Source organism: Mesoplodon bidens (genome assembly GCF_964165515.1).
Source record: "Mesoplodon bidens genome assembly, chromosome: 17".
Classification (NCBI taxonomy): domain Eukaryota; kingdom Metazoa; phylum Chordata; class Mammalia; order Artiodactyla; family Ziphiidae; genus Mesoplodon; species Mesoplodon bidens.
This window is the reverse complement of record NC_138174.1, coordinates 67,255,936-67,832,651: the sequence shown is the minus strand read 5'-3', so window position 1 is coordinate 67,832,651 and position 576,716 is coordinate 67,255,936. Positions and strand designations below refer to the sequence as shown.

The 576,716-nt window shown below is 41.3% G+C and overlaps 4 protein-coding genes across 15 annotated transcripts; 2 read left to right on the top strand and 2 right to left on the bottom strand.

Moving 5' to 3' along the window:
- The first annotated feature begins 41,030 nt into the window (after positions 1 to 41,030).
- Positions 41,031 to 104,777, top strand: TMTC4 (transmembrane O-mannosyltransferase targeting cadherins 4). 2 transcript variants are annotated; one of them, XM_081214747.1, is made up of 18 exons: positions 41,031 to 41,113; positions 46,714 to 46,929; positions 50,882 to 50,997; positions 52,497 to 52,713; positions 57,597 to 57,684; positions 76,650 to 76,747; positions 79,629 to 79,721; positions 79,940 to 80,104; positions 81,012 to 81,214; positions 82,683 to 82,854; positions 82,943 to 83,074; positions 89,767 to 89,846; positions 90,022 to 90,129; positions 90,219 to 90,360; positions 95,214 to 95,328; positions 96,372 to 96,484; positions 101,827 to 101,896; positions 103,533 to 104,777. In XM_081214747.1, the coding sequence occupies exons 2-18, from the start codon at positions 46,768 to 46,770 to the stop codon at positions 103,679 to 103,681; spliced, it is 2,223 nt and encodes a 740-aa protein (XP_081070873.1). In that variant the 5' UTR covers positions 41,031 to 41,113; positions 46,714 to 46,767; the 3' UTR covers positions 103,682 to 104,777. The 2 variants fall into 2 exon arrangements, with proteins under 2 accessions (XP_081070873.1, XP_081070874.1); XM_081214748.1 differs by lacking the exon at positions 79,940 to 80,104.
- Positions 104,778 to 116,932: 12,155 nt separating this feature from the next.
- On the top strand, positions 116,933 to 164,426 carry GGACT (gamma-glutamylamine cyclotransferase). Of its 10 annotated transcripts, none has more exons than XM_081214660.1 (6): positions 116,933 to 117,018; positions 121,704 to 121,868; positions 154,417 to 154,471; positions 155,477 to 155,554; positions 163,020 to 163,135; positions 163,285 to 164,426. In XM_081214660.1, exon 6 carries the CDS (start codon positions 163,438 to 163,440, stop codon positions 163,867 to 163,869), a length of 432 nt encoding a protein of 143 aa, XP_081070786.1. In that variant the 5' UTR covers positions 116,933 to 117,018; positions 121,704 to 121,868; positions 154,417 to 154,471; positions 155,477 to 155,554; positions 163,020 to 163,135; positions 163,285 to 163,437; the 3' UTR covers positions 163,870 to 164,426. The 10 variants fall into 10 exon arrangements, with proteins under 10 accessions (XP_081070786.1, XP_081070781.1, XP_081070785.1 ...); XM_081214655.1 differs by lacking the exon at positions 163,020 to 163,135 and adding an exon at positions 162,355 to 162,695; XM_081214657.1 differs by lacking the exons at positions 116,933 to 117,018; positions 163,020 to 163,135 and adding exons at positions 117,062 to 117,146; positions 162,355 to 162,695.
- A 575-nt stretch (positions 164,427 to 165,001) lies between these two features.
- PCCA (propionyl-CoA carboxylase subunit alpha) lies at positions 165,002 to 524,512 on the bottom strand. 2 transcript variants are annotated; one of them, XM_081214648.1, is made up of 25 exons: positions 524,382 to 524,512; positions 511,032 to 511,109; positions 505,077 to 505,124; positions 504,898 to 504,966; positions 479,610 to 479,723; positions 477,678 to 477,731; positions 436,257 to 436,388; positions 424,394 to 424,430; positions 406,767 to 406,845; positions 399,497 to 399,599; positions 393,573 to 393,667; positions 387,533 to 387,683; positions 366,032 to 366,175; positions 364,630 to 364,704; positions 360,368 to 360,436; positions 358,322 to 358,397; positions 342,694 to 342,804; positions 332,257 to 332,365; positions 305,583 to 305,685; positions 254,654 to 254,752; positions 230,245 to 230,298; positions 180,151 to 180,291; positions 168,618 to 168,695; positions 165,282 to 165,912; positions 165,002 to 165,076 (listed from the first exon to the last, which is right to left on the bottom strand). In XM_081214648.1, the coding sequence occupies exons 1-24, from the start codon at positions 524,484 to 524,486 to the stop codon at positions 165,844 to 165,846; spliced, it is 2,193 nt and encodes a 730-aa protein (XP_081070774.1). In that variant the 5' UTR covers positions 524,487 to 524,512; the 3' UTR covers positions 165,002 to 165,076; positions 165,282 to 165,843. The 2 variants fall into 2 exon arrangements, with proteins under 2 accessions (XP_081070774.1, XP_081070775.1); XM_081214649.1 differs by lacking the exons at positions 165,002 to 165,076; positions 477,678 to 477,731; positions 479,610 to 479,723; ... (2 more) ...; positions 511,032 to 511,109; positions 524,382 to 524,512 and adding an exon at positions 442,480 to 442,604 and having other exon boundaries at positions 165,548 to 165,912.
- Positions 524,513 to 572,595: 48,083 nt separating this feature from the next.
- On the bottom strand, positions 572,596 to 576,126 carry ZIC2 (Zic family member 2; the record flags this gene model as incomplete). The annotated part of the gene is made up of 3 exons (XM_081214740.1): positions 572,596 to 572,946; positions 573,119 to 573,282; positions 575,055 to 576,126. 3 exons carry the CDS (start codon positions 576,124 to 576,126, stop codon positions 572,599 to 572,601), a joined length of 1,584 nt encoding a protein of 527 aa, XP_081070866.1. The 3' UTR covers positions 572,596 to 572,598.
- Positions 576,127 to 576,716: the final 590 nt, after the last annotated feature.

The following is a 576,716-nucleotide window of genomic DNA, read 5'->3' as shown; positions in this document are numbered from 1 at the left end:
GCCAGGTGAGGTTATAGCAAAAGACTGCCATCTAGGAAGCAGGCTCTCTTGCCAGACACCAAATAGGCTGGCGCTTTGATCTCAGACTTCTGAGCCTCCAGAACTGTGAGAAATATTGGGTTTTTGTTGTTCTTGTTGTTTGTTGGTTTATAGGCCACCAGTCTATGGGATTCCGTTAGAGCAGCCCAAACGGACAAAGGCACCCACTAAAGACCATGCCTCCACCCAGACATCAAAGGCCAGTGAGGCTTTACAAATACACCTTCACAACTCTCACCAAAGACAATCAAATGTGAAGCACAACTTAATTTTTGGTAGAACACAAATGCCTTGCATGCATACGTACTTCTAACACACGATATATTGGAAACTCAGAGTGTAAAAGAACTGGAGGGAGTTGGTGATAAGCTAAAGGCACACCTTCTAGGGGAAATGCTTCTGGAAGCAGTTTTGTTCCGGAAATATGGGCCCTCTCTCCAAATGCCAAATAAACTGAGGAGATGAACCATATAATTCAAAGTTCCCAATTACTTTCACTAGAAGGAAATATCCTGCTGATTGGGCAAAAGTGTTTTCTGTGAGTTGAATAATGTGGGTAATTTCCTTAACTCTATTCCATTTTGCCCATTTCCATGCCATCCAATCAGCAACATGTGATCTCACTAAAGCTTCAAGTCCATTGCAGTGCAAAGGTTGTCTTCTCTCCACACAAATCAGCTCCGAATGACCATGAACGGCTCGTCGCTGCTGCGGGGAGCCTGCGGTACTGGAAAGCAGCCAGCAGCTGTCACAGATGCCACAACAGCTCGTGGTCCTCGGTCAATGCCTGTTCCACAGACCCTTAACTTCGGGGACGCGCCATTCGTCCCGGCACCAGCTGGCACAGTGACAGGTCTGTCTGTGGAGGGGTCTTCGCTAGTGCCGTCCTCTCGGCAGGGTTTTGGAGGATGAGGTGCTGCAGACACTCATCTTTCAGTTCAGGACGTGTCATCCTGCTAAATGAAGAAGCCCAACCCCCTTTGGGGTTCCCTGGATCTCCAGCACAGAGGGACACATGTACCATCACCTTCAGCGGCTCCACCTGGCCTTGTGAACAGCTGCTGTCCAGCAGCAGAAGCAGCCTGACTGCCTGGCAACCCCCTCACGGTGGACGTAGGGGTCACGGCCCCCATGCCGCTAGGTGAAAGGTTTTGTGACCCCCTACAGCTTGAGACCATCAGCAAAGGCAGCCAGGAGACGGACGCCCGGTGAGGAAGCAAAGGGCGCAGCGCTGACATGAAGCACCGCTGAGGAAAATGAAAAACGATGTTTCGCTGACCTCAGCCCAACCCTCTGTCCATGGTCTTGGAAGCATTCCAAGCTTGCAGGCTTCGGAGGAAGCTCTGGCAGACGCCAAATGTGCTCTGTGTGCTCAGAAGTTCATCAAGGTCTCTCCTTGCTGTCCCAGGCCCCCGGAAGGAGCGGTGGGGCTACAAGCAGGTTCCAGGGTGAGGGATGCAGGGGCCAGGGAGTGAGTGAGGGGAGAATGGAGATGTTGCAGGAAGGGGACCCCTTCCAGGGCCCGAGAGTGGGCGCTTGTCTAACACTCGGAAATGAACTGTCCGAGGAGACACACGTGCTGACAAAGCAAGAGACTTTATGGGGAAGGGGTGCCTGGGGGCGGAGAGCAGGAGGGTGAGGGGACCCAGGAGAACTGCTCTACCATGTGGCTCGCGGTCTCGGGTTTTATGGTCACGGGGTTAGCTTCCGGTTGTCTCTGGCCAGTCACTCTGACTCAGGGTTCTTCCTTGGGGCCCGAGCATCACTCAGCCAAGATGGATTCCAGCGAGGAGGATTCTGGGATGTTGGTAAGACATATGGACTGGAGTCTCCTCTCTCCTTTTGACCTTTCCCGAATTCTTCTGGTTGGTGGTAGCTTGTTAGTTCCACATCCCTTACCAGGACCTCCTGTTTAAGATAACTCATGCAAGTGGTTACTATGGTACCTGGCTAGGGTGGGCGGTTTTGGTCAGTGGTTCCCTAACAGAGTGGGGTGTAGGCTGAGAAGAGGCAGCGCTGTACCTTTTTAGACCTCCAGGCAGGCTGTAGATGGGGAGAGGGGAGCGGGTGACGTGCAGGACGACAGAAGCCAACGGAGAGTAAGAAAATAGGCTATGTGTCATTTATTTTTGCCCAAGTCCCAGCTGGGTAGCAGCCTAGAAGCTCACAGAGGGCTGCAGACTTGCTCCTTTGCATCAAAACCCAGTAGGGATGGCTTGATTTACAGTTGAAAAGGTAGCTGAAGAAAGGATTTGTCTTTTTTTTTTTTAACAACAACAACAAAAAGAGGTTTTCTAAATCACTATTCAAAGCTAAGAGCCTGAGTCAGGGAATGAGAAACACATTGATCTGAAATCAAACCACCATAATGGCTATCTTTGGGCAGCAGTGTGTGAGTGTGTGTATATTTGTGTGTGTGTGTGTGTGTGTGTGTGTGAGTCTGTGTGTGTGTAGCCTGGAGGTAAGTAAGGACAGGATGTTATCTGTGTTGGATAAGATAATTTTCAGATATTCTTTGCAGGGGTAAGAGGGAATCTTTGTTTCACATGTGGGTGAATTTCTTGCTTTCATAACATGAAATGCCAGAACCTTGCTACCCAGATCCTGTAAACTTGAGCAAGATTCACTGACATGACCTATGAGGGCCACTCATAGGTAGCCTCCCCTCCGCTCTCACCCCAGGCCACCCAGTCCCTAGCAGCACTGTGTTAAGAAAAACAAGCATAGAACTAAGAAGGTACACAGGCCAGTTCATAACCACTGCAAAAGTTGGGTGATTAACCCAAACTCCTGGTCCTCACCTAGAGTCTATTCACTGAAGTTTAGAAATGGGTCTAAAAATTGTACTGTGCACCGTGCTAGGCTCTAGATATAAAATAGTAAACACGAGTGACAAGATGCTTCCCCTCATGCAGCCTGTGGTCTAGCTGGGGAGAAAGACTTTATACAAATGAATATGGAATTTAAAATGTGGATAGCCAAACAGAGAAAGATAAAGACCATATGATATTGCATATATGTGGAATCTAAAAAAAAAAAAAAAAGATATAAATGAACTTATTTACAAAACAGAAACAAACTTATGGTTACCAAAGGGGAAAGGGTTGGGGGAAGGATAAATTAGGAGGTCGGGATTAACAGATACACACTACTATATATAAAATAGGTAAACAACAAGGACCTACTGTATAGCACAGGGAACTAGACTCAATATTTTGTAATAGTGTATAAGGGAAAAGAATCTGAACAAGAATATAAATATATATAACTGAATCACTGTGCTGTACACCAGAAACTAACACAACATTGTATTTCAACTATACATCAATAAAATAAAATTTTTAAATGTAATTTAAAAAAATTTTTTAATGTGGATAAATGTGATGAAGAAAAAGTGCAGGACACTTTGAGAAAGATTTGTATGAGAACTTTGTTTAGGTTGTGAGGCCCACAAAGCCTGAGGCCTAAATAATAAAGAGCCAGCCAGGCAAAGGGGGTGGGAAGGGTGGTCTTGGCAGAGGGCACAGCATGAGCAAAGGCCCTGAGGTAGGAAGGAGGTTGGAGAATTTGAGGAACGGTAAGAAAGGAAGAGTAGAAGGAGATAGAGACGTAGAGGGAAAGAGAGGCCAGATCACATAGGGCCCTTTAGTCATGATACCATTTTTGTATTTTGAAAATAATAGCTTCACAGTGCAAAAAACCTGACAGACATGGGTTCGAGCCCTGGTCCAGGAAGATCCCACATGCCACGGAGCAACTAAGCCTGTGCACCACAATTACTGAGCATGGGCTCTAGAGCCCACAAGCCACAACTACTGAGACCACATGCCACAGCTACTGAAGCCCGTGTACCTGGAGCCCGTGCTCTGCAACAAGAGAAGCTGCCACACTGAGAGGCCCGCACACTGCAGCAAAGAGTAGCTCCCGCTCGCCACAACTACAGAAAAGCCCGCGTGCAGCAACGAAGACCCAACACAGCCAAAAATAATTAATTAATTAATTAATTAATTAATTTAAAATTGGGGGAAGCTGGGAGAAGAGCCTATAGGAATTATTTGTACTATTTTTGCAAGTATTCTTTAAGTCTGAAATTATTTCAAAGTGAAAAGTTAAAAAATAAATTGAAAGAAATGTTTAATTAAAAAAATTTTTTTAAAGTTTTAGATTTCAAGGGAATGTTTAGGTTTTTAAAATCTGTCTGACCAGTGCATGGGAAATGGATTGGGGGCAGGTGCCAGGAGTTTTGAGTAAATGGCATCAATTTCCTCAGCTGTCAAATGAGAGGGTCCAGCTATCTGTATTTACAAGGCAGGTTCACGACTTACCTGCATTGGAATCACCTGGGGAACTTCAGACCTTCAGATCCCTGGGGCCCACCCCTTCATGCTGATCAGCAAGAGAATAGTGGTGTCTTAGTCAATTCCAGCTGCTGCAACAAACTACCACAGATGCAGGGGCTTAAACAACAGACATTTACTTCTCATAGTTCTGAGGCTGAGAAGTCCAAGATCAAGGGTCCTGGTGAGAGCCCTCCTCCGGCTTGTAGACGGCCACCTTCTCACTGTGTCCTCACTTGGCAGAGAGAGAGTTCTGGAGCCCCTCCTCTTCTTATAAGGACACCAGACCTATCAGGTTAGGGCCCCACCCTTATGTCCTCATTTAACCTTATCTCCTTATAGGCCCTATTGTTACCCAAGAACTGGGTGCCCCTCTTGGTGGGTGTCAAGCCAAAAGATACAACCAAGCCAAAGATTGGGAGAAGGATTTATTCCTTGCAGCAAGTAAGGAGAACACCGGGGATCTTTCCCAAAGCAGTCTCCCTGAACAGCGAAATTGGGGAAGTTTTAAGCTAAGGGTCCATGCATATTCATGAAAGGGCTTGAGCAGAGGAAAATTCAGCACAGCATTGGGGCAAAGGTCGACAGAGTCCAAGTCTTGGTTGATTGAAGTCAGGAGGGTCAACATCATCATTCCATCATCCACGTGGATGGGGGCCTGAGTTCTGCAGAACTCAAAGATATATTAGTATGTCTAACCCTTGAGGAGGCACTAGACTCTGCTTTATCCCTGCACTGTTGTTTGACTGCCTTCTCTCCACTCCTGCATTCCTTCGTTCCCTCAAGTTTGTTGATTACTGAGATCTGTTCAAGGCCAAGCATTGTGGCCAGGCTTAGATCACAGAATGGCTTAGGACAAAATGGCTTCTCTTATGTCAAAGAAAGCCATTCCTGGTTCTCTTTCTCTGGGGACCCCCTGACCTATCTGCTTACTCTATCTTCAAATACAGTCACATCGTAGGGGTTAGAGCTTCAACATATGAATTTGGGTGTAGGAGGGATACACTTCAGTCAATAGCACACGGAGCCTCGGAACCTGTCATCTTGTATTAGAAACTCCCCCGGGCAATTCTGATGTTCCTCTGAGATTGGCACCTGGTGGCTCCGGGTTGGGGAATTCTGTAATTCCCCACCTTCATCCCCACTGTGAGCGCTGCAGGCCCTTGAGGGCTGCTTGCTGTGCCTCATAACCCATCTTGCTCAGTCTGCTGCATTTCGTCAGAGCGCACAGTGTGGCTTCAGGCTCTGCCACCACCCTCCTGCTCACCAGCCATGTGAACCCGGGAAGGTCACTTCCTTCTCGTGGCCTCAGTTTCCTCATCTGAATAGTGAGGGGATTGCACAGATGATCTCTGCAAGATCCCTATGTGCTATAAAACTCTGATCCCTGGGACTAATGTTCCAGAGGCTTCCATTAGGCCCAATTCAGGGGTTAGCAGAGAATTTTAAAAAGCACTCAGGATCCCTCACCCCATGGCAACTAAGAATATTCTATCTCCCATGCAAAATCCACCCCCTCAAAGAAAAAAAAGAGCCTCTGGCATATTACCACCTTGTAAAATCTAGGTATCAGGGAAACCTCAAAACAGGAGTTCTCCCCTTGTTTTGAAGCACTACATGTCAGCTGTCCTTACCCAGAGTCAGAAATCCTCCTCTGCCTTGAGCTCAGGTCTTACGTTTCTCTGGCCTCCCAGGGCTCATGGATTTGCTGCCCTAAACAAAGAACGGTGCTTCTCCACAACACCCCACAGCCTACTGTGACGGACAGGGAACATGGGGAAGGATACTTAAGCATTTTAACAGCATGGATAAGCGATACCTAAGACATACAGTACCCACGTCAGAATGCCAAGAGGGGCTGAGCCAGGAGAGGAGCTAGTCTCTGCTTTTGCCGCCTCTGTCCAGCTTAAGCATCGCCCCATCCAGGAAAGCCTTCTCTGAACCACTCCTGTTTACACGATCTTCCCCTTCTATCAATTACTGTGGCATTTATGATCCCTGATGATCATCCCTCCCATCTTTGAAGCCCAGAGAAGCTAAGACCTTGTGGGTTTTGCACAGCACTGAATCCCTGGTGTCCTACAAATTGCCTGGCCCAGAGCGAGTGCACAATAAATATTTGTGAGATAAGTGGATGAGCCATTTTTAGCTGATGGACCTGCCTCCTGTTTCAGTCTGTTTCAGGGACCATGTTTTCATGTCTCCTTCCTAAGACAGGCATAGTCCCTTCCTTTTTTTTCTTTTTATCCCCAACACCTGCAAAGAGCCTGGTCCATTGGTAGCACTTCACAAACGCTCCCGTGAAGGAATGGAGACTTATGAGCGAACTAGGGGTTAGCACTGAAGGGGGACACCTCCGCGGAGGTCTCCGGCGGAAATGAGAAGAGGCGCTGGCATGCGGAGAGCAGACACCCACCAACACACAGCACCCAGACGGCCTGGGCTGTTGAGGGCTCAACGGCATGGCCAAGCTAGAGCTTCTAACAGGAGAATTTATTGGACAGATTAAACAGGTGCCTCTTGGGCCCGCGTCACCTTGGATTCCTGCTGCAGCTGCGGACAGCCGTTCTGAGTCCCTTCCACTCCATTTACTGTTTTCCCAGAGTCTTCAGTCTCACCCTACACCTCTCTGAGATCTGGAAAGGGGCCCACTTTGTCCACCTCCATGCAGAGCATATGGCAGTTCTGGGGAAAGTTCTATGCCTCCGGGGCAGCCCAGGATGGGAGCCGCAGAGATGCTTCTCCAAGACCATCCTCGGGTGGACAGTTTGCTCCAGGTCCTCGGAAGGGCCAGTAGGACTGTGTCCAGTTGCCCACAGCAGCGACCAGCCCAGTAATCTTCCCTTCCAGTGACTTCTCCTCCTCTTTCACTCTCCCAGGCCCCTCACCTCTACTCTTTGACTTTGGAAAATGAGTAGGTTTAGACAGAGAGAAGAGAGCACATCTTAAGCAGAAAGAAAAGCAGAGCGGAGGCAAAAAGGGAGGGAGGCTAGAAAGACAAAGGACGAGAGACATCATCGTTTGCTGTAGTTACGTGCGAGATTCAGGGTGGAGCCTGTAACCCAGATCGTGGGACAAATGAATGCAGGTACCAGACCCATACTGGTTATCAAACGCTGTCAACGTGGCAGGAGAGGCGGGGAAGAGGAAGATCACAAAACAGCCTAGACACGTGTGTGTGAGGCCGCAACCCTGGCAGAGAAAGTCACCAACCTGGGTCCTCTCCTGTTTCAGAACGTGAAGCTGCATCGCCAGAGCTGTTCATTGCACAGCTTGCAGCTTTCCAATCAGCTCCACATGGGCTCCATCAGTCCCCAACAAGAAGACCACTGTGCCACTCTCATGTACCAGGACATAAATATGTAAGCAGCTCGATATTAGCATTAATTAGCAGGGAGAGCCTGGAAATGCTTCACCTAATGCCAGGAAGTGCTGATGGAACTGTGCATCTTTCTCCTGTCGCAGGAGTCGTCAAGAATCATGCATAATGTAAAAGCACAGAGTGCAGCTGTAGCAGCAGGCTGCATCACAGGAGATTATTTCAACGTGTTTTTATGATCATGAAGAACTACCTTTCAATCAGGTGTCCCGAAGCGTATACTATCCTACAGCCCTGGGGTGGTACTGGGTGGTGCGGAATCGTAATACACAACAGTAAACACCCATCCCGCTCAGAGGCCCCAAAGCTGGCTCTTTATTGATGTTCAGTTCATATTTATAGAGTCTAGGAGTGCAGTGGCAGCAACGTAAAGCAGGTGCCACCTGACCAGCTGTGAGGCTGATTCGGACGCATGGACGAGCCATCCTCTGGCAGAGAGCTGCTCAGCCCAGGAAAGCCGAAATTGTTCAGACTCGGAAAAGATGAGCCACAGCTGAGGAAACCCTGTTTCATGGTGTCAGCTCACCTCCTGGTCCTAGAGCTTCTGTGGGTTAGAGCATCTCTGAGGAAAAGTGAGAAAAATCCCAAGGTGCTGCTCAGTGTAGCCTGTTGTTTATTGCCCTCCTTTTCTCAACCACTATGGGTTTGGGTTTTTTTTCCCCCAACAGCTTTATTGGGATATAAATCACATCCCATACAACTCACACATTTAAAGTGTATAATTGAATGTGTTTTGGTATATTATTCATTTTTTAACTTGTGGTAAAATTTATATATAACAAAATCTGTCATTTTAATCATTTGGGGTAGAATAATTTTTATTGTGGTAAAATATACATAAAATTTGCTATTTTAACCATTTTCAGGCATACAGTTCCCTGCCATTAAGTACAATTCAAATCTTTTAACCATCACCACCATCCATCTCCAGAACTTTTCATCACCCCAGACATAAACTCTCTACTCATTAAACAATAACTCTGCATTCTCTCCTCTTCCCCCCAGCCCCTGGTAACCTTGAATCTACTTTCTGTCTCTATGAATTTGGTTATTCTAGATATATCATGTGAGTGGAATCATGCAATATTTGTCTTTTCGTGCCTGGCTTATTTGACATAGCATAATACCTTCAAGGTTCAGCCATGTTGTAGCATGAATTAAAATTTCATTCCTAATAATGCCATTTGCAGCACATGGATAGACCTAGAGATTATCATACTAAGTGAAGTAAATCAAACACAAATATCATATGACATCACTTATATGTGGAATCTAAAAAAATGATACAAATGAACTTATTTACAAAGCAGAAACAGACTCACAGACATAGAAAACAAACTTACGGTTACCAAAGGGGAAAGAGGGGAGGGATAAATTAGGAATGTGGAATTAACAGGTACACACTACTATATATAAAATAGATAAACAACAAGGACCTACTCTGTAGCACAGGTAACTATATTCAATATCTTGTAGTAACCTATAAAGGAAAAGAATCTGAAAAAGAATATATATATGTATGTGTGTGTGTATCTGAAACACTTTGCTGTACACTAACACGACATTGTAAATCAACTATACTTCAATTTTTAAAAATGCATTCCTCTTTATAGCTGAATAGCACTCCATAATATGTATGTACCACATTTTGTTTATCCATTTATTTGTTGGTGGATACTTCAGTTATTTCCACCTTTTACCTGCTGTGAATATTGCTGCTATGAATACTGGCCTGCAAGAATCTGTGTGAGTCCCTTACCAATTATTTTGGGTATGTACCTAAAAGTGGAATTGCTGGATTATATGTTAATTTAGCTTTTTGAGAAACCACCAATCTGTTTTCATCCATAGCATCCATTTTACATTCCCACCAGCAATATATGAGGGTTCCAATAGACTTCTTATTCTCCGTTTTTTTTTTTTTAATTATAGCCATCCTAGTAGTTGTAAAGTGGTTTCTTGTGGTTTTGATTTTCATTTTTCTGATGACTGGTGATATTGACCATCTTTTCATGTACTTATTGGCCATTTGTATAGCTTTCTTTGGAGAAATGTGGTATTAGTTTGCTAGGACAGCCATAACCAAATGCCAAAGACAGGGTGGCTTAAACAACAGAAATTTATTCTCTCACAGTTCTGGTGGCTGGAGGTTCAAGATCAGAGTGTCAGCAGGTTTCATTTTTCTGAGGCCTCTCACTAAGGCTTGTAGACAGCCACCTTCTCCCTGTGTCTTCATATGGACTTTCTTATGTGCCTGTCTGTGGCCTAATCCTCTTGTAAGGACACCAGTCCTATTGCATTAGGGCTCACCCCAATGACCTCATTTAACCTTAATCACCTCTTTATAGACCCCTATCCCCAAATACTGTCACATTATGAGGAACTGGGAGTTATGCCAACATATTAATGCGGGAGAAGGGGGGACACAACTCAGCCCATAGCAGGTAACAAATGTCTACTTAAATCCTTTGCCCATTTTTAAAAATTGGGTTGTAGGGCTTCCCTGGTGGCACAGTGGTTGGGAGTCCGCCTGCCGATGCAGGGGACACGGGTTCGTGCCCCGGTCCGGGAAGATCCCACATGCCGTGGAGCGGCTGGGCCCGTGAGCCATGGCCGCTGAGCCTGCGCGTCCAGAGCCTGTGCTCCGCAGTGGGAGAGGCCACAACAGTGAGAGGCCCGTGTACTGTAAAAAAAAAAAAAAAAAAAAAAAAATTGGGTTGTAACCACTGAGTTTCGATATTGAATGAGTGGTTTAATTTTTATCTTAGAGGGGTGAAGTTCAGGTTAGGAAAAGAGAGAGAAAGGTGATTACTAGGTTTTAATCTCAAAATTTTTTTCATTTGATCAGACCTAAGCACACTCACACTGTCCCAAAGGACATATGTCTCTTTCTCTCCATAGAGCTTCAACCATACTAGCACTAAAATAATACAATACTATCCATCAGCGGTAAGCAAAAAATCACTATATTATGCCTCAGTCATATAGTAAATCAGTTTTCAAATGCCTGCTAGACTGTAAGTTACTTGAAGGCAAGCATTATTTTGTACTTAACTTTGATTCTGGCTCCATGTTTGTTGAGTAAGTCATAGTCCCAGGCCATAACAACATTTTTTTCATGTAGTAAACACAATAACCCATGTGGTAGGTATTGTTATCCCCATTCCACAGATGATGAAATAGGGGCTCAGAGAAATCAAGAGGCTTGCCAAAGGACACACAGTAAGCAGCAGAAGGAAAATGTGTGCCTGGATCTAGCCAACTCTTCTTTCCACTCTACTATGATTCCTTTCTCCATAAAGGTGGAAATAAAATATAAGTGAACTGTAAGTGAGAAGCATTTATTCCAATGAGATTTCTGACTGAGCTGAGCCCATCTCCAAAAGGTAAATGTTTGCCTTTTAGAAGGTATCATTGTCTGTCTTCACAAAGGTTTTTCTTCCTTTCCTTACTTCCTAAATTTTTATTTTAGGCCTTGCTAAAATCCAGGAGAATCACATCTTTGGGCTAGATTTGCCTACCAAAGGGGCTTAACAAAATAATAGGTCCTAAATAGTTGTGCAGTGTGTTAAAAAACAGTCTCCTGTCTTCGGTGGTAGAAAAAAACAACTGTCTAATCAGGCCAATTTCTCCATATTGCTTCAATTTCATACATTCACTGACAAGAATCCTCTTAGTATTGATACCATAAGCCAAAATTATTTTTTGAACCAAAGTTTTCTAATGTCAATCATAAAGGAGTATGTTTTAATTTCTTATGTACATATGAATTAAATAAATATTATATTAATAAACAAGAACTCAGTTTCAATCAATATGCTTTATTCATGGTAATTGTAATAAAGACAGAGGATTTTTTTTAAATCAAAATTGATAGGATGGAGGGCAAAAGGTTATGAGATGAAAGTTTTAATACACCAAGAAATTGAAAATAGTCAACGATTATTGTACTTTTTAAGAAGTCTCAATCTAAGACAATGATAACATTCACAAATTATCCACACTGGTTTCAGCCCTCTGCTGGTGAGATGAATTTCTGTTTTTGCAAACATCCAAGTAGGCCTGGGCTTTTCTTGGTCATGGAATAAGAAGCTTTTGCAGACAAGTCACAGCCCTCTCCCAGGGTGCTATGGAGCTGCTTCACACAGGGAAGTGCCTGACCTCTTTATGTCCCCCATGGTGGTAACTGGAGCCATGGTGAATCCAATCAACACTCTCACCTCATCTGATGAGGTCTAATGGACAACCCTTCTCCAATGGCTCCATTAACCATCAGTCACCAAAACTGTTAGGCAAAGGAGAAATCCATCTAAGGAATTTTGCAAATGTTACGTGTTCTTCCCTTTCTGAGACAGTTATCTTGTGAGGAAGGGCATACAGAACCTTGTGGTCACTTGTTTAATAGAGTTTGTTCATTCTATCTTTTTTTCCCTTAAGGGGAAGAAAATAATCGCATGTATAGAACATGTCAATGAAGTCCTTGGTTCCTAAAGAAGAATCTGACCAAGGAAATCCCAGAGCATCTTTTTATGTCTATATGGGTTTTTATTTTGTGCTTTGCTTTACTTTATGTTGCCAACATGCTTAGCTGCTCCATGAGGCATAATCCACTATAGCACACAGTGGGGAATGTCAGGAAGACACATTACACTCTCAGTGCCAGAAAGATCTCTTGGTAGCATGTAGCCAGCGCTGATTGGTTGGGGTCATATACTCTGGTCATATACAGTTTTATAGACCAAATCACACATGCTCTATCAAAATCATCTGGTTCTTAGTTTTCTATAGTTCTTCTGGTGAGGGACAATTTGGGGGGGGTTCAGTAACCAGCGGGGTAAGATTAACTTCTCTGATCCAGTTGGACAATTGCTCACAGTGCTAGATTCAAAGTCTGGCTTCACGTGTGGGCTTCTGAGAACAGGGATTCTAGAGCAATCCTAAAAGCCGGTTTGGGCTGGGCAGTCAAGCAGTCCCCGTGGTTCTTATTTTCTTACCCTAGTTCCCCCTTGACCCCACTCAACCAGTGGTGTGCTGATAAATGTTCAACAGCTCTCAAAAAAACATGCAGATATATGTACAAAATCTACTGCCTTTTAAAAATGTATCTGTTTTAAAAGATGTGTAACACACAATGTTCAAATGATAAAGTATACAGTATTCTTCATTGTAAATTCCATTTAGTCGACTGATTCTCAGAACGCTTTCCTTGATCTTTTTCCAAACTCTCGTATCTCTAGTCAACCCACGCTTGCAGCTGATAAATGATGTAATTTTGACAAGAATGTTGGTTGATATTTTTGTTTACATTAACGAGTAAGGTGAAACAATGAAGATGTCGAAGGTTCACCTGATCATCAACAACACGATCAACTTCTTTGATGAATCAGATAATTTTCTAACGCTGGAAGAATAATAGTTCCTCAAATTTTTGAGCTATTCACAATGTAACAGTCATGGATGTGACAATCTTAAAGTTTACTCTGCATTATTAATATTTTCCCCATCTCATCCTAAGTCTAGACCGTCATTAAACTAACAAATCAAGCCCTACCTTGTAGCAGTTGTCAACTTCCACCGCAGATTTCAAGCTATGAAAGTGACATTGAACGTGGATTTGGGAAGAGAAGCACAGTATCACACGATCATATGCTATTTGTATCACATAAACACAATAGATGTCAATAACCTCAAACGTAAGGTAGTAAAATAAGTTGGAAGTGATGAGTTTTTCTTAATACAATTGATTTAATGATAAATATATATAATTTAATTTTTAATAATGGCTCTGTTTAACAACTGATTCTTGGGAATTCCCTGGTGGTGCCGTAGTTAGAGCTCTGCACTCCCACTGCAGGGGCACGGGTTCAATCCCTGGTTGGGGAAATAAGATCCCACACGCCACACAGCCCAGTCGAAAAAAAAAAATAGTTCTCAAAATTTCTGAATTTAACAATCAGCTCCTGCAAACTGGTAGCAGCCAGATCCCTCACACCACTGCATCCAGCCCTCAAAAGATTAGGTTATAATACCAACACTGAGAATGCTTTAAACTACAGGTAACAGTATCTGGCTAATTGTGGCTAGCATGTAGCTCCATGAGGGTAAGGATCTTTGTTCACTGATGTCTTTAAAGTACTTTAAAGTGCTGAGCATATTATAGATGCTCAATAAACATTACTGAGTTAAATTTATTGAAATAACAGAAGCATTTAGTTATCACACATAGTGAGAAGTCTAGATACAGGTGGTTCCAGAGCTGATCCATCCAGGGCACTGGGTCAACCACTCTGTGAGGTTCTGGTCTTTTCCTTATGGCTGGCAAGGTGGCTGCTACAGCCCATCAGACCCTCACAGCACAATGTTGAAGGAAGGAAGCAGCCCCAATCAGGCCATGAGAGACATCTCCTCCAGTGCTTTCCTGTTTTCTCAAGTAGGTAGAACACAATCTGCAGCAAGGAGGCTGGGAATGCCAACAACCCTTTTTTTAGACTCTGTGATGGGAGGTGGATAAAGAAAATTAAGGTCAGGTATCGTTATGACAGCCAAATAATTTCCTTGGTTTCCTGCCAGACCAATTCAATGCAAGGAATCAAGTAGTACAAAATCTACTTTGGTTCAGGTGTCTTGTGAATAAGGTATAATCATTACTCTGGAACTTTCTGGAGTTTTTTGTTTGTTTGTTTGTTTGCAGTACGTGGGCCACTCACTGTTGTGGCCTCTCCCGTTGCGGAGCACAGGGTCCGGACGCGCAGGCTCAGCGGCCATGGCTCACGGGCCCAGCCGCTCCGCGGCACGTGGGATCCTCCCGGACCGGGGCACGAACCCACGTCCCCTGCATTGGCAGGCGGACTCTCAACCACTGAGCCACCGGGGAAGCCCTGGAACTTTCTGTTTTAATTGAGTTCCTTGAAGTATTGTTTTAAAGTAAAATCTATGATGATTCTTCCTTTTGAAGGACATTTAGGAAGACTAAGTTTTATGTCCAATTTGACTAAACAAGGTCTGTATCAGATTATCGCAAGTCAGATTCCTGGTATAATAAACACAACTACAAAGAAAAAAAAAAACCTCCCTTGTGAAAATTCACTAGTCCATAGAACATTCCAACAAAATACAATAAAGTTCTGCAGGGAATTTGGACAGTTCTTTGGAGCATATTTCCCTGGGTTTTGATCCACATTAGTATTACTAACAAAGAGAACAGCTGAAAACCATTCACGCACAAAATGCTTGTATTCAAGCAATGCTCAAATATTTTGAGGAGCCTCCTTCCACCTAATGTTCAGAGTCCAAGGAAACAGAAGCAGCTGACTTGGGGCTCCCAAGGCTGTCGGGACAGATTCTGGTCACCGAAGAAGATTCTTTCCCATCTGTCACTGTCCAGACACATCTGTGGCAGGGAGAGTCCCTGAGTTCAGGGAAAGGCAGCAAATAAATGTCAGAAATAATAGTGTCTGGGGTTGACTCTTTTCAGACTCAGGAAAGAATCACAGGACTTAGAACTGCAGCAGACTCTAGGGAGTATGTTTTTCGCTGACACCTAAAACTGCGTTCTCCACGGTCATTCATTCTGGGAAATGGTTTTATACAGAAGAAATGGGTTTTTTTTAATTGAGACCTTTCAGGGGACTTGTGTGCTGTAAATCTCAAAACAAAACAACCATAATGCCTAGATTTTCCAAACATGATGTAAGCATGGAACAATCTCCTTTTGTTTCGAAATGAGCATGTTTTTTAAAATTTTTAAAATTTAATTATGGTAAAATATATATAACAACATTTACCGTTTTAACCATTTCAAGTGTACAGTTCAGTATATTCACATTTTATGCAACTGACTTCCAGAACTTTTCCATCTCGCAAAACTGAAAGTTTATATCCATTAAACAGCAACTCCCTGCTTTCCCTCAACACCTGATAACCATCATTCTGCTTGGTTTCTATGAATTTGATTTTTCTAGGTACCTCATGTAAGTGAAATAGTACAGTATTTGTCCTTTTGTGTCTGGCTTACTTCACGTAACATAATGTCCTCAAGGTTCATCCATGTTGTAGCATGTGTCAGAATTTACTTCCTTTTTCTTCTCTTTTCTTTTTTTTTTTTTCTGTACGCGGGCCTCTCACTGTTGTGGCCTCTCCCGTTGCAGAGAACAGGCTCCGGACGCGCAGGCTCAGCGGCCATGGCTCACGGGCCCAGTCGCTCCGCGGCATGTGGGATCCTCCCGGACCGGGGCACGAACCCACGTCCCCTGCATCGGCAGGCGGACTCTCAACCACTGCGCCACCAGGGAAGCCCAGAATTTACTTCCTTTTTCAGCCTGAATAATATTCTATTCTATGCATAGACCACATTTTGTTTATCCATTCAGCCATTGATGGACGTCTGGTTTGTTGCCACCTCTTGCCTATTATGAATCATGCTACTAAGAACCAAGGTGTGCAAATACCCAAGAACCTGCTTTAAATTCTTTTGGATATATATCCAGAAGTGGAAATTCTGGATGTCGAAGTTCTATTTTTAATTTTCTAAGGAGTTGTCATACTGTTTTCCATAGCAGCTTCACCATTTGACTTCCCATCAGCAATGCTCAAGGGTGGAACCCCTTTTTCAAAGAACTCTTAAGGTGGAACAAAGTTGGGAAACACCTGTCTCATCCAAAGCCATCATTTTGCAAATGAAGAAATGGAAACCCAAGAGGTAAAGGCTTTATGCAATAGGACACAATTCTGATAGTGAGTCAGCCAGAGGCTCAGCCAGAAACATGGAGCACTCAGATGAAATTATGGAGAGAGTTTAACGTAGGAATTATTCACAGAGTTATGGGCATACTTGAGGGACCAGCAATGAATAGGAAGACACACAGGAGGAACAGTGAGAAGCAGTTCCCACCCCTCACCCACAGAGGAAGAGGGAGGAAATGATGTAACTGAGCCCAGGGAGACTTACCATCATGAGGTACGGCAGTCACCTCCAGAGTCACGGCACCGACAGACAGGGAGAGAAATACCCCACCCACCCTCTCCTCCAGCCCATCATCTCCAGCCAGTTCCTGCACTGGCCAAACCCAAGCAGAAGCCAGATGGCAGGAGGACTGAATAGGTAGGGTCAGTCCTCAGGGCCAGGAGGGGAGCAGAGAAGAACAAGGAAGAAAAAGGGTAAAAGAAGGGAGGATGGGTATTGGGTAGAAAATCCATGGTGTCTGACACAGAGGGCATCACAGGTGATTTTTTTATTGTAGAAAATTGAAAGATTGGAATGTTCAGGCCATTATAAAAAATGAAAAAAAAAACCCAACAACCAATAATCTCTTTCCCCACAGATACCTAGGTTAATATTTTTGTCTCTAGTGTCTAGTGTACGGCAAGGTACTTGAGGTTTTAGGTTGGGTTTGTTTCCAGGGCTGTGCAGTGGCAGCTCCAGAGCCTCTCCCCAGGAGGGGCCACGTGGCTAAAGGGGGGCTAGGACTGAGCCTCGATGCCATGCTTGCACCAAGCACGCTGGTTTTAATCAGATTGTATGCTTATTTGGGGGCCTTTCTGGGGCAGCTGATAGCTCTGTCTTTTTTCTACTACTCTGAAGACATTTCTAATACTTCTAGCATCTGCAGAGATGCTGATTTTACTTAGATGGCATGTTTATTTGGGGTAGGTCTCAGGAGGAAGATTATGACATATGTGGTAGGCAAAACTCTCCTACTCAAGCCTCCTCTTGACAAGGCTGTCGAAGAGCTAATATGGGGGCTCCTGGGGAAGAGAGGGAATATATTTACATGTGGAAGGAAGATGAATTGTTGTGGCCAAAGGGCAGCCTCTGCCAGATGGTGTTGTCCAAACATTGCCACCACAAAGTGTCTTATCCCACGTGTTCTTCGTACAATGTTTCCTCTCATGGTGGGTCGGCCCCCTCCCCTTTGACCACCTTTACCAACATAGTAAGTGCACCTTGTGACTTCCAAGGCTTGACAACGCCATACATTCCTGCCTTGAGAGGCTGGTACTTGGAACCCAGGCACCATGCTCTGAGGAAGCCCAAACTAGCCCATGCGGAGAGATGCTATGAAAAGGACAAGTATAGGTGTCTGTCCTAATAACTTAGCTGAGATCCTAAGCTAAGTTGATGGCCAGCACCAGCAACCAAACATATCACTGAAGATGCTGCCACATGATCCTAGCCCCTGGCCTTGGATTACCTTATCGATAGCCTCCAATCTTCCCAGCTGAGCATCTAGGCGTCATGGAGCAAAGACAAGCCACCCCTGCTTTTCCTGTCCAAATTCCTGATCCACAGAATCTGTGAACACCACTGAGTTTTGTGGTTCGTTACAAGGCCATAGTAACTGGAACAAATAAGGTTGAAAACTATGTATTTTATTCTCTGGATTTTTCCTTGTCCACTCCAGGGAAGCCTTCGTGTTCCCTTTCCACAGAAGTAGACTTTTCTGGAACCCTATCACTCTTCTGCAGATTAGATCCTGAGTATGGAAAGGAAGGAAAATGAGTGTCTGGAGTGGGGGGGAGGGGTGGTTTTGTAGAAGGAATGAAAAAAAAATAAGGGTGAGTCCCCTAAACTAGAAAACTAGAGCAGGGACAAAGGCTGGAGCTTACAGCCCAGCACCACCAAGTCCCCCATAATGACCACGGAAGGTGGCCAGACCTCGGGGGGAAGTCTGATGTCGTGCACGAAGAGACCGGGCCCCAGGCACAGGGCACAGCATTGGCAAGACCTCTGTCCACGGCGGCACAGAAGTAGCAGAAGGTGCAGTGGGCTTCTCAGGCGTAACCAGGGCAGGCCGAAGATCAGCTCCCAGAGTAACTATCTCTGCATATGACACCCCCAGAACTTTGCTATATAATGAAGTTACCCCAAAATGACTGAACGAGTTTTTTGACTACCAGATAAGATGGTGGCTTGAAGTTCAATTTGATATAAAGAAAATGTTTTATGACAGACTGTCAATCCCTCCTATATGAAATTCATAGAAATTAGACATTAAAAAGTAAACAATACATAGTCATGATGGAAAAGAAAGGAAACTCCAGATCAACCAGAAACTGCGAAGAAAGTAGGCAAGAATAGATTAAAGAGGAAAAAGTACAGCCCAGGATGAAGGTGGAAGAGTTCTGCTAAAAGCCTGAAGGGTCCCCCAGACCGAGAGGGTGTGGAATCTAGCAGAAGGAAGAAGCAGCTCAGAGCCACCAAGATTTGCAGAGCAGGCAGGTCAGCCCTGAGCATCGTACCTCTTCCCTGGGCGGGGCAGCAGGCAGCAGTGTAGGGGGGTCCTCACCCCACAAGGCAGTGGGCACAGGAACTCTGGGAGCGAGAGAGGCATAGTGTCCGGTGTGTCTTAAAGACCATCTTATCCTGACGTATCACAGAAGCGTCTGCCCCACTCACTAAAAACAGTGCCTACAAGCCCAGTGGCAGTCCCCGCACCCCTTCAGCCAATCTCCATGAATTGTTACAGATTTTGTAACAGGGAATCTTAACATTAAGGCACATAATCAAGAATCAACTATCTGGGGAGAACCAACATCATAGGATAGAGGCAGGGAAAATGAATAGAAAAAGGAAAACTAAAGAAGCAGACTGAATAGTGCCATCACAGAAGTTTGTTTGTTTGTTTTAGACAACTATATCAAGGTTGAAGGAAATAGTGCAGGTGAAAGAATACAGAAAGAACCAATAAAAGCTACTAGGCATTAAAATTATAGTTATTGGAGTTGAAAACTTAACATGATGGGTAACAAAACAGAATGGGCAACAGCTGAGAGCAAATCAATCGGAAAATGGAGCCACAGAATTTGCTGAAAAGACAAGATTAAGGGGGTTGTTGAATAAATCTAGCTCCAACATACATATAATAGGAATTACAAGAGCCTAGAGAAAATAAAATTTAAAGAAATAATTGATTAGAAATTTACAGAACTGAAGCAAGACATGAGGTCTCTGAAAAAAGCTCATTACCCAGCAGGATAATTTTTTAATTAATCCGACACAGCTGAGAATAGAGAACAGTTCATCGTATCACATAGCTTAACTATTGGGACCAAGAACTAAGACCACCTGTTCCAGCATGACTTATTTGTTCCAGGAAATCCTTGCCCAGAAAGATAAGGCTGTAAATCAACAAATAATTGCTGTTTACGTCAGGAAGTTCCTGAAAACCAAATTGTCTGGGCAAATGGCTTGTACATCTGGGCAGATGCTTTTTCCTCTCTGGATAATATGTGTCTACACCTGAGCAAACAGCTCATTTATCAAACAGTTTACATGTCAATTCTTGCTTTGAGCTTCACTGTGTCCACCAAGCCTAAACTAATAGTTAGGAGCTTTGCCCAGTCCCAATCAGTTCCCCGCCTTGAAAGTCCTGCCCTAAATCCTTAAATCACATGAACTCTGACCCCCAAATGCTGTAAATAAACTCCCCCTGACTGTCTCCTTCCAAGACATTGCTCAGATCCTCTCAAGGTCATGGTCTCTTACTGCAGTAGGTTTAATAACCATCTTGGCTTTATCAAAAAGTTACTTTCAATAGACAATTTGTGGGAGTTGGCAGTCGAAAATCCATGGAGAAACTTCATTAAAATAAAAGAGAACCCTAAAAACCTTCTAGAGAGGAATAAACTAGTTATCTGTAAGGAAAAAGAATCTGGTTTTTCTGGCAACAACAGTAGATACAGGGAGACATTGGAAGAATTCTCTTCAATTTCTAAAGGAAAATAACTTGGAACCTAAAATTCTGTATCCAGATTCTATATCCTTTAAGACTGAAGTCAGCAAACTATGGCCAGTGGACCAGACACCTGTTTTGTTTTTTGTTTTTTTGTTTTTTTTGCGGTACGCGGGCCTCTCACTGTTGTGGCCTCTCCCGTTGCGGAGCACAGGCTCCGGACGCGCAGGCTCAGCAGACATGGCTCACGGGCCCAGCCGCTCCGCGGCATGTGGGATCCTCCCGGACCGGGGCACGAACCCGCATCCCCTGCATCGGCAGGTGGACTCTCAACCACTGCGCCACCAGGGAAGCCCCAGACACCTGCTTCTATAAATAAACTTTTACTGGAACATGGCCATACCTATTCATTAATGTGTTGTCTTTATATATATAGTCTAGGGCTGCTTTTGCACTAAATGGCAGAGTTGAGTAGTTGTAACAGGCCTTATGGCCTGCAAACCTAAATTACTTATTTGGACCATTAGAAAAAGGTTCCTGACAAATTCTTTAACATAAAGACATTTACAGATATAAGGTCTCAAAGTTTGCTACCCAATGACCTTCCTTGGAAGAATTACTATGAAAATTATGGGGGTGGGGAGAAGGGAGGAAGAGGTGAGATTTATAAAGGAACAAGTCACAAACACAGAAGTAAAATGTACTGTTACATTTTTAAAAGTATTAAAGAACTGGGAATTCCTTGGTGGTCCAGTGGTTAGGACTCTGAGCTTCCACTGCAGGGGGCACGGGTTCGATCCCTGGTCGGGGAACTAAGAACCCGCATGCTGTGCAGCACGGCCAAAAAAAAAAAAAAAAAAAGAGTATTAAATAATTAAGTTTTAAATAAAATGTCCCATACAGCGTGAAATTCCATGGAGGCAGGGGACATTGCAAGTAGGGAAACTAAAAAGGACAACAAAGTTCTTATCCTTTTGGTGGGAGGGAGGAGGGCAGAGGATAAGTATAATTCCAAAGTTTATTAATTCTTGATTATTTCTAGATAATTATTCATTCTAGACAATGTTAAATACTTATGGATAAGTAGTAGAAGATTGGATGTGAGATGTATACATTTCCAAAAGGAAAAATGAAAAAAAAAATGCTGATTAGCTCAGTTAAAGGCAACTAGACAGGGCTTCCCTGGTGGCGCAGTGGTTGAGAGTCCGCCTGCCGATGCAGGTTCGTGCCCCAGTCCGGGAAGATCCCACATGCCACGGAGCAGCTGGGCCCGTGAGCCATGGCCGCTGGGCCTGCGTGTATGGAGCCTGTGCTCCGCAACGGGAGAGGCCACAGCAGTGAGAGGCCCGCGTACCACAAAAAAAAAAAAAAAAAAAAAAAAGGCAACTAGACAGCATAGTAAGAGAAACACAAGTTCAGACAGCAGGAATAAACCCAAACATATCAGTGTAATCAGTAAGTATTGATTACACTGGTGCTTTTAGTTCAACTTCCTATTTACTACATGCATAATTTGTGGCTGGTATTATTATAGACACTAGATAGTCAAATAACAGCTCTCATGAAGCTTATGTTTCACTAAAGAAACAGACGGTAAACCACTACGTATGTAATATAATCTCAGATATAAGTGCTATTTTCAAAAGGAAATAAATCACAGTAAAGGGCTGGAGAGTGATTTAAGTTGGTCACCTTGGAGGCTACTGCATCAGTCCAGGCAATATGTGATGGGGGCTCAATTAGGGTGGTATTTGTAGAAGCAACAGCAAGTGATAGAATGGGGGCAGGGGTGGTTAAAGAGAAAGATGAGAGGATTTGCTGATGGAATCCACACGATGTGGGGGAGGAGTCAGGGTATATTACAAGGAACATTCAGTTTTGTGTTAAAACACATTCAGACAAGCATATAATCAACTATGTTTAGTTTACAATAGAAATGCTGCAAACGCCAAGGGGATCTCACCCACGCCCCTTTTCAGCTGGTGCGTCCACCCCGCTGCTGTGAGTGTCGGTCCTCAGGCCGCCTCCCTTCCCTGGGGAACTGCTGATGGAAGCTGCCTCACCTGGGTGGTTATCCAACCAAAAAACCCTCCAGGTGCCAAACAGAAGAGACTTCTCCAAAGATCAGATGCCACACATACATGCATACGTACACACACACACACACACACACACGCACACCATAGGGCCCCCTGGCTTTCCTGCATTGTATACATTTCTGTTAACTGTTCTCTTGTAAGAAAGTAAGAATTTTGAGCCTTGTTGGGGCATCCTGAATTTAGATAGGGAGTGGAAATTCACAGTGAGAATAAAACATTTCCTATCTATGTTACCTCTAATATCCCAGACCATTGTCAAAGGATGTATTGGGCTTGAAGGAGAGTTCTCAGGAAAGCAAAGCAGAGAGCTTTGTGAGAAATATTGCGTGCAAAAAATGGCTTTTTCCCTTATTTTTAAATGTAAGCAATTCCTTTCAGCTGCTCTCAATACCCGTGCCTAGGATATTTTAGTAGCTAGAAAAACATCCAAATAGTGAAAGCTGCAAGTGCTGTGATTTTTTTTTAATGTAACTGGATTTTTTCTGGAAATACTACATTTTTCAACATGTTTCTGACAAAATTCACAAGTGAAGTTTTACGTGATTTCTTGCAGATCGAGGCAGTTACAAAATTTCATGAAATCACACTATGAAATTTTTATTCCAACTATAGTCACTCATGCTAGTTTATATTTAAAGTTTTCTTTAAAATTCTCTAGTTCCTATTAAAAGAAATAAAAATGAAATTGATGCCGCACCCTCTCTCATTTTAGCAATAGATTATATTCATCTATCAGATTCGCTTCCTATTGCTGCTGTAACAAATTTCCACAAATTTAGTGGCTTAAAACAAGGGCTCATGTCCCCTCCTTACAATGTGAACACCCATCTGAGAAGCTGGTTCTTCTCCCTCCTCCCAAGGAGCTTGCCTATAGGCTAGTGTTGTGCTACAGCTGAACAGCACTCCAGGAACTGACTGCCACCCCCTAAAATCTTCCATCCAGGTCAACTGGCCTCTGCCATGCCCTGCCCCCAGGATCCGGTACCAACAATTGCCAGAATCATACCTCAGCCTCCATTCCCTCCCCACTACAGCCACAGCTGGTGGCAGAAGAACAGGAACAATTATGGGTAACAAAGTTTCGGGTCACCTATGTAAGGCATAAATCAGGACCAGTTAGTTTTCCTGTTGGAAATCCAATCCAATACTTTTCATGAAATCACATTTTGTAATTTGTAGATGTAGGTGATATGTTCCCCTAAATCTTGCCTGTTTTGCAACATCTGTCCCCCAAAAGAAATATGTTCTAGCTCTCTTTTCTCTAAGCCTAGGTAACATAAACACACCAAGAATTCCTGTAATAAAGATTTAATGTTTCCCCACCTCCTCATCATTTCTGCTTTGCTTCCTACTGCTACTCAATGCATTTCCTTGAGGAAACTTCTTACTTCTTATTTTTAACTTCTTACCCAATTCACAAACAGAATCTTGACACCAAGAACAGGTGCAAAATCTGTCATAAGAAAAAGAGAGAGAAAGAGCAAAGAAATCTGCCCACAACGGGAAACTGGTGTGCTTCTTGACACCACCTAGCACCTGGTGCCTAGATAATAGAACTATCTCCCCTACTTGGTCTCCATCTGCCCAAGACATGAGTGTTTCCATACACACAGTCCACCCTGAACTTGTACACACACACAATGTGAGGTGATGTGTAAGTATTGATTCTATGGTTGTTTTGGTTTTGTTTACTTCATGTTAAGTATCACGTTCATACATGAATCACAGTCCACAAACTCAGGTGCAAGAAACACCCCATCTAGATATAAATCAGCCTGATTTCTGATTCCAATGCCAACAATGCAAGGCTGGTAGAAAATGTAACATCAACCACTTTCAGAGTTTCCAAACGGTTCCCTGGAGCTATCAAAATGTTATAGAGGTTTGTCATGGTTCCGTGACCAGCCCTCTGGGCTAGCTTCGGGTGGTTCACACAGGTTATGGCTGAGACATCCTCTTCTCCCTGCAATGCCGGGCAGGTCCATGGGGCTCCGCTGCTGCTGTCCGCATGTGGGATTCCACCTGCCCTCGTGAGCTGTGTAGCCACTGTCAATTCCCCCTTGGGTCCTCCAGTGCCTCCAGGTACTTCCAGGGAAGCTATACCCAGGACCCCCTCCTCAAAGCCCCCCAGGCTCCCCGCTCTTCTTACCAAACTCTTTCTAATCCATGGTGTGAAGTGTCTCAGGTGGACCGGGGGACCCTCCACCATACCTCTCCCTCCTGATTCTCCATAACATCAGATCTCCGAGCGGACCTCTCTTATTGGAGGTTCCCCCCAGGGATGGACAGCCTTATCTCCTCTATGAGTTTATGTTTTGGAAACAAATCAATCAGTCACAAGCCTGCTCTGGACAGGGAACATCAGCATCTACTGTCTGTTTGAATAAGGGGGATAAAGGGAAAAAATTGGTCTGAAAAACCATAATTATCTCAAAATGCCGTTTAGCCAATAGTAATGAAAACACTGTCCTTTTCACCCAAACAGAGTGACTCACCTCCAACAGAGAGTTTCTGAAGTCTATTGAGCCCCCGCCAGTTGCGTGATTCAAGTTTGTCATCGAGTCCTGAGCCAGGAGGGTGGATCAAAGCCGTAGCCACCAGGATTACTCTTTTCCTTTGGAGGTCAAACAGCATCTCTTCCCTTCGTGAAAAGTCTACAAGTTACTTTAGCATTAATGTCCAAGAATTTAAAGGAGAAATGATTTAGGAGTGTATGGGTGTTTTTCAGTTGGTTGCGCAACTTTGCTTTCCCAACTTTCTCCACCAGGATGAATTACTCTTTCCTTTATTCCCACACAGTGTGAAATTTGTAGGTATTTTTGGCACTTACTTTATTCTGCCTTCTCTCTGTGGAAATAAATGAAGACCACCCAAATGGGAACAGGCAAAGACTGTTTATTCAGCACTTGCTGTAGCAGGAAGTCAGCCACCATCCCTTGTCTTTGGCAGAGACTCAAGGGCAGGCAGGGCAGGGGGAGAGCTTCATAGAGGAGAAAACGGAAGGCTCCACCTGGGCCCTGGTTGGAGGCTATTGGCCTGAGGAAGCTGGGGGCGGGACAACTAGGAACAGGGCTTCTATGTGATTGGTTAGGTGATTATTTGGCTTTCTCTGATTGGTGGGGAGGTGGAAGCAGAGACAAAAAATAATTAGGGAAACTGTCAGATATTAATCAAGCCCTGGCCATTTGGGGCTGATCACTATAAGGGTTACTGTTTGGCTTCCTGGACTGGTTGCTAGGGATAGTGGTCTTACTTCCTACAAGTCTAACTTACAGATAGCAGCTGGCTTTCTGAGCCAGTTACTGTAGATAGTGGACTGGTTTCCTGGGCTGATTGCTACAGATTTGGGGTCAGAATGTTATCTTTATAAATTTTACACCATAGGTCTGGCCATTGTCCATTTGTATATTGTGTCTCATCTATTAGAGCTGGCTATTTCTATTCATGATGACAAGCTCCTTGAGGATAGAGATGAACTCTTTGTATTTCAATACACAGGGTCTATGACACACATATTTTGAAAATAAAATTGGATCCATACCTCTTTGTGGAAGTAAACTGAATACATTTCATTTTCCCAAGTACAGTCATTGGGTTTATTTTTCCCTTTAGCATGAAATTCTAAATAGACAGTATTGCACTAAATTCCATTTAAAGCAAGGATCCCCCCACAGGCTAAGTCTCCAAACTCCACTTATGACCAATCTGCCCTCAATTACATCTCTATCCTTTCATCATCTTCCCATGTCTTCCCTGGCCTGGATTCTGTCTAAATTAAGGCAACAGGCCATGAGATGTTGGGTGTGTCCATCAGCATTTTATTGTTGTTAGGAAATTGAAGTGTGTCTACCTTTCCCACATTGGCTTAAAAACGAGATGCATTTGTATTGAACCAACACTTTCCAGGTATAATTTTTTTCTGGAACATATTTTCATTAAACTACACATTTTCATGTTTCAGTTTTGACTGCCTATGTTGGACTTACGTACCCTCTCTGAGCAAAATAAGATAGGATGGTTTCAGGGACAGAAGAGGTGTTTCAGAGATTTTTAACATTTTTTCTCTCTATTTTTCCACATAGATATCCACGCCAGAAACCTGGGAGGAATCCTAGTCTCTCTCCCCTCCCTCATTACCCACATCCAGGCATCAAATTCTGCCATTTTCACCTAAATATTTCAGACAGTTCCCTTCTCTTTCTTCCCACTGCCACGGCCTTAGCATGGCAGGCAGCCCTCAGCCTCATCCTAGACGGCTGTAAATGCATCCTGGCTGGCCCCCTGACTCCAATCTACTTGCCACACTGGCAAAGAGGATTTTTCTACAATGAAAATCTAGGCACATCACTACTCTGCCTATAGCCTATAGTGGTTCCCCACCACCTGCCAAATAAACCAAAATTTTGGCCATGGTCTTGGTGATTGGCACCCACTGACCCTTCTTTGGTCTCTTCACATCCCCAGAAGCACCCAACTTCAGCCACATGGGACTGAGTGCTGTTCTCTGAAAAGACACAGATTCTCTTGCTCACTTGCCTTTGTACATCACTTCTATTCTATTTCATAATTCAGATTAATGACTAGTCTTCCTGACCCCCCTTTCCCCAAGACTGAGTTCTATGTGTTTTTTAGTTCCTAGTGCTTTGCAAAGTCCCTAAGGCAGAAGAGGCAATCACTATATGTATTTCTTTGATATATAAATAATAAATGAATCCATAATTCACTATCATCTTATCACCTAAAGCAGGAACTCATTAGACATCTTTCCTCCGACTCCCCTAACTTTCTGATCCCCATCCAATCAAACCTCGAAAATTACGCCTGTTCTCGAAAAATCTGCCCTGATTTGCAGCATTTTCCAATTACTATAGTGTAAATTCTCTCACCCAGGACCAGCTACATAATTTCTAGGGCCCAGTACAAAATTAAAATGTAGGGTCACTTGTTTAAAAATGATTCAGAATTTCAAGACAGCAGCAAGAGAGCATTAAGCCAAGCACAGGGCTCTGTGCAAATACACAGGCTGTACGTCCATGAAGCCCCTGCTGTGGCCAGTTTCAAGGGACCAATGTGACATCACCGAACTCAGAGTTGGGAGATATGTACAATCAGCTTGTGCACAGGTGAGCTCTTTCTTGAACACCACTGCCTTCAGGATACCTTAGCATCACATAAAAAGCCTTCTGTCCCTATCCCTACAGCCCCATCTTCCGGTCCCTGTCTCACCTTCTCATTCAGTCACAATCACCTGCTTGTGGCTCCTCCAATCCACCATGTTTCTGAGGAATCTTCTCTTTCAAAAGGAGTGCCCAATCCAGTTGAAACATGCAGGTAAGGAGGGAGACCTGGAATGGGCTTTCCAGTGACCTCCGAGCGCTCCCTCCTCTCTGCAGCCGGGTGAGACCTCCGGGTACCCATTTCACACTGTAACCTCGACCAGCCTACAAGTCCCTCTCGGGCAGGGGACACACTTCATCATCTGTGTAACCCGAGTGTTTAGTGTTTAGCGCTACGTCTAGCACATAAGGGTTGATGAGTCTAAATCAGTTCACGAATAATTAAACTAATTAAGGCATCATTCGATCCGAGGCTTGGTCCTCGTTTTCGAACACAAGATTGTTCCTCAGGTTTCCCACGGAGAGCTGCTGCTAGGGCACAGCACCATCATCCAACAGGAGGATCAAGTAAATCTGGTTAGAAATAAACCCCGGATGCCCTGACAATGATGGTGACGTCTCCACTCTGTACCTTTAACTTGGGTTTAAATGAAAAGTGAACGTCTTTGAGAATTTCCCATTTCTTAGTACCAGAGCTCATCATCTTAAGCAAAATACAGCCTCAGATAACACAGACACTACAGTGCAGTATTGTGTCTGTAAGAAAAATGATTCCAGTGATACACTGGTTATATTGTGTCTTTATTGCTCAGAATTTCTGGGTCTGCAAATTCACCCATCCTGCTTCTGTAGAATGGTGAGTGTATCATAGGAGTGTGAAGGCCACAGTTAACTTTTTAAATATGCAGGAAACTCAGCTCTACTGTTAACTGTAACCATTTAACAGCTCAGTTCTCACCGCTGACTGCTGGGCTGGCATTAGGTGTTATCTGAATGCCGTGCCTGCCACTCAAGAACCTAGAATAGAAGCCAACACACAGCTCTGTGTAACTTGCTGTCATTGCAGTGAGATCTCTTTTTTCCCCCCTGTAAACTCTCCCTTGATGTTGAAGAGCTGAGGCTAAAAATGATCGAACACCAATTAAACCATAGCGATCTAAGAATTAGGCAAGATGATGACTTGGAAAGGACTGTCTGCTCCTGAAAGATAAATCGAGAAGCACGCAAGGGAAAGAAATCGTAATTCCAGATTAAAACGTGTGACTTCAGTGTGGCAGACCATACTCAGAGACCAAATTCACCATTTCTTTCTAAGTCAGCCCTCCTTTCTGTGTTTCCCATCTCTGTACCTGGCACCCCGTCTCCCCACACACCGAGACTCGGGACTTGGCATCAGTTTTGATGCCTTCGCCCCTCTTGTCCTCAGAGTCAGTTTCCGTATCGTGCCGATACAGCCTCCCAAATCCCGCCCGTGGGTCCCTATCCCTCACCTCCTGCTGCTGCATCCTACAAACCTATTTGAAGCCTTCGGTAACTCAGGATTATTAAAACAGCCTTCGAGCTGGCTTATTGCCTCCAAATTCCCTCCACTCTGACTTCTTTATTAATCCCCTTCACACACAGGCTGATTCAGAGCTGAGAAACTGCTAATGACCTACCGTCTCCTGGGGGATAAACCACTCCTGCCTGGCCTGGCGTTCAAGGCTCTGTGCCCTGACTTACCTTTCTTCTCTGAAGTTAAAGCGAGCTATTTCTCTTCCCCACACGCATTCCTACCATCTTAGGTGGGATTCCCCAGGGCCCTTGAGTTGAGAATTCATGTGCAGACGACTTATTGAGGAAGCTAGACAGGGGAGGGGACAAAGTCAAGAACGGGGGTGATTTCTGACACAGGGGAGAAGAGGGAGCCCAGGCCTGACCTGGGCAGGGAAGTCTGGACTTTACACTAAGCCTCAGAGGCTAAGTTTGCTGGAGCCTCCGGCTCTCGTAGTAGCCAGCTGCTGGCGAAGGGCTGGGTGGGTGGGGAGGGAAGCTGAGTGCTGACCCCCACCCCCCCGCACCTGGCGCCTCGGGGAACTCTGTGTGAGGAAGCAACTCTGGCTCCAGCAGTCCGAAGGCAGCCCTCTCAGGGTCACAGGGGCAGAGCCGCTGGAAGCAAAGCACACCAAAGTGTGTATAGAGGGCGGGAGCGGGGTGGAAGAAGAGGAAAGGTAAAGGGACCGAGAGGACTTGGGTGAATGGTGACAGTCTGCCTCACCCACTTCCCTGCCTGGAGTCTCACTCAGGTCACCAGGAAAGACCTTCTCAACTCCACTTGCCCCAATCCTGACCAGTTTCACAGCCCAGCTCAAAAACATCAACAAGCCTTCCCCAGCTAACACACACACACACACACACACACACACACACACACACACACACACAGAAGGAGGTGGGCCCAGCCAACCCTGGTGCGTCAGCCAAGTAAACAAGACACAGAGCATTCCCAGTCCCAGCCCAGAGATGGTGGGCGTCTGAGACATAAGGGGGAGCAGGCAGCCCAGCAGGTGTCCTTATAAGAAAAGGACACTTGGACACAAAAAGAGACACCACAGGGCAGAAATAAAGTCACGGATGTAGAGAATGGACTTGAGGACACGGGGTGGATGGGGAAGCTGGGACGAAGGAGAGAGTGGCATTGACACATATACACTACCAAATGTAAAACAGATGACTAGTGGAAAGCAGCCACATAGCACAGGGAGATCAGCTCGGTGCTTTGTGACCACCTAGAGGGGTGGGGTAAGGAGGATGGGAGGGAGACGCAAGAAGGAGGGGATGTGGGGATATATGTGTATGTATAGCTGATTCACTTTGTTCTAAAGCAGCAACTAACACAACAATGTAAAGCAACTATACTCCAATAAAGATACATTAAAGAAAAAAAAAAAAAAAAACAAGAGAGAGACACCAGAGCTGTGCACAAAGATCACAGGAGGACACAGCAATCTGCAGCCACACAGAGTGGTCTCAGAAGAAACCAAACAGGCGACACGGTAATCTCAGACTTCCAGCCTCCAGAGCTGTGAGAAAATAAATGTCTGTTGCTTAAGTCACCCAGCCTGTTGTATTTTGCTATGGCAGCGCCAGCAAACTAACGGACCAGCCTTTCTTACCCGCCTCAGAGTTGGCTCACAGCCTGCAGGAGTTGGTTTGAAATATGGGTCCACAATATGACTGTCTTCATTTTCCCACCTAGGATGCCAGAAATCACGGTGGTAAAGTCCACTAATATCCCTGTACGTGGGAGAGGCACACGGGAGAACAGACCATCCGTGAACCACAGAGATAATACACTGGCATCCATTAAGATCTGAGCCCAAGCCCCCACTCTTGTGTGATTGAGGGAAGACAGCAGATACCAGAGACATTGGCTCTTCCAGATGAGAAGCTGGCTCTCCTTGATAAAGTATATACGTCGGCACTTAAACGCATCAGCCCTGATGGTTGATCTAATTGGAATCACACAAGTATTAGGCACCAGTGATGTACTGTCAGTTGCAAACCCCACCGTCGATAAAGGCAGGACCCACTGGAGGAAATATAAAATGGGTGAGATAGAGTTGGCAGGTACGCGGGCTTCTCACTGCTGTGGCCTCTCCCGTTGCGGAGCACAGTCTCCGGATGTGCAGGCTCAGCGACCATGGCTCACGGGCCCAGCCGCTCCGCGGCATGTGGGATCTTCCCGGACCGGGGCACGAACCCGTGTCCCCTGCATCGGCAGGCGGACTCGCAACCACTGCGCCACCAGGGAAGCCCTTATGTGAGTTTTGTTGCCAAAGTTAAGAGCTACAATCCTTTTCTACTTATTTGGAAATATACTGCTGCACGTTATGGAAACCTGATAACATTCTGGCAGGTCTTATGAAAGTGACTGAATAGTATTTGCTTCATTAGATTAATTGCCGGTTATAATTATCTGGAGAAAGTCTTCATCCTTATCTCCCTTCTTTCTTCTCATCTCTTTCCTTCCAGAGTGTTTACCAGTGGGTGGTATGTTCGAGATTACAGGATACTTGGAGACTGGGAGAGGGAAACAATTACTGAGACACTCGTCACTCTGAAGACATTTGCCTAAGCTCCTTCCCTTCCTCTGTACACCTCTGGGTCCCAGGGCTCCACCTCCAAGGAAGCCAGCATCACCTCTGGGAGAGACATAGGGTTTGATTTACAGCTGGAAATGAAGGGGAGGCCAGTCTGGGGTAGAGGTGCCTGAGGATGGATGATACAGATGTGCGGACAAAAGGGGAAAGTTATGAATGGGGAGGAGAAGCTTAATCAGAGGGCAGGAGAAAGGAGAGTTGTGGGTTGAATTGTGACCACCCCCAAAAAACCCATGTTGAGGTCCTAACCCCCGTTCCTGTGAAGGTGACCTTATTTGGAAATAGGGTCTTTGCTGACATCATCAGGTAAAGACGAGGTTATACTGGAGTAGGGTGGGTCCTAATCCAACGTGACTGGTGTCCTTCTAAGAAGAGGAACATTTGGGTACAGATAGACACAGAGCGAAGACAGCCGTGAGGAGGTGGAGGCAGAGACTGGAGTGACGCTGCCACAAGCCGAGGACAGCCTGGAGCCGCCAGAAGCTGGAAGAGGCAAGGATGGATTCTCCCCTAGAGGCTTCAGAAGGAGCACCATCTGCCAGGACCTTGATTTTGGACTTCTGGCCTCCAAAACTACAAGAGAATAAATTTCTGTTGTTTTTAGCCCCCAGTTTGTGGTACTTTGTTACCATGGCCCTAGGAAACAGATACAAGGAAAGAGTGTAAAGAAAGGAGTTTCCTAAAGGCACCTACTTCTATAGTGCCTGGTACACTGGGAAGGCTCAGGAAATGTGTTTGAATTAACAAAGTAGAACAAGAGTTACTGGGATTGTACACAGGGTGTTGAGAACAAACATGGGAGAGGAAATAAAGTGAGAACCAATTTCATATATACATGTGTATATATATATATATATATATATATATATATATATTTTTTTTTTTTTTTTTTTTGCAGTTACGCGGGCCTCTCACTGTTGTGGCCTCTCCCGTTGCGGAGCACAGGCTCTGGACGCGCAGGCTCAGCGGCCATGGCTCACGGGCCCAGCCGCTCCGCGGCATGTGGGATCTTCCCAGACCGGGGCACAAACCCGTGTCCCCTGCATCGGCAGGTGGACTCTCAACCACTGCACCACCAGGGAAGCCCCAATTTCATATATCTTTTATTTCTTCCCCGTTGGCTAGCTCAGTGCCTTGCAGAAAATAGGTGTTTAACAAATGTGTTAATCAACTGATGAATTCATTTCCATCATCATCTAAAACTTATTCATAGACTCTGTGTGCACAGTTCTGCAGTGAGGTCATTTGTTTTTTGGAATTAGAACAGTGATTGATCTGAAAAAAATGACTGGACATCTCATCATTGATAATTTTATCTCCTCAAGCTGTACAAAGGGATGAAAGAAAGGAGAACCAGGAGTCAGGAACAGAAGAAGAAGAAGAGGAGGAAAGAGGCGGGAGAGGATGGAAAAGGAGAAGGAAGAGAAGAAGTTGTTTCAGCCTTGAATGTAGGAGAAGTGGTGAGCGTAGCTTACGCATGGTTCATTGGTAGAGAACATTTCACTCGCCACAATCTTCCTTCAAGTGAGAACTGAGTTTATTTGGAAGAATGCCTCAGTAGGTTCCTGCCCACTGAGAACCTGGCTCAGCAGACATCAAGTTTTCAGAGCAGGGAAAGATATTTTAAATGAGACCAGGGGAGGAATTGTGCCAGTTTGCCTCTTGAAAGGAAGAGAAGTGATGGTGGTGGTGGGGAGGAGGACTAGAGATGGGGAGAGGATGGGTGAGGGCCATGAGGGATGAGGGATAAACTCAGGGATTGGACGGCTGCTTCCAGTATGTATTGCTCTCTAACACTCCCCCCAAGTCTGGACTCACCTGAGAGTTTCTTTTGCCCCACATGATGTGATCTGGGTCTGAAGGCATCTAGGAGTTCAACTGACATCTTAGCCAAATTCATAAGTTCATTAGATTTTTTTTTCCATTTTCACATCATCACAGGCAGCTGGGGCTGCAAACATGTGGGTCCTCAACTAGACTGGAATGTCCAAGATGGCGCACTCACATGGCTGGCAGTGGATGCTGGTAGTTTGATTGGGGGTTCAAATGGGCACATGTTGCCTGGAGCTTCTCACATCATGGTGGCTGGGTTTCAAGAGGGGGCATCCCAAGGACAAGCATTCTAAGAGAGAGGAAGCAGAAGCTGCCAGTCCTCAGAGAAACCGACACTGCTTAATTTCTACTGCATTCTCTTGGTTAAACCATCACCAGGCCAGCCCAGATTCAAGGGGAGGAGAAATAAACCCCACCTTCTAACAGGATGGGAAATGACAAAGAATTTGTTGCCACCTTTAATTTTAACTGCAAGCAGCTGATGAGGCTTTTAAAAACAGGAACGCATTCTATGCCCATTAAACTTGTTTGCTTTGCTTCAATATGTATTTATCTCCAGTCTTCTTCAGGAATATACATTGTTTATAAAAAACTGTGTGAGTGGATTTTTTAAAAATCTAAACATATATTGACTTCTACCTCTATATTAATGTGGGATAAAATAGATACAGCCAGAGTTAATGCAGAAAAACAGAGGCAGAAAAGACTATAAGAACATATGTCCCTCATAATTCAATGGAAGTTAATACGTTCTCTACCACTTAATAAATAAATATAGATATAACAGTATTATCTTAAGTCACAGAAGTAGTCACTATGAATAATAACAATAGAAATACTTGAAATAAGGGATCTTAGGGAGTAGAACTGGATCTCAAGATAAGACAGAAGACATATGAATTTAAAATTCTTAAATATTTAATGACAATATGACTGGAGTCCTAATAAGAGAGGACACCAGGGAAGACACACAGGGAAGAACACCGCATTATGACAGAGGCAGAGAGGTGATGTGCCTACAAGCCAAGCAACACCAAGCATTGCCGGCCATCACCAGCAGCTAGAGGAGAAGTGTGGATTCTCCCTCACAGCCTCCAGAAAGAACCAACGCTGGTGACACTTTGATTTCAGACTTCTATTCTCTTGAACTGTGAGAGAATAAATTTTATGTGGTTTTAAGCCACCCAGTTTGTGGTAATTTGTTATAGCAGCTCTAAGAAGCTAATACACTGGGGCATTGTTTAACAGGCTTGTCCACATATTAACTTTTTTAGAGGACTGTCACTGTATTTGCTTCTTCTACTTACTATTAGGTAAGGGCTCTAATCTCTGTGAAGTTACATGTTAACCTGTAGACCTTGTCCAGTGGAGATGCAAATCATTTCTGTCTGGTAAAAAAGATAACCCTAAAGGTTACAATTTTATTGCCTTGAGGGACATTAACTAGTTTCATCTCAAACTCAGCAAAGTTATATCAGAATGTTTTATATATATGTGTGTTGTATCTGGTGGAGATAATTCTTATTCCTCTAATTCTTACTGAACTGGTTTTACCATGTCTCTAGTTGCCTCATCAAAGGGTTGAATAAACGCTTTAACACTTCTTCATTCTTTACATGTATGGGAGTCATGTTTTCAACTTTTGGGAAATTATTCTTTAACAGCACCAGAACTATTAAAATCAAAACACCCTTCTGAGGTCATCTGATTCAATATACTTCTGAATGCAGGAAAGAATTCCTTCCTCAGTACATTTGTCACAGACTTGTTCAGCCTATGCTTGAAAACTCTACTTGATGAGGAACTCATGACTGTTTTTAAGGTAACCTGTTCTATTATTAGATACTCACTATTAGAAAGTTAATTCTTAAACTGAGACAAAATGTCCTTCCAACTTTTACCCACTAGTTTACATTGTGCTTAACTGAGCACAGAATCTGACAGGCCTTGGGATATTTAAGCTCCTACCCTCCTTGGTATTTTCTTCCCCAGGCTAAACATACTTAGATCCCTATGTGCACTAGAGTATTCCTCACAGGTAATTCTACTGAATTTGGAAGTTAAGTTCAACAAACATTTCTGAGTTTCTACTGTGTTAGGCCTTGAGAACATAGAAAGGGAATCAGATACCATCCAACTCCTAGAGAAAACTCTACATTTATGAAGAACAAATAAAGAATTTGTAAGAACAATTAATAGGTTGGAAAGATTCTCACAACTTTGTGGAGGACATGATTCATTCTTCCTGGGGGTTTGAGAAAGGCAGGCTTCACAAAGAAAGTACTGCTTGAACTAGGTCCTGAAGGTTACGTGGGAAGTCTCCAGGAGGTCAAGATATGATGGACATCCCAGACGAAGGTACAAAGTAGTATGAACAGAAAAGCCAGGAGAAAATCTTCAAATAATCACAAGGTATTAGAGTGCCCTCCAAATTCCATGAGAGCTGCAAAAATATAAATGTAATTCATAAAAAATAAACAATAATCACAGAAACGTAGCCCATTACTAAAAATGTAGGCAGGAGGGTGGTGGTCTGCACAAGGACCATAAAACTTGAGCTAAAGAGCAAGAATTTGACAACCCAAAGAAAGGGGAGCAGATTGGGAAGATTCTAGTATTTTGGAGGGGAAAAGCAAAATATGAAGAAACAGTAACCAAATGGGAGGCAGTCCTGTGTAATGATTCAAAACATGGGATCTGGTGTCATGCTGTCCAGTGCAAATCTCAGCTCGACTCTTAATTTCCACGTGACTTTGAGTAAACTACTTAACATCTCTAAGATTCAACTTCCCCATCCATAAAATCGGTAATAATAGAACACTCGAAGGGGATACTAGGTTCATATAAAATAATCCATGAAAGCATGTATCATGGTCCTGACACATACTAGGCTGTCAGTGAGGATTAACTGTTATTATTATTAATTATTACTTTATCATAATATTTATTTTTTGTTGAATGAATAAAGAGGTGAATAAAGAGGTAAATAAATAATTAGCCCACTATTTAAGAAAATCTGATTTCACACATACAAGAGTACTACACTCTTGGAATCTGCAAGGTAAAAAAAAAGAAAATTTATTTAAGCTTAAGAGTGAAATAAAGTCAAATAAAGGTGATTCATTAAAGAACACACCTGTTTTAAATATTGAAGCAATGCAATTTGCCACGACTTGAGCTGAAAGAAATTGCAGAGTTTATTCGTAGGAAAAGATGGTTGTGTTCATTACATTTTACTGAAGAACATGGAAATGTCAATGTAAAAAAATATGGTGTGGTTTCAAGTGACGAGGAGAGAGTTAGTGGGCAAAACATCCTAATATCTGGAAGTTCCAGGCTGCGGACGCACCACAAGTGAAGTACAGGATTACCTGTAGGATGCGATACAATGTGGTACAAGGCTTATTATAGGCGCCTGCCTGCCCGCACGTACTTTCTCCACCCACTCGCCAGGTGGCTCCACTCTCCTACTTGCCTTGAAATGCCCCCATTGGCCATCCTCTGCTTTCGCTGTGGTCATCACTGTCAAGTGCATGTATGTTACCCAGGGATGGTGGGAACAGGCTGAGTTGGCTAAGAATGAAATGCCTTTGTCCCTTCTCAGTGCAAATGTCAAAAGGTGTTGGAGGGAGATGGGCCATTTGAGCCTTTTGGGAGGTAACTACTCTCAGCTGGTTTGGTTACGGATTGTGACACGTGGGGCTGAGATGTTTTGGCTTCTGGGAAGTCTTGGGGCTCTGAAGTGTGTACACATGGGGTGCCTTGCCATTTGTGTCCACGGAGCCCTCTGGAGCTGTGCAGGGCACAGCTCTCACAGGTGTACACAGCCTCGTTTGATTTGGAGGACTCTTTTTTTTTTTTTTTTTGCGGTATGTGGGCCTCTCACTGTTGTGGCCTCTCCCGTTGCGGAGCACAGGCTCCGGACGCGCAGGCTCAGCGCCCATGGCTCATGGGCCCAGCCGCTCTGCGGCACGTGGGATCTTCCCGGACCGGGGCACGAACCCGTGTCCCCTGCATCGGCAGGCGGACTCTCAACCACTGCGCCACCAGGGAAGCCCTGATTTGGGGGACCCTTGATGAGCTCCCCTTGACCCCGGGAAGAGCGTGTATGTCTATATATACACACGTGTGTATTATAAATATTACAAATGTTTATAAATGTTATAAACGACATACAGGATTTTAGTACACAGTTTACAAGTAACGATAAAATATGCAAATACTTTCCTGCAAATTCCACATGGTAGATGGATTCTCACAGAATGCTTTTGTTGATTTTTGTTAAAGGCTCATATCTGTATCCAACCGATGCTTGTAATGCAACCACGATTTCACAAATGGAATTGCATCTCAATCTGCCCTTTTCCCAATACATTTATTGTCATTAAATCTGATGTGTGAGGGACCTCCCTAGAAGTCCAGTGGTTAAGACTGCATGCTCCCAATGCAGGGGGCTTGGGTGTGATCCCTGGTCCAGGAACTAAGATCCCACGTGCCACGTGGCACAGCCAGGAAAAAAAAAATGTGATGTGTGATGAGCTCGACTATTTTCCCCTCAGTCGTCAGATGATGAACTGGCACCTGACGCTGCAGCCTCGGCTTCCCCAGCGTGGTGCAGTCACAGGGATGGCAGGAGCGGACACCTGCGTCTGAAAGAGACGTGTCCAGGGGAGCCATTTCCAGGCCTGCTGGTCAGGAGCCCTCCCTGAGGATGTTGTCAGAGTGAACTCTGACTCCACAGCATAACAAACACCACAGATGTGGGAGGGGGAGGGGGAGGCTTAAAACTACAGAAATGTATTTCTCCCAGCTCTGGAGCTTCGAAATCCCAGTGTTGGCAGGCCTGAGCTCCCCCTTCCCAGCGTCTGGTTGTGGCTGGTGTTCCTTGGCTTGTAGCTGCACCACTGCTGCCCCTGCCTCCGTCACACGGCTGCCTTCTCCTGTGACTTCATGTTGTCTTCCCTCTGTATGTTTGTGTCCAAATTCCCCCTTTTGATAAGGACACCAGCCGTGTTAGATGGGGCCCACCAATTGACCTTATCTAAGCTTGATTATCCCTCTAAAGACCCTATTTCCAAATGAGGTCACCTTCTGATGTGCTGGGGGTTTGGACTTCAATATATCGTATCTGATATGTGATCAGCTCAACTATGTCTCACCCTTGTACAAATTAAACCCATTAAACTAAAATCTTTTCATGTCAGCACTAAGCGCAGTAGTGTGTTAGTAAATTAAGTTTAAGTTTAATCTGCATTATTATTTCCTCCATCACTTTCTTTAGTCTAGCAAAAAAGACAGTCAGCAAAACACCAAATCAAGCTCCGATTTGCATTTGCCAATTTCCACAGTGTAAATACTCCCACAGTGGCCAACTGCAATCTACCAATGTGACATCACTGAATGTGGGTTACGAAGACACACACAGCAGCACAGCACTGAATGCAGCAGCGGAAATGGAAAGAAGTGTTCATGTTTGACAGACATGTAGCAAGTAGAACCTTGATGACTTGTTAACATGCCAAGGGTGAATGCAGAATTGGGGAACTACTGGACCCATCACTATGACAGGGAGACCTGAAGAGGAGCAAGCGGTGAAAGCACACGTCCCATTTTGCATGTGCTCCATGCGAGGTTCTTGTGACAACCAAGTGGAGAAGCTGAACAGGAAGCTAGATACTTGGGTTGGGTTTGGAGCTCAAAGAAGTCAGGATCCGAATTGCAAATTTGGAAGATATTCATTGAAATGTCGGTGGTGTGTTAAATCATGCAGGGAAAAGACGTGGCTTGTGAGGAAAGGGCCAAGACCTTTAAAATATGTCATTTGGAGGTTATCAAGAAGCAGATAAGCAAGACAAGGAGACTGGGGAAAAACAGGATGCAGAGTACCTCTGTCACCAAAAGTGTTCTAAGGAGGAAGAATGAACTTTGCTAAGAGATCAGGTAAAATGAAGTAGGAGAGTGTCCTTTGTACTTAGTGATTGGGGGTGTTTTTGGAGATGATAGCCAAGGCAGTTTCAGTGGAATGTGGAAAGCCAGTGAATAGGAGTTGGGAAGCTAGAAAAGTGTGGGCAACCTTTCAACAACTTCAGCTATGGAGAGTAGAAGCAAGGCAGGGGGGCAGCTGGAAGGGTACGTGGAGGAGAGAGGAAGGCTTGGGGCTGATAAATGCTGATGACACAGATCCAGTCCAGAGGGAGATACTGATCTTAGATCGGACTCTGTGATACTGGGGGAAAAGGCGGGATGGGGGGAGGGTTCAGAATCCGTGTTTTTAGGAGTAGCTTTGAAGGTTTGGTGGTGGAAAGTGGGGAAAGTTTCTCTTATTCTTAAAGCAGGAGACAGTAATCTACTAAGAATGGGGGTTATGAAATGCGCGGAGTGGCAATGCAGTTGGGAGTGGAAGTTTAGGTCACAATGACTTGGTGAATGGCCGATGGATGGATGGCGGATCTGGCCAGGTGAAGGGCCACAGCAGGGTTCGTGGGTCAGCAGGAGAATAAAGACCAGGGCCGTGGAACAGGATCTGCTAAAAACAAAAGCCCGGGGGCTTCCCTGATGGCGCAGTGGTTGAGAGTCCGCCTGCCGATGCAAGGGACATGGGTTCGTGCCCCGGTCCGGGAAGATCCCACATGCCGCGGAGCGGCTAGGCCAGTGAGCCATGGCCACTGAGCCTGCGCGTCCAGAGCCTGTGCTCCGCAACGGAGAGGCCAGAACAGTGAGAGGCCCGCGTATCGCAAAAAAAAAACAAAAACAAAAAAAACCCAAAAGCCCGGGCAGCAGGACCTTGGATGGAAGACGAAGTTTCAGTTCTTTCCTGAGAGGCAGAAAGTGGAGACACACACTTGAAACAACTCCTCCCAGACAGGAAGAAGTCTAGAGTTCTGGTCGCTCCGACCCAGCTCCTTTTCCTGCAGGGACCCTGCAGTACCTCCGCCGAGCGCCACCGACAGCGAGAGGACCGCGAGACAGGCCAGGAATAGCCTCCTGCAAGGCGGACAACAGAAAGGAGGGAGATATGCCTGCGGCGGCCGGCTCGGGCCAGCTCCCGCAGTCCGCCTCCCCGGGCCAGGCTGGGGCCGCCCCTTCCCGCCCCGGCCCCGCCCCGGCCCCGCCCAGAACTCCGCTTCCTCCTTGGCCACCTAGTCAGTCTGCCCCTGCGACTCCTTCGCCGCGACTAGGGCCCTCTGGCCTGACGTCACTGGCGCGTCCACCAATGAGCTGAAGAGGGACCGGCGGCAGCGTGAAAGTGACGGCAGAAGCAGCCAGTGGCCGCGAGGAGGGGGCGGGCCGAGGCGGGAGTGAGAGAGTGATCGCCAGTACGCGTGGGGAGTTGAGGACTGTGCGGGAGGCGCGGGGCGCCGAGGGGGGGCGGGGGGCGGAGAGCGGGGAGCGGCGCGGGAGGTCCCTCCCCCTGCCCGGCTCCGGGCTGGTACCGAGAGCCGCCGGACTTTCAGCGCCCAGGAGGGAGATGTGGCCGCCGCTCGGGCTCCTTGCAGGTAACGGGCGGGGCGGCCCCTGCAGGGCCGAGCGCGGCCGAGCGCCGTGGCGCGAGCGGAGTTGGGTGCGGAGCGGACGCGGGGTCCTTCCTCACAGCCGTCGCGCCCCGAGCCCCGCGGAACGGCCCGGGCCGGGCGGCGGCGCTGCTGGAGGAGTTGGCTCCGGGACCCGGGCTGTGGCTGGGACAGGGGTCACCGGGGATGTGGGCCCCGTCGCCATGCGCCCGGGTGTAAGCAGCACGCGGGACAAAGGGCGCGGTGTGGAGGGTGCACGCTCTGCCTGCCCGCGCCCCTGCGCTCTCGTCGCCGCCCCTGCTCGCTCCAGCAGCGTGGCGCTCCGACGACCCCGGGTGCACGGGCGCCTTTGGCGTGTCCCCGGAGCGGCCACCGGGCCGCGGGGCCCGCGCCACCCCGCGCCTGGCCGCCAGCTGGCCGCACTGCGGGCGGTGGCTGGGCGCAGGCGGGCCGCTCGGCCTCCTGCTCTGGGTTAAAGGCGGCTCCCCTGCAGCGCCGCGAGTGCCAGCCACTCGGCGCTGGCTGCCGGGCAGAGCGGCGTGCCCTGGGTCGGGGCGCCCGGGACCACCGAGCTGCCACTTCTCTGCCCGGGCTTGGAGTTTGGGGAAGCAGAGCAGGTGGCGCAACCGCCGTCTCACCTCCAGCGAACTCCGCGGGGCTTCTGGTCTTGTTGATGTTGTGACTGGAGGCTGTGTGTGTTTTCTTTTTTTTTTCACCACACACAAAAGAAGGGAGGAGTTAGAGGAAAGATCTAGCCAGAGCGCTGTGAATCGTCCCACACTGCTCTTTCTCTCGGAGAGAGATGGATGGGGAGAATTTCTTGAGAAACAATTAACAGTGAGGACTGACTGGATCCCCTCCCTGTCCCGTCTTCCCGCAGTCCCGACCGTGCCTGGCGCGCCCCAGATGGAGGTGGGGTAAAGTGACACCGGCCGACTTAGATGGGAAAATGGCTACAAGCTAGCAAGCTGGAAACTTTCTGGGACAGTGGAACTGTGAATGTCGAACCTCCGCAGTCATTTTTAGCTATTGGCAGGCATGGCCCTCATGTGTTACTGAATTAAGAAACTGGGAAGGCAAGCCCAAGAGGAAGATACCTCGAGTAGCATTGTGTTCAGCGCTGCGTGGTGGAGAGGTGGAGAGCGGTAGAGGTGATTGTCTCCCGTGCCTTGGGGGCCCCAAGAGAGGAGCAGCCAACTCAGGTCTCCACATGCTGGGTCAGAAACGACTGTGTTCTTTATTCTGATTTCCAGAGGCACTGTCTCATCTCAGCCTGGCAGAGGGCAACTGGTGTGTGGATGGATTGTTACTGATGAGGTAGAAAGGCTAGCCTGATGCGAGAAGGCCCTTCAATGTAGGGGGAAGAATATTCTTTAGTAGGTGGTTGCTGCTGATTTTTCCATGGATCACTTAGGTTTGATCTGCCATCCTCTTTACTGCAGTCCAGGCTGCTGTGTCAGCTGTCACCAGGTCCCCAGGGTTCGCAGCTCAGTGACTGATGTTTGTTTGCTTTTGAGGGGTGGCTTGGGATCCCTGTTCGAGGTCTTTTTGACCTTTTCATTGATGATCGGTTAATTTGTTTTAACCCCCTGAAAATAGAGGCTTGATATAAGGAGTCTGAGAAATTGAGACTAAAGAGACTTCTGCTTCGTTCCAAATCCAACTACTCATAGGCGCCAGTCAATTCTCAACACAGTGGGAGATCGGCACAGGAGTCAGATAGGAATGGGAACACCAGCATTGTCACTGGTAAAACTGGCTGGAGCTCTGCTTGGGCTGAGCCTGAGGCCACTGTGTTGCTCCATTATTCTCAGTCCGTAAGGCAAACTTACTATCCAGCCATGGCCCAGGAGCCGGGGCTCCCAGGCAGGACATCCCCTGGAGAAGAGGAATGGCGCCATGCCTCCCAGGGCCGGCCCATCAAGAGAGAAACAGATCGTGTGTCTTCCTGATTCATGGCCTGGATACAAAAAAGGTGGAGGGGACCCGTCTCCCTCCATGTACCACCTCATGCCGGCAGGGCTTCTTTTACCTGAGCACCAAGCCTGGCTGGGAACATTGCAGAAAAAAGGCCATCTACTGTTGGAGGAAGAGGATCAGAGTGTACAGCCTTGCACTTTATGCAGGACATACAGATGCCTGGCCAGGGAAGCAGTGCACCGGGTCTGCCCAAAAGAAGGGTGCCCTTTTCTCAATTGCATCAGGTCACCTGATGGGCTACTGCTGGCCTTGGTTGGTTAGCGCAGCTTCAGGAATGGCAACACTGGTGATCCCAGGACAGGAGGTCAGGGGCTGGTCACTTGGTACTAATCTCTCCAAAATGATTACAGTCATGGGAGCTAACTGTTCCCATATATGCTCTTATGTAATCCTTAGCTGGAGTCAGTAGTGATACCCTATTGTGCTGATGAGGAATGGATCCTTAGAAAGACTAGGTAGCTCAAGGTCATGCCGGTAGCCAGTCCAAATCTGTGTGCCTCCAGAGCCTGTGCTCTTAACCACTGGGCTGGACCGAGGTTCCTAACGCACTCTGCCTGTATCGCATTTGCTAATGCACAATATTTTCCGAACTATCCTCCGATACCCATTAACAATCACGCCTGAAGTGGAAAGGGCATTTGTGAGTGTTCTCTGGGGCAGCAGAGATGTGAGAATCTTGGCAACCAGGGGAGGGACGCAGCAATGAGGAGGGAAGAGCCAGCCGGGGTGGGGACGGGACCGATGCTAGGCTTCCTGATGTCCCTGCCAGAGAAGAGGGGGAGCTCATTCTGAGATTGCCTCACCCTCACCCATCCTGCTGACTCCCCCAGGAGTCCAGTCCTGGCCCCCCGGGCACCCCAGATGTTTGGGTCTGTAGTCTGCCTTCCGTCTGCCTCGGCTGTTGCCTGAGTACCAAAGTGATTGGTGTGTGTTACGAACAATCTGAGATGAAAAGGGAGGCTCAGCAACTCATTTAGGAGCACAGATTATTTCCTGACCCAGTATTCTTCCTGGAGGGCCATTTGAACCTCACAGACCGCTTGTGAAACACTATTCAAATATTTGGGCCTGAAGCAGATAACATCAAGACCAGTTATGGGGCCGTTTGTCAGCTCACAGCTCTATTTTGCATTTAAAATTGATAAAGAGTATTTGCTTTCCTTCACATTCACTTTGTAAATCAAAGAACGCTTTTATTCCCTCCATGTTAAGTCAGGGTAACTTCCTAACCCTTCAGTCCTTTTCACTTATTTATTTCATTTTTAGTAGCAGGGGTAATTTCTTTAGCTGAAATGTACACACAGTGGTTGGGGCCTGCGTGGTGACCTCTGTCGTGTTTGCAACTGTGATTTGGATTTGACCAGTGGTTTATCCTTTCAGTGAAAACAAACAACAAAAAAGCAGCAGATAGTGGCTGGAATATTCCCTCCCCCACCCCCCGCACTTGCTGAGAGCATGAGTTACATCAGGTGGTCTGCTCTAGAGCCCAGTGCTGAGAGAATTGCAGAGCCTTTCATTTCCGGATTGTAAACTTGAACCGCTTTCCAGCACCTGTGACCTTGGATGGCCTCTTGGGCTGACTTCTTACTGATTCCATAACCTGGGGTATTTCCTTGGAGACCTGGAAACAAATACAGTTGACCCTTGAACAACACGGTGTGGGTGCACTTATATGCAGATTATTTTCTGTAGCAAAGACTACAGTACTAAAACAAAACAGAACTGCAGGGGGCGTGGGTTTGATCCCTGGTCTGGGAACTAAGATCCTGCATGCCCCATTTTTTAGCGAGGCTAAAAAATTAAAAAAAGACTACATTACTACAAGATCTGTGGTTAGTTGAGTCCCTGGATGGGGAGGCACCACAGATACGAACTTATAATAAGTTATACATAGATTTTCAACTGCGAGGAAGGTCAGTGCCCCTAACGCCTGTGTTGTTCAAGGGTCAGCTGTACATCTAAACTGCCTCTCCAGTCAAGGGGCCTGGGGTTTTCTTCCATCTCAGCATGAAGGAGTGGGGCCCTGCTCCCTTACTGGGGAGGACGAGAGCCTCAGTACCAGTACACCAAATCCTCCGGGGGATTCTCCAAAGAGAATAGTTCTGTGCCTGTGCTTTCTCCCTCTTTGAAGAACGTACTAGTAATAACAGGTAACCTTCCCTCGGCGTTCATTAAACCCAGGCAGTGTTTCTAAGCACTTTAGGTGGGTGTGTTGCTTAACCTTCATGATGACCATGTAAGGTGGGCCCCGTTATCATCCCCATTTTAGAGGTGAGGAAACTGAGGCCCAGAGAGGTGAAGTAACTTGCCCAAAGTTACACAGGATTGGAACCTCTAAGCAGTTTGACCCAGACGTGATCCTGGTAGAACCAAAGGAAGTGCCTATTGAGGGTGTGGGGAATGGGGACAGATGCAGAGTGATTGGAGAGGAGGGGGAGTTTGATATTTGTTTGGGCAAATTCCAAGTCAGGAAGCTCTTAGGCACCTCTCGCTGCTGGAAAGTTCTTTTGGTTTGCAGAGTACACAAGAAGTGGACTCTTAAGGATAGGTGGCACACACAGGACCACAGAACTAAGAAATGGCAAGGCTGAGAAACGAAATTTCTGGCTTTAACGTTTGCCCCTTTGAAAGAAAAGTTAAAAGACGTGTCTTTTTTTTTTTTTTTTTTTGCGGTACGTGGGCCTCTCACTGCTGTGGCCTCTCCCGTTGCGGAGCACAGGCTCCGGACGCCCAGGCTCAGCGGCCATGGCTCACGGGCCCAGCCGCTCCTCGGCATGTGGGATCTTCCCGGACCGGGGCACAAACCCGCGTCCCCTGCATCGGCAGGCGGACTCTCAACCACTGTGCCCCCAGGGAAGCCCTACGTGTCTGTTTTTAACTTGACTCCTTCACCACTATTGGAGGTCGTGTCCTCACCTGGAATAGCTCCCACTGTTCTCCTTTAGGGTACAGTTCCTCCTTCTGGAATGATGCTGTCCTCAGCCAGTCTGCAGTGTGCCCTCCTTCCCCTGTCTGTCCCCTGTGTGGGAACCACGGTCGTGTGCCCTGCGACCTTACCTCTATTAAACTCTCTCCCAGATTTTCATTTAACTGGCAGGAGTGTCTGTTCTGCAGATAGACTGTAAGCTCCTTCAGAATCAGGACCACGCTTCACGCACACGAACACACACAAGGTGCTAAGACCCAACAATGAATATTTATTGATTTTTCTTGGTTGGAAGAAGCAAGATGGTACCTGGTTTTTTTTTTAACTTTGTAAACTGGTTCAAGGACTATAAAAATGATTTGCCTTATGGGGCTGATAAACATAGGATTCCCTTAAATCAATGTTTCTCAAGGATAATCCAGCATCAGAAGCCCAAGGACTTCTGACTTGGTAGGTTGCATTTGGGCCCAGGAGAATCGACATGTGTCCCACGTGATTTTTCTGTCCACTCGAGTTTTGAAACCACGATGTAAAGCTGTTAATGATCACATCCTATAAACTCACAGCATAAATGAATAAGACTATCTAGCTCTTTTTCACTTGAGGTAAACATGTCTACTGTATAAACATTCCTAACAAGGCATTGGTGAATATTTATGTCGTGTCACTTTTCTTTCAGGTTTCTAGCCAGCATAATGCTGGAGCAAGAGGCCGGCGGCCCGCAGTTTTCAGGATGGCCGAGTGGGATGCCGATCTGGATCACATCATCCCGTCTTCTGTTCTTCCTCCTCTCTGGGCTAAGTTACTTGTGGGATTTGCTTCCCTCGTGTGTTTCGCACGTAGCTACGATGGAGACTTTGTCTTTGACGACTCTGAAGCGATTGTTAACAATAAGGTTCGTATCTTAATGTCTCTCTGGTAAACTGACATTAACCACTTGCCTACGTCCCAGTGATGCTCTGCATCGGTGTTGAATTATTCTCTACTGAACTTCGGCTGAGCCTTTGCCTGGGCCCCCATCGTGCTCTGGATTTCCCATCTCTTTTAGAGAGTGTCTCCTTGATTTAGGGCCCCTTTTATCACTGGCAGCAGGGTCTCCAAGCCCTGCCTAACCTCAAGCTTTACCCTGGCTGTGTGCCCTACATGAGGCCCCAGTCCACGCACGTATCAGAGAGACCGTTATTCTAAGATGACAAGGCCAGGGTTTTGCAGGGCATTGCAGACTATTTCAGGTTTTGTGACAGATTTCCAGAACTCTAGGCCAGAACAGTCGCCCCTCACACACACACACACACAGATCATGCGTTTTTCCCCTGCCGAAGGGGCATCCTCAGCAGCAGGCAGCGAGCTGGCTTCTTTGTCCGTCGCTGAGAGCATCAGGACAGCCTGCTGACAGCTGCGGAGGACCAGGATTTTGCTGCCCGCAGAAGCTGCAGTTCCTGCTCATTTCATGTTTGGAGACTCAGGTTTGCTGAATTTGCAGAATCCCAGCCAGTTTTTGCTCACCAGTAGGCGCGGGGAAAATGATATTCTCCTTCACTCGCTGACTAGAGGTAGGGAAGAAGAAATACGTTTGTGGGCAGGGGAGAAAAAAGGTCTCAGCGAGCTAAAGGAAAATCAGAACAAGAACCTTGGAGGCAGGGAGAGCCCAGGGGAGAAAGAACGTGGAAGCAGCACAGGTTAGAGCCTTTGTGTGTCTCACCACTCAGCAGATACTCTGTGTGCGCCTTAAGGGGCGAAGAGAACCTGAAGGAATTTACTAATCTCTTTCTCTAGTAGATGAAATTGTAGCATCTTTTTGTAACACTGTCCTCAAATCCTCCTAAAAGTTTGAAGTCATGGATTTCCCAAATTCGGAAAGAGTCGTTTTCATATTGAAAGTGTTGAGAAAAATTCTCTATGTAACAAACAGGTATTCTGTGGGCCGGGGAAGAGAGGGTGAGGAGTAAGGAGATGACTGTTTTGCAGATATTTTATTTTTAACATACTCTAAATGATTTTCTGATTTTTCTGGATTTCGACGGCAGACTCCAGCCTTGTTGATGTTTATTTTGAATCCAGGTTCTTCACCTGTAATTTCCCTCAAGTTCACCCAGCTGTTTACTGCAGATGTTTCTGTTTCAGTTCTTTTTGAAACAGTGCTTAAAACAAAAAGAAGTGTGTAGCTCTAAGCAACTATGTCACATGGGTGGCTTAATAGCTACAGAATTGCTTTTCTAACAGGCATATGAGGCTATGCCTTTATTTTTAAAATTCCATTTGTTGAGAGTTTCTTGACTCTTCCGCTCTTATAAAGTAGAGGATATATATAAAGTCTTAACTCAGGACCCATGTCAAAGAACTTTGGTGAGCGAGGCAGGGGAGACAGGAGCCGTGTTGTACATCAGATGCCCGGGTATGAGGTTGTAATTCTCTTTCCTTCCTGTGAGGAAAGGCAGATGAAGCCATTTTGTGGCCCTACATTGTCTTGGCAGTGTTTTCTAGAGCATCACACTGTGCCCCTTTGTTAACTTGCTAGCCCCCTTTCTTGCCTTTCCTGTTTAATGAAAGGCCCTCCTCTGTTCATTGGCACCATGCCTACAGTAATGTGAAACAGGCTGTTACTGGATTTTATTGGTGTTGAAGACTGTTTTCCAGATGCTTCCTTGTAGTGTTGAGTTGCCTTTTTTCATTGAGATGATGATTTTCTTTGAGACCGTGGAGTTAGCAAGAATTTCAGACACGACACATCTTTTCCATAAATCATTAGGAGGAAGAATTAACCTTTCTTGCTGTGGCGCGCCCTGCTGTGTGTAGGCTACACCTAATCAAATATTTAGAGCTTTGCTGGTGTTCATTTTCTGCTCAAATGGAGGGAAAGATCTTCCGCTGAATTCCTTCACAACTGAGCAGGTACTTCTGGGACAATGCAAAAGTACATGGACTTCCAACATGGTAATGGAGTAAACTAAGTTAGTGGGTAGATCCCACGACCTTCATGAAATATCAAATCAACTCTTAGAGGGAGGTCCGGACACTCAAGCCCTCTGAAGCTGATACCCAATGGAAGTGAAATTCACCCTCAAAGTGGGTGTCAGGTGACCAGCTCACCTCTGCTGCCTGTCCCCAAGCTTTTCCCTTTGAGTCATTAAGCTCCTCAGTAACAAATACTCACTGAATGCCAGTGTGTGTTGGACACTGGTTCCTCTCTTGGGCTGCCCATGATAATGTGACACACTGCTTCCATTTGGGGCCTTCTCCATCTTCAAATACTTGTGAGCTGCAGAGACTGTCCAGTTTGGATGCAGACCCAGGTAAAGGCGCTCCTATCAGATACGCCCACCTGTTGGAGCCAGGAGCTAGTCATACAGAGAAGAGGGGTCTGCGGGCAGCCAGGCAGCCTCAGCAAGATGTTCGGCGGTCTGATTTGTTGGTGCTCTTCTGGCTGCACAGCCCCAAACTAGGTTTTCCAGCCCACCTGGGAGTCGTTGGGCCTTGTGATCTTTTTTAAGGCATTCCTTTTTTCACTTAAGGTAATCAGAGTTGTTTTGGTTACTGTACTGAAGAATCTTGACTGCTACACCATGCAGTGCTTATTACATCATAATTTCTAGATCCTAAAATATTCCTGTTTAACTGTGCTGTGAAGAGAAAATTAACATTCAGTTTTGATACCTACTGCAAGTGCCTTTCTTCTTGTTAAACACAGTTTAAGTAATCTAGTTTCATATTTAAATGTAAAAAAAAAAAAGATTCATTTTAAAGTATCTGTAGTTCAGTACCAAGTTAAACTACCCTATACGGTAGGTATCATTTTAACATATTTAGGAATTTTTATCCTTAAAAATTAGATGGAGGGCTTCCCTGGTGGCGCAGTGGTTGGGAGTCCGCCTGCCAATGCAGGGGACATGGGTTCGTGCCCCGGTCCGGGAGGATCCCACATGCCGCGGAGTGGCTGGGCACGTGAGCCATGGCCGCTGAGCCTGCGCGTCCGGAGCCTGTGCTCCGCAGCGGGAGAGGCCACAGCAGTGAGAGGCCCGCGTACCATAAAAAAAAAAATTAGATGGAAATTGTTTTTTCTGTAATTTTACTATCTGCTTAGCTCATGATCAAAAATGGGAAACTTTAAAATCTATATGCTTACTCTTATGTTTGAACTGGGATGTTTTTGGTAAATTACCTTGTGTATTGGATATGAGAGAGGGTAATAGTGATCTCACTTAGCTATATGGTCCATTCATGCATTCCGCATGGATTGAGCACCTTCTGTGTACTCCCACCAAACGCAGGGAAGCCCAGGCCTCGAGGAGCCCCAGTCCAGTGGGGCAGACAGATAGGGGTCACATGATTATAAACTGCCCTGCAGCAGGTGCTGTGAGGACAGGCGCGAGATGCCCCAAAGGGAAGGGAATCGCATCAGCTCGAGAAGGTCGTAGCCCAGGGGCCGAGATCCGAAGAGCAGAAGCAGCTGAGGGGTGGCGGTCTGGGCAGAGACCTGCGCGCTCACAGCCTTGAGGTGGGCAGCAGCAGGAGTCGTGTGGGGACCCGACGAAGGCCAGGAGCACAGCACAGTCTGCGAGATGAGCCTGCAGAATTCAGCAGGAGCCAGGGCCCCGCACACTGGAGTCCGTGTCAGGACGTCAGCTTTGTCCTGGAAGGGGAGGGTGGGTGGGGTGACACGATTTGCATCTTGGAGGGATTACTGGAGAACAGGCAGAGGGCGCAGTGCACCCGCGAGGAGGCCTGTCTGGGTCCTGGGTGAGGGTGACGGTGGCTTGACCCAGGACTGGTGGGAGAGATGGAGAAGAGAGGACTTCTGCCCAGGGTGAGGGAGGAGCCCCGATCCCTCTTCTGGTGTGTTCCCGCAGGACCTCCGAGCAGAAACACCCCTCGGGGACCTGTGGCATCATGACTTCTGGGGCAATCGGCTGAGCAGCAACACCAGTCACAAGTCCTACCGACCCCTAACGGTGCTGATTTTCAGGTGAGGTGCGACAGGACGGTGGTATGGGAGGGGCACCCAAGGCTTGTGCGTGACGTTGTACCAGGTGGTATGTGACAAGGTTCCTGGGTCAGTGGTCCAGAGGGACGTATAAGCCACTCACTCCGTGGGTCTCCAAGAAATACCTGCTAATTGCAGCCCTTAGGAGTTAGGTTGCAGGAGCATGGAGAGAACGTGCCTGAGGAAGCATCGCTTTAGGGTGATGCTGCTCTGGCGGTGCAGACACTGACAGTGGAACCACACCCAGATTAGCCTGGGTCTGGGCAAAGATAACTTGGTGAAGTGGTCCGTGTTTGTGCACAGTTCTTGGAGGTGGGACCCTTTGTGAGTGAATACTGAGGAAACAATATGTCAAGGCAACATGTAGCATCTAATGAAATTGAGATTTTTTTTTCATTATAAAAAACGAAGGTATAAATCCTCCTCCTGTGGCCACATCAATATGCAAAATCAAAGTGAAGCTTAAAACAGTCTCCCCACCCCCCATTAATCAGGGAGCTATTTGCGTTAAATATATTTGTTCGTCTCACAAAAGTTCCCACGCGTAGCTCTTTCTTGGATACGTTAGGTACCTGTGTGTAGATCTCTCAAAGAAGCATGGAAATGATGAATTGGAACCACTGGTGATTGACAAGCAACAGAAATAAGAATCCGTGACTGGGCTTCCCTGGTGGCACAGTGGTTGGGAGTCCGCCTGCCGATGCAGGGGACCTGGGTTTGAGCCCTGGTCCGGGAGGATCCCACGTGCCGCGGAGCGACTGGGCCCGTGAGCCACAACTACTGAGCCTGTGCGTCTGGAGCCTGTGCTCCGCAACAAGACAGGCCGTGATAGTGAGAAGCCCGCTCACCGCAATGAAGAGTGGCCCCCACTTGCCACAACTGGAGAAAGCCCTCACACAGAAACGAAGACCCAACACAGCCAAAAATAAATATACATAAAAAAAAGTCGTCCCCGACATTAAAAAAAAAAAAAAAAAGTGTTTAAAAAAAAAAAAAGAATCCCTGACTATAAGGAAGTAGCTCCGTTGTCTGGAAGGCTGGTGGACAAACTGTCAAGGAGTATTTGTGGGGGGTGGGGACCGGGTGGGGTGGGGGGAAATCAGCAAGTCACGTGACTATCTTAAATCCGGGTCCCTGTGGGGTAGCCTGAGTAATGTGTGGTCTGTTACATCTTCCTGGGAGACAGTCTTGCCTTTATCACACCTAAAAAACTGTCTAGCTTTCCTTTCGTATTTTCTGTCCCACTCCTCTGAGATGCCCTTATCTTACATTTTCCGCTCTGCAGTTAATTATGTTCTTACCTCTTCTCCAGCCTTCTTAGCTCGACAGGCATTATTTATCTTGACGCCACTTTTGTCAAGCTTGCACACTTTCTCTTCTCCCTTTAGTATTTTTACACACCAGGGTTTTCCTTCAGCTGGCTCTCATTTTGTCGCGCGTGCTGCTGGACCTCTGGTGTGAACACCCTTCTTTCACTGCAGGATGAACTGCTATTTGTCGGGAGGCTTCCACCCCGTGAGTTTCCACGTGGTCAACATCCTCCTGCACGGCGGCATCTCCATCCTCTTGGTGGACGTCTTCTCCGTGCTGTTTGGGGGCCTGCAGTACACGAGTAAGGGCCGGAGGCTAAACCTGGCCCCCAGGTCGTCCCTGCTGGCTGCCCTGCTGTTTGCTGTGCACCCGGTGCACACCGAGTGTGTAAGTATCATCCGCCCACCGCCTCTGCACTGGTGTAAGGAGGACAGGCCGTCCACGTATCGGCTCGTTCCCTAAAACAGGCTTCCCTCGGATACTCGTATGGCTGTAGAAAGCCCAAGCTTTCAGACATTTGGAACGATGATTTGTAGGGCTAACAGGTCTCTCTTAGGGCAAACACAGGGTCCCCTATGGGCGAAGACTGTATAATGACCATGTGGTATGATCTCTGGTGATACTTTCTGTTTCCTTATATGACCACATTGTGAAGGTATGAATGTTGAGTCTTGCCCAGCTTTGGGGTCTAAAAACCAGAGTCTGATATTACTTTTCTTCCAGGTTGGGTCTGATTCAACTTTCAGATGTTAGCTGAGAGCTTTATAACTTCCTAAATACTTTCTTATACTTAATATGATTGTCACCAAAACTCCACGGAATCAGCTGGGGCGGCATAACAATTTCCACTTTACAGAAGAGGAAGCAGCCTGGGAGGACAAATTAAGGACTTACCCAGGTCAGTCACGTAGCTGGGTGATGCAGGGATAGAACTTAAGATCCGGTCATCCGAGCCCGAGCCCAGGAGAGACCAGCATGCTTTGAGTTGACCTGGAAAGCAGGTCCCCGCGTCCTGCTGGGACTTGCTCCTGGATTCTCCCCACCTGGCTTCTCAGCCCATGTAGTCAGGCAGCTCCTGCTTTTAATCCGTTGAGCTGCTGCTGAATGTGTTCGGTGCAAACTCCATTGGGATTTAACCAAACACTTGTGAGGTTTTCAGGAACCACCCTACCCCACCGCCATGGAACCCTTTGAAAATGTAAGTCCGCATGTTTGACTTTAGTGATTCGTTCTGTAAGTGTGAAGTACCTAGTATAAAGTAGCACATGGACCTTCTTGCTTCTCCACAATAGATTTCTGCATTCGGTATGTATTTAAGTACCTGCATTTTGACCAGTTGCATTGAGCATCTTGAAGTCAGTTTCAAAATATTGGGCGGAATTCCTGCCTTTAGCATCTGATTTTGTTAATATTATGAAACTCTGTGTTCTTTGGTATTAAAAAGATTGCAGGATTGTTCTCACAACCTCCTTCTAATATCTTACTACTTGAAAGCTTTTTTAAAAGTCTCATAATTTTTTTACTTCGGCAAATTCAGAGGACTTAAGGGATTGGGAACTATCGTAAGATAAATACCGATAGATAGATAGATAGATAGATTTGTGATCAAATTAGAATTTGTTTCCATGCAAGTTCTCTTTATGGTCTAAATAATAGTGTTGTGCACATTGATCAGAAATAAGGGAATTTCTGGCAAAAATACTGATTTACTGTTTCGGTCCTTGTCTAATTTTGTGTAATCTTAAAAAGCAAAATGAAATACTTGAATTGTTAACCAAAGAAATGTTTCTAAAATTCTGCTTTTAAATATGAGAAGTTAGTTGACAGAAAAACTTGAAGTGCCGACAAGTATAACTGGATGTGTGCAAACACACACACACACACACACACACACACACACACACACACCAGCTAAATGCAATGTGGGAACATGTTAACCCAAGGGAGGTCCAGCTGTAGGAGAAAAGAGAATATCTGAAAAATGTCTTCATCTCTCCTCTCCCTCCTTTACATGAAAGCCATGCAAACTCAAATTGTAAGAAAAAGTTACAGGTCCTGGAACAATAGCATTTCTAAAACAGATCATTTGTATGTTCACCTTCCCTCATTTTGGCAAATAGTTGGTATTCTGTTTTCACCCTCTCTATACCCTGCTGTTATTTCCCGCTCTACATTTAACCCACTTTAACAGTGAGCAAAAACCAGGCCCACCCAAGGAAACCCCAGAAGGAGAGTTCCTCAGAGCTTTCTGGGCCAGTACTGAGGAAGCGCCCTGTGCTCTGGGCTGTGGGTTGGATCACCAAGTGAGGGAGAAGAACTAAGAGGGGGTTTCCTTCCCTCTTGTCTGTTTAGAGACCAGGATGGAGGCCCCAGGGAGTTCACACCAGTGTTATTGTAGGTTTTCCTTTTCCACCAAGCATTGGTGAAAATTTCCAATTACTTGAATTCGGGTATCAAAGAGGGAAGCTTGGGTCTCCTTAATAACCCTGCCCATCCAATAAACCCAGAGTTTAACACTGAAGGAATTAGATGGTGGAACATTCCCCCTTTCCCCTTCCCCTCATTCCTTCCATGGCCCCAGTGCAAATTGTTCCCTGTGGGGAAACTCCACCACCTCCTGCTGTATGGATTCGGGGAGTTGCAGTGACTTCTCTAGAAAACTCTGATGTGAGTGCTTCAGGTGATTTGTAAGAAAAAAAATTAGCCTTTGTAAATAACTTTGCCTGAAAAGACATACGCAAATATCTGAAAAGAAAAATAAAATCTCTCCGTACCCATGCCCATTCCCCAAACAGTTAAACTCAGTGCCTCCTTGGGTAGCCTTTAAAATTTTTTTTCTATGAAATCTCTCTTTAATTACCATGCCAAAAATTCACTGAAGGACTAAATACTCTTTACTCTGAAACACTTGCCATACTTTTTTTTTTTTTTTTTTTTTTTTTTGTGGTACGCGGGCCTCTCACTGTTGTGGCCTCTCCCATTGCGGAGCACAGGCTCCGGACGCGCAGGCTCAGCAGCCATGGCTCACGGGCCCAGCCGCTCTGCGGCATGTGGGATCTTCCTGGACCGGGGCACGAACCTGTGTCCCCTGCATCAGCAGGCGGACTCTCAACCACTGTGCCACCAGGGAAGCCCATTGCCATACTTTTTAAAACTTGTTTTTCTTCTTGTCAGACAATGTGACGTACATTGCTTAAGACTTGGGAGTATCTTCAGTGAGCCAAAGGCAGACTGTTTGCTTTAAAATGAGTTTATGAAGTTTAAAGTTCATTTTAGTGGGAGTCTTATTTTTTTTTCAGGTTTAGTTGATTTACAATATTATATACGTTAGTGGGAGTCTTTAATGTACCTCAGCCACTCAGATAACAAGTGGTTTAGGCTGGCCTTTTGGGCCCCTTTTCCTGGTGTTTATCCAAACCACTTCCCTCCCCCTCACTCAGTTCAAGAAACCTTGTTCCCTGACCCTCCATATCCCCCAGCCCCTGCTTCCTTGACCCCCTTGCTCTAAGGACCTTTTTGGATACACTTCTCTGGGTTAGCTTTGCTCACTTTATCCTCTGAAAGGCTTTGGGGTTCCCCGCCATCCTCAGGCCCTGTAGACAGCCACAGCTCCCACCCGTCTCTGGTCCTGATGGGGGGCCCAGAGCACCAACCACTCTCTCCATCACTCACCCCGGAGCTGCAGAGCCCGTACCTGCTTCACCCTGAGCTGCTGTGTTCTCTGTCCGCTGCTTTCTGCCCCACCTCTGCCACCCCCCCCCACCTCCCAGTGTTTACAGAAGCATCTTTGGGATTCACGCAGCAACGGACAGTGACCCAGCACCCACTGTGTGCCCGGCTCTGTGTTGGGTCTCGCTGCATCCCCGATTTCACAGTGTCTCTGAGTGAGTGAGTTACAGGCCAGAGGATTCCAGAAATCTTATTACATAGTCACTGCCTTCATGAAGTAACGTAACCCTCTGGCATGCTGGCATACTTGGCATGAAGTAACCCTCTGGCATGCTGGCATACTTGGCCCAGATCTGTTGAACCTTTGTTTGCCCTTAGCTTCCTTCCCGGGATGTTGTTTCACGTGCGTGGCATTCACAGGTTGGACTCATCTGTCAGTCTTCTTAGCGATCACGTGACCCCCTGGGCTGCCACGTGCCCCTCCATCAGCAGTTCACCATCGGAATGGATGATTGCCTCAGAACATCATATCTAACCAGCGTAGCAGGAAACTGCTCCTAAAAGGCATTCCTTTTAGCTATTGCTTGTAGATGCACCTGGGAATCGTATGTAAATATAGTACTTTTCATATTCATTGTATACTCCCTCATCTCCATCTGTAGGATAGTCTTTACTCTGTGTCTGACTTATCATATATCTCACTTTAAGAAAAGATGAACTTCTCAGCCCTTAAAGTGATACCTAGAGAATCACAGTGAAAGGTTTGACGTATGTCCCATCCAGGTGCTAGTTAGTCAAGAACGCCATGTAAAGTAGACCAATACTCATGAGCGGAATTCTGGGTCTTTCGTTGCCATGAAAATCTTTAAAGCAATTATTGGAATAATCAGCTTCAAAGAGATGAAGCACAGATTTTATATTGCTTCATTGTCACTAAGGTGGAGAAGGGAAGGACAGTCGTCAGATGTAGAAGATGCGGGGTGGGGAAGAAATGGTAGAAATTGCATTCTTTTTTTTCATCTGACTCATCAGCCACTTTTGAAGCGTTCTGCTTTCCAGGTTAACCCACTTCATTGGTTTTGGTCTGAAGGGAGGAAAACATGGCAGAGGCAGCTTTGAACGTTATCCCTGTGTCTTATTCTCTCTGCCTGATGACTTGTAACATGGACTTCCCACCTTTCCTTCATGTTTCCAATCAAGGTTTCTTTTTTAAATATCGTGCCCTTTGAGCTGATACCATTTTCCAGTTGAAAATTCGCCACGGGGACCCGATCAGAGCAGAGGCCTCTGGAGCTGTGGGCGCAGCGTGCTGAGTCCCGTGGGCATCGCTGGCTGTGTGTGGCCCACAAAAGAACCTTCCCTGGGTTCGAGCCAACCCAGCCTTCCTGTGGAAGCGGCTGACCCAAGTCCTAGACCAAAAGTGAAAAGAAAATCAGTTGTCAGATCAGACCCCAGGGAAGCGTCACAGTTGCGGGGATTGTTTCAATAGATGGCCGGGTCTGATAAGGTTTTTGTGTTCTGTTTCTAAGGGGTTGTTTGTGTGTTTCCAAAGTTCTGTTTAAATGTTTTTTACAGACATCTTTTCTTCTGCCCTTTTTAAGGTTGCTGCTGTTGTCGGCTGTGCAGACCTCCTGGCTGCCCTGTTTTTTCTGTTATCTTTCCTTGGCTACTGTAAAGCACTTAGAGAAAGTAAGCATGACATTTTGCCTTCTTAATTTTGCATCTTCTTCGTGTTTCTGTCCTGCTGAGCGGTGTTCTAACAGATGGGGAAATGTCGGTTTATGTAAGTTTATTGCTTTGAAGGAATGTGGGTCAAAGATGTCAGCTCTTTTTAGTGATGTCTGTAACTCCATTGCTTTTTTAATAATACGAAGGCTTGGGCTTCCCTGGTGGCGCAGTGGTTGAGAGTCCGCCTGCTGATGCAGGGGACACGGGTTCGTGCCCCGGTCCGGGAAGATTCCACATGCTGTAGAGCGGCTGGGCCTGTGAGCCATGGCCACTGAGCCTGCGCGTCCAGAGCCTGTGCTCCGCAACGGGAGAGGCCACAGCAGTGAGAGGCCTGCATGCCGCAAAAAAACCCACAAAAAAACAAACAAAAAAAATAATACGAAGGCTTGTGCTTCCATGTTCACAGTATTCAGGGAGCACCTTGTTGGGTCCTGAAACCCAGAGCTTCTGCTCTTGGTGCTGAAGCGGTTGTGATTGATTTTTGTGGGTTTTATTTCCAGCAAAATTGAAGGGGGAGGGAAAAAACTTAAGATTTTTTTTTAAATTAAAACCTGTTGGCGAAAAACCTTGAAAACTGGTAAAATGTGTAGCTATGAATATGCACCTGGACTGTGAGGTTCTTATTTTTTCATTGTTGCGTCATTGATACTTAAAGAGAAAGTCGCTGTTGGAAACAACAGAGTTGAAATGACCAGTTTGTATGTGTGTGGAGGGGAGAGGGGGAATTGCTTGGTTATTAGTAGCAGTGCAGCCGTGCACTGATAGAGTTCTAGGAGAATCCCTGTACAGCTCCACTCATCCGGGTTCTGATTCCCTCCAAGTCAGACCATACCTTCCAGATTGCTTTGTAGTGGCAATTGGATACAGTACATTCAGCTTACATAGCATTTATACATGCCGGCCCCAGCAATGGTGTTATGCATTCAACTTCTGTTATAAAGTCAGTTCCTGACTGTAGAACTCTCCTTATATATCACAGTCAATTTATATTTGGGGGGAAGAGGGGAAGAAAAGGGAAGGTGAGAGGGATAATCCCTATGGAATGCTCAAGCAGGGCCGTTTCAGCTGACACTGATGTACCTGGGTTTCCTTGAGTCTCTTCTACAGTATTTCTCAAAGCTTAGGTTCAGTCTCCTGCCAGGCCTTAATGTTATCGTTCATGTACTAATGCTTGTACTTGGATTCCTCCGGTAAATTGACGTCTTATTCATGAGGAAGGGCAGACCACTCCTTCAGGATTTTGTGTCCGCTGGGGCTGGTGAAGTGGGCTCACTCGGGGTTGGTAAACAGGGGCCCCTGAGCCAAATCCAGCCCCCAAGCTGACAATGATTTTTTCCGGTTTTAAATGATTGGGGGTAAAAATCCCACGAGAATAGTGTTTGGTGATATATTAGAAGTTACATGAGGGCTTCCCTGGTGGCGCAGTGGTTAAGAGTCTGCCTGCCAATGCAGGGGACACCGGTTCGTGCCCCGGTCCGGGAGGATCCCACATGCCGCAGAGCGGCTGGGCCCGTGAGCCATGGCCGCTGAGCCTGCGCATCCGGAGCCTGTGCTCCGCAATGGGAGAGGTCACAGCAGTGAGAGGCCCGTGTAGCGCAAAAAAAAAAAAAAAAAAAAGTTACATGAAATTCACATTTCAGTGACTATATATGAAGTTTTATGGGAACATAGGCACATCCATTTGTTTTTGCAGAGTTAGCAGTTTCAGCAGAGGCCTCCTGGCCTGTAGAGCCTAACTGTCCTTTGCAAAGTTTGCCAACCCCTGGGACATGACAGACAGGTAACTGTCACCATCCTAGTGGTTCCAAAAGGTTTTTTAGTAAAGAGTAATAGGGAGTTCCCAGCAGGAAGTATTTTTACTTATGAAGGTAGATGTTTGCTGTTAATATAATAGTTGCCATTTATTGACTATCTACTGGCACATGTGTGCGTGTGCGTGTGTGTATATTTTTCTCATTTAATTATGTTACAGTCTTTAAGATAGGTTGACTTGCTTTCCCTGTTTTTCAGATGTAAGACTCAGAGTTTATGTAACTTACCCAGTATCACACAGCTATTTATGGCAGAACTGGGTTCACCTTTGAGTCTTAACTCACTTCAAAGCCAGCGCCAACTACATTGTGTTCTGCTTCCCTGTACTCAAGGGACCAGCGAGGCAAGCCTGTCAAAACAATCTTTAAAAATAAATAGGAGGTCCATTCAGTTCTATTAACGAATTGTTAAAATGTTAGGTGTAATAGTGCATCGAAGGTATGTGTTAAAAACAATCCCTTTCTTGTAGAGACACATGCTGAAATATTTATGGATGAAATGGTATAAAGTCTGGGATTTGTCTCAAAATAATCTGAGAGGAAGCAGGAAGCATGTTGGCATTTAGTTGAAGCCAGACTGGTCAGGAGTCAATGTTGAAGCCGAGTGATGGAGACATGAGTTCCTGTATCAGCATCTCTACTTATATATGTTTTTCGCTCTTTACAAAAGGTGTTTTTTAAAAAGAGCAATAGATAACTTTTAACCCTTTATGTTTTTTTTACAAAAAGACTTAGGCAGGACTGCAAACTCTTCCAGGACAGGCTATACTGTTTTGATGTTCTAGGTATTCATAGTTATATACCTAGAACATCTGTATGAAACTATCCATAGTTTCCAAGGGTCGATTGGGAAGGGCCCCTCCTCCATCCTGTCCTGGACAGCTGAACACAGGGCTCAGGTTGTATATCTCAAAGTACCTGTTCCCTCAAACCTGCAGCTCTACTAAGACACAGTGCAAGGGTGACTCCAATGGGCCCACACCTCCATGCTCACTCAGGACTGGGTCATACCCACCCACTCCCCATCCTCTCTTATTATTATTATTATTATTATTTTTTTTTTTTGCGGTACGCGGGCCTCTCACTGTTGTGCCCTCTCCCGTTGCGGAGCACAGGCTCCGGACGCACAGGCTCAGCGGCCATGGCTCACGGGCCCAGCCGCTCGGCGGCACATGGGATCTTCCCAGACCGGGGCATGAACCCGTGTCCCCTGCATCGGCAGGTGGACTCTCAACCACTGCGCCACCAGGGAAGCCCATCTCTTATTATTATTATTTTATCATACCACCACTTTTTCCTGTGACTCATCATTTTTCTGATATGGCGGAGAGTTTGGGGACAGCTAAATAGAACAGCTTCAAGAACAGAAAATTGTGGGGGTAACTTTTCTTCCTGAGACTGAAAGTTAACTTAGCAATAAGGCATGTCCAGCTCTTCTGGGCTTGAAGCGCTTCTGGATCTCCCCACCTGTGATGATTGTAAAACTCCCAAGAGACACACAGCCCCCAGGGGTCTGGGGGTGGGAGATGGGGAATTGCACCAGCCCCAGCCGTTTCCATAGGTAATGGGAGAGGGAGCGGGTTCATTTACTTCTCACCATGGTATTCATTACAAACAGTGGTATTGTTTGCATTGTTACGGGGTGTTTTTTTTTTGCATTTTATGTATTTGTATTGTTATATTGTGTTCTTAAGATGGCAATTAAATCTGAATTTGCAGTTAGGTAGGATAACAGCTTATCAGTAGTTGTATTTTTCTTGAAGAAAATTAAAAATTAAGTCTGTTGGCTTTTCTCCTAGACATCTCAAAAGTTTGGTGCAGTATCATTTTATTAATTTTAACATATCTTCCCTTAAAGTAACTACTCCCTTATTCTGAATGGATTTCAAAGAAACCAAAAGAGCTTTTTGAAGAACGTACTAAATGTTGATAGATTCAGCGTTCAAACACACATCATTTAGGAGATGTAATAAAATTTCTCACTACTTCTAAAGGTTGCTCTTATTGAAATGATGGAAAAATTATCAGAAGACTAAAAATTCTTCTAGCAAGTGAACTGATGCATTTATTAGCCTCCTTTAATGGAGTGTCCTCACAGGATGGTGAAACACTACAGACATGTTATATTCTTTCCCTGGATCCTTTTGCTAACCTTTTCTGTGTTCCAATTCACAAATGTACATATTCTGAACTATATGTCTCTTTTTCATTTGTTTGTAAATTATAAAATTATTTCCAAGAGGCATCCACACAAAAGATAGATTTTTAAAATAAGGCCTTTGGAAACTGATACCAAAGGAAAAAGTGCTTAATATATGATGTTTTTTCAGTTAATACTTTGATTCATGAGAAATTGGTGAAGTATATTTTAGTACTAATGGAACTCTAGTATATTAACTCTTAGTAGTGATATAACTTTTTGTTTTTGGTGTGGTAGCATTCTTTTAACATTTATAGCATGTTTACTTTTAAATTGGAAAGAGATTTTGTAAAGAGATTGTTATAGGCCTTTAATGTTAAGTACGTAAATGTTTTCGAGAAAGCTCACCTGGAAATACTTAATGTTTGCACACCTGTGGCCGTGGTAGGCATGGCTTCTGTGGAAAGCTTTTAAGAATATGAACAGATTTTCATTTGGTTGAGTTACTTGGAATGGTAAGAAGATGAATAGATCGATTAGGAAGCCTTTGAAGAAGACTCTCCGTTGACCTCTTGTTTACAGGCTGTCCCACCTTCCCATGCACCTGAACCCCCTTTAGGAAAAGGAAGGAGTCAATTAAAGTGGGACCAAGGGACCCATCTCCAGACTGGTACCACCCTATGCCGTCTCCCGCAGCTTGTTTAGTCTTTGGAAAATGCAGAGCTACAGGAGGTTACCTGTCTGCACACAGCCAGACCTCAGTGTCTTGCCCCAGAAAGATATTATTGGCCGTGGACTTTTGTGTCTTCTCTGTTCTCTGACTGTGCCCACCTGCCCACGCAGGCTTTGAGTTGCAGATCATAATCCTTCTTTCTTGGGAATTTAAAGTTGATGGAGGAGAACAGCCATCCCTCAACTGCACTCTCTAGCGTTTGAGTTGGTTTTCACTGTTATTTCCAGTGCCCACTCACTGTTTCCACATCACAGACTCTCAAGGGAATGGTTGAATTCTATCTCCCAAGTTCGTTGCTGGTCTTGAGGCACAGAGTGACCTGATTCTTTTTTTTTTTTTTTTTTTTTAATTAGGGTATAATCAATTTACAATGTTGTGTTAGTTTCAGGCATACAACAAAGTGAATCCGTTATGCATATACATCTATCCACTCTTTTTTTGATTCTTTTCCCACATAGGCCATTACAGAGTACTGAGTAGAGTTTCCTGTGCTATACAGTAGGTCCTTATTAGTTACCTATTTTATATATAGTAGTCTTTATATGTTGATCCCAGTTCTTCCAATTTATCCCTCCCCCCTTACCCCCTGGTAATCATAAGTTTATTTTCTACATCTGTAACTCTATTTCTGTTTTGTAGATAAGTTCATCTGCACCCTTTTTTTAGACTCCACATATAAGTGATATCATATGGTATTTGTCTTTCTCTGTCTGACTTACTTCACTCAGTATGACAATCTCCAGGTCCATCCATGTTGCTGCAAATGACATTAGTTCCTTCTTTTTCATGGCTGAGTAATATTCCGTTGTATATATGTACCACATCTTTATCCATTCCTCTATTAATGGACATTTAAGTTGCTTCCATGTCCTGCCTATTGTAAATAGTGCTGCAGTGAACATTGGAGTGCATGTATCTTTTCGAATTATGGTTTTCTCTGGATATATGCCCAGGAGTGGGATTGCTGGGTCATATGCCTGATTCTTGAGAGAGAGAGACTTACATTCAGTTACTAGCCAGCTTGGGGGAAGCCCTGTGTCCCACACCTCAAGCACTTCTCTGACCCCTCCCGACAAGGTCCTGTGCCCTGAGCCCCACCTGCTGTAACCTCAGGACAGCAGAGCAGGGCAGGACACTGGGACCTGATGCCCAGCCCTGTCCGCCTTGCTCCGCTTGGCCGGGCAGCACCGAACAGCCCCTCCACTCTGCCAGCCTCCTCCCTCCGCTCCCCAACTCCGAAATCCCCCTTTGTCTCAATACCCTGGAACCACTGCTAAAGTCCAGTAGCACCTTTCCTGGTCTCTGTGGATAATCACTGTGTTTTCAGCAACTCTTCTGTGTTTTAGATTTTCCATCCTTTTTCAACAGGCTTAGAACAGAGACTACTTGTTTTATAAAGAACAACTCTCTGGAATAATTCTTAAACATCATGTTAATGTTCAACTTCATAAATATGGGGGCTGAGAGTCCTTTTTTAAGCTGAGCAAGGGCTTCAAAACTAATAATACCTTTACAGAGAAGAAGCAGTAATATCCCTACCCATTCATGATAAGACACTGTTTCTGATTCTGTTCTAGAATCACATAGAGGCTTATCAGTTTGGGTCATGCATTCGTTTACCAATGATTAATCAAACTTTAAGGGCATCCTGTACCAGGCCCTGTGTCAGAGACATAGTTTTTGCCCTCGAAGGGCTCAGAGCTCAGTGTATTTTGATTGAAAGGAAGTATCCGTTATTCAGAGTGCTCAAGAAGAGGGCTCTGGTTCTCCTTTCTTCCCTGTTCTCTTTTCCTCCCTGTGACCACCTCAGAGCAAGCACTCCATAAGTATCCCCTTCTTTTCTTAGTGCATTTATGCAGAATTGATGACTGTAACCTTGGGACTGCCGATTTCTTTTTTTGTTTGTTTGCCGTGGAATATACATTTTATTATTTTTCTTTTTTATGAAGATATAATTGACATATAATATTGTATTAGTTTTAGGTGTAAAACCTAATGGTTTGATATATGTACATATTGTGAAATGGTCACCACAATAAGTCTAGCTAAGATCCATCACCACACAGAGTTACAGAATTTTTTGTCTTCTGATGAGAACTTTTAAGGTCTACTCTCTTAGCGTCTTTCATAGGTACAATACAGTATTGTTAACTATATAGTCACCATGCTGTACATTACATCCCCAGGACTCATTATTTATCATGTAACTGGAAGTTTATACCTTTTGACCATTTTCACCCATTTCATACTGCTCCCCCATCTGTTCTCTGTATCTAGAGTTCAGTTTTGTGTTTTTTTTTTTTAAGATTCCACATATATGTTAGATCATACAGTATTTGTCTTTCTCTGTTTAACTTATCTCACGTAGCATAATGCCCTCAAGGTCTACCCATGTTGTCGCAAATGGCAAGGTTTCCTTCTTTTTATGGCTGAGTAATATTCCATTGTGTGGTGTTGTGTGTGTACATATTTTCTTTATTTATTCATCTGTCTATAGAGACATTGTTTTTGTATCTTGCCTGTTGTAAATAATGCTGCAACGAACATGGGGATCCAGATATCTTTTTTTTTTTTTTTAATTTATTTGGTTTTGGCTGCGTTGGGTCTTCGTTGCTGCACACGGGCTTTCTCTAGTTGTGGCGAGCGGGGGCTACTCTTCGTTGTGGTGCGCGGTCTTCTCATTGTGGTGGCTTATCTTGTTGTGGAGCACGGGCTCTAGGTGCACGGGCTTCAGTAGTTGTATCATGTGGGCTCACTAGTTGGGGCTCGCGTGCTCTAGAGCACAGGCTCAGTAGTTGTGGCGCATGGGCTTAGTTGCTCCATGGCATGTGGGATCTTCCCAGACCAGGGCTCGAACCCGTGTCCCCTGCATTGGCAGGCAGATTCTTAACCACTGCGCCACCAGGGAAGCCCCAGATATCTTTTTGAAGTAGTGATTTCATTTCCTTAGGGTAAATACCCAGAAGTGGAATTGCTGGACCATATGGTAGTTCTGTATTAAAATGCTAATTTCTCTTATGCATTCTCTATTAAATTTCCTTCAGTGCAGTAAAGCAGGACCCTTGATACCAATGAACATTCAGGTGTGTATATTTTCATTTGGACTTTGCGATACCCTAAGAAATAGTCACACGTCTTTATTTTCTGCTGTCTTGTCAGCGTGGATTGTACAAAAAGCCAAGGGGAAACACGTGTCATGGTAGCAATGAGTCCTCGCCCCAGCGACTCAGGTCGCCCACATGTTTGTAAGTGTGCAGCTGAGAATCAAAACTTTTTTGTGGTAGAAGTTCAGTCCGGTACTTATTAGATACAAATAATAATAAACACTGTTTATTGTTTAAACTTAGTTTAAAGTGACCTGGTCTTTGTTCTATTTGGACCTGAACATAAATTCAAAGAAAGGTCTAGCATTCATTACTCATAAAATTGAAGTTTAAGAAAAGGGTTTTTACAGAAGAACAGATTTAATATTTTTTATAAGGGAACAAAAAATTGAGTGCTCTGAAATTAATGATTTAACTAGTTAGAAAACTCTTCCAGAGGATACATTTCTTTTTGATAACCCCATTAGCTTTCTTTATAGATGCAGTATCTTTATTATAAAGCTCTGGACAATTTTTAATTGCCTGAGTTTATTAACAAGCAATTCTGTGCTAACCTCTGGAATCCTAGCATTTTTAGAGAGTGAAAAAAAAAAATCTCGTGTAACATTTCTGTCAGCCTCTTTTTTTTTTCTTTTTTTTTTGATGCTTACATAGAATATCTCCAAGCAACATCTTTTAGAACAGAATCTTTTTTTAAATAAGAAAATATCCTTATAAAGAAAGGATAATTATTCTTTAAAAAAAATAAAGAAAGAAAAACGCTAAGTCAGATGAAGTTGATGGTGCACTGGTTATTTTTTCTGAATGCCCGAAACAAAAAGTATTATTCTAATGATAAGACATCCTATCAACATTTCTCTCTGTTAAAGCCTAGTACATATTTTGGATTGGAAACAGGTAATCTCTTTGCACGATAAACTTGATAGAATAGCCAGAAACAATTTCTTTTATAAATGAATACCTTAAAATATTGTTTCATGGGAGTTCAGACAAAGAAGAGAAATTTCATTAGTCTCATTTATAGTGGGAAGGAGAGAATCTTTTCAAGAGGTGAAGGAATTTGCCACAAACCTAGAATAACCATCTTAAATTCTAAACTATTATGAAACACAAGATCTCAGATCACTGTTCTAAGTTCTTAAACTTTATTTGTTGTGTTGCTCTCCTTACCATAGTTCAGGCAGCTAAAACAGGATAACTCTTGATTCTTGGGGTCTCATTTCCTCCTGCTTTCCACTGTGATTCAAGACATGTTTTTCTTTGACTTAGAATTACACTGCTTAAAAGAAATTCGGGCAATCGTGTAACTCACATAGTCTAGGACACTTGTTTTTAGATTTGGGGTCGTTGCCATCTGAGTTGTGACATCAGTATTCATGTGTGTTCTCTTTTCTCTCTTTCATGTTTCGTGGTTCGTACATTGCTCGATTCTCCCAAAACGGTCTTGTATTTTAGGACGGCAGCGTCTGACTTCTCTCATTCTGCGGGTGGAAGCACTGCTTGGTTGGCTCCCACTTCTGGAACGAGAATCTGATGCTCATTGTGTCGCTCTGGCAGAGGGAGTTGGGACCACCTGTCAGGGTGGAGTGATTCCCACACACACACACCACGCCGTGCCAGTTTTAAGGCAGCAGAGATGCCAGGCGTCGAGTGGTGAAGTGTAGCTCCTACAATGTGATGCTTTTTTCTGAAAGAAGAGCCTCCCACTTGAAAGCAGTGCCAAATCCGAGGCGCAGCGCTTCATTAAATTGATCACATCTGTTGGCACTTGTGGGTGTTGGCACTGACAAGTGTCTTTCTGTTAGTGCGTGTGGGTGTTTTATTCCTGCCCCACCCCCCGCCCCGTGCTCCTTCCCCCACCCCCATCCCCACTGCCTATTAGCCTTTGCCTCCCTTTACCTAAGTGATTGGATTATCTCAGGTAACAGAGACATATACTGAAACAAAGAAAACACTTTCTAAACCAGTCTTTATTAAGTTCTGGATTTTAAAGTGTTGATGTTTGCGAATGCTGCACAATTGTCCTAGTTGTGTTCTTAAGTGATGAGAGATGTTGCGTGGTGTAAGAATAGCTTTTTAGGGTTTTTTTAAAAATTTCCTCTCCTGGGTCATTGGTGCTTAAAATTTAGCAGACTGGATGGAGATGAGATGGAGAACTCTGTCTGAGCCTGAGATGCTTACACAGAGCTATGCACCAGTTAGAATTCCCTATTTGGGGAAGATATTTTTGAATAAAAATAATTCATAAATGCAACTGCACTGGAGGCGATATCTGCCTCTCAGGATATTTATTTTTACTGTTTTTAACAGTTAATTCTAAATGTAAAACTAAAATAATCAGTTTTTCTTATGCCTTTTTAATATTACTTATTTAATTTTTAAAAAATAATTTATTTTAGGGAATGCCCTGGCGGTCCAGTGGTTAGGACTCCGCACACTCACTGCCGAGGGCCCGGGTTCAATCCCTGGTCGGGGAACTAAGTTCCCACAAGCTGTGCAGTGCGGCCAAAAAAATTAAAGTAAAATAAATAAATTTTTTTTTTTTTTTTTTTTTTTTTTTTGCGGTAGGCGGGCCTCTCACTGCTGTGGCCTCTCCCCCTGCAGAGCACAGGCTCCGGACGCGCAGGCTCAGCAGCCATGGCCCACGGGCCCAGCCGCTCCGCGGCACGTGGGATCCTCCCAGACCGGGGCACGAACCCGTGTCCCCTGCATCGGCAGGCGGACTCTCAACCACTGCGCCACCAGGGAAGCCCAATAAATTTTTAAAATAATAATTTATTTTGAAAAAGAGTCTCTTACATGATGGAGATTCTTTCCTTATGAGGGGGTTCAAAGACTAAATTAAAAGTGAAAAGACTTGGGCTTCCCTGGTGGCGCAGTGGTTGACAGTCCGCCTGCCGATGCAGGGGATGCGGGTTCTTGCCCCGGTCCGGGAAGATCCCACATGCCGCGGAGCGGCTGGGCCCGTGAGCCATGGCCGCTGAGCCTGCGCATCCGGAGCCTGTGCTCCGCAGTGGGAGAGGCCACAACAGAGAGAGGCCCGTGTACCGCAAAAAAAAAAAAAAAAAAAAGTGAAAAGACTTGACTTCTGGCTGTATTTGTTCACATTAACAAATTAATAACTTTTTAGTATTAAATACCATCTCATAATTGCCTTCAAAATATAGTAATATAGTAAGGCTTCTAATAGATATGGAAATAAATGAAACCATTGACTCAACAAATATTTACTGAGTACCAGCTGTATGCAAGGTGGCCTCCTGTTATCTGTTTCAGTTGCCTTATTAAAATGCTCAAAGTTGGAAATAAAAGAGTAGCTTGCATTAGTTATTAAGTAAAAACATATAAAAACACAAGTCCAAGTTTATCTAGATTAGCTGTATATATTGGCAATTATTAGCGTTAGTCACCTTGACAAATTAATACTCAAAGAAAATCTTAAATTGGGGAATTACATGGGTAAAACTGTGCTAGAGGAGGTCTTATTACCAGAAGTCTGCTAGGCTGGGCTGTCCCCAAACTCAGGACCACTTTCCCAGTTGATTAATTTTTATGAGGCCTTTCTTGATTGCCCCCAGTACTAGAAACACTTTATCAATGCTGTGTAGGCTGGCCTTGGTTTATCATGCACCCATATACAACACATTCGTAAAGAGGACCCCTTTGATTTATATGAAATAGTTTAAAACTACAGTTAGCTCTTGAACAGCATGGGTGTGAACTGCACGGGTGCACTTGTAGTCAGAGTTTTTTCAATACGCACTTCAGTACTACAGGACTGGAAGTTGGTTGAATCCGCGGATGTGGAACCTCGGATACCGAGGAACATGGGGCGCTGACTGTGAAGTTATACCGAGGTGTCGGGCCCTGAATCTCCAGTGCAAGAGTCAACTGTATTAGTTTCACCCAGCTTTCTAGTTTGGATTGTGGGAAAACTGAAGTGTATGTGCATGCTTAGTCTTATGACTCCTGATAACATATCAAGTGCTAATCTGGTGGGGATTGGGGAGAAATAATTGGATTTAAATAGGCAACGAGTTTCGTATTTTCCGAGTTTTTCAAAGGCAGACTTGGAATACAAACACAGCTGTGCAGATCATTTCTTAAATGAGCTGGGTCTCAGCGCATGGTGTAAATAGTGCTGTGCAATAGGAAATACAGTGTGAGCCATTCAGGTCATAACAAAATTTCTACTGGCCACATGATAAAAAGAAACAGGTTAGATGAATTTTAACTATACATTTTTAGCCCGATATATCAAAAATATTATAATTTCAGCATGTAATCAGTGTACAAATGATGAAGTGTTTAGCATTCTTTTTTTCATACGGAGTCTTCAAAATCAGGTGTGTGTTTGACCCTTCCAGCACATCTCAATAGGTTAAGAGGTAAATTTCAGGTGTTCAGTAACTGCCACACCTCCTCTTGGACAGTGGAGGTCTAGAATTTGGTTTTCTGAATGTGAAGCCATCACTGGGTTTATAACTGGTCCCTGAAATTGCCACTGTTGAGAAGTGACACTCATATTTAATAAACACTGAAACTGAAGAAACTTCTTCAGCAAAGACTCATCTTCATCTTTCGCACGTTTCCACACTGGACATGTTTGAACAAAATCAGAAGTATAAGAGAAAAGTAAAGAGTAGGGCTGTCCCAGAGGAACTGTGAGAAAGATTGGAGAGTTGGAGGGAGTCTGAGTCCCTTGTGGTGAAATTATGGGGTGAGATTAGGGAGAAGGCTATCAGTGAACCTGAAGGTTGTGTTTTTTATATGTTATTTTTCTATATTCAGTGAAATCTCTGATTTAGCCAACTAAGGAAAAAATCCATTTTAAATTCCAGACAAGTGGAACGTGAGCCCATCACTTCCACAGCCCTGTAGTAATTTAACTTTGTGTTAAGGCAGTACTTTCAAGAGCAGTCCTTTGGGTGTTTTAATGGAGGAACTGGGAATTTTTTTCCTATCCAAAACCACTGGTCCGTGGGGGGGGAATTAATCCCTGTTACAGTCAAGTAAAACACAAGCTAATTCAGTTTTTCTAGGAAGAAATATAAAATAATCAAGGGACTTGCTTTTAATGTTAAGAACAGGGAACATTACATTGGGAAATCATATTATGTTTCCTTAAGAGGTATGAACACAGATTGTGGGGGTAGAAGCTTAAAAAATCAAATCCAGGTAAAGGGGCGAGGAAGGGAGAAGTCCATTTGGTTTTTTTTTTTGGTCGCACTGCACAGCTTGCAGGCTCTTAGTTCCCCGACCAGGGATCGAACCCATGCCCCCTGCAGTGGAAGCGCAGAGTCCCAACCACTGGACCACCAGGGAAGTCCCTCCATTTGGTATCTAGTGAACTACTGAACCTGATGCTTGGTGGACATGAAAACAAATGGCTGAGGTCAGCCTACACTGCCATCTCCCATGCAGGGAGGTGTGGAGCCGGTAGGGGCATAGGAGCTAGGGTTGGGGTGTCTTTTACCCTGTGGAGGAGACTCCATGGTAATTAATGGGTTCGTTTAAGGGTTCTATTTGCATATAAACTGCTGATACGAGAAAATCCTGGAAGTGGTTGGACGCAGACTCAGGACGACGTGTTACCAGAGGAAGGGCTAAGTGAACACACATATGCCAGGATGGAGAGGACAAGCCTTACACTGTCACCCTCCATCCATCACTGTCGTATGTCAGAAGGCATGGGCGTACCCATGCTCTGGCATGGAGCATTGTGAGTGTGATCACCTCTGCTTTGCCAGCTGGACCCTTGTGCTCACCTGCTAAAACATGTGAGGCCTTTCTTTAAATCATATCCTAAAAGGAATTAACTAATACGTTAGCTTTAGGGTTATTTTGGCTTTTTTTTTTTTTTTTAAAGCCTTGGTGTCTGTGAACACTTGTCTGCTAATGATTGCTACCAAATGCCCAAAGAAAATAATAAATTCCTGGGGCTTCCCTGGCGGTCCAGGGGTTAAAACTCCACACTTCCAATGCGGGGAGTGCGGGTTCGATCCCTGGTTGGGGAACTAAGATCCCACATGCCAAGCGGCAGGGCCAAAAAATAATAATAAATTCCAATAAATATGTAAACACCCCAGTGCAGTCATGTCTAATGTAACAAGGCTCTGTCGTTGTGGCTCGTAACTGTGATCTCTTGGTATTACATATAAAACGTAATTAATTTCTACAAGTGAAATTATCCATAGTTTGCTTGATGGAACTAAATATTCCGATATACAGTGGTTTGCGATAAAGAGAACTTGGCTCCCAGGCACTGTGCCACCTGGGCTACTGGAGAGGCACTGCTCTAGGGCAGCAGGAAGTGGGGGGAGGCTGGCGTGGGCTCGCTCTAAGAAAGCGTGTTACACGACCCAAAGTTAAAAGCGACATGGGCTGTCATGGAAAAAGTGACACCCATCACTGACGTTCCTGACATCAAGGCCCCGTGGCCCCCTGCTGGAAACATCTTGGAAGGGATTCCGGCCTTCCCATCACTGCAAGGGAGATTATAGGCACAGCCTCCAAAAGCGCTCCAGATACTCCTACACTGTTGTTCTGTGATTCTTCAGCCCCTCGCCCCTTCCGGTAGATAATCAGGTGCTGCGGCTTCTGGAGCTTGGAGGAGTTGCTCCAAAGAGCCAGGCCTGGTGCCCGGGATGCAGCAGTGAGCAAGCTTCCCACCTAGGGTGATGCTCCTTGACCTTTAGCATCAGAATCACCTCGGGGGCTGGTTCAAAGGCTTACAGCTGGGCTCCACCCTCGAGTTCCTGAGTCCGAGGTTCTGAGTGGGGCCTGAGAGTCTGCCTTCCTTACATGATTCAGGGTGGGTCCATGGACCACACGCTGTGAGTGGCACTGGTTTAGTGCAATGGTCTCAACTGGGCGTGACCCCCTCCCACCCCCCAGGACATCTGGCAAAGTCTGACATTCTTGCTCGCCACCGCTGAGGGCTGGAAGTGCTTCCGGCATCTCATGGGTAGAAACAAGGGAGGCTCTAAACATCCTACAATGCAGAGAACTGACCCACCCAAACGTCAGCAGTGCCAAGGGTGCGAAACCCCATCTGGGGAAAAGACAGAAAACATCAAGCATTTGCAATAAAATGTGAGGCGAACGTAGTGATTGATTGTGCTGAGGGCAGTGTAGGTGCTACGCTGGGCCTAACTTAATCTAGGGGGTCAGTTAGGGGCACTGGGGTGTGTGAGACAGACCCTGCCCTTGGGCAGTCAGGCGTGCACACAGTAGGACCATTTGCTGTTCTAACTGTGAATAAAGCCCAGTGAATTGGGAAGGGAGGCTGCCCAAGAGAGAGGGAGTGGGTCCACAGCTTGAGTGACCTTTGGCAGCTGAATAAGACGGCAGGATTCTGCCGGGAACGTTCTAGCCTAAGAGAGTGGAATGTGCAAAGCCCAGTGAGCAGGTTGACCCGTGTGCCTGGAATATAGACCGAGGGAACCCGGAGAGAGGCTGTGTCGCCCAGCAGCAAGGCCTTAAATGCCATTCTCAGCATTGGGACCCTTTTATCATGTCAGCAGCAGGAAGGATTGGAAAGGCTTACAGCAAGAGTGTTCGTTGTGTTTTATGGGACAGTGGATTCCAAATCGGTGAGGCTTTCTTGTTTGTTGATCATTTGGCCTGGTGAAAAGCGTTCTGATGCCTCAACTATACAGCCAAATAAAACTTTTCTGTATTCTATTAATTCTGCCTGTTTGTACATTAAATTAGGAAATTTGACATACGGAGAGTCCTAAGAAAAGCTGAAAGGCTCAGAAAATGTTGGCCTTTGTGTCCTTTTGCTTGACTTCCGAATCTCTTCAGCCATCATAGCCTGTTTGTGACTAGGACACTTTCCCCGCCAGCCTACTGGGCCCTTGGCAGCATGGGGATCAGTCCTGTTCATGGTTTGTTGAGAGACCAGGGGGCTTGGCTGGATGCAGACCCTCGATATGTTGAGAGGAGTCTCCACCCACACGTAGAAAGTTCAAGGCTCGCAGCACTTCCCAACCCAGACCCCACAGCTGTTTCAGGACAGGGAGCCCAGGACTTTCATCCTGGGGTTTTGCTGATGATTCTTACATATTCACTTCACTCAGGATCTGCATCTCACACACACACACACACACACCCCTTAATTGTTGGTTTCTTGCTCAAGCAGTTTAATGAGAACCAAGGTGCATCTTTTCACTGAACAACAAGCTTGGCACATTTTGGTGACAAGGTGAGAGATCAGCCACCCCCTTGCATCAAAGCCCCATTGGAAGACCCTCTCCCTCAAACCTGGGGTGGTTTTGCTGATTCATGTGCAACAAACACTGAATGCTTTCTGGGGTCCCGGCACTATACCAAGTGATTTCTTTTTTTTTTTTTTTTTTTTTTGCGGTACGCGGACCTCTCACCACTGTGGCCTCTCCCGTTGTGGAACACAGGCTCCGGACGCGCAGGCCCAGCGGCCATGGCTCACGGGCCCAGCCGCTCCGCGGCATGTGGAATCTTCCCAAACCGGGGCACGAACCCGCGTCCCCTGCATCGGCAGGTGGACTCTCAACCACTGCGCCACCAGGGAAGCCCCCAAGTGATTTCTTTTAATGTGTAGTTTTTAGTATGGTTTTTAATACATGCACATAGTTAAGAAAATTTAGACAGTATAAAACATTACCCGGTGAAAAGTAAGACTTCCTCCCTTTAATTTTTCTTCTTAAAACTGTTCAGAGGGCCTCCCTGGTGGCGCAGTGGTTGAGAGTCCGCCTGCCGATGCAGGGGATACGGGTTCGTGCCCCGGTCCGGGAGGATCCCATATGCCGCGGAGCGGCTGGGCCTGTGAGCCGTGGCCGCTGAGCCTGCGCGTCCGGAGCCTGTGCTCCGCAACGGGAGAGGCCACAACAGTGAGAGGCCCGCATACCGCAAAAAAAAAAAAAAAAAAAAAAAAAAAAAAAAAAAAAAAAAACTGTTCAGAAACTACTGTAGTTAGTTTCTTGTGTGTTCTCCAGAGATATGTTTTGCATTTACAAGCATAGTTATGTAACTTTTAACACAAGTGGCCAGGTATTTCTATATATTTTTTCTCTCTCAAGTAGGGGATATATAGGTAATGTTGCCCCCATTTTATTGATGAAGTCACTGAGACGGTTAGTAAAAGTAACTTGTCCAAGGTTACTTGGTAAATGGCAGAGCTGGAATTTAGACGAGGAGTTCCGGTTTTAAGCAGAGGTGACCCAAGATTGATGGGCACCTCCTCCAAGCAGGTTCACTTTGCCCGACCTCAAACTTAAGGGTGTTTTTAATTTTAATTTTATTTTTTTAATTAATTTTTTATATTGACGTATAGTTGATTTACAATGTTGTGTTGATTTCTGCTGTACAGCAAAGTGATTCAGTTATATATACATTCTTTTTTTAATATTTTCCATTATGGTTTATCACAGGATATTGAATATAGTTCCCTGTGCTATAGAGTAGGACCTTGTTGTTTATCCATCCTATATATAAAAGCTCACATCTGCTCACCCCAACCTCCCCCTCCATCCCTCCCCCAACCTCCTCTCCCTTGGCAACCACCAGTCTGTCCTCTATGTCCATGATTCTGTTTCTGTTTCATAGGTAGGCTCATTTGTGTCATATTTTAAATTCCATATATAGGTGATAACATATGGTGTTTGTCTTTCTTTTTTTTTGTAAATTTATTTATTTATTTATTTCTGGCTATGTTGGGTCTTCGTTGCTGCACGTGGGCTTTTCTCTAGTTGCGGCGAGTGGGGGCTACTCTTTGTAGCGGTGCGCGAGCTTCTCACTGCGGCAGCTTCTCTTGTTGCGGAGCACGGGCTCTAGGCATGCGGGCTTCAGTAGTTGTGGCACACGGGCTTAGTTGCTCCGCGGCATGTGGGATCTTCCTGGACCAGGGCTTGAACACGTGTCCCCTACATTGGCAGGCAGATCCTTAACCACTGCGCCACCAGGGAAGTCCCATGTCTTTCTCTTTCTGACTTACTTCACTTAGTATGATAATCTCTAGGTCCATCCATGTTGCTGCAAATGGCATTATTTCATTCTTTTTTATGGCTGAGTAATATTGTGTATATTACTCAAATACTGTATATATTGTGTATACACATCGTGTATATATACCACATCTTCTTTATCCATTCATCTGTCAGTAGACATTTAGCTTGTTTCCATGTCTTGGCTGTTGTGAACAGTGCTGCTATGAACATAGGGGTGCTAAACTTAGGTCTTTTTTAAATGTTTGTTCACCATCTACCTCAATGAGGAGGTGAGGGTGTCACAGAGGAACAGAGAGGAGCATCACTGTGCCCTTTCTTCTCCGCCTGAGCAGTTCAGCTCTGGCCCCCAACTTGCATCCACCAGCCACCCGCCAGTGGATAGCAGACCCTCCCTCCTCAGAAGCCCATTTAGGGACCATCACTTATCACTGGAGCTCATCCCCACCCAAGCTGCTTACTACAGCAGTCACATTTCTGGTGATGCTTTGGCTTCCCGTTGATGCTTGAGTGTCCATGCATGTGGGCTCACTGGTCCTGCATCCTGCATCCTTCAGAGCTATTCCACGATGGTAGCAGAGCAGAGGTTCCTAAGCCACCAGGTGTTCAGAGAGCCCAGACTCCACCTGGAAGGGGTGGACACTCTCAGAGCAGTGCTGGACTCCAACCCTGGGAGTGGTCGAGATTCTCAGAGCAGATTGGGGATTCCCGTCGCCCCCTGTTGGGACAGCAGCAGCGACTGCTGGGTCCTGTGCAACCAGATGCAGTGCATACACCCCCAGTGGGAGTTCTCGGCACGCCCTGTCAGAATGGCCTGTTAGGTGACTGGCCAGGTGGGAAGAAGGAACTTACCCCGTTGGGACTCTGCCTTGAGATGTCTTTGTGGCCAGGGCTGCATTACAGTGCCTCCCAAAGGCTCTGGGCACCTGCTGGGGTCCCCTTGAGAAGGGGATGTGTGTGCCATGTAGAGGGTGCTGTCTAACCAGAAATGGGGGTCTAACACACTCACCCACAGAGAAATGCTGTCCGAAGACCAAACTGTTTTTAAATTGTGGCTATTGAAGGTGCATGCTTAGAATTTTAGTTCCAGGTGTTAACAAGACTGAGCTATGTCGCATGACTTTTGTATTTGTCATTTCTCCTGACTGGCAGCTAACAAGGAGGGGACGCGTTCCACGTTCTGGGTGTTGCTAAGTATCCTTCTGGGAGCAGTGGCTATGCTGTGCAAAGAGCAAGGGATCACTGTGCTGGTAAGACCCGAGGTGCCGTCGGGGCCTGTCTCCCTACACCCCCTTTCCCTCCCGTAAGGACATTTGGGGCTGCCCTGCCCCTGTGACCTCCTCTACTGCACCCCGTTACCGGCCTTCAGTCCTACACCGTTCTGGACCAACTAATTACCTGTGCTGTCCTGCCCCTGGCGGTTTGCGTGGGAATTGACTGTCTCAGTTGCCTCTCATCAGAACTGGTGGACACGGAGTGGGGACAGTTCCTGAAAAGCGGTGATTAGCCCTCTTGGAGAGGTCCTAGGGAAAAGAGAAACAAGACTGCTGTGGCTTTTCTGGGGTGCTCTCGTGTTTCGGCAGTCCTAAATAAAGCAGTGTTCTAAATACAGCAGTGTTCTGAACCCACCTCTGCTCCTGGTCCCGATTAAACACGCATTGATGTGCGTTATGTTACACCCACCTTCCCCCAGAAACATGAGGAGAGGGCTCTGAAGAGTCCAGGCATGCGCCTCCTATGTCCGATCTAAGTTGAAGCCCGAAAAAGAGAGAGGTGTTGAAATGCACTCTCCTTTTTCTCCATTCCAGCCAGTTTCCCACCTTACATTATTACAGGGAAACTGAGACATTAGGGCTGTGCACGGATGTAGAGAAATGGAAAACAGAGATGGGGGGGCGTGGCTCGTATCAGAAGCTGTGGGAAAGAAAGAGCGGTCCGAGCTCTTTGGGGTCTGACACTAGCCGAGGCAAAGATCAGTGGTTTTATTGGGCTTGGTCTGTAAATTAAGGTTAGCCAGCTAGGAAATGGCATAGAATTACTGTGCAAAGATACCTGAATTTCATGAGTTATTTTTTTAAAGTTTGCTCTAAACCAGTGTCTCTCAACCTTGGCAGCACTGGTATTTGGGGATGAATCATTCTTTCTTTGGGGCGTGTCCTGTGTATCATAGGATATGTTCCTGGTCTCTACCCACTAGATGCCAGAAGGACACCCACCCTCAGTTGTGACAACCTAGAATGTCTCCAGACATTGCCAGCCACCCCCTGGTGGGAGGGGGAGGACGAAGTCAACCTGCGGGAAACACCGCCGTAAACCCATGCTTGTCTCAAAGTGTGGGTTTTGAGGACCAGTAGCAGCTGCACCACCTGGGAGGGTATTAGAAATTCATGATCTCAGACCCCACCCCAGGCCTGCTGAATCAGAATCTCCCCTTAACAAGGCCCCCAGGTGACTCCTACATCCATCAATGTTTGAGAAGCACTACAAAATTAGGTTGAATTTACATGAATCAAGATACGGTGAAATTGAGCAGCTTTCAAAAAAATCTGACTAGAATGTGGACATTTCAATGATGAATTTCCGCGGGAAGGAGGAGGGAGTGCCGGACTCGTGTTTGGCTCAGTCCTCGTGACGACATGACCCCGTCATCCCTGGGTGACTGTCCTATAGCTCCCAGGCAGAAAAACAAACAGTATAAGAAGACAGCGCAGCTCAACAGGGAGCGTCTGCCTTCTAGAAAATGGTTCAGACCCAGGCAGAAATGGCCCTCTGTGACCCACTAAAATCATTCATCCAATGGGTGGATAAAATCAGGATTCTGTGAAGTGATTAACCCAGCACTGGCCTGTGTATTGGATAATTAATGGCTCCCAGCATTTGTGGGAGGGGGTTAAGTAGGGAAGCCACCCTTGCTCTGAAAACCACAAATTACCACTGGCTTCTGATGATTTATGATCTTCTTTGCCACGAAGCCCCATACTAAAAAGAGCCCCGTCATTGAGGGACAGCTTGAACTGTCTACGCAGTGTATGTTCTGACCACTTTACCTGCTTCCGGCAGGGAGTTCGGCCACATGACGTTGCTTGCAGTGGCCACATTTGTAGGAAGTCCACTGCAGTGTAGAGAGTAGAGTCCAAGGCCAGATGAGCCTTCAGCCTGTGACCATAGGTGTCGTAGCTTCAAGAGCAGCCATCACCTGCTAGAAAGGAACTATCGTGATGCTACTGGAAGCTATTGGCATCAGCAGAGCTGCAGTATCACACTCCCAAGGGCCAGTGGCTCCACGTAATTGGAGTTATTTGTCATCCCCCTAAAAGTTGTGGGCAGAGGTGGCTGTCCTCCACGCAGTGGGGTCAGGCTGGCCGAGGCTCTGCTGTCTTCAGGGTGTGGTTTCCAGTGTCACTCTGAATATCTCCATCACCTCTGCCACAGCAGGACAGGAAACTGAGGGGGTCGGGTGCCCCAGTCTATGCCCAAACCTCCAAGATGGCACGTTATCACTTCTGCCCGCATCCCATAGGCTGGAACTCAGTCACGTGACTGTGCCTTCCTGCAGGGCTGGCTGTGTGCCTGGCAGGAAGGGAGATCTAGCGGACAACCAGGAGTGTGAACCTGAGAGGTCTCTGGAGCCCCACCGGAGACTCTGCGTTCTGCTCCCTCTCTTCCGTGGCATTTGCCCAAATCAGGCAGCACCTGGGGTTCCTGAAGTGTAATTACTTACTTGGCTGGATTTTCAAGGTTGATGACTGCCTTTATCTTCTTAGGCGTGACCACTACACAGGTGTTGGCTCTTACAACTAAGGGACTTTTATAGTAAAGAAAAAAATGGAAGAGGGACCTCTGCAGAACTTTTCCTGGGAACCCCAAAGGTCTAGCTCTCCTGCATCTTATAGTACTCTTATATGCAGACTAACAGGGATTTACTGGATAATGAATTTGATATAATACATGAGCTCATTTCATAGGAGCGATAGGATTTTTTGGTTTTGTTTTTAGAGCTAAAGAGGTCATCTGTGATGATCTAATCCAGGACATTTCTTGTCTAGATTCAGCAATAAAATTGTGACAGATAATTGTTACCTAATCAGAGTTAGGCTGTCCCATCGCTGGTTCCTTGCTTTGCTCTCTTAGGGTTTGAATGCCGTCTTTGACGTCTTGGTGATAGGCAAATTAAATGTTCTGGAAATGGTCCGGAAGGTACTACATAAGGACAGATCATTAGAGGTGAGTATCTGCTTTTGTCTCCAGCCCAGATGTGGAAAATGTCAAGTACCAGCGGATTTAAAATGCCATTTTCAAAGTATTTCTTGCGACTTTGAATTCTAAAATAGCCAGCCCTTTAAAGCACGGTGTCGGTGCGGTTCAGCCAGAACTGCTGCACCTTTGTACCTGGCGTGGCCTGAAAACTCTGAGACGTCAGGGGCCTTGCGGTGTCCTTCCAGAACACTGGCGTGCTCAGGACTGAGGGCCTCCTCTTCAGAATGAGTCTCCTGGCCTTGGGGGCAACCGGGGTGCTCTATGTGCGCTGGAAGATCATGGGCACCGGCCCTCCGGCCTTCACCGAAGTCGACAACCCTGCCTCCTTCGCCAGTAGCATGCTGGTCAGGGTGAGTCCTGAGTCTGCCCTCCGATGGGTCCTCTTCTTTGCCCACCGGATTCCCAGCTCTCCCCTCCCTCCCTCCCCAGCACCCACAAAAGCTCCCATAAGCAGAACACCTCCACGTGTGTTTCCTCTCCCCAAGGATGTTCTAGGATGAAACCAGGTTTTTATTAGGGCGTTGAGAAGGTATAAACCCTTTGTATTTCCTTTCTAAGTGAAATTAAGGAGGAGCGGTTTAGAAAATGTCAGGTTTCTTGCCAGCCTCCTTAAAGTGTCCCCTAACCCCATCACTCTGGTTATCAAGGAAATTGACATGGTGGGGTTAAGATAAAATATAACCAGATCGGCAGTATCTTTTTATTTTTATTTTTTTTGGCCACACCTCGCAGCATGTGGGATCTTAGTTCCCGACCAGGGATCAAACCCGTGCCCCCTGCAATGGAAGCATGGAGTCCTGACCACCCCCTGTGGTCTCTTTAAAAGTCTATGGTGTCCAGACTTTCTTGTAAAGGTTTGCTTTTTCTGAAGGCCAAGCTGTGCCTTCAGAGACAGAAATCAAGGACCGTAGGACCCTATACTTATGTTGTCAGACACGTGGGTGACCCCTCGGCCTCAGATTTCCTGGGTCACAGACTTTGGGCATCAGTGAGTAATCAGGGCATAGTGTCACCAGAAATATAACAAATGTATAGCAGAGTCTGGTGGCTTTGCTGTATTTTTATCTATTAAAAATCTCAATGCATTGAGTAAGCTGCACACTACAGCCCGTGCCCAGGTAGAACGTGGCAATATCTTATTTGATACAACGGCTCTCCTTGAGCAGAAACATATGGATGCCTCCACAGTGAAGCTAGGATATATTTTTTTTCCAAGTTCAGTATCAAATAAATGTTTGTTTTTCTTTTGACTGACAGGCTGTAAACTATAATTACTACTATTCCTTGAATGCCTGGTTGCTGCTGTGCCCCTGGTGGCTGTGTTTTGATTGGTCAATGGGCTGCATCCCCCTCATTAAGTCAGTCGGGGACTGGAGGGTAATTGCTCTAGCAGCGCTCTGGTTCTGCCTAATTGGCCTGATATGCCAAGCCCTGTGCTCTGAAGACAGCCACAAGAGACGGTAAGAGGCCGAGCTGAATTTTAACTTCCACCCTGGGTGGAGTCGGAGCATTTTGCTAAATCCAGCACTGATCATTTTAACGATTTTGTGGAAGTAATATCTAAGGACCTTTATTTCAAATACATGTTTATGGCCAGGATGAGTTCTATCCATTTGGAATCCATGGCTGGCTTCAACTAGTGGGGAGTGAACTTGGAGCGGGGGGTTGCAGATGACTGCTTTATCTCTCCCTCCCTCTTTCCCCGTGAAGCAGCATTTTGAGATCCTTTTCGCTGTAGGTGGTAAAGAGTAATTTATGGTCAGAACTGAGAGTGTAATTGATGTGTGTTGTGCCCATTATTTCACAATTCTGCTTCAGAAAACCCTAGTGGATGCTACAGTGATTCCTTTTCTTGTTATTTGGTACAAAATAAATTGCCACCCCAAAGAGCCTATTCTTTCTCACACCCAGAAAAGGGAAAAAAAGGTTATTGAGAAAATAATTGGGAGAAAAACAAATGTGTTTTATGAGAAAGAAAACTATTTAAGATGATTTCCTTTAAGCATAAGTGTTGATGGAATTAGATTAGTAATTTCTCAAAATAAATTCAGTTTTAAGTTTACCTGTGGCTTAAATTGGTACATAATTCTAAAGGGCAACAAACCATAGTCCCAATCCACTATACACGTGCAATAGGATTTTTCTAGTACTACAGGCACAGGGTCTGGGAAGGAGCCACCAAATTTGACCTGCCTTCTTTTTTTTGTTTGTTTCTTAATTTTATTGAAGTATAGTTGAGTTACAATGTTATGTTAATTTCTGCTGTACAGCAGAGTGATTGAGTTATATTCATATTCTTTGCCATTATGGGTTATCACAGGATATTGAATATAGTTCCCTGTGCTGTACAGTAGGACCTTGTTGTTTGACCTTGCTTCTTAATTCATCCTCTTACATCTGTGGGAGATTGGGAATGATTGCCTACTTCCAGAAGTGTTCCATTGCTCTTGGCTTTCTTTTTACTTGACTGAAATTTATGCCATAGCACCCAAAAATGATATTAGTTTATTTCAGATTTCGTGAAGTTTAAACCAGTTAAGTAGCATTACTTCTGTTAAGTTTGGTGGGGAGCGGGGACTGAATTGGTCTAATTGGGACCAATATCCGTTGAGCTATTCAACGCCTACACAGTTTAAGGTATAGTTAGGGGCAGGTGCATTCATAGACCTCACAAAGTAATCATTCTAACTTTATTCATATGAATTTTGTGACTTGTAAGTTTAATCCTTATGCTTGACGCTAAGTGCCTTAGTAAGATTTTTATATCTTATCCTAATGCTGCCTGGTTAGACTCTCTCTACTGATGCCATTTCTCAGTTGCTGGCATGAAAAAAAAAGGGGAGGGGGACCTTTATTGTGAATTTAATGTTAAGGAGGACCTCTTTCTTGAACAGTCTAAAAGTAACCATTTTAATTCTCACCTTCCAGGATCCTCACACTGGGCCTGGGATTTCTCATCATCCCATTTCTTCCTGCGAGTAACCTGTTTTTCCGAGTGGGCTTCGTTGTGGCAGAGAGGGTCCTGTACCTCCCCAGTGCTGGGTACTGCATGCTGCTGACTTTCGGATTTGGAGTTCTCAGTAAACATACTAAGAAAAAGGTATTGGCCCAGAGCAGTGGTGCCATTCCTGACCAAGACGATGGGTGGATTTTACTAATGACATTTCCCATGTCCCTCTCTTCTTAAGAAACTGATTGCTGCTTTCGTCCTGGGAATTTTATTCATAAACACGCTGAGATGCGTGATCCGCAGCGGCGAGTGGCGGAATGAGGAACAGCTTTTCAGAAGCGCCCTGTCTGTGTGTCCTCTCAATGCCAAGGTACGTTGGCTGCCATGTTTTAAGTTCGACAGCTGAGTGAGGAGAATGGTTACCTTCACACGGAATCCGGCACATGACCTTGATCATATACTTGGGGTTTTTCTTTTTTTTTTTTTTAATGATTTTGACAAAATTTATTAAAATTGCACTTAGCCAAAATAATACAAAAGAAATCATTAAAACCAGACAATGTCAGTGAAAGAGCAGATTACCTAAACAAGTTTTTACTCATCTTCCAGTTGGTCCAAATCATGGATTAAAGTGGTGGCAGGGAAGGTAACTCCACATATCTAGTCTGGGGTCCGGGGAGGCCCACAGTCGAACCATTTAGAGCACACTTTTCAAAACACGTGCTCCGGCGTCCTGAAATCTATAACTGGAAGATGATGATCCCTGTGAGTGGAGGGCAGTTCAGTTCAGGGAGTTTAAAGGACCCTGTGGGGTGTTCAGGAGCACACATTTCTGTCACCTGTGGCTTCTCTACTTGGGATTCTTTTTGCCAGATTAGGTAAAAATAAATGTACAGACTTTAAAATTGGCAGTGTTTTTGTTGACACAGTCTGGTACGAGTTTGTTTCACTTGTATCCTTGATGAATTCAGTCTCTTCACTTACCCAGCTGTGCCTCTTTGGGCAAAGGGGCGGGGGGATTGGTGGGGGAGGGACACGGGACGACAGTGCCTATCTCCTGGGTTTGTTGTGAGGCTTTAATGAAATGTGGCCTCTGAAGTGCCCTGACATGGTACTTAGAACATGGTAGGTGGTCCAGAAATGTTTGCTTTCATAGGCTCCTTTTAGTTTTGGTTTTGGTTGTCCCATTAAATGAAAAGAAGGGAATGATACTTGCTCAAAATGGGAGGCCAAGGAGTTAGGTTAGAAGAATTATCTGTTAGTATAGATCATTATTATTATTAAATAACAGTCCCGTTCTCCTTTGGTGTCATCAGAGTTGGAGCTTCCTAGGATGCTTAATTGTGATGGGGGAGTGGGGGGGTGGATAAAAACTCTATGGAGTTCTGTCTCATTTCCACATTCTATATTTAAGAGAAAATGGTGATTTCAGGCAAAATTATATGAAGAAATCTAATGAATAGTTGATGTCTTATTGTGACCGTGGAGTGAGGGATAGTATAAAAGGTGCTGACTCCTTGTTTGTCTTTTCCTTGGATTAAAAAAAACCTTGTTCGTGTTTTATAGTTAGAGGCTGAGATTGAGTGAATTATTTCAAGCTTTTCTTGTTAATTTGATTTGCTGACCTAGCCATTTATTTTATGCTATTAAAAATAGATTGCCTGTGATTTAATGTCATAATGTTAATCAATTTGCTTTATTTTTACTTTTCTGTTTGAATGGCAGTAATTACCCCTTCTATTTATATAGTTCTTCCCCAGAAGGAACTCAAGATTTCTTCGTAGAGGCTCTATCACTAATCTCCATTATCCTCCCTCGAAGGTTGTCAGAGAGAGGTTATTTTCTTTAATTTTCCAAATGAAAGAAACTGAGGCATGGAAATATGGAGCTGACTTTATCTAAGTTAGTAACTTTGGTGGTAGATAAGAGGCCTGGTATAGTGCTGTGCCCAGGTTACCCTAGTAAATGAGGGGGTATGGGACATATGTGATGTTTGAGCCCATACGTCTGCCTTATGATTTCATATGTTATAGGCTAGAAAACACAGGGGCTGTGCAGATGGTCATGCACATAATCATATGTCTGTGTGTGTGGTTTTCTCTTTTAAATTTACGACATACACACAAGACCTCATCTTCAGAATGGACCCAGTAGTGATAAGCCTTTCCAAGAACATTTTTCAGTGCTGCTGTTCAGTATGAGCAAGATAGGTTTTTTTTCTTTCTTTTTTTTTTTTTTTTTTACTTCCCACTATAAACGGAAGTATAATAAAGTTCTCTTTACTTCCTTTTTTGGGAGGGGGGGAGCTAGGTTGATTTCAGGGAAGAGATCTCATTTAGAAAGACACTGGTTTCATTCAACTCTATTGCGGGAGATACATTTGATGCACTCATTTTCACTTTACATTCACTGACTATTAAGTAAGCTATTGGCACCTGGCTGTCAATTAGGCCCAGGTTTACAAATGAGACTCAGTGCTGTGCCTGGTCTGCATTTGAATTACCCACAGTCCCCTTGCATATGGTAGGAACTCGGTCTTAGTGACTGAATGGAGACAATAGAAATTACATTCCTACTATGGATGAGACACCAAGTATCTGATTGTATTTGCAGCCATTCTTAGTTTCCGAGGCTTGAAAGTGTGTGACACTTTGTATCAACCCTGGGATACAATTCTAAATTCTTTTAACAGCGAAAGGGATCATATACCACAATGAGGTATTTCCTTAAGGATGAGCCAGGATGGGTTATAGGATTTTTATGTGTTTAAAACATTTTAAGTTTCACATGACGTTTTCACAGGGAATTTGAAACACACCGGTTTGAGCGTTGCTGTTGAATATGCACCTCCTTCCCTTGTGGATGCTCTCGCTCCGTTTGCATTTACATATCCTTGGGGTGCAACGGTGGGTTTTCTCTGTGGCTTCTGTGCTGGTTCGTTGCCTCAGCGTATGAATCACAAAGGCAGGAGGGAAAGTTCAAGGATAAATAGGCTTTTTCAATCCTTTACATTCCCGGGAAACAAAAATCACTCATTCTCTAAACTCTAGTTTAGGTAAACTGTTTCATAGGGGTTTGCTTTGGTTTTTCACAATGGGTTATCTAGGCAGCTGTTTTCTATTCAAATACTTCCCTCCACGTCACCCATAGGATAAGGCTGGCCTCTGGGTAAACTTGTTTACCGGTCTTAATTATGGACAGCTTGTCTTCTAGGGCGCTATCCAGTTTTTAACTAGTTCCATTGAATTCACTGCAGTCTGATTTTGCGAAGCAACCCTCCGCCCTCCCGTGATCTCCTGATCGGTGGCGTCGGGTCTAACAGAACAGCGGCTCTACTGCAGAGGGCATTTCAGCTCTTTGTCTGAGCTTTTTATTGAGAAAACAGAATTTCCCCGTAACAAAGGAAAGCAGCAGGAGCTCAGGGGCGGAAGAGGCAGGAGCTGTGTTAAAGTCTGCATAGAAGCTGTGTGTGTATTCTGGGGACCGCAGGCACATACGTCCTCACTCACAGGTTGGAGTCTCCAGATTCGGTCCCTTTGTGTGTGGGGCGTGAGGGAGTGGGTAAACACTTCCAGACTGGGGCTGGGGGAGGCACAAAATCAATCCACTTCGAGCCCACTTTTCAAAACCCACGATCGAGCCATAGCATTAACTAGTCTCCTGCAAGCTATAACATAAAGATGGTAACACCTACAGATGGACAATAATTTGGTTTAGGAAGTTTAAATTATACGGGGTGTGCTGCGCAATATTATACATTTCTATCGCCTGTGATTTCCCCGTTTTTGATTCGTTTTGTCCGATGAGGTAAAAATAGATGTATAGAGTTTAAAATTGACAGTTAAAAAACAAATCTCGGGCTTCCCTGGTGGCGCAGTGGATAAGAATCCGCCTGCCAATGCAGGGGACATGGGTTCGAGCCCTGGTCTGGGAAGATCCCACATGCCGCGGAGCAGCTAAGCCCGTGCGCCACAACTCCTGAGCCTGCACTCTAGAGCCCGCGAGCCACGACTACTGAGCCCACGTGCCACAACTACTGAAGCCGGTGCATCTAGAGCCCGTGCTCTGCAATAAGAGAAGGCACCGCACCGCAACGAAGAGTAGCCCCCGCTCGCCGCAACTAGAGAAAGCCCGGGTGCACCTACAAGGGCCCAACGCAGCCAAAAATAAATAAATAAACTATTTTTTTAAAAACATCTCTGTTACGTATGTGCTTAAAGAATGTCACAGTGCACTATGCCCTTCCAGAAATATCAGTATTTTTGAAGACGTGCTGTCACTGTAGGTTAAGATTGATAAGGCAGGGTGTGATTATTCTTTTAAAAGGGGTTTTGAATGTTCGGATATAATGCTACTTGATTGTGCTCAAACCATTATTGTAATTCACCATGTATCAGTCTGCTAGGGCTGCCATAAGAAAATACAATGGACTGGGTGGCTTAAACAACAGAATTTTATTTTCTCCCAGCTCTGGAGGCCAGAAGTCCAGGATCAAGGCATCAGAAGAGCTGGTTTCTCCTGAGGCCTCTCTCCTTGGCTTGCAGATGGCCACCTTCTTGCTGTGTCCTCACACGGCCTTTCATCCGTGTGCAGGCATCTCTGGGGTTCTCTGTGTGTCCAAATTTCCTTCTCTTCTGAGGCCATCAGTCAGATTGGATTAGGGCCCCGAAGAGCCTCATTTCAACTTAATGACCTCTTTAAAGACCCCCATCTTTCAATACAGTCACATTCTGGGGTGCTGGGGTCTAGGACTTCAACATATGAATTTTGGGGTTACAATGCAGCCCTTAACACCCAAAAGAAACATTCTTTTACCTTAAAAAATAATACATGGGGTAAATGAGTGGGTCTAGAAATTGTCTTGAGCAGCCTGGCCCCATTTTCACCCAGCACCTTAACAAATGGGTGTGGTAGATGGGTGTGATATAATGAGAATAAACACAGGCTTTGGAGCCTGGGTTCAAATCTAGTACCACAACCTAGGGCAAGACACTTAATGGTGCCAAAGCAGCCCCTCCGTACCTGCCAGCCACTGCTGATAGTTATCATTAGTCACCCTGCACACACCCAGTTGAATGAATTTCTGTAGCATCATCTCCTCTGAGATTGTGGTTGGCCTTTACACTGTAAGCCTCCAAAAGGAGCGTTTGACGATTGGTAAATACTACTGGTAATAGTCCTCACGAGTCCATTTAGTTCTGCTGCCCTGGGCTCTTTGCTTCTTCAGTGTTCCTCAGACGCCCCCACTTTTTCACCACCACCCAGCTCCGTCCGCCATCCTCGCTCTTGGGGCCCAGCTCTCCCTGGACCCCCATCATTGGCTTTTCCTGGACTCACGTGAGTTTCCCAGTGTGACTTATTTTACATAAACCTAAGTCTGATCCTGACCCTCTGCTACCCTCCTACCCCTGGCTTTTGTTATGGGTTGAATTGTGCCCCCCCCGCCCCCAAGATGTGTTCAAATCCTAAGCCCTGTTTATTTAGGAAGGGGGGTCCTTGCAGATGTCATTCAGATGTAAGTTAAGATGAGGTTATACTGGAATAGGGTGGACCCTTAATCCACTATGACTGGTGTCCTTATAAGAGAGAGCAGAGACAAGGACACACAGCGGGGAGAGGGCCACGTGAACACAGAGGCAGAGATTCGAGTGCTGCAGCCGCAGAGCAAGGTACACCAAGGATGGCCGGCCACGGTCGGAAGATGAGACAAGCGTGGAAGTTTTCCTCAGAGCCTCCAGTGGGAACCAGCCTTGCTGCTGCTAATTTCTGCCTCCAGAACTACGGCGGAATACATTTCTGTTGTCTCTAAGCCCCCAGCTTGTGGTCCTTTGTTACCGCAGCCCTAGGAAACTCAGGCACTTACGGACCCCGCACTGGCCTCCCACTTCTCTTGGGGCAAAGACTAAACGGGACCCAACGCCTCTCGGGGTTCCCTGTGTAGCCTGGTCTCCCCTGCCGTCTGCACTCAGTGACGCCAGGCTGCCTGTAGCTGCTCAGCCAAATGTACCAGGCTTCCTCTAGGCCAGGGACCCTGCCCCGTGCTGCTCCACCTGGGACGCTTGCTCCACTACAGCCCCTTTACCGGGTGACCCCCATTCAGGTCTCTGCTGGAAGGCCCTTTATAGGACAGCCTTCCTGACACTCAACCAGGTGCCGTCCTCAGACTCACCTTCCTCCAGAGCCCCGGCCCCTTCGAGTGACACATTTACTAATGAGGGCATTTGACTCCCATCCAGGGCTCAGGAGGCAGGGGTCTGAATGGTTTGCCCACCATTGTATCTGTAGCTGCCGACATGGTGCCTGGGGTGCAGTCATTACCTAAAGGAACGAGGGAGGGAGAATTTGATTAGTGTCAAGTGGAATGCTAGTATTGCTACAGAAGAAAGGTGTCATACAAGAAAGTGCTGTATTTGTTTAAAGTACAGAATCGTCACTGTTTCCTCACATGCACGTGTGGTTGGACTTTGCAGCTCAGCCCTAGTGGGTGCGGGTGTGTGAGAAGGAGGGGCCGTCAGGGTTTCACAGTGAAACCAGCCCAGCTTCCTAACTTCCCAGTTTTCTCTGTTGAGTTCTTTAGTCAATATCCTGCTGTCACAGTTTAGCGTTACCATCTGCTTGTCACCTCCCTTTCCTCGAATCTTTTCTTACAGGGCAGGGCACTAAAGCACCAGCAAGCTCGGCCCAGCCTCTGTAGGGGTTTAGCTAAAGTTCTGGTAAGGGCTTGTTTTTTAATACCATTATCTTTTTTTTTTTTTTTTTTTTTTGCCGTACGTACGCGGGCCTCTCACTGTTGTGGCCTCTCCCGTTGCAGAGCACAGGCTCTGGACGTGCAGGCTCAGCGGCCATGGCTCACGGGCCCAGCCACTCCGCGGCATGTGGGATCTTCCCAGACCGGGGCACGAACCCGTGTCCCCTGCATCGGCAGGCGGACTCTCAACCACTGCGCCACCATGGAAGCCCAATACCATTATCTTTTGCTTTCATTTAGAAGGTATGATAGGCATCCCAGCTCTGAACAAAGAAGTCTGGCAGCTGATGGCCAATTTTTCTCTCTCTTTTCAGGTTCACTACAATGTGGGCAAAAACCTGGCTGATAAAGGCAATCAGACAGCTGCCATTAGATATTACCGGGAAGCTGTGAGGTACTGCAAGCATCCTGTCTCACAGAAGAAATGCCGTCTTTACAGTACACATGTCTTATTTTAACTTTCTAGCGTTAAACACCTGTCCCCATGAGGACCCCAGCTTTAAGATCCATTTGCCAATTCCTGAGAGTTTAGTGAAGACTACAGGCTTGGTGTCTCTCTCCACTTCCAGATTAAATCCGAAGTACGTTCATGCCATGAATAATCTGGGAAATATCTTAAAAGAAAGGAACGAGCTCCAGGAAGCAGAGCGGCTGCTGTCCTTGGCTGTACAGATACAGTAAGCGCTGTTGTATCACCACGCTCGGCATGGAGATGCGCTCCAGCGTTCTGGGAGCTAAGCCTTTCTTTTCCTTGATTATCTTCCAGGCCAGACTTCGCTGCCGCGTGGATGAATTTAGGCATCGTGCAAAACAGCCTGAAACGGTTCCAGGCTGCCGAGCAAAGTTACCGGACGGCGATCAAGCACAGGAGGAAATACCCAGATTGTTATTACAACCTTGGGCGTTTGGTAAGCACATGGTGCCCTGTGGCTGCGGAAGAAAAGCTTGGTTTTGTGTCCTTCTTTATAATAAAGTGAGAAGAGCAACACCCATTCTAACCCTCTACATCTTACGAAGCTCTTTCACATATGTTTATCTCAGTTGAAGGTAGCTGTTTGATTTCCTCATATGTAGTTTTTTTTTTAACTCTAATTAGAGAGCAAGCCAACTTGAATTAGCCAAGTTTGAGAGATGATAAAGGCAACAGGTTAAACTAAGGAATAAATTACAATTTTTAGAGTCCCTTTGTGCCCTGTAAAACAGTATTCCAAGGGGTTACTTCCTGATAAACATTGGTCTCTCTGTTTTTAAAACACCAATTGAATAAAAACAAATTGAAAAAAAGCAAACCCATAATGTGACTTCTGAGCTTTCCTCTTCTGGTGCCTCAAGGGACTGTTCCTGCATTTTTACAGGTAACTATCCCCCCATAAAAGAAAGCTCAGGAGCCCACAAAAGGGCTTTGAGATTATTCAATGGAAGTAGAACATAATGTGTTCCGTAGAGACTTTCTCGTTTTGGTTACTAACAGGATATTTATAAAGCTGTTATTGCGCTTGACTTTTTTTTTTTTTAAATATAGTTTCTTTCTTCAAATAAATAATACAGCAGTAGCTCATACAGTAAGTTCAATAATCTTAAAATCTGAAAGCGTGGGGCTTCCCTGGTGGCACAGTGGTTAAGAATCTGCCTGCTAGTGCAGGGGACACAGATTTGAGCCCTGGTCCGGGAAGATCCAACAGGCTGCAGAGCAGCTAAGCCCGTGCGCCACAACTGCTGAGCCCACGTGCCACAACTACTGAAGCCCGTGCACCTAGAGCCCATGCTCTGCAACAAGAGAAGCCACCGCAGTGAGAAGCCTGCACACTGCAATGAAGAGTAGCCCTGCTCACCACAACTAGAGAAAGCCCGTGGGCAGCAACGGAGACCCAATGCAGCCAAAAATAAAATTAATTAATTACTTTTAAAAAAATCTGAAAGCATATATTGCTAATGATAGTGAAATAGATTTTGTCATCATTTCTGAAAGGCCTCCATGAGGACGCACAGCTTAATTATTAAAGCTCTTGCTTTTCTTAATAAAGAAAATAAGCGCACAACCAAAAGGTAGTTCTGTGAGGTGATTGAGGTGGTAATGAGAAAAACGGAGTTTATTACCGTGTTCAGCGGGCAGACAAGTGGGGTAACTCAAAGGGATGGTTAGAACTTGGGCTTATGTAGCATCTTAGCAGAGAACTATGTATTTGTAGAGAAATGACAAGACAAAGAAAGAGGTTTCAGGCTTCCAAGCTGACAAACTGTGGGAAGGTAAATATATGGGGGAAACCTCACATATATAATGAAGTGAGGTGTGTTTGTGTAGGTTTGTCTTCTCCATAGCCATAAACTTCCCCTTGAGGGGAGGCCGTCCTCCTTTCTCAGAAGTTTCTGCTTTTAGTCAGATCAGGGAAGCTCCAGGAAAGCTGCTTTCTGCATCTGTTGACTCTCAAATGCCTTCAGTGCAATAGTCTTTATGCCAAAATGGTATATTTGGGGTGGGATTTTCGGGTCCTCTATCTTGTTTTCTTGGAGTAGGGGAGAGATAGTAAAACTCCACTGTAATAATAGAGACCAGAAAATGCAGTCACACATAGAGCAGGGTGGGTCCTTGCAAAGTTAATGAAGTGAGAATGGGATCTGGGAACAAATTGGGTATTATCCAAATACTTGCATGGTGATTATTGCAGGGATGACTGTTTCTATTTACTGTGTCTACACTAGGACTTGTGTGACATATTATACTTGAGATGCACACGAATTCTTTCATTCTTTTTTTTTTTTTTCTTTTTTGGAGGCAGCTCTTTTTTCAGGGTATTGTTTGTGAAGTGAGTGTATCTGCCTGGACCCCTCAGTTATACTTTAAAGCTCTAATACTTAGAGGTCTTCTTCCTTCCCCCAGTAGTTGCCTGTCACTGCAATTCCTTGGGGTTTGGAAAATTGAGAATTAATGCTAAATGAGCCAAGTTACGTCCAAAGAAAGGAAGACAGAATGCAAAATGGAAGATTTTAACATGTGCTCCAGGCCCTGGAACTCATCCCCACTCTCACATAGAAGAGCATCTGTAGTATTGACGATACTGAGCCCTTGTACTGTTCTCTGTGTACTGTTTACTAATTATGCTACCATGAAGTAATCTTTCTGTGTTCCCTCCTGCCGACTGTTCCTGCTTATTTAAAGATTTTGCTCTCCTTTGTTGTTTAATTATCCAGCTTTTGCCTGCTTGACAGCTTAAAAACATTAAGAGCTTAATCTTTAATGGCTCAACCAGTATATTTTTATATCGGCAAATAATAGGAACTTAAAACTGAAGAGTTTTCCTTTTTGAAAAAATCTTCCTCAGTCACTCTTCAGTAGTGGGAGACAGAAATGTGTTTTGATTTCTGGATACAGGAAAGAAGGGACTATAATGAACTTCTCTTGTGACGTAGGAAATTGGGAAGAGCTGGATTATTTGGGACACATTACTAACATTAGAAAATTACGGTAATAGTGACTGGAGACAGTTCATTTTGCAAGGACTCATTGCATCAGGCAGGATCCATTCACGAAAACCAAAACCATGCTAAGTATGTTTTTAAAAAATAATCTCTCTCTTTTTAAAAAATATTTATTTGTTTATTTATTTTGGTTGCACTGGGTCTTAGTTGTGGCATGCGGGATCTTTAGTTGCGGCATGCAAACTCTTAGTTGCAGCATGCATGCATGTGGGATCTAGTTCCCCAACCAGTGATCGAACCCCGGCCCCCTGAATTGGGAGCGCAGGGTCTTACCCACTGGACCACCAGGGAAGTCCCCATGCTAAGTATTTTAAATAGAGAAGATTCAATACAAGGAATGGGTTAGACAGTTGTTGGAAGAACACACATGGAAAGGTGACATTAACTCAGTAAAAGGAAACCCTGTAGGGTTAGGGGAACAAATGGAACGAAGTGATGCCACCAGAATTTAAGAGCTCAGAGAAGGCACCACATCTCAGGAGCTACCATCACCTGAAGGCTGAGATTGTGACAGAAGGACCACAGTCCAGCCCTGGGACTGTGGAGGGAGGGGACATGGCCACTGTAGAGACACTGCCAAGGACAAGGAAGGAGAGAGCGAGAATGGGGGGAAAGCGCTACTCCCTCTTCCAACTCTCTGATCATCACCTGTGACTTCTATTGGCAGAGAGACTTGACAGGGGGCCAAGTAGCAAAGCACCATGGGAAATGTAGTTTGCAGAGCATAGAAGGATGAGCATAGGACTAATAGGTAAATAACATACTTATTACCCATCCACTTTCAGAATGGGTAGTTCTTGCTAAATCACCATTTTTCTCTGTTTCCCTTAAAGTGCTTGTTCACTTTGTATAGATGGTATAAAAGGTAAAGTTCAAGGCAAAATAGGAGTAAGTGTTACCTGGTTCAGGCTGGTGGTGTTCTTCAATAAATAGTAATGAAAAAAAAATATGTAAAGAATGTTTTTGTTGTGTCAACGAAGTTATGTTGGTTTACCTGGGTGCCTTTGAAAGAATGTCACCACAGATCATCTCCACGTGACTCAAATGCCTGTCACTTGCTGGAGAGAACTGGCTGAGAAATCAATGGAACATCAAATATAAAGAGAATTAAACGCTGGTATAATTAGGCATCCTAAATTATTTTAAGTCTTTGAACTTTACATATTTCCTCATTTAAGGGCTAAAATATTGTAACTTGAGTTTCTGAGTCTCATGGGAAATTCCGACATCTTTAGCAAATGGATATTCACAAATGTTTCTGTAATTCCCTAAACCTTTCTTTTTCTTACGTACTGTGCCACCTGTTTGCTGTGTGTGGGGTCATGGGGCAAGTCACAATGTTTCTGTTGTCTAATGAAAAGACAGACTTGACAGTAAATAAGGAAATAGCCTTAAACTCTGATAAATTGTAATCTTGTGTACTTTTTTGCAGAGTTAAGGGAACCATGTTCATTCAGATGAGTTGCGCATTTGAACTGAGTTAAAGAGGGCAAGAGGGTCACCTGTTAAACAATCCATCACTTTCCCCCTCTGCGTGCTTTTATTAACTATGCAGATTGACAGCCAACCATTTCATATTCTGTTACCGATGTTAACATTCCCTCTCAAAAGAAAGCAACAGATCATTGTCTCCTTCCTGAAAGAGGCAAACAGGCTCCAAATTGGCCAAGAGATTTACATTTACCGCTTAAGACTTTTCCAACCAGTTCATAAAGTATGTCTGATATACTCACACTTTTATAGGAAGCTTAGATGTAGGCAGGAAGACCATTCTTCACAAGGTGAATTTGGCACATAGAGCTTTTAATCACATTAAATATTTTGTTGACCATTTAAAATAATACCTTATCAAAGACAGACTATGTGAAGTCTTTCTGGAAAAATACTAAGGATTAGGTTTTTTCCTTAACCTCTCTTCAGTAGTCTGAAACATGCTTTGACACCTGGAATCACTAAATTATGGGTTGTAGTTAAAAGGTTGTAGGCTCAGGAGCTAGACCACCTGGTCTCAGTCCCTGCTCTCCCATTTCTAGCTATGGCGCTTTGGGCACGTTACTTCCTTTCTCTGTGCCTCAGTTATTTACTTCGTCTGTAAAACGGGGATAGTCCTCTCCTTCACTGAGATTGTTTGGACGGCTAAATGAGTTAATATGAAAAATTAGAAGCTCGATAAATACAAGTTCGGTTCGGTTTGGTTTGGGGTTTGGTTTGGTTATATCTTGGAGTAAGAGAGCAAAAAAAAGAACTGGAGTATTGATTGGGGGTGTCCCTGCTTTCTGTTCAGTACGCAGATCTGAATCGTCACGTTGATGCGCTGAACGCATGGAGGAACGCGACCGCGCTAAAGCCAGAGCACAGCCTGGCCTGGAACAACATGATTATCCTCCTTGATAACACAGGTGTGGAGAAGCGATTCGGTCAGTCCACAGGGTAGTGCCGTCGGGTAATTAGGAAACAGATGCTTGTGCTTTTTTTTTTTCCTAGTGTGTGTGAGAGTTTTTTTTTTTTAATTAATATGGGCTTCAATATTTTACATGACACATTGTGTACTTCTAAAATATGGAGTTTCCTTTGACATATTGCAATAGGAATGTTTGGGAAGGTGACACTTCGCTTAGAGTTGGTGTTGAGTAATGGGGGCAGGTGTGCAGTCGCACCTGATTTCTCCTGAAGCCTGTCTTCTGGCAATGGCCGTCATCTAGGATGCTGGAGGTACCTGGAAGTAAGTAAGAATGGCTTCTGGGCTTATGAGATGGATGGTGCTAGGTCCATGCTCTAAAGTTCATGGACGGTACTCAGAGGAGGTACTCTCAAACCTACACTTAGAGATTCTTATTTTCGATATAGTGGTAATAAATTTGGTGATCTGGTTTCTTAGCCCGTGCGAGACTCAATCAATTAGAAGTTTCTCTGTTCCCCTACTTTTAAAAATCCAGCCATCCCATAGGAAATGATAGTTTTCATTTGGCAGAATTTAAAGTTAGTAAGCCATCTACTCAGTGCGGAGGGAGATATGCATCTTGTTCCTAATGGAAGTGTAGAATGTGAGCTTCGATACTATAAATATTCAGTTATTAAACTGTTGCTGTGATATTCTTATTCTGCAGACTTGTTTTCTCTGATTTGGGTATAACTGGTATCTGGGGGAAATTAAAATTAGGTTTTACATGCTTTGACAGAATTTAATCAAAAGCTGTTGGTATGTTATGTCAGAATTGTGCTGGACTGCAGTGGCTTTGCAACTGATAGGTCGTGTGTGTGTGTTGAGTGTTTGTGTGTGTGTGTGTGTGTGTGTGTATTACATGTTCTACATTGATCTTCTTAAGTAGTTTATTCATAATCATTGTACATAATGCACATAAGCCCTGTTAATTACAGAGAGAGACTAAAATACTAGTACAATGCGAACATGTTTTTTAAGTTTTCCATTGTTCACCCACAGGTAATTTAGCCCAAGCCGAAGCTGTTGGAAGAGAGGCACTGGAATTAATACCTAATGACCACTCTCTGATGTTCTCCTTGGCAAACGTGCTGGGAAAGTCCCAGAAATACAAGGTGTGTGAACTGCAGGCCGTGATTTTTTGCAGTGAATGCCAGCATCTGACAGGAGCCATTGATGTAACGTCTGCCCAGTTAAATTCAGAATTAGGCCCAACCAGTGGTAGTTGTGTACCAGTGTGGCTCAGTCAGTTTGCTTTGAGAAGTTGCCCAAGAGATGAATTTGTGGACTCAGACTCCACATGCTTTCTGGTCAGAATTCACCAGCATTGCTCAAACGTGGGAGGGGAGGAGAAGCCAAAAAAATCCTAGCAGATGCCCCAGCTCCTGGCATGGAGCTATGATTCTGTCCCTGGTGCTGGGGCTCATCCTCTTCTGCACAAAAAGAGTACCAGCCCGTGGAGAATATAGGATGGGTTCTCGCTGCTTCCAAGTTTTTCCTCACCTACAGGAAGTTACAGGTCATCTGCAAAGCCCTAGAAGTTTCTGACCCAACGAAAACCACAAGATATTGCATCAGGCCTCTAACTAACTGGGGTCCCAGGGTGGGCCAGGAGTAGACCGTGAATCAGAAGGCGCGTAACTCCCTGGATATTGAAGGGGACTCTGTTCCTAACAGCACTGATCTCAGGTTTTAGTTTTGTGTATCCGAACCACCGAGGGAGCCTGTGAGAATACAGATGCCCGTATTTCTCCCCATGGCTCCGTTGGGTAAGGTCGGAGTATGCATTCTAAGCAGCATCCTGGCTTCCTAGCACAGATGTTACAGAAAACACACTTTTAGAAGCAGTGTCTTCGTCCTTTCATGAGAGAAATATTTCCTTTTTGAGTCAGGGGCCATATCTGATTTTGATCACACTCGGCCTAATGGTAGTGATTAATTCATACTTCTCCTGTTCGGCTCATTAGATACCATCATCGGTATAATTTTCTCTAACAATACAGTAGTAAGATGTCTCATGCATTTCTACCCTTTTTGAGTTGAATAATCAGGGAGTTTAATAGCATCAGAATACATTTTTGAATTTCTAGATTTTGCCCCCAGATAGCCTTTTGAGGGGTTTTATTTTTCACAGACCTACTTGTGTAGAGGGGAGGGAGGTGAGGTGTGTGGGTTCCTTTCTAATGACTTTCCAGCCATCTGTCAGCCTGGGACGGGGTGGGAGTGTCCAGTGACCATCTTTGAGATGCAGCTTATGTGATCATGTGCTGATTTTTCTATCATGGCACAGCTTATAAACTGGAATTCCTAGTAAGGTGACAGACCTGGGGTTGATTTGGGTTCCAGTTCACTGTGGTGTTTTGTGTGTTTTTTTTCCAGATAAAGTAGAAAAGACTCCATAAAGCAGAATGGAGAAATGGGTTTCCTGTTTCTCTACACATCTTGCATCCTAACTGTCTAGGCCAGGGTGCTGAGCCTAAGATAGGAAAACAGAGGATGAAATCTGAAATAAGGAGCTGAACTTTGGGCACTGGGTGGGGATGCTTGGACGAAGAGGTGACGTGGTGGTGACTTGCAGGGGCGGGGCAAGCAGACGTTGCAGCTGGGCCACCGTCCCCATCAGGACAGGTGTCTGCAGTCTGTGCATCTCCCTTTCCACCTAGGCATTTGCTGTTGTAGATTATCACTAACTCCTGGTCAATGTCCATAGTGAGCCTGGAGGTTCCTTGAGGCTGGAGTCTTAAGTCCCATTTTTGTGTCTCCATTGCCGCTCCACCCCTCCCCCACCACTGGGCATTTTGTAAGTGCCCAGTGCACCACTGTGAAATGATGGAACACATCCCACGTTCGGTTCTGAAACATTCAGGCTTCCGGAATCTATTTTGAGACTTTGATGTGAGCATTCTCATTACATCCAGGTGGTTATGGGGCACCTTTTTTTTTTTTTTTTTTTGCGGTGCTCTGGCCTCTCACTCCTGTGGCTTCTCCCGCTGCGGAGCACAGGCTCCAGACACGCAGGCTCAGCGGCCATGGCTCACGGGCCCAGCCACTCCACGGCATGTGGGATCCTCCCGGACCGGGGCACGAACCCGTGTCCCCTGCATCAGCAGGCGGACTCTCAACCACTGCGCCACCAGGGAAGCCCATGGGGCATCTTTTTAATCCGAGCAGCGCTTTTACCCAACAGCCATCATTTAACCACTCCTCAGTTTATTCTTCTGTAAAATGGAGATGGTGCTAAGAAAGAAATGCACAAGAGGGTAATTTATAACTATGAAACATTGTATACATGTATACATACACAGCAGTAATTTTAGTCTAGTGATTATTGAATGAAACTCGAAGGATCATGAAAATCCATTAGCATTTATAATGCCTAATGCCGTTTAATTTCCAAAAGTGATGTTTTCCAGTGGTGAACATTGCCTCTCGTGCTGATTCGCTTTCTGCATCACCTGTTCCCCGGGCCCTGAGTTTAAGAGCAGATTACGTTTAGACAACAGTTTCCCCAACTCCAGACATTTATGTCATACCCTTGCGAATTTTCTTTTTTGGCCACATCTAGATACTACTTATTATTCACTTGATCTATTTCTTTAAATAGATTTTAAACACAAATGGTAATTAAAGTGGACACATGCTATCTTTACTAGAAATATAAGGTAACTGAAAATAGCATAATTTTACTAAATCTCAGGCAGGTACTATTACTGGCCCAGGCTCTGAGCCTGAGGGTGAACCCTGGGTTAGCCTCAAAGGGAGATTGGAAGGTGTTGGGGGGTGACCCCAAACCACCACCAAGCGGAGACTTTGTCTCAACTGAACTGGAAGAAAGGAAGGTGAATTGAAGAGGGAGCTATTCTTGCTTTGTGACTCGTGGTTTCAACTTCACGTTGGACCACCCGCATTCCCTTCTCAACCAGAGTGGTCTGCAGGGTGTTCCTCGTGAAAGGCTGTCTGGGGGAACAGACGTGGGTTTAAGGATGCTGCTGAGATGCTGGTGCCACCCCGGCGGCCGGCGTGGCTGAAATGACCTCCGACTGCCCAGTCCTCGCCGCCTACACAGACAGACCCTCACTTGCTCCTTTGCAAGACCTTGCTCCGTCCCCGGTGTTACCCTAAACCTTGGTCTTACGCATTTTGTCTAACACACTTTAGAAAACAATATGTTACTTTACCGGTCTGTTGATGAAAAACAATCCCCGATTTTAAACGTGAGTTTCTTTATTAGTTCCTTGGCATAAGTCAGCTCGTTACCTGGGTCTTGAAGCATCCTTGAACCTCCACAGAAAGTCAGTCTGTGAATAGTTCATCCCTTCCCAGAGCAGGGCCATTAAAAAGCCTGATTTAATAGATGAGCCCTTCATGGGCTTTGAATACCTGCGGGCGTTCGTGTTCTAACGAGGCCTCCAGCCTGTCCTGCCTCCCAGGAGCCACTGAAGCATCCTCTCAGGACTGTCCCAACGTTACCCAAGATGGAGCATGTCTGACCCACACTCACGGTGCCCCACAAACCCACTCTTCTCCTGACGCCCCTTCTTTTTTCAACGTGCCATTGTTTTTCTGTCTTCCAGGCTTGGAAACTTTTTTTTTTTTTTTTTGGCCACGCTTTGAGGCATATGGGATCTTAGTTCCCCAATCAGGGATCGAACCTGTGCCTCCAGCATTGGAAGCACGGAGTCTTAACCAGTGGACCGCCAGGGAAGTCCCCAGGCTTGGAAACTTTGACTCCTTTTTTTCTTCGCCTATTACCTCCCTGATCCTCACACCCACTCCTTCCCACCAGCCTTGCCTTGCTAAGACCTACAGCCCCTAAACAGGCTGTAAGCCATCACCCCTGCGCCCTTGCCCACTCGCCTAAACCCCACTACATCCTCCAAACCTGACTCTGACTGCACATCGTCCTGAGCAATGTCCGCACTTGTGGGCGCTTGAGAAATGAGTTAAATGAATCAAAACGTGAATCTAGCATCCCCTAGAGAACTCCTCACTTGCCTTTTATCTCTACATCTGTCGTCTCCAGATAACACTGCTTCCTTTGCCTGTGGAGGAGCATTTTAAAGTAGATGGAGGTTCCCCAGCCTTTCCATTTCTTATATTTGAGGTTTTAAATGGAAACATTTGAAAATCACCAGAAAGAGCACAGCTACATATCTACACAATCCATTTGATTTTTGGTTTGTTGGCATTGTTTTCACTTTTGTTTCCAGCATACCTAACATAGCGGGAAAACTTAGACTTCCTTGAAGGAGTTTTCCCTCCCGAAACTCGGAATGTAGACCCTGACCTTGAACTGAGTTCTGAGAGTGACGTTTGCTGACATCCTGCGTGTCATCCTGACATCTTCATTCATTCCCTCACAGACCACATTTCTAAAGTACAGATTTTTCTCTGCCAGCTCTGTCTAAAAGGTGGTGTCAGAGATGTTTGCCCAGCTAGCACAAGGCAAAGGAAACTGGTCTCCCTGCACTTTATGAAACATGTGATCCTGGGTATGGGAGGCCCCCTGGGAGAAGCTCATGTAGGGACAGATAGGAGGTAAAAACCTGTCCCCAAACCCCCATCCTTGGTTGTTGAAGCTGAGCCTGTGACCCTGATTAAAGCATGAGTGGCCCTTTAGGGACACGAGTGTAGATGGTGTGATAGTCACCCCCAGCAGCTGTCGCTGAGAACGATGGGGCATCTTTAAGTTTTCAACATTCTGGTAAAAAGGGGCCATGCAGTCGGCCGTGGTCCCACGATGAGCAGGCTAGAAAACACTTAGCCGTGCTTCTCTGGCTGGGTTGGAAGTGAATACCGTATGGGGGAAATGCAAGTCTCTCCGAGAATCGGTTCCGCACTTCAGGGGCATTTGGTCACACTCACGTACAGTCCTGCAGTGGCTGAGGTGACACGTGGCTGTTTGTCCCTCATTCTCTCTGCTCATTTCCTCCAGCTGAATGGGCTGCTTCTGGGTCGCTGAGGGGGTGTGCGTCCTTAGGGGAGGTTAAGCAGACTCCACCTCCTACCTTGAGAATCCTAGAAATGAGCTCGTCGATGCTGACCAGAAATGACATTTGTGTGGATGTCCTCAGCAGCCCGGCACTTTCCTGCCTGACCTGTGCTCATCCTGCCCTGCACCCTGAACTGAGCTACTTGCTTAAGGTTGCAGAATTCCCGCCACTTCAGGGAGGCCGGTGGCAGAGTCATTAGCATATTCATCCTCTCTGCAGCCACCATCCCCTGACTACTGCCCCGTCACCTTTGCCCAGTCAGTCACACGCTGCCCCAATGGATCATCCTTCCGAGCCTCTTCTCAACAGGGTGTGGCCCTGCTGGGCCTCCCAGATGTTTCCGGAAGAAGGATTTGGTGGAGCACAACAAACACGTTCAAAGTTTGAAACCCATAGATGATAAAACTGCATAAAACTTTTGCATCGTCTGGAGTACCTTATTTTTTATGTATTTCGTTTTTTAGGAATCTGAAGCTTTATTCCTCAAAGCAATTAAAGCTCATCCAAATACTGCAAGTTACCATGGCAATTTGGGTAAGGAAATTTTTCAATTTGAATCATATCGAAATTCTGTGTCATTTTAATGAAACAGGTGCATTTCTGGAAAATCACTGTTGGGAGAGTTGTTATTCAAATCTAACCTGTATTGGCCTTTATAATCTGGTTCTAAAATACGGCATTTTAAGGAAATTATCACATTAATAAGGTAGCTAAGTAACAGTCATATTTACAAATCTTAATTGAATGATCAGAACAACTCCTAAAATCCCCCACTAGTTAATCGCCTTCTGATGTTAAAACTCAGATTTTCTTTCTTTGAGTGAAGAGCCCTAGATAAACTGAGAAGTGGTTTGGAAGTTTGCCGTCTGACATGTGCCCTTTTGCCTCTTCTGTAGTGGACCTTCCTTATCTAGCCTGGTCTTCCCTGCATTCTTCTGTTCTGTGTCTTGGCTAAGAATGTATTCACAATGACTTATTCCCTAGAATTCCTTTCTTTCATTTTTACATCTCAATAATTCAGATTCTTAGAACATAGCATGTTGATGTTGGAAGGCTCAGTCATGTATTTTTCCACCAGATCTCTTCTCTATAGACTCTGTAGCTTCTCCTTGGAGAAGTGATGAAGCATCAGTGGTTGCTGTACTGCCCACGCAGAAAGATAGTTTTACTTAGGGAATCATTGTAATAGTCAGGGGCTTACCATTCTAATGAGTAGATTTCTTGGGACTTCCCATGTGGTCCAGTGGTAAAGAATCTGCCTTACAATGCAGGGGACTCGGGTTCGATCCCTGGTCAGGGAACTAGGATCCCACATGCCGCGGGGCAACGAGGCCTGCACCCCACAGCTACTGAGCTCGCGCGCCTCAACTAGAGCCCACGCGCACTGGAACCCGTGCGCCACAACTACAAAGCCCACGCGCCCTGGGGCCTGCACCCCACAGCTGCTGAGCTCGCGCGCCTCAACTAGAGCCCACGCGCTCTGGAACCCGTGCGCCACAACTACAAAGCCCACGCGCCCTGGAGCCTGCACGCCACAACTAGAGAAGAGAGAACCCGCACGCCACAACTAGAGAGAAGCCCACACGCCGCAACGAAAGATCCCGTGTGCCTCAACGAAGATCCCGCGTGCCGCAACTAAGACCCGACGCAGCCAAAAAAAAAAAAAGTAGATTTCTTTAACTATCATTTTATGGTCAGATCTTGATGTTAGAGCCCTGAATTCCAGCTGGCAACAAACAAGCTATTATTTTGCCAAAAGGTATAGGAGACTCTTTGTTAAAGTAAACAGCTGGTCTTCTACATGGTCAGAGCACTAAGCAGTGCTGGAGCCCAGCCCTGTGCAGCCTGGCTTTCGGGAAGTTTCCTGGCGGCATCAAGAAACTTAGTGTACTCTTCCTTTTGCTTCTTTATGTAACAGTGTTGCTGTAGGGAGATGGATCACGCCTAACGATAAGAAGAGCCCTGGGAGTAACCGGGGGTGGTTAAACAGACAGTCACCAGGGAGTGTGATTACAATCAATAAAGTTGGCAGTACAAACAATATTGTTTTAAACAATGATTTTTGAAAACTGCTTGCAGAGGTTCTGTAATATTTCTTTGTACAAGTGGTTGGGAATCCTGCAAGTTATTCAGAAGCATTTCCAATGAAATTGATCTCTTGCTATTTCAGCTGTGCTTTATCATCGTTGGGGACATCTAGACTTGGCCAAAAAACACTATGAGATCTCTCTGCGGCTTGACCCAATGGCATCGGGAACTAAGGAGAATTATGGTCTTCTAAGAAGAAAGCTGGAACAAGTGCAAAAGAAAGATGTCTGAGCCTTTTTCCTTCATTTTTTGAGTTTGTGTGTGTGTGTGCATGAGGCAGATCACTAATATCATGTGCTTACGTTTAACCATTTAAAAGTCTTACATGTTGTTTATTTTATCATTTTTTTCTATGAAAACAAAGACATGCAAAAAGATTACAGCACCAGCAATATACTCTTGAATGCTTGATGTGGTTTTTGCATTGAAATTGTATTTTTTCAGACAACTCAAACATAAATTCCAAAATTCCAAGGATGAAGTCTTTTTTAATTAAAAAGAAAAAAAGAAAAAAATTATCTTGAGCGACTTACAGCAGAATTAAACCTGCATTTGGGATGTGAGTCATGTTGTTGTAAATACTCATATTATTAAACATGGATTGTGAACAGGAAATGACAAACTGACTCCTACAATTTATATAAATATCTAATGTGTCTGTATATTAGAATTTTTATTTAATGACAAGAAAGAGTAAATTAAGATTTTTTTTAATCTTTTTTTTTCCAAACAATGTGCTATGAACATCATTTGTAAGGAAATATTTATTTGTATTTTTTTTTGAATGGGGCAAATAATTGAATGAAGAGTGGAAATTTTAACATCTAGTGTATCTACATTTTTTCCGTAGGAAGAAATTCACTCCTGCAATATTTTTTGGATTCTTCGACGTGTGCTGTTTCATAACATAGGAAATTATGTAGTATCCTACATAAACTGTCACTATTCATAGAAAATTAAAGCCATGCTTTAGGCAAAAGCAGGCAGCCTGATGTCTTTATTTTTGTTACATCCAGTATTAAGAGGGCTACACACCTCTGTGTAAGTTGTTTTTTTGTGTTTTTTGACTGGAAAGCAGTTTTCCATTTAGTTTCATGGAACCATAGTCATTACTAGATCCAAAAAATGCAAGAGGTAAATTTTCTCCCAAAAAGAACCACATTTGGGGAGTTTGTGGTGTTTTTAAGAATTGGACTATCCTGTTTTATTGGGTCAGAATAATCATGTTCGTTTTGTTTTATCCTCCTATATATGCTGTTGACCTAATGGTTTATGCAATCTCTGTCATTTCTTATGCAGTAAAATTATTACAGAAACTGGTATACAAGTGTCATGGTGCCTCCTATTAACCATCTATTAAGATGATTTTCAAGTTATTTGACTCTCCTCTTTCCGTTAAAATGAAATCAAAGTGACTGATTCATCCTTTGTAGAATGTGGCTTCTATTTGGTTTTAGGGACCATTTAATAGAATCGCACTGTGGAGTCCTCCAGGTTCTAAAATATGGGCTGAGTAGATCCCACATGGAGATGAATTTGATTCTCTACACTCACTTTGTGGGGGGCCGGGGGCAGACCTGCGTAGAGTTGTAAATCAGTAATTGTAACCTACAGTGGTTGAGATACTTCAGAAAAGAAAGTGCTGTGTTTCAAACATTTCAGAAATGGTCCCCAAACCACAGTAACAATTTATAGAGCTCTTAGGGGCAGGAGCTGCCTTGTTCTTTTATTTCTTATTTTTTTTTTTCTTTTGCGGTACGCAGGCCTCTCACTGTTGTGGCCTCTCCCGTTGCGGAGCACAGGCTCCGGACGCGCAGGCTCAGCGGCCATGGCTCACGGGCCCAGCCGCTCCGCAGCATGGGGGATCTTCCCGGACCGGGGCTCGAACCCGTATCTCCTGCATCGGCAGGCAGGCTCTCAACCACTGCGCCACCAGGGAAGCCCTGACTTGTTCTTATTTACGTCCCTATAGCACTTAGCTTGGCAGATAATAGAGGTACTATATGCTTGTTGACTTTTTTTTATTTAAGCAAATTTCTCTCTTTGAAACAGTGCTTATCTTTTGAGAATGAAGAAAAAAATATTTCTGGTAAAAGCCCCTTCAGGATTTTTTTTTTCTTTTTGTACTGATACTAAAACTTGAGTGTCAAATCAAGACATGCAAATCTGGGACCCCTGCCTACAGAACGAATCCCCTTAGCTTTCACTGCTCCATCTCAGGATTTCCATCACAGCTGCCTTCCGTCCAGAGAAAACAGTCATTCATTTGACTGATATTTCAGGGAGTCTTTTATCTCGGCCGAGTTTGGAAGTACGCCGCGCTGTTCCTCTTTTCTTCCTTCTTTTTTCCATCTTAAGGCAGCCACCCTGTAATTTATTTCTTGGGTTTCCTTTCTAACAAGACTGAAGTGGAAATCTGTCTCCCAGTTCCCCTCTTATTTGGTATTTTTTTCTAAACTTTGTTTTTGTTGCTAATCACAGTAGGGGATTGGGTTTGGGGTGGGGTGTCAGAACAAACATAGGGATTGTTGCCATTTTGGGAAATCTGAGAGGCAGAATCATCCTCCTTCCCCTCCCTGATAGCGAACGAACGTCACGAAACCCTGGAATGTGGTCTGGGGTTATTTTTTGTTTGTTTATCTGCTACATTTCTTCCCTGTTTAGATACCCTCTTACATTTCTTAAAAATTCCACCCTATAGATGTAGCCTACTGTGCCTTCACAGAGCTCTTTGGGGTTCTGATTCTATCACATTTCTTAAGCATGGTCTTTACATTTTATTTCAAATTACTGAGTTTAAATATCATACAGAATAGAAGACCAAGCCCCACAGCAGAGCATTGGACGTCTGTGTTCACATTCACACCTGTCAGCTTGGACTTTGGGGTGAGAAAACATAGGTTTGGGTCTTGGCTCTAGTGTTTTGATGTCATTGGCAGGTCATTTAGTATTGCGTAAGTTCCAGTTTCCCATCTGTAAAATGGACATGATAAGACATAAGACCGCCCTCTCAGTAATGAGGTACTTGGCTCAGTACTTGCCTCAGTAAACGATAGACTAGACTTCTGGAGTAAGGTGTAGATTTTGCAGCAGACAGGTGTGACCTTAAATGCATTCATTCCCTCATTCAACAAATACGAAGTGGCAGATACTCTCCCAGGCACTGGGAATACAGTGATGAGGGAAGTGGACATGGCCCCTGGCCCTCGTGCAGCAGACAGTGCAGTGAGAAACAGTAGTTGTCAGTCATATAATTAATAACCGAAGCGGGAGACTGGGTCTAGCCTGAAGTGTCAGGAAAGGGTTCCCTGAGAAGGTGACTTCTGAACTGAGATTTGATAACAGACAGGAAGATCACTCTAGGCCAGTGGTTCTCAACAGGGGAGATTTTGACCCCCAGGGGACAGTTGGCAATGCCTGGAGATGTTTTTGGCTGTCACAACTGATGGGGGTGGGAAGATGCTACTGTACACCTTACAAAGCACAGGACAAACCCCTACCAAAAAGAAAGATCTGGCCCCAAATGCCAGTAGTGCTGTTGTTGAGAAAACCTGGACTGCACACAAAGAAGAAACAGCATATGCAAAGGGCCTGTGGTGAGAAAACTAAAGTACTTGGTGAACAAAGTCCAAGGGAGAGGGGGAGGGGTGTTTGATGGAGTTGGTAAAGGTGACGAGGTCCAGGCTATGCCAGGGTTTGCAGACCACACGGTCTTTATCTTAAGCCATGGGAGGATTCAAAACGAAGGAAATTATCAGATCTATGTTTTGAAAAGATCACTTTGGCTGTTGGTAGAGAAGGAATTGGAGGGAGGCAAAGAAGACGTGAGCAGATCAGTAAACAGACCATTGCACGTATCCAGGGTAGAGATGAAGGTGGCTTGGTGTAGACAGGCCGTCAAGTTGATGAAATGTGGACTGACCTGAGAAATACATAGGAATCAATTGGTGCTGGATAGGAGGTGGATCGGTAAGGGGATGAGACCCATCGTTTCATCATCCAGATAGATCAGTGCCATTGAGAGGGAGAGGCTGGCTATAAACTAGAGAGGGAATAAGGTCCTTGAGAAGAAAGGAAGGGATGGGACCCAAAATCAAGTGGAATTTGACCCTAGCAAAGAGAAAATAAAGCCCCTGTATGTTACGAGGTCTAGATGGGGACAGATGTGGACATATTGGTCTTTACTTCTCATCTTTATCCCTTAGGCTTTCCTAAGTGGACTAGTCAGATGCCCTTCTGAAGACTGGATACAGTATGCCTATCACAATTACATGGTTACCAAATAGCCATAGCTGATGAGGGAAAATAGTCTTCTCTATAGACTAATGAAAGCCAATAAATGTTGAAAGAATGGCAATTAGAAAATCATCCTTTTTTTTTCTCCAATGAATTAATTGATTCAGGCAAAGATCAGCAGTGAATAAAATTATTAGATGAAAGATCAGTGAAGAGCTTTTTAGTGGAAGGGATGGAATCTGTGCGATTTTGTCACATGTAGATTTGTGAGGTCACCACAGTCAAGATAAAGAGCAGTCCCATCCCAAGGATCCCTTGTACTACTTTTATGCTATTACCTTTTTCAAAATATCTCGAGGGGCACAGACTGTGCAATGGCAGTGTGCTAGCTGCTGGGGATATGATGAAAAATGAGAACAGATGATTCCTGCCCCATGGAGCTTGCCATCCATGTTATCTCACCCTTGTTGTGTGCCCAGGTTGGGCATGCTGGTGTTGACTCGGGGACTGAGCACTGTTACCAGCCCCCATTTCCAGGGGACTCCTGGGGAGTCAGCAGGCCCCTCGTGACTCATTCACATCTTTATATTTGCAGCTGTTCCAGGGTCACAGGTTGTCAGGACATTTCTTTCCTTCTCCTGTGTTCAAAGTTCTCCATTAGTTGGTGAATCTCTTTTTTCCTGGAGGCAGTGAAACATCAAATCAAGTTGACTTTTCTATTTCATACGAACAGATATTGGTTCAATTGCCTCTACCTTCTCCTTTGGACCTCATATTTATGGTAAAAACTTCACCAGGTATCCTGGGGAAATAAGTTATATTGAGACATAAACTCCATTGAAGAGTCAGCTGTATTGAATAAAGACAAGGGGACTGTGGGATGTTCTTACCATGTTGACCCGAATAGAAGGATCCTAAGTGTTGAGTAACCCTGATTTTCAGTGAAGTGAGACATTTCATGTTACCTGAAATATTCATTAATAAATACCAAATATAATTATAGAACACTACAGCCTCATTTTAAAATCACGCAGAGTCTTGTCTTAATCTCTCGTGCCTTTAAAATTCTACCAAGAAGATATTAATTTGGCTATGGCCTCTTTTCAGATAATGTTCCTCACAAAATGAAAATCAGAAGCTGGTTTCTAGTTCAAAGGAAGAGAAACAAAGGCCCCGTGTGGGACAGTTTGGTTGGGATGAAGGAGACAAGAAAATACAATGGAGGAGACAGGGGCCGAGGGAACGCTGTCAAATATTAAGGTGTTTCCCTTGTTCTCTCATATTCCAATCTCTTTTCTTTAAATGTACAGGAATTCCAGTTTATACTGATATTCACATGAGCTGTTTCTGAGCAAGAAGAAGTAAGGAGGAGAGAGACTCTTCACCTACTTTGTAAATCGCTGCATTATTTGAAATAATTTTTTTTTTCTAAAGCAAGGAACATGTGTGACATCACAGAGAAATCTTTCTTCAAGAGAGCCATGGATGGGTTCGTAATAAAGCTGTGATAAGGCGCATTGGTGGAAAGGAGACGCCACGTGGGAAACTCAGGTAACCAAATGTAGTCACTAAATGGCTTTGCCCAGCAGGTGGGAGAGGCGCTGGGGAGCCTGTGTCTCCAGAGTCATGCTGAGTGAACAGAACTCGGGAGGCGTCATTGCTCAGATTGTTGGCTGAACTATGAGTGTGCAAGGCAGACTCCTTCCTGAATCATGCCTTTAAATCCTCACGAAACTCTGTATGCTGGGTGACTCTCTTGGTGGTCGTCTGGAAATAACTGGCATTTGGGGGGACATAAAGCTTGAATGTGAAAGGAAAATCTGCGTTACACCCAGGTTGGAACGTTGTTCTTCCTCCATTTACCAGACCTTAGGCAAGTGTAGTGGTTGGATAGTGTCCCCCCCAAAATTCGTGTCCACCCAGAACTTCAGAATGTGACTGTATTTTTGGAAATCAGGTCTTACAGATCTAATTAGTTAAGGATCTTGAGAGGAAACCATCCTGGATTTAGGGTGGGCCAAAACCAATGATTGGTGTTTTCTAAAAAGAGGAGAGGATACATAGAGGCACACAGAGAAAAGAAGGCCATGAGGAGGTGGAGACAGAGACTGGAGTGACGCTACTACAAGCCAAGGAACGCCAGGAGCCACCAGAAGCTGGAAGAGGCAAGGAAGAATCCTCCCCTAGAGCCTTCGAAGGAGTGTGGCCCTGCCAACACCCTGACTTCAGACCCCTGGCCTCCAGAACATTTCTGTTATTAAAGCCACCCGGTTTGTGGCCATGCCTGGCCCCCCTAGGAATCCAGTAGAGCAAGTAACTTAGTCTTTTAGCAGCTCAGAACCTCATCTGTAAAATGGGGGATAATACTACCTTTTTCACAGACTTATTGGAAAGTTTAAATGAGAAAAGGTAAGTAAAGCCCTAAACCCATGCTTGGCACATAATACTATTCAATAAATAATTGAAGGAGGAATAACCCTCACTTTTCTTGAGGTTTTTAATCCTGTAATTAAATGACCTAGAAACAGTCTCAGGTTTGTATTTTTATCACTTGTGTTCTAAGTCTGATTAGTTCTATCAATACAAGTACTTTAAATCTGTTACACTGTTTATCAAAACTGCCTTGAGTGTCCTGCATTTCTAATCATTTTGCTTTTAAATATGTGGTGTTTTTCCAGGGCCAATAAAGCTTTCTGCTTCCTACTTGTGTTTGAGGAAACGTTTTCCCTGTAGATTTAAATTGCAGTTTTATCCATCATTTAGAAACAGTTCTGTTTCAGCAGTTACGTTTCAATAGCATTCATTTTGCTGAATAGACTTGAGATGTGTCAAAACTGCTCATTTCTAGAACTTTCTGATAATGTATATGGATGACAGCTTTTACAGTACTTGGTCTAGGAATCTGCAGACATCAGCAAGCAAGGTGATAAGGTGGAAAGAACAGAGACCAGGAGTGTGAGATCTACCCTAGGGCCAGCTTCACTACCGTAAGTCATTTTTTTAAGCTTCGACAATTCAATTAGATACAAACACTTTCAATCCTGTCATTAGTTACCAGGACCCTGGAATGAGTCACCTAATTACTGCATGCCTCAGTCGCTTCTAATGAAAATAATGGTGGTGGTGGTTGTTTTGCTGTTAATTTCTCCTCCATGAAATGAGAGGGTTGGACAAAACCAGTGTTCTTCAAATAGCCTTAGATGCTTAACCTTTTTAAAAACAAAACACAAAAAACAAAAAAAACTAAATCTTGTACAGAAGTCCACTATAAAAATTTGCGAAGTGACCTTCTTTGGGTGCTTATGTAAACCCTCATTAAAAAAATCTGTTGTGTAATGTAAGAATGTTTGAAATTCCAGCGCTCTGTGGAAATAAAATATTGTGAAGCTTTCTAGTCCTGATACATTCAGGTAAGGTAAAAAGTCCCTCAGACTGACAAAACTCCAATTCTGCTCTGCCATTCATCAGGCTGACATAGCACAGATTAAGGCAGCTGGGAAGTGAACAGGAAACCACATTTCTCCCATAGCCACAATGAAGTTGTAATGTGTCAAGGAACCCACTTCTAAGGGTGACTGCTGCTTTATTACTCTTGGAGAAACCTTCTGGGAGAGCACTATCAGAAATGTTGCTGTTTGAAATCATCGGGAAGAATGAAACATCCTGCTCCACCTGGAGGGTCCAAGGCACTTTGACATGACAAGCAGCCTCAGTTTCCAACCCACGTGCAGAACTTCATTTAAAGCATTTCTGGATACACCCGTTCACGTCTATCCAAACTTTTAGTCTCTAAGTACATAAGCCCCTGGGTCTGTTCTGCTGTCCACACCTGATACTGACCATTGGCACGCATCCCTCTTTTGCCTTCAGCCTGTAAAAACACTATTACCTTTAAGTTCCTCCCCCCGCCCAAACCTCCTAACTGCATCTTTGTTTGGTGAGGCATCTCAGAGCTCCATGGGTGTGTGGTCTCCCCCATGGCAACGAGCCAATAAGTCCAGTGATGGTTTTGTACTGGAGATATTTGATTGGGCTATAAGACAGGGCACAGTTAATCGTATGACCCTGGTCAGGCCATCCAACCTCTTTACCTCATCTGTAAAGAGGAGGAAATTCTCTACCTGGCCTTTATTGTGCAATGCAGGGGTATGGATCAGATGGGATCATGTATGTGAAAGCTCTTCATGGGTAGAACCATATGCACAGCATTATCCATTGGAACTAGCACTTTGAACGGAGAGGTTCCAAAATAGAATTATTAGTGCAGATGACACACATTTCAGCACGTATGACCCAGCTACCTTGTTTTCGCCCTTATGTTACAGAGCATGAGTGTCAGGTTCAGCTGGATATGGACACTCTTATTTCCTGGCAGCATGTCTTTGAGAGGGTTATTGAACCTTATGGAGCCAGTTCATATGTAGACCAGGAATGGTAATATCTGCTTCATACTATGGTTCAAAGGGTAATGTGAGGAAAGCGTCATACTGTACCAGGCACATAGGAGCACTCAATATGTGTTCATTTCCTGCATCGACGACTCAAGGGAATCAAGCCACATTTCCCCTTGTAATGTCCACACTGCCGGGCACCAGACAACCATTATTTCCTTTAAAAAGTTGCTGTTTGGAGAACAGGACCAAATAACTTGATTCTGGCTTTAAGCAGGACAATGGCAGCAATGTTACAGGGTTAGAGATTGGTCTGTGGCCTCTTTGCAATGTAATTAGCTTCCTCCATGGTGGATAGCGTATCTGGTTGGTCAGATTACTTCCTTCTGGGCGTTCTTTCAGTTATCCTCCTATTTGTGATAAGGGATTTATTCACCAAAACAATCTCATATAGTGCTTTACTCTGGTCTTTGCTTGTTATTCCCCAAATTACAGAAGGTAAGCAAGAAGAGCATAAACCATCTGAACCGCAATTGCGTGGAAAATTCCGTCGCCTGTTTAGACAAGACATTGCCTATCTTTTGTGGAGAAAAGGTCAATGCCTTATTTTTAAATATCTGACAGCAGCGCACATCATCTTTAAAACAATAATTCCAGAAATACCAGGATTGCATGTAACGTGAATGAACTTAGCTTCATGAGGTTGGTTTTCTCCTCTCATTAATTTCTTTGCCGTGGAAATTGTTTAGCAATGAGACCTGTTGTACTAATTAAAATAACTCAACGGAATGACAAGGAAAACACAACTCTGCCACTTTCAAATTTAACAACAAATTTTTAAAACCTGGTTTAGAAAATGGAAGCAAGGAATCCCATTATTTGCAGAATTTTAAAATTCTATTTTGTTACATACAAATTTTCTAAATTGTCCTGATTAATGGATCCTATGTTGATTTTTTTGTCAAGTTCATATTGATTTACATAGGGGAAATGATCAAAAAATAAAGTTCAGTGAAATAAATATTACTGAGTACCTACTCTGGGTACCATGGTGGGAAGTGCTGGAAACATGCAAAGGAGACAGGTCTGACCTCATGGAACTCAGTCCAGGAGGGAGGTAGTCATAAATCAACTATCACAGAATGAAGAGGCAGGGATTATAATGGTGGCTGGAGCAAAAGACTATGGAGCAGTGTAGACAAACTTTTTCTGTAAAAGGACAGAGAGAAAATACTGTAGGCTTTGCAGGCCACCTTGTCAGGCCACCTTGTCTCAGTGGTGGCTACTCAGCTCTGCTGCTATCACAAAAGAGCAGCCATAGAGGGACTTCCCTGGTGGCGCAGTGGTTAAGAATCTGCCTGCCAACACAGGGGACACGGGTTCGGGCCCTGACCCGGGAAGATCCCACATGCCGCAGAGCAACTAAGCCCGTGCACCACAACTACTGAGCCTGCGCTCTAGAGCCTGCGAGCCACAACTGCTGAGCCCGCGTGCCTAGAGCCTGTGCCTCGCAACAAGAGAATCCACTGCAGTGAGAAGCCCACACAGCATGACGAAGAGTAGCCCCCACTCACTGCAACTCGAGAGAGCCTGCGTGCAGCAACGAAGACCCAACACAACCAAAAATAAGTAAATAAATAAATACATTTTTTTAAAAGAGAAGTTTGTCATTTATTAAAAAAAAAAAGCCATAGACAACCCATAAATGAGTCAGCATGACTGTATTTTCAGTAAAACTCTATAGACACTGAAATTTGAATCTCATAATTTTCATGTGTCATGAAGTTTTATTTCTTCTTTGGATTTTTTTCAAGCACTTAAAAATGTAAAACTCGGGCTTCCCTGGTGGCGCAGTGGTTGAGAGTCCGCCTGCCAATGCAGGGGACACAGGTTCGTGCCCCGGTCCGGGAAGATCCCACATGCCACGGAGCGGCTGGGCCTGTAAGCCATGGCTGCTGAGCCTGCATGTCCGGAGCCTGTGCTCCGCAGGGGGAGAGGCCACAACAGTGAGAGGCCCACGTATCTCAAAAAAAAAAAAAAAAAAAAAAAAAAATGTAAAACTCATTCTTAGCTTACAAAAACAAGTGGTGGGCTGGATTTAGTCTGCAGGTTATTTAGGGCCAAAGATGATTATTTGTAATAATTTACTAGAATAATTTGATAATATTTCAGTAGATTTTATAGTGTTATCCAGTTAGACTTGAAGCTCTGTATATAGCACGCTGGTTCTGTTGCTTATTTCACATTATAAGCATCTTTTCAAGAGATGCAGAAGACATTTTCCCATCTATTGTGTGGTCCTTGCAATTCTGGAGACATGTGGGAGGGGTAACAAGGAGATGAGGTTGACTTCTTTTGCATAATACTAAGTAGCAGTGCATTCAGTCAAATGTAAATTAGTCATCTAACACCAAAGTCTAGAAAACAGAGCTTGGCAATTACCTGCTGGTATTTAGAAAACAAAAATGGCCAAACTGGATAATTCCACTGAAAGACAATTTGTTAGTCTAAATCCTTTGAGTTGATAAAGGAAATGTTTGTGCCGGAGCTTTGAACCCGGGCATAGCATTTGCCAGCTGCTTGACCTTGAGCCTGGAGGGTATAGGAGATTGTGGACCGCAGAGCAACAGACCAGAAAAACAGCTGATGGTGGGCTGAAAACTTTTCGGTGAGGGACTCACCTATACCATTTGCATGCAACTGACAGCCTCCATGAGTCAACTCAGTTCCTAAAACCCACCAGAGTAGTTGGCTTGCTAAGGGCTCCTGTGTAACCCAGCAAACCTAAACTGAAGCCAGACTTGTCTATGCTGAACAATCAGTTTCCTTGAGAAACTGTGACTTTTTTTCCAACACAGTGTTGTATGTCAATTACACTTCAAAAACAAACAAAAGAACATACAAACAGTGAAATATGGATCAGATTTGTAGTTAACCGGGGGTGGAAGGTGGGGCGATTGGATGAAAGCAGTTAAAAGGTACTGCAAACTTCAGGTTGTAAGATAAGTACTAGGGATGTAATGGACAACATGATAAATATAATTAGCTGTATGCTGTATGTATATAGCATAAAACTGCTGTATGCTATATATGAAAGTTAAGAAAGTAAATCCTAAGAGTTCTCATCACACAAAAAATTTTTTTCTATTTAATTGTATCTATATAAGATGATGGATGTTTACTAACCTTATTGTGATAATCATTTCATAATATATATGTCAAATCATTATGCTGTACACCTTAAACTTATACAGCGCTCTAAGTTCATTATATCAATAAAACTGGGAAAAAATAAATTACCATTATAAAAAAAAAAGAAGTACTTGTTAAAGTGTATTTCTTTCACTGGGCCCACCCCCAGAGTTGCTTATTCAGAAGGTCTGGGGTGTGGCCTGTGAGTTCGCATTTCTAAATTTCCAGGTGCTGCTAATGCAGCCCATCTGGGACCACATTTTGAAAATTACTACTCTATTTGCCTATGGGTTATTTTTTGACAGTTAAACTGAAGATCTCATCCCACAGAGCCTAATCTATGTTGGATCAGATTCTCCCAGCCTTATCTGGCACTAAATGCACTTTAACACTCACCTTGTTACCATCTTTAATTTCCCTTTATTGGAAGAATTATTTGTTCATGTATTTTGCTCACACTTTTTTTTGCTGACATGATCTTCCTCCCTCAAAGAAAAAGAATAAATAAATAAAATGGAACCTTTCTGCCTTTTGAAAAAAAAATTAAGATGCTACTGCTACTCTTTAAAAATAGTATGTTAAAAATATACACCAGACAAGATTTTTAATATATTTAAATTTAATCATGAGCTTCCCCAAACAAGAAAGAACTCTGTGAAAATTATACCTTATGAATCTGATCTTTTAGATTTCTGTAGGAAAATCTGTTCAAAACACAACCACAGGGCTTCCCTGGTGGCGCAGTGGTTAAGAGTCTGCCTGCCGATGCAGGGGACGCGGGTTCGTGCCCCGGTCCGGGAAGATCCCACATGCCGTGGAGCGGCTGGGCCCGTGAGCCATGGCCGCTGAGCCTGCGTGTCCGGAGCCTGTGCTCCGCAATGGGAGAGGCCACAACAGTGAGAGGCCCATGTACCGCAAAAAAAAAAAAAAAACCAACCACATCAGCATTACTGGAAATGTTTGAATAGAAACCAGATTGTAAAAACCACGTGGATCCAGCCCACATACATGAGAAAGTGGAAAGGCAGACAGTGAGTTAGGGGGATTATTGCTCCTCCAACGACTAGTACTTGGGAGGAGCAGAAGGGGCCCCTTCTCTCTCGCTGTGCCATTCTTGTCATCTGGGTCACCAAAGTAGCCTTGCTTAAGCCCAGAATGAACACAGTCTCTAGAAAACATTCTCCTTCAGCTTTTGGTCTTCACTCCTCTAATTTCTGGGGCTCAAATTCAGTCCTAGGATCCAGGAACAGACGGTAAGTCATTACTTCCATTGTCCCCTACAACCACAGTTTTAACTGAAAATGGAGAATTGGTAAACAAGTGGCAGTATGAAGACTACATGATTATCTGTATCCAGTATGGTATCGGAGCCGAGTGGATGCCGGAGTGTGAGGCCTTGGTCATCACCTTGTGCATCTGCCCTACAGGATGCAGCCCCAGGTGTTGGCTCATTTCTAAGCGTGTGAGTGTGTACATCTGACGCGGTGTGTCCCCAGGTGTATCGGGGTCCAACATGGACTCAGAAGGCTGACCCTGGACGCCCCGGTGGGACGCGTTAGAGCGTGTGCGCCCGTCTGGCTCCCGGCGCGTGCGCAGGTGTGCGCGCGGCCCGCGCAGGCAGGTACACCGTCCCTCCTCCAGGGGGCGCCGCCGGGGGCGGCCTCCCGGGGCGGCCGCGCCAGCCTCGGCCAGGATTTCCGCTCCGCCGCCCGGGTCCGCTCTCCCCGACGGCGCCGCGCTCCGAGGCAGGTGAGGCGCTGGGCTCGGGCCGAGCCGGGGTCCCTGTCCCCGCCCCCGCCGCGAGGGTGCCCTAGAGCCCTCGGGGACTCGGGGTGTTGCTGCCGGCGCGTCGCGCCAGGGCGGAGTCCGGGGCCCGCGTGAGTCGGGGAGGGAGGGTGGGGGATGGAGCGGGGAGGGACGGCGGGGGGGGGCCGAGGGGCGGGGGCAGAGCCTGGGCCGTGAATGGACGCGGGCGCCTGCGGGACCCGCTGGAAAGTAGGGGACACGGGGCCTCTATGCGCGTCCACACGTTGCTCCGCACAGCGCGAGGCGGACGCCACCGCCAGAACGACGGGGGGCAGGAAGAGTTGGGAATTGCCTGCAGGTGTGCACGCTGCCCCTTCCTAGTAAGGAAGAAGCGATGACCATTTTAGGAGGTAGTTTTAAAAGAATCTCGCAGTATAATGAGGCCGACGCTTTCGAGAAATTCTGTTTTTAACTGGAGAGTCTTGTTTGCGAGGAGACCAGAAGCTGCAAAAGAAAAAAAACAAAACTTCTGGCGTTTGTCAGTTTCTGAGCTCAGGTTTCTTTGGAGCCGTTAGTGACACAGCTGAGTTTTTGGAGAATTTCTCTTACTGCCTTGATTACGAAATATGGTTACTGAGCTTTCACTCTGTTGGCCAAAGAGAGCACCGCAGCTGCCCTGGAAACCCTAAATAGGTGCAAGGTTATTTGAACACACCTTTCTGACTCCAGGCTGACTGTTAATATTGAACTGATAAGAAAATGAGACTTGTGGCCACGTCTTCTCAAAGCAGGTTATTAATTTTGCTCAATGTCCCAGGGAGAAATCCTGTATTAAAAACTAAAGTGTCTCTCTAAGGGTGTGGAGAAAAGGGAACCCTCTTGCACTGTTGGTGGGAATGTCAATTGATACAGCCACTATGGAGAACAGTATGGAGGTTCCTTAAAAAACTAAAAATAGAACTACCATACCACCCAGCAATCCCACTACTGGGCATATACCCTGAGGAAACCATAATTCAAAAAGAGTCATGTACCAAAATGTTCATTGCAGCTCTATTTACAATAGCCAGAACATGGAAGCAACCTGTGTCCATTGACAGGTGAATGGATAAAGAAAATGTGGCACATATATACAATGGAATATTACTTAGCCATAAAAAGAAACGAAATTGAGTTATTTGTAGTGAGGTGGATGGACCTAGAGTCTGTCATACAGAGTGAAGTAAGTCAGAAAGAGAAAAACAAATACCATATGCTAACACATATATATGGAATCTAAGAAAAAAATGGTTCTGAAGAACCTAGGGGCAGGACAGGAATAAAGAGACAGACGTAGAGAATGGACTTGAGGACACGGGGAGGGGGAAGGGTAAGCTGGGACGAAGTGAGAGAGTCACATGGACATATATACACTACCAAATGTAAAATAGATAGGTAGTGGGAAGCAGCCACATAGCACAGGGAGATCAGCTCAGTGCTTTGTGACCTCCTAGAGGGGTGGGATAGGGAGGGTGGGAGGGAGACACAAGAGGGAGGAGATATGGGGATATATGTATATGTATAGATGATTCATTTTGTTATAAAGCAGAAACTAACACACCATTGTAAAGTAATTATATGCCAATAAAGATGTTAAAAAAAAAAACCCAAAAAACTGAAGGGTCTCTAAATCAGTTGGATTGACCCAATATAAAGAGTAGGTCTTTTTTTAATATATAATTTTATTTATTTATTTATTTTTGGCTGCGTTGGGTCTTCGTTGCTGCACGCGGGCCTTCTCTGGTTGTGGCAAGCGGGGGCTACTCTTCGTTGTGGTGTGTGGGTTTCTCATTGCGGTGGCTTATCTTGTTGCGGAGCACGGGCTCTAGGCGCGCGGGCTTCAGTAGTTGTGGCTCGCGGGCTCTAGAGTGCAGGCTCAGTAGTTGTCGCGCACGGGATTAGTTGCTCCGCGGCATGTGGGATCTTCCTGGACCAGGGCTCGAACCCGTGTCCCCTGCATTGGCAGGTGTATTCTTAACCACTGCACCACCTGGTCTCACTCACTCAATTGAAATGCTAATATGGAGAGCCCCCGCAGGTTGCCCGCATTCTCCCAAAATGCCTTGTTTTCCTGAACTGATTCCCAGGAGACGCCAGAAGTCCCTGAATAAGCAGGCTGCCCGGGTAGAGAGCATTGTATTTCAAACGCTGAGTTTGCAAAGGTAAATTAATTTCTAATTGGTGGACCTTTGTACAGAAGTGTTTTGGACTAGCTGACCTCGAAAACAAGGGTGCTGACGATTAGCACTAGTCCTAGAGAAGGTGTTTATTCACGCTGGCCTTAGGTAGCCGGCAGCAGGAAGTATATAGAATAGAGCAGGGATAGAAACCTATACTGTTGAAGTTTTTTAATTACCTGTACATTTCCCTCTTAATTTATGTAGTAAGATCTCTTGAACGTTCCAATCTGGGTCAGCTCTTCCAAGTGGAGTCATTGAAGGGCTTTGTACCCACAGTCAGCCGGGCCTTTCCGAGGGGGTAGGGGAACCCCTGCAGGCCGGCGTGGAGGTGAGTGCTGCAGTGTTTGCAGACGGACTGGTCCCAAGGAAGGGGATAACAGGAAGACAAAATTCAAGTGATCTTAGCAGTCTTTTCTAGAACCTCCTCCATCCAGAGGGATTTTATTAAGAGAGTGTTGGTTAAACAGGGCCAGCATCTTGTTTAACAGGAATTTGGTCTTTAATTGAAGGTCTCTCGGTCGGTGAAACTGCTCAGGGCAAGTCAGCCTTGCCTCGGTTGGATCTGAGAGCTGTGTAGGCAGAGCTTACACTGTGAAAGGTGTTATTACTCTCCCTCCCCCCACACACACACAATGGGTTTACAGAGAAGACCAAGTTACTAGAAGTCTCTGGGTTTGTATGGCATCATGAGGTAATAGACATGGTCAATAGCTAAAATGTTAAGGAGGATGAAGCATAATAAATGCCCAACGGCGGTTGGAGCCCAGGGAGATGAATTCCCTGCGGAGGACTCGGGGAGGTCACGTTTGAGCTTTACCTTGGGCCCAGAGTAGAATTTTTATAGGCAGAAGAGTGGAATGGGGGCGGGCATTCCTGGTGGTGGATGCCTGGAGCAAGATAAGAAGCTTAAAAGGTAGCCATTGTGAGAGAGATGGGCGAAACTCTGTAAGGAGGGTGGGAGGCCTGCCTAGAGAGAAAGGCTGTCTGGAGATAAATTCTACTTTTTGATCAAAGCTCTGATTTTTCCCCCCTTTTTATTAAAGCAAATATAAAAGTAAAGAGGATAGTATAATGAACTTCCATATATCCATCAAATAGATTTAACAGTTGGTTAAAACGATTTCTCTTTTTGGCCATATCTGCTTTATCTTCTTGTTGAAGCAGTTTAAATTGCAGATAACAATGTTCACCCCTAAGCAGTGTGGTGTGCACCTCCAGAAAAGGGCATTTTCTTGTATAAGCATAATACCATTGTCACCTCCTAATCAAATTGACAATAATTCCTTAACGTTTTCTAAAACCCAGTCCACAGATTTCCTTGATTGCCTCAGAAATGCACTTTTACTGTTGGTTTGTGTGAATCATAATGGGCCACACGTGGTGTTTTGTTGAGTATCTGTTGTCTCTTAATCTAGGACAGGGGGTTGGCAAATTTAATGAAAAGGGCCAGTTACTAACTCTTTAGGCTTTTCAGGCCATGTGGGCTCCATTGCAGCTACTCAGCTGTGCTGTCCTACTGAAGCAGCCATGGATGATACGAACATACGTGAATGAGCATGCCTGTGTTCCAATAAAATTTTGTTTTCAAAGTTTTTTGTTTTAAACTCCACCAGCAGGCAGCAGTTATCCGAGGGCCAAAGTTTGCTGACCCTGGTCTAGAGCAGTCCTGTGGGCTTCTTTAATGCCAGTGATTTACTGGTATTGCTCGGTTGGCTATGGGTGGCTCACATTCCAGATTTACTCAGCTTTCTGTGTAGTGTGTTCCTCTGGCCCCTGTATCTCCTGTAAACTGGAAGGTAGATCTAAAGGCTTAATTAGAGTCAGAGTCACCATTCACGGCAAGTGTACTTCAGATGTGGTTTGGTGGTTCGAATTTTTTTTTTTTTTTTTGCGGTATGCGGGCCTCCCACCGCCGCAGCCCCTCCCGCAGCCTCAGCGGCCATGGCTCACGGGCCCAGCCGCTCCGTGGCACGCGGGACCCTCCCGGACCGGGGCACGAACCTGCGCCCCCTAGCACAGGCAGGCGCACTCTCAACCACTGCGCCACCAGGGAAGCCCCGAATTTTTTTTTTTAAATAAATTTATGGCTTCAAAAGACTCGGAAACCCCCATTCAGGAAGCTCCATATTCCTAAAATAAGCTTTGCCTGATGGCTGAAGATACACTTTTTTTCCGTTCTCATTTTCCTTACTTGAAGGAGAGGATGTAGCTGCTATTTCTCAAGAAAGTCCAGAACTTTGAACCCCTCTGCTAGGCCGGTGCGAGCTTCCTGCTCTTCTAGGCATCCTGCGGCCCCTCGGGCTGGTGGATCCCGTTTTTGCACTGAATGGCAGTTCCCTCCATGGCCCACCCCCAAGGTCTGAGACGCCATCCAGGGGGCTGGGTGAAGTGCTTTTGTCTTTTAAGCCCCTCGTCTCTTAAACTCTCAGCTTTCTTCACTCCCCTTCCTCTTCATCTCACCCCTGGCAGGACTGAGAACTGGATACTTGTCCATGGGTTCCTGGTCACGCTGTGAGGCGGGACGGCTTCTGGTGTCCTGTTCAGAAGGATTCTGCGGTCAAACGCTTTTCAGACTCCGACTCACTATGATGTGGAATTCCAGGGCAACGCGGTTTTGAAGAAACAAGCTTACAGGTGAGAGTTGTTTTTTCCTCTGTTCTGGAGTGTTTGCTGTTCCTAAACTGTAGAACACCAGAGGAGGTATGTTGATAAGAGTGTTAGTTGGGAGTCCTGTCTTTTTGTCTTTTAGGAATAGTAGGGAAACCGTTCTTCCCTGAACACATGTTTCCAGATAATGTGCCTTTGGTCTTTTTCTTACTGATTTGTAAGAATTCTTTATACATTGAGGGTGCTAATCTTTTGTCATATATGTTACAACTCCCCCCCCCTTTTTTTTTTTACTTTGTTTACAGTACTTACACTCTGCAGAAACATTTAATTTTAACATAGGGAAAAAATGTCCATCTCCCCTTTACAGTTTCTTTGTTTTGCTTGGAAAGACCTGCCCATTTCAAGATCTTTTTTTTAAAACTCTGTGTTAGGGCTTCCCTGGTGGCGCAGTGGTTGAGAGTCCGCCTGCCGATGCGGGGGACACGGGTTCGTGCCCCGGTCCGGGAGGGTCCCACATGCCGCGGAGCGGCTGGGCCCGTGAGCCATGGCCGCTGAGCCTGCGCGTCCGGAGCCTGTGTCCCGCAACGGAAGAGGCCACAACAGTGAGAGGCCCGGGTACCACAAAAAAAAAATAAATAAAATAAAAATAAATAAATAAAAGTCTGTGTTAACACAGATAAATGACGAAAACTAGGAACATGTGATTCTGATAAAGAAGAATACTGAAGGGGGCCCTTTCTACCAAAGAGTGTAATATTTTGGCTTTAAAATGGGCCCTACATGGATAAGTCTTGAAGTTGGGAGATGGGTATTTGGGGGAATCATATCATTATTTCTGTATATATTTGACTTCCCAAAGTAAAAAAGTTTCTGAAAGAAAAGAACAGTAGGTGGAAAAGCCCTTTTGTACCATTCATTCACATTCAGCAACTGTTATCTACTGTGTGCTGAATACTGGGAGTATTTTGTCAGTAAAGGCACCAGATCTCGGAACTTATATTTTTCACATAAGAGGCACATGTTAATGTCATGGCTGAGGACACCAACTCCTGCCTGGCTTCAACACCTGGCTCTGCCACATACTGGCTGGGTGATTTTGGACTTTTTAATTTAAAACATGCGGGATAATAACCGTGTCTACCTGATAGGGTTTTGGGGAGGCTTGAATGGGAAAACACAGGAAAATTCCTTTGCGTGGTACTTAGCATTTCGTAAACGCTCAAGTGTAAACTCTGAGGAAGAGAATACAGTAACTTCAGTCAAGCCAGGGCCACGGGAGAGGAGCAGGTGCTGAGAGCTGTGTGGAGTGGGGTCATGACCTCGCCTGGGCTGCTTAAGTAGGGCTGGGAGAACTTGTCAGAGGAGCAGACTTCCGAGTGGAGATGTGAGACGTGGAAAACACGTCTCTTAATCAAAAGTGCCCTCCTTTGTGGCGAAATGAGGAGGGCAAGGTGACAGCAGAGAAGGGGCCCAGGCGAGGGCTTGGCGACTGGAGGAAGCAGGTTTGACTTTGTCTTAGTTTCCTGGTGCTGCCAGAGCAAGTGCCACCAACTCTGTGGCCTGAAACCACCCCGATTGGTTGTCCTGTTCTTCAGGCCAAGAGTCCAGCTGGGTGTCACTGGGCTGAAATCAGGGGCTGTGTCCCCTCCTGGAGGCTCTAGAGGAGAATGTGTTTTCTCGACTGCATCTCCCGCTTGAGAGGGAGCAAGCACCGCTGCGTCCCTCGGACACCCCCTCCCGCCCTGGCCCCTGCCCGCTCACGGTTCCCTGCACCCAGCCAGGAAAGCGGCTGGGTAGTTCTGGTGATGCAACTGCTCTGTATGGTTACAGGAATCAATCAACTGTAAAACTCATAGAATTATACAACAAAAAAGGTCATTTTACTTTATATAAATTCAAATAATAATAATAATAAAGAATGAAAGCATGAGAGCATGCAACTATTGTAAAACACTGAGTTAAAAATAGAAGGTAGACATAAGAATAAGAGCATTCTGAATTAAGCTAAGATGGCACACATCCACTATTATTATTAAAAGAGACTTCAGCAAGATACAAACCAAAGACAATGAAAGAGCTTTGTTTTGACCTTGCTTTGAAAAAATCAGCTGCACAGGCTATTTTAGACAACTGGGGAAATATGAATACAGCGTAGTAAGGATTTTTTGTTCATTGTTAGGTAAGATTGTAGTTATTTAAAAACCTCAACTTTTGGGCTTCCCTGGTGGTGCAGGGATTAAGAATCCACCTGCCAATGCAAGGAAGCACAGGTTCAAACCCTGGTCCGGGAAGATCCCACCTGCCACAGAGCAACTAAGCCCGTGCGCCACAACTACGGAGCCTGCACTCTAGAGCCCGCGAGCCACAACTACTGAGCCCACCTGCCGCAACTACTGAAGCCCACGCGCCTAGAGCCTGTGCTCCTCAACAAGAGAAGCCACTGCAATGAGAAGCCCACGCACCACAATGAAGAGTAGCCCCCGCTCGCCGCAACTAGAGAAAGCCCACGCACAGCAACGAAGACCCAATGCAGCCAAAAATTAATAATAAATAAATAAATAAATTTATTAAAAAAATAAAAACTAAACTTTTAAGTAAAGTTCAGTACCAAAATATTTAGGGGTGAAATGACATAGTTTCAGGTATTCAGAATTCTCCAGAAGCATGCAAATGGACAAAAACTCAAAAAACAAAGAAAGGAGGGCAAATGCAACAGGTATGGCAAACCCAGGATGGTGCATGGATCCTGATGCTGTGTGAGTACACGAGGGCTTACTGTGCTCTGCTTTTGAAAAGGGCTGGAAACGTTTATAATAAAATGACAAGAAAAAAGAAACCAGTGCCTTATTTTTCATAAATGCTCCAAAGAATGCCATCTAAGTGTTCTTTATTCATTTAGAAGATATTCTAATTTCCCCTCACAGCTTTTATTAGGCTTTTATAATCTGCATCTAACTTTACAGAAAACCAAATCAAGGGAGAAAGAGTAATTCAAAGCAGTTGTGATTCTTCTCAAAAATAAGGGCTTAAAGAATGCTTTTCCTTCTTTTTTTTTTTTTTTTTTGTGGCACGCGGGCCTCTCACTGTTGTGTGGCCTCTCCCGTTGCGGAGCACAGGCTCTGGACGCACAGGCTCAGCGGCCATGGCTCATGGGCCCAGCCGCTCTGCGGCATGTGGGATCCTCCCAGATCGGGGCACAAACCCACGTCCCCTGCATCGGCAGGCGGACTCCCAACCACTGCGCCACCAGGGAAGCCCAAGAATGCTTTTCAGAACTCATTTAATGCTCATAAATTATTAAGACCATCATGAGATTTAGAAATATTAGTAATTTTCATTAATTTATCTGCTATATCCTCCTAAGTGCAGATGACAATGGCAGGAAGGGGTAATTAATGCTCAAATATTTTAAATAAATTGAATGTTACTGAATTAAATTTATATATCTTATAAATATTTTTGGTTTTCTGGTGATGTTCTACATTTAAATATGTTAAATATTCTATATTGGAAAATGAAGTAAATTAAAACCATATTATTTTATATAGATAAGGTCTTTCTTGACTCTCACCAGCTGACACATCATAGTTGGCAGAGGATTACAGAATAGTGTCTGGGTACATGATCCATTTTGCGGTGATCCATTGTATCACCGCGTACATATGTATTTTGTGCGTGTCTCCTTCCTGTTTTACCGTTAGCGCCGTGATTGCTCTTCCCGTCGGTTTTATGCTGGATTACATTGATGGGTGAATAGTTAATGACACGAGAGCAGATGGACATAAACAGAGAGTAATTTCTTTGAATGCCTGTTAGCTGTGGTGAACACTGTTGTAGTTTAAAAGTGGACTGCTTCCATATGTCTGAGGCCGTAGAAAAAGCTTGCGTTTCAATCCCTTTTTCCTATTAAAGCATGTCGAGCTCAAGGAAGAAAACCATTTGAAATTTGGGAAATAAAGCTCATACATCTCCCTTTGGCTGATTTAGGGACCATGGTCACTGGTCACTGTTGCTTGAAAGTGTGGAGTTGACTCCTGGACTAATTTCCAGTATTGTCCCTGCTGTTGTCGTCACCTCACCGCTAGCATTAGGTGAAACTGTGGCGTCTCAGCGTGGACAGGGCCATTGCTGAGGGAGGGCCTGTCTTTAAATTCAAGTCTCGCCCATTAGCTGCTGTGGTTTGAGCTTCCAGTGGGTAGTATTATCGTTTAAAATGAGTGGACATTACTGTCATCTAATTGGAAGAATGGTGTCCATAGAGGTTTTGCTTTGTGACTAGAACCTCTCTGCTTTTGCTTCTGAAAAGTTGCTGGAGGGTTAGACCTATTGACAGACCTTCCCTTGTGACATAGGGCATCAGAAAGGAAAGCCGAGCCTGACAGAGGAAGGGAGAGGTGGCCAGAGGGCTTGAGGACAGGTGGCCAGATGGGCTTGAGGTTGCTGTGGTCTAAAGCCTTGGAGGCCAAATACTAGGAAAATTCGGTTCAAAATGTAAACAAAAGGCATGGGTTTCTGTGGTTAAGTCATTTTGGTTTCAAACTAGCATATGGGGACTTCCCTGGTGGCACAGTGGTTAAGAATCCGCCTGCCAATGCAGGGGACGTGAGTTTGATCCCTGGTCCAGGAAGATCCCACATGTCGCGGAGCAACTAAGCCCGTGCGCCACAACTATGGACCCCCGCGCACCGCAACTACTGAAGCCCGTGCGCCACAACTATGGACCCCCGCGCACCGCAACTACTGAAGCCCGTGCGCCTAGACCCCGTGCACCGCAACAAGAGAAGCTGCCGCAGTGAGAAGCCCGCGCACCACGACAAAGAGTAGCCCCCGCTCGCCACAACTAGAGAAAGCCCGCGCGCAGCAATGAAGACCCAACGTAGCCCCCAAAAAACACAAAAAACTAATATGAATTGACCCTTACATCAATTAGGATTGGAGTAAGTCAAAAATACTGAAGGATTAGTAAGGATGTTGCCTCCATTGGACCCAAGTCTTTGTTTTAAGAGTTGTTACGGATGTTCTTTAAATTTGATGCTTGTTGACATTCATTAAGTCTTAGGTATATTTTTTTTGGAGGAGGGTTGGAGGAAGGCATAATGGAAATGTATTGGGGCTTTAAGTCCAGGGTTTGGAACACCAGGCTAATACACCTGCTGCCCCCTGGTGGCAGCGTATTAAATAGTGCAGTTCAGAGGTGAGGAATTCTGGAGAGCTAAAGTCCACTGTATTGATAGAAGTGGATGGTAGAGGGAGCCAGGAGATGGTTTCTCTTTCCACCTCTTATAATTTCTACCTGTACTTATGATCTTAGGCAAATAATTTAGTTCGGTTGAGTCTAGATTTCACTTTATTCTACTTTAAAAAGTAATTTCTAAAGTTTCTTCCTATTTTAACGTCTTAAAATTCTCCAATGGTAATGGCAAATAATATTTAGTGAAAGATATCAAGTTCCACTTTTTCCTTTACCACCTGAATTTTTAAAAATCCGAGATATTTATTCAAGAAAGCGGACTCCAGAGCAACTCCTGAATACGGATTTGGCTCTGGACTGCAGGCTGCCTAGATCTATCTGCAGCACAGTCCATAATGAATCAGCATGATGACCCTGTGTTATTATGAGTGCCTACAAGGTGCATCATTTCAAAATTAATTTTCTTATATTTAATAGTGGTTAAAAAAACATAAAATTTACCATCATTTTAGTGTACAGTTCAGTAGTGTTAAGGATAGTCACATTGTTGTACAGCAGATCTCCAGAACTATTTCATCCTGCAAAACTGCAACTCTGTACCCACTAAATGACAACCCCCCACTCCTTTCTCTCTGCAGCCCTCGGCAACCATCATTCTTCTTTGTCTCTATGTATTTGATGACTCTGGGTACCTGGTATAAGTGGAATCACACAGTATTTGTCTTTTTGTGACTCACTTATTTCACTTAGTATAATGTCCTCAAGGTTCATCCATGTTGTAGCATGTGCTGGGAGTCCTTTCCTTTTTTTTTTTTTTTTTTTTTTGTTGCAGTACGCGGGCCTCTCACTGCTGTGGCCTCTCCCGTTGCAGAACACAGGCTCCGGACGCGCAGGCTCAGCAGCCATGGCTCACGGGCCCAGCCGCTCCGTGGCATGTGGGATCTTCCCAGACCGGGGCACGAACCCGCGTCCCCTGCATCGGTAGGTGGACTCTCAACCGCTGCGCCACCAGGGAAGCCCAGCCCTTTCCTTTTTAAGGCTGAATATCATACATAGAGGCCACATTTTGTTTATTTGTTCATCTGTTGATGGACACTTGGGTGGCTTCCACCTCTTAGCTATTATAATATTATTATAATTATTTTTATAATTATATATTATATTACTAATGCAGAGAGGGTTTATTTATACAATTTCTTTTCTGTGTATAAAAGGTCAAACTTCATTATAAAGAACACCATTCAACCGTGCTAGATAACTAGGATATGGCTTTTTGTGTGGATAAGTTAAAAAGGAACTAACGTCTGTTGGACACAAGCTCTGTGCCAGGCACTTATATATCTGTGATACATTCTGTTGTTTAGTCCTTATAATAATTCTGTAATTTACCCTCTCAGAAGGGGACCAATACTTACTAAAATCACCACGTGCCAGAATTTTGATACACATTACCTCATATAATCCTCATACGTCAGCCCTTGAGGTGGGCATTATTATCCCCTTTTAAAAAAAATATTTATTTATTTATTTATTTGGTTGCACTGGGTCTTAGTTCCAGCAAGTGGGCTCCTTAGTTGTGGCTCCAGGGCTCCTTAGTTGCGGCAGGCCAGCTCCTTAGTTGCGGCTTGTGGGCTCCTTAATTGCAGCATGCAAGCTCTTAGTTGCAGCATGCATGTGGGATCTAGTTCCCTGACCAGGGATTGAACACGGGCCCCCTGCATTGGGAGCACGGAGTCTTATCCACTGCACCACCAGGGAAGCCCTATCCCCATTTCTTAGGTGGCGTTAACTGAGGTTCAGAGGGATGGAACACCTGGAACGAGGTTACACCACTAAAGGCAGCAGGGTTTCACCTGACTTGGAAATGAAACACGTCCAGTTCAAAAGCATGTGTCCTTCAGCCTACACCCTACTCCCCCGCTGCCCGGAGTAACACCTACACCTGTGATCCGAAGGATGTGGGAATAGCGTCAAGAAATTACACTGCTGTCCTAATTTATAAGTAGAGAAACTTCTGTAGTGTCTTCCCATTAAATAAACAGCCCTTTGGGTTTTCCTTGCAGAGATTCAGATGAATCTGAATCTGAAACACAACAAGCCTGGCCTCCCGGCTGATTTTGCAGTCTGCCTAGGACTTCCAAAAGAGTGGTTCTCATGTCCAGTCCCCCCATTCCTGAGGTTATTTTTCGCTTTCTCCCTTTGGCTTGGTGGCGAGCCGGGACCGTTTTCGCTGCTGTGAGCTGCCACCTCTCTTGAATGCCGTGGTGTTTGGGGCCGGAGCTTTGATCTGCTCCCTGCATAGTGTTTTCACACAGGGAGGGGGTCCTCGACTGTCCTTGTAGATGGTGGTTTTCTTGGGGACTCAGCAAGCTCTTGGAGAGGCCCAGTGCAACATTTCCTCACATAGGGGAATATAGATACAGATAGATAAGTGAACAACTGGCAAGTTTAATGGTAAATGAGATTTTTACATAGTTTCAAAGTATCTCCTTATGAAATTTTCATCAACTTGTGTCAGGCGGGGCTTGGGGGAGAATAACTTCACCGTGAAGCTGGGAGCAGCCTGGCAGTCACCATTTTCGCTGGGTGACCGGAGTGAGTGTCATCAATGACGGGACAGATTGGAGTCATGTGCCATCCAATAGGCAGTGAGAAGAGCACAGCATCATTTCCAGAAGATTCCTGCTGAAGATGGGTGACCTGAATCTAACCATGAGGCAAAGCCGGAAAAAAACAAGTTGAGGAACAGAAACAGATGGCCTGAAATCATTAAAAGAGCATGAAAATCAAAGTCAAAGAAAGACCGAGGGATTGTTTCAGGTTGGAGGAGATTGAAGGACAAGACGAGGAACGCATTTGGGATTCTGCACTGGGTCCTTCGCTGTAAAGAACATCACTGGACAAGTGACAGAACTTGAAAGGGGTCTGAGAGAAGGTGGTTAGGTGCCTGCGCTGATTTCCTGCTGTTGAGGGCTGTGGCGTGGGTGTATGAGGGGGTCCTGGTGGGGAACGGACGTGAACACATGGCAGGAGGGCCGTCAGGTGGGCAGCTCTCTGAGCAAACGTCTCCTGGACGCCTGCCCCGTCCCTTGTCCGAGGGCTGAAGGCTGAGTGTCTGGGCCTCCTAGCAGATGGGGAGACAGACCTGGTGGACCTGCGATGAAGGCAAAGGGGCTGCCTGTTCTGGGGTCAGTTCTGCCCCCAAGGGAGGGTGTTTGAGGTGACCTGGCAACCTTGCAGGCTGAGTGGGATTTTGCACACTGAGGCCTGAGGAGTGGCTGGAGGCAGTGGCAGCCTCGTGAGCAGAACGGGGCACAGGTCGCACCCCCAGAGCAGTGTGAGGCCCGGCCTGGATGAGGCGGGGAGAGACGGGTCTGGACGGTGAGCCAGCGCGAAGAGCCTTGGACTTGACCCTTTGGATGTGTTACCTGTAGCTGCGGAACAGATTACCCCAGCATCGGTGGCTGCAAACAACAGACACCCTCCCACAGTTGGGGGCTGAGACTCTGAGAGTCTCACTGGGTGAGACTCACTGGGTGGCTCTGGCCCTGCTGGTGGGGCTGGGGTCTCTGGGGGCTGACCTGGGCGTATCTGAGCTCGCTCACGTGACAGCCAGCAGGCCTTGGGCCCTTTCCATCTGTCTTGGGAGACCTCAGCTCCTCTCCACGTGGCAAGGGTCCTGCGTACTTCTGCTAATTTGACCTTGTGGCGGAGCCTGTGAGGCAGGCAAGATGGGAGTTTGCTCCCAGTGAGGCTGAGTGAGGTCACCCAGGGGCTGCCCCGGACCCAGTCCCACTGCCGCATACGGCCAGGAAGACGCCCCAGGCAGCAAGGCTCCGTTTCCGCTGTCTTCTCAGGGCAGGGAGACTCTGGAGGGTGATCTTTTGAGCAGAACTAATAATTTTTTATTTGTTGTTTATGTCATTCAAAATAACTCTCCTACCTGTGGCCTGAAGGTTTGTGTCCCCCCAAGGTTCGTATGTTGAAATCCTAACCTCCAGTGCGTGTGATCGTTATTTGGATCTTGGGCCTTAGGGAGGTGATTATGTCACGAGGTTGGAGCCCTTATGTATGGGATTAGTGCCCTTATAAAGGGACCCCCAGGGAGCTCCCTGGCCCCTTCTGCCAGGTGAGGACACAGTGAGAAGATGCCCTCTGTGAACCAGAAGGTGGGCCCTCACTAAACACTGAATCTGCTGCTGCCTTAATCTCAGACTTCTCAGCCTCCAGAACTGTGAGAAATAAATGTTTGTGGTTTATAAGTCATTCCGTTCGTGGTAATTCTGTTATAGCAGCCCGAGCAGACTCAGACAGACTCCATTTGCTGGGTGCCTGCACGTGGAAGGCTCCGAGCTGGGTGCTCTCCTGTGCTGTCTCGGGCTGTCACCCTTCTCTGTGACGTACGGCTGAGCGACTGGGCAGAGAAGGTGGTGACAGAGGCCCAGAGGTTCTGTCATCTGCCAGCGTTGCTGCCCGGGCCTGTCTGATCCCGAAGCCAGTCCCCCCCGCCGCAGCACCGCTTCTGCCACCTGGGGCCCCAGGTGGAGGTGTGAAGAGCATCCCCGGGCAGCACCGTGGCTGAGTTCTTCTAAGTAAGGGGATGTTGACACACAGATTTGCTTTTCTTTTGACAATAGCAAAAGGGGACCATGTGGAGAATGTTTGGCCTGCACTGTGCACGTTTCAAAATCACATTGTTCAGTGGCAAGACGGGCTCCCAACTGGGTCAGAAATGGGAGCAGTGAGGCAAGAGGTGGGTCTTACCTCTTAATAACAATCAGGAATGAGCAGCTCACTGGGGCAGCTTGTGACTAATAGGGAACTTCTGCATGTATGAGAAAATGAAAACCAGTAAAACAGAGTTCAAGGAAGTTTAGATAATGGTGAGTTCAAGGAGGTTTAGATAAGCAATGGCGAGTTAATAAGAGAAATATAACTTGAAATACTGAAACTGAGAGATAAAAGTGTCGCAGGAATATTAACGTTTAATGAGACATAGGTGAGTATAGCCAAGGGCTCACCAATGAGTGTGGAGTCGAAAGTCAGGGAGGGAAGAGAGGACTGTTTCTTGGGACGGGGTAGATGAGACCGTGCATGACTGATGGGGTCTGGAGGCGTGTGCTTGGGATGAAATGACCCCCACGATGCCGAGCCCTGGAGGAGATGGGGGAGGGGTGCAGCCTGGGCCGTGGAGATATTCTGGATATCAAGGATTTCTCCACATACACATCAGTCTTGCTAGATCACATTTCCTGGTGCTTTAGAAAATAACTTCGTTGTACTTTAGGACACTCTGTCCCAGGACCACACTTAAACATAAACAGAAAACTTGGACAGGAGTCTAGCAAAACAAAGATCTATTACGTGAAATGGAAATGCCTATAACAAACAGAACCAAAAACGCAGGCAAGCCAAAGGGATCTAATGGGGTCAAGTGAGGCTGGCAGGTGAAGTGGTTGTGAGTCTTTAACTGGGAGGGTCATCCGGGGAGAACAGTAGAGACAGGCATGGTCAGCAGGCCTTGCAGGTTCTTGCTTGATGTCCTGGGGACGTTTTCTTCCTGAGGGCCTGGCTGAGGAAGGGGTTTTCACCCAGCCGGGAAGTGCGATGCCGCACAGGCTGGAACTTGACTCCAGGGTGATTCACGTTGTCTCTGGAAATGGACTTCAGTGAAGCTCCCCTGGGTAGCAGCTAAAAGAGAAAAGGCTTCTTAGCCATCTTCATTCAAATTGGGGCAGAGAGGAATGGGTGGGTCACTTTGGCAAAGAAAAGGCCTAAAGTTTATGGAGTACGAATGTTTTACAAGAAGCAAGTAAAATGGTGGATGAAAGGACTTTGTTCGGGCTTCCCTGGTGGGGCAGTGGTTGAGAGTCCGCCTGCCGATGCAGGGGACAAGGGTTCGTGCCCCGGTCTGGGAAAATCCCACATGCTGCGGAGCGGCTAGGCCTGTGAGCCATGGCTGCTGAGCCTGCACGTCCAGAGCCTGTGCTCTGCAACGGGAGAGGCCACAACAGTGAGAGGCCCGCGTACCGCAAAAAAAAAAAAAAAAAAAAAGGACTTTGTTCAAATGCTGATGTTTGATAGGCCTTTAAAAAAAATAGATAGGCGTTATTGATTTGCATGTGATAAAATATACCCATTTAATATTTCAAGTTTAATGAATTTTTTAAAATTTCAATGAATGTTTATAAATGTATGTACTCATGGAATCACCACCATAATCAGATATGGAACATTTCCATCCACCCAGAAAGTACCTCATGCCCCTTTGTGTCAGTTTTCTCTCCCCTGTGCCCAGCCCCCAGCAGCCGCAGCTCTGTTTTCTGTCACTGTGATTTGCTTTTTCCAGAATGTCACTGGAATCATATGGCACGTGGTCTTATGTGTCTGGCTTCTTTCACTCAGCATATGCGTTTGAGATTTATGCATATTATTATATCTACATCCCTCAATTTGTCTATGGATTCTCAAGTTTATGGACATTTGGGTTGTTTCTAACTATTGCCTATTATGAATAGAACTGCTATAAACATTTAGGTATAGGTCTTTATGTGAATATATGAAATCATTTATGGCAGGTGTATTCCCAGGAGCGAGAGTGCTAGGTTATATGGTAAATATATGTTTAACTTTTTTTTTTTTTTTTTTTTTTTTTGCGATACGCGGGCCTCTCACTGTTGTGGCCTCTCCCGTTGCGGAGCACAGGCTCCGGACGCGCAGGCTCAGCGGCCATGGCTCACGGGCCCAGCCGCTCCGCGGCATGTGGGATCTTCCCAGACCGGGGCACGAACCTGCATCCCCTGCATCGGCAGGCGAACTCTCAACCACTGCGCCACCAGGGAAGCCCAGACTTTTAAGATTGTGTTCTAAAGTGGCTGCACCATTTTGCATTCCCAGAAGCCACGTTATAAGAGTTTCAGTTACCCTACATCCTTGCCACCAATACTTGATATTAGCAGTATTTTCAATTTTGCCCATTCTAGTAGGTGCATGATGGTCTACTTTGTGGTTTTTATTTTCATTTCCCTAATGATGATGTTGAGCATCTTTTCGGGTGCTTACTTGAGATTCATGTATCGTTGGTAACGTGTCTGTTTAAATCTTTTGCCCATTTTTAATTGGGTTGTTTTGCTTCTTCCTGAGTTTTAGGAGTTCTTTGTATATTCTGGATACAAGTCAGTTATCAGATATATAGAATTTGTTTTGCAGATAGTTTATCCCAGTCTGTGTTTGCCTTTTCATGTAATCATGGGTACCTTTTGAGAGCAAATGTTTCTGATTTTGATGAAGTCCAGCTTATCCATGTTTTCTTTTTATTTGCTTTTTGTTTCCTAATAAAAGGTTTTTCTTCTAGAATTTTAGCTCTTGCAATTGGATAGATACATTTTGAGTTTATTTAAGTATATTTATGTGGTGTGAGATAAGAGTTGTAGTTCTTTTTTTTTTTTGTATATGGGTATCCTATTTTTCAGCACCATTTGTTTCAAAGACTGTCCATTCACCTTGAATTACCTTGGCACTTTTATCAGAAACAATTGGCCATACAAGTGTGGGTCTACCTCTGGGCTCTATTCTGTTCCATTAATTTATTTTTACCAGTTATTTTTATTGAGATATAAATCACATACCATAAAATTCACCATATCAACGTGTACAATTCATTGGTTTTTAGTATGTTCACAAGATTGTGCAACCACCAGCACTGTCTAATTTTACATTTCCATCACCCCCAAAAGAATATTTCATTGATTTTTTTTCCAGCTTTGTTGAGATACAATTGACATATAACATTTTATAAGTTTAAGGTATAATGTGTTGATCTGATACACTTATATATTGCAATATGACTACCATCTTAGTGTCAGCTAACATGTTTATTGTGTCACTTAATTACATTTCTTTTTTGTGGTGACAACATTTAAGATCTACTCTCTTAACAACTTTCAAGTATATAATACAGTATTGTTAACTATATTCACAATGCTGTGTGTTCCATCTCCAGAACTTATTTGTCTTCTAACTGGATATTTATATCCTTTGACCAGCATCTCCCCATTTCCCCCAACCCCCCAGCCCCTGGTAACCACCATTCAACTCACTGTTTCTACAAGGTTGGCTTTTTAAAATTCCACATATTAAGTGAGATCATACAGTATTTGTCTTTTCTCTGTCTGACTTATTTCACTTAGCATAAGGTCCTTAAGGTCCATGCATGTTGTTGCAAATGGCAGGATTTCCTTTTTTGTCATGGCTAAATAATATTATACACACACAACCTTCTTTATCTGTTCACCTGTTGACAGACACTTAGGTGGTTTCCATACCTTGGCTGTTGTGAAAAATGCTGCAGTGAACATGGGAGTGCAGGTATTTCTTCGCTATCCTGTCTTCACTTCCTTTGCATATTTACCCAGAAGTGGAATTACTGGATCATATGGTAGTTCTATTTTTGACTTTTTGATGAGGCTCCATATTGTTTTCCATAGTGGCTGAACCAATGTATATTCCTACCAACAGTGTACAAGGGTTCCCTTCTCTCCACATCCTCACTTATTATGTCTTCTTGATGATAGCCATTCTAACAGGTGTGAGGTGATATCTCATTATGGTTTTGATTTGCATTTCCCTGATGATTAGTGATGTTGAGCACCTTTTCATGTACCTGTTGGCCATCTGTATGCCTTTGGAAAAATGTCTATTCAGTTCCTCTGCCCATTTAAAAATTGGATTTTTTGTTGTTGTTGAGTTGTATAAATTCTTTGTATATTTTGGATATTAACCCCTTATCAGATATATAGTTTGCAAATATTTTCTCCCCTTCCGTAGGTTGCCTTTTCATTCTGTTGACTGTTTCTTTTGCTATAGAAGCTTTTTAGTTTGATGTAGTTCCACTTAACTGATTTTTGCTTTTGTTGCTTGTGCTTTTGGTATCATATCTAAAAAAATGTTGCCAAGACCAGCATCAAGGAGTTTTTTCCCTGTGTTTTCTTGTAGGAGTTTTACAGTTTTAGGTCTTACATTTAAGTCTTTAATCCATTTCAAGTTGATTTTTGTGAGTAGTGTAAGATAAGGGTCCAATATTGTTTTTCTGCTTGTGATTATCCAGTTTTCCTAACACCGTTTATTGAAGAGACTGTCCTTTCCCAGTTGTGTATTCTTGGCTCCCTGTCAATATTACTTGACCATATATGCTGGGATTTATTTCTGGGCTCTCAACTGTGTTCCCTTCGTCTTTGTGCTTATTTTTATGCCACTACCATACTGTTTTAATTACTGTAGCCTTGTAGTATAGTTTGAAATCAGGCAGTATGATGCCTCCAGTTTTGTTCTTTCTCAGGACTGCTTTGACTACTTGGGGTCTTTTGTGGTTCCATACAGGTTTTAGGATTTTTTTTTCTATTTCTGTGAAAAATGCCATTGGGATTTTGATAGGGATTCCATTGAATCTACACATAGCTTTGGGAAGAGTGGACTCTTGTGATCCTGTGTATTTCTGTGGAATCAGTTATAATGTCTTCTCTTTCATTTTATTTACTAGAGTCTTCTCTCTTTTTTTTCTTAGTCCAGCTAAAGGTTTGTCAATTTTATCTTTTAGAAAAACAGGTTTTAACTTTTGTTCTATTATTTTTCTGGTCTCTATTTTATTTATTTTTGCTCTGATCTTTGTTATTCCTTTTTATTTCCAACTTTGGGCTTAATTTGTTTTTCTTTTCTTCATTCCTTGAGATGTAGAGTTAGTTGTTTGAGATCTTTCTTTTTTCTTACTATAGGCAGTTATCACGGTAAACTTAAAACTGCTTTTGCAGTATCCCATAGATTTTGGTATGTTGTGTTTCCATTTTCATTTATTTGCTTGAAGATTTAAAATTTTTTTCTTTTGGTTTATTCTTTGACTAACTGGTTGTTCAAGAGTGTATTGCTTAGGGCTTCCCTGGTGGCGCAGTGATTGAGAGTCCGCCTGCTGATGCAGGGGACACGGGTTTGTGCCCCGGTCCGGGAAGATCCCACATGCCGTGGAGTGGCTGGGCCCGTGGGCCATGGCTGCTGGGCCTGCGCGTCTGGAGCCTGTGCTCCGCAACGGGAGAGGCCACAGCGGTGAGAGGCCCGCATACCGCAAAAAAAAAAAAAAAAAAGTGTATTGCTTAATTTCCACATATTTATAAATTTTTCCAGGTTTCATCTTGTTGTTGCTTTCTAGTTTCATACCACTGTTGTCAGAAAAGATACTTGCTATGATTTCAATCTTCTTAAATTTGCTAAGACTTGTTTTGTGACCTAACATATAATCTATCCTAAAGAAAGTTCCATGTGTGCTTGAGAAGATCATATATTCTGCCACTGTTGGATGGAATGTTCTATATATGTTTGTTAGGTCCATTTGGTCGAATCTGTGGTTCAAGTCCAATGCTTCCTTGTTGATTTTCTGTCTGCATGATCTATCCATTGATGAAAGTGGGGTATTGAAGTCACCTACTATTATTGTGGTTTTGTCTATTTCACCATTCAGATCTGTTCCTATTTGCTTAACATATTTAAGTGCTCCCATGCTGGGTGCATAATATCTTTTTCCATCCCTTCACTTTGAGCTTATGTGTGTCCTTAAAGCTGAAGTGAATCTCTTGTAGGCGGCATGTAGTTGGGTCTTGTTTTTTTTAATCCCATCCAGGCACTCCATGTCTTTTGATTGGAAAATGCAATCTACATTTTAGGTAATGGTTGGTAGATAAGCACTTACTAATGCCATCTTATTGTTTTCTGGCTGTTTTATAGTTCCCTTGTTTCTTTCTTCCTTTCTTGGTGCCTTTCTGTGGTGGTATGCTCCAATTCCTTTCTCTTTATATTTTGTGAATTTACTGTAGGTTTTTGCTTGTGGTTACCATGGGACTCACATAAAACATCTTATAGATGTAACAGTCTATTACTACTATGCCATTTAACCTTTGTACCACAGTTAAGTGGTTAACACACCATATTACAGTATTAGACTGTTCTAAATTGGGCTATGTATTTACTTTTACCAGTGTATTGTATATTTTCATGTGTTTTCATGCTACCGATTAGAGTCTGTTCGTTTCAGCTTGAGGAACTAAAGCATTTCTAATAAGGCAGGTCTAGTGATGAATTCTCTCAGCTTTTGGCTGTTTGGATAATTCCTTATTTTCCCTTCATTTCTTTCTTTTTAAAAAAAATAATTTATTTATTTATTTATTTTAGGCTGCGTTGGGTCTTTGCTGCTGCGTGTGGGCTTTCTCTAGTTGCAGTGAGCGGGGGCTACTCTTCATTGCGGTGCGCGTGCTTCTCATTGCGGTAGCTTCTCGTGTTGTGGAGCACGGGCTCTAGGCGTGCGGGCTTCAGTAGTTGTGGTACGCAGGCTTCCGTAGTTGTGGCTCGCGGGCTCTAGAGCACAGGCTCAGTAGTTGTGGCACACGAGCTTAGCTGCTCCGTGGCATGTGGGATCTTCCTGGACCAGGGCTCAAACCCGTGTCCCCTGCATTGGCAGGCAGATTCTTAACCACTGCGCCACCAGGGAAGTCCTCTCTTCAATTCTGAAGGATAACTTTGCCAGATAGGGTATTCTTCATTGGCAGGTTTTTTTGTTTTTTTGTTTTCCTTTCAGCACTTTGAATATATTATTCCACGCTCTCCTGGCCTGTAAGGTTTCTAATGAGAAATACATGATAGCTTAACTGGGTATTCCTTTATAGATTACAATCTCCTTTTCTCTTGCTGCTTTTAGGATTTTCACTTTGTCCTTCATTTTTGACAGTTTCATATAGTGTGTCTTAGAGAAGATCATTCTGGATTGAAATAATGGGGTGATCTATATCTTTATGAATGTGGATGTCCAGATTTTTTCCCCAGGTTTGGGAAGTTCTCAGCCATTCTTTCTTTAAATAAGTTTTCTACCCCCTTCTCCCTCTCTTCTCTTTCTGGAACTCCAGTAATTCATATATCAGTTCTTTTGATGGTGTCCCATGATTCTCCTAGGCTCTCTTCTCTGTTTTTCATTCTTTCCTCTTTATTCTCCTCTCACTGGGTTATTTCAAAGTTCCTTTCTAACTCACAGATTCTTTCTTCTGTGTGGTCTATTCTGCTGTTGGTATTCTCTGTTGCAGTTTTCATTTCCTTCTTCGAGTTCTTCAGCTCCAGAATTTCTCTTTGGTTCTTTTTTATAATTTCTGTCTCTCTGTTAATTTTCTCATCTTGTTTGCCTATTGTTTTTCTGATTTCAATTTTTTGAATTGCCTTTCTGGGTTTTCTTGTAGTTCATGTTTCCTCAGAACAATTATTTTTCATTCTTTGTTGAGTAAATTGTAGATCTCCATGTATTTGGATTTGGTTACTGGGAAATTATTGTGATCCTTTGGTGATGTCACATTTCCTTGATTTTTCATGTTCCTTAGAGTTTGTGTTCCTGTTTTCATATTTGGGGTAGCAGTCACCTCCTCCAGTCTTTCCTAACTGCCTTTAGGAGAGATTCTGAAGCTTCCTTACACCTTGTATGAATACACCTGCTCCACACCTCCCGCTTTCCTTTATGGCAGAATTCTTAGGCTTGTGTGTCTTCTCCTGATCTTACAAACAACGCACTAGGCTGGCTGTTGATAGCCTCTTGTTTTCACAAAATAGGTGCTGCAGCTCAAGTTTGTGTTTTCTCCCTAGCCTTCTACCACATCTCGTTCTCAGGAGGATGTAAAGGGAGCTAGCCTGAGAGTGGGAGGAGGTGTGGGTGAGGCACGCGGGGTGCTGGGGGTGCCCGCAGGCCAGTTGGGAGGATCCTTGAGTGAGGCTTCCCCAGGGCTTGTGGACAGGCTTCCTGACGGAGTCCATGATGTAGACAGCCATGAATGACCTCCGAGAATCTAAGCGGCTCTTCCTCCCATCTGCTCCCTGCCTCCAGTCATGGAGCCCCTGATTTAATACTCTGGATTCTGTGAGAGAGAAATGAGCCTCTTTGGCTGTGTCCCTACAGCTGGGGAAGCTGGGTGCTCACTCACCCTCTCCCTTTTCCCCAGGGGAGAAATCATGGGCCGAGAAGGTCTTGTTTAGCCATGAGTGTTCCACCTTGGGGGAGGGGTGATGCTGGCGTAATCAAGCTGTTCCTCTTCCGTGATCAGTGTGTCCAAACACATTTTTTTCTGCTCTGGTGGAGTGCTGGAACCTCTCCTCTGGGAACCTGGATTACACCAGGGCTCTCTCATCCGTGGGTGACTGCTCAGGTCAGTGTTCTCCAGGTGCTCCGAGATGGCGGCTGAGTGGGGCTGGAGCTACTCACAGGTTCCTGCTGGTTCCACAGCCCCTATTATTACCTGATGTGCAGGTGGGCAAGACTCCACCTGAGTCCCTTGGCGAATGGCGCTGGATCCCACAGCTCCCACAGAGGTGCTTTTGTTTGTGGGTGGATGCTAATTTTTGTTGTTGGCGGGGGGGTGGGGTGGACAAAATCGAGGGACATCTTGTGACTCAGTACAACGTTGATCTTGATGTCTATAATTTCTCTAATTCTGCAGTCTTCTGTGTACAGCTCCATAGTAAGTATTGAAATACAAGCTTTGTTCAGCTTTTTCAATATTGTTTTCACTATTCTGTTTGCTACTTTGAGCTTTTATATACATTTTAGAATCAGCTCATCAATTTCTACCAAAAAAAAACCCAGAACCTACTGTGACTTTCATTAAGATTATGTTGAATCTATAATTCAATTTGGGGAGAATTACCATTTTTACAATATTGAGTTCTGATCCATGAAAACATGGTATATCTCTCCACTTGTTACCTATTTCTCTCAACAATGTTTTAAATTTTTAGCTACAGGTCGTGCACATATTTTGTTAATGTCCATAAGTATTTCAGATTTTTTGGTGCTATTGCAAATGATACTGGATTTTTAAATTTCAAGTTCCCACTTTTTTTGGGGGGGTGGGGTACATGGGCCTCTCACTGTTGTGGCCTCTCCCGTTGCGGAGCACAGACTCTGGATGCGCAGGCTCAGCGGCCATGGCTCACAGGCCCAGCCGCTCTGCGGCATGTGGGATCTTCCCGGAAGGGGCCACCAACCCGTGTCCCCTGCATCGGCAGGCGGACTCTCAACCACTGTGCCACCAGGGAAGCCCCTCAAATTCCCACTTTTTAATATATTTTATATTTTAAAATATACTAGTTCTCTGGTAGTATACACAAATACAGTTGATTTTCACATATGGATCCTGTGGCCTAAGACTCTGCTAAATTCACTTATTCCAGTAGCTTTTTTGTCCATTTTTAGGATTTTCTATACAATCATGTCAGTTGCAAACAAAGATAGTTTTATTCCTTCCTCAAGTGTATGCCTTTTATTCTTTTCTTCTTTATTACCCTGGCTAGGCTGCACTATCCCATGTTGAATAGAAGTAGGGAGAGTGGAATCACTGCCTTGTTTCCAATCTGAAGGGGGAAGTGTTTGATTATGTGCCATTAAAAAGGGTGTTAGCTGTAGGTTTTTCATAGATGCTGTTTATCAGATTGAGGAAGTTCTATTCCTAGTTTGCTGGTAATTTTTATCATGAATTGTTGAATTTTGTCAAATAACTTGTCTTGCATCTATTGAGATCATTGTAAGGTTTTTCTGTTTGAATCTGTTAATATGGTGATTCATTGATTAGTTTTGAAATATTAAACTTACATTCCTTGGATGAAACAGTCCTCGGTACTGATGTATCCTCCTTTTTATATATTGCTGGATTTGAATTGCTAATATTTATTTGTTCAGGACTTTTTTGCATTTATGTTTGTAAGAGGTATCTGGCCTGTAGTTTTCTTTTCTATGAATGTCTTTATTTGGTTTTGTTATCAGGGTAATATTGACCTCATAAAAGGAGTTGTGAAGTATTCCTTCCTCTTCTGTTCTCTGGAAAAGTTTATTTAATATTGGCATTATTTATTCCTTAAATGTTTGGTGGAATTCACCAGTGAAGCCATCTACCTCTCTGAGTAAAAGTTATAGAAAAGTTATAGTTATTTTTTCTTTAGTGAGCTTTGGTAGTTTGTGCCTTTAAAGGAGTTTTTCCACTTTAAGTTGTAAAATTTACTGGTATAAAGTTGTTCACTGTATTCCCTTATTACCCTTTAATGTTTGTAATACGTGTAGCGATGTCCTGTCTTTGATTTCTTATGTTGGCAATTCATATTTTCTCTCTATTTTGGCAAGGGGCATAAAAGTAGAGCAACTAGTACAATGATTCTTATATATCTATCACCCAGAGTCAATAATCATCAACATTTTGCCACATATGCTTCATTAATCCTTTTTTTTTTACTTGAATATTTTATTTATTTATTTTTAAAAGATGCTTTATTTTTTTCATTTGTTTTTGTTTTTGTTTTTTTGGCTGCATTGGGTCTTTGTTGTGGTGCGTGGGCTTCTCATTGCAGTGGCTTCTCTTGTTGTGGAGCATGGGCTCTAGACACATGGGCTTCAGTAGTTGCAGCACACGGGCTCAGTAGTCGCGGCACGCAGGCCCTAGAGCGCACGGGCTTCATTAGTTGTGGCGCACGGGCTCAGTAGTTGGCGGCGTGCAGACTCTAGAGCGCAGGCTCAGTAGTTGTGGCGTATGGGCTTAGTTGTTCCGTGGCAAGTGGGATCCTCCTGGACCAGGGATCCAATCCATGCCCACTCTATTGGCAGGTGGATTCTTAACCCCTGCACCACCAGGCAAGTCCCTACTTGAAGTGTTTTAAAGTCCTACACATTATGATATTTCACAACCCCCAGATACTTCCATATGCATCTCTTAAAAGTAAGTTTTTTTTTAATAGAACCATATGCTATTATCCATTCCTAAAAATATTAACTGTGATTCATTGGTGTCATCTTTTACCTAGGCATATGCCTATAAGATTTTCCTGATTGTCTCAGAAATGTCATTTTATAGTTGATATGTTCAAATCAGAATCCAGACAAGGTCCACACCTTACCCAGGGCTGTTATGTATCTTAGGTCTCTTAATCCAGGGCAGATCACCCTTACTTTTATTTTTTATTTTTTTATTTTAATTAATTAATTAATTAATTTTGGCTGCGTTGGGTCTTCATTGCTGCGCACAGGCTTTCTCTAGTTGCGGTGAGCAGGGTCTACTCTTCGTCGTGGCGTGCGGGCTTCTCGTTGCAGTGGCTTCTCTTGTTGTGGAGTACGGGCTCTAGACACTCGGGCGTCAGTAGTTGCGGCACGTGGGCTCAGTAGTTGTGGCTTGCAGCCCTGGAGCATGGGCTTCAGTAGTTGTGGCGCATGGGCTTAGTTGCTCTGCGGCATGTGGGATCTTCCCGGACCAGGGATGGAACCCATGTCCCCTGCATTGGCCGGTGGAATCTTAACCACTGCGCCACCAGGGAATTCCCACCCTTACTTTCAAAAAAATTTCTCCCACAGAATGTTTCACATTCTGGGTTTATCTGTTTGCTTCCAGTTGGTATCATTTGACTCTTCCATGATAGGAGTTTCTTCAAGCTGAGAGTAACTGTGATATGCCTTGGAGCCTCCGTTCCCCTGGGGATCCCTCCTTAGCTCTTATGCCCTGGAGGGGTGTGGAGTAGGGGCATCTCCCATTTCACGGCCTGGGGAACATCTGCTTCTCTGTCCAGCTCAGGCCAGGCCACTTCTATGAAGCCTGGGTCTCCCTCACCTCTGACCTCCACTAACTTATGTGTAGCACTTAATTATGTATCTTTGTCTTGTACGCTCTGGTTTTCCTGTGTGTTTTAAGTCTTGTCCTCACAAATCTGTTCTCTACTCTGTTACTGTATGTGTTCTTTAAATGTAATGTAATATTTTATGAAAGCATAACACACGTCAGAGAAGTGTAGAAATCAGATAGCCTGATGGATTTTCATAATTGGAGCACACCCATGCACCCAGCCCCTAGATCAGGTGTCCTCATGACCTTCCAGGCATCGCTTTCCTCCTAGCGGTAACCTCTGTCCTGACACCCAGCAGCAGAGATTAGTCGGGCTGTGATTTACCTCTGTGTAAATACAATCATGGGAGTTCCCTGGCAGTCCAGTGGTTAGGACTTGGCGGTTTCACTGCCACGGGCCTGGGTTCAATCCCTGGTCAGGGAACTAAGATTCCCGCGAGCCTCACGGTGCAGCCAAAAAAATGAATGAACTCATTCATTTTTTTTTTAAAGTAAATGTATAATCACTCAGTATGTGCTGTTTTTGTCTGCCTCTCACTCAGCATTGCTTTGAGGTTTATGCGTGTTACACAGAACAGCCTTGTCCGTTCTCATTGCTGTAGCATTTTTCTCAGTTTACCGCTGTTCATTAGCCCACTTTACTGTTGAGGGACATTTAGGTGGTGTCTGGTTTTGGGCCATTCTAAATGGTGCTGACCGGAATATTCTCGTGTCTTTCTGGTGAACGTGCGTCCGCCTTTCTGCGGCGCCTCTGCCTGGAGTGGAGCTGCCGGGCGGCTGGGTCCGCAGAGGCTTAGCTTCTACAGATGCCGCCGAATGGTCTCCCACTGCGGTGGCACTAGATCATTGTTTAAAACACAGAATCCTGCCCGGTCACTTCCCAGGCTTGCCTGCTGCCCGTCATTACCCCCATCACGTGGAGTGAAATCCGGAGCCCCAGCCTCCCTCCTTGGCCCCTTCTCCAGTGCTCCCGGGCCCCAGGGGTGCCCAGCTGTCCCCGCGACTCACACCACCCCGACCCGTGCCTGCCTGTTGCCTGTATCTCCTGGCAGCCTCTGCTCTTCAGGCAATGCTCTCCTTCAGGACATGCGCTGCCTGCTTCCCCGTACATGTCTCCTCCCTCCTCCCCCACCCCCTGCCCACAGTTTGTCTTATAATCATCTTTTAGTGTATCTGCCTCCTCAGGCTGCGGCTCCTTAAAGACAAGGGCTGTTTCGTTGATCATCGTGTTCCTGGCGCTTAGCACAAGGCCTGGCCCAAGCAGTTGCTCAGCAGCTACTGAATGAGTGGGTGAATGAATAACCTTCGACTAGCCTGGAAGTCCTGAACGCTGGGCAGGTGACAGTAACAGAACTTGGCGGCCGGTGGATCACTCCTTGCCTTACGAAAACTTTAAACCTGGCTCTGGTCTGCAAGCTGAAAAGAGCAGGGCTTCAAGCCCAGCCCCTCCCCAGGAGTGACAGGTGGGGAGTCACCACGCAGTTGATCGTCTTTCACATTTCACAGCCGTCGTTTGCTATGGACACCCATGAGAGCTTCAGTACTTCTGCCTCTAAGAAACGGCAGCAGCGTGTGCTTCTCCTGGTTGACCGCAGCGTGTACTGGGAGGAGTTGTAGAGATTTGGCATTAAGCCTTGACCTGAAATCCAGGCCCTTCCGTTTAACAGCTGTGCTGTTCTGGTTAAATAACTCTTCTGAGCTGCAGTTTCTACGTGTGAAATGGGACAATAATATGTACCTTGTGGGGCTGCTAGAGGATTGGCGAGTTCTCGGAGATCCGTGGACAGTCCCCGTAACGACAAAGTCTCTTCCCTTCTCCCAGGGCAATAGGTGAAAGTAACAAACTGCGCTTCAGCCAGTTTCTGCTGGGCTGTGTCTTCCCTGAAGATCTGGGCGGAGCTGGATTGCACCGGCACCTCTCCTTTTCGTGGAGGAGAGGACGGTTCAGCCTGCAGCTCGAGTAGAGAGCGGATAGGAGGACAGGGCCCCTCAGCTGCGGGGGGAGGCGGCCATGCGGCTGCAGAGCTCGGTCTCAGGCCCCCAGGGGGACACTGGGCCGGGAAACATCTCCTTTCCTCTTGGGTGCTAGCACCTGGGGAGGAGATGTAGCCCCCTGGGCAGTGTGGTCCCTGTGAGTTAGGGGCCAGTGCTCTGGAGAATTGTCTTTAGTCCAAGATGGGTGAGCAGGAGGGGAGAGAGAAATTCCTTAACTCAAAAATAATTGAAATCATTATTGTACTGAAACAGTTTACGTGGATTTTGAAGGATTAGCTCCCCGCTGCCTCTGCACCAGGTCCACACTGGACAGCAGAGCCCGGGTCCTGGTTCTTAGGGGCCCATTCAGAGGACCGGCAGAGAGTGCATTGTTTTTAGGGGCTTCAACTAGGACTTTGATAGCCCTTAGACAGTTTTGTGAAGCATGGCCCTCTGGGGGGAATTGCTTTTTTCCTCTTTTGGGAGGAATTCCTGAGATACCAGGGAAATCTAGTAATACCAGCACAGGAGGGGAAGAATATACAGCTCATCCCACTGACCACTGGCTGGACCCACGACAGATGAGAGCGCTGATTTTCTTGCCCTTGGCTGACATTGCCTTTTTTTTTTTTAGGAAACTATTTTTATTTATTTACTTTTGGCTGCATTGGGTCTTTGTTGCTGCATGCGGGCTTTCTCTAGTTGTGACGAGCGGGGGCTACTCTTCATTGTGGTGCGCGGGCTTCTCATTGCACTGGCTTCTCTTGTTGTGGAGCACAGGCTCTAGGTGCGTGGGTTTCAGTAGTTGTGGCACGTGGGCTCAGCAGTTGTGGCTCGCGGGCTCTAGAGTGCAGGCTCAGTAGTTGTGGTGCACGGGCTTACTTGCTCTGTGGCATGTGGGATCTTCCCGGACCAGGGCTCGAACCTGTGTCCCCTGCATTGGCAGGTGGATGCTTAACCACTGCACCACCAGGGAAGCCTGCTTTGTTTGCTTTTATATAAGGAAGTTGTTTGGTAACTAAAATGCTCGGGCTATTCGATTAGGAAAATGGCTGAATAAGCCTAGTGGAGGTTCCCTGAGTTCTTCTCTTTATTATGATCGAAAGAACACTGTAAACTTAATTTAAAAAAAAGGAAAATCCCCATGATGAAGAACAGTTCTGTTGTTTTTGAAACAAGTTTGAAAAAGTGATTAAACTGAATGTAGCAGCGTCTCTTCTCTGATGACCACAGAGCGCTAACAAGGGATTTTTACATTTTAACTGATTTTGCTCTCCTAGGAGTGGACCGCGTGTTGTCTTTTAAGTGCTTTTCAGAAGCCAAGTATAGACCAAATTGGGCTTTTTAGTAATATTTCGGGTCCTGGGATCCACCCCCAAACACCAGAGGCCGAGGTGTGTGAAACCGGGGAAGGCTGGTGTCGGCCTCCAGCCGGTCCCAGTAGCTTTTAAGGTAGGGTTTTGCTTTGCTTGTTTGGGTGGGGATATAGTTTCTAAGAGGGTTGGATTCACTTGGTTTAGCACATCTAGTTCCTTCAAAGCCCCAGTCACTCCAACAAAATATATTTTTCTGGGAATTTTGGACTCAAAGTATTCTGACTTCCGTCAGCGAGCAGTGACCAGCTGCGTGTTCAGGACTCATGGGAATGTGAGTAAATGGATCCACTTTATGTAAAGTATTTAAAAGCATGTTCAAATGGAATATTACTCAGCCATAAAAAGAAGTGAAATTGAGTTATTTGTAGTGAGGTGGATGGACCTAGAGTCTGTCATACAGAGTGAAGTCAGAAAGAGAAAAACAAATACCATATGCTAACACATATATATGGAATCTAGAAAAAAAAAAGGTTCTGAAGAACCTAAGGGCAGGACAGGAATAAAGATGCAGTTGTAGAGAATGGACTTGAGGACACAGAGAGGGGGAAGGGTAAGCTGGGACGAAGTGAGAGAGAGGCATGGACACACATACACTACCAAATGTAAAATAGATAGCTAGTGGGAAGCAGCCTCATAGCACAGGGAGACCAGCTCGGTGCTTTGTGACCACCCAGAGGGATGGGATAGGGAAGGTGGGAGGGAGGGAGATGCAAGAGGAAGGAGATATGGGAACATATGTATATGTATAGCTGATTCACTGTATTCTACAGCAGAAACTAACACACCACTGTAAAGCAATTATACTCCAATAAAGATGTTAGAAAAATAAAAAATAAAAGCATGTTCAGCAACATGCCCTTAAGTTCCTCCCTTACTCCCTTTTTACTTGTAATTCAGAGTTTTAACTTCTCTCTCAGCTGTTTTAGTTGAATTTTACTTGGGTTAGAAAAGCACTGAAAGGATTTGAATGCTTTGGGAACACTTAATTAATCAAAAAACCCATCAGGCTTAATTTTGAGTTCTGTGTTTTCATTTTTTAAAAGGCTTCTTTTTAAAAAAAGTCTTTAAAACTGGAGTTATGTGTGTGTTGGGAGTGGTTCCTCTTCCGGGCGCTCTGAGGAAGACGTTGACTTTTCTAGGTTCGCACTCCTCTTGGCCACCTGACTGCCTCTAGGTAGCCAACATCTTGTTAGAGAACTTAAGCTGGTTTTTAATAGTAATCTTAGCAAAAGGTAATTCTGAAGGTGAATCTGTTATCGCTACTGCAAGCATTGAGTCCTGGACTCCAGAGCCCCTGGAAACGGAGTTCGGGTTGTTCCTGATTTGCTGGGGCCGGCAGTGCCGACCAGCTGGGGCCGCTGTGCTGGTGGTTTCTGAGCAGTGCTCGGGGTTCCCTTTGTAGTGGAGGTGCTGTCCCGGGGTTTGGGGTTTGACGTCTTGCAGTCGTACTTGGCAGTCATCTGCCAGAGCCTTCCCAACTCATTCATTCTGTCCCGCGGCGTTGGCCCCCGGAAGGCTCTCGACGGGAGCCGAGCTCCTGTTGCCCACATCTCCCACCGCCTGCTGTGGCCTTGCCCCCTTGGCCTGGGTGAGGCAGGCCCCTGCGAGGTGGGCAGTGGCCTGGCCTTGACCTTCGATCCCTCTTGTTCCTCCAAAGCTATGGAATATTACATTAACTACAGGGGGCCTAGCCTAGCCGGGGCCTCACCTGCATTTGTAACTAGTTTATTCACTTTCGGGTAGGCCTGACTTCTAAAATGGTTATCTAGGAGTTGTTGAAATGGGTGTATTTCTCTTCTTTCTAGGACATTTTGTTAGCCAACGGCCTAGGAGGGAATGGCTTTGTGTGATATTTTCTAATTGTTCTTCTGTGCTGCTTCTAACTTAACGTTGCGTTCCCAAACTCCCACTTCTCTCCTAAGAAAGCAAAAGAGTCAAATAAAACTCATTTTAAGTTACACATTTCAGTCTTAAAATGTTTCTGAAAGACAAAACCTTTTAAATTGTCCACTAATGGGTAGTCATTCCCGTTCCCTCCACTGCTTTCTGCCTGAGTTGTCTTCAAGAGGAAAAAGAAAGATCTTTGGGGGGCATACAACGTAGGGTGGGAGTTACCTGCCTTCACCCAGACCTGCTGGCCCTTCCGGTGCCCTGCAGAGGGGTGGGGCTGGGGGCAGACCTAGACTCCTGGCTCTTCCCCGTTGACTTGCTCCAGGCAGAATAAACATGCTTTGAGCAACTGCCAGCAAGCAAGTTAAAAGCTGCTCCTCTAGCTGGCCTGCAAAAAATATTCTAAAAGGCAAAGCACTTGCTGCATTTCCTAGGCGGCAACTGTGGGAAGTCTCTGCTTGGTCAGCAGCCAGTGCAGACGGGCTCTGGGTGGCTAATGACAGCTGGCGAGGCCCGATCTTAATCCCATTCCCCGCCCCTTGGAGGCCCCTGCATCCTGGGCCACACCTAGGAACCCAGGTAACAGTCACAGAGAAGTCTGTCTTGCTTCATTGTATGTTGGGTTCCAGACAATAACTGAGTTTAAGGGAGGCCACTACAAAGCTGTTCTAGAAATACTTTGGAAACACTCAGATGATGGTGGAAATCGAAATGAAAGATACTAAGTTTTTGCTGCTGATGAGGGATTGTGAAGTGTGTTGAACTCAGATAAAAATGTAAACTGGTAATAATTACGGAGTGAGTAGCCTACGGATTGCCTTCTTTCCGTGATCCCATTTAATCTTTTTTTAGCTCAACTTTCTTTGATGTGTGATTTACACACAAGAAAACTCACATGGGCTTCCCTGGTGGCGCAGTGGTTGAGAGTCCGCCTGCCGATGCAGGGGACGCGGGTTTGTGCCCCGGTCTGGGAGGATCCCGCATGCCGCGGAGCAGCTGGGCCCGTGAGCCATGGCCGCTGGGCCTGTGCGTCCGGAGCCTGTGCTCTGCAACGGGAGAGGCCGCGGCAGTGGGAGGCCCGCGTACCGCAAAAAAAAAAAAAAAGAAAACTCACATGAAGTACAGATGGATGATTCTGACAAATGTGTACGCCCATGGAACTACTGCCCTAATAGAGATAAGGAACCCCCCGACCCCACACTGGCTGGTCTGAGCACTGTCCCTAGAGGTTGGTTTTGCAGGTTCTGGATGATGGCCTTTTGCCGGGCATGGATGTTTACAGCTGCCCTGCTCCCCGGAAGGCTGGGAGGCAGTGCCTGGCCCTGAGTCATAGTCCGAGTCCAGAGCACTTCACCCTCCCTGGCCCTTGCATCCGTGTCTGGGCGTCTGAAGGAAGTGCTGGTGGAGCCACAGGACTGAATGTGACGTCCATCGATTTGCACCCTGAGCAGTAATCTGAACCTGTGGTTTTTGTGACAGAGAAATTGAGAGATTCCAAACAGGCTGAAGGCCTGCAGGACCTCTTTGGGAATCTGGACTGAGAGGGAAATCCCTTGGTTTACTGCAGCAAGTATTTATTAAGTGGCTACTGCATGCACTGAACTGTGCTGGCTGACGTGGAAGACGTGAAATGCAGTTTAGGCCCCCCACCCTTGAGGAGCTTTGTGGTTCCAAGAAACAGTTTAGAAAGAATGATTCCAGGCAAGACAAAGTGCAAAATGAAAATGCGGGGTCCCTTGTTCAGAAGGCACGAGAAGGTACTGTTGAAGTTCCTAAAATAGGCAGCCTTTTCCTTTCTTCAGTCTCTCTTGACTTGTCACGGTGTTTTTCAGTTGCTATTTTATTATTTATTATTATTACTTATTTATTATTAATCTTTTATTTAATTATATATTATTTTATTATTTATTGTTATACTACATTCTCAGCCTTGAGTTTTTCATTTATGTTGCGCAACTTCAGTTTTAAGTTTAAATGCAAACATAGGAACACTGAACTCACATGTATGACAGTATTTTGTAACTTGTGCACGCCTATGTACTTTATTCTTACCAGAACTGGAAGCTCTGCTCAAAACTGCCTCAACTGTATTGATTTCCCTTCTTGACACGTGCCAAATCTACCAACGCTGTCTGCCTTCGGCGCCTGGTGCTGGAGCGGAGACTGAGGACGGGAACCCGGGGGCTCTGCGGGTCGCCCTTGCCCCCCATATGTGTCTCGTGTGTGTGGCTGGCCTGTTGGGAGAGGCACCCAAGGAAGGAAGGAGAGGGTAGAGTTTCTGGCCTGCTGGTGTTTCTATGAACGCGGTTGTTGCGTCTTTCCTGCGTTCGGAGCCGGTTCTGCTTGGAATGGAAAGGTGGCCTCTCCCGGCTGCGCCAGGCGTCGATGTCGCTCGCGCCTCGGCCTCACTCGGAGTCTTGCTGATCCCACCGGTCGTGGGTCCGCCGGGATCCGGTGCTCCTGGGTCGTGGGGAACACGGTGAGCCGCTGGGGCTGCACGGACCTCCTCTGCTGGCGAGTAGGCGCTCGTGCCCTCATCACTTACGCAACACACGTCCAGATACGATTGCTAACCGTCCTGGGATGGGGGCCGCTTCTGGGTGCTCATTCCCCGGGCAGGCTACCCTGTTGTGTGCTCCGCGCCTGCGGAACACCTGCGGGCACCTTAGGGACGAGGATGAAAATGGAACCTGGTGGGGGGCGTTCCCGGGCCATGGCTGCCGGGAGCCCTTTGGGGGCTGGGAGTTGTTCCTGTTCTGCGTCTGCGCAGGAGGCAGGCGAGGACACCTCCTCCTGGAGCCGGCGGAGCCCCTGCGTGAAGGCAGGTCTTCAGCCTGGCCATCTATGTACATCGTCTCATCTCCTAGTTTCCCCGTCTGTAAAGTGGACAGCGGTGGGGAGTGAGGCGATCTTGCTTTGAGTGTTAGCATAAGCGAAGCATCTAGCATCTAACACGGTAAAAATGCCCTCAGTCCTGGGGGTGGTATTATTCAAATTTTCCCCTCTGAGCCTGAAGCCACGCCCACCGGGCAGGTGGGCTCTTGGTGATGACGACTGCGCCGGGGGTCCGACTCGCCAGGACACGAGCGGTGGCGAGTCCTGGGAGCCCGCCGCGGGCAGCGCCTCCGCTCTAGCCGCCCGCTCCGCATCCCACCGTCCCCTGCGGCCCTTTCCCGGCGGCGCCGGGCCTGTCCAGCTGCTCCTGACGGGCCTCAGGGTGCGCCTGGCGGCGGCCGGCCATCACATCTCCCTTGTGGTCACTGTATATTTACGAGATGTCAACACAGTGGCCTTTAAAATGGTGTGGCATTAAAAGTTTTCTTTTTCTTCAAAGAATTTCTGGCGTGGGCAAAGCGTAAAAGCCCGCGGGACGGTTGCCAGGCAGCACTCGGAGGCCCCGTGGGGCATCAGGACCGGGACGCGCCGCTTGTCATCACGGACCTGCGAAGGTTCGGAGTCTGGGGGGACTGCGAGTGTGAACCCAGCCTCTGGATTTCAGAGGCACTGCGTCGCCCGGGCCGCTGGGCTCACGTCAGGAGGGTGTCCTGCCATACACGTTTCTGGGGTCCCCAGCGGGGCGGCGGGCAGGAAGCCCTGGCGGCCGCTGCAAAGAAGGCAGTGTGAGGGGGCGAGGGGGGAGCATCAAAGCGGCCGCAGGACGCGCGGCCTCCCTGGCAGCGCCCGGCCCGTGAGAGGCTGACCGAGCTCCAGGGCAGAGGTCGAGGCGGCTTGTTTTTTCACCCTTTTCCTACAGCCCTAGAAACCTCTGAAGAATGACCGTGTAACTATAGCAGACACTGAGTCGTCTCTCCGGGGACAGGAACGTTACAGTAGGAAGGGAGGGCGGTTCCTATACAAGGAGAAACGAGCACACATCACACGTGCCTTTACCGACGTTCGGCGGCCCTGAGTAACACCTGCTGAAGCCGTGCCCGGGCCCCTGGCCACACGAGGTCCGGGGCAGCGCGTGGCTTCGCTGAAGCTGGTCCTCGCTGTGACAGGGGCCGTCACGGGTTTGGTGGGAGCCAACTTTGACACACGATGGTGGACAAGAAAAGCTACTCATACAGCAGGCAGGCGGGGAGGCAGAGATGCGGGGCCGCTGGGCGTCCAGCCAGGGGCGAGCGGCAGAGCCGTAACTTGGTGCGACCGAAGCCGTCGTTTCACCTGTCTTTTCTAGCACAGTCTGGCCTCTACAGCAGGCAGGCAGTGTTCACGGCTTAAGGATTTATCACTTAGAGAAAACAGTAAAATCTGTATGTCATCATTTCCAGCTGTCTAGCATTTCCTCCTGTCATTAAATATTAATACAGGATGAATATTTTTGTGGAGACACCTTTTTTCATTTTTAAAGGTTGTTTTCACGTTAGAAGCTGGTGTCCATTTAAATCCTCTGGCAGCTGGTATGTGTGTGTGTTTCTAAATATGGCCCCAGTGTGTGCAGTAGTTAATTTGTAAACCAGCAGATTAAACTCTGAAATGAAGTCCTGCCTTTTACACTCTTGCCACCAGGTGGCTAAGAAAAAATATTAAGCAGGAAAACCCCAATAATTATGCGAAGGACTCATAATGACTTTCAATTTCTGCTTCAGCGATGAAATATGAAACTCTAGATGGACTGTGTTTCAGTAAGAAAACTGCTGAATAAGTGACAGAGGCATTTCAAGCAGTGCCAGGCCAGATGGACATTTCCATGAGTGTTTTTGTTTTCTTAAATATTGACAATGTTAAACTAACCAAATTTTGCTGAAATAAAACTTTTTGAGACTCTCTCTGAGCCTCTTCCACCTCTGGGCTGACCCCTGGATGTCCACATTATTCCTAACTAGTTGGGTTTGAGACAAGGGTTCACCTTTTGGGCTTTAAGACTCCCAAGGGGAGGGTGACTAAGTCCTGATCACAGCAGGGCCTCCCAATCAGGAAAGTTGCTTGCAAAGGCATTGCTTGAGTTCATTTAGAATCAGTTCTAAAACCCAAAAGTAAAATGCATCAAGTTGAATGTTAATATATCTTGTATGTCTCTTCCATAGTCTTTTATTAATGATAAGATATTATAGGGAAATCTATGCATGGGGGGGTGACATAATAGGGTGGAAACACCTTTAGGCTTCTCTTCATGGAATGCACCTATTAAAGGCAGCACCATGTGGCAGAAACTGTACCCCCCACCCCGTCCCACGTTGCTATGGCATCTTGAGACGGTGGATCTTGTCCAGTGAATTCAAAACCCAGTTTTGAATACAAAAACCAGTTTCCTCGCCGGTGCTCATGTGGCCACTCAACTTCTGTGCTTTCCACTTTGCCCTTCAGTTCTCTAATTTATTAACTTTGACAAGTAACCTCTTGGTTGTACATGATTTTATTCACAATTCATTTTTCTGACTCAAAGTGAACATGAGTGCCTTAATCCTCTAATGGGAATTAATTGCTTGTTTCAGTGCTTAACTCTGATCCTTTCTCAGTCCCCACAGGGATGAGGCTCTTCCTGAAGGATCTGTGTTTGTTGTTCAAAACACAATCAGAAAGGTAATGATGTTTTTCTTGTGAAAGGAGCCAGAAATGCAGATTATTAGTTTTCTTTTTTATTACATAAGTAGTATTCTCAAACTAATATTATAAAGGATAAAATTCAGTAGATAAAATGTAGAAAACTATAATTTCATCATTCTGTGAGGCTACATTATTTCCTAGAAAAGTTTAAATTTTTATTGCCAGGTCTGTTTGTTTTTTTTTAATGGAAATAAGCTATCATCGTCTGTGGAAGAAAGTTACTGAACTGATTTTCTACAGAGTTGGAATCCACACCCTGTGGCTTAACCATGATCATTTCTATGTAATATCAATCACCTTCCCAGGTATTTGCTTTGGCTCTGAAAAATTAAGGCCACAACTAATGCTTGATATGGCTTGATTCCCTCTCCCATTTACTATGTAGAATATTCTTTTTTGTTTTATTTATAAGGGGCTTCCTTGAGAAGAATATAAGCTAGTAGATATATAAGATCTTTATAAAGGAAGGCGTTGGGGTGGAGAACTTAGGCGGGAACAGGGTCAAGGGGAAAAGGGAATTAATTAACCTTCATCGGGTCCTGAGGCCTGGCCCACAGTTGGCAGTCAGTAGTGATTAGCTCTTAGGGAGACAGGATGAATGCAGTTTTAAAGAACAGGCATAGAAGTTCAGAGAGTTTTTAAATAACTTTCCCAGAGACCCACAGTTGTTTGTTAGGTGGTGGAGGTGGGAATTTGATTCAGGCCTGTCATTGTACCACAGTGTCCTCCTTTACACTTACTGTGTGTGCATTGTGCCCCTTAATGGCCATCTGGCCCAATGATGTTCCCTGCAGGGGCTGGCCTGACCTGACCATCAGTGTCCTAGAACAGGCCTACCTGGGAGCATCTACTTCACATTAAAGCAGAGATGCAACTGCTCCTGATGGGCACTCTTCAAGTTGCTCTGGAAAAGCCCAGATGGCTCACCTACAGCTGTTTCTAGCCATTATTTATTTAATCAAGTACTTGCATTTTATTCAGGACTCCAACCATAACCCATTGCCGTGGAAGGAACTACTACATGGCAGGAGGAGAATGGGGTGGCAGACAGACTGTAATGTATGAGCCTCAGAGGTAGCATTCCCTTCTGCAGTGCCAGTGCTACCCTCTCGTAGCCTGGCCCAGAGGTGTTGTGTGTCAGGAGGGGCCCAGTGTGTTCGTTTCTGGCCTGAGTGAATCACAGGCATATTTTGAGTTAGCCCTGGCTGTGGTCTGAGCGGATCTGGCCAATGCAATAGTCTTTTCACATGTTCTGATGGCTGTGACCTTCACAGCAGCCCTTGGAAATCAGCTGAACATGACGTACAAGGAACAGGAGTATAGGGCGATAAGGAACTCGAAAAAGAAAAACGAAACCCAAAGCTAGCAGAGGAAGGAAATAATACAGATGAGAACAGAGATGAATAGAGAAAAATCAATGAAAGCAAGAGTTGATTTTCTTAAGAGCAACAAACTTTTTTAGCTAGATTAACTAAGAAAAAGAAGATGCAAATAACTAAAATCAAAAAATGAAAGCAAGAACATTAAAACCCATTTTACAAAAATATAAAGGACTGTAATAAGAGAATACTGTGAACAACTGTATGGCAACAAATTGGTAACCTAAATGAAATGGATAAATTCCTAGAAACACACACCTTACTAAGACTGAATCATGATGAAATAGAAAATCTGAACAGACCTATAACTAGTAAGAAGATTGACTCAGTAATCAAAAGTCTCTCCACAATGAAAATTCCAGAACAAGATGGCTTCACTGGTGAAGTCTACCAAACATGTAAAGAGAATCAACATGAGTTCTCCTCAAACTCTTCCCAAAAATTTAAAAGGAAGGAACACTTCCAAACTCATTCAATGAGGCCAGCACAACCCTGATAACTGAAGCCAGAAGACACTATAAGAAAAGTACAGACTAATATCTCTGATGAAGATTGATGCAAAAATTCTAAACAAAATACTAGCAAAGAGAATTCAATAACACATTAAAAGGATTATATCATGACCAAGGGGGATTTATTCTTGGAATGCAAGGATGGTTCAACATATGAAAACCAGTCAATATTATACACTACTTTAACAGAATGAAGGAAAAAAAAAAAACTATCTCAATTGATACAGAAAATCATCTGACAAGATTCAACACCACTTCATGGTAAAAACACTTAAACTAGGAATAGAAGGAAATTACCTCAGCCTAATAAAGGCTGTATATGACAAGCCCATAGCTAACATCACACTTAATGGTGAAAAAGCTTTTTATAGATAGGGATGTTTGCTTTTACCACTTTTATCCAATATAGTGATAAAAGTTATACATGGATAATCAGGCAAGAAAAAGTAATAAAATACATCCAAATTGGAAAGGAAGAAGTAGGATTCTGTCTGTTCACATGATCTTATGTAGAAAATCCTAACATTTCTATAGGAAAACTATTAAAACTAGTAAATGAATTCAGCAAAGTTGCAGGGTACAAAATCAGTGTACAAAAATCAGTTGCATTTCAATACATTAATGATGAACAATCCAAAAAAAAATTTTAAACAATTCTACTTACAGTAACATCAAAAAGAATAAAATACTTAGGAAACTTAACCAAGGAGATGAAAGACTTGTACACTGAAAACTACAAAACACTGTTGAAAGAAATTAAATAGAAAGACCTCTTCATGGATTGGAAGACTTAATATTGTTAAGATGTCAGTACCACCTAAACAGATTTAATGCTATTCTTGTCAAAATTCCCAATAGTGTTTTTCTTTCAGGGAAAGAAAAAAAAAAAAAAAAAACCTATCCTGAAATTCATATGGAATTTCAAGGGACCCCAAGTGAGCAAAGCAATCTTGAGGAAAAAAAAAAAACAATAAAGCTGGAGATCTCATATGTCCTGATTTCAAAACATACTGCAAAGCTACAGCAATCCTACAGCAATCAAAACAGCATGATATTGACATTCAGACAGATATGTAGATCAATTGAACACAATAGAGAATGTAGAAATAACCCAGAAATAAATCCTTAGATATATGGTCAAATGATTTTTGAAAAAGGTGGAAAGACCAACAGGGAACAGACGTTCTTTTCAACAATTGGAAAACTAGATATTTATATGCAAAAGAATGAAGTTGGGGCCTTACTTTACACTGTATACAAAGATTAACTCAACATGGATAAAAGTGCTCAACATAAGAGCTAAAACTATAAAACTCTTAGGAGAAGACACAGGGCAAAAGCTTCATGACACTGGGCTTGGCAAGGGTTTCTTGGATATGACACCAGAATGACAGGCAATAAAAGTAAAAATTGGGTGACATCAAAATTTAAAACTTCTGTGCAGCAAAAAACACCATCAGCAGAGTAAAAAGGCGACCTCAACCTATGAAATGGGAGAAAATATTTGCAAATCATATATCTAATAAGAGGTTAATATCCAGAAGATACAGAGAACTGCAGTAACTCAACAAAGAAAAAAAATCTGATTAAAAAACAGGCAATGGGGCTTCCCTGGTGGCGCAGTGTTTAAGAACCCTCCTCCCAATGCAGGGGACATGGGTTCTAGCCCTGGTCAGGGAACTAGATCCCACATGCATGCCACAACTAAGGAGCCAGCGAGCCGCAACTAAGGAGCCCCGCCTGCTACAACTAAAACCCAGCACAACCAAAATAAATTAAAAAACAACAACAACAAAAGAAAAAACAGGCAAAGGACTTAAAGAGACATTTCTCCAAAGAAGATACACAATGGCCAACATGAAAAGATGTTCAACATCACTAATCACTACAGAAATGCAAATTAAGACTCACAATGAAACAAAATGAAAAGACAACCCACAGCATGGGAGAAAATATTTGCAAATGAAGTGACCAACGAGGGAATTAATCTCCAAAATATACAAACATCTCATGCAGCTCAATCTCAAAAAAAACAACCCGATCAAAAAATGGGCAGAAGACCTAAATAGACACTTCTCCAAAGGAGACATACACGTGGCCAAAAAGCACATGAAACGATGCTCAGCGTCGGTAATCATTAGAGAAAATGCAAATCAAAACTATCATGAGGTGTCACCTCACACAGGTCAGAATGGCCGTCATCAAAAAGTCTACAAATAATAAATGCTGGAGAGGGTGTGGAGAAACGGGAACCCCCTTACACTGTTGGCAGGAATGTAAATTGGTACAACCACTATGGAGAACAGTATGGAGGTTCCTTAAAAGCTAACAGTACTACCATATGATCCAGCAATCCCACTCCTGGGCATATATCCAAAGAAAACCATAATTCGAAAAGATACACGCACCCCAATGTTCACTGCAGCACTATTTACAATAGCCAAGACATGAAAGCAACCTACATGTCCATCGACAGAGGAGTGGATAAAGAGGATGTGGTGTGTATATACAATGCAATATTACTCAGCCATAAAAAAAAGAATAAAATAATGCCATTTGCAGCAACATGGATGGACCAAGATCATACTAAGTGAAGTAAATCAGAAAGAGAAAGACATATATAATATCGCTCATGTGGACTCTCATTTAAAAAAAGGATACAAATGAACTTATTTACAAAACAGAAACAGACTCACAGATTTCAAAAACATTATGGTTACCAAAGGGGAAACGGGTTGGGGGGTATAAATTAGGAGTTTGGGATTAACATACACACACTACTATATATAAAATAGATAACCAACAAGGACCTACTGTATATAGCACAGGGAACTCTCCTCAGTATTCTGTAATAACCTATATGGGAAAAGAATCTGAAAAAGAAAGAATATATGAATATGTATAACTGAATCACTTTGCTGTACACCTGAAACACACATTGTAAATCAACTATATACTCCAATAAAAAAAAATTTTTTAAAACGCCACAGTGAAATACCACCCCACACCCTTTAGGATGGCCATAAAAAAAAAAGAGAGAAGGGAGGAAATAACAAGTAGCAGTGAGGATGTGGAGAAACTGGAACCCTTGTGCACTGTAGGTGGGAGTGTAAACTGGCCGTCACCAGCCTCTCTGGTCCCCAGAGTTGCTACATTACTGACTTTCTCTTGGCGACACACTCCCGTCACCGGTACCCTAGTGAAGAACTCGTCTCACCACCCGTCTAAGCAAGCAGCTCCCGAGGCACTGCTGCTTCCTGTCCCACGTCGAGCCTCCAGAAGGACACAGTGGCCGAGCCGGGGGCCCCGTGAGGGAAGGCCCGGTGGTGCAGTGGTGCAAGGAACAGGCTCCTTTATCCCCGCTCTGTCCCCGAAGGCCACCCCCCGTGACCCATGAAGACAACAGATGGGAGAGGGCAACGAGATTCTGGAAGATAGAACAGAGAGACGAGCGCTGGCTGACTCAGCAGCCTCGAGACACCAGAAACCTAAATCCCTGCTGGGGAGCCCGCCAGCGGCGCCCCGGACGCCAGGGAAGCTCCCACTGCCGCCCTGTAGGTGTGTGAGGGCGGGGTGAGGGGTGGAAAAGGAGGCGGCGGCCGTCTGAGCGGGGAGCAGAGACCCCGACCGTCCCTCTGCCCAGCAGGGCAAGGGTGGGCTACTGTCCGGAGAGGCTTAGCGGGAAGCCTGGTGTCGGGAGGCCCAGGCCCAGCCGAGGGTGCGGGCGAGGGGCACCCTAAAGACGGGCAGGGAGGGGAGTCCCCATTCCCGTGGATTCCGTTATCCAGCCCCCACGCCAGGCCGGCCAGTCGACAGGCTCCCACTCACTCACAGCTTCCTGCGTGGTGTCCCACTTTCCACATGAAAGGCCAGCCAAGGATACTGAGACGCTTGAAGAAAACCTCTTAAAGAAACATAAAACAAGGAGAAGAGAGGAATTCAGGAGAAGGAGAGGCAATACTGGGAAAGATAAAAACTTAAAACCCCTCCAGATTCATGATGAGGAGAGATGGGGTTATGCTGGGAAAGGACAGGATGCTAACGAAATGAGGGAACAGGGAGAAGATCTTGGAAATAAATACGGTGGCAAAAATATTTTTCAAAATAATAGAAGTGTTGGGAGATAAAGTAGGCTACAAAAAGAAAATTGGGAGATTAATCCAGGATATGCAACATCTGAGTTCTGGAGACCCAGAAAGAGAACAGGAAGGAAGGAGAGGGAAGAAAATTCCTAGGACCCACGATACTGAGTCTTCAGATGGAAGTTTCTGGCACAGTGAATGAAACAGTCCCACATGGAGACTCCTCATCATAGACCCTCACAATCCAGGGGCGAAAAGAAGACCCTAGGAGCCTCCAGAGAAGAACCTGAGTCCCGTACAAAGGGCCGTGGGTCCCAATGGCCCTGGACGCCTCAGCATGAACGGGGGCACCAGAAGACACGGGAGAAACGCCTTCAAAATTCTGGAAGAAGGCAGTGAGAAATCTCACCTAGTTACCCTGTTAATTGAGGTGGGGAAAGAACGAGCTTCAGTAAAATGAGGGAGTCAACCAAGAAGGGGCCGTGGGACGCAGGGCCGGGGCTCTGGGAGAAGCGTGGGAGGCACCGCAGACCAGGCTGGAGCACGAGGGCCGCCCGGAGCCACAGCTCCTGGGAGGAATGGAAGCCGCGGGGGGTCAGGGCCGGAAGGGTTCTTCAGGCGCCTTCAGAAGACATGAGGCCGGAGGGCTGTCAGAGGAACTGGAGCAAAAAAGGGGGGGAAAAAGGCCGAAGCAACTTTCAATTCCAAAAAAAACAAGAAGTTGTCCAAGAAAGGAAATTAATCATAGTACACTATGTGCCTTATCTGAGAACAGTGTCTACATAGTTCTAATGCTGAACTGAATATGGATTTGACCAAAAATTGTGATGTGAGCCTATTGGAGGAATGTGGGGCGAGAGGCAGGCGCCAGGCTCTACAGCAGGAACATCTGACGCAGCCTTACCGAGCGGGCGGGACCGGCCCAGGCCTCAACTCCTGCACCACCACAGCAGTCCTCCAGGCAGGTGGCTGTCTGCCTCCTCTGACAGTCCAGGAAGCCGGGGCACAGAGAGGTTAAGTTGTTTGCCTAAAGCCACACAGCTAATAAGTGGCAGAGCCAGGATTTCAACCCAGGGAAGTTGGTTCTAAAGTCCGTGCTTTAAACCGCTGTGCTCACCTGCTTTGGGTAGGAAGGCAGACAACTTAAAACATCGGGAAGCAGTGGTATAACCAACAACGTAGAGACAAATACCAAACGCAACAACAGTTCAGGGGCTTCAACGGGTCTCTTCAAGGCGAGTGGGAATGGGTAGGGATTTTATTTTCCTTGTAAAGTTACTTGACTTTACCTTATGGACACGTGTTGCTTTAAAACCTAATCAAAGGGCGGGGACATGAGAGCACCAGCCATCGGGAGAGCAAAGACGACACCTCCAGTGTCAACTGGTCTGGCCCCGGCCCAGCTGTGCGGCCTCAGTCCTCACCGACCCGAGACTCGGCCTTGAGGGGCTGGGCGGTTTTGCTGCACTCTCACGTTCTGGTAGCGAACAAGGCAAGCAGTGGTTTAGAGAACATGCGCTGCGAAGAGAGCCAACCAGGGTGACGGAGGCCAGAGGGCTGGGGTGGGTGCCGCTCAGGGAGGGTGTCACCTGGGCAGGGAGGCGATTGCTCATGGCCACAGGCCCCGACTGGCCGAGCCCTGGAGAGGGTGCGGCCAGGCCCCTCGGGGCTGCACGGGGACAGGCCGGAGGGACCAGGCAGCGGGCCCACCAGGGTTCTGGGGGACGGTCCCGGCGAGGGTGGGAGCCATGCATCCCGCTTCAACCTGGAGTTGTTATTGCCAGAACGTGCTGGAAGGCGGATGCAAGTGTGGGGGAGGGAAGGTGGGGCTGGCTGGGCTCCCGCCCGCCCTAGGCGCCCCCCCCCCCGTCTCTCCATCTTCCCAGGCACGCCCTCCCCCAGCAGCAGTGGGCCTGCCACCTGCCCGGCCCCTCGGCCCCTGCGCTCTCCTCGTTCACAGCTGGACCTGCACACCTGGGCAGCCGCCGCTCAAGCCCCGCCCCTCCGGCCTGCCCTTCCTCCACTGTCCGTCCCTGCAATGACAGCTCCCATCCCATCTCTGTCCTGCTCAAGGCTGGCGGCTGAGACCGAGGCGGCAGAGAGGAAGGGTGGGCCCGAGTGGGCGGCTGTGATGGCCTGTGGGCACCACCTATCCTCCCCGGAGGAGGTGGGGCGAGGCCCAGACCCCCAGACCAGCCCGTGTTTGCTGGGAAGAAAGTCGAGTCCTGTGAGTTAAGTGTGACTTTTCCAAGGGCCACCTGGCCATGTGACTGGCGGCAGAGCCCTCTTGGCACACCGGGGCCATGTCCCTCGGTGTCTGAAGGGCTGGGGGCAAGCGGGGCAGCTAGATGCCAGGCTTGGAAGAGGGGCCCAGACATTTAACTTTTCGTTTCCATTTTTGTTTGAGTCCCTCTTACACAAATCACTTTGGTCGGTTATGTAATCATCTGTGGCCCAGACCCAGGAAGCGGGGTAAATATTTACCTTCTCTCTCACTGGAGCCATGGTCGGTGGCTGGGCTGAGTCACAGGGAGGCCGTGTCACCCTCTAGGACCTTGAAGAAGGAAGGGACACAGAAAGGTGCAGCTAACATTTTGCTGCGTCTTGCCGGGGCCAGAATGTAAATTTAGTGCTGAAACCGGACTTCTCTTTGGTAGCTGATGACAGGTGATTATTCATGTATATAGATATACACGTGTATATATATATATGTTTCTATTTGTTTATCGTTATTTTTACTTTTCTGTAATACTTACTGTTTAAAGTCCTCTTAAGAGATTGAAAACTAACTGCTCTACAAAACCGCGCTTCTACAGGGCTTGCCGCCACGACAGGCTGCCTCATCCGACACGAGTCGCTCTTCCTGGAACCCTGCCTGGTCGGGAGTGGAGGCCCGGGGCGAGGCCGCCCGTTTCCCCGCCGCGCGGGACCTGTGCGTCCGTCCTCGCTCGCTCGCAGCTCCCGGCCGCATGGCCCACGTGTTCGTGTACGGCACCCTGAAGACGGGCCAGCCCAACCACGGGGTCCTGCTGGAGGGCGCCCACGGCCGCGCGGCCTTCCGGGGCTGGGGTCGCACGGTCGAGCCGTACCCACTGGTGATCGCGGGGCAGCGCAACATCCCGTGGCTGCTGAACCTGCCGGGCCGGGGGCGCCGAGTGGCTGGGGAGGTCTACGCCGTGGACGAGCAGATGCTGCGCTTCCTGGACGAGTTCGAAGGCTGCCCGGACATGTACCAGCGCACCCGGGTGACAGTCGCTGTTGAGGGGGCGGGCGGGACCCTGCAGTGCTTCGTGTACAGCACGGCCACCTACCCGCCTGAGTGGGTCCACCTCCCGTACCACGACGATTACGACTCACAGGGGGAGCACGGGCTTCGCTATAGTCCGCGGGAATGCAGATGAGAAGTGCGAGGGGAGCGGCCGCCCGAGGACCGAGAGCCTGGTGGTTGGAGGATGGCCTCGCTGGGTCCGCACTCGCTGAATGCAAAAGCCTGTGAACACCCTTTGAAACAAACATTTATAAATCTCTATGCGGGGTGGGGGGGGGGAGTGTCTTCTTCAGTGGCAGCCGATTTCCCAAATAATTTTGACATGACTAATAACAAGATTGCTTCCTGAAGTCTGTCTTGCTGATGCTGCTTTACTGCTTGCTGCTTAAACAGCATCATGGGCTTGAACGTACTGGATGAGAAAAACTCAGGATTTTAACTCCCCTAAATGACATTTTGAAAACTCATGTTATGCTTTTCTTATTATGTTGGTGTTTTTTGTGTTTTTCTTTGCTTCAGTCTGAAGATAACATTTAAAATGAATATAAAGACTTGTGTGTGGCAGCTGGACTTTAACAGCCCTGCTGTATCAGTTCTGTCTGACCTGTAGCACTGAGAAATTTTTTTAAAGCTGATTTTAGACGTCTCAATGTAATAAAAGAACCTCAAAAAGAACCACGCTGTATTTTTTAGAGTACTTCTGAATATATATATAATATCATTCTTAATTTTCAGATCAGGCTTATTACAGAGATTATGTATTAAAGATCATTTAAAGTTAAACTAGATGTTTTGGGAAATCAAATATAAAAGTATTGGTGCTATTGTTGGCCTTCTTTTTGAGTCTACTTATTTGGTAGAAGGTTCTTTTCATTCTCATCTAGCAAAATAGCAAGCGCCCACTTGCTGGCAGAGCAGCTGAACACCCCCGTTTCAGACGGAAGCTCACGGGAGCGCAGGGCAGGCACGGTCCCTGCCCCCCCCCCCCACAAGGGAGCAGCGTTTGGGGGCGGGCCTTTTGGAGAAGAACCAACGCATTAGTCATTTGTTCTTCAGGCCTGACAGAAAGCTTCGCTTCCAAATACAAACAGCACCTACACTAATTTTAGCAAGGCACGAAGTGCCAATTACTACCCACCTCCGTCCGATAACCTGTCAGGGTCAGCGTCACATCAGCACACGACTCCGCCTCTGCTTCCTTACCAGCAAAGTACGCGATGTATTCTGCGAATTTCAGAGCCAGGTGAAAACGCAGCTGCTGGTCCCGCGTAACCTCGTTCTCCGTTGGGAGCGCTCACTCGCTCTCCAACTTAACGGTAGACTGTGATCTTTAACTGCATCTGGCACAAAAGCATGATTGTGATTTTTAGCCCTTTTTTCTTAATTGGAAACTTGCTTCACAAAAACACAGAAAGGCGGGTATGGGTGTCAGCTGTGGCAGCCCTGCCCACCACCACTGGGCCAGGGGAGCCCCGAGGGGTACCCGCGCTGGTGCCCTGGGATGGGTAAGGGGGTCGCCCCTGAGGACTCGGGGTCCACACTCACCCTTAGAGCCACACAGGAAGGACTTCCAGGACCGTCATCTGCGCTGTCTGGGCTTCGGGAGGTCATGAACAACCGGAAGCAGGAGTTAGGTCCTCAAGCAGGATGAAGCAGGTAATCGGGTTACAAAGTGGCAAATGCTAACTTAACGAAACTGACGGCCAAGAACTGGTATTTCTATAAATTTTTAAAAAGGATCCCAATGAAACGCCAGTATTTAAAGTCTACTGGCACAGCCCATAGCCTCTTATGTACATTGTCTTCGTTCAAAAAAAGGGCAAACTAATATTTAGACAAATGTTCAGTTTTATTGATTTAATTTTGACACTAGGAAATCTCACAGCAGAAGTACAAATCGTATGTACAAGTATTTATATCAATAAAAATTTCCATTGGTGATTTTTTGGCAGAAATGTTGGTTTTGACTATATGTGGAATAAATATGACCATGTAAAATCTGCTACACAGGGGTGTTCCTGCAAAACGCTTGAATAAATTGAGTGTGAAAGAACAATAATACAAATGGCTAATTAAATCGGGTGATGACTGAAAGGCTATAAATACTTCATTCCAGTTCCACAAGCAGATCTCCTTCTCCAACTGTGTCTCCAGCTTTACAATGCACCGATTTCACCTTGAATTTAAAAAAAAAAAAAAAAAGGGGGAGAGTAAGAATTATTAACTAGACCAGGAGGAAGCCATCTCGTCATCCATTTCTGGAAATGACGGGACAGCCTGGCGGGCTGTGGAGCACAGATAGAACATTCGGAGGTAGGGCGTCCACCAGAGGGGACCTCGGGCACAGGGACTCCTCGCCGCAGTGGGCTGTGAGCCGCCACCTTCCCCTCCTTCTCTTTGTCGGTCCTAAAAGCTGCTGGTCGCAGGGCCTCTGTGCTGTCCTTTGCACAGGTGCCCTCGGGGGTCTCAGCTGGCAGTGATTATGCTGGATGAGTCTCCACACCCGGGAGAGTTAATGGTGTACTTAGTGTTAAACAAACAGACAGACCCACTCACAATTATACAAGAGTCAAAACAGGTACTAATTAACAGGAGAAATTCCCTAGCCTGACCAGAAGCCGCCTTCTGAAGGGAAATGAAATTCCTCAGAGAACGAGCGCTGCTCTTGGCGGTGCGACGTGGGGCGGGCACTGGGCTCCCGTGACGCCGGCCGCCGTGCCCTTTCACTGCACTGATTTCTCCCGATTTTAGTCAGCTTTTGCTTTCCCAAATTTGTGTTCACTTTTAAAACTAGAGACAGTCATTTGACTTGGAAGTTCTTGCTGGGGCGTGAAGATGAAGGGTGGGTTGGAATTGGCCGTCTGGGCAAGCGGCAAACAGGAAAAGTGCCAGAGACGTGGGGCTGGGTGCCCTGGCCTGTGTCCCCGCGGCTCTGCCATGAGCCAGCAGCGGCAAGAAGGGCCTCCTTCTCCCTGGGGTTCCAGCCCGGGGTCTCTCGGGACGAAGAGAAGCTGTGCAGTGACACTTGAAAGGCCTCGTTCCGCAGGAGCTATTTGCCCTGAAGTGGCTGCTTTTGATCATCTGAAGCCGCGGGTGCCTTTCTAGGACGCATTGGTCATGACGCTGCGATTCCGGAGTGGAGGATCTGCTGCCACCGTGAACGGGCCCCCGGGAGGAAAACCGGCCTCTCAAAGCCAAAACTGCCAGCCCCAGGCTCAGGGGCCCGGTCCTCCTCGCCCTGTGGGGCAGGACTCGAGCTGACAGGGCAGGGCCAACGTGCGAGTTCACCCAGAGCCCATCACCACCCTGACAGCACCAGGGCCTCCCCAGGAGACCCAGGCCCCGAGGACACAGACCACGCAGACGGGCAGGCTCCTTGCTCCTCCAGGGAGCTCAGGCCACGTTCATTTTGGCGTCAGCGCCTCAGGCCAGCACACGGGCCGCTGGTGTGCATCTGATGTATATTCTGGGTCCCCCAAATGAGGCCAGGTGCTCATCACAGAGGGGAAAGCTCATGACAGTAATGCAGCGTAAGTGTTGACTAATCCCAAGGGACAAATAGAACAATTTTTACAAGAGCAGAAACCAGCACTTTCCTGTTCACTTCTTAAAGGGTCATCAGGTATGAGAAGCAGGATTCCCCCAAAGCCGCAGAGCGTGCCGATCTCCTCTCCCAGACCCCGAGGAGACTGGGTGCAGCCGTCCGATGCCCCTCCAGGCTGGTCACACGCTGGGCCTCTGCCCTCCTGGCTGGGGCTGGACCGGGGCGTCCCCCTCGGCCTGTTCTCTGAACATCAGTTCCATTTCCTTTGCGGGAGGCAACTGGAGGCTGTGTCTCTCTGATGCAGACTTCACTGGCAGTTGACAGTACCTTCTGCCAGGACACCCACTGTCCCCAAGGCTCAATCGCGCCTTCCAGGCATGGCCACAGTGCAGGACACAGCCAGCCTACACTGCTGTCCCCACCCCACCCGAACTGCCCCGCCTCTCCTCGCTCCACTGTGTGGTACTTTCAAACCAAACCATCCTTCAGAAAAGGATCATTCTGCTACAAGTAGTGCCTTTCTAGTCGCAGGAAGAATTATGAAGTTATTGCTTAAAAAAGCTTTTCTATTTTCTTCAATGAGAAAATTCAATTAAGAAGTTTTACTCTTAACAGATTTCAGTACTAATACATCTTTTTTTCTCCCTAAATCGTTAAGTCCCACGCGTGGATGTGGGTCTTTCAGCTTTTTTTTTTTTAATTTATTACCTATTTACGTATTTTTGGCTGTGCCAGGTCTTCGTTGTGGTACGCGGGATCTTTAGTTGCAGTATGCGGGCTCTTAGTTGCAGCATGCGGACTCTTAGTTGTGGCACGCAAGCAGGATCTAGTTCCCCAACTGGGGATCGAACCTGGGCCTCCTGCACTGGGAGCACAGAGTCTTACCCACTGGACCACGAGGGAAGTCCCCCTTTCAGCTCATCTTGATCTAAAAGTGAATTGTTCTCTTTGTGGAGAAATTATCTTGAAGAGTTGCATGAATTTTTACAATCTCTAAAGCCATTTCGTGCTGTGTCACCTAAGTCTCAGATAACTAACTGCCTCTAAGACAGATGTAAACATTAAAAATTAAAGACCCCTTAATTCGAAAGACATTAAGGTGAAGAACAGTTGTTCTTCGACTCCCTGGATGTCACACAGGCTCTCCTGGAAGGCCTGCACATCACACGGATGCAGAGCACAGGGAGCCCCAATCGCAGCGCCCTCGTCCGCAGGAGGGGGAGGCTGGGAGAGACCCCGCCTGCCGTCCCCCGCAGGCCCCAACCGTCCAAGATTCCAAGGTGGAGGTTCTGCCTCCTGTCACAGCGGCCTGGGCTGGTGGGACCTTGGGGACATACCTTGCCAGTTTTCCCAGCTGTCATACTGTTCTGCATCTTCATGGCTTCAATCACACAAATTTCCTGACCTTCTGCTACCTGGGAAATGAACAATGTTCAAGAGTGAGGCCATTAAGAGAATCTTCTTGTCAAATGCTCTGAAATATAATCCAAACAGCAGCAATAGCCTCTAATACTTCATATTCCAAGTACCTCTTTGGGGACCGCAGAGAAAGGCCATTCCCTCTATCATCAAGTCCTTGTTAGAAAAACATCCCTGATATTGGAGGCTTTAGGTGCTGCTTGTGGGGCCTCCCCTGGGAATCTCTGCATCTGCCTCTGCCACAGAGCTGTGGCAGAAATGGAATGCCTTCCACTTACGTGAAACGTCCAGGATTAGCAAGTCTCTACGGACAGAAAGATCTGTGGTTTCCAGGGGCGGAGGGGAAGGGGGAGTGCTTGCGGGTGGGTGCAGGGGTTCTGCAGGGGTGATGAAGTGCTCTAAGATTGACTGTGGCGATGGTTGCACAATTCTGTGAACAGACAAAAACCACTGAAGTGCACGCGTTAAAGGGGTGATTGTATTGTACTGTGAACTTTATCTCAGTAAAGCTGTAAGCAAAAAATGGAGTTTCTGTCTGTAGCCCTGGGGGGCTGGGAACAACAGCCAAGCACCCAGGCCATGGGGGCCACTCTCCCAGCCTTTGCATGGCATGCCAAGGACTGACAACCAGGTGGCTCCCAGAAAGCGCCTTCAGGGAGTGATTTCTGGAGCTCCACCCATTCCTTGCAAGGAGGCCAGTAGCTCCCAGGGGCACTGGCTCAAGCTTCATGCTCAGCTGTTTGCCTTCTGGGGTGAGGGAAATCCAGGCGGAGCTGGGTATAAATCCCTTGGGGTTAAACCTGGGACTCCCACCCAGGAGTCAGCTGTGACTAAAGGCCCTTCTATCTATTCTCCTTTCTCCGCCCTTGATGGGTAAACACCAAGGAGCTGGGCTGGCATTTTTCTCCTATCTTTGTGAAAAGGGCCTTGAAGTCTTTGAAATGGGAGAGTTGAATTTCCTGGGGCACCCGGCTGTGTGGGGTGCTGGTGGGCATCCTGGCATGGGGCTCCTGGACCCTTGTGCTCAGCCAGCATTGCAGAAGTGCCTGGAGAATGTTCTTTCCTGAAATCCCCAGATATCTCCAAGCCCCCCTCCCGGCCCCCCGTGGGGCACAAGCTGTCTCGCTGGCATCGGGACCGCCGGAGCCCTACGCGTTCCTCTCCTCTGCTGGTCAGGTGGTGGGCTGCTTTTTCCTGGCACAGAAATATAGGAAGAGAGGGGATGCCAAAGCTCTGGTGCTGGCACGGAGGCGACACTGCGCTGGAGAGCTGGGCACACACGCCGCGCTCGCGGCCCTTTGTGACTCACCGTCCCCTGGCACCTGCATTCCAGAGAGCGGAGAACTCACTTTAGGGTCGCTCTTCAACACGCAGGAGGAGAGCAGTGAGGGAGGCTCCCGGGCAACGCGGGACCCGGTTGGGGTGTCAGAACAGCCAGCCCTCAAGGCGTCCTTTCCGAGCCTTTTTCTCCCTTTTTCAAAGGCAGGCAGGGACCAGGCAAGATGGGAGGAGGGCATGTCCCAGAAGTAGCGCCTGCCGTGTACCTCCACACACAAAATGCTGGCGGGCCCGGGGCACGGCTCTCAGGCAGAGGCTGAGGGTCCAGAGCTGGCCTCACGCAGCAGCATCCCCACTCAGAGACGGGGCATCCCGGCATCAGGGCCCGTGGCTTTCTGGGAAATGGATCTGATATTCAGCCACGGAAATTCCATCCAACAATCAGTGATCGGCTCTGGGAACTCCTTCCTCCCCGATGGACCAGTGCCCGCAGTGGGCGGCTGCGTGCATTCGCCTCACCCCCTCCCCCAGCCGGGCTTCCTGTGCTGGCGTCTGAGCGCCCAGGGCCCGTCTGACCAGCCCCAGCCCCACGGGCTTCTCTTGCGCGGGCAAGAGCTTGCCCTCCTGCAGCTGCTCGGCCCACTGCTCAGCGCCGCTGGCCAGAATGCTCTGTGGGATCTTTAAGTAAGTGAATTCGCAGTTAACGAGACTATGAAAAAGAAACAAATGAAGCTGGGAGATTTCCAGCGGTCACTAAGGGGGCGGAGACCAAACTGACAGTGATGCCCATAAGAAACACGCAGAAGGATGGCCGGGCCCCGGGCCACAGCCCCACTCCAGGCTCGAGCTGGCCAGGCTGGAGGTGAGTGAGAGCAGGGCCCGAGAGCCTGGGAGCCGTGGGAGACAGACGTGAAGTTTCTGGGGCTCCACTGTCGCTGTCCACTGACCGCCTTTCCTGGCAGCTCTGCGTGCTTGTGGCGAGGGTGATCTGCAAAGAGGTGACTTGCAGGCAACTGCGGGTGGTCGGTCCCCAATCATCCATCAGAAAAACAAAACCTCTGATTTAGCCGGAGACAATCCGGGAGACGTGGGAAAGTCCCCCAGGTAAAACACCCCCTTCTCTCAGACTGTGTCACTCTGGCAATTTGATTAAAAGGGCTTCAGAGAAAGTGCCTGCGGATTGGAAGTGCCGATCTGCTGCCAGACGGGCAGCGCTGGCTGCCCTGAATCTGGAACCATCCTCACGGCTCTGTCGGCCTTTCCTTTCCTGTTTCCTCTCCCTAGTTTCTTTCCCTGTTTCTGCTGGTCTCTACTTATATTATTTGGTGGAAATTTAAGTAACGCGTTTCTCTTTCTCCGTTCACTCACAGCAATCCGCTTTGTCGTTTGTTTTTGTTCATTCATCCCTAAAAGAGAAACAACTCTTGGAAGTTGATCCTTGATGTTCCACCAAATAGTGAGACACATTTCGGTCAGCAGAAACATGTTATATGTGCACGCACGCAAACACACACACACACATGAACTTGACCTAAATTCAAGCTATTTCATCCCTCAAAAACCCAAGTCAGGGAAGCAAATACAGTAAAACCGTACGTCAAAGAACACAGACGGGGCTGTAACTGGGGGCTGCTCCACCAACCTGCTGGGCCCCCAAGGGCCGCAGTTCCAACAATAACCCGGACAAAATGACACAGGCCTCTCACCTCAACAATCTGGAAGCCTCCTTGTCCAGAGGTGCCTGCCCCCCTCCCCTGCCCTCCCCGAGCTCCGGAAGGCACTGGAAACACCGCCTGGATTCCCCTGTGTGCTCAGAAAGTGGGGACATTAACTGGGTGAGCAGAGAGGGCGCCTCCCCGGCCAAGTCTCCCTCGGACAGCGCGCACGCGGGGTGCAGCCACTGCAGGGTTTGTGGGCGCACACTTCCCCAACACTCTGGTGAATCACTGCATAACGACTTAATGATTGTGACAGGATGTCTCCAACATCGGGCTTACAAAATGGTCACAAGCCTCGCAAGTCTCTTTGATAAACCTACTCAGCCTGATGTACTTCTCCGCTCCCTGTCTAATTGGTGTAAAGTTTGGAGGTCTGAATCCTGTATCTTTCATCCGGCTTATTGCGTCCTCTCCTTTGACATGGGGTCAAGGTTCACATTCGCATCTGATTATCGGAGCGCACTCATTAAGCGGGAGCCTGCCTTGCCCCAAAATGAGTGAAGCTGGGGAGAAACCTCAGCCCATTTACTCAGCAGATTTGAGCATGCTTGGGAGGCCTGAATGTCACCCGGCACAGCTCTGTGCTGCAGAGTTTCAGACATCTCCAGCTGATGATTAATTGTGAGTGATGGGAAATAAAATCCAGTAAAGCCAGCTGCTTGCCACGGTCGGCAAAATGGCTCTGATGGATACAGGCTGCCAATTTTCCAGTTTTACTGGCAAGTCTTCCAAGTGTAATTAAGGGAAGTTATAAATGATATGGAAATCTATCAAGTTCCATTTATTTTCAGAGGACTCTTTCCCCAGAGACTTTCATCTTCAAGCTTATAGTCCGCTTTGTTGTGCTAATGATTTAAACCACTTCTTATTTCTGACTAAAGCCCCCAATATCCTCTACCAAGTTTGCTTTACTCCTTCCCCAGAGATTAAAAGACACAGAACCTTCTCCAGCACATGTCCCTCTGGGACAACATGCTAAGGCTGGGACACATTTGGCAACTTGTATAGTTCAAACTGCAAATGCATGAAGAAAGCCCCAAGAAGGTGCACGAAGAGAAAGAGAAGAGAAGGGGGGAGAAAGATCTCCACCAAACATAAAAGGAAGTCCCCAAAGTACAGACTTGAAAGCTGTGCTCAGGACCAGATATTCATCAGAAGGTGGTGTAGCTCACTAATGTTATTTGATTTGGAATAAAAGCATGAAAATGATGGCAAAGGCCTAAAATTGGAGATGTAAAGGATGACTGCACAGTATTCCATTTCTCAATTTCATCCTTCAGAGCCACAAAATGGGGGTGATACAGTGACGGGATGAGATTTACAGTAACAGCTGTGGTCTTCCCACACAAGGGAGGCCCTTCTAATGGGCTAAGGTCTGTTTTGAACAGACGGGGAGGAACAAAACAAGGTTCCCTATTAAGAGTGTGCAGTCATATTTCTGATAAAGAAAATGATTATGGGAATCAGATTTCCTCCAAGACAGTCCCTAACCCTCTTCTGTCGTCCACAACCAGGGCTGTTTTAAAGGTGTTATCATTTAGATATAGGAAAGAGGCCATAAACGGCGTGGAGGGTTTTCCCCCCGTAAGCCTACTCTCTAGCAACTGTAAAGGATGCATAGGAAACTGTGCCAGTGGCATATGGCTTTCTACTGTGCTAAACATTCATACAAAAGACAGGTTCATCAGTCATTGGAGTATCTGGGTAAAAAATTAGCTCCTGATGGATGGAATTTTGAGCTTACCTGCTGCTAGTACATTACCAGAGAAACACAGATTTTGAAACCCACATGACATTAGAAACTGCAGACCATGAAATACGACACGTGCAGGAGCACATAATGTACGCCAGATTATACGAAATAATAAATAAGCTATTTAAACCCTCTGCCTAAAATTGGGCCCACTGCAAGGAACCCTGGGTCACTTCTACACAGGCCAATTAATGCACAGCATCTGCTGTATAGAAGCCGGGCATGAAGCACTTCCGAATGATTTCAGCAATTAAAAGAGAACTGTTTCCTGCCTGTTCAGACAGCAACTGTTTCAATGCAAGAGTGAGCACCAAATCACTGTGTGCAGCTGAAAAATTAAGTCCCCTCTTTTGGGGAAGAGGGGTGGGTGGGAGGAAGAATTTTTATGGAAAAAGGAGCCTCCTTTTGTTGTCCTACATTCTGTGTTTTCTGCCAGATTAGACAGAAGGCTCGGCGGGCGCAGCGGCCCGCCGCAGTCTCCCCTTCTGCTGCACCGGCCACCCGAAAGCAGGGATCAATATCAACCCTGCTGCCGACTCCACAAAAGTGAAAATCCTTCAATTACGTTTTTTAAGGTTGTGCTACTTAGAACACAGGTGCCTGAATGCAATGCATTTTAAGGCCCTTAGATCTGAAGAAAGACGCAGTTAACAGCCACAAGGAAAAGGCATCTCAGATTTGGTTAAAAGGCACTGCGAGGGGCTTCCCTGGTGGCGCAGTGGTTAAGAGTCCGCCTGCCGATGCAGGGGACACGGGTTTGTGCCCCGGTCTGGGAGGATCCCACATGCCGCGGAGCGGCTGGGCCCGTGAGCCATGGCCGCTGAGCCTGCGCGTCTGGAGCCTGTGCTCCGCAACAGGAGAGGCCACAACAGTGAGAGGCCCGCGTACCTCAAAAAAAAAAAAAAAAAAAAAAGGCACTGCGAGGATTGAGTATAATAACTTCCTCTTTCTGAGCTGGTAAGATAGGCTGGTTAACATCTCCTGACATTTCGTGAAGAAGAAACATGCGTTCCCATCCCAAGATCTTCGCGTAAAGAGGTGGGGAGAAGAGACCCGGGGAGACGGCAGTATGTACGCAGTGAGGGAAGGAACCATCATCGAATGACAGAGAAACGCGAGGGCAGTTGATAGCAGCGCTGCCAAGCCCCTGGTCTGCGGTGCACGGCCTCCCTGCACGGGTCTCATCACCAGCAACTCACTCGGGAGGGTGCTGCTGGGGCTTCCTCCCTGGATGGGCCTGGGCGTCAGAGCGGGAGCCCAGAGGCTGGGGACGGAACACAGGGAGGCGGCCAGTATACAACGAGCCCAGTTTTCCCTAAAATTCCTTAAAATGAAGAAAATGACGACTCCCTTCCACCCTCTAAGTTAGCTCAAAACTGGAGCCAGAACCTCTAAGTTACAAAGAGAACCAGTTAAAATTGATGTCATTTATAGTACTTTTAACAAATCAGTCTGGATCCTCGACCTCTGTGAAGTAGGCTGCTTTAAAGGACTCAGTGAAATAATGATTTTTTAAATTTGTTAATTTTTTTTTTTTTTTTTTAGCAAGAAGGTGAGAGGAGATATTTTGAACCTTGTTAAGGTTGGGGACTGTCATCTTCAACAGTGTTTAAAACAAAGATAACATACCCTCTAATTCCAAGTAGATCCTCCCTTGAAAAATAAAATCAAATGCCAAACTTGTAGAAGACTTGTCTACAATATTTATTGATTGATCTATAAAAATATTTTATCTTATATTGATAATTATCATTAAGTTAAACTGTAAAAATTCCCAAATTGTTACCACCAACAAAAATTTATCATAACATTCAAAAATAAATGTCATCTGGAAAAGATAAAAAGGCCAAATTCAGGATAGCCATTACCTCTGAAGAGGGCAGGACAGGATTTCTCCTGGGGAGAGGCCACGGGGCAAGTTCACCATATAAGCAATGTTTTATTGTTAAATAAAATCTGAAGCAAATATGGTAAACGTGAGCAGAGAGCATATGAGTACTTGTATGAATTCTCTACAAATTTCTGTATGTTTGTAATATTTCATAACTTAGTTTAAAAGTGTTACATAATGAATGCATGAAGCTATATACCTGCTTTGGAATACAATCTGAGGTGTGGGTGAAAAACTGGCACCTTGTCAAATAAACCATTTGAATAACCACTGCTATAAAATATGGAAGTTTAATCACTGCAATTACTCCACGAGTGTAAATCAACATCCAGAAACTGGAAAATCTATCAAACAGCCGAGCCAGGACCTCTGCCAGGGAAAGATGCAGCTACCGATACTGGGCCGCGTGAAGCCCACGGGTCACTGCCAGACAGGCACGTCAGGAAGTCCCCACCCGGCCCTTCCCATGGGGAAGACCTAAGGCCAAGGGAGGCTTCAAATGCTGCTTCTTCCAGAAATGAAAAGAAAGGTCTCATGCCAAGTTTATTCTCAATTTCCCCTACATCAGCTGTAAGCTCAGTTACAGATGGTTTAGGGACAAAGGGCAGGTGTGAATATCGTTCTCTGAAACAGGGCACCTGTGTCTCCAAAGCGGTCGTGTCCCCCTGCCTGGAGGCCTCTCCCCAAAGGAGCACATGCACGGAGGAATATCAATCAGGGCGAGATCTGGGTGGTTCTCCCAGGAATCATTACACAGCTTCTGTTCTCCTTGGTGCACTTTTATAGTATATACCACTTTTGCCTAAGACATTGTTCATGAGAACAGCAATCTTGAACAGCTAATTACCCTTCTGCTGCTAAAGGTCAATTCCGTCATCAGGCAGATCTTCCTCATCTTAGCCCTGCAAAAGTACTCCAAATTCTGTCTTACTAATATCAAACAGACTAAGTGGTAAGAAAAAGCAGCAACAGGTGCTTAATCTCCATCTATTATTTTACCTGGTCTTACAAACTAATAACTCACAGTATAATAATTAAGAAAGAAAGAAATGTAAACGGGTATACAGCCTGCTTCTGGTTCATGTCTCACTTAATTTGTGATGTTATTAAATAAGATGAATATTTCTGATGCAAAGCTGAGATGACTGCAGAATCTAAACGTAACTAGAAACCATCTTAATTAAATGCAATATTAAAATATCCCCACGGGTTGCCTCATTTTTATTTTTTGTTTTGTTTCAGATATCAAAGTCAAAACGAAAATTGTGCCACAAACTCAGCAGCTGTAAGTCTAATGCTGGGAAAAAATGTATTCAGCATTATTCTGAAAGAATATATATTTCTAATATTTTTGTTCAAGGAATCATAAAGATAGAAGTTTAAAAACTTAATACAAGTTATTTTTTAAATGCTTTGATTATAGAAGTGCCCCTGGTTTATATTATTAAATGTACAGAAAAATAGGTATTTTTCAAACTGAAATGAAAATCAGTTATTGTAGAAATATTTTCAGAAGGCAGGCAAAAAAGGCACATAGGAAAGGCATATAAAAGTCATTCTTGGCAACTGTTTCCTCAATTACATGTGTGATTCTAGATGTTCTCAATCCACTCCGACGTCATTTCTTTCTGGTTTGCGTGCTTGTATGCAATTTACTGCTTATGAACTGGCATCTCTTCCCGACATACTCAAAGAGGTTATTATACAATCATTTCAGAAATGATTTTCCTACCACATTTAATGTTAAATAGCAGGCAACAGACACTGAAAAAGTATTAGCGACATTTGCTGGGTGAACTTGAAACAAGCACTTAGAGTAAAACCCAGCTCCTGAGCTGAGAGGGAGGGGGACCTCTCCCCAGAAAGTCTCTGAGCACACTGACCGCTTCCAAATGGCCACCTTGGATTATTTCGTCCTGAGCTTCTTAAGCTCTGTGAATGCTATTTACTTCGCAGGGCAGATCTGTCCCTTTATTGTCTATGACACTTTTGTGGAGCAGGTTATTGCCAGGCTCACCATTGTAAGATTTGTCAAGTTTTACTTATGCTAAATATAAAAATTACAGACAACTGGGATTTAAACTATAAAAAATAACATGACAAAGAAAAATAGAATACTTGTAGGCCCTTAGCTGTGTTTTTGGTCCTTGTTTTCCTTGAAAATACATAGAGATGACTGATTCTGTTATCTTCCTACTGATAAGAGTGGAACCTGGCTCAGCTAGTGTTATTGCTAAGGACAAGACAACACGTCCTACAGTGTTAAAATAATCTTCAACCGCAAAACTTAAAAGCTACAAGTGTTATTTTCTTATAATGGCCTCAAGTATGTGCCGCGCCTTAGGTCCAAGGAAATTTTCGACTGTTTTAATTACACAAGGCAGATTTAACTCTAGAAGTTGTTATAAGAGCCGACGATTAAACATCCCACCCCCTGCTTTTGGTTTAGCTATTAGCAGTTTGGGACACTTTTCACAAATAATAACTCAAGGGAAAATACTGTCTTATCAAAACACAAGGGTGGGCTTCCCTCGTGGCGCAGTGGTTGAGAGTCTGCCTGCCGATGCAGGGGACACGGGTTCGTGCCCCGGTCTGGGAAGATCCCACATGCCACGGAGCGGCTGGGCCCGTGAGCCATGGCCGCTGGGCCTGCGCGTCCGGAGCCTGTGCTCCGCAATGGGAGAGGCCACAACAGTGAGAGGCCCGCGTACCGCAAAAAAAAAAAAACACAAGGGTACAGAATATGGAAGGAAGTTCGGCCAGGACCAAAAGTGGCCCTGGAAGCCGGAGAGAGGGATGAAAGCAGGCCTTCCGTGACCAGCCCAGGCACATGCGTGTGCAGAGCATTTATTTACAAGGAAGGGGACCCGGAGACCAGGAGGCGGTTCAGCAACCCACCCCCGCAACCCCCCACAGTGTGCTCTGACTTTAGAGAAATACATAAAATAGAGGCCCCAGGTCCTTCTCAAACCAAACCAGTCTTGAATACCCACGTTTAATTAACAGTGGTGGTTTCCAATGTCTGAGCTCCCCCCACGACCCAAGGACCCACACCACACTGTTCCATGTCACCAAAACGCCTAGCTTTCCCACGTTAACCTATTAAGCAGGAAATGGAAAATACGAAGGCTAAGCCCTTCTGGTGTCTGGAGCAGCTGCTGGCAGCAAGGAGCCTGCAGGCCCCCTGCTCTCCGGGGAGGGGGGCTGACGGCCTGAACTGCGCCCCCCCCCAGCCTCCCAGCAGGGGCTGCCACCCCCTCCTCCTCCCTCCTCTCAGGGTCTGACTCAGGTGTTGGAAAAGTGAGGATTGCAGTGAAATGTGTATTTTTCTTTTTCTAAGCACAAATGTGGTTTTATAATTAAAGCCACACAGTTAGGACCAACAAGCTCAGGATGGCTGTACACAGCCTCTGTGGCTTGCAGAATAAGCTTAAGGAGGAAAATGGAAAAAACAACAAAAACCCCTCCCGCTGTTTACCAACCTACACTTCTAGTCACTAGGAGGTTGTCCTGACTGCCCTGGTCATGTAGTGAGTGTAGACATTCTTAACGTCAAGGCCAAGGGGCTGTCATCTCAGGGCCCTAATCCTTCAGAACCAACAGATACAAGACAAACCCCTCCCCGACATTCAACACGGAATCTGCATTAAGCATCGCCTCTCCCAAATCCTTAACACTAGCGTGTTTGACAATCTTAATGAGTGTTTTCTTCCAGCAATGTCAATGCTTTCAAAGTAAGCCTAACAATTCACAGCTCCTGAAGCTCTTTTATGCTCTTCTAGAAAAGCTGGTAGCTGTTCCGTTTCTATATCATCAGGTAAAGCAACTGTTGAGTCAGTTTTCCAACTTCACATATCAGTTTCAGGGCTAATCATTTAAACAGCTGAAACGGATCATTTTTTCTTAATATTCATCTACTGTAAATACTTTTCTAGAAGCTAATGCCAACCAACTACATGAGTTTTCCTCAACGTTATTTTACTTACGTTAATAAAGAAATACAAGGCAGTTTTAATGTAATCTTTATAGGAAAATATATAAACTCCTGTGACATAACAAATACAAAATGGAATCACCGTATCATCCATTAAAGACTGTCATGTTTGGTTGTTATCTTCCGGCACATAAACAAAAATGTGGGGACTTAAGCGCTCCCTAGAAACCTTCTGGTTGCATCTTTGTCTTCTATTTACTTTTGCTGCTGATCAGTAGATTTCTATCTATGCGCTGCTACTGTGAATGTATCCTTTTGTCCATAGCATGCTACCTTGAGACTGAACATGTGAGGAAATATTAACATAGCTTTGATTTGTGCCTTGATGTCACAAGGTCAAGATGAAAAAATTCAAACTGTGATCCTAAATTTTATTTCGGAAGTGCTCTGGTACTATACAGATTACGGAATTAACTTTCCTCAGTACCCTTCCTATTTATTCCAGAATATGTGCAAAAAATTCCCCCATCGGGGGATCATTTCTTGGCATGACTTCTCTAAGGATGCTTAAACCACAGAGAGCTAGAGAGTAAACAGAAATTTTAAATGAAACGCTTCCTGAAACACTAAATTTGCCAAAAAAACAATGAATCTGGCCTTATTTCTGTTCCAGTCCCCGGTCATTTGGGAGGAGAGGCATTCAGAGATATTGTTACTAACCTAATTCAGATGTGAAACTGTTGGACAAAGAATGCACAAAAGCTCCTCTGCTGTTTTGTGGGGTAGTATGACTCAAGAACGAGATCCTGCTTCAGTCTGCAACAGCCCCGAGACACACACACAGGCACACAGACACACACAGAAGTACGGTCCTTACCAGGTCCCCAGGCTTGACAGAGACGGACACCACCACGCCAGGCATTGGGGAGCGCAGAATACTGCTTGTGTCCTCAGCCGCTTTTTCCAGCATAAATTTGTTCAATTCTGCGGCGAGTTTGGTTAGGATATGCATCTTGTACTTAAAGGGAAAAGAAAGTGAGATTAAATGATGAACTTTTCCTCAAATGTAGCATTCATTCAAAATCAGCTTTTAGCTTTTAAATTACACCATCTCTCAAGTCAAGTGGTTTTTCACGACTGAACACAAAAGCAAAATATATTGGTTTGTTCCTGCCATATGTTGCGAGCCGGTTGTTTAAGAAATTTCTTGGAAGTAGAACTACTCCAGTAATTAATTAGTGATAAATAGTAATCACCCTGTATCTTTTAAGAAAAACACCTCAAAACTTTATAAAGAAAACAGTGAGAATTTCCTTGTATTCCCTTCACCACTTACAAACTTATCCCAATTGACACAAATTCCACAGCTGGGCCAGCCCACGGGAGCAAGGTGTGCTGCCCGCAGACACCAGTAGGTGGCAGCAGACAGCCGTGTCACACTGCCTGCTCCCCCCAAGACGGCGGCTGGACTGTGTATCAGTAAAGTAAGACAAAGGGTTTTGGGGTCCATTTCGGGCAAAATAATACTTAAAAATGCACATTTTTTCCAGTGACATAAAATGTTATGTTCACGATTGAAAAAGTTAGCTTTTCTTTTTAGGCACAACACTACGTGGTCTTTCCAATGTAACAAGATGGTTAGAGTTGATAGAGATGAAATATAATGTGAATATCCTCTGCACTAAGAGGCAATAATTCTAGATTTTAAAACCACTGACAGAAACATGATCTGCAGGGCTTCCCTGGTGGCGCAGTGGTTAAGAATCCGCCTGCTAACGCAGGGGACACGGGTTCGAGCCCTGCTCCGGGAAGATCCCACATGCCGCGGATCAACTAAGCCTGTGCGCCACAACTACTGAGCCTGCGCTCTAGAGCCCGCGAGCCACAACTACTGAGCCCACGCGCCTAGAGCCTGTGCTCCGCAACAAGAGAAGCCACCACCGCAATGAGAAGTCCCCGCTCGCCGCAACTAGAGAAAGCCCGTGCACGGCAAAGACCCAACGCAGCCAAAAATAAATAAATTTAAAAAATAAAAATAAATAATAATAAAAAAGATCTGCACAGCCCAGTACTCTAATGGCACGTTTTGTAGGTGGCTCTCAAATAATGAGGGGTACGTTAAAGGCAGTTCAGTCAAACAGAACATTTCTAATAAAGGGAATTTCTGCCTGGCGGGAAAAATCCTAGATCTCTGTGAATAAACACATGAGCCACAGTTTGCTCTGTTCAAACAGAAACAAAATAACCTGGCCGGAGGAAGTGTTACTTGGTGAACGTGGAACCACCACCTGAAGATTTTCAAATTTCTACCAAAGTGCATTTCCCTGGGGGAAGACAGATGCAGTATCCAGGCAGCTCCATTTTGTTCGGAAAAAGCTGCTGTAACTCAAAGCCTCCTGTGGGCATCGTGATGGCAGGAAGGCACAAGCAAAATGGAATCACCCTTAACTCTGTCCAGGGGCGATGAAATCTCTTAAGTGTGCTCTCTCCAGGGCCTGGTTTCAAAAGGCGTGGCGGGAGGGCCCACAGAAGAGCTTCGATGGCCTCAGTTCCAAGCAGGTTTGCGACACTGTGACAGGTTGAATAACATCTTTTGCATGTTTTTTTACTCCTGAGTGTGTGTTTTGCAATCAAGAGGTACAAGTGTCTGCCAGTTTCGGAAGGATATGATCCTTGAGTGAAATTACAGTGCAAATAAAAGCTTTTTGCTCCTATTAAAATTCATCTGAGTCATAAGTGGTGAGGGAAAAAAGCAAGGAGAGTGCATTCTGCTGTCAGTCTAATATTAAACATTCTGGGCAGAGGGGCTATTTATCAACGACGAATTGTACCTCAAAGTCCTTCGTTAAATCTACGGGAGGGGGGCTACGGGGAGAGGGGAGAATATAATCGTACCAAATTGCACAGTTTTCGTATCTGTGCTCAGTCTGCCTTGGAGAAGAAACTCCAACATCACCAGAAGCATCGGGGTCAACAAAAAAAAAGTTCCTTTCCTGGCTGGCACCACCCTGTGCAGCTCCTCCTCGTGACTGCTCAGCATTGGGCCCAGTTGGCTGGTTTTCCCCGGAGCGTACAGATCTTTTTTCTTCTTGTTTTTCGCACAACTTGACTTCAAAATGTGAACTCAGGGAAAGTATCTTTCTACACTGAGGACAATATGACTTATCACATTTCACCACAGTGGATATATACCCTTAAAAACTAATTTTAGCTATATCACAAACGAGCCTTAATATAAATAAAATGCTAAGACTGTCCCAAGCTCCATGTCTCCCCAGAAATGACAAGATCCTGACTAAAACTGGATCCTTTTACTATTTTTATAATTTTCATATCTTTGGATTCCTTTCTCTGTAGGACTCCTGCTTTGCTTGGAAAGAGATGTAAAAGAGTCACAAAACTCAATGCCTTTAGATGCAGTCTTTGTTATTGATGAGATGTTCCTTTTCCTTTTGTATTTGTTTATTGTTCTTAAATCTGTTTGGGGGATAAGCGACTTATTGTAATCACAAGTAAAAAATAACAACGGCGTAAGTGCCTCAGGAGAGGCCCTGTTGCACATAGTTGGCTGAGACATGACCTTTCTGAATATAAAAAGCGGCGGCAGAGAGAAGGTTCTCTTTTTAAGACTACCTTTGATGTTGCCCTGACCTTCAGCGTGCCCACACAAACACGGCTTCTGGAAACAACCCCTTGGCTGGCGCTGCAGCGGGGCACGGGGCGCAGGCCAGGATGGGAGCTGAGCGGAGAGCAGCATATGGGCCCATCAGAATGAACTGCCTGGTGAGACCGTAAAAGCTTTTCGATGCCTCAGAAAAGAAGTCACTTAAGAATGTACACTAGGGCTTTCAGAGCTTGTGATCAAAACTGCTATTTATTGGCTCCTCTGAATTCTTCGGGGGCACAAGCAGAGGAGCCAACGGGGTGAGAGATTTCAGGAAAATGCCCCATGACCTGTGCAGACTTTGATTTGATGCTAAGTATTTGAATATTCCTCATGGGCTCCGTAGAACTTTCCTGGAGAGTTTTGATTTTCAGTTGTTGTTGTTACTGTTTTCAAGCAGAGAGACCACCAACTCGATGTTTTGGGGGTGGGAGGCCAAGATGTTAAAGGCTCGTTGACGGGACAGAGAAGCACAGTCCTGGCAGAAGCCAGAAGGTTCTCCCTCTGCAAGGTCGGGAGAGATGTCAGCAATCAGGGTTCGAGCCTGCCTGCTGGTGGGGCCGGAAGCTGAGCTGCTCCCGGGCTCATGAGGATGGGACCCCACCCCGGGGGCGGGGGGGGGGGGGTAGGGAGGTACTCTCCAAACCACAGTCAAATGATTAAGTTCTTGAAAACACACCTCGAAATGTAAGCTGGAGCAGAGAACAGGTGCTCCTGGGCTCCGGCTCCCCGACCCACAGGGCACCAACAGGTGGGAAAGAGGCCTTACCTAATAACCTAGCTATGGTCAAATAACCCCAGGCCCGGCTTCTAAGGAAATTAATTTTGTGGTGTCTGCAATGTAAAACCATGTCTAACAAGAAAATTTCTCCCAAAAAGTACAAAAGAAAGAGAGAAAAATCATACCAGACGTAAACAGGATCAGGAAGAAAACTGTAAGAGATGGACAATTAAAAGGAACACAATGGAACTGTTACAAAAATGAACATACAGCTCTTAACAGGGAACCTGACCACGGGGAAAAGGTGGGGGTCAGAGCCGGGCGGCTGCTGGCGGAGGAGAGGGCCAGTCCTGGTTTTGGGGTGAGAGACGGCTTCTGAACCAGGCTTGGTTAACGAAAAAGTCCTGTCAGTGGGCATGCCCAGCCGTGCCCTACACACACCCCACTCGGCGCCCTCATGGTGGACACGCTGCCCTCAGATGGTCGCACGACACACCGTCCTGCTGGTGTCCGTGTTAGTTTAGCACATGCATCTATCTCCTCATGGGGCTTAAATCCCTGCTCTCCCCAAGGCCTCCAGATCTACCGGCGGTGTAACACATCCCACGTGCTCACGTGCTTGTCAGACTCAGGGGTCTGGGGGCCCCTCCAAGAGGAGTGCGTCCAGTTTGTTTATGTATTTTTTCAGTCGTGATTTCAGAGCCTCTCCTGTCTTTCCTCGTAAAGTAGGCTCAGCTCCGGTTTTCTTCCCTACGTCATTCTCCCCATAATGAGGAGCGTACACATGTACAGCTGATGCACTGCTCATGCTTTTTCACATCGACTGTGGGCCCGCTCAGCCAACACGGACTCAAGATAAATGACGAAGCTTCACTGTCAATTACTTTTCATCAATTATCTTAACATCCTGAAGCACTGGCCCTGGACTGTACAACGACCCTCACTAAGTAAGGTGGCAAAAACATTTCTTCAAATACAAGGATCTCCAACCCTTAAGCTGTGTCTTCATTTCCACCGCATGGCAGGGAGAGCTAACACTCAGATGCTCCTCTAAAAGTCTACTTTCCTAACTCTGAGCCAGAGGTAAACTGTCAATGTTTTTAAAGTGACAGAAATGACTAGATGCAAAAATGAGGATGCATCTTTGAAAACATCGGTGTTTCAGAAAAATAGGAAAAAAAAAAACCCCACAAGATATAAAGCATTTAGGTGGAACTAGAACTGTAATTCAACCTTGTTTTCCTTTCCTACAGTCTTCGTGGGATACATAATGAACACTGGCAGAAGAACAAAGCGAGGGTTCCAAGCCAGGCAAAATACATTCCCCCTCTGCTTCATTCAGCATCGGGCCCCGCAAAACCAAACCAACAAAAATGTTCATGAAACAATACTGAAAGCACAGAATTAAAGCTGGAGCTGTCCTGCTGGAGGTACACCCAGGCAAAGAAGGGGGAATGAAGAGACGGCGGTTAGAGCGCCTGGCACCGCCGCAGTCACCGGGCCGGCCTGTTAGCATAACGCTGTGCCAGCTCCATCGGGACGGTCTCAAGGTAGCTGTCAATCAAGGATGCATCATTTAATCCAGCAGCACTCGGAGGACTTTCTCCGACAACCCACATGACAGCATATCTACAGCTCTATTTATATCAGCACCCAGTTGTGTTTACAATGCTGCTGTAATTAGAAAAGACGCAACAGGCAGCAATATTACTGAGATCCCCATTTTGCAGACTGCCCTGTAAAGTGTGATCTTGCTTCACAGAGTCATGCTAAATGACAAAAGGCTATTTTCTTCAATCTCCCGGCTCAGACAGCACTTCATTTGCAGCTATCTATAATTAGATTAATGGTGTAGTGCAGTACAAAGCAGGCCCACTTCACATCAGATAGCATATGAATTAGGACAAACACTTATTTCAATTCCAGGCAGAGAAAGCAATGACTGGGGTATTTAGCATACCCTTTATGGTGGAATGAGATGTTAATTGTGTACCATTACCTCTAAACTGCTTGCTTGTTGTGTAAATCACTGTGCTAATTGATGCAGAGATAGAAATGTAGCCACAGGCAAGAAAGCAAAGGAATGAGGGCTGAAGATGGTGGATAAAGGATTATCGAGTAAAACCATATGGAGATGAGGTTCCTTTGAAACCTCTCCTTTCTGCCCATGAACAGGATCTCTTAAAAGTACAGAAGAACTCTTGAATCAGGAAAGAAAATTTAATTTTTCGCATTTCTTTTTAAAAACACAAATTTCTTTTAAAAGTTCCTAGCTGCCAGAAATCCAAATAAGAGGCAGGTGGAATTAATCTGAATATACGCTTATAAAAATACGGAACGTGTAGTTTTCAAATAGTTGGAGCACCTTAACAGGGTTTTTGGATCATAGGTTACTAAGTAACACTTGGAAACTACCTGAAGCAGATGTTTCTGACACATCCACAGGGCAAAAATAAGTTTTTCCCAAGACTTGAGGTTGTCCTTACAGACCAAAGCAAAATACAACACAAACCTGTGCTGGTTTAGGAGTGTGAAAATGAAACCGCACAACTCAGATGGGACTTGAAACCACGGTTTTTTAATTGAGATGACACATCTCGTCTCAGGACTTAATGAAGCTCAGGTTCTTTAAGTCTCATCGCAGAAAGAATTCAGTGAGAGACAGAGTGATAGGTAAGAAGTGGATTTATTACATTATAAAGAAAATACTCCAATAAAGATGTTAAAGAAAAAAAAGAGAGAGGTGGATTTATTTAGAGAGATACACATTCCATAGACAGAATGCAGTCTGTCTCAAAAGGCAAGAATGGCCTTGGGAGAAACACACTCCACAGACAGAGTGTGAGCCATCTCAGAAGGAGAAAGGCCCCGAAATATGGGGTGGTTAGTTTTTATGGGCTGGGTAATCTCATAGGCTAATGAGTGGGAGGATTATTCAGGGAAGGGGCGGAGATTTCCAGGAGGTGGGCCACTGCCCACTTTTTGATCTTTGATGGTGGGCCTCGAAACTGCCATGGTGCTGGTGGGCGTGTGGTTTAGCATGCTAATGTATTACGATGAGCGTATAATGAGGTTTAAGGATTTACTGGAAGTCCAATCTCCCGCCATCTTGGACCTAGTTGGTTCTAACCAGTTTTTGTCATGTCCTGTGTCTATGTCTCACTCTTCTGAAGGTTGTACCCTGCCCCCTTCCCTCCCATTTCAATAAGATTTTAATGATGTAGAAGCATTTACTGAGGATGTGAAGCCAACAGAAGAGAACCATTTTTATCTGCCATGGAAACAATGGCAATGCCATCACCAAAACACTCAAATCCGACTACTGCAGTTTGTGATTTCACATCGATAGGGAGGAACGAGAAAGGAGATCTTTATTCTTGTTTTTCCCTAAAACTAGCAAAAAATAATAAACAAAAGCACACAGTGATTTAAAATGCTGCTCCTTCCTTGTTAAAATCCCCATTCAGCACGCAACAGCTCTTATCAGGGTAAAATGAGCGTCTCAGAAGCACAAATACAGACACCAAATGCTATACTCAAGAAGTCCAGCTGTTAAAGATCCATACATAAACGTGCTCTTCGGAAGCTCATGTGTTCACAATTTTTTTTAATAGCAAAGCAACAATAAGGTGCAAATTACTGCTGTGCACTTTTTCACAAATTCAGCTGCTTAGTAATTAGCACCGTTATAACAAAACTTTATTACAGTAAAGTTAATAGTTCAAACTCTCCACTTGATAGTAACAGTTAATATATCCATCTATTGCAAATGCACATCTAAGAAATACTATATACTGTTTAGCCTTGTGAAATACAAATACCATATTAACGTGCAAGACAATAAAACAAGGTCCAAAGAAACTAGAATGTCTCGTTCAAGTTATCACCTCTGCAACTTGGGGGGGAAAGTCTGGCAGCTCCTTGGTTGGGGGCAACAGAACACCTGTATTGCAACTGCAAAGTCAACAGTTTAAGGTCTGGGTCATGATGCTAAATAATACTTAAAAAAAAAAAAAAAAAGCAACTCTGAAGAAACATCAAGGGCTCTTGAAATGGAAACAAATGCCAGCAAAGTAAAGAGTGTAAGCTACTCTGACATAAGGCCTCCCAAGTGGGCAGCAAGGTGACAGAAATGGAAACGCACTGAAGGAAAGCTCTGGAAGCAGGGTAAGGGCCCGCTCCTGATCATTAATCACTTGTTTAGACCACTTAAACTAGAGCAGCCCAGCCTACAGCAAAACTCCAACACACCCCTCACTTGTGGGTCATCGACGCTGGTGTTAACAGGAGAAAATATATGGCTTCTGATATTGCGTCCCAGTTCCTCAGCATTTGCTCCCTTTAATCGAAAAAGGCAGTTAAACACAAAGTAAATCATTCAGTTAGGTTAGCTGTTTAAGGACATGCAATTGACACTGTCAATATGCTGCAGTGACATAATGTGTCACTTTCAACACGTCCAGCTACATTTATGAATCAATCTAGCCTCAAGGTTTCATTTTTTAACTTCTAAGTTGGTTCTTGAACTTCAATGCGCCACAAGGAGCCTCGACAGCAGTAAGCAACAATCTCATTAAGGGCAGCGTTTGAGGGAAGAATCACAAAAATAGAGACGGGAGGAACATTCTAACAAAATAAGACAACAAAAATGCATGAAGTCCATTTCAGCAACTCACCTTTCAAAATGCTGGCTAAAAAGGGAAAGGTTTCCAGAAAAAAACTTAAGGCTAATATCAAAACCTTCGATGAAATGAGTTAGTAAGTTTGTGTACATCTCCAGCTAGTTCCTAAAACACAACGTCCTCTGGAGAGGGGATGTTGGTCAACAATGCAAAAATCTAACCTCATTTTTCTTATTGTGTGTTTTAATCACAAGGGTCCTTCCAATTCTAATATCCTAAGGTAAGCAACTTTCCTTTTTTAACAATAGTGCTGAAAATTAAACGGAAATTAATTAAACATTAAACATGAAATCCAGCACTTAATAATAGGATTTATTTCCTCAGTTGGGCTCCACTGAGGTTACTTTCCTTGTAATTTGAAACACTTGTGTCTTAACACGAACCCCAAAATGATGGAAAAGAGAAAAAGCTACTGTCCGGGGAGCCAGCCCCACTCCCGGTCTGCAGGGCAGGGGAGCTTGGAACGCAAGTCATCAGCGGGTTCATGAAGGAGTCTGTTAATGGGACAACTTCCCTGGAGCTGGGCACCGTGGGACGCTGTGTGCGGGTGCGCCCTGATAAAGGCGCCCAGCCTCTGCTTCGCCCAGGTGCCCACACGCTGTCTAACAGATGCCACAAAGGTCATTTGCTGGGATAAGTGGCACCTTCCCATCCACAAAGGCAAGTCCATTGACAATGCACTGTACAGAACCCACAAAACAGAACATGTGCGTTCTGTTTGAGCAGGAGCCTCTGTGACACGTTATGACTATAATGAGTCATTTCTTTCTATTCTACACAAGAAAAATATTATAGATCTTTGAAAGCCTTGTACCCAAATAGTACCAGCTAACATCTGTTAACATTACAGGCTGTTTACATTCTGCATCCCGAATTGCTTTATGTAATTACGAGTTTATAAGGTATTTGGTAAACCAGTTAAAGAAGGTGCCTTTTTAAAGCACTGTATAATTTGGGGTACAACGAAACGTTCTCTTGAAAATCTATAATTAGGGCAGCATCAGCTTACAGGAAATGTTATAAAAACACAACTATGTAAAGAAGCACACAGGTGGGGAAGTGGACCATTTTGCTATGTCCCCACGCTTCTTCTCTTCTCTGTGAATTATTCTTTGCTCATCTCAAGTTAAAGTAATGCCGTCTACAGGGTGCAGAATAAGCAAACTTTGGGGAAAAGACTTTGGGGAGCTTGGCCTTCCCTTGCAAGTTCTTCAGTGCTGAGTCGGAGCACCAGAGGCCTGGGAAGTGTGCCAATGCCGGGCCCTCTTGAACAATGCTTTGACTTTACAAGGATTTTTTAAATGATAAAATATTTTTGCTATTACGCATTCACTGAAGAAACTCAGAATCTAATACACCAAAATGCTGGCTTATATGGGTCAGAAATGCAGAAACTAAAACATGTAAAGATAAAGCAAACAAAGCTCAAGATGACAATACTACCATGTAGTAAACTGCTGACCTAGAAGATCAAAGCAGAAAACAACGAAAGAGAATTATGGCATGCCTCCCAAAATATGCCCCTTTTGGTAGAAGGACTGTTTTGAGCTGAAAACAATTAGCTCTCTATCCTCCCCTTCCTGTCTAAAAGTTGGACATAAATGTCCTTTGTAAAGGTGTCTCCCTCTCCCACACTGGGAGAACCACCACTCCAAAGACAACTCTTATCACCGGAGAGGACTCTTTGTATAATAAACCTGACTAAACGGCCTCTTTAAAATCACACATTTCCTAGTTATCTTCTCACAACTTACCCTACCCCAGAAGCCCCAAACCCCTGTGTCCAACCTCTTCTCCACACTGTATTGCCCTTTGTTGAGATGGTATACAGCCCCAAATTCTCATTGCCTCAAGCGACATTTCTTTATGAACTCCCGTGTACACGTAATATAATCTACTTTTTCCCCTCTTGTTAATCTGCCTTGTTAGTTTAAGTTACAAGGCTCTAGGCACTGAATGTAAGAAGACAGAAGAGAAAGTTTTCCTTCCCTACACAGCCCAGCAACCACGGGTCCAAACTACTGGGAATGATCTCTATCAGGGGATCTCTACTGCTTAGCAATTTTACAGCTTAGAGTTCTGACATATCTTAGAAAATTTAACCAGGGCTACTAAATGGACTTCTGACATGCTACATATTGTGCATTACAAAGAACATACAACACTGAAGGTAGATGAGACCTGAAAAGCCATGTGCCAATCGAGGGAACAGGAGGTATGGCTGTCGCACTGGAAATGGCAAAAGTGAAAAACACAAGTCTCTGAAGCCAAATGACCTGAGTCTGACATCACCTTTTGGCCTACTGACCTAACTCCTCAGAACAAATTTCTTCATTTCTAAAATCAAGATAATAATTAAATGATTAAATCAACAAAGATTTGCAAAGTAACTAGGAAATGCCTGACAGTAACTATTCACCAAATATTATTTCCTGTCTCCTTCTCAAACATCTCAGATTGTCATCGTGGATCAGTAACTTCTAACTGTTATAGTTCTAGCTCTGTGGTTCCACATTTGGGAATAAACAGATGCAATTTTGCAAACACCACATCTGACTCTAAGATCAAAGAAAGTAAGTTGGGTTTGGTATTAAGAGACCTTCTAGATCAGGCAGTGCAGGGCTCTGTGGTTCTCCTCGCCTTCGAGACTTAAAGAGGTGCGTGGTGAACTAGAGAAACAGTTTGGTTCATTCACTCAAAAACATTTATTAAGCATACCTGGGCAACCTGAGTATACAAAATCAACAGGGGAAAAAGTGGCTCCTGACCTCAAACACCATAACCTGGCCAGACAGAAAAGACATTCATGAATGACACAATATAAATATAAACACAAATATAAGTATAAATGAGTCCTACAAAGGATGTGATCAGTATGAGGTAGGCTTTTTGATTTTAGCGCCGCTCTTAAAGACATCCTCCCAGGTTGGGATTCAGGGGAGAACAATGATTTAACTTTTAGGATCTGGAGTCAGATACTTAAGACTTCTAACTCCCCCACCTAGGAGCCTGGAAACAGAACTTAAACTTCCAAATCTTGAATTCCTTGTTTATAAACTGCGGATCTTAATGGTGCCTACTACAAAAGGTTGTTGTGAGAAACAACCAACGGATCACTGAAGAAATCAAACAAGAAACCAAAAAGTACCTAGAGACACATGAAAATTAAAACACGATGATCTAAAACCTATGGGACACAGCAAAAAGCAGTTCTAAGAGGGAAGTTTATAGCAATACAAGCTTACCTCAGGAAACAAGAAGAATCGCAAACAACCTAACCTTACACCCAAAGGAACTAGAGTAAGAAGAGCAAACAAACCCAAAGTTAGTAGGAGGAAAGAAATCATAAAGATCAGAGCAGAAATAAATGAAATAGAAACTAAAAAATAATAGGGAAGATCAATAAAACTAAAAGCTGGTTCTTTGAAAAGATAAACAAGATGGATAAACCTTTAGCCAGACCCACCAAGAAAAAAGGGGGAGGGCCCAAATCAATAAAATCATAAACGAAAAAGGAGAAGTTACAACCAACACCACAGAAATGCAAAGGATCGTAAGAGGATATGACGAATAACTATCAATATATGCCAATAAAATGGACAAGCTAGAAGAAATGGACATATTCTTAGAAAGGGACAAGACTGAACCAGGAAGAAATAGAAAATATGAGCATACCAGGCACAAGGAATGAAACTGAATCAGTCATTTTAAAACTCTCAACAAGCAAAAGTTCAAGACCAGATGGTTTCACAGAAGAATTCTACCAAACATTTAGGGCAGAGTTAACACCTATCCTTTTCAAACTCTTCCAAAAGGCTGTTATGAGGATTAAGTGAATTGTCTTATGAGGAATGCTCAAAACACAGGAAATGCCACATTAGAATTTAACAGCCATTATTACTACTGCTTTTGTTGTTTTTATTATTAATACATGTCTACAGATAGTGGGGAATTTAAGTAAAAGGGAAAAGAACCCACTTCTTTCTCATACTCTACTCAGAATATTTCTGGCCACTGAATGTGTGGGCATCCCCACCCCACCCCACCCCCACCCCTGGCAAAGCAATTCTCCAGCTCTCTTTGAATGTCAACTGGGTGTCCCTACAATTCAATTCAGTTCTGATGCTATGATTCCGCAGGTTAAGGGCTCAATCTCACGAGCCTGCCCCCGACTTCAGACGCCAATTGCAAGTCCAGGTTGTCACCTGTGCTTCTGACAGACTGGCTATAAACTGGAGGTTCCCACAACCCTCTCCTTTGTTTCGATAATTTGTCAGAATGGCCCACCGAACTCAAAATCAGTTTACTTCCTGGATTACTGGTTTATTATAAAAAGGATACAAAGGAACAGCCAGATATGAGATGCCTAGGGCAAAGCAGGGGGAAGAGGTACAGCACGTCCATGCCTCTGCAGGTGTGTCCCCTCCTGGCACCTCCACGTGTTCACCAATCCAGAAGCTCTCCAAATCCCTTCGGTTAAGAGAGTTTTTAAACGGAGGCTTCATTACACAGACACGGGTGGATTAAATCACTGGACATTAGTGATAACGTCAACTTCCAGCCTCTCTCCCCTCCCCGAGGCTGGGGGTGAGGCTCAGAGCTCCAACTCTTCAATCGCCAGGTTGGTTCCCTGCCTACCAGCCCTCCACCTCAGGGCCATTAACCTAAGCTCCCGTGTGGTTGAGAGGGGCTCCTTATAAATCACAAAAGACACTCCTTTTACCTTTATCACTCACTTCACTTAGGAAATTCCAAGGGTTTTAGGAGCTCTGTGCCAGGAATGGGACAAAGACCAGACACATACTTCTTATTTATATCACAATATCTCAAAAGTCAGAATTCAGACGCCAGAATTCTTGGGCGTGTTCCCTGGGAAGACACTGGAGGCTGCTCTGGGTAGGTCTAGAATTAATGAAAACACAAGGACCTAAATCTCTCTCAAAGAGCACATATCTCACAGATACATATAGCTTATTAATCCTTCACGGAAATTCACTTGGAATTTCCTCTGATAAAATTGTCAGCCTAATAATTTGGCCTTCTATTCAATCCTCCTGAGTTCTCTCCTGACCAGAAACTTTACCCTACCTATGCTGATCCGACTACCAAAATCTTTCCCCAGACTTTGGGTCTGTGTTTCTAATTCCGCATGGCAGGAGAAGTCATATTTGAGGAACTTGAGATTTACTAGGAAAAGAGAACTGGGGACTCAGTGAACCTTGAAAGCTCTTATAAAATTTAAGATGTATTTTATGGACTTAACAACAGTTACACAGTTACAGGCTGGCTGTACAAGTCCTACAATATAAGAGGTGTGCAGAACAAGCTAACAATCCCCTCTCTCCTCCAATCTCACTCCCCAGAAGTCACAGTAATCATTTGTATTGAGAAATCTACTCACATAAATCTATAAAAACATAAACACTTACATCCATGTTTATAAATGCTTTTACACTGGGTAGAATACAACAATGACATCAGCCTATCTGAGAAGGGGGAAATGCATGATGTTTTGCCATTTGCCATCCTTGACTCACTCTGTAAACTTGTAAACACAAGGATGTTTAAGACAGAAAGAACTTTAGGTCACTTTTTTCTTTTCACAGGCTTAGTTCATCTGAAGCAGAGGGAAAATCCCCAGCCCCCTCTGTAACACACAGACTCGGCCCTGGACAACTCCAGAATGTCTCCGAAGAGCCCCAACTGGCCCCGCCAGGCCCTCGTCCCCAGGGCTCCGCTCCCTTGTCCCCAGGTGTTATAAGCCCAGTTGTAAATATGACCTGAAGGCCCTGGGGGTGCTCCCGGCTCAGCTCCTCCAACCCTTCCCAACGCTGCATGGACACGTCACGCATTCTGCCATCTGTTCTACCTCCCTCTCCTTTTCTCAAATTTGTTTCCTTTTTTCCTAATGATCCCCGACAGCGTGACTTGTTATCTGTATATAACAGATAACTCTGCCTGGTTGCAATGACTCCATGATAATTTCTCGCAAGTCTCTGTCCTTCACCCGCATAAAGGTGCATATTGTCTCAAATACTAATGTTCATACCAATCATCATAAAGTTCTCTTAAATTTACAAATGGTCACCACTCAGTGCTTTAGAGTCTGGAAGGCCAGAGATGCCAAAAGCGATCACCAAGACCTTTAGTCACAGAAGTTAAGATCTTTTCCCTGTGGACTAATTTGTAAGTGATAGCTGTCTAATCAAGTTGAAAAAAGGTCTACCTAACTTTTAGCATTACTGTTAAATAATGCTACACAGTAGCTGTGAAATAACGCTAGAAATATTTCACTTGTATAATCTGGAGACCAGGAGTACTGAATCTCAGATATTCTTTGCTGACCTGCAGTTCTTTGCTCTGGGTTGCAAATACTGGAAAGAGAGAGTCCCATGAAGACGGGACGGGACGGCTGCCGTCGAGCAGCCTCACTCCACGGCATCTACCTTAGTGAAGCCATCCTGAATCAGGTTCTGGGCCTCCGTTACACAGGCTTAGAAACCACATTTCCTCCAATAAGCTTAGAATGGATCATTCTCAGCTAGACGGATTCACTGTCAAGCTCACGAGGAACTGATGTGTAAACCATCTTATGAATTTACAACCTGAAATATATTCATAAAGGGAACTAGCACACCCCCTAACTGTAGTGTGGGTCCATAAATTATGGTCAGTGGTTGTTTGATAAATATGGAATGAGCAGAAGGGGCAGCAGTGGATCAAAGGCAATGCCTTCCACTAAGTTAGCTTGAGCAGTGGTTTTCAAATGAGAAGCATCAAGACTCGCCTGGAGGGCTCGTTAAAACCCAGAGTGCTGGGCCCCACCTCCAGAGTTTCCGATGCAGGACTGGGTTGGAGCTTGCATTTCTAACAGGTTCCCAGGAGCCACACTTGGAGAAGCACGGACGCAAGACACCCTTCTCCACTACTGGAAGAGCCTTTCTAATGGGACTATCTTAGACCATTTGGGCTGCTGTAACAGAATACTATAGACTCATGGCTCATAAACGATAGACACTGGTTTCACACTGTCCTGGGGGTTGGGAATCCAAGATCAAGGCACTGGCAGATCTGGGGTCTGGTGAGACCCACTTCCTGGTTCACAGATGGCCGTCTTTTTGCTGTGTCCTCATAATGGTAGAAGGGGCAAGGGATCCCTCTGGGGTCCCTTTTATAAAGCACTAATCCCATTCATGTCCTAGTCAACTCCAAAATGCTCCACTTCCAAATACCATCACATTGGAAGTTAGGTTTCAACATATGAACTTGGGTGGGGAGGCAATCATTCTGTTTATAGCAAGGACCCTAGCTCATGTCCACTGAGAAGCCTTTCTCTCTCTAGACTCAGCTGAACTAGGGAGAACTACACTGCTATGACTCTTGTTCTAGCTAGACTTTGACTCTTTGACTCTTGTTCTAGCTAGAAAAATCTTCTAACATATTCTTTCTTCATAAAACTGGGGTTCAGTTTCTGACTTTGTGTGGCCTATGATTGTCACCTCTTTCTAGTCTCATTTCCTCAACCAACAGAAGGGGGAGAATATTGCTTGTCTTATAGAATTTTTTTTAAATTGTGTAAGAAAACTTACAGGTCTATTTTAAGATTTGAATGAGATAACGTATGTGAATTATCTGGCACAATTTCCAGCACACAAAGTGCCCCGTGAATGGTAAATACTGCCATGACTCTTGTCATGAAGTGAACTGTGTCTCCCCAAATTCTACATGTTGAAGTCCCTAACCCGCAATGTGATTGATTATATGTGGAGACAGGGCCTTTAAGGAGGTAATTAAGGTTAAATGAGGTCATAAGGGTGGGGCTCAATGCAGTAGGACTGGTGCCCTTATAAGAAGAGGAAGAAACACAAGGAGTGCACCCACACAGAGGAAAGACCATGTGAGGACACAGGGAAAACGACAGCCATCTGCAAGCCAAGGAGAGAGGCCTCAGAAGAAACTGAAACCCAGCAGGACCCTGCAGGGCCCTCCTGAGTGCAAAAGCCCCTCTGTGTTCCCTGTTTCTTGTCTGTAGAAAAAGGCTTTAGGGACTTCCCTGGCAGTCCATGGTTAAGACTCCATGCTTCCAATGCAAGGGGACTGGGTTTGATCCCTGGTGGGGGAACTAAGATCCCACATGCTGCGCGGTGGCCAAGAAAATAAAAAAAATTAAAAAAAAAGAAAAGAAAAGAAAAAGGAAAAGGCTTTAGTCTCCTACAACTTCCCTGAGTTCCAAAGAACAGACTCAGTTACTCATAAGGGAAGCGAGGGAATGCAGAAACAAAGGAAAAGCAGTCAAGCAAAAAAAGTAATGAGCTTAAACAATAGTTCAGCAATAAAACAGAGTCCTAGCTCCTCCTCAAGGGATACACACAACAATCTGATGCATATCTTTGAGCTGTTCTGCAAAAACTAAGACTCCCCCCCACCACCCAGGTGGAGGACGGTGACTACCTGCTGACCTAGACCCCAGGCTGGTGGAAACCAGAAGGTTGATTAGTAAGATTCCTGAAACATCACCCTGTTACCTCATCACCAACCAATCAAAAAAAAAGTCCACAAGCTTCAACCCTCACCCCAAGTGTTGCCTTTAAAAACCCTCCCCTGAAAGCCACCGAGGAGTTCAGGTCTTTGGAGCATTAGCTGCCCATTCTCCTTGCTCGGCACGGTGCAATAAACACTGCACTTTCCTTCACCACAACCCGGTGTCAGTAGACTGGCTTTGCTGTGTGGTGGGGGAGTGGACCCGAGTCCAGTTTGGTAACAAAAACAAACCTGCTGACACCCTGATCTTGGACTTCCAGTCTCCACAACTGTGGGAAAATAAATTTCTGCTATTTAAGCCACCCGGTCTGTGGTCCTTGGTTATTGCAGTCTGAGCTGACTAATAACCCTGTTCCAGGAAGGAACATCTTTAATGTACCTTTTGCATGTATTCAGTCTTGCCTATTTGATGTTTCAAAGTTTTGGTGTCTACAGTTCCTCTCTCTCGTTAATTTTTCTTTGACCTCAGTGTTGCTGTCCCTGAGTTAGACCGCATACATTATTAGAAGGGTGAGATGAGGAAGAGAAACATGTTAAGATAGGTGGAAGGACTCTGTGGTTCCATAAGTAACCTTCTGAGGCTGGAGAACAGCACTGGGCTCAAAGTGTCTCCTGGAGAGGGGTTCTCTTTAAATGCGTACACATTTTAGATGGACTGAAACCAGGCCTAACTGCCAATATCTGGGCAACTGGGGCAGTGTTCATTTGATCTCTTGGTTTATTAAAAACTATGGCGAAGCTAAAAAGTCCTAGAAAAGTTGGCAAGGTAACTTCAAATGCAATGCATATGTTATTGAACAAACTTATTAAGTACAAAACCCTTGAAAAGAAACCTTAATATTAAAAAAATTATAATACACCCAAAGGAGAATTCTATCTAGTCTCAACAAATGACAACAAATGTAGCGCTAGATCGCTATTGCCTTTGGTCTGGCATCTGCAAGAGAAAGTTATACACTGAACAAGTTTGACTTTTAACTTTCCACCTTTCTACAACCTTACTAGAATATGGAGAGTCCAGTAACTCCATTTGTTTTAAAATTAATCACCTCAATCTGAAAAAGTCCCCAGGAGAAAATGGATTGAACCAGACTGTTTAGATCCTCTCCTGGGCAGGACTCCATTCTTGCCCAATGTCTTACTTCGGTTAACTTCAGAGGTGATTTGAGACCTAGAGTAATCTGAAGATGGGTTTCAAATATTGTCTATCTTATTTTTTAAAAATGAATCTGTTATTCATTCCCCCGAATGACAGAAGCATGATTTAAATGAATATTCCTCCAAAACTCTTCGTTAGAGACTCTTAACTTGGGGAGACAATAAAATAGTAGCACCTCCAGTAAACTCTCAGGCCACCTGTGATTCAGAAACACACAAAGTATTTCTTCCTGGCTTCTTCTGTGTTGTTTTGAAAATCATCTTCTGTGAAAGAAAAGACTTGTTGAAAACGTCAAATATATTTAAAATGTGTTTACGTCAGGAAGTATGACAAAGTTCCCATGAGCTCTGGTCTTACCTTTGTCAACATGATGGGCCAATGTGCCACTCTGTGGCAAAGTGCTCGGCAGTGGAAGTGTGGAAGCCGGAGCGCCAGCCCCCTCGGGAACACTGGCCACTGCGCTCTCCCGGGAGAAAGCACAGCACAAAAGGCTGGAGCCAACTCTACTAAAATGTTACTTGTCCCAACATGAAAGTCTGTCTTGAGGCATCCTGGATGCCTTGCCTATCATCCTGCCAAATAAAAGAGGTCACCTAGTACTAGAGAGCTGAGCATAAAGCTGAGTGGCCTAGAAATAGTGATGCCTGGGCCAGGGGAAAAAAAAAAAGGAACAGTTTCTCTGTCAAACATTGGAAGTCATCATTATGAGAATTACAACTATTTTACTAATATCTTATATCCCAAGGAATGGATAGATAAGCCATTTATTTCAGCCCAACGTCCCAAGAGGACGACGACCATCTCCCAGGGCGATAAGCTCTAGTGTCTCCAGTACGTGAACACTGATGCTGACAAAGGAAAAAGTCTTATTTTCGAAGCCTTTTTTGGGAAGAGCAAAGGCTACTGATATTTTAGAACCGGTGAAGCAGTTCCAAGCTGAGCAGTGGAAGCAAACTCAGTGTTCTATGCACAGACTTTGCACCTCTAGTTTCTACCTGTGACGAGTGGAGGCCTCCCCGTCACCCCACTCGTGGTTTTCCACATGTCACGAAGTGACAGCCATCACTTTGCCCACAGTGCCGGGGGAAGCCTCGCCGCCTGTCGCTGCCGAGTTCTCAGAAGCAGAGAAGTGAGTCAGCGCCTTGTTGAAAGGTTTCAGCAAGGTGTGGGGCAAAAGACATTTTTCTCTACCGCAAAGAAGTGTGCGACATCACGGAGCTGGGGCTTCAAACTGCTCCCACCCCAGAAACACCACTGTGAGAAACAGTTCAACAGGGAGGAGTTAATTTTCAAACGTACTTAAAGAATACAGCTGGCGATGGAACATTACTCAGCCATAAACAGGAGCGCTGCTACATGGCACAACACGCGAACCGCAAAAACGATTACGCCAAGGGAAGGAAACCCAGCACAAAAAGTCACATATTATATGATTCCCTTTACATGAAACATCTGGAGTAGGGTGATCCAGAGAGAGAAGGCAGACTAGTGGTCACCAGAGTCAGGGGAGAGAGGGAAATGAGGAGTGACTGCTTAGAGGGTACTGAGTACCCTTTGGGAGTACTTTGGGATAGAAATGCACCGGGAATAGAGACAACACTGCTCGTGTGCTAAATGCCACAGAACAGTACATTTTTAAATGGTTAATTTTACGTTACGTGAATTTGAACTCAATGTTTAAAACAGAATACATCTGGCCACATGAGCATTGTAACACTTTCCTTTTAAGGCTCTTTAGTTATGAGTATGGATGCTGCTGATTTGTGGCTGGCCCCCCTCTTTTTTAGTGTCTTCTCCAATAGACAGTAATAACCTCCAGAAGGTAGAGATCACAGTGTCTGGTACATAGAAGACACTCAATTTTGCAGATGAAAAAGGAAGAGAATCTATCATCTTTGGGCCAAGCTACACACGAGTCCACACGGGCCAGAGGAGGCAAAAAGTGGCCGCTGTGAGAAGTCCCAATGCTGAAGAATCAAATGCCATGAGCCTCAGACCTGACAATTTCCCTACAGAGAAATTTATGGGGACTTGGAAACCTCAAGGAATTCTTTTGAAAATTTATTTCTGCCTAGACATCACTGAAATTTAGACAGAGGTTCATACTCTTTTTCTTGCCGACAGTATCACTAATGTTCACCTTGCAAAGATGACCTCACTGATAGGAGAACAAAGGAAACGTCTTGGTATGAATTTAATTTGAAGACTCTTAGAGAGTCAGTTTGTTGACAGGAGCCTGGAGAAGTCCTGGCCGCTTTCACTGTATCTGCTGCCCCTTGCCTGGGTAAGTCAGCATGTGTTGCCACTAAAGTTAAAAAAAAAAGAAAAAAAAGAAAAAAATTTAATAGACTGAGTGTCAGAGAAGAGAGAGAGGCTACACTGCTTTACCATTTCACAATTTTAACTTCTTATTCAAGCTAAAGGATAGCCGGCTTCTCAGATATATACTTCAAAGCCAAAATCAGGTTAATTTTTTGTTTCATTTGCATAATTTTTCATATTTTTATTTTCATTAATTTTTACACTCAAAAAGTGAGAGAAAAAAGTGACAATTCCTGGCAAAGATAATGTTTATCTTCTATGAAAACAAAATTGATTTCCAGGGCAATAAAATAAAATGTACATCTGAATGATATAACTTCTGTGACTATCAAATACTGTGATTCCTCCGCCCGCCCCCGAGGCCCCATTTTTCTGCTATTTTTGGCTCTGTGTAAATTAGGGGAGAGAGGACTACGAAATTCAGAGACAAAAGAGACCCCACAAATCCTGAGAGACCAAGAGCACCGCCTCTGCTTCCAGCTTCCCATGAGACCTTGTGCCCTCGGATTTCCATCCTGGGAATTCCACGGTCTGACAATTTAATCCTAGAACTCAAGTTGCCAACCCTTGTAGTTTCCTGAACACACTATGCAGTTTCATGGCTCCATGGCCGTGTTTGTGGTATCATATCCTTCTAGAATATTCTCCCCATTTTCCTTTGCTTGCCTGACTCATAATCATTCCTTAAGTCTCAGTCAAGGTGTCATCAAGTCAGGAGCCTTCCCCAAATTCCACTTATTGGCTCCTATGGCACCCTGGCTAACAGTCGGTCTTATCTACCATATTATGTTGAAATTACCAGTTTAGGTGTCTATCTCCTTTACCAGACAAACAGAAAAAGGAAAAGCAGTAACTTTCCAGTGGAGAAACCAGACACCACCTTAACCAAGTAATCAGAGTAATGGCACCACTAACGGGGAAAACAGAAACATGCTCCTCCTCCTGATGTGATATGCTGAGAAGGACACAGCATCTCTTCCATGCTATCCCTGCCAAAAATGTGTAACTTAACGTGATGATGAGGGAACACCAGACAAATCTAAATTGAGGGACATGTGACAGAATAACTGGCCTGTCTTTAAAAATGTAAAGATCATCAAAGACAAAGAAAGACTGCAGAACTGTTCCAGACTAAAGGAGACTAAAAGGACATGAAAACTAAATGCAATGTGATTCTGAATTAGATCCTGGACCAGGAAAAACAAATTTTTTTTCTCTTGCTATAAAAGACATCAGTAGGAAAACCAGAAAAATTTGAAAGGCTTATAGGTTAGACAATGGTACTGTATCAATGTTAATTTCCTGCTCTGTGATTATATAAGGGAATAGTTGTCTTCTCATTAGAAAATACCCACTTAAGTGTTGTCAGCAACTTACTGAAATGGTTCAGAGAAAAACAATCATACAGAGAGAGTGAGAGAACACGATAAAGCAACCATGGTAACATGTTAACACTTGAGAAATTGATGAAATTATATGGACATTCTTTGGACTATTTTTGCAACTTTTTCCAGAAGTCTTAAGTTATATCAAGGTAAGTTTAAAATTTTTTAAAGCATAAAAATCTAAAGAAAATTTTCCTTTTAGATGAGAAGAATAAACTACGGGATTAGAAAAGTATATGTTATGTTCACGGTAGATAAGAAAATCTGCAGTAATTACTTTTAAAGTGAAAGCAGTGGTTACACAGGGTGCGAATTGGAAGTTGGCACAATTCCAGGTCACTGACACTATCTCCCAAATTAACCCAACAAACTGGACAGCAGAGCAATAAAAGATATTATCTACCTGCTTTACAAATAAAGATTTTTCTCAGAGACTCAACAAACTAAAAAACCCATCTCTGCCTTAAAGGCAACCATCCTACAAACACCCTACACAAAATATAAGGGACAACACGTTGTACCAGGATTGCCACTGGTGTAATGTAATGTAATACAATGTCTGTGGATGCTCTCTGCCAGCAGTGGTACCATCTCTAGGGGGCTGGTCATTTCAGAGAGTTAGCATTTTCTACCACAAGATGAACTGTACTAGCTACAGGGCTGTGAAACATGGAAGAGTAAGACTTCCATGAAGAGTAAGACTTTGTATCTGCCATCAGGAAGTTTGCCCTGACATTTGGGGAAGATGCACCAGTAGAGGTAGGTTGTGGAACCAGGCATAACGTAGAGACGAGGGAGGGACGTGGGAACTGCCAGGAATCACAAGGGGGCTCTCTATAAACACCCCAAGGAAGGGAAAGAAATCGATTTATTGGCCCAGACCAGACACAGAAGACAGATTCCAACCCAACAGAGGGAAACAATTTCTAACGGAGTTCTCCAACAACTGAATGGGTGGCTTGTGAAGCAGCGAGCCTTTTCACCACTGACTATATTCAAGTATACCCAGGATTTCCTCTTCAGGCACTACAAGGATGTAGATTCTAACGTCATCTAGGCCCAATCTAGAAACACTGAAGGTCGGGTTTCTCAATGGCAGCATCCCTGGCCTACCCACCAGATATCACAGCTCCCACCTCCAGGTCTGACCACCAAAACTGTCTCCAGACATTGCCACGTGTCCCGGGAGTAAAACTGCCCCCAGCTGAGGCACTCCTAACAGCAAACTTCTCTGCGTCTGTGTGTTAAGAAAATGAAATACTACAGAATTTCAGAGGGAAGGGCCTAAGGTAGTCCGAGGAAGACTTGTGAAGAAGATCGGATTTGCGATAAGCCTTGGAGTAAAAGAATTCCAAAGCAAGGCAGAGGTAACAGTGAGCTTTCTTGGACAGGGATGGTATGATTCAGGTGTGCAGGAGGTAGGAGAGGGCAGACTGTCATGGGATCATTAAGAAGCCAGTTGGCCAAGTAGAAAAGTTCAACAGCAGGTAAGGCTAGAAGTATCCGTCATGTCGTCATGCGTTGAAGGAATTTCCAATCTAAAGTCAAGGTTGCTTAGGTTGGCATCTTGACCTGTCCACATCATAGGCAAGTTAACGCTGAACGCAGCCCTGGAAGAGGCAATGCTCTGAGAGAAGGCTGGGGTTCTGGAGAGTCAGGGACGCACCATATCATCTACTCCTGTTTAACGTTTGCTTTCTCACCTGCCACTGCTCTCTGAATGACCGGGAACTGACTCTCATTTTAAAGTCTCCTTTGAAGAGAAGCTGAAAGCAAGCAAGTGGGGGGCTGGGGGAGGAGGAGAATAGCACTCTCCAGGCATGGGACTGAAGGGCACGTTTCCTGAAAGACGGCGGACTGGGTAACATCCTGCAATATTCAAGCAACACTCACGCCTAGAAGGTTGGGGTTTGCACATGTGTGGATGACCAATACCTTCAGCTTTTATTCCGACTGGTTCTAAATATCCAAACCCGGACCACAAGAGAGTTTTCTCAAGTTACACCGGGAGTGTGAGACAGCTGGGGTTGTGGTACTGAAACCACGCCCCACAGAGTTAACGGAAGCTGAAGGCTAACGGGGACTCGAGCTTGTCTTGCACAGCAACAGATAGGGGAACGGCTTCTTGAAACCCACCTGCTTGTAAACTGCCTTCACTGATGAGGTTCACTCTAGTTACTTTTTCTTTCTTTTTTCCCTCTCTTTCGTCGCATACCTTCCCAGCTTCAGGGAGCCCACGTGTTTTACAGGAACTGGGAGCCAGCTCGCCTTTCCCCGCCTCCCCTCGCCTTTCTCCAGGCCTACGACCACCCTGCTTACCCCATAAATGTCCCAACCTCCTCGCCTTCAGGGAGGCGGATCTGAGACTTGTTCTCCTGTCTCCTCGCTTGGCTGCCTTGTGACTAAACTCCTTCTGGGCTGCAAACCCGGGGGTCTCAGCATTTGGCTTGCTGTGCGTCGGGCAAACACACCTGGTTCAGTAACAGCATCTGTAGGGGTGGCTGGGTTTGACCACGGCGAGCGTTAGCCTTAAGAACCACGTTACCTTTGAGTGGCTTAGTTCTCTCCTTGGTCTGTGGCTCTCATGTACTGAGAAGGGCTCTGGAAAGGCTCTGTTCTGAGGGGCTGGTGGAATCCTGAAGGCTCTAAAAGGGGTATTTCTAGTCTACTGCCTCTGGACAGGCGCTGACTGGCGGCGCAGCAGGGCAGGCCTCCAAGGCACCCTGTGTCCACCCAAGAGGGCTCTGGAGGTCCGAGAATGCCAGGAGAGTCCCCACCCACGGTCAGAAGTTCAAGGGGGCCGGGCCTAGGGCCACTTCAGTTGTGCACGCCACTGCGTGAGACAGCCGACACCCTTCTGCTGACTCCACCGTTTTGGGCTGTTTAGAGCAGCTACTGAGAAGAAGGAAGCTGCTGGCTTCTTGTGAGAACATATCGGACCACCTCCTCTCCCAGCAAGTGAACCTTTTCTAAGTAAGTCTTCCCCTGCATTCCAAAAAATTTCTGAAGTGCGACCTCCAATTGACCTTTGCCCAGGTCCTTGATGGGTTCTAATTCCGCATCCCTCTGTGGTGTCATCTACTGCTTCCGCTTCGTCTTTTAGGAGGGACGAGAAGCCACCGACTCACCTTTATGTAGACTCATATTCACTAACATATTTTGATTTTAAAAAACAGAGAAAAAGACACCAAAATGTTTACATTTAGATTAGAGGAGATTTTAAATGAAAGCGTTACAAATGCAAATGAGTCTGTACACATGGAGACCTTCGGATCGGGCCTCCGGCTGAGCCAGCTGCTGAACTGCAGGCATCTGACGTCGAAGGGAGGAGCCTTCTCCAGGGCTAAGGAACGTAACGAGGAGGGTGAGCGTTGGCCGTTATTTCACAACTGAGTGAACCTCTATCCCAAGGGCAACATTTTGCAGCTGTCTGCAGTGGGTCAGTACTTTCTTTTCAGTCTTTCTTTTTTCTTGTATTTGGGTAAATTACCCTTTCCATTTTTGCCTGTGACTAGAGGCATAAGGACAAAGCTTGGGTCTGCTTCTTGGCTGTTGTGATGGCTGCCTACTTTTTAAAAGGCAGAAATGGAAATAGCAGAGTCACGTGATGTTAACTCATTCAAACTAAAAGTTACAAAATGATCGACAAATAAGGTGCACGCACACAAAACAGGCCGCGATGCCACTGCAAAGGTGATTGCAAACCTCATTTTTTGGACGGTAGTTAGTGGTTATGATTATAATTTACTCTCATAGCATACATGTCCTTCCCCTAGAACTAGGGATATTTGCTTGCCAAGAATACTTTGGTACAGTCTGGGCCAAGCATACAAAACAGACCCATCGCAAGGGTGATTATTTCTCACGATGTTTGAGGTTGTATAGACAAGTGGTTCTCAAAGCAGGGTCCCCTGACCAGCAGCACCAGCAAGAACTTGTTGTAAGTGCAGATTTGGGGGCCTCACCCCACTCAGAAGGAACCAGGAATTCTGAGGGCGGCCCGGCTGTCTGTGTCCTAACAAGCCCTCAGGTGATTCTCATGTGCGTGTGCGCAGGTCTGGGGCGGCTCAGAGGGCTCGGGCTCCTCCCGACAGCCTGGGCTCTCTCTGCCTCACTTTCTTCCCCAGTAAAACCGAGATGATGATAGTAACCTATCTTAGAGGATTGCCACGAGGAGTAAAGTAGTTAATAAATATAAAATGTTTATAGTGGTTGCCTGGGGCTGGCGGTGGGAGCAGAGAGTGGCTGCAAACAGGCAGAAAGGCACTTTGGGGTGATGGAAACCTTCTAACCTAGATTGTGGTGGCAGCTGCACAACTCTGTAAATTTACTAAAAATCAATAGCTTGTAACTCACAAGGGTAAAGGGTCAATGTTACTGTCTGTGAAGTGTACTTCGAAAAAACTGTAAGATGTTTAGAAGAGTACCTAGTTCCTAGTAATCGGATGACGGCTCTTATCATTTAAGCTATTCCAACAGACTTATCATATACATGTTCTACACCAAGGGAGGAAAGCAGTGGGGGAGGGGGGGAGATTGGGATTGACATATATACACTAATATGTATAAAATGGATAACTAATAAGAACCTGCTGTATAAATAAATAAATTAAATTAAATTTAAAAAAATTATACATGCTCTAAAAGGCACTAATCTCCCTTCAAAGTGTGAGGGTCTTATTCTGCCTTAATGTCTTGTAAGGGATCTGTGCTGTTGCCTGTGACTGATTCAAAAGGTGAATTAGGCCTATGGCAATCATGCTTATTATGAAGATCTTACAGATGGATAAAATGATAGTAATATCGCAGAAATATATCAATGGCAAACTGATATGTAACCAATCCCACTATATTACTCCACAGATATCACTTTCCTTTTAAAAAAAATTGTAAGTATATATTTGCTCTAATTCATAATTGCTATCTCTATTTCAATAAACAATGACTTATAAACTGTATTGACTATGATACAGGCAAGAGAAGTGATGGAAGACAAAATACAGAAAGAGACAGAAGTGGCCTTGGATAAGACCTTAGAAAACAACCATATTGTAGTGCCCAAACTACATATAAGCGGGTATTTAATAGTATTTACTGATTTGGTTAACAACGGACAATGCTGAATTTTCCCCGAGCCCTGTGCTCCTGGAAGACAAGAACAGTTACAGAACCTTCCACTCCTCTGCATCTGACAAACGGCTGAGGGCAAAGAGCCACTCTCCCCAAACGACGTCACGCAAGACCCACGGTTGGTTCACTCTTCCTCGTGAATCCCACAAGGCTTGCAATGCCCCTTGTGTACCTGCCTCTGTACCACACAAGCCCTTCCTTTCCTTTGAGACATTCCTCATTAACAACCATTCTCCCTCTTGCAATTGCCTGAATAAAATTATCTTCTTGATTGTCCGGTGCATTTTGTTTTGACACAATAAATATAATGAACAAGTACGGCTGTTGGTTAACAATGTTATTTGACACTTGATGTTTTACAATATTTTAAAATATATACAATATGCACACACATACATATACCTATATTAGCTTTTTAATTGCATGTATTAACGCTAGAGTACAAAACGGAGAGAGTAAAATTAATCTGCACATACACCTACAACTAATCATCTAGGGCAGAGACGGACACACTTTTTCTATAAAGGGCCAGACAGATAGTAAATATTTTAGGCTTTGCATGTCATACTGTGTCTGTCTAAACTACTCAGCTTTGCCACAGTGTGAAAGCAGCCACAGAGAAATCATAAATGAATGGCTGTGACGATGTTCCAGTAAAACTTTATTTACAAAAGCAAGTGGTGGGCTGTAGTTTGCTCCCATCTAGAGCAGTGCCTCCCAAAGGTATTCCAAGGAATACTACTTTTAGGGCTTGGTAATAGGTAATATGAAAAAAATTAAAGATGGGGATAAGGAAGTCACGCATGGCAAACCAGATTTGGGAAAATCTGGGAAGCAGGTTTCTTTACTACAGCACTTTTCAACGACTTAAAAATGCTAATGTGCACCGTGAATCCCCAGAAAGATCCCTCGCAAAATTTTTCCAAACCTTAGCTCAGAGTTATTATTTCCTTTTTTTTTTTTTTTTTGCGGTACGTGGGCCTCTCACTGTTGTGGCCTCTTCCGCCGCGGAGTGCAGGCTCCGGATGCACAGGCTCAGCGGCCATGGCTCACGGGCCCAGCCGCTCCGCGGCACGTGGGATCTTCCCGGACTGGGGCACGAACCCGTGTCCCCTGCATAGGCAGGCGGACTCAACCACTGCGCCACCAGGGAAGCCCCAGAGTTATTCCTTCGTAAGAGTATTTTTAAAAATCTATAGAATCATTAGTAAGCTAATACATATACATATGTATTTTTTCAAATACTAATTATATTTTTAAAGTACTTACATATTTGAAACATTTGGGTGGGGTCACCTTTCTGCAATGTATTATATAATTTCTACTTATAGAAGTATCAATATAATATAGAGAACATAGTTTATTCTAATTGAGACAAGTTCCCATAAATCCTGCTACTGTACTTCCTATAAGATTATACTGTAGTTTTGTGGGGGGCTTTTTGGTGGGGAGAGGGGTCTCTTTTTCCAAGTCATTGGAGTTTCAGCTATAATTTCTGTTCTCAGTCCTTTCTGCCATCCTGATTCCTTCAATTCCTAATTTAAAAGGTCCCAAGGCAGCATCTCCTATGTTTTCTACAAAACTAGTTTTAGGAAAGGGCTAATACACACCCAATGAATAAAAGGATTCAGTGGACGAAATAAGTTTGAGAAATACTGCATTCCATATTCCCTTCTGGAGACTCAAACTGATTATCAGTTTAGTACTGAGAAGTCCTGAAGTAAAAAACATTGTTCAACTGACCTAGCATTTCCCAAATTTATCTGAAATAGAATATCTTTTTTTGGAGTGCTACTACTATTTACACTGCTTGGCAAAAATTGTCCTAAACACACACAGACACACACAGACCGATCAGCTAATGGAAATTCTTAGAATTCTAGGTAAGAGTCGATAAAGTAATGAACTAAATGATACCTCATCCAGTGATGCTCAAGTTTTTTCCAGTTATTCCCAGTAAGAAAAAAATCCATGGTGAGATACTTCCAGATACCAGAAATCTGGAATGTTACTGTATTAAAGAAATGTGTTTTCCTTTTATCTCCTTAGTAATAACACTGCCTTTTAACTAAGTTCACACGTTTATGCCCCCTTAATTTATTCTATTATATGGGTAAACATAATTATTTGTAGTTTGTAGCCTCTTTGTCTTATTTTCATTGTTTTCTTCCTCAAAAATCAGTATTTTTCATGTCAGCTACTTTTCATCATAGGATTTCTGTACCTTGAAATGTCTGTCGAACATGCTGAACATATAAGCAATATATGTTCATTATTTTTTAAAAAAACAAATGTTCCCAGAAGAGTGCGATAAAGATTCTATCCAAACTGAACAACTCTTTAATATTCCTGGATTCAATCTTCCAAGTTTGGGTTTTCAAAACAAAATATCCGACACATATCATTTTAACCTTTTTTTTCTATGTCATAGTCTAGTTCATATTGTATCTTTCCATGTTAATAAATATTGACCTACTCATAATCTTAATGGCTACGTATTAGTATTCTACCATATGGAATACCATAATTTCTTTAATCAAACCCCTGTTGATGGACAGTCTGATAGTTTGTAATGATTTTGCTAATGTAAGTATCACGGACAAATAGCTTTGGGAACTCATCCAATTAGTTCTCATGGTGGGCTTCAATCTTGGGACCTTTCCCATCAGTCGTCCTAGGTGGCAGCCCACAGCATCACGTAAGCCCCACCTCCTATCCCTGGTACTGGCTGATGGGATTAAAAGTCGGCCAACCTTGGCTTATCCACTGATCCACCAAACATCTAGGTGAGAAAAGATGAGATGGGCCAATCAGAGTCTCTCTCTCAGGAATGAAGCAGTTTCCAGGGAGTGCATGACTTAGAGGACGGCTGATGAGGCTATGACAGGGGGTGATCTGCCATACGCAGTCCTCAGTTAAAAGGCAGAAACTGTAGCCAGTAGAGGAAGGGAAAGCCACGGGTGGATGGAGGCAGACCTGGGGGTCGGGGGGAACTGTCACATTAATGGTGGTGCAGAGTGAGAAGATTCAGGAGCTGCGTTTTCTTTTTTTTTTTTTAACATTCTTATTGGAGTATAACTGCTTTACAGTTCTGTGTCAGTTTCTGCTGTATAACAAAGTGAATCAGCTGTATGTATACATCTATCCCCATATCCCCTCCCACCTTCGTCTTCCTCCCACCCTCTCTATCCCACCCCTCTGGGTGGTCACAAAGCACCCAGCTGATCTCCCTGTGCTATGCGGCTGCTTCCCACTAGCTATCTGTCTGACATTTGGTAGTGTGTATACATCCATGCCACTCTCTCACTTTGTCCCAGCTTCCCCTACCCCCTCCCCGTGTCCTTAAGTCCATGCTCTACGTCTGCGTCCTTATTCCAGGAGCTGCTCTTGATGAGCTTCTGGATCCCAGCTTTGCCACTGGAGAGCCCTCAGGCCAAGTCCTGTTTGCGGTACAGGCTAGGTGACCCTGGAAGACTACTTAACATCTGTACGTTTCAAGTCCTTCATTTCAAAAGCAAAAAGTAACAGTATTTACCTCACGAGAAGATTAAATGAGGAGGCAATCCAAAATGCCTCATATATATGCTGTGCTCAATATATGTCAGCGCTCATGATTACAGTATTATTATCTGATCTGAGAAAACCACAAGTGAATGCATTCCCTTGGGCCTGGACGACTGGCCTTTTCCAAAGGTCTCTGTACACAAACCCTGGTAATAAGTTTAGGAAACCTGAATGAATCTCCTGAAAGCCAAAGAACCTAACTAAAACAATTCCTGAAGATAAATTCCTAGAGCTGGGATTGTCAGGTTGAAGAGGAGTATAACTTGTCTTGGATAAACTCCTATTACAAGTTACTCTCATGCTGGACATTGGTGTGGGCTGCCCCTCTGAAGGACTGACCCACGGATTACTAACTAGTAATGCTTGAACCCAGGACTTGAAGATTTGTAAACGACTGTTGTTACCATATGGTTATCTGTGTTCAAGTTCAATATGGGGCTCAGGAGCCACAACTAGAAACAAACAGAGCACCCCACCTCCCCACCAGAGGGGCCACAGAGAGCTGGTTCTGGGTAAGGACTCAAGGATACAAAGGATGGGGGGAAAAGAGGTGGTTCCGCTAGCCAGGGCTTTAAAGAACAACGTGGCTAATGCAGAAACACAGGCCCAATCCATAAACCCCTTCCACTACCGAGTGAGCGCAATGGGGTGGGGCGGTTTCTCCCTCCCACACACTCACTCCCTCCCTCCCCCACCACCCCCATTCACCCCTTAGCCCCTCTGCTTAGAGGGCTAGATCTTAGAGCAATGTGTTCTCTTCAGTTTTGAGCAGAGAGAGAGAGAGAGAGCGCGCGCTCGAGTAAGAGGAAAGAATAGGAATGGAAGGGGGAGTAAGCCGGTGTGAAACTGTCTCAAGTCTACGTATCTTAGAATGGCCCTAGGTCCTATCACTGAGCCAATGCTGAGCGATAAAAAATAAACAAAACAAGATCATACCCAACAAGAAGTTACAGGAGTGATTTTAGAGAGATATTCACCAGAATCACTGGGGGAGCCTCTTCAAAACGGATTCAGCCAGGTTCCACCCAGACCCAAAATACTGCTGGGTTAAAATTTATAGAGAAAAGAAACAATAGTGTTTTCTGAGTTCCCGTAGTTTATTTTGAGTTCCATCTGTCTATCTGCTATCTGGTAATATCTGGAAGAAACTGATATAATAGTGGACTCTCAAATTCTACATATGCCAAATATACCTACAGGAAGAAAAAGAAAAATTCAAACATCTCCAATGATCTTTGTAACCTCAGGCTTTTATCTCAAGGATATTGAACATGGTGTTTAGAAGTTTAGAATGGGAGTACAGGAGGGATCACAATACATCAAAAACTTTACGTACATTTTGATGCGTTTTTCTAGTCCTTCCTTAGTAAGTTTAGTTTTCTATTTTTGGAGGACATGATCACGTGCATACTGCTTACAGCGTCTGAGCACTTTCCTTAAGATGCGTCAAAGTGTCAAGGGCTTCGGGAGAGCCTCGATCAGTTCCTGCAGACCACTGTGTACTTGCTATTGACTTAAAATAGGGCCACAGTTCTTACAGTTTCAGCGTTAGGATCATAAACACAAATGACCACCTGAGACCACAGAGGACCGGATATGAGCTACTTATAGTAAAACTGAACCAGAAACAAGAATAGCAGGAAAGCTGCCTATTTTCTTGTAGTGAAGCCCTTTGAAGTAAACTATTTATTAAACATCACATCACAGTGTTCAAGACAAAAATCTTTGAAGGCAGGCTATCCTACTCTGCACAGTGGCCCACTGCTAACGAATTGCTTCCTTTTCCTTTTAGATTTTGTTTTTCCATTTGTGAAACTGAAACCTGGATTGTTTTCTTCCATCTATGAAACTAGCCGGCACCAAGCACCACTTCTGGCAATGATGTCAATCTATAGAAAGGGCATTAAAAACATACACCAACCCGTCACCTTCTCACCATCACAATGTAAGAAGATGTGCTCATCAAGAAGTTGTTATATAAGTATAAAATAGGTAACTAGTAATACTCTGTAATGACTATATGGGAAAAGAATCTAAAAAAAGAGTGTATATATGTATACGTATAACTGATTCACTTTGCTGTACACCTGAAACTAACACAACATTGGAAGTCAACTGTACTCCAATCAAAAATTTTTTTAGAAGATTAAATATGAGGAAGAAAATAACAGAAGAAAACCAAAACAACAAAAAAGTTGTTACACAAAGTTCAGCACCCTAACATAAAGCTAGGTTACAAGAAATGATGAAATAAAAGGAATAAAAATGGCAAGAATTCAAACAATAGGATTTTTTTAATTTAAAAGCAAAACTTATCTACTGCATTTCATATTTCAAAACTACAGATGAATATGACTTTTTTCAACTAGCATTTTTCTACTTCTCAATAAAGCCCCCTAGATATACCAATGACAGTTGCATCTTAAAGAAATATTCAAAAGAAGAGCAAAAGGGCAATATAGTTTATTTTTCCAAACCAATCATTAACTTAAGAATCTTTGCCCTTAATCAACTATACTCCAATATAAAATGAAATTTAAAAAAAAAGAGTCTTTGCCTGGAGAAGGAGTACTGGGAAGTGAAACTCCCATTGGGCCAACACCTGTGGAAATACATCCCAGATGCAATGGTCCAGCCCTGGCCGTTCGTGGACAGTGTCTCTAGCTCAGCACGTGCTAAGGAGAAAAGGACAGCGGCATTGCTGGACACGTGACTGGGTCTGTCTCAACGTGGCGGGAACAACGGGAAGCTTTGTAAAATCTAGAAATACATCAAAGGGCTCATGCAGATTAAGCCCTGCTCCGTTCTTTCCTGAAAGGCTCACTTTTGTTCCTAATATAAAGACTTAGATGGTATTTCTTTAGATCATAAAGCAAGTTGTACTTTTAATGATGGATTAAAAATTATAAAAGTAAAAGATGGCTTGTTCTCCTCTGTTCTTTCTTTTTTTTTCTTTTTTTCCCCCCCTTTTTAAGTGATGAATGCAGAAAAAGACCAGTCTGGGCCAAATTTATCTCTTGCTGACCTTCAGGGATGTTGAGTAAGCCAAGCATGATGTTAGTACAAAGTCAAATTTGGATAATTTAGTCACCTTTTTGTTAATTCCATTATTAGACACATTAGGTAATAAATAAAAAATAGCACCTATGGTATATTTAGCTTTAAAAATAGTATGAATCTTCACTCTAAATTAGTGTAAAGTAAAATACACTGTGCTTACACTGGTCTTTTAAAATAGAAAAGCTTGTTATAGCAATAGAATAACTATTACTAAATGGATTAACACTTTCACAAAGGAGAATAGAGCCCGCTGGGCTCCCTACACAGCCTGCCGCCCTACAAACTTCCCTAGATCCGCACCCATTGCCAGCCAGAGAGGGAGCACTCTTCCTGTTCGCCTTGGGCACTCAGGACGCCTGGCCTGTCCCTCCCCCCTTCACTGGGACCCTGCTTCATCAGCTGTACTCCTTCTTCCTCCCAACTGGCTCCTCCTCCTCAGCCTGAGAACAAGCTTGGGTCTCCCCTGACTCCTCGTCCCTTCCGGTCCCCCCCTTCCCTGCGGCAGGCCTGCCCTAGTCGTCACCAGGACCCTCCACTCTCGCCAAGTCTGCTGCAGGGCACTGTCACCCCGCCACTCTACCCAGCTGACGACCTAGCTGAGGCATCCACACACTAGATATTCAGGGGAAAAGACTGTGTTATAGAAATGTTCATACTAGAAAGAAGAAACAGAAAACAAGTCACACTGAGTGAGTTACAGGCTGTAGGTCTAAATTAGTTGCCCTTGGGAAACAGCTGTGGCAACTAGAAAGTTCCCAGGATCATGTTTCATAAAGGCGAATAAAACTTTATTCCTGGGTATGAACTATATTTCCACAATACTAGTTAAATTTACTGAGTGATTACTTTGTGCCAGGAACTACACTAAGTGCCTCGCCCGCATTCTCTCACTTAATTCTCACAACAGCCAATGAAGGAGATGCTGTTATTATGACTCTTATTTTACAGACCAGGAAACTGGTCTTAGAGAGAGTAAATAAAGCTAAGATCAAATAGCCAATCAATAAGTGTCCGTCCGCCTGACTTTAAAACGTTAAGTGCCCTCAATCACCACCCGGTAAATTACATTTTAAAAACCAGACTTTTAGAACAGTTTTTTAGGTTTAAGCAAAATTAAGCAAAAGATACAATTTCCTATATACCCCTTGCCCCACACATGTATAACCTCCCTTGTTATCAACGTGTAAATTACTTTTTGTGCACAAACAGAAGGGGTATACATAATTGAAGTAACAGATATAGAAGCCAACATGAAATTTAAGAAAGGAAGCAAGATCTTTACATTTGTGGAAAGAGACTTAGGACAAAAGAATGAAAAAATGGCTCTTAACTTTAAAAAGGGAGAATAAAGTGACAAACATCAGAGTCCAAAGGCTTCACTCCCCCTATTTTGGGACTTCCCTGCCCCACCCTAACAGGGTACTCTGAGAACTGACCTCAGTGTCCTCCAGTTTTGCTACGAGGAGCTACGAAAGGTGATTTCTGTGGACATGCCAATATTCACTTACTACGCTGTATACACCAGCTGGTTGCCACTGGATACCTATTTGTGATTCACACTTCTGTCCTATTGAAATTGGTCCACTTCCCTAGTAACTAGAACATGGTTTGGCACATAATAGCACCCAACAAAAACTTGTTGAGTGAAAGAATGAATGAACGAGGAAATGGATCACAAATTTCCACAGCTGTGCAAAATAACAGTGCAACATAGACAAGGACTTTTTCCTGCAAGCTTCTGCTAATTTCGAACTAGTGACTTGGAAAGATACTTAATATGTTTTTTCCTTCTACACAATATTAGTGCTAATTGAATACAGTGTCAGTTATTACAGCCCTTACAAACACATGTAGGTGGTCTACAGAACAAGATTAATACCTAAATGACTAAAGAATTAAAGCACTGGTATTTGAAGTGTTGACAAATATTTTCACTATCTGAGTTTCCAAAGCAAAACATCAGCTCACAGGCAACAAGAGGGGAACGCTCAGGAGTGTGCAAAAAATATTATTAGTTGGTTTAAATCTCAAAACGTTACAAGATGCCTATTAAAAAATTATACGAACAGCATTAACTTTCTCTTTGATGCTGGATATTCTTTTTTCCTCTCTTTATGTAATGACCTTCCTGCACAGTATGTGCTACCATTAAAAAAAAAAAAAAAAAAAAAAAAAAGCCTAGGGAAATAAAAGGAACTGCTTGCTTAGTATAAAAAACATTTTATTTGAGGAACAGTCAGCAATGTAACAGAAAACATATAATAATTAAAATTATATGCTTTGTTGTTTTCTTAGGGGTTAATTTGTTTTAATAAACAAAACAACTAATACACACTTTTGGATACTCTTGCATTTATCATGAGTTCTAGGGAAAAGGAGGAACCCTGCATAGAAAATATTTTAAAATGAGTCCTGTCCTCATACCTACTAGGTGGCTAGAATCAAAAAGACATTAGATGTCAACTAGACTTACTGTGGTGACCATTTAACAATCCGTACCAAAACTGGATCATTACGCTGTACATCTGAAACTAGTATAATATTCTATATCAATTATATTCCAAAAACCACAAAAAGACAGCAACACATGTTGGCAAGGATGTGGAGAAATTAAATAACTCACACATTGCTGAGGGGAAGGTAAAATTCCCCTCAGCAATGTTTGGGTGTAGCTGCTTTGGAAAAGTCTAGCAGTTCCTCAAAAGGTGAAACACAGCAGTGCCACATGACCCAGAAATCCCACTCGTAGGTATACACTCAAGAAAAATGAAAACATATATCCACACAAAAACATATATAAAGGAATGTTCACAGCAGCATAATGGGTTGGCCAAAAATTTCGTTCAGGTTTTTCGACGTCACGAACTTCTTGGCCAATGCGATATATAATAGCTTTTAAGACAAACAATGCAGATGTCCTTTCTGAAGGAAAAATTGTGGTATATCCATAAACTGGAATATTATTTGGCAAAAAAAAAAATGAAGTACTGATGCTACAACATGTATGAATCTTTGAAAACATGCTAAGTGAAAGAAGCCAGTCACAAAAGACCACATACTGAATGATTTTGTTTATATGAAATGTCCAGAACAGGTAAATATATAGAGACAGAGAGTAAATTAGTGGTTGCCAGGGGTTGACAGGGTTGAAGGAAATGGGGAATGCCTGCTAATGGGTTTGGGGCTTCTTTTCGGGGTGATGAAAGTGCTCTAAAACTGACTGTGGTGATGGGTGCACAGCTCTGTGAATAGACTAAAACATACTGAATTGTACTCTTGGAACAATGGGTAAGTTGTGTGGAATGGGAATTATAGCTCAATAAAACCATTTTGTGTCTGTGTGCGTGTGTGTGTGTGTGTGTGTGTGTGTTTTAAAGGCTTCAGACGCAGCCATTTGAAAATTCTCTATAAATCAAGCACCTACATTCCAGCCAGAGGCAAAAGGTACAATTGGACACACAGGAGAAGAAAATAGTAAACATGCAAAATATCTACAAGAGCAACAACAAAAATAGCAATGTTGTAAAAAATGTAAGTATTTGCTCCTAAGGGCAAATACTTAGAATTATGTAGTAAGCAGAATGTTGACAATTCCAGTCAAAAATAACTACTTTTTGTTTTTTTTGTTTGTTTGTTTTTGGTTTTTTTTGCGGTATGTGGGCCTCTCATTGTTGTGGCCTCTCCCGTTGCGAAGCACAGGCTCCGGACGCGCAGGCTCAGCAGCCGTGGCTCACGGGCCCAGCCGCTCCGCGGCATGTGGGATCTTCCCAGACCGGGGCACGAACCCGTGTCCCCTGCATCGGCAGGCGGACTCTCAACCACTGCACCACCAGGGAAGCCCAAAAATAACTACTTTTTACACATATAAAAGAACAATGTGAGTCTGTACCTTGGAAATTCCACTTAGAAGTCAAATGAACTTATTTGCATTTGAAATTGAAGAACAAAAGAGGTTTAGTTTCTAACAGTTTTGACCTATTTTAGAGAGATATTTATTAAATATTTATTAAAATGCTTTAGCTTGAAATACTATAGGCACCAGAAAGCAAACAAATATGAGCAATTCAATTCTATACCTTCTGTTCAATAAAACTCGCTTCTCCATGGCAGGTGGTACAGAGAACACTACCCAGGGGGTTAATCAAAATTCCCTTAGAATAATTGAAAAGCATCTGCATTTTTTTTCCCCCAGAAACCACACACACACAAAAAAAGTCACAGTAAGCAGAACATATAGTCTTGATTATTAGCACTGAGTCTGTAGCAGCACAATGTGCTGTCCCCAGAAATCAAGTGACAGGACACAATAGCAGTATGTGATAAGCCAGTGATGTCTGCCCGCATGAGACTCAAGGAAATTTTTAAAAAATCAAAATCGAAAGATAGACAATGATAATAAGTTGCACATGTGATGTTCTGCCACTGCTGCAAAGCCAACTGCACATTGTGACAAATGTAATCATTCTCAGAGCAGGAACGGTGCCAGGAAAGACCTTGGAGGTCACCGACCTCGACCTTTCATTTTACAACAAAGAAAACAGGTTTAGGAAGGTCACACAACCAGTTTAAAACCATTACCGGGGCTAGAAATGAGATCTTTCAGGGCTCTTTCCGTAAAAAAAAAAAAAAAAAAAGAAAAGAAATTTTCTGAGTATATATACTACAGAGGGTGTTACCAAAGAAATGGAAGATTCTTAGGAACTTCTGAGAGCCGTGCTGGTCAAACTCCACACAGAAGTGCTACACTAACCACTGATGAAAGTGCACGACCATAGAGTTTTGGGGACGCTCAAAATTTCAATCCAAGTGATGTGCACGTCAGCCCGAGGGAAGGAGAACTACGTTCTATGCCGTACAGGTCCGTGATGGTTTGGGTAGCTGCAGCCTGACTGACTGCGCGGGTCCTTTCTGCAGGAAGATGACAGTAACGCTAAGGCATAGAAAAGGGAGAAGGCAAGGAGGTGGGCCCCGGAGGGTGTCCTGGGCGAAGGTTACAAGTGATCTGCAGGTTTCAGCACAGCATAGGTACACTCAGTCTCCCTTCGCTCTTGTTAGCATGTAACCCAGACCAGCTCTAAAATTATTCTGACTAACTAGCTTCCTAACTATTCTAGTACCACCACTCAGTCAACATTCTGGAGGGCAGATTTAAAGATCTGGTCACTGGAAGAAATCTTCCTCACCTCCAATCAATATAAATAAACACATTCTGGTTTAGACATCAGTCTTCGTGAGTTTAGTTACTGGACATCAGCCCCCGATTCTGTTACCAGGTTCTCTGTGTATTAATCATGTTTTTTTTTAAATTTTCTGTATATCTCGGGGGCCTTACAGGCCTGAGAGCGCCTGCCCCCCCAGGGCCGGCTAACTCCTAAAGACAGTGACGTTCTCATATGCAACCAGCCACCCCCTTTATCTAACTCACACACCAAGCCACGGTTTCCTGCCCCAAATCACCCTAAGGCCAGGGACCAGACAACCGGAGACCACCCCTGGAGCCCAAAGCCCACTGACATTATTCAAACCAGCCAATCCTAAACGGTTTACCCTGGCCTACCTGGCCTTTCCTGCAGAAACCCCAGTAAAGGCTCCCACCCACCCATGCTTTCTCCTCATTCCTTTTTTGTTTCCTGACCAGCCTGGCGCTTTCCCAGTGGCCCTGTGTGGCATGGGGGGCCCCCTTCTCTTAGGAGATGTAAGTAATAAATTCTTTCAGTAGCATTAACCTCTCTGTGCTGGCACTAAGTCACCTTTATAAATTAAAATCCTACAGGTACATTTCAGAACCCCCTGCCAAGTGAAGACCAGGCCAGCAGACCCACTGAGGGCCAGGATGCAGACTGCACGGAGTGGAGGTGGGGGGAAGTTATCAATGAGCGGTGAGGCCGCCACTCTCACCTCCTCACAAGCTGGCCTTCAAACCACAAGACCTGCCAGTTGGAAGATACAGGCTTTGTCAAAAGCTCAGACATGCTGTGTGCACACGTGGATCCCACAGCATGTATTTATATAGGTTTATTTTCAACAAATTGATAAACTGATACAACAATATCTAATTGATCTTTTACTCTAAGTAGCTGTGGCATTAACAAAGATGATCCAACAAGAAAACTCTACTGATGGGCGAGCGTGAACTATAAAAACTTTGTTCTTTTTGAAAAGAAATGTAGGTACAATCAAGAATATAAAAAACCAATGTCAAAGCCCTTTGGATCATAACTGCAGACACTGATTAAGAGAAAACTTCATTTATAAAATTGATATATTGGTCAAAATTTTGTGAAGACACAAATGCACACAAAAGAGAGTCATCAATATTAGGAAAAAATAGTAAAACAATATATATGACACACATGTACATGGGGCCCAGCTCTTCCTCTAGTATAATCAAGACGCCTGCAGTTCTTTCGATTTACAAAGTAAGGCTTCATGAGATAACACAGAATGAACAGGGTGGAATGGCTGTGGACTGCTCATCCAGGGGCATGTTAAGGGTAAGTTTGCAGAGCGCTAGGGAGCTTTGTGAAGGGCTGAGGAGATGGTCACAGACGTTTACAGGTCCTTCCATAATTACTGTCTGGACGCAGACCCTTTGGCACTACTGACATTTTCAGTCAGATAATTCTTTTGCAGGGGGCTGTCTTACTTACCGTAGGATGTTTCAGAAGCCTCCTTGGTTGGTGATGCTCGCAATAAACTTAACGACATTTGCCTGTTAGATTCCAGTAGCAGCCCAGCACTTGTAACAACCAAAATGTCTCCAGACACTGCCAAAGGTCCCCCAGGGGGCAGAATCAGCCGGGTTGAGAACCACTGGTTTAGACTTGCAATTCTGCAAAATATCGCCAGGCATCTATATTTCAAAACCCACCTGCGTTATTCCTAAAATCCTTCAAGGGGACTCAGAGTTTGGTTGAATAAAGTAGCAGAGGGTAGAGAATCAGAGGTTAAATACTTAAACTAGAACAATTGATCTTTCACGACACATGTTAACATGTATTCCACACCCCAATCACCTTAAGTGTCAGCTGAGGTCGTCTTACATTCTCACTGAAAGGCTTTGTATCAAATGTATATCAAATTACCATTTTAATTTATTTTTAATATCTACAATAACTACTTGGATAGAGATCGCCTTTTCTAAGAGAAAGCGCCCGCCCTCGGCCCCAGTGTGAAAGTAATTCACAAGGGGAAGCTGAAGGACACAGATCTTCAACACTAGCTGTTAAGTGGCTGGGCTCTAAGTTCAAACACAGAGGAAAAGGAGGGTGAGTCCCCCGACCTCCGCACAAGCTGCTCTCCACCAGGTGGTCAGGAATCATACGGAAGTGCGGAGGGCCACTGAAGGACCTAAATCCCAGCCACGCACGTGCTGGTGTGAGGAAGCCAAGGTCTGTCGCCAGGTCCAGGTACGACACTATGGCTGCTCACCGTACGAGCCATTCTGACAAATCACAGCAGAGGCATCGCTTCATCCGTGAGGTGGGAGGCATGCTGATGATCTCAACGGTTGTGGGAAGCGAACGAGGTGACCAGCCGAAAGCAGCAGGCTTACTGCAGGTGCTCAGGGCACGCTGTCTCCCGGCCACCCCTGTTTTAAAAGGCCACTCTGCCGAGCAGCTGAGACAGGAAAGGGGTGGTCTGAGCTCTAGGACACAGTGGACTCCAAGGGTGACTGTTAGAACTTACACATGAATTATCTCCCCACCCTTAAATTAGGCAGGGCTTCCATTTCACACAAGGTCACTGGGCAGTTTCACATGTCCCCTGATCCCTGGTAATTACCTACGTGATTAACACTGATACCTTAGTCATTACCTCAGCTGTCCCCCACAATCTTGAGAATTTACACCAAACAAAACATATGCCAGCCTGGGAAAGCTACCTCTCAGAATACATACCTGAGCCACTAATGACTACTGGACTTTGCCATGCCTTGCCAGGCATCCTGCCATAAACTTTCCACACACAGGGCAAGTGCCACAGAATACTACAGAGCTAGGCAACTAAATGCTAGCTGAAAAAGCACAGAAAAGTACTTCTTCACCGATGCCACTGTGAGGGGATGCATGTAACGTACTCTACTTGATGCATCTCACTAGGACGATGACAGGCAAAGTGGAGCCCATGGAAGAGCAGTGGCTTCTACCATCAGGTGGTAACTGTACACTCTCGCTGTGGACTCAGGATGGGAGGGTCTCAAGTGAACAGTAACAGTACGGCTATTCCAACGGTTAAAAGGATCCGAATAAACATAATGCAATTACACAAACTAGAACTTGGCCTGCCTTTCAGGAATGGCTGTCCAGGACAGATCTGGTTTACGATCCAATATGAGGAAGACTAAGAACAAGTAACCCACACAGCCAGTAGTCAAGCATGTTCCTAAGTCAAATCAAGCATCAGGCTAGCTAAAGTTCACTGTTATTTTCTTTGCATAAGGCATTTGAGTAGGTCGGGATGTATAAGCATGTATATATAAGACCTTGTAAGCTTCAGGCCACTGAGAAGTATCACATTTGTTCTAGAGAACTCAGCTCTAGAACATTATATTTATTAGTGAAATGAGAAAAGAAAACTCTGAAATCCCAACTACTACATAGAGTCTAGGCCAGTGGTTCTCACCTAGGGATGATTTTGCCCCCTCCCTATTCCCAGGGCCATTTGGCAATGTCTGGAGACAATTTTGGTTGTTCTAAATGGGGAGGTGTTCTGGCCTCTAGTGGGTAGAAGCCAGGGAGGCTGCTAAACATCTCACAGTGCACAGAGCAGTCGCCCACAACAAAAAATTATCCATTTCAAAATGTCATTATTGACAAGACTGAAAAACCCTGATCTAGGCCAAAAATAAAAATTGTCACTGTCCTGTGGGTCTAACTAAGACTTGGAATAATTCAGACTAAATCTAAAAGACTGCAGCTGATAAGTAAACTTAAAAGATACAGTTGATGATACTATGGATTTAATTATACTTTAGGTCCTATCATGTCCCTACCTGATTAAAAAATATGTATTATGAACACATAATCAATTGTTTCAAATAATCAACTGCTTGTCCTACCCCCTTACTATAACAAGAAACAACCAGAACATTGTTCCTATGCTCGACTCATAAGACCAGTAATACAATGTAGTTTTTGGTATCAATTTTCTAAACTAGATACTAATTCTACATTAAGTGTGAAAATATACTCCAAATCCTAGTCCTGGGCTACTTTAAACTGATTTTTACAAGTGCAGATCCTTAGGCCCTACTCAAAGCTAGAGAATCAGCTTCACTGGAACCTGGGGATTTGCATTTTCAGCAAGTTTTCCAGGTGATTCTTACACATGCTCAAGTTTGAGAACCACTGTCTCTGACTTGGCTTCCATGAGAAAGAGCTGCCATTTCCACATCATTCCCACCATAAAGTAAATAACAACAATCAATTAATTTTATGTATGAAAGATCAGCAATACGTAGGCCATTGTGGTGTACCACAATGGCCTTAAATGGTTTTCCTAAACTAAAATCCTTTCGAAGTGAGGCTGGTTTATGAAGTCCCATAAGCACCATCATAACAGGTCCTATATCAAAAGTACATTGCCTTTCAAACGCAAGACACCAAAGCCAAGGCTGTTCTTGGTGAACTTCATTACGCTTCAAGGAAGCAGATGTTCTTAAGCATCTTGCTGCCACAGGTGCAGGTTTAAATACGTGCTTCATATTTAGCATTCAATGACAAATGGTATGCTAACTGTGTGAGGCGGTCAGAAATCATAGGATGAACAAAAATCAGACTTTCCAAATAAAACAGAAGTATTTTCCTTCTGAATATTTTGATAGATTGCCTACCAAGTGTGATCTCAGTTGAGATTACAATTTCAGATGACAGCATGTCTCCAAAGCAAGCAAGAAAAAGGAGGGAAAAAAGCGAGGTAAAATGACTGCAAAGGGAGAGTGTATTCCATATTTTCAGGGGCTATAAAAATAGTTGAGCCACTATATGCTAAGTTCCTACTATTTTCAAACATTTTACCAATATTTTCTTATTCAACCATTACCAATTCCATGAAAGTAGATATTTTGCTGATGAGAAAATTGAGGACCAGAAAGGTTAAGTAACTTGTTCAAACTCACAAAGCTGGTAAGTGGGAGATACGAGATTCAAACACAAGAAATCAAGCTTTATTTAGTATACCTTCCCCAAACCCCTCACCTCAAAATTCACTAACATCCTGGTAGTTTACAGAAATTTCTTGTGAACATATAACTGAGTAACTGCAAATATTTTAAATTGACAACATTTCAAAGAGTGTTGTGTGTAATTTTTACAACTAACTCTAAGGTGCTATATGGCCGATCTTGGAAACGGAATGCAATCAAACAAGCATTCTAAAATCCTAAAGCGTCGCACAAATATAAGGCATTCTGTTATTCATTGAAATCAATTTTAGTTTGAGGATCTTTGGCAGACAGCAGCAGGATTTTGAGATACTATGAAATAATTAGAGACACCCTAGGATACTGTGAAATCATGCTTGAGGTGGCACTAAATTGGCTTCAATAGCCACACATAATAGAAATGATTTGGACAATAGATAATGTCATTTTAAAATGATTATATTACAGATGCTAGATGCCTCCCCCGGGTGTGGACATTGCCCAGGGGTCCATTCTGGGCCGGTCCCTTCACCATCCCCTCAGGCGACCTCACCTACTGCAGGCTTCAGATATCACCTCTTCATGCCCACAAAGCACCCACTGACATGCTCACCCTTCATCATTTTCCCTGTCTTTCCTTTACATCATCGAGGTCCCTCTGGCATTTCAAACTTAAGATGGTCAAAAACCCAATTCATTATCTATTCCACCTTTCCTCTTGTGTAATCCTTCCTTCTCTTCCTCCTCTTTTGCTCCCACAGTTAACTGCATCGTTTATCACATCTAGAAACCTCAGCATCATCTTCAGTTCTGCCTAATACATAAAACTAGACTCTGGATCCTTAAGAGGAGACTCTCAAATGGATCTCTTCTTTTTTTTTTTTTTTTTTTTTGGCGGTACGTGGGCCTCTCACTGTTGTGGCCTCTCCCGTCGTGGAGCACAGGCTCCAGACGCACAGGCTCAGTGGCCATGGCTCACGGGCCCAGCCGCTCCACGGCATGTGGGATCCTCCCAGACCGGGGCACGAACCCGTGCCCCCTGCATCGGCAGGTAGACTCCCAACCACTGTGCCACCAGGGAAGCCCATGGACCTCTTCTTTATTTGCTCACTCTCTCAAAATCTCTTTAAAATCAAGACAAAACAAAATACACCTCAGGTGATACTGAGATTCTCTTCTTTCAAAGTCTAAAGAGTAGAGTCCAATCTCCTTAGCATGGTCCTGCAACACCCAGCTCCTGCCATTCTAGTTTCATCTCCCACACAGACCTTTGCCACCTGCCTGCCTCCCTCACTAGCCAACCTGCTCTTCCTTAAACCCGCAGGCAACCTCATGCTTCTCAACTTTCATTTATTCCCTGTGCTTTCTCCACCATCATCACAGAGCAGTTTCTGAACATGCTGTCTCAGGGACTTTGCAGATGCTGTTCCCTTTTATCTGAAATGCCCTTCCCTGCCTGCAAATTCTGTTCATCCTTAGAGTCTAAGCATGAGCTGGACATATTCACTGGGGAGCTTTTCGCAATTCCCCATTTCCTTTTTCCAAGCCCCAGAATACCTCTCCTTCATACAAACGCCTATCATCACTCTCATCACACTCATATTTCTATATCCTCAGCTGACAGTGGGTCACTGCTGGCAGAGGTGTCTTTTTCCTGTGGATTGCCAGAACTCAATGTCATCACATAATAGATGCTCAATCGATGTGAGATGACCGACTACCATGACTACCAATAAATGCCAGGCTTTATGTATGCTCATTAAAAAATGTAATGACTAACAGGATATGAAATGTAGATTCTTATTCAAAGAGCTATGCCCTATGGTCTATACTTTATCTACTGATACAAATAGCTTTTCTATCAGAAGGGAGAAAGTAAAGCTAAGAGATCTATAATTTTCTCTGTCAGCACATTAGCCTCTGTATAACCCATCTCAGCATTTACCGTGTACTCATGATACTGGTTTGTCTGTGTTTCCCTGCAGCCAGTGTGCTATTGAAGAACAGAGGCCAAGTCATATTCATCTGTCACACTTCCTAGCATGTAGCGGAGCAGGCAGTCCACAATTTCTTTTAAATTTGTATTCAAAATGCATCACACAATGGGATATTAACAACTGCACTTTCAAATTATATTCAGCCTATTTCAAAAGGCTAGAAAGTAAACTTACTAGTCTAAAAGTTAATGCTTAAGTTGGTCACAGGATACACAGAACATATGTTACCACGAAAACAATATTCAAGATTAAGATTGCATATAGAGCCCATCTCATAAAATCTTATTTTACCCATATTTTTAGCTGAAATTTTGAATATTGGAGGGAAATGCTGGATGGGATGCTACAGATTTGTTTTCTTCTTAGCATTATAAAATGCATTAAAAAAACAACTAGAGAGACTTCATCAACCCTCCACAAAACGTCTAGCCTGTGGCCACCACCTGCTTTCTATGGCTGGAGGGGAAGAGGGTCAGGAATAAGGACAGCTTGACCCAGTGGGGATGGAGCCCTGTGTATACAGGGTGGACGTGGCTGTCTGATGAAGGCCCTGGGGTTCTATGCTAGACACTTCCCAGTCCCCTCTCTTTTCCCCATCCAAGGAAATTGGGACCAGTGCAGCTTGGGTTAAGTGGGGCAAGTTCCAGGGTTAATTCAGTCAGATGTCCTGCGGAGGGGTAAGCACACAGGGAAATAGGCCTCCGGGTAGCTGCAAAGGCTAGGACACGGGACCACCATGCAAGAAATCCCAATAAGCCATCGTGCCCCTCCTGAAACCCCAGGGATACAGAGAAAGGGATGGAACAGAGAAGGGAGAAAAAGGCAAATGAAGACTAGAGATGAGTCAGACATGTAAAGAGAGGGATTTATAAGGTACAGAAGACCAAAGAAGTTCTCTGGATGTTTATTTTTCGAAGACAATAATAAGCAAAAACGCATGACATAATTTACTTCTCTAAAGAGTACTGGTAAAGAAAAACAATAATAAACCTAGTTCATTTTCCAATTATTTGGATTTTAAACAAGTGGGAGTTTACTCTATTAAGATTCCATATCCATAAGTGAGTTTGCGGAAAAAGTAAAACTTTTTGATGGTGTTCCTATATCTATATATATGAATGATGCAGATTTGGGGTCCTATGATATCAGATGACAAGATTCAGCCCAAGCTTCAGCTCTTGCTAATTAAACAAATCAATTAAGAGACTACAGTTGCAACTGTGTAGCTGCTGTTCTACAGTGGCAATAACAACCCCAGGGGGAGGTCTTTCACTACATTAAAATGCTGTCCTCCACAACTCCATCTGATATTATTAGAAACAGTTATTTGTGTCTTGCTGTCATATTAGTAGCAAAGGCAAATTATGGAAATATGCAGACCAGAATGGTCCCAGTATGAGATCAGGTTGGGTTTTCAGCCTCCAAGGGAACAATTGCTGAAATTCCGAAGCTCCCCAAAGTTCTTTAATGGAACTGATAAATCTATCAGCACAGCATCCACTTAGAAACTAGGTAAGGGTCACGTATTTACATACTTCCCTGCTAAGCTGATACAATTCAACCAGATGAATTATTATATTAAGTTTACCCTCCTGAGTTAAACTGATGGAGTTCAAAATTGTTTTCGATGGTTGTCATTAATCGCTGTTACTTCGTGAATGCTTACTTTGAAATCTTATTGTGCTAGTGTAACAAGGGTCGTATTAATACCATTCTTCATGGTAAATCTTTGTAAAACATGTTTATTCTACAGGTATTGTTACTCAAGCTTTCAAGGCTAATAAGAAATAAAGCATATTTATTATCAATAAAAACTTAATTTAAAATGTACAATCTGAGATTTAAACTAGCCTTAAGAACTTCAGCATGGTTTGGTTTCATTAAGATCTCTGGCTAAGCTTCAAAGACGTATAATTTGATAGCTCCTCAAGAGTCCTTGGGTAAATGCCAAAAGCACAGCTATGAAGAAGCTGCTCAGTGTAGGCTAAGCTTATTCTCTCTTTCGGGCAATACGTATTGTTTTCACAAGAAAAAAAATTCCGTCTTACTAAGATATACGTTTGTCTTAATATTACGGCGTTTTAAAGATAATGGAACTTTAAAAAAATTAAATATAAACTGATTGCAATACAAGATTTGGAATAAAACAGTAACTTCTGCATTCTTCAAGTCATAACAATATATTCTTCCTTATTGTGAAGCACAGTTCAAGTAAGGAAGTCGGGTTACATAAAATACTGGACCTTTTCCACTTCTCTGTGAGCTTATACTATCTGACATACACAAGCTGACAGCTTCACCAAAAACCATGCAAACAAAACAAACCCAGACAATTTACTATCTGAAATAGGCACAGACATCCTGGAAAAGTTCTGGGGTATGTAGCTCTACCAACTAAGTGTATACTGTGAACTAAATGTTTGTGTCCCCCCCAAATTCATATGTTGAACTACAATCCCCAATATGATGGTATCTGGAGGTGCCACCTTTGGGAGGTAATGAGGCTTGGATGAGGCCATGAGTGAGGCCATGAGTGAGGCAAATGACGAGGCCCTGGCGCCTGTGCCCGACACGTTTGAAGAAGAGCAACAAGGTCGGCTGAGTTGATGTATATTTTAGAAGGATCACTTTAACTGCTATATTAATGATAAAGCAGGGAGCAGGGGTGGAGGTGGGAAGACTGGCTGCTGCAAGAATCTGGACAGGAGATGAGGAAGACTGTGGTCAGGATGGAGGGCAGTGGGAGTGGTGGACGAAAGAGGGGAATCAAGGAAAAGACAAGGTTTTAGCTTAAGCTGCCATTTTCTGAGACAGGAAAAACTGCCTGGAGAAACTTTATGTTGGTTTGGTTTCTTTGCAGGTTGTGGCTATCAAGAAGTCAGTTTTCAGTATCTGAGCCCTGAGAAATCTATTGGAATCCAAGGAGAGATATCAAGCAGCAGAGACAGCCTAAGTGCCCTTTCTAGCATGAGCACAGAGGTACAGAAAAACCTTCACGTAATATAATTCCAGGTAGCTGTGAAAAAGAATGACATGGATCTTTATGTAATGACTTAGAAAGATATCCACAATTTATTCTTGCATGAAAAGATGTATAAATCTATTTCTGGAAGCATATGTCTATTGTTAAAAACTTAAATACCTCTAGGGAATAAAATGAATACTTCCGTGATGGTTAATTTTATGTGTCAACTTGGCTAGGCAACAGTATTCAAATATTTGGCCAAACATTATTCTAGATGTTTCTACGAAGGTATTTTTTTAGATGAGATTAACACTTAAATCAGTAGACTTTGAGTAAAGCAGATGACCCTCTAATAATATCGGTGGGCTCATTCACTCAGTTGAAGAAAAAGGACTGAGCTCCCAAGCAAGAGGGAATCCTTCAAGCACACTGACTTTGGACTTGAACTGCAACTCTCCCCTGGTCTACCCTGCAGGTTTTGGACTTGCATCCACAATCTCGTGAACCAACTGCTTAAAATCAATCACTCACTCAATCAATCTCTCTCTCTGTAATACATAAAAATATAACACACACACACATCATGTTGGTTCTGTTTCTTTGGAGAACCCTAATACAATTTTTTATGACATGCATTTAAATAATATTTAAATTTTCTAATTAAAAAAATAAGCATGTGTAGTACTTATTAATCAGAAAAACAAGGATAACCACAAGTCTTAGGAGCAATACTAAAAGTTTACATCACGTCAGGCAGGTGCCTATACATATACTTGAATATGTAAACTTTACTACACCTCTATACATATACAAAGCACACAGTAAATGCACATTAGTACTAATATCCTTCCTATCTCAATAGCTGCAAAATCACTCTTCTTTTGATCTAAGCCACAGGTCTGTCCTCTGATATTCTCAACACACGGACCTAACAGAAATACCCAGTGTGAATTTACAACCTGAACAAGGTACCCAAAGGACATGAACAGACATTTTACAGATTATAAATGATACCTAGCAAGTGAATACATGGAGAAATATTCAAATATAGCAATAAGCAGAGAAAGGCTAATTAAAACAATAAGGTACCTTTTTCAACAAATTATTTTGAAAATTATAACTAATACTACTAATATGATCATTATAAACCTATAAGTAAAAATAATAACTATAAATTAAATTTATTTTCACCAGGTAGAGTTAAATAGGGATCTTAGTTCCCTGAAGAGGGATGGCACCCCGGCCCTCGGCAGTGAGAGCACAGAGTCTTAACCACTGGACTGCCAGGGAATTCCCAAGGTCACTATTTTCAAAAGCATCTTTTTAAAATATGTTCTTATTTTTATTAAAAATGGGGAGAAAGTCCCCAGTGAAAAAAGTACTTAAAAGACTCAACAAACTACAGATAATTTAAAAAACCATTTTGTCTCTCATAAGAAATAGCTAAAATTACTCTATCATGGAATCTTTTCCCACGCATTAAAGAACCCATTTCTTATACAAAGACATCTCATTTAACGGCAAAACAAACCCATGATGAAGCCAAGTTCAAACACATGGGCTATAACTACTAGTCAATCACGTTTTCTCTCTGTAAATTAAGAGAATATACAAAATAATAATTCTTTCAGACTTACCACAGTACCAAGAAACTGAATGCTCATGTTGCCACCTGCTTCTCGAGAAAGACACTGGGGGAAAAAAAAGAGAGGTATAAAATGAATTTTCATCCATACAAAAACATGTACATGAATGTTCAGAGCAGCATTATTCCTAATAGCTGAATAACCCAAATGTCCATCAACTGATAAATGGATAAACAAAATATGGTATATTCATACAATGGAATATTATTTGGCCATAAAAAGGAACGAGGTACTGATACATGCTACAACAGAAGTCAGTCACAAAGGAGCACATATTATATGATTCCATTTAACATGAAATGTCCAGAAGAGGCAAATCCATAGGGACAGGAAGTAGACTGCTGTAGTTTGGCTCTTCTTTGCAGGAAAACTCTCAGCCACCTGGAAGATTTCCAGGTTGTCAATAACTCCTCAGGCCCCAGCTAGCACAGGCTACAGGTATTTTTAGTCTGCTGCCTAAGAATATACCATATAACACATCTTTTCACCAGTATAGATTACTTTATATCACTTTGTCAAAGAAAGGACTAGAAGAATTTTCTGATGACCCAAAGAGTTAGGGGGAATAAAAATTGAAAGTTGGAGCTTCATGGGCCTGTTGGCAATTAAGGAATGGAAGTAATGAAGGTGTACATAAACTCTGGTGTGTCCTACTAAAAAAATAAACATGTTCCTAACTCTAGAGCAGGAGGCCGGGTGGGAGAGACTGCCAATGCCAAGTTCAGAACGGTTAGAAAAGGTAGTGGATTCCATGGATGCATTTTTTTTTTTTTTTTAAACGTTTGGCTGTGTTGGGTCTTCATTGCTACACATGGCTTTCTCTAGTTGCAGCGAGCGGGGGCTACTCTTCGTTGTGGTGCGCAGGCTTCCCATTGTGGTGGCTTCTCTTGTTGTGGAGCTTGGGCTCTAGGTGCGTGGGCTTAAGTAGTTGTGGCACGCAGGCTCAGCAGCTCTGGCTCACGGGCTCTAGAGCGCAGGCTCAGTAGTTGTGGCACATGGGCTTAGTTGCTCCGCGGCATGTGGGATCTTAGTTGCCCGACGAGGGATCGAACCCGAGTCCCCTGTATTGGAAGGCCGATTCTCAACCACTGGACCAGCAGGTAAGTTCCCATGGATGCATTTAAGTTGTCCAGGGAAGAGAAGATGCCCTAAGCCTTTTTCAGGTTGCTCAGGGAAAAGCTAGACCTGGTGCCTGGATAAAAGACATCAGTGGGGGAACTGCCTGGTGGTCCAGTGGTTAGGACTCGGGGAGGGGAGGGGAGGGAAGGGAAGGATTTGAATGGTGGTTGATTGGGGAAAGGACGGTTGGGAGGATATGGGGAATGATTTGCTAATTCGTATGAGGTTTCTTTTGGGGGGCATGAAAATGTTCTAAAATTGACTGTGGTGATGACTGCACAACTCTGTGAAGAGACTAAAAAACACTGAATTGTACACTTTGGGTGAATTGTATGATATGTGAATTATATCTCAATAAAGTTGTTATAAAAATGAGTTAGCATTTGTTTAAAATAACAATAAGGGGCTTCCCTGATGGCGCAGTGGTTGAGAGTCCACCTGCCGATGCAGGGGACATGGGTTCGTGCCCCAGTCCGGGAAGATCCCATATGCCACGGAGCGGCTGGGCCCGTGAGCCATGGCCGCTGAGCCTGCGCGTCCGGAGCCTGTGCTCCACAACGGGAGAGGCCCGCCTACCACAAAAAAACAAACAAACAAAAAACAGTAAGAACAATGCAATTCTTCTATGTCCAGAGAGTAGTAAAAAAAAGAAATAACCTCGGGCTTCCCTGGTGGCGCAGTGGTTGAGAGTCCGCCTGCCAATGCAGGGGACACGGGTTCGTGCCCCGGTCTGGGAAGATCCCACATGCCGCGGAGCGGCTGGGCCCGTGAGCCATGGCTGCTGAGCCTGTGCATCCGGAGCCTGTGCTCCGCAACGGGAGAGGCCACAACGGTGAGAGGCCCGCGTACCGCAAAAAAAAAAAAAAAAAAAAAAAAAAAAGAAAGAAAGAACCTCTGTGTTATGCATTTATTTGTAAATAAATTATGTTAAAAGTGAATACAATATTATTTATGCATATCTTCCTTGTTTGAATTTTACTTTACTAAAAATGGATGATTAGGGCTTCCCTGGTGGCGCAGTGGTTGGGAGTCCGCCTACCGATGCAGGGGACACAGGTTCGTGCCCCGGTCCGGGAAGATCCCACATGCCGCGGAGCGGCTGGGCACGTGAGCCATGGCTGCTGAGCCTGCGTGTCCGGAGCCTGTGCTCCGCAACGGGAGAGGCCACAGCAGTGAGAGGGCCGCGTACCGCAAAAAAAAAAAAAAAAAAAAAAAAAAAAAAAAAGGATGATTAAATAGTACACTGGAAGTAAATTATACTTTTTCAGATAATTCTCACTTATAAAATTGTTCTCGTTATTCCTAACCTGTTCTTCAAAATTCTTCCTCTCCTGTGCTAATCAGAGAGGGCTCAGTGGCTTCAAAGACTACACAGATAAATCAAGCAGTTCTAACGAAGCAGCTATGATTTTTTTTTGTAAGTTCTCTGATGTAGCCCTGGAGAAAGTATTAGTAGTCTCCACTCTACTGCATGCCATGAACTAATTCTAGACGTATTCTAACTGTATTCCTTTTAAAGAAGTGGAGGTTTACCAACTCTGATCTTTATGATCACTAAAGTCACAGAACCCAGACTAAACCTCTAGAATTCAGGCTGAACCCCTGGTTCCTTGACTGAGGGAAGTCAAATCAATAAGAAGAAAAGCAGTTTAATGCACAATGATACCAAAATGTTTACCCCTACCTGCAAATACTGCCAAGTGACTTGAGTAACCTGACTGGCATACTCAAGGTGGTGTGGTATAGAGTAGAAAATTCAGAGTCAGTATTTTTATCCAATAATTTCACTTCTAAGAATTTATCTTAAGGAAAAAAGTCATGAGTGGGCAGAAAAATAAAGCTATGAAAATGTCATCACAGTGTAGTTTACAGAATCTAAAAATTTCAAGCAATCTAAATGATGAAGAAAAGTGGGACTTCCCTGGTGGTCCAGCTGTTAAGTGGGTTAATCCTCACTCCCAATGCAGGGGGCACGGGTTCGATCCCTGGTCAGAGAACTAGATCCTGCATGCCACAACAAAAAAAGATCCTGCACATGGCAACGAAGATTGCACATGCTGCAACTAAGGCCCGGCACAGCCAATAAGTAAACAAATATTTTTTAAAAAGTAAATAAATGATGAAGAAAAGAAATCAGTTAAATAAATTATGGTATACCCATATAGCCATTTAAAAATTTTAGCGACATGAAAAATGTGTATTGTATACTTCTAAATGCAAAAAGAACAATATGTTCAGAATAAATCTTGTTTAAAAATTCTATACATTATAGATAAAACTCTAGAATAAATAATGCACATTAAACAGTTAACTGTTATTTCTGGAAGATACTGGTTGACTTTTCATTTTAGCCTATCTGTTATTCCTATTATGGACATGTATAACTTAATAAGGCAAAAAGAGATATAACACAGGATGGAATAAAATCTCTTCCCCTCAGTGGGGAAGAGATTAACAACTGAGGCTTGAATCCTAGGTTCTGATGCTGGCACTTGTACTTTAAGTCATCCAGCTAGCCAACCATCTGTCCAACAGCTATGTATTGAGCACTGCTAGCTGAACTAAGACCCACCTTTCAGGAGACCAAAGGAAAGAACAGAATTCTAAAATAAGTTATAATTCAATATGATAAATCCATAGTACAAAATGTACAGTGTTACAGGATAAGAGGCCAGACCAGCTAAATGTCCAGAAAGATTAAGGAAGATGTGAGGTAAACAGAAGAGATGGGTATTAAAAAATGAGCGGGAATTCTCCAAATGGGAAGTAAAAGAGAAACTTTAGGTCTGATGGGACAGTTTGTGCAAATTTCAGATTAAGAAAATGCATAGTGAGTTTAAGGAATGGTAAGTAGTTCAGCATGGCCAGAGATAGGTTTGGCTGATGGAGGGAAGTAGCAAGAAAGGAAACTGAGAAGTAATTACAGAGCCAGGTCACATCTTGCCCAGAGGGAGTGCCAACTTTACAAAGTTCTTATAGTTAAGAATGGGGAGTGACGTGTTTATGTTTTAGAAGGACTGACGGCCTGAGTTAAGGTTGAAGCTATACAGAAATGTGGGAGGGACTGGACTGGGAGGACAAGGAAATGCTACTGCAATCACTCAGGGAGGAGGGCTCAAGGACTAAGCAAACACAACAGTAGAACTAAACCTGATTCAGTAACAGAACTTTAGAATTTGGAGGGCAAACAGATCTGAAGATCTACATTTTGTTTATGAGGAAACTAAAGGTGCAGGAATGTGAAATGCAATTTGCCTACCTCGCAGGGGGAGAGCAAAAATCCCAACCCAAGTACTTTGACTGTACAGGATAGAGCATCTCTACACTGTCTTAGACTAGGTCATCAATTAGATGGTGAGTTCCTTAAGGGCAAGGACCATTCCTTGTACTTCCTCCTTAATCCCACAAACATGTAAGTCAGTGCTGCAGAAATGGAAATGTAAGGTCAGTCTTCACCAAGAATTCTTAAGTTTTCCATATTATGAAAGATAAGAGTGACTTTCTTATTTCTCACTCTTTGCCTAGCAGAAGTTTTAGCTGGGGGAGAATTAGTAGTGTAGCTGTCAAGAAATCAGGGAAAGGAACAGTGCAGAACAATTTAGATTGTGGGTAGGCAGCCCAACAACCTGGTGAATTCTACGCTGCTGAGGTTTTCAGAGTAGTGAGGAGGAAACCTCCGCTGAAGCATCCCCGTGACCACCAGACCAGGACCTCATCCCAGCAGTGGTTAAACGTTCCCTCCTCAGAAGCCTGTCGCAGGAGAGCCACAGGGTCCAGGCCGTATTTCCCAGTAAAGACTCAGCAGAGTCAATCACCTTTATACGACAGCAGTGGACCCAATCACAGCAATTCTTCAGAATGAGAAAACTTCTCATTGCAAAGTGAGGCTAGGGCTTCCCTGGTGGCGCAGTGGTTGAGAGTCCGCCTGTCGATGCAGGGGACACGGGTTCGTGCCCTGGTCTGGGAAGATCCCACATGCCACGGAGCGGCTGGGCCCGTGAGCCATGGCCGCTGAGCCTGTGCGTCCGGAGCCTGTGCTCTGCAACGGGACAGGCCACAACAGTGAGAGGCCCGCGTACCAAAAAAAAAAAAAAAAAGAAAGAAAAGTGAGGCTACTGGATTCTGGTAAGATGACAGTGGTGGCATAGTGTCTGAACCCTCCCCAGAGACAATGAAAAGGCCTCACAGCAACAAGCACCCCCAGCACCCCAACTGTTATCTACAAATACCATTTCCGCCTCAAAGAAATCAAGGCTTCTTGGAAAAATGGCTGAACCCAGGTCTGGGGCAGAAATGAGGCTTCTCTATCTTGTCATATCAGAAAGCAAGGGAGCTATCAAAGACAGTGGTCAGGTCAAAAAGACTCAGGAACCAACCTAAAGAAACTCCCTCTGGCCAAAGATGGGATAATTTAACAATCAATAAGGATGTTAACTGCAATGGAATAAAACATATCAAGTATGTTTAAACCTGGTGAGTTCAAAATGGAGACCAAACGCAAAAACAACACCCCAACTGAGTCACTTTTGAAGAACGACAGGGAAGCCACTCTTTGAGAACTGGTAAATAAAAGGAGAGGATCAAACATTAATTTTATCTTTCCTAGGCAAAGACTCCTGGGTAACCTAAGAAGTAGCTGAGGTGGAGTTTCTCTTTAAAGAATTGTTCCAGGTAATAAATGACGAGAAAGAATGGCAAAATTAGAATATGATCATTTTGTAAACCTTAATGAATGTATTGACCTAAACTTGAAAATCAACAGGAGGACCCAACAGTATGGCCTCTTCTGGAGGCACTCCATACCACTCATGGTTCAGTCCTGCCGAAGATAATGGCACCTGAATCTGATTACATCTTTAAGCTCCAAGTATCAGACTACAGGAAACAGAGGAGAAAGCACATGTTGAACGACACTACTGGGATGCCATCAGCTACGTCCTGGCAACACACAACTCCACAGGGCAAATGACTCAGTTTCTTCAATAAACAAAACAAAGAATAAAAAAAGTTTCCACAGACATTTCTCTCAAGCCAGCCATTTCTGCTCCTTCGAAGCAAGATACCTTGAAAAGCTGTCTATCTTCACGGTCTCCACTTCTTCACTTTTCATTCACGTTTAAACCTACACCCATCTGGCTTTTGTCCCTGCTAATTATCTGTAGTCATTCTTGTCAAGGTCATCTACAATTTCCATCTTGCCGTATCTACTGGTCAGCTCTGTCATCTTATTCACCTACACTATAGACGGGTGACAATGCCCTTTCCCAAACACCTCTTTCACAGGCTTCATGGACATCTCATGCGCCGTGTTCTTCTCCCGCCTCCTTGGCAGCTCTTTCTTAGCCTCGTTTGCCAGCTTTGCCTCTGCATTCAATTTCTAACTGCTGGAGCGCCCCAGGACCCAGGCCTCAGGGTCCTTTACCACGTTACCACTTTAACCATTTAACCTCTTCTCTTTCCATCTATGTTCTTCCTCTGTGTGCTCTCATCCAGATCCATGCTTCTTCCTCCCTCCCCTGATACTTACTTTTAAAAAGTGTACTTCATGGAAGTCTAATTTATATACCAAAACCCCAGCATTCTATTTAAAGTATAGAATTCTATGACTTTTGATGGCTGTACAAAACCACCACCACAATCAAGATACAGAACATTTCCATCACCTCCAAAAGATGCTTCCTACTCTTTTGCAGGCCAACCCCGGTCCCTGCCTAGAGGCAACCACCGTCCTGCTAATAAATGTGTTCCTCTTTTCCCCAAATGGATATTTAGTTCTTCCAGCACCATTTGTTTGAGAGAATTTTCTACTGAATTCCTTGGTGCTTTTGCCAAAAACCAACTGACCATTCTTATCTGGATCTTATTCTAGACTCTCTGCTGTTCGGCTGATCCGCATGTCTACCTGACAATACCACACAGTCTTGATACTGCTGTTTCATAGTCTTGAAATCAGGTGGTATAAATCCTCCAACTTTGTGTTTCTTTTTAAAAATTGCTTTGGCTCTTACGATTTTCAATTAATGGAACTTTTATTGTGTTAAAAAATAACAAACTTTACCACTTTAACCATTTTAAGTATATCGTTCAGTACTGTTACGTGTACTTACATTGCTGTGAAATAGATCTCCAGAACTTTCTTCATCTTGCAGATCTGAAACTCCACACCCACTGAACAAAAACACCCCTCCTTCCCCTCCCCCAAGGCCCTAGTCACTACCATTCTACTTTCTATTTCTATTAATTCGACGACTTTAGTAGGTGCTTTAGATACCTCATACAAGTGGATTCATATAGTATTTGTCTTTCGGGGACTGGCTTATTTCACTTAGCATAATGTCCTCAAGGTTCATCCATGTTGTAGCATGTGACAGGATTTCTTGCCTTTTTACGGCTGAATAATATTTCACTGCATGTATGTACCACAGTTTGTTTACTCATCCATCCATCAATGGACATTTTGGTTGCTTGGCTCCTGTGAATAGTGCTGCAATGAACATGGGTGCACAAATATCTCTTCAAGACCCTACTTTTAATTCTTTTGGACATATATTGCAATATCTAGAAGTGGGAGTGCTGGATCATAAGGTAGTACTATTCTTGATTTTTTTTTTTTTTTTTTTTTGCTGCATTGGGTCTTTGTTGCTGCGCGCGGGCTTTTCTCTAGTTGCGGCGAGCGGGGGCTACTCTTCATTGTGGTGCGCCAGCTTCTCACTGCGGTGGCTTCTCTTGTTGCAGAGCACAGGCTCTAAGTGCGTGGGCTTCAGTAGTTGCGGCTTGCGGGCTCTAGAGTGCAGGCTCAGTAGTTGTGGCTCACGGGCTTAGTTGCTCCGCGGCATGTGGGATCTTCCTGTACCAGGGCCCAAATCTGTGTTCCCTGCATTGGCAGGCAGATTGTTAACCACTGAACCACCATGGAAGCCCTATTCTTGATTTTTTGAGGACCCTCCATACTGTTCTCCATAGCAGGTGCACCATTTTGTAATTCTACCAAAAGGGCACACAGGTTCCAGTTTTTCCACATTCTCACCAACACTTGTTATTTTCTTTCTTTTTTTTTTTTTGATAGTACCCATCCTAACGGGTATGAGGTGATATCTCACTGTGGTTTTGACTTGCACTTCTCTTTTGATTAGTGATGTCAAGCATCTTTTCATATGCGTGCTGCCCATTTGTGTACCATCATTGGAGAAATGTCTATTCAAGGCCTTTGTCCACTTTTTAATCAGGTTATTTCATTTTTTGTTGTTAAGGTACAAGAGTTCTTTATATATTCTGGATATTAACCCCTTGTTAGATGTATGACTTCCAAATATTTCTCCCATTTCACAGGATGCCTCTTCACTCTGTTGTGTCCTTTGATACACAAAGTTTTTAAGTTTGATGTAGTCCAATTTGTCTATGTTTGCTTTTGTGCCTATGATTTTGGTGTTATATCCAAGAAATCGCTGTCAAGTCCAAAGTCATGAAGCTTTTTGCTTACATTTTCTTTTAGAAGTTTTATAGTTTTAGGTGTTACGTTTAGGTCTTTAATCCACTTTGAGTTAATTTCTGTATCTAGTTTAAGATAAGGGTCCAACTTTAACCTTTTCTATGTGGCAGACCCATGCTTAAAGAGAAAATCTACATGAATATGACTATCAAATTTATGTTTTCAACTCCCATTTGTCTTCTGAGTTCAAGACTCGTATAGTCAACTATTAACTGGACATCAACACTCGGATATCTAATGCACATATTAAACCTACCAAGTCCAAACAGAATTCTTGATCTGCCTCCCGAAACCTGCTTCTCCCCTAGCCTTCCCATCTCAGTAAATATCACCATCATTCACTCACCTTTAATTCTTTAACTTCCTTCATACCCAGTATCTAATCCACCTGCCATTCTTTTCTGCCTTCCCTCAAAAATATATGTCAAGTTGTTAGGGGAACCACTGACCAAAACTCCCTGCCCTGGCCAGGCAAGATAGTAACCACTTGCATGAGTTATCTTACAACAGAAGGTCCTGGTAAGAAATATGGAACTGACAAACTACCACCAACCAGAAGAATTCAGGAAAGGTCAAGAGGAGAGAGGAGACGCCAGTCCCTATGTCCTACCAACCTCCCAGAATCCTCCTCGCTGGAATCCATATTGGCTGAGTGACGCTCACGCCACCAGGAAGGACCCTGAGTCAGAGTGATTGGCCAGAGACAACCCGGAAACTAACCCCATGACCATAAAACCCGAGACCGCGAGCCACGTGCCAGAGCAGTTCTCCTGGGCTCCCTCACCCTCCTGCTCTCTGCCCAGGCGCCCCATCCCCATAAAGTCTCTTGCTTTGTCAGCACGTGTGTCTCCTCGGACAATTCATTTCCGGGTGTTAGACAAGAGCCCGCTCTCGGGCCCTGGAAGGGGTCCCCTTCCTGCAACGAAATTAGTTCACTTCAAGCCATCTCCATTGCTACCATCTTAGTCTAAGCCAAGGGTTGGTCATTTTTTTTCCCCGAAGGGCCAGATTTTGCTAGATTCTTCTCTTGATATTTGCCTTTAGCATAACATATTGTAGTTTAATCACTTCCAGTTGAAGGTTGAGTGGAAGATCCTCAATTGCACAGTTATACAGATTTTGAAATATGGAAATTTCTTTTGCTTTTGTAAAAATGCTGCTGGAACTGTAGTCCACTTCTTGCTTTAATCTTTTGACAGCCTAGGAAGTAAAAAAGCAGCTTGCCATCAGTTGCAACTCAAACATTATTTGTCAAAATGACTTTACCACAGTATGCATCTTGCATGTAAATGCTGTTTTGCCTTGCAATTTCCGGTTGACTTCATTAAGAAACATTATCAAGTCTGCAACACAAGCTAATTTTCAAAGCCATTCAATGTTTGACGTTCCGTAATAGTGGTTGAGGACAGTTCTTTTTTGTTCAGAAAAATTTCAATCTTGGTCCTGCGTCAAAAAAAAATCTCAACAAACTCCTAAGCTACTGAACTGCTGTGTGATAGGGGCAAATCAGGGCATTAAGCTTCTATGTAAAATAACAACTCCAAAAGCAGCCACGGACAGATGAAAATGAATAAATGCGGCTGTGTTCTGGTAAAACTCCATTTACGGACCTGAAATTTGAATCTCATATACTTTTCATGTGTCATGAAACATTCTTCTTCTTTTAATTTTTTCCAACCATTTAAAATGTAATGCTTGCAAACTTTAAAAAACCAGTCAACTTGTGAGCAGTACAAAGACTGGCAGTGGGCTGGGTCTGGCCGGCTCCTTGTCTAAACCATCATCAGCACCTCTCGTGTGGATGACTGCAATGATCACACAAGGGACTTCCCTGTCTCCACCACTGGTCCCCTATGGTCCATCCCTCCTCACAGCAGTAACTTTAAATCACATCATACCATTCTTCTACTCTAACCCTTCAAAAGCTTCGCAATAGGAATCGAATAAAAACCAAATTCTCTGGCCTATATGACCTGGTCCCGGCCTATCTTTGTCCACTCTCCTTGAGTGTCCACTCAAGGAGGCACTGGCCTTCCTCCTGGCTTCCACACAAACCAAACGTGTTCCTATCTCAGGGCCTTTGCACGTGCCATTCCTTCTACTTGAGACTTTCCTCCCCCAGATTTTTGCATGGCTTCCTCCTACTCCTCACAGGTTGCAACTCAATGTTAATTATTCAGAGAGGACTTCCTAACCCTACCTAAAGCTACTTCCTCCTAATTGCCTTCTATGAATTATCCTGTTACCTTTTTAACGTGGTCATCAAGTGTTTGGTATCTACATCCCCCTGCTGCAGTGTAAGTCTTGGTCATTGCTGTATCTCCAGAGTCTAGAACACTGCCTAGGTCATATCAGAATTGCCTTCTATGTAAGGGACGTTAAAAAAATATAACAGTTCCTTTTCCTTACCCTACGTGGGTTGGACTGATTCTCAGGCAAACAGAAGTAATTCTGCAGTATGTAAAATGGAAACAGGTTTAGAAACTTTTTTTTCACATTAAAGATACAATTAAAGTGTAACAATGAATACAGAAACCACAGATATAAGTACCAGTAAGTTACCCTTAACTTTGCATTCAATTTAAAGGTTAAAATTACGTACATAATGAGTATCAGATATTCCCCCACCACAGCTACCACAGTCTGTTTTTGTGCACTGAAAGAAAGAACCCAAACCTGACATATCTCAGCAATAAGGACTGATGTAACAGAAAATAGGGAAATAAGATTTCATTCAAAACTGGAATTTACTTCTACACAGGAAACAGGAATACACACTTTTCCCACAGTCTAGGATTAAGACAATTCAGTTTTAGAATCCACGAAGAACAAAGTACTCAATGCCTACAATGAATCTGAGGTATGCCAAAAACAAATACGAACTGGCCCCTTGGTAAGCTAAGAGAAAAAAGCAAAATAAAATAAAAATGAAAACTTTCATCTTCATGAAACATATTCTGTCCTAAAATATTTTACCCCCTTTTCTATTTTAAGTGGCACTTCACAGCTAAATTACAATGTCCTTCTTTTCTTATTCTGATAGTCTGCTCCAACATTTACAAAACATACTCCTTTTTTTCTTTCTTTAAGGAAAAAAGTACTTAGGAAGACTTTGTTAACAAAATAATGTCAACATTTGTTAGAATCAAATTCATACAAAATTAGCAAGATTGCTCACTCAAAAAAAGCAAAAACATTCACAAAATTTTAAAATGTTCCAAAAATATCTTCCTAAGATAATAAAATCAAAGGCAATTTCACCTTTAAAAGTAATCTCACTGAACAGTATGGGGAAGAAACGGTAATAGTTTTCTTTTTTCCCTCACTGATTTCCAACTTGATAATATGTTTTAAAGGCCATTACTACGGGATTTGTCTTATCAGACTGCAGTGCAGCTGCTTGTATTATTTTCCATGTTTTCCATAATCAGTGTTTATACTATTCAAAATCCTCTTCTTCTGGCAGCTACTAAAACATAATTTTCTAGTTAACAGAGAGTAGAAGAGAAAAAGTATATGTGTGTGGGGAGGGGATACAGAAAGACATTCTCCCATTAAATTTTTAAAAGCAACTCCAAATCATAAAACACATGCCACTAGAGACAAGAAAATGGCTAAGCTTCTAGACTACACCACAAACGCAGATAGACTTGCATCAAAATTAATATTTTAAAGTACAGTTGTAAATACATCCCAGCTGTTCAACAGTGATTAAATTTTTTGGAGCATAGTGAAAGGAGTTATTTCTGTTCTACTGGTGGGCTTGTTTCTAAGATGTGTGACTGTAATTGACGTTTTCAGGAATGTGAAAAGGAGTGGTTAATAATTACTCTTTCATTTCCTACTTCATTAGGAAAAAATACCATCCTCTACTTCTTCTAAGTTATATATTTATATATCCTATACATCCTAAATAGATGGTTTCCTATTACCTTTGATGAGTCTAGGGTAATCACATGAATATAGGACAAAACAGCTAGTTACTGCTAAGGGGGTGGGGGGGTGAGGAGAAACATCGAAAAAACAGGGGATACATTTATTTGGGGACTGGAAACTAAGATGATTACTTCCAAATCCACTTTTTTTTTTTTTTTTTGTACTGGCAAAGTATAAGCAAAAATGTAAGTCGCTTCATTTAATTTTCTAATTAAAATATTATTAACATTTATTTTAGCATCTATACACATACATTTATTAGGATTAAAACTAAAGTTTGTTCTCGGAAGTTGTGGGAGTTATTTTAATCTGAAAAACAGAAAAAAGAAAATAACATTTTAAACTTCTCTCCTGAAGTGGTGAAAAAATCCATTCATTTTTTTCAAAAACAGAAAATCAAGGTTAAATTTTTAAAATCTATTCAAATTCTGTGTGGACAAGAATTTGCAAATATATCACAGATACACATTCCACAAACATAACATCTCTTCTATTACATTCATGTGCTTGTGTAATATTCTATTTTACAAAGGCCCACTGAGCATTTTAAGTTATCATGTTATATAATCTATTTAACACTGCAATCAATTCACAAGTAATCCATTTAATCTGGTATTCTGTAGTAAATAACATGAGATTCATGTGACACTATTCCAAATTTGTCTGCTTTAACACAGAAAATTAGTTCCACTTAGTTGAATATCAATGACCTATTCAATGCAGAATGCGATAGTGCTGCAATCAGCTTTGTACTGTTATTTATAATAAATTTATCTTCTCTTGAAAATATTTAAGCAAGAATATAAGAAATAAAAAGAAAAAAGCCTTCAAAGGTACACCATGAATAGCTTCACATCACACAAATGCGGAAATTGTTAGACCTTCGCAGGATCTCAAGATATTTTCAAAAGTATTTAGCTACTCTTCAGGCCTGTGGACAACCTGCTGTGAGCAGGTGGAGAGAAGAAATCGTGCCACACAAAGAAACAGGCCAACAGCAGTTAGTCGGCTCTGCTTGCAAATGTTCAAACAACGTGACTATGCAAAATGAAAATCCAGCACGTAAAACACTAACGAGAAACAGTATATTAAATCCCAGCAGACAAATTACATTGTAAGAAACCGAAAACTATTTGAGTTGTTCAGAGTAAAATTAAAGAGTCTCTTCAAGGTTAGAAAAAATTTACTTCACAGGAATACAGTCATAGGAATAATAAAAAAGTTCTATTCATCCAAGCACGTTCCATAGTCGGAAGGTGCTTGGATGTGTGAAGAAGGCGGTGTTAAGAAAGCAGTGAGCTTAACACATATAGAACAGCAAAACCTTTTGTTTTGTTTCAACACTTTAGTTACATGCTCCAGATAGGAAATCATTCCACTTTTTAAAAATAGTTCTAATTTTTGTTAAGCTTCTAACTTAAAATTTTAAAAGGTTGTCACCTAGATGAGAAATTCACCTTCTGTTTTAAAATGAATTTAATTCATCTATTTCTAATTTTAAATGATAAAAACCAAAACTGTGGTTGACACATGGGGGGAGCCCTTTACAAAAATGTGTTTTTTCTTCTGTAAACACTGTCTGACTTACAAAAGGCTCTGTTTGTGAGCTATCTAACTAGCCACACATGGCCATTAAAGAACTTGAAATGTGACTAGTGCAACTGAGAAACTAAATTTATAACTTTATTTAATTTTAAATACAGAAGTAGTATGATATATTTTCCCTTTTAAACACAACTTCACTGTTTTAGTACATTCCACTTTAATCGTTCCATTACTTATGTTATTGTTGTCATATACGCGTCAGGAGTATGTTTCATTTCCGGTATCCCACTAATAATTTGTGTTTCATGTAGAAATGCTAACATTTTGGATATAGTGGGTTAAATAAACTGGATTAGAAAAATGAACTTCACTTGTGCTTACTTTCTTAACGTGGCTACTAAGAAATTTAAACTGCAAATATGGCTCATATTAGATTTCTACTGGACAATCTGTTTCATTCCACAACTTTTTAAATTGGTAACTTGGAAATCAGAATATATCTTTCCACAAAAGAATGAGAAAAGATTGTTAGTTTCTCAGATTATACCATTAAGACATATTTAGTAAGTGCCATTACTGAGGGACTCTACATATGCAATGAAAGCAGTAGGAATGTGCTGGTATATAACCAACAATAAAAATTAAATAAATATAAAATACTATCATTTTATTTTCCTTGAATGATAATATTTGAGGGAAAATGGTTTCATTGTTCGATGAAGAAATAGATTAAAAACTTAAAAAAATTCTAAAGAAGGCCTTTTAGTATCTTCAAGAGTTTTCAAGGTTTATATCCCCAGCTCTTTACTATAAATTATTTCATTTCAAAATATATGACCTCTTCCCCCAGTCAGATAAATACATCACTAGCTCTATACTTAAAGTTATTAATAATGACTAGAATTTGTGTCCAAGAGCATGATTTTCTTGAAGAGAGAAAGACGTAAAGCAGCTCGCACATATACTGGAGTAAGAGATGGTGTGAAGTAGACTCAACTGAGCCGTGAATAATCAGTGCCACTGGGGGAAAGAGAGTGCAAACAAGGTGTGCACACACCTTGCGAAGGCGGAAATGAGGAACAGCCTGAGGTGGACCCTTTTCAATACCTACCAATACCTATCAATACGTGGTACTGTTAGCCTTCAGCAGCTCAGGTGCTCCCACAGCAAATGAAGGCAAACACGAAAGCCACGTGCTTGACTGGAAAGAGTCTACATAAGCAAGAGACTTCTGTGGGCAGGTCCTTGGGAGCCCTCTTGTCTCTCTTTGCTCTTAAAGGAGCTGCAGTGATTCTGTATCTGCAGAGATCAACCAGTCATGTTACCTAATAGAGCATGGATTTTGTGAATGTTGGAAAATCAGGAATTAAAGAGAACTGATAAAATGGCTAGGAAGGCTATCTGATAAACATAGCTTAGTATGACTACGGCTTAGAAGAAACAAAATCTAAATCTTAAAATGAAAGTATAGATAAGGCAGATTTATTTCTGAGATTACAAAAATGCAAGATGACTATCCATTCATCCACCCACTTAGCCATTCATCCAGTTACTGAGCTTCCACATGGGCCAGGAACTCAGCAAGACAGTGGAAATTCAAGGTCAAATAAAAACTGAAACAGGTAATTTACATCAATTAAAGGAATTTAGTAATTTATAAAATTCATTATCCAAATAATGTACATGCCAAAATACCATCTATTTTTAAAGAAATTAATGGATAATATTAAGTTCATGAGGTTTACCAATGAAAACCGGGAAAGTGAACAGACAAATGTAATCTGATTGGATAAACAGGGAACTAATTACTAAAACAAAGGTAATGCTTCCTCCCCAAGTAATTTTGCCTAATCAGATAAAGGTTTTAAGTGCTACTTTCCATGTAGTCACAGGGATTCAGCAATAAAACTAAATAGGAACTAAATACCCACATATCCTTAAGTAAGATGCTAGACCAAGCCACCTACTAGGACATGCTAAGAAACTATGAAACCAGCAAGAGAATATGAAAGACATTAAAAACTAGTTAGAGGAGGTGGAATTCTTAAGCTAAGAAATCAAGGTTGAACACTTTATGCCAAGTGAAAGGAATTCACGAGAATGATTTGATTTTCTGTATCTCCTGGATTGTGAGGGACACCTAGGGAAGATAAGCAATGCTTTTGGTGACAGAGAAAGAAGACTTCGGTGAGGCAAGGATTTATAACTATTTCTTGTGGCCCAGATGTGGATCATGGAAAAGAGACCCAGGCTGGGTCATTATGGGAAACCCTGTCTATCAAGAGGAATAGGAATCAGGAAAAGACAGAGCAGGCATTAAGGGTTCTACAGGTGAGGAATTCTCCCAAACCCACAAAAATGTCCTAGAAGACACCAGCCAGCTTTGGACGTCTGTCATTCCCCAAAAGAATGAATACCAGATTATATCTGCCCTGGTCAACCTAGCTCCTCCAGCCATGTGCCACTCATTCTTACACCATACTGCAACTCTGGAGAGACCCCAGATAGCAGGTGGGAAGTGGAAGAGGATATAAAGCAAGAAAGAAGAAAGCAACACTCTCATCTTCCCTATAAACATTTCTCAGTCTGAGAAATTTTACCAGTTTTTACCAGGAGAGGTTTTACCAGTCTTGACATTACAATGAACTAGACTTTTAAACACACTCTCTGCCAAATAGACTATGACTTGCTTACTACCTGGTAGCAAGTTTACAAACTGTGAGAATTGTACATGAGTTTATGCAGGGGAGGAAAGAACTGTAAGGCAATTCTACTCCCCCCACCCCCGGCAAAAAAAGAATAAGTTGAGAGAATGAATTTGAAAGAACAGTTGTAAGAAGGTTGCTTCTATTGGCACTAAAAAAGCTCCATTTATCAGTTTTACACAGTAAAACTGATAAAGAAATGGCAAGTATTGGGAAGTACCCTGAATGCTTTCTCAATAACTATCCCACAAAATCCTGTTCCACAATGAGATACCACTTCATATCCATTAGGTTAGCTACTACAAAAACGAGAGCAGTAACCAGAAAATATCAAGTGTTGGTGAAAATGTGGAGAAATTAGAATCCTTGTGTGTTGCTGGTAGGAATGTAAAATGGTGCAGCTGCTGTTAAAAACAAAATGGAGGTTCTTCAAAAAATTAAACTAGAATTACTGTATGATCTGGCAATTCCACTTGTGTGTATACACCCCAAAGAACTAAAAGCAGGGACTAGAAGAGGTATTTGCACACCCATGTTCATAGCAACATTAGTCACAACAGCCAAAAGGTAGAAACAACCCAAATGTCCATCAACAGATGAATGGATAAATAAAAGGAAAGAAATTTTGACACATGCCACAACACAGATAAACCTTAAAGATATTACGTTAAGTGAAATAAGCCAGTCGCAAACATATAAATACTATATGAATCCACTTACATGAGGTACCTAGAGTAGTCAAATTCATAGGGACAGTTGCCAAGCAGTGCTGGGAAGGGGGAATACGGAGTTAGTGTTAAATGGGAACCGAGTTCCAGTTTGGGATGACAAAAAAGTTCTAGAGATGGACAGGGGTGATGGCTGCACAACAGTGTGAATGTACTTAATGTCACTGAACTATACACCTAAAATTCGTTAAAATGGTAAATTTCGTATTTTTTAATTTATGTATATTTTACCACAATTTAAAAGATCCTGTTATGGTTTCAAAATAGTGTTGAAGGAAGAAAAATCAAAGTGCAGCAGATTTAATCCCAGATTGGCATAGAACTCTGAATTTCTATCCTTTTTTCCCTGCATTTAGAAATTGGTAGATGATGGGTGGCTTGGTATGTAAAAGCACAGAATGCAGGGTTCACTTTCAAAACCTTGCTTTTAAGAGGATAACCACCTAACAACGATAGGGAAGGCCATAAAAACCTATTAGAAAAAAAATTTTTAATGGTCAAAGCAGAGGACCAGTGTTCGTTGGAGACAGAATTTTGAGGTCGCTATGGTACCCCACTGTACGCACAGAGAATTCAACAAATTGTGTCAAGTTTAATCAGCAACTTCTCCCAAACCCAACGCCCTCATTTCTGTGCACTGCCAGCACCCCAGTTTAGGGTCCATTACCTCATGAGTGAAGTAATAGGAAATATCTTCTAAATGAACTCCTCTCCCACATCCCCCTTCAATTCCTTAACCCCTCTTTTATTATAAAGACACCCTAACCTCCCACAACAGCATTTTTTTTTCTTGGCTCAACAGCGTTTTGATGGACATTACTTCCCTCTACAAAAAGTTTCAATAACATCTCCACTGGTGACTGAAAAGCATAGGCTCCTTAGCCTCCCATTCATAACTTGGCTCCTCCAATCTGTTTTCCACGCTTAGCTCACATTACTTCCCTATTTGAATGATTCCCAATCTACCTCCCATTTCATGAACATGCTTTTCTAAGGTGTATCTCAAATATCATCTGAGACCCTGGTCCTGCAAAACACCCACCCACACACCCACACCCACACCCTCTTTAAGTGGCTAGGGATTCCCCAGAGATAAATGACAAATGAAAGTAATCGACAGAGAGCTCATGAAAGCAAATATAGTGACCAGAACTTCATATTAAGGAAAAAGTCACCTTTTTGTTTACAATTAATTGAGAAATATTTCACAGAAACAATAAGTCTTTTAAAGAATTTTGGGGTTGGAAAGGTGAGAAGGTGGCAAACTAGTTAGGGAAAGAAAAGCAGGTTTGTAAGTAGTGCTGGTGCAACTGGTTATCCATATTTTAAAAACTAAACCTGGACCTTTCTTAACTCACACCATATGTAATATTCAATCCCAGAAGGATTAACAGTTTAAATATGAAAAAGCACAACATAAAAGGTTTAAAAGAAAATAGAGCCAAGTATCTTTATGAGCTTGAGAGTAGAAGAGGATTGTTTAAACAAATACAAAATACACAAACCATAAAGGAAAAGACTGAAAATTCTCATATGAAATCTCAGATTTAAAACTTCACTCGTGTAAATTAAAAAGGGAAAAATACAAGCTACAAACTGGGAGAAGTTGTTTGTAACACATATAACTGACAGAGGGTCAGGACACACAATATGAAGAACATTTATGAACCAGTAAGAAAAAGACAAACAATCCAATAAAAAATTGGGCAAAAGCCATGAACAGGTATTTTGCAGAAGAGAAAACAGGACTGTCAATAAATATATTTTTTAAATGCTCATTGTCATTACTAATCAGGGAAATATAGTATACATTAAAGCCACTGAGAGAGATTATTTAAACCCACCACTCAGGAAAAACTTAAGTCATTTGGATACCAAGGGTTCATAGGACATGAAGAAAAACTGTTAAGGGCACAGATTCCTGGCTTCAAATTCTGGCTCTTCCATTTACTAGCAGAATGCCTTGGGCAAGCAATTTAGCCTCTGTAAGCCTCAGTTTCTCCAACTACAAAATGAGAAATAATACTAGCACATACTTTATTTACTTGCTGTGAGGATTAAATAAATTAATGCAAAGAAGTGCTTAGAAAAGTCAGTGCCCAGCATAGCAAGAATACAATAAAGTCAGCTTGTTGTTCATACTGCTAATGTCACCGTCTTCATCACTACTGTTACCATGTAAATTGGTACAACCGCATAGGGAAAACCATTCGGCAACACCGTGTAGGGTTAAGGGTGCATATTCCCTAAACCCAGCCATTCTACTGGCATATTCCTTGAAGAAACACTTATTTCAAGAGGAAATACGTAGTAGAAAAATGTTCACAGAAGCATTGTTTGTGATAACAAAATAAATAATACAAATGTCTACCTAGGGGAAAAAGAATAAACAAACTGTGGTAATTAACATGATTTAATAACATATAGCATGGAAATAAACTAAACTACATTCATTAACATAGAACAAACTCACAAATATAACACTGAGGAAAAAGCAACTTAGAGAAGCATAGAGAGTATGGTCCCATTTATATCAAGTTCAAGAACACGAGTAACTAAATAATACATTGTTTACAGTTTTACTCTATATGTAAATATCCATAAGGGAAAGGAAGTGCTAAGTTTAAAAATCGGGATGGTGGTTACCTCTGGGGCAGGAGGAAGGAGGATTTACTCAGGGGATGCACAGAGGAAAGTCGATAGCATTGGTAAGGTTTCCTTATTTAATCTGGATGGTGGGTAAACAGACTCATTAAGCTATTCTTTACCTCTTATACGACTAATACGTGTTACTTTGTGTATATAAACTGTTTCAATAATAAAAAGTTTAAATGTATATACAAAAATCCAAGGAAAAAAGAACAGCAGTTATTACTATAAAATCGCTTTTGAAAAACACCTGTGATAATATCCATCCCAAGTTCTTCTCTGAATTTACCATAAACAAGGGCAACAGAAATACAAACAAACACATTTTCATAGCTATTTGCTTGGAGGTAATGAGCTCAAACTCTTGGGCAATGCAGCCCAGGAAGTCAGCATAGAGACAAAAGGAGTTAGGAATAAACACTGAAGATCTATCCATGCTTCAGGGCAGGTGCAAGAGAAATCAACAAAGATCACGGTGAGGCCACCGGTTCTTTCTGTCCTGTGGTTCTTTCAGACCCCTTCCTCATACAGTGCTCTCCATCCTGACTGTTGCTAATGTTTTCCAGGCAGAATGATTTCCCATTTTTCTGATACCTCCTAATTCCTCTCTTTGCCTCCAATCTCACTCTTCTTCGATCCATTCTCCACAATGGAACCGAAAAAAGCTCTTTCTAAACTCCAATTCTGTTCACACCATCACTTCCTTAGTTATAACTCTTTCATGGGTCCCGCTAGCCTAAGAACAAAGCAGAATCTATACTATGTAAATGACAAGTCTTCAAACGACTTGGCTCCTACGTAAGTCACTTTGCTCATCACTCCCAGCTTATCTTCTGATTACAAAAGGTTAAAGCAGTGGTTTTCAAACTCTGGCCCCTACAGCATCAGCACTACCTAGGAACTTAGAAATGCATGCCTAGCCCAGACCTACTAAATCAGAGTAAACTCTGCAGGTGGGTCCAACAATCTGAGTTTTAACAAATCTTTTAGTTGATTCTGAAGCACACTAAATAAAGCCTGAGCAGCACTGGTTTACAGCACAAATGAGAGGTAAATTAGTATCTGAAGAACTGTATGGGAAAATTGAAAAGTACCGTACAGGGGCTTCCCTGGTGGCGCAGTGGTTGAGAGTCCGCCTGCCGATGCAGGGGACACGGGTTCGTGCCCCGGTCTGGGAAGATCCCACATGCCGCGGAGCAGCTGGGCCCGTGAGCCATGGCCGCTGAGCCTGCGCGTCCGGAGCCTGTGCCCCGCAATGGGAGAGGCCATGGCAGTGAGAAGCCCGCGGACCACAAAAAAAAAAAAAAAAAGTACCGTACAGCATAGTGGTTAGAAGCACACAGCCTGGGGTCACAGTGCCAGGGTTCACATTTCTGCTCAGCTTCTGCCTGGTTTTGTAATCACAGGGAAATTACGTGGCCTGCCTTAGCATAGTGTGGTGGCTGACGGATCCTACAGCCAGGCTGCTCGGATTTCAATCTTGGCTCCATCCCCCATTAGCTATGTGACCCTGGGCAAGTCACCTACTATCTCTGAGCCTCAGCTACCTCATTTACAAAAGCATAAATAATAGCACCTGCTTCATATAGTTGTTGTGAAGATGAAATGAGTTAATATACGTACTATGCTTAGAACTGTACCTGATACACATTAAGCACTATTTATTATTATTATAATTATTATTAATTTCACAGGGACCACATTATATTTTGGAGATAGAGAGTCAACACTGAGTGCTAATGCCTACAGAAAGTAAGTAAAACTCACCTGTTCTGATGAGGAAAAATTTTCCTCATCTTTTCTTACGGAAGAGACTTTTTCTCTTTTTTTTTTCCCCAGTATACCATCCATCTCTCTGAGTTTGTTTTTTCCAATGACAGAGCAGTTAAATGGAAGCAATGACCTCCTCCAAAGAGTCACGGGGTCTGCCTTGAGGGCCATTTGTTTCACAATAATACTTGTTTTTTAAGCAAAGCACTTACAAGAATGAAAAGGGATTTACTGAGCATTATCCCTATGCTAGTGAAAATACTTCTGGCGATAATTCCAAATACATACCCAGTGTTAATTTACCTGGAAACTCTACATGTAAAAGTGCTACTAAGACACCCATCTGCACAGTCATTAAGAACACTGAAAATAGGGCTTCCCTGGTGGCGTAGTGGTTGAGCGTCCGCCTGCCGATGCGGGGGATGCGGGTTCGTGCCCCGGCCCGGGAAGATCCCACGTGCCGCGGAGCGGCTGGATCCGTGAGCCATGGCCGCTGAGCCTGCGCGTCCGGAGCCTGTGCTCCGCAACGGGAGAGGCCACAACAGTGAGAGGCCCGCGTATCGCAAAAAAAAAAAAAAAAAAAAAAAAAAAGAACACTGAAAATAACATAATATACAAAGATTTGGAAAGCAGAACTTTGTCTCTCTCTCTCCTCACTACCAAGAGGTCCTACTATGTCCCCCAGACCAAAACACATGAATGTCAGCCACAGTACGTCCAGTGCAGAGTATATTCTATTAACATAAACAAGTGTAACAAAACCATGTTTTCTGAAGACATAATAACTGGATCTCAGTGATATGAAATTATGCAGTGGAATTTTTCCAAGGGTCTCCAAGTGTTTAACCTCATACTTAGAACATGCAAGAAAATATGAGAGAGAGAAAATATACTGGAGCAAGTCACAAAACCAAAGTCAAAATAAAGGGTTCAGGGCTTCCCTGGTGGCGCAGTGGTTGAGAGTCCGCCTGCCGATGCAGGGGACACGGGTTCGTGCCCCGGTCTGGGAAGATCCCACATGCCGCGGAGCGGCTAGGCCCGTGAGCCATGGCCGCTGAGCCTGCGCGTCCGGAGCCTGTGCTCCGCAACGGGAGAGGCCACAACAGTGAGAGGCCCGCGTACCGCAAAAAAAAAAAAAAAAAAAAAAAAAAAAAAAAATAAAGGGTTCATTGCTGAGAGTTCAATGCTTCTTGTGACCATAAAGGTAATATACTAATTGATACTGAAAATTAGTTTAGTCATTAATATTACTGAGATTCTGGAATCCTCCGTCCCACGGTTTCTAACAGAAGTATATATGAACCTGGTGTACAGTAATCTTTAGATGTGATTTTCCTGATTTCTCTAGGGTTACAAATTCAGTTTCCCGTGTCAAATCAACTTAAGGGAATGTGAAAAGATTTCCATAGAAAAGAAAAAAGAATGAGCATTTAATGCTATGGAGAGTTTAGGATTTTTATCTGCATGTAATAGCCACATGTTCTGTGCTGTTTTGTTTTGCTTTTCCTGGACCTCAACTATGTGGTGAGGTAAAGGAATTTTGGCAGAACCTCTTTTCATGATTTTCTACTTTCAAATGAAGGACACTGCTTACAAAGAACATTCAATCAACTCTGGATTCCAAGGCACCTCCTCAATACAACAGATTTTATACTGGGGGGAAAAGAAAGGTTAACAAATTAAGATTACTTAATTTTTAAAAGGCATTGAGGGACTTCCCTGGTGGCGCAGTGGTTAAGAATCCACCTTCCAATGCAGGGGACACGGGTTCGAGTCCTGGTCCAGGAAGATCCCACATGCCACAGAGCAACGAAGCCTGTGCGCCACAACTACTGAGCCTGTGCTCTAGAGCCCGCGAGCCACAACTGCTGAGCCCGTGTGCCACAACTACTGCAGCCCACATGCCTAGAGCCCGTACTGCAGAAAAAGAGAAGCCACTACGAGAAGCCCACGCGCCGCAACTAGAGAAAGCCCGTGCGCAGCAACGAAGATCCAACACAGCCCAAAACTAACTAACTAAATTAATTAATTTAAAAAGGCATCGATGTGCTATGGCAAGTCAACCTGAACAGCTCTGCTTCTGCTGACTTAATACCACACAATTTCAATTACAGAGGAAAGAAAGGTAACAAAGTCAGTCATATTTTACAACTAAAAACCCACAACGGCAAAGAAAACTGCTAATCTTCCGATATTTTTAGAAAAGCACGCAGGATGCTTTATAACAAAGTATAATACATAACTTTCCCAGACTGCCTGAAAAAGGAACACATTGATTCCTCAGAATAGGACTTAACTCAAGATCCTCTAAAATAAGAAAAAATGTTTTCAACTATAAAATGTATGAGGTGGATAAAATGTAGGTTTTCCATACTCTATCTGTAAGTATTAACCAAACAGGTATTGGTAACGATTCTGGACTTGGTGGAGCCCTCTAAGTACCTCACCAGAACATTTACCTGTATCATCCTTGGAGTGCCATCAACGTTGACAGACAATAAGGGTGAAGCCAGGTTCCACGCGCTGGTCACATTTAGTTTCGACTCATCAACTTCCACCTGTTGTGACACCAAATAAGACTGTTACCATGAAGAAAGACAGAAAACTGATCTCAAGTTCACTGCTGCATACAAAGCAGCAGCCATTTTAAACAGATGGCTCCCCAAACAACCTGTCATGTTTACTGCTCTCACCATGAAAGACAGGGTCCAACGAGAGTCTTCTCAGCCATCTCTGGGGAGAGGTGAGGACCTGGGCACAGCTGCCTCTGGGTACTGAGGTTTCAAGTGATTTCCAGTAAGTAACAAGCAGCCTTCTAAGTCTAACCCTATCCGGCGTGCTACATTTACTGCAATTAGACGAGTAATGCATATAAATGCCAGTGACATTTTGCGACCCACACAACAGGACTTGCACATAATATCCTCTCCAAGGACCGACAAAGAACTTTTTCTGTGTTAATTTTAATGAAGGACTATGCATTGTTATCTTAATTAAACAGAAGCTTTAATTAGGCAGAAGTTTTGGGCGTTGAATATCAAAAGTCTATTTGAACTTTGCAACTTCTGTCCTATTTTTTCCATCATAAATGACTGATTTCATCCAGGCATCATTCATGAAGTTACCCCCAAAAGCCCATAATCTTTTAAAACAGATATTCTTAACAGAAAAATTTTATTATCCAAATAAATAAAAGTAATTGAAAGAGAAAAACCCTCAAAGCTAACTTAAAAGTACCATTCCTTACTTCTTCCATTTCATTCACTCATTTGCTAACTCTTCAATACGAGAGGTAAGCGAAAATAACACTACTTTAAGTCTACAGTAAACAACCTAACAAAGAGAGATTTAAGTTTGCTGAAGTTTCAAAATAAGCCTGTGGCACAGCCAATATACATGATCCTTAACAATTCTTTCACTATCAATTCTCTTAAAAGATACTCACTCACTAAAATCAAAGTCACACAGACTTAACACTGTTTAGAAGAATACGTGTGTACCTATATATTTAGATGTATATGTTTGGATAGGTATTTATGTATATATATTTCCGCAAAGATATGCTATTGGCTATGTACTGAAATATCAGTAGGACATATATCACACACTGGCTTGCGTTTCTGGGTTTAGTGGCCTCTCTGTACTCACAGTACAATCCAGTTACAGGGAAGAAAAAACAATGGCTTTGGAATCACTCTGACTTGGGTCTCACTTGACACTGCTGCTTTATCAAGTGAAAGGTGTTTACTAAGTTGGAGTATTTAACCTCTCTGAGCTTCAGTTTCCAAACCATAACACAGTAAAAATAGCTATCTGAGAGGGGGGTGCTCTAAAGATTAAATAAGTTAACATATGAAAGTCTCTACCAATATGCTTGTCATGGTAGGTCCTAAATATTTTCTCTCTTCCCCTGTCTCTAGTAATTTTACTGTCTTACCTTTAAACTAGTTTTAACAATAAGGTCAGATAATCATACTATCTCATAGATTACTTACTATTAAAATACTACATGATAAAGATCTGAGAAGCAGAAAAGGCTATAGTTTTGATTAAAGCAGCACTGATACATTTTAAATGATCCTATTTAGCCCTTGCCCCCCAAATTAAGTATCTCCTTATGCAATGAAAGATTTCCAAAAGAAGCTCTTAGCAGGTAGAGTTTTACAAATATTAAATGCTAAAAAGATCTTCTAAAACTGAAATATTGCTTTAAAATGTTTCTAAGTTTAAAAAAGCTCAATAATCAATTATAAAAGTTTTATTTGTTAAAAAAAGTTAGAGGTTAAAAAGAAAGATTTTGAATGATAATCACTTAAAATTTGTTATTTGATATTAATTTCCAATCAACAGGGCTGACAATGAAACCGTAATTGCTATCTTTGGGGCACATGAAGGGGAACTGAGGAAAGAATCTAATCTACTCAAATCACGTTAGAGGAAGAACCAAGTTGTTACACCCTGAAATAAACCATTTTTATGAATGTCAAAACAAAATGTGATATATCCATATGGTGGAATATTATTTGGCAATTTAAAAAGGATGAAATACTAACACATGCTACAACACAGATGAACCCTGAAAACATAGTAACTGCAAGAAGACAGTCACAGAGGACCACAAATTATATAGTTCCACTTACAGGAAATCCAGAATAGAAAAATCTGGAAGAGACAGGAAGCAAACCAGCAGCTGTGGTAAGCAGGAGTGGGGAGGGGAATGGACTGGGGCGGGGAGGTTGAGGGGTGATGGCTATGGGTAACAGGCTTTCTTGTTGGACATGATGAAACTGTTCTAAAATTGACTGTGGTGATGGTGGCACAACTCCGTGAATATACTACACTCTACTGAATTATACTCAAATGGGTAAATTACACGGTATGTGAATTATATCTCAATAAAGCTGTTAAAAAACAAGTAACAAATGAAAACATGGGGGGTGGACTTAATTTTTTCAAAAACCAGAAGCATTACTTTATGAGAAATTAAAGAAGACCTAAAAAATGGAGACATATACCATGTTCATGAATTAGAAGAGTTTTAGTGTCTATTAAGATATAATTTCTCTCCCAAATTGATCCATATATTGAATGTAATTCCAATCGAAATCACAGTAGACTTTTTTTTTTGGTAGAATTGATAAGCTGATTCTAAAATATGTACAGAAAAGCAAAGGATATAGGATAGTGAAGACAATTTTGAAAAATAAGCAAATGTGGAGAACTCATGCCACTTGATTTTAAGACTTCCCATAAAGCTACAGTAATCAAGACACTGGTGTAAGAACAGACATATTCATTAATAGAACAAAATTGAGAGTTCAGAGACCCACATATAAATGCCTAGTTGATTTTCAAAAAAGGTGCCAAGATATTAAATAAAGTATAATTTATCAACAACAATTGAACATTCATATTTTGAAAAATAAACCCTGGTCCTTAGCCCATACCATTAAAAAGAAAAATCAATTCAAAACAATTAAAACTAAATGCAGGGCTTCCCTGGTGGCACAGTGGTTGGGAGTCCGCCTGCCGATGCAGGGGACACGGGTTTGTGCCCCGGTCCGGGAGGATGCCACATGCCGCGGAGCGGCTAGGCCCATGAGCCATGGCCGCTGAGCCTGCACGTAGAGAAGCCACAACTGTGAGAGGCCCACATACCGCAAAAAAAAAAAAAAAAAACAACTAAATGCAAAGCCTAAAACTATAAAACTTTTGGAAAACATGAGAGAAAATCTTTATGACTTGGGGCCAGGCAAAGATTTCTTAGGATACAAAAAATGCAAATCTTATGAGAAAAAACAGACGAATTTAACTTCATCAAAATTAAAAACTTCTGGGCTTCCCTGGTGGCGCAGTGGTTGAGAGTCCGCCTGCCGATGCAGGGGACACGGGTTCGTGCCCCGGTTCGGGAAGATCCCACATGCTGTGGAGCGGCTGGGCCCGTGAGCCATGGCTGCTGAGCCTGGCGTCCGGAGCCTGTGCTCCACAAGGGGAGAGGCCACAACAGTGAGAGGCCCACATACAGCCAAAAAAAAAAAAAAAAAAAAAAAAAAATTAAAAACTTCTGTTTGAAAGACACTTTTAAGAAAAGGAAAGTCAAGCCACAGGTTGTGAAAAAATATATGCAAAATAATGGACTTGTATCCAAAATATATAAAGAACTTATAACGCAAAAACAAAACCAACTCATTTTGTTTTTAATGGACGAAAGATTTGAATAGACACTTCATCAAAGGAGACGGATGACAAGCACATGAAAAGATGCTCAAAATAATGAAATGGTCATTATGGAAAGGCAAAATAAAGTTATAATGAAACAGTGTTCCACATCCACTAGAGTGGCTAAAATTAAACAGAGTGGTAATACTAGGAGCTGGTAAACACGTGGAGCAATTGAAACTTTCATACATTGCTGGCAGGAATGCAAAATAGTAGACCCACTTTAGGAACCCCCAGAGAATTGAAAGGCTATGTACACACAAAGACCTATACATGAAAGCTCATAGAAGCTTGTTTATGATAGCAGAATATATACAGCAGAATGTTTACATCAGCCTCAAACTGGAAAAACCCTAAAAGTCCAAATGAACTGAACAATGGATAAACAAATATGGTATATCCACACAATGATCTGTAACTAGCAATAAGCATTTCAAAAACATTACGCTAAGTGAAAGAAGGCTGACACAAAAGAATACACACTGTGTGACCCCATGTATATGACATTATATGGCAGAAATCAGACCAGTGGTTGGTAGGAGCCAAGGGTAGGAGGGTGACTGACTAGGAAGGGGCATGAGGGAAATTTTTGTCCTAAATCTTGATATTGGTGCTGATTACACAACTATGTATTTTGTCAAAACTCAACCAAACCACACAATTAAAAAGAGTAAATTTTATACAGATTATACCTCAATAAATCTGACTCTTAAAAAATGAAAACCTAAGGAAAAAACATACCTCTTCAAAAACTAAAAACAGTATTTTTGAACTACCTTTGATTTATCTTCCCTTCCTGATAAGTCGACTTCTCTCCCTGTATCCTCTGCTGCTGGATGAGTGGATGTAAATGTTACCTTGGCGAGAAGGACAGAATGCAAGCTCCTTCCAGACACAAACATGAAAACTAAATTATATGAAGGAAAGACAGAAGACGGAGAGATCACAGCAGCCCCATTTCCTCTTTTTCATGGGTCCTTGGGAACAGGCATGGGGTGGCAGTAGAGAGAGATGGTATTCTGAGTGGTATCAAGTACCCTAAAAATATCTGGGCTAGAGGTCTACTTCTGGAACATAGTGGGAATAACAATATAGCACTGATGGAGACACAGGCTGGAAGGATGATCCCAGTACATCATAGTAGTAGGAATCTAAAAGTTTCTACCTGTCCTACTGAGATGACTAGAGAGAGCCTGGGTCAGGATAAAGACCACATAGAACTAGGGACTCCATGACTGAACGCAAACAGTAACCAGGACCACGGGGAGCAGAAGCCTCTTTGATGACAAATAGGATCAACAGTCACCGGTCCAGGTCCTCGCAGCAAAGCCTCGCAAGGACACTGTGGGTCTGAGTTCTCTGTCCCACCGCCATGGTTATGAGACCAACGTGACCACATCCCCAGAGGCCCCTCTCACATTCACCCGGAATCCACACCTTAGTGGAAGGGGGAGGGAGAGGAAGAAACCTGAAGTACTATAGTACCTGAAAGAAACTAGCTAAACCAAAAGAGACCAAGATCCTGCTTATTAGCGCGTTTTTCTTCCCCCTCGCCCCCTACTAAAGATCATATGTGATAAAAAAAAAAACAACTACATTTCCTTATACACCTGGTAAGTAATGAGTCTGAATTTGCAGCTTCACTATATAACTGAAGGGATAAGCTCCAAATCCTAAGCTATGAAACATATCTGCAAATTTTAAATGAGGGAAGAGAACCTGATGAAAGCCATCACATGCCTTGTCAGGCCTCAAGCAATAAACAGATTTCTAAACAACAAAAACAACCAACAAAACAAAACTCCCATAGTTCTGAACAGTAGATGCAATGATTCTACTGATGCTATCATTAGGTGAGCGGAAGCTAGATGTGAGTGTAAGCCGTAGGAGAGGTAGGGAATGTCTCTTTAAACCACAGTGTAATACCATAAAAAGATGGAGGCAGACCACAGAAGACTTCTTGTTACTGTGCCGTACATATTGTTCACACCTAACTCTTCAGCCAAGGGGACTGAGGCAGCTGATGTAGAGCGTACGTGGCATCTCACTGTTACGACACTGAGAACCGGACACAAAGAACCACCCTCTCTTTTCAGTGCCAAAACGAATGGGAAATGAAATCTAGGGCAAAGGAAATAACAGAGATGGTGAGAGGGTATGAGGGTAACAAGCCCGACAAGGAAAAGCTGTAGGCTGCCCATGCTTATAACCAACCACTTACCTTACTGCAACATAAATAATAATCAGAAAACAATCAATACTGAATCTTTGCATACAATTCTCAAAAAAAAATTTGTAAAAAGAAAAAGGTAAATAAAGAGCACGTAACACAAGAACTCCTCAAAGAAACACAGGAAGAGTTCAGATAAATAATTCTCCAAAGTCTCAAAGACAACCATAGGAAACGTGACCCTTCTTTAAAAAAAATGAGCTCAAAGAAGAAAAACAAAGGTTCAAAGAAGAGATTGAACAACAACAGAAGGAAATGAAAATCAAGCTGGCAGAACTCAGAAAAAAATGAAGAGAAAAATAACATTATAGAGATAAAAGCCACATTAAGAAGCACTAAAAATAGAATAAATGTGACTAAAAAGAAAGTGAAGGACATACAGAAATCATATAAAACAAAGTGGAAAAGACCAACAATATAAAAACAATTTATAGAGAAGACAATAGATATGGAGGAGGGAGAAATGAGATCCAAAGTATATACAAATTCTCCTTCGAAAATGCTATAAAGAAAGAACAGGGAATTTCCTGGCAGTCCAGAGGTTAGGACTCAGCGCTTTCACTGGTGAGGGCCTGGGTTCAATCCCTGGTTGGGAGAACTAAGACCCCACAAGCTGCGTGGCACGGCCCCAAAAAAAAAAAGGAAAGAAAGAAAGAAGAGTAAATGTAGATTAATTTAGGGTAAAGCTTTGCAAAATAAATAAAACCTTGAATTTGTAGATCAATGATGATTATGGAACTTTAAGAATAAAGAAAGAATTAAGTGGCTATTTAGGCAAAAATAAGAAATCATGCACAAGCAAGGAAAAAACTCAGGTCAGCCTAACTTCTCAAGAGCAACACTGATACAGAAGACCACAGAGCAATGTGGTATAAGTACAAAAAAAATGTTGCCCCCCAACATTCTCTTTTTATACCCAGCCAAGCTGTCCTTAGTGTATCATATAAACATAACCTGCAGCATATAAGGACCTAGTGCACCTTCTTTAAAAATGAGGCATCTCTATACATACTGATATGAAACCATCCCCAAGAAAATAGAGAATACTATATAAAATACGCTATCATTTATTAAGGAAAAACCTTTTAAGTGTGTGTTTTAAATGCATAGAATATCGCTGGACAAATGTATACGAGGAGCAGAGTGTCTGGGGGACAGGGATGGAAGGGAAGCTTGCTTTTCACTGCAAACCCACTCACACTGTTTGAATTTTATATATGTATAAAATTGTGTATGGGGCTTCCCTGGTGGCGCAGTGGTTGAGAGTCCGCCTGCCGATGCAGGGGACACGGGTTCGTGCCCCGGTCTGGGAAGATCTCACATGCCATGGAGCGGCCAGGCCCGTGAGCCATGGCTGCTGAGCCTGCGCGTCCGGAGCCTGTGCTGCACTACAGGAGAGGCCACAACAGTGAGAGGCCCGCGTACCGCAAAAAAAAAAAAAAAAATTGTGTATGTATATGTATTTTATAAAAAATTTTTAAGTGAGGAGAAGTGTAAGTGCCTAATTCCTCTTTCATTATAGCATACAATCAATACCTACTTTAGATCTTTCACTACCAGCACACAGTAAATAGTAGCTGTTGTTTTGAAACTTCATTTTGGTTAACAGAGCAATACTCTTTTCAATTTCTCTGGTTGTAGATTTACTGATTTCATCTACAACACCCAAGTTGACAACACATTTCAGACAATCTCTCTTTCTCAACTCTCATTCTCATCTGAAAATGAGGGAGTTAAACCAGCAATGGTGAAGATCTCTTCTAGGTCTCAAATTCTACAGTTTGATGGCTGCAAAGCCCTTTTATTTAAGATATATTTAGAGAGTTAATTTCTGATATGGCAAATTCTAATACAGGAAAGGGCTTTTTGTTTTGCTCAAAGACCTCTGTTTGCGGTTGGAAGTTTTTAAGATCCTTCCTTTAATAGGCAATAAAAGTTAACAAATTAAGTAAAATTCAGTGTGGGGATAAGAGAGACCAAGAGTGAAGTGACAAATGACATAAAACTCTGGGGCTCAAATAAAATTTCACACCTTTCAAGGCAGACAATATTGTTGAATTGTCCTAGCACCATGAAAACACTATAATATTTTAAATTATTTTAAAACTCTGTATTTAAAAAACAATCCAAAGACTCAACACCTCTATTTAGAAACACTAACTCAAACATAAAGATTTTATGTCTTTAAACAGGCATAGGACTCAAATGCACAACTTTACATTAATTATCATCTAATACTGACCCACACTCTTGGCAGATGACCTCCTCTTCTCTTTGCCAAAACTGAAGCCATGAGACATAAGTCCTGTTACTTTCATGCATCATCAACCATCTTCTTTCCTCTACTGACATTCACACACTGGCCGCTTCCCCTGTTTTCAAGCACACACAGGATTCCCATATTTTCAAAGCACGTGCACTTGGCCCACTATGCCCTCCAGCCACCAAACTATTTATTCTCCTCTTCTCTCTGACAGGTTCTAGAATAAGTTGCTCTGTATCTACTTTCTTACCACATACCTTTTCCCTTAACCTTCTACAATCTGGCTGCTAAAACTGTATTCTGAAAGGTCACAAATCTTCTTCAGCAATTTTTATACTCTCTTCTTATCCTCATTACTCTTCACTTCTCAGCAGGAAGGAAGACCTCTCTAAGGAGGTGATCTTTAAGCTAAGATCTGAAGAGTGAGTGGGAGTTAATGTGGTAGTGGTAGGTGGGAATATCCAGAGAGAATATCATGTAGAAGAAAAATCCCTGAGGCAAGAAAGAGCTTAGCTTATTTGAAACCAGTGTGTAGAAGACAGGAAACCAAGGAGAACATGGCACCCAGAGAGAGAATGGAACAGTGGGAAACACTAAAGGATTCCAACTGGAGAGTGACATCATTAGCTTTGTATTTTTAAAGGATCATTCTGGCTACAGCTTGGAGAATGCATTAGATGAAACAAAAATAAAAATTATAGGGACCAGGTCTAGACTATTGGTCGTGGAGAGAAGTAGGATATTCAGGAGTAATATAAACTGGGGAAGGAAACTGGGAACTGGGAACACAGAGGTTAAGGTATGAAATAGTCACTGAGGAAAAGGGAGAAGAGTGACCTTCTGGAAAAACAGCAAAACTGCCACACGGGGTTCAAAGCGCAGCTGCAGTGAGACACTGTGCCCAGGTAACGGTATGGACCATCCTCCAGCAATGCTCAGGGACCTTGTTTGAGATGGGCATAAAGCAAGCAAGAGGTTGAGTTCATTTGAGGTTGGTACTGATGGAAGCATGACGGGGTTGAAGAAGTTAAGGGTATTTGTTAAGTGAATGACTACAATTATAGGCCAGGGAATCTAAGCTGGATAAATGAGAGAAAAACGGGAGTGGATTCATGAATGGAGGGAAAACGTAAGGACTAATGGTTGTGTTGAGGCAGAGAGACAGACCATGAACTGGTTGCTACTCTTCAGTTGCAGGGGGAGGGATGCAGGGGAGGGAACGTGAAGGTTGACAAGAGGAAGGGGAGGTGGTGATGTAGACCAATGAAAGTGAGCTTCAAAGGACAAGGGTTTTATAAGAGGGAGGGGAACAGTTATCTAGAGTGACACCAGGAGGAAAACATTCCCAACTCCCATCTCTGAGGTGCATGCCGTATGAGAGCAAATCTCCCGCCAGGTTTCTTTCTGTTTCTTTCTGTTAAGGCGGAACATTCAGAGAAAAGGCTGAGAATCCAGGGGACTTGGTTGATGACAAAGCAAGAGATACAGAAGGCACAGTGGAAAAAAGGTTGAGAGCAAGTAGAGAGATTATGCCGAAGAGCATAGGAAATAGGTTTAGGAGTAACAGATGACTCAAAAGGCTTTCAAATTGCCCAGCTTCTCTGCATCTGCACCACTACCGCCTTACCCAAACCTGCCACCAACTCGCACTTGGATTACTGAGAAAGACACATCTTCCCACATATATTCTTCCATATCTACAATTGGTTCCCCTCACCATAAGCAGAATAATCATAAAACTAATCATTTACAACAACAGAGATAAAGGGGAAATGAAGACAATGTGAGAACATCCAAATGGAGGTCCTGCCAGCTTTCGAAAAGTGTAAACTCTAAAAAGACATGTAATACTGTAATCTTTAGTATAAGGACACCACATTTCACACCATTCTGTAATCATTTCAAGATTAAATTCTATTTAAAATATTGACGTTCTAAATTTAAATTAATCAGAGCAAGGCTATGGTGGGTGGAATTCACGAAATTCATCTCAACAGACTCTATTTTCTGATAACTTTCCCCTGGCTTAATCAAAGAGATCAGTGTAGATGAAAATTATTCATAATAACAATATTTATGATGTTTGAAACAACTGTTCAAAAACACAATTTCCTTCCTATTTCAAGAAAGCATTTTCTCATATTTAACAATCTACCTGTAACTTTGTATTCCATTAAAAGCATTTAACTGCATTTGTGGTACAAACAATGTTGATGTGGAATATTTTCCATGAGTTGTTTGGAACATTCAATTTTCCTACCTACGTAATCATAAGGGAAAAAGAAAGTACACACCCTAAATTAATCTGACATTTGAGAGAGATTACTTACATCCTTTACCATTAAAAAACAAAAAAGGCACTTCCTCAGAGATACCTCATGACACAGTTATAGCTTCTATTGGAGCAGGCACCTGCTAAACAATTTTTTTCAACATTAGGAATGTAAAACTTACAAAACAAAATATTTGCCAAAAGGCATTTCCAAAAATAATAAAAATTGGGGACAATGCAGGCTGTAAGAAGTGTTTTTGATTCACCATACGAGTCTTCTTTTTTGTCATACACAAATTCTAAATTCTTTTTTTTATCATCAAATGTTAAGATGATTAGCATTACGTAGAATTAAATCTAAGATAAAAATCAAGGTATTCCACTAGTTTAAGAAGACTCTGATTGAATATCTTGCTTCTATTTCTGAAAACAATACCAAGGATGAAAAAGACTTGCTTGTTAATCAAGCCATAACTAATTTTCAGAAATGAATAATTAGTTCCTGCACCTTTAATAGGCTTTCAGAGTTTACCTTAAAAATAATTAATCTGCATAAAAAATGGAAAAAGATCTGCAGTTTTCTGATTTGACTATAAAGCTGGAAAGGATCTTGGAAATAATATACTCCAGCCCAACCCTCTCTTCCTTCTATTTCATATATAAGGAAATTATAGAGCCATATAAATTATGTAAGTTATAGAAGCAATTATCTTGCAATTCTCCTCAGAGTATATCACTTAAATCCACATGTCAAAAGCAAAAGTAACAAATGTAAATCTAAATACTAAGATAAAGTGCTTGTACATAGTAGTCACTCAGTGCATATTTTACCTTGAAAGAAAAGAAGACTGTTTTAGAGATAAAGATATTTATTGGATCTTTTGGTTCTTATCTCTTTAACTATTGCTAACAAAAATATGATTATTAGATGTATATCAAACAGATGAGGTATATTCACACTCCCCAGTAACAAAGGAATCTGTATGTCATGCAGTTAATTAAAGTGGGATATTACCACCACCCAACATTACCATAGTTCACTGGCTTCTACATAAACTGCTGTTGGATATGTAGAATACAAATATACTTCTTAAAAAAATTCTAAAAGTTAAGATATTGACAATAAGAAGCACATAATTTTCCTATTATTTATATCTAATAACTTTGCTAAGTTATTTGCCTCAACATTTACTTCTCAGGTAAACTATAAGAAAAATAACTCAAATATTTTATTCTATTATAATAATGAATAATTCTTAATATTTTAATATGAACTATAACACAGTCTTATATCTTAATATAACACAAAGAGAGTAGGTTTTCTTTATCCTGTTCTTCTATTTACTAAAATACTTTATTATTCCAGAATATAGTTAGGATACCTCTCATGCCCTTCTAGAGGGAAATGAGAAAACTTGTTTTCTGAAAACAAAAGGAGACAACCATTTTTCATAAGTTTCTTCTTTATCACTATCACCTTGGAAACAGTCTTTTATTTTTCTCCCAAATATATATGTAATAATGACAAAAACATCAAGAGGAATTAGACATAAGGATGGTGAAGGTCTGTTAATCTGTCACAAAAGATTGTATTAAGTATGCATGTGTTATAAATGTAATTAAATATATCTCAAAGGATGTGAAATGCAAAGACAAATTTTAGGTACTGATCTACAATCAGCCATGTTGACTAGTTTCTGTTTAATTATCGCCTCATTAATTGATCAGTAACAACTTGGATTTCAGTTGGATGGTTTTTTAAAAATTCTACATTATTTTGCCCACAGTTTAATTATAGTAGTACTTTCTTTTGGATTGGTGTGAAAAGGTCATTCTCTGCAGATAATACTGTAAATTATATCAGCTGAATGAGTAACTCTAGGTGGATGAGCTTAACATAAGGAGCAACTGAAGCTGCCTTTACTTCACCTACCAAATCTGCCAAATCATGGTGGAATTCTGTTTTTTTTACGTAGTATTGTCGATAGAATGCTTGCATCTGAACCTCAGCTCCACACAAGTTACCCAAGTATTCATGTCTGTTTCTTCATATGTAAAATCTATTCTCATAGAGTGGTTGAGGAAAGAAGCCAAGCACTTAGAACAGTATCTGGCACACAGTAAGTCCTAAATAAATTCTATTTGTTGTTGGTAGTTCAATTTACTGGTACCATGTGCTCTTCCCACAATAATGATTATTCTCAATCTATTTTTCTCCTTTTCCAAGCATACCTGCTTTTGCTTGTTCTTCCATTAATACCTCCTCCATTATTTAGCCTTTTAATTTCAGCTGATTTCTATCAGCATTTATTTTGCATTTCATATGTATTTTGCTACCACAGACGTCCCCCGATAAAATCCCATTATCTAAGCTGGTCGTTCACCACCACAGAACCCACGCATGAACTAAGCAGGCTATGGGACTTTACGGCAATGTCTAAGTCTTCCCACCCCTAAATTCCTATACACTGCAATTGTGACGTGCTATTTCTTTATCTTACCTACATTATGTAATATCTATCTGTGACTGTTTAACATTCTAGTACTATCCTTAGACACACAGTTTGTCCTAATATACTCTTTCCCCTGGCCCAAAACAAACGTATTTGATATTCTGTTTTCCACGTTCCCACCTACCAAAGAGTATTCAGCAATTCTGTCTTCTCTTCTCAGCCTCTGCGGCCTTCAGTGACATTATTCCTAATAGATATACTGAGATATTTTTATCTCTTTTTTTACAGTGTAATACCAGTAACATATATTTGATAGTTTTATGTTTGTATCTTAAAATTATAGTAGCAAATTTACTCCCCCAAAATTAGTATACATTTTATGTCCTTAAAATGTTTCATGAGGTACAAATCTAATAACAGAATGTTTTATAAGGATGAACAATAAAATAACTTCTCTCCTTTTTTTTCCTATCATGGTTTATACCAGTTTCTTTGATAGGTAAAGGTCAGATTCATGAACTGACACCCAAGACCAACACATCAAACCCATTCAGTGAATAATCTAACAATCAGTCTTTTACTCTGCAAGTATCCGTTATATCTCAAGGAAGACCCTGGTAAAAATCTGTCTATTAAATTGATTGTAATAAACAATGCACTTGCAAAGAGTCAATAAGGCAGCTTATCAGCTCTATAAACCATTGGCATAACCCTATTGGTAAGTAAGGTTAACAGAGTTACCAATATTCCTTCATTGGTCCTAAAAGGAAATAGGAAAAAGGTGCAATCAAGTTCTACCATTCTAATGAATGGCCTGGGAAAGTATTTTTTATGTTGTTCCTTTTCTGTGAAATAAGTTCAAATATACATAATAATTATAGCAATAGTATATCAAGCTTAGATTTCCCAGTTGTTAATTATTTTGTCAGTAAAGAATAAGTGTTATGATGTTTCATTGCCCTTTAATTCTCCTAAGTAGGAGGATGCTCTCTGTACACAGCACAGTACAACCAGCAAAATCAAGAAGCTAATATGGATCCAATATTACTACTGAATCCACAAACCCTATTCAAATATTGCCAATTGCCCCAATAATGACCTTTATGGTATGTCCAGTTTCTAATTTAGGTTCCTGCATTTAGTTGTCAAGCCTCTCTCTCTCTCTCTCTCTCTCTCTCTCTCTCCCCCCCCACCGCTCCCCACCCAGCCTTTTTTTTTTTTTTTTGCAGGTTTTAAAAATAACATTCATTTTTGTCAAGTCTCTTTGGTCTCTGTCCATCTGGAACATTTCCTTGAATTTGGTTTGTCTTTCATGAGCTTGAACTTTTTGAAGAATAGGGACCAGTTACTTGGCAGAACATCTCTCAATTTGGGAGAATGCTTCCTCATGTTAATTAATTTTTACCAGGACCACTACAGAAGTGATGTTGTGTTTTATTTAGCATCATACCAGGAGACACATGATGTCAACCTGTCCCATTACCAATGAGGTGACTTTGTCACTGATTGAAATGGTTTCTGCCAAGTTTGTGCACTGTAACATTAAGCACTTAGTAAAGGCACCTAGGTCTGTTTCTATATCTACCTATAAAAACATCCTGAGTTCACACTGATCCCTCTGATTCCAGTCCTAGTCTCCCCAATTCTACGTTTGTATCTCTCTTCTCTGACAGTGAAAACCAGCTTTCTATTATCCACCTAACAATAAGTTTGCTACTTTTGTCTTTCTCAGTTTGTCCAACATACACATGTATCTTCTTCCCTAAATATATTTCAGGTGCTTCAACTTTTAAAAGGTCAACTGATTTAATATTGATGTGAAATTTAAAAAGAAATAGGTTTCCCTTTGGATAAAAAAGGAACAGTGTACTAGATGCCGATACAGGTTTGCAAATTTAGGACACTGGAAGATCTTCTGCAACACAACAACCCCCTCCCCAAAAAAAGCATCGATTTGTAGAATATGCGATATCTGCCTTAAAATACTCCAGGTAAATTTTTAAAAGGTGAGCAAAGCTAGGTAAAACAAAAATGGTGCATGGTACTCATTGTACTATTCTCTCAATTTTGTGATATTTCTAATTTTCCATAAAAAGTTAAAGAAAATAGATCTTTGGGTCAGGCCAACTATTTGGACAGTCCTGCTTGGTACCAAAGAATTCCAGTCCACACTGTCAATTAATCAAGCCAACGTGGCCACAGGGAGAGACGGTTTACAGACTGAGTCATGTCACAAGTGGGGCTGACAAAAGCTGACTCATCCTGAAAATTACTCCATCCACTAAGTCTGACTTGCTTGGCCCTTTCTCCTCCCACTACTGCTGACATCCCACTAGTCTACTCCTCCCCGAATTCTGTTATCAACCACTAGGCTAAATACAAACTCTCTTCCTTTCTTTCTTTTCCTGCTCTCAACCCATCCAAACAGAAAACCTTCCCAAAGCCCTATCACCCGTCTTCTACAATTCTATTTACTTCCACTAACCAGTCAATAATGTGGCTTTATTGTGTCTTACGAGTTTTCTCAGCTCAAAATCTTTCTTGGCTTCTGGTTGCTTAATAAATACAATTTTAACTTCTCAACTTGGCCCTCAAGGTCTTGTGTACTAATGGTCTCCATCTAGCGACCTATCGTTCCAATTTTTCTCCCCTCTTTCTCTTACATTCAACAAACGTGCACAGACCCTATTCCCTGATCTTTATTCCCACTATTTCCTAAACTTGGAACAGCCAGCTCAGCCTAACAGATGTCTACCGTCCGTTCATTACCTATGATATTAAGTTCTTTATTGTGTCCGTTTGCCCTTGACTTTCTGCTCCATCCCCCCTGAAGCCAGTTACGTCATCTGTAGTCCTCTGCTAGACTGGACAGTATTTTTCCTTTTTTTTTTTTGAATTTCTATAACACTTTGTATCTCTATGCACTTATCAGATTATGCCTTATGTCACAATCATTAGTGCACTGACCCCAACACCTCCCAAGCAACCTCACGAAGGCTGGTTGATGTCTTGTTCCTTCATGTCCCTCATGAAGAGCCTAGCACAGTGCTTTGATGGTGAAGATCGGTGTGTCCTAGATGAGTACTTGTTGTATTAAAAATTATCTAATTCTGGGAGACAGAAAATCTTTTATTTTCATGATTACAGAATTACTGGAAAGGTCCCAAAGCTATGTTTTTAACTTAAATAGCACAACATAAAGCAGATAAAAGCATAATGACTTGCTTTCATACTCTTACTACATGTCATACAGATAAGTGGCTTTTATTATAGACTGTTGACCACTGACAATATAGTTCTGATTCAAAACACCCAAGACAGCTTTTGGTAAGACCAATAAAGTAACTTCTAAGTAAAAATATGTTTAGTCACAATGTCCTATAAACTGTTGTTAATACCTGTATTTTAAAAATCCATATGTGCTTATAATAGCAGATTACAGTTATCCAACAACATAAAGGACTCCATCAGCCCTCTGATGAAACAAAATCTACAAAGGATGTAGTATTTCAGAGGTGAACACCCCAAACCTTACTCGCAGGTATGCATCCAAGCACATTTAACAGAGGTCATTTAGAGGCAGACAGACAAGAGTTTCAAAACAAATTTTAAATGCTATTTAAAATTCTATCCCATTCACTTTCATGTCCACACAAATAAAATCATCCATTCAAATTGTTAGATAAATCCTTTTAATTCTGATGATTACAAAGTAAGACCATTCTATTATTTGTAAAGCTATGCTCCCAAACAGAAAGGAGAATAAGCCTGGCACTTTTCCAGGAGCCTTGACAAAAGGCCAGGGCTAATATAACACATCAGTTCTGATAGCAGTTACTACACATAATACACCTATCATGGCCATACTAAAAGCTAACAAGAAAAGGGATGAATGGAGAACAATCGAGAATAGTACAGGAGATTAATGAGCAAACAACATTCATTCCTCCAGAGCTACAATCTAAAAAAGAAACAGTGAAATTGTTTTTACATTTCAGTTCCTTAGAAAGCTATTAAAAATCTAAAATATTTCAAGCAATGCTACTTTGAAATAAGGATCAACCCAAATCAATCCTCTGGACAGCCCAAAAGCATGGAAAAAGCAGCAAGAGCCTAAAAATTTATCTTGGCTTCTCCACTTCTTACTAGTCAAGAATTAACATCTTAAACACCTTCTAAAAAGTTTATGTTTACTTGATTGTAATAAATCTCAAGGGAACTTTGATTAGAAGCAGAGTACCAAATTTATATAAACTACTCATCTACGTAATAACCAGCAGACAGAAGGAAGGGTGACAGTGACTGTTTTCAGCCCTTAACTTTCAAGCTGAAGCCTCTAGCAAGCTTCTCCCCCTAGATACTCCTTTGCAAAAGGGACCTCTGAGTGAATGAAACAAGACTCAACTCTACTTTTTAACACAGGTAATTCTAAATCATTTGGAGGAGGTGGAGAGGGGACAAAAAACACATAGAAATACCTACAGGAGCAAACATAAGGCAAACAAGAGTCACACCATCTCCTAACTCACATAAAGAAAAACACTCTCTTTATGGAAAGTATTTCTACTGAAGGAAAATACATCGTTATCTCTAGGACAAAAATGCTAAGAACAAGCATTATACAACCCTACAATTGTTAATACTCTGTGAGGGGTGGTCCTCATACAGACAGAACAGGCACAAAGACCCACCCCAGTGATTAAAAATTCCATCCGGGAGTCATTCCTTTCGATTAAGGAAGTGTCTTTAGAAAGCTCCTGTTATAATCACACTGCCTAGAAATTAACTCATTTGTGCATGAGCACACAGACTAGTTTATTAGGTTATGTAGCTCTCTCTTTAGATGAGTCATTTTTGATAAAAAGAATCAGGAAAAAATTTTAAAACACATACCAGGATGGAACTGGCCAAATACAGAAGACCTTATAATAGTAGGGGGTAAGGTCAGTGAGCATATGAAACCAACCAACAAACAAGCACCCTTCTGTAGCGGAAAATTTCAAACATATGCAGAAACAGCTAGAATAGCTTAATAAACCTCTGTGGTTCCATCACCCAAGTTCAGAACTTACCCACTTAAAGCCAATCTTGTTTCATCTATATCCCCACTGATTTGCCCACCTGCTCCAAGACCATTTAGAAGCAAATCCCAGACTTCTTGTTTCATCCATAAACTCAACGAATATGTTTTATTAAGTTTAGCCTAAAGTACTGACACTCATCCAGCTTTTGGCAAAAAAAAAAATCAATCAAAAAATTACTTTAATATTCAGTCATAATAGTTATCTCCTTTTTATTCCACACATATGCTTTGGTTTCTTTGAGCCCTGGAAGGCGGGTGGGGAGAGGTGGGAAGTGGGTAATAGAGCAGAGAACTGTAAAAGGTTACCTGAAAAACCATCAGTAATCACACACACACACTGCATATTATGCTTTCTATAATTTCTGTTCATTGAAGGATGAGGTCAGAATTAAGTGTTCCTGTTAGTCTGGGTCACAAAAGTAATTCAAGATGCATATAAAAATGCTTATTATCATTCAAGTTCTCTAAATCCATTCAACCATTCAGCCCTTTGCTTTCTGATAAGACTGCCAACAACTATGCCAATTAGTGTCAATTGCGATGTTAGATTTTGTAATATTTGCACCTGCCTACCAGTTGGTTTAGTGGGCAGAAAGGACTGATGGTTACAAGTTTCAGCAACACCAAACTCTGTTTTTGTGTTAACATTTGCAAGTCTACAAATTCACCAATCCGCTTTTTAAAAAAAAACATTTTGCATATTAGTTTCAACAGAGGATTTCTTCTGTTACAGGGAGAGGGCATGTTTAGCCACTACATTATGAACTATAACAGTAATAATAATTTTTAAAATCCTAAAGTTTTATAAGTAGGGACAATGTAATTTATAAGAAACTTAGTGAATTATACATTTACTTCAAAGTTTCACTAATGCTAAATTCACGGATTTCATTTGAACACATGATTAATTTTTTAAAAAACACCTATTCATATTTTGAATGAGATGTTTCTCACTTTAGAACAAGATTTTTGGTTAAAACTTCTCTTTTAGAATTTTTGGACTTCCGGGTAAGATGGCGGAAGAGTAAGACGCGGAGATCACCTTCCTCCCCACGGATACACCAGAAATACAGCTACACGTGGAACAACTCCTACAGAACACCTACTGAACGCTGGCAGAAGACCCCAGACCTCCCAAAAGGCAAGAAACTCCCCACATACCTGGGTAGGGCAAAGCGGAGAGATTCCCGCACAGAGGATCGGTGCCGAGCGGCACTCACCCGCCCGAGAGGCTTGTCTGCTCGCCCGCCGGGAAGGGCGGTGCTGGAAACTAAGGCTCAGGCTTCGGTCAGAGCGCAGGGAGAGGACTGGGGCTGGCGGCGAGAACTCAGCCTGAAGGGGGCTAATGTGCCACAGCTAGCCGGCAGGGAGTCCGAGAAAACTCTGGAGCTGCCGAAGAGGCAAGAGACTTTTTCTTCCCTCTTGGTTTCCTGGTGCGCGAGGAGAGGGGATTAAGAGCGCTGCTTAAAGGGGCTCCACAGATGGGCGCGAGTCGCGGCTGAAAGCGCGGAGCCCAGAGACAGGCGTGGGACGCTGAGGCTGCTGCCGCTGCCGCCAAGAAGCCTGTGTGCGAGCGCAGGTCACTGTCCACACCGCCCTTCCGGGAGCCTGTGCAGCCCGCCACTGCCGGGGTCCCGGGATCCAGGGGCGGCTTCCCTGGGAGAACGCACGGCACGCCTCGGGCTGGTACAACGTCACGCCGAACTCTGCCGCTGCAGGCTCGCCCCGCACTCCGTGCCCCTCCCTCCCGCCCGGCCTGAGTGAGCCAGAGTCCCCGAAGCGGCTGCTCCTTTAACCCTGTCCTGTCTGAGCGAAGAACAGACGCCCTCCGGCGACCTACACGCAGAGGCGGGGCCAAATCCAAAGCTGAGACCCAGGAGCTGTGCGAACAAAGAAGAGAAAGGGAAACCTCTCCCAGCAGCCTCAGAAGCAGCGGATTAAAGCTCCAAAATCAACTTGATGTACCCTGCATCTGTGGAATACATGAATAGACAACACATCATCCCAAATTGAGGAGCCAGGAGTCAGTGCTGTGCCTCTGAGGTGGGAGAGCCAACTTCAGGACACTGGTCCACAAGAGACCTCCCAGCTCCACATAATATCAAACGGCGAAAATCTTCCAGAGATCTCCATCTCAACACCAGCACCCAGCTTCACTCAACGACCAGCAAGCTACAGTGCTGGACACCCTATGCCAAACAACTAGCAAGACAGGAACACAACGCCACCCATTAGCAGAGAGGTGGCCTAAAATCATAAAAAGTCCGCAGACACCCCAAAACACACCACCAGACGTGGACCTGCCCACCAGAAAGACAAGATCCAGCCTCATCCACCAGAACACAGGCACTAGTCCCCTCCACCAGGAAGCCTACACAACCCACTAAACCAACCTTAGCCACTGGGGACAGACACCAAAAACAACGGGAACTACGAACCTGCAGCCTGCAAAAAGGAGACCCCAAACACAGTAACATAAGCAAAATGAGAAGACAGAAAAACACACAGCAGGAGAAGGAGCAAGATAAAAACCCACCAGACCTAACAAATGAAGACGTAATAGGCAGTCTACCTGAAAAAGAATTCAGAATAATGATGGTAAAGATGATCCAAGATTCTATTTCCCAGATCCAAAATCTTGGAAATAGAATAGACAAAATGCAAGAAACAGTTAACAAGGACTTAGAAGAACTAAAGATGAATCAAGCAACGATTAGAAGCACAATAAGTGAAATAAAAAATACTCTAGATGGGATCAATAGCAGAATAACTGAGGCAGAAGAACGGATAAGTGAGGTGGAAGATAAAATAGTGGAAATAACTGCTGCAGAGCAAAATAAAGAAAAAAGAATGAAAAGAACAGAGGACAGTCTCAGAGACCTCTGGGACAACATTAAACGCACCAACATTCGAATTATAGGGGTTCCAGAAGAAGAAGAGAAAAAGAAAGGGACTGAGAAAATATTTGAAGAGATTATAGTTGAAAACTTCCCTAATATGGGAAAGGAAATAGTTAATCAAGTCCAGGAGGCACAGAGAGTCCCATACAGAATAAATCCAAGGAGAAATACGCCAAGACACATATTAATCAAACTGTCAAAAATTAAACACAAAGAAATCATATTAAAAGCAGCAAGGCAAAAACAACAAATAACACACAAGGGAATCCCCATCAGGATAACAGCTGATCTCTCAGCAGAAACTCTACAAGCCAGAAGGGAGTGGCAGGACATAATTAAAGTGATGAAAGAGAAAAACCTGCAACCAAGATTACTCTACCCAGCAAGGATCTCATTCAGATTTGATGGAGAAATTAAAACGTTTACAGACAAGCAAAAGCTGAGAGAGTTCAGCACCACCAAACCAGCTTTACAACAAATGCTAAAGGAACTTCTCTAGGCAAGAAACACAACGAAGGAAAAGACCTACAATAACGAACCCAAAACAATTAAGAAAATGGGAATAGGAACATACATATCGATAATTACCTTAAATGTAAATGGACTAAATGCTCCCACCAAAAGACACAGATTGGCTGAATGGATACAAAACAAGACCCATATATATGCTGTCTACAAGAGACCCACTTCAGACCTAGAGACACATACAGACTGAAAGTAAGGGGATGGAAAAAGATATTCCATGCAAATGGAAACCAAAAGAAAGCTGGAGTAGCAATTCTCATATCAGACAAAATAGACTTTAAAATAAAGACTACTAGAAGAGACAAAGAAGGACACTACATAATGATCAAGGGATCGATCCAAGAAGAAGATATAACAATTGTAAATATTTATGCACCAAACATAGGAGCACCTCAATACGTAAGGCAAATACTAACAGCCATAAAAGGAGAAATCGACAGTAACAGAATCATAGTAGGGGACTTTAACACCCCACTTTCACCAATAGACAGATCTTCCAAAATGAAAATAAATAAGGAAACACAAGCTTTAAATGATACAATAAACAAGATGGACTTAATTGATATTTATAGGACATTCCATCCAAAAACAACAGAATACACATTTTTCTCAAGTGCTCATGGAACATTCTCCAGGATAGATCATATCTTGGGTCACAAATCAAGCCTTGGTAAATTTAAGAAAACTGAAATTGTATCAAGTATCTTTTCCGACTACAATGCTATGAGACTAGATATCAATTACAGGAAAAGAGCTGTAAAAAATACAAACACATGGAGGCTAAACAATACACTACTTAATAACGAAGTGATCACTGAAGAAATCAAAGAGGAAATTAAAAAATACCTAGAAACAAATGACAATGGAGACACGACGACCCAAAACCTATGGGATGCAGCAAAAGCAGTTCTAAGAGGTAAGTTTATAGCAATACAATCCCACCTTAAGAAACAGGAAACATCTCGAATAAACAACCTAACCTTGCACCTAAAGCAATTAGAGAAAGAAGAACAAAAACATCCCAAAGTTAGCAGAAGGAAAGAAATCATAAAAATCAGATCAGAAATAAATGAAAAAGAAATGAAGGAAACGATAGCAAAGATCAATAAAACTAAAAGCTGGTTCTTTGAGAAGATAAACAAAATTGATAAACCATTAGACTCATCAAGAAAAAAAGGGAGAAGACTCAAATCAATAGAATTAGAAATGAAAAAGGAGAAGTAACAACTGACACTGCAGAAATACAAAAGATCATGAGAGATTACTACAAGCAACTCTATGCCCATAAAATGGACAACCTGGAAGAGATGGACAAATTCTTAGAAATGCACAACCTGCCAAGACTGACTCAGGAAGAAATAGAAAATATGAATAGACCAATCACAAGCACTGAAATTGAAACTGTGATTAAAAATCTTCCATCAAACAAAAGCCCAGGACCAGATGGCTTCACAGGCGAATTCTATCAAACATTTAGAGAAGAGCTAACACCCATCCTTCTCAAACTCTTCCAAACAATATCAGAGGAAGGAACACTCCCAAACTCATTCTACGAGGCCACCATCACCTTGATACCAAAACCAGGCAAGGATGTCACAAAGAAAGAAAACTACAGGCCAATATCACTGATGAACATAGATGCAAAAATCCTCAACAAAATACTAGCAAACAGAATCCAACAGCACATTAAAAGGATCATACACCATGATCAAGTGGGGTTTATTCCAGGAATGCAAGGATTCTTCAATATACGCAAATCAATCAATGTGATACACCATATTAACAAGTTGAAGGAGAAAAACCATATGATCATCTCAATAGATGCAGAGAAAGCTTTCGACAAAATTCAACACCCATTTATGATAAAAACCCTGCAGAAAGTAGGCATAGAGGGAACTTTCCTCAACATCATAAAGGCCATATATGACAAACCCACAGCCAACATTGTCCTCAATGGTGAAAAACTGAAACCATTTCCACTAAGATCAGGAACAAGACAAGGCTGCCCACTCTCACCACTCTTATTCAACATAGTTTTGGAAGTTTTAGCCACAGCAATCAGAGAAGAAAAGGAAATAAAAGGAATCCAAATTGGAAAAGAAGAAGTAAAGCTGTCACTGTTTGCAGATGACATGATACTATACATAGAGAATCCTAAAGATGCTACCGAAAAACTACTAGAGCTAATCAATGAATTTGGTAAAGTAGCAGGATACAAAATTAATGCACAGAAATCTCTGGCATTCCTGTACACTAATGATGAAAAATCTGAAAATGAAATCAAGAAAACACTCCCATTTACCATCGCAACAAAAAGAATAAAATATCTAGGAATAAACCTACCTAAGTAGACAAAAGACCTGTATGCAGAAAATTATAAGACACTGATGAAAGAAATTAAAGATGATACAAATAGATGGAGAGATATACCATGCTCCTGGATTGGAAGAATCAATATTGTGAAAATGACTCTACTACCCAAAGCAATCTACAGATTCAATGCAATCCCTATCAAACTACCACTGGCATTTTTCACAGAACTAGAACAAAAAATTTCAAAATTTGTTTGGAAAAGCAAAAGACCCCGAATAGCCAAAGCAATCTTGCGAACAAAAAACGGAGCTGGAGGAATCAGGCTCCCTGACTTCAGACTATACTACAAAGCTACAGTAATCAAGACAGTGGTACTGGCATAAAAACAGAAAGATAGATCAGTGGATCAGGATAGAAAGCCCAGAGATAAACCCACGCACATATGGCCAACTTATCTTTGATAAAGGAGGCAGGAATGTACAGTGGAGAAAGGACAGCCTCTTCAATAAGTGGTGCTGGGAAAACTGGACAGGGACATGTAAAAGTTTGAGATTAGATCATTCCCTAACACCATACACAAAAATAAGCTCAAAATGGATTAAAGACTTAAATGTAAGGCCAGAAACTATCAAACTCTTAGAGGAAAACATAGGCAGAACACTCTATGACATAAATCACAGCAAGATCCTTTTGGACCCATCTCCTAGAGAAATGGAAATAAAAACAAAGATAAACAAATGGGACCTAATGAAACTTCAAAGCTTTTGCACAGCAAAGGAAACCATAAACAAGACCAAAAGACAACCCTCAGAATGGTAGAAAATATTTGCAAATGAAGCAACTGACAAAGGATTAATCTCCAAAATTTATAAACAGCTCATGCAGCTCAATAGCAAAAAAACAAACAATCCAATCCAAAAATGGGCAGAAGACTTAAATAGGCATTTCTCCAAAGAAGATATACAGACTGCCAACAAACACATGAAAGAATGCTCAACATCATTAATCATTAGAGAAATGCAAATCAAAACTACAATGAGATATCATCTCACACCAGTCAGAATGGCCATCATCAAGAAATCTAGAAACAATAAATGCTGGAGAGGGTGTGGAGAAAAGGGAACACTCTTGCACTGCTGGTGGGAATGTGAATTGGTACAGCCACTATGGAGAACAGTATGGAGGTTCCTTAGAAAACTAAAAATAGAACTACCATATGACCCAGCAATCCCACTACTAGGCATATACCCTGAGAAAACCATAATTCCAAAAGAGACATGTACCAAAATGTTCATTGCAGCTCTATTCACAATAGCCCGGAGCTGGAAACAACCTAAGTGTCCATCATCGGATGAATGGATAAAGAAGATGTGGCACATATATACAATGGAATATTACTCAGCCATAAAAAGAAACGAAACTGAGCTATTTGTAATGAGGTGGATAGACCTAGAGTCTGTCATACAGAGTGAAGTAAGTCAGAAAGAGAAAGACAAATACCGTATGCTAACACATATATACGGAATTAAAAAAAAAAATGTCATGAAGAACCTAGGGGTAAAACGGGAATAAAGACACAGACCTACTTGAGAATGGACTTGTGGATATGGGGAGGGGGAAGGGTAAGCTGTGACAAAGCGAAAGAGAGGCATGGACATATATACACTACCAAACGTAAAATAGATAGATAGTGGGAAGCAGCCGCAGAGCACAGGGAGATCAGCTCGGTGCTTTGTGACCGCCTGGAGGGGTGGGATGGGGAGGGTAGGAGGGAAGGAGATGCATGAGGGAAGGGATGTGGGAACAGATGTATATGTATGACTGATTCACTTTGTTATAAAGCAGAAACTAAAAAAAAAAAAAAAAAAACTTCTCTTAGAATTTGTAAGCCAAAAATTAAAGCACATATAAAAGAGCAAAGTATATTTAACATAGAAGAAATCATGAACATCTGGAATTTCATCTTAATGTTTTCCTACTAATTAATGTGTATATTTCATCCTTACTTTTAAAATTTTAAGTAATTGTCCCTAATTTAAAAACATGAAATACTTTGGAAATACCCGAAGCAAAATACAGTCGTTAACTTATCCTCAGATCAAAATGCTTCACTTTGGTTTATTATAATTAATAACACCATATTTTTTTCAATTTCACAATTGAAGGAAATTGCCTGTAGCTAATGAAAGCTACTGGAAGTAATATAGTGGTTAAAGGCAAAGTGCATTACTAAAGAGAAATAAAAATTGCATGGCAATATCTATAAGTATGGGAGATGTATACAACGTACCACATTCTACCTAGTGTCATTAAACTGCTGCTTTTCCTCAGCAATCTATTCTCCAGCTCTAGCAAGCAGAATAAACGGTTATTTTACCTGCCAAATTTGGCACAAAAAAGGACAAGCAACTTCATGAACAGAACAATGCTTTCAATACGATGTTTTTCCTTCTTCCACCCAGTGCCAAGTAGCAGAACAATTCAAATCAAGAAATCTAAGCAAAATTACCTCCTCTTGTTTAAGTTTTACTGTTTGAATAAGCAAATGATACATACGGAGTGCTAGCAAGAGTATCCTCCTGGTAAATTAGTATATTTCTTGTATTGAAGCTTAACTCCAAGCTGGTATGCTGAACTCAACAAAAAAGAAACACCTCTCCGCTGAGGTAAAGTTCTTAATATATGGTGTGGCGTAGTGTGGATATGTAATTTAAAACCCAACGGAATAGATGAAACCTAAAAGACTTGATTTAGATCAAACTTTAGGTTGCAACATCCATCAATGTACCTAAAGCAGTATGTGGAATGAAATGAAAGAGATCTTTCTTCAATCTTTGATAAGTTAAACTAATGGAAAACAACACCCACCACCAGCAACCTTGCCAGTCACCACTGCTCTCACACTTCACTGGTGTTTTCGGTAGCTGGCTATAAACAAAATCATAAATTCTTCTAAACTCGCTTTCAAATCTGATCATAAAAACAATAAGCAACAACAATTCCTCTATTAATCAAGCTGAACCTGTATGATTAAAGAGATATATTTAAGTTAGTTCTCAAGTAGCCATCATTAGATTTTAAAAGCTAAACATAAGTACTTTTTGTCTAATTGGGTGAATTTTCTAGCCACTCACAAGTTTGTCCATGGCTATTTACAACAGAGGATTGTGCTATGTTTAATCTCCAGCTGCTTTCCTTACTCTTGTTCCATAAGAAACTGTACATTGCACATCTGAACATACTCAGCATGTTTTATAAAAAGCCAGGTAAAAAAAATAGGCAAGCACAGTATAAACCCATCATCATGCTGGCATGGCAATAGGCTAAGAGCAAATCTATCCACACAAAATGTACCCAAAGTCATTTGCACTAAATCTTAATATTTCAAGCAATATCTACCTTTGTGAGATTTAAACACTGAGAAACAAGAGGCATGATTTATTTTGTAATTCTACCTTAGAAATAAACTGCCTTTAAAAAAGAAAACAATAAACAGAAAATCCTAAAGATGCCACCAGAAAACTACCAGAACTAATCAATGAATTTGGTAAAGTTGCAGGATACAAAATCAATGCAGAGAAATCTATTGCATTCCTATACACTAACAGTGAAAGATCAGAAAGAGAAATTAAGGAAATAATCCCATTTACCATCGCAGCAAAAAGAATAAAATACCTAGGAATAAACCCACCTAAGGAGGCAAAAGACCTGTACTCAGAAAACTATAAAACACTGATGAAAGAAATCAAAGATAACATAAACAGATGGAGAGATATACCATGCTCCCGGATTGGATGAATCAATATTGTAAAAATGACTATACTACCCACAGCAATCTACAGGTTCAATGCAATCCCTATCAAATTACCAAAGGCACTTTTCACAGAACTAGAACAAGAAATTTTACAATTTGTATGGAAACACAAAAGACTCTGAAGAGCCAAAGCAATATTAAGAAAAATGGAGCTGGAGGAATCAGGCTCCCTGACTTCAGACTATACTACAGAGCTACAGTAATCAGAACAGTATGGTACTGGCACAAAAACAGAAATATAGATCAATGAAAAAGGACATAAAGCCCAGAGATAAACCCACGCACCTTATCTTTGACAAAGGAGGCAAGAATATACAATGGAGAAAAGACATCCTCTTCAATGAGTGGTGCTGGGAAAAATGGATAGATACATGTAAAAGAATGAAATTAGAACACACCCTAACAGCATACACAAAAATACACTTCTAAATAACATAAACAATACATAACATACACAATAATAAACTCCTTAAAGACCTAAATGTAAGGCCAGACACTATAAAACTCTTAGAGGAAAACGTAGGGAGAACACTCTATGACATAAATCACAGCAAGATCCTTTCTGACCCACTTCCTAGAGTAAGGGAAATAAAAACAAAAATAAACAAATGGGACCTAATGAAACTTAAAAGCTTTTGCACAGCAAAGGAAACCATAAACACAACGAAAAGACAACCCTTAGAATGGGAGAAAATATTTGCAAACGAATATTCTGCAACTGACAAAGGATTAATCTCCCAAATAGACAAGCAGCTCATGCAGCTCAATATCAAAACAACAAACAATCCAATCCAAAAATGGGCAGAAGACCTAAACAGACATTTCTCCAAAGAAGACATACAGATGGCCAACAAATACATGAAAAGATGCTCAATATCACTGATCATTAGAGAAATGCAAATCAAAACCACAATGAGGTATCACCTCACACCGTTCAGAATGGCCATCGTCAAAAAATCTAGAAACAATAAACGCTGGAGAGAGTGTGGAGAAAAGGGAAACCCTCCCGCACTGTTGGTGGGAATGTAAATTGATAGAGCCACTATGGAGAACAGTATGGAGGTTCCTTAAAAAACTAAAAAGAGAACTACCATATGACCCAGCAATGCCACTACTGGGCATATACCCTGAGAAAACCATAATTCAAACAGACACATGCACCCCAGTGTTCACTGCAGCACTATTTACAATAGCCAGGACATGGAAGTAACCTAAATGTCCATCAACAGATGAATGGATACAGAAGATGTGGCACATATATACAATGGAATATTACTCAGCCATAAAAAGGAACGAAATTGAGTTACTTGCAGTGAGGTGGATGGACCTAGAGTCTGTCATACAGAGCGAAGTAAGTCAGAAAAGAGAAAAGCAAATACCGTATGCTAACACATATATATGGAATCTTCAAAAGCGGTACTGATGAACCTAGTGGCAGGGCAGGAATAAAGATGCAGACGTAGAGAACAGACTTGAGGGCACAGGCAGGGAGGGGAGGCTGGGATGAAGTGAGAGAGTAGGACTGACATTTATACACTACCAAATGTAAAATGGACGGCTAGTGGGAAGCTGCTGCATAGCACAAAGAGATCAACTCGATGCTTTGTGACGACCTAGAGGGGTGGGGTAGGGAGGGTGGGAGGGAGACGCAAGAGGGAGGGGATATGGGGATAGATGTATACATATAGCTGATTCACTTTGTTGTACAGCAGAAAGTAACACACCATTGTAAAGCATTTACACTCCAATAAAGATGTGAAAAAGAAAGAAAGAAAGGAAAGAGAGGAGAGGAAGGAGAGGAAGGAAGGGAGGGAGGGAGGGAGGGAGGAAGAGAAAACAACACTGAAACAGACTAGAAACTCCTAATGGTAATATCCAGATTATGAATGCCCCTTGGTGTTCTTTGCAGCCAAGTTTTTGTCACTTGTTCAGAAAAATGAGTCAAAATCAAAGAAAGGGAACACTTAGCACTGAGTGGCTAACATCTAGCAGATATTTTATTTTATTTTATTTTATTTTTATTTTTTATTTTTTGCAGTACACGGGCCTCTCACTGCTGTGGCCTCTCCCGTTGTGGAGCACAGGCTCCGGACGCGCAGGCTCAGCGGCCATGGCTTATGGGCCCAGCCACTCCGCTGCATGTGGGATCTTCCCGGACCGGGGCACGAACACGTGTTCCCTGCATCGGCAGGCAGACTCTCAACCACTGCGCCACCAGGGAAGCCCTAGCAGATATTTTAATAAACATTAAACTCACTGAATCCTCAGAGTAATCCTACAACGGGGATGTTATTAACCACATTTTATAGATGCCAAATCTGAGGTTCAGGGAAGTTAAAATAACTGCTCAAAGTTCCACGGTAGCAAAGGAGCACATCCAGCCCTGGGTCAGTCTGATTACCTCAACTGAGCCAGTTCACATATCTGTTGGTAAATTCATCTGGAGGGAAAATACAGTAACAAAGGTCAGTATTTTATTGCAAAGCATGGTCACTGTAATACTTGGTGTGGTAATTCCATGATGCCTGGAGTTTTTAACAACGGGCGGAGTATCCATGGATAAGAGAAAGGCTTTGGAAGAAGGGAAAGATCCCCCATCGAGCCTGATCCCGCCAGCCCTGCACCTCGAACAGTGAAGACGCGCCTGATAGCGGGGGAAGGAGGAAGTGCAGACCCCGTGGGATCTGAAACCACAGCCGGGTCCCAAGGGCAGCAAGAGGGAGGGGAAGGCAACCGCAGTGATTGGCTCACTGAACAAAATTTCCCAGAGTGAAAGGCGAGAGGCGAAGACTACCTCTGTAACTACTCTCCAGGTATTCTGCGGTGGCCTCAAAAAGGGCTTCATAAGATAAATGAAGAATATAATTCTAAGCAAAGAATATTAGAATCTTAGAATATTAATTGATACCCACAAGCCTCGCCGAAGTACGTGTGTACGTTTTTAGTCTTATTTTTTAAACTTTCCACAAATTTTTCACAGAAGAGAAAGCACTGCTTGCAAAGTAAAAGCTACTTTAGATTCTTTTGAAAAGCAAAATGTCTATATTTAAGGGGGAAGGGAGATGGTTTCTTGAGTACCTACTACATGCCAGCCACTGTACTAGAGACTTTACATACATTATCTTATTTGATTTTAACAAAACCCTGGAGACTATTATCCCTATGTTATAGATGAGGAAAATGAAGACTCAGAAAAGATAACTAACTGCTACTGCTTTGACAGTCAGCAGTCTCAGGGCTGGTATTTACACTCAAGTCCATTTGACTCAAGGCCTTTATGCTTTCCTCTGTACCAGCATTTATACAAAATACTATTACTGCAATGGCTCAGAGAGGTTAAGTAACTTTTCCAAAGGTTAAGGACTGTATGTCTTCAAAAACTGTTCTTTTAAATACAATGTTACATTATTGTTTCTCTACCACCCCCTTACCTAGCCCCAAACAAAACCCTGTTAGTAAATGCAGACAGTTAATTTTTACATCATTTTTAAAACTGAAGATAATGGAGGAAGAATATGATTGCCTATGTCCCTGTATCCAATGTGATGGGTGTTTCTTTTTTATAAGACAGCCCAGTCTGAAGAATAGAAAATGGTATAACTGTAATATGTTACTTATCATCTTCAAATACTAGAAGTAAGGTTCCCTAACAAATGGTCTTGCAAATTTATATAAAAAACAATTCACCAATGTTCTGTCTTTTGTATTTGAGATTTTCTATTTCCACCAAGATTTGTAAGAAATAAAAACACTGCAAAACCACGTAACACTGTACGAAAGACAGAACTATTAAAAGAACTCCTGGAGTAAATCACATCCATAAAATTGTTTAAAATTATAGTATTTACATAAATGTAACAAGATATTCCTGAGCCACATGTCCATAATTCTCCCAACACAAGGATTTCCACAATATAGTCACAAGTCACAAAACATATATAATCAAGAACACAGATCAATTCCCAACAGTATGTTGGCCCTTTCAGTGAAATCTCTTTCTGACTTATTGTGAGCACGGATCAAAATATTTTTTTTTAAGAACTGGTTTTAAGCCTTTGTCTATCTTTTTCACATATCTTCAATGGTGGAACATGCCTGACCTTTGAGTTTTAGAAACTGGCACAGTTATATAGAACTGAGTCTGGTGAATAAGATGGGAAAGATCACTTATGGCTTTCACAAGGCAGAAATATAAGCCTAAGACTCTACAGATTCTTGGATGGAATACTGAAACAAGACACCAAAAGAATTTGTGGGATATGTATTTTTCAGTGTGATGTATGGCTCTGGGACAATTTTAAGCTTCAACAGTCTAATTTAACTTGGTCTTTCCATTCAAAGGAAAGAGGAATAAGAAGTTAAAGAGTATCTTTTAGGATTTTTATACAAATCAGGATGTTGGAGCAAGAGAAGCTTTTAGAGATGCAAAACCTGTGCCCATGAGCGAATAGCCCCCAAACCCCCTGAAGCACTTCATCCTAAATACCATGAATGACCAGGATTGTGGGAGAGATTACAACCCCCTAAAATGTAGTTAGAATTGTGGGCATGGGCGATAAAAGCTGCCTTGATGATGAAGCATGCCAGACCCTCAGAGGACACACTAACTGGAAAACAGAAGAAAGTGCATTATTTTCAGGGTAAATTCAAGTAGCTCTTCTAATAAAATGTGAAGCTTTATGGATAATTTTTTAGAAAATAGTAGTAGTAGGATACATGTTTTTTAAATATATAATTTTACTGTAGAGAATATGTTTTCATTCTTTCAACATATTTACTGAAAGCATACCATGAGCTTACACTGCAGGCAGAGTAAATCAAAATTACAATTACTATGAATTACGGCAACTCTAGTTAGTTGATTAGCTCTGCTTTTGTGGTTAATATTATAAGCTTCTAAATCAAACAACTGCCCTATTAACATATTCAGTACTGGTTTTCACCTTACACTGCATTCAGACTTCGGGTTTAGAGAAATTATTTCACAAGTTTATGCCACATTTTCAGTTCATACCTCTCCTAAGCAAAATATGCAAACACACAGCTGCTCTAATAGTCTGACAGAGGAAGATCTACTCCACAGATCTCTGACTTCCACCAATAACCAGCAATGATACAAAAGGACCCTCGTGAAGAAAGCTATGTTTTCTTAATAATAACAGTTGTATAAACATAAGGTCTTCTCAGTTAAAGGGAAACCAACATCAAAAAGCAGTAAAACATAGAACCCTAAACCCTTCTTTCTTTGAAGAAACCCGTTTGAAGCGAGGTGTTTCTAGTTATGGGTGAATGAAATGAGAATTCAGCTGCAACAAACGGACATCCAGTCCTATGAAGGATTAATTAAATCCATCTGAGAAGCTACATCTAAAACTGCCTCACATGTTTCAAAGTATGCACCAGTCTGCCTTTTGCAAAGCCATCAAAACCTTCAGCCACAAATGACGCACATCGAGGCTCTACAACAATGCTGTTTTTATGGACTACAAAGCTCCATAAAAGGAATGTTAAGAGTTTACACTATTTCATTACTGAAAAATCAGAGTTAGGGCAGAACATGTTTACTTATCACTATCTGAAATTTCTCTCCGGCTTCCATCTCTAGTTTTGTGGATCTTCTCCAAGACCTCAAAAATAAAACAGGAGATGCATCAGTATTTAAAGTGCTTCATATACTTGTTGAGCAGAAGTGGTTAAAAAAATGAATACAAGAATTAACCACAGCTGCACAGTTACCTTTTTCTTTCTGATACATAAAACCAGGATTTTGATGTTCTGTTCAGATCTTGAGTAGTTAATAAAAGCCAGCAGAAGGAGCACAAAACTTAAAAAACTCATTGGTTTGACAAAATATTCCATTTAGTAACCATTATTTGGCCTATGAAGTGGTAGAAAAAAAGTTACATTCAGAATTTGGAATATTATCCCAACAGAATGAAACAGTCTCAGTGTCTATGTCTATCTTACCAAGCCTTTCCAACCTTCTATAATTGGTTTTGGGGAGCTCATATAATCATATGGAGGAGTCACGTTTTTTTAAGTTGTATCATAAATACATATATATATTCTTTTTTCTTAAGGAACACTATTAGGCGTGACAGTAGGCAACAAGCTCCCTAAATAGGACAAAGTCAATACTTCAATTCTTTTCAATATATTATAGAGATAAAACTAACACCATGTGCCTAATTGCTAAACTCAGAGTTTCTTCCCATTGCAGAGAGCTCAATATAAAGAGATGGGACTAGTCCTCAGGAGACCCAGGGGTTCTGGCTTTGCTCTCTTTGATCACTGAGCAACCGTGGATGAGGCACTCAATCCCCCAGGCCTAGTGTGTTCTCTGCTTTTCCACAAGGAGTTGGCCTAGGGGAGCCAAATTCTAATCACTCCTAAATTTCTGTAATTTTTCTTTTTTCTTCAAACATGAACTCATGAAAATACTAAATAGATTCTGTTCGGAATCCTATGTACAGTTATTCACATCACAGAAACATACTAACCCCCCAGTTCTCTGCTACCTTCTTTGTCCCAAGAAAATTCTGGGCATACCATAGCAATTTAGAAAATTAACTCCAACTCAAAGATGTCAGTTCAGAGGAAATTTCATAGCAGAGAAAAAATTCCTGGAAACAAATACACACTGCTACATTACTGACAGAGAAAAAAAACAGTTTAAAAAGAAATACATCTTTTTTTTCTCTAAATACTGGTAATATTAAGTGGGTTTTGTTTTTTTTTCTAGGTAGCAACAAAAAAATTTTAAAGGCATTTTCTCTCTACCAAGAAGAACATGATTTCAACCTCCTAGAGGGTAAATTTAAGGAGCATAGCCAATCTGATTAGTTTCAATTGTGCTCTTAGAAAAAGTTAACCATTAAAGCAAACTCAATATTATACTTGGTCATAGGTAAAAATCAGCACCTTGAATGATACCAAGAGATTAATCAACAGTGGAAACTACAGGTGTAATGACTTCCTGTGAGAAAAAGGAAATAGTGTTAATATGGCATATTATTGTAACAGGAGGGCAACTCGTCCATTCAAATATGTTACCTGCCTACTTAAATTCTGTAACCTATTATTCATATTAGCATTTTACTTTGTCTTTTACTAAGAGTGAGGAAATCTGAAGTACTGTAAGAATGTATCATTCAACACCTTCTTGTATCCTAACAAATATTTAGCAGTTTTACAAATCTGAATGTATTTCAGTTTTTGGTTTTTCCTCAAAAATGATTAGGTAACATTCTCTAAAAATGTACTTCACACTGATAAAGTTAGAATATAACTCTTATCAGAACAAGTTAGCCTCTTAAGTTCAAGTGAACTTTACTAATAACTTCATTGAAAATTTAATAAAATATAAAATTCAAAGAAATACATTTCAGTGTAAAGACTTTCAAAACTTTCAAACAAAATATGCAGCGGATATTTATCCTGCGTTTAACCTACTCATAAAAGTATTTTGTTTCTTCAAAAGCACACTACTGGTATATTAAGCAACTTTCTTTTTAACAAAAATTAGTGTTTTTCAAACCAACTGGTCTCTTGCAAGGAGGTGCACAATAAGACTGCCATCTCCCATCCTCTAAAGGAGGGGCGCAGTCACATGACCTGCTTTCACCACTGGAACGCGAGTGGAAGGGTGCTGGCTGAAGCTCTAAGAACCAGTCATGACTCCCTATGCTCATTCTTTTCCTTTGTCAGGGCGACTAGCAACAAGGCAGCCTGAGCCTCCTAGTAAGGACGCACCCCAGCAGACACACAAAGGACATCTATCATGTGTAAGAAACAAACTTTTGGTGTTTTAAGTCCCTGCAATATTAGGGTGACTATTACTTGCAGGATATCCTAGCCAACTCTGAACGATAAATGAAGCTGTGTTTTGAGTCACGTTACATCAGTAATGTGGGTTTTTCTTCTTTCCACCAAAGTCCTATGCAAGGAAAAAAAAAAAACTAATGGTATATTAAGATTCATTTGAATCTGTACCTAATGTCAGTAATGTTAAATTGATCCTTTAGAAAATGATCTTTTACAAAACATCTGATCTACTCATTCCTAGCTCTAGTGGCAGACTAAAGCTTGACAATTAAAACTCAGTTTGCAAATCAAAAATTGACTTTTACTGCTAATAACATTTAATTAACCAAAAAGATTTTTCAGCCTATTTACTGCACAGATGAGTACTGTATTTACAAAAAGAATAAAACTGATTATTTTTTAAGGTCAAACCCAACTTTCTGCACTGTGTTCAAGTTCTAGAGCGTGGAGGACACCACATTCACTGCAAGCAAGCTGTCACCACTCAGCTCATTGTCCCATCCGTCCCACAGTCCCACCGTCCCACCGTAGGAGGCGTTCCTCCCTCTCCCTTTTCCTCCCTTCTCCTCCCTCCCTTTCTTCTTCCCCTTTTCCCACCACCCCCACTCAGCAAATACTTCCTGAGAAGTACAAGGCATAAACAACAAGACAAGGTCCCCATCCTTATAAAGCTTATATTTTAGTGTGAAGAGATGGAAATTAATCAAGTGGGAAATAAAGAAATAAAGAAAATATAAAGTTTATGATAAATGCATTGAAGGAATTAAACACTATCATATGATAGCAAGTAACTAAGGGGTCACTTTAGAGACCTAAGATCTGTTCCTGCTCCTCAGGTAAAAACAACAATGAAGACAAAACAAAACAGTAACCATAACCAAAAAACCTCTCAACTTCCCCAGAAACAGTAAGAGAATCTGATTTCAAACACGAGTTTACTAAAAATATGACATAAATTTATTCATTCATAACAGTGATCAAGGAACAGAGTCCATTAATTCTCACAAGATATCAATTTAAGCACAATTTAGGCTTTCTAAAAACCTGTCAATCAACAGTATTCTCTAGACCACACTTGTAAACTGCTCTGATAAGAGATGGCTAGAATAACAAACAACTCAGAACATTATTACCACACAATAAATGCTGTGTAGCTGACTACATTTTAACTCTACTATCCATCCATTTTTTTCCCACTGCCATAATAACCATAGTTGAGGTTACTAGTACCTCCTACTTGCATTCTGCCTCAGTATATGCTAACAGGCCTCCTTCACTCTGCACTCCTCCAAGCTATTCTGCATAATGCAGGCAGATTGATCTTTCTCGCAGGCAACTCTGATCAGTTTCCTGAGGGAAGGCCTTCTCTGGTTCTCCGTGCCCTCCAGATAAATCCAGACCATTGAACATGGCTCACAGATGTCCACATCGTCAGGTCTCTGCTTGCTTCATTACGGCCTTTTCCTTCACATATCTCCTCTCACCACCCTCCCTCCCTGCCACCAGGTCCCCTACCTTCAAGCTTTCCACATCCCAGCCGCATATCAATGCTTCCAGTTCCTCAGATACCTCACACAATCTTTTAGCCCTTTTTATACTTTGTACATCTGTTTTCAAACTCTGACCTCCGCCTAGCCCACCCTCCCCCCGCCTTCTGTAGGACTCAGCTTGGCCTTTCTTTCCGCCCTAAGGCTGCACACAGCCACCTCCACTTCCAGGCTGGGGCTCCCCCAGCTGTTCTCCGCAGTGCCCGCCTCCCCGTCATCACTCACTCATTGCTCTACCTGACACAGCCTTGGTCCTTGCCACCCTCCACAGGTGACAAACTCTACAAGGAGTCAGACGTCATCTCTCCTGATTACTATTGATTCTCCAGGACCTATGTCATTTGAGGTACTTAATAAACAGCTATTAAACTATGTTACAACTAAATGATAAACGTAGAGTGGCTACAAATACATTGAAATTCATCTAATGGTCGAGTCACTCAGCAAAGGCACTTTAACTGTTTGCTTCACCATTCACTGTATTCATAAATAAGTTTGAGGGGCCAATAATATTATGCCAAAATGAATAAAATAACTTCCAATAAATTTTTGTGGTAGAAATTTTACCAGTGCCCATAACAGACTACTAGACTACTATGGATTATTTATAAGGGCTTATAAAATTGAACTGAACTCAACCTGAATATCTGGTGTCAACACTGAAAGTTCTATTCCAAATAAAATTCTTCAGAAAGTGGCTGAAACCAGGCGATAATACTAAAAATCACTTGAAGTCTTAATTATAGTATTTGCCAACCCTAATATGATAACAACTGATACCATTTAGTGATTTTCATTTCCAAAGTAGCTGGCTTTTATAACTTATTTTTTTCTTCATTTAGTCACATAAGAAGTTACTTGACTCTTGGGCACACCATGACTGAGTCATTCAAGAGGGTCCAGGTGCAACTGTGCACCCAATCAGACAAGCAGTTTTCCAGATTACATGAGCAGGAGCCTCACCTCTTTATGAAATGCAGTCCTATCGTTCAAAAGAGCATTACCAGACCCACTGAACAAGGTGGCATTTAAAAAGTAAACAGATCAAGCCGTGCAAGGTTACTCTTCAGACTTGATTCTTCTACAACCTCGTTTATCTGAACACTTCCTATCAGACATCAAGCTGATCTGGATGAGTTCGCTTTGAAAGGATATTCTTGGGAGTTCCCTGGTGGTCTAGTGGTTGGGATTTGCTACTTTCAATCCCTGGTTGGGGAACTGAGATCCCGCAAGCCACGCAGAGCAGCCCACACCGCACCCCCCGCCCCCGCCAAAAAAAAGGATATTCTTTAGCCTGAAGTAAAGAAGTCACATTGAAAAGCAAGTTAGTTTTGGACCTTCTTCCTGAAACCAAGAGGAAGGGAGAATAATTCCATTCTACCAGTGATGTTTCAGGACCAATGAAGTTACTATGAATTCTGGGACACGGAGCAAAACTTCTTGGAATGAGCTCTCACTACCTTTTGCTATTTAGCAAAACATACACGTCTCTAACTCTTCTATGTAGTCATCTCTCTGGCTAGTTTATAGACCTAAAGAAGGAAAAATGAGAGGCTACTGGAGGGGTGTCCAAGTCTACTCTGACTCAACTTCTTTTGTCTCACCCATGGTACAGACCTTTCTTTGCTTTTTCCAGTGTCTTAATTCAGATGAGATCAACCTCTTGACACAGCCTATTAAGTGATCTCCAGCAACTACCTCCAAGTTCAGTGCACTAGCGGAAGGAGTTGCAGTAACTGCACTTGAGATACTTACATGTGTAACACCAGAGTTCTTTATTCAATGAGCCGGTTGTTCATCTACTTCCCCAGATGGCCCAAGCACTGCAGAAGTTTCGTGGTAGGTGACTAAAATTCCATTATTTCAACAGTCTCCTATCTTCCAGACCCTTCCACTGCAAACTCTTGAAACCTCTTTTTTTTGGGGGGAGTGGGTATTCGGTAACACATATACAGGGTTCAAAATTCAAAAAGTACTAACAAGACATCTATTAATAGTATATGGTATGTATCCTTCTTACTTCTGTCACGGGGTCAGCCATCCAGCTCCCAATTCAAAGGCAACCACAATTACTAGTTTCTTGTGGTTCCTTCCAAAGATACTTTATACACATAAGAAGCATAAATATATACATTGTTTTTTACACAAATAAAAGTATACTGCTTCTGTCACTTAATATATCAGCACATACGGAACATTCAGATCCTTTTTAATGGCTATACAGTAGTTCAAGAATATGGATGTACTTACACACACTGTAAGTATGTACTATACTTATTTAATTATCCCATTTTTATGGGGATTTCAGTTGTCTCCAGCCTTCTGCTGTTACACACAATATACGCTATGAACATACTTGTGTATCTCCCACGTGTGAACATATCCTGTAGTATAAATTCACTGTCAAATTGTTCTCCATGGAGGCTTTTATCAATTTATATGCCTACCAATAATATATGTGGGCCTATTTTCCTACAACCTAATAAAATCAGAAATTATCAAAATTTTCATGTTTGTCAAAATGTAGCTGGAAAATAGTATTTTAACTTGAATTTCTCTGTATAGTTTAGCACATTTTGTCATTGTGCAGGAGCCATTTATATTTCCTTTGCTACAAATCATCTTTGAACACTTTTTGCCTGGGTGGTTCGTCTTTTTCATGTTGATTTGTAAGAGTTCTTTACACACTAAGAACATTCCCCCTTTGTCACTAAAATAAGCTACAAACTTTCCCTCTGGCCTGCTGATTTCTGTATTGGCTTTACTTTTATGATGGTTTTATATTTTTAGCAGAAAAATTTAACTTTTTTTTAGCATTACCTTGGCTTATCTTCTCAGTAATCTTTTTCTCAAATGGACAAGTAATCTTATCAGGAAAACAAATGTTTTTGCCAAAGTGAAAGAATTCCATTTTTATATAATATTATGTGTTTCCATTAAAAAAATCCATTAACAGAAAATATTTTCCTCAAATAGAATAATATTTCTTGTTGCTTTGTCTAGGACAGCTTTAAAAACGGGGGGGAGGGAGGGGGAAAGGTCCAAGTGAAAAAATTACCTAATAAGAGAAGTAGTTTACATGATCATAACACTGGATTACTGTCACAAGAAAAAAAAAATGAAATGTTTTAAATATAAAATATTGCATAACTTTGAAAACTTGCTTCAATTTGCTATCATTTATCATGCACTATAAGTAAATTTTCTAAATAGGATTATAGTCTTTTATTATAAGCCTCTAACAGTGCTATGGTATTCATTTTATTATTATTTTTTTTGCTGCTCCGTGTGGCATGTGGGATATTAGTTTCCCAACCAAGGATTGAACCCTTGCCTCCTGCAGTAGAAGTGTGGAGTCCTAACCACTGGACCGTCGGGGAATTCCCCACTCTGGTATTCATTTTAAAATGCTACTACAAAAATGTTCTTTTCTTTTTCTGTTTGCCTACTGTATACTTAAGCCATAGATAAATTTTTATTAAAAAGTCTACCATAGATATAAATGTAATAGTTATCTGACTTTGTTTGCTATTGTCCTTTTTATGTTCAAGAATAAGAGTCTATTCTAAAAATTGACCATAGAGGCAAAGGGACAGATATAATAATGGTTTTTCCCTAAGAAGGGTATTTGAAAATTATTTCTTTAAAAGAACAACCATGATTCTTACCATGTCCCTATACAAATTCCAGTAACTGCATGATTTAGCATTACTCTCTACAAATGGGATAAAAGAAACAGATTATGACGTACAACGCAGGTATAAACTCTATTGAAGATACATTTAAGGTTCTTTTCATTAATATTTGAAAACATAAAGAAAATGTTAATTTGTGCACAAGTTTATTGGTATACACTAAGTTCATTTAATTCTTCATCTTTATGAAAATGTTACATAAAAAATACTTAAATAGCTTTACTTAAAACCACAATTTCAAAATGCTCTCTGAATATCAAAACAAACTGGTGGAATGTTTTCTTAGTCAAGAAATCTAGAACAAAATGCACGGTGGTAGAACAAATGGGAAAGGGTTGGCTATATTAGAGAAAGAAAAACCTCAAACAATGCGTATATAATTATTTCTTATTATGCATCCGTATGTAATTATTATTTTTTATTCTTATGTTCATCACCATATTCTTTCTTTGAGAAGAAAAATATAGGTTGGTAATTTCAATGATATGACTACTACAAAACATTTCCCTCCCTCCACCACAAGCATCTAAAGTTGAGACAATTTTACATCAAGCAAAATGAACATTATTAAAACAAAATCTTTTAGATGCAAAAAATCTTACCTATTTCAAACCTTGTATGGCTCTAAAAATTTATTACTTACTTGGACAAGACTGTAAAATCACCACTAAAAATCAATATTTTGAATTTTAACATAATTTGAAAAATACGTTAACATCTACAAGAGGTAATAAGATATTAAAAATGCTTTCTGACAGTTACTCTTAACCAGTATCTCTAATTGTATATTTTGTAAAACTGTACACTGTGTGTGTAATACTGTGTGATTCATTCGTGTCCTTGCAATGCCTTCTATGCTTCCTTTAAATGGTATGACTTGAGCCTCAATGTTCAACAATCACAAAGAAAATTCCTCTTATCATGTGACAAAACTGTTGTGGCTAGAAGTAAGTGTATTATTCCTTATATTAACAAAGATTTATCCACAGTCTGACAGAGCTAATTTTCCATGTCAGTGCTACTATTTCTCAGAATTTTCTCTAGCAAAACTACTTTGTAAAGTTAGATACAGAGAAGTACTAGTTCACAGGCCTTGGAATCATACTGACCTGCGTTTAATCTTAGATTCTACACTCCCAAGCTGTGTGACTTCAGCTACCTTACTTAGTATTTCTGAACCTCAGTTTCCAACTCTTCTGTAAACTAAGGCTAATAACATCTACCTTGTGGCTTACCACCATCTCATTTAGAACAACATATGTAAAGTGTTTACCACAGTGCTTGAGACAAGGAACATACTCAATAGAATAGACCAGAGTAATCAGTTGCCTCATGAAAATGCCTTTGAATAGGCTAAAATATGTATCAAAAACAATAATACAGGGGGCTTCCCTGGTGGCGCAGTGGTTGAGAGTCCGCCTGCTGATGCAGGGGACGCGGGTTCATGCCCCGGTCCGGGAAGATCCCACATGCTGTGGAGTGGCTGGGCCCATGAGCCGTGGCCGCTGGGCCTGCGCGTCCGGGGCCTGTGCTCCGCAACGGGAGAGGCCACGGCAGTAAGAGGCCCGCGTACCGCGAAAAAAAAAAAAACAAAAACAATAATACAACTACAACAAGACAGGGAAATCCTTTTCTTACTCTACTATTTCTGGAAAATAAACAATAAAGAAAAATACTCCCATAATAAAAAACTAAAATTATCTATAAAAGATGTCTGATTTTTCAACAAGCTTTGCTCTCCCATGCCACCACGTCCCAATGTTTTTCCTCACCTTCTTATACTCTGATTTAGAGGCAAGTCCTGGCTTATGTATAAATCATGTTCTAAATGGTTATTCATTAGTCATCTCTGCCATCTAGAACTTCTTCATCTCCCCCTACATCTTTCCATTCCCCCAGGCAGTTGAGTCCTTAGCTCTCTCTTTCTCACGGATTTAATTAGTTGAAGGCACCTCCATTAAAGCATTTATCTCTGTATTTTAATCACTTTCAAGTCTCCCTTACCATCATAAGTAGAGACTGTTTACGTGGATATCTCTAAGGTAAACTGCCATTAATTCATCTTCCCCCCCCCACCAACGCAATACGATGTGCATATTAGCAAATTTTCACTGCTTCCTTGGGATGGATATCTAGATGTAGAATTAGTAGACTGGAGAATATCAATGTTATCAAATTATTTTCAGAAAGGGTAAACAAACATTTACTATTTGTCTTTTAGTTGCTGACATCTAGCCCGATAACTATTATTTGGAAAAATTATTATTTAAAAGGTAAAATATATCCACCACAGTAACAAGGATATAAATAAGTCTAAGAATACTTACTTAAATATTCATGATAAAATACTCATGACAGAACTGAGTCAAGGTTCTGGATAACCCAGGTGTTTAACCTTTTGAGGAAATGCGAGATTGTTTTCCAAAGTGGTTGCACCATTTTACACTCCCCCCAACAGTGTATGAGGGCTCCAATTTCTCTACATCTTCATCAATATTTGTTATTATCTAACTTTCTTATTATAGCCATTCTAGTGGGTGTGAGGTGATATCTCATTGTGGTTTTGATTTGCATTTCCCTGATGACTAATGATTTTGAGCACCCATGCATTTGCTTATTGGCAACCGGATATTTTCTTTCAGAAATGTCTGTTCAGGTTCTTTGCCCATTTTTATATTGGGTTGTCTTTAGTAAGTCTTAAGTGTTCTTTAAGTACTTTAAATACAAGTGCTTCACTGGATATATGATTTGCAAATATTTTTTCCCATTCTGTGGTTTGTCTTTTCAATTTCTTGTTAGTATCCTTTGAAGCAAAGTTTTAAATTTTGACAAAGATCAATTTATCTATTTTTTTCTTTTATTGCTTATGCTTTTGGTGTCAAATCTAAGAAACCAATGCCACATGCAAGGTCATGAAGATGTACCCCTATGTTTCCTTCTAAGAGTTTTGTTGCTCTATTTACGTCTTTTATCCATTTGGGGTTAATTTTGCGGGGGGGGGGCCGTGTTGGGTCTTAGTTGCACCACGCAGGATCTTCATTAAAGCATGCAGGATCTTTTGTTGCTGCATGCGGGCTTCTCCCTAGTTGTGGCATGCAGGTTTTCTCTTCTCTAGTTGTGGCGTGCGGGCTCCAGAGCATGTGGGCTCTTTAGTTTGTGGCACACGGGTTCTCTCGTTGAGGTGCGCGAGCTCAGTAGTTGTGGCGCATGGGTTCAGCTGCCCCGTGGCATGTGGGATCTTAGTCCCCCAACCAGGGATTGAACCTGCATCCCCCACATTGGAAGGCAGATTCTTTACCACTGGACCACCAGGGAAGTCCCTTGGGTTAATTTTTTTATATTAACTCTACGAGGTAGAGACCCAACTTCATTCTTCTACATATGGATACCCAATTATTCCAGCAACATTTGTTGAAAAGATTATTCTTTCTCCACTGAATTATTTTGGTACCTTCGTCAAAAATCACTTGACAATACATTTATGGATTTGCTTCTGGATTCTCATTTTTATTCTATTGATCTGTATGTTTCTTTATGCAAATACTACACTGTCTTGATTTTAAGACAATTTTGTAATAAGTTTTGAAAGGGGGAACTAAGTTCTACAACTTTGTTCTTTTTTCCAAGATTATTTTGGCTATTCTGGATTCCTTACATTTCTATTTGAATGTTAATAGTATCACCTTGCCAATTTCTGACAAAAATAAAGCTTGGATTCTGATAGGAATTACACTGAATCTGTAGACCAATTTGGGAAGTACTGCCATCTTAATATTTAGTCATTTAATTCATGAATATGAAATGTTCTCTATTTATTCAGATCTTAGTTTTCAATAGTTTGTAGTCTTCACAGTATAGGTTTGCATTTCTTTTGTTAAATTTACTCCTAAGTATTTTATTCTTTTGACGCTCTTGTTAATGAAATGGTTTTCATAATTTTATTTTTGGATGGTTCACTGAAAGTGCATAGAAATACACTTGATTTTTATATATTTATTTTGTATCCTGTACCCTTGCTAAATTTGTTTACTATTTGTAGTAGTTTCTTAATGGGTTTCATAGAATTTTCGACATACAATAACATATACTCTGCAGAGATTTTTTTAATAATATTCAGCAATTATAGTCGGTTTGCTGCTGTTCCAGAAGTGAATCTTTGCCCTTTAACTTTTTTTTTTTTTAATTTATTTTTGGCTGCATTGGGTCTTCGTTGCTGCGCACAGGCTTTCTCTCTAGTTGCTGCGAGCAGGGGCTACTCTTCGTTGCGGTGCACGGGCTTCTCATCGCGGTGGCTTCTCTTGTTGCGGGGCGTGGGCTCTAGGCGTGTGGGCTTTAGTAGTTGTGGCGCACGGGCTCAGTAGTCGTGGCTCGCGGGCCCTAGAGTGCAGGCTCATTAGTTGTGGCCCACGGGCTTAGCTGCTCCGTGGCACGTGGGATCTTCCAGGGCCAGGGATTGAACCCATGTCCCCTGCATTGGCAGGCGGATTCTTAACCACTGCGCCACCAGGGAAGTCCCGCCATTTAACTTCTAATATAAATTTTACCAATACAAAACTTACTTGAAGTTGAAAGAATGAAAGGATTGTGACTGTAATTTAAAATGGTAGCAAAGTTTTATGCCTATCAAAAAGTTAGCTTTTGACCTTTCTATAAGAAGCAAATAAAAGAAAAAAAAACATTTAGGAAAATAAACTGAAAGAGTTTTTAAAAAACCAAAGTATTATTTTCCTTGACCTTAATACTAAATGTTATTTTAGATCATTTAGATTTTTCTTTATAACCATTAGCACAAAAATTACATTGATATGCCAAAATTCAATAATCTAAAGATTCTGATTATTCTTAAGAAGCAGTTTACAAGGTCCATAGAAAAATGTCTATCAGTGGATCACTGTTACAAAGAATATCTAATTCAATATCGAGGATCATATATAACTTTTTTCTAGTTTATTAGTAGTTAACATGAAATATTGGACAAAAAATTTTTTTCAGTGCATGTACAGTGCTCATTTTTCATCCTTGGGAAGACCAAATTCCTAAGCTAATTTTCTTCACATCAAGAGTACTCTGACATTTTTCTTCAAAGTGAATTGTCTTCAATATGAATTTAGTCCATCATCTTTAAGATAAACACATTACTCTTTTCTTTTATCCTTAACTATTTTGAGCAGTCTTGTGTTATGCAGAATAAAAGAAAAGTGGAAAATATCTTGGGAATCATGAATATATTAGAGATAAAAAATCAATTTGTTTTTTACATTTATGAGTTTATCATCTTAATAAGCTACATAATATTTCAACTTTGTATTTACCAGGTCGTATACTTCTTAATTCTGCTATTCATTCTGACACTTGTATTCAGTTAGAATAAAAACCTAAAACACATAAAATACTTTATCTTCTACTGCTTCTTCACTGCTTTATTTCCCCAAATTTTCATCCTCCCTACTTTAAAATTTTTTCACTAGAATACTAATTTACATTGGTTTGTATCAAATTTGTAATGAATTCTGACAAAAGGTGTCAGAATTTTCTTCCTTTTAAAGGCTAAATAATATTTCATTTTATGTATATAACATATTTTATTTACCCATTCACTTGTCACTGGACCCTTGGGTTGCTTCCACCTCTTGGCTATTGTGAATAAGGCTACTAAACATGAGTGTTCAAATATCTCTTCAAGACCCTGCTTTCAGTTTTTTGGATAAACACCTAGCACTGGAATTGCTGGATCATATGATAGCTCTACTTTTAATTTTTTTTGAAGAACCACAATACTGTCTTCCACAGCAGCTGCACCAAGAGTGCACAAGGGTTCCAGTTTCTCTCCTCCACACCAGCACTGGAATTGCTGGATCATATGATAGCTCTACTTTTAATTTTTTTTGAAGAACCACAATACTGTCTTCCACAGCAGCTGCACCAAGAGTGCACAAGGGTTCCAGTTTCTCTCCTCCTCACCAGCACTTACTATTTTCTGGAGTTTTTTTTTTTTTCCTTCTTTTTTTAATGGTGGCCATCCTAACTGCTGTGAGTTATCTCCAATTATAGTTTTGATTTGTGTTTCCTTAATGATCATCAATGTTGAGCATCTTTTCATGTGCTTGTTGGTCATCTGTATATCTTCTCTGGAGAAATGTCTATTCAAGTCCATTGCCCATTTTTAAATCAGGTTGTTTCTTCGGCTGTTGAGTTCTTTATATATTCTGAATAATAGGGAAATATATCACATATATGCAAATATTTTCTCCCATTCCATGGACTGCCTTTTCACTCGTTGCCTTTGATGCACAAAAGTTTTAAATTTTGATGTAGTCTAACTTAACTATTTTTCTTTTGCTGCCTATGCTTTTGATGTCATACCCAAGAAATTATCAAATCCAACATCATGAGGATTTCCCCCTATTTTCTTCTATGAGTTTTACAGCTTTAGCTTTTACATTTAGGTCTTCAATACATTTTGAGTTAATTTTGCATGAGGTGTAAGGTAAGGGTCCGGCTTCATTCTTTTGCATGTGGATATCCACTTTTCCTGGTACTATTTGTTGAAAAGACTGTCCTTTCCTTATGGAATGGTCTTGGCACTCCTGTCAAAAATCACTTGATTAGGGCTTCCCTGGTGGCACAGTGGTTGAGATTCCGCCTGCTGATGCAGGGGACGTGGGTTCGTGCCCTGGTCCAGGAGGATCCAACATGCTGTGGAGCGGCTGGGCCCGTGAGCCATGGCCGCTGAGCCTGCGTGTCCAGGGCCTGTGCTCCGCAACGGGAGAGGCCACAGCAGTGAGATGCCCGCATAGCGCAAAAAAAAAAAAAAAAAAAAAATCACTTGATTATAGGGACTTCCCTGGTGGTACAGTGGTTAAGAATCCGCCTGCCAATGCAGGGGACAAGGGTTCGAGCCCTGGTCTGGGAAGATCCCACATGCCGCAGAGCAACTAAGCCTGTGCTCCACAACAAAAGAAGCCACCACAATGAGAAGCCCTCGCACCGCAACAAAGAGTAGCCCCTGCTCGCTGCAACTAGAGAAAAGCCCGCACACAGCAACAAAAACCCAATGCAGCCAAAAATAATAAATAATAAATTTATTTTTAAAAAATCACTTGATTATATATCCAAGGGTTTATTTTTGGCTCTCAATTCTATTCTGTTGGTCTATGTGTCTGTCTTACTAGTGTACCAGTTTTGATTACTGCAGTTTTGTAATAAATTTTGAAATCAGGAAGTGTGAGCTCTCCAACTTTGTTCTTCTTTTTCAAAATTGTTTTAACTATTTGGGGTCCCTTGAGATTCCATATGAATTTCTGGATTTTTTTCCATTTTTGCAAAAACTCAGTTGGGATTTTGATAGGGATGACACTGAATCTGTAGATCGCTTTGGATAATATTAACATTTATAGCAACATTAAGTCTCCAATACATGAACATGAGATGGATTTCCATTTATTTGTGTCCTCTTTAATTTCTTTCAGCAACATTTTTGTTGTTTCCAGTGTACAAGTCTTTGTCCTCTACGTCTTAAGTTTATTCCTAAGTAATCTTATTCTTTTTGGTGCTATTGTAAATTGAACTGTTTTTGCTTTGTGTGTTTTTAAATCTTACATAAATGGTATCATTAAGTATATATATTTTTCACAATTTTCTTTTTCACTATGATTATGGTACATGAAATGTTTCACTATTATTAAGGCACAATGAAGTGTAACAACATGTACAAGAAAGATACATGATACCTTGAGGACAGCTGTCGTCGCTAGGCAGGAAGAGGCAGATGGGATGATGTAAAGAAGAGATTTCGCTGTATCTAGGGGTGTTTTTCTGTTGTAATAGGAGACCTATAGAGCAGATTTGTACATCTGCTATATTTTCCTCACTTGAAATACCTTATAATTTTTAAACAGTTTTTAATAAAGGAGCTTTAGAAAACGTGAACACATTACTGTGAGGTAGCCAACTACCTCTGGGGTCCCCAACCTGGACTGTCCCCTCTAGGCTGATTAATTTTCTGTTGTTGTGGCAGAGGGTGACACTATTCAGCTTGGCTCCTTTCCTAATACTGATGTCAAATGAAGCTCAGTCCAAATACAGTTAGGAAAAAGGGATATACTATCAGTAATAATCCATTTTTATTAGGTTTGATGCTTCTGATAGTAGCTAAGCCAATACATACAGGAAGTAGTTTTTGATCCTATATATCAAGGTGGATATTTTCCAGGGAACTTTTTAATGCATTAATTTTGATGTGTTTTCTGAATAAACCTACTTTCTTCATGAGCTAAAAAGTAAAACAGGGGGTAATTCTACAGGAAAAATTCAAAAGACACCACTTGAGCTGTCAAGCCAATGGCCTCTAGCTTTCCAACACAGAATCTGAAACAAGCCCAAAGAAATAACAGCTCTAAGAAGTAATCTAGGCAGTTTTCTTATTAAGGCAAGGCACTGCTTAGAGAAACATTGTATCAGAGTATCAGATTAAGAATAACACTTCAGTGGTGACTCAGTACAGAACTGAAAATTATGCTAAAGTCTACATTTTTGTAGAGTTAACCTTCCCTGAGGAAAATGCTACACTATAATATTTTTTACTATTCAATACATGTAACTTGTTACTCAACCTGGTGTACAGTTAAGTGTCCACTTACAAAGCTATTTTTAAAAATAATCAGATAGAAAGGAGGAACATAAAGAATCACATAAATTCATACAAAATATATCATAAGACCACTGTTTAACTCTATCATAGTTTCGTTTTAAGACAGCTAAATGAAATATCTTTTAGTAACAAATGCTTTAGCAATTTTGGCATACAGAATGAATCACAAAATTTAAAGACAACCAAGGAGACCACCCTTAATTCAGGAATTAATCTCATTTACTTGTGACTCTGATGATCACAGAGAATGTCACCTTCTCCAGTGTAACAGCCTCATACTTACCTAGCACACGGTAGGCATGTAATAAGTATTTGCTGAATAAATGAATTCTCATTAAATCTTTTTTTTTTTTTTTTTTTTGCGGTACGCGGGCCTCTCACTGCTGTGGCCTCTCCCATTGCGGAGCGCAGGCTCAGTGGCCATGGCTCACCGGCCTAGCCGCTCCGCGGCATGTGGGATCTTCCCGGACCGGGGCATGAACCCGGGTCCCCTGCATCGGCAGGCGGACCCTCAACCACTGCGCCACCAGGGAACCCCAATTCTCAATAATTCTCGATGCAGTATTTTCTACCTGGGATCAAGAAGCTGCCAAATACTTCAAGCCTCTCCCGGTGTTGTTTCAATGAAATTATATTACTTTGATTTTCATATCCTGTTTAAATCTTTTGATGAAAAGTCATTTTCCCCCCAATAGAATGATATGTCAATGCAACTTAGCCATGAGGAGAAATGTAGATTAATATTCATTATACTAACTTATATACTACATATAATGAACATATAATATTCATTAATACTAACTATATAACTATATAACAGCTTCTGTGGGTTCATGCTCAAAGTATAAAAGGACCCAAGTTATAACAGTAACTCTTGGGAATTCCCTGGCGATCCAGTGGTTAGGACTCGGCACTTTCACTGCTGGGGCCTGGGTTCAATCCCTGTGGGGAACTAATATCCCACAAGCCGTGTGGCATGCATGCATGCATGCATGCATGAATGAATGAATGAATTAATGAATGAATAATTAAATAAAGCAGTAACTCTTCATGGTATTTTTCTGGCAGTCTTAAACCATAGAATTTAAACATGTCATTCATATCACAGAAGATCAATATTAAACTAAAGCAGCTCTGTCATGGATACTATCCAAGGCGTTTAAGTTCTTCTAAACAAAAGGAACGTCACTGTCAGGTAAATTTAGCCTAAAGAATGTCTCACAACATGAAATCTCAAGAAAATGTTATATGAGGCTTCAGATTACTTGTTTTAAAAGAAACACAGCTATCATAAATTTGGAATTATCATTAAAGATGCTCTTCTCTATAACAAAAGCAAAAGTATTACTTTTCAATAACAAAAGAAAAATGAAGCAGGTGTCAGGAAGCGGGTTTAGAATGTGGCTAAGTCTGGGAATACATTTCCTCTTTAACATAAGAGACAAAAATTTCCATTTACATTCAGCTTCCTAAAGAAGATGAAACAGATACATAGCTATGTCGTAGATTCAAAAGATGAGACTCATGGAATGTGTTAAAAATTGTTTTAAATATTCACAGGTAATTTCAAGATTATCAAAAATAAAAAAATAAAACTCACAGAGAATGTTGGCCCACTGTTGGACGCTACCACAGTATAAACTTCATCATGCAATTTTACTGAGAGCTCCCAGTTGGCCACTTGTGGTTTTACAATAGGCACTCTGAAATAGAAAGAAAAGAAAAAGAGTTAATAATTTTATATTATTCTCTCTCAGTAAACTGATTTTCCTTTGACATTAAGTGTGCAAAGTAAAACCACCAAACCCTGCATTTCAGAACATTTTATTTCACAAGGTTCTATCCTTGGAAAAAAGCTTTAAGATGGAAACTAGAGAGATTAAAACCGAAAAAGAACACAGACACACATACACACATACACACACACTCCAAAGACAACAGCATTCTGAAATAATTGTGGTACCATCACCTTGCCTATGAATTTGAGCTGCTTAATTTTGACAGTCCTTCAAAAATTAACCTCCTTTAAGCAATGTTAATTTCTTTTCAATATTTGGTCATTGTTCAAGACTGTTTTTAAAACCTTACAATGCTAATCTTTTCTTTTTTTCAGGTTGAGTTATAATTCGTATGCAGAAAGCTGCACACGTATACAATTTGATGCAGTTGGACATATTTATTCACTCATGTTACCATCACCACAATCAAGGTAATAAACATATCCATCACCTCCAAAAGTTTCCTTGTGTCTAAACGTTTTGTTTCAGTTTCTTGTTTGTTTGTTTGTTTGTCTGGGTGAGAAAACAACATCAGTGATGCTAGTCTTAACACACAGGTCTTTTCCTGTGAGTGATCGATATTATGTGCTCCAGAAAAACTGGGACAAGCAGCCAGAGACAAAAAACATTTTTGGAATACAAATGTTTCTCCCCAATTTTTAAAGTAACAAAATTTTAATGATTTCTGAATTAACCTAATTTAAGTATGGCATATTTACATTATTTATAGTTGTGAAGTAATATTGACTAACACTAAACGTGTAGTATCAAGACTCTGGCTCAATTCTTAGTTCTAAAAAAATGTTGCAGGCTACGTTTTAATATAACACCCCCCTGAATTTCAAAGGAGTCTCTGTGTAGTCAATAAAAAAAGTCATAGTCAAAAGAATTATGATTAGAATCAAATCACCTCTAGTCACGATGTCTAACGGAGGATGATTAATAAATTTAGGTGAATATTTGTATTCAGCACACTACTTACTGAATTATTTTCTGAAGATGAAGAAACTGTTTTTAATACTACACAGATAAAAATTAAAGTTAAAAAATGCATAAACAAATCAAGACTAATACACACTGTAGGTCTGGAAGATTCTTTTTTGGCAATTTGAAGAGGACTGTTTCAGAGGACAGAGCTTCACGCATGAGAGCTTGAAAAAACAACAGGGAGGAGAGAGGAGGGACAGGAGGCGGGGGGGTGGGGAGAGAGAGAGAGAAGGCATATGGGGCAGAGAGGAGGGAAAGGAGGAGGGTGACTCTGTGATCTAGGCTGGCCTCTGTTGGCATCTTGTCCACAGGGCATTTGTTTGTTCATGTTAGTCTCCCCCATTGGCCTGTGAGCTCCTAAAAGCCCAAGATCATGCCTTATTTTATATCCCCAAACCTCAGCACAGGCTGGGGAGAAAGGGCTGAGGGGGAAAGTGGGAAAGAAGCAGTGGAGCATCCACTAGGTGCCAAGCCCCTCACAGGAGACACCGTGTCTCCCCAGGGACACATCATGAGCCACTGAAGGAGAGCGGGCTCCCCCGGGCTGCCTGGGACTGTGTGGATGACCTCACTAGGCTCACCTGGTTCAACTTCAAATGAGGTTAACACCCCATCCTCTCAGGAGTACTGCAATGACAGAAACAACCTCACAGCTAGATTACTGTGCAGCCTGGCTTTCTGGACTCTGCTATCCTCGATAATTAGATCACTTTCCTGTTCAAGACTGTTCCGTGGTTTTCTATTTTACAACAGGTTAAACCTTAACTAATCAACCTATCATTCAAGTTTCTTAAAAAATAAGTCCCCACTCTTTGCATTTCATTTTATTTCTGATTATTCTCTGACTTGTATATCCGGCTGGGCCAAGGCCTGAAATTCCTTCACAAACCGAACTGAGCCAAGCTGATATGAGCGGGGGAACAAAGCACAGTGGCTACAAGCTCAGGCGCCAGTGACTTGCCGAAGTTGGCAGAAAACCCAGCTCTGTCATTAATCAGCTCTGACCTTGAGCAAAAGTCTGTTTCCTTATGTATAAAATTAAGGTATAATAGCGTCTGCATCATAGTGATGTATTGAGGATAAAATTAAATAATGCATATAAGTGTTCATTTTTATTATGATGATTAGTCCCAACTCTAGGCCTATACTCTTGTTTTCCCCCATAACTGAAATCCCATTAAGGAAACTTTAGATTCCTTCTCTCTGCTTCTCAAACTAACAGATTTTTCAAAAAGAATATTTATCTTCCTCACCTAATTATAGTACAAACTTCAGTGATCTCCCTTCTACTTAACCTCTAGTATACGCCTAATACTTTTCACAATTCAGTGGCCCAGTAAGTTTTTCAAGTAAATGTGGAGCCCAATTTCCCAAGAGGCTTCTTGGGAAGTTGTTGATCCTGACATCCTGTTCAAAAGCAGAACACATTTTCCCACAGAAAGCAATCTTACAGATGGTGGCGAGATGTAGTCGCCACTCTTTGGAACCTAACTACTATTTATTTTTCCACTGTTTTATTTTGATCCACATCTGTTTCATATGTGTTAGAACCTGCCCCAAGAGGACCTGTAGAGAGAGCATAGGCTCTTCTGAATTGAAAGGCTGAGGTCTAATCTCAGCCCATTCTCTTACTAGCATTGTACCAGGAGCTCATTCAATCCTTTTGAACCAAAATTTCCACACCTGTAAAATAAGGATCAGAGCAGAGTTGGTGAGATAACAGGGGAAAGCTGCTGCTGCTTCTGAGCATATGACTCCTGAAGCAGCACTTTTCTAACCATATAGAAAGAGGCTTCTCTGTGAAAGCAAGACCTTGAGACACCAAGAAAAGAGGGACAAACTGTGGAATCTCTTTATATGAGTTCACTCTTCTACAAACAAAGTTTGCTAAGATTCCTTCTGGCCTTACATAAGTTTGAAAGTAGTTTGTTTTGTTTTGTTTTTGAATAAAATGGATGGGGTTGGGCATATATGCCCAATATAAATATCAATAAGCTCTACAATAGAAATAAACTATAACTATAAATAAAGATAATAATACATATCAACCTGAAAGTATATGTGCTCTATTTCTGCAAAATTATTGAACCAGATTAACAAGAATTATTTTGAAACAATGAAATTAACTCCACCAGCACAAACATGTCTATAATGATAATAATTACCTAAAGTTATATTTTAAATTTTAAAAAAGAATTATATTTATTCACTAAATCCAAAATAGTCTCAAAGAAGATTTTATGAACAACTCTCTGAAGGGGGGGGAGGGGAGGGAGTCTTGGAGCTTTACTCAACTCACTGTAGTAATGATATACAGAAAACAGCCCCCTCTACTGAAGTGTCTGTCTAGTGAAAGAGGCTGCCATCTGATCAAAAATTTCATCTATGTGACTTATTAGTTAACTGGAAAGCTGATACCATTTAAGCTACTACTTCAAAAACAAACAAACAAACCAGTAAAAAGGAATTCACATAAACAGCTACTCACAAAGCAAATCAAATAACAGCTCTTACCCAGACCTGTCCACTTTGATTATCATCAGTCAGCCAAAATGAATATGCTCAATTAAACTAAATTTTTCTACATTTTATGGTAAAAAGCTGTCAGCTGACTGTCACAAATGTTAATGCTAATATATTTAAACTTACTGGAACATTTTACTCAAAAAGGTGCAAGGAATACTAACTCAAGTATGTTGCTATTGCATGTCATTTGTTAAAGCAGATTTTGTGTAAACATAACTAACAGCATCTTTAGTTATCAAGGATTATAAGCATCTCAAAACCATAGTATGAGACACTCAGAAATGCTGGTTTACAATTGTGCCATTACCTATTTAGGAGTGAAATACTGAGTTAAAACAATGTTAGTGGTCAAAGAATCATTAAGCAATCCTTCATCATAACTTTCACAGTGGGTGGTCTGTAAAATGATCAAGAATAATATGCTGCATTCCACGGCTGCAGAGGTCAGCTTCTGCATACAAATCTTTGCAGGAAGAAAAAGGCCTTCAGAAAAGTGGGCCATTCATCTGCACCAAGTTCAGAGAATTTCCAGCATGGTGAAAAGATATGTTATGCAAGCACATAGATGTATTCAGTGGGGGTAGACAGACCCAGCTACATGGAGACTACAAAGGAGCCCTCCCATGGCTCATGAATAAGTCGAGGAAATGATCAGAAAAAAAAGGAGAGAGATGTTTAGACAGATGGCCCACTTAAAATGCCTGAGACAGGGTATAAGCAATTTTAATGAAACTTTAGATCTAGCGTATGAATTGTGTCTTACTTCCTCCAGAAAAAAAAAAAAAAAAACCCAAAGAAGACAAAAATTCAACAATTTGCTGAAAACCTCACTTTTAGCAAGTTGGGATGGAGGAAGAGTTTTATTAGTGTGATAAATTCACATAAAATTCTTCACAGAGCCATCAGCTATCAAAATGAATACACAAAGCATGGAATGAACAGATTAAAAGAATTTTAAACAGAAGTCTACTGCCAAACCAAACAAAAATCTAAGCCTTATTATGTGAGAACTTACAACACTCCAACATTAAAGTTCATCACTGCAGAAGAAAGATAAAAGCAGCATTTTCAGAGAACCTCTTCAAAGCTAGAACTTGTCATAGTGGAGGAACAGACTTCTGACTGTATGCAGTTTAAAATATGTACATTAGAATGTAGGAGACTGTGTAGAAGAATGTGTATCACAAAATAGTGCTAGAAAGAGTTAAGGAACATTACCAAGTCTGGAGTCTTAGCATTACACAAATGACACCTGAATCTAGAAATGGATAGTATGACTTATAATCTTAAACACATTTTAATATTATGCAAACCCTATTTTCTTCTTCCACCAGTAAGGGTTTATGGTTCTCAATTTGAACTTCGGGCACAACTAGTGAAGGAAGGCAATGATGGTGGTGATTAACCATCACCCCTGCAGGCCCTGGTGTCTGACTGATCACTGACCACAAAAGCTACATGACCTTGACAAGTTACTGTACTCCTTGTGCCTCAGCTTACTTATCAGTAAGACAAAGACAATAAGAATACTTAATTCACATGTTGATTAAATGAAATAAAAGGTATAAAATGGTTAGACTGGTGCTTGGCACATAAAGGCTAAGTAAGAGACACTATCATCATTATCATGATTTGGTGCAATAATATCCGAAGTCTGCCTCTATTATTTCAACAACCTGTTATTCAATATTAATATTCAATTTACATACAGTGAAATTCAAAAACCTTAAGTTCCATCATTTATCTTCCCCACAACAGTTCAACAAAAGTGTCACATAAACAAACTTCAAAAATATGCACTCTCGTGTGTGGTTTTTGCCCACTATAATTCTTCTGAGGTTCATTCAAGTTGAATCATTCATTCTTTTTCGATTGCGGAGTAGTACTCCACTGTATAATACAAGCATACTAAAATGCGTTCACCCTTCTGTTGATGGGCATTTGGGTTGTTTCCAGTTTGGGACTTATGAACAAAGCCGCTATAAACATTCTTTGTACAAGTCTTTTTTGAGGACTTAGGTTTTCATTTCTTGTGGGTAAAAAATCTAAGAATGGAAATTCTACGGTGAACGTATGTTTAATTTTACAAAAACTGCCAAACTGTTTTCCAAAGTATTAAAACATACCTATACTCCCATCAGCAATGGGGTTTGCTCCACAGCCTTGCCACCATTTGCTGGTGTTAGTCCTTCTACTTCTAGCCAGACTGGAGGCTGAGAAACCACAACTCTTCATAGTTTAATATGCATTTCCCTTAGGACTAATAATGTTGAACACCTACACATTAGTGCTTATTGGCCACTTGTATTCAAGTTTTTGCCCATTTTGTATTAGGATGTTGGCCTTATTATTACTGATTTGCAGGAGTTCTTTACTTCAGATAGAAAGCCTTTGTGCGATTTATGTATTATTAATATGTTCTCCCCCTCTGTGGCTTGCTTATTAATTTTCTTTAAAAATCTTACCTTCAGGAGAATTTTTAATTAAAAAATTAATTTTTAATCTTTTACAGCAGTTTAAGGCTTTCAGAAAACGTCAGCAGGAAGTACAAAGATTTTCCTAAACATACCCTCACTCACCCCACCCGACACAGTATCCCTGTTAATTAACATCCTGCATTAGTGCAGTACATCTGTTACAACTGATGAACCGAAGCTGATACATTATTATTATTAACTAATGTCCATAGGGATCACTGTTTGTGTCGTACATTCTAGGGTCTGAACAACTGTATAAGGACATGTATCTACCATTAAAGTATCATAGAGGATAGTTTCACTGCCCTACAAAATCCCGTGGCCCTACCTATTCAACCTCCCGTCCTCACCCCCGCCGAATCCCTGACAACCACTGATCTTTACTGTCTCCACAGTTCTGCCTTTTCCAGAATGTTGTACAGCTAGAATCATACGGAACGTAGCCTTTTCAGATTGGCTTCTTTTCATTTAGTATTATGCATTTAAGGTTCCTCCATGTCTTTTGTAATTACAGAAGAAATATTCTTAAAGAAAACGCCATCATGCTAGAAGATACAATGATGTCTCATTTTAATTCCTAAAATTTGAACTTCTATTACACCATCAGGAAAATAAATTCTTAAATATAAAATATATAATAATTTTTTTTAAATCGTAAACAGCTTTAGTGACATAAAATTCACACATCATAAACTGAACTCACCTGAAGTGTACAATGCATTGGTGTTTAGTATATTCACAGAGTTGTGTATCCATCACCACAACCAATTTTAAAACATTTTCGTAACCCCAAAAGGAAACTTTGGACCCATTAGCGGTCATTTCACATTTCCCCCTCTGGCCTATGCAGTCCTATGCAGCTACTAATGTACACTCTATTTCTACACTTTGCTTATTCTAGACATTTCATATATAATGAATCATAAAATTTGTAGTCTCTTGTGTCTGCCTTATTTCATTTAGCATAGTGTTTTCAAATTTCACTCATGTTGCATGAAGTATCTCTTTTATTTTTATTACTGAATAATATTCCATTCTAAAAATACACATTTTATTGAACATTATATATCTATTAATCACTTCATGGACGTTTCCACTGCCTGCTTATTATGAAAAATGCCCACTATGAACATTTGTATACAACATTCGTGTGGACATATGGGTTAATCTCCCTTGGGTATATATAGCTGAGAGTGGAAATAGCTGGGTCATGTGATGCTGTCTTACATTTTGAGAAACTGCCAAATTATTTCCAGGTTTGCATAATTTTACTCATAAATTTGCACCAGGAATGTATAAGTGTCCCAATTTCTCCACATCATCAGCAACACTTTGTTATTGTCTTTTTGATTACAGTCAGCCTAGTGTATGTAAGTGGTATCTCATTTTGATTTTGATTTGCATTTCCCTAATAACTAGTGATGCTGAGCATCTTTTCATGGGCTTGTTGACCATCTGTATATCTCCGCTGGAAAAATTTCTATTCATTCCTTTGCCCATTTTTTAATTGGGTTGTCTTTTTTATTATTGAGTTATAAGAATTCTTTATATATTCTAGACAAAAATCTCTTATCAAATATGATTTGCAAGTATTTTCCTCCAATCTGTAGGCTGTCTTTTCACTTACTGTCCTTTAAAACACAAAAACTCTTAATTTTGATGAAATACAATTTATCTATTTTTTTCTTCTGTTGCTTATGCATTTGGCTCTTACATAAGAAATCACTGACTAACCAAAAGTAACGAAGATTAACTCCTATGTTTCCTTCTAAGAGTTTTGTAGTTTCGCTCTTTGTTTCATGCTTTTTTTTAAAGTTCATTTTTGTGCACAGTGTAGGGAGGGATCCAACTTCAATTTCTGACATGGAGATATCCAGCTACCCCAGCAGCATTTATTGAAAACAATTATTCTTTACCCATTGGATTGTCTTCATAACACTTGTTGAAATCAACTGATCATACTGTAACAATTTATTTCTGGACTCTTAGTTCTACTCCATTGATCAACACATCTACTATTCCTCTGCCAGTACCACACTGTCTTGATTATTATAACTTTGTACTAAGTTTTGAAATTGGGAAGTATGAGTCCCCCAGGTTTGTTCTTCTTTTTTGAGATTGTTTTGGTTATGCTGAATCTCTTGCATTTTTGTACAAATTTTGGAATATGATTATTTCCGCAGAAAAACACAGCTGGGGTTTAATAGGGATTGCATCAAATCTGTATGTCATTAATATCAGGTCCTCTGATCTGTGAATGTGGGATGCTAACCCATTTATTTAAATTGTCTTTATTTCAACCATTGTTTTGTAGCTTTTGGTACACAAGTCTTACACTTCTTTTTAAAAAAATTTGTGCTTAAGTATTGTATTCTTTTTGGTGCTTCTGTAAAATAAAATTGTTTTGTTAATTTTATTTTTGGTTTGTAACACTGCTATTGCATAAAAATAAAATTGATGTTTATATATCATTCTTATATTCCACAACCTTGCAAAAGTCATTTATTAGTTCTAATAGGATTTTTTGTGAATTCCTTAAGATTTTCTACATACAAGATCATGTCACCTGCGAACAGAGATAGTTTTACTTCTCCCCATTTGATACTTTTAATTCTTCTTGACAAACTGCCCAAGTTAGAACTCTAGTACAATGTTGAAAAAAGTAACAGCAAACTTCCTTGTCTTGTTCCTGACCTTAGCAGAAAAAACATTCAGTTTTATACCACTAAATATGATGTTAGCTGTGGATTTTTCGTAGATGGACTTCATTAGGTTGAGGAAGTTCCCTTCTATTTCTAATTGGTTTTGGGTGTTTTTTTTTTTTTTTTAAACTAGATTTATTTATTTATTTTGGCTGCACTGGGTCTTCGCTGTTGCATACAGGCTTTCTCTCTAGTTGTGGCGAGCGGAGGCTACTCTTCGTTGCGGAGCACGGGCTTCTCACTGCAGTAGCTTCTCTTGCTGTGGATCACGGGCTCTAGGCACACGGGCTTCAGTAGTTGTGGCACGTGGGCTCAGCAGTTGTGGCTTGCAGGCTCTAGAGTGGAGGCTCAGTAGTTGTGACGCACGGGCTTCACTGCTCCGCGGCACGTGGGGTCTTCCCGGACCAGGGCTCGAACCCGTGTCCCCTGTATTGGCAGGCGGATTCTTAACCACTGCACCACCAGGGAAATTCCTGGTTGAGTGTTTTTATCATGAAAGGCTGCTGGATTTTGCCAAACGTTTTTCCTGCATTTATTGAGATAATTCTGTGATTTTTCCCCTTTACGCTATTAACATGATTTATCACATTGATTGTTTTTTGGATGTTAAACCAACTGTGTATACGTAGGATAAAACTCACTTGGTTATGGCATATAATCGTTTTATATATTCATGAAGTTTGCTAATATTTTGTTGAGGATTTTTTGCATTAGTATATATGAGGGATATTGGTCTTCAGCTTTCTTTTAACATCTTTATCTGGATTTGGTATCATGGTAATACTGGCCATGGAGAATGAGTTGCAAATTTTATCCTTCTTTTCTATTTTTGGAAGAGTTTGTGAAAGATTAGTATTAATTTCTTTCTAAATACTTCACTGAATTCACCAGTGAAGCCATCTAATCCTGGGTTCTTCTTTCTGGGAAGTTTTGTGATGACTAATTCAATCTCTTTCAGGTCTATTCAGATTTTCTATTTCCTCTTGAGTTAGTGTCAGTAGCTTGCATCTTTCTCCAAATTTCTCCATTTTATCTAAGTTGGCATGCAATTGTTCACATTATTTCCTTATAATCCTTTTAATTTCTGTAAGGTCTGTATGTATAATCCCTATTTCATTACTGATTTTAGCTATTTGAGTCTCTTTCTCTCTTGGCCAGTCTACCTAAAAGTTTGTCATTTCTGCTGATCTTCCCAAGGACAAAATTCTGCTTTTACTGATCTCTTCTATTGCTGTTCTATTCTCTATTTCATTTATTTCCTCTCTGATCTTTAGTATTTTCTTCCCTCTGCTTGCTTTGGGTTTAGTTTGCTCTTCTTTTCCTATTTTCCTAAAGTGGAAGAAGAGGTGACTGATATGAGATCTTCTTTTTTAATATGTGTTTACAGCTCTAAATTTCCCTCTAACCACTGCTTTAGATGCATCCCTTAAGTTTTTGAATGTTCTGATCTTGTTTTAATTCATTTCAAAGTATTTTACAATTTCTTTGTGATTTCTTCTTCATTCTATTAGTTATTTAGGAGTGAATTATTTAATTTCCACAAATTTGTGAATTTCCAAAAATTTCCTTTTTTGTTGATTTCTAATTTCATTCAACTGTGGTTGGAGAACATCTGTAAGATTTCAATCTCATTGAATTTATCAAGGCTTGTTCTGTGGCCTAGCATATGACATGGTTTCTCTTGGAAAATGTTACCCATGTACTTGAGAAGTTGCATGTTCTCCAGTTGAATGTACTGTTCTAAATAGACAACTATTAGATCTATCTGGTTTATAGTGTTGTACAAGTCTTCTACTTCCTTGTTGATGATCGTATCTAGTTGTTCTGTCCATTATTGAAAGTGGAGTATTAAAGTCTCCAACTATTATTGTTGAATCGTTAATCTCTCCTTTCAGTTGCCTCAGTTTTGCTTCATATATTTGGGGATGGCATTATTGGGTAACATATATGCTCAAAATCGTTATAGCTTTCTCAAGGATTGACTGTTTTGTCATTATAAAATATCCCTCTGTCTCCAGTAACAATTTTTGTCTTAAAATTATGTTGACTGATATTAGTATTATTAATAATAATTATACTAGTATTACAAACATAGTATGTCTGATAACTCTCTCCTTTTACCTTCAGCCTACTGTGTCTTTGAGTCAAAGTATATCTATTGATGAAAGCATATAATTTGATCTTTTTTTTTTTAACATCTTTATTGGAATATAATTGCTTTACAATGGTGTGTTAGTTTCTGCTTTATAACAAAGTGAATCAGCTACTGATCTTGTTTTTTATCCCCTATACCAATATCTGCCCTTGACTGGGGTGCTTATTCTATTTATTGATACGTTAAATATACTTCCTCATTAAGCAGGATTTATTTTTTGCTTTTACATTTACTTTTTGCTTTCTATCTCACATCTTTTTTGTTCTTCTATTCCTCCATCACTGCCTTCTTTTGTTTAAATAGATATTTCCTAGTGTACCAATTTAATTCCCTTGATGGTTCATATACTATTTCAAAAGCTATTTTCTTAGTGGTTACCTTAGGGATTACAATTAGCACCTTATATTTAGCCACCATAGTTTGGATTAATGCTAACTTAATTGCAAAAGGATATAGAAAATTTGCTCCAATATAGCTTTGTTTTCTCTACCGTTTGTCTTCCTGTTGTCATACAAATTATATCTGTACATATTGTGTGCCTATCAACTTAGAATTATAATTACTGCATTATGCAGTTGTCTTTTAAATCAGATAGAAAACAAAAAGATATTACAAAGTAAAAATACATTTATATTGTCTTTTATATTTACTGGTGTAGTAACCTTTAACCAGTGCTCTTTTTTTTTTTTTGGAGGGTTTTCATTTTTGTTTTTAATGACTAATCTTCTTTTTGTCACTTGGTAACCAGTGCTCTTTTTAATTCACATGTATTTAACAGTTTCTGTTTAATGTCCTTTCATTTCACCCTGAAGAACTTCCTTTCGTATTTCTTGTTGGATAGGTCTGCTAGCATTGGATTCTCTTGGGTTTTGTTCAGAATGTCTTAATGTCTCCTTCATGTTTAAAAGATAGTTTTGCTGGATATAGCGTTCTTTATTGACATTCCTTTTTTTTTTTTTTTTAAATTCTTCAGCACTTTATATGTACCATCCCATTCTCTTCTGGACAACCTGGTGATGTCCAGAAGAGAATGGGAGCTCTTAACCTTATTGAGGATCTCGTTTACATGATGAGCCATTTTTCTCATGCTGCTTTTAACATTCTTTTTGGGTTTTGACAGTTTGACTATGCTGTGTGTAGGTGTAGATATCTTTGAGCTTATTCTACCTTGGAGCTTACTAAGCTTCTTGAATGTGCAGATTAATGTTTTCCATCAAATTTGGGATGTTTTCAGTCACGCTTTTTTTTTTTAAATAATTCTACAGCATTTCTATTGATTGACTGATTGATTGATTGGCTGTGTTGGGTCTTCCTTTCTGTGCGAGGGCCTTCTCTAGTTGTGGCGAGCGGGGGCCACTCTTGATCGCGGTGCGCGGGCCTCTCACTGTCACGGCCTCTCTTGTTGCGGAGCACAGGCTCCAGACACACCGGCTCAGCAGTTGTGGCTCACAGGCCTAGTTGCTCCGCGGCATGTGGGATCTTCCCAGACCAGGAACCCACGTCCCCTGCACCGGCCGGCAGACTCTCAACCACTGCGCCAACAGGGAAGCCCTCAGTCACACTTTCTTTAAATATTCTTTCTCCTCCTTTATCTTTCTTCTCTTCTGCTTCTGGGACTCTCAGCATGTATGTTGGTATATCTGATGGTGTCCTAAAGATCTCTGAGGCTCTGTTCATTTTTCTTCAGTTTTCTTTCTGTTCCTCACACTGGATAATCTCAATTGCTATGTCTTCAAATTTGCTGATTGCTTCTTCTGCCACTCAAATCTACTGTTGAGTTCCTCAGTGCATTTTTTCACTGTGGGCACTGTACTTTCATCTCTAGAATTTTTATTTGCTTTTAAACAAAATCATTTCTATCTTTTATTGATATTTTCTATTTGGTGAGATATGATTGCCCTACTTTCCCTTAATTCTTCATATCGGATTTCCTTCAGTTCTTTCAACATTTTTTTTTTTTTTTTGCAGTATGCAGGCCTCTAACTGTTGTGGCCACTCCCGTTGTGGAGCACAGGCTCAGCGGCCGTGGCTCACGGGCCTAGCTGCTCCGCGGCATGTGGGATCTTCCTGGACCAGGGCACAAACCCGTGTGCCCTGCAATCAGCAGGCAGACTCTCAACCACTGCGCCACCAGGGAAGCCCCTCCAACATGTTTTTAACAGGTTATTAAAGATCACTGTATAATAAGTACAACATTTGGGCCCGTCTCGGGCAGTTTCTATTGACTTTTTATCCTGTGAATGGGCCATACTTGCATGTTTCTTCACGTCTTGTAATTTTTTTTATTGAAAATGGGCCATTTAGATAATGTGGCACACCTGCAAATGATATTCTTGTCCCCTCACCAGGACAATCTGGACTTTTCTTCTAGCCGTCTTCAGAGTTGATAATTATCTGTTTAATGTCTACATATCACATTCTATTTTAAGCTTCCTAAAGGGCAGAAACTGTTTTATTATTACTCTAAGCCTAAGCATCTTATCACAAGGAGTGCTATTTGTTATCTTTGGAACAATCTAATAACTCTAATTCTAAAGGTAGAAAGTTATCATTGTAATACATATTCAGGAAATTACTCTAATGACAGAAAGTGACCTTTGTAAAGTAGATGATCAGGATATTGGTCATCTAAACCAATGTTATCTAGATTCAGGGCTGTTAGTTACATATGAACATTCAAGGTATGAAATTAGTCTGACACACTGAGAAAATAGAAATCCCAAAGAGCACGAAATCATAAACAACTTTTTAAAAGAAAATAATAGGCAGCTTAATTCTGAGTTTATCCTACAGATTAATGTGAAAACTTCAGTGATTGTAATAATGGAATATAAGGATACTTAAATAGCTACTATGCTAACATCTTTTAAAAATAACAATGTTTTCAAACAACATGGGTTACTAGTCTCTGCCTTTCCTTTTCTTACACATTTCTTTATATTTCTCAGAATATTCCAAATTTCATAAAATTTATTCACAGAACAAATTTTACTGAAACTATTATTTGGGATAAAGATGTAAAGGTAGCTCTGTAAGTAGAAATTCAAATCTATTCAAATCAAAGAATCAAGATGTAAACATAATGCATTTTCAATGTTCAGTAATACATAATACACACGCAGAAAAAAACATTTTACTGAAAAATCATGTAATGTCTTCAAAAGATATATTTCTCCATTTGCACCAATTCCATTACTCTTGCATTTTTACTTAACTCAAAATCTCTCTAAACCACCTTTAAAGCTTTTTTTGAAACAAGGCTGAACATAAATATACAAATATTCCTCCATTACCTACAGCAAATTGCCTTACACAGATCAGCTCACTTGGATTTTTAATAATAATTTTTGAATTACGTAAATTAATCATTTGACATTTTACTATGAATGCAGTGATAGTGTTGATTTAGTTTCAATTCCAAAATCAAGGATTTCATTATCCTATAAAACATATCCAGAGTTCAAAGTATTTAAGGGGGGTTAAACAAAATGCAAACATTTAATGCAATATTAAGCATGTGAAATAAAAACTTGATGGCCTAAAGAAAGCATGCTATGCTGTTACCCTGGTGACAGGTTAAAAAAGGGATTGTGAGCTGAATAGCTGTATGATATGAAATTAAAATGTTTCACATTGAACAATCCAAAATGAATTGGGAAAGGTTAGAGTAAAGGAGAGAGAAATCAATTCTCCAATGGCAATGGGTGAATGGGAAAGAAGTATGAATAGGATTTGCCAGTGGGGTGCAACAGCTGCCAAATATCCTGCAGCCAAAGAATTACAATAATACTGATGAAGTGTGCAAGAGCTTTTGGAATCATTGCAGGGAACAGAGAAATTCTCCTTCAATAATGAGGCTATTCAGTCTTCCATTCAGCTCTTATAGTAGAATTTTTAAAAAAAGAAAGAAAAATATTTTAAAATGTAATATTTAGCAAAAAGTGTGTAAATATGACATCCACTTAATATTTTGCGCTTAGTCTCAGATAGGTTTCTAAATCGTCCAAGACACAGTCATATTAAGTAACTGAAAATATTGCAACAGAGATATTAAAAAGTAAGGCTAGCGTAAAGGATGATGATTGAATTGACATTTTCTTCCCTCTTGGAGCTTTTAGGGGACTTATTTGCTTAAATGAAAGTAGATATTTCCAGAAGCACAGTATAGCTATGTATGTTCGTGAGCATACACCCAAAGTACTGTTGTTAATTATATACTTAGTTATCAGAACACCAATTTCATTGTCATAATGAAGTAGCTTATCTGAGAACATAAATGAAACAAGTATGATATAAAAGTTGTCATTTGTTGCCACAGATGGTATAAATGTGTTAATAATTTGATATGTCCTTTTAAATTCAGAAATACTTAAGTAAAAGAATCAATATGCACTGTCCACAGTACTTGCTCTTCCTTGGGAATTACTTTCACATGGCTATTTTTTTCTGTTTCTTTCCCCAGTTATATTTCATTGATTATGATCATATTTCAAAACCTTAAACTTTTATCATCTAACTGAAAACTTAATAATGGGTGAATGAATTATAAATCTAAAACCAGGAAACAACATTCTTTTTTAACAGCAGGGGAAAAAAAAAACACACAGATAATTGCATCTGTCAGGTAAAAATCAGTAAAAAATTGATTCTCCATTTTATCAGGAAGCCAGATGAGGAAAGAAAATACCATCCAAATGTATACACAATGACTGCAATTCAAGTGACTGTACTTTCCCATTATGCTACTGTGACTAAAAGAGTTAAACTGATGACAGGCTATGTAGCCAGTCAAGATACTAGATAATATATATGTTCTACTCAGTAAGAGCTCAAAGTGGTGGTTGTACACTGACTCCATACACCCAAAGTAATCCTCCACAAAAGAGAACGCTACATTTTTAAAAACCTTTCAGACTGAAGTCTTTTCATCAGTATTATCACAGGCCATAGTGAAGGTGTTCCATTTCCTAAGTCTTTAACTTCTGCTCAAATATCAAGAGAGAAAATAGAGGGTTTAAGTAGAAACCAGAAAGTAAAAGGGTCAGCCTCATGCAATCCCATTAGGATCAGAGCTGAAAAAGATTTCAGGAGGACTCATCCAATCCAACACTGCCATTTCTCAGAGGAGGAAACTGAAGTCAAAAGTTGAAGCATTTTGCACAAGGACTTTTACCACCTTGATACTCAGTAGTGGTGCTGGGACCAAAATCCTGACTCCTGACACTTTACTCGGTGCTGGTCCCACTACACCACACCAAATACTGTGACATTTCAGTGCCAGATGAAGGAGCCAAAAGAACCAAAGATGATACAATTTTCCTAGCCTGAATGACTGAATAGAAGGACTGCCATAAATAAAAGAAGCTACACAGAATTCTGTGTACATATCTACAGTGTTGAATAGACGTGGGGTGCACCATCACATTCTGCACTGCCAGGGACCACCAATATCACATAGCCTAATGCAAATTAATTCGCAGATTCATCACTGCTATATGAGCAAGATTTTCCATTGTATGTTAATTTTTTTTAAAGTACTAATGTTGCACAGTCCTGGAAAACCACTTTTCCAAAAACCAATACAGAGGAATGTGGACAACATAACAGTATGTAAAAAAAAAAAAGACACTCTTTCAAAGAGAATGGTCCATTTTCTGTAAAATCTAAATAATACATTAACTACATGTACATAAATATAGAAACCCTAAGAGTTGCCAGTACTTGCAGTCTCCAATTTCTCTCTTCCCATGTTTTCTTGAACCCTCATCAACTCAACTTTAACGACCACGTCCCACTCAACATGCCTGAAAACTGCTTGTCAAGGTCTCCTATGACCCCCACATTGAGAAATTCAATGGTCAATAGTCATTCTCGTATGTGACATATTTCAGTTGAACAGTCTTTTCTTCTCTTGGTTCTCTGAACTCCACCTCCGCCTACTTTTCTATCTATCTCCTCTGCCGTTCCTTCTCAGTCTCCTTTGCTGGATCTGCCTGATCTTCCTGACTTGTTAATGTGGGGTATCCCAGGGCAGGCCCAGGACCTCTGCTCCCAACTGGTCTCCCAGCTTCCGCTGTTACCCCTTTTGAGGCATTTACAGCAATGCAGGCACAATGATCTTGTTATTACATATGTCACATCAAGCTCTGCTTTGCTGAAGACCCTGCAAGGGCTCCCCGTTCCTAGAAGACCACCTAACACAACTCCATCTCTACTACTCTATGGCTTCCTCCCTCCTCTCAAATTGCATTTGCCTCCTTGCCATTTCTCAAACAGGCCAACATACTTGACCTCAGGTGCTTTTTACATTAGCTGTCTCCTCTGATTAGAAGGTCCTTCCTCCAGATATTCACATGACTCACTCCTTTCCTCCTTCAGGTCTTTAATCTAATGTGAACCTTCCCATCCTGCTAATCCATCCTGCCATCCACTTCCCTGCAATCCAAAGTAAAACTACAACTAGCCCACCATCCACCCCAGGATGTTCTATATCCCTTCCCTGTTTTGTTTTTCACCAAAGTATTTATCATCATTTGAGGTATTGCTACATCTGTTTTGTCTATCTTCTACTTAAATGTAAGCTCTATGGGGGCAGGATTTTTTTTTAATCATTTTGTTCCCTGCTAAATTCTCTAAATTTTCTAACTCAATTCTTATAATGATCAATAGGTAATTTTAAAAGACGTGATTATATTTAATACCCATATCTGACTTTCTTATTCAGTAAGGAATGGAAGGCTACATCTTTAATGTAAGAAGAAAGATTTCAAACCAATAGCTAATGTACCCGTTGATGTTGAAACACTCAAAGCATTCGAGTGACTCAGGAATAAAACGAGTATATATCATTGCCACTACCCTTGCAATAGAATCTTTGTCATCAGAGATTTTAGAAAACGAAAATTACGGAGGGACAACTAAAAGTTAGTGAGCATCATGTTAAGTATTTTATATCTCATTTGACATTGACAAACACTCTTTCTTTAAGAACTGCTGTTATCTCCATATTACAGGTGAGGAAACTAAGTCCAAGAGAGGCAAAATAATTTATCCTAAAATAGTAGCTAGGGATCAGCAAAACCAGGGAGAAATCCAAGCCTCTGGAACAAAAGCCTGTGCCCTTAAACATGAAACTATACTGGTAGTTCTAGCCAGTAGAACACGACAAGAAAAATAAATACTGGGTTGGCCAAAAAGTTCGCTCAGGTTTTTCCATAAGCTCTTATGGAAAAACCCGAACAAACTTTTTCGCCAACCCAATATCACATCTCGTACAAAGGCAGGCAGGGAGTTATTATTAGAAAATGGACTGGTCACTTTCGTTGATTCCTCAACATCTATTTCACACCAGAAAATGAGTCCCAGACAACCACGACAATCCAATTCCCTTTGCAGCGACTGGTTTAGGAATGGGATGAGCTCTCTCTGGTCAATGAGAACTGAGAAGCAGCTGGTTGGGTAACACTTGGGAGAGATTTCCTCACTTCTTAGGGACAGACACAGTCTGGATTTGACTCCTGAAACTTCTACAGCTATCCTGCTACCACAGCCTTATGATAAAGCACAGAAGAAAGCAAGGCTAAGGAGCTGCAGAGAAGCAGCATCAGCAGATGCACTTCCTGAGCCCTGTCCTTTCCGTTCTCTGAGCCTCCTGTTCAACAAAGGTGTGTCAGTTTGAATAAGGGTTTCTGTTACTTGTACCCAAAAGCACCCCAAGTGATTCAGGAGGTTTTACGATTGCCCTTTTTGAAATCAAGTAATAAGTTATTACAGTGGCACAGGTGGACCTGAACCAGAGTAAAGTAAGAGGAGGGTCGGAGATCAGAAAGGTGAATCCTGACCAGTGAACAACAGTTGGATCTAAGGAAAACAGGCATTTTGACCAAAACTAAATGAAAGATTACTGAAAGAAACTCAATTTTTTTCTTTACTAGATTTTCCTCCAATCATTAGCAGTTAGTGAAACAAATTATTATACCAAACCACAATGCCAACAAAATAATTTTAGCTTCAAATAACATGAAGCAGTTGTTTAACACAACTTTTAATGATTCATTTCTGTCAATAAAAGTGTTTAGGAACAGAATGATTACAAAGAAAAATAACTCCATGCTAAGACAGTATGTATTTATGTAAAAACTTAATTCACTTCATTTACAGTCAAAGAAAAATTGTTATTGTTTCTGACATTAACTGTTCTCTTTTTCTAAAATACACTATCTTTTTACTATCCAAATACTATGGGTACATATTATTAAAGTTTTTTCCAAGTCATAAATGATGAAAGTGTAAAACCCATGGAGAAATTGGGAAAATAAGACCAGCAGCCAAAACAAGCAGCACAAAGGAAGTGCTGCAGGCTACTGGGTTGGGAAGCAGAACGGTACATGAGCACACCCATGACACAGCAATATGCAGCCACACCCGGAGGCTGACTTTGGACTCCATTCCCCAGGCAATAATGAAAACACGACTGTGAAGCCAAAATGTGAAGAGCTAACCACTTTACACCATTTCTGGTGTCAGGGACCTCTTCAGCAAATAAGCAAAAATAGCTTCGGTTCACTTGTGCCTAAACAAGATTACGCTTTGTCGAAAAAGACCAGTATATTTTGCTAAACGTTATAGGTCTCTGGTGGTAGCAACTTTACGGTAAACTGGCCTACTAGATAAACGATAAGTTCAATAGAAAATAAATGTACCAAAAATAAAATAATTGTTTGTTATATAGGTAATACGTGCACAATTATCTACATAACTGAACTTCTGGCCGACATATTTTATGAATCTAACTTCTTCCCAAGTTCTAAAGGGTAATGAATTCAACAGTAATATACGAGGAGGGGGATTCTAGGAAGATGACAGAATAGGAAGCACCAAGAATCTCTCTCCCCACCTAGACAACAGTCACACTGGCAGAATCTGTCTGATATAACTCTTGTGGAACCTTCAGAAGAAGGCTTGGGGGTAACTGTGTTAACTTGTGGTCAACTTCAGCTTTAGCACAGCAGCAGATCCCCATCCCCCACTCCTAGCCTCCTGGGCGCAACTGTGGGTGTGTTCACTGGAGCAGCCTGCACACAGCTTGTGGAAGCCAGGGTGGGCAGAACAGAACCCTGTCCTCCAAATACTAAGGATCTGTGCTCCGACTGCTAACTGCTGCTTCTGATCACAAAGGTGCAGACAGAAAGGCAGGCAGCCAGCTACTGCACCTCCCTCACTGCTGCAAGCCCCTCCCCCTCTGACCTGAGTGACTTCCAGGAGATTTAAGGGTCTAGTGCTTCCCTAACCGCCCTCCCACCTTCATTTCCCCCACCCCCTTTCAGGAGCTAGGCCTTAAAGGCTAAGACATTCAAAAACAACTGCATATACAAGGAAAATTGGAAAGTGACTGCACATGCCCAGGGAAAGTCTAGGAAAAGACCAGAAAACACCTTAAGTTTACACCTCAGACTGATCATTGGCACAGAGGCAGCCTATGATAATCAGAAAAACAAAAATGATAAACAAAGACAGTAACATAAACCACTAAACCCTGGGGAAGGAGGAGAATCTGATTTCCAAAGTTACCACATCATTGGGCTTCCCTGGTGGCGCAGTGGTTGAGAGTCCGCCTGCTGGTGCAGGTGACATGGGTTCGTGCCCCGGTCCGGGAAGATCCCACATGCTGCGGAGCGGCTAGGCCCGTGAGCCATGGCCGCTGAGCCTGTGCGTCCGGAGCCTGTGCTCCACAGCGGGAGAGGCCACAACAGTGAGAGGCCCGTGTACCGCAAAAAAAAAAAAAAACAAAGTTACCACATCATTGGATTGAAATGTCCGGTGTTCAACCAAAAATTCGGAAGTCATACAAATAAACAAGAAAGTATGGCCTACTCAAAGGAAAAAAAAAAATCAACAGAACATATCCCTGAAAAAGACCTAATGGCAGATATATCAGACAAAGACTTTAAAACAACTATCTTAAAGATGCTAAAAGAACTAAAGGAAGATGTGGAGAAAGTCAAGAAAACAATGTGTAAACAAAATAAAAATATCAATAAAAAGACAGAAAACCTAAAAAGAAATGAAATTCTGGAGCTGAAAAGCACAATAATTGAAATGAAAAACTCACTAGAGTAATTCAAAGGCAGATCTGACCAGACAGAAGGAAAAAATCAGTCAACATGAAGACAGGACAATAGAATTATCAAGTCTGAAAAACAGAAAGAAAAAAGATCAAAGTAAAGTGAACAGAGCCTAAGGGTCCTGTGGGGATACCATCAAGTAGACCAATGTATACATCATGAAAGTCCCAGAAGGAGAAAGAGAAAGGGGCAAAGAGGATATTTGAAGAAATAACAACCAAAAACTTCCCAAATCTGATGATAGACATGAACATAAACATTCAAAAAGCTCAACAAACTCCAGATAAGATGAACTCAAAGACCCACACCAAGACACATAGTCAAACCTTCAAAAGCTGAAGACAGAATCTTGAAAGAGAGGAACGAATTTTCAAGTACAAATAAGATTATCAGCAGATTTCTCATCAGAAACTCTGCAGGCCAGAGGCAGTGGGCTGATATATTCAAAGTGCTAAAAGAAAAAAAAAAACATCAACCAAGAATCCTAAATCCAGCAAAAACGTCCTTCAAAACTGAGGCAGAAGTTAACACCTTCCCAGATAAACAAAAGCTGAAGGAGTTTGTGACTAGACCTGCCCTACAAAAAATGCTAAAGGAAGTCCAGCAGGGTGGAATGAAAGGACACTAGACAGTACTAAGAAACCACATGAAGAAATAAGTATCTCAGTAAAGACAAATACATGGACAATCATAAAAGCTAGTATTATTGTAACAATAGCTTGTAACTCCACTTTTTGTTCTCTATATGATTTAAGGATCTAATGCATTTTAAAAATTATTAAAGTGAAAGCTAGTATCATCTTAACTTTGTTTTGTTTTCTACATAATTTAAGAGACTAATGCATTTAAAATAATTATTGGTTTATAGTTTTGGACACAGACTGTATAAAGGTGTAATTCTGTGATGTCAACACCTGCACCCAGGCAATCGCTGATCTTTTTTCTGTCTTTTATACTTCCATCCTTCCTAGAAATTCCAAATAAATGAAACTGTACATTATATAGTCTTCTCTAACTGGTTTCTTCCTCTTAGCATGATTTTCTTTTTAGGTTTATGCATGTATCAGTACTGCATTTCTTTTTATTGCTAAATAGTATTCCATTGTATGGATATACCACATTTATTTTTCTACTCACCACTTGATGTACACTATTCTCCCAGGTGTGTGGTGGTGTACCACTGTGATTTTAGTTTGTATTTTTCTAATGATTAATGATGTTAAACATATTTTCATGGACTTATTTGCCATTCATATAACTTCTTTGTAAAAGAGGCCATGCCAAATCTTCTATTTTTTTTTAATTCAGTTGTTTGGCTCATTTTTTAGCTGTAAGAATTATTTATACATTATAGATTCAAGTCCTTTATTGGACATGTATCTCTGAATACATTCTGTTTTATAATATTCTTGATGGTGTTTTTAAGAGCAGTTATTTTGCATATATTTTAAATTCACTATAATAGAAATTTTAAATGTGCTTTCAAAGACTAGTGAATAAAGAGAAGAAATAGTCACAATATAATATGAAATTTTAAGAAGTAAAATTCAAATGACATTTCCAGTATGACTCTAATTATGTAGACTATATACACTACAAGTATGGATATGTATAAACATACACACATATACACTTGGAAAGGAATATATTAAAATATTAAAAGTGGTTATTGTGGGATTACAGGAAATTTTTATCCTTTTATTTTTTTAATTTATTTTTTCTTCTTTTATTTTTTAAAACTTCTTCAGATTCTTACCAATGTTAAGTCAGCACTCTCTGAAAATAACTAGAATACACTGCTTAAAGATCAAACCAGTTCATCATTAGCTATACTCAGGACTTGTGAAATAGTCAAGATCCAAGTAATACCTGAAGCTAAAGGAATAAAGATATGAATATTGTATTTACCAAAAAAATAATAAAAATATTATTCATACAAGGTATGATTCTGGCTTTAAAGCAAAAGCTTAGATCTCTCCTACACACACATCACTCCAAAACAGCACAGTCCAACAAAGCTTGACAGAAATACAACAGCGATGATGGAAAGGTTCTTTCTGTTACCTGATACAGTAGCCACTGACCACGGTACAGTAGTGGCTATGGAGCACTGCAACTGTGGGTAGTGACTATACTGACACTGACATTGACATGTGACTGAGAAACTGAGTTTTTAATTTAATTTTAATTCAAATAGGCACACATGGCTAGTGGCTTCCACACTGGGGAGCACGACTTTAGGGGGAAAACAAACGAACCAACCAGATTCCTGGCTCTACTGACCATTTTCCTCCTCCTTCCATTCATTCAGTAATTTACAGAAATTCAATATCCTCTCATCTCTCCCTAGACAGTCACCAAATTAACTTCAAAAAAAGATCGTACATTAAGCTTTTTGTACTTTCCCTTGAGGATAAGAACAAATGAAAAGTACTGGTTACTTGGGATTCGTCCCAAGTTCACAAGAATGGTTCAACATATGCAAATCAATCAATGTGATACACCACATAAAAAAAAGACAAAAAACACGTGATCATCTCAATAGATACAGAAAAAGCATTTGACAAAATTCAACATTCATTCATGATAAAAACTCTTACCAAAATGGGTAGAGATGGAACATATCTCAACATAATAAAAGCTATTTATGACAAACCCACAGCCAATATAGTACTCAATGGTGAAAAGCTTAAGGCGTTCCCACTAAAATCTGGAATAAGACAAGGATGCCCACTCTCGCCTCTTCTATTCAACATAGAATCGGAAGCCCTAGCCACAGCAATCAGACAAGAAAAAGAAACAGAACGTATCCAAATTGGAAGGGAAGAGGTAACACTGTCATTATATGCAGATGACATGATACTATTATAAATATAGGAAACCCTAAAGACTCCACACAAAAACTACTAGAACTGATAAACGAATTCAGCAAGGAAACAGGATACAAAATTAACATACAGAAATCGGTTGCATGTCTTTACACTAACAATGAAATGTCAGAAGGGGAATGTAAAAAAACAGTATCTTTTAAAAATCACACTCCCCAAAATAAAATGCTTAGGAATAAACCTGACCAAGGAGGTGAAAGACTTATACACTGAGAACTATAAAACATTAATAAAGTAAACTGAAGATGAATCAAAGAAATGGAAAGATATCCCAGGACCTTGAATTGGAAGAATTAATATTGTTAAAATGGCCATACTACCCAAAGCAATCTACAGATCTAATGGGATCCCTATCAAATTACCCATGATATTTTTCACAGAATTAGAACAAATAATCCTAAAATTTATATGGAACCATAAAAGACCCAGAGAATTGCCAAAGCAATCCTGAAGAAAAACAAAGCAGGAGGCATAACCCTCCCAGACTTCAGACACTACTACGAAAGCTACAGTAATCAAAATGGTGTGGTATTGGCACAAAAACAGACATATGGATCAACAGAACAGAATAGAGAGCCCAGAAATAAACCCACACACCTACAGCCAATTAATCTTTGACAAAGAAGGCAAGAATATACAATGGAAAAAAGAAGAACCTTCAGCCAGTGGTGTCGGGAAAGTTGGACAGCCGCATGTAAATCAATGAAGTTAGAACACACCCTCACACCATACACAAAAATAAACTCAAAATGGCTTAAGGACTTAAACATAAGACATGACACCACAAAACTCCTAGAAGAGATCACAGGCAAAACATTCTCTGACATAAATCATAGCAATGTTTTCTTAGGTCAGTCTCCTAAGGCAATAGAAATAAAAACAGAAATAAAAAATGGGACCTAATCAAACTTACAAGTTTTTGCACAGCAAAGGAAACCATAAACAAAACGAAAAGACAACCTACAGAATGGGAGAAGATGTCTACAAACTATGCGAGCGACAAGGGCTTAATTTCCAAAATATACAAACAGCTCATACAGCTCAACAACAACAACAACAACAAACAACCCAATCGAAAAATGAGAAGACCTAAATAGACATTTCTCCAAAGAAGAAATACAGACGGCCAATAAGCACAGAAAAAGATGTTCGATGTCACTAATTATTAGAGAAATGCAAATCAAAACTACAATGAGGTAGCACCTCACACCGGTCAGAATGGCCATCCATCGTTAAAAAGTCTACAAATAACAAATAATGGAGAGGGTGTGGAGAAAAGGGAACCCTCCTACACTGTTGGTGGGAATGTAAGTTGGTGCAGCGGTTATGGAAAACAGTATGGAGGTTCCACAGAAAACTAACAACAGAATTACCATATGATCCAGCAATCTCACTCCTAGGCATATATCCACACAAAACTCTTATTCAAAAAGATACATGCTCCCTCCCCTATATTCATAGCAGCACTATTCACAATAGCCAAGACATGGAAACAAGCTAGATGTCCATTGACAGATGAACAGATAGATGCAGATGTGCAGCAACTTGGATGCAACTAGAGATGATCACACTAAGTGAAGTAAGTCAGAAAAAGAGAGACAAATACCATATGGTATCACTTATATGTGGAATCTAAAATAGGACACAAATGAACCTACTTATGAAACAGAAACAGACTCATAAACATAAAGAACAGACTTGTGGTTGCCAAGGGGGAGGGGGCTGGGGAGGGATGGAGTGGAAGGTTGGGGTGAGCAGGTGTAAGCTTTTATATACAGGATGGATAAACAACAAGGTCCTACTCTATAGCACAGGGAACTGTAGTCAATATGCTATGATGCAGAAGAACATTTAAAACAAGAATGTATATATATGTGTAACTAAATCACTTTGCGGTACCGCAGAAATTATCACAACATTGTACATCAACTATACTCCAATAAAAACTTTAAAAAAGAGAAGTTCCGGTTACTCAGATTTTCTGAGTAAAACCACATTAGCCACGCATATATAGCCTAAGACCAATTTAGTTTTCCTTCTACCTAATTCTTCAGGAGTAACCTGAGTTTCTGATCTGTGCTCTTCAGAGCTGCTCGGTCATCTGCCACCTTTTTTCTAATCTTTATTCTTCCTCTTGAGGAAAAGTCAAAAGAAAGGAAAAGGACTTGACGTAACACAATTTTATCAACTGCCTCTCTAGCAAGTAATGGACTATACTTGCTAAGTAGGATTACTCTAGCAAATGCACAGACATTCATAATAAATAATCCTGTCACTCAGAAGCATGAATGTCACAATGATTTTTGTACTTGCCCGGGTATAAAGCATGTTTTCCCTTTTGCTTAGGTTATTAGGAAGCTAAAAGGTACACTTAGGGCTCACACATAACTAACTCAACCTGTTGTTAATTCTTTCTTATAGCTTATAAACAAGTTTCTTATATACATATTTTTAACTGTTCAGGTTATTTCCTGAAGTTTAGTACTATAACACTTCTCAAAACATTTTTCCAGTAAGAAAACAAAAGTAATAAATACAAATTACTTGAACAGATTTCCTATAAGGTTTCAGGGTACTTTCTCCAATAATGTCCAATTTTTTCTGCTCATTTATTCTGTTTTAAATGATCTCACATACCTTGAATTTTCACCTTCTTGAAAATGATGTGCTCTTAATTGGGATGCCACAAACAAGGATGAAGCTATTGCCAGTAACTGGTTTCTCTCAGTCTCTGTTAACTGGTGTCCTGAGGGAAATCAATCAATCAATCAATCACATGCATAATGCTAACATCTATGCTTCTATATTATAGAGTTATTAGTCATTCAAACAAGTATTTTATCAAGCATCTCTTATGGAGCTAGTCTTGTACCAGACACTGGGCTGTGCCAGAGGGAAAGGAGGGAGCGAGATGGTTCAAATAAAACAAAGACCCCTGCTCACTGCAAGTTTATAGTCCAATTTGGGAAAGAAGATATTAAACAGATGCACAGAACAAAACCATTGCAAATAAGAAAACTACTCACAGAGATCTCTAGGAAAAACTTAGGGCTCCTCATATCTGCTTCTCCTTATCACTCCCCACCCCAAATTTTACTTCTAAGGAGAGAGAGGATAAAATGAGGAAAAGGAGTGTTGCCGGTCAAGGACAGTGGCTGGGCCATGTTTTCTAACATGAAGGACTAAAAGAAAATAAATACGTGATTCTCTTGCCTCTATACTTACAGTCAGGGTTTGAATCCCAGTCAATCAACCAACCAACAAAGCGATTTCTCTCTCCCTCTTTAATTCACTCTTCTTACCGTAATACAGCTGGACCTGGGGGCAGTGGTCTAGCCTGACAAGCCCGGGGAAGACTCCCTGGTCTGGCTGAGTGTGGTGCAGCGGGGAAATCTGCTCTATGTGCATGATAATTCCTCAAGAAGTGGGTGAGTCAAGGCGGAACTGGATACTCCAGGGTCTGCCAGCAAACACATCCCCTTGAGTGCTGTGTAATCTCACCACAACTTCTAACACTGTCTATTTACCACCATGCTATACACAGATAATAGAGTTCATCAGATGGTACAGTACAGGCAACTGGAGTGCTGGATCATCAGCACGAAGATGCTACTTGTACAATTCGAAAAAGAAAAATCGATCAGGTAGTTATTTAAGTTTATCGGAAAGAAATGAAGTAATTTCAACACTGTGTCTTAAAAAATTATTCAGAACAGAAATAAGACTAAAAATATTCACAACTAGAATATAAAGACTTTCCAGATCGGCAGCACATTTTTCTACGGGGAGGCGTTCTGCGAAAATGAAAGGTGTTGTTTCATGACACTGAAGGGGAAGGAAAGCCCCAGTAACCCATTCTTCGAGACAAACCGAGGAGCACCATAAACTATAACACCAATGTGGGACGTCTCGTTGGTCTGGGAATTCAGTGACAGAACCCTCAATGGCCTAAGAAACCACATTCCTACAGGCTTTGAAAAGTTCCTAATCATCCCCAACACTTAAGCAGTGATGGAAACATTCCATATGCTTCCATAATGAACTACCCTACATGAGGATTACAGAAATTTGGTCTCAGTCTTCTCAAAAACATACCATCTACACAAGAGCGGTTCTCAAAGTATGGCCTGGGGATTACTGGGAGTCCCCAAGAGCCCTTCGGGGGTTCTGCAAGGTCAAAACTATTTTCGTAATAATGCTAAGATTTATTTGCTTTTTCACCTCTCCGTTTTTCAGGAGTATATTGTGGAGGTTCCCTGATCCAAGAGATATGACCTGTGATGACATCATTACTCTGATGTCAACATATAATGGATCTACTATTGTTACTCTGAAAATGAATTAATAATTATTTTTAAAGTTCCTAAGTTTTAATTGACAACATAGCAAGTAAATAACCACAAAAGCTCTTTGGGGGATAAAAAGCACCAGTGCCTCTCAAACCTCACTGTGCATCAGAATCGCCTGGATTAAAGCACAGATTCCAGAGCTCCACCTGCAGAGAATGACAGGTAGTAAGTCTGAGGTGGGGCCCAGTAATTTGCATTTCCAAGAAGCTCCAGAGTGCTGCTGAAGCCACATGTCTACAGATCTCACTGTGAACAGAAGTGGTTTAGACTCATGTTTATCAAACTGTGAAATACAAACCACTTAGTAGCTCATGAAACCAGTTCGGTGGGTCAGACCAGCAAAACAAGTTATGAGAGCACTTTGCTCACACTATTTTTCACGAGTGTGTGTATCCTAAGTCATGCTGTAAAATATATTTACTCCAGTGGTTCACAAAGTTGTTACTTCTCTAGACACATCTGCACATCATGTATCGCCAACAGAAAAAAAGGCAAAATGTGGGAATCCTTTAAACTGTAAGATGATAATTCCGTGTTTCATTTGTCTAACAAATTATTAGATGTACTGACTCAGACAATATTAAGGAGAATCCCAAATAAAATCGAACATCATCACATCTCACAGGCAAATTGATACAATACATAGCAACTTTAACCCTTTTACTGATACTGGAACAGATTCTCCAATTTTACCAATGGCTAATTCTCAATAAATTTGTCTGATGTAAGCGTGCTAAAGATTTCTTGTCTTCTACAATTGAACTAAATTTGTTTCGACAATTTTTTAAAGAATCTCAGGTAATTTTAATAGGGAAGTACTGCAAATATCGTCTACTCTATATCCTCCATGCAGTGTGGGTGGTCTCTTCTACTGCAATGTTGGACAGATCGCTATATATGACCTACAGAACCCCTACAATATAGGAAAATGAAAAGTTCTTACAAGGATTTCTAAATCATTAGCCAGTTACTTCTCATACTGCGTTACACTGTTTCTTTGTGACTTCCACCCATCCATCTGACTTTTCCAACCTAAAGTAACACTGAATAATTCTATTCCCTCTTACACTTGTACAACACCAATCTAGACTGCAGTTACACATCCTGAAACTCGTTAAATAAAAGAACTATTATATCCGGACCACTCCTGGGGTACTCTGGCCATGTCAAAAGAGGGGTATTCAGGTCCAAAAAGGCAAGGCATCAGAGATTCTATCATAACCAAGGATCTCTTATCCTTTATATTGTACTTTTTAGATGTAGAGGCTTTGCAGTATGTTTTAATATACGGAAGCCAATTTTCCTCTTTACTTTTCATAATCTTCTTGGCTGTTCTTGGAAATCTATGATTACATATAAGCTTTTAAATTGCTTATGTAGTAAGCCTTGTGAATCTAACTGGAATTACATAAAATCTGTGTATTAATCTGGGAAAGACTGGCACTCATATATACTGAGTCCCCCCCAAAAAAATAACTGATTTTTCCCCCATGTTTTCAGATTGTGTTTCTTGCTCCTTGACAAGATTTTATAGTTGTCTCCATATAGGTTCTATGTCTTTCCTATTAAATTTTCTCTACAGTCTTACAAGATATTACAGTTAATAAGAAAAGCTTTGGTTTTTTCCCTTTTCATTTCAAGCTAGCTTTCACACAAAAAAAGAGTCACTGACTTGGCATATTTTTCTTGTTGCATTCAGCCACCTTGCCAAATTTGCTTATTAAGTCTAGAAGTTTTTAGTAGGATCTTCTGGGTTTTCTAGGAATATAATCATGTCTGGGGAAAAAAAAGACTTCATCTCTTCTTTTAAAAATATTTACACCAACTACTTCCTTTTTTCCCTCTTTATCCTCTAAAACAATATTTAATAATAATGGTAATTTTATAGTAGACCTCATTTTGTTCCTGATTTTAAGGGAAATGATTTTAGCATTTCATCATGCAAAATGAAGCTTTTTATTAGTTTTCAGTAAGTAGCCTTTTAATCAAATTTAATCAGTTTACTTTTTGTTTTATTAGAAATGGGCTATTAGAAAAGAGTTTCATTAGAAATGGCTACTGAATTTTTATCAAATACCTTTTTTATAAGCCATCAGGAGTTTTGATTTTATTTTAACTGCAATGGATACCCATTAACAGAGGTGGGTTTTTTTTAACTTTGAGGTATAATTTGCATATAATAAATGCATCCATTTTAAGTGTACAGTTCAGTGAATTTTGACAAATGTATATGCCCACATAAACACCACAATCTATACAGAATTTTCCATCACCCTAAAATGTTCCCTCGCACCTCTTCCCAGTCAACATCCCTGTCTCTGCTTTCCCTCTGTGGCCCCAGGTTACCAGATTGTTTTCTGGTTTCATAAAAATGGAGTCAGATAGTAAGTGTTCCCTTGTGCCTGACTTCTTTTGCATATAATATTTCTGGGATTCATCCATGCTGTTGAATGACTCAGTAGTCTGTTCCACGTTAATGCTGAGTAGTTCTCCACAGCATGGGCATACCGCCGTTTGTTTAGCCATTCACTCACTGAGGGCTTCCAAAGTAAGGGAGAAGCTTTGATTTGGTTCTAAAAGTTAACCTTAGCTGCTGAATGAAGAGTACATTGGAATGTGCAAAGGCAGCAGGAAGGAGGCCAATGAAGAGGCTCTTCTGAGTCCAGGCAAAAGTACGGCAGCCCAGGCTAGCTTGGTGTTGAGTCAGTCACTCTTGCATTCAATTTCTGCTCCAGGCGAGTAAGTTGAGGCGCGCGCACTTCATTCATGTTTCTGAGCAGGGTCTCACCTGTTGAACACTGCAGAGTTGCCAGGAGGGGAGCTGAGAATGCACGCTGCCTGCTAACTCACTGCAATGTAAGTCCTGTGAGGGCAGCAAGTCCTTTTGCTGACAAATCCTAAGCATCTAGAAGTTTGGGACCTAAATGAGTGTATTTAAATTCTTCCTGTCCTTTTGTCAAGTGTGAATGTAAACTAAGAGAGCTGTACAATTCGACACCTGTTTTTCACCTCTCTGCCAACCCTGGTTGGGAAGACTCACGGGCATGACTCTGGGAGTCTGCAGCAGGCAGAAGAGGTTGAGACCCTCCAGCCTTGCACACACGACAGATGCAGCCCCAAGCGCTCTCGCAGCTGAGGTCTTCAGCAGGTGAAGGTCTAAGGTTTCTCAAACCCACCTCTTGAGAGCATTAAAGCTTAAAACCCCTTCTGCAATGTCAGCGAGTCAGGGAGCAGGGGCTCTCTGGTGAAGACATGGCTGGAAAAAGGTGTGTCTCTTGGTTTTAGAAAGCCTTTGGCTTTTTAAAAATAATTTTACCTCTAGAGCTTAGACTACTGCCTTTGATGTAGTGGGTTCAGCAAATATTTGCAACTGAAAGGAGAACACCTTCCTCACAATTAACGCTCACCTTCTTAACCTTTCGGGGGGACAATTTCAAACAAAGCCCGAAGCCCTAAACGATGTCTATGGTCTCCACTCCAGTGGTTACTGGAGGCCAACTCCCTGCGGCAGCACCTCTGTGATGTGCCTCTGTAAACCTCACGCTATTACCCACCTTCATTTGCATGACCCAGTTTCTAAGAAGCCAGACCTGTGTTCTCCTAAGTGGTTTTAGTGCTATTGTCTATTTTTAATACTCATTTGGTGGTTCCTTTAAAATCTAGTGTACTATGAAACATTTTTGATAGGTGTCCTGATACTGATCCATGCATGTTCTCTCTTTGTGGAATGCAGCTTTGTTGACCATTGACTTCATGGGTAGGGGAATCTGGTGGGATCATTTTGTTGGGGGAATCTTTGGGTAATCTCTCTAAGGCCTGCTTAGATTTCTCAGAGAAAGATATTCTGCTATTGTGCCTGTGCCTGTCTGCCTGCCAGCACTCTGGGAACCAAGTGGAGAACAGGGCTGGGAGCAGAAGGTGTCACCACATTATGTCCATATTCACTTGATCCTCCGCCAACTCTGCCTGGTATCGCTCAGTACAAAGACTGTTTTGTTCTCTACAGGGAAGAACCTCCAAGCTTTTGCCAGGGTGGAGGAGACAGTGTCACCCTGCTTTGAAGAATGAGGAAGGTGATATGGAGAAAATCTTCCAGAGATTTTAGACCAATAATGCCTCCTTTGGGAGTTTTCCAAGTTACTGGAATTAATAATTACTGAGACTTCTGAAGGGTTCCACAGTGACAAAGAGCTACTTCTCAGTTTTTCATATTGTCAGCTTAGGATTCAACATTTTTAGGTTGCTAAGTCACTTAAGAATCACCCTTCAGCTTTACATTTTCTAAAATCATCTCTCTTTTTTCCTTGTGGGCTTGTGTCTTTAAAAAACTCAATTTAGGGAGTTCTGGGATGAGGAAAAAGGTGTATATTTAAGCTATCATCTTAACCACAAATTGGTTAAAGTATTTTCTTCAGTAATTTCCTCAAAAAAGGTATATGTGATGGTACATCTCTGAACTTGTATTTTAAAATCTCTCTTTTCACATTGACACATGAGGGATATCTTAGTTGGGTATAGTACTCTTGGAACAAGTTCTTTCTTATGGAACAGATACTCAGTTTAAGGTTTTCTAATCTCCAGTTTATAGAGCCTGAAGATGATTTCATTCTACATTCTTTGCATATAACTTTTTTCTTTCTAGAAGCTTTAAAAAGTTTTTTGTTCTTGATAAGCCTAGAATAGTTATTCTTTTTCATTAATCCTGTCTGAAACTCAGTGAGTCTTTCCAACATCTCAAGTCTTTCTTAAGAACAGTGGAAAAAAAAATCTCCCTTATTATTTCTTTTAAAGTTAACCTTTCCTTGTTGATTTCATTTCATGAAACTCTTACTATTTACACATACAATCTCTTGGCACTTCTCTCTACATCTCTCATCATTTCGCACATTTCATTCTACCTTTCTGCTACATTTTTTTTTTCTGCTACATATTTTGAGATACTTCTTCCATGTATTTTTTTGGGTCACTATAATTTTGTTCTTAGCAGTCCTTTCACTTTGCTGAGATGTTTCATTTCTAAAACTCACAGTTTTTTGTACTCCTCTAATACCTTTAAGTGTTCTCACAATTTTTCAGTCAGCGCAGTCATCTCTCTCCCATACCTGCAGGTCTAAAACTGAATACTTCCTGTCTTCAGGGATTCTTCCAGGTCTCCCTCCCTAGATAGGTAATCTTCTTCCTTTGTATGCAAATGACTCTGTTTGCTCCCAATAGTCAGGTCAAAGTATAGGCAGGGGTTTGCTGGTAAATGTTTAATAACCAACTGGGGTGTGAAGGAAGAAGTGTGGTAGTGTGCAGCATCTGCCAATTTCCTTACTGTAAGTACTTGCTCCAAGGCTGATTTCAAACCACCAACATCACATCAAAGAAGATGGATTAGGAAGGGATACCCACAGTGGCTCTCCTGAGGCAGTATGACAGCCCCTGCACCTACAGAAGAGAGTCCTTGGAGAGGTGTTTCAATAGTCTACACCACCTCGTCCTTGAAGCCATCCTTGATTCCCCAAATTGCAACTAGTTTCTTTTTTCTCCGCTCCAAGATACTTTGCTTATATCTTCACCTTAGCACTTCTTTTATTCTGTCCTGTAGTGTAGTTAGTTCTTTACCTGTTTATTTCCCTAATGATATAACCACTTTAAGGACAGGGAAAATATACTATTTCTCTTTGATTTTCTTCTAAAGTCTACACCAATTATTTGTGGAATGATTTTAAAGACTGAATTTTTAAAGGCAATACTTCAGTCACATATTTACCACTGTCAAAGGTACAGAAATACTTGACTAAATTCAAAGGGAAAAAATAAAGAGAAGTGTAATTAACAGTAGACTTCTTGTGCTAAATCAAAGTTGTCTAAACATTCCACAACGAAGAGAAAGATATTTCTAATGATTTCTTTTGATGGGGCTGGTGGTTCAAGTGTAGCAAGGCAGCAGAGAAATAAGTCCAAAATGCCCATTCTAGGCTATCTGAAATTATACTGCTTAAAATATCTTCTTCTTCAATTTTCCCTTTATTTCAAAATCAAAATATCTACTTCTCCATTTTCCATTTATTTTTCAGAATCAAAGGAAAATACCTTTTCAACATCAGCATCTAATAAGTTGACATGAAGAACAAATTCTTGTGTATTCTGTTTTTAAATTTTAGACACAATCATTTCAAAGTTCAGTCTAAGAGACTTTAGTAACACTGTCCTAGTCTACAAATAAACTTGGGATAATATACATATATAATAAAAAAATGTAATGCAGTCATAAAAACAGGCACTTGCCTATGAATAGTGTCTAGGATAGCTGGACAGATGGGAAGCAGATGGGTAATCCCAAAGGGGCAAAGTGACTCAGCCTCAAACATATGGACAAGATCCTGGATTAACTTCAGTTGCCACTTCCTGCCGTCTCTTTCAGGCACATATATCAAACAATCAAAGATGATACAGTTTAATATATCTAAGACATGCTCTGGGGAAAAATCGGGAAGGAGAAATACAGTAATCTGAAGAAGAAGAACAAGAGGTAGTAGCCATTCAGAGAAGAAAGAACTGACATGAAAATAATATGAAGGAATAAAATAAGCAGTAGACATTAAGAATGGCAAATATAGGTGTGTACTTTTAAACGGTCATATCGTACAGACCATATGACACATACAGCATACTCTGAAAACTTCTGTGGTTTATGAATTTGAATCCTAGCACAACTGAATGAGTACTGAAACAGAAGTTGAAACCACTAAGTTAAACACTAAGTTTAATTTCTGGCTTTATTATATGACTGGTCACTTAGCCTTATCAGTCTTTCTGGGCTTTGGTTTCCTCACCTGTAAAATGAAGGGCGAGACTAAAAATTGTTAAAGGCCTTCTAACAACTTATAACAATTTAAAAATTATTATGCATAAGAAACAGAATTATGGTGTCTGTGCTGATAACTGCCTGCCAAAAAAAGAAATGTAATATTTAAGTTTATTACAGCAAACTGCAATATTCGGTTTTAAGAAAATTTCTGAGCTCTCTTAAGAATTTGGAACAGTTTCAACTGCTGCTAAATGTAGAGCACATAGTACCCAACTCCAATTAGAAATTTTAAATGCTCCATTTTCTTTTCCATGCTACTGGGATATCATACCAAATGTGCATAAGCACATGTATACATGTGTGTCTGTATACAAGTAACCATGCACACATACAATGTGTGTGCTCTAAAGGTCCCCTGAAGCTGTGACCTGTTGTTTCCTTCTGCCTACTGTTTCACGTAAGCCAGGCAGACACAAAAGCACATGGAAATCTGAGTCCATTTCACAACTGACAGTAACGTTTAATGAAAACTTCGGAAAGGACAAGAAGCCAAAACATTAGGACCAAAACAAAACCACTTTGTAATCTGGGCACATGTACAGTTAAGTTAAAATAGTCAAGGTAATACCTTCTCACCCATACTATGAACAAGATTCTTCTCCCTTACTGAAAACCATTGAATTGTACACTTTTAATTGTATGGTATGTGAATCATATCTCAGTAAAGCTATGATAAAAATAAAAAGAATCATCTAAATCAAAAAAAAAGATTCTTTTCCTTAATTCAACAAATACTTAATGTCTGTTTTAGTTGCTAGTGAAATAAAAAGCAATAACATTAAATGGTTCCTGGCTTCATGCAACCAACAGGTATTAATGAAATAATCACACAAGAACAAAAGTGCAATCATGTTAAGGTTGTCATTTATATTTTTAAAAATTCAAAAGTTCAGGAAAAAGAACCTGATGATTCATTAGTCTCTGTTTTAAGTTCCGAAATAAAACGCATTCTTTATTTTTCTTGGTACGAATGATAAAGCCCTTTGACACTAAAGTTGTGAAAGAACAATCAAGTCAGTAATCTCCAGTTATTCTTATGAAAACTCTGTATTATAAATTCTGATGTAATAAGTTGCTTTGTAAATGTATTCAATGAAGTTGACCTGAATCTATATACAGCTCCTAAAATGAAGGAGTCGTTTTATATACTAAAACACTTTAAATGGATATAAAGAACACTTAAAATTTGTGAGAGAAGACCTAATCTTCATATGTCTCCAAGCTCATTAGAAACATATGTAGAGCCTTTCACGTGAGTAACATTTCTGGTAAGTCTCACGTTAAGTCCTGTCAGTGTCTTAACACCATGTTAACCATGTTTTCAATGCTCACTCAAGGGTTTTCTCTGTCTCTCACTTAATGAGCAATTTTTGTACTACCTGGAAACACTCACTGATAACTTTGCAGTGCTAAGTTTCACAGTCCACTCATTACTTTATTCAGAATTCATTTTTCAGAATAAAGCCATCATCTTCTTAGACATCTCCATTTTCATTAATAGGAATAGCACCTATTAGTCTGAAATTTTCTGTGCTAATTTTCATAAAGATACAGTTTTAGTATTAAAGAAGAGTTCCTGTATATACTCCTATCAGCGAGGAATACAAACATGTATTGACTTTCAGAAACACAACATCCCACATACTAGTTGAATTTCTCACTCAACAAAATTACAGTTTATTACACATTCATGAGTCACTCATGAATACCCAAAATCATGAATGTCTACAGTCTAGGATACTCTAAGTATATCAATAAATCAAGTACAATATAGGCCCAAGGCCCTAATTTCAGAATAAAGTATACACTGTAATAAAGTATAAAAAAATAATAACTTTAATACACTAAAATACTTCAATATATACAAACCTTTAAAGCCATCAGGATACACATCAGAAAGAAATTTAGTGTTGATGTCTCCTTTTACAAAGCGTGAGTTGATTATCACCTCTCGAAGTAATGCAATATTATGTGTAACACCTAAAAATAAAATGATAACAGGCTGAATTAAAAACATTGAGTCTGTGGGCTTTCCCTGGTGGCGCAGTGGTTGAGAGTCTGCCTGCCGATGCAGGGGACGCGGGTTCGTGCCCCGGTCCGGGAAGATCCCACATGCCGCGGAGTGGCTGGGCCCGTGAGCCATGGCCGCTGAGCCTGCGCGTCCAGAGCCTGTGCTCCGCAACGGGAGAGGCCACAACAGTGAGAGGCCCGTGTACCGCCAAAAAAAAAAAAAAAAAAAAACATTGAGTCTGTTAAAAATCTAATTCCTATTATCTGGAGAAATTTATCATCAGTGTCCTATGGCCTAGCAAAAAACCATGCAAGATTACTTACCTCCTTGATTTCAACTGACAACAAAAAAATGTCTGAACTTGAGGCAGCAATAAAACTCTGAATGAAAATTTAAGAAATTCAGTGGGGAAATCAATGTCTTTTCAATAAATGTTAGGACTACTAGATACACATTTGGGAAAACAGAAAATGAACCTCAACCCTAATTCACAGCATACATAAAAACTGACTAAATTTGGGTCACAAACCTAAAACTATAAGACTTATAGAAGGAAATCAGGAGAAAAATCTGTTACCTTGAGGTAGGGAACAGATTCTTAGACAGTACACAAAACCCATGAACCATGAAAAGAATATCAACAAATTATACTCAATCAAAATTTAAGAGTCTGCTCTTCAAAGGATGTAATTAAGAAAATGAAATGGCAAGCCACAGAGAAAATATTCACAACATATATCTCAAATATAGAACTTGTATCTGGTATATATAAAGAATGCTAACTATATAAAAATAAGATGACAAGCAAACCAGGTGAAAAAAGACAGGCAAAAGATCTAAGGAGACATTTCACAAAATATATACAAATGGCCAGTAAGCACAGGAAAAGACGTTCAACATCACCGTCAAAGAAATACAATGGGATATACCCAAACACCAATTTAAGTGGTTAAAGGTTGAAAGACAGATAATACTAAGTGTCGGCGAGAATGTGCAACAAGTGGAACTGTCACCACCTGTGTGGGTGACAGGGAATAAATTGGTACATTTTACAGTTTACTTCCACTTTGGACTGTCTGTCAGTTTCTTCAAAAGTTAAACATATACTCACCATATGATTCAGACAATTCACTCCTAAGTATTTATCCAAGTTAAAATAAAAGCATATGCCTATACAAACACTTACACACAGAGGTTAACAGCTTTATTTGCAAAGTCAAAAACTGGAAACAATCTAAATGTCCATCAACAGTGAATGGATTAACAAAATGTGGTTTGTCCATATAATGGAAATCTACTCAGCAACAAAAGGAAGCGAGTCCCCCAATACACATAACAAGGATGAATCTCAAAATATTATGCTGAATTAAAGAAGCAAGACCAAAAACAATGCATACTGAATGCAACCTACAGAAAGTGGATCATGTGGCTGCATTAGGACAGGGTCGGAGAGAGGGTGGAGAGGCAAAGGCCATGAGGAAACTTTGGGAGATGACAAAAATGTTCAGTATTTTGACTGTGGTGATGGTTTCACAGGTGTGTACATACATATGTCAAAACTCATCAAATTGAATACTTTAAATATGAGTTTATTATATGTCAAGTATACTTCAAAATAAGTAGAGAAGGAGAAGGAGGGCTGGGGCAGGGGGCAGGGGCGGTGGGACGGGAGGGGAGGAGGGAAAGGGAGAGGACCAAGAGGACGAGAAGAAGAAAAAAGCCTGTGATCAAGTAGGAAAAACTGAGCCTAGTACACAGTGACTATTCCAGTGAAGTTTAAACAGGTAACTACCACAAGAGGGATAGGAATGGTATGAGGAGGAGTCTGTGATATAGAAAGACTTTATGAAGGGAGTAGATTATAAAGACATTAAACGGGAGTAAAAGGTAAAGCGAAGAGGCATCTCAAAACCAGGGAAAGCACGAAATTAGAGTAGGCGTCCACTAGAAGGGTGACTGGAGCATAAGAGAGCTGACGTTGAAGTAAACAGAGAGGTCTGCTCATCCCTTCCAATTCTTTAACCCACTCTTGCATAGCTCTAATTTGTCCCACTATACTTCATAACAAACCTAGAAAGCCTGATTCTGTTCTTGCTTGTTCTTGATCTGATTCAAGTCTTATAGAATCCTCACTTATACAAGAATAATTACAAAGTAAGCAAAGAATCACTCAGGTTCAAGCACCTGATCTACCTCTCACCTTGAGTAAGCTATTTAAACTCCCGAAGTTTTAGTTTCCTCATTTGTGAAATGGTGATAATAATAGTCTAGTTAGTATGATTGTCATGAGGTACAAATGAAATAGTGTTTAACACAATGCCAGGCACTCAAAAAGGTGCATTATTATTGTGCTCATTATTATACTTTTATATGAGAATAAATATAGGGCAGAAGACATGTAATAAACAAACATCAGACAGAAGCTGTACAGCATCCTAAGCCTCAGCACTGACCTACCTACCTAACTTGTAGTTAATATTCTGTAAGAATGAAGCTCCACAAATTTAAGCTTATCGCTATTTCCATCTGGAGGGTGTACCCATCCTATAAGGCAAGGAAGGATCAGCGAACTATGGCTTGCAGGTCAAATCGTAAATAAGGTTTCATTGAAACCCAGCAGTGTTTATATACGGTTGTCTTCATGCTAAACAGTAGAGCCCAGTAGTTGCAACAGAGACCATGTGACCCACAAAGTCTAAGATATTTATTCTCTGGCCCTTTACCAAAAGTTTGCCACATCTGCTGTGAAGTTTTAACAACTCTGATGTTCTGAGCAGATTAATCTCTCTCTCTCTCAACATCTTCTCCACACCTACTACTCATGCAGGAGTTAGATATCACAGGAAGGAACACGAAAGCAAGCAGTATGGTACATGCTTTGGGGGAACTTTCAGTAACCAGTTATAGAATAAGAATATTACAAGGCAAAAGGAGACAAAAATAAGAAAATTGTGATCCCGAGAGACTGAATCATTCATCTAATGTTTAGTACAATATAAGTTACAACAGTAATATAGGTAAAAAAAAAAATTTTTAATACAGAAGTATATTGTGACAGACTGCAGGTTTCCTCTAAAATTTGCTTTTTATTTTTTCCACAATAGAATCTTAGCTGAACAAAAGACCACCCAGACACAGACTCCATTTCCCCATCTATCTTACAGCTAGACATGGCAAACCAATTCCTAGACAAGAGACTACAGTTAAAGTGATGTATCCGACTCCAGCCTCATTTACATGAAAAAAAGAACTGCCAGAACTTCCTTTCCTTCCCTTTTCCTAAGGGCTTCCTGACAGAGCAGGAACTCAGCTTTGGCAATGCGGATGAAGAGGAGCAACAGGGTAAGTGTGGGGATGAGCAGAGGGGGACGAGACAGATGTGTGTGTATCTCCTGAAATGAGCACAGGAAACTAACTCGCCCCATCAGCACGGACCAGCCAGACCGTTAAGGGAGAAGTGAATAAATTTCTATCTTATTTATACCACTGGATTTAAGAATCTTTGTTACAGCAGGTTACCCTGTACCCTAATGTGTACATATGGGGGAGAAGGTCATACTTTTTGATATGACTTCCTATCTCTGAGCCAACAAATGTTAACAAGTTAATACAGCCTTCCAGGAATTTTTCTATGCATCCCTTTGTACTAGACCATACTAGCAACCATATGAAAAATTCTGAGCAACTCTCTTCCTGACACAGAAGATATTACGTGTCTAAAATTTTATAAAATCCAATTTCCAATCTATTCAAACTACTTCAAAACATTTAGAGAAAGTTCCAAAATTCAAATTTTAATGCTATTCCTTTAGCTACACAAATATTCCATGGGAGAAGTTATCCTAGACAATGATCTAATAAATATCTTTCACAGCACATGCCCAGGAGAAATGCAGAGTTATCCCAACCTTGCTTTGTGGATAATGACTTGGCCCATATTCAATAACTAACATTTTGAGGGACTTTTGTAATTATGTATATTTCTATGAGGAATTACTGAAAGGTATAAAAACTTCTGACTGCATCAATATATCTAACAAATCACTGCAAAAAGTTGAAATTTGCCTATATTATAGGTGATATTTTGATAGACAAAAATGAAGAGCAATTAATTAAAAGCAAAGTGTTAGGATGCTTAGAAAGACAAACTAGGTAGGCAAGAATTTAAATAGAATATTCCTTGAAAAGAGTTCAGGCTATAAAAGGGAAATGAATCCCTCTGTCATATGTTTTACAAACAGACAAAACTAAACCACTTTAGAAGAAGAAAAGAGTTACAACTTGCCAGAGATTTATATGCAGAGTAAATGACAGATGTGGTGTTCCAGGAAGAGGAAAGTGTTTGTGACTTACACAAACTTTCCTGGCTGGGAAAGAAAATAGAGAAAGATGCAGAAGGACACAAAGATGGGTAATATTAGGGAGGAACTTTAAGTATCCAAGACCTTTCATTGTGGTAAAAAGTAAGTGGATACCACCAGGTATTTCTATGAAGAGGATTGAAAGAAGGACACCATGGCCAAAGTGTATGAGCAAAGAAAATGGTGCACCGGGAAAGTCAAACAGGGGCATTCAGGGTCTGACAGCCACGCAAAGATTTCAGTTTACCTTGAGAGCACCCAGAGTGGTTGAAAGCGGGTAGACATGACTAGGTTTGTGCATTCCAGGAACCTCTGGCTGCTACTGCAAAAGGGACTGGGAAGAGTCGAGACCGAAGATGGGAAGAAGCAAGCTGACAATTGCAGGAGACAAGCTGGAAAATGGTTAGGCCTCAGACCACAGCTAGGGAGTGGACCATACAGAAGGAGAAAAGCAGCCAGAGTTGAAAGATATCTCGGAGGCAGACAGGGCTTGGTGATTCAGTGGACGTAAGGACAGGAGAGGTGAGTCAAGTGCCAACACCCGAACTTCTGGCTCTGCAACATCACTGAAGATAGTATTTACAGAAAAGGAAAAGGTTGAAAGGAAAAAACCTGATGCATCTTTTGCAAGTTAGAGATGCCTGTGAGATAAGACTGATAATGTCTAAATGATTAGAGTTCAGACTAGCACGCAGATTAGAATGTGTATACATCAGAATATAGAGGTCATGGAGGTGGACATTCACATGAAGGAATCCAGAACAGAATGTGAAACACAGAAATGCAAGACAAATCCAGCAATCTGTATATAATAACTGAAGTTCTGGAAAAAAAAAAAAAGATCCTAAAGAAGGGACTGGACAGGATGAATGTTAGAAGATCAAGGTGTGGCTATAATTTTATTTCCAAAATACAATGTTCTTATGTACAAATTAACGATTCAGAATGTTTCCATTTATAAGCTTTTTTGCATAAACAGTAAATAACTTAGAAAGGATTTCTGTCCTTTCTTCCTCCAGTTAAATAAAAATAACACTGCTCACTTTACAGGCACCATATTCTGTATTTAAACTCTACTGGCTTTCCTGTTACAGCCTAATGCTGGTATAAATTGCCTTGCTCTCTGTGTGGCCAATGCCAGAATAGTTGGCATCAGACTCTGTCTTCAGTAAAATACAACATAACTTTCAGAAATAGTTAATGATAATTTGAACAAAAATAAGATTATTTTCTGATGCCAGTGATCAATTCATGACCATGACATCAAAAAAACTTAAATGCATGCAGTTTTACAGGATAAATGATGCTCTACTTTAATTCTATATTCAAAGTTGAAAAAGAGGTGATTTTAGAAAATGTAACTCAAAAGAATCATAAGCAAATATTAATTTACATTTTGGACATCAAAGAACAGAGCTGCTCAAGCACACAAACGAAGCATGGACTTTTAAAAATCTTTCTACTTGAACAGTAAATACAGCATGAAAATATAGACTTTTACCTTGCTAAATAGTGTTTCAGGAATAAAATTAATACACAAGAGCATTTTCCCTTTAACGTTCTCTGAGTAAAATATTACATATTACTATGCAATATTATATATTACTAGTCATTATCTATTATTCTTTCCTAAGGACCGTAAGGTAAAACAATGGCTAATGGCAGACAACCAAAATCTAGATCCCTCAACTGACTGCTCCATAAACTACTTTACATTAATTAAGCCTAAAGCCAAATAAGGGAATAATCAAAAATTATTTTATATCTAAAAGCTCAAAAGATCAGATAAAGGATAAAAAAAGCATTGAACTGTTAAAAGATATCCTACATATCTGAAAGTTACTATTTTGTATTTAGTTTACTTTCCATGTTTCAGTTAAGACAATGCTATTATATAAACTGATGTTGTTCAAACAATAAGCAGATAGTAGAGGTACTCTCAGGCTTAGTTTGTAACTTTTACGGTATTATTAATCACATACTCATAAAAATTATGACTCTGAGATTTGGACTGGGAATTGAGGATGACCTGTGCCAAAGTTCATGAGGTCCCATCTGTATGGGAAATCACGACCAGGCCACAGAAGAGAGAGGACCCCTAGGAGCAGCTTTCTCCTGACTGCCTGCTGGTTCCAAAACACTGGCCAGACATTAGCTGCACACACTGCCAGGATCAAACAGAGGCCAAAAGCCACTGCGTATTTCATGGGGACTCAGAAATTAACTTTAACCAAATTACATTTTTGCTCTAAAGAATCTTTATCTTAACAAAAGCTCACAATCAGCTCGGGAAAAAAGAAAAAATCATTTGAACAACTAAACAGTTATCAAACTAAACAGTAAACTGTCCACTTTCTGTTCTTCATAAAACAATTTTTTAACCCCTCTATCCTTTAGTCAGATGAATGATATTTAACTACAAATCACAAATGCTTCTCTGTTTTTATTCCCTGAATGTTAGCTTTGGGAGGAGGGGAGCACGTGCTCCTCTTCACTTATTTTTTAAAACTTTTCATTCTGGAGTATTTTCAGAATTATAGAAAATTCACAAAAACAGTACAAAGAGTTACTGTATGTCCTTTACCCAGATTCTCCAAATGTTAATATCTGACCACATTTACTTGCTTTGTCATTTATTGTCTCTTTCTCTCTTTTTATGTATACACACACACAATTTTTTTTCTTAAACATTTGAGGGTAAGTTGCAGATAAGACGTACTTTACCTCTAAATACTTCAGTGTACATTTCCTAAAACCAAGTTGAGTCTCTTCTGTAGTCACAGTACAATGACCAGATCAAAAAATTAACACTGATAGTAGTATCATTATCTAGTCTACAGACCTTATTCAAATTTCACCAGTTGTCCTATTTATGACCTTTACTACAAAGGGAAAACTTTTTTTCTGGTCCAGGAACTAATCCAGGATCACACGTTGCATTTAGTTGTCATGTGTCCTTAGTTTCCTTTGATGTAGATAAATTGATCCATTTTTTTGTTTGCTGACCTTGACATTTTCGAGAGTACAACCCATTTATATTGTACACTTTCTTTCAGTTTGGTTTGTCTGTTTCCTCGTGATTATATTCATGTTACACATTTTTTTGCAAGAATATCACAGAAAGAATGTGTACTTTTCAGTGCATCATATCAAGAGGTGCATGATATTGACTTGTCCCATTACCAGTGATATTAATTTTAATCATTTGGGTAGGTTGCTAGGTTTCTCCATTTTAAAGGTACTATTTGTCCCATTGTAATTAATTAGTTATCACCTGAGGTGATATTATGAAACTAAGCAAATACCTGTCTCTCATTATACTTTCATCCACTAATTTTAGCATCAATCATTGATGATTCTTACCCAAACAATTTGGTGTTTGCCAAGTACTGATTTTTCTACACTTGTTAGTTTAAAATCTACTATAAGGAAAAGCTGTGAGCTCCACCCTCACGTATCTTTCTTACCTATTTGTATCAGTATAAACTCATGGACTTACATTTTATTTCATGGGTTTTAATCTATTGCTAGCATTATTCATTTTGTTGCTGAGGTTTTTCCCAGATTGGCCAGCGGAAGCCCCTGAAAGCAGGTTCCTGTGTCTTTTTGACACATTACCATTTTTTGAACACTTGATTACGTTCTTATATAAGATCTTTCAGGCTCATCTTATACTCTTCCTGAAAGGAGCCATTCTGTCAAGGAGTGCAGGTTCCATTTATGGGGAGATGGTATTCAGAAAACAAGACCTGGGTGCTTGGTGTGCTCCTTGCTCTGGGTGTCAGTGCTGCTATGACCTCTCAGCAGGGCAGCAGTTCTCAATCATTTGGCATGACTGTCCCCTCAGGGGATGTACGGCAATGTCTGGAAGCATGTGGCTGTCACGCCTGAGGCGACGTTGCTGTCATTTAGTGGGTAGAGACCAAGGGTGTTGCTAAACACCCTACAATGTACAGGACAGGACAGCGCTCCCCGCAGCAAAGGTGTGTCTACCCCAGACGTCAGTGGTGCTGCAGTTGAGAAATCCTCAGCTAGAGGGCATGTGTATGTATGCACACACACACAATTACAAATGTGGTAACATATAGTTATATATTTATCCTTCAATCTAGGTTAAGAAGTATGAATTCACACTGAACTTCCAATTCAACACCATGGGGTTCATTCCACACTTTTCCATTCCCATATCTGTAACTCCTTTCTCTGACAGTGAGAAACTTGGCTCTTCTTATCCATCATACATGTGTTTATTTCCTCAGTCCCAGAATATACATAAACTGGTTTCAGAACTGCTAACCGATGAACTAGGAAAAACAAACCTACTAACTAGAGTTTAGTATTTGTTTATACATATTTTATCTCTGCCTTAAGGGTTTCCAGTAAAAATACTACTAAAAGTTATTTAGCTTTTTTTGTCCCCCTCCTTCAGCATGATTTTATTATTCATATAGTCCTGTCCATTTGTTTGTATTCCATTTTGAGTTTTTTCCACTAGAACATTAATGATTTTATTTATTTATTTTTAAATATTAAAATGGATTTAAAAGTCAGAAATATACACAAATGTATAATCAAAGAAGTCTTTCCCTTTCATCGCATGTACTGCTTCCCATCCCCCAATCACTTCCACCAGATCATCCCTCCACCTCCTATAGGTATGTCATCTTATTAGTTCTGGTCTTGTGTACGTGTGTGTGTTTCCAAAAATGAGCAGATACATGTATATATTCTTATTTTTCCTAGTTGTCTACCAATATCTATTTTCCTTTCCTTCCTTTAATAAGAGAAATGCTACACTCTACCTGAGGATATGGCTACATATCAACTACATCTCCCATTTTCCGAGCATCTAGGCATGACCACCTAGACTAACCACCAATAGGACAAGAGTAGAAATAAAGGGTGCTTTCTAGGTTATGCCCTGAAGAACAGTGAGCGTGAACTCCCCTGTCCCTGCTCTCTTCCTGCTGAGGCTGGATGATGGGCATGAAAGCAGCCACTTTGGGCCCCAAAATGAAAACCATCTGCTGTGAATGTGTGAGTCACCCTACTGGCCCTTGACAACCCCTTTCTCAACTGTTACATGGAAGGGAAATTAAACTGTATCTTTCTTAGGTCACTGCATTTTTGATTCTCACTGTCACAACTGCTTAGACTAGCTTAACTATGAAAGGTCTTCAGGTGGGAAGAAGACGGTGCATACCAGTAAACGAAGACAACAATCAAGCAGGAAAAAAGGGGGCCTAAGAGAAAGTGGTATAAATCAGACTCTAGAGTCCATGCAGAGGCAATGGGAAGACATTAAAGCAGGGAAGTGATCACTGGCTTTGTACTTTAGAAAGATTATTCTGTGCATACTGAAGAATGGACTGATGCAGTAAAGAGTACTTGTAGAGAACCCAATCAGGAAGCTACCGCACTCATCCATGATACAGATAGTGTTGGCTTGGGACTACAGGGCCAGAGGAAAATAAACAGACTCAAAAGTTAACTAGATGAAGTGTACAGACCCAGCCCCCTCTCAGAATGCCTTTGAGACCACTTTTCTGAGCCCAAGTGCTCACTGCCGTTACTTCAGGGTCTCTGCATCCATTACCAGAAGTACAAGCTTCCCTGCCCATCCTCGAAACCTCAAGTAACTCAACTACCTCCTCCCTCCCCAAACACCTGCTCCCTCTTTTCCAGACCTTTCCACAATACCTTCTGAGAGCGTGCTCCGTGATCAGTTGGGTCTACCACGGAGCCGGCATCTTCATGGCACATTCCACTCACCTCCTTCCCTCACCTGAAATACTCAACGCCCTCAACCCTCACTGCCACTTACAAAACATTACCTCTTGTAATCCTTGGAAAAACTTCCGTTTCCTTGAGGTTTATTTTCTCTGGTCAGGAAAACCTTCTCCAATTCTCTGTCATCTTTCAACATCCTTGCCACAGTGCAACATTCTCTAAAGAATTTATGTTACCAACTCATGACCTTCCCTCTGCTCCTAACTCATACCACCCATGTGGATGATCCACACAACACTATCTCGGCTCCGTTCTTAGGATCTCATGTCAAATAATCTGTTCTTCCACTTTAGCCACCTGGTCCCATAATCACACCCTGAAATCACCTAATGTTCAGTAACTGCACCACTTTCAAAATCACCAATTCAAAATACATCACTTTCCAACGGCAATCCCTGTCTTTCCAGCTTACTTCCCAAGTGCCTTCTCTGGGTCAATACTGAAACTTCCAATCTAGAATGTAAGACATTCTATATGTCAACTGCCCCTGACTCTTCTGAAGAGTTAATGTTAAGACATACAAAGAGGGCAAGAAAATAAAGAGACATAACCAATATAAACTTTGATTGGACCATGCTGGGGCTAAAAAGCAGGTAAAAAACACACTGTGGCGAACAATTGGGGAAATTCCAATACGGACAGTACATTAGATGATATTATGAGATTGCTGCTAATTTTCCTTTGGTGAGATAATGGTACTGTGGTTTTGGAGGAACATAATCTTACCCCTAAGATGCATTCTGAAGTATTTAGGAGTGATATGTCATAACGTCTGACACTTTCTGTCAAATAGTTCAGGAAAAAAGACAGGAGAGAAGGGTGAAAGGGAGGGAGAAGACAAAGAAAGGAAGAGATGGAGAAAAAAAGCAAATGTAGAAAAGCTTAACAATTCATCTAGATGAAGCGTGTACCAATGTGCAAAGTACTATCCATTCATCTTTTCTCTAGGTTTGAAAATGCCTATAATTTAGAAGTCTGGGGGCTATGTATCAAGAACCACCTCCCTCTTTTGAGCTAAAAAAATAATATATATTTCAATATGATGTGTATATATCCACGTCTTTCTCTGTGCTCATCTAAACATAACTAAAAATATTTTAGGACAAGAAGGTTTTTTTTGTGTGTGGTCCGCGGGCCTCTCACTGTTGTGGCCTCTCCCGTTGCGGAGCACAGGCTCCGGACGCGCAGGCTCAGTGGCCATGGCTCACGGGCCCAGCCGCTCTGCAGCATGCGGGATTTTCCCGGACCGGGGCACGAACCCGTGTCCCCTGCATCGGCATGTGGACTCTCAACCACTGCGCCACCAGGGAAGCCCTAGGACAAGAAGGTTTTAACTAAAAGCTTGCATTACTCTCCAAACTGCTTTTCTACTTTAATAATACATACAGACATGACTTCAAGTCACAGCTGCACAGTATTTTATAATGAATGTATGTCCATTTGGTGGACACTGCGGCTGGTCAGAATTTTGGCTACTACAAACAAGGCTGCTGTAAATGTCCTTGTAAACAGCATCTCACAATTCAGTCTTTTAACACTATAGGGTAGATTCCCAAAAACTGAACAGCTAGGTGAAAGGACATGTACTTTTAACACCTAGTGCCAGTTTATTTTCCCAGAAGACAGCAGCAGGTCATACTTCAGAGATGCCTGAGTGTGCCCATCGCCTTTACTTCACCAACACGGTAAGTTACCAGTCTTTTTAAAAATACTGCTCCTCTGATGAGTCGTTTTAAGGAAGCACAAGTAAAATATTCTCAAAAGAGTCACCTATGAGCCCTAAAGCAGTACTCACATTACTTTCAGAGGACAAAAAGGGAGAGGTGTGAGAAGAAAGATACCCTCTCCACCTCTGAATTCCCACTATACTTTTTCACTCCACTATTATGGCACCTATGAATTTATATTACACTTATGTATTTTCCATACCAAGTACACTAGAAACTCTTTGAAATAAAGTAGTATCTCTCACTCATTCATTCACTCATTCAACAAACATTTATTAATTACCTACCATGTATCAGGAACTGCTAAGCACCAGTAATACACAAATAAACAAGATAAACACCATCACTGCCCTCATGTACCTAATACTCTTATGGGAAAATCCAACATTTATCAATTAATTATACAACTAATGCTTTAATTACAGTTATGGTAAATGCTTTGAATAAGCAGTAGAACGGGGTACAATGAAAGCATATAACTCAGCACACAGTACTGGGAATGGCCTAAAATGGGCTTTCAATATGGCTTATCCACGGTTTAATAAATTTCACATGACACCAACTGACTGATAATGATTTATGACATACAGTTTTTAAACCTGTGGTTTTGCAACTATAATGAGAGGGAGAAGAGAAGATGGGAACAAAAGTTACTGAACTCCACAAGGCAGCACTGTTGCCAAGCCCTTCTACATATCGAACCTCATTTAATCCTCACCGCTAATTTATAAGGCAGAGACTCACACTCCATCTCTTAAATGTGGAGAGTGAGATTCAGAGACACATAGTTACTAAATGGCATCCAGGACAGGATATGAATCCAGGCCTGTCTGATTTCTATCTATTCTATCACAGTAAATCAAGGTAGAAATTTCAGACCAAGCCTGGAAAAATCTATCTGCACAGTAAAATATATCTTGCTTTACACATGATACATTTAAAGTTAGGAGAATAATAGCAAGCCTACTTTGTATTTAAGTCACTGAATTAAAAAATATACTAACTTGTGTACTTATACATAAAGTATAATAAATAAATTAGTGGAAAACATGCTCATTTAAAAATATAAATATATGGGGCTTCCCTGGTGGCACAGTGGTTGAGAGTCCGCCTGACGATGCAGGGGACATGGGTTCATGCCCCGGTCCGGAAAGATCCCACATGCCACAGAGCGGCTGGGCCCGTGAGCCATGGCCACTGAGCCTGCGCGTCCAGAGCCTGTGCTCCGCAACGGGAGAGGCCACAACAGTGAGAGGCCCGCGTACCGCAAAAAAAAAAAAAAAAAAAGAAAAAAGAAAAAAAGGTGTATTCTGTAAATATAAAAGAATATTCCTTTCAGAAGCCAGACACAGTAGAAGAAAAACTTTTAGGTGGGACCAATGCTAACTTAATATTTTGACAAACTGCCCATATGTCATGCCACTATGTTATACCAAATCAAAGTTTCACAGGGAGATCAGCTCGGTGCTTGGTGACCGCCTGGAGGGGTGGGATAGGGAGGGTGGGAGGGAGGGAGACGCAAGAGGGAAGGGATGTGGGAACAGATGTATATGTATGACTGATTCACTTTGTTATAGAGCAGAAACTAATAAAAAAAAATCAAAGTTTAATAGAGATATGATACGACAAAATATTCTTACTCAGATCGACTATCTCAGATTCATGAATTTACCATTCAAGCTCATTAGAATGAAACCTAAATTAACCACCATCTAATAATTCAACAACCACAATAAAAAATTCAATGATAGGGTGGGGGCGGGGGGGAACATATAGAAAACTCTTACAAATACTTTAAAGGCCTCTGGGAATAATCTTGCCAAGCGCCTTGTTTATGTCTATGTATGTATGTATAGTTAAACACACACACACACACAAATTAGATGTGTGCTCCAAACATGCACGAGAATAATTCTGTGGCAATATTATTTCTGTAGGGCAACAGACCTCTCAAGGCCTACTTAACCAATGTACAGCTAAAATATGCATCTGCTGCTTATGGTAGAACACAGCAGAGTTATAAAACCAGAAAATACTCTACCGTTAAGGCTAAAAAGGAGCTAGAGAAATAGCCAGAAAGAATGTGAAGGGAAATTTTCAAATTCTTAGAGGCTCTGGATGTTAATGGTACTTCTTAAAATTACACCTAGGTTCACTTGAAAGCTTTCCTTTCGTGGATGGAGGTGAATCACTAGCACATGAGATTAGATACAATCACCATCACTAATTAAAAGATGGGAAGAAAAGAGGGTGACAGTAAAAGGGAAGGGAGGGAAGAAAGTTCTCCTGACCTAACAAAAGAAAAGCTGGAAGAGAACACACGACGACAAGTGAGGATTGCATGACTTATCTACCAACAGATGAAAATTAGCAGGGCAAGGTAGATGTGTAAAAACAGAGTCACTGAATTGTCCTGGGCCGCTATCGTACAGTTGTCCAAACTGTTCACTGCACAAAGGAAGCTGGTCAGAGGGGCAGAGTTAAGGGTCTGACATGCTCCACTGCTAAGCTGGGCTCCCTGTCTCAGGGCTGGAGACATCCAGAGAATAGAGCACTTTTTCTAATTCACACGAAGCTGCAGTCACTTGTCAAGACTTTCGACCTACGGGCTGTATCCACTCAAAAGGAGGCTTTTTGAAATTGCAGAATAGCTCCATGTGGGCTTGAAAAGGGCTGGGTAGTCATACTCCACCACCGTCCCACCCCTTCGGCCTCCAAAATATAGCCTCCCAGCCTCACTGCTATATTTAGTGAGCCACCAGAAAAGAGCCAAACTATACAGCCAGTCTTTCTTACGGATGTTCTTAGACCCACAGTATTCATTCACAATTCAAAGTGAACTTATATTTCACACTTTAAATTTGATATTAAACTCCATTATTCTGAAGCTGATGATAATTTATGTTGGGCTAAAGTAAAATGATCTTTCATTACTAATGAAAGTTGCTAATAAAATTTATCCTGTAATTCACTCCTTAAAGGAAACAAGTGTAACTTTAATTATTTAAATTTAATGGCTCCTCCTAATACCATTATCATTACACACCCTAAAGGCTTGTAGGATCACACTTCGTTACACATTAGAATTATCCTGTATGTACGTGAGGTAAGAGAATTGCATTTGCTAGAAAGTATTTTATAGTTTGCTCTAATTCAAAGAAGCAAAGAACCATTCCCTCTACTCTCAAAGTAGTCAAATGTGGGTCACTATGGTTTAAATCTCCATACATTTTTAAGTTTCATACTTCAAAACTATACAAGCAAAAAAACAAAGACAATAATAGAGCAAACTGGCTGTCAAGCTGCACTAGACAATAAAAGACTCCAGAATGAAGTCTATAAAATACTAAATGCTCATCCAGGAAAAGTTATAAATCATAAGTTTAATTAAATAACTTAATTTCAGATGTATATGGAAAGTATATGATTGCTACAGAAGATGAAATACCTATTCTTAATTAGTATGTCAGTTTAATTCAAGCTTTTATTTCTATTTAAACGCATAGTAAGCAAATGTTCTATCGAATTCTCTAATTAATAAATCTTCAAGCTGTTTTCTAGACCTGGACTCAATGTATAATAACATAACCTCAAATGTTTGTTTTTACCTCGAATAACATAATTATCCAGTGCATCTTCCATTCTTTTCAGTGCTTCCCTTCTATCAGAACCATATGTGATTAGCTAAAAGCAAGCAAACAAACAAAACAGTTTATATATAGATCAATCTATAAGTCAAACATTTTATCCTAGTAAAAATTAAAATATTTCATAACAGATTTCCAGAAAATATTTTGAAATTTCACAGTGGTTCCGTTTTTAGTACAAACGATGTCAATTAAGATTTTTTTAAGTAAACAAATATTAGAATCAAGCTATTTCAGACTTTTCTCCAAGATTTCACTATCACAGAAAAGAGCTATTTGAGGTAAACCAAAATGTAACAAAAACAAGCATATAAAAATTTAAGATGAAAGATATCAAAATTGTGAACATTTAGGATGGGATATAAACATCTGGGATAGTGGAGGATTAGGCAAGATTTCTTTTTTCTCTCCTTTCAAGTATGACGCCCTGAATAGCTAATTTTACACAAAATATATAGCACAGAAGCAAAGCGTTCTTGTATTAGAAAAACAGAAAGATCTTACTGTTCTATATGATTTTGTGCCTATTTATATGTGTTAGACCTTTTATAAATTAGCAATAAGAACTATTCGTAAAATATTTTTCTGGTTACTATGTTAGTCAATCTACAGTTTCCAATTTTTTGTTACATTTAATTAGCTGTTCAATATCAAGCCAGGTTGAAAATTAATTTGCAGGCCATTTTTCTGAACAGAAATGTATTCATCTAAAAATGGAACCCTATATCTATAATATTTTATTGTATTTTTTTTTATTTTTTAATTTTATTTATTTATTTTTTTTGCGGTATGCGGGCCTCTCACTGTTGTGGCCTCTCCCGTTGCGGAGCACAGGCTCCGGACGCGCAGGCTCAACAGCCATGGCTCACGGGCCCAGCCGCTCCGCGGCATGTGGGATCCTCCCAGACCGGGGCACGAACCCGTGTCCCCTGCATCGGCAGGCGGACTCTCAACCACTGCGCCACCAGGGAAGCCCTTGTATTTTTTATTTTTTAATTAAATAGTATTTCTCTAACAAACAAAATACCTAAAGTCCACTTTAACAATATTAGTATAAAAACTTAAGTGAAAAAAGAAAAATGAAAAAAATGGGTTGTTTACTACAACTACATAAAAAAGTACACTGGGAAGAAAGAAAAATCTTAAGAAATAGGAGTTGGGAATTCCCTGGTGGTCCAGTGGTTAGGACTCCGAGCTTTCACTGCTGGGGCCTGGGTTCAATCCCTAGTCAGGAAACCTAAGATTCCGCAAGCAACTCGTCATGGTCAAAAAAAAAAAAGGAAAGAAAAACAAATAGAGGTTTTAGTAAAGAAGTCATCCTTCAATACAGGTCTATCACTTTAGAAAAAATAGGATATTCTAAATAAAATCCAGTTTCAACCACTATAGTAAGAATTTTACACTTTATAAGATCATAAGATTTGAAAATGTCAAAAGATCTAAAATTTTAAGTAGACTGGTTAATATATTCTGAAAAGTCAAATTTCAAAAAGGGAGCAAAAAGACATCTTATAGTCTTACACAAAATTTAATTATCTTAAATCTACATAAGTAATTAGTAATTCATAAAAACTGAAGAGAAAAGGTGAAAAGTCCTTTAACAAACACAGCCTATCACCTCAACTCCTTGACATCACCTGCATTCATACTTTCATCTTGGACAATGTTCACTGGCCAGAAAGCAACGTAATTCCTCCCTGCAGCGGACTGGGTTGGTGCCACTGGTTAGCTAAGCTTATTACTGTGGTGGCTGGAGTGATGGGGTGATTTCACTGGGGAGGAGGGAGTGTTGCCAACTAACATGATGTCGAAATTTCTCTTAAGAGAAAGAAAAGCTGCTCAGTTTTCACTTTTCCATCTGTGGGCATCATTATTTGTTTAATTATAGCACATGATTCAGATAAAGTACCCATTCCAGACTTTTTCTTTTCCCAGACTTTTAAATTATATATGTCCATTGTCTCTTCAGAAGAAAACTGAAAGAAACCATTAAGAAGTCGAACTAACTTTTGAAATCATTGGATCATAATATATGCTAATATCACTTCCTGGTTGGATGCCACTATCAACCCGGACCTGGGAGGAAGAAAGAAAAGAAAGTTCAGATTATGAAGCTATCTTTCTAACAACAAATTTAATTTCCATGAAGAAGATGGATAATTTCAATCTCAAATAACATTTCAGCTTCCAGTAAGTAGAAAAACAATCTAAAAATATAGAGACCAAACTATCTTGATCTGTTATTATACAGTACAACACATATTTTTTTTCTCCCACTAAACGAAGGAACTAAGAAAGAGCAAAAAAAAACCCAAACAAACTAAAAAAACTTTATACATCACTTTCGTGGGATGTGTTTGTAGCTATTTGAGGGTGTCTTCCAACTGAAGGAGAGCATGAACGATGCCCCTTCTAATCACACTCCCCACGCTGCTCTTCCGAGAGTTCCAGTGCGGACCCCAGTCAAACCATGCAGCAGGGCCCGGGAGCTCTGCTCACCAGCTCCATAGGAGCACTGGTCCTGTGGCTGTCATGTCTGTAACACTTTCCTTTTTTGCCTCACCCTCTCAACTGTAAAACGCGGTTTTTTTCTGTTACTGTTAGTCCCCCGAGACTTTAATGTTTATACAGCTTTTCTCATGGTTTTCCTTTGTAAGGACACAGCCCCAATTAGAGTTCTGATTTTGTGATTTTCACGGGGGGAAAAAAAATAGCACAAGTTCAAAATATTCTTTTGAAGAACCTGATTGCTGTTAACCAGCCAACAAGTTAGCTAGTACATCGCTGATTCTTGTTTTCATCTCCCTGTTTGATACCAGCAGTAAGGCACAGAGGTTAGCCATGTAAAACTTTAAAATGAGCAGTTGCTGAGGATGAAATATTTGTTAAATTATTGTGCTTAAGTTTTGGAATCTGAAGTATTTAAAAGCTAATCAAAATAGTTAAGATAGTCCAGCATGTCCTAGGGGGTGTGAGGATAGAAGAATTTAATGGAAGCTGCTAGAAGAGCAGGACTTTGATGCCCAACATGGTAAAGGGGTGGGAAGAGAAGAGCAAAGCTCACACAGCTCTTCACCTGTGGGAAGAAGCCTTCCTAATAAACAGCAGCTCATCTGTCTGCAGCAAGGCAGAAAAAGGTCAACACAGCGGCTGTTAGGCCTTTAATATTTTAATTTAGGCAATTATCAAGGGACCACATGTAGAACCTCTTGTCTAGGATATCCACATGAGGGTTCGATGATGGCTTTATTATACGATGACATCAAAAGATAAGCCACAGTTTCATTCTCTTAAAAAAAAAATCATACTACTGTTATTCTTTGTAAGGTTTTAGAAGATAACACATACCCAGAATGCTTTTATTTCTGTATTTGCAAACAACTCATGAAAAAATATGGATATTTATATTTGCATTCATAATATATGAAAATCTTCATTCTAAATGAAAATCATTCAGCACACTTAAAACATATATTTGGCTTTCTATTTTCTGAAAACACACTTCAGGACATCAACTGAAGTTCTATGAAATTCACAGTGTTTATAAAAACTAGAAAAGAATTAATGGGGCAGCTGTGAAAGCAATAATACCATAATCTACCTCCTAGACACATTTAAATTGCCCCAAAATGACAACTGGTGATCAAGTTACATAACAGAAAAGACATCTCTGAACTTGCATTTTTTTAATTGTAGTAGCCAAAAGTTAAAGAGCTAATTTTACCACCATGTATTATTTAAAACCATAGCATGCTTGCTAAAGCTGTGTTTAAAACTGAGATTGGTACAAGTTCTAAAACTTTTGACTTAAAACATATGCTACTATTTGCTACATAAACTGCTACAAAGCTACTGTGGAACTTTGATGTTCAACCCACTAGTGAAATAACAGACAATAAAGAATATTTTTTTACATTCTCCTATAGTAACTTAAAACTTTAGTTACCTTGAATAACACCAGACTAAAAGTTAAGTTACCTAGGGCTCTTAGATATAACTATGTCTTTGTTATTTAATAAAATTATCATCACAGAAGGTATGTCATTTTAATTTAAAAATATATATGGTAAAATAAAGATGTATTAAATATAATCAACACATATCTTTGTATAAGCAAATCAACATTTCCAATTTAAAACTGTAACAAAGCATGAAAACTGACTTACAATTTACTGTCTATGCAGCTTTTTCCAAATGATAATCAGAATTCAAAAAAAAGTCTAACAAATGAATTAAAATTAAGTCTCCATTCCTCCACTGAAACAAAGCTTATACCAAAAAATATATTTTAGCTTTTGCACTAAAAGCTTTAAGAATAAAGTCAAGTGGAATTGTAACCAAATTTCTAAGCAGAAAAAAAATTGCAGTCTGAAAATAACAAATTTACAAAATACAGTGATCAAAGATAAGAAAATCTTCATCTTTGCCACATAAGCTAATAGGAGGCTTAGAGAAGAATGTGAAAAACACAAACCAGAAGTTAACTCTGAAGTATGTATTCCTGTGATCAAAAACGGTTAAGAGCTGCAAAGGATCTCCTGAGTTAAAACTAATCTAGTTTAAGAAGGCAAGGAAGAAAAACTACCACCACCACCACCCAAGCACCTGTGTATGAGTCTCAAACCATTGCTCAGAAACCTCAGGCATAATTTAAATGTCTTTCTTCACACAGTGGACCCTGTGAAACTATCAGCCAGCTCCCACCCTTCATTCTTGATTCACCTCTCCCCCTCAGCACAACTCCCAGCCCGCCATGTCTACCTGACAAGTGACAGCCCAATCTGATTAAATGCTTCCAAGGGAGGGGACTCATGGGCCTCCATGACAGGCCAAAAGTGATCACCATGGAGATACATAATTACAGCTGTCAGCGCATCTACTGTCCTGCTGACATCAATTTGATTGCTCCCAGCAATAATGATAGACAAAGCTTAGTGTGCACTCTCCCGCACCCAATCACTTTATCTATTCCTTGGTCCATTTAGCTGACATGCAACATTCACACAAGCAAATAACAGCAGTAAGCAGAACATTTAAGGCATTTTAATTGTTTTTTCTTTCTATGGATGGCTCACAACTGCAAATGTTATTACATAAAGCTCCTGCTGCAGCATTAATTGAAGAAAGATTTGGTGGGACAAAGACTGTAGGGGGTACAGTTTGTCCATTATCACTTGTACTTTCAACAGGTCTCACGTTTGAAAATTGCAAATTGCAAAAACTTGCAAGGGCAAAATGTTTGACATCCTGTTAGCTATTACAACATGGTGAAAACTTCTAACAACTATAGTAATCATTATGAATTCTTATTTAATACTTTTTTGTTTGATTAAAAAAATGTTTAGATATGTCCCTATGATACTTGTTTTCTCATCTGCTATTTAATGTCACATAATGCCTGTTAAATCTTTACAATTTTTCTTCTGCCTTCAGGCTTTGAACACAGCATGGAGTCTCTGAGCCTAGAAAGGGTCAAGTCCCTTTAGAAAGCACATGGGCAAAAACAATTTAAAAAGTGAAATAAATCATATATCCAATAACATCTTCAAATTTAGAATTCTTCCTGTAATCTTTCACCATCTTCATGCCAGTAATCAAACTGAATAATCATATTCACAGATGGTACAGCCTTGTCATCCACTAGCTAACATAATGTCATATATATATGCACTTATTACCTTGATTAAGATAAAGGGTATGTCCTTGTTCTTTTCATGCAACAAAACTATTTAAAGAACAGCTATTAAACAAGAAGTATAAATAAAGTGGACAGTGATCACTTTTCTTTAACTGGTGTATATAATATGTACTTCTTAAAGTCTTTGACACTTAATAGAAAGAGGTACATTTTGTTTTCCTTAATCCGTTTAGATTAACGAGCTGATTTTGTGCTTGATTTCTTGACATCTGACTATACAGGGAAGCAGGATTAGATTTATTGAAAAGATTAAATTGTAACACGGAAATGTCATTTCCCATTCTTAGGATTCCATGAATCTTCTTCACTACGATTTTCAGAAGAATTGGGAACACTGTAAACTATCATTTATTTAGAAGTCAGATGTCTCCAGACTTGCCCTGTTAGGTGAATTCTGACTTTCCTGAACATCATACAGTACAAAATATGAAAAAACAAAAAACTGTGATTCCCCATGAATTTCACTTGTCATCCAATTTATACCCTTTGGTGTTGACATGCTTTAACATAAAAGTGTGACATAAATCAAGATTTTTAACCCCTCACTTCATATTACAGCTTAATGACTTACACCAGGTAGATGTATTGGTTCTTGGTACTGAGACAATCTCCCAATAGACGGTAAACCAAAAGACTTGTAGGGGTCCTGAAAGTTCAAAGGACAGGAAGCACAGTCTTTGAAATATAAATCAGCACAAGTAAGGTTACATATTTATACAATGAAGAAGCATTTATAGGCCTATTTACCAAATCACAGATTTCAGAATATTACTGTCTTATCCTCACTCCAGACAACTTAGAAATGTATTTAAAAATCAAACAGAACTGTAACCAGAATTTAGCCTGACCTTGATCATACTTTATTGAAAATGGTAAAATTCCAACTTTCTATAAATCTTCTTAGAATGCCTTGGGCAAGAATAAAATAACCTAGGAGCTACATCAAAACATACTCAAGTTCAGAACAACAAATGTAGTGCACTAAAGATATTTGTTTTTCTTACTCTCAAAACAGCTCACATATGGTAAAATTTGAGCATTTTAGTTCTTCAAAGACCTGAAAAGTAACTTTGCATGTGCGACTAGATATATGCTCCATTTGTAAATATCTTAGATCAGAATAAATAGTAAGTTCAGTGTTATAACAATAGGAAAGAAAAGAATACCACTTAAAATATAATATAACCAAGCCATAGATATTTCTCAAGATCCTTAAAAAAATTTCAAAAAAACTTCCAGAATTTTAAACACAGATACTACTAATTTGTTTTTTATTTTACAGATAGGCTTCAATGTCTAAAAGTAAAAGATGGTATAAATGTTTCCTTGCATTTTTGTTTTAACCATTTGAAAAAAAAGCATTTTCAGATGTTGACTGCTTTATCTGATTAATTATAAAATAATATTAAAGTATTTAACTGAGAGTTTTTGAGTTAAATCCATAATTAAAACTATGAATTGAAGCTTTGCAGTTTAAATTTTAGTTGTTATTTTTACATAATCATAAGAGATAAAATTATTAGGGAAAAAACTGTTGGAAAAAATTTAAACACTGAATTAACAACTGATGTGTAACTAAGGTAGCTCTTTAAAACACACACACACACACACACAGAGAGAAACAAATGCCCCTTTTCATTTCGAATGTGGTTTGAAAATAAGCAAAAACAAAAACCATGGTCCATTCAAGCCCAACAATATTTAACTAATGCTTTCTTTCTCCTTTAAACTGATTAGTAGCTATTCCTCCAACCAGAAAAAAACACATGAAAATTAATTAAACTCAATCCTTTAAAACTATTTTGAGTTACGTTAAAATGATCTAACCTTTTTTTCTGGTTCATTTCTGGGTTACATAATCAAATCCTTGACACAAGGTATAAAACCCTAAGTTTACCTTGCTGTTTAGCTATATGTGGTCCCATAACTCAGGACACAACCACCATCCTTCCTCCCAACATCATTCATTTTACCTCGGCATAAACCCGACATTCAACTGCCCAGCCGTTGATGGGAATATCAGCTTGTTTGTGCCTGAGAGGGTAACCCTTGGCAACACGGATCATTTCTTGGACTAGGTCCAGGCCAGTAATGCATTCTGTGACAGGATGCTCAACCTGCAAGGCCGAGATGTGCCAGTCAACAGTTGTAGGAAAAGGTAAATAAGTAGAAATAAGCAAGAACAGTGTCAACAATTCCTGGGTAAAATGAGGTTAATTATATTTAATATTTAATCATATTTGACTATTTTTTTAATTTTTAATTTTATTTTATTTTTCAGCTGCACTGGGTCTTAGTTGTGGCACGCGGGATCTTTAGTTGGGGCATGCATACTTCTTAGTTGCAGGACACATGGAGGATCTAGCTCCCAGACCAGGGATCAAATCCGGGCCCCGTGCACTGGGAGCGCACTGGATTGGTGGTCTTACCCACTGGACCACCAAGGAAGTCCCCATATTTGACTTTAAAACGATCTAAGAGAATAAAATTAAAGAATCAACACCATATAGTACAAAGCTGGGTAAGAAAAATGACACCCCAAAATTATTTGTAAACTATCTGTACTACTTTTCCCAGTTTTTATTTAGATGTGGTCCAACAATGTTTAACACTTTTAACTCTGAAACTAATTCTTACCTGAAAATTACATATTTAGCTACAATCCTCAATGTGGCTGATAATCAACCTATTCTGCTACACTTAGCATGGCATCTGTAGAGGCAGCTTATGATTTTCCAAAGCACTAGTCTCTCCTGAGTTTTACCCACTTGCATGCTTTCACTAACCTGTCCTGACAAGCAACCAGACTTGCGTACTCTTACATCAAGGCAGCATAGCAGAAAGGAGCAGATGGGTCCTGCAGGTTGTTTTCCCTCCAGACCTACGTGGGGAGTGCTTAGCATGCGCAGTAACAAACCTGAGCCAGTGGAATCACTGCTCCCTCAGCAAACTGCTGATAACTACTGTGGATGATGCTGTGGTGGGGATCCCCGGCCTTCCACACTACCACACAGGATACACATATACAGAAACAGGCAGAGACACACAGGAATACTAACAGACATACACATCCTTAGACATCTGATCGACTGCTTACAAGATCCTAAACTTAACTGAGCTAAAATAAAGCCACTTTGGCACTGGTCAAGAGTAGATAATCTGTCATGTAAAACCTTGAATACGTTTTGAAAATTTAAATTAAACTTTGGCCACATCTGCTGCTTTGATACCAATTTCTTTTCTCATAAAAATTACGCATGTTCTAAATGCACTTCACAAGAGTGTCTTTATCATGACATGTCATATTTCATACACTCTGACACAGGAAAAGGTCAATGAACAAACGAACTGTCTTCCCATCTTCAACTACACTAATTGAAGGACAGGACTTAGTCATTATAATAATCTTGAAGCTTATCATAAGCAGACAATGCCATGGTCTTTAAAAAAAAAAAAAGCTTTGTAAAAATAAACAGATGGGATCCATAATTAGCTCTGTGTGTGTTATGAGTTTGTTTACAGTTTCAACAACATTTTAAGACATTTTGACATAATTTTAATGACAAATCATCACTAAAATAAGCATCGACCCTTTGTAAAATAAATGTGACACTAAGAAAAGATCTTATTAGATAGTTTAGAATATATCAATATACTTTTGGAAGCAAACTATGGTTTTGAGAGAAACAAGATTTTTTAATTTATTTATTTATTTTATTTTTTCGCTGCATTGCAGCGAGCGGGGCTACTCTTCGTTGCGGTGTGCGGGCTTCTCATTGCAGTGGCTTCTCTTGCTGTGGAGCATGGGCTCTAGGCACACGGGCTACAGTAGTTGTGGCTCGCAGGCTCTAGAGCACAGGCTCCGTAGCTGTGGTGCACGGGCTTAGCTGCTCAGCGGCATGTGGGATCTTCCCAGACCAGGGCTTGAACCCATGTGCCCTGCATTGGCAGGCAGATTCTTAAGCACTGCACTACCAGGGAAGTCCGAAGAAACAAGATTCTATATGATAAATATAATAAGAAAGGAACGACTGTAAAGCCCCTCTACTAGTGCTAGAAACAAATTTCATGTGAGAAAGCATCTTACCACCATAACTATTCAAGAGCTGAACCTACTATGTGCCCAAGGGCTCTATATCAGTACTATCCACATATCTTTGTTAAGTGAGAAAACAATTTTAAAAGCTCAGAGAATGATTTAATTTCATTCTTCTACATCTAGTGCCCAGAAAAGTACATACTATATAGTAGACAAATAAATATACATTGAATGAATGAGCAGCAAATCCAGAGTCACATCTATAGTAAGTGGTAGAGGCAGGGTTGGAATTTATGTCACTCCAGAGGCGATATGGCCTTCCTGTTCTTCCTCGTGGAAAAATGTATACGAAAGAACGTAGTTAACATAAATAGCTATATAATTATGAGCTGCTGTCTTTTACAAAATACATTATTACTAAGTCTAAAGATTTGGTCAGTCGAAAATTCATTGTAAGCCTCTGTTTCACCTTAGAAGACCTCCCTATAATGTGCAGGGAAAAAAAGTTTATTAGACCTGTATTGAATAGAATCTAAAAATGGACCCACTTTAATCCAACTTAGAGTTACATAACAGTAACACAACATTTTACGATCTTAATTAGTGAGCTGCAAGTATTTCAAAATAAAGTAAGTAGATAAGTAAACTAATAACTAGCTGCTAAAGACAAAATCATTAAAGAATTTTAAAAAAAATATCCACTTAGGTTCAAGTATTGTTAAAGTATACAAAGTAGTCTGATGTACCTGAATTTTTCAGGTAACAGTAATATGTCTTTTTAAAGTAAAACAATTTTAAACATTTTTGAAAGAAATCTTTCTAAATACATTTTAATAGAATTCTGAAGTTATCTAATAGGATGTGTGACACATTTCCTTTAGACCCTGTATTATTATCATCAGGAATCTTGTAAATGTAACACTGACTAAATAACCATGTCTATCCCCCATCCCTGAGAATTTAGGCATAGTTTCCCTGTGCAAGTTAAATTCAATGCTTAAGAGATAAGAGCAGAGGTTACAAAGAGACAAAATGGCTGACAGGCCAAAATATAATTCAATGAATGATTTTAAAATGTCATTAAAATACTATCCTCTAGCCCTTGAATAAAAATCTAGTTTAAAGACAAAAGGCCAGGGATACCCTGTTCTTGCCTGGAGAACCTACCCCTGCAGGACTTTGAGGCCCAAAAGTCAACGCAGGAAGAAGAATGAAAGGCCTAGAAGCTTCCGAAATGCTGAGATATAAAAAAATGACTGTGAACTCTCCGAGCACGCAGCCTGTTGTCCCTTATTTATCCTCAGATATTCCAAATGTTTCCCTTGTTTATCCACAGACAATAAAACTAGTGAACTACGAAAAAAAGAAAGAAAGAAAAGGAAAGGAAAAAGGAAGGCAGGGAGGTAAGATCAATGGAAAGTAAAGGTGGCTAACTGGAACAAAAGGTTATAAAAAGAAAAAAAGACTCCAAGACTGGCCTCTGGTAAGCCAACAAGTTTACCTTGTCCAACCGAGAAGAAAAAACTACCTCTGATAGTATGATGCTAATAAACATCTATACTGAGGGCTAGTATGTGGGGGGAAGGGTGGGGGACAAGGTTTCTGAGTGACTTCTCTCTGGGAAACACTGAGTTACCTGAAGTTCAACAGGCTTATTTAAGAAAAGACTCCTCAGACCCACTCATCTGTGAAAATGCCTCGGGACTCTAGGAGGAGACCGTACAACACTTATGTCACCACATACCTTCTCTTGCAGACTATCTTTATGGACTGAGACTTCCACAGAACACAGGCTTAGAAACAATGCCTTTTCTAAAGCTTCAAAACACAAACATTCAAAATACAAAACTCAATTCCCTTATGTGACTCTGTGCTCACCAAACAAATTTTTGGTCTTCATACATGATTTCCCTATTCAACAGAAATGTGTGCTAGTTCCAAGAAACATATGAATGAGGGATCCACCAGATAGTATGAATGTGCATTAGAGATGAATATATTGACATTCTAGTATATAAATCTTGTGATTTAGTCAGCAAAAGTAATACCTAGCCATAGACAGACAGACAGAGAGAATACATACACATACAAGCCCATCCAAGTTAGAATTTCTGAATCCTCAAAGGCAAATTATTGAATGGGATATATTCATCAAGTCAGTGCTACTCTGCAGGTTCTATTAGTAGCTTATAAATCAGTTTGTACTGGCAATGCCCCTATCTCGCCATGAATCTTTTGTTCAAACAGATACAAACAACTACAATCATCAAATGCCTTATTATGATACATAATCACACTCAAGATCTAGAATGAGTATGTATAGTTCTATACACCTACATTAGATGGTCACAGTCAGCCAGCTTTTTATAGATCTATTTGCTATTTTAATTTAGTCTTCTTAGTCACCATCAAACTGTCACTATTGTCAGTGTTTGTGTAGACCTCTTGCCACTCTGTCTTACTAATTTGTTGCTTCAAATGCATTTCTCAAAAAAATAAATAACTGAGCTTATCAAATGCAATGGTGAGGTAAACTAGGTTTTGCTTCACCTGAGTTCTTTTTTTTTTTTTTTTGCGTTACACGGGCCTCTCACTGTTGTGGCCTCTCCCGTTGCGGAGCACAGGCTCCAGACGCGCAGGCCCAGCGGCCACGGCTCACGGGCCCAGCCGCTCGGCGGCATGTGGGATCCTCCCGGACCGGGGCACGAACCCGCGTCCCCTGCATCGGCTGGCGGACTCTCAATCACTGCGCCACCAGGGAGGCCCCTTCACCTGAGTTCTTGATGTATCAAATTTCAATAGTAATAAATTTAGAAAAGCTAAATCTTTCTAGCATTGTGTTGTCATTATCTACCTTCTGATTCTAAAAGTTATAATCGTAAATTCTGCCACTGCCACTGTAGTCTTTAGCCTTATTCCTCCTTAAATACAAACTAAGAAGTATCTAAAACTAATGAAGGAGAGAATGAGATATGTCCAGAGTCTCAAAGTATCTCCCTATAAGATACCTTCATTAATGACAAGGGGAGAAACACTAACACTAGAGTGGGGAAATGCAAGAGATGCCACCTTTTTTTTTTTTTAATTGGAGTTTAGTTGCCTTACAATGTTGGGTTAGTTTCTGCTGTGCAGCAAAGTCAATCAGCTATACGTATACTTACTATCTACTCTTTTGTAGATTTCCTTTCCATTTAGGTCACCACAGAGCACTGAGTGGAGTTCGCTGTGCTACACAGTAAGTTCTCATTAGTTATCTGTTTTACACATAACAGTGTATACATGTCAATCTCAGTCTCTCAATTCATCCCACCCACCCCTTCCCTGCTTGGTAACCATAAGTTCGTAAGAGATGCCACGTTAACTAAGCCAACATTACCAGTAATTGGATAAACAGACATTGCATGCCTCCTATATGGTGTTCAGGGAAAAACAATAGCATTTCTATAGTATTCTTGCCAAAAATGCAAAGCCTGAATATAATCAAGAGAAAAAAGGCAAATGCAAAATGCAGGACACTCTAGAAAATAAATGGCCTGTGCTCATAAAAAAATGTAAAGATCAGGGCTTCCCTGGTGGCGCACTGGTTGAGAGTCCACCTGCCGATGCAGGGGACACGGGTTCGTGCCCCGGTCCAGGAGGATCCCACAGGCCGCGGAGTGGCTGGGCCCATGAGCCATGGCCACTGAGCCTGCGCGGCCGAAGCCTGTGCTCCGCAATGGGAGAGGCCACAACAGTGAGAGGCCGGCGTACCGCAAAACAAACAAACAAACAACAACAAAATGTAAAGATCATACTTGACCAAAAAAAAAAAAAAGACTGAGGAACTGTTCCAGATGGAGAGAGATTAAAGAGGCATGACAAGTAAATGTAACATAGGATCCTGAACCAGAAAAATGTTGTATTTTACTGTAAAAGACAATAGTGAACAACTGGTGAAATGTGAATATGATCTGTAGACTGGATGATAGTAATATGTCAATGTTAATATTCTGATGTTGATAATGGTACTGTGGTAATGTAAAAGAATTTTCTTGTTTTTAGGAAATACATATTTAGGGGTAAAGAGGCACCAGGCCTGCAATTTACTCTGAAATGTTTCAGGTAAAGAAGATAGATACAGAGAAACAAAGACGCAGATATAGATACAAGGATAAAGCAAATGTAAATGTTAGTAAAGGGTGTTCAGAAATTCTTTGTAATGTTTTGCAGTTTTTCTGAACATCTGAAATAACTCCAAAATAAAAATTAATAAAAATTAAAACGTCACTAGAATTTTTGTTTTTATATTACAAAACATTATTAAAATAAAGATATCTGACTTGATCAACATTATTTTCTCTTCAATCAGAACCCTCTCACTGTGCTAAATAAAAATAATCAACAACAGATAATTTGTTCAATAGGTTTTCTCTAACTTACACTTCTAAATATTGTGTTGATGACCTAATAATTCTAACGATTTTAAGAATGGGTAACTAGATAACAGGCAAGTATTCTTCGAGGAGAAGATGATTCAGGCAAATTTTAATGACACACTAAAGTTAACGTCAAATGAACATTAACACTGAGGCAAGTTTAAAAGAGGAGAAAGTCCCAAAAAGTGTGGAGAGAAGTCAGATCAATGAAATTATGTGTTACCTTGGCCGTTACAGAGAAGGAGGGTGATAAAAAGTATTCCAAGTTCCTTGAATGGAGGGTAATTGTTTTTCAGGTGGTAAGTGGAGGCCCAACTGCTTAGTCAAAGCAGAAGCTGTCCCTAAAAGCAGAAGACCCATGTACACACCACAACTAACATCTCTATGGCACTGAAATTTACCAAATCCCTCCAAATGCACGACCTTGTTCCCTATTCCACTGTCATTTTTTTTTTTTTTTTTTTTTTTTGCGGTACGCGGGCCTCTCACTGTTGTGGCCTCTCCCGTTGCGGAGCACAGGCTCCGGACGCGCAGGCTCAGCGGCCATGGCTCACGGGCCCAGCTGCTCCGCAGCATGTGGGATCTTCCCAGACCGGGGCACGAACCCGCGTCCCCTGCATCGGCAGGCGGACTCTCAACCACTGCGCCACCAGGGAAGCCCTCCACTGTCATTTTACAGACAAGGTACAAGAGATACTCACAAGGGGTATAAGGTAAGTAAATATTAAGAATTTTCTAATATTCAAATAATGTTATTTTAAATTAACATAATTTAAAGTAACTTCCTTATTAAATATGTCTAAACAAGATATTACAAAGACTTAGTTTGTGAAAGACATCTTTTGTAAGCAGAACTTGTTTAATTCAACTCAGCAAAGCAGTACAGGTATGATTACCTGTTGAAAGGTGAGGAAACTGTCCTGTTACATAAAATCGGGTTTCATAATGGTATTTGGCATAATAGGTCTTTTTCATTTGTTGTTATTCTGGCCTGAAAGGATAACTGATGTCATTATTTTTGGTTTTGCTCTTTCAGTTCAGAGAGAGTCTTTGTCCAGAAAAGAATCTAACATATACCTATTAAAATTCTGAAACTCTACCTCCTGAGAATACAGGGTTTCAAAATAAAGATCTAAAGTTATTAGATTTTGATCCACAGGACTCACGGATAAAAAGCATATTTGGAAATAGGCCCCAACACACCATCCCGGTAAACTCACCTTGAAAATAATGGCTATATTCAAGAGTGGCAGTGAAAGCTGAACAGTTTCTATTATAGAGCTTTCCTGTTGACCCCAACACAAATACTCAGATGAAGAAAGGATAAGAGAACTGTTTAGGTGCTGAACTGCATCTCCTCTGCCCAATTCATATCTTTAAGTCCTAACCCTTAGTACCTCAGAATATGACTGTGTTTGGAGATACGGTCTTTAAAGAGGCAATTAAGTTAAAATAAGGTCATTAGGGTGGGCCCTAACCCAACATGACTGATGCCCTTATAAGAAGACATTAGGACACAGACAACACACACAGAAAAAAAGACCATGTGAAGACACAAGAAGACGACGTCCATCTGAAAGCCAAAGAGAAAGGCCTCCAGAAGAAACCCATCCCGCCGACACCTCGATTTTAGACTTCTGCCTCCAGAAGTGTAAGAAAATAAATGTTGTTTAAGCCATCCAGTCTGTGGTAACTTGTCATGATAGCCCTAAAAAACTAATACAGGAACAAATTTGAAAAGTTAAAATCTAGATAAGAATCCAGAACTCAAAGACATCAAAATAGTTTATAAAATGCTTTAAAACAAAAAACTGGCCCCGGAGGAAGATGGCGGAAGAGTAAGACGCGGAGATCACCTTCCTCCCCACAGATACATCAGAAATTCATCTACACGTGGAACAACTCCTACAGAACACCTACTGAACGCTGACAGAAGACCTCAGACCTCCCAAAAGGCAAGAAGCTCCCCACATACCTGGGTAGGGCAAAAGAAAAAAGAATAAACAGAGACAGTAGGATAGGGACGGGACCTGCACCAGTGGGAGGGAGCCGTGAAGGAGGGAAGGTTTCCACACACTAGAAGCCCCTTCGCGGGCGGAGGCTGCAGGTGGCGGAGGGGGAGAGCTTCGGAGTATCGGAGGAGAGCACAGCAACAGGGGTGCGGAGGGCAAAGCGGAGAGATTCCGGCACAGAGGACCGGTGCCCTCAGGCACACACCAGCCCGAGAGGCTTGTCTGCTTGGCCGCCGGGGCGGGCGGGGCTGGGAGCTGAGGCTCGGGTATCGGCTTTCAGTCGGAGCGCAGGGAGAGGACTGGGGCTGGCGGCAGGAAGAGAGCCTGAAGGGGTTTAGTGCACCACGGCTAGCCCGGGGGGAGTCCGGGGAAAGGGTCTGGAGCTGCCGAAGAGGCAAGAGGCTTTTTCTTCCCTTTTGTTTCCTGATGCGCGAGGAGAGGGCATTAAGAGGGCTGCTTAAAGAAGCACCAGAGACGGGCGCGAGCCCCGGAGACGGGCGTGGGACGCTGGGGCTGCTGCTGCTGCCGCCGCCACAAGGCCTGTGTGCGAGCGCAGGTCACTGTCCACCCTGCCTTCCGGGAAGCCTGTGCACCCCGCCACTGCCGAGGACCCGGGACCCAGGGACGGCTTCGCCGGGAAAGCGCACGGAGCGCCTCGGGCTGCTGCAACATCACGCCGGCCTCTGCCGCCGCAGGCCCGCCCCACACTGCGCGCCCCTCCCTCCCCTCTGCCTGAGTGAGCCAGAGCCCCCGAATCAGCGGCTCCTTTAAACCCGTCCTGTCTGAGCGAAGAACGGACGCCCTCCGGCGACCTACGCGCAGAGGCGGGGCCAGGTCCAAGGCTGAGACCCGGGAGCTGTGAGAGCAGAGCAGAGACAGGGAAATCTCTCTGTGCAGCCTCGGAGGCAGCGGATTAAAGCTCCACAGTCCACTTGATGTGCCCTGCGTCTGTGGAGTGCATGAATGGACAGCGAATCATCCCAAATTGAGGAAGTGGACTTTGAGGACAAGATTTAAGACTTTCCCCCCTTTTCCTCTTTTTACAACGAATTATCCCAAATTGAGGAGGTGGACTTGGAGAGCAAAATTTTCGATTTTTCCCCCTGCTCTCTTTTTGTGAATGTGTATGTGTATGCTTCTGTGTGAGATTTTCTCTATATAGCTTTGCTTCCACCATATGTCCCAGGGTTCTGTCCGTTTTTTTTCAACAATTACTTTTTAATTTTAATAACGCTACTATATTTTATACTTTATTCTATTTTACTTTACCTGCTCTTTTTTTCCTACCTTCCCTTCCTCCCTCCCTCCCTCCGCCCCTCCTTTCCTTCTTCTCTCTTTCTTTCCTCCCTCCCTGTTTCCTTTCATTCTTTCTTTTTCTTTCCTTCCTCCCTCCCTCCCACCCTTCTTCCTTTCACTCTTTTTCTTTCCTTCCTCCCTCCCTCCCTCCCTCCTGTCTTTCTTTCATTCTTTCTTTCTTTCCTTCATCCCTCCCTTCTTCCATTCACTCTTCCTTTTTCTTTCCTTCCTCCCTCCCTCCTTTCTTGCTTTCTTTCTTTCCGTCCTTCCTCCCTCACTCCCTCCTTTCTTTCTTTCTTCCTCCCTTCCTTTCTTTCCTTCTTCCTTTCTTTCTTTCCACTTTTTCTCCCTTTTATTCTGAGCCGGGTAGATGAAAGGCTCTTGGTGCTGCAGCCAGGAGTCAGTGCTGTGCCTCTGAAGTGGGAGAGCCAACTTCAGGACACAGGTCCACAAGAGACCTCCCAGCTCCACATAATATCAAGCGGCGAAAATCTCCCAGAGATCTCCATCTCAACACCAGCACCCAGCTTCAGTCAACGACCAGCAAGCTACAGTGCTGGTCACCCTATGCCAAGCAACTAGCAAGGCAGGAACACAACCCCACCCATTAGCAGAGAGGCTGCCTAAAAACATAATGAGGCCACAGGCACCCCAAAACACACCACCAGACGTGGACCTGTCCACCAGAAAGACAAGATCGAGCCTCAACCACCAGAACACAGGCACTAGTCCCCCCGACCAGGAAGCCTACACAACCTACTGAAACAACCTTAGCCACTGGGGGCAGACACCAAAAACAACGGGAACTATGAGTTTGTAGCCTGCAATAAGGAGACCCCAAACACAGTAAGATAAGCAAAATGAGAAGACAGAAAAACACACAGCAGGTGAAGGAGCAAGATAAAAACCTACCGGACCTAGCAAATGAAGAGGTAATAGGCAGTCTACCTGAAAAACAATTCAGAATAATGATAGTAAAGATGATCCAAGGTTCTATTTCCAAGATCCAAAATCTTGGAAATAGAATAGACAAAATGCAAGAAACAGTTAATAAGGACCTAGAAGAACTAAAGATGAATCAAGCATCGATTAAAAACACAATAAATGAAATGAAAAATACTCTAGATGGGATCAATAGCAGAATAACTGAGGCAGAAGAACGGATAAGTGAGGTGGAAGATAAAATAGTGGAAATAACTGATGCAGAGCAAAATAAAGAAAAAAGAATGAAAAGAACAGAGGACAGTCTCAGAGACCTCTGGGACAACATTAAACGCACCAACATTCGAATTATAGGGGTTCCAGAAGAAGAAGAGAAAAAGAAAGGGACTGAGAAAATATTTGAAGAGATTATAGTTGAAAACTTCCCTAATATGGGAAAGGGAATAGTTAATCAAGTCCAGGAGGCACAGAGAGTCCCATACAGAATAAATCCAAGGAGAAATACGCCAAGATACATATTAATCAAACTGTCAAAAATTAAACACAAAGAAATCATATTAAAAGCAGCAAGGGAAAAAAAACAAATAACACACAAGGGAATCCCCATCAGGTTAACAGCTGATCTCTCAGCAGAAACTCTACAAGCCAGAAGGGAGTGGCAGGACATAATTAAAGTGATGAAAGAGAAAAACCTGCAACCAAGATTACTCTACCCAGCAAGGATCTCATTCAGATTTGATGGAGAAATTAAAACCTTTACAGACAAGCAAAAGCTGAGAGAGTTCAGCACCACCAAACCAGCTTTACAACAAATGCTAAAGGAACTTCCCTAGGCAAGAAACACAACAGAAGGAATATACCTACAATAACGAACCCAAAGCAATTAAGGAAATGGGAATAGGAACATACATATCAATAATTACCTTAAATGTAAATGGACTAAATGCTCCCACCAAAAGACACAGATCGGCTGAATGGATACAAAAACAAGACCCATATATATGCTGTCTACAAGAGACCCACTTCAGACCTAGAGACACATACAGATTGAAAGTAAGGGTACAGATTGAAAGTAAGGGGATGGAAAAAGATATTCCATGCAAATGGAAATCAAAAGAAAGCTGGAGTAGCAATTTTATATCAGACAAAATAGACTTTAAAATAAAGACTATCAGAAGAGACAAAGAAGGACACTACATAATGATAAAGGGATCGATCCAAGAAGAAGATATAACAATTGTAAATATTTATGCACCCAACATAGGAGCACCTCAATACATAAGGCAAATACTAACAGCCATAAAAGGGGAAATCGACAGTAACACAATCATAGTAGGGGACTTTAACACCCCACTTTCACCAATGGACAGATCAGCCAAAATGAAAATAAATAAGGAAACACAAGCTTTAAATGATACGTTAAACAAGATGGACTTAATTGATATTTATAGGACATTCCATCCAAAAACAACAGAATACACATTTTTCTCAAGTGCTCATGGAACATTCTCCAGGATAGGTCATATCTTGGGTCACAAATCAAGCCTTGGTAAATTTAAGAAAACTGAAATTGTATCAAGTATCTTTTCCGACCACAATGCTATGAGACTAGACATCAATTACAGGAAAAGATCTGTAAAAAATACAAACACATGGAGGCTAAACAATACACTACTCAATAACGAAGTGATCACTGGAGAAATCAAAGAGGAAATTAAAAAATACCTAGAAACAAATGACCATGGAGACACGACGACCCAAAACCTATGGGACGCAGCAAAAGCAGTTCTAAGGGGGAAGTTTATAGCAATACAATCCCACCTTAAGAAACAGGAAACATCTCGAGTAAACAACCTGACCCTGCACCTAAAGCAATTACAGAAAGAAGAACAAAAAAGCCCCAAAGTTAGCAGAAGGAAAGAAATCATAAAGATCAGATCAGAAATAAATGAAAAAGAAATGAAGGAAACTATAGCAAAGATCAATAAAACTAAAACCTGGTTCTTTGAGAAGATAAACAAAATTGACAAACCATTAGCCAGACTCATCAAGAAAAAAAGGGAGAAGACTCAAATCAATAGAATTAGAAATGAAAAAGGAGAAGTAACAACGGACACTGCAGAAATACAAAAGATCATGAGAGATTACTACAAGAAACTCTATGCCAATAAAATGGACAACCTGGAAGAAATGGACAAATTCTTAGAAATGCACAACCTGCCAAGACCAAATCAGGAAGAAATAGAAAATATGAACAGACCAGTCACAAGCACTGAAACTGAGACTGTGATTAAAAATCTTCCAACAAACAAAAGCCCAGGACCAGGTGGCTTCAGAGGCGAATTCTATCACACATTTAGAGAAGATCTAACACCTATCCTTCTCAAACTCTTCCAAAATACAGCAGAGGGAGGAACACTCCCAAACTCATTCTATGAGGCCACCATCACCCTGATACCAAAACCACACAAAGATGTCACAAAGAAAGAAAACTACAGGCCAATATCACTGATAAACATAGATGCAACAATCCTCAACAAAATATTGGCAAACAGAATCCAACAGCATATTAAAAGGATGATACACCATGATCAAGTGGGGTTTATTCCAGGAATGCAAGGATTCTTCAATATACACAAATCAATCAATGTGATACACCATATTAACGAATTGAAGGAGAAAAACCATATGATCATCTCAACAGATGCAGAGTAAGCTTTCAACAAAATTCAACACCCATTTATGATAAAAACCCTCCAGAAAGTAGGCATAGAGGGAACTTACCTCAACATAATAAAGGCCATATATGACAAACCCACAGCCAACATCATCCTCAATGGTGAAAAACTGAAACCATTTCCACAAAGATCAGGAAAAAGACATGGTTGCCTACTCTCACCACTATTATTCAACATAGTTTTGGAAGTTTTAGCCACAGCAATCAGAGAAGAAAAAGAAATAAAAGGAATCCAAATAGGAAAAGAACAGGTAAAGCTGTCACTGTTTGCAGATGACATGATACTATACATAGAGAATCCTAAAGATGCTACCAGAAAACTACTAGACGTAATCAATGAATTTAGTAAAGTAGCAAGATACAAAATTAATGCACAAAAATCTCTTGCATTCCTATACACTGATGATGAAAAATCTTAAAGTGAAATTAAGAAAACACTCTCATTAACCACTGCAACAAAAAGAATAAAATATCTAAGAATAAACCTACCTAAGGAGACAAAAGACCTGTATGCAGAAAATTATAAGACACTGATGAAAAAATTAAAGATGATACAAATAGATGGAGAGATATACCGTGTTCTTGGATTGGAAGAATCAACAGTGTGAAAATGACTATACTACCCAAAGCAATTTACAGATTCAATGCAATCCCTATCAAAGTACCACTGGCATTTTTCACAGAACTAGAACAAAAAACCTCACAATTTGTATGGAAACACAAAAGACTCTGAATAGCCAAAGCAACCTTGAGAAAGAAAAATGGCGCTGGAGGAATAAGGCTCCCTAACTTCAGACTATACTACAAAGCTACAGTAATCAAGACAGTATGGTACTGGCACAAAAACAAAAATGTAGATCAATGGAACAGAATAGAAAGCCCAGAGGTAAACCCATGCACCTATGGTCACCTTATCTTTGATAAAGGAGGCAAGAATATACACTGGAGAAAAGACAGCCTCTTCCGTAAGTGGTGTGGGAAAACTGGACAGCTACATGTAAAAGAATGATATTAGAACACTCCCTAACACCATACACAAAAATGAACTCAAAACGGATTAAAGACCTAAATGTAAGGCCAGACACTAAAAAACTGTTAGAGGAAAACATAGGCAGAAGACTCCATGACATAAATCACAGCAAGATCCTTTTTGACCCACCTCCTAGAGAAATGGAAATAAAAACAAAAATAAACAAATGGGACCTAACAAAACTTAAAAGCTTTTGCACAGCAAAGGAAACCATAAACAAGATGAAAAGACAACCCTTAGAATGGGAGAAAATATTTGCAAATGAAGCAACTGACAAAGGATTAATCTCCAAAATTTACAAGCAGCTCATGCAGCTCAATATCAAAAAAAAACAAACAACCCAATCCAAAAATGGACAGAAGACCTAAACAGACATTTCTCCAAAGAAGATACACAGATTGACAACAAACACATGAAAGAACGTTTAACATCATTAATCATTAGAGAAATGCAAATCAAAACTACAATGAGATATCATCTCACACCAGTCAGAATGGCCATCATCAAAAATCTACAAACAATAAATGCTGGAGAGGGTGTGGAGAAAAGGGAACCTCTTGCACTGTTGGTGGGAATGTAAATTGATACAGCCACTATGGAGAACAGTATGGAGGTTCCTTAAGAAACTAAAACGGGAACTACCATACGACCCAGCAATCCCACTACTGGGCATATACCCTGAGAAAACCATAATTCAAAGAGAGTCATGTACCACAATGTTCATTGCAGGTCTATTTACAATAGCCAGGACATGGAAGCAACCTAAGTGTCCATCATCAGATGAATGGATAAAGAAGATGTGGCACATATATACAATGGAATATCACTCAGCCATAAAGAGAAACAAAACTGAGTTATTTGTAGTGAGGTGGATGGACCTAGAGTCTGTCATACAGAGTGAAGTAAGTTAGAAAGAGAAAAACAAATACCGTATGCTAACACATATATATGGAATCTAAGGAAAAAAAACAAAAAAAAATGGTCATGAAGAACCCGGGGGCAAGACGGGAAAAAAGACACAGACCTACTAGAGAATGGAGCTGATGATATGGGGAGGGGGAAGGGTAAGCTGGGACAAAGTGAGAGAGTGGCATGGACATATATACACTACCAAATGTAAAATAGATAGCTAGTGGGAAGCAGCCACACAGCACAGGGAGATCAGGCTCAGTGCTTTGTGACCACCTAGAGTGGTAGGATAGGGAGGGTGGGAGGGAGACGCAAGAGGGAGGAGATATGGGGATATATGCATATGTACAGATGATTCACTTTTTTTTTTTTTTTTTTTTTGGCGGTATGTGGGCCTCTCACTGTTGTGGCCTCTCCCGTTGCCGAGCACAGGCTCCGGACGCGCAGGCCCAGCGGCCATGGCTCACGGGCCCAGCCGCTCCGCGGCATGTGGGATCTTCCCAGACCGGGGCACGAACCCATTTCCCCTGCATCGGCAGGCGGACTCTCAACCACTGCGCCACCAGGGAAGCCCCTAGATGATTCACTTTGATATAAAGCAGAAACTAACACACCACTGTAAAGCAATTATACTCCAATAAAGATGTTAAAAAAAAACACTTCACATGGAAAAGAGTAATTAGAAAGAATATTCCTACTGGATACTGTATTATAATAAAAAGATATAACATCTAAAATAGTGTGGTACCAGCACATGAATAAACAGAAAGGTTAAAAAAAGAAAACAGTAAACATCTGCATACATGAGAATTCAGTACATAATGAAAATGACTTCTAATTAATGTTGAAAAGAATGATTATTCAATAATGGCTGTGACAAACAGGTAACCATTTGAAAAAAAATAAAATAAAATAAATTCCAGATGAAGTGAAAATTTCACCAAGGAAGATGAAATTAGTACTAAAAGAGAACATGGAAGAAAAATGTTTCAATTATAATTGAGTAGGAAAAGCCTAAGTGTATTACAACATCAGAAATGATAAAGAGATTTAGAGGGCTTCCCTGGTGGCGCAGTGGTTGACAGTCCGCCTGCCAATGCAGGGGACACAGGTTCGTGCCCCGGTTCAGGAAGATCACACATGCCGCGGAGCGGCTGGGCCCGTGAGCCATGGCCGCTGAGCCTGCACGTCCAGAGCCTGCACTCCGCAACGGGAGATGCCACAACAGTGAGAGGCCCGCGTACCGCAAAAAAAAAAAAAAAAAAAAAGAGATTTAGAAATTCAACTGCAAAATTTAAAACAAAAATTTTCTCCCTAGGAAGAAAAAATATATACAAAGTCAAAAAGACAGGCAGGTTTTCCCTGGTGGCGCAGTGGTTGAGAGTCCGCCTGCTGATGCAGGGGACGTGGGTTCGTGCCCCGGTCCAGGAAGATCCCACATGCCACGGAGCGGCTGGGCCCGTGAGCTGTGGCTGCTGAGCCTGCGCATCTGGAGCCTATGCTCCACAATGGGAGAGGCCGCAACAGTGAGAGGCCCGCGTACCGCAAAAAGACAGGCAACAGGTGAGAGAAAAGTAGCCACAAATCATATCTGTATATTTTATATCTACATTCATTTGTTAATCCTGCCATGAAACAAACACAGTTCCTGGACTGGAGAAGAAACAATTGTTTACTCACAGAGCATCTTCACACCATTTCTCACACCCCAATTCCCCATGCATCTAAGGTCCCTGTGTGTGCAGAGGGTTGTGCACCTATCACAGGGACAGAACCCAAAAAATATTTATCTCAAAGCTTATATAAGAGTTGCTGGGGACTTCCCTGGTTGCGCAGTGGGTAAGAATCCGCCTGTCAATGTAGGGGACACAGGTTCGAGCCCTGGTCCAGGAAGATCCCACATGCCACAGAGCAACTAAGCCCGTGAGCCACAACTACTGAGCCTGCACTCTAGAGCCCGCGAGCCACAACTACTGAGCCTGTGCGCCTAGAGCTCATGTTCCACAACAAAGAGAAGACACCGCAATGAGAAGCCCGCGCACCATAACAAAGAGTAGCCCCCACTCGCCACAACGAGAGAAAGCCCATGCACAGCAATGAAGACCCAACACAGCCATAAATAAATAAATAAGTAAATGAATGAATGAATGAATGAATGTATTTTTTTTTAAAAGAGTTCCTGGCATGTCTGCCCTTCTTCATCTCTGGAGAGAGAGCAAACTTGGCTCTGGGAAGTAAACAAATCCTTCTGGGGAGAGAGGAGGAAGGCCTCTATTTACCAATCTGGTATGTCAACAAATGGCTCTGGGGAAAGATAAGGCTTTCTCTCTAGCACTCCATCTTTAAAGCTGTTATCATTTAATCAGGTGCCAGAGGACTTTGGTTAGAAAGCCCTCACTCTTTAAAAATGTGAAAATATTCATGGAGCAGTGCTTCCTGATGATATCACAAATGGCTAATTTCTCCAAAAAATAAAAACATCTGTAAGTCAATAAGAAAACCCAAAGGGCAAAGGAAATGTAAAGGAATCTATGAAGAAAAATATATCCTCACTCATGATAAGAAAAATGAAAATGTGATACATTTTTCACTACCATACAAAGATCCAAAGGCAAAACTTGCCTTTTGGCCAGGCAAGTTCTTCTATAAAAGGCAACTTGATAATATTTCACTAAATTATACATATCACTTTCCAGGCAATTCTACTTCCACATGTGCAAAATGATGACATATAGGGTCTTTCAATAATTGCACTATTTGCTAGAGCAGAATACTGCAAAAATTATCACTAGGAAACCAATGAAATTATATGACTGTACATCCATACAACTGAATATTAAAAATCACAAAAATGAAGAAGATAATGCTTTAAATTAGGTATGGAATACTAGAAAAGATATATTTTTAAGTAAAACAAAGGTTGTCTCTACAGGAAAAATACATGATTGTGGTAACAAAAATGTGGTATGGGAAGTTGTTTTTCCAATGTATACTCTTCTGAACAATTTAGATTTTCTTTTAACCAAGTATTACCAATTCTTAGTATTTCAATTCCATGAAGTAGGAAACTGAAGTTATTCAAGCAAAATTACATATCATTTATTTCATTAAAATAACATTTTAATAAAATTGTATTTTTTGGTAAAGTATCCATCTATCTATCCATCTTTCAAATGAAGACAGAAGGGAACAGGTGAGCATGGGTGGATACATATGTGCACTCCTACTAGGAGAAATGAACAGAGACCATTCCAGGCAAAGGGGTAACATGATAAAGGCACACAGACGTCAAACTGAATTCAGGGAAAAGAAAGGAGAGATTAAGGGCGCAGAGAAAAGGGACTTGTAATGCAAAAGCATTTGAATTTTATCTTTCAGCAAAAGCAAACAATGACTTTAAAAACAAACATATATGGGGATAGCATAGATAATCCTGATACATAAATTCTGACCAGACTGAGAACAAAACCAGTATTTATGCACCAAACCTGGTGACTTTCTCAGTGTTTCTCTTTAAGGAGAAACAGTATTTATTTCAAATATCGCGCTTAAGAAAATCCAGCAAAGTGAAGGTGCTACTCACATTTCTGTTACCAGGAAAAAATGTACAAGTACTAAAGCTGGAAAAAGTGACAGTTCAATCAGGAAATTTCAAGGAAAAAAAAAACACAAAGAAAATTATAGCTCTCCAGGCTCAAACTGAAACACTAATTAGAGATAACATATATCTTAGAAGATAAACAATGTGGTGAATGTGCCTTAAGTATTATAATTTAGGGCTTCCCTGGTGGCGCAGTGGTTGAGAGTCCGCCTGCCGATGCAGGGGACACCGGTTCGTGCCCCGGTCTGGGAAGATCCCACATGCCGCGGAGTGGCTGGGCCCGTGAGCCATGGCCGCTGAGCCTGCGCGTCCGGAGCCTGTGCTCCGCAACGGGAGAGGCCACAACAGTGAGAGGCCCGCATACCGCCAGAAAAAAAAAAAAAAAAAAAAGTAGTATAATTTAAGGTTAGCAAAGAAATTTGAAACAGAAAATCTACTATTAAAAGGACATTTGAATTGCTTAAACAATATCAGAAAGACATCATTGAAATATCTAAGAATGTCTTTCTGAATACTATGAAATCCAAGATCCTTTTTTCATGCTCCCATTCAGTTTCACCCTCCACCAGCAAATATCCCTCCATCACACAGATGCTTCTTAAAAAAATCAAAATTAATTTGTCTGGTAACTGACAAGATTACTGCCACTGGAAGCAAATGCAAGAGAGAAAAGAGATACTGTTACACATTAAATGGGAGACAAATTATAAAAGTGCCATTAAACAGCATAAAATTAGGTACTATGAGATCTAATATGATAAAATTCTCTATGAATTTCATTTTTTCCTGAAATTCATTTATAATCTTTTTTGAGGGTACTGAACATAATTTCCTGGCAAGCCATCCATGAAACAAACTATAAACGTAGGTACCTAAATGATTTAGACAGCCTACACAGAATTATTTGATAATAAATATCAACTTTTGGAAGTCTTATACCAAAAACCACCATGGGCCAAACTTTAAAAAACTTTCAGGCTGAGATAAATGAGCCAGAAACAAATAAAAAATAAATAGATTGAAAAAAAATTAGAACATAGTAACAAAGTGCCCTAGACAAACACTGGTTATTAATTTTGCAAATTCTGTTAAGTACCCCAACTAACCCATCTAGCATTCACTGTGCCTTGAATAAAATAAAAATACACTGTAGTCACTTCAAGTTGCGTTCAGGATCGTATTACAAGCTATTAGTCTCATCATGACATAACCGTCTCCATCTTAATCAAAAACATGATTTCCCAGCTAATTATCTAATTAGACATTTTCATTATAAAGACATATTTTTAGTCAAAATCAAACTAATCTTTAAAAGGCAAAATTCTGCCACTTCTAAAGATGCTCACAAGAATAGAATACAAGCTAAAAAAGTTATTTCAAGCAAGAGTATCATAAGTTTTGAGCAAAAACTACTGAGGTTAATACCTATACAAACTCTAAATATGTATTACCATTGGTCTCAAAATGCATCTACATACATAAATTCTGCCACAGTAAATGAAAATCAGTCTCATGGTATAATCTCATAAGCACAATGTTGAGAAAAGAAACCAAATATAAAAACCATACAATATGATCCCACTGATTTAAAGTTTAAAAAAGAAACAGGCAAAATTAATTCTATTTCCTAGGTGTGCATAAATAAAAGGAAGAACTATCCAGAAATATAAGGAGATGTTTAGAATTCAGTCAGAAGAGTAAATAAGAAGATGGACGCGGAATCACTGAGAAGGAGAAGAAGCTGAGGGGCGGGGGTAAGAAGCGCTGGGCATTTTGGAACTTCCCGATCCTACTGAGGCTTACGTGAACTCTTGCTTTTAATAATCTTTTCAACTTCACATTTGTATTCTATGTAATGTTCTGTATGTATATGTTAGTTTACAATTTAAATCAAAGAAAAGGGGGAAGAAGGAAGGAAATAAAGCCACTAGTTACAGCACCGGTGGCTTCCAGAGACCTCGACTGAAACTGAACTGAAACTGAGGAAGCATGTCCCCAAAGTCAAGTTCCAGGGCAGCTGCTTGATTTCTCAACCTCATAACTGTGGCAGAGGTGTCAGTTCCTCTAGGAGCCAGGCTGGGTGGTACAGTTCTGAGAGTCATTCCTGCAAGTTCACTCTAGATACCCTTCCTACCTCCATCCCTTCCAATGACTGGTAAGCCCTTAATCCCTTTCTATTTATCATATCTAGAGTAGTTTCTCTTATCAGCACATGAACCCTAACTAATGCACTTCATCAAGAAAGTTCAAGAAAAAAAAAGGAATTTCCAATATGAAGTATTAACAGTAACAAAGCAGAAGGGCTAGACACTGACCATTAAATTAACCTGATACTTATCTGTCATTTCCAACAGATTTCTTAGCACAAGCATAAAAACTAAATATTTAACACTTTAAGGAGTTGATTTTCAGGTTTTATAACACAAGAAGGGGTGGTGAAGAAGGGAAAAGTATAGAGGCGTGGAGAGGAATGAAAACCAGCGTGTCTGTTACCTGGAGTCTCGTATTCATTTCCAAGAAATAAAAATTCTTTTTTGAGTCCACAAGGAATTCTACGGTTCCAGCAGAAGAATAATTTACTGCTCTGGCAAGGGCTACAGCTTGTTCTCCCATTGCTCTTCGAGTCTCAGAATCCAGAAAAAGGCTGCAAATAAGAAAGAGTAATTTCCTACATTTTGAACAAAAATTAAGTAATCTTTTGTGTGCATTACAGAAAAATTTTAAAGTTTACTCAGATATGATCATCTGTATCAACTTAAGATTTCATATTATATGCTTTATATATGCTTATAATGTAGGCTTATTGTGTTATTAAGCATTACATGTTTAAATAAATCAACTTAAGATTTTTATAAAACATCTGAACTTTCCACACTACACTGTAACTTCAATCAATCTATAAAATATACAGTTATTTTAGCACAAGTAGTTGTTTTCTACGAGTAAAACTTAACATATGTATTCATAATTTCTCCAAGTAAGACTAGAAGTCGTGCCCTATAGAGGAAACGTGTGTTAGGTGAGCTTCCTTCAGGCAAGCATTATAGCGCTGCTGGCCAAGACGGTGAGTTCAAGGTTAATGAATCAATACTATGTATTAAAATAAGGTGTCTTTCAACAGAAACACATACAAAACAAGGTTATGTATTAATCAGTTGATGAAAATGTTCTGACCAGAGGCTCACAGAAACTTAATTCTGTATTTCACCTAGGAGCAATGCTTCAGTATTTATTAATTCAGTGTTCACAGTGACTTTATAAAACATAACTACCACAGGACTTCCCTGGTGGCGCAGTGGTTAAGAATCCGCCTGCCAGTGCAGGGGACACGTGTTCAAGCCCTGGTCCGGGAAGATCCCACATGCCACAGAGCAACTAAGCCCATGTGCTGCAAATACTGAGCCTGCACTCTAGAGCCCGCGAGCCGCAATTACTGAGCCCACGTGCCACAACTACTGAAGTCCTCGTGCCTAGAGCCTGTGCTCTGCAACAAGAGAAGCCACCGCAATGAGAAGCCCATGCGCTGCAACAAAGAGTGGCCCCCACTCACTGCCAACTAGAGAAAGCCTGCCGCAACAACAAAGACCCAACACAGCCAAAAATTAATTAATTAATTTAAAAAAAGCCATAACTACTACAAATAACAAGAATCCACTGTACATCTAATAAATCCTCAAAACTTTTGTTTCACAATAAAAAAGTACCTTCCAACAGGCAAGTAAAGGGTTTCAATGAACCCTGAAAAGAATATTAGCAAATCATTTCTGCATTTTCACATATTTTGCTTCTATGCAAAAAAGCCTCTGAGAAATAAAACACTGACTACTTTTCTATTTGTGGATTAAAATTATTCTCAAATGTGTAAGATTTAGATGAACTTTTTCATGAACTTATTATGGAAGAATATAATGAACTTGCACATACCTGTTTCCCATATGTAACAATTATTACTACATAGCTATTCTTGTTTTGTCTATGCTGCATGTCCACTTTTCTACCAGCCCCACTCCCCCTTTTTTTGTTGGCGGTGCCACGCAGCTTATGGGATCTCAGTTCCCCGACTGGGGACTGAACCCAGGCCACGGCAGTGAAAGCCCGGAATCCTAACCAATAGGCCATCAGGGAACTCCCCCATTTTTTTTTTTTTAAAGCAAATCCCAAAATAGGTATCGCTTCTTCCATAAAAAAACCTTCCATATCTGTTTCTACAAGTACTCTTTTATAACATAATCACACTTTTAAAATTAACAAGAACTCCTTAATAGCTTTAATATCCAGTTAGTATTCAAATTTCCTGGATTATCTCATAAATATCTTTTTAGAGCTAATATCTTTGAATCAGGATCCAAATAAGATCTAGCCACTGCATTTGACTGGTTTTTACATCTTTATGATTCTTTTAACTTGTAATGCCCTCTTCTTTTTTTTTTAAGCCAAGGATCTGGTCATTTTCCTGTCTCATTCCTCTACATGCAATGTCCACAAGGTCTTTCAACATCCATATTACATTTCTATTTCTTGTAAACTGCTGATTAGATCTAGAGCCTTGAATAAATTCAGGTTTGACTGGTTGAAGGGGAGGCAAGGATACTTCACAGGTGGGAAGTGTACTTCATACTGTCTCCCCGTTGACGACATTAGGATTTATCACTGGATTCGGATGTTATGAATCTTATCTACCTATTATAAATAACAGTTCTGCATTAACCTAACAGATACAGGCATAGATGACATTTCAACAATAATGGCTGACAAAATTAATGCAACCAAAAAGAAAAAAAAGGAAATGCAACTAAAGATTAACATCGTAACATTTGGATAATCTCAAGCACAGGTGAGTAAAACTATTTTTGTCCTGTCTGGTCTTATTCTTTCCCTTGTCATAAACTCTGCTAGTGATACTCAGAGCTGCAAGCAAGCTCACCACTGCACTCAAAGCACAGAGGGAGATTCTTACTCCAGGAATTGAAAACTGCATATTCCATTTATTTTAATATTTCACAATGCACAAATACATATCAACTCACTATTAACAATCGGTTCTAGTTTTTTTTCCTACTGCTTTAAGTTTTCCTTGGAGTTTTCTCTCAATTAATAGATGAGATGTTCATATGAAAAACTTACATTTCTAGAGAAAGAAAGGAAACAAATAAAACTCATGATTCAAGGTTCCCAGTCTGTGAAAGATTTCTATCCCAGGTAAGACTTGAGTGGATTTCCAATAAAAAGAGAAAGTTAAGTATATTGGAAGTGTTAAGACAAGAAGATAAGAAAATATACGACTGCAAAAGTGGTGTGTCAGAGACTATTACTGTTCTACCATCATCCCCTGTCCCCTTTTTCCATTCAACTAGCTGGGCACATGGTTACTTCGGGAAAACAGACATATCCCAGACTCCCTAGAAGAGTACCTAACTTCGGATCACTGCCAAGTCAACAACGCTGGCAGGTTCTAGGACTCTTCCTAAAGACATAGACAGAACATTCCTTTTGGTTCTCTTCTTCCACTCGTCTTACATCCTGGTTCTGGGCCAAGAGATAAAGGGCTACACCCCACGTAGGCCACAAAGGGCTGTTCTTCACAGCATGGTGAAGATGGGAAAGACTCTGACAGGTGCATGTTTTGGGGGAGGAAATCAGGGTATGAAGATGGACAAAGGAAGGTTGAGATGCCCATTAGATATCAAAATGTAGGTGTTGAGTAGACTGTTGGATATTTAAATCTATAATTTGGGGGGGATATAGGATTTGATTTTTATTAATACTCTGTGATTTAAAAAATCCACTCATATTCAGACCTAATCTTTTCAAAAATCACACACGCACATTTTTTCAAGGCACACTGGCTATGCTGATTAAGCTACAATTGGTTATATTCCTTAATGTCTGGTTACTAAAAAGACCAATGGGGCTTCCCTGGTGGCGCAGTGGTTGAGGGTCCGCCTGCCGATGCAGGGGACACGGGTTCGTGCCCCGGTCCGGGAAGATCCCACATGCCGCGGAGCGGCTGGGCCTGCAAGCCATGGCTGCTGAGCCTGTGCGTCCGGAGCCTGTGCTCCGCAATGGGAGAGGCCACAACAGTGAGAGGCCCGTGTACCGCAAAAAAAAAAAAAAAAAAAAAAAACCAATGAACACTCAACTGGGGATTTTTAAGAACTAAGAGGAAACCAGAATATATATAAATACCAACCTAGCGTCAAAGTAGAAACGAAGTTCCATGAAATTGCTACACCGAACACATGACAGGTGGCTTGGAGAAGTGCCCAAAGTAGTTCTGATGAATCAAGGAATCTCTAAGAACCATGTCCCAAAAGCCTTTTCATGGTAGGATAAACTTGGGAAATTCAGGATCAACTTTATGAAACTTTTGACAACCGGAGAGCCTAGAAGGTAGGTATCCCAGAAATTCCACATGCTCAGACACACCAACAGGGTCTAGGCTACCTAGAAGACTATGGGAGTCAGAGTGGGTTATCACCCCATTTTTTCCTCTAATAAAACCCCAACTTCTTGTTCAAGTATTCTCTCACTTTCATGCACTGAAGTACTGAGAAAGATCAAGTGGCAAATTCTTAATTATAAAAATATACATTAAGGGGCTTCCCTGGTGGCGCAGTGGTTGAGAGTCCGCCTGCCAATGCAGGGGACACGGGTTCATGCCCCGGTCCGGGAAGATCCCACATGCCGCGGAGCAGCTGGGCCCATGAGCCATGGCCGCTGAGCCTGCGCATCCAGAGCCCGTGCTCCGCAACAGAAGAGGCCACATCAGTGAGAGGCCCGTGTACCGCAAAAAAAAAAAAAAAAAAAAAATATATATATATATATATATATATATATATATATACACACACACATTAAGACCACTTCAAACTAAAAAGCTTCTACACAGCCAAGGAAACTATCAACAAAATGAAAAGGTAACCTACTGAATAGAAGAAAATATTTGCAAATCATATGTCTGATAAGGGGTTAGTACTCAATATACATAAAGAATTCATACAACCCAATAACAGGAAAAAAATCTGATTTTAAAATGGGCAAAAGATGTAAATAGACACTTTTCCAAAGAAAACACACAAATCGCCAACACGTACATGTAAAGGTGCTCAACATCACTGATCATCAGGGAAATGTACATCAAAACCACAATGAGATATCACCTCACACCTGCTAGGATGGCTATTATCAGAAAGACAAGAAATAACAAGTGTTGGCAAGGATGTGAAGAAAAGGGAACCCTTGTGCACTGTTGGTAGGAATGTAAATTGGTGCAGCCATTATGGAAAACAGTATGGAAGTTACTTTAAAAGTTAAAAACAGAACTACCATATGATCCAGGAATTCCACTTCTGGGTATTTATCCGAAGAAAACAAAAACACAAACTTGAAAATAAACATGCACCCCCATGTTCACTGCAGCATTATTTATAATAGCCAAGACATGGAAACAACCTAAGTGTCCACTGATGGATGAAGAAATGTGGTATAAATATATATGTATGTATATTATATACATGTATATATATATATATATATACACACACACGACATACACACACGCAGTGGAATATTATTCAACCATAAAAAAGAATGAAATCTTGGAAATTCCCTGGCAGTCCAGTGGTTAGGACTCCGTGCTTTCACTGCCAAGGGTGCAGGTTCGATCCCTGGTTAGGGAACTAAGATCCTACAAGCTGCATAGCCAAAAAAACCCAAAAAAAACAAAAAAGGAAGGAAATCTCGCCATTTGTGACAACATGGATGGACTCTGAGGGCATTATGCTAACTGAAATAAGTCAGACAAAGAAAGACAAACACTGTATGATCTCACTTATATGTGGAATCTTAAAAAAAAAAAACAACAAGCTCATAGATGCAGAAATCAGATTGACGGTTGAGGGGGAGGGGGACATAAACGGTACAAACTTCCAGTTATAAATTAGTCGTTGAGAAGCAATGTACAGCATGGTGACTATAGATGATAATACTATATTGCTTATTTGACAGTTGCTAAGAGAGTAGATCTTAAAAGTTCTCATTACAAAAAAAAAAATTCTGTAACTATATATGGTGACGGATGTTAACTAGACTTCCTATGGTGATTTCACAATATATACACAAATATCGAATCGTGATATTGTAAATCTTAAACTAATATAATATAGCTGACCCCTGAACAACACAGGTTTGAACTGCGAGGATCCACTTACACTTTTCAATACTAAATATTACAGTACTACAAGATCCAAGGTCAGTTGACTGCAGATACAGAGGAACCACATATACAGAGGGCCTACTTTAACCGTTATATGTGGATTTTCAATGGCATGGAGGGTCAGCATCCTTAACAACTGTGCTGTTCAAGAGATAATTATGTGTCAATTATACCTCAATGAGGAAAATTTTTAATATACACACACTAATAGATTCTACTATTACTATTAAAGCAATTTTAGCTAATAAAATGGGAAAGAAATATGTGAAATATATAAAAATCAGACTACTATAAAGTTTCCTTGGGAGAAGCTCTTACCTTGGTGCTTCCTCTACTACCTTCTGATTTCTTCGCTGAATTGAGCACTCTCTTTCATTGAGCCACAAAGCATTCCCATGTTTATCACCTAAAACCTGAAAGAGCAATAATACCACTTGAAAAATTACAGAGCCATCTCCATAGCATATGTGCCCAATTAACATTTTCTCCATGCAATACCCCTTGGATTTTAATATTCCAACCTCATAAAACATATGTACCTCTCAAATACAGTCTTCTTTTGGTTGACATTAGTGGAGGAAAATTTTATATTTACCACTCCAAAACTCAACTGAACACTTTTATTAAAGACTTGAGGAAAAAATTCTCATCTTACATTTCCAATACACTGGGTAAAATATCAGAATCAATTGTACCTATTTTGTGAGGGACAATGAGCATCAATAAAGGGAATACATTCTAGATTTCAGTGGCACATAGGAGAGCCACAAGTATCATTACAAACATCTGTTTGTTGTTAATATTATCATGTCTGTTGATCAGGAAATGCTATTTCATTTACAACCAGTATGTGGCCTGTTACTTATATATGGATATTTTTACTGTGCTTTATTTTTGTTATAAGAAACTGGTAAAAGGTCTGGGGTTAATATATAACATTATGCTTTTTCCCATTTGTAATAATGGGAAATAAACTGGAGTTTTTAAGTTTAATAAAAATTTTAATAAAAATATATCCCAAATACTGAATGGGACATACTTTTACTTTAAAAAAAAAAAAAAACACTGTTTATCTGAAATTCAAATTTAACATATATCTTATTAGCTAAATCTGCAAACAGGAAAACGTGCTCTTTATTAATGTTTTTGCATAGAATACTTGATCAAAAAATAGATTAATCTATTTTCATGATTAAGGAGTACATGCATATTATTGAATGCATATATTTAAGTTCATGGAGGTAAAAGCTCTTCTAGAAGCCAAAAACAAGGCACTAATTTAAGCTCCAAACAGCTATGCCACCTCTCTGGGCAAGTCACTGTTTTCCCATGCATTATAAATAGTAGATAATATCATCTTAATATTTTATATGGCTGCTGAAAACATCAAATCAAAAGAGATCATGGTTTAACAAGTATAATAAACTATAAAATGAACAGTTAATAAATGACTACAAGGTTAATTTTTAGGAATAAAACCTACCTAAACCTCAAGAATGCTTCCAAACAAAGGAAAACATTATAGTAATGAAATGCCAGTAAGTTGGAATTTTATTTCTAAGACTCAAAGGTGACTGCATGAAGTCCATCTAGAACTATTTTTAAACGTTAAATTTATTCTACCTCCTTTTTTATTCTAATTGACGTGGAAGTGAAAGTAGACTTAGTCTCCAAGAAATAAAGCCACAATAACCAAGAATTCTTAGAAACGTTTTCAACTGTAAAATATTAGATTCAAATATACACAGAATCAAGTTTGTTTTTCCCTGAAGTCTGTGTAACTGTGCCACGCAGCTTGTGGGATCTTAGTTCCCAGACCAGGGACTGAACCCAGGCCAGGGCAGTGAAAGTGCCAAGTCCTAACCACCGGACAACCAGGGAATTCCATTAATCAAATGAAGAGACAAAGTAACCAGAAAACATTATAAATAAAAAGTGCTTCTGGGCTTCCCTGGTGGCGCAGTGGTTGAGAGTCCGCCTGCCGATGCGGGGGACGCGGGTTCGTGCCCCGGTCCGGGAGGATCCCGCGTGCCGCGGAGCGGCTGGGCCCGTGAGCCATGGCCGCTGGGCCTGTGCGTCCGGAGCCTGTGCTCCGCGGCGGGAGAGGCCACAGCAGTGATAGGCCCTCATACCGCAAAAAAAAAAAAAAAAGTGCTTCTAAGGGAAGTTAATACTTAAACACATCATGAGTTTTTTAAACTTTTAATATAGCCCTTTACAGATATGCACGTACTGAATATGGAAAGATCTCCCAGATATATTGCTTACTGAAAAAGCTTTATCATAATAGACTGCTCCACATAATGGCAAGCCCTTTAACATCCATGGATCCAGCCCATAAAATGCCATCAGTGCCCTGGTTTAAACCACACAGAGCTGTGCCATTCCTATTGCCAGTACACAGTTTCAGCACGAGAAAGAACACAGTATGTGATAGCTCATGTGAAAAACAATAGTTGATATACATGTATATACTTCACAGACTATGGCAGGATATTCAAAAAACAGTAACAGTGCCTGCTTCTAGGGATAGAAACCAGGGGACTTGGAGACAAGGGTAAAAGAAGGCTTACTTTTCATTGAACACCCTTTATCATGTGCACAAATTATCTAACATTAATTAATTAAAACTGAAGAAAATAAGCAAAAAACCTTCCAAGTGTAGATCAGATATGGGAAACATCCGTGTTGCCTATTTAAGTTACCGGGAGATATTTTCACCTAAGTTTAAAAATATCGGCTAGGATATACGCCATGGTTAATTAAAATAAACTAAAAGCTTATGTAGAAATATAATGATTTAAAACAATTGAACAAACATTTACTGAGTATTAGTAATGTGAAGGACACTGCCTGGTTGCTAGGGACAACAAATGAATAAGATCCAGCCTCTGTCCTCAAGGACTTCTTCGTGTATGAGGAAAGTCTGATAGCTAAAGATAAAATGGTGTAAGTGGTCTTCGAATGGCACAAATAAGTGCTAGATGGGGAATACAGAAAAGGGGGGAAAATTAATTTTGCCTCTAGGATCTTACAGGAAGGGTAGCCCAAATATCTCCCCTAAATTACAGACTTAAATATCCAACAGTCTACTCAACACCTATATTTTGATATCTAATGGGCATCTCAACCTTCATTGGTCCAACTTCATACCCCGATTTCCTTCCCCAAAACATTTACCTCTCAGTCTTTCCCTTCTCAGTAAGACAGTCCCATTCTTATAATTCGTCAGGCCAAAAGCCTAAAACTATCTTTGATGCCTTATTTTTTTCTTGTACATCACATCCGATCTTTAGAAAATCCGGTCTACCTTCACAAAATATCCAGAATTCAATCACATCTCACCACCTCCACCACACGCTGGCCCAAGGTCCTACCCTCTCCCACTAGAATTATTACAAAACCCTCCAAAGGGATCTCTCAGCTTGAATTTCTGGGTTTCGATTGCTAAGAACCATTGAATACTGTGTGCCTCCCTTTTACTACCTTGTTGAATAGGGGGTTATTCATTGCAGTGTCATATCCTTTCCTCATCATTGTATTTTTGATAAGTGATGTCACATTGTCTTTAAATACAGAGATCTTCACATCACAAAAACTGCTCTTGAGAAACCATACACAAGAAGTCTCATCCATACCTGAACCAAGTCTGAATATGAGATTCTGGTCTTGGAAGGAAGGTAGGTATATTCTGCCTATGGAAGGACATGACCATTGGGGGCCGCAGAAAGGGTTGTGATAACTAGTATCCAAAAACAGCCCTGAATATAACAAACCATGGTATGCATACCCTTGCATAAGCACTTATGGCAATGATTCTAGGCTGGCCAAGTGACTTGCAAAATGCAACAAAAGTGATCCTGTGCCATCTAAACTTTAAAAGGCAGAATGGGGCTTCCCTGGTGGCGCAGTGGTTGAGAGTCCACCTGCCGATGCAGGGGACACGGGTTCGTGCCCCAGTCCGGGAAGATCCCACATGCTGCAGAGCGGCTGGGCCCGTGAGCCATGGCCGCTGAGCCTGCGCGTCCTGAGCCTGTGCTCCACAATGGGAGAGGCCACAACAGTGAGAGGTCCGCGTACCGCAAAAGAATAAAAATGATGCTGGAAAAATTGGGTATGAGAATGTAAGAAAATTTACTTTGACTCCACCTCACATCAAACAAACAAAAAATTCAAAGAGAGTAACAGGCCTAAATACCAAACCTAAAACAATAAAGCTCCTAACTTGGGTACGCAAATTGGACTTAAACTGGACTTCAACAAAACTGAGAACTTCTATTCCTTGAAAGACTATTAATAAAGTGAATAGGTAAGTCACAGATGGGGGGAAGATATGCTCTCTGTGTGTGTGTGTGTGTGTGTGTGTGTGTGGTGAAGGACTCACAATCAAAATAGATAAAGAACCCTGAAAACTCAATAATTCCAAAAAATCTAATTTGAAAAAGGGGGGCAAGGGTGAGACTTGAGCAGTCGCTTCACAAGATATGATATCCAGTTTTGGTCAATCAATGTATAAAAACATGCTCAGCATCAATATTCATCAGAGAAATGCAAACTAAAACAGAGATACTATTACATGTCCAACAAAATGGCTAAACATTAAAAAACTAAGAACACCAAATGTTGGAAAAGATGGCTGAACTGGAAACATTCATATATCATGGGCAGGAGTATATATTATTGATAGAACAACCACAGTATCTATTAGAACTAAACAGAACCTGACCATGTAATCCAACAATCCCTCTCCTCAGTATATGCGAAAGTATATATGTTCATAAAAAGACATAGCAGTTTATTCATAATATCAAAAAATGGAAACTACCTAAAGGTTCACCATCAGAAAAATGGATAAAATTGCAGGTTATTCAAATAATGGAACACCACAGAGCAATTTTTGAGTGAATGATAATGCACAGTCTCATGAACCTCAGATATGATGTTGTGTGAAAGAAGCCAGCACAAGCAAGTATGTATCATATGACTCCATTTCTATGCAGTTTAAGAACAAACAAAAACAATCTACGGTATTAGATGTCAGAACAGCAGTTAATTTTGGTGGCCAAGGAGGAGGACTGACTGGAAGTGGTATGAAAGAATCTTTTGATACAACGGAAATGATCCATATACAGATCTGGATGGTTGTTACACAGTTATATATGTATATAAAAAATTTTTTACTAAATTGTACACTTAGGTGGACTTCACTGTATATGTGATATTTCAATTTAGAATATCTAAAAACAAAAACTAACAAACAAAACAAAATCTGCTAGCCTCAGAAAGAAATACATTACGTTCAATGTTTTAAAAATATAAATGGATTATATGTTTGCAATTTGTTTTTTCCACTCTGGAAGATTTGAGGATCTACATGAAGATTTCCTAACTAAAAACAATACCTACGTAAAGTGATAATTAAACTTAGAAAACACAATGACAAAATCTAAGACTTTGTTTTATTATGCCCCATCAGAAGTCACAAGGGCAGCAAATAATCTTTTATTTGATTTTCTGGAACTCTATCCACACAAAATTAAGAAAAAAATAATAATACTTTCATTTCAATATGATTTCTAATCTGATATTTATATTTTATCAATTTCAATTGTTACATATCAATTCATAGCCACAATGTGTAAAATTAGCACAAGGCATTTCTGACAGAAAAACGAAAATTTCGGCAGACTTTTCTTCTTCATCTGTGTTTTATTTCAGAAAAAAACATTTTATTTTGCTGAAAGCCACACCTCCACAACCACTTTAACAGATGGATTACAATCTTAATCTGAGTAGAAGAGATGATTTATTCATCTCTATCCAATAGCAGAACGCCTGCCTCAATAAGCCACACAGACGTCTGTGAACTGAAATGACACAAGAGCCCAGGTCAGGCACTTTTCTTCTAAAAATGCCCCAAAGTGGCCCAGTATCAGAAGGGGACTGAGTGTGCCTCTAGGTAGAATATATTCGGCCTGGAAGGACATCTTGTGACTACTGCTTTCTGGAGCTGGGCTTCTGTATCATTCCGCATCCAATCAACATTCTGGCACTTTGAAAAAAGGATACCAGACTCCTAAGGGAGGCGATCAACTTATGTACATTCTCTATTTCATACTTATTCGAACATACCGGAACTTTCACAATCATTCTAAATGTAAGAAAGGATGTGTTTCTAATAGGAGTAAGCAATATTATTTTAAAGTTATAATAATTCAAAAGATATCTTAAAATGTACCAACCTGGACTTCTATATGACGAGGGTTATCAATAAATTTTTCTATTAGTAGCCTATCATCACCAAAACTAGAAGCAGCTTCTTGAGATGAAAATCTAAAACCATCCCTGTAAAGAAAAACAGAACAGTCAAATGAACACAAAACAAATACAGCCCTCGATATAAAAGAAAACTAATTAAAGGTTTATTTGTGCTTACTTCTGCACAAAGCAGAGAAAAATTCACTTAATATACCAATAACTCAATTAATTTTGGTTGAACAACTCTTCTACTCACTAGCTCTGTGGCTCTGAGTGAATGCTTTAATTTCCCTGATCCTAGATTTTTATAGAAACAGGAATACCAATACTTATTTCACCAACTGTTAAAAATGAGGTATTTGTAATAAACCATACAAATCATATAAAATTTCATTTCTTTGACCTTACTATACCTTAATTCCACTAATAAAAAAATATAAAAATGCATATACATTTGGCTCAAAAGTCAGAAGATGCACACAAAAAAGTAAAGGACCTAGACAACTGCACAAATGGGGCAAAGCCACAGCAGATATACTCAGTAAGAACACAAAAGGAGGGTCCTCAAGAAGACTCCCTGATATTTTAAATACACAACTTTAAAAGCAATGACCTCCCACACATCCATACAGATCATTATAATTTTATCTTCTTTAAAATTGTTCAAAAATTTTAAAAGTTCGATTTTTTAAAATAAAAATATGAATTTAATTATTGCTTTATATATTTTATTTCCAAACTATAACTTAAACATTATCATTATTAAAATATGCTTACTAAAGTCATACACTTTGAAATTTCACTCAGTCTATTAAAAACTCAAACTTGCTTACCTAACACTAACTAGAGTATGTTATATTCCATTCATTGATATACTCAAGAGTATAAAATTTAATTCCTTTTATATGTAATTAATAGTTTCTTAATCTTCAGATCAAATACCTGTATATAATGTTCAACATTAAAATTCTTTTAATCCTTTCATTTGCAAACACTCCATCTGGCAATATTAGAAATAACTATCTCATTTGTTTGTGTGCTTGGAAAATACAACATTGCAAGTAAACACAGACTAGAAGGATAAATTTGAAAACATATGGCAAACATTTCTATTTCTCAGCATTCTCAGAGAAAAGATATCACGTTTTCTTAGTCCTCCATTACTCCCTTGATTTTAGGGAATGGAGTTTAGATCTCAGGAGACTGCAAACCTCGAAGAAACGGAAGCACAATGAATCACTGTTTTCAATACCATATAACTAACTTTTTATTAGATGGGATACAATGATTCACAAGGAAAAAACAGAGTACTTTACAGTTTCTCTCTGCTCTAATGATTTTAAAGTTTTCATTTTGCATTTAAATCAAAAATACCAAAAATTTAAAAACTCAAAGTCACCCAAATAAATTATCAGGTTTGAAAGCATTACCAACATGTTTTCAGTAATACATTCATTCAATAAATGCTTACTACTCATGAAACTATGTGCCTGGTACATATATATATGTGATGGAAATACAAAATTAAAACAGAAACTGCCCTCACAACACCTAAAGTTTAGTGGGGTTACTCCAAAATGTAGACATGATCAATTTTCCATGTATGCCATAACATTTCATTTAAATTGGCATAAGGCAGCAATCCCACTACTGGGCATATACCCTGAGAAAACCATAATTCAAGAAGAGTCATGTACCACAATGTTCACTGCAGCTCTATTTACAATAGCCAGGACATGGAAGCAACCTAAGTGTCCACTGACAGATGAATGGATAAAGACGTGGCACATATATATACAATCGAATATTACTCAGCCATAAAAAGAAACAAAAAAAACAAATACCACATGCTAACACATATACATGGAATCTAAAAAAAAAAAAAAAAAAAGGTTCTGAAGAACCTAGGGGTAGGACAGGAATAAAGATGCAGATGTAGAGAATGGACCTGAGGACACGGGGAGGGGGAAGGGTAAGCTGGGATGAAATGAGAGAGTGGCATGGACATATATATACTACCAAATGTAAAATCGATAGCTAGTGGGAAGCAGCTGCATGGCACAGGGAGATCAGCTCGGTGCTTTGTGTCCACCTAGAGGGATGGGATAGGGAGGGTGGGAGGGATACCCAAGAGGGAGGAGATATGGGGATATATGTATATGTATAGCTGATTCACTTTGCTATACAGTAGAAACTAACAGACCATTGTAAAGCAATTATACTCCAAAAAAGATGTTAAATAAATAAATAGGGATAAGGAAAAGAAAGCCAGAGATTATTATGAAAATATCTGAGTCTACTTTCAACAATCTCCATGACTCTTACCCTAATTTATTATACAATACAACAAACATTATACTTTTTTAAATCTTTCAGACGTTCTAAAGATTCTAAGATAAGGATAGATGCTACTTCCCTGAAGATGTTACAAGAGGGACACACTCCTTAAGATAAAAGAATAAAGCAAAATTATAAAGCAGAAACTAACACACCATTGTAAAGCAATTATACTCCAATAACGATGTTTTAAAAAAAAAAGAATAAAGCAATTAATGGCTACTAAGTTTTCCATCTGAAGAATGTTAAGAATTTTTGTGGATTATGCACAAAAATGTCTTCCTCGAGGGAGGAAAGAGTAAATGCAGTGCAGCACGATATTAACAGTTGGTGACACCAGAAGACAAATATATGGGTGCTTTCTAGACTGTTCTCTCAATTTTCCCAAAGTTTTGATTTTTCCAAATTAACAGAGGATACAGAGCAAATTTTTAAAATGAGGGTCCTGTATCATTATATCAAATAATGTTATACTTTTGTTAATTTCAACAAAGTTTTCGAGATGGCTTATTTATCTAGTTGAAAAGAGTAATTTTAGGTAGAAAATTGTTTATGTATGTATTTTTACTAATTATATGAAAATATTTTGAAACAATGTGACATTTACTGACCAAGAAAGGGTTAACTTATTTACCAAAGATGCCCAATATATGGATACAGAGATTTCCAAAAACACTGAATTCCAAATTAAAATCCATTGGTTAAAAGCAGCATAGCACATCTCATTGCCAAGAAACTGAAGAGTAATCCTACCATAAAAGAATATGTTACGAAGAGTAGCCCTGGAGAAATGACTGATAAGAAATATGAGATCCTAAGAACAATAAGGAAACATAAGTGCTAAGGCTTTCAGTGAAATGGCTATATAAATGCCATATAAAAGGGGAAAACACTGATAAAAAAATTAGAGTTCACAAAATACACATCTCTTATAAACCCATTAAGTTGTGTTTAACATCTTTATTACCTCATTCTTTACTACAAATAGACTGTGGCAGATTGTCTTTTCCAAACATGGCACAACAGCATCTCCCATTCCATATGCTCTTCTAAGAAACTTGCCACTCCTTCACAAGGAAGTGAAGTCTAATGCCCCTCCCCTTGAATTCAGGTAGAACCTGTGCTCACTGGTAATCAACAAAATATGGTGAAGGCAAGCTGTGTGACTTACGAGACTGGATCATGAAAAGTGATACAGCTTCCACTTGGGTTTGAAACAAATACTCTTGGACCCCTGGGTCACTATGTAAGAAGTCTAAAGTCACCATCCCGTGAGGAAGCCCAACCAAACCATGGAGACGTCCACTAACTCACAGGGCTTACAAATAAAGGACAAGAGATAGCTTCAACACCTGAACTTCAAAAGTCAGATAAGACGAATTATGAGGTAAAAATGGGGCTAAGGGCTTCCCTGGTGGCGCAGTGGTTGAGAGTCCGCCTGCCAATGCAGGGGACACAGGCTCGTGCCCCGGTCCGGGAGGATCCCACATGCCGCGGAGCGGCTGGGCCCATGAGCCATGGCCGCTGAGCCTGCGCGTCCGGAGCCTGTGCTCCGCAACGGGAGAGGCCGCGACAGTGAGAGGCCCGCGTACTGAAGAAAAAAAAAAAAAAAAAATGGCGCTAAGTATGCCTCCTACCCTTATGCCTGCTTCCACCCACACACCACAACCAGCCAGTCCAACTTCAAACATTTCACATAGTTAACCAACGCTCTGCAAGTCTCCACTATCAAAAGGAACCACGCCAGGCAAAGAGTTCCAGAGAGAGGCTAAGAAGCAGACCATTCTTCAATTAAGCATCTCAATTCTGAAGATAAACACCCTCACCCTGACCTTAACTTCTTGGCATTTCCCAAGAAATTTTCAAGTGAATTAGTGTTGCAGCATATCCATTTAATTCTTATAAATCAACACTAAGGCCAAAGACAGAATAAGAGCAAAAAAATAAGATAACTTAAACAGGGCCTGCAAGTCATCCTCAAGTACTCAAACTCTATATCCAATCACTCAGAAAATCCTGTTGCCTCTACTTTCAGAATTAAACTCTTTCTTACCACTTCCACCATTACACTGGTGAAAGCCACCACCACCATTATTTTACGTGGATTATTTCAACAGCCTCCCAACTGGTTTCCCTGATTCCAGAGTTCATGATTCTGCCCCCTGTTAAGTCTATTGCCAAGAGAGCATCCAGTGATCCTTTGAAAACTTAAGTCACAAAATCGTGACAATTGGTAAATCTGGATGATGCGTATATAGAAGTTCATTGTATTCTTCTACATCTTTGCACATTTGAAAATTTTTATAATTCAAAACATGTAAATAATGTTAGGAGTTTGTTGAAGTTCCATGATTGTGACTTCTCTACTCAAATCCTCCAGTAGCCCCCCATCTCACTAAGAATGGCCTACGAGGTCCTAGACAATCGGCTCCCCATCTCCTTCTACTCCTCCCCCTGCCCCCACCAGCTGGCCAGCCCTGGATCTCTCGAGACACGCTACTGCGTCACTGCCTCCACACTTGCTCTTCCCTTGCCTGGATCCTAATCCCCACACTCTTCCCTCCTCGCTCAAATGTGCCTTCTCAGTGAGGACAGCCCTGACAATCCTGCTTAGAATGGGAATTCCCTCCAACACTCCCCATGTCTCTTCCTTTCCTCCTTTACTTTTCTTATATTGCTTATCACCTTCCACAATAGGATGTGATTTACTTTGATCTTGTTCATTGTTTGTCTCTTCCTACGGGAATGGGTTTCTGAACCTTGTTTATGTCGTGGATGCCTTTGGCAGTATCATGCAGCATAGGAACTTCTTGTCAAAATAAGGTTCAAAGTGATTTAAAATGCAGAAAAGAATATGCATAGGATTGCATAAGAAACAAATTATACTGAAATACAGGTATCAAAATATTTTTTAAAAACAAATTTGGGGGGCTTCCCTGGTGGCGCAGTGGTTGAGAATCTGCCTGCCAATGCAGGGGACACGGGTTCGAGCCCTGGTCTGGGAAGATCCCACATGCCGCGGAGCGACTGGCCCCGTGAGCCACAATTACTGAGCCTGTGCTCCGCAACAAGAGAGGCCGCGATAGTGAGAGGCCCGCGCACCGCGATGAGGAGTGGCCCTCACTTGCTGCAACTAGAGAAAGCCCTCACACAGAAACGAAGAGCCAACACAGCCATAAATAAATAAATAAATAAATATTTTTTTAAAAAAAAATTTGTGGTATCGTGCACTTGGTTCTTTATTCGTTAATAAGCTCCAACAACAAGTCTCACAATCACTGCAACTTAGAGATACCTGCAACAATGTAATGTGATAATATAAGGGTTCTCTTTGGTGAAAAGTCCCACAGATACTACTACTATTGTAGCTTGTCTATATTGGAGGAAACACTAAATTCCAGTTAGAGGCTAGTGAAAGAAATATGTACTTTTTTTCCTTATCCAGGCGCACAAACGTCCCTGAACTTTACGGGTCTGTGAATTCAAAGGTTAAGAACTCCTGATCCAGTTATGTACTGGGTATAGAGCAATAGAGAGAGAGAACTGCATAGAGGAGTGGATTATTTTGTCTGTTTCTGTTCATTGCTGTATTCCTGGAACCTTCCTAAAACACTGCCCGTCACACAGGAGGCTCTCAGTATCAAATATCTCAATAACAAATATCACCAATCCATGCAATGAGTTTATTTATGCTGGTAAGTGTAAGATGGGAGAGGAGAATCTGACGTTACCTCAGTCAGTATCTGGTATCAGTGCCACACTGAACGTGAGACTGGGGCTGAAAGGTCTGTATTAGGCACATATTATCACCCCACCTCTAACACACAACCAAAGAAACAATGGTGTCCTGAGACAACTGTCTTCTAGAGTTAAAACTATCTGTACAAGTCTGCAGTGTGGTGTCTTCCCCTCAGATTTTAAAGGGTAATATATTGCCTCTAGGAGATTTTTACCTTGTATGTTCACTTTAGAACCTAATTTCTGAATTAGATTTGTATTGCATGACTTTCACACCAACTACTCCAGATTTCTCTCTTTCAGAGATTTCAGGGAATAGGAAGAAAGGGAAAAGAAAGGGAGAAAACAGAACTAACCATTTGGACGATCAAATTACTTTTGGGTAGAGAAAGGGCAGGAAAGGCAACATTAACAATAATAATTCAGTGATTTTTAAAATTCCCCTCCTTCAAAAAATGACATAAATCTCTCTTGCTGCCAAACCTTGAAGTATGTAATACAAATCTGAATAGAGTCCCTTGAAACCTGCTTGTACTAGGCAGTTGTTCAAAAAAATTATTTTCGAATCCCCATGATGTTATCAATACATTAGGTTTTCAAATTTTTGTTTTAAAAGTTTCTTTTGATTTCTGAAACTACTACTAAGAAAGTGTTCTAAATTCATAACAGAGTGCACTGCATATAAAGGACATACAATAATTTCAAATTCAAAAGGAAATATATTTCACACTATAAAGTTATAATAGTAGTTCACTGTTTTTATAGACAAGCAAAGGGAAGCAAATGTATACTAATACATAAACAGATAAAATTATGACTGCTTTCAAATATATATGGCTCAAATCTTTGATCACATTCAGAATTACATAGCCAAACGTTAGTAATTTTTGCCTAGAAGACAAAATCATGACTATAATTTTTAAAAATACACTGTAAAAAAGAGATAATCCTTTATTAATGTTTAAGAAAGTAAAAACCTTTCGATAATAGGATAATCATCATCAAAATATAAATAAGAAACTTTTCTGCATAATTTCAATTTTTCCCATCTAGAAGAGTAAAAATTAGATGATTATTATAACTATTCCATTATGCTTCTGGTATCTGTTTACTTGTCAGTTTAATAAAACTCTAGTAGCTGCAATTTTCATCAGAAGTATATTTTGGACAGAATCTCACCTGGTCTCTTCATCATCCCAAGCGATTCGCATGCCTTTCCCACCACCACCTGCTGAGGCCTTGATCATAACAGGGTAGCCTAACAGCAGGGAAGAATTAGACAGAAGTTCAGACTTTGATCATTTGGATGCATGAACATGACAACTGACCACATGTTCGATAACACAGAAGACAATGACTAATTTATTTAAAAGTTCCTTTCTTTAGAGTCAGGAAAATAATATCAGTGTAATGATCTTACATATATTTTTTAAATGAATGTGATCATTTAAAAGAAAAAGACTATTTGTATCAATAAATATAACATTTTCCCCAATAATGAAATAAAAAGCTAAGAAAACGTAATTTGACAGTGGATTCCAAAAATGGAAATAGATACAGTATTAATTAACCAAGGATATAAGAAACAACTTTTATAGCATTAAGGAAACACACGCGCGTGCGCACACACACACACACGCACACACACATTCTTTTGATTCCCCAAAACTGCTGTTTGCATACATAACAAATTAAATTCCCTTTTTTCCAAAAGTAATGGTTTACAGGGACTTGAGGTATTTTCATCTGAAACATCACAGGGAACCCCTGCAGCTTTTATCTGCAAGAACTGACATGACGGCTTTGGGAAACATCAAGCCATGGCTGGTACATTCTGCCTGGAGCACAAGATGCAGGGCTCGCTGGTATCAGTGGAGACGCTACGGCACTACTCCACGCAGTCAACAGGCCATGACATATCTAGACTCAGGGAATATCGTGAAAATACAAAGTCAGGCCCAGAACAAAGGACATTTCCAGCCGAAGTTTTGTAAGAGAAAATTAATAAAATGGTTGTTAGCAAAGAGGATTGCGTAGTTAGAGTAGTTACTATAAAGTAAAATTTCTGACAGCATGAGTCATCTACAATGATTTATCCAGAAACGCTGTGAAGTCTCTTTGTTTACAGGTTCTCCGACAATAAGGTGGAGATACTCATGTCTGAGACCACTTGTTTATGATCTTTTCTGAAGAAAGACGAGGTCAGTGAGCCCTTAAAGGACTCCTCCTGACCTGTGATGCTCTAATAGCACTACACTCTAGCTATAGGGTCTTCACGAAAAGGGAAGACAGGGCCAAATGTCACAGACCTTTGACCCCTAAACCACAAAACATCACTTAACTTCAACTTAGTTAAAATGGCACTTGCTTCCTAAGTGATTCATAAGTAATTAAATTTTTAAAATTCTGATGTTGGTTACGTTTATGTGAGAGAGACTTACGTGGGACAGCATTTTAAAAGCAATACGAAGTGCAGTAAGAACGAGACAGATGAACACAGTACTTTCACACTGGGAGCCTTATCATCTAGGAAGAAAGAGGGAAAGTACCCAAATAATTCTCTCAATGGGAATTCATTAAAGAATCACAGGAAGGTAAGAGAAAGCGGATTAAGAAAAGCATATTACAGATAGGGCCATTTACAAGAGGCTATGCAGGGCGAGCAGGACATGAACATGTTAGGCAGGAACAGCAGAAACGGAGGCGGGGGAAGCACAGGGCAGGTTGAAGAAAGGACTGAAACAATGTGCAGCACACAGAGTGTCTGCAGGATGGCAGAGGAAAAGAGAACTCAAAGCACACACCGGGAGCACATTACGCTACACACTCTTGCGTGCTACCGGTCCTGCTGGAGAGTAATAAGCACGGCGCCTGTCTTGCTCAGTGGTGGAGCCTCACAATGAGTACCACAGAAAGGAATCAGACTGAGATCCGTAAAGAAGAATTGAGCAGTGAAGAAACAATATCTAAACATCAGAAACCAGCATGCCTGAGAAATCCTTTTAAAAACAACTTAAGGTCTTTTTTATCCCCAAAAAACATGTCATCAATTCACCATCAAAAACTATTTATCCATGTGAACAGGAAACCACGAGAGGTACGATAGCCACATCCCATATCTCTACTATTTTCAGTTCCCGCTGAGGATTAGGAAATTTGCAGTTATTCTGATTCCAGTATTAACCTCATCTTAGTCATTTATTCATCTATGGACCCTGGACTATATAGGGATTTGTAAGGTTCAAAGTAAGATTGGGAAATTGTCCTTGGTAACAAGGAACTAGATGGCAAAACAAAACACATAAAATAATTTGTCAACAAGAAACTATTGTATGTTCAGAAAAGGTGAGAAATTGTCAGGCAACAGGGCAATATATAATAAGACAATTGCAATATGGTCCCTCCAAAGGAGGCAATGCAGCATTAGACATGTGAATACATATAACCCAGAAGAGAAGACTCCCTGACAAAAATTTAACAAGCCAAATATTAGGGCTTCCCTGGTGGCGCAGTAGTTGAGAGTCTGCCTGCCGATGCAGGAGACACAGGTTCGTGCCCCGGTCCGGGAAGATCCACATGCCGTGGAGCAGGTGGGCCCGTGAGCCGTGGCTGCTAAGCCTGCACATCCATCCGAAGCCTGCGCTCCGCAAAGGGAAAGGCCACAACAGTGAGCGGCCCAAGTATCGCCAAGAAAAAAAAAAATTAACAAGCCAAATATTAAACAACTGGGAGAGAGGGAGAAACTGGTAGAAGTTAGGGACATTACAGTCACAAACTCAATATAATTTTTGAGCTATAATTGAAAATAATATAATGGTAAGGTATCCTACTCAATTTCTTACGCCAAGTAAGTCATTAACTTTCAGACAGTACGTATTTTTATGCTGTCACCACGCCATGGAGAAATGAGATCTAGCTATTTGGAAAGCAGGGAAGAAATATTCCACGCAGATGATATTAAATAATATCAAAAAGCCCAGTCCGTCATCCCTACTTTCTTTTTTTTTTTTTTTTTTTTTTTTTTTTTTATGGTACGCGGGCCTCCCCCTGTTGTGGCCCCTCCCGTTGCGGAGCACAGGCTCCGGACGCACAGGCTCAGCGGCCATGGCTCACGGGCCCAGCCGCTCCGCGGCATGTGGGATCCTCCCAGACCGGGGCACGAACCCGTATCCCCTGCATCGGCAGGCGGACTCTCAACCACTGCGCCACCAGGGAAGCCCCCTACTTTCTTATTGTGCTTGTGGCTCTAATTAGGGTAAGCCATGGGGTGCCAGGAACTGGACGAAAAAGAAAAAAAAAAAAAAGATTCAGTCAAAAGTTGACATTCCCGGAAAAATCAGAAATGATCAAGTTGATGGCTATTGCTTCCTCTCTTTTCCCAGTCTGGGTATGAAATATCCACTAATGTTCTCTCACATTTTTTTTAAAATCCACTGGAGTACTTACTCTTCTGTTCAACTTTTGTGTAGAACACATTTCTTTAATTTTATATTCTTCAGTTGACATATGTTTGAAACAGAACAACCTTCCTTATCATGACAAAACAAAAGTCTCCAAGGTTTTTAAAAGGAGACGAATCTCCTGGTATGATAAGATGGCTTAAAAAACAAAACAAAAAACAAAAAACCCTCAGGTCCTAGTGCTGTTCACAGATATTTCCTCACCTTTACCATCCTCTCATTGAATGCCTACTCCCCACTACCTGACCTCCCCTCCCAGACCCAGAGATACATGCCCCTCTCCTTCTAACACCCCAACTCCAACATGCACAAAGTCTCCATTCCTTATTCCCCTTCTGCATGATGCTTCCAAAAAGATATCTACTAAGTACTATGTGAGAAAAATGTTAAATTTTTTTTTTTAAAAAAACAGAAACTTAGTACCAAAGTACTAAAAGGTTTCTATTCCTACTTTTCTGTACTCAACCTTCAAGGTTTAACTGCAGGACAAGATAACTTCTCTGGTTTCCTTTCCTCCCAGCAATCAGTATGGCTTACTTTCTACCATAAGCAGCAATCCTCTTTCTAACTCTACCATCAAATTTTCATTCATCAACTCAAAAATATTCACTGAATAAATACTTTGTGCCAAACACTGATTTGGCTCCAGGGGATACAAAGATGAACAATTCAGAAAAGTATCTGCTCTTGTGGCACTTACTATATTTGGTATCTAGTAGAGAACTATATATAAATATACACACACCTAAGTGTTTGTGTGTGTGTGAAACACATTAAGTGGTGATAGTTGCTACAATAAAAACAACAGAGGGATGTGATTCAGAATGATTAATGATACTTTTCCCTGAAAAGGCTTCTCTGAGAAAACTGATATTTAAACTGAGACTTAAATTGACAAGCTAGAGCAAGTCCTCTGAAAAATCAATGAGGGCAGAATATTCCTGACGGAAGGAACAAGTTGGAAAGGTTATATAGGAGAGGACATTGACCTAATGTAGTCCTAAGTTTTTAAGATCACTTTGGCTGCTCTGCAAGGTATGAATTGAAAAAGGGCGAAGATGGGAGAAAGGAGACTGATTAGGAAGCTTTGTGGTGGTCCAGGAGAGAGCGAGCTGTAACCTGGACTTGGCTGTAGATACAGAGAGAGAGAGAGAAAGAGACTTGAAGGTTGTTTTAGAGGTAGAGTCAGCATGACATGTTGATAGTTAGGATATGGATGACGGGGAATGAATGAAGCCTCTAGGAGCTTAGGTGCTTTCCCATTTAGTAACAGTTATGGATTCCAAACCTAAAGAAACAATTTTTCTTGACGAACTAATAGCACCATGTTGAGCTACACAAGACACACATTACATAACCCCCCGGAACCCAACCCCCTTCAAGCAAAACCTGCTCCTATACAGGGTGGCATAAACTGATAACTTAAAGGCTGATGAAATGACATCTTAATGATATAAAAATCATGAGTCATATAATAATCTTAAGTAGCTTTTTCACCTACAGTTTCTTGAATAAAAATTTCATAGAATATAATGACTGATGGAGAAAGAAAAGTTAAAAGAAGGAAACAGTGAAATATTTCTTGGGAAATGTCCTAATTCCTAATTTGGTGGCACTAACCAGAAATTTCTCAAGGGCCAAACAGAAGGTGTGATTTTTTTTTTTTTTTTGGTCTTCTTTTAAAAACAATTAGGGGACTTCCCTGGTGGCACAGTGGTTAAGAATCCACCTGCCAGTGCAGGGGACATGGGTTTGAGACCTGGTCCGGGAGGATCCCACATGCCACGGAGCAACTAAGCCCGTGCGCCACAACTACTGAGCCTGCACTCTAGAGCCTGCGAGCCATAACTACTGAGCCTGAGTGCCACAACTACTGAAGCCCCCGTGCCTAGAGCCTGTGCTCCTTAACAAGAGGAGCCACCGCAATGAGAAGCCCGCTCAGCGCAATGAAGAGTAGCCCCCACTCGCCGCAACTGGAGAAAAGCCCGCGCACAGCAACAAAGACCCAGCGCAGCCAAAAATTAATTAATTAATTAATTAAAAAAAACAATTAGGAAACACTTATACAAGGTCTTTATTTCCCTGAAGAAAAGGTTCAAAGCAAAAGGAATGAAAGTTGTTTCAGAGAGTAAAACAGTCCTCTAGATGGGCAGAACAGGCTCTGATAACGGAACGTCAGAAGAGAAAACCAAAAAATCAGGGGGGAAAAAGCCTAAGACAGACAGGAAGGAAATCCCCAGATGAAAATTATAAATACAAGTATTATGCATTATATTAATATTTGTTATATTCCTTTACTCTCCTTTAATGTAAAACAGTTCACTTACACCTTTTTGGGTTGGGGGAGGGGAATTTTTGAAAAATCCAAGGTGCTTTTTGTATAGAGTGGTCCACAATTTGAATTTACCTGATTGTTATCTCATTATTAGAGTCAGAATTTTTTAAAAAATTTAATACTATACAGCTGATGCTATACCCTCAGTCTTAAATTACACAAGAAAGCAAAGCAAAGAAAAAAAGTCCATTTGTCCTTTTCCTCACAAAGTTAGGTTTGACTACTTGATTAAGATGGTGTCCATTAAATTTCCTCATGAAATAACATTTTCCATTTGCAATTAACAAATTATCTGTAGACTGGAAACTTGGAAACTGTGAATATCCTATACTCAATATTTCAACCAATAGTAATAGTAAACATTAATGATTCTTGCTTTAACTAATTTCTACATTGTTTGAAGTAAAATGAGTTTAAAAAATGAAGATACAGTTTTTTTTGCCTTCCTCAGTATTGCTTCTCCAGTAGCTAAGAGAGTGCCTGAAGAATAGCATGCAAAATAATAATCGCTAAGTAAATGTACTAATTAATTTCAGTAGTTGCAAATCATTTGTTTTTACTGATGTGAAATACTTCACAGTATAAGCATATTGAAGCATTATTCATTCTACTGTGAGTGAACATTCAGATCTATACACACAATGCTCCCATGAATATTTTTGCAGGCATTGCTTGGAATACTGTGCAAGAGGTTCCTGGAGTGTATGTCTAGGAGTGCAACTGCTGGATGGTACGCAACTCTTATGAAGTCTTTATTTTTAAAAAGTCCAATTTCTCCAATCTTATCTCCATTATCACTGTACTTAACACAAACGACCACATCTCCTCACAGAACCCCTGTAGCAGCCTCCTAACAGAGCTCCCTACCAGTACAATTGGTCCCATCAAACTACAAAGACGTCAGCAAAATTTCTTTTAAAAAAAAAATATATATATCTATATCTATATATATATATAAAATAAATAAATATAGGATCACCTCTCTCTCCTGCCTAAAATGCTAAGGGTTTACATGGATGAATAACCCATACATGTAAGAACCATAGATGTATAATGAAATAGAAATTATGAACTCACAGATAGGAAGTGTAGAAGGTAAAGAGAGATAGCCTAACATATACTTGTTGAATCAGAATACCACAAAAAAGGTATGTTAGACTTGCCCTAAGAAAGCTTTAAAAAAAAGCCTAAAAGGTATCAATCTGAACATCAATTAACTTATCTATCAAACAAAATAAACTTGAACATCTTTTAAGTAGAAATAAGAAAATCCAAACACAATATTTAACATTCACAATGTCTACAATCCAATAAAAAATTAAGAGATGTTTGGAGGCAAAATGTGATCCACACAGAAGGAAAATAGTCAACAGAAACAAACCCAGAAATGAAGAACTTTAAAACAGCTATTACAATCCTATTACAAATTACAGTCATTACAAACACTGTAAGCATAGAAACGGAGTTAAAGGAAAAATGATCAAGATGAGGAGAGAAACAGAAAATATTTAGAAATTAAAAATGGAATTTCCAGGTTTAAAAATAAAATGACTGAAAAGAAAAATGCAACAGTGTATAGAAAGAATTATACCATCACCAAATGGGATTTATGCCAGGTATGCAAGGCTAGTTCCACGTTCAAAAACCAGTTAATCTACCTCATCAATAGGTTAAAGAAGAAAAACTATATGACCATATCAGCAGATGCAGAAAAGGCATTTCACAAAATCCAACGGCCATTGAGTTCAGCAAGCTAGGAATAAAAGGAAACTTCTTAAACTTCATAAAGAACATCTACGAAATACCTACAGCTAACCTCATACTTAATGGTGAGAATCTAGATGCTTTCCCCCAAAGATCAGGAACAAGGTAAGGATGTCCTTTCTTACCACTCCTATTCAGTATCTTACTACAGGACCTACCTTATGCAATAAGACAAGAAAAAGGTAAACAAATCGGGAAGAAAGAAATACAACTTCATTAGCAGGAAATAAACCTGTCTATGAAGAAAATCTCAAAGAATCAACAACGACTACCACCAAAACAAATCTTCTAAAACTAATGTGATTATAGCCAAGCTGCAGGACACAAGGTTAACATACAAAAGTTGACTGCATTCCCAAATACCAGCAATTAAAACATGAAATTAAAAACACCATACCATTTACATTAGCCCCCTCCAAAATACAATACTTAGGCATGAATCTAACAAAATATGTACAGTATCTATATGTGGAAAACTACAAAATGCTGATAAATGAAATTAAGGAAGATCTAAATAAATGGAGAAAGATTCCATATGCATGGATAGGAAGACTCAATACTGTTGAGATACCACTTCTCCCCAAACTGATCTATAGATTCAATGCAATCCCAACCAAAATCCCAGCACGTTATTTTGTGTATATCAACAAAAAGACTTTAACATTTATATAGAAAAGCAGGAGACCCATAATGGCCAACACAATATTAAAAGAGGGTAACAAACATGAAAGACTGACATTACCCAACTTCAAGACTTACTATAAAGCTAAGTAATAAAACCACCATGATATTGGTAAAAGAACAGACAAATCAATCAGTGAAATAGCATAGAAAGCCTGGAAATAAACCCACACAAATACAGTCAACTGATCCTTGACAAGAAAGCAAAAGCAGCTCAATGGAGAAAGGACAGTCTCTTCAACAAATGGTACTAGAACAACTGGACATCCATAGGCAAAAAAATGAATCTAGACACAGTCCTTATACATTTCACAAAAGTTAACTCAAAGCGGATTGTAGACCCAACTATACAATGCTAAACAATAAAATGTCTAGAAAATAAGAGAAAATCTAGGTGACCTTTGGTTTGGTGATAAGTTTTTACAAACACCAAAAGTACAATCCATGAAAGAAAAACATTGATAAATTGGACTTGATTAAAATTAAACACTTCTGCTCTGCAAAAACACTCTTAAGAGAATGCAGACCCAAGTCACAGCCTAAGAGAAAATATCTGTAAAACATATCTGATAGAGAATTTATATCTAAAATATACAGAGCTCTTAAAACTCAAATAAGCATATGAAAAGATGTTCAACATCCTATGTCATCAGGGAAATGCAAATTGAAACAACAATGAGATACTATTACACACCTATTAGAATGGCTAATATCCAAAATACTGACAACACCAAATGCTATCAAAGATGCAGAGCAACAGGAAACTTACTCTCGGATGGTGGGAATGCAAAGTGATCCTACCTAAAGCTAAATATAGTCTTACCATGTGACTCAGCAGTTACAGTCCTAGATACTTGCCCAACTGAGTTGAAAATTTATGTCCACACAAAAACTTGTGCACAAATGTTTATAGCACCTCTATTCATAGTCGCCAAAACCTAGAAACAACCAAGATATGCCCAACTTGAGACAACTATAAAAGACCAACCAATATGCAGAATTCTCTCTAGGATTAGTTAAGGCCTTTGTTGAGTCTGCATCTCAACTCAATTCAATTTCTCCTTCAATCCAGTTTCTTTCACTCCCTCACATGTGTTGGTCCCAATAAAATTCCAGAGTCTGCTTCTAGGACAGATGTCCCATCTGGGGCAGAGGAGCACATGTGGAAGGCTATTACAGTGACCTAGGCAAGAGATGACACTACCTTAAACAAAGACAACAGCAGGATAAATGGAGAGAAGCTGATGAATTCAAGATTCAGGAAAGGCTGACAACGATATGCAAATGGCAAGACCACATAACGCAATATAATAGTGAACGCTGAGCCACAGAGAAAGCCTCACTGCTGGTCACAATCGAGACCCTTCTACTTCCTGCCTCTGTGATCCAGGCCATTTCAGATGGCACACAACTCCTCCCCACCCCACAATCTTACCAATGGGAAATAAACATGTAGGATAAAGAAAAAGTAAATTTTTGTTGTTTAAGGTCACAGGCGAAGGGCAATACAAGTACGAAATACTGCAGCTCTGATAAACTAATGACAATTGCATAGACTCAAATAAAAATTAGCACATGACTAAGTTTTCCGAGGAAATGTAATTCAAAATCTACTAGGCAATTTGGCTGTCATGCAACACCTGGCTACACTGAAAAGTTCCTATTGTGAATACAAAGAGATAGTTCCAAGCAATTTGGGAAAATAAATTCCATCATCAATGCATTTCCCATGTTGTGTTTATTTGGTCATAATTTTCCACTTTTTACTGTTGTCTTTTAATTACAAATTAGTTATATAGTTCATTTAGTTTTATCATTATCAATTTAGTTTTGGTATATCTTTGGTTTAGCACACTTCAGACTGAGGTGATGCATATTTGTATCTATCTGTGGTCTATAATTATCCAGTAGCTAGAATGTAAACATATATGTGTTGCAATCCAACTATGAATTATTCGTATCTACTACTACCACAGATATACACAACCTCTAAAAAAGGTATGTGTAGGTGATATTTATTATCACTGAGTTTTTACCACTGGAAAATGAAAAAGGGTGAAGTGGGCACAGGATATTTTGCCTTTCCTAAAGATAGCCATGCGCACATAAATACATAACTATATACATACACTGAGTTTAAATAAGAATGAACTAATATTATACACATAAAGATATAATCAAGCTGTGTTATAAGAAAGTAAACCAATACATAACAGTACTTTGTTTTAATATGGCACAGAAAGGCAATTACATTTTTTGGGGAAAAACTGATCTGGTCTACCTATTTCCGTCTATTTGGGCAAATAAAACATACTAGATCCCTAACTCTGATCCAGGGATCAGAAATCAAGCACATGTCAGTGTATAGGTTAGAGCAGAATGGGTTCACAGACAGAAAGTTTCCAAACAAAAACCAGTCTTAATGTCTTCACATTAGTGTCCAACACTATGCAGAGCCTTTTTCAATAGAATAATAGAAAAAAGAAAAGGCATGCAAGAATGAACTACAATAAAACAAAGAGAGGGAGGCAGTGGAAACAAATATGACATGGTAAAATACAGAGAGAGAACTTGTGAAGTCATGCTTAAACCCAAGATGTGGATACTGGCGTAATAAAAGAAAATATAAGTACCCAAGTGACAATGGGAAAGAAAGAAGGGACACGGAATACACGTTCCCAACTCCCAGGTACTATCATTCTAACCTTAAATGACTGCATTACTTCAATAATAGGAAAACTGCAAAATAAAAACCTCATTCTTTAATGAATTTTACAAAGAATACTTTAACACCATTTTCTTCAACCTTAGGCATTTCTTAATAAATCTCATAAACAAATAGATCGATAGATAGATAGATAAGATAGTAAATGTGTCTTCTACTGAGGACCAAATTGGAAAATGAATTAACGTTACCTAAGATTATGAAAAAGGTATAAATTGTAATATCTTTTCAAAGGCTTCCTCAATGTATCTTTAACCACAAAGTCATATACTACATGTGAAAAGTTTTCTAAGCAGCATGAAATAAATAAAAGAAATAAAAGATTGCAGGGCTTAGCTAAGTATTTCTATCCCTCTTTAGCATGAAAAATTTGTTCTTCTATATTTAAAAAAAAAAAAAGAGCAACCTTTTTTAACATTATACCATGCCAAAAGGAAGATGAGAAGAAGAGGCAAAGGACAAGGAAAAAAATAGCCAGGGCAGAGAAGAAAAGACAAAGCAATTCCTATACACTTATCAGAGACATAGGCCAAGGCATATGGGAGAGCGTAACTTGCAAAGAACGTTAAGATGTCACGTCAACAGTTAGTGTGAAGGCTATGAGGTTCAGGAAAAGACTCTCATACATTTAAATCTTAGATTCCTAAAAACTTCCTTTAGTCCTGCCTAGTGAATCCAAGGACAGCCTATATGAATTGATGAGCTATAGTCATTAACAACCACATACTAAATTTACTTGAATAATTCTAGATTTGTGTGTGTGTGTGTGTGTGTGTGTGTGTGTGCGGTATGCGGGCCTCTCACTGTTGTGGCCTCTCCCGTTGCGGAGCACAGGCTCCAGACGCGCAGGCTCAGCGGTCATGGCTCACGGGCCTAGCCGCTCCGCGGCACGTGGGATCTTCCCAGACCAGGGCACGAACCCGTGTCCCCTGCATCGGCAGGCGGACTCTCAACCACTGCGCCACCAGGGAAGCCCCACTCTTCCTTTTAATAGAGAATTACTTGAGAAAAATATGTATTCTATTGTTGGGTAGAGTGTTCTATATATATATCTATAAGGTCTCATTGGTTTAAAGTGTTAAGATCTCTACTTCCTTATTGATCTTCTCTGTAGATATCCTACCCAATATTTAAATTGTACTATTGAAGTCCCCAACTATTATTGTAGAACAATCTATTTCTCCTTTCAATTCTGTCAATGTTTACCTCATATATTTTGCATCTCTGCAGTTTGGTGCATAGATGTTTATAATAGTCAATATGTTTAAAATAATCAATGTATAATGTCTTTGTCTCTTATGACAGTTTTAGGCTTAAAGTCTGTTTTGTCTGATATTAGTATAGCCACCCTAGCTCTCTTCTGATTACTATTTGCATGGGATATCTTTTTCCATCCTTTCGCTTTTAATGTATTTCTGTCTCTGGATCTAAAGTGAGTTTCTCATAGACAGCGAAGAGTTGGATCATGTTTTTTATCCATTCTGCCAATGTCTGGCACAGTGAGATACCATTTCACACATACTAGGATGGCCATAATATTTTTTTAAAAAAGAAAGAAAAAAGAAAGTAACAAGTATTGGCAAGGATGTGAAGAAATTGGAAACCTCATACATTGCTAGTAGGAATGTAAAATGATTCAGCCACTGTGGAAAACAGTTTGGAGGTTCCTCAAAAAGTTAAACCTAGATTTACCATATAAACCAGCAATTCCATAACTAGGTACATACCAAAATAATTGAAAACAGGTAGGCAAACATATACATGTATATGCATATTCACAGCAGCACTATCTACAACAGTCAACAGCTGGAAACAAACCAACGTCCATCCGCAGGTGAATGGATAAACAAAATGTGGTACAAACACACAATGGAATATTAATTTGGTCATAAAAGGAATGAAGTACTGATATATGGTAAAACATGGATGAACTCTGAAAACATAAAAGATACAAAAGGTCACATGTTTTATGATTCCATTTATATGAAATATCCAGAATAGGTAAATCCACAGAAACAGAAAGTAAATTGGTGATTGTCAGGGGCCAGGAAATAAGGAGTGAATATTAATGGATAGAGAGTTTCTTTTAGGCGTAATGAAAATGTTGTAGAATTAGCCTGTGGTGATGGTTCATTAATCCTGTGCATATACTAAAAAACACTGAATTGTACACTTTGAGAGGCCAGATTTTATACTATTTAAATTTTACCTCAATTTTTTAAAATCAAATAATTAGTATAAAAATTTAGAACAGGTTGTCTCTAAACCTGAGGGGGGTGATACTGACATGGAAGGAGTATGAGGGAACTTTCTGGGGTGACAGTAATGTCCAACGTCTTAGTGGGGTTTTGGGTTACACAGGGTGGGTATGCATACATCAAAATCAGCAAATACACACTTCAGACCTGTTCATGTTACTGTATATAAATTTTGCCTCTATATAAATTTTGCCTCAAGATAACCAAATTGTATACAAATACTTAATTAAGTTAAAGACATCTATGTTGAAGTATTTAGTGGGATGCATACTGATACTTGCAATGTACTTTGAAATGCACCAAAATTAAAATGGATTAACCAATGGATAGATAAGCGATAAAGCAAACCTAGCAAAAGATTAATAGTGGAGTGTTGGTGTTGGGTGTATAGGTATACACTGTAAAAGTCTTTCAAAATGTTGCATGATTTAAAATTTTCAAAATAACACATTGAGGAAAAAGTTAAAAAACAAGAAAAATATCCAAAAGGCATGAGTACTTTGCAGAAATTTGGAATATGGTTATAAAACAGAATTACTGAGTGGTAATGTTAGAGTGTCTTCTCTTGAAGACATGACATTTAAGCCAAGATATGAAAGGCTACAAGGAGCCATCTATGTGAAGATATCAGCAAGAGTATTCCAGGCTTCCCACCCCACCCCAAAAAATCTTATTCTAAGGTCCTGAAGTTTGATGTAATCAAGAAAGCCAGTGTAGGGACTTCCCTGGTGGCGCAGTGGTTACGAATCCGCCTGCCAATGCAGGGGACACAGGTTCAAGCCCTGGTCCGGGAAGATGCCACATGCCGCGGAGCAACTAAGCCCGTGTGCCACAACTACTGAGCCTGCGCTCTAGAGCCCGCGAGCCACAACTAGAGAAAGCCCACGCGCAGCCACGAAGACCCAACGCAGCCAAAAATAAATAAAATAAATAAATTAAAAAAGAAAGCCAGTGTGACTGAAGTATGGCAGGCAAGGAAGGGAGGAGTATAAAATGAGATTGGAGAGAAAGGCAGGTGTCAAATCATCTGGGGCTTGTAGTCACAGGAAGGAATTTTAATTTTATCTAAGTGCAATGGAAAGCCATTAACGGGTTTAAAGCTGGGATCAATTGGGTGGGATGAGATGGGGTGTGTCCGTATTATTTAGAGTTTTAAAATATCACACTGACTGCTATGTGGAGAATGGCTTTGAAGTGTTTAAGAAAATAAGTAGGAAAACCATTATCCTAGTCCCTGCAAGGACAATGGTAGTCTGGAGGAGAGTGTTGGGAGTCAAGATAGTGAGTAGTGAACATGGGAGATATTTTGAATGAAGACTTGACAGTATCTATTGATAGACTGACAACAGGATGACAGGGGAAAAGGCACCAGGATAGATCTTGGGTTTTAACTTGCTAGCCACTGAGTGAATGGAGTGACATCTACCGAGATGTAGAAACCGTGGGAGAAACAGGTTTGGAGTATGGGGGATCTGAGGATCAAAAAAATTTTTCTTAAATTGGGTACGATTTGTGACTGTAAGGAAGACAGGCAGAAGAAAAGAAAACAATCAGAATAATCTGGAAGTTGTTAAAGAACAGGGTTTCGATTTACAAATTCTTTTCCTTTTAAGAATCAGTTTTGGCTTGATTGTATTAAGGACCTTTGATCCAGTAAAAAGCTCAAACTTTAATGCAAATCAAAGCTTACTGATTGCTGTTGCCTATCTCTGGGGTTAAAGATAAACTGGGGATCAATAGCCCTGTATCTTTAAACTTAAGAGAGGTCAAAAGGAAAAAATCAGGAGTGAGAATGAGGGAGACAAGGAAGGCCAAAAAACAAGTACATAGAAGTAACATATTAAGTCTTAACTGTCTCTCACCCTGTCAATGATAAGGGGCTGTCTGATTCTTAAATTCCATATATAACATGATTAAGTGCCTTATACTACTTTACACAAAGTGGTAACTCAAATTTTAGCTCTCAACCTCTAATACCATTAGTTTTCCAAAGTATAGTGAAAAATCCATGCTCTTTGGAGCTAAATGACCCTAAATTTAAAGTAGCCCACCACTCAGTAGCTCTGTGACCTTGAGCAAATTACTTACCATTTCTAATCCTTAGTTTCTTAAATGTAAATGAAAATAATTAACCCAAGAATTAGCATTAGAAATAACATTCACAAAGTGCCTGCTACATGGAAAAAATGCTCCATAAACAAGAGCTACTATTATGCAAAAGGCACCTAATTCATCAATGCTCAACGCGGTAGTTTCCTCCTTAGGCAGCCCAGATCCCTGTTTCCAGAAAAGAAGTACAGATGTGAGAGAGAAGGGAACCACAGAAAAGACAATCCATTTCATTTTCACCATGTAACACAGAAAGAGGTAAAACAGAAATCTGTGAATAGGCATGACAAATGGACCATCCGCAACCTACAAATGGATAGGTTCAAAGGTTGATTATAATTCAGTTGTTTAGAACTGGGAATGTATTTTCCCAGGGAATCAATGTTCAATTCAACTCTTAGACAAACTCACAAGAAGTCAACAAAATCATAATGTAGTTAAAATGTGATATATCTCAATAAAATTAGTAGAAAAGTGATGAATCAACCGAACAATACAGAAAACCAAGAAACTTTAATAATATGTAATTTAACTTATTTTAGAAGCTGGCACTTGAGGGAAAAGGTTTTATGGGAGGTTTCAGTAGTGACTCAGAGGGGGTTTTCAGGGAAATTTCAAAAGCTTTATAAGGCTGATGACCCTGGTTCTTTATTATGTTTTACTTCGCCTCAAATTTTATGGCTTCCCTTTCTTTCACCATAAGCAAAACACTAGCACTCTTATACTTAATAGCCATGATTGCGATCATTCATTTCACGAATGAGAAGGAGCAACTGAGGAAGAACTAGAGGAAAGACAGGAAAGAAGAAGGACCATAACGGATGTGCCCAAATATAAAGAAAAGAGCCTTCACTGAATTAGATAAACTTAGTAAGTAAAAAACTGAAGGGGGTTGAGGGTGGTTAAGTACAGCACTAAAATAGTAAGGGAGGAAAAAGCCAAGTGATGACAACTGGTCCGAGTCCCACCATGATTCACTGGTTATTTTAAAGGTCACAATTTTTTTTTTCCTTAAAGTGGAAGACAAAAAAGAGCAAGCAAAGCAACCTGCCATTTATACAAAGGGAATTCTCAAGAGCTGAAGATTCATGATTCAAATTGTGACACACCAACGGAATTCAAGATTTTCTCCTAACCCCTTTTTATTTCTCTAAACTTCTCCAAATATTCTGTTCTTTTTATGTAGATACTATTGTGATCACAGTATTATTATGTCCTGTTATACAGATGATAATAATATCTAAACTAGAACTAGAAAGATGACTTTTGACATTTGCAAGTACACAACAAAATAAAATTATTTTAGGAAAGTCTCCTCAAAAGCCAGCAGACATGTTATAGCCTCTTAGGCTATGAGGAATGCAGTGATTTCAAACCACAGAGAGAAGCTTTTGATTTTCTTAAAGACATAAACCACAAATCAGTTCCATGTAGTCCAACCTATATTCAGAATCTAGCAAATCTTCCTGAGAAGTACTGAGATGCTTTTTGATGCTTTTTGAAGCCTGAAGAAATGATTAATGAAGAGATGTTATAGTCAGATAAAATAAGATTTTCTAGGGCCTGGTCTTAAGTCCAGGACCTATATCAGTCAAATCAGCCAAAGTAAATGCTCTCCAAATGAATAAAATAATTCTAAATAATCAGAGAAAAGAAATATTAATGTGGGATGCTGAAAAGCTTGGCCCCATCAGTGCAGGAATGCTAAGATGCTGTGAATTCCTAACTACCAAGCATTGGCTAATTTCTCTCATCTACCTACAAATTTCTGTCAAATGTAATCAAATATGAACTGATTAATAAACTGTAAAGTTATTTAATAGCATTACTAATCTATGATAAAAGTATGCCCATGCATTTTCTTAATTAACAGGTATTGAAAATACAATGTCAAGAGTGCCAGGAATATTTCTGAAAATAAAAAGTCAGGAAGCACTGCCCCAGTATAATTATACATACAACAGGCAAGTAAAACAGTCATTAAGACATCCTTCAGTTTACCTTTTACTCCAATTTAGAATATTCTGTTCTCATTTCTCACATTCTATTTTCTCTTTCCTAGCAAGATTTTTAAGTTGATACTTAAATTCTTAGGAAAAGGTAAAAACGTGAAGAGCCTTGTCAAATACGAAATCTTCATGTTAATCATGTATGTCCTTTAGTAAGTTGCATTCAACTACATATATATAAATTTATATTACATCCAATCTCAAGAACTATTAAGACAATTCCTTCTTTTAATTAGCCAGTGATTTTCTCTTACAAAGGAACTATAATTAAGGTCAAATTACTCTTTAAAGTTCCCTTTCATAATAGAATACGGTAATTCCGCTGATAAATTCTTCCAGAGGAACAAGTAATCAGAAACCTGAAACTATTAAACTATTATTTGCTCCTCGGGAATTACGTATTACATGTTTACTCAACCATATCTGCTAAAAGACATAGAAATCCTACCAAAATTGAGAACTTACCAATTTCCCTTGCAATTCTGACAGCTTCATCTGCATCCTGTAAAAGCAGGAAATGAGACCCAACATTAATCCCATCAACCATTGCACAATGTCTTTAGGGCAGTCATATATTGCACTACTGCTTCCTCCGATTCATTTAATGTTCAATTTTACAACCTTCTAACTCTTTTTATTCAGAGAAATGTAAAATTAATACCATAAGTGGAATGTAAATTCTACCTCATCCTTATTATATTAAGAAACTCAAAGCAGTTTGAAATGAGCTGGCAGGAAGCACTACCAGAATTGCCAAGTGATTTGGTGCAGTTGCTGGAATTTAACGGCAGAATTTAGATGTTTACAATCAATACCGAACCATAAATCAGATCATTAAAGCTTGTCCACAGCCAGCTTGTTTCTGTCTCTGATATTTATATGTCATGTTTTCCTTGATTCTGTCAGCAGGGGGAGTTGATTCTCTATTGTTTGGGAGGAGATCAACAGATTTTCCAGAAACAAAAAAGTAAGTTTCTCGTATCTATTTCCAGAAACAAAAAAGTAAGTTTCTCGTATCTATAGGAATTGCCAATTGTTCCCCTCAAAAAATTCCTTTAGTAATCTGCATTACTTTTTCTTTTTTCTTTCATCCTTTTTTTGGGTACATATTTTACCTTTACCAGTTACACCTTGTTAACATAAATTAAAACCTGAAATTCAATGAACCATCTAGTGGGGGGAAAACTACCAAAAAGCCAAGGAAAGAAAAGGCATTCTAAAACAGTACAAGGTAACACTGTAAATCAACTATACTTCAATAAAAATTTTAAAAATAAAAATAAATAAAACAGCACAAGGTAAAAGTTTATGAATGTAAGGATTACTTACTTCTAAATATCAACCAATGCCACTGAATGGACCAAAACTTCCCTTGAATCTAAACCATTTCATTGATCATTAATTCTCACCTAACACGTCCAACACAGGACATTTCCCCCAGATAACAGTAAAGAGAAAGCTGAAAAGATTTTAAATCCAAGTAAATCCTAGTAAATTTAACTTTTTAAATAATTCAGTGACATAAACTAAACTATCACAGGGAATGACAATAATGTTTTGAAACCATTAGCTGGTAAGAATGCTTGAATTTTTAGAAAATAACTTTAAAATATCAAAGTAAAGGTTGGTATTTTTTAAGCTTTTAAGCTAATACTTCAAAAATGTAGAGTAACCATGTCAGAATCCTCCCCCAAAATGGGAGGGCGGGGGATGTTTATAACTGCTTCATTCATGTCTAATAAAAAAAAAAATCTTCCTTAAAAGTCTTCAGTACCTAATAATGTCCCCTGAATAAGGAGCTTGGCAGGGGAAGTTGTCAGAAAAATTTAATTTCCTTTCATTAGCCAGTCTGCTCCACAAATAGGTGCTTGTTAAGTTCAAAGCAGTCCTGAAAGCAACATCAGTTTTAAGTCTTTTTTTTTTTTTAAACTCCAAGCAGTCACATCTGCTAATGAGATTTTCCAAATAACAATTGTTTCAAGTAAGAGATAAATCTATACTTCCCATTCTACCGGCAAAAAATCAAGGTTTACTGCTTTATTACACCTTGCTGTTTTCACTGACCTTACATTCTCCAAATTTTAGCTTAAAGGGATAAAAATCCATGAAAAGGGTCATTTAATAATGTTAGTGGTTTCCACACATTGAGTTTGAAGGTTCTTTGTTCAAGCCAGTGACAGTTATTGGAGAATACTTCCCCTTAATAGCCTCTCTGTCAGGAAGTGTTAAACCTGCCAAATGCGGACAATTAGTGCCTCGCGAACAAAATACAGGAAGAGTGCTGGCTGATGGAGACTGGATTATAAGAAGCCTAGAAGGAAACTTTTAACATGTCTTTTCTTTCAAACGTGTAATAGTATATTTGCAAAAGATATTCAGAGAGAAAAAACCCTGCTATCTAAAAGGTTCATTACCTTGAGAGAACTAACAGGCAATGTTAGTTCATTAGTAATATTTTAATATGTATTTATATATACATATTATGGATGGACTGTGTACAGAGAGATATGTTTACACAAAGCAAAACTTCTAAAAATTCTTTAGCTGCTACAAATCCAACACTTCGATAAACTGCCACAAAACAATCTTGTGTTTTTAACTAATCAGTACGCTTAAGTTTTCTTACTATGAAAAGCAAATTCTACTAAATGACCTTCCAAGTAAAATCAAACCTGTCTTTAAAATTAATTTTTCACTTGTCATTCATTCATCCCAAAATATTTAATTAAGCATATATTATGTACTAGACATTAAAAATCTCTATTATCAGTTTCAACAATAAACTATTAAGTACACCTAGCTCCAATATGTTCTTTCAGCACATATACTAAACTACTTTTAAAGAGATAAAAAGGTCCTATATATTGGGGTTGGCCAAAAAGTTCGTTCGGGTTTGCTGCACGATGTTACAGAAAAACCCAAATGAACTTTTTGGCCAGCCAGCCCAATAGCTCCAAATTCAATGGCACTGACACATCCCACAGTGTAACTTCCCTGTAGGGCTACAGGTAGAAAAAAATTTTGTAGTAAAAAAAAAAAGACCAACAATTCATCTGACAAGGAAAGGGTTGCAGGAAAGTATTAAGCTATATGATTCTAGAACAGCAGCAGTTCAAGAAATGGAGAAAGAGGAAAGAAGCCAACAGAACCAGTAACCATTTCTTCTACTCCTCTATTTCAGCACAGCTTACATTAAGCGAGCTCTATCATCCAACTGAAGAATAAAACAGTAAAATATTCTGTTTTACAGAGAGTATGATGGGAGAGGTAGGTAGGTGATGTTGCTATAACCAAATAGGTAGATCGCAACAATGTAAAAAGGAGCTAAAAACAACTGGATGCTTTTTCTGCAGGCCCAATTTATCTGTTAATGGCCTGTAGCACCCACCTGTGAGGCAGCAAAGCCCAGCAGCTAAGAACATAGATACTGGAGCCCAAAGGCATGGGCTTCAATGCTGGCTCAGTGACAGTGAACGCATTACCTACCAGTATGCCTCTATGGAATTAGGTTTCCTCATCTGTAAGATGGACATAATATCTCATAGGGTTATTAAGAAGATGAGATTAGTAACAGCTGAAACACACTAGAACAGAGTCTGGCAAATGCTAAGCACTCAGTTAAGGTTGGCAATATGTGATAAAATGGGCAGCCCGCACTCCCAACTATCAAGTTTGTTCCTTTCCTGCCTGCCCTTGGTTGTCCTATCCTGTGGTCATCACTCATTCTCTGAACCTGTATGATACAGAACTAATACTGGCGCTACAATACTGCAAAAATGTGCACGTGCACCTCCAGTGCCCTTCACTGGATCAGATGATCCGAGTACTCTTTACAGCTGGTAAGCAGGGTTCTTCTTGGGCAGGGAAGGGAAGTAAAATCTGTAACAAAGACAGGCAAATTCAAGTGGTCCTCCCTGATGTTAAACACCCAATTTATTTCTACAGTGACAGTAGTGTCCAATACTGGCTCCACCACCCACGATTCAGGCCACACCTCTCCCTTCTCACTTGCTACATACAGCCTACTTACCAACCCTGAATTCTGTACTCGCTGGATGAGAGTCCTGCTACTCATCAGTATGGGAAGCTACTTAGTTTACTGCCCTCAGCTGGTTCTGAACAAATCAGTGACTGTTTCTGAAGAAAACAAAATAATCATTGCTTCAAGACACTATGGGCATGGGACTTCCCTGGCGGTCCAGTGGTTAAGACTTCGCCTTCCAGTGCAGGGGGTGCGGGTTCAATCCCTGGTTGGAAGCTAAGATCCCACATGCATGCCTCAGTGGCCAAAAAAACAAAAAAACAGAAGCAATACTGTAACAAATTCAATAAAGACTTTAAAAATGGCCCACATCAGAAAAAAAAAAAAAAAAAAGACACCATGGGTAAAAGCTCTATCTGTACACAAAAAACATCCTCAAACTATTCTGCATTCATATACAAAGTACAGCAAAACTTTCAACAATCCTGGGTTCAGGAGATAGGTTCCAGCTGATTCTATTTTCCAGATAATTCCAAGTCAAACAGAAGACTCTTTCTGTTGAATTTATTGATATTTTCAAATCTAAAATTTAGTACACGTTTCTCTTATTGTAAAACAGCATGATAAACATAACTGGACCCTTTTCAAAAATATAAAACCTTAAAGCCTTTGAAGCATCATCAGGAAAGTTATTCTCGGTTTAGCAGGGAAAAAAGATAACTGATGTCTAATATTGTACTTTTTAATTACTAGGACACAGCTTTCCGATTTTTTGGTTTTTTTAATGATTCCTTTCACACTAATTTGTTGTTGTTATTATTGGCTCTTTCTGCTAAAGCAGAAGTGCAGTGTTTAAAATCTGGCTAACTAGGTGATAAAAACAATTACTACTTTAAACCTACACTGCATAATTTATAAACCTCACTCAAAGATACTACCATACTCTGCCCTGAGATGTAAATATTACTATTCTCTCTTACAGAACAAGAGAAACTCAGAGAAGTGTAATAAAGTTCCTGGTAAACTGGTAGGTATTAGAACCAAATGCAGCAATTTAATCTTTGTTGATTTCTCCCTCTGCTTCACACCTGACATCTAACAGATCACAAAATCTTACAGATTCAACTTTCAGTGTCTCCCTATACCATCTACTTTGCTCCATCCTAATGCCTTATTTTAGGCCCCTAACATTTCTTGTCTGGGTGAAAGGAAGAGCATTCTAATTTGTCTACCAACCTCAAGTTTTGCACTGCTCCAATCCATTTTCCACATCACAATCAAAATAAGTTTTCTAATTCCACAATTTTTATCATGTTAACTCTTCTGCATGAAACCATTCAGAGGCTCCCAAAGCCACAAAAATAACCTCCACGTCCAGATGCATAGCATTCAAAGTCATACATATCTGGATCCTAATTCTCTCTCCAGCCCTGTCTAACTACAGCCCCTCACACTTGCATACCTGCAGTTTGCTAAAGTTCCCATGGTCTCCCAGCTCCAAGCTTTTACAAGATATTTTCACTGACCATAATGCTGCATCTCCATCAATTCCCTTCACTTTTTAGCTAACTCACTACTACTCAGACTTCAGGTTATCACTTAAATATCGTTCCACTGGAAGTTCTACCATGACACCCTTAAACTAGGTTAGGTGCCCCTCCTACATGGGCCCAACACACTCTGAGCTTCACATTATTAAAATGTATTAAATTGCCTGTCTATCTGTAGGTCTCCCTAAGGGGACTTGAAGCTCTTTGAAATCAGGGTCTGCGGCTTGTTATTTTTCGCTAAACAAGTGGGCTGGGATTCCAACCCTGTCTTCCAACAGCTTCAGATGAACACTCTTCATTCATTCTGCTCTCAAGTTCCTGAGATCAAGTTAATAAGATACTAAAGAAAATGAAAGGCAAATATTTCATACCAGATGACTACTTGAATACTTGACTACTTTAAATGACACTTTAAAACAACATTAGTTTCTCTCTAATGAAAAGGGTGACTCTGGGCTTCCCTGGTGGCGCAGTGGTTGGGAGTCCGCCTGCCGATGCAGGGGACACGGGTTCGTGCCCCGGTCCGGGAGGATCCCGCATGCCGCGGAGCGGCTGTGCCCGTGAGCCATGGCCGCTGAGCCTACGCGTCCGGAGCCTGTGCTCCGCAACGGGAGAGGCCGCAGCGGTGAGAGGTCCGCGTACCGCAAAAAAAAAAAAAAAAAAGGGTGACTCAAGAACAAGACAAAAGGAAACCGTTCCAGAGGACTCCTTAAGTACCACACACAACGTTTTAAAAGAATGTGGGAAACCATCTCCATATAACGTCCAGATAACATTCAAAATAATCAAATGGAAAAGGAACAAATGTTTTAAGGAGAAATATAACAAACTGAAACCACATTAATTTACTCAAGTACTTGGAGAAAAAAAAGTAGACTATAGTTGCCAAGAAAATAATTGCTTTAAAAATACCACAGATCAATGGGAGAAAAAAAAAGTATGGATTTTTAAAAGATGGAATTATCTATAATTAGAACATATAGTCTTCCAATGCAAAAGTATTGCTTAATGCAGTTGCTAAAACCACAAGGTATTCCAAAAATTTACACTATGTGCATCAGCAAACCTCTATCTGCATAGATACCATCAAAAGCAATCTTTTACCTAACAAATCTAAACTACAAAATGTGAAAAGTAGTGTAGTTCCAAATGAATGTGGAATTACTACACAAGGATTCTAAAATAACCAAATTTAAAAGAAAAAAAATGTACAGTCTCATATCAGAAATAATTAAAAGCAAACTAGAAATAAAACTAGTATTAACATTTGTCTGAAAAACAAAGGAGCATTTCTTAAAATTATTTTTAAATGCTTATCTGAAAACTACATCCTGCAGGTTCAGTTGTGGTTTAACAAATTAATTCAGACAAGAGGTGTTAGGAACTGTATACCATACTTAAGTTAACACAGGTAATGAGAATCTATCATCATCTGAGAGTGTAAACAGGATCTTAAAGATCACCTAAGGCATACAAGGAGACAACACTAACAAGACAGTGGATTTACTTTCTTCAACTTTCTACTTTTCCCTCTTTTCCAAATTAACCGAGGTTGGAAATTCAAATGCAGATTGTCAAATGCAGCCTCCCTGAAAAGACAACCAAAAAAACCTGTTGATCAAGCAAAACCAAGTTTACTACCTACTACAGTAAAGGATACCATCACTTTGAGGCAATCTTGGAGGCTCCACTGGAATCAGTTCAAGACCTACTAAAAGCCACAGTTCAAGATCCTAGCTTCAAAAACTGCAGTGCTCCTCTGATGCCCACTGAGCCCCCCACGCTCGGGGGTCTCCCCAGCCACAATGGTGAGAAAAATCTCACATTGGGGAGAGCTCCAAAAAATCCTCAACATTTTTTGTTCTGAGTCCATAAGACAAAGTTCAAATGGAAGAAGACAAGCATAGGACCTATAAGTTCATGTTCATGTGTCCAGGAGCCAGTGACTTCAGAAGGTTTCAAGGGTATCCAAATAGGACAAAATTTGCCTTGAAACCCATTATCAAAACCTTGAAAACTTTCCCCTGTCTTGACTTATTTTTTTGTCCATGGGAGTCTGGGTCTGGAAGAGATCTCCCCTCCAAATCCTAAACCACCAAGGCACTGCACACTGTCAGGTCTGCAGTTAGAGATGGCCAACCATTATTTGGTAAGCCACTGCAAGACTTTTGTAAACAGGTTTGTCTCAGGCTGCCTGTGCTGTAAGTCAGGCTACTCCTCAAATGTATTAAATCTGTAACTCAAATTCATGTTCTTATCTTTCTAGATGGCATAATTTCACCAAGGATAGTTTAGAATTATAACAGACTCTTTCATAAGCTTTTGGTATGAATGATTCATCTGAGAGGTGCACCTTAGGGAAAAACAGGGAAGCAAACTCTCAAACACCTAGTGTTCCGCATGACTAGGTGCAGAATAAACGAATGGCCTTACAGATAAAATCAGATGCTCCCGCTCCAGAAATGAATATCAGTCTTTTGATAAGACACCTGCAGATTTTGCAACCAGAAGTAACAATGAGTGAACAATTGTTCTGTATTAGCCAAGAAAATGAGGGAAAAAAATATAACAGGCTATGTTCCAAAAGTGAATCAAGTACCCATTTCAGTCATCAACTCAAAAGGAGAAATTTCACTAATTATCACTTATTGATACTGGTGGTACACTATCAAACTTAAATCCCTCCATCATTACAGAAGCTCTCTCTCAGCCTCAACCAATTACTCAGATAATGGTTCTCTCTAATATTTCTCACATTTCCCACGTCCCAGACCCCAACTGTCACCTTTGAACCTTTATTCAAGGAACATTCCTTCCTCCTATGAGACATTATACACACTGACTTCATACGAAAGAATCTACAATGCAAATAGAATCTCCAGATCAAATGCTCTCCTAATGACCTTGTCCTTGAAGTCCTGAGGACTCTGCTACTAATCATCAAGACAGAATTAATTTGGACTCTGACTCATCACTACCCTTGTAGCTAAATCAAGCCCAAACTGAGGATCTCAAGAAGGCCAGATTTCTTGCTCGGGGTGTTGGGGCGGGGGGCGGTGCTGGAGTACAATTATACCGGCAGAAGTATTAGGGCTGAATAGACCAAGGCTCATAAAACCACCACCCAAACTCTCTAAAACGAGAATGTAAAGAAGGACTAAAACCCAATAGTTGACAGCCTAATAAAGAAAAGACTTGTCATACTCTGCTCAGGGTCTTTCAAGGCTGCAATCAAGGTATGGGCCAGACTGCATTTCCATTTGGAGGCTCAACTGGGGACAAATCCAAGTTCATTCAGGTGACTGGCAGAATTTATTTCCTTGAGGCTGTATGACTGATGGCCCCACCGTCTTGCTGGCTCTCGAATGGAGATCATCTTTACTTAGATCCTCCGAAGCTGTCTGCAGTTCACTGCCATGTGGGTTTCCTCAATACGGCTGTTCCCTTCATCAAGCCAGCACCTAGAATCTGTTCTCTAGTCTCCTAAAATGGAGTCTTTTATAATAAAACATAATCACAGGAGCGACACTCAATTACTTTGCCTTATTAATGTAAGTGAACGCAGTGATATTCCATCACCTTTGCCATATAATGTAACTTAATTAAGGGAGTGACATGCCATCACCCTTTGCCATATTCTCTTAGTTAGAGAAGCGAATCACAGGTTTTACCCAAACTGAAGAGGAGTGGATTACACAAAGGCTTGGATGCCTGGAAGTTCCTCAAAAAGTTAAGCATAGACTTATCATATGACCCAGCAATTCTACTCTGAGTATATACCCAAAAGAACTTAAAACAGGTATTCAAACAACAGGTATCCTACCCTCCAACATTCCCTCTCCCTGTTCCCTGTCTTATGTTTCTTACTTTATTATTTATTATTTGTCTCCTTTTTCTATAGCATAAGCTCAATGAGGGCAGGAATATTTTTTTGTTTTGGTCTGCTTTGATCCCTACTATATCCATAGCACTTCAATGTTAGACAAACAGTGTGCACTTGTTATTTACTGAATAGATGAGTAAACAAATAATTTTAAATGTGGTAAGTGAAGTACAGGATATTAAGGGAAAATTCAGTAGAGGGCCTAATCTAATACATGCAGTCAAGGAATGCCTCTGTGAGAAATGTATGTTTAAGCCAAGACCTAAACTATGTGTAGAAGACAGTCAGGAGTGAAGACCGAAGCAGAATCAACACACATGTGTCAGAATTAAGAACAGAAGTTTCAAAAATCTGAAAGATGTCATATATGGTTGGTACATCCAGTGCAAAGGGTAAGCTGGCACAGTATCAGTTTGAAGAGAGAAACAAAGGTCAGCTATTCAAAGGATTTAAATGAGTAGTCATTCAAGAGTTTTTAAACACAGGCATGTGATCAAATCTGGATTTCTGAAACATCACTCAAACTTTAGTGTCGAAATTTAACTGGACGGGACCAAGACCAAGACTGGCTACAAGGGGACTTCCCTGGTGGTCCAGAGGCTAGGACCCCGTGCTCCCAGTGCAAGGGGCCCGGGTTCGATCCCTGGTCAGGGAACTAGATCCCACATGCCGCAACTAAGAGTTCACATGCCGCAACTAAAGATCCCATGTGCCCTGACTAGGACTCGGCGCAGCCAAATAAATAAATATTTTTAAAATAAAAATAAAAAAGACTGGCTACAGGGAGAGCAATTAGAAGGCTGGTGAAGTAATCCAGACTATATGATGTTAGTTGGAACTTGGAGTTAGTGTGAGGAAAAAAATAAAAGTAATAGATCAGAAAGGTATTTAAGTGAATTCTCTGTAGCAGTATTTATTAGGAACTCCAAGTTTCTAGCTTGTGAAATGGTGTGGAAAATGCCAGCATCTTCTCAGGCAGGAAAGGAAAAAATGAGAAGTTTACAGCAGGAGTCAACAATCTTTTTCTGAATAGGCCAGGTAGTAAATATTCCAGACTTTGTGGGTCTCTGACACAATTACTCAACTCAGCCATTATCATGGAAAAGCAGCCATGGACAACATATAAAGGAAAGAGCATGGCTGTGTTCCAATAAAATTTTATTTACAAAAACAGGAGTGTCTGGAGCCACAGAATGCCAGTCCCTGGCTGGAGAGAAAACGATGAGTTAAGCTTCAACTTGTTACTTTTATGGTGCCTCAAAGGCATCAGGCAGACCTGTTTAAGAAACAACTGGATATGTAGTTCTAAGGCAATATCTAGAACAGGTATACAGGTTTGAGATGTGAAGCCATAAAAATAAGTTATATTGCTTAGAATGAGTTTGTCCAAGAAGAGAAAACCCATAATAAAACCAACATTTAAGGGACAAAGGTAGGAAGAACAATCAGCATAGAAACTAAGAAGAAGCATTTAAACAAGCCAAAAATACAAAAACAAAACTGGAACTGAGTAATGTGCCAGAAGTGAGTATTTCGAGGAAGAAAAGTAACCAAGAGACTGAAATGCTCTGAAGAGACTGAGAAGACCAGGATTAAAGATTACACACTGGATTTCATGAGAGGGGGAGGTTGCTGGTAGCCTTTTCAAGAGAAATTTCGGTGGGAATGAGGAAAGAAGCCAGATGTAGACTAAAGATAAGGGGGAAAGTGTGGAAATGAAAGCAAGTGGGGACAATTCTTCTAAGACGTTTGGCTGTGAAAGGGAAGAGAACTAAGGTGGCAGCTGTGGGGCGACAAGGGGCTACTGTGCTCTCTGAAGACGAGGAACACATACTTCTTTCCACTAAACGGGAAGCACCATGATGTGAGGGGCCACAGGTTTCTTTCATCATCAGGTGCTTCCCACTTAGCTCAGGGATGAGTACAGTTTTGACTGATTGAGCATTTTTAATAGCAATAATAATGGAAAGGCGTTAAAAGACAAGGAGAATTTTAAGACACAGAAGAGAGGAAAGATAATGAGTGAAGACTGTAGCCCGTGAAGTCTATAAAGGGTACATCTGGAGCATAAGAGGAGGAATCGGCTTTACAGAGGATAGGGAACATCTATTCTTTGTAAGATGAGAGAAGGAAAAAAAATGGATGAATACATATTGAGTAAATATAGGTAAATATGGGCAAGAAGCTGAGGATATTTACTAACCAGGGGCCATGCTTGCTAACTGTCCTGTAATTCATGAAATAATCCAACACAATGAAGAACTGCCCAGCCCAGAAGGTACAATAAGAAACACTGAGATGAAGAGTTCCTGCAGGCTAATTCAAGTCTACATAGGGACTCTTTTCTCATGAGAAAAAAATGAATAATTTTTCCTTGGCAGTGGGGAGGAGCACAGAGAGGAAGAAGAGACACATACTCCAATTTCTGCATGTCTTCCTTAGAAGACTTCAGCTGCAAAAGCGGCTTGCTGGTTGAGGAGTTGTGCTTGGGATCTATAGTGACACACAGCTATACCAAACAAGTTTACAATTCACATTTTATGCATATGGACAGGAGCCCACCATATGGACAGGAGCTCACCGTAAAGGTACAGAGAACATCATAATGTTTCAAACATTAAATATATACCACCAACAAATGAAATCCACACATCTAACAGCACATTTTTATATCACCAAGCTTTCTCCTATGAAAGTAAAAGTCAACACTGATGATTAAATACAATGCTTCAGGGGCTTCTTGCTCTTTTTAACTTACGCCATTCAAAATAATCCAAGTGTAAACAACATTGATTTTTTTAATCTATACATGAATATTTTAAAAAGCAAAATTTGCATTTTATCTTACACTTTTGACAAAATGTTTGACTTCGGGACATGTACTATAAAGATTAGAGTAAAACAGTTTCTCACCTTGACCACTCCATCAAAGCCAGGGATTGTGTTAACCTTGGCGTTCTTAGCTAATAATTTGCTTTCAATCTTGTCACCCATGGCTTGAATAGCATGTGTATCAGGTCCAATGAAAATGACATCTTCTGCTGCCTGTGAAGAAATGCCAGTAGAAATTTATAACAGAAACATTTCAGTGCTTGATATGGAGTCACAATTTTATAAAAAGAAAAACCCGTATGTATATTTACTAGTTACTCACAGACCAAGAACAACTTAAAAGCAAGCATTTGAGCCAATGTATTACAATATATAATACTGTGTTGCATACAGTATATGTGTACAAAGATATATGAAAGTCAGGTCAAAGAAAAATAACAAAAAGTAATGAAGAACTCCTACTTGATATTAACAGTATTCTTTGGAAAAGCAACTTCTATGGTGGTGTAGTTATATTTAGTATTCTGCCACCCAATCTAAACAGTAAGTTCACCTTTAAAAAGCCTTATAAATCTTTGTATTCTCAATACCCTGCAGCACAGTGCCTAGTTTAACATGCCAACTTTGTGCCAGGCTTTGAGCTAAGTGTAGGGGATAACATGGATGAAAACCACAGAATATCAACTAATCCAAGGGAACATGAAACAGATCACCAGTACCTCAGAGAAACAGACAAAATAAAGTATGCAATGTTTACATCCTTGTGACTATAAGAAATGAGTAAAGAATACAGTGGGAATTTACCAGGTAGAGTTATGATTTCAATCAAAACTACTCTACATAAATCACCATTAGTTCCCCAGCAATCGGTCCACCTCTCTGTGTATATGATATTAAAGGAAACAAAATGCTAACGAATACTAATTAGGAACAGAAAAAAATACCGATGGAGTTAGTTCCACTGTATGGCATGGTCCAGAGAAGCGCAAAGGGGGTTTGCTGAGGTAAAGAATCAGGTCATTAGGTAAAGAACGGAAGTTAACTATGAAAAAGGAAAAATCAGATTGTATGCAGGGCATCATAAGAGTAAGTTACCTAACTGTTGATTCTCCCATGACCTTTGGTCAGGGTCTGTGTAACGAAGAAATCATTTAATTTACATCTCATATTCTATCTACTGGCACTGCTGCCTGAAAAGACTCTCGGCTTTAGAAAGGAGCTTCATTCTCCTTATGAGAATATCATCCAGAGTAGCTACTGCAGTGTGGTGTTTGGATTGCTCTCAGCCATCGTGAGCAAAGAGGATTAAACCCACCCAGAGCAGGAGGTGGAAACAGAGCAGGGACACAACAGGAGGAATATATGAAGAGATAAATATGTGGGAGATGGTATGACAGTTTCAACTTTACACATGCTGAGGTGAGACGCCTGTGGGACAGTCAAGTGCCCATGTTCCGGAGACAGACAGAGAGGTCCAGAGGGTAGAAGACAGGTCCAGGCTGAGATACGGATTTTTAACGGCATCAAATAAGGGACGGAATTAAAAATTGTACATGAAATCATTCAGATAAAATGTACAGAAAAGCCAATGCCTTTAAACTCAGGATGTATACTTTCCCTCCTGCCCAAAAGCAAGACAGAAGGGGAATTTTTAGATTTTGAGTTTAAAGCCTCTTTTCTTTGTGTGACAAGAGGGTAAATAACAACCATGCAAGTTTGATTTAAGGACTGAATAAATAATAATATAAAACACCAAGCTGAGTGCCACAACGGTTAGTTCTTGTCCCCTACCCAGAAGTCCTGATAAAAAGGAACACTAGAATAATAAGACAGCTAGGTCCATAGGACCCCAAAATATGTTACAGGAACCCAAATACCAACACTTACCAGTGTTACGATAACAGAATGCTGGATAAGAAACCTCTTCAGCCATAACAGATGCTCATTAAGTACCTCTCCAACAAATGTTTGTACGTAGTTTTAACAGAACCTCACTTTCTTTAAAAAAGAAAAAACTTTATGTGAAACCCCCAAAATGTAAAGCACATAAAAAAATGGAACTGCTCTGTAAGAGGGGAAAGTGGTAGTAAGACTACACCTCCACATACTCTGTGTCTCTAGCTGAATAAACTAGTCATTTTGGACCAGAGCAATAATCACTCACTTCTCTTTACCCCAACCTACAACCCAATAAACACTAAGTCAAGAGGAAACAATCATGTTTCAACTACCAACTGTCTTTCCATATTCTCATTTTACTTGCTAAGATGGAGGAATTTTTATCATAAATGCTGCTTTAAATACCACTATGCCAGGCAGATGTAATCAAGGAATCAGAATACCTACACAAAGAGTTGAAGAAATACATAAATGAGAACATCCAAAATACATTATGATTACACAGTAAAACTTCTGATTAACAAGAGCCCAGGGACCAGGAACCACTGATTAACCAGACTTTTTCATGCATTCTAATTTGAGGAAAATTACTCACCCCAAAATGCGAAATTACCAAGAAAGAAAGCTCACATCAAGCATTTAGTGACTATTCTTTCTCCCATCCAACACAAAGAAAAATAGCCAATACTACACTGAGTAACTACTCAAACAGATGTTTCAGTAAACTAACTTCCTTTCTATCTTTATCTTTTGATGTTTTGGTAGTACTCCCTGGGTTTAGCCTTTAAATGTAATTAAGGCAAATTAAGGAAGCAGTATCATAGCTCTGACTCCTGTTAATTCTTTGACCAAAAAAGCAAGGATAAGACAGTATGGTAATTGCAAAGTGATGAAGCATGTTTCAAAAGTCCTGAGTTCTTGACCAGAGTGATTTGTGTGACTTAGAACTTAAGGCCAAAATTTGTGCACTAATAACCTTTCAATACTCTACTGTTAACCCTGTATCTTTTGCTACCCATTTTCCCTAATCACCAGTAAGTCTCTTCAGCATGCCATAGCAAAAAAATTTACTTCTCAAACTATGCTTTTCAAGGAACTTGTAAATTTACCATGAATGATAAATATAATACCTAAATACAGGTAAATGTATAATGGTCGTGAAAAAAGTGGGAATTTTTTCATCATCACTGGAAACACTTTTGTAGTGATACCTAAGAAAGAAATTACAAAAAGCTGAAATCACTGCTCTGAGACTGAAGAAAAAAAAGACTGTTTTCACTTTCTAAATTCTGTGATTTTATGGTTCTGGTCATATTTTGATAAAAGAATGGGGAAAAGAGTTGGGTTTGAGTAATGTGTTAGGGAAACATTTAATTTACAACAGGCTTTATGTTGCAAATGCAGAAATAATCATCATCTGTAAAAATTAAAATGTATGATACATAATTCATTCTTAGAAATACCATGACAATTAGTAAATTGCTAAGCTATGAATCCAGTTTTTTTTTTAACATATACATTTTAGGTTCATAAGGAATTACTACTTGGATAACTGTAAAACTAAGGTCAGACAGACATGAGCCACAGCCATGGAAAAACTGCTAAACTGCCTGAAGGACCTAGACTCTGGACTTTAATTTTTATTCCGTGATAAAAGAAAAAAGAATTTCTAGTAGAAAAGACCAGTTTCAGGACTGGTGCAGAGAAGTTAGCACATGAGATAAAAAACTGAGTCAGTGAGAAAGCTTTCAAAAATTAATATAGTTATCTCAAAAGCACATATTAGTGCTACCCACTGAATGTGTTGATAACAATATGAGTATCAAAAGGAATAAAAGGAATTACAAGGTTAATTCATCTTTTCAAGACCTGGAAAAAATCTTTTCCTGCTATCTCTGTTCAAGTATTTGAACTTCTCAGACATGTATCACTGATTTTAAAAAATATATAGCTCTTTAAAAAGCAACATAGAGGAAAACTAATTTCACACATAAAACTAAGCAAAATAAAAGTGTCAAGGTAAAATCCTATACACTGTTTTTATAAGAAAAAAATAAGAACTAGAAAAACATCCACGGAGGGAAAAAAGCACGAGAAAGACATGCTAACACAGCAGATCAAACTGTGATCTATTATTTCAAAACAAGCTGAAAGACATTTTAAAATAAGAAAACATGAATAAGATATCAGAATTAGAAATGCAAAAGAAAATAAGTTTGGAAGCGAAGACTAAACTAGAGGGAAAATAAGAGTGAATAAAGAAAACAAATAATGCCTTACAAGAAACAGAAAGTCAAAGGAAGAAACTTTTTAAAAATTTAAATAGAAAAAAAAGAAATTTTTTCTAAAATGCAAGAGGAAATGGCAAATTCTAAAGATAAACAAAGAACATCCAACATACGGATAAGAGGAGTCTTTGGCCCAGGGGGTGGGGGGGTGGCGCAGGGGGTGGGGGAGACTAAAACAACGAAAAAGTACTAAAAACCATAACTCAAGCAAACTTTCTTAAAACTGAAAATACATATTAAACATACTACAGTATACCTGAAAAATTCAACCCAGAATGAACAGTACCATGATACATTCCAGCAATACTACTAAAGGAAAAAAAAAAAGAATATGTGACTTGTACAAAAGGAAAGTTTAAATTCTCACCAGACTGGGGCTTCCCTGGTGGCGCAGTGGTTAAGAATCCGCCTGCCAATGCAGGGGACATGGGTTCGAGCCCTGGTCCGGGAAGATCTCACATGCCGCGGAGCAACTAAGCCCGTGTGCCACAACTACTGAGCCTGAGCCCATGAGCCACAACTACTGAGCCCGCGTGCTGCAACTACTGAAGCCCGCGCACCTAGAGCCCAGGCTCTGCAACAAGAGAAGCCACTGCAATGAGAAGCCTGAGCACCGCAATGAAGAGTAGCCCCCGCTTGCCGCAACTGGAGAAAGCCCATGCGCAGGAACAAAGACCCAATGCAGCCAGAAATAAATAAATGAAATAAATAAAACAAACAAACAGAGAAACCAATGCATCTTGGAAAGGTGGCTGATTAAAGGCCTGAAGCAAGAAATGTAAAACATGAGCCTAGAATATCTTGTCAGATCAGAGAGCAAGGAAGCTATAAAAGATTCTGAGGGTCAAGTCCAAAAGACCATGAGCCAACTTAGGTCCCCCTGGCCAAAGAGGGACAACTTGAGATTCACTAGTAACTCCAACAGATTTAAACCTACAAAATACGTTTAAATCTATGACTTCATAATGATACTTTTAAAAAGAACTGGTTAACTGGTTAACCAATTTACTCAAAAACTAGTAAATAAAGGTAAAGAATGATACACTCATCTTGCTCTTTCTATATGAATTACACCCCTAGGAAACCAAACAATAAATGAGGGGAAGAGTCTCTTTATAAATATATTCCAATTAATTAATGAAAAAGATGTTAGAATTAAAATATCACCATTTTGCAATCTAATGAAGCAAAAGCTATAGACAGTAAGCTTCAAAGGCTGCTTAGATCTTAAAAAGCAGTAACAAGACATGTGCCTCCTACAGTCTTGGTCAAAGGAATTGAAACCTAAGTCTGATCCCCATCTCTGAAGCCAGTTTGCCAATCTGTAGGAAATGCCAAAAATGGAGGGAAATGCAGAACTGCACCGTGATTATGCAATCAGCTAAGTCAAGACTGAGAGACACTCTACCGGTCAAACAGCCCAAGGTTCATCAACAGATAAACTGCAGGGAAGAGAAATGTATGTGAGGAGAACCTATGGATTGAGAGACATTTAGAAGACATATCAGAGGTGAAAATAAATGGGCAAGACAAATCACAGTGTCTAGGGATGCACATTTGGACCATAGAATTATTTTAAAATGCATGAAAATGATTACTATGTAAGTCAAAGTAGTGGATACATCCAGGGAGAGACCAGAGGTTAGGACTGAGATGGGTCACACGGACAGGCCTTCTGGGATTCAGGGCAAATGTCTCATGACTGAACCTACGTAATGGCTACAAGATTCCTCTCCTTACGCAAGCCCACACTGGGTCTGCATAGTTTCTTTCTGTATCTGTCTTTTATTCTACAATAAAAACTCTGAAAACATTCTCAGAGTAGCCACCAGCTTATAGGAGTAAAACCAACACCTAGAACAGGAGCAGCCACAGCAGCAGCACCCACAGCCAGGGAGGCGTTTCTCAGGCCGGTTTGCTAACCTCTTCAGGGGACTTTTTTGGCTTTTAAAAAAAAAAAAGAGAGAGAGAGAGAGAAAAAAAAAGAAAGTGCATTCTCATGTTCGGCTGGGATGCTTCAGTAGATGGTTATTTTGCACAAAGTGAAGCCTGATGAAGTGGTAACAACGACTGCCACTATAGGTTAAATGTGAAAACTATAAAGTACAAAACATCACCTTTGCTGGCTCAACCGGACAGCATCCAACCTCTGCAGCATCACTACTTCCAAAACACTCATATTTTGCTCTTCGTATGTGGTCCAAGAAGAGCTCATGAGGATGGTGGCGGAAGGGTTGATCTGGGATTCCGTCTGACTAGTGTCTGTTTGCAAAGAAAAAAGATCTTCCTGTTGCCATGAGCACTGCTGAAATCACAGATGAGCTTGGACTGACTTCTCTGAGCAACAGAAGCTGGTCCATCAGGCCACCTGTGGCAGTGGAGGACTAGATTGCTGTCCAATCCGTGATGAAACCAGAACTCCTCAGGGAGAACTCATCTTCCTCCTGCTTTCCTCCTCTCCCTTTCACTACCTCCCCTTAACTCACCTGTGGCACACTGCGCTCACTGTGGACTGAGCACCTGAAGCTGTATGTCATTACACTTTTGGTCACAGTATATTACACTATACTGTAAATGTGACAGGTGCAACCTGCAAACTGATTTCTTATTTAATGTAAATAGTTTTTGCTTCCAATGAGACCACTTCTGGTATTTGATACAATATTACTCAGCCCTTTTTTCTTTTTTTTCTTAACTTAAAAACAAAAAACTCAGTTCAGTCCCAAGAAGGAATTTCAGCCAAGCTGGCACTCGGGCTCTAACAAGTTACTGTGTAAAAGAGGGAAGGCTCCTCCTCTTGGCTTATGACATCGGCGTTGAACCTTGTTTTGGTGGTTAGCTTTTAACCTGCACTCAGTGTACTTTTCAAAATAATGATTAGAAATAAAAGATAAGGACAACATTTGAACACACAGATGGGAGAAACATTCCTAGTGTAGTTTCCATGGTCATCAGTAAATACCAGTTGGCTGGGTCTTTACCCCAAGATTGGGTACAAGGTACGGACGAGCACTTACTGGAAGTCCCAGGCTGTGCAGTGGGAATGATTAGAGAAGACCAGAATGTGAAACCTCGTTCATTTTCCTCAACACTAACTGTGGGACATCCATAAAGGGAGGTACAGAACAACCCTGGCAGAAGGTGCCATCAGCCTCCAACCCCCTACATATATAGGAGTCATTTTCTTTAAGTGCTAGTCTGCTCCTTGCAAATTAAGAACCCAATTTATGCAACTCACTGGGAACAGAACCTTGAAGAACTTGACTGCTGTGGAAGAAGGGTAGTGGAAGGGAGACAAAGACTTTTTAAAATTCTAAACATAAATTTATAAACCAGCACAGCTTTTCAATTTGTTTGGGATGCTAATTGCAAGATCGATTGAAATCTAATGACATGCTTACAAACTGCATTTAACTTATGACACACTGTACATGTTGTGAGTTAGTTTAACCAAAGGAATCTGTGTCTTTCTCTGTCAGTATTACTAGTATCTGGATTTCATTCAGTCTAATGTATATTCTGTATTAAGTGTCCAGTTGGCACAATGCACTCAAGTCATATTATTACTTCCAGATGATAGCCACGCACAATATTTAGTTAGAGAAACAGTTTCCACACTGTAACCATTGGCAGAAGTCAGGTTTTCTAGTTAAGGAATATTGTTAAATACAAAACCTTGTTTTTCACACATAGGAAGTGAACAATACAGCAGTAGGACACCTTCCATTTCTAGTATTTGACAGCGGAATGGTTTTCATTTCTATTTTTCAGCTATTATTAAGTCCAAAAAGTTAAATTTTTTTTATTAAATGTTCTGGGTTTCTGACAAAGGTACTTAGGGCAAAGAAGAGGTTTTTGGTACTTATTAATTTCATAGAAACCATTTAAATAAACAAACTATGAATCTCTGAATATCTTTGTACTTTTGGGGTAAGCTTTTCATGTGGAAAATAGTTTATTTTTAAAACTTCTAGTTACTGTAGTCTATGTTAATTTTGTAAATGTTCTTTCCCTTTTAAAAGACTAAGATTGAAGTCTGTTAGTGTTTGCCATTTTTGTGTGCATATCTGATTTCTTTTTATTTCCCTGTAATCAGCACTGATACCTATTTCCCGAGTCTCCTTGACTGCTAAGAAGAAAGAGGCTGGGCGTTCAGCGTCCACATTCTACACTCTTTGTGCAGATCAGGACACTAAAAAGACATGAGTTAACAGAAACCTGAGTGGGCTGTTAACCTTTTTTTTTCTTCGGGAAATGTAGATGCAATAACATTTCCAGCTGAAAGACTCAGATTCTAAGTTCCTAATGTTTAAGAATGCAAATGAAGTATTCTGTCTTTTCTGAGCCTGGAGGTGTTCTGTGAGAAAACAGAAAGAGGTTTCTAGGATTAGTTCCACAGATTTCCTTTATCATGTAAAATCTTAGACTGGTTGCACTGGCAAGAATCAAAGAAAAGCAATACAGAAGATACCCAGAGAAAATGAATTCAATAACTTCTTTAGCAATAACACAGAAAATTAGAGTTAACTAAAAAGTCAGCCTTTTGGATAAATTTTAGCCTTCCTCCTTTAAAGAAATTCTAGTTTTAATATTAGAACATTTTTTAAAAATATATTAGCAAAATATTGATGATCAAGTCAATGACACTAAATTTTCTTGGATGAAATTGTTAAGTTTATCACTCAGCTACCTGGCATTTTCAAGAAGTTAAGCTTATTTTTGCTTTGTAATAGTAATAATGCTTTAATTAAAGATGCAAGTACAGCTGTGAACTTCTTGTTGAATTTTCATATAGATTGATCTTCTTGATATTTGAAATAGGATTTTATGTTGAAATGATTTTTAAAAAATAAAATAAAACTTGAATATATAAAAATTTTTATTTGTTTATATAAAATTATTTATGTAAAACCTTGAACTCTTTTAATAATTTCAATTGGATTGAACAAAGTAGGACATTCATGATTCGAGGTCCCAATGATCTAAAACCCACAAGGAATTCTATTTCAAATACAATAATTATATAAGGTTTAATGCATATTGAACGGGGCTCCCTGTGGGAATGCGTTTGTGTTCCAGTAATTCTAATAAATGTTACTGTAAAACAAAAATTTTTTAAAAGATGTAGGCACAAATGTTAAAGTATTTCTTCTAGATGTATTTTTTAAGAGGATAAGGTAAGAAGCTTCATATTTAAATATGGTTGTGTATTGCTAAGGTTCTCCTTATATAAACTGGTCATAGGAATTATTTAGTTATGAAGTTGTAATTTCCTTCTTTTGTACTTCCCATAAAATACTTTTAATTTTATATCTCAACAATTTGGATATTAAAAATGAGTTGTTTTCATTTCTCCCTGATCCAATTATTTTTATTGTTTCATGAATACTAAAATTAATTGGTACTTTCGGATTGAAAACTAATTTCTCCAGTTCAATTTTGGAATATACCTTATAACAACTATGGAATTAGATGAGCAATTTTACAGTTTAAGTCTTAAAAACGATTTAATAATGCTTCAATTAGCATGAGGGAATGTTAACGTAGATGCCTCCTGACTCACCTTCCTGTTCATTCCTCACAGTCCATTAATATTTACTGCTAGTAGTAAGCTGGTAAACAGGTGAAAGGCTAGAGATCTTGTGTTTAGTCCAAACACTGGATACTAACTTTAATTTTTAAACGTTTAAAATTGGTCTGGGATATTATCTGAATTATGTACTCTTTCTATTTCCTTTGATAATATGAATTTTTTAAAAACTTGCTACAAGTAGAAGTCCTTCCACACTCTGTGCTTAATTTACTGCTTTCTGGAACACATCAAGTTCTCGATACCACCGCTGGATGGAAATCAGAGTCATGTGGTTTGAATAAAGCATGCTCTACCTACAGTTGGGATATTCTTTTTTGTTAGCACATTTAATTGCTGTGCTCTAGTACAGCCTACATTATAAAGCTTATTTCAAATAACGAATGGAATGCTAAAAAAGCAGAGATCATGATTTCCAGTTAATTGCCTCGAGCAGCTAATTCCTCACACTACTCAGTCCAACAGGCCAACCTGCTACTTTCACCCTTTATTTTGGCTATTAACAAGGATGCAATGAAGTGAAAGTGACAATAAGATGTAGTGGAATGACCCAAGTAGAGATTAATTTATCTCTAGGTAGGAAACTTTTTTTTTATAAAGTTTGAAGGGAGTAAAAGAACAAGGAATGCATTAATATTAACAAGAACAACAATATGTATTTTACTTACTTATTTAGCACCATCTAAAAGGCACTGTATTAAGGCTCACTTTACCCTAAAAACCATTTTGTACATAGATAAACATTTCAGTCATCGGGTTCTAGTTGGTTTACAAAGTTAGAAAGTCTTCAATTTATTCTAGAATTACATAGTAAAATATCTTAACTAACATTCCACAGTTTTTTAAGTTTTTTTTTAATTTTTTTTAATTGAGGTAGTTGATTTACATTGTATTACTTTTAGGTGTACAACACAGTGATTCAAAATTTTTACAGATTATACTCCATTTATAGTTACTATAAAATATTGGCTATATTTCCTACGCTGTAAAATATATCCTTTTAGCTCGCTTACTTATTTTATACATAGTAGTTTTGTACCCCTATTTTGCCCCTCTCCCGTTTCCTCTCCCCACTGGTAATCACTAGTTTGTTCTCTATATCTGAGTCTCTTTCTTTTTTGTTATATTCACTAGTTTTTGAGATTCCACATAGAAGTGATAATATACAGTATTTGTCTTTCTCTTACTTTACTAAGCATCATATCCTCCAGGTCCATCCATGTTGCTGCAAATGACAAAAACTGCATTCTTTTTTATGGCTGAGTGGTATTCTATTGAGTATCTACACCACATCTTCCATATCCATTCATCTGTTGATGGACACTTAGGTTGCTTCCATATCTTGGCTACCGTAAATAATGCTGCTATGAACACTGGGGTGTATTATCTTTTCCAATTAGTGTTTTTTAATCATTTTTCCTCCAAAAAAAATGGGGCTACGAATCTAGCAGGACATAAATAGTCATTTCTACTTAACATGTCAGTAAAATTAGGATCTGAGAGATGAAATCAAATGCCCACCACACCTAAACAGGTAAAGTGATAGAAATAAGATAAGATCCAGGGGCTTCCCTGGTGGCGCAGTGGTTGAGAGTCTGCCTGCCAATGCAGGGCACACGGGTTCTAGCCCTGGTCTGGGAAGATCCCACATGCCATGGAGCAGCTGGCCCCGTGAGCCACAATTACTGAGCCTGCGCGTCTGGAGCCTGTGCTCCGCAACAAGAGAGGCCGCGATAGTGAGAGGCCCGCGCACCGCGATGAGGAGTGGTCCCCACTTGCACAACTAGAGAAAGTCCTCGCACAGAAACGAAGACCCAACACAACCATAAATAAATAAAAATAAATAAATAAATAGATAGATAGATAGATAGATAGATAAAAGATAAGATCCAAACCAGTGGTTTTATCTGCAGCTCTGCTGCCTTCTCATGTCCCAGGTTCAGGTGGCATGTGCTGACCACTGGGAAGTGTCATACATAAGTCTGCCTGACACAGTCCCAGGACACACCTATTTCCTCAGCACCCATCTGACTAGTGCCTCTTTTCACTCTCCAAAGCATGTTTGTTTGGACAGACCTGGTTTCTGAATGCAAAGGGTTTACAGTCTAGTAGAACAAACAACACATACCAAACAATAAAAACAATAAATGGTAGAGAGTAGTAAATGCACTAAAAGAGGTTAAAAAAAAATCAGGCACTGTGAACAGAGTCCAACAGAGGAATCAGGAAGGCGTCACAAAAAGGGTAGCATTTGAAGGAAAAAAGACAACTAGGGTTTGAAAAGGCAGCATGGAAAAACAAACATTTAAATATTCAGGAAAACAGTCCTCCCACTGGTCTGTAAAAGGTTCTAGGATCTTCAGAGAATCATGATGAAGCTACACGCAACCAGTGTTCCTCCTAAAGGGTCACCCCCCCTTCTCTTAAGCCTTACAACAACCAGACCTCAACTGCATACTTCTTCAGTAGACAGGTAAAGCCATGCATTCACTCTACAAATACCTGCTAAGCACCCACTCTGTGTCAGGCACTGTGTTAAGTCTAGGGAAACATTGATGCACAAGACGAAGATGTACCACTGCCCTCTTTTAGTTGACAAACCAACTGGGAAGACAGGACACAACAAGCAATTAAAATCGCAAGAAAGCATGGGTGCTGTGACAGAGAAGTACAGTAGGATACTCTGGGAAACTAATGGTAATTAGAATAAAGCATACATGGATGGAAACTGTCAGCCAAATCAACAGAAGTGTATTGCAATGATACCTCTACATATGAAGTGGCAATATTTCAATCATCAACTGCATAAACAATAGAAGACACGGGGATTCTTTCCAGACAGAGATTCCCTCCCCTTTGCATCAGAGAATTTTTCCCTTCTGTTCACATTAAATTTTGCTACAATTTTAACATGCTCAAATCACCTGATATGTCTGTCTTTCTCAGAAAGTCCAACCAGGGCCTTTCTAACCTGCTAGATAAATAAGACTTGAGAATGCAATCTTCTCCTTTCAATTCAAGCCTTGTAACTGATGAGGGCGAAAATGGACATCATATATAATAGATGAAGCATTATTTTATATCAACTACCAATAAGCATAAACATTAATTTCAGTAAAATTATCTTCTTAAAACATTTTACCAGCCTGTGCGACCCCTTGAAATGTACGCTATCACCACCTTACGTAGCCTTTTGAAGTTTTCAAGTTATGACTGACACCACCTATAAACTCCACACCTCCCATGGCTCTTGAATCATATAAAACAACTGTCAAGCAGGGTTTTAAATTATATTCTTGTATTTTAAAAAGGCAGGAATTAGAAGCAGCAGAGTGTAATGGTTAAGAGCAGGAGGCTGCCTAAACTCCAGTTCTACCATAAACTACCTGGGTGGCCTTGGACAAGTTTCTTAACTACTCTGTGCCTCAGTTTCTGTATGTGTGAGGATTAAATGAATTAATATATGCAAAGCACCTGGGACAGAGGGGACCCTAATGAGCTGCTGTCTAGCTGTGAAGGGATTCAGAAGGCACAGCTGGCTGTAGCTGTGACTGGTGAGGACTCCCCGCCCGCCTTCCCGCGTGCAGGTGTTTAATGCATTCCAGGAGCCTTGTTCCTGAGAAGGCAACCCTTCCTGAAGAGGCTGAACCTACTTCTCCCCCACACCCTTCATCTCCTCCTCTCAACCGGCTCCTTCCTCTCACCCTAAAACCCTGCTTGCGTGTAGACTTGCTCATCCTTCCATCACACGGCTAAAGTTGAGGCAAGCAAGCAAGCCATGGCTCTCAAAGGAGAAAAGATGTCGCTCAGACAAAATTTTAAATGCCCACACAATCACAGCAGCCAGCCAGCCAGCCAGCCTCTGGTAACAGAAATTACAGCAGGGCAAGCACAGATAGTGCTGGAAGGCAGGCAGAAACGAAACTATTGTGCATGCCAGCTTGAGGAATACAGGCTCTACAGACAACAGTAAGCCACTGAAGGATTCTGAAGTACTTCAGGGAGATCAGTCTGGCGCCACGACTGACCAGGCTCCAAGGAGGAAAGATTGAGAGGAAGTGATCAGTGGTCCAGGAGAAAGACATGAGTGAGGAAGTAATATGACAGCAGTGGGAATTCAGTAGAGAGAAAAGCAGTGAGAAAAGCTGCAGTAATACTAATTAATAGTACACCTGGCAATGGATTTAGGGAGAATGACTGAATTAGGAAGTGCAAGGGAGGGGAATGGTCAAAGTTGACTATAAGATTTGCAGACCAGAAAACAATTCAAACAGGAAACCGAAAAGCAGGTTCTGTTACAAGGATAAGTTCCACTTTGCACATAAGTGACCTGTCAGCAGGACAACCAGAGGAGACTTCCATGGGAGACACTCTCACATGGACCTGGCAATGTCTTCAGTAAAAAAACAGACACCAAACCAAATACAATTTCTTGGGATAAACTACCCTGCTGCACTTGAAACCTTAAAAAGTTTATGATATCACATTTACCTGTAAAATCACTACAGTCATGAGCTGTGAAATACTTCTGAGAGATTTTAAATATTTTACTCATGTTATTACTACATTAAATACTTCACTTCCAAATCAAAAAGGGTTTTTGGAGTACTACTGTTCATGCTCTGTGCCTTAGAATGCTTTTCAGTTTCAAAAGCTCAATTTTGACACAGCAGTTACTCTACTTGACCAAAGACTTCAACTCTGATTTAATAATGCTATTTAATAACAAATAAACTTCAAAAGTCTTTTTGAATTTTTTGGCTTCAATATCCACACTAGAAATTGCATAAAGAGAACACTGGAAGTCAGCAGAACACATAAACGAGCCATCAAAGATGAACTCCATGATCTGGGATGATGTGCCGAGGCATTTTCACAGAACACTAAGGCCCACCCACCATACCAGTCAGAAAACAGCACTCTGATGCTGTAATATTAATCCGCCATAGGCCATTTCCAACTATCCTAAGAGGAGGCTAGACTCTAGTTAAGACCTACCAAGAAATAAAAGTAATTTGAAATAAGTCTTCTATCTTCTTTAGGTTACCTATAATAAAGCCCTAAAGAGATTCAGTACTTTTCCCATATGGTTGTCCAGTCTAGTAAAGAATTTTCAAATTAACAACAATGGAAACTGATTTCAGGGTTTTTTGGATAAGAGGAAGGCACAGAAATGATCTTAGGCTGAAAAAGGCATAATTTATGGGTTTAAAATAAAAATTGTACAGTACTGGAAAACAAAAAATTATAATCCTTGTTGGTACTATTAAACAGTCAAGATACAAGCAAAATAATTGTTTTAAACTCATTCATCGACAAATTTCTAAGTAATTTAAAATAATTTAACTCTATTTTCAACAACTCGGGATGATGTCACAGGTCATCCAGAGACTACATACAATATATTATCCCCACCTTGTGGTCAGCTTCATGAAAATGAACACACTAAAAATAGCAACAATCCCTGTACCTGTCTAAAAACCTCTCCTACCATTTATTTCACAGATTTGACTTGTATTTCCAAGAATTCCTTCTTCCCATGTTACTCTCAACATGAAAAGACATAATTCTTATTTTTTATTACATGGTTACCCTCTTTGTCTAATTTTTCATCACAGAAGATAATACCTAATCCATAAATTTAAACATTAACAATCAACAGGTATTAATTTATTATATACCCACAGAATGGTTTTTTTTTTTTTTTTTTTAGCGGTACGCAGGCCTCTCACTGTTGTGGCCTCTCCCGTTGCGGAGTACAGGCTCCAGACATGCCGGCTCAGCAGCCATGGCTGACGGGCCCAGCCGCTCCGCGGCATGTGGGATCTTCCCGGACCAGGGCACGAACCCGTGTCCCCTGCATCGGCAGGCGGACTCTCAACCACTGCGCCACCAGGGAAGCCCAGAATGGGGTATTTTTAAATCTCTGTGTGTTTCAATTTTACATGTTAGGTTGCCAAATCCTGCACCACTATATTGGGGGTTGGGGGAGTGAATCCCTTGCCTCTTCTACAGCATAATTCAAATTTTGGGGGAAAACCAGAAAGTTTATAAATCTAATCCAACACTAATGTTTACGTATGTTACTATATTTTACAAATATTTTATCAGTGTGATTCTCACTTATCCACAAAAATTTTTTAATTCTGAAAGCAATTCCTCCACAGCATTTATGAATTAACTGCCCACATTCTCAACTGATATGCACTAAAGGGAATGTAAATCTAATGTTATTGAATATAATTACTAATCACTTCTTGGCCTTTAGGTTAAGATCAAGTAAATATAATCAGTAGGCCCTATACATTTAAACTATATGACACATTCTCAGATTACTTTTATGTCATCCCTATCTATCTTTAATTTTCCATGTTACTATACCCTGCCCCCATGTATTAGCAGAAATAACTGTGCCATGTGCTTTTTTATTCACAGTGTCACACAGAGTCTCTTTCCAGTGGCTCTAACCACATGTGTGCTTATGAACAAGATAGTGAAATGTGTATTAAACTAAATATATTCATACAGGTGTGTAGCTGTTTCAAACACCATACTTTGACTATAGAGTAGTCAATCTCCGTCCAAGTACAATAAAAAGGAACATTTGTAAATAGTTGAAAAAAATATATTTCATGACATGTTAAAAATCACATAAAATTCTAGTTTTAGTGTTCATAAATAAAGTTTTATTGAAATACAGCCATACCCATTATGTTCACGTACCTATACTTGAGGGCTGTTTTCATGCTACAACTGCAGAGTTATGTAGTTAACAACTGAGTTGAATAGTTCTGACGGTATGGCCTGCAAAGTCTAAAATATTTATTACCTGGCCCTTTACAGAAAAAGTTTGCCAACCACTGGGCTATATGATAAAACGGTTTAAAATTCTAGTGATTATACGCATGAGCAACAGCTGAATAGCCATCTTGCAAAGATAACAGAAGTGATTTCTGTATTTATAAACATCTGCCTACTTTGAATTTAGGGTATCAAATCTATCCCATGAATGGCCCAAAAATAGAGCTAGACAATCCACCTCTTACCCATTTATTTGTTTATTAAGCAAATATATACGAGCCAGATACTGTTCGAGGCACTGAGGAAACAGTATGATCACAAGGAGGGGGGGACTCCTGTGGCTGTGTAGGTTACATTCCAGTGGGAGAGAAAGACAGACAAAATAAAGTATGTATCAGGCTGAAGTAAATACTTTAGAGAAAAATAAGTTAGGAAATGGGAACTGAGAATGTGAGGTGATAGGAGAATAATAACTAGCATTTTAGTTAGGATAGTCAGGGTAGGCATCTTTGAGAAAATGACTTTGAATGGCCTAAGGAAGGCATGTCTGGAGATGCTGTGTTCTAGGCAAAGAAACTAGCAGGTGAAAAGGCCCTGAGGTTGTACGCATACCTTACCTCAAGGAAGAGGTAAAATGCAGTAAGCAAGAGAGCAAAATACTTAGGTCAGAAAGGGGGATGGGGGCTTAAAGCACTGGTTCTTACTCTAAATGAAATGAGAAGCTATTAAATGTACTTTGTTGCTTGGTTTCTAGCAGAGAAGCTGATATTTGAAATATCAAATATTTGGATATTACTTGTCCAGGGATCACTCCGACTGGGTTTTGAGAATACTCTAGAGGGACATAAACATGGAAGCTTGGAGATCAAGTAGGAAACTAACTTGATGATGCAGATGAGAGATGCTGGCAGCTGGAATAAATGGCAGCACTGACAGTAGTGAGAGAAGTGACCAGATTCTAAATTAATTTTGAAGGTAGAGCCAAGAAAATTAATCCCCTTCCTGAGAAGGTCTTCCCCTTTTTTTAAATCTCCATTCTTCTCCCCAATCACCTTCTCTATGTAAACACACTCCTATTTTCAAGATCAACTTCAAATGCCACGTTCTTCATGAGACTTTTCTAGACACTCCTCCCCCATCAAAAGTAAGCCCTTCATTCTCTGACTTCCCCACAAGGCCACCTCTGACTCTCATGAGTTAAACTCCTCCCTAGGTCTCCTCCCTGTTGTATCTCCTCTCTATAAACTTCTTCAGGGTAGTGAATCTGCTTCATCTTTGTATTCACTGGTATCTGCCACATCAAGAGATATACGCCAAACAATCAAATTAGATAAGTTCTAAGTTTCCTCTTGGCTCAAAAGTCCATGATTTTCTTCTCTGTGTACTTTATAACTCCAATAATGCCACAATTATGAAACTCAGCTTTATAGGGGCACAGAGTTTTTATGACACGAGTAAATTCCTAGGGAGGAAACCAATAGCTATACAAATACAAAACACTCTTCACTAATCCTTTCATACACACCCACACCTCTCTTATTAGAAATTAGACAACTGTCTCTCCAGCTATACCCAACCCCTAAACTACCAGAATTAACCATTACCTTCATGCAGCACCTACACAAGACATACTTTGATGGCTGCGATGACCACACTGCCCTATAATTATGTGGTATAATAGACATTTTGCGGAAAAGTTAGCCAGCCCGCAACTCCCTGAGCTGCACTTTTCCCAACCACAGCAAAAGACCCCTCAACTGCAGCCCTTTTGGGGTTTTGTTTGTTTGCTTGTTTGTTTTGGCCGCACCGCACGGCATGTGGGATCTTAGTTCCCCGACCAACCCGTGTCCCCTCTCATGGAATTAACCACTGGACCCCAGGGAAGTCCCTGCAGCCCTTTTGCAGGATGTGATCTGGCTCCCTGAATACAGATGACTGCAGCAAAAAGCAGCTAACCCAAACTCGATCTATCGCAGTCCCTTTCCCAGGAATGGGGACCAAGAGAAAAAAGAGGCTTTCCTCTTTTCAGGAGGCCAGACCTAAAACACATAAGCTCAGGGGCTATGGAGTCAGCATGTACCATGGGACCACTGGAGCAGAGAAGCAGAGGATGAAAGTGGACAGGCTGACCGAAAGATTTCGAAGAATGAATCAGAAACACAGAGCAAGAGGACCTGACAGCTGGCTAGTCTCTGTTTCCAATAGTTTCCTCAAGCCTCCCTATCTTTTCACTCTTGGATTCCTCAAAACACCCATGTATAATATGCACAAAGTTCTAGCTGCCCAGCAACATCGTTAAAGCAACTCATAGCCTTGACATTGTTTTCCTTACTTACTAACATAAGGGTTAAGGCTTTAAGCTCTGGTTCTAAAAGTTTTAACTGAATAGTAACACCTGAGTGTTCTTTCAGTCCCCAAGACCAATACAAGGGACAATCACAGAAGGAATCAAAATCTAATACCCATAAATAAGTTTCTTGGAAAAGCAAGTTTTGTGCCCTACTTTATTTTTTAACTAAGTTTCTCAGTCTCTAGCACAGTGGGATAAGAAAACTTTTCAATAAATGTCTGATAAAGAACAAAAGACTGTCAACCCACTAAACATCCCAACTCTCCCCGCCCCCAGCACACACCCCCTCCAACACCCACAGAAATTCTTCTGAAAGCACTGAAACATCTCCCAGTTCTGGGTTTCTCTGCCGTTCTCTCAGACCTGTCCCACTCTGCAAATCAGCTCTGCCCTTGGCTAGCTGTCCTCACAGTCACAAAATGGCTGCCAGCAGCACCAACCCCTCTCACTCACAAAAGGGTGGGCGTGGGGGGCCGATGTGGAGCTTGAGCACCAAAGCCTCTCTAATGAATGAGAAAGTTTCTCTCCCAGGAATCCCCAAAAAAGCCTCACATTCTGTTTCAGTGGTCCAAACTGGCTTAAGCCTTCACTGAGTCATCCTTGAATAATAATTGTCAGAAGAGGTAACATGATTATAACTGGCTTAAACAAATCACCAGTGGTGGAAAGAATGTTAGAGAGGCAAACTGGCCACTGGAACGTGAGTCTACGTGTGCACACGTGCATGCCTACCAGATACAAACATTCACTGAAGCCTATTTGCTTGGTATAACCATCACCTGCTAGCCAGACAAAAAGTTAAAGAAGCTTACCAGTAATTAACACTTGGCAGAAAGATATCCAAGGAGACAGAATTTCAAGTGGCCCCCTTGAACTGTGGTACCATATATTGTTCCCTTTGTATCCACACCTTCCCCCTAACTGTTCTCCAGACCTGAAGGGTGAAATGTTACCACGTACAGTCTTACTAGAGTGTTTTTCAAGACTGAATAATCGAGACTTAGGGAACTAAACCATTGTGAGAAGAGGAATGATTCTTGGTATCAGATTAATCTCTAAGTAAGGGCAGGGTTTACTGAAAAGTAGATGATTTGCAACGTACAAATCAGAAGATAGCTTCGTGTCCTGACAACCGTAGTACAAAACTAAGGGGTGAAGCCTTCTATAGGAAGGCCAGCATGAGACTTTTAACGTCTTCTAAGGCATTGTTTCTTATCATGTGTAGCTTGCATTTTTCTACTCCTGTTATCATAGTGGCTTTTAATTACTTAATTCTTCAGTCTGGTATGCATTCTTGTTATAGTTAATATAGAAATACATCACATTACGTCACCCACCACATGCTTAAAATTCCCCCCAGTGGCTCCCCAAGGCTGCTGAAAGTAAAATCCCAGCTTCTTACAATGGCCCTAGTTGATGTGCCCTGAGCCTATCTTTCCAACCGCATCCTGTACCACACACCTCCTCATTCATCATTCTCCTGCCACGCCAGCTTCCTTCTCTCTATCGACAAGCTAATCTTCCTGCCTCAGAACATTCACATGTGCTCATTCCCTCGGCCTGGGGAGGGTTTACCACAGATCCTCACGTGCTGGCCGCTGCTCCTTCTCATCCTTCAGTTACTTCAGTGCAAATGTCACACCCTCCCCGCACCCGAGCACCACCCACAACCCCGCCACACACACCCCCATCCGCACCCGCACATCCTGGGCCATGGCCCTTCTACAGATGACCGCCTCTGGGTCAGACACTAATCCCGGATCCAATCAGTTGTCAACAGAGTGACAGGCTCACGTGATAAAGAAAGCTTGGTAATTTAAACAGCAACTACAAGCAATGAGGCGAAGAGAAGCAAGAATGTAAGGAACAAGTCAAGTATTAGTGACCAAACTGAGCTGAAAACACAGAAATGATTAACAAGTCAAGCCTACCATGATCTCAGTTTCCTAAAAGATCATGAGAGTATTTAGGGGCAAAAAATTAATTATTACCCCAATTCAAATACTAGCCATAGGCTTTAGTCTTCTTTCCAATAAAATAGACGTATCAACTATTTCCCTCATTCCTTAACGAGAGCGCAAGCACGAAAGGATGACACAGAAGTCACTTTGAGCACCTCCAGAGAATGCACACCTGAAGTAATATTATTCATCAGTATATAAATCGCATTTACTAATAATATCAAAGTTATTTACAGAAGCAATAATTGCTTTATGATACATCAAGGTACAAATATTTCTCTTTACTATTAAAATTATTAAATTATTAAAATTCAAGATAAAAAAAGATCATACAAACCAAAATTTAAGTTAACAGTGAAAAAAATACGGTTAAATGTTGTGTCTAAATTATTTTTTAAAAGAAACAGGCATTAAAACAGGATTCAAAGAAAGAAAGATATCATAGAAAAACAGTAATTCTGTATCTGAAAAGAAAAACACCTTAGCATTTGCCCAGAAGACACTGCCTGAACCTCCCATCCATCCTTCTAAATTTGGGGAGTCTTAAGAAATCCTGTGTCAGCAATCAAAGCCAGTGCTGTAACCCAACTATAGCAATCCACTTTCAAAATTCTTAAAAAACCCATTTGGGGTTTGTCGGTAGGAGGTAAATTAAAGCCTTATGTACTGAGAAGCAAATAATTTGAAAAATGTAAAGGGGCAATGAACCCTGAAGTTATCAGGCATCGAAATGACTATAAAAGTGTTTTGTATAGTTTACCAAGAAGATCTAAATTTTCCATTTTTCATCTATTTTCTAAAAATGTATAAGAACTGTTAAACTTGGCCCTTGGGCTTAAAAACGCTACTTATCAAGCATCTTTTCTAGTTTTTAAGTTGAAATAAAATCTATACGACATCCAAGTAATTGAACAGGACAGATTTTTCTGAATCAAATTAAACAATGCAATGATTTTCTGGTAGCAAAAATACGTTACTACATAAAACATTTATCAGGTAAGTATTCTTAAGTGGACAATAAAAAAGAAACCTGAATTAAACTGAAGTCTAGTAATATTAAGGAACTAATCTCAGAAATGTTGCTACAAGTCCTAACCACTTTCAAAACAGAATTCTACCTCCAATATACAGATCTATTCAAATAGGAAAAGGAAAAAATCTACTTTCATATTAATGATTAGGCAAAAAAAAAAAATCGTCTTCGTAGTTGAATTTTTAAAGATGCTTTCTATAAAGAGACTACTTAGTACCATGCTGAAGTTTTCAGAAACTAGAAAATTTAAATGTAGTCAGTATGATGGGAGTATGTTCTTTGGTTTCTTTCAGGTCTGAGAATGTTTGAAGTCTTGAGTTATTTTTACATGCTCTTCTTGAAGGAACTGATTTCTCTACCCTTAAGTTTTGTGCCTTAAAATGTGTGAGAAATGGTAAAAACAGAAATAATCAATTTTCTTTTTCAACAGGGGGGGTCCATGCAAGGCTACCTTTGTCAAGAGTATGTATAAGAGAATACCATCTTAAAGCTCATTTTTAGAGTTTTTTCAATTGTTTTACTATAAAGAATTTAACAAAGCAATTTACTAAATAAATAACAGACTTGAGAAACAGAAGAATTCTATAATGCCTTATCCGACCCCAAGTCTACTAGCCCAAGCATCACTAAAACTAGTTAAATGCTAATTATACAAGAGGCAATTTGCCAGTAACTGAAAAAAAGCCTACGAAATTAACAAGTGAATACTATCTGACACAGGAAAGCTGGCAATGGTTATAGAGGCTTTTGCCTTCTAAAACCAGAATCAGAACTCAAGACGATTAATCAACATTTTAACACTTCCCATCTGTAAGCTCAAGGTAGTGCTTACTGTCACTTGACAAGTTGCTTAGCATTGCAAAATTTGATAATTCATGTCTTACTGAATTTTTACTGACTTGGAAGAAAATAAAACACCAATTAAAAGCAGATGTCACCTTTAATTCTAACTGGCTGACAAAGTTCTAATTTTTTTACCCAGTGCAGAGACAGAATGCCTGTAGATGACAGTTTGGACAGTTAAATATTTAAAGTCACTGATATCCCCCCACAAATTTGCAAGTGATTTTCCAGAACTTAATCCCATGGGGCTTTTTTATCTGGCAAACATCCAAAAGGAATAGTTTCAAGTAGACATCTAGAAGGTAAATTTATTGTTACATTTTTGCAAAGGCTACAAATACTGATCAGAACATTACCAAGCTAATATCCTCAAGATTCCCAGCTTTATCTTCATAAACATAATAAATTTTGCAAAAACCACATTGCTCCACGTTGCTCCTCTATTAAAATCTAGCTTAAAAAAAACACAAAAAACAAAAAACTAATATAAAGATTTAATAAACTGTGCTTAACATACATTCATGTTTAAACGATCCAAGGGCTGGGCTTCCCTGGTGGCGCAGTGGTTGAGAGTCCACCTGCCGACGCAGGGGACGCGGGTTCATGCCCCAGTCCGGGAAGATCCCACATGCCGCGGAGCGGCTTGGCCCGTGAGCCATGGCCGCTGACCCTGTGCATTTGGAGCCTGTGCTCCGCAATGGGAGAGGCCACAGCAGTGAGAGGCCCGCGTACCGCAAAAAAAAAAAAAAAAAAAAAAAAAAAAGATCCAAGGGCTAAATCATATCCAAATGAACTTACCATAACATAATAACAATCTGATTTGAGTATTGATATTTTTCAATGTCTTTCAATACTGTATTGTCAGTCATAAGTTCACTCACTTTTGCTTCTACTGAATTCTGAACAAAACTTCTTAAATTCAATGTTTTGAAAAACACCACAAAAATAAATAAGTAGACAGACAGATGACCATACTAACACCCATCTGACAACATTAATATCTACTTTCCTTCAATAAACCCAAATTTCCATATATATGTAAATAAACTTAAAATGTATAAACAACTACAACAATTACAACCAATTATTAACCTTCTAAAAAAGATAGCTAGGCTAGTGTTTCCTAATGCTACTGTTTCTATGCATAAAGTAACAGAATAAAATCCTGAGGTCTAAAAATGCTTCATTATAATACAATAGGTTTTTCTACAAGAAGAACACTTTCAGATTTTCCCAAACATCCCAATTTCAAAGACACTATAATAAGAGCCCCGGCCCAATGTCCAGCAACACTGACCACGGCCTCCACAGATCACCCCTGAACGATCTAAGCGAGCTTTCAAAAGCCAGAACAAGCTGCTACCATTCAGGCAAAGAGGGAAAATGAATCCCAGAAGGAATCACCACAGAGATCCCAGTCATAATAACAGGGTCCCTAGGAGCTGTAAAGGCCTAGCAAGGCTTTGCTTGCGTCTACTCTTTACATAACAATCAGACTTGGCTTAGCAGTCAGAAGGGGTAAAGGAACCAGGTTGATCCTCTATTCACCTCCTAGGTCTAACGGAGTATTTGCACTTTAACAGAAAGTCTGTCATGAAAGAAGAATTTGAGGAAGATGAAATGGAAAGGTGGTCACAAAAAGGGGATTTAAGGGAGTGGCCTACCTGTGACAACTTTTGTAGACCTAATCTTTGCATTTCCATCCTGCTTCATGCATTGCTAATCAGAGATCCACTGGAAGCTTCAGAACCACCTGAAAGGCCTGGCAGGGTATTTGGCTTTCCATTCTTCTACTCTGTTTATTCCCAATATATATTCATCAGGCTTAGAAACAACTCTTGAACAAGGGCAGCCACTCAGCAATGAAATGTAAATTACTGACATGTGCTGAAACCTGGACTTGCCATCACTAATGAGCACATTAAAGGAAAAATGCTCACTAGATGACTGCAACCTTTTTACTGAACCCTGTGTGCATGGAAAGCCACAATTCAACATCAATTAAAAGAGCTAGCTGCAAAACAGTAACAGAGCAGCCCTGTCACCACTTTTAATACCTCAGAGACCAAAAAGCTAAGACAAACATGAAATTTTTACACTTCATCGACTAAAAATGTTGTGCAAAACATTATCGTAAATGTGGTCCACTGCGGTTAAGATTTGTGAATCATTATTTCAAACAGTTTCTTAAGAGTGAAGAAAATAAGATCTCTGGTGGTTTAAAAAAAATCAACAAGGTATTAATCTATTGCTTTATTCATTAATGCAGTCAACAAATTCTAGACTTAGTGATCTAAAACTCACCAGAAACTTGGCAAGACTAAAATTATATAAAGCTTGTCAAGAAAAAAATTATAAACGATAAACTAATGATTTAGATCTCAAAATAAGCAAAATATTTGGTTTATATGTGAGCAGGGGCTCATATATAGAGAGGCAAAGACTATTATTCATCATAATCTAATCTGCCATTTAAAATGGAAAGTTCTGAAGTAAAATGTGAACAGACATCTAGTAGCTATTATTACCTTTTAAAATATAATTTTCACAGTTAAAATAAATTTTTAATCAAAATTTCAAAGTAAATGTAGCAATAGAACGAATGAATAAAGGTATCATTAGTTAATTTACTATTAAGTTATTGTGTGACAAATATTTTTCCAAAGAATACTATAATACAAGTCAGCACTCGTAGTATTAACATGTTTGAATATAATTTTATCTTTCTTTGATGACCTAAAAAGCATAGCAGATTCTTAAATGCCCTAAAAAATTAATAACAACAAATAGTGTACACCAATGTTAAAAATCTGGTTATTTTCTCTTTGTGGTTTCTGGCTAAACTTAAGTTTTCTATATAATGCTGTGCAGTTAAACTCCAGCTTTTTAGAACCCTCAGGGCTTGAAAACACAACAGGCTTTAATCAAAAGAACTGATAACCTACTAGTATGTGATTAGGAAAATCATTTTATTTCTGATTCAGTTTCTTCATCTAAAATTTAGAGATAATGATACTGCAGAATATACACAGGTGGGGGGATCACATGTGAAACCACTTTTTATACTATTTGACAGTCCCCTAAACAAGAGATTCATTAGTTCACTAGGAACCCAAGACCTCATCCCTCCCCTATCAGAAATCCATTTAACAAAGTCTTCTCTCTTATTCAGAAGCATACTTGCATATCCATCAGGAATCCAGGAGCTTTGACTTTCTTTTTCCTTGAAGAAAAGGTACACTTGTCCAGGTGACTTCCTCAGAGGATATAAGTATGTGTCTACCTTGTACAGGAGACATACTTCGGCATTACTGGTTACTTTTTGACACCTCAGAAGGATTATTTTATCATCTATCTCTTCTTATTCCTTATTTGATATCTTTTAGTATCTGTAGTTCCTCATCCCCACTGCTGTTTTTAACCTCTACCAACTTCTGTTATTGCTACGAAGACCCATACACGCCACTCACTAGAACTGTACTGGTCAAGGCCTCAGAAAAGGGAGGCCTCCAACACGTGTGTCCCTGGTGGCTGAAGCAGCTGCCACATGCTGACTCACCCAGGACAGGCACACCTCAGACTCCACTTCAAACTACCACCGCTGCTTTCCACTGTTCTCTTTTTTTTTTTTCCCTATGTGCTTTTCTTCTTATTTCAACTGCTTCTTTTCCTCACTTCCAGCTTTTAGGGGGAAAGGCTTAACTTTTGCAGACAACTCTTTTTTTTTTTTTTTTTTTTTTTTCTTTTTGCGGTATGCGGGCCTCTCACTGTTGTGGCCTCTCCCGTTGCGGAGCACAGGCCCCGGACGCGCAGGCCCAGCGGCCATGGCTCACGGGCCCAGCCGCTCCGCGGCATATGGGATCCTCCCAGACCGGGGCACGAACCCGTATCCCCTGCATCGGCAGGCGGACTCTCAACCACTGCGCCACCAGGGAGGCCCTGCAGACAACTCTTTATACAGTCCCTTTATCAAGAGGTCTAACAAATTATAATTATAAAATTATATAGTTATAGTCTGCCAGGAAAAAATAATGATGGGTGAGGAAAAAAAAAAAAAAAGAGTTGAAAACTTAAGGTTTTATTTTGTTTTGCTCTACAATGAGTTGTACAATCTCTTCTTCAGAGGTAGTACAGCCCAGAAAATAGGAGTACAGGTGATGCTTGGGTTCAAATCCTTGCCCAGGCACTAAGAGCTGTGTGAGCAACTTGCTTAAACCCAACTTCCTTTTGCTTCTTTTACCTATAAAGACAGTACTATCCACTTGTAGGGCTATTATGAAAAGCAAATGAGTTAGTACATGTACAGTGCTTGGAACAGTGTCTGGCACACAGTAAATACTCAAAAAAGTTAATTTGCTGAAGGTAGAAATCTCATCAATTTATATCATGGTCACAATCAACCTTGCTGCTTGTACTCTTATCTAAACTCACATTTCCTGTTTGTCTTTCTCTACTATTAACTTTTAAAATTCCTTTTGCTTTTAAATGGTGTGATAAAGAATGATAACAGCAGGAATGATGATAAAAATCACAGAGAGTCTTTATACACTATACTAATAAGTACAGGCACAAATTAAAACTCCAAAGCATAAAGACGGCCAAACAAATTTACCATTATATATATACGGAAGACATCAGACTTCCCTGGCGGTCCAGTGGTTAAAACTTCACGCCTCCACTGTAGGAGATGTGGGTTTGATCCCTGGTTGGGGAACCAAGATCCCGCATGCCACACAGCACAGACAATCAATCAATCAAGACAGAGCCACATTATACTCAAAGTCATACATTTTTACATATACAAAAATATATGATTTTCTTTCATGCAAAAGGAATTAACAGGAAATAATATATCCTAACAAATACTTGTTAATTTTTTTAAGCAATAAAAATATATTTCAAATTAGCTTGGTGTGAACAGCAAAGAGGTTAAGCCTATTTCTAAAAGTCTGTCTCATTTGTTTGGAAATGTATGTAAGCGATTCCATTAAAACTGAAGAACTGGGACTTCCCTGGTGGCACAGTGGTTAAGAATCCGCCTGCCCATTCAGGGGACATGGGTTTGATCCCTGGTCCGGGAAGATCCCACATACCGCACAGCAACTAAGCCCGTGCACCACAACTACTGAGCCTGTGCTTTAGAGCCCACGAGCCACAACTACTGAGCCCGCACACACAACTACTGAAGATGGCGTACACTACAGCCCATGTGCCACAACTACTGCCCCCATGCGCCACAACTACTGAAGCCCGCGTGCTCTAGGGCCCACGTGCTGCAACTACTGAAGCCCGTGCGCCTAGAGCCCATGCTCCACAACAAGAGAAGCCACCGCAATGAGAAGACCGCGCACTGCAACGAGGAGTAGCCCCCGCTCACCGCAACTAGAGAAAGCCTGCATGGAGCAATGAAGACACAATGCAGCCAAAAATAAAAATAAAATAAAGTGGTTAATTGAAAAAAAACAAAAAACAAAAACTGAAGAATTATTAACGATTGGTAAAATGGTAGATAACAGGAATTCAGAAATGAGTTAAGTAAAGGTCCTTGACTGACATCTAACTGATTATAAAGCCAGAAAAGGATGTGGCAGTGGGTTGGGAAGGGCAGTCAGAGAAGTCTTGCTCTTTCTGCCTAGAATGCTCTTCTCCTGTGAAGTCCCAGTGTACAGGTCACCTTCTCAGAGAGGTTTTTTTGGTACCACTTTATCTAAAGAGGCCACCCGTTCACCTTCTGGCACAGTGTTTCTCAAACTTTTTGGGACCAGAATCTCTTCACAGTTTTTAAAAAAACTGATGATCTCAGAAAGCTTTTGCTTATGTGTGTTATATCTATCAGTATTTACCATATTAAAATGAAGAAAATGTTTAAATATTTATTATTTTTAAAAGAATAAACCCATTTAAATTTAACAATTAGAATTAACAAATAAATGAGTAAGAGTGGAAATGTTTTATATTTTTTGCAAATCTCTACCATCCGGCTTAATAGAACACAGCTGGATTCTCCTATCTGGTTCTGCATTCAATCTGTTGTGATAACATACATCATGTAGCCGCTGAAAAACTCTACTGCACAATCGTGAGAGAATGAGGGGGAAACTATTTTGAAAACAGTTTTTACTTGGCAGAGTCTGTGAAAGAGTCTCAGGGATCCCCACATGCCAATACTCTACTGCATCATCCACTTGTGTTTTCTTTATAGCACTCATCATGATCTGAGTCTGATTCATTTATTATATGCCTCCCTGTACTAGAAAATAACCCCATGAAAACTCAGATTTTTTTCATGTTCACCCTGGATATATGTAGTATCTAGAACAGTGATTGGTACCTTGGCACTCATGCCAGAAAGTATGAGGTAAACCTCCTCTGTAAATGGAATGGTCTCTCTTCCATTTTTGTAATCCATCCAAAAATAATCCACATAGATTCTTAACCTTGCTAGGTAAGCTCACTTGAGTTCACCTGTTTGGTTCCTCGCAATTAGAAATCACATATGCCATCAGTTGAAGTGGCTCATCCTACTGTACTACATCATTTTTCCAAACTGTGCCAAGTGTTAACAGATATTCTGTGAGGGCAGGGAATTAACGGTCTAATGAAGTAACATGACAAAGTAAGGACTTCTCAAATTTTTCTTCTATTGTAAACAAAACATAATGAATCAAAATGTGATTATCTCTTTGAGCAGCTAATCCGTCTTGGAGATAATTTTCTTTGTCTTCTTTAATCCAAACACACATCATAAGAATAGAGCATGGTAAGAGCTCTTTGAGAAAAGCAGTTCTATGTAATAGTCTTCGCAGAAGTAGCCTATCATCATAAGACATAAAGCATAAATACTTTAATGTGATACCTAGAATAATAAAAGTTACTTTTTATTTATTTATTTTTTTTGCGGTACACGGGCCTCTCACTGTTGTGGCCTCTCCCGTTGCGGAGCACAGGCTCCGGATGTGCAGGCTCAGCAGCCATGGCTCACGGGCCCAGCCGCTCCACGGCATGTGGGATCTTCCCGGACCGGGGCATGAACCCGCATCCCCTGCATTGGCAGGCGGACTCTCAACCACTGTGCCACCAGGGAAGCCCCTAAAAGTTACTTTTTATTGCTCTAGGTTAAGCCCTTTTAACAAGTGGATTTTTCTTTTTTGTATCCGATATTACACAGGAGGGAGTTGCTTAGTTATCTACCCTCTAGTCTAATAACCAGTTTATACACATGAGGATACTTCTCATGACTCTTTGTGATGGCCATGCTTACACCAACATGAGATAAACCAAAAGGAGCTTGAAAAACTTAATGTTTTTAGATACCATACTTTGACTTTAATTTGGTGTCTACTCTATTAATCTTAAAGGATAAAGACAAAACATTGTTCTATTTCTTCTGCTCATGAAAATATCAAGTATAATTAATGAAGATGACTAAAAGCAGACATTTTGGTAACAAAGGAACATTCCAAAGACAAAGGCTGAAATCCCCTCATACTGGATGTGAAGAAGCTTTAATGTCTCCCGCGTTTAATATGTTCTCCAAGACAATCAAGTTAACACTGAACCCATTATATACTGTATGATATTCCAGCCTCTCGGAACAATATAAGATTTAAAAAAAAAAAACAAGGGCTTCCCTGGTGGCGCAGTGGTTGAGAGTCCGCCTGCCGATACAGCGGACATGGGTTCGTGCCCCGGTCTGGGAAGATCCCACATGCCGCGGAGCGGCTGGGCCCGTGAGCCATGGCCGCTGAGCCTGCGCGTCCGGAGCCTGTGCTCCGCAATGGGAGAGGCCACAACAGTGAGAGGCCCGCGTACCGCAAAAAAAAAAAAAAAAAAAAACAACTATTTCTTCTGAGCTTAATGTATTTCCTTTCATGGATTTCTTTTCATGAAAAGCTTCAAACATAAGCAAAAGTAGACAGATGGTATAATAACTTCCCAGTTATTCATCACCCAGATTCAATTATTTTAAAACTGATATTAAATTTGTATTTCAGCAATATTGTAACCAAGTTAGCCTTCTAAATATCATGCCATTGTACAATTAATAATATCAAACACTGAGCTAATACGTGATACCCTAGTGAAATATACTGACATTTTATATATAACATATAAATATATAACTGATTCTGTCTATACACTCAATATATTTTATATAAACTGTGGCGTTCTAATCAACAGCAGCATCTATCATTTATTATCAAAACATTTCTTTATAAATAAAGTATAACGGTTAAGAAATGTAACATAATTTCTATCTAATGATATGTTATTTCTCTTAACAACTGTATTCCACAACCAACTACTACATGAAAGACTGAATAAAAAGCTAAGAAAATGCACACATCAGCAAATACGCCCTAAGTACTTTGGGAAATACACACGTACACAAGAAAGGAATACTCTCTGCTAATGAAAATTAGCATATCACACATTGTATTCAATATGGTACCTCAGAATCTTTGTAACAATATCTTTAAATAAGGTCCAGTCCAAAAACAAAGCCCCAGAAATGATCTCATTATTTCTGCCTCTTTGCCCATTTTAGATAGCGTGCACTTAAAAGCATAATTTTAGAATGTATCTGGGGCAGTAAGAATCATTAAGTATATGTAACCGTGATAATTAATATCACTTCATTTAATCCAATAAAATCCTCAATCTATTGCCTTTATTAAAACAACCTCCTTTCCTACTAAATTCGAAGCATAAATGGATAAAAATAAATTTTAAGAGATTACAAAGTTACTATAAGTTAAAAATAGCATTACAACATTAAAACACAGAGAGGCTACTCAAAGTGCCCCACCTACATTTATTTCCAGAATTCCAAATTTTAATTCAGCAACTTCTCTCATCTAATGAAGAGTTAACTAGCATGTACTGAAAGGCTGCTCAGAGATACAGAAGAATTTGAAAGTATAATTTCCACCTTCTACTCGTGTACAAGTTGGGTGACAATCAACAGATAAACAAGATGTCGTATATCCATACAGCAGACTATTATTCAGCCTTAAAAAGGAAGGAAATTCTGACACATGCTACAACATGGATGGAGTTTGAGGACATTATGCTAAGTGAAATAAGCCAGTCACAAAAGGACAAATATTGTATGATTCCACTTATGAGTTACCCAGAGTAGTTAAATTCAGAGACAAAGTATAACAGACATTACCAGGAGGTGGGGGTAGGGGAAACAGAATGTTACTATTTAATGGGTACAGAGTTTCAGTTCTGGATGATGAAAGAATTCTGGAGATGAATACTAGTGACAGTTATACAATGTATCAATAAATGTACTTAATGCCACTAAACTGTACACTTAAAAATGGATAAAAGGGGGATTCCCTGGTGGCGCAGTGGTTGAGAGTCCGCCCGGCGATACAGGGGACGCAGGTTCGTACCGTGGTCCGGGAAGATCCCACATGCCGCGGAGCATCTGGGCCCGTGAGCCATGGCCACTGAGCCTGCACGTCCGGAGCCTGTGCTCCGCAACGGGAGAGGCCACAAGAGTGAGAAGCCCGAGTACCACAAAAAAAAAACAAAAAATGGATAAAAGGGTAAATTTTATGTTATGTATGATTTACCACATTTAAACATAAAAATAAACTTTAAAAAAAATTCTTCTACATAACCTAAAAATGGACCAAAATAAAAATCAATATTAATTTCAACTGAATGATATTTGGGTCATTAATGAAGGAAATATCTTAACTCATTTCAAACATGTTTAAAGGAAAAATTATGATTTTCCATGGAATTTATAATATATGCAGATGAAATACATATGACAACTCTTAACATAGAGGATGGAGATGGAGAGAGAGGGAAAGTGGGCTACGTGACTGCAAAATTTCTACATTGCACACAAAATGGTAAAATACTAAGTTCAAGTAGACCATACAAAGTTAAGGATGTATATTGTAACCCCTAGGAAAACCAATAAAAAATGTAAAAGATAGATCCAGTAGATAAATTTAAATGGAATTCCAACAATTAAAATAATCCAAAGAAGATAGGAAAGGAAGCAGAAGGAAAAAAGAGGAGACAACCTGAAAACAAATTTTAAAAAAAGGGTAGACATAAGTCCAGTCACATCAGTAATTTATTAAATGGTAATAGATTCTACTGAAATTGCACAGTGGTGATAGTTACATAACTTGGTGAATAAACAAAAAAAAATCAGACTTTTACATTATAAAAGGGTGAGTGTTATGATGTAAACGGTATCTCAGAAAAAGCTATTATTAAAGAAAATAAATTAAGGCAACCCAAAAAGCTTCAAAGACCAAACACCACAATTAAAAAATACAGATTATCAGAATGATTAAAAAAGCATGGCCCTCCAAAAATGGACAGAAGACCTAAATAGACGTTTCTCCAAAGAAGACATACAGATTGCCAACAAACACATGAAAGGATGCTCAACATCACTAATCATTAGAGAAATGCAAATCAAAACTACAATGAGATATCATCTCACACCAGTCAGAATGGCCATCATCAAAAAATCTAGAAACAATAAATGCTGGAGAGGGTGCGGAGAAAAGGGAACCCTCTTGCACTGTTGGTGGGAATGTAAATAGATACAGCCACTATGGAGAAGAGTATGGAGGTTCCTTAAAAAACTAAAAATAGAACTACCATATGATCCAGCAATCCTACTACTGGGCATATACCCTGAGAAAACCATAATTCAAAAAGAGTCATGTACCACAATGTTCACTGCAGCTCTATTTACAATAGCCAGGACATGGAAGCAACCTAAGTGTCCATCGACAGATGAATGGATAAAGAAGATGTGGCACATATATACAATGGAATATTACTCAGCCATAAAAAGAAATGAAATTGAGTTATTTGTAGTGAGGTGGATGGACCTAGAGTCTGTCATACAGAGTGAAGTCAGAAAGAGAAAAACAAATACCGTATGCTAACACATATATATGGAATCTAAAAAAAAATGGTTCTGAAGAACCTAAGGGCAGGACAGGAATAAAGACGCAGACATAGAGAATGGACTTGAGGACACGGGGAGGGGCAAGGGTAAGCTGGGATGAAGTGAGAGAGTGGCATGGACACATATACACTACCAAATGTAAAACAGATACCTAGTGGGAAGCAGCCGCATAGCACAGGGAGATCAGCTGGTGCTTTGTGACCACCCAGAGGGGTGGGATAGGGAGGGTGGGAGGGAGACGCAAGAGGGAGGAGATATGGGGATATATGTATATGTATAGCTGATTCACTTTGATATAAAGCAGAAACTAACACACCACTGTAAAGCAATTATACTCCAAGATGTTAAAAAAAAAAAAAGCATGACCCAACTACATGCTGGCTACAGGAGACATGTTTTCAATATAAAGAGTCAGATGGAGAAAAACAAATCCTGCCAACAGTAAGCATAAGACACTTGAGAGTCTTCAGAGTCAAACATTAAGCAACTTGCCCAGGACCACAGGGATATGAAGTGGCGGAGCAAGAATTTTAACTCTGACCCCAGACTGTGCTAATAACTGCAGGGGAGGGAAAGGAGAGGGAGAAGGAAAGCTCGAGTATAAAATTCAAACTATTTTAACCTCAAGCAAAGGGCAGAAAATCCCAGCCTCATCAAATCCCAGATTCTTAACCTTCCTATTGAAATCACCCGCCAAACCCCACAACTCTAAATATATTTGCCTTATCTACATCCTTAAAGACTCCCTAAAAATAGAAGATTTTTCTTTTTCAGGTATCCACTTTAGAGCATTTCTACTCAGCATCATCTTAAAATTCTTCAACAAACAGTCTAGAAGCTGAACTCTAATCCAGCATGTTCTCAAACATCTCAAGGGACATTCTGTTATGATAAGGGTTTTATGAAGCTTGTTTCATAGGTATTCATTAAGCCTTTTGAACATGACATATTTAAAGTCACAATTTAAAACATATTACAAAATTGCTGTCAAAAGGATAGAGTCACCAAATTTCTCCTCTAAATTCAGGGAGACATTATTAATTCAACATAAGAGTATCCCAGAGAGGAAAAAGGCATCAGTGACTCTTCTGTAGCTCTACCAGCTCACTCAAGTATTGTACTTTACCTATAAAGTCAGCAAAACCAAGTGAAGACAGTTACTTTCACTGGCATCCAAGATCACAAGACCAAAAAAACAAAAGAAATATTCTGTTTTTAGACCTTAACAATGGTACACCAATGAGGGGGGAAAAGGGAGCAGAAAGAGAACAACTTCCACCAATAGTAAAAAAAAAAAAAAAAAAAAAAAAGATGCCAGCCAAAGCTATCAATTAAAAACAAAACAAAACACTAACAATCCAGTCTAGTTCCAACTCATCTTAGAAGTAGTTTGGAACATTTACTGAGCGTGGGATTTACAGTCAAAGACTTTTGTAAGAAACTATACTCTCATTTTCTAGCTATGTGACATTGGGCAAGGCATTTATTCTGAGACTGTTCTCTCTTCTATAAATCATAATACACCACAGATTGTCATAAAGATTAAATAAGAATGTTGCAAGTGTATCTGCAAGTAGGTGTTCCACACCTATTTTTAAGAGCCTGGGGAAGGGAAGAAAAGTTCTGTGCCACTTCTTTTCTTATGAACAAACAAAATCCTACTTCAGCAAATAAGAGTACCCTGTATAACAAATCTATGGCAAATTCTAGCAGGCAAACACACATGCATGCATGCACTCCACAAGAATATGAATTTGGTAGCAGTGGTAGTCTCTAGGAATCTAAACTGGGGGCTGGGGTCAGAGGTTCACAGATGGAAGAAACCTTGTTTTTCAATGTATACGTGTGACTTAAGTTTCTGAAGATTTTACATTCCCTAATTTTTTTCACTTTAACATAATAAAATCAAAGACCTGTGTCCAAAATGGAAATTCTAATAATGTTAATGGTAAGAATATCTATGTAGTTAAAACTAGATGTCTACAAAACACAGTGTAGTATTAACCTTTCTTAAGCCACGACATATATGTCACACACAAAACGTACTTCCAGGAGCTACCCAGCCTATGTAGATAAAATAGATAAAATAGGAGTTATAAACAACTTTGGGCTTGCAAGGTCCACGGCTCTCTTTTTTTTTCCTACTCAAAAAAAATTTTTTTTTCAAATATGAGTGAATAGGGTATCATATTGATCGTTTTAAATTCACTCTAAACTATTTTAAGAACAAACATGTTGTTAAATAAAATCATTAGCAAACTTGCTAACTTCATAATTTTAGTATCAGTTGCCAAGGACTTAAAGCACATTTCACAACTCTGACACACCATGGATTACAACCTCACAACAGAAGACCAATGACCTAGCAAAAGGCTTTCTTCAAACTTCTATTTCACAACCTGATCATGTGCTGCCTCTGTTATTATAAAGTGCGGAACAGATCTCTATGGGCTTTGGCTAAGTTCCCTACAGTTACTTGGTTTTCACTGTTTGGTTTCTCACTCTTTCCAACTAAGCAAACCAGGGTACAGTATTTTTTTTAAGTGTTCTGTACTTATGGTCAGCCAACCTAGGTCAAGTCCTGATTCTATTACTTACCAATATAGTGTGATTGTTGGTAAGTCACTGCACCTGAGTCTCCGTTTTCTTTTTGTTAAATGGTTGCATGAATTAAATGAAATCATATACGTCAAAGTATCTTGTAAACTATATTATCATGCGTGTGTGTATAGGGATAGAATATTATCAGATTATTAATCTCAACAGGAAAAAAAATCTAAACTCACAAAATACACATGAAAAATATCAGATTAATTTCCCCAAAATGCTAATTTTAACTATCTCATTCTCAAAAACACACACACACACACACACAAACACACACAAAACACAACTCTTCAGTAGCTCTCCCCATCTACTGGAGTACTAATTATTAACTAACACCTGTAATGATAAGGTGATCTGCCTGGCAATGCCAGATTCTGTGCTAAATTCTTTATACATGTTGTTTCTAACTTTCACAACAACCCTACAGGGTAGGTGCCATTCTCTTCATTTTAAAGAAGAAAAAACTTGAGCTATTTCCCAATTTCGCTATTACGAACAACCTTACAATGAACATTTTTAAAGTACATCTTTGCAGGTGAAATTCTTAAGAGTGGAACTGTTGAGTCAAAGAATATATACGTTTTAAATTTTGGTAATACCAGCAAATTTCTGGAACAAAAAAAAGTAAAAGGGGGCTGAAATAATTTATACTCCCAAGAACAAGACACTTCCTGTACACTTGTCTACACTGGATGTTACAGCTATTTTTTAAGTTTGGTTTAATCCAATGGAAAAAAAAAATCTCATTATTGTTTTTGAAGTAGTTACATTCCTTACCTTGCTAAAAAGTCTCCAACAAAAGGAGATAAAAAATATAAACATCAAACCTCAACTGCTTCCCACAGTTCTCTTCTCCACCCTCAATGCTGAGCATTCTGGATAGAACACACTATCTGTATGCATATATACACATATCTTCTAAACACATGGAAAAGACCCATACATGAAACACAAATTATTAAATCTAACATAAATTTCTCATAAAGGTAACTACTGTAACTTATAATGCTGTGCTGCATTAAAATATGATACGATAACATGACAAAACATACACAGAAAAACCAGAAAGATAACTAAAAACACTATGAAATCTCTTTAAATCTCATTTAATCTTTAAACCACTTTTTCCAGGGGCAGATGGTTTAACTTTTCAAACCTCTTTCGTAAACTCCAAAAGAATTTCTTTTCTTAACCCTAACAGTCCTCACAGCCTTCCACCACTGTTCCTTTACTGCTCAGGATACAAGGAGCCCAGAGGGGAAATACAGAATGAAAAACATTTTGGAAATAAAATGTGTGCTCAGCATATTAAAATTACTGAAAATTACTATTCTTTACGAGGATTATTTGTAGCTTTGAATTTTCCATTAATTAAGCAAAGACAAACAAGACATGATTTTGTTTAAATCATGTACAGTAAGGATTCTATATAATCTGATCCCATTTCGTGTAAATTAAGCGTAAAGAATAATTAGTCTTGTGCTTCCCTGGTGGCGCAGTGGTTGAGAGTCCGCCTGCCGATGCAGGGGACACGGGTTCATGCCCTGGTCCGGGTAGATCCCACATGCCACGGAGTGGCTGGGCCCGTGAGCCATGGCCGCTGGGCCTGCGCGTCCGGAGCCTGTGCTCCGCAGCGGGAGAGGCCACAGCAGTGAGAGGCCCACATACCGCAAAAAATAATAATAATAATAATTAGTCTTGTAAAGAAAACATACAAAGTTTAGGATGCTTTTAACATTTGGCTTATGGTACTTTCTAAAGCAAATAAATAGCACAAACTCAGAAAAAAATTCAAGAAATCATCTTATTCAAAGCTGTTAACTAAAAACAATATACCAGATGATAAGGCACAAATAGTTTTTCTGTAAACAAAGTAAATATTATGCTGATCTTTGAACAGCAATTTAAAGAAAAAGAAAAAAAAACAGAACCAGAAATTAATAGGGGGGGAACCTCCACATTTGATTACATTTCAAACATAAGTTACAGCACACGTAAGTTACAGTAAAAGGAACTCCACGGTATTAAACTTAAAAAATTTATTTTCCAGACTTCCCTGGTGGTGCAGTGGTTAAGAATCCGCCTGCCAATGCAGGAGACATGGGTTGGAACCCTGGTCCGGGAAGATTCCACAAGCCACGGAGTAACTAAGCCCATGCGCCACAACTACTGAGGCTGCACTCTAGAGCCCACGAGCCACAACTACTGAAGCCCACACGCCTAGAGCCCATGCACCGCAAGGAAGAGTAGACCCTGCTCACCGCAACTAGAGAAAGCCCGCGCGCAGCAACGAAGACCCAATGGCAGCCAAAAATAAAATAAACTTTAAAAAAATTTTATTTTCCATATTCTGCTCATCTTTCTTGCCAAAAGTTGCTTCCAACATAGTAATCTATTACCACTATCTTAGAAATCAGATTCTAAGAATATTCCCAGTTTGAGACAGTAACTATCAAATTTCAATGGTTCGTCACCAACCACACAATGTTGATATGCATAACAAAATCTGTATGCAATTTTATTTCACTGTTATTTTTATGGAACTCACCAGCTATAGCCAGATATTTCAAAAGGTGCAATTTAAATGGCATACTCCAATGGGAAAAGTTTTTAAGCTAGGAAAATTATATCCCAATTAAGAATGTTGCCATGATGCACAAAGAGAAGGTTAGTTATCACCAGCTACATATTTTCATGGTGAATAAAAACACATGGCAATACCGCTTTCTAGTTACAAAACAGTCCCTTCTGTGACAGGAGGGAAGTTTTCTTGCAGGTTATTGTTCCATAATTCTTAATCTAATAATATTTACTTAATCTTTCCATAACATTCATTGAACTCACTACGTAGAAATCATTAGGATATAAAACAAAAGGGAAACAAAGAATGAGATGACCAAGTCTCTTACCTTAAGAGGAGATTAAAATACAGAAACAGTTTTTACATAATATGGAAGGTGGTATGCCACATAAGGAAAAAAAAATTTTTTTTTAATGCTCTAGAAGACAGAGGAAAGAGATTACTTCTCACCAGAAGAACAAGGAAAACTAGCCTGGTAGGGGTAACATGAACTGTGCTTTTAAGAATAGACAGTAGTAAGAAGTGTGGGACCACGGGACAGGTGTGACCACTGAGGAGAGCGATGGAAAAGACAGAACAGGAGAGAAACAGCCACGTTTGGGAATAGAATGCAGTCTGGTTTGCCCAAGGCATAGCACTGATAAAGGGAAATGGAGGAGATAAAATTAGAAAAGCAAATGAGAAAGGAAGGTAGTCATACATTTTATACACTTTTCTCTAACATGAAACCCGACGGCACAATCTCATCTTCATTTACGGAGCATGTGAACTTCTTCATAATATTGTTTTCCCTGAAGTCATTTGTGTAGCTGCCTTATTGTCCACAACAGGACTGTGAGCTCCTCATGAGCAGGAAGCACATCCAGTTCATCTTTATATCCTTCTCAAAGGCCTTGAACATAGCTATCAAATAAGCCCTTTTCAATGACTGAATAAATGCATGAATAAATATACTTGCCATATAATTTCACTTCTCCCGGACTCAGATATTCATCTATACCAGGAGCCAGCAAACTTTTTCTATAAAGGGCCATACAGTGAATACTTATTTACAGGCCATTCGGTCTCTGCTATGGCTACGCAACTCTGCTGTTCTAGAGCAAAAGCAGCCACAGACAACAGGTACGTGAACAAGCAGGGCTGTGTGCCAATAAAACGTAACGTACAAAAACAGGCGGCAGCTGCATTTGGCCCGTGGACCACAGTTTAGAGACCCCTCACCTATACAAACTTAGATATATTATATTGTACAAATACATTTAATATGTATTATATTCAAATCATTTTCTTACATAATGTCAGAACCTCGGCCAAAATTTCAAACTAGAAGATAATAAAAAGGGGTATAAACAGGAAAATGTAGATTTACTGCACAAAACCTGATAAACCTTTGGATACTTACACCTAATATGCCCTCTCCAGACATGTGTTACTGTTAGCCACCTGCGTGACTTTACGTCACAACTTCTTTAGGCCTTAGTTTAATCTATAGGCCTTAGTTTTTAATCTATAAAGTAAATTGGTTAAAACAGATCATTCTGGGCTAGAATTCTATGATCTTAAGAATTGCCCAAATTAAATTTATGAATTTTAAGTGAAAATTTCATCTTGAAAATGGTAATTGCATTCATAAATAATTTTGAATCCATGGAAGAACAAAATATAAGCATATCACAGAAACAAAGTATAATATATTAAAATATTAAGTCAACTTAATACCTGAGATAATTGATCTAATGAGCTTTTTTTTTTTTTCTTTTTTTTTTTTTTTTCTTTTTGCGGTATGCGGGCCTCTCACTGTTGTGGCCTCTCCCGTTGCGGAGCACAGGCTCCGGATGCGCAGGCCCAGCGGCCATGGCTCACGGGCCCAGCCGCTCCGCGGCATATGGGATCCTCCCAGACCGGGGCACGAACCCGTATCCCCTGCATCGGCAGGCGGACTCTCAACCACTGCGCCACCAGGGAGGCCCTAATGAGCTTTTTGAAACATTATCAATATCATATTGTAGTACCTGCAAACTAAGGTTTCAGTACCATCTTGAATGTAGTTATAAATACACCTGGAAAATCAGTTTAATAGCAAATATAGGGTCATGCACCTAGTCAGGATGGTGGTATCAGGAGGATACTCCTATCATAAAAAAAAAGAAAAAACTTTCCCAAAATAGCGGCAGCAGTCAGATTTGATAGTAAATGCCATAATATGCAAGAAAAGGGAAAAAACAGAATCTTACTTCTGGCTTCACAGTCTATGCTCATGGTAAATAATTAGTGAATCACTGGACTCCCTGACGTAGTGAGCTAAAAGTCTGAAATGTTTAATTTTAAAAGTCAAAGTCCACACAACATGTTATGAACTAGGTATCATTCATAAGGTGTAATGGTGATTTTACAACTTTTCCATTTTCACGCTTCAAATCAAGACTTAGGTTACAGAATAAAAGTCTTCACTTTTCCCAAACTATTTTCAAAGAATCGTTGGGTCAATGAGAAGTCTGTAACTCATCACTACCCACATTTACAAAAGCAACACCATTACACTGCTTTCTGAAATATAAGTTAACAGTTTCTGGTTCCTTACAAACTTACCAAACATTTGGCAAATTCTTTATTTTCTGAAAGAAATCCATAACCTGGATGTACCTTAGAAATGAAAACAAAAAGCACTTTCAGTTTTATCAATTTGCAAAACCTTTACAGTAAGCACGACAGAAAGAGCATTAACGTGTTTATTGTTCAAGGGCCCTGGAGTAAGGTTACTGACTCTAACATACTGATCAGCTCTAACTCGGTTCTCCTGAGTTCGGACCCAAACGCCAAGAAATCTCCTACTTCATACTCACTTGTAGCACGCTACCTGTCTTAACCACAGTCGGGGCCGTCTCCCATCACGCCTGCCTGTCCACCTGCACTTGGCTATGCAGTTCAACCCAACCCAAACTCTCCCCACTTTTTCTGAGACTAACTTTGGCCACAAGTCTGGAGAATTTTCTAACAGCTGGTGGGTCAAAGAATTATGTTAAAGGAAACCTTTCACAAGATGGATGAAAAACTCTTATTTCCCCTTTCTTTACTGAACCAGGAACTACTACTTTCCCAAACCCTGGCTACTAAGCCAATGAACAAATTTTATTCCTGACAATATTAATATATTCAGCCACTACCCAATGAACAGTTTTTGTCAAACCTAACTAAAATCGAAGTTTGGCTTTACCTTTTCATCATTCTCTGAATTTATTTTTCTTCTAATATCTACTCTTCTTTCCCTCCTCATCCCACTCAGCCAGTCACAACCACTTCACGCTCTCCTCTCTCACAAGCCACGTTGCAACAATTTAAATTCTACCATCCTGTTCTAACCAAGTAACTTTTGACCAAACATAAATTTAGCCACCCTATTATCAGTCAGTATTGAATATATTTCTAGGAAAATAATTCTGCTATAAGTCAAATTTCTTAATGAGTCAATATCATAATCTAATCTAGAAGTATCTACACATTTAAGATTATTTTAAATGCCAGACTAAGCTTTATGAACATGGTACAGAATAATTTACACTACTACATCACAGGAAGAGTTTCACTCCAACAGTCTCATTTCATATAAACTTTTAACTAAAGATTGTATTCTGATAATCTATAGTTAAAAGGTTGAAAGAGTTTTACCTTCATTAACTCTGCTAGTAAACTGTAACATCTATAATATGGGTTCATGAATTAAGTTTTTTATTTAAACATGCATCTTACTAAAACATTTCTTTCAAAAGAAATGTGAACACTAACTGAAGCACTCCAGGCTAACTGCTGGTGTTGGCTGTTTCCATCCAATTTTAGAGATAACTCTACATAGTTTTTTTTAACATTACATGTAATTAGTTCTCTGATAAAAACATACACACACACACACACACACACACACAACAACAACAACTATAACAAAACACTATTCCTGATGTCAGAACCCAGTTTTTTTCCTTGTATTCCACTCCAAACAGAATTGGGGGTGGGGAGAATTACTGATTTCTCCATGTAAATTATGTATATTCCATTGACACTATCAAACTAAAATAATTACCAACTGCATCATTTTTATTTCTGGAAGTATAACGAGACATACATAATTTTTAAATGATTAAAATAGAATTTAAAACAGGGTCTTTTGGATCCTGTTTATAATACAGGTGTTTTTTAATATTCTTATTACACTGAAAGGGTTAATTCTCAAAATTAATTGGGATTTCTTTTTTTTTTTTCCCCCCTAGCAAATTTGGAAATGAACTGAAACTGCTCCCTGCTGTGAAAGCTGAATCCAGCAGCCACCTGCAGGATCAGTAACCAACACTGCCAGATGCTACAAAGCCTCTGATTTCCAGTAGCGAATTCGGCCACATTTAACTCATGTGACATGAAATACAACAGCATTTTCAATCATTCTTTCTTATTTTTTTTTTAAATACAAACTCTAGTGTTCTGCTCACTACATATGAAACAGCTGCAGTAGACAGATTCATTCAGACTCACAGCTTGGGCCCCGGTTTTCTTAATGGCTTCCATGATGGCATCCATGTTGAGGTAGCTTTTACTGGTGGGAGCTGGGCCAACACAGACCGCCTCATCCGCCATTTTCACGTGAACCTGAAGAGACAAATCTCTGCATTAACAGATTCTCCCAGCAAAAAGAACTATCTTCATCTGCAAGTATACACAAAATTGCAAATCTGAGTGTTTCCCACATCATTTATGCAGTCAGATCTCCCTCTGAATATGCACTAAGAAATTACAATGTAACAAATAAGCTCAGGAGCTATATTAACCATGATTTCATTTATTACAAGCCTAATCCACTGTCTAACTAGATAATTTCCATAATATTCCATACCAATTTGATTAAGTAAAATCACAGCAAACAACTTTAGCCTTCTATTCAGTTCATCTATACGTAAACCTTGTATCAAAAACTACTCTGTTACATGTAGCCAGGGTAGTCCAATATTTTCATAACAAGCACTCATGCCCAGTTCTAAGCAAGCTCCCCAGGAAGTGGGGATAATTAGAGAAACTGAATGAAGGGATGCAGTGAGTGTCCCTGCACAGCATCAGGTCAGCACCAGGCACAAATTAAAGCCCAGGACTAAAGAGTTCAGTATCACTACACATGAGCCAGAAAATCTTGAGATTGTTTAAATACTCTCACATTTGATCCTCACCCATTTTAACCTTTATTCCTAAAAGAACTGATATGTGCATTCAGTTCTAAACCTACTCCAAATTCAGGAATATATGCTCCATTTTTAAGACTACTTACTACACAATGTTTCAAATCTATTTTTGCTTAAGAAAGGCTAGGCATTCAATACAGAATAGAGTAAATTGCTTACTTCTAAAAGAAATCTATTCTTTTAAAATGATGAAAGGGATTCATGTATTTTTGAAACGGCTTTTCCTAACAGTTTTTCAGTGTAAGTTTAAATAAATTTAAACTCCGTTTAAACTTTACAAGGCAGGCATTAAAACTGGAACACATTCATATACCTGGACATGTATGACCCTCCTCCAAAAAGTCTAGGGTGGAAAATACTCGAGCATTGCTAAGTTATACTCTTCAGCTGTAAAGTAGTTTTGAAAGAAGCAATTTGTTTTAAATGAGGTCTATCAAAAAAAAAAAAATCAAGTCATCTTTTAGAAAGCCCTGAGTTCTCTTTATCTATTCAATAAATATTTTCAAACTAAGTAAAAAATTATATTGTGTATTGAAAGGTTAAAGATACCTGCTACCCAAGGGATTAATAGATCAATATCTTAATATAAAAGACTCAAATCTATGCAGTTTAATTTCTTTCATAACACCCAAGGAAAGGCAGCCAAGCTCACAAAAGGATCCTAAATATTCCCATTTCAAAGCAAGGCTCTCCTTTGTACCTTGCTTATTCCCAACTTCCAGTTGCTCTCCTCCCCTCAGACCAGAATGCCCCCCTTCTACTGCCCTCTGCCCAGTTCAGCAATGTTTTACAACAGCAATTTTGTTTTTGTAATTGTGGTTGTGGGTTTTTTCTATAAGAAAGAAACTGAATACTGAACAATCCTTTGAAAAAAATGCATCAGTCAGGGGGCTTCTCTGGTGGCGCAGTGGTTGAGAGTCCGCCTGCCGATGCAGGGGACACGGGTTCGTGGCCCGGTCCGGGAAGATCCCACATGCCACGGAGCGGCTGGGCCCGTCGGCCATGGCCGCTGAGCCTGCACGTCCGGAGCCTGTGCTCCGCAACAGGAGAGGCCACAACAGTGAGAGGCCCGCGTACCGCAAAGAAACAAGCAAACAAAAAACTAGTACGGAATCATTGTTCATTAGATATAAAATTGTTTTTTTAGCTCCATTCTTTTGTGTCCCAGCTCCCAAGTAATTCCACGTCTGCAGTAGCGATGGTAAAAATGGGGGCCTACAGGAGCCAAAACAGTCATAGAAGGAACAATCTTCTCTTATCAATGAAACTGTGGTCCCAAGAGGACGGGTAGATTTCCCCTGCTTTTGTCACGTAGGAACACATATGCATTTGGTCTCTGCTACCAGTTCCTGACACAAGCTCCTAAAACACTTGTCATTTCCTGATGATAGGGGTGCTAGGAGCATCTTTTGTTCTAATATTTGGTCTTTGACCCCAGTTCCTGACAAGAGCTTCTAAGACCCTTGGAATCTCCGGAGTGCTAAGAGCATCTTTTTGTATGCTAATGAGATGACTGGTGGCTGGAAGCCCCTAGATAGCTGCAGGATGGGGGCTGGTCACCAGAACAACCAAGACTCCATTAGAGGGTTGGAACTTTCAGTTCCATCCCCTGAACTCAGGGGAGAGGGGAGGGGATAGAGGTTGAGTTAATCACCGATGATCAAAGACTTAACCAATCATGCCTACTCAACGGAGACTCCATGAAAGCTCTACCCAACAGGGTTTGGAGAGCTCTGGGTTGCTGAGCACTTCCACATGCCAGAAAGGTGGCACACCCCAACTCCATGGGACAGAAGTTCCTGTGCTCAGGACCCTTCCAGACCTTGCCCTATATACCTCTTCAATTAGCTGTTCATTTGTATCTTTTATAGTATCATTTATAGTAAACCAGTAAATATTAAGTAAAGTGTTTGCCTGAGTTCTGTGGGTCATTATAAACTGAGGAGGGGGTTACGGAAACCTGATTTACATACAGCTGGTTGGTGAAAAGTACAGATGACAACCTAGAACTTGAGACCAGCATCTGAAATGAGGGCAATCTGTGGATCTGACCCTTTAACTCATGAAATCTGAGCTAACCGCAGGTAGTTAGTGTAGGAATTGAATTAAATTGTAGGACACCCAGCTGGTGTCCAGAGAGTTGGAAAACTGGTTGTTAGTATGAGAAAAAATCCTACACATTTGGTGTCAGCAGCATTGTGAGTAAACAGTTTTCTTTAGGTTCCTCCGTATTCTCCATACCTGGCCATGGACACAGTGTGTGCAGCAGTGCAAGGTAACTAAATTCCCAGCCTTTTAAACAAGAGGAAAAAAACGGGAAGGCCAAAGGAATAAGAGGAGAAGCTAGCTAGCATGGAAAAGTGACTCAATAAAGTTGTTTATGAACTCCTGGGCTCATTCTTAGGTTGGGCATGTATAGATATGATCCTAGTAAGCAGACCAAAGAATTTAAAAACTGAACAAAGAAGACCACATATCTCAGACTGACCAGTGGGTTATATACATGTGAGACAGTATGAATAGCATTACAAAAACCCACAGCACACAGAAAAAGGATAAGAACATGCACTCTGAAGCCAACCATGTCAACTGCTGCTAAAACAAAAATATCAACATTCTCTAAAGGATTTAAGCAACATTCACAGTCTCACAATATTCAAAATATAATCCAAAATTACTTTGCACACCAAGAACCAGGTAAATCTTAACTCTTACAGGAAAAAATCAACAGACACCAAGGCCAAGATGACAAAATTGTCACAATTATCTGACAGAGACTTTAAGGAAGCTATTATAAAAATATTCCAGCAAGCAACTGTGAACACTCTTAGAACAAATGAAAAACTAGAAAGTATCAGAAAACAGAATTGCTAAAAAGAAATCCATGAAAAACTCTAGAACTGAAATATACAACCTTTTTAAAAAAAACAAACAAACAATGGATGGGCTCAACAGCAGAGGAAAGAATCAACAGACTTGAAGGTAAGTTAAAAGAAAGTATCCAATCTGAGTCAGAAAGAACAGAGATTGGAAAAAATTAACAAAGCTTCAAGGAACTATGGAACAATCACAAAAGGTCTAATATACATGTTACCAGAGAAAAAGAAGAACAAAATAGCATGGTGTTGAGAAAATATTTTTAAGAAATAATGGCTGAAAATTCCCTAACTTTGTTAAAGACATAAACCTACAGATTCAGGAACCTCAAAGAATCCCAAACAGGATAACAACAGAAGTTGATGACCAAACACATATAATCAAACCACTGAAAACTAAAGACAAAGAAAAAATTCTGAAAGCAAAGAAAAACAACACATTAACTATAGGGGAACTCAGAAGCTAGAGAGACCAGAAAGAAGTATTCAATATTCTTAAACTGCTAGAAAGAAAGAAGTGTCAACCCAAAATTCTATATGCAAAACAATATCAGAATGAAGGTGAAATAAAGACATTCTCAGATGAAGGAAAGCTAAGAGAATTAACTGCCAGCAAATCAGCTCTACAAGAAGTGCTAAAGGAAGTTCTTCAAACAGAAAGGAAATGATGTTAGAAACTTGGAACATCAGGAGTGAAGGATTAGCAACAGAAATGGTAAATATCTGGGTGAATATAATAAACAATTTTCCCCCTCTTAGTTCTTTAAAACATGTTTGACTATTGAAAGTAAAAATCTTAACAATGTCTGACGCAGTTTTCAATGTATGTAGATAAAATACATAAGAAAACCATAACATTAAAGGGAAAGAATAAAGATACCTATATGGTAGAAAGATTTCTACATTCCAATTGAGGTGGGAAAATATGGATTCTAAATAGATTATGAAAACCCTGGTGGTGCAGTGGTTAGGAATCCGTCTGCCAAGGGCTTCCCTGGTGGCGCAGTGGTTAAGAATCCACCTGCCAATGCAAGGGACACGGGTTCGATCCCTGGTCCGGGAAGATCCCACATACCATGGAGCAACTAAGCCCATGTGCCACAACTACTGAGCCTGCGCTCTAGAGCCTGCGAGCCACAACTACTAAGCCCACATGCTGCAACTACTGAAGCCCACACGCCTAGAGCCCGTGCTCTGCAACAAGAAGCCACCGCAATGAGAAGCCCACGCACCACAACAAAGAGCAGCCCCCACTTGCCATAACTAGAGAAATCCCACTCACAGCAATGAAGACCCAAAGCAGCCAAATAAATAAATAAATAGGAAAAAAAAAGAATGTCTATTGTAATCCATAGAGTAACCATTTAAAAAAAAAAAAAAACTAAACAAGATATAGTCAGAGGGCTTCCGTGGTGGCGCAGTGGTTGAGAGTCCGCCTGCTGATGCAGGGGACGCCGGTTCGTGCCCCGGTCCGGGAAGATCCCAAATGCCACGGAGCGGCTGGGCCCGTGAGCCATGGCCGCTAAGCCTGCGTGTCCGGAGCCTGTGCTCCGCAACGGGAGAGGCCACAACAGTGAGGGGCCCGCGTACCGCAAAAAAAAAAAAAAAAAAAACACAAAAAAGATATAGTCAGAAACACAGCAGATGAACTAAAAAGGAATACTAAAAAAGGTTTAAATAACCCAAAAGATGACACAATATGGGTAAAAGGAACAAAAACTAGATGGAGAAACAGGAAATAATAAAATGGCAGCCTGAGACCCAAACATATCAATAATTAATCATAAGGGTCTAAATACACGAATTAAAAGATACAGTCAAATGGTTTCTTTAATATGACCAAACTATATGCTGCCTGCAAGAAATTCACTTTAAATATAATGATATAGGTAGTTTAAAAGCAAGATAGTGGGGAAAACGTACCATGCAACATTCAACGAAAGAAGGCTGGAATGCTGGTATTAGTATCAGACAAAGCAGACTTCAGAGCAAAGAAAGTTCCAAGCAATAAAGAAGACTATTACATGATAACGAGGGTGAATCTGACAAAAAGATATAATAATTCTTAATGTGTAGGTACCTAAAAACAGTGCTGGAGAAACAAACACCCAATTGTTGTTGGAGATTCCAACACGCTTCTCTCAATAACAAACTAGTAGTAGAAAATTAGCATGAATAGAGAGAAACTGGACAATACTATCAATCATCTGTATCCAACTGACATTTATACACTACTGCACCCAACAAAAGAAGATGAAACAATCTTTTCAAGTACACATGAAACAGTCACCAAGATAAACCATACCTACATCATGAAACAAACCTTAACGCACTGAAAAGAAACAAAACAAACAAATGTGTCCTCTGGCCATAAAGGAATTAAACTGGAAATCAGTAACAAGTAACAGAAAAATCTCCGAACGCTTGGAAATTAAACAATTGTAAATAACCCATGAATAAAACAGGAAAATTAGAAAATATTTTGAGCAAAAGTGAAAATACAATATATCAAAAATTATTAGATGTACCTAAAGCAGTGCTTACAGAGGAAATTACAGCATTAAATGTTATATACTAAAATATATCTCAAATCAGTCATCTAAGCTCCCACCTTAACAAATCAGAAAAAGAGGGGAAAAAAACCTGAAGCAAATAGTAAGAAGAAAATAATAAAGAACAGATATCAATGAAATTGAAAGGAGAAACACAATAGGAAAAAATCAAACATAAAGCTAGTTCTTCAAAAATATCAGTAAAATTGATAAACCTCAAACAAGACTAACAAAAAGAAAAGAGAAGGTACAAGTTATTATCAATATCCGAAATGAAAGACAGATTATCACTACAAACTACACAGACATCAAAAGGATAATAAAGAAATTCCAAGAACAACTCCATGCATATAAACTGGACAACTCAGGTGAAATAAACCAGTTCCTTGAAAACAACATACTAAGAAAACACACTCAACATGAAATAGATACCTGAATAATCCTATAACTATTGAAGAAATCGAATTCATAGTTTAAGATCTTCTGAATAAGAAATCTCCAGGCTCAGTTGATTTCACTGGAAAATTCTACCAAATATTTAAAGATATGAAACCAATTCTATACACGCTTATCCAGAAAAAAAAAAATGAGAAGGAACATTTCCCAGTTCATTTTATAAAGCCAGCATTATCCTGATACCAAAGAGAATACACAAAGAGAAAACTGCAGACCAAGATCCCTCATACCAGTGATGAAAAAACTGGTAATAAAATATTAAGAAATCTAATCTAAAGGTAAGACTTGAGGAACACTGGCTGCCAAGTTGGAAATAATTGTTTGGTACAATCAGAAAAAGATTTCCCTAAGGATAGTTCAAGGGTGATTTTAATGGGTTTAAAGTAATCTGAAGTAGCTGGTTCTGATTACCAGTTTTTTATTCTTTTTCTAAGAATAATACACCACAATCAAGCAGGGTTTATGCCCAAAACACAAGATTGGTTCAATATTTAAAAACCAGCCACTCAATGTAAAATATCATATTACAATCAAAAGAAAAAAATACACATAAACATGTCAATTGATTCAGAAAAAGCATTCATGATGAAAAAAAAAAAAACTCTTGGAAAACCAGAAGTAGACAGGATCTTCCTCACCCTGATAAAGAGCGTCTACAAAAATCTACAACTAACACCAAACTTCAATACTGACCAACTGAATGCTTTTCCACTAGATTGGAAAATATGCACTATCACCAATCTTATACCAAATCATAACGTAGAGTTCTCAGCCAGTGCAATCGGGAAAGAAAAAGAAATGAGGCATACAGATCATAAAAGAAGAAATAAAACTGTTACTGTTCACACACAGCATAATCCTCTTCATAAAAAATCCAAAGGGATCTACCAAAATCCTCCTAGAACTAGTGAGTTTAGCAAAATCACAAGATACAAGATCAACATGTAAATATTAATCATGCATCTACTATTAGCAATGTACACTGGAAACCTAAATTTAAAAAAAAAACATTTTAAGAACCTCACAAAAAAATGAAATACTTAGGTATAAAATCTAACAAAATATGTACAGGATCTGCATGCTGAAAACTAAAAATGCTGATGAAAGAAACCAAAGGAGACCTAAATAAAATAAGAGACCTCCCATGTTCATGGATAGAAAGCCTCATCATAGTAAAGAAGTCAATTCTCCCCAAACTGATACAATTACAATCAAAATTCCAGACGGATTTTTAGTAAATATAGACAAAATTCTAAAATTTATTTGGGAAAGCATAGAAACTAGACTAGCTAAAACAATTCTGGATAAAAAAGAATAAAGCTGGAGGAATCCAATTTTAACACTGATGATAAAACTACAGTAATCAAGACAATGTAGTATTACCAAATGGACAGACAGATACAGATCAATGGACTAGAAAATAGAGTCCAGAAATAGAATCATACAAGTCACTATTTGATTTTCCACACAGGTACAAAGCAATACAATAGGGAAATGATAGTCCTTTAGTCCTTTCAACAAATGGTTGGAACAGCTCAACATCTATATGCAAACAAAACAGCATGAACATAGATGCAAAACTCCTCAACAACATACTAGCAAATTGAATCCAACAATGTATTAAAAAAAATTATACACCACAACCAAGTGGGATCTATCCCTAGGCATGCAAGACTGGTTGAACATTCGAAAATCAATTAATGTAAACCATCATATCAACAAGCTAAAAAAAGAAAAATCACATGATCATATCAATAAAAGCAGGAAAAGCATTTGACAAAATCCAACACCTGTTCATAATAAAGACCTCTCAGTAAACTAGAAATAAAGGGGACTTTCTCAAGTTGATAGACTATCTACGAAAAACCTACAGCTAACATCATATTTACTGATGAGAAACTCTAAACATTCCCATTAAGATCAGGAACAAGGCAAGGATGTTCCCTTACCACTGCTTTTCAGCATCATACTGGAAGTCTCAGACAATGCAGTAAGACAAGGAAATAAGTATACAGATTGGGAAGGAACATATAAAACTATCTTTGTTCACAGATGACATGATCATCTAATAGCAAGGATGCAGGATACAAGATTAATATAGAAAAGTCAATTTGTTTTCCTATATACCAACAATGAACAAGTGCAATTTGAAATTTGAAACACAATACCATTTACATTAGCACCCAAAAAATGAAATACTTAAGGATAGGTCTAATAAAATATGTACAAGATCTATATGAGGAAAACTCTGATGAAATCAAAGAAAAACTAAATAAACGGAGAGAAATTCTATCTCCATGGATAGACACAATATTGTCAAGATGTCAGTTCTTCCCAAGTTGATCTATAAATTCAATGCAAAATCCCACCAAGTTATTTTGTGAATATCAACAAACCTATTCTAAAGTTTATATGAGAGGCTAAAGACCACAACAGCCAACACAATACTGAAGAACAAAGTTGGAATATTAACACTCAACATCAAAACTTACTGTAAAGCTACAGTAAGCAAGACAGTGTGATAATCAGCAAAAGATCAAATATATCAATGGAATAGAATTGAGGACCCATAAATATACCCCCATAAACAGACAACTGATCTTTGACAAAAGAGAAAAAGCAATACAATGGAGCAAAGATAGCCTTTTCAACAAATGGTGCTGGCGTAACTGAACATCCACATGCAAAACAATTATAATCTAGACACAGACCTTACACTCTTCACAAATATTAGCTCAAAATGGTCCATAGACCCCAATGTGAAACACAAAACTATAAAACTCCTAGAAGATAACAAAGGAGAAATCCTAGATGACCTTGGGTATGGCAATAACTTTTTAGATAAACAACACCAAAGGCACAGTCCATGAAAGAATAAGCTAGACTTTATTAAAATTAGTAACTTCTCTGCAAAGACAATGTCAAGAGAATTAGAAGACAAGCCACAGACTGAAAGAAAATATATGCAAAAGCCACATCTTTTAAAGGACTATTATCCAAAATATACAAAGAACTCTTAAACTCACCAATAGGAAAACAAACAACTCAATTAAAAAATGAGCCCAGGGGCTTCCCTGGTGGCGCAGTGGTTGAGAGTCCGCCTGCCGATGCAGGGGACACGGGTTCGTGCCCCGGTCTGGGAAGATCCCACATGCCGCAGAGCGGCTGGGCCCGTGAGCCATGGCCGCTGAGCCTGCGCATCCGGAGCCTGTGCTCTGCAAGGGGAGAGGCCACAACAGTGAGAGGCCCGCCTACCGCAAAAAAAAAAAAAAAATGAGCCCAAAACCTTAATAGACACCTCACCAAAGAAGATATACAGATGGCAAATAAGCACTTGGAAAGATGCTCCACATCACATATCAGGAAAATGCTAATTAAAACAAGATACCACCACACACCTATTAGAATGACCAAAATCCAGAACACTGACAACATCGAATGCTGATGAGGATGTGGAACAACAGGAACTCTCATTCACTGCCACTGGGAATGCAAAATGGTACAGCTACTTCAGAAGATAGTTTGGTGATTTGTTACAAAACTAAACATGATCTTACCATATGATATGGCAATCACACCCCCATGTCCACACAGAAACCTACACACGTTTATAACAGCTTTATTCATAACTGCCAAAAGCAAACGAGATGTCCTTCGGTAGGTGAATGAATGAATAAACTGTAGTAATCTAAACAACAGAATTATTATTCAGCACTAAAAAGAAATGAGCTATCAAGCTATGAAAAGACACAGAGAAACCTTAACTTCATACTACTAAGTGAAAGAAGCCAATCTGAAAAAGCTACATACTCTACGATTCCAATTATATGACATTCTGGAAAAGGCAAAACTATGGAGACAGTAAAAAGGCTGGTGGTTGTCAGGGTTTGGGGGGATGGCAAGGGATGAACAGGCAGAGCACAGAGGATTTTTAGAGCAGTGAAAATACTCTGTATCATACTGTAATGATGGATACATGTCATTACACATTTGCCTAAACCTATAGAATGTACAACACCAAGAGTGAACCCAATGTAAACTACGGACTTTGGGTAATTATGATATGTCAATGTAAGCTCATTCACTTGCAATATATGCACCACTCTGATGGTAGACGTTGATAATGGAGAGACCATGCATGTGTGGAGACAGCGGGTGTATCGGAAATCTCTACACGTTCCTCTCAATTTTGCTATGAACCTAAAACTGCTCTTTTAAAAAAAAGTAGTTAGAAAAAAGTATATGTGAAAGCATTTCTTATCAAGAGGAAAAATTACATGAAACCCTTCACAAATAGGTTTGTGTAGTTTTGAAACTGTTCTCCCCTATAAAGACCATCCCTGTTGAGTTTCATCAGTGTAGCCTAGGGATCTGTAATACTTAATTGAAATAGCTCGCTGAAGTTACTTTGCTATATTTAATTATAAATTCCCTTTTACTAAAATATCTAGCAACCATTTAAGGAATACATTATAGATCTGGGAACTAAACTAATATATGACTAATTCACAGGAAGACTTGGAAGGCACTAAACAGTTATTTACAAAATAAGACATTTAAAACTACTATCTGGGGCATCCCTGGTGGCGCAGTGGTTGAGAGTCCGCCTGCCGATGCAGGGGACACGGGTTCGTGCCCCGTTCCGGGAAGATCCCACATGCCGCGGAGCGGCTGGGCGTGTGAGCCATGGCTGCTGAGCCTGCGCGTCCGGAGCCTATGCTCCGCAATGGAAGAGGCCACAACAGTGAGAGGCCCACGTACCACAAAAAAAAAAAAAACTACTATCTGTATCAGTTTTACCTGTACTGTCTCCCACATAGAAAGACATGATTCCTGCCCTTTGTCCCACACCTACAAGCTTCTGCTGACAGACCACACCTCACTCCCAGTATCTAGACAGCGCTCTGCAATAAACATATTGGATGGATGCATGACTGAAGATGGCAATAATAGAATTTATCTGAATTGGAGCCTCTCTTCCTTAGGATAGGCTTTGACTCTAATAAATTGATATATCAGATATAAATCTACTACTGCCATTCAGACAACCTTATATCTTCCTGAAGATGCCTCCTGGACTCCTCCTTTTGCTACTCCAAATTGGCAGTTGCCATTGTGACAACCGAGAAAAGAGGAGCAGCAAGTACCAAAAGAAGCTGTCCCAAGTAGGGTCAACGCACTGGTTGTCGCTAGAGATAGCTAGCAAATGAGTACCTACACAAGCTGAGCAGTGCTGATTCACAGATTAGGAACCAGTCTACTGGATTGGCTCAGGACCTTTGCACACACTGCACCATTTGCCTAGCTAATAGCTGACTCTCATCTCTCAGGTCTCACCTTACATTTTACCCCCTTCAAAGAATTTCCCTGACCACCATTATTCTCTCTCAGCAACTAGTCTGTTTCCTTCATAGCACTTACCACAATTTGTAATTATTTGTTTGCATGTTTTCTTTTTTTTTTTTTTTTTTTGCGGTACGTGGGCCTCCCACTGCCGCGGCCCCTCCCGCCGCGGAGCACAGGCTCCGGACGTGCAGGCCCAGCGACCACGGCTCACGGGCCCAGCCGCTCCGCGGCACGCGGGATCCCCCCGGACCGGGGCACGAACCCGCGCCCCCCGCATCGGCAGGCGGACCCCCAACCACTGCGCCGCCAGGGAAGCCCTGCACGTTTTCTTATTTTATATCTGTCTCTACCACTAGACTCTAAGTGCCATGAGAGCACAAATCATGTTTCTCCTGGTCACTATTCTAATTTCAACGACCAGCATAGCATCTGGCCCACAAGAGGCACTAATAAACAGTGGCCTTCAAGGTAATAAACCTGACTTTCTTTGGGGGAGGAAAGGGACTTTTTCATATACTTAGCATGGGAAGTAATATGCTACAATGGGAAGAGTACAATTTGGGAACCACACATAATTAGAACCTCAGCTCCATTGCTTACCTAGCTAAATGATCTCTGACAACCTATTTTATATCTTGAAGCCCCAATTTTCTCAAAACAATGACAGTAATACTTCCCTTACATAATCACTCTGATTCTCTAGTATACTGTAGATATGCAATAAGTGATAGCTATTAGTACTTCTTAAAATGATCATCCTTCCATCCACTAAGAGGTCTTAAATGAGTGACACTGTAACAGAAACGAATCAAGTCAAAGTCTTATAAACATGGCAATATCAAAAATACTATATTTATAAGGTAAGCTGTATTTTCAAACCTTTTATTTAACGTATGCTTTTTTCAGTAAGACTACAGAACTTCTAAAGCTGCTTCAGTAGATGTTTAGAGAAAACTAAATCCACGATTAGGTATTTTTTCATATCATCGAGTATTAACTACATGGAAACCCATAATGTTCTTTTTCAAACCATGCTGTTTGAAGTCACCAGGAACTTTCAAAAACACAAAAACAGAAGGTAAACTCACAATATTTCACTGTTTTGTTTTTAAACTTTTAGTATCAGTAAAAGGATAAAGGTCTTACTAACAAAAATTAAGGACTTAGGGACACCCTTTTCATTTTACAAATGAAAATTTTCACAAGTCACTTTCCACAGATTAAAAATTGGAATGTTTTTATTAAACAGCAAGTATACAAACATATATACGAATAAAATAATTCATACATAAAGATACTGATATAAATCCTTTTTTTTTTTCCCTGCCCAAATGTAATTTTTGCCTTGCTGCTAAATAGTCACAGTCCTTCCTTACTGGAATGATTGGTTTATCTTTAACTCCACAGAGCTTAAACTATCAGTCTTTTAAGAAGCTTTGACAGGTTTTGACGATTTAACCTGCTGAGCTCACAGCACCCAAGGGAGGGTCCTGGTTGCAAGTTTTATTTCTAATACAGCTGACCACTAATACCGACTCCACAGATAATGGATTTCAATAACCACCACCCACAGATTAACACTTCAAGTAGTACCCATAATATTGCTTTAATTAAGTTAATACATGAAGGTCACAGTTTGGTATAAAGTTTTATTACATTTGGCAGTGCTTACAATAAAAAAAAAAAGGAACTGTATGTGTTCATCTATACAGTAACTCTATAAATTTGCCTATAGATATAATCCAGTTTGCTCATAGATTTATACTGCATTTCAATTTATTTTCTAAAAGGAATTCAGTTTATTAGTTCCATTTCCCAAAATATGTACATTTCTAGCACTTCTAGCCAGCAGTTTCTCTAACCATGCTGGGCACAGAATGGGTCTACCTGGCACAAAGAGGCCACCCAGTAGAGCAAAAAGATTCCTACCACTACCATGCCCACCCCCTGATTTTGGAGCATTGTGATGGTAAAAAGATTAATGCTTTGATTTGTCTTGTGTCTAATGATTAGCTTCATGTGTTAAATATTAATGTCTTCCAGACAGAATGAAATTATTTTTTCATTTTGAAAAATAAAGATATATAAAATTTGTTTTTGAACCTAAACACTTTATGCAGTAGAAAACAAGCCAAAGAGTCTTTTTACAACAAATATCATGAAAAGGCAAAGCAAACAAATGTTTAAATGAATCTGAAATTAAAGGTTCACTCTGAAGTGTTAAAATGAGATACTGTATTTTAATACACAAATCGCATAGTCAGCAGGGTTGATACATTTTTCTATTTTTATATGTAGTATTAGGTTATTTGAGGTTATTTTAGAGAAAAGCAAAAAAATGGTGGCTGAATTTATACATATTGAATTCAGCAATAATTGTATTTTTTAAATACACAACCTGACAAGCACTATGGTAGATAATAATGAATCAGCATGGGAGCCATTTAATATACTTCTTGATTAACTCATTGCCTGTCCACTTTGCACACAGACATGCTTACATGTCATAATCGTCATAATTCCCATCATCCCCACTGCTAACACTCAAGCTCCTTGATTAGTGCACAACTCCCAGACGAGCCATTGCTAATGCTAAATAATTCTCTTCAGCCTCCTGCTACTATTCTGCAGGATCTCCAATTAAATATAATGTCCCTGAAGAGCCATATTAATGTGAACAAATTCCTACCAGGAATCCTATCTTATTCCATTTTCCCCAAAAATGTAGAGAAAGTAATTTAGCCAAGCCAAAGATAATCAAAACATTTTAAACTGATATAGTATAATGTCTCGGCAAAATATGTTATTCCAAAGACAATAAAAGAAAAAGGGTAGAAAAAGTAATGTCTAAACATGTTAAATGCTTTCTTCTCCTGATTAATTTGTTCTTCACTGAAAAGTCTAGTGTTTTAAATATGCATAGGTAGATACATTGCATTCTTAATCCAAAAAGGTTACTGAAAGCTAAGTTTTATGAGAAAAGTGAGCAGTAGCAAGTTTTAAAGCAAATATGCCATTTAAAAACCTTTAATTATCTAATTACCAGAACTCCAAGGTCCATAATCACATTAATGAAACCAATTCCTTCCTTCCCATTAGATGCAGTATTACAGTCACTATCAGAGGCTTTGCCATGGAATTTTATGTTGCTGATAAGAAAACTTCATCTTGAACAATGACAACTATAAGTATTTTTTGTAAGAATGAATTAAGAATCTTATAGATTTTCTACTGCAATCTAAAAGACTGGGAAGGCTTCTGACCTAATTAAGACTAACTGGGAAACATGGACTATGATGGCCACCATCTTAAAATATTCTGTACCAGTAAAAGCAATTTAAGAAAATGTTATTTAAATATACCATCTCAACTACACACACACATATAACAAAAGGTCACCTGATTTTTCAGTTACCACCCCCAAAAAGTTTTACAAACTTCACTCTGGTCATTTATTCCTATTTGAGGATTAATAATTACATTAGCTGAAAATAAGTCCATTAACAGATTTTGTGAAATAATTTTTTAAAAATTAAGAACTTTAACTCCTTTTCAAATTAAAAAAATAAGGTTGAAAAATATCCTGAAAAGTAAATCATGTAAATGAGAAAAGGTAAATGGTTTTGACACTTAAATTGCTTTCAACTCTATGTACACCTAGGATAAAAGTGAAGATATTCTAACAAAAATATAAACAGATAAGTTTATTAAAAGATATATATATGAAAAGATATAAAATAAAGATATTTTAACAACCCCATAAAATTTTTATAAGGTTTTCCCTAAGGTCTTTTATACCTTCGCCTACATTAATGTATTCCATCTCCATTTACCTGATCATTACCCTCCAGTTTGTTCAGCTGGAACCAACATACACTAATTACATAGACATCACGAAGTCCTATTTGTCCTCAGTACCTCCCCAGACAGCAGGGAAATCATATCAAGGGTAGGCACGCTAAGTGATGATTCCCCCCACCTTACTGTCAATCATCCCAGAGTGCTCACAGGAAACCCCACTCAACCTCATTACTGAATCCTAAGGGTAAGACTACAATACTCACCAGGAATCATACTTCAAACAGCAGGCTGCCTGGCCAAGATGTGAGTCACAATGACTACTTCCCTGATTTTAGGTTTTGGTGTTAATGCAGTAAATACCAAGTATTTCTCATTTCAATCCAATGTTACTATACACAGACAAAGCAACAAAATATTGGTAAGTTCAGTTTAGGAGTCCAGCTACGAAATATAGTCAAAGGTTGAAGTACAGAATCATTTAATCTCATTTAAAAAAAAAAATCAAAAACCTAACTTCAGAGGTTTAAAACAAATATAACAATATTTTGCTACTTCTTATGGAAAGGCTTACTAGTCTTTTTACTTGAAAACACACATACATACATAAAGTAAGTTATCATAAAAGTAAAGAAAGTTATCTAACAACCATTTTGAGAAGTACCAACACAACAATCTAAATTCTCATAATTATTTGTTCCCACTATTCACCAAACTAATGAAGTAAGACCTACCTACCCATTTAAAAAGTCCCAGTCACCAAAACCATCAAACATTTCTCATTCCTTATTATTTCTTAACTTCTCTGGGACTACCTAAAATCACAGTACATTAGTGGCATAAAACCCTACAATCCACCTGTCCTGCCTTCTAAGTCAATATAATATTAATAAGGTCCTCTTAAACAAATAAAATCTCCCACATCAGCCCTCTACCTAAAATCTAATCAATTTATTTCATAAATGTCTCTTCTTGCTCCAAAATTTTATGTAATGGTCCCAATAATTTTCACTTTATAAGGTATTACAATTTTTTTTTTTTTTTGGCCGCACTGTGTGGCATGCACAATCTTAGTTCCCTGACCAGGGATCGAACCTATGCTCCGTGCAGTGAAAGCGTGGAGTCTTAACCACTGGGTCGCCAGGAAAGTCCCCAATATTTCTTTAATATCTGTTAGTACAGTTCCCTCTTCAATTTTCCTCAAAATTGTCTAGGCCATTCTTGCATATTTACTCCTTTGTCAATCCCCCCCACCACTGTTACATTATTACATTTAATACAAAAACGTAGATCTAGAAATAACTAGCATTGACAATATTGTTTCCTTATATAAAAATAAGTTCTCATATAAGTTGTATGAATGCATTTTAAATTCATATCATAAAGTGTTTTATCTTTGCCACCACTTCCATGAGGTTAAATTTTCTTAAGTTGTATTTTCTATCTTGTTGATATTTAGGAAAGCTACAGATTTCTTTGTATTTATTTTTTAACTACCACAGAGACTTTTCTGTTTCTAAAGAGTTGTTCAGTTGCCGGTATAACTAGAAACTCGATACAATCTTATTATTTCTGCCTTTCCTGTCCACCATTTTATAACTCTTGCCTAACTGCATTGCCGAGCACTTCTAGGATGCTATTAAATACTAGTGGTGACGGTAAATGTATGGGTCTTCATCCTGACTTCCATGAGAATGCTTCCTATGAGGTATGACATTTTCATTCTGGGAGGGCAGTATTTATTTAATCCTGTTTTACTAAGGATTTTACAAGGAGAAGACAGTGAATTTCTTTTACATGACATCTAGGCTTCCATCAAGATGATCATATAGTTTTCCTCCACTAACCTATTAGTATATTTAATTAAATTAATAGTGTCTAATATTGAACCATACTGAAATGTCATGAATACACTCTGCATGACTACAGCATATTACTTAAATAAATTTTACTCTATTTCCTATTACTTAGGATTTCTTCTATCAATATATAATTACAGTCATTGTAATTTTATTTTTTGCTTACTATCTTTGCCCAGATTTTGACTTCTGAGTTACTATGCTGGTTTCATAAAAAGAAATGGAAATCTATTTTTCTTTCTCTAAGTCTAGAGCAATTTAAATAGTGTCAAAATTTCTTTAAAAAAAAAATTTCTTGCTTCCTGAAAATTTCAAAGAATCCTTGCAAGAATCTCTAGGCCTGGACACTCAGAGTCCTTTAGTCAATTATTTCCTACCTTATTCAGGTGCTTTCATGCACAGAGTTGCAGGCCTATACATAATTATTTGTCACCAGTTTTGTAAACTGAGCAAAACAAAATAACTACCTAACATTTTTTAAAGGCTTTTTTTCTTTTTTTTTTTTTGCCGTACGCGGGCCTCTCAGTGCTGTGGCCTCTCCCGTTGCGGAGCACAGGCTCCAGACGCGCAGGCTCAGCGGCCATGGCTCACGGGCCCAGCCGCTCCACGGCATGTGGGATCTTCCCGGACCAGGGCACAAACCCGCGTCCCCTGCATCGGCAGGCGGACTCCCAACCACTGCGCCACCAGGGAAGCCCTAAAGGCTTTTAAAACCAGGTTAAACCCCACTTTCAATAATGAACAGAACAACCAGAAGATCAGCCATGAAACAGATGACTTAAATATCCCTATGAGCCAACCAGTCCTAAAAGACATCTATAGAACACTCCACCCAGCAGCAGCAGAACACACATTCTTAAGTTCACATGGAACATTCTCCAGGACAGATCATATGCTAGTCCATAAAACAAACATCAAAAACTTTTAAAGGATAGAAACAGTAGAAAACACATTCTCTGACCAAAAAAGAAGGAAATTAGAAATCAGTAATAGAAAGAAACTTGGGAAACTCGTAAATATGTGGAATTAAACAACAAACTCCTAAATAACAAGTGGGTCAAAGAAGAAATCAAAAGGGCAACCAGAAATTACTTTCAGAAATGAAAATGAAGATACAATATGGCAAAACAGGGGATGCAGCTAAAACAATAGAGAAAAATGAACGGTTAAACACCTATATTAAAAAGACCTCAAAACAACCTAGTTTTCTACTTTAAGAAACTATTTTTTAAAAGCGCAAACTAAACCCAGAGTGAGCAGAATGAAGGAAACAAAAACTAGTGTAAATAGAAATGAAGTAGAGAATTTAAAAAGAGAGAAATCAATGATACCAAAAGTCGGTTCTTTGAAAAGGTCAATGAAACTGAAAACCATTAGCTAAAATGACAAAGAAAAAATGAAAAAACTCAAATAACTAAAACCAGGAATGAAAGAGACATTACTGCCAGCCTTATAGAAATAAAAATGATAAAGAAATACTATAAACAATCGCATAGCAATAAATGATAACTTAAGATGAAATTGACAAATTCCTAGAAAGACAAACTATAGACACTAACTAACTCAGGAAGAAACAGAAAATCTCAATAAATCTACAAGAGACTGAATTAGTAATCAAACAACTACCCACAGAGAAAAGCTCAGACTCAGATGGCTTCACTGGTGAATTCCACCAAACATTTAAGGAATAATTAATACCAATTCTTCACAAACTCTTCCAAAACAACAGAAGATGAGAGAACACTTCCCATCTTATACTATGAGGCCAGTATCACTCTGACACCAAAAACAAAAACATCAAACGAAAAGAAATCTATAGACCAATATCTCTTATAAACACGGATGAATAATTCTCTACAAAACACCAGCAAACTGAATCCAGCAATATACACAAAGGACTATACATCATGACCAAGTGTGATTTATCCCAGGAATGCAAGGCTAGTTTAACATCCAAAAGTTAATTAATGTAATATACCATATCAATGGAATAAAGGATAAAAACCACATTATCATCTCAGTAGACACAGCAAAACCATTTGAAAAAATCCAACACCCAATCATGACAAAAACTCTCAACAAACTAGGAACAACAGGGCACTTCCTCAACCTAATAATGGGAATTTATGAAAATCCCAGAGCCTAAATCAAACTTAGTTGTGGAATACTGAATGTTTTCCCCCTAAGACGAGGAACAAAACAGGATGTCTGCTCTCACCACTCCTTTTCAGTATCATTCTGGAAATTAAAGCAAGGGAAATCAGGCAAGACTATGAAATAAAAAGCATCCAGTTAGAAAAGAAAGAAGTAAACCTATCTCTCTTTACACATGACATGATCTTCTAGAGAGAATCCTAAGGAATCTATTATATTTTTTAAAACTATTAGAACTAATAAACAAGTTCAGCAAGGTTGCAGGACACAAAATCACTATAAAAAATCAATTGTATTCCTATACACCTGCAATTAACAATAAAAATTGAAATTAAAAAATTGCAATTCTAGGGAATTCCCTGGTGGTCCAGTGGTTAGGACGTCACTCTTCCACCGTAGGGGGCACGGGTTCAATCCCTGGTTAGGGCATGAAGATCCTGCAAACCGCATGGTGTGGCCAAAAAAAAAAAAAAATGAGGATGAAATTGCAATTCTAATAGCCTCAGAAATAATATTAAAATACTTAGGAATAAATATAGCAAAGTAAGTGCAAAACTTATACTATGAAAACTACAAAACATTGTTGAAAGAAATTAAAGCAACGTAGATAAGTGGAACAACATCAAACGGAATATCCATGCTCACGTATAGGAGGACTTAAAAATGTTGAGATAAAGATATTTCTCAAACTGATACACAGATAAAACACAATGCCTATCACAATCCCAGCAGGATACAGTTTTCCACTAGGACCATTTTCCCCTCATAAACCATTGTCTACAAATCTTTTCAAAGAATAATAAGGGCCTGGAGAATGACACATAAAAGACAATTCATGACTTGATAAGAGGCTTAACCCCTATTTTGCTCTCTCTGGCCCTGACCATTTCCCACTGGAGTACTTTACATTGCTTGTTGACTCTGGCCTCATCCCCTGGATACAGGTGCACTAATCTCATCAATACGTATGAACTGTTTTCCTGGGTAAAGCCTGACTTTGAGACTGCTCTGGGTCAGTCTTCTCAAAGAAAGCAAGAGAACTTCCTCAACAGAGAACAGGATATCATACTATTTTAAGACAATCCAACAATAAGCAAACTAGACTGATAACTGCAAACCCTCCCTAGAAGCACCTAAAAATCCCAGATTAAATATAACAAACTTCTTTAAATGAAGTTTGGCTTACAAGAACCACAAGCAATCCCTAGGGATCAAGAAGAAGCTAAAAGCCAGACAGTATCCACTAGAGCTGATACCACTAATCTTGGAGAGTATAAGTGGGGATCTGAATAACCTAGAGAACTGAGTTTTAACTCTCAGAGAAAGGAACCAATTGTGAGCTGAAGATTTGAAGGAAAACTCCTACATAAGGCCATGTTGTTCAAAGGTTACATCCTCAGGACTTCCCTGGTGCTCCAGTGGCTAAGACTCCACGCTCCAGTGCAGGGGGCCCGGGTTCGACCCCTGGTTGGGGAGCTAGATCCCACATGGCACAACAAGGACTACATCCTCAGTGAAGGGGGGTGAGGTTTATAATCTACTAAGTAGGGAGAAGACATACTTACTATCAGCTGTGCTTCAAAGTAAAGGAAAAAGTCTCCTCAGGAAACTAGAAACCATGGGCCTATTTAACAGAGGGAGGGAGGGTGTGTGTGGGTGTGGGTGTGTGTGGGTGTGGGTGTGTGTGGGTGTGTGGGTGTGTGGGTGTGGGTGGGTGTGTGGGTGTGTGGTTTCATCTGGTTTTGCCCCATCCTCATAATTCAGCAACCTTCGTGCCAAGAAATTAATATAAAAATTAGTCAGTGATACCCCGGACAACCCAAACCATGTGGAGTTCAACAATAAAGATACCAAATATGAGGTCACAAGACAAAATCTACACATGTGAGGAAACAATGCATCGTGAGGAAGAGTCAGAAATAGAAATAGATACATAAGATCTTGAAGTAAAATAACAAAATGAAAGAACCTTTAAAATAAGTATGCTATAAATAAGACACGAAAGGACTCAAATACGTTAAGAAAAAAGACAAAACAAAAATCAGGCAGGGCACAGTGGTTGACAGTCTGCCTGCCGATGCAGGGGACACAGGTTCGTGCCCCGGTCCGGAAAGATCCCACATGCCGTGGAGCGGCTGGGCCCGTGAGCCATGGCCGCTGGGCCTGTGCATCCGGAGCCTGTGCTCCGTAACGGGAGAGGCCACAACAGTGAGAGGCCCGCGTACCGCAAAAAAAAAAAAAAAAAAAAAAAAAAAAAATCAGGCAGGGAATTTCCTGGCAGTCCAGGGGTTAGTACTCCGCACTTTCACTGCCAAGGGCACGGGCTCAATCCCTGGTCAGGGAACTAAGATCCCGCAAGCCACATGGCGCAGCCAAAAATAAAAATAAAATGTGCTTTAAAAAAAAACACAGGGCTTCCCTGGTGGCACAGTGGTTGAGAGTCCGCCTGCCGATGCAGGGGGCGTGGGTTCGTGCCCCGGTCCAGGAAGATCCCACATGCCGCGGAGTGGCTGGGCCCGTGAGCCATGGCCGCTGAGCCTGCGCGTCAGGAGCCTGTGCTCCGCAACGGGAGAGGCCACAACAGTGAGAGGACCGCGTACCACAAAAAAAAAAAAAAAAAAAAAAACAGGCAGATTCAAAAAGGAGCAGTAGACCCAACAGATTCCTCAAAAGACAGCAAAGATGACAAATGCAACCAAAATAATCACAGTGTCAGGCAATATTCATTGGTGAATGCAAAAATGTTAGATGAGAGGTTGTTGTGGGACAAAACCTGCACGTGGATTCAACGATTCACCCCCCGCAAAATTAATTTTAAAAGGGGGGGGGAATGGACCATTTTAATGGAAGGGACCAATGGAAGATAACTGCATAATCGTCTTTAAAAGCCAACTTTTTCCCATTCAACATTCATTGTTTACAAGTTACTTGGCTTTCCTTCTTTGTGTGACTTACCACTTAATAGTTGTAATAACTGTTAGTCTTCTTCCCCTGATTAACTGCTTAAAAATTAGTTTTTAACATAAAATAGTTTTCACAATCAACTGTTGCAGTATTTTCCTACTATAATAGTATTTACCTTTCAATTTATGAAATTAACACATGAAGCATGTAAGATTTTTTTACTCCAAGTAACACTGAAAATGCTCACCTCTTGAAAATCAATATTGAAACATTTATAATACATCTGAATAGCATGCTTTGTTCATAATACCGATATTATACAGTTCATTAGATATGATGGTAACCTTTGTGATCACATGTTAAAGAAGCAAATATGCTGTTAGAGGAATTCACCTTTTTGTCTTTCTTGAGGCTGAAGCAGAAACCAAATAGCAAATCTGGCCCTATTTCTAAGGCTTAAATCAAACTTTGAACATTCTAACCATCATTACTATCCTGCTTTTACTTATAGTATCTTTCTAGAAACCGACTTACAGAAGGTCATATGAAGAGGAAGTTTTGACCAAGCATGCATTGCTTGCTTCCCATCACGGGGCCTGGCAAATCTTATTTTAAACTATATATCATAATCTCTGGTTTTAAAAAAAAAAAAAAGTGGCTAAAAGTCTTTAAAATATAAAAACTACCACGTCTGCTTCAGGAAGGATAAATGACAAAGACTTAAAACTCAAACCAACTCTTTTGAAACCAGTTTTGCCGAAGTCTGGAAAGTGACTGTCCACAAAGCTAGAAATGTAACAGTGAGAAAAGTCAGTCATGCTCTTTGGAGCAACAGCTTACAGAAGATTATTCTGTAATACCACATTGAAATATAAACAAATAGGAAAAAGCTGACATATAAATAATTTTGGCTATATGCCAACAGTCACCTCTATGAGAACACAGCATAGAGAATTAACTATATACTGTGATATGAAAAAAAAATTACAAGTGAAAGGTTGTTGTTAGGCTTGAAATAAAAACAGTGACTGTCCACAATTCAAACATTTTTCTCTCAATTTACCCATGAATGAAAACACAGCCTGAGCTAATACACTGAAAAATAAACACAAGATGAGAAGAGTGAATTTTAAATCTACTACTAGCTTGACAGTAACACAAACTTTTTTCTGAAGTAGCTTTACTATTGGTAAATGCCTTAGTTTACCAATCAAGAATGACATTAAAGCAACAGTTCTCTCATTATTTCATGAATATTTTGTGAGGAATATAAACTACTGAAACTATCACAGTTAAAACAGATTATTAGTAGAGAAGCCAGAAACTAATATTCAAAAAAAACAAACAGTATATACGCAAAACAAGTTTTTTTAACTGCTTAATTACTTTTAAAGTAAAGGATAAATATTTTAAATGTACCAGCCAAATAAACTAGATAATATAAATACTTAACCTTTATTCTGGGGAAATTAGAGTAGCTTGCAATCATTTCCATTTTGCTTTTTAAAAAAGGAAGAGAGTCACAATAAGACAACAGGAACAACATACTTCTAGATAAAATTTTAAAATCACAAAGACTGAAAATTCTTTGCATTAAATTACTATAAGATAAAAGCTGACATTACCAATAGGTCCTGTTATCAGAAGTTGTGTGAAAGAATGAAAAACAGTAACTTATATCAAAGGACAACTACTTACATTTCATTTCATACAGTTCCAATAATTCATACACTTTTCCCACGGGATTTTTTTCTACTCATTCATAGTTTATTACTGCTAAAAATGCCTGTTTTGATAAAAATCCCCAATAAAATTATATATCAGCCCCTGCTTTTCTCTATACCTTCTTTTGTTCATGCCCAATTAGCATTAGCCTATCTTTGATTTATCAAACTTTCAGCTGCACACGGTAAAGCATTTAGGAAGGTTAAACAATTACAGCATCCCAAGTGACAGTGGAGTTACCCTGTGCGGAAATGTGCTCCCATAAGGCAGCACTGTATAAATATTTCATTAGGGCTTCCCTGGTGGCACAGTGGTTAAGAATCCACCTGCCAATGCAGGGGACCGGATTCGAGCCCTGGTCGGGGAAGATCCCACAGGCCGCAGAGCAAGTAAGCCCGTGCGCCACAACTACTGAGCCTGTGCTCTAGAGCCCACGAGCCACAACTAATGAAGCCTGCACGCTTAGAGCCCATGCTCCGCAACAAGAGAAGCCACCGCAATGAGAAGCCCGCACACCACAACAAAGAGTAGCCCCCGCTCGCTGCAACTAGAGAAAGCCTGCGCTCAGTAACAAAGACACAACTCAGCCAAAAATAAATAAAATAAATTTAAAAAAAAAACATTTCATTAATCTTTGAATCTAACTTTCTCATGCTTTGCTTAAATGTACTTGGTGACCAGAATCAGTTTACCAAATTTTTATTCTATTCTAGGCTTTTAAAGCTCGAAAATAAGAGCTAAGACACATATTGAAGACCTTATGATGCTCCCATTTTGCTTAATACAAGAGTGAGTAATTAAACAGGTTTTTTTTTAATTGTGTACCTTTTCAGGCCAACAAAAAAAACCCCTACATCTTTCACTTTTTTTCTATTTGATCCAAAATAAGGTCCTGATTCAAACAAAGCAAATATACTTACAGAACTAGCATCAACATCACTGTGGATGGCAACCGTCTTAATGCCCATCTTCTTGCAAGTTTTAATAACCTATATTAAAGTACATTAATGTTATCTGTTAATAGTAATTCATATTTAAAGGGATTAAATAATAATAAAATTCAGAGTAAAATGGAAAATATGATTAAAATCCCACTCACCCTACATGCAATTTCTCCTCTATTCGCAACAAGAATTTTATCAAAAGTCTAAAAAGAGAAAAAACACATAAGAAATTGTTACTCTCGCTTTGGGACCAGAGAACACCAAGCTTTTCCACAATTACCATTGGGCATGATCCTAATAAACATTACTTCCTACAGTAGTATTAAATACCATACATACGTTCATTTACAACCAGGCTGCTACTAAACTCATCTGGTAGGATCTGGCGTTATAATTATCCTCTTAAAGCATCAATTGACTAGGTTAGATAATTCATAAGGGGACTAAATTCTCTTGCCAAAAGATAATCTTCAAATGATATTTCAGAATACTAGAAACTTTAGAAGAAACTGCTTGAGAATTTACTTGATTATTTTCTAAATTCAGGGAAATTCTAAGTGTCATGTTTATCAAAGGGAAGTCTGATATAATTTATATGCTATCTCTTTGGGATTGGGCCACAGCATTAAATGATGCTTTTGATAAATGAGAACAGATACTATTTATGCTTATTTCCAAAGATTCCCAGACAAAGCAGGTTATGCTATTTGAGTACAATGTTAAGTCTGAATAACCACCAAATTTTTAAACAGCTGAGGCCATATAATAGAAAAAGAAGTTCCATTCTGTGTGGGGCTAGAGACCTAAATTCTAAGCCCAGCTTTGCCATTAATGATCTATTTGACTCTAAGCAAATCAATCTCTGTAAATTGAAATCTCTTGACTTCCACATATATAAATTGATAGCATTCTAATGGGAAACTATTTAACAAGGTTCTCTCCCTACTCTAAAACTGTACAGGTTAATCCTTTTAAAGAAATGCACACAAACAATTATAAGTAATTTGGATGCAACACATTTTAATACACAACGATTGCTAGGTTAGTGAATTGTTACACGTTAAACGGAACTATTTTTTTAAGTTTTAGTTATATTTCTAAAAGAAAAGTTAAAGTTATATATGATCTTAAAAGTACTCATGTAACTTAAAGCTATATTTTAACCCAACAGGTAATCACAGAATCTCAGAACTGGAATAGGTCTTTAAAGTCTTGATTTAACCTTTATATTACACATGGCTTATTCCACCAAACTGAGACAAGCCTCTACCTTAAAACTGGTAAATTCCTAATTTGATAGAATCCTGAGTCATTCAGAGCCCTGAGCAGATGGGCCCTTAAAATATCCTAATCTCACCTCAGGCGTGAGGCTATAAAATCATCTGCCTTTCTATTCTCATCTGCTCATGGTAAATTCCTGTTAAACAATAAGCATATTCTAAGAAAAAAAATGTTCATACTTCCTTGAACTGCATTTTACTCTTTTTTTTTTTTTTGCATCACGCAGGCCTCTCACTGCCGTGGCCTCTCCCGTTGCGGAGCACAGGCTCCGGACGCGCAGGCTCAGCGGCCACGGCTCACGGGCCCAGCTGCTCCGTGGCACGTGGGATCTTCCCGGACCGGGGCACGAACCCGTGTCCCCTGCATTGGCAGGCGGACTCTCAACCACTGCGCCACCAGGGAAGCCCCTGAACTGCATTTTAAAATGTGAATTTTTATTAAGTATTAAACAGACTACATCTGATAAAAGCAGCACAAACAATGGAAGTTACATATTAAGCAACTGTTACAGCAAATATAACAAATTATTGACATCATAATATTACAGGGAGTACAAATTCCACCCTAATTCCTATCCAAGAAGCCGAATAATGGTTAAGAGCCAGTCTGGAGCCACACTGTCCAGGTTGGAATCCCAACACTACCATGTGTTCTTCTGTGGACAAGTCGTCCTCCTGAACCCTCATTTCCTGGTATGTAAAATGAGAGTAAGAACAGCACCTGCCACCACGAGAGGTTGCGGGAATATGATAAACACCCTTAAAGTGTTTAGAGTAGTGCCTAGCACATAATATATACTCAGTAGGCATTAGCTAGAGTATTGTTATTCGCTCCTTTGGGCCACAAACCAGATGACAAACCCAGGAGTGTGATTCCAACAGGGATAAATCTGTACCAAAATGATCACTGCACCTCACACATTTCTATTCATCTCTGTTCAGGGCTTGTGATGGTTAGTTTTATGTGCAACTTGATTGGTCCACAGGGTGTTCAGATTAAACGTTTTTTCTGCGGTGTCTTTGGGCGTGTTTCTAGATGAGACTAACATTGAATCAGTGGACTCAGTAAAGCAGACAGCCCTCCCCAATGTGGGTGGGCATCATCCAGTCCACTGAGGGCCTGACAGACTAAAAAGTGGAGGAAGGGAGGATTAGTTCTGCCTGCCGGATTGAGCTGGAACCCTGGTCTCCTCCTAGCCTTGGATTGGAACTTACACCATCAGCTCCCCTGGTTCCCAGACCTTGAACCTGGACTAGAATTTCAGTACCAGCTTTCCTGGGTCTCCAGCTTGCCACAGCAGATTGTGGTGGGACTTCTCAGCCTCCATAATTACGTGAGCCAGTAAAAAAATCTCCCTATGTCTCCTATTGGTTCTGTTTCTCTGAAGAACCCTGACTAATACAGGACTATTAATGGATTACCAATTAGTACACAAGCTCAATAAAGCTAATATCAATTAATCTTCCATACCTAAGATTTTCTTTTAACTAAGTAACAGATGAATATGGTTCCGAATTTAGAAGGTACACAAGGGGACACACTGTAGGGACACCTAGGCCCTTGCCCCAAAGGCAACTACTACTAGTTTCCTGAATATTCTTCTGGGTAGGCTATGCATATAAAAGAATATATATACAAATAATTTTTTTAATTAGCCTTTGTTTTTTTTTTTTTTGGCCGCACCATGCTTCATGCAGGATCTTAGTTCCCAGAACCAGGGATCAAACCCGCGCCTCCTGCAGTGGAAGCGTGGAGTCTTAACCACTGGACCGCCAGAGAAGTCCCCATACAAATAAATTTAAACCAACTTTTTTGTGGGGAGAGCTGCACCATGTGGCTTGTGGGATCTTAGTTCCCAGACCAGGGACTGAACCTGGGCCGCTGGCAATAGGAGCACAGAGTTTTAACCACTGGACCGCCAGGGAATTCCCTAAACCAATCTCTCCCTCTACATCAACAATTACAGGTAAACATCAAGTGCATTCGATAACTTCAGTGTACAATATGGCACAACCACAACAAAATGTGTTAAGCGCTACAACACGGCTGTGTTAAGTGCAGCAAAGGGAGAGAGTGAACAGCATGCGTTAAGGCAGTGACATTGAAAGCAGACGGTAGCACTGAAAAACTACAAGTAATTTTTAAGACAGCTCAAGCACAAAACAAGTATGGGGGCACTGTGGCAAATAAAGCTGGGGTAAAAAGGCCAGATTAAGGAAGGACCGTCTTTCATTTCATTTCATCTCGTTCATGTCAATTAAAGACCTGGGACTTTATCCTGTATCTGGAGAGCCATATACAAGACACTCCGAAGATACTCTAAGGGGAAAAACAAAAACAACAACTTTAAGCCAGGAACCTGAATCCTTGAAGCCGGGGGGCTTTCAGGTACCACGAGAGATAAAGAACTTTTGCAGAAACTGTTTATTTGTTTTTTTAATTTTTTATTTTTACACAATTTTTAAAGGTTACTTTCCATTTACAGCTGTTACAAAATATTGGCTATATTCCCTGTGTTGTACAATACATCCTTGAGCCTGTTGGGTACTGAGGTAAACTACTGGGTACTGAGGTACCCAATGGTCTGTACCTCCCACTTCTGCACCCCTATGTTGCCCCCAACACAGGTACCACTACTTTGTTCTCTGTATCTGTGAGTCTGCTTCTTTTACGTTAGATTTACTAGTTTGTTGTATCTTTTAGATTCCACATATAAGTGATATCATGTAGTATTTGTCTTTATCTGTCTGACATTTCACTCAGCAAAATGCCCTCCAAGTCCATCCATGTTGCTGCAAATGGTCAATTTTCATTCCTTTTTATGGCTGAGTAGTATTCCATTGTGTACATATACCACATCTTCTTTATCCATTCATCTGGTGATAGACACTTAGGTTGTTTCCATGTGTTGACAACTGTAAATAATGCTTCTATGAACACTGGGGTGTGTAGCAACTGTTTTATACCTTTGCTATTGCTGTCATGGGGTAAAAAACACACTGGAAGTTTCATGAGAATTTTTTAAGTTATTTTCTTTTAACCCGTTCTCTCTCTACCCCTCCTTCCTTTTTTCCCTTCCCTATGTTTAGATCATAGCTGGCATCTAAAACCACCAAGGACACTTCTCTCCATTCAGGGACCAAGAGAAGGGCTGAGCTGGCCTGTTCCACTGGGTATTTGGAGGGATGACGGCAGAACTCTAGATCCCGAGTCACTCACCAAGCACTTCCGAGAAGGAGGACAGCACAGTGGGTAAACCCACCAGCTCAGGACAAAGACAGTCTTGCGTTTACACCCAGCTTACACTTACTATTGTGGGTTTTGAGCTTCAGTTCCCAAATGTACAAAACTGAATGAACAGAACAGTCAAGGATAATGTTAAGCAGCTGACATCTGGGGCACACGCTTTCTGTATGCCGGGTACTGTGGCAAACCCCTTCTGCGTACTACCTATTTAATCCTCGTAAGAGTCCTTTGAGGTCAGTTTTGATAAAATCCCAATTTTAAAATGAGAAAATTGAGGCTTGATGAAGCATGATCACTTGCCTAAGTCACCGGCAAAGTTAACTAGTGGTAAAGCCAGAGTTCACACCTGGGTATTTGTGTCAAAACACACCATGATGTGACATAATAAGAGTATAATGGTGTAAGTTTTAAACACTGTATTATCAATGCCAGGACTTCCCTGGGATCCAGTGGTTAAGACTCTGTGCTTCCAATGCACGGGGCACAGGTTCAATCCCTGGTCGGGGAACTAAGATCCCTCATGCCTTGTGGCACAGCCAAAACATAAAAAATAATAAAATAAAATACATTAAAGTTAATTTCACCTGTTGCTTTTTTTTTTTTTTTTTTTTTGCGTTATGTGGGCCTCTCACTGTTGTGGCCTCTCCCGTTGTGGAGCACAGGCTCCAGACGCGCAGGCCCAGCAGCCATGGCCCACAAGCCCAGCCGCTCCACGGGACGTGGGATCTTCCCAGACCGGGGCACGAACCCGCGCCCCCTGCATCGGCAGGCAGACTCCCAACCACTGCGCCACCAGGGAAGCCCTCACCTGTTGCTTTTTAATGTGGCTATTAGAAAATATAAAATTACATATGCCCTACAATTGTGTCCACAATGTATTTCTTTTGAACTGCAGTGATATACACCCTTTTTTCCCCCGAGCCTCCAGATTCTTTTGAGTAGTTTTGCATACATCAACAGACAAGTTAGAAGACTATTTCATTCGCAGATAATCATTCATATTAGTTCTACTTTAATGACATTCAACTTGAACCATCTCTTCTTAACCAAAACGCTTCTCCTCCCTTCTTTGATGCCTTTATTGTCACCAAATCATGTTTTACCTCCAATCACCACTTCTAGTTCCTTTATCTCTCCTCTTACAAGCCTCAAACATTATCATATATCAAGATTTTAACTGGAATTTCCCTGTCCCAAAATTTACAATACCCATAATTGCCTTCACTCAAAATGAATCCTACAAATATTAAGTAAATGAAAAAAAACCCAATAGTTTAATCAAAATCTCTCAACTGCCTAGTCTAAGAAAGAATGTTGTATTAGTGATCCTGCTGAAAACAAGGGAAACACATTGTAAATTTATTCGATTTGTGGTATAGGTAAAAATACAAAATTTAAAGACTCAGGTTGTGGCCCACAGTGAAAAAAGGAACAAAGATTGAGCACTTATAAAACCTATGATGTAGAGCAATAAATAATTACACAGCATCAATAAAATTTAATCTGCCCAGTGAATATAACGTGGAGACAACAAAGTAAAACCATTATAACTTAGCTGTTAAAAGTATTTTTTAAATACTTACTTTTTCATTAGAATCATATCCCGCTGAACAGAGACTACGAGACACCACTAAATGCTGTCTTGAATAACGTGGAACATGCTACCAAAAGAAAAAAAAGAAAGTGAAATAAACTACAGATACTTGAATGAACTTTATTTTTCAAGTTCATTCATTTTCAAGTTTATTTTCAAGTAAATATTTTTCAGGGTAATTCTTCCAGTATGCTTCTAGCTACAGTGTTTCATCAATCAATATATGTAGTTCTAAGCAACATACCATAACTATAGAAGGTAAATCATACCTAGACACATCCCCTTGGCATACATGAGGAAACCAAAGGCATCAAAACAATCTCCAGAAAAGTATAAGAGCCAATGGGTCAAGTAAAATTAGGAGAAAGGTCTTTCTGATCATGCAGACTGATATGGCAGGATCAGAATGTCACATACCATGCAGAACTTTATACAACATAAAACAAGCGACTTGGCCTTCAAAGAGCTTCAATTTTAACAGCGGTCAGAAAATAACAAAATATTATTTTTTAGTTGCTAATGTCTTAAACATGATTTCTTATTTTACTTATTCTGGTATAAACGTGGTTTGGCAAATAAAAATGAAAAGGTAATACTAATAATCAAGTTCACTTCTAATTCATTACCATAAATGTTTGGGGAAAAAGTATATCTTGGGGGTTTCCCTGGTGGCACAGTGGCTGAGAGTCCACCTGCTGATGCAGGGGACATGGGTTCGTGCCCTGGTCCGGGAAGATCCCACATGCCGCGGAGCGGCTGGACCCGTGAGCCATGGCCGCGGAGCCTGCGCGGCCAGAGCCTGTGCTCCGCAACAGTGAGAGGCCCGCGTACCACCAAAAAAAAAAAACAAAAAAGTATATCTTAAGCCTTTAAAACAGTAATAATAATCACTAATAAAGGTTATAGCCAAAGTTTAAGAAAATAATTTAGCCAGTAGTCACTGATGAAGGTAGACCAAGAAAAAAAAAGGCGGGGGGGGGGGGGGACTTCCCTGGTGGTCCAGTGGTTAAGAATCCACCTGCCAATGCAGGGGACACAGGTTCGATCCCTGGTCCGGGAAGATCCCATGTCCTGAGGGGCAACTAAGCCCATGCACCACAACTACTGAGCCTGTGCTCTAGAGCCCGTGAGCCCCAACTACTGAGCCCATATGCTGCGACTACTGAAGCCCGCACGCCTAGAGCCCATGCTCCGCACAAAGAGAAGCCACCGCAATGAGAAGCCCACACATCTCAAGGAAGAGTAGCCCCTGCTCGCTGCAACTAAAGCCCCTGCTCGCTGCAATAAAGACCCTGCGAGCAGCAACCAAGATCCAGCGCAGCCTAAAAAAAAAAAGGAGGGCGGTGGGGGACAGGGGCAAAAGGCAACAGGTACTACGTCGGAGAATTTTCTAATAGCATAACTCAAATAGGAAGCAAAAAATTTTTATAACAACATTTTAAAATGAAAAAGATGTATACAGTTATTTTTTTAGAAGTATATAGCCCCAGATTACAAAATGTAATCTTTATGCAAAAGTGAAGGTAGTAGATACAAAAGATACACTTTACAAAACAAAACCTACATTACCAAGTAAAAAGGACTGGTGATGAACAATGAACTGAGAATGGGAAGAAAACTGACTTTATTACTGTGTCTCTTTCACAGACCAAAACTCACTCTCATAGTCATGCAAGCATCCCTGTGAGTTCAAGAGTATTAGTCCCAATTTTAAAAATGAGAAAACTGAGTCTCAAGAATTTTAATTTTTCAAGTCACAAGGGCTAGGCTGTAAGGGTAACAAGATTTAAGCACAGATCTATTAAAAGCATTCTGAAGTTTTTTATTTTGAGACAATACAAATAGTGGCACTTCCCACATTAACAATAACATCTGTGCAAAGATATGATTTGGGGTAAAAAACAATCTACCAAGGGGGTCTCACCACTCCTATGTGTTCAAACAAAAATTCAGTCTTCCACTGCCCTCAGCAGAAGAGCTATAATCTGCGAACGTTACTCTCATATCAAACTTAATAGGATAAAGATAATACTCCCTCCCCTAAAAATCATATCTTGTGTTTACAGCCTCAGCCAATGCAGAAAGCAAACTCTAAATATACAGAAAAGCAAAACCTACCTGGGAATTTCTCACATTTATTCTGCTGCAAAGTAGCGCGAGGATATTTATAGAAGAAAGTAAGTAGCATACCAGCTTCCTATCAATTTTATAAAATGAAACAAAACAGTTTACAGTTTTACACATTTTTCCTAATATCATAAGGCACATAATGGTCTGTTGTAGGAACATGTCAACATATCCTTTTACAAAAGGCAAAATCATACATGTGTCTTTAGTCACTAACAAATAAAGGGCGTAACTGATTCCTGATGGCAAAAACCAAATGTGACAAAACACAATCTGGGGTAGACATTTTAGGTATTCTAATTAGCTTTGGAGAGAGAGAATAAACAGCGATGTTGATGTCTGGGGAAGGGAACACGTCCCAGGATACCGCCTGGGAAAGAACTCTGGGAGAAGAAACCAAGGAACCTGAGTTCTAACCCTAGCTCAGCTGACACTATTTCTAGGACTTGAGCAAACCACTTTCACTCCTCTGCCCTCCACTGAGAAACGAAAGCTCAGATGAGTTTTCTCTTAAGGTCCCTACTAACCTACACCACTATTATTCAAAAAACAAGAGCTTAGTACAGGGATTCTAACATGTGCAAGCATCGGACAATTATGAAGGATATGCAGTTAATCCAAACTGAACATGTGGGCCAAGAAGATGGTGACACGGATATCACTGCTGAATCGCTCCGAGAGCAACAAACGCTGAGCTATTTGGTGGAAATAGAGCTAATTTCAGAGATTTGAATAAATATGAATTAAGTTTCTAGAATACCTTTGGGAATAAAAACCTCAGGACTCTATCTCATCAGATGGTCTCATGAAAAATGGACTAAGCTAAACTTGGTCCCAACAGAACAGTTTCTAACCTAGAACAATTCAAGCTCTGAGAAATGTTTGGGTCAGCTGACTCAATGTAATACACATTTACTTTCAGGAAACTACCAATAACAAAACTCAAAAATGTCTATACCACACAGTTCTTAAAACTAAATCAACTCTTACAAATTACACCTGACCAAAATGTAGGAGAAGAACTAGCACTACACCTAACTGATCAAATTGGGGCTTTTTAAATCTTTTTATTACTATTTTTAAATAGTTGGTTCTGAAGATCTAAGATTATATTTTACCACCATTATCAAAAAAAAGAAAGCATACAGCTTGTACACATATGAATTTGTGATAATGTGGTCCCAAAATTAAAAAAACATAGATGCCCCTAGTTAGCCAAGGAACTAAAAGTAGAAACTGTACAAGCAATCAGAACCAACTACTGAGGAAAAACAAGAGTTTGAGCCATTCCCACAGCAAGTCCAAACTGGTTTGCAGTCAGCCCCGCTATGGCTCTCTTGTGTTCCTGTTTACTCCTGGCAGACCTTCATGGAAGTTCAAAGTTATAAAGAACACAAGTCAAAAATCAGATAATTTTGTAGAGCTACAACATAATTTTTTTTTAATACAAGGGACAAGTTAGTAGCACTCTGCTAATTTGGACCTCTACATAGCATTTTTAATGTTATTTTCCTTAAGCATATAAAAAACTGGCTACAAGCCCAGTCCAAAATTCTTTTAAGATACTTCCTAGAACAAGCATTAGAAGGAGAAACTTTAATCAACTCTATTTATAAAGACTATTTAGCCTATGACAGCCAAAAGGAGAAAGGTCAGGGTATGCAAAATGACTTCCCAATAATGTACTGCATTGGTTCTCTTCTGCAAGAATAAAGATTTCCTATATTTTCCACACTTAGAAAAGAAATGCCAGTTAACAATGTGGCACGTGGGAAGTAGCGCGACCTTCAGAGCCACAAGACCTGGGTTAACTCTTAGCTCCACTGCTTCATAGGTATGAAACATTGAGCCAATAATTTCTCTGGACTCCAGCTTCCATCTATAAAATGTACTAGATGACACCTCCCTTGCTTTCCTACAGGGCTGTTGAAAAAAAAAAAATTCAAGCCTTTATAAATGGTAAAGCACCAAGAAAATGGAAGATATTACACAAAAACTAAATCCAATTATGCAGCTGTAGCTTTCTTTCTTAAAATTATACCAGGCCAGGGATTCCCTGGTGGCGCAGCAGTTAAGAATCCGCCTGCCAATGCAGGGGACACGGGTTCGAGCCCTGGTCCGGGAGTATCCCACATGCCATGGAGCAACTAAGCCCGTGCGCCACAACTACTGAGCCTGTGCTCTAGAGCCCGCGAGCCACAACTACTGAAGCCCACGCGCCTAGAGCCAATGTGAAGCCCACACACTGCAACAAAGAGTAGCCCCGGCTCGCCGCAACTAGAGAAAGCCTGTGGGCAGCAGTGAAGACCCGCCGCAACTAGAGAAAGCCCGCGGGCAGCAATGAAGACCCAACGCAGCCATAAAAAAACAAACAAATAAATAAATGAATAAATAAATAAATAAAACCAGGCCATTTGGGAGTTCCCATAAAAGTAATAATATAGTAATTAAGAGCTGTGATCTAGACTCAGATTCAGACCCCGGTTCAAATGCTGGCTGTGACATTTCTTAAACATAATTTTCCTCACATATAAACTGGGCATAAAAACTACTTATCTAGGACATAAGGCTGCCATGAGGATTAAATGAGAATGTGTAAAATGCCTAGCACAGTTTTGCATGTGTTAAAGTAAGCATACAATAACTGTTAACCAAAAAAGGGGGTACAGCTTTTACACAAACTGTTCACATGCCTTCCGGCCACTGCCAACAAGGACTGCCCTTTTCTATCTACTTTCACATTCTGGATGTGGCCTCAGGCGGCAGCCCAAACTGGTAAATCCACTAGACTCATGTTTTTTTTTTAAATTTATTTATTTTTATTTTTGGCTGTGTTGGGTCTTCGTTTCTGTGCAAGGACTTTCTCTAGTTGTGGCAAGTGGGGGCCACTCTTCATCACGGTGCGCGGGCCTCTCACTGTCGTGGCCTCTCCTGTTGCGGAGCACAGGCTCCAGACGCGCAGGCTCAGTAGTTGTGGCTCACGGGCCCAGTTGCTCCGTGGCATGTGGGATCTTCCCAGACCAGGGCTCGAACCCGTGCCCCCTGCATTGGCAGGCAGATTCTCAACCACTGCGCCACCAGGGAAGCCCTAGACTCATGTTTAAAGAAGAACTTAAACACTAATCCTGCCAAACCAAAAGTATTCCTCTTAACATAACCACAGCAGCTTTCAGGTGTATAATACTAAAGCAATTCTGTTGACAGGTTAATTCATTATCAGGATGCATGCCATTGGGGTTGGCCAAAAAGTTCATTCGGGTTTTACTGTTACGGAAAACCCCGAACAAACTTTTTGGCCAACCAATACTTCAAAGAAACCATCCTCAAAATTGTGGATTAATGGAGCCATAACATGCTCTTACCAAGTAAAAGTAAATATTTGATAGTGCTTCATCTTCAAAACTTCCAGGCGAAGGTCCTCTCTTCCACATTTCACGACACAGAGCTGGGACACACCAGCCAAGTATTTCTTTCAGCATTTTAACAGAAACACAGTGACCAGAAAAATCCCCCTTTAAAAACACTGCCAGAAGTCAGGGTTTTTCACTTAAGCACAGCTTTTCCTTCACAGACACTGACTATTTAGCCTTCAGGACCTCACCAGCCATCCCGATCTTCAACTGCCTGCCAAGACCTTCTGTTACAAGCTAGGCTGAATACCTAACATTTGAGAGAGATGATCAAATCTCAAGATTCATGTCAATCACTTCTCAATAAAACTGGGGGAATAAGGCTCAAGATTCTCCAGCGCTGCCTCCAGAGTAAAAGCTGGAGCACCAGAGAACTACATACGTCAACGTTAACACTTCCTCATTCTACCACAGCTCCCCAACCAGGCCATTCCTCCCACCCCACCTGCAGCAGATGTTGTTGGTGTACATCCAGAACCTGTTCACCAGGCGGTGAAGGCCCCCAGTTGGTGTACTCTGTACATGTATCCTACTCATGGCTCACCCCTGCTCCCTAGTTTGCCCCATTTGCCTCAACTAGACGGGACTTCTCCATCAAGCCTGGGAGCTACATCCCTCCCAGACCACAGCCAACGACTGACTCACACAGGGTTCAAAAGGCTGCCCCCGCCCCTCATCTCAAGGTGGGTCCAATTAAGTATGGCAATCTGTGCTTTAGTGCTGGCTGTCCAATATGGCAGCCACTAGCCACAGGCAGCTTCTGAGCACTTGAAATATGCCAGTCCAAATTCCAATGTGCTCCAAGTGTATAATACACACCAGATTTGAAGACTTAATACCAAAAACAAACAAACAACAACAAAAAACCTTGTTAATTTTTTACATTAACATATTGAAATATTTTAAATATACTGGGTTAAATAAAATACATTAATATTTAACCTTTTAAAAAAATTTTTAATGTGAGTGCTAGAAAATATTAAATTACATTTGCAGCTCACATTTTATGTTTATTGCACAGGGCTGAACTAGAACAGTTCTTCTCAAACCTGACTGTGCATCAGTATCACCTGGAGAAGGGCTTGTTAAAACAGATGGCTGGACTCTAACCCCAGATTTTCAAACTTGGCAGGTCTAGGGTGGAGCTAGAAGATGTGCATTCCTAGCAAGTACCCAGGTAATGCTGCCGTCGCCGCTGTCGCTGCTGGCTGGAGTCCCCTGCTTTGAGAACTACTGCTCCAGGGCTCCCCTGTGGGATGAAACTGAATCTAGTTTCCATCTGGAGCCCCTTCCTTGCCTAGATTTTTTTTCCCCCTGCTCTAGCCTGCTTTCTTCATTCTTCTCAACTTACTACCACCTGCACAAAATCCCTCTTCAGGCTCTGCTTCTAGGAAACCTAACCATCCCACTGCCATAGAACAGTTCTTACACACTGTAACTTTCACAAAGTGCCAGATTAATAGCAACCAATGAGATGGGAACTATCACTGCATCTTTTGTAAAACAGTAACAAAGAACTTTTTATTGGATTGTTAGTTGCCCTTATATAATGAATTCTACACATTCAGTGCTAGGACAAGGTTTGTTTATCCTGATTAACGAACGCTCCTTACTGTAGGGAAGGCTAATAACCCTTTTCCATAACTGCTATGAAGCTCAGACTAGGTTTTGTCCCCCGAGATGTATAAATCTGACCTTTCTTATTTTTACAAAGTCTGTTAATACGGTATAATAAGAGTGTTGAAGTCAGATCTGAGTTTGAATCCTGGATCTATTGCTTAATTGTTGTGTAAGCTTGGGCACGTTACTTAACCTCAGCTGTAAAAATGAGAATCATCTGTAGGTTGTTTGATAATTAAACGCTAACACAGCTTTCCTCCTCCTCTTTTGCCATTTTCAGTAACCCCAGAATCATCTACCAACCTGAGAACGTGGTTTCTAACTCCTGCTCCTTTCCCGTACCTATTACATGATCCCACAAACAACAAATAAAATCACCACCCCTCTGTACTTCGTACATTCAATCAATTTATTGTAACGTGACTACTGTCCTGATCTTCCCTCCCAGGCTTCAGCCTTCCGCATCTCTAAAACACTACCACATCCAGGGGCTTAAGTCAAGGGCTTAAGAATCATTCTTTTTTTTTTTCAACTGAGATATAATTCACATACCATAAAATTCATTCTTTTAAAGTATACAACTCAGTGGTTTTTAGTATATTCACAAGGTTGATTCCAGAACAGTTTTTCTTCACCCCAAAGAGATACCCCTCAGTTGTTAGCGTCTCCTCCCTCATCCCTCTCCCTAGACCCTGGCAACCACTAACCTACTTTCTGTCTCTGTGGCTCTGCCTACCCTGGACATTTCACACTAATGGAATCATACAATATGTGGCCCTTCGCGTCTACCTTTCAAAGGTCCTTGATTCCTCTCCTTCCTTTTACCTCCCTCCTAACCCAACATCAAGTACTATTGGTTCTAGCTCCAAAACATATCCCAAGGCTTACCAGTTCTCACCAACTCCAGTGCTTCCACCCTAGCACAAGTCACCGCGATGTTACCGGCTTGAGCTTCTACAACAGTCTCCTGACTGGTCTCCCGGCTCCTACTCTCCTTCCCAGACCCCACGAGGACATTCTCCACACAGCAGAGTGGTCTTCCCAAAACATAAAGCCAACTTGCTTAAAACCCTCCAATGGACTCCCATTATTGGGATAAATTCTGAATACAAGCCCCTACATGGCTGTCCTGTCTGTCTACCTTCATTCCCCCCTCATTCACTTTGCTCCAACCAGTGGCCAGGTAGACCCCTTGATCACACCAAAGGCAACCTCACCTCAGAGCTGTTGCTTTGGCCTTCCTTTGGAATGCTAGTCCCCCAGGTCATCGCATGGTGGGCTGGGTCAGTTTTCTGATCAAATACCACATTCTTAGAAATATCCCCTCTCTTTTCCTTAGGTAACAACCCCCCAACACCACTACCACTTTTTATCCCATTATTTTATTTTTCTTTTTCCTTTCAGCACTTACACTCTTTGAACTTACATATTCATGTGAATACTGTCAGTCTCCTGTAGTCAAATATAACCACAATGAGCGCACAAATGTTCACTATTATATCCACAGCACTAAACAGTATCTGGCACATAGTAGGTGTAGTGGGTTGAAATGGTGGACTCCAAGATGATGTGTCCGTGTCCTAGAACCTGTGACTGTGACCTTTTTTTTTCTTTTTCGGAAAAAAGGGTCTTTGCAGATATATTTAAGTAAAAGATCTCAGATGAGATCATCCTGGATCCTGCCAATCCCTAAATCCAGTGACAAGTGTCCTTATAAGAGAAAGAAGAGGACACACAGGGAGAAGGAAAAGAAGGCCAGGCTTCTGAAGAGAGAGGCTGAGACTGCAGTGATACGGCCACAAGCCAAGGAACAAGTGGAGCCACCAGAGGCAAGAAAGGATTCTTTACTAGAGCCCTTGGAGGGCCCATGGCCCTGCTGACATCCTAATTTCAGACTTCTGACCTCCACAACTGTGAGAGAACAAATTTGCATTGTCTTAAGCCACCAGCTGTGTCCCATGAATACCGTATTAGTTTTATTCACTGAAATTATAAGTCAACATCTTCCAACATGTTTGAAATTCACTTTTATTATATTGAGTCCCATCACAGTTTATGGTCTTATTTTTCTTAATGAAAATGTCAATAAGCACTTAAAATAAATAATTTTTTAAATCATACAGTAGCCTCATTTTTCAAAAAGGTACATATTTGCTTCAACTATTAGAGAGTAGCTTCAAAACAAAATAATACTTCTGCATATGACACTTCACCATGCTACTGAAATTACTCTCATTAAAGACCAAAGACCTTGGGAATTCCCTGGCCGTCTAGTGGTTGGGACTCCATGCTTCCACTGCAGGGGGCCCAGGTTCGATCCCTAGTCGGGAAACTAGCATCCTGCAAGACTCGCAGCCAAAAAAAAAAAAAAAAAAAAGACCGAAGACCTTATCATAGTCTCCCTTCAATCTTTCTTTATTCCTCGACCTCCCGTTACACCTGGGACATGGTGAGGGAACATGTTTTCATTTCTTCTGGTCTCCTCCGTGCATACCATAGTGCCAGCAACTTAGTAGATATTCCACAAACACTTTCTGAAAGACAGCTACATCTCTAGATAGATGAATGAATGAACGAATGCTATTTTGGCTCCTCTCAAAGCATTCCTCTAAATCCTATTGTCTCTTCTTCCTTCTTCCAAATCCAAATTTAGGGTAGTAAGATTGAGTATTTATTCAATTAAATATTAACTTAACCAACCATATCCTTCAGAGTGCACACACTCCAACGTTTACCTCAGATCACTGACCCAAAAACCAGCCACTGATTTCCTTCTTTCTTCCCAGCAATTCAACCTGACTCTTGGAATCATCTAATTCCAGATACCTAAAAGGAAACACTACCCACCCCCCAAATTTTTCTTTCCTAAATTTCTTTTTTTCATCCCTGTTCTCCCATTTACCCACTTTTTAAAAAACTGGAATAACTTAAACAACTCCTATTCCTTCACTCACTTGATCAAAAATGTCACTATCTCTTCCCCTGATTTAGAAAAGGGTTTTACCAATCACTCCTCTGTTCTGAACCTCTTAAGGACAGAATAAAATCCAAAAAAGCAGATGTATAAATACACAAATGCCCATAAGCACTTTCTTAGGGCAAAAACTGATTTCTGTAATAATGTTAGAAGATTTTCTTCCCAAATGACTGTCAGAAATCTATCAGCCTGTTGGAAAGATTTACCTCCAGGAAATTCTAAAGCATTCAGATTTGCTTAAACATTCTTATCCATGACTAGAAAAGAAAATCACGGATTATAAGGAACGTAAAGCTTGAGCATTTGAGCTTCACAAATGCACCATATAATGAGACCATGACTCAGGTGAGAGACAATTTGTAACTGGGAAAGTAAAGCTTTGGAATCATACCACCCAAGGTTCAACTTCTACCTCAGCCAATTGTTTCCTTAAGCAAGTTACTTAACTGCTCTGAGCTTTGTTTCCTCTTCCGTATATTTGGGATTTTTTTTTTTTACCTAGTTATTACAAGAATAAGAAGTAATATATGAAAATCATATAACGCATGTAAAAAAGTTCAATAAACTGTAGCAATTACCACAAGCCCAACATCCTGAAGCCACTGAAAAATGAAGACAGAAGAAAACAACTAGTTATTTAAAAAGCACACACAAAACAAATTAAGACTAAAAGGTGAACTGTATATATACCCTAAAAACAAACTCTATTAACTGGTTAAGAGAATGGTTAGAACTCTCTAGAGTTAGCAGCCTGCTTTCCAACCAACCAAACAATTTGCAGGGGTGGAGGGAGGAATGGGAGGAATAAAATCTTCAAAAGGTTCCGCTTCAAACAGACTCAATGGAGCACATTTCAAGTTCACAGAAAAGAAGCATGGAGAGGAGCTCAGCAGCTCCAGTTCCCCTAAAGTGACAGTGATCTTGAGAGCTTCCTCCCACTTGCAGGAGGAATTCTTTACTGGCACAAATATAACTCTCTACTCCAGTCAGTACTGCCACAAATTCAGCACTACTTTGTCAAACGCTGTGTTAAGAAAACAGAAATAGGGACTTCCCTGGTGGTCCAGTGGCTAAGGCTCTGTGCTCCCAGTGTAAGGGGCCCAGGTTCAATCCCTGGTCAGGGAACTAGATCCCACATGCCGCAACTAAGAGCCTGCATGCCACAACTAAAGATCCTGCACGCTGCAACTAAGACTCGGTGCAGCCAAATAAATAAATAAATATTTTTTAAAAAAGAAAGAAAACAGAAATAGACAAGATGCAGGCTCTGCCAACACATTAAAAGGAAGAAACTGGGTAAGAAAAATCAGTTTATATGTTGTACAGTAAGTGTCCAACAGTAAATAGAGTAACAAGTTCCTTCTCTCTCAGCCTCTCCACACTAAAATATGTCAGTGTAATAATCCCTCCCAACTCCAACATGAATGGTTTCCCATAAAACCAAGCACGGCCTACAGCAAGGCCCAGCATGGTCTGACTCCTACCTACCTCCCCAGCACCATCTAATCTCGATACCAGAGCCTCAGTAGCCTTTTCTCAGGTCCCCTACCTAGTCATGCCCTCTGGCCCAGGACTTTTGTACGTGCTGCTCGCTCTCTCACATATAACGCTCACCTCTTTCTTCTCTCTTTGCCTAGAAAAAAGTCACTTTGTCCTTCAAAGCTTGTTTCAATTTTCACTTCCAAAGGAAAACTCCCTTACCTTAGGCATGGTTTGAGCAAGTCACATAAAACTGTGCCTCAATTTCTTCATCTGTAAATGGGGATCATATGGCTGTTGTAAGGACTGAATAAATGAGTTCACGCAGAGCACCAGAACAGTATCTAGGACGCAAAGCTCAAAATCTAGACTTGGTCAAATCCCTCCATTTTATTTTCTTCTATATAGCACTAGGACCTCTCCCCTAATAGCATTTTACACTTGTCTGTCTCCTTAACAGACTAAAATTTCTAAAAGAGAAATTATATTCATTTCATAGAGATGGAACACAGGAAGTAGAGAAAGACTTGCTGGAAAAAAAAAAAACAGCTGAAAGGAAGAAGCGGAGGCCCAAAGAGGTAACTTATTTAAAATACCAAGCTTCACCTGTGTGACTCCAAAGCCCATGCCTTCCCACCACACCATGCTGCCTCCGACACATCAATAAATGCATTCAGAGTTTTGCAACTGCAAGTGATGTGGCCAAAAAAGATTAAAAGATGAAAGAACACTGAAGATTAAGAAATAATAAATTGTGTGCCCACACAAACTTTGGGTTTTTTGAGAGTGGGCATTCTAAAGCTGACACTAAGCTAATGTACCTGCAGACTTACTTTCACTTCCATGTTCAGCTCTAGCTTAACATTTCTCACCTGGGCCTAAGCTCCCTCCTCTTTAAAAGAGTAGGATGGGCCAAATCATCTCTAACGTGTCTTCCAATTCTAAAAGTTCAATGACAATAAATCAAGTTACGTGCCTATTTTTTTAAAAGGAAGATAACAGGTGGTTTTCAGAGAAACCTTTGTTTTAAATAATTTGTTCAAGTGACAAACCCTGTCAATAAAGTAAGTGAGGTAGTCTTCGTTTAGAAATTACAAGAGACTCCATGTTGAAGAGAAAGTGTTAAGAGCCACACACAAACACTCCAACGTATAAGTCAAGGCTACCACCATGAAAACCCTAGAACATACAGTGCAGAGATGTGTTTAGAACAGCACAAACATCAGGCTAACCACTACAGAGAAGAGAAAAACTCACAAGATGCATATACAGTACATAATGTTATGTAATACAATTAAAATAGGCTCTCAACTCAAGCAAAGGTAGTAGCAATCCTGACATCTTATGAAATACACCTGGAAAGCTCAAGACAAGCCAAAACCTCACGGCCCAAGAGCGGGAGCACGGGAAATGCACGTACATTACAGCCAGGTGGCTGTCAGCCGCTCCCGAGAAAGCAGAAAACTCACGCCTACAGGCTCCTTGGGCCGCTCGGCCCTCCATGATACTCCGAGTAACAGCTGGGGCGAGGGACGCCGGCTCTGCCCGGCTCCAGGGCGAACTCCGGAGAGAGAGGGAGTTAGGGGCGCGGTCCGACGCGGAACCCGGCGCCGAGTGTCGCCCGGACACCTACGGAGCGCTCTCCGCAGCACTAGCCACCGCCTGGCGGTGCGGGGCTGGGAGCCCAGTGAGGCCCAGGCCCACGGGGAGTACCGGCGCTCCTTACCTTCAGGGTCCATAGCGCCGCGCTCCGCAACAGTGGCTGCGGCCACCGCCGTCCACGCCGTCCTGCTGTGACCAGCGCTGCCTCCCCGACCCAGAGCCCCGCCATTGTTGCCCCTGCAGACCGGAGCTCCGCTGACCTCTCACCCCGCGGAAGGGGGCGGGAAGGGGAGCGCCTAGGCTTCGGCCAATCACGAGCCTGGGATCCGTGGCCCCGCCCCTACTGCGGGGAAGGGAGGGACCGGGAGCGGGACTCGCCCAACCGCGAGAGCCGGGAGCCTGGCTGCTGGGCAAGCGCGTGCTGGGCCCGGGGGGAGGCTGGCCGAGCGGCCCAACAGGAGCCAGCTGGGGGCTGCCGGCCCGACACTATCCAGGCAATGAGCGAGGCAGGGAGGACACGCGTGTGTTCTGGCGGCGGTTGATCCGCGCCTGCTTGGGGTAAAGCCCGTATTGCGCCAGCTTCCACTTAGCAACCTACACGCAGTGCGGCCAGCGAACGTCAGTGAGGTACCTCCGCCCCTTGACCACCCCTCAGCCCAGGGCCACCCTACAGTCTCGAGGGTCCTAAGTTCCAGGCAGGTACCCAAACTAAGATCCTGTATGTTTGAAGGCGTAAGTTGCAAAGCGCCAAACCAAGGTAAGGTTTTGGACAAATGTGGTAACATAGAAAACGTTCTAGGTCTAGAAATCAGAGATCCCAGCTCAAGCCCTACCTCTTCTGCATATACTAACATCTGCGTGTCAGAGGAATTAGCCATAACCAAAGTCAGTTTCTGTTGCTTGCAAGTCGGCATGCTTATTAATACAACTACTAAGGGCTAGACCTTGTTAGATGCCTCAAATTTTATCTCTTTTAATCTTTACAAGAACCCTACTGGCCTATACAATTCCCATTTTAAGAAACTGAATTTGGGCTTCCCTGGTGGCGCAGTGGTTGAGAGTCCGCCTGCTGATGCAGGGGACACGGGTTCGTGCCCCGATCCCGGAAGATCCCACATGCCGCGGAGCGGCTGGGCCCGCGAGCCATGGCCGCGGAGCCTGTGTGTCCGGAGCCTGTGCTCCGCAACGGGAGAGGCCACAGCAGTGAGAGGCCCGCGTACCGCAAAAAAAAAAAAAAAAAAAAAAAAAAGAAACTGAATTTATAGAGAGGAAAAGCCACTCAGCTAGTAAGTAGTGAAACTAGGGTTTGAACCCAGGTCTGGCTGTCGTCAGGGACTGGACTTTTGTTTTATTATGGACAGTTTTTAACAGACACAAAAGAGAGAAAATAGTCTTATGATCACCCAGGCACCCATCACACAGCTTCAACAAATCAACATTCTGTCAATCTTGTTTCCTCTATCCCCTGCTTATTTTTTGCTGGAGTATTCTGAAGCAAATCCCAGACATCAGGTCCTCTCACCTATACGTACGACAGCGTCAGGGGCTCTCTCTTAACCATTTTGCTTCTCGTACAGAGTCGCCTTGAGACAGTTAACAAAGCTAGGAACGACACAGAATGTCTTACAACATGGCAAATGCCAAAAGAGATACAAACTGATTAAGGATAGCTGAGAGGTGACACAATAGAATTTTAAAATGTAAGCAGGAACCTGCATGACACACAAGATAAAAATTTACATCAGTTTCACAGGATTTCTCACTTAGGTGTCTAAGGCTGGGCTCATTTCCTACCCAGGAAACCTGCTTTTCTTTGTTCTTTTTTTCTCTTCCTTCCTCCCATGTTTACCCTTTGGGGTGATTCTCCTTAGATCCTATCTGTTTTGTCTTATAGAAGTTATTTTCTTGAACGGCAGTTGTGGCAGAAACTACTTGTTCCATAATATCTATTCTCCACTCCTTTCCTTAGTAAAAGAGCTCCTGAGCTTTAGCTGAGCACATGGCCACCCAGCTAAAGGCTGCACTATCCACCCTCCCTAACAACAACGTGTGGACATGTGAAGGTGTGCTTTATGGAATGTAAGAATTGTGCCCTTAAAGAGTAGAGGCATGCCTTCCATTTCCTCTTCCCTCCTTCCTGAAAGAAGACATACTGGTGGGTGCTGGAGCAACCATCTTAACTCGTGAGATAGGAGCCCCATGTTGAAAACAGCAGAGCAATAAGATAGGAGGAGCTAAGGTCCCCTACTCTGTGGCATCATCTTATCAGTCTTCTACTGCTTAATGCATGGACTGTTATGTGACAGAGAAATAAACTTTTATCTTATTTAAATCATTGTTATTTCTGTCTTTACTATAGCAGCCAGAGCTGTATCCTAATCAACTCACAAGTGAGGTACTGACAAAATGAAACCTGATATATGTGGTGATAACTTAATGGTGACCACCCCAATACAGCAAACCAGAATCTGAAAGCTGATGACCCCTGTTATGCCATGGTACCTCTTTAGTAAAATGGCTGCTTTCAAAGCCTGGGACAATATTGTTTTTGCTTTCTTTGATATAGCCTGTAATTCTAATACCGTGTTTTCAGGGGAATATAATTGCCAGTTTTGAGCTGAACAGTTCCAGCTTCTCCGAGCTATGCCACGCATTTTGGGATGTTTATCATCTCCAAAACCCACTTCCTGTTACCGATGTCTGAAAATAATTGTTTCATATATTTTGTCCATTTTCTATTTATCTATGGTGGGAGGGAACCAGCTACTCCATCTAGAACCAGTCTGGAACCAGTTACTCTGCCTTTGCTAGAAATAATAAATCTCCTCTCAGAATTCTGAAAACATTTTACATCATCTTCTAGCTTCCAGAGTTGCTCTTGAGAAGTCAGGTGCCAATCTCCCCTGTGATTCCCCCGTATCCCGTTACAAGATACTGCCCTGCTGTTGCATGGTGTGCATGGAGCCGAGGGAAGCTGGGGTGTAAATCAGGGAATCATGAGCAGCCACATGAGCAATAAATAGCAAGACTGCACTCCACCTAGAGACCCTGAACTTTGAGCTACATACATATATTTGGCTCTCCCTGAGTTGGGAGCACATACAGAGTCGGTAGACTGGAGTGGAAATTATGTTTCTCCAATCCTCTGCCCTATATGGTTCCTGGTTAGAGTTAGCCAAAAGAGGACCTTGTAAGATATTTAGAAAGCAGGAGTGGGGGCTTCCCTGGTGGCGCAGTGGTTAGGAGTCCTCCTGCCATGCGGGGCACGGGTTCGAGCCCTGGTCCAGGAAGATCCCACGTGCCACGGAGCGGCTAAGCCCGCGTGCCTGGAGCCCGTGCTCTGCAACAGGGGGAGCCACCAGAGTGGGAGGCCCGCGCGCCACAGCGAGGAGTGGGCCCCGCTCGCCACAACTGGAGAGAGCCCGCGCACAGCAACGAAGACCCAATGCAGCCAAAAATAATAAATTAATTAAATTAATTAAAAAAAAAAAAAAGAAAGCAGGAGTGAAGTGGCAGCCAATACTCCCAGATTATTACCGTAAGGTCGGGAACACAGTTTCCTGGAAGACCACGTGTCCTCAGCCTCCACTCTGCATCCAGCTTGTTTTTCCCAACTGCTAGCCCTGCTGACCACCAGCAACCCCAGGCCCACCACCAGACACTTGGCTGCAGACCCACAGAGGTGGTGGCTGTCCAGAAGCAATTGCTTCTCATGACCCCTTTCTGAGAGCCTTCCTCACATTCCTATCTGGCAGCCAGACATGCTTAGCTTCTCTGCTATCCCCCTTAGCCAGCTTGTCCAACTTGTCTACCAATGCTTCAGGCAGACTCTTGTAATCACTCTCTGCCAGTAGCCTGTAGCCACTGATGAATGTGAGTATGTACTACGGGAAGGGAAAATAACCAAAATTTTCAGGGATTACTGGACTCTAGCTCTGAACTGATGCTAATTCCTAGAGAGCCAAAATGCTATTGTATTCCCCCGGTAAAGGTAGAGTCTTACGGAGGTGTGCTTCCTTGGCTGAATCCTGACTGTTACACTAGTGAGAAGAGTAGTCGTGCAGAACTCTTTGAGTGATGAAGGCGTGGACTGTGGCAGAGACTGCGAGTTGTCCCCTAATACCCACCTTCCTCTTGCTTCTTTAGTAAAAGAACTCTCACAATTAGCTGAGTACATGGCCCTCAGGGAATAACTACATTTGCCAACTTCCATCACAGCAAGAGTGGCTAGGTTACTAAGTTTTGGCCAATGGGATGTAAGCAAAAGTGACATGGGTAACTTTTGGGTTGTGCCCCTAAAGGGAAGGGGCATGCCTTCCACTTTCCCTTCTCCTCTTCCCAGCTTGCCAGAATGTGGGCATAATGTTGGGGGCAAAGTTGTCATCTTAGATGATAAGAAGGAAGTCAGGCATTGAGGAAGACAAAACAATATCCAAGGAGCTCGAAGGTACTGACACTATGGAGCTGCTATATCAGCCCCGGAAGGTTTTGCTCAGATTTTTATGCAAAAGAGAAAAACACTGTATCTTATTTAAGTTACTGTGTTTTGTTTTGTTTTGCCTTTGTTACAGTAGCCGAATGTGTACCCTAACTAATAGAACACAACTCTATGCCTTTGCCCTCTCCACTTAAAGTTACAGACTGCACTCAATAACAAACAAACACAAAAAAATCAAAATATAGGCAGAAGATCTAAATAGACATTTCTCCAGAGAAGACATACAGATGGCCAATAGGCACATGAAAAGACGCTTGTCATTGATACTTATCAGAGAAATAAATGTACATAAAACTATGATGAGTTATCACATCATACCAGTAAGACTGGCCATCGTCAAAAAGTTTACAAATAATAACTGCTGAAGAGGGTGTGGAGAAAAGGGGACCCTCCGACAGTGTTGGTGGGAATGTAAATTGGTGCAGCCACTATGGAGAACCGTATGGAGGTTCCTTAAAAAACTAAAAATAGAGCTACTGTGTGATCCAGCAATCCCACTTTGGGGTATATATTCAAAGGAAATGAAAACACAAAATTGGAAGAGATATCTGTACTCCCATGTTGAAGCATTATTCACAACAGCCAAGGTATAGAAACAACCTAAGTGTCCATCAACAAATGACTGAATAAAGATCTGGTATATAAAGTGAAATAACCCACAGGGAGAAGGACAAATACCACATGATGTCACTTATATGTGGAACCTAAAAAATAAGAAAAAATGTCAAACTCATAGACACAGAGTAGGAAAGTGCTTTCCAGGGGCTGGGGCAGGGGAGGAAACAGGGAGAGATTGGTAACAGGGTGCAAACTTTCAGCAATAAGATGAATAAGTTCTGAGGATCTAATGTAAAACATGGTGGCCATAGTTGATAACACCATATTATATAACTGAAATTTGCTAAGAGAGTATAACTTAATTGTTCTCACCATAAAAAAAAGTTATATAGGGCTTCCCTGGTGGCGCAGTGGTTGAGAGTCCGCCTGCCGATGCAGGGGACACGGGTTCGTGCCCCGGTCTGGGAAGATCCCACATGCCGCGGAGTGGCTGGGCCCGTGAGCCATGGCCGCTGAGCCTGCGCGTCCGGAGCCTGTGCTCCGCAGCGGGAGAGGCCACAACAGTGAGAGGCCCGCCTACCGCAAAAAAAAAAAAAAAAAGTTATATATATGAGGTGATGGATGTGTTAATTACCTAGATGGGTGGAAATCCTTTCACAATGTATACATATATCAAATCACCACAATGTAGACTTTAAATATCTTACAATTTTGTATGTCAATTATACCTCAATAAAGCTGAAATTTATAAATAGATAAATAAATAAATAATTTTTAAATACTCCTCAAAACTGTCAAGGTCATGAAAAACAAGGAAAGACAGAAACTATCACAGACCAGAGATGGCTAAGGACCTATGATGACTAAATGCAGTGCAATATCCTGGACTGGATACAAAAACTAAAAACTGTAAAAACTACTGAAATTCAGATAGAGTCTAGAGTTTAGTTAATAATAATGTACCAATGTTGTTTCCTTAGTTTTAACAAACATACCATGGTACCATGGTAACGTAAGACATTAACATTAGGGGAAATTATGTGAGGAGTGCATGGAAACTCTGTATTTTGTCTTTACAACTTTCCTATAAATCTAAAATTATTCAAAAATAAAAAATTTATCACCATAAAAAAAGGATAATTGAAAGGCAGATAAATGGGGAGAAAATATCTGCAAACGAAGCAACTGACAAGGGATTAATCTCCAAAATATACAAACAGCTCATGCAGCTCAATATCAAAAAAACAAACAACCCAATCAAAAATTGGGCAGAAGACCTAAACAGACACTTGTCCAAAGAAGACATACAGATGGCCAAAAAGCACATGAAAAGATGCTCGACATCACTAATTATTAGAGAAATGCAAATCAAAACTACAGTGAGGGCTTCCCTGGTGGCGCAGTGGTTAAGAATCCACCTGCCAATGCAGGGGACATGGGTTCGATCCCTGGTCCAGGAAGATCCCACATGCCACGAAGCAACTAACTCAGTGCACCACAACTACTGAGCCTGCGCTCTAGAGCCCACGAGCCACAACTACTAAGCATACATGCCACAACTACTGAAGCCTGAGCACCTACAGCCCATGCTCCACAAGAGAAGGCACCACAAGGAGAAGCCCACTCATCTCAATGAAGGGTAGCCCCAACTCACCACAGCTAAAGAAAGCCCACATGCAGCAACAAAGACCCAATGCAGCTGAAAATAAAATAAATTAAATAAATAAGTTTATATATTAAAAAACTACAATGAGGTATCACCTCACACCAGTCAGAATGACCATTATCAAAAAGTCTACAAACAATAAATGCTGGAGAGGGTGTGGAGAAAAGGGAACCCTCCTGCACTGTTGGTGGGAATGTAAATTGATACAGCCACTATGGAGAACAGTATCAAGGTTCCTTAAAAAAACTAAAAATAGAACTACCATATGACCCAGCAATCCCACTCCTAGGCATATACCCACAGAAAACCATAATTCAAAATGATACATGCACTCCAATGTTCATTGCAGCATTATTTATAATAGCCAGGACATGGAGGCAATCTAAATGTCCATTAACAGAGAAATGGATAAAGAAGATGTGATACATATATACACTGGAGTATTACTCAGCCAAAAGATATTTGTTCAAAAAGAACAAAATAATGCCATTTGCAGCAACATGGATGGACCTAGAGATTGTCATACTGAGTGAAGTTAAGTCAGACAAAGAAAGATAAATAACATATGATATCACTTATATATAGAATCTAAAAAAAAAGGTACAAATGAACTTATTTACAAAACAGAAGTAGAATCACGGATGTAGAAAACAAACTTATGGTTACCAGGGGATAAGGGGGGGAGGAATAAATTGGAAGATTGGGACTGACACATACACACTACTATATATAAAATAGAAAACTAAGAAGAACCTGCTGTATAACACAGGGAACTCTACTCAATACTCTGTAATGGCCTATATGGAAAAAGAGTCTAAAAAAATAGAGTAGGTATATGTATATGTATAACTGATTCACCTTGCTGTACACCTGAAACTAACATAACATCGTAAATCAACTACACTCCAATAAAAAAAAAGTTTTTAAATATGTATAAAGGGCATTACTGGGGACAATTAACTAAATTTACATGTGACTGGATTAGATAATTGGGTTTTTCTATGCTAAATTTCCTGCTTTTGATCCTTGTACTGGGGTAATGGAAGAGAATGTCCTTGTTCCTAAAAATATATACTTTGAAGTATTAAGAAAAAAAAAAGGAAGGTAGATAAGTGGATATTCTAGGTAAAGGACTTACAAGCAGAGTGAATAGCCTGTGTATGATAGTGAGCTGTGGGTCCAGCAGCATGCTTACGTATCACAAATGGTATGACTTCAGCAAAGGAAGCATTTACAGACAAAACTGAAGGAATAGGAAAGGGCCAGATCCTGAAGAGAGTAAATATTATACTACAGAGTTGGGGGTTTTTATCTTCGAGGCCAGAAATCACACTGTGGCACAACAATGGGCCACATATGGCACAAGGCTAAGTTTGGTTTTTAGCCCTGGGTGTGTGCGTGTGTTAAATTGAGTCAGTTAAAAAAAAAAAAAAAATTGAGTTAGTTAACTATATTCAAAATATGGCAGCTTTCACATAAAATTCCAAATTTTCTCCTTCTCTTGAGAGATCAAAAGATTTAACAATACAGGGATTCCCCAAATACACTCAAAGGCATCTCCCTTTGCCCACCAGGTCCTTTACTCATCCTCATTAGCTGCTTGTGTTTTGGGGTTTTTTTGTTTGTTTGTTTTTAAATTTTTATTGGGGTATAGCTGATTTATAATGTTGTGTTAGTTTCCAGTATACAGCAAAGTGAATCAGTTATACATACACATGTATCCACTCTTCTTTTTTTTTTAGATCCTTTTCCCATATAGGCCATTACAGACTATTGAGTAGAGTTTCCTGTGCTACACAGTAGGTCCTTATTAGTTATCTATTTTATACATAACTGCTTGTGTTTTTTATCGATGTTCTTTGAGGTAGGAAACCTGAAGCATCTTAATCCAGGAAGTGATACTGTATTTGCATTTTAGAAAGTATTGTGCATCATTCTAGAACTAGAGAAAAATATCCACATGAATAAATCTCACAGATATAAGATGAAGCAAAAAACAAAACAAAAAATAAAGGAAAACAAGCTGCAGAATACCTACAGTTTGATACCATTTTTATAAAAGCTTTAAGATACGTGAAACAATCCCATATTATTGAAGACCACATACATAAATAATAAAGGATGAAATAATGTATGGGAATGCTGGTCTATGACTGAGAGACAGGTTGCCCTTCTTGAGGGAGGCTGTATTCATTTCCTAGGGCCGTCACAACAAAATACCACAGACTGGTAGCTTAAACAACAGAGCTTTTTTTCCTCACAGTTCTGGAGGCTAGAAGTCCAAGATGAAGGTGTTGGCCAATTCAGTTTGGGGAGAGAGGTCTCTTCCTGGTTGTAGACAGCTGCCTTCTCATTGTGTTTTCACATGGCCTTTCCTCCATGAATGTGTGCGCAAGGAAGAAGAGAGAGCTCTCTGGTGTCTCTTCTTATGCGGTCACTAATCCTATCAGTTCAGGGTCCCACCCTTATGACTTCATCTAACCTTTCATTACTTCCATAAAGGTCCTGTTTCCAAATACAATCACACTGAGGGATTAGGGCTTCAACATATGAATCTGGGAGAAGCCCATAAGACTTTCCCATGAGGGGTCACACAGAGCATACTCTTCCCCCAGCAATGAAAATGCACATGTGCAATGTTTCTGCCCACGGAAGACTACTAAAGACTCAGCGATCAACGTTTTTATTGGGAGGGCTAGTCATGTAGGTACTCTCTGCCTAGCACATACCAAAACTCCAGATTCCCAGAAAGAAAGCAGGCATTCCACATAAATTATTGAACACTGTACACTGTTTGCACAGTATAGCGGGCCACCCTTATCAGGGGGGAATGGTGGGAACACTCCCAAAATCCAGCCAAGGCCAACCCTGCAAGCAGGCCCTTCTAAAGAGAGTCACTCCAGGTTTGCTATGTTGACTTATGCACACTTACCAATGACCTCCTCAGTTCTGCTTCATTGCTCCCATCTCATGAATAAAGATTACTGAGCTAACCCAATTGCTAAGCACTGAAACTGGTTCAATAATTGTCAACAAATTATTTTGTTTCGAGGTTTCAATACCATTATCAATCAAGGACAATCATAGTACACTTTATGACTTAAAAAAGTCCCTGGAGATTCGTTGATGTCCTTACTGTCTAGAACATGTTCTCTCCCAAGGTAATCATTGATTATACCCTTCTAAGTTAATTGTGTGTCATATTTCCAGAGAGGATCCCACCCTCTTCCATTCCTGAAGTGCTGATTAACACAGCAGGTAAGCTCTCCAGTCTTATTACCATAGCCCAGATAGTTTGGCGACCATCTTAATCCTACAGTGGGGGTGGAAACACTTTAAAGCATAGTCAAGGATATTTCTAGAGTGTATCCTACCTGCCTGCAACAAAATCCTGGCCAAACTGTAAAGATAGAAAAGAGAATAGAGGGCTTCCCTGGTGGCTCAGTGGTTAAGAATCCGCCTGCCAATGCAGGGGACACAGGTTCGAGCCCTGGTCAGGGAAGATCCCACATGCCACACAGCAACTAAGCCCAGGTGCCACAACTACTGAGCCTGTGCTCTAGAGCCCATGAGACACAACTACTGAGCCCGTGTGCCACAACTACTGAAGCCCACGCACCTAGAGCCCGTGCTCTGCAACAAGAGAAGCCACCACAATGAGAAGCCCGCGCACCACAACGAAGAGTAGCCCCCACTCGCTGCAACTAGAGAAAGCCCACGTGCAGCAACAAAGACCCAACGCAGCCAAAAATAGATAAATAAAATTAAAATTTTTTTTAATTAATAAAAAAAACTAATTCCCCATTTTCCCCTCCCCCACCAGCCCCTGGCAACCACCAGTCTACTCTGTCTCTATGAATTTGACTATTCTAGGTACCTCATGTAAGTGGAATCTATATACAACTATATCAACAGATGTGAGTAGCTTTTCCAAAACGTCCTTCAGAACAAGCCTATTCACTCTTTAAAACTCAGAAGCTTCATCTTCTGAAAGAGACATCAGAAAAAGACTGCCCTTGACAGCAGTGGAAAGGACCTTACAGGCACTATTAACAACTAACACAGCAGTTAAAGTCTGTGGCTTCGATCCTTGTACCCTTGTTTGTTAATGAAGGAGAAATAAATCCCTCTTGAATCAGGAAGGCTGTTCCTGCCAGAGACCTCAACCTGAGAATTCTTAGGAATCCTCCAGAAGCAGAAAACAGCCTTCACTCAAGACTATCAACAAAGTAATGACTGTGTGAAGGAGACAGCCCAAGACATGGAAAGTCAAGGAGCTGGTGCTATATATTGTTACACTTCAATCTGTATGCAAGATTTCTTAATTTTCCTAGATATTTTCCTTCACCTTTGTTGCTTTAAGGTTCTGAATTGTTGATTACGTCTTAACTATGGTATCTGTAAGCAACAGTTTGCTGGAGCCAGATAGAACCAGCTTAGAAGAATCAATTGTTAAATTGTCAGGAAACTTGCCAGACAGTTGTTAAATTCCTAGTAGCTTGAAATCAGCCTGTGGAAATATTTACACAATGGAAATCAGAAAACACTACAAATCATGGCCCCGCTCACTCCTGCTCTCCCAGAGAATCTGCTGTTAAACATTTGTCAACACACCACTGCCTAAAAGGCACCTATCTTGATGTTGCCCCTTGGATCCTTAGTCACTGCTAGGCATATGTCCAATACTGGCTACAATCTGCTTATGACATGGCTAAAATATACACTTAAACCAACTGTTGAGTTTGTATTCACTTTCCTTTGGGGACCACCCAGCTTCACTTGGTATCAGTTCCTAGGTATCAGTTGGTTCCCTAGGTAATTGGACTTAACCACTAAGTGACTTTTTAGATGGCAAACACCTCAGTAGGCCAGACAACAAGAAATCTGAAACTCAGGACTTCCCTAGCAGTTCACTGGTTAAGACCCTGCACTTCCATTGCAGATGGCAAGGGTTCAATCCCTGGTTGGGGAACTAATATCCCACATGCCAACTATAAAGATAGAAAACAGAATAGAGGGCTTCCCTGGTGGCGCAGTGGTTAAGAATCTGCCTGCCAATGCAGGGGACACGGGTTCGAGCCCTGCTCTGGGAAGATCCCACATGCCACGGAGCAACTAGGCCCGTGAGCCACAACTACTGAGCCTGCGCATCTAGAGCCCGTGCTCCACAACAAGAGAAGCCACAACAATGAGAAGCCCGCACACCGCGATGAAGAGTAGCCCCCGCTTGCCGCAACTAGAAAAAGCCTGCGCACAGAAACGAAGACCCAACACAGCCAAAAATAAATAAATACATTTATTAAAAAAAAAAAAGAATCCTGTCTCAAGTTATGACATGGGTGCCCTTGAGGACATTATGCTAAGTGAAATAAGCCAGCCACGAAAGAACAAATACTGTATGAGGGACTAGGGTCTAGGCAAATGGACAGTCCTTGTTTAATGAGTATAATAGAGTGTCAGTTCTGGAGGTCCATTACCCAACAATGTGAGTATACATAACACCATTAAACTGAACACGTGAATACGGTAGAGATAGTAAATTTTATGTTGTGTTTTTTTACCACAAATTTAAAAAATGTTTAATGTTTTCAAATGAAATCTAAAGGAATATGTCATATGCAGGCTTGATTCTTAAGAACTAATAAAGAGAGTTATTCAAGCTGAAAGAACATGATCTCAGATGAAAGAATAGAACTGCTGGAAGAGATAAAGAGGTAAAACATATCGCTAAATTTAAATATGTTAAGGTTCAGAGGTTAAGTATAAGCAAATGTTGATTGCTTAAAACAACAACAATAAAATCTGTGGAACTTAAAACGCATGAAGTAAAATGACAGAAAGCAGGAAGAGGTAAATGAAGCAGACTGTTATAAGATTCTTGTATTCTTCAAAGTACTAACTTAAGTAGACCATACTAAGTCAAGGATGTACACTGTAATTTCTAGAGTGACCACTAAAAGAGTAATAAAAAGTTATTAGTAAAAAGAGAATATGGGACTTCCTTGGTGGCGCAGTGGTTAAGAATCCACCTGCCAATGCAAGGGACACAGGTTCAATCACTGGTCTGGGAAGATCCCACATGCCGCGGAGCAACGAAGCCCATGCACCACAACTACTGAAACTGCACTCTAGAGCCCGCGTGCCACAACTATTGAGCCCACACGCCATAATTACTGAAGCCCACATGCTCTAGGGCCCATGTGCCACAACTACTGAGCCTGTGTGCTTCAACTACTGAAAGAGCCTGCTCTGCAACAAGAGAAGCCACCACAACGAGAAGCCTGAACACCACAACGAAGAATAGACCCCGCTCGCCACAACTAGAGAAAGCCCGCACGTAGCAACGAAGACCCAACACAGCCAAAAAATAATTAAAAAAGAAAAAAAAGAGAGAGAATAGAAAAGGGATTAATACAAATATTTCATTCATGTAAAGGAAGGCAAGAAAGTAGAAACAAAGGGACAAAAAAACAGAAAGAATCAATAGAAAACCAAGGAATAAACCCAATAAAATGAATAGACTTAGGGACTTCCCTGGTGGTCCCGTGGTTGAGAATCGGCCTTCCAATGCGGGGGATGTGGGTTCGAGCCCTGGTGGGGAAACTAAGATCCCACATGCTGAGGGGCAACTAAGCCCGTGTGCTCTAGAGCCCAAATGCCATAACTAGAGAGAAGCTCGTGCACTGCAACGAAGAGCCTGTGTGCGGCAACTAAGACCCGATGCAGCCAAAAAAATTAATTTTTTAAAAAATGAATAGACTTAAACTTAATTATAATAGTAACTATGTTATTTATAAAAGGACTGTACAGTCCAATTCAAAGATGAAGATTTCAGATTGGATAAAAATATACCATATGCTATTTACAAGTTAAGTTTAAATATGAAAACATAAGTTGAAAGAAAAAGTATGAAAAAAGCATGCAAACACCAGCTAAAATAAAGCTGATATAGCATATTAATATCTGACAAGTAGACTTTTTTTTTTTTTTTTTTTTTTTTTTTGCGGTACGCGGGCCTCTCACCGTTGTGGCCTCTCCCGTCGCGGAGCACAGGCTCCGGACACGCAGGCCCAGCAGCCATGGCTCACGGGCCCAGCCGCTCCGCGGCACGTGGGATCTTCCCAGACCGGGGCACAAACCCGTGTCGTCTGCATCGGCAGGCAGACTCCCAACCACTGCACCACCAGGGAAGCCCCAAGTAGACTTTTTTTAATCATGAAAGTGATTTAACTGATTATAAATAAAATAAAAACATATAAAAGAAATAGTCTAAAAATCAGAGTTATAACCTATTCAGTAAAAGGTCTTTTAAAAAGCTAAGTCATTCTTTTTTTCAGGATTCATAAACAAATATAATTGAATATGTGTCAAATATATTGTACAACATATAAAGAACTTTATCTATAGAAATGGCTGTACTCTTTTTCTTTCACTTTTACAAATCCATCTTTCTGTGGTTACAAAATTGATTTCCAATCATGATATGGATCAGCCAGATGAGAAAAAAATTTTTTTTCCTTCTTTTTATTTTGAGATATGACAACCAGACTTTAAGGTAAAAAATATTACTGAAGATAAAGAGGGATGCTAGTGATGTTAAAAGTACCAATTTGAATAAATATATAATAAACCTAATTTCTATTCACTGATAGAAATCCTTTATTAGATAAATGTTTTGTTTTCTCCCAACTATTGGCTAGTCTCAAGTTTTTTTTTTTTAAATAACAGCTTCATTGAATTTTAATTCACATACCATCCAATTTACCTATTTTAAGTGTACAAATCAAAGTGCTTTAGTATATTCACAGACTTGTGCAATCATCACCACAATGAATTTCAGAACATTTTCATCACCCCTAAATAAACCTTGTGCCCATTAGCAGTCATGCACACACCCCACTCCAATCTCTAATCCTAGGTATGCACTGATCTATTTTCTCTGTATATTTGCCTCTTATGGACAGTCCCTGTAAGTGGAATCATATAATATGGGGTGCTTTGTGATCTGGCTGTTTTATCCAATTACAGCATCAGGCTCATAGTCCAATTTTTGTGATCTATATCAGATCCAGTGCAGCTCCTTTGGTGTGGCTGCTCGAGACCCATGAACTAAAATCATCCGCCTCACGCACACCCAACATGCAATGGTGAGAAACGGAAAGGATAACCATGATAAAGAGTCCCATCATATAGGAGAAGAACGGGAGACACATGACAGTTACTTGTTCACAGCCCTTTTGTAACTCAGCTGGGCAATGTTGCCAGGATCTTCTACTCTGGTGGCAGAGAATGTTCCTTGATTAGGATCCTGTTTGTCTCCTTAGGAGTGGCTCCTAGTCTATTGTTCTATACTGCCCTTGGCTATATAGACTCAAATCCTGGTCAGATCCTCCCCAAGGAAACAGCCATAAGTGTGTGGCCCTGTGCTACTTCCCCATCCCCCTTTAACCTCTCATCTGCTCAGTGCCCCCAAAACCCTCATCTCTTTTAAGATTCTTATTAAGCAAGTTCTCCTGGGATAGTCATGCTATCAGAAAAGTAGGCAAACTAAATTGCTTATCCTCTATAACGTTTACTACTTAAAACAGGATTCACACACACACTTTCAAAACACCAGAAAAATAGGAGAGTAGCTACATAGGCTATATAGTAAGCCACATAACTCAGAAGGCGGCTTAGAACACCCATGGTGAGTGGTAGTTGAAGAATCCTGAATATCCTGTGCAGCTGGAGCCCAGTTAAAACCTATAGTAATTTACTTCCTAGAATAATTACACTGGGTCTTCCCTCAAAGCCATTTTTTAAAAAGGATGGGAGAAACTGAGAAACACCATCCAATTCAAGTCCTGCAGCACCCTCACATACATTCCACAATATTCATTTGGCATTTAAAAAAAAAAAACGTTTCTCCCACCCTACCTCTCCACCTGGCTCTCCTTTCTTCTCATCTCCGGCTTTGTCTTCTACTATGAAGCAGCAACACATTTCAGCTCCCAGTGACAGCTTCCCCAATTAAAATTATAACCACTGCATTGAACAAGCAAGATTCAAGGGATGAAATTAGAAGGTAATTTTATTTGTGTTCATTGTGTCCTCTTAAATTTTTTTTTCCAGAAATGACCTTAAATATATGAAAAGATACACACCTTCTCTCCTAATAAGAAAGATGCAAATTAAAATTACATTGAGGGCCTCCCTGGTGGCGCAGTGGTTGAGAGTCCGCCTGCCGATGCAGGGGATACGGGTTCGTGCCCCGGTCCGGGAGGATCCCATATGCCGCGGAGCGGCTGGGCCCGTGGGCCATGGCCGCTGGGCCTGCGCGTCCGGAGCCTGTGCTCCGCAGCGGGAGAGGCCACAACAGTGAGAGGCCCGCATACCGCAAAAAAAAAAAAAAAAAAAAAAAAAAAAAAAAAAAAATTACATTGAGATGCCATTACTCACCTACCAAACTAGCAAAATTCCAAAAGTTTAAAATGCATTGTTATTGAATTTGTGGGAAAACAAGCACTCTCATACATTGCTGGTGGGATTTATAAGGGTACAACTTCTATGGAGGGTCTTTTAGAAATATTCACCAAAACTGCAAACGCATTCACCCTTGATCTAGAAATTCCACTTTTAGAAATGAGTCCCACTGATATACCTGTGTATGTAACCTGTACATGTACAAATTTACACACACACACACGGTTTTTCATTGCATCACTGTCTGTAATAGTGAAAGATTGTATAAAATCTAAGCACCCAGCAGTAGGTAACAGATTAAATAAACCATGGTACATCTACCATGAACTCTAGAATATTAGGTAGCTGTAAAGAGAATGAGGAATATCTCTATGTACTGATATACATATCAATAGAAAGATCTCCAGGCTATATTGTCAACTTTTTAAAAAAAGCAAATGCAAGGGGACTTCACAGAACGTATCCAGGAAACCATCCCTCTACCTAAACAACTACAGAACCAGCAGGAACTGTCTAAAGGTAAATATTTTGGAACTCTGGAGTTTAGTCAAACACTTGCAACATTTGTAGCAGAGCTTGACAAAGAGGTTGGTAAATTTTGGTGCATTTTAACCATTTGCATAACAGCCATCATGCCTCAGTCCCACAGCTGGCAGCCTTGCATACAACAACCCACATCCTAGGGAACATCTTCATGGCATTAGATGTGACAATGATTTGTTGGATGTGATACCAAAAGCACAGGCAAAATTAAGCTTTTGTACATCAAAGTACACTATTGAGAAAGTGAAAAGACAACCTACAGAATGGGAAAAAATATTTGCAAATTCTATATCTGATAAGGGGTTAATATCCAGAATATATAAAGAACTCCTGCAACTCAACAACACAAAACAACTAACCTAATTCAAAAATGGCGAAAGAACTAGAATAGACATTTCTCCAGACAAGACAAACAAGTAGCCAAAAGGCACGTGAAAAGGCACATCGTTAGTCATTAGGAAGTGCAAATCAAAGCTACAATGAGGGGCTTCCCTGGTGGCGCAGTGGGTGAGAGTGAGACACCGCCTGCCGATGCAGGGGACGCGGGTTCGTGCCCCGGTCCGGGAAGATCCCACATGCCGCGGAGCGGCTGGGCCCATGAGCCATGGCCGCTGAGCCCACGCGTTTGGAGCCTGTGCTCCGCAACGGGAGAGGCCACAACAGTGAGAGATCCACAAACCGCAAAAAAAAAAAAAAAAATTCCTGAAGTTAATAACTGTACTGTGGTTATGTAACAGAATGTCCTTTTCTTCAGGAAATATACAATGAAGTATCTGGAGACAAAGGGGCATGATGTCTGCACCTTATTCTTTTTTTTTTTTTTTTTTTGCGGTACGCGGGCCGCTCACTGCTGTGGCCTCTCCCGTTGCGTAGCACAGGCTCCGGACACGCAGGCTCAGCAGCCATGGCTCACGGGCCCAGCCGCTCCGCGGCACGTGGGATCCTCCCAGACTGGGGCACGAACCCGTGTCCCCTGCATCGGCAGGCGGACTCCCAACCACTGCGCCACCAGGGAAGCCCCAATAAAATGGATTTTTGAATGTTAAACTAATTTGCACTTCAGGGATGAATCCAATTTGGTCATGATGTATTTATCATTTTTATTCAACAGTGGATTCAATTTGCTAAGATATTACCTAGGATTTATAAATGAGATGTACCTATAAATTTCTTTTTTTTTTTTTTTTTTGGCCACACCACACAGCATGCAGGATCTTAGTTCCCCAATGAGGGGAACTAAGCAACCTGAACCTGCACCCTCTGCAGTGAAGTCTTAACCACTGGACCACCAGGGAAGTCCCCTATGAGTTTCTTTTCTTGTACTATCTTTGTTAGCTTTTGGTGTTGCTCTAAGTCAATCTCTTTCATAAAGAATAATGAAAATTTCATAAAGAAACATTACTGACAGTGACAATAAATAAGATCCCTTATATTAAAATAATTACTCTCGGGCTTCCTTGGTGGCACAGTGGTTAAGAATCTGCCTGCCGATGCAAGGGACATGGGTTTGAGCCCTGGCCTGGGAATATCCCACGTGCCGCAGAGCAACTAAGCCCATGCGCCACAACTACTGAGCCTGAGTTCTACAGCCTGCAAGCCACAACTACGGAGCCCACGTGCCACAACTACTGAATCCTGCGTGCCTAGAGCCCATGCTCCGCAACAAGAGAAACCACGACAATGATAAGCCCGCGCACCACAGCGAAGAGTAGCCCCCGCTCACCACAACTAGAGAAAGCCTGCACACAGCAACGAAGACCCAATGCAGCCAAAAATAAATAAATTTATTTAAAAAAAAAATTACTCTCACCATCTTCCTACCCCCCCTCTTATACCCTCTTCTCATTTATAAGTAAAAGAATAATGATATATATTGTCACCTTTTTCTTCAAGTTTTCATATTTTGTAGAAATTGAGCAAGTACAGGAAAAATGTAAATAATGATTGATAGAATTAAATACTTAAGTTACAATTCCTAATTTCTAATCAAGCTATCTACCTAAAACAGTTTGCTTACTAATAAGGAGTAAAAATTATACCTTGGAGGGCTTTCCTGGTGGCGCAGTGGTTGAGAGTCCACCTGCCGATGCAGGGGACACGGGTTCGTGCCCCAGTCTGGGAGGATCCCACGTGCCGCGGAGCGGCTGGGCCCATGGGCCATGGCCGCTGAGCCTGCAGGTCCGGAGCCTGTGCTCTGCAATAGGAGAGGCCACAGCAGTGAGAGGCCCGTGTACCAAAAAAAAAAAAAAAAATTATACTTTGGAAATAAATCATGTTCTAAAATTTTCCACTGAATTTGTTTTAAAATAAATAAATAAATTTATTTATTTATTTTTGGCTGCATTGGGTCTTTGTTGTTGCACACAGGCTTTCTCTAGTTGCGGTGAGCGGGGGCTACTCTTTGTTGTGGTGCACGGGCTTCTCATTGTGGTGGCTTCTCTTGTTGCAGAGCATGGGCTCTAGGCGCGTGGGGTTCAGTAGTTGTGGCTCAAGGGCTCTAGAGTGTAGGCTCAGTAGTTGTGGCACATAGGATAAGCTGTTCCGCGGCATGTGGGATCTTCCTGGAGCAGGGATCGAACCCACGTCCCCTGCATTTGCAGGCGGATTCTTAACCACTGCGCCACCAGGGAAGTCCTCCATTGAATTCTTTATAATTGTTTCTTAATACCATGTCATGCCAACAGCTGCTATGTTATTCCACTTAGAAAGATATGTTAATGAATAAGCATGAAAAATAATTTTAAGAAATACTGATAGGAAAAAAATTAAAAATAAAAGCAAAGACCTATGTATTTTGCTGCTTCCTCCAAAAATGTAACTACAGCTGCTGAAAGCATTCATGTACTAGCTCCACAGTACAGGAGAGGAAAGTTGGACTTGAAGTAATTCCGTATTTGTTAAGTACAAACAAAACTGTTGATTCAGTTCTCAACAGGGAAGGGCGATGTCCTTGGCCCAGGAGTTCAAAACCTAAACCAAATGCTGTATAAACTACCAAATGACAATTTGAATGAAAATAAGGTAATTATGTTCTAATCTTTTAAGAATAGGAACCTAAAATAACTGTGTAAAAACTTTACCTCTTATTACCTTATCTTGAAACTGTGGAACATTATTTTCTGAGATTGCTATTTTAAAAGTTATAAAAGCAATATTAAATCTCCGAGTTAAAAATATACAGTGTAATTATTTAGGCATCAGTTCTCATACTCTGGATCCTTCCACATGTCACATGGCTACATGATATTCCCAAGTCATGGATTTTGCCGTTTGATCTCTGATGTACCTTGAAGATATTTCAGGGCTCCAGAAGCTAGGCAGTTCTCTGAATACACTAAGTATACACATGAAGCAGCTCAAATGTACAAGTGCTTCCATCAACAATCACTTCAAAGGTCATTAATAACTTACAGGTGTGAGAGTGGAAATGCCCTCTGCACTCCCCTGCCCCTTCTTGAACTCTGGCTACTCTCTCTGGGCCATTTCTGTAACAGTGAATTCTTAACTTGATATTTCTCTTTCTCCATTTTCTCTTCCCTGGCCCTGGGGCTTTTACGATGACATTCCAAAATCTTCTAGGAAACACAAAAGCAGACAAAAATGCTTCAATGTATTCATTCTAGGGGTTTTTTCATCCTTATTTTATTAGTTTCTTGAGAGTAGAGGAAAACAATTTAAATCCTTCTGGAGAAGACACCTAAAAAGAAATGGAAAGACAGAACAGGTGGGTAGAAAAATCTGCCTGGTTTGAAACACGGGAAAATTCTGATGGAATCTAACATCTGCTTGGTTTCTACCATTGCTGAAGATAGGCTCTAAAACTTTACTCGCATCTCCAAAAAGGTCAATGAACTGTGTATGAGAGAGAACCTTAATTATACATGTAAATCAAAGTTTCTTAACAGTGAAATTATTCACATTCTGGACCAGAAATTCTTTGTGGGGGCTTTCCTGTGCATTGTAGGGTGCACAGCAGCATCCTTGGTCTCCACCCACTTGATGCCAGTAGCACGTACCCCTCCCAATTATGACAACCAAAAATATCTCCAGACACTGACAAACGTCCCCTAAGGGCAAAATCAACTCTAGATCAGTTGAGAACCACTGATCTAGATGGAGGTGTCCTCTGATCTTGAGCCTATGAATATGAATCAACTCCACATCAGGGCAAGCCAGATAAGGCAGTTAAATGTATGCTTACTCAATGGGTGAAGGGATATTTGCACAGTGCTGAAGCATCACTCCACAGATTACTTGTAACAACAACGGAGAAAATGATAGAGAGAACTGGCAATCACCACCTTAACCAAGTGACCAGATGTCGCATCACTAATAATGGGACAAGCTGACATTATATATTTAACCTAAATCTAATCAAGCCTCTAGACTTACATCAAGTTTATAGAAAAGAAAAGCGATAGAACAGGTTAAGTGACACTATGAGGAAACAAGCAGATAAACACAGAATGTGGGACATACTATTAAGAAAAGCAGCCTGGACTGTTTAAAAACTTAATGTAATAAAAAGAAAATTAAAAGTGAGGGACTACACTAGATTTAAAAAAAATAACTAAAGAGACATAATAATGTGGGATCTTTCACTATATCTTTTTTTAAAGCTATAAAAGACATTTGTTGAAACAATTAGAGAAATCTGAATATTAACTGAATACCAGATGGTACCTAAGTTGTAATAATGGTAATATATTTATACTGGAGAATATCCTCATTCTTAGCAGGTTCATGCTGACACTTTAGGAGTGAAATTTCATGATGTCACAGTACAGCCAAATATGTTTGAAATTTTTCAAAATAAAAGACTGGGGAAAAACAAACAACCCAATCAAAAAATGGGCAGAAGACCTAGATAGGTACTTCTCCAAAGAAAACATACAGATGGCCAATAGGCACATAAAAAGATGCTCAGTGTTGCTAATTATCAGAGAAATGCAAATAAAAACTACAATGAGGTACCACCTCACACCGGTCAGAATGGCCATCACTAAACAGTCTACAAATAACAAATGCTGGAGAGGGTGTGGAGAAAAGGGAACCCTCCTACACTGGGTGGGAATGTAAATTAGTGCAGCCACTATGGAAAACAGTATAAAGGTTCCCCAGAAAACTAAAAATAGAATTACCATATGATTCAGTAATCCCACTCCTGGGCATATATCCAGACACAACTATAACTCAAAAAGATACACAGGGCTTCCCTGGTGTCACAGTGGTTGAGAGTCCGCCTGCCGATGCAGGGGACACAGGTTCGTGCCCTGGTCTGGGAAGATCCCACATGCCACGGAGTGGCTGGGCCCGTGAGCCATGGCTGCTGAGCCTGCGCGTCCGGAGCCTGTGCTCTGCAACGGGAGAGGCCACAACAGTGAGAGGCCCGCGTACTGCAAAAAAAAGATACACACACCCCTATGTTCATAGCAGCACTATTCACAGTAGCCAAGACAAGGAAACAACCTAAATGTCCATCAACAGATGCATGGATAAAGAAGATGTGGTACATATGTACCACAATGTTCACTGCAGCTCTATTTACAATAGCCAGGACATGGAAGCAACCTAAGTGTCCATCAACAGATGAATGGACAAAGAAGATGTGGCACATATATACAATGGAATATTACTCAGCCATAAAAAGAAACGAAATTGAGTTATTTGTAGTGAAGTAGATGGACCTAGAGTTTGTCATACAGAGTGAGATAAGTCAGAAAGAGAAAAAATACCATATGCTAACACATATATATGGAATCTTAAAAAAAAATGGTTATGAAGAGCCTAGGGGCAAGACAGGAATAAAGACGCAGACACAGAGAATGGACTTGAGGACAAGGGGAGGGGAAAGGGTAAGCTGGGATGAAGTGAGAGAGTGGCATGGACTTATATATACTACCAAATGTAAAATAGATAGCTAGTGGGAAGCAGCCGCATAGCACAGGGAGATCAGCTCGGTGCTTTGTGACCACCTAGAGGGGTGGGACAGGGAGGGTGGGAGGGAGACACAAGAGGGAGGAGATATGGGGATATATGTATACCTGATTCACTTTGTTATAAAGCAGAAACTAACACACCATTGTAAAGCAATTATACTCCAATAAAGATGTTAAAAAAAATGTGCTACATATAAACAATGGAATACTACTCAGCCATAAAAAAGAATGAAATAATGCCATTTGCATCAACATGGATGGACCCAGAGATTATCATACTAAGTGAAGTAAATCAGAAAGAGAAAGACAAATACCATATGATATCACTTATATGTGGAATCTAAGATACAACACAAATGAACTTATCTACAAAACAGACTCACTGACATAGAGAACAGACTTGTGGTTGCCAAGGGGGAGGGAGGTTGGAGGAGGGATGGATTGGGAGTTTGGGATTAGCAGATGTAAACTATCATATATAGAATGGATAAACAACAAGGTCCTACTGTATAGCACAGGGAACTACAGGGAACTATATTCAATATCCTGTAATAAACCACAATGGAAAGCAATATGAAAAAGAATATATATATATATATATATATGTGTATAACTGAATCACTTTGCTGTACAACAGAAATTAACACAACACTGTAAATCAACTACACTTCAATAAAATAAAAACATTTTTTAAAGATTAGGGGAAAACAAAAGATAAAAGCATGGTTTTCCAGACAGGGCTAAACCAAAAACTAACGCATAGGTAAAACTCTCCTAGATAAAGCTTGCATTTGAGATCTTTCACCCTAATACCAAGCCCCAAGCAGTCAAATGCTTTCATGTGGCTCCTTAGTTGCCCAAGGACCCACTCCTAGAACATACTGTGCCCCATGATTGTGACACTGCCCAATCCCCCAGCTTCCAACAGAACTTTCCTGAGTATTCCATGAAACTAATGAACAAAACTTTAGATTCTAAAGTATATTGAATTATAAATGGATAATTATCTGCATTAGCAGGTTACACATTTACATTTTAACTAGGAACCACTGAACATAACCCCTTAGTTGAGGTCGACTCAAATTAGAAACCTCAGGCACTTTGGTGGCAGGCCAGTGGCTCACAGCCTCCTTAAAGTTAAGCCTTATAAACATTTGTCTAGAAAAAATAGCTGTCTCGCTCATGAGGTCTTATTTTTACTACATATTTTCCTGATTCAAAAAACAAAATAATACAAAAAACTCACTGAGAAGTCTCAGCTACTTCTCCAGTCCCCCTCATACTCATTTTCTATGCTTCAATCCAGCATTTATTTATGACATAAGCAAAGTGTATTTTCTCCCTTATAAAAAAGGTAGAATAATATATAAACTTTTCAGCTCCTTTCTTTTTTCGCTTTTCAATATATCCTAGAGATCTCTGTACATACCAGTACAATGAGATCTTCCTCATTCTCTTTTACAGCTTCATTGTATTGTATTTTGTAGATACCCCATTGTTTATTTAACCAGTCCCCTATTACCAGACGCTTGCATTGTTTCCAATCTTTGGCTATTTATTATGAGCAATGATATCCTAATACACGCAGATGTTATCTGTAGGATAGGTTCCTAGAAGTGGAAATGGTAGGTCAGAGGGTGTGGTAGACAGAACAGGGGCCCCCCAAAGATGTGGACATCCTAACCCCAGGAAACTGCTACCTTACATTCAAAAGGAACTCTATAAATATGACTACGTTAAGGACCTCCTTACTTTCACCCCAAATTATCGGTGAGTGGATGTAATCACAGGGGTCCTCATAAAAGGGAGCCAGGTCAGAGAGGAGAGAAGCTGCTACACTACTGCCTTTGAAGATGGAGGAAGGGACCATGAACCCAGCAATGTAGATGGCCTCCAGAGCCTAGAAAAGGACAGGGAAACAAATACTCCCCTAGAGTCTCCAGGAAGAACGTAGCCCAACAGATCCATTTTACATTTATGACCTCCAGAATTGTAAAATAATAAATCTGGGTTATTTTAAGCCACTAAGTTTGTGGTATTTTGTAACACAAAGATATTGTATTTTGTTACAGTAACAATCGGAAACTAATACAAAAGGTAGATACAATGTAAATTTTCTATATATTACCAAATCCTCTTCATAAAGTTCATACATTTTTGTACTTCTTCTAGCAATGTGCCTATTTTTCCACTATCTCTCCAACAAAATATTATATCAAACTTTTGAACTTTTGCCCATATAATAGGTGAGAAATGATTTATCTCAGTAGAGTTTTAATTCTCCAGTGAGGCTGATTTAAAAGATTTCTTTTGCTGAAACTATCTGTTAAAATATTTTCTACCTATCAACGAAGCAGAAACAGACTCACAGACGTAGAGAACAGACTTGTCGTTGCCAAGGGGTAGAAAGGAGGGATGGACTGGAAGTGTGGGGTTAGTAGATACAAACTATTACATATAAAATGGATGGACAAGGTCCTATTGTACAGCACAGGGACCTACATCTAATGTCCTGGGATGAACCATAATGCAAAAGAATATAAAAATAAATATATATATATATATATATAACTGTCTCACTTTGCTGTACAGCAGAAATTAAAACAACATTGTAAATCAACTATACTTCGATAAAAAAAATTTTTAATGAAAATAATATTTTCTACATTTTTCTCCTGGGTTGTTACTTTGTTTTTAGATTTTTTTCCTAAAAACTCTTTATATTTTATGGATCTTACTTCTTTGTAATATGAATTACAAATATTTTTCCCACTTGATCTTTTGTCTTTTTACATTGCTTCTGGTATTTATTGTCCTGCTTAAGTCTTTATTATTTGAATTTATTTTTACTTAATGTTTAAAGTTTTCCTCATATATGTCTCCATATTCAAAAGATTTCAGCATGGCCTGTTTTAGTATATCAATAATCCAATAAGACTGTCTCCTAATCTCAAGGGGCAAGTGTAGTGGTTGACTTGTTTACCTTTCTTATTTCTGCATAGATACTTCAAATGGAAGAAAATTCCAGTGTGAGAAATACACAGAAGATGGCAAAAGAAAATTCCAAGTAATCTAACACAATTTTTAGCAATGCTTTACTGCTTTACTTAAATTCATTAAAATAAAAGAATTTAAAAATCCATAAAGTTGCTGAGAGAATTACAAAGTATCACATGAGTATGTTTTTTATCCCAAGTGTATTCTTTTGAATTTTATTTTTGAGAAATCTATCCCTGTATTTACAGCAAGACATTCTTTCTCTTGTTTTTTAATTTTTGAGCTTTCTTTTTATTTTCTAAATTATTTTTTACATTCTTTTTTTTACATTCTTTTCTATTACGTTTATCACAGGATATTGAATATAGTTCCCTGTGCTATACTTTAGGACCTTGTTGTTTAAGACATCCTTTCTCTTAATGAAAATGAATTAAGAACCATTTCTGGATCACAGTGAGGCAACATGTAACTGAGTTACTACTTATTAGGATGGAAATGTAAGCATCTTAAAAAATGGAAGCTGTGGGCTTCCCTCGTGGCGCAGTGGTTGGGAGTCTGCCGGCCAATGCAAGGAACACGGGTTCGTGCCCCGGTCCGGGAAGATCCCACATGCCGTGGAGCAGCTAGGCCTGTGAGCCATGGCCGCTGAGCCTGCGTGTCCGGAGCCTGTGCTCCACAATGGGAGAGGCCACAACAGTGAGAGGCTCGCGTACCGCAAAAAAAAACTATTTTAAGTTTGTTTACAATTTAAACATTGTTGGAGATAGGAAAATATTGTGTTTACTTTTTATACTATGTTGCTTTCAAGTTTAAGTTTTCCAAAGAATGTTTATATAGTTGTGGGATTTTAAAAATTGTTTTGATGATAAAGTTATATACCTATGTATAAATTTTTTAAAAAACCTCTTTTTGTTGTTCTTGGGAGTGAGCCTATGTTAGCCTTTGCATTTGGGCCTATTTTTACTACTTAGAGTCTATTGAACGTTGGCCACCAGGCACTGAGACCAGAAAAGGAGGGCATGATCCCTAACACAACAAGCTGCAGCAAGCATCTCATCCACTCCTGTGATGTCAATGGCCATAAAGTGACTTTGAAGTCTGTGACCTGCCTCCTTAGCAGATGTGTACTTCCAGTTGCCTTCGTGGTATCTCCACTAGGATATTCCCAAAGAACTAAAATATGAATTTTAATAGCCCTAAGCCGAATGCATCATCTTCTCCTCCAAAACCCACAGCTCCTTCTGAATTCTATTTCAATTAGTGATCATTCTTTCATCTTTTGTCTCATCAATTTTATCTTGCACTCTTCTTTTTCACTCTAAATTAGCTAATAAGCACTTTTTTTATTGAAGTATAGTTGATTTACAATGCTGCGTTAGTTTCAGCTGTATAGCAAAGTGATTCAGAGACATATATATATATTATTTATAACCTTATAGGTTATTACAAAATATTGAATATAGTCCCCTGTGCTATAGGGTATGTCCTTGTTTATCTATTTTATATATAGTCATGTGTATCTGTTAATCCCAAATTCCTAATTTTCCTCCCCCCTCCCTTTCCCCTTTGGTAACCATAAGTTTGTTTTCTGTTTGTGATTTTTGAATCTTCCTATGAAATACATTTCAAGATCATAACAGCTTACAATTATTGTATTTCTCTAATATTTTAAAATCTTTTAATTGTAAGTTATTTCAAACGTATAGAAAATATCAGAAAATTAAATGATACCTAAAGATATTACTATTTTGCCATATTTGATTCATATCAACTTTTTTTAAAAAAGGAAAGAATGTTACAGATTTTTTGGTCATGTCGCATGCAGGATCCCTGACCAGGGATCGAACCCACACCCCCTGCATTGGAAGCACAGAGTCTTGTTTTTTGTGGGTTTTTTTGCGGTACGCTGGCCTCTCACTGTTGTGGCCTCTCCCGTTGCGGAGCACAGGCTCCGGACGCACAGGCTCAGTGGCCATGGCTCATAGGCCCAGCCGCTCCGCGGCATGTGGGATCCTACCCGACCGGGGCACAAACCCGTGTCCCCTGCATCGGCAGGCACTCTCAACCACTGCGCCACCAGGGAAGCCTGGAAGCACAGAGTCTTAACCACTGGACCGCCAGGGAAGTCTCCACAACTGATGTCTTACCTTACCTGTGCCCTCTTTGCCTCCACAGAGATAACCACTATTTTTTTTTTTTTTGGAGTATAGTTGATTTACAATGTTGTGTTAGTTTCAGGTGTACAGCAAAGTGAATCAGTTATACATATACATATATCCACTCTTTTTAAAATTCTTTCCCTGTATAGGTCATTTCAGAATATTGAGAAGAGTTCCCTGTGCTATACAGTAGGTCCTTATTAGTTATCTATTTTATATATAGTAGTGTATATATGTCAATCCCAATCCCCCCGGTAACCATAAGTTTGATAACCACTATCTTAAAGTTAGTGTGTATTCTTCTCATGCTTGTGTTTTGGTTTTACATGTTCACTACTGTTTTATGTTTTAGAAATTTATATAAATAATACACTGCATGTATCATTCTGAAACCTACTTTTTTCATATATATGTCTGAGATCCATGTAGATCATATAGATGCAGTTCATTCACTTTAAATGCTGTATGGTGGCCCACTGTATGAATAAACCACAATTTATGTCCTCATTTTCCTGTTGAGTGACAGATTATTTCCTGTATTTGCTATTATTGATATAAATAGTGATGCACTGAAATCCTTGAATATGTCTCCTTGCATAGACATGTAAAAATTTCTTTAGGGTAGACATTTTTGTATCAGAACTTAGCTAGAACTTAGTCATATGGCCACACCTACCTGCAAGAGAGGATGAGAAATGCAGTCCATGGACCTAACTAAAAATTAGGGTTTCTATTTCTAAGAAGAAGGGAAAAACACATAATGGCATTGTGGTAAGCAACTAGCAACCAGCAGCTGCTGCTATTTTAAGTATTTCCAAATGTCTTTGAAAACTTCAGAGGTTATTCCAATTTATATTCCCATCAACAATGAGTAAGAGGTCCAATTTCCCCATATGTTCTCCAATAACTTGGGCTATCAAATATATTAATTTACCAATCTGATGAACATGAAATATTAGTATCTCCCTGTTGTTTTAATTTGCATTTCCCTGATTACTACCAAGCATAAACATCATTAACCATTCTAGTTTCCTATTCTTTGAAATGACTGTTTAATCATTTTTCTATTTGGTTGCCTGCTTATTTTTTATTGTAGAAGTCTACATATATTCTTGATACAAATTTGCTTTGAAAATAATTTCTACCAGTCTTTGGTTTGAGTATTCCATTTCTAGATGGTGTCTTTTATTATGAGAAATTGGGTTTTATTTATTTAAGTTATTTATTTATTTATTTATTTATTTATTTTTTGGCTGCATTGGGTCTTCGTTGCTGTGTGCGGGCTTTCTCTAGTTGCGGCGAGCAGAGGCTACTCTTCGTTGCCGTGCGCGGGCTTCTCATTGTGGTGGCTTCTCTTGTGGCGGAGCACGGGCTCTAGGCATGTGGGCTTCAGTAGTTGTGGCTCGCGGGCTCTAGAACGCAGGCTCAGTAGCTGTGGTGCATGGGCTTAGTTACTCCATGGCATGTGGGATCTCCCCGGACCAAGGCTTGAACCCATGTCCCCGGCACTGGCAGGCGGATTCTTAACCACTGCACCACCAGGGAAGTCCCTGAGAAATTGTTAATTTTAATGTAGCTATTGCAGAGATTGCTAGCTGTCTACCAAATTCCATTCTCTCTCTCTTCCACAATAATGGTGGGAGCTAGATACGTCTACTCAGCTAAGCTGTATTTCCCAGCCTCCCTTGCAGCTTGGTGGTTAAGTTGCCAACATTGGAATGTACCTGTAAGTAATTTGTGCTGCTTCTGGATATAAGCCTTAAAATAATGGACGTGTGTTTGATCACTCTCTCTTCACCTTCCTTCACACTGTCATGTTAAAGTTAAAATCCAGAGCAACTTCAGAATCCGCCTGCCAATGCAGGGGACACAGGTTCAAACCCTGGTTCTGGAAGATCCCACATGCTGCGGAGCAACTAAACCCCTGCACCGCAACTACAGAGCCTGCGCTCTGGAGCCCGTGAGCCACAACTACTGAGCCCACGTGCCACAACTACTGAAGCCCGCGTGCCTAGAGACCGCGCTCCGCAACAAGAGAAGCCACCACGATGAGAAGCTCGTGCACCACAATGAAGAGTAGCCCCCACTTGCCCCAACTAGAGAAAGCCCGCGCACAGCAGCGAAGACCCAACACAGCCATAAATTTATGTATGTATGTAGGTATGTATGTATATATTTTAAAAATCCAGAGCAACCTTGCAAGCTATATGTTGAGGATGACAAAGCCAACCAATTAGTCTGGGTCTCTGTGAGGGTTTCATGAAGCAAAGCCTATCTACCTACTCTGAACTATTACATCAAAGAGAAATTAATTTCTGTCTTATTAGCTGCTGCATTTGGGGTATTTTTTTTTTTTTTTACAGATACTTGGCCAAATATGCCAAATATGTTTAAGAAGGATTTCTTAGATGACAAACAAACAGTAATCATTTTAGGCTGATTTTTCTTTGTGTCTAGTATAAAAAGTCCCTCTTGAGATCATAAAAATTTTTGGAAAAAAATATAGCAGAATATTTTTAAGTTTTGCTTTTCAAATACAGGCTTTAATACTGAAATGTGGTTTGTGTATAGGTGAGATAAAGATTATATTTTTATATGAGATTGGCCTGTTGTTTCAGCACTGTTTATTGAATATTCCATCCCATTGATTTATAATCACCTCTGTTATATACCAAATTATCATAGACACGTGACTGCCTTCTGTTCCACTGGTCTATGCTTATAACCTTGTGCCAATGTCACACTACTATGATTACTAAAACTTTATACTGAATCTTGATATTTGGCTGGATAAATCTCTCAATATTTTTCAAAATTATCTTGGCGATTCTTGACATTTTACCCTTGCATTGAGTTTTAACATTCACCTATCAAATTACACACACACATATACATATACAACTATTAGGATTTATAATAGAACTGCACTGAATGCATGAACTGACACAGGAAGAAATTACATCTTTACAAAATTGAGTCTCCCATTCATGAGCATGTTATATCTATGTAATACATACACTTTTATAATTTTCTCCATAAAGATCCTCAACATCTTTTGTTAGATATATTCCAAGGCCCCTTAGGTTTTTGGTCATTTCATATGGCATTTTTTAAATTGCATTTTCAATTTGTTTGTTGTTGGCATATGGGAATGCTGTCAGTCTTTTTTATATTTACCCTATAACCTATAATTTTTCTGAATTCTCATTAATTTTAATGTTTTGGTTGTATTAGATTTTCTATACAGGCAGTCATGGTGAATAATAACAACTTTAATTTTCTTTTTTAGTCTTCATGTTTTTCATTCCTTTTCTTTTTTTATTGCCCTGGATAGAACCTTCAGTAAAATGTAGAAAAGAAGTTGTGAGATTAGCATCTTTGTCTTGTTCCTGACTTAAAGGGGAACGCTTTCTAATGCTTACTCTGAGTTTTACGGGATACTCTTTATCATGTTAATAGAATTCCTTTATTATTCCTACTTGGATAAACTTATAAGTATGTTTTAAATTTTATCAAAACTTTTCTCTGGGCTTCCCTGGTGGCGCAGTGGTTGAGAGTCCGCCTGCCAATGCAGGGGACACAGGTTCGTGTCCTGGTCTGGGAAGATCCCACATGCCACGGAGCGGCTGGGCCCGTGAGCCATGGCCGCTGAGCCTGCGCGTCTAGAGCCTGTGCTCTGCAACGGGAGAAGCCACAACAGTGAGAGGCCCGCGTACCGCAAAAACAAAAACAAAACAAAAAAACTTTCTTCTGAATCTTTTGAGATGATCATATAATTTTCTTCCTCTAATTTGTAAATGTGGTAGATTATATCATTTTTTATAATATTACCCCCAAGCTTTTATTTATAATTTTATTTATTTTTTTTGGCTGCGTTGGGTCTTTGTTGCTGCGCGCAGGCTTTCTCTAGTTGTGGTAAGCAGAATCTACTCTTACTTCGGTGCATGGGCTTCTCATTGCAGTGGCTTCTCTTGTGGAGCATGGGCTCTAGGCGTGCGGGCTCAGTAGTTGTGGCTTGCGGGCTCTAGAGCTCAGGTTCAGTAGTTGTGGCACATAGGCTTAGTTGTTCCACAGCATGTGGGATCTTCCTGGACCAGGGATCGAACCCATGTCCCCTGCATTGGCAGGTGGATCCCTAACCACTGCACCACCAGGGAAGCCCCAGATTATATCATTAAATTTTTTACTTGTAAGACCATCCTTGAATTCCTGAGATAAATCCTCCTTAACTAAGACTGTGGTTTTTATACATGACACATTTGATCTGCTCATGTTTTATTTAGGATTTCTGCATCATAAACATAGAGTGAAACTAGATCACCATTTTTCTTTCTCTTACTATCCCTGTTAAATTTTACCACCCTCATCAAATGAATTGGGAAACTTGCCTTCTTTTTTAAAATTTTATTAAACTGTGGGTATAAAATAGGAGTTATCTGTTCCTTGAAGGTTAAAAATCATTATGAGCCTTAAAGGTTTAAAAGCATTATCAGCCTGGTGTGTTTTACTATGCAGATTTTTTAAAATAAATAATTACATTTGTTTAATGGTTGTATGTTCATTTAGGTCTTCTATTTCTTCTTAAAGCAATGACTCACATAAAGACTACATTAGGCTCCAGTACAATATTGAACAGAACTGGTGAGAGCTGGCATCCTTATCTTGTTTCCAATCTCACAGGGAAAATATTCAGTCTTTTCCTTCGAGGACTGTGTTAGCTGTGGTTTTTTTGTAGATGTTTTTTATCTAGTTGAGAAAGATGACTTCTACATTTACTGAGCGTTTTTATCATGAACTACGCATATTTATTTTCTGTATGATATTCTCTCAGTCGTGTTCCCATGAGCCCTAAATTAGTCATTATCCTCATTATTTTATGCATACAATACTTGCTTCAACATTCCCACGTATGGATGATCCTCTTCGCTGTGTACCGTTTCTTCGTGCTGTCTACACTTTCCTTCTAGGTTTAACAGACTTCTTCCTCCTGTACCTCCTATAACTTTTATTATGATTATCAAAGATGAGTGGTAAACTCCCACACTTTTTTGTCTGAAAATGTTTTTATTTAGTCCTCACTTTTAAATAATAGCTTAGTTGGGTATGGCATTCTGAGTTATAGTTATTTTCTCACAGCCCTTTCAAAATATTATTCCTTTATCTTCAGATATCTCTTGTTAATGTTGAGAAGTATGCTACTAGCTTAAATGTTGTTTCCTTGTATATAATCTTTTACAGTTTCTGATGTTACCTCGTTCATCTTTGAACACCCTAAAACAATTTATTGGCATTTCTTCTAAGGTACATGCTATACTTTATATTATTTAGTCAATCGCATACTTTAGTATTACTTACCTCATATTATTTAGTCATTTTACATAATTGCCTTAACTTCCCCATTATAGAACAAGCTACCTGATGCTGTACAAAATGCTATATGTCTTTTCCTATAAAGAAGCACCATGGGACTTCCCTGGAGGCACAGTGGTTAAGAATCCACCTGCCAATGCAGGGGACACGGGTTTGAGCCCTGGTCCGGGAAGACGCCACATGCCGCGGAGCAACTAAGCCCACGTGCCACAACTACTGAGCCTGCACTCTAAAACCAGCGAGCCACAACTACTGAAGCCCACGAGCCACAACTACTGAAGCCTGCGTGCCTAGAGCCCGTGCTCTGCAACAAGAGAAGCCACCACAGCGAGAAGCCCGCACACCACAACGAAGAGTAGCCCCACTCGCCGCAACTAGGGAAAGCCCGCAGACAGCAACCAAGACCCAACACAGCCAAAAATAAATAAATTAATTAATTAAAAAATATATATTAAAAAAAAAAAGAAGCACCATGCTCTCTTATGGAATGGGGAGTGGCACATTAAAAAAAAAGATCAAAATGCTGAGTTTAGCAACAAAGGCTTGTCAACAAAGATATCAATCTGTTGACAATTGGCTAATGTTTAAGTACAAACAGCAAATGAGTAAATTACCTATGCACTGACTATTCTGTGCACAGTTTATTGTTTGGCTTTCAACAGATGGTTAGCATTCTTATGAAAAATTGTTTAAACATCAAAAATATATTCATTAAGCTCAGCAAAGATTTCGTCTGTTAATATAGTAATTTATAGTGTGTATATAGATCTGACTCTGAGTGAATTTATTGTGAAGGGGAATAGTCCCAACTATTTCTAAATATACAATCTAAGCTGTTTCCATCACTGGGGTTCAAACGTATCTGAGCAATTTTGAAAGAACAGGAAAACAACCACCTGAAATCTATTTACATGAAAGACTGAGAAACCTCCTGGGAGTAAACTTATTACCTTAAGCAAAGAGAAGATTAGGTAGCTTGGTCTTGAAACAAAGTCTTGGTGCCTAGAGGAGACATAATTGTGAATGTACCATAGTTCCTGAGATTAGGCATTATCCCTAGTTCAGACCACTGTGGGTTCAAATCTAGGTTCTAAGGAGACAGAGCGCTATAAATAAAAATGAAAATACCTTTTTCTATTAAAACCACTGACAGAATACATTGTAGACCATTTTGGAACTCTCTTACAGAGTATATCACAGATAATCAACAATTGCAGAGCTTTGGCATCTCCATATTACCAGTACATTCATCACCAGCTGTATCCAAAAGCAGCAGCTACAATGCACACAGAAGGGATGCCTGACAAGAGGGACAACACCCAGCAAAGCTAGCAACCAAAAGGCATGAAAAAACCCACAGAAAAAGGTAAATCTTTGGAGAATGGATTAAAAACATAAAATACTATTAAGTACTAAATCTGGCAGCTTACCAGACTTGTTACTGAAAATACCTACAATATCTCTTGAGCACCCTAGAAATTTGGATGGAATTTTACCAGATGCATACAGCGCAAGGAGCAGGGTTATTTTAACAATATGGTCAAGTTATGAGAGAGAGGCATGCAGCCTCAAATTGAGAATGTTGGGGGACTACTATTTGGGAAGGTAAATTTGTAACCTATTCCTCACACCTGCAATGCAGTTGATTTTTGTTAATCACACTCACTATGATATGATATTTTAAAATTAAGATACTTCTGACTTTACAAAAACATCTGAGTATTTTAATAACTGAAAATTCCTACTTTTTCCTATAGTTTACACTTTTTTTTTTTTTTTTTTTGGTTGTGCCGCACAGCATGCATTGTCTTAGTTCCCCCACCAGGGATCGAACCCGTGGCCCCTGCAGTGCAAGCAGGGAGTCCTAACCACTGGACAGCCAGGGAAGTTCCAGTTTACACTTGCTCACAGCTAGATATAGAATGTCCACAGAAATCTTTCACAGAACGACAACCAAGATGAAAAATGTCACGCAAGGAACTAAAGTATGGGGGTGGGGGTGGGGTAACTCTAAAGTGTAATCCAAAAAAATTAATAGAGGGTAATCCAATTTCAAAACAATATATGTCATTTTACTATCACATAGTACTTTGGACTCACCTTCCTCAGAGGTTCTCAGACCGTGTTAGGGCAACATCTTTTCCCAGCTTTTCTAGGTAAGAGAATGAATACAAAAACTTAAATGACTTACTAGCCCAGATCCCAAGTTAAAGCCCAGACCTCATCTCTCCTACTGTCTTTTTTGCCAGAAGCAGTACTAACCCTCTTCCCAACAAAGAGGGTGGGAGATGTCATAGCAATGTCGCAGCAGCAGCAGAAGCTTTGAACATGAGGAGGCTGAGAGGAAACGACAGAAAGGTGACTCCCAAATACTGAGTTGAGGATTAACCCTGTATAATACACACTCTGCAGACCAGCTGAACTTCTTTCGTGGGCTGGACAAAGGCATTTCTAGACAGGGCTGAGCGCAGACTCAAAGCGAGTAAACTAAGAAAGGGAAAGGGCTCAAGGAGGTGACCAATAATCGCAGAGTAGTTTCCTTTCTACAACTCCGCGGCCAAAAATAACCCAACAGTGAAAGGCAGCTACACCAAGTACTTCAAGTATCAGTTAAATTTCCTCCTCTTCTTTATGAATTTGTATTATTTATTAGACACTTGACACACGTTTAAACACTTACATAGCTCCTCCGTTTCAGGAAATATGGCTTGTTCAGCTGAGGGGGAAAAAGAAGCATATAATGAGGGAGTTAACAAGGGCTGCTATTTTTTTTACAACATTCTTTAAAAACTGAAAAACCTCTTTAAACACCAGGAACACCTTAAATAATTCACTCTAGGCCTGCGGCGCCCATGATGTGGAGGCTTCCCTCTCGGTTCCCTGTCTGGCCACGTGCTCCCCGGATTTCGGCCCAGACGGTGGGCCTCACGGGCGGCCCGTGCAGCCACGTGGGGCCTCGAGGCCTCCTCGCCGCCGTCCCCAGCGTTGGGGGCCCACGGTAGGTCGGCGCGCCCCGGGGAGGTCGGACCCCGGAAGGAGGGCCAGCGCCCTTTGACCTCGGACGCGCAGGACGCCGGGGGAGCAGTGAGAAGTGGGCCCCAGGCCCGTCGCGGCCCTTCGCGGCCTGGAGGCAGCTTCTCCGAGGCTGCCGGGCGGGCCTGGTGGGCGGCTGGGGGAGTCAAACGGTGCCCGAGGTGTTCTGTCGCCGGCCCTATCCCGGGGACATGTCCGACCGCTGTGGAGGATCCGGGAGGCCGCAGCCTCGGGCCCCCAGCCCCTTCTCCCTTGGCGGGCGGGAAACGGCGCCCCACGAAGAAAGGGTCCACGCGGAGGCCCTGGGGGCGCCCGTCGGCCGGCTCGGCGAACCTCTGTCCTTCGTGGCCGCTGTGGTGCGGGGGGAAGGTGAACGCGAGCTGCGTTCTCTCAAGTCCCGCGCACTCCCGTGGTGGGGGGGGGGGAGGGGAGGGGCGGGGCGGGAATTGGGAAGCGGGGCCTGAGGGCCCAGCCGGGAGGAAGGCGTGCGAAACACGGCCACCGAGTGCGGCCGGGACTGCGCCGGCTGCGGGGGCGAAGGGGCGCGCCGGCTGCGGGGGCGAAGGGGCGCACCTGCCTCCGCCCACCTGGACCTCGAGGCCGCCGCCGCTGCAGAGCCGTCCTCGCGGAGGTCGCCGGGAGCCGGTACCCGGAACCTCGCGGCCCTCGAGTGCTCCCCCTCCCTGGGGGCGACCCGAGTACCCTTGACCGAGCCCCGCTCCCCGGGGCTGAGAGAGTTCGACGCTCCCAAGGAGGGAGTCTCAATGCAGGAATTCCTCCTGCTTTGCTTCCAGAGTTGAAAGCCCGGAGGCCGTCGGTTCTGCAAAGAGGAGCAGTCGGGCGCGCAAGCAGCTGATGAAAATAATTGTCCTCGCACACAACCCTGCGGCCAGGGGCGCGTGCGCGCGCGCGCACACACGCACACGCGCGCACACACACACACACACACACACAACTTGCCTCATCTAGCTGCCCAACCTTAGTATTCCGGGCATGCGGTTTTCAACAACTTGCTTGACACAATAACAAAGACATTTAAATGCCAGGACGCAGACTTCACTTTTTAACCTGCTGAGAGGAGCTACTTTCAAAGCTTCCCCACCACGAATAAACTGACAAAAAATATGGGGTGCACTTATAAATTAAACACCTTACTCTGAAAGCAACGTGCGTTAATCAGGTTTCTAAGGCAATAGCCATCTCTGTCTTTTCTTATTCACCCAAATAATGCCCCAAGAAGGAACCCCTTTACCCAAGAGAGAGCTGGGGAAAAAAAAAAAAAAAGAATTATACCCACTGCTAGTAAAAATCATCTTAAATCAATAGAGCACCACTTGAACTTGAGTTTCCATTGTTTCACTGAATCATCAATGTTTTTAATTAAACAGCTACCCTTTCTGTTAAAACATTACATAAAAGGGTTAGGTTTCTACTTTTGTTGAGGCAGCTGGCGTTTGTTGGCTGTTGTGTTTGAGCAACAGACTGTTCAATAGAAGCGAGAAATAGCTCAACGCGCTCTTAATAGACCTGTTTCAACAATGTACCTTGAAAAGGAATACATTGTGTTATTGTGTTAGTTTGCTACAAACCTATTAAAAGAAAAATAGCATCCATCAGGTCTAACAAAACGCATTTGTATTATATGCACTTATCTGCTTCAAATACACTTCTTGGCACAATGTCTAGAATTCAACTAGATCACCAAGAGCTGGATGGAAGAACACATACCAGTTAGGTAATGATACACGGGCTAAAAATAATAATAAAGGAAGGTCTAAACAGACGGTAATTGCCACTTTTTGTTTGTTTATCATGAGAAATGCAGGCAACCCTACTTCAATTGAAAATATCTTGCAAAAGCATGGACTCCTATGACAAAAACAATTTAAAAAATATTTCCAGCGTGGGAATATTGATTCAGATCCCATATTTGGAACGAATCTGATACACTTTCGATAGTAATTTGTTTCAGAGAAGAATTCAGGGCAGAAGCGATGCATTTTAAAAGCAGAATTAAATAGCGCAAAGAGCTGGGTTCTTCAGGGAAATGCGTGAAACAAACAAATCGAAAGCAAGGGTTTCAGCCAAGAGGTTGGGGAGCAACGCTGTCTGGCAGTAAGAAAGAAGGTGCTTCTCGAAAGTGCTCTCTTTAAAATAATTTGTAACTTATTTTATTGTATTTTAAACACAGAACGAAACTTGAAGCAAAGAAACAGGCGACTTTGCCACTGTGAGACAGAAACTAACTATGGTATGTTTCAGGGAGGGCTGACACTTGGACCGCAAATCTTCGGAAACAGAGCTGCAAATGATGAAGCTAATTTAGCTCTGAGATCCGCTTAACGGAAAATACACCCAAAGTAGCATCTGTCAGAGGGAGACATCTTTTGCTCCCACAAAAGGCAATCGATTTAGTTTCCAACCTCAGAGTGCCCAACGTTCACTTTCAAGGGCAAAAATGTTGGGGGCATGAGAGAATAGTATACTGTCTACAATTGAACTCAATTGTCCATAAAAGAGAACTTACATAGATTACAATAGCACGCTTTGAGAGATGTCTATGTTAACAAGTAGATGAAGCAATATTCTGCCCAATGAAGTCAATTGTGTTTTACATTTCTGAATTAGTTAATTATCAGGTGAAGATTTAGAAAAATGTCACGATGGAACTTTAGATGACAGTTTTGCCATATTGTGAAATAGCTATATTAGACTTTTCTAGAAGGCATTTGAAATCAAATAGCTGATATGACTGCTCTCCACAGTTAAGACAATTTTTTCCTCAAGAAGGGTGTGTGTATGCATGTGCTGGGAGGTAGCTGAGATGTGTTTGATTTATACTTTATGACTTTTCACTGATAATGTCTCCTCTCTAGACCAAATCAATTTTTGAATTAATTCCCTTGAATTTAAAAAATGGAAATGAAATCATAAACCCCAAATTGCATGTTATGAAATTAGTTTCTCATAAGATTGACAGAAGAGTTGACACTTTCAAGGTGAGATTTTTTGTTGTATCAAATAATCTACCAAAGATGAAAGAAGTTCACAATAAATTGGTTTGGCCATGATATGATATATTGTTACTAAGGCTTTCTAAAAAGTCTTTGATTTTTCATTTATAACTTTTAGAAATGTTTGTGTGACAGAAGTGAAGCTATCTAGGGGAAATATTCAATGATTTTAATTTGAAGAGATTGTTCAAACAAACAAAGAATCACCAAAGAGATCACTTGAAAACCCAGCAGAGGAAGAAATGTATTTTAGAGGAAGACTGTAATTTGATTCCTTGTTTTATTATTGGTCTTGAAAATCCTTGATTCTCCATTCTTGCAAATAATTTTCAATAATATATGAATGCTAAATATTTTAATTTCTTTACCTAAGTAAAAAAAAATCCAAATAGTATGTACTATAATTTGTCTCCCTTTGAAGAATAGAAAGAAGACCATCTGTAGATTATTTTCTATATGCCCCCCCAAAAAATCTCCCTCGAAAGAGACCTTTAGACTATTAATTTATTGTCACTCATATCTAGAAAAGTTTTAACCAGTCAAATCTTTTTTAAAAAATCTTTACTGCCATTCATCCTAAGCAGCATCTAATTTGAAAGATTCTGTAAAGTATAAGTTTCAAAGGATCTTCTCTTTTCAGTTTCTCGGTCTGCCTTAGTTAGGTAAATGAATATCATTTCAGATTTCCTTTTAGTTTCTCTTGCCCTTTAGCTCAGAAGTATGGGAAGTAAGAGAGGTTAATATTTTTTAAACATTTCTGCCACACGGAATTATTTCAATGCCATTCTCTGGTGTTGTGTCTGAAAAACGGGTGGCCGAGCCCACTGCCTGCAGCGCCAGACATTCAGCCGGATCCATCCCTGGGCACAGTCGTCAGAGGGAAAAGATTCAGCTTCCAAACTTGATTAAAAACAGCCTAACAGTCTCTGCGCCGCTAAAGAACTGTGAGGCATGAGAAGCTGAGTAAACTGCCTAGGAGCAGAGGTGGCTGAGGTCTAGATCCCTTTCAGATGGTTATTGAGAGAAGCTCAAAAAAAAAAAAAAAAAAGCAGTAGATAGTGGGCTGCAGAAGGACACCTTGTCCTCCCAGATCCGAAGTTGAAATCTACTTTACACAGTTTAGGCGCTGACAAAGAGTGATTCTACCTTGTAATGTTTCACCTTAATTTGAAGGGAGAAAGGAAACACATGCACATACCAAAGACCTACTGAGATGCTGGGGAAATGTTAACCTGTTTCTGAGCTACTTTTTTTTTTTTTTGCTTCCTTTTGGCAAATACTTCAAAATATCCTTCTCCCCCTGAAGATATATTCTGGGAGATACAATTTAAAAAAAAATACCAAGATGGAAAACTGAAAGAGAAATGAGGAGTGTATAGGTTGGTGAATAAAACAGATGTCTGTCAGCATCTTCTTAAGAATATGTTGTCCTCGTTGTTTTTGCATGTGACATTTTTACAGTGAAAAACTAAAGACATCCAAACAGGAGTCCGAATATCAAGAGAAGTGGGAGGTTTCCTGATGTGTTTCAACAGTAAAATGAAAATTGTGTCTGTGTGTGCCTACGTGTTCTCCTTCGATTTGAAATTTTATTTCAGAACGTGGTGCAATTTGTTACTTTTTTTTTTTTTTTGTGGGCACAGGAGGAGGAAAATATGATACATTTGGGGATTTTTCAGTAGTGCTATGTTTAGTTTTAATTTTCCTGTATTTTAAAATAAACACTTTGACCAAAGCATGTTTGATCTCTGCAAGAAGGAAATATACATTGTGAAGGAATGTGCAGCAGTTGGGTATGAAAATGGGGTTGTGACTCACAGCTGCAGGCAGAAAAAAAAGGCGTCATGGTGTCAGCCAGAGGTGTTCAGTCTAATAATTCAAGCTGTAAACTGTATCCCCTAAAATTACCTACATAATAAATCATTGTGTGAAGAAAAAAAAGTTTGGACTGAAAAGTGTAAGTGAAACAGAATCCTCAGGAGACTTCAATGCTGGGACCTATCGGCAATGATGTGAAATATGGGTTTATTTTGTCCAAAACTTTAAGAATCAGAACAATACTGGAAATTATTCTAGTAGAGCTGATTTTTTTTCTTTTTGCCTTGGGTTTTGACACATTTTTACATAGTCTGTTACAGAAATGGGTTGCACTTTTTCCCCTCTCCTGATCACACAGCCGAAGCTGCTTTATGGGATTTCCAGTCAATTTATACAGCTTCAAGAGAAAACTCAGTTCAAGAACGGCTTTATTTTCAGAAAAATAGTCTTACTAAGTTATCAAATACATATCAAGAATGGAGGCAGAAATCTTTCTGGAAATCACCTTAGGTTCCTGTCTCAGATTTCACTGTTGCTTACAGGTAGCAAAGAAAATATCACTTTTATGTAATCTGGTCAACTCACTTGCCTAGGAATTCACTGCAAATTGAAACACTTAGGCACTGAGGTTGGGAAAGCCAGTGTCAAATTCTGGAGACTTGAGAAACGGGAAACTTTGGGATGGAATGCACCCGTTTGGGGTAAAAAGGAGCTCAGTGCCTGGAGAAAAGATGCAATTGTCAAGAGGAAGTTTAAAGGCCAAGGACAGACGAAGTCTTTGAAACAATGAGGGTGAGGAAGTCAAGAAGCAGACTCACCAAAACCACATTGAAACAATTTATTTTATAGTCTCCCCTACATTTCCAGAATTAGTGAGCAGAGAAGCGCCACACTGGGATCGTGAGCTGTGAGCTCTAGCGTGCACACCGGTCCTGCGAGAGGGAGAAAGTCAAGTTGACACGGGTCTCTTTCGCCTGGGCATTTCAAATGAAAATATAAGGAGGAGGGCGGAGAGAGAAGGAAACAAAACGAAGCTCGAAAATACTGACTCCGAAGTCTGCAATAAAGATTAACTGGAAAAAACGAAGTCCATAGCAATTAAAACTCCTACCCCGGCTCATTAGCATTCATGACCTTATGTCCAGCTTTTCTGTTTATCTTTCTCCCAGGATCAATATCGAAGCAGCGTGGGCCTGGGAGGAGCCCAAGCCGAGCCCCGCGTGCGCCCGACCTTTCGCGCCCTCCCTGCAGGTCAGAGCATCTTCAGAACCACCCGGCCAACGCCCGCGCCCATGCTCATTAAAGCCACCATTCATCTGCCAGCGGGGAGAGGGAGGGGGAACAGGCCCGGGGCGGTGGAGTGGGGCGCGGGGGGGGAATGGGCAAACAGACCCAACTGACTCCAAAGAGTTTCGAGAAACCGCACGCGGCCGCACCAACCACCGTGGGCCCAGTGGGCCAGGAGTAAGAAAAGAAAAAGGATGAGCCGCGTCTGCAGCAAGAGTCCCAGCGCGGCTTCTGGCCAGGCCCTTGCTGGCTCGGCCTGGTTCCAGACCCCAGATTTTGTTAGGGGGAGGCAACATATAAGAGCCACCTTCATGCCCCCCCAAAGAGAACCCCACGCCCTTCCCAGCCCAACGTGGTCTGGAGCCTCCCCAGGCTTCCGCAGACGTCTGAGAAGCCACCCAATGTCAGAGCCTTAACTACAACTGTTATCTTTGAAATTATTATTATTATTATTTCCATCCCCCACCTTCTCTAGGGGCGCTGCGCTCCGTTCCGTTCCGCAGGACCACTGGCTTGGCCTCAGGGACAGAAAATAAAGCTGGCTTCGGAGGTTAGGCAAGGAAGACGCTGAGGCAGGGGTTGGAGAGGTGCGGTGTGTGCGTGTCCGGGGACAGTCAGCTCCTCCTGGTTTAACTGAGAGATGCGACGCGACCTCCACCCACCCACACCCGGGGGTCAGAGGGTGCGCGGGCAGGCCGGATGGTCTGGCCCATCACGTTCCCAGGGAAGTGGGCCTGAGGGACCCCCGACGGTGGGTAGCTCCCACCCAACTTCGTTTCACGCTGGTGGCCACCTGCCCCAAATCTGTGCGGCTCAGGTCCACCCCACCCACGCGAGCCTGTGGCTGGGGGATGCCGGAGGAGGTGAGCATGTGTGAGTGCGTGCGTGTGTGACTCGGTCTGTGTGTGTGCACGCGCGTGAGGGAAGAGGCGCCCCCAGCTCCCGCCTGGCGGCTGCGCTGGACCTCATCCCGAATGAGGGGCAGGCGAGATGCCAGATGCGGGGCGAGGGCGGGACGCAGGGCTGGAGACGAAGCGAAGTGTCACCTCTTCAAAAGCTCGTCGGCCCCTGGGAACAAAAGGGAAACTTGGGAGGGCGAAGAGGGAGCCCCAGCACGGACCCTTCCCCGACGGGGCCCGGGGGGGCGGGGCGGGAGTGGGAGGACCCGAGCCCCACGTACCCGCCCGAGATCTGGGTTGTGGCCGCACAGGGGCGGGGCGGGGCGTGGACGCTGCGGCCCCAGTCGCCCCACAGCCTTGACCGTGAACTCGAATCCTCGGGCTGCCCTGGTTATGGTTTACAGGAGCTCTCATTGGTAACACCCCGTTCAGATTGCCAGCGCTGCCTTTTCGTTCTCAGGCGCCCAGCTGGTCGGGCCTGAGGGTTAATGCCAGATCACCCGATTCAGTCTGGAAGGATCTAGATTCTTCCCTAAAATAAAAACCCAGCAGCAATCTGTTGGAGGCCCGCGGTGGGGTTGGGGGTAGAGAAGAGGGCGACATTTCTCAGGCCCTGTTCTGAGCTGCCAGTTAAAAATAGAACCCATTCATTGCGTTCTGCTGGGGGTAGCAGTGGGCCGAGCCGCTGCAAGTTTCTGTGGAACGAGAGCCATATCAGACTGTAATCAATCAATCCACAAGTCTTTCTTTATTGAACGCCTACTTTGGATCCCGAGGGTCGCTTTCCGGGCCACGTGTCCGTTTAAGTGAAAACGCATCCAGTGGTTCAGAAAAGTCTTGGTGGGATGTTATTCTGAGGCCTTTATTTCTTAGCTCTTGGTGGCAGGCCTAGCGCTCCCTTTGGGTTATTTCGGTGACGTGATGTGGGGGAAGGTAGGACCCGAATCCCTAGTGAGTACTCGGTGGGTCCCCTCGAGTCCCGCCATGCCACCGGTGCGCTCACCAGGGACCTACCAGAATCCCCTGCCCACCCCACTCCTGCCGACCTGGGTGGGCAACTGGTCGCCTGGAAAGCCCAGGCCTTCCGAGCCAACCCCAGGTTGCAAGAGAACAGTGGGGAGCACAGGGAAACCCGAACCTCCGGTCCAGCCTATGATCTGCCCTTGATCTCAGAGTTTTGTGCGGAAAATACACCACTCGAGACTGAAAACATCCGTCTGAAAAAGAGACAAAGGGACCAGGGGGTGGGGAGGAGGAGGAAGAGAGAAGGTGCCAGCAGAAAGGAAAGGGGCTGGAACAACGTGGGACGGGGGGTGCCGGGCCTGTGACCTGTTTCCTTTCGGTGCGGCCCGACGGGCCTCTGCCCTAGCAGCCTCCCTTGCTCGCGCCTGGAGCACAACCGAGCCCCTGCTCCCGGAGTGACCTTCTCCCCCACCCGCCCGGGGCTTCAGGGGACATCACTGAACCGGGAGATACTGATACCGATGCCAGTTATCATTGTGGTCATTAATAATGCAGTGAGGATCACGATAATTAATAATAATAATAATGATGGGCCTCCCGAGGGGGCTCCAGCTGCCTCCAGATAAAGCGACTCTCGTGTTGAGGGGAGTTACTCGGTGGTGGATGGAGCGGAGCGGAAAGGGAGCGAGTTGCGGGTTCTGAAGTTCAAGTTGACAGCGTTGACCTGCAGGAACAGTCCCCCGGCCCGGCAGTCGGCCTCCCTGCGGGCGGCGAACCACAGCGCAGCTCTGGATCCCCTGAGGGAGGCGGAAACTGGCCTCAGTTTGGTGGTTCTGGAGGCAAGGCAGGGGCAGGTTAGATTCGGGTCCCTATAGGCGGGGGAGGGGAGACGCCTGCACCGCCCACTCCCAGGCCCAGGTACCTCGAGGCCGCGCGGGGCCTTGGGCCGCCTGCCCCCCGCGCGCGTCTAAGTTGAGGCGTCCTGACATCTCTGATGCTCTCACACCTTCGCCGTCTCCCTCTCCCCCATCCTGTCTCCGGGAACGCGTAGGGCCGAAGTGAAAGGCGGAGACTGGGCCACACGGTCAGGTCTGTGACTTGTTTGGACAAAGCGGCGGGACGCAAGGGCTGCAGAACGGGGAGAGATTTCGCTGCAAAGCTGCTCCCACCCGCCCCCTCACACCCTAGGGTGGACTAGGAGGCCGCTCCCGGGCTGTCGTCCTCCTCACGTCAGGCCCCTTCCCAGTTTTATTTCCTGCTCACAACCAGGATCAGTGCCCCCGGACCTAAAAGGCCCCCAGCAGCTCTCCGACGTTCAGATCTGGAAAGCGATCCCGCCGACGCAAGGCTGGGACAGCGTCCTCTTCTTGCAGCCTTCCTTCTTCCCCCAAATGAGAAGAAAAGCCCCCAGGCCTTGAGTTGATACTAAGATCACACACACCCCCCTTCTGATCTTCTCCTTGGGCTCGGGAGGTTGTCTCAAAGCCAATAATTTCCACCAAAAAAAAAAAAAAGTTTAAAACATTTAGAATAGACCATCTCATTCTTGCACAGGTTATGACATTTAATCAGATTCCTGCGCCCTCTCCCCCGGGGGCGGGGGACATTGGAAAACTGTACACGTTTTCCTCACAGCTTATAATGTGTTCAATGAAATCTCCCAAGGATCACTAACATATGCCACTTATTTGAATAATTTCCTTAATATTATTAGGGGTTATAAATTTGATTTTAATAAGGGATTGATTGCTTCAGGAGCTGGCGCTTAGGCATTTCGCTGGACCGTTGGGGAGGGCTGGCCCTGCGGCGACTGTCACCCTCTGGGACACACACACAGCCCCCAAGCTACAGTCTTTTCCTCCCCATTGAATGGGTAGCGTGGCCTCCAGGAGGTCAGGGTTGCCCTTCTCCCCAAGCAGCCCTCCAGCCTAGCCTGCCGGTCCCTGCGGCTCAGTCCAGGGCCAGAGGGGAAGGAGAGAAGCGCCGGCCGCCACAGCCAGCCGCGCCATCGGTCTCCGCCAGGAGAGCCCTGCGCGCTGCTAGGCAGTCCTATGGGGGTGTCGCCGCTGACGTCCAAACCTTTTCACCGCTGGGGGGTGACTCCGGGACTGCCAGGGCCTCTCTGAGCAACACTGGGACTCAGCAAGTTCTGGAAATGTCTTGATGGCTCAGGGATTTTAAAACAAATTCCCTCATTCCTACCCTTTGATTATTAAAATTATTTTTCCCTTCTTCCCCAGAGCATCTTGTTTGAAAACTCTTGCAGGGTAGGGGAGTGAGGCTGCCAACCTTAGAGAAAGCTGGTGGTCTGTCCTTTGCCTCAATTACTTCCACCTGGCCATTTTCATCTTTGTAGCTTATTCTATTTGATTTCACTGAATTCCTGAAGAGGTCCTCTTTTCATTGGGGGCCGATGGTTTGTTGCTTTCCTAAATCAAAATGTAGTCTATTTGTCACCTTCCTCCCTTGAACATCGTGCTTATTGGTGAGCAGCGGCTGGGCAGATAAGCAGGATTTCTTGAGCAAGCTCTGTTTAAAATTTCAAGAAAAAAACTTTTAGTAGAAAGGGGCCCTTAAACTATAATCATTGAGCCAAGTTCAAAAACTAAGTACTCAGCTCAGTTTTAAACGTGCAATTAAAAATAACTGTACCTCAGCTTTTCAGAGGGAGGGAAAGGAAAGGGGGCAGGGAAGAGGGAAAACAAAGAATAAGGAAATGTTTAGTGCTCTTAAATCCAGTCCAAATAGCTGAAAGAAAGGCATTCCCTCAGATAATGGAGCCATTAGAAACCCTGAAGGTTCCTGCAGCCATTCCTTACAGGGGATTTCCAAAAATTTAATTCACTCTCAGCTACAACACAAAGGACAGAGAAAATAATTTTGAGACTTTCTGCCAAAGGGGTAGTTTGGCCCAGTTTCTAGCATACACCTTCCTCCCCAGAATGCGAGGTGGTGCCTCCCATTCAATAAGGCAGCTGATCCAGACCCATGTCAGCCCTCAGCTGCCTCCCCCCCATTTCCTTGAATAAGTTTGCTAGAAAAAAATAGTATGTTCATGCAGTTTCAACACATTTTATTATATTTCTGTATGCATTACTCTCAAAACATATCACAAGAAATGATCAAACCACTTAAAACCTTCAAATAAAAAATCTGAAACAGTTTATGCCCACAATTGTACATATTTATAGTTAAGAAACATTCTTTATAAATATTGTTTCCTCTGTAGCAAGTTAATACCATAATTTAATTACAAATGGATAAATATGGTAACGGGTATTTACAGAAGGAAGGGTGTTATTACGGAAAAAACTAACGGCACGACGTTTATTCCCCCCCCCACCAAAATCTTTCATACAGGAACTAACAAATTGAACTTGCAAACGCACTAAAACATCACATGTAAACCCAGCTAACAGAAAAATACATTCACAAGCGTTGGTGGTGATGTGTATGTGAGTGCTGTGGATCAGCATGTTGAAGAAACAGAAGGGAGACTTTGGCACGGCTTGTTTTTTCCAGTCTATAGTTGCATGAAGTTTACAATCAAGTTGCCTCATAAAAAGGAACACAATATTCAATACCACAATACAAAATAAACCATTTTCTTCCACATTACTTAAAAAGAAACCGGGGAAACTAAAAAGAGAAAAGAAAAAGCCCATCACTTGGGGAAGGGAAGGGAAGAAAGGCAGGAGGAACGCAATCCAGAGAATTACAAACGGACAAACTTCTATACACTAAAACCACGTCGGAGAAGGAAGGAGGAGTCCGCTATGTACAGTTTGTCAGAAGCCTGGGAAAGGGGTCGGAAGGAAAGCGCGCATGGGGGAAGGCATGGGGGGGGGTGGTTCAATTTTTTTATGTTTTTTTTAATTTTTTATTTCTTATTTTATATTTTTAGCTTCAGAGACTCCGGAAGGGATCTTTTTGTTTTTCATGCTTAGATTAGATTTAGAAAAAAAAAAAAAAAAACTTTAAAAAAATCCTTCTGCTGGTAAAATCGTTTTCATCATCATAAAAATCAGATTCATAATTTTAACAACACGGTCACAGGACGCCCTGGGCGATCGCCAGCGGCGGGCCGCCGCGCCAGGGTGGGGACCGGGAGAGGGAGAGAGGCCCGGGCCTCTCACACGTACCATTCATTGAAGTTGGAGGAGAGGCCGCTGTGGCCTCCGGCCGTCCCGCCGCCCCCGCCAGAGCCGCCGCCGCCGCCGCCCCCGCCCGCCCCGCCGCCCCCGCCGCCGCCTCCACCGGAGCCTCCACCCGCGCCGCCGCCGCCGCCGCCCGAACCTCCGCCCCGATGCACCGCGGACACTGCCGCCGCCGCCGCCGCTGCAGCTGCCGCCGCCGGGGAGAGGTTGGAGCTGCTCTGGGGCTCGGCGCTGGGGGACACCAGCCCCGGGGGCGTGGACGACTCGTAGCCGGAGCTGGCGGCAGGGGAGGACTCGGAGCCCTGCGGGGAGGACTCATGGACCTTCAAGACAAAAGCCGGGAGGGGAGACCAAAGGGGACTGGGTGTGAGTGCAGCTGCTGTGGGGTCAGGCCCCTGGGAGGAGCACCCCCAGAAATGTCCCCCCGCGGCCCCGGGGAACCCTCGCCTTCCCGGGCCGGCCACCTCACCCTCCTCCCGGCCTCCCCGGTGGTACCTTCATGTGTTTCCGCAGCGAGCTGGGGTGCGTGTAGGACTTGTCGCACATCTTGCACAGATAGGGCTTATCGGAGGTGTGGACGTGCATATGCTTCTTCCTGTCGCTGCTGTTGGCGAAGCGCCGGTCACAGCCCTCGAACTCACACTGGAAAGGCTTCTCCCCTGTGGACACGAACATGGGCGCTTGCTGCCGACGCCCAGAGCCCCCCGGGACCCCCATCCATCCCGGAGGGGGCCAGGCCTCCGGGAGGAGAAAAGAGGGGCGATAAGGGCCTGGCTTCCTTAAACAAGGCGGATCCCTTCTGTGGCAGAACCAAGACGAAATTAACTGCCTTGCCACCTGACAGTCGTGCTCATGAATTTCGTGTTTTACTTTTCTTCCAGGCTGACCCGCATTTCCTCAAATTTATGACGAATGTGGGGAAGCACCCCACTCCTGCCTGCCTTTCTATAGGGCTTCTTGGATTCGCAGCTTCTAACGAGTTGGTCTCGCCCTGAAGAAGCTGTTATTATGACAAAATATTTGGGGCATTATCAGAATCACACAGGCTGCTGGGCTGCTGTCGGCTTCTCTCTGGGGCCAGTAGGCAATTACGTTTGGAGTTGCTGTGTGTTGTTTGGGGACTGTGCTATGGATAGTGACTGAGCCAGTATTTTTCGTCCAAAATTCTGCAAGTTGAATTAATCATAATCCTAGGCTCACTTCCAGTCTTTTTAAAGAGAAGTTGGGAAAGAGATAAATATCGGAGGTAAGGCAGCACCTGGCGATTGCAGAGAGGCACAGGCTGGGCAGTAGGTGTGGGAGGATCAGCAAAGGCTTTCAGAATCTCCCTGTTTAATTTTCTGGCGGTCCCTGCATCCTGTTGCCAGAATTCCAAATGCTTGGAGTCATTTAGAGGTGTGAGAACTCAAACATTGTTCCACTTGGAAAGGGGACCATTTAACGTTAAATTCCATTAGCACCTAAATTGTTTTTTAAAGACATCCGCTCAGACGCAGGACTCGAAAACTCATGCAAATAGATTTCTCAAATTTTAAACCTTGTTAAAAGCTTGTCTCGCACCTCGGCTCCCTCCCTTCCCGGAAGAGAACAATAGGCCGCTGGCGCATCCCCACTTCGGAGTAAATATTGACGGGGGAAGTTGCTAAAACATTTGGCTTTCTTTTAGGAAATCGTCTGGCACGATTTCGGCTGGGACCTGGTCATAGATGAATAATCTATGAGGCGAGAGGCGCGTTCTTTCTCGGCTCCCTCTCTCACGCGATTGCCCCGCGGGGCCTCGCTGCCCCGGGCTCTTGCTGACCCGGCTGTCGGTCCAAGTTTAGAATCGCAAACCCTCTGGTGCCCATTAGAGAATTTCACAAACTGCTGCGAACCCACCCTAAAGCCCCGCGACCCACCTCGAAATGGGCTTTAAAAACGAGAAACGCTTTACAGCTTCGGCTCACACCAGACTCATTTTTAATGGGAAACAGTCCGGGTAAGGACGTTTGGACCCCGAGTAAAATAAGTGGGAAAACACACAAGCCTCTCAAACGCACACACCCGGAGCAGAAAAGCACATTCGGACAAGCTGGCAGAATCCTCTCTAGGCTCGATTCCCGGGCACCAAGTTGGAGAGCCGTTTTATTTTGTGCGTTCTATTTAGGACGGAAATTATTAACCGGGGCTGAGCAGACCAAGCAACTGCCATCACCCAAAGCACACCTTTGATGTTACCGTGATCATTTAAAACTCAATTTCCGCACATGGAAAAACCCAACCCAATAATATTCTTTCATTCTCCAACAAAAACAAGCTGCTGGCTCTCTCGCACACACAAAAACATCTCCCAACCCAGGGCAGGGGCTGGCGGTCGGCGCATTTCTCCCAGCCAACCAACCACGGCCTCTCTTCCCCTCTACGCCCCGTCCCTGTCCCGACCCGCGGTTACCTGTGTGGGTCCTTTTGTGGATCTTGAGGTTCTCGGAGCGCGCGAAGACCTTGCCGCAGCCCGGGAAGGGGCAGGGGAAGGGCTTCTCGCCGGTGTGCACGCGGATGTGGTTGACCAGTTTGTATTTGGCCTTGAAGGGCTTGCCCTCGCGCGGACACTCCTCCCAGAAGCAGACGTGGTTGCTCTGCTCGGGGCCGCCCACGTGCTCCACGGAGACGTGGGTCACCAGCTCGTGCATGGTGCTGAAGGTCTTGTTGCAGCTCTTCTTGGGGTTGCTCAGCTGCTCCGGGTCGATCCACTTGCAGATGAGCTCCTGCTTGATGCACTGCTGCCGCATGTAGCGGAAAAAGGCACCAGGGTGGTGGTGGTGGTGATGGTGGTGGGCGGCGGCCGCTGCCATGTTCATACCCATGTTCATATTCATGGGGCCGTATTGGTTGTGGAGCTGCGCCGCCGAGTAGGGGTCGGTCCGCGGGCTGGCCACCTGGCGGTACTGATCCGAGCGCCCGAACACCTCGCCGGGCAGCCCGAGGCGCATTTGCCCGTTGAGCACATTCTGCGAGCCGTGCGGCCCGTGCTGCTCCGGCAGGCCAGGAAAGAGGAGGTGACCCTGCGCGTCCGAGTGCGCGTGGTGCAGGCCGCCAGCTCCCGGCCCGAACAGCCCATGCTGCCCGCCGCCCGGCGCCGAGTCGCCGAAGCCGCGGCTGCGGAACAGGAAGTCCCGGGTGGAGTTGAAGGGCGGCCCAGAGTAGGAGCCGACATGCGCGGCATGGGGCCCGAGCGCGGCGGCGGCCGCGGCGGCCGCGGCGGAGCCGGGGTAGGCGCCGGGGCCCTGCGACGTGAACGCTGAGCTCTGGCCGGGGGACAACTCGTGCGCGCCCGGGTTGAGCTTGAAGGCGCCCATGTGCGCGGCCGCCGAGTCCACGAAGCCGTTCTGCGCCGCCGCCAGGCTCAGTTCGCGGTCCTGCATCTCCGCGGCCGCCGCCGCCGCCGCGGCGGCCGAGTGGTGATGGTGGCGCGCAAAGCTGCCCACCCCGATGGCCGGGAACTGCGGCCCCGCGTCCAGGAGCATGGCCAGCGCGTCTGCCCTCCCCGCCGGCCCCGGCGAGCCCCGCGCCTCCTCGGCTCCAACTCCCGCCCCGTGCGCGGTACGTTCAGCGGCCGCCCGGCTCCGACCGCAGGCGGCGGAGGTGGTGGCGGCTTCAGCCCCGGGAGCCGCGCTCCTGCGCCCGCCGCCTCCGCCGCCGCCTGGATCTGCCTTGGGCGGCCAGGCGCGGAGCGAAAGCGCGGAGAGGAAGAGGAGGAGGCGGCGGCGGCGGAGGAGGCGCGGGAGGAGGAGGAGGAGGTGGTGGAGAAGAGTCCAAAGCCAGGCGGAGAACCAAAGTGTATTAAAGGAGCTGCGGCGGGGGCGGGCAGGGCAGGGGAGGCGGGCGGGAGGAGGGAGCGGGAGGGAGGTGTGGGGAACTGAGCGGAGAGGGGGGTCGACGGGGGGCGAGCGCAGCGGCCCCCACCCCTGCGCGCACTCGCGCGCGCACGCACTCACTCGCTCGCACGCCCGGCGGCCCCGGGGCCCGGCAGCGCCAAGCCGCGCCTGCAGGATGAAATCACAGCAGCCGCGGGGCCAAGGTGCCGGACCGCGGCGGCCGTGCGCAGGCCAGGCAG

Excerpts from the sequence above, each read along its gene's own strand:
- TMTC4 (XM_081214747.1), top strand. The coding sequence starts at position 46,768 with ATGGCCGAGTGGGATGCCGATCTGGATCACATCATCCCGTCTTCTGTT. Across the intron at positions 52,714-57,596 it reads ACCCGGTGCACACCGAGTGT|GTTGCTGCTGTTGTCGGCTG; the intron begins GTAAGTATCATC and ends GCCCTTTTTAAG. Across the intron at positions 80,105-81,011 it reads CCAGTAGCATGCTGGTCAGG|GCTGTAAACTATAATTACTA; the intron begins GTGAGTCCTGAG and ends TTTGACTGACAG.
- GGACT (XM_081214659.1), top strand. The coding sequence starts at position 162,507 with ATGACAGCTCCCATCCCATCTCTGTCCTGCTCAAGGCTGGCGGCTGAG. Across the intron at positions 162,696-163,284 it reads TGGGAAGAAAGTCGAGTCCT|GGCTTGCCGCCACGACAGGC; the intron begins GTGAGTTAAGTG and ends GCGCTTCTACAG.
- PCCA (XM_081214648.1), bottom strand. The coding sequence starts at position 524,486 with ATGGCGGGGCTCTGGGTCGGGGAGGCAGCGCTGGTCACAGCAGGACGG. Across the intron at positions 364,705-366,031 it reads AATGTCGGGTTTATGCCGAG|GACCCCTACAAGTCTTTTGG; the intron begins GTAAAATGAATG and ends TTGAACTTTCAG. Across the intron at positions 332,366-342,693 it reads GTATCCTGATGGCTTTAAAG|GACACCAGTTAACAGAGACT; the intron begins GTTTGTATATAT and ends GATTTCCCTCAG.